This window comes from Protopterus annectens, chromosome 3.part1 (genome assembly GCF_019279795.1).
Source record: "Protopterus annectens isolate FY-2018-M chromosome 3.part1, PAN1.0, whole genome shotgun sequence".
Lineage (NCBI taxonomy): Eukaryota > Metazoa > Chordata > Ceratodontiformes > Protopteridae > Protopterus > Protopterus annectens.
The window spans coordinates 1,370,479,598-1,371,056,313 of NC_056732.1; positions in this window are offsets into that span (position 1 = coordinate 1,370,479,598).

Sequence of the window (576,716 nt, forward strand, 5' to 3'; positions counted from 1 at the left end):
TCTATGAGCGGACATATCTCTTCTTCGCTCATAGCTTGTGATGCTCTATTTAATTCATTTAATTCAGTTTCCCTCCTCAAGTTGTGTGTTCGAGACCTGGTCTCGATGGGATCCCTGACAAACGGGTGTGCTTTTGCAGGGACAGCTGGGTATAGCGGAGGTGGATCAGCTCGTCCACTCGCTTCATATTCTGGTAACAGAAGTGGAGGGGGCGAAGGAGGGGCCGTCGCTATTACTAAATTATTATCTTCTTTGTCTAAAAACATAGTTTTTGAATTTTTAATTCTTTGCTCCCTACGATTTGCTTTCTCAAGCCACCTGTGCGCCTGAGGGACTCCCAGTTGTCTCTGCTTTTTTAATTGACCTTTCCCGTCTATTTTTAACTGTTTTACAAGTTTCATAAGTGCAAGTTTATCTAAATTACCCTCGAATTTGTACTTGTCGACCCATTTGGTATAATATTTAATATTATCGGCACGCTGTAATTGCATATACTTCACGTCTTCAGTTAGGGGCGTGTCCCAGGAACTTTTTGTGCACTGATTTCCCATTGGTGTCTTAGCTAAGCTGTAAATTGTTATGTAACCCTTTCTATCACGTGGTACCACAAATCTACACCTTTTTCACAGTTTATCTAGAATAACTGTCTACCTATTCTGTTTCCCTGATCTATGACAAAAACAGTAACCCCTTCTTCTGTCTCTAATTTGCATAAGCAAATTTACCTGACAAAAAAAGAACAGTTCTGTAACTAGTCCCTGATCTTGAAACAGAAATAAGGTAATTCCTCCTTACCTGACCCTCCATGAGTTAATCCACCAGATCGTTGACTCGTCCTCCAATCCCAGATCAGAAACAGTGGCTGGCCTCTTTCAAACGACAATTCAGTCAGAGGTCTTTCAAAACAGAAGAGCCGATTTGGCCTCTTCTCCATACGGATGCATGCTACTGGGCCCAATTCTGACCTAGGTCCAGAGCGACAGATACGTATTCCGGTCCGAAGGACCAATCTGTCAAAGGAAAAATATACTTTAAAAATTATCAAAACACAGTAGGTTCAGATTAAGGCACTTTAATCTTGCGGCAAGGAGACAAAAACGTGCTAATACAGAGTTTGTCTAACCAGAAACAGGAAATGCATTCATTCTTATAGGTTATCAAATTAATCCTGTCCTACCATGCTGACGTAACAAATTACCACCTTTTGGTCATCATCTGCTGACCATCTTTCCCATGATTTTCTGCTGATTTAAACAATTTTTATGTGAAACATCCTGAGGAAAACAACATGGCCTTGGTTACTTTCAGTTAGATACTTGTTATGTTACATTCAAGATACTATAGCTAAATCGAACACAATGCTAGCAGTTCATTTCTCTAATAAGCCTTTGTCTACCTTATCTCTAAACACTGCAGCTGCAGAGGTTCCCATCCTCTGAACAAGGCTGTCTGTCTGGAATCATTACATTTATTAAATGGTATATTGTCTATTCATATGCTTCTGACCTAGCAGATTAACACCTGCTTCTCAAGTACATTTCCACAAGGCATAAACAAGAATATTGCTGTGCTAGCAGTTACTAGGTCAGAGGGCAACTTGCAAGTTTCAGTAAGCATGCTGCAGTTTCAATAAGGCATATTTTCAGTCTCATATGAAACTCAATTTATATAAATCACAGTGCATGAGAAATAGAATGAAAAGCGTATTAAAAACACTTGATTATTAATTTGGCATTAAGCATACACATATTAATACATATTTTTCTAACATCTCCCTCCTGTTAATACTTTTTATTCTATTTTGAAAAAAGGATAAACAGCTTGCTTCTTTCCTTAACCTCTTCCATTTAGGATTTGCAGTTAAGAAAGTCATCCAGTTTAAACTTTTATGAAAGCGTCTCGCATTCTAGCAGCTCTTCAAATTCAGTACTTTGATACATAGTTTCAGATATGGATATATCTATGAATTCCTTAATTCATTTCTTCACACAGGGGATTCTGCAACAAATACAAGCTCCTATTAGAAGTAAACCTACCCCAATAGCAATCAGTATGTTCATAAAGATGGAGCCCCACCCCCCCAAAGGCATTCTGAAAAAACTCTGTCAGAGGGTTTGGGCCTGGTTTGGTCATGGCCCACACTTGCTGAATCACCTCGAGATGGTCATTAATCTCATGCTGATGGTCAGGAATGAACGCATAGCACTCTTCTTTGATTAAAGCGCAAGTTCCTCCTCTCGCCGCTAGGGTGAAGTCAAGAGCCATTCGGTTTTGAAGCACTACAGTTCTCATGGCATTCAGTTCATCAGTTATCAGTTCAAGGGCAGAAAAGTTGTATTACTCATTATTTCGAGAAGTTTAGACAGTTTTCGCAGTTCCCATATTGATTTGACTCCGCCATACATGGGTGATATACCTGCCCAGGATATAACAGCATTGCTCAAGTCCATGTGCATAAGCTTGGTTCCCATGTTACCATGGTCTTTCCACCCCGCTTCGATTCGTCCCACTGGATTCTCCGGTTTCTTAACAGTCTTTTTGGTTACGTCTCGAGTATTTCGAATACTCCCCTGAGGCAAAGCTTCAGTGTGTCGGATGGCCGGAACCAGGTATCCCAAAAAACAACTGCCAGACCAATTCTCAGGTAACCATTTATATGCCTTTTTCCCACATACAAAATAACAGTCCTCTACCTTTGTCATTACTTTGTTACGAAATGACTGCCCTGCATGAAACATTTTCCTATCTATCACTGATAACTGTTTGAAAAGTACAGGATTGTGCTGTACCTGATCAAGAGTTTTATGCATAAATTTCAAAAATAAGTCATAATCTGTACTACAAGATCCACTCAAATCATTTGGTTTTCTATAACATTTGTACTATACAGTAACATTACATTTACTCCATCCAACTTGGATGGAATCATTTTTATAAAAACATACAATTCCTTTTTGTGTCACAGGCAAATACAGTGCTACTTTATCTTGTGCTTTAATAGCGACTGTGTCAAAAAACAGATTTTCCCAGGTCTCATTGACCCCTAGGGGGATAGCAGTCATTAACAAACCCCCGTATGCTGTTGGTATGGCCGTACAGACCCAGCAGTTCAAAACATTAAAAGTCTCTGAGTATACATGTGTAATTGCCTGATAAGTGTTAAAGTTCGGATGCCAGTCTATGTTTGGTTCATTACGTCTAATCAGTTCAACCTTTGTGGCAGGAAAAAAGTATGGCCACAGCAAAAAGAACAGTGTGATCAATATTGCAACAAAAATAATCATACAAGTTTTTTGAAATTGCTCAGTGTCTCCACTCACTCTGTATCTGGCCATTTTGTTCTTGTTGTGCAACAGTAACAAAGTTTTTGTCCAGTTCAAAGTTTTTAACCAGTTTACAGTGTGTCAAATGAATCCAGGAAGCTCGCTCCTCGATTTTGACTGCAGTGGGTGTTGACAGCAGTACCTGGTACGGACCATCCCACTTCGGAGAGCTCTAATTCTTCCGTTTCGTAATCTTCACCCACACCCAGGTGCCGGGGGCTGCTAGTGCTTCCGATCTCGGTTGCTCTTTATCTGAAACAGAATTTAACTGCAAAAGTTTGTTATTCAAAAATCTCCTCATATATCCTGCAAGTGAACTGTCAGCCTCCTGCTCTGTAGACATGAGAGGTTTCAACTGAGGTGTATAATGTGCCCTCCCAAACAAAGTTTCAAAAGGAGTTAATCCCTTTACATTTGGAACAGTTCTCATACTCAACAGTGCTAAAGGCAAACAGTGCACCCAATTTTTCTGTGTTTCTTCTATCAATTTCCTAAGTCTGTTCTTCAGTACCCCATTATGTCGTTCTACTAGCCCTGCAGATTGAGGGTGATACGCACAGTGGTTCTTTAATGATATTCCGAAGTAACGACTAAGTTGTTGGATTGTTTGGTTCACAAAATGTGTCCTGTTATCACTATAAATCTTTTCTGGTATCCCAAACCTGGGTATGATTTCTTTAACAAGGACCTTTGCAACCGTAACTGCATCTGGATTTTTAGTTGGAAATGCTTCTACCCATTTGGAAAATATGTCTATAATAACTAGGCAGTATTCCTTATTCTCACATTTATTCAGTTCTATGAAGTCCATACAGATAGTATGGAACGGATATGGTGGTGTAGGAAAATTCCCTCGCTTAGGCTTCAATGCCCCTTGTGCATGATGCTTGTTACAAACATGGCATGCTGCACAAAACTTTTTTGTATAGTTTGTAAACCCATAGGTTGTAAACACTCGATTCACTAACTGTACCATCCCCCCTGTTGAGACATGGCTCTGCCCATGGCTCAACAACGCTGCATATCTAAACAAATTAGATGGCAAAATTGGTTTCTTTTCCTTGGAGATGTACAGTCCCTTTTCGAGGATTGCTCCTCGTTTTATCCACTTTTGTTTCTCAAAATTTGTAGTAAGTGTCTGCATTGTTTTTAACATTTCTAAATCTAAAGTCTCTGAGGGTTGTAATTCCTCACTCAAAAGAAAAGTTTCTGTGGCTGAAGCTGCCTGCTTTGCAGCTGTATCAGCCCGTGCATTACCTTTTGAAATTCTATCCTGTTGTTTTGTATGAGCTACGCATTTGCAAATAGCTACTTTCTTAGATAACTGAATTGAATCTAACAAGTCTAAAATAAGCTGCGCATGATTAATCGGTTTACCAGTAGATGTTATCATTCCTCTATTTTTCCACTGTTGCACAAAAACATGTACAGTAGAAAAAGAATACTGACTGTCAGTATAAATGTTCACTTTCTTACCTTTTGCTAAGGTACATGCCCTCGTTAAGGCAATCAATTCTGCTGCTTGTGCAGATAAGTTGTGTGGTAAAGATTTTGCTTCTAAAGTTTCAGTATCAGAAAAGATTGCGTACCCCAGTAGGTTCTGTCCTGCAGGACCCCTCCTGCACGAGCCATCCACATAGCATGTCACCTCAGCATCACCCAAGGGAACATCCGTAAGGTCTTGTCTAGGTAATGTCTTTTGCTCAATCTCCTGCAGGCAGCAGTGCGGTTTGCCATCTACAGGGGTTGGAAGCAAAGTTGATTGATTCAAAGTTGTGCATCGTTCAATTGTCATATGAGATTGGCCCAACAGAATGGTCATACAGGAAAGATGCCTAGCTGGAGAAAGATATGCTACTTTTTCTTGCAGTAAAATAATTGCGACTGCAAGAGGCACTCTCAATGTGAGAGGGTGGAATAATACTACTGAGGCTGAAGCCTGCACTGCCATTGCAGCTGCAACTACTGCTTGTACACAGTGGGGTAAAGACTGTGCCACTGGATCTAATTGTGATGAATAATAAGCTATGGGGTGTTGTTTATCCCCATGTTGCTGTGTCAACACTGATGTCATATAACCTTGCTTACAATCTACAGTCTGAATAAACTGCTTGTTATAGTTTGGTAATCCTAAAACTAAGGATGATGCTATCAATTGTTTCAGCTTACAGAAAGCTGCTTCTGCTTCAGGTGACCATTGTAATAAATCCTGTGCAGCCATTGTTTTTTTAAATATTAAATGAGCCAGTGGAGCAGATTCCAAAGCATAGTTTGGTATCCAACTCCGACAAAAATTAGTAGTTCCCAGGAAGGACATCATTTCCTTCTTGGTAGTTGGTCTAGGTGCTTGTAAAATCTCTGTTTTTCTGTCTTCATCTAATATTCTACCTGCCTTGGATATTACATATCCTAAGTATTTAACTTGTTTTCCTCAAAGTTGTAACTTGTCTTTGTTTACTTTGTGACCTTGAGTAGCTAAAATTTGTAACAAAGTTATTGTGTCTTCTCTGCATTCTTGCTGGGTGGGGGCTGCCAGCAGAATGTCGTCTACATAAAGTAGAATCTGACTACCTTTCGGTGGGATAAATCCCGCCAGGTTGCTTGCCATTTCCTGTGCAAATATTGTTGGACTTTCACAATACCCCTGTGGTAATCTGGTATATGAATACCACTTTCCCTGAAATGTAAATGCAAACCAATATTGGCTGTCAGGGTGTATCAGTATCGAGAAAAATGCATTACTTATGTCTACCACTGAAAAATATTTTTGTTCTGGCTTTATATCATTCAGTAAGGTGTGTGGATCTGGCACCGTTGGTGCTCTGGGTACAACTGCATTGTTTACTGCTTGTAAGTCTTGGACCATACGCCATTCCCCGTTTGCTTTCTTGACAGGAAATAAAGGTGTGTTATATGGTGAATCAGGAGATTCTATTAAGACTCTTTCCTTAAGTAAGGCTGCTATGATAGGTTTGATTCCTACCTCTGCATCCTTTCTCAAGGGATACTGTATTTTCTGGGGTCTAAAAGCTGACTTTGGCGTTATGGTAACTGGTCCTGCTGTTCACATTAGTCCTACATCTGATTTCCCTGCTGACCAGAGAATATCTGGTATGTCTCGCAAGGCTTTTTCCTCTTCTTCCAATAAGAGTAATACTCAGCTATCCTCACTAGCCTGTGAGTGTACAGCTGGGTATGTCTGTGTGATCCAATTCAATTTCTGTTCCTGTACTCCCTGTTCTGAGAGTTCTAATTCTGTCTGTTTTTCCCACCTCGTGACTTTTTCACCTAAGTCTGCCCATTTTAAGGTTTTATTCTTAGTCAAACTAACATGGGGCAGTCGATTAGATTTGTAGAGTGCTAAAAATCCCTGGGGCAATGAACAGCTTACTACACTGTTCCCTTCTGCATCCCAGTACAAGTTTCGCAATACTAGCCTGTTTGCATGGTTTTGAAACAATTCTTGTTCATAATCTTTATCAGGACCTGGTCTATTACAGTAATATAGAGTACAATGCAACAAATGCTGTTTGTCAATATCGAGGGAGGGGAACTTGCTGATAGCTACGTTCATTAGTTCTTCGGTTACTGCCCCTTTACCTGTCGTAACCAAGTCCTGGCTGTACCAATAATGCATTTCACCCTCCGGTCGCACTACAAAAGTGTCCATTTGTCGCTGTGTTTCCATACCCTGCATGGTTGGAACTACTGCTATGCCAAATATCTGCATCAAATCTCTACCCAAAAGATTCACTGGGCATTTTGCAGAAACTACAATTTTACTTTTCTGAGTCATCCCTGAAACAGGGTCTATTATTGTAATATCATGGGAGAGTGGCTCCCAATATAGCTGTCCATTAGCTGCTTTCACTAGTATATAATCTGGTGATTCTGTATCTTCCGGTAGTTTGGAAGGGTGTATCAGGGTGCGTGAAGCCCCTGAGTCACACAAAAATTTGACTTCTCTCCCCTCCACCAGAAGCGCCACTTCCGGTTTCGTGTCTGCTAAGTAAAGGTCTAAGCACAAAAGAGCTAGGTCTAAAATTTCATTTTCTTCTACATCTGTGTATTCATATACATCCTCTACCCCTTGTGTCACATCCTCTTCTCCTGCTATCACATTTACACTTACCTTTTCCTGCTCACTTTCATCTAATGATTCCTGACTATCATATAGTCATTCCTCATCCTCCTTATTTTCCGTAGTCGCCTTCTTGTTTAGCCTGCAATCCCTTGCTAAATGTCCTTTTTTCCCGCACTTAAAACACTCACCCTTTTTCTTTCTTTCCTCGAAATCTTCTGATCGTTTGTCAGATTGTTTATTTCCCTGGGTATTTTTCTTACCCTTTTTCCCAGTTTGTACTACAAATACTTCTGACCCATCTTCTGCTGAAAATACTTGGGTTTTCTTTTTCTTTTTACTATTAAAATGTCTTTCTGCATGTCTAGCATATTCAAGTAAGGCTTGTAACCTACTTGTTCGATGATCTATCATATGCTTCGTAATGAAGCTACTAATATGTGCAATGCAACCTTTCAAAAATGCGTTTTTCAATTGTTGTTCATACGGGGAATCATTCGCTTGATTTTCAGGAACTGTCATGCCACTATGATTGTTAAAGCATTCTAATAATCTGGCATAGTACCCATCTACTGTTTCTTTTTCCTGCTGTATGTATTGATTAATACAAGTCCAATCAGCCCTAGGCTTCCACTTTTCAGAGATTCGGTCTGCTAGACCCTTTACTCTGCCATCTAGTTCTGCATCAGTATGTGGGAGTGGTCTAAGTTGTGCATCACGAGGATTCCAGCTGTCACAAATCATGTGCCAATCTGGACCTACAATTTGTCTAACTACATTTTCTACTTCCTCTCCATTCAAATGGTAACTTAATCTCATACCCTGTAAGTCTTCTAAAAATTTTCTAAAATTCACCTTTGGGTGGGGAATACCTTCTGTGGCTTTCCAGATATCCTCTGGTGTCCACAGTCTATAAACTAAAAGAGTCGGATCTTGTCCTGCCTGTCCTGCCTGAGGATTCGGTACTTCTATGAGCGGACATATCTCTTCTTCGCTCATAGCTTGTGATGCTCTATTTAATTCATTTAATTCAGTTTCCCTCCTCAAGTTGTGTGCTCGAGACCTGGTCTCGATGGGATCCCTGACAAACGGGTGTGCTTTTGCAGGGACAGCTGGGTATAGCGGAGGTGGATCAGCTCGTCCACTCGCTTCATATTCTGGTAACAGAAGTGGAGGGGGAGAAGGAGGGGCCGTCGCTATTACTAAATTATTATCTTCTTTGTCTAAAAACATAGTTTTTGAATTTTTAATTCTTTGCTCCCTACGATTTGCTTCCTCAAGCCACCTGTGCGCCTGAGGGACTCCCAGTTGTCTCTGCTTTTTTAATTGACCTTTCCCATCTATTTTTAACTGTTTTACAAGTTTCATAAGTGCAAGTTTATCTAAATTACCCTCGAATTTGTACTTGTCGACCCATTTGGTATAATATTTAATATTATCGGCACGCTGTAATTGCATATACTTCGCGTCTTCAGTTAGGGGCGTGTCCCAGGAACTTTTTGTGCACTGATTTCCCATTGGTGTCTTAGCTAAGCTGTAAATTATTATGTAACCCTTTCTATCATGTGGTACCACAAATCTACACCTTTTTCACAGTTTATCTAGAATAACTGTCTACCTATTCTGTTTCCCTGATCTATGACAAAAACAGTAACCCCTTCTTCTGTCTCTAATTTGCATAAGCAAATTTACCTGACAAAAAAGAACAGTTCTGTAACTAGTCCCTGATCTTGAAACAGAAATAAGGTAATTCCTCCTTACCTGACCCTCCATGAGTTAATCCACCAGATCGTTGACTCGTCCTCCAATCCCAGATCAGAAACAGTGGCTGGCCTCTTTCAAACGACAATTCAGTCGGAGGTCTTTCAAAACAGAAGAGCCGATTTGGCCTCTTCTCCATACGGATGCATGCTACTGGGCCCAATTCTGACCTAGGTCCAGAGCGAGAGATACGTATTCCGGTCCGAAGGACCAATCTGTCAAAGGAAAAATATACTTTAAAAATTATCAAAACACAGTAGGTTCAGGTTAAGGCACTTTAATCTTGCGGCAAGGAGACAAAAACGTGCTAATACAGAGTTTGTCTAACCAGAAACAGGAAATGCATTCATTCTTATAGGTTATCAAATTAATCCTGTCCTACCATGCTGACGTAACAAATTACCACCTTTTGGTCATCATCTGCTGACCATCTTTCCCATGATTTTCTGCTGATTTAAACAATTTTTATGTGAAACATCCTGAGGAAATCAACATGGCCTTGGTTACTTTCAGTTAGATACTTGTTATGTTACATTCACGATACTATAGCTAAATCGAACACAATGCTAGCAGTTCATTTCTCTAATAAGCCTTTGTCTACCTTATCTCTAAACACTGCAGCTGCAGAGGTTCCCATCCTCTGAACAAGGCTGACTGTCTGGAATCATTACATTTATTAAATGGTATATTGTCTATTCATATGCTTCTGACCTAGCAGATTAACACCTGCTTCTCAAGTACATTTCCACAAGGCATAAACAAGAATATTGCTGTGCTAGCAGTTACTAGGTCAGAGGGCAACTTGCAAGTTTCAGTAAGCATGCTGCAGTTTCAATAAGGCATATTTTCAGTCTCATATGAAACTCAATTTATATAAATCACAGTGCATGAGAAATAGAATGAAAAGCGTATTAAAAACACTTGATTATTAATTTGGCATTAAGCATACACATATTAATACATATTTTTCTAACAGATACCATTTTATAAACTATCAGATTGCCTGCAATACCCAAGGGATAACCTATAGTATCTGTGGCACACCTGTGAGATTTATACACAGTTTGCTAGGGGTGACTTTCCACAAGGGCATATTTTGGGGGATGCAGGTTATACACTGAAACCTTGGCTTATGACACTCATGATAAACCCACTCAACCCCACTGAGCAAACATATAATAATGCAGACGCTCAAGCTAGGAATATCATAGAATATGTAATTGGCTTGTACAAATCAAGGTTCCATTGTCTAGACTCATCAGGAGGTGCTCTGCAGTATGACCCAGCCACCACTGCCCAAATAGTCAACGTCTGTGACATGTTGCACAATATAATTCTCAGGAAACATATTTAACAAGGGCAGGACTACAGTTTCCAGGACCACAGGCAGGGCCAGCAGCTCCAGCAAATAGAGATAGATGAGGAGTCTGAGGGAGAATCACCACCTGCAGATTCTGCTGCCAGATGTAGACATGCACAATATGCCATAACTCTGGCTAAGCGGCAAACCATAGCACACACACACACACACACACACACACACACACACACACACACACACACACACACACACACTAAATGAAAACCTAAGATCTTAAGCATATACAGATATTAAAACTGATGCCTGCAAAAGTCCACAACCTTTACATTCCATGTAATGGTTATGTTCTGTTAGCATCAGACAGAGACAACCTCCAAGCATACATCTTGTAGTTGCAGTATTAACAAGGTAAGTGTGGAACCTGTATGAGAAAAAAAAAAATATATATATATATATATATATATATATATATATATATATATATATATATATATATATAAAACTGATCAATGTCATATAAAAATACATATATGTCCGTAATATACCGTTATGGATTTTGTCCAGTACTGTGCATCATACTTTTCAGATGACCCCTGTATATAAACCAGTGAGTAGGCAAACGGCAGAATCATTTGCACAAGTATACCAATAACCAATACTTAAATATCTACTTTGACTGCATTGCTAAAAATACTAACAGAAATATGAGTGTCAGCAATTATATAACCAATCATTCACAACTGAGTAGGAATGATAAATAAAAACATTTTTTATGCAATAGATTTAGATTAAAGTAAGCTTCTGAGCAAGCAAGCATTAGCAAACCACTCTGTGCATCAACCGAGTCCCTATTATTTTAGCGAATGCACTGAAGTTTAGTCAAATGTCATTATGCGAAATGGCAAAATACCAAAAGCATGGAACAGTGATCTTTTTCCTAGGGAAAAAAATCACTGAGCCATTTTCAGGACTTTGCCATTTCCTCCACTGTGGTGCAATCTTGAAGTTGGTATATTTAAGTAGAGGGTGGGGGTGGGGTGATTTTTTTTTTTTTTTTTTTTTGTAACGGATCAGCGATTTTCTTTTTCCCAGGGAAAAAAATCATTGATCTGTGTGTTTGACATTTTGGGTTTTCTGGGATTGTTGGTCGATTATGTAGCATTCACAATTCCGTGCATTTGCTTATTTAATATAGACCCCATCAACCATATATGCAACCCTAAGGCACAAAGAAATGTGCAAAGGACAGGGCACAGCCATCATCACTTGTACAGGGTGCGGGATGCAGAAGCACAAGCCTGACACCAAAGAAGTGTGCATGTGAGAGTAACAAAAAATTTATTCATTAAGTATCCAATTGTATATATATATCGTCAGCAGTAATGTTTCTGTAAGTGTGTGTGTGTGTGTGTGTGTGTGTGTGTGTGTGTGTGTGTGTGTGTGTGTGTGTGTGTGTGTGTGTGTGTGTGTGTGTGTGTGTGTGTGAGGTGGTATGGGCAAGTTTCTGTTCAATATGTGTGTGTCTGTATGAACATAATCAAGCACTGTTCTAGCACTGTGTCCTGGCATGTTGGGCAGGTGTGAGATGTGCATAGCAGCATAGCAGAGCAGTCAGTTCAGCATCCTCTCAACTGACCATATCTCTCCTGGGAATTGCACTGCCAGTTCCATGGTCCTGGCTAGAAGTTAGAGTGCTACCTGAGTGTGATTGATGTCTGCTGAACATGGTCTCATCACAACTACATCCAGGACCATGACCACATGGCCTACCATGTCTGGGTGTGGGCTAATCACTGATGGATCAGTGGAAGTAATGCCACTATGGGTGCAGGATCTTGTACAGCAGTACTGGCTAACAACAGATGATGTAGCAACTCTCTGGTCATGCAGATTCTGACCCTCTGCAGTAGACATTCCAATGCAGACACTGCCTGATAGAAAGTGTCATCCATCCTGTCCATCCTTTCCATCCTGTCCAAGAAGTCACCTACATGGTTCAGGCAGTCCCACACATCAGAATGTACAATGTTTAGTACTTGCATTATCTCTTCTGAGACTCCGGTGGAACACACCTGTGCCACTGTGACATCCCTACCCATATCTCATGTGGCAACTACTGATACACCAACTTCAGGAGGGGGTGAAAAACATACCTCATCCAAGCACTTCTAACAACCCTCCTGTTTAGCTGAGCTGTCTTGATCTCTGACAGTGGGCAGAAACTCCTCTGTTTTAATCAGTGTTGGTTCAGAAGCAGGACTACCCCAAAAACCCATACATTCCCAGATAATTACAGTTGCCCTATTTCTCTCTGGCATGATCATGTCACTGGCCATACATCTTATTTTTGGATAGGTACATTCAAGCCCTTCTACTGCATTGATGTCATTGACCACCTGCTCCCAGATACAGTCATGGGAGGAGTTGTAGTTGTCACCTCTGCATGTTGATGTAGTGCCTTGATGATCATGTTATTCTCTGTGTCACTGTATGGCAGTTTATGAAGTGCAGTTGTCTTGACTGCCATAACCCTGAATGAGAGGTGTGGTGATGTGAGGTATTATTAGCTATGCCAGGAGAAGTAGGACGATGGATGTATAACATATGCCAGCATAGCTAGCTGGAGCTTTGTAAAGAATTATATGTTATTTGTATATCAAACTGATTTGTACAGGTGCTTGTGTTGAAAATGTATTTGTAAAGCTGCTTGCATTAAAAATGTACCAACAGTGTGTCCTGCTGGACAGAAAAGAAATATACATGTATATCTGACAGTACTATTGTAACTGATTAAATGTATATATTGTAACAGAGGATACTGGAAGAAAAAAGGTTAATCTCAGTCCAGCTAACTTTGACAAATAGTCTGAAATTAAATGACCTGGTAGGCCATAAAGATTGTATCTTACAGTTCTGATTGCAGCCAGAGATAAAATGTCTGCAAAAAACAAGGACTAGGAATCCTACTGCATTGCCCTTAGCAGTGAACTAATTGCTACCCTGGAAGGGTGGAAGTATTGAAATGGTTTTATGGCTTCCAGATGCTATAATACATCCTAACAAAGCTCTATCTGTACATTATGGTAACACATATGTGCAAGATTCTGGTTCAGTTTCTAGTAAAGTGTGGTAGAATGGGAACTGAAAGTCAGATGACTATGTGTATGTGATGTCATTCTGTAATCCAGCACTGAAATTATGTTTTAATACTAGATGAAACTGAAGTCTCAGAGAATTCTGTTTTCAAAACCTAATATAGAAAGATCACTCACCTACTTCATCTTGCCTTGCTTTAGTAAGTAACCAGGGAATAGTAATTCTGTAGCTCAGTCAAGAAAATATAGTGAGATTAGTTAAGTACTGTTTTTTTTATTTGTGTGACTCTATTCATCTATGTTATTTTAATATTTCCTGTGATTGAAACTCTGGTGTTTATTGTAAATAGATATTCAGTATTTTCATGTTCTTTTAGTATTTATTATTAAAAATATTTAAACATTTTGTTGTGGCTGGTCTTTTAGAGAATATTTTAACCTTTGATAGTACGTATTTATTTGGTGATACTGTGACCAATCCTGAAAGCCTAACTGCACTGGTCAAACACTAGCATTTGTATTAGTATTAAATTTACTTAATATAATTGGGTACCCATACAAGAGCCTTATAGTACTGGCTTTGGAGTGTCTGGTGGCAATAACTACCTTATAATCTGGGTAAAGGGTAGCAGAGCAAGTAAATATGTGCCATCCTTTCCCAGGTGTGTGTGCGTACAAATCAAATCTCAAAGAGTGTGTGTGTCAGCTGCTTGGAGCAGGGACACAGAGCACTGGTTTCACAGAGAGGGTGGTGGAGGACTTGGCTTGGTCACTCAGCTGAAAACTCAACTCTACAACTGTGCCAGTGGGTAGTCTTATTGGGGGCCTGAAGAGAGAGAGAGAAACCCAGCCACCGGACTGAGTGTGTTCCCTGTGTGCTCTTAAGGGAAATTGTGTTTGATGCATAAAGCTGCATCTGGAAATACTGTGTGTAGCTATTTTTTTCCAAGTGAACATTCCTCACTGGTGTCAGTGAGGAGGAGTCTGGCTCCTTAATTACTTAAGGGGAAACAAAAAATGTAAAAAAGTAAGCCACAACTGATTGTTAAAACAAATATGTGTGAATGTATCTATACATCATGCATAAAATAATAGAAAAAGTAAGTCTCCATATGAGTACACACAAGTCACTACAGAATCTGCCCCCTCAATAAAATAAAGGAAACGAAAAGTAATGTTGAAAGTATGTCAGGAGGACAACAGTTGTGCAACTCTGTAGTTATTACATTGCAGCATTAACAAATATAATTTTCACTTTTCAAGTAAAAATGGAAAAAATGTTTGAGAGATATCCACTTGAGTGGAGGGTAGGCAGGTATATAGCACAGGCTTGACACATCTGTGAGCTAATAATGCAAAAAAACCCTGACTGTTCTAATAACTTATACAAACCTATTCTGCAATAACTGGTCAGCTTTCCAGATAAAAGTTTTTATAATGTCAGATAACATTCTTTGCAAATATTTTAATAGACAAGAAATAACTGATATACATGGCTATGCCAACAGGAAAGGAGAAAACTACAGACAGTAAACCAGTGGGTGTATTGTGAAATGCAATCCATCAGTAAGGTTAAAAAAAAGCAATTTGCAAAACAACTGCAATATACTTTTGCAACAAGTCAGTTGTTAAACTACAAATAAGCTTTGAAAGCAAATATCAATATCAAGCTCTCTGGATCAAAACAGTCTCCCCTATTATGATATAAGTTCCTCAACTACACAATTACTTTTATATAGTACAGGTTTAGGCAACTGAGCACTGTGGATATGCAAATGAGGTGTGGACTCATTAGCATTCATGGATTCCGTAATCTGCACTAACTGCAAGGCAGATAAACATGGTGCAAAGACCTACACAATTGTGTTCACCTGCCCTAGCACTACAAGGATGAGCATGAAGAAGTGTTATCTGCTGTAGGTTTGCAAGTGTAAATCATTAGTGTGACTGCAGGAACAAACAATGTTTCATAGTCAGTCCTCTTTAATGTACTGTTAATGAGAGTATGCCAGGGAGATGAGAATTACAAGAAAATCTGAGTGTGCATTGACTGACTTAGGACAGCAATATTCATAATAGTTCTATGAATTGTTTATGACCACAATTTGTGCCTCTAAGCAAAATGTGTCTGCAATTATAAGGAAGTACAATACTCATTGAAACAGATATCAATATCAGTGCAAATCACATTGCATTGTTGTTACAAAGGCATAGATAAGGGAATGATTCTCACAAAACAAAGAGAAGGAAAAACACTACAGTGTCACAAATACTTGTTTTATATTTTGTGAGGAAAGATTAGCTTAACTGTTGCCAATATCCCATTCATCCACACATCTAATGGCAAATTAAAAAGGACAACTTTCAGAACTTGATTCTGTTGCATCTGTAATTTGAATTGCTACAATGTCACATCTTGAGTATATCTTAGCTGCTTTTTGCTCTTTCTAGTGTATGCCTGTGGGGTCTATATTAGATAAACAAACGTTTATCTAACCAAATGCTCACATAAGTCAAAATCCAGAAACTCAAAACTGCAATTGTGGGGGGCACAGCCCCCCACACCCTCCACTAAATATATATTCCAACTTAGAGATCGCACTAGAGTGAGGAAAGGGCAAATATTCCCATCTTCACTGTACCGCGATCTCAGAATTACAATTTCGAGTTCCGCAATTTTCATTCATGTGAGCGTTCGATTAGATAAACTTTCATTTATCTAATATAAACCCTGCCTGTGTATGTGGCAAATAGTAATAATAATCTCAACTGTGTGTTGTTAATGCCCTGATATGATGGTTCATATCCACAGAAGGTGCTTTTTATGTGAACGTAGTGATGTTTAAGGCCACATAATGCAGGGTTTAAATCCAGTTTTCAGATATTTTTATGACTGTATTCAGAATAAATATTGATACCCAGTGTTGTATATAAAATAAACAGGCTAAAGTATGTGATACATGATAAAAATCTTACCTGTACTCAATGTGAATTGGTGTTACAAAGGTGGTGTTGTTCTAAAACCATCTCTTTTAGTTATTAATAATATGTACCATGGATGTTGACACATATGACATTTTGTAAGGTATGGTAACCCAAAAGCAGTAACATGAGTAATGTGAATATGTGTTTCATGTATGTTGGAGAACTTATCCATATCTCACAAGGATTCATCATGAGATTAATACATAATATTGTAAACATTCATGTCAAGAGTAATTTTATGCACTGTAGCAAGAATGACTTCCAGTCATTCTCTTTCAGTTCCCTTTCTGAACAACTGCCTTTACATGAAATCCCAATGATTTATAATGTAAATGCTACTTGTAATGTGGCAAGCAGATGTGAAAAGGATGAATGTGTCATGCTAATGCTACAACTACTGTGTTCCTTGCCACATATCTCCATTAAATGTATTACTCTGCAATACGAGGCAATTTTTCTTTTTTATAATGCCTTTTGCATTTGCACTCCACTCAGCAGTATATAAAGACAGTTCACTGATGAAGGAAAAAGTGACCATTTTAATTTGGGCTCTCTTCTGTAGCACAAATAAATCTGGCTGTCAGCACTCTGGACAGTACTCAGTGAAGAAAATGTACTTTTCAGGTAACTTTCCCTGTGTCAGAAGGTGTAAGTGCAGTGAGCTTGGAAACATAGGACATCCAATGCAGGGTTCAAATCCAGTTTACATGTGATTTTACATTGGAAAGTGTGAATAAATACTGATACACATTTTGTTATATCGTTGTTTGAAACTCACCTATTCTCAGTGTTGCTAACAACATGTAAGCTGTTAAATGTACTTTTTTCCATCACTTGGCATTCCTAAAGCCCTGATAATGCATACCATAAATTAAAGTTCAGATGTAGCAAGGAGATGTGAGAAGGATGAATGTGTCACTGTAATGCACTTCATGCTCTGGTCATTGCTATATATACCTTTTGATTGTTTTAATTTTCCTTTCATTTTTGTTCTATTTTGTTGCATTTTTATAATACCTTTTGCATTTGTGACCTGCTCCACAGCATGCAAACATGGTTCACAGCCAAATGAAAAAAGTTAATAAATTAATTTGGGCTGCCTTCTTTCGTGAAAACAAAAAGCACTCAAAAAAAGAACCAAACTATCACAAAAAATGCCACGAGCGATGTCTTCCAACTAACACTGTTTATTAACTTTAAACGCAAAAGTGCAACACGTTTTTCGTTCCGCTAAATTGCAAAACTTCTTCAGAAACAGTTCTCTACTCACACAGGTGCTTATATTTATAATTTCTTGAGTATTTCATCCGCTCGTTTAAATGCACTCAACCCTCAGAATGTTGCTCCTACGCATTTTGGGTAGATACTCAAGAAATTATAAATATAAGCACCTGTGTGAGTAGAGAACTGTTTCTTAAGAAGTTTTGCAATTTAGCAGAATGAAAAACGTGTTGTACTTTTGCGTTTAAAGTTAATAAATGGTGTAAGTTGGAAGGCATCGCTCGTGGCATTTTTCGTGAAAACAAGCCTAATGCTGGTGCATGGCCATCAACACTCTGGATATTACTCACTGAAGAAAATGAACATTTCAGACAACTGTCTTTGTGGCTCAAGGTGTTAGTGCAGTGATTTAAGCAAAAAAAAAAAACACAGAAAAGATGGACAGAAACTCAGAAAACAAAGGAGACTCACACTTGTGCCTATGTTAAGAACTAACGTTGAAGATATACTTGTTGATTTGAAACTATTTGTAAGAAAACTTAACCTTAATATTTTATGTGGATCATCCACTGATTTATGTACTGATTTTTGGTTTGCAAGTACATGTAACCCTACTTTACGTCCAACATTAATGTTGTTTGGAAGAATTTGTGTGTTGGACTTACAGCATATATCTAGTAAATATGAAAACAACTGTAAGGTTCTTAATCTTAATACTGAAGAAAGAGAGTTATTGAATTCTGTAAGGAAGAAGAATATTAGAATTATAAAGCCAGATAAGTGTGGAGGACTGGTGATGATGGATGTTCAAGATTATATGGATATAATGTATAACATTTTGTCCAGTGACATATACAATCAAGTCTCTAGAAATGAAGTGAACATTGCATATAAGAGAATTTGTACCCAGCTTGGTGATATGTTATTGGCACAATGTATTTCTTTGTCTGAATTCAAATTTTTTTAATTTTCTCATTCGACCATTCCTATGATATTTGGTTTGCCTAAACTGCACAAAGATACTGAAAATCCCCTAATGTGACCCATGGTGGATGCTTGTAATTCTATCACACCCACTTTCCGAAAAATTTGGATGTTAAATTGAAGGGTTTATTGAAGAATGAACCACATTTATTTGTAGACTCTTGGGATTTTCTTATTAAGTATAATCAACTGAAGTTTGATGAGACCTTTATTTTCCTGACCGTAGATGTGAAAAACCTGTTTTCTGTGATCCCACATGATGTAGGAACAACATAGTTTAATGACTTCCTTTTTAAAAATGGAATATCACAGGATAACATTAACCTGTATGTTGAAATGCTGGGATTAGTGTTCAAAAATAATTTTATTTTCTTTCATGAACAATTTTTTATACAAGAGAAAGGGGTTGCGATGGGAACTGCCTATGGGCCGTTGTATGCTAACATTGTTATGGTGGAGTGGAAACATAGATTTTTGTTTAAACATGAGATGTTTAAGGCTTGTGAACTATATGTTAGATATCTGGACAATATATTTATCATCTGGAGGGACAGCAAAAATAAGGTGAGTGCATTTTTGGAATATTTCAATAACACCACAGACTTTTTGGAATTCACTCATGTTATGAATGAAAGGAGCATTCGCTTTTTAAATGCCCTGCTTACAAAGGACTTTGATTATCAGAGGTATATATTGAAGATCTATAGGAAACCTATGTATTCCAATGGGTTCTTGCATTATTCTAGTTCCCACCCAAAGTCCCAAAAAAGAGCTATTGTGAAGGGACAATTTGTTAGGGCTACACAGACTGTCTCCTTACATTATGATTTTTTTGGTAGAATGTGCCTTGTTAGAGAATATGTTTTTATTTATTAATGACATTAAAATGGAAGTTATTAACAACAGAAATACATTTTTTACACCTATTCTTATATCAGGGAATTTTGATATGACTGTACCCCAAAGTGATTTGGTAGCTAGAACAATTTAGCGGGCCAGTAATTTTGGTCTATCTTTCATCACTATCTTTACTATTGATCATGATCAGGTCAGAGAAGTTATTTTTAAAAACTGGTCTATAGTCAAAGAAGATTGGTCTGTCTGGCATAAAATAAGTGAGAAGCCCCTTATTGCATTTAAGAAGGGTCATAACTTGAAAAATTTGGTGGAGCATTCTATCAGTATTACCAAAGATATCAAATCTTACTATATGGACTAATGTAGTATTTGTAGTTCATGTCAATATAGTCTTAGAAGGGAATTATTTTATATTAATATGTACCAACTGAAAATTAAAGGTAATTTTAACTGTAACACTGTGGGTGTTGTATATGGGACTTTATGTCAATGCTGTTTGGTTTTCTATATTGGTAAAGCCAAACATAAATTGAAGAATAGAATATATGAGCATACTTATGAAATTAACAAACAGTAATTGACTAATGGCTTATTTAAACACATACAAGAATATCCTGGTCACAATTTTAAGTTTGTGGTTATTGAGCAAATTAAGCAGAGTCCTAGGGATGGTACTTGGCAATTATTGTTGGAAAAAAGTGAATTATACTGGATTCTATTTCTAAAAGCAGTTGGTTGGCCAGGGCTTAATGAAGTGGCATTCATTGGATGCATTTTAAAATGACAAGCTCAGAGTAGATAGATAATTAGAACGTGTGGTTGTTTCTTTTTATACCATACCTCATAATTTTTTATTGTAAAAGCTATTTTTTGATACATATTTGTTTTTAGGTTTATATTTATTCATTCATAAATATTTTTGTATTGGATAGGAATTTTAAGATCAGTGCACTTTAAGGTAATGATGTAATATTGCTTGATTGGAATCCTGTGATTTTGAACTGATGTATTTAAGTTGAGTTTTTGAATTTTAATGATATCTGATGAAGTCTTGTTGATGTGTGAGATGAAAGTGCTTATTTTGAATAAACTTTTTTGTTACTAAGAGGGACTTTTTATTTTGTTTCCGGAGTTTCCATCCATCCTTTGTGCGTTTTTTGCTTAAAGTGTTGGTCTTTTAGTATTTTAATTGTTGTTAGTGCAGTGATCTTAGAGAAAGAAGGCGGTGATGCATGATTCCAATCTGGTTTACAGACACTGTTACACAGGGTGTCAGAGTACCATTTGTCAAAATATTTTGATTAGAAATGTAACAATAAATGCAAATGAATTGTCATAACTATATTTGTTGCAACAAATGCATCATTAATGCTTGATATACAAGCCCAATATTAAGTTGCGTAAATTGTATTAAACATGACAGTTATGATACTTAATTTAGAATGTACTTGCATATGTATGATTTGCATTATAGTTTTGTTATAATTATTATGAGTTATCATATAACATAAGTATGTGTTTAGGACAGTATGCCTTGTGAAGTATTTATGTAGCATAACCCACCATTTATTACTTGGGTCAAGCAACTGCATGCATCTGAAATATATTTACTAACACAAATATTGCATTTTACATAGAAATGCAGTCCCATGATTAATTAAAGTCACATACTTACAGCCTTATATCTTAAGTATATTTCCATTCATTCTTAAATTAACATGTCTAATTACCACATTAAAACATAAATTCTGCTGTGGCATTGACATTCACTAAGCAAAGTTTGACATTTTATCCTACTTTTTCTCATGGATTTGACTCCCAGATGATACCATTCAATCTTACTAGTGTGTAAGTCCCAACTGCCCAATATGTCACACGTCATCCAATTTTCCTCCAACCAACCATGGTTATAACAAACTCCATAAAGCATTTCAGTTTTTAACATTGGAACACGTGTCAATAAGTTGAGCATTACACGTGGCCAAGTCTCACTACCATATTGCACACCTTCTATGCTTTTTGATGTAATCACTGCCAAAGTATCTGCCAAGCCATTGGTGTGCTCTCAATTGCACAAATGCAACTGGCAAGGTTGTGTGTCTTTGTGCACAAGCTGTTACATACAAGATCTGAACTGAGTGTCAGTTCAGACATGTATTCCTAGCTTGAAGTTTGCGGACATGGCTGGCGAAGCTAGGGACAGTATTTCATTTAGAGCACAAAGGTGGGGTATTGAGGTGTTCAGAATTTCTGTGGCACATCTCATCAAGTGCTGCAGCTGGAGGCTGATGCAGGTGGATTATACTGTCACTCAGTATAAGGCTGAGGCTTGGAATAGCTTGGTCAAAGCTGTCTCTAATACAAATGGCATTCCACACACTGGGGAGCAGTGTCATCACCACTACCATGACATGAAAAGGAGCAAGCAAGGCATCCTGAGCCAAGATAGTCATTATGCTTTCATATTTTTCTTTTCTCTACTGTACAGCTGGAGAAGAGATAGCAGAAAATTGTGAGGCACATCAGAAGGGACTAATTCACCTCAGAGAGGCAAGGGCTAAGTAGATATCAAGTCTGGATGCAAGGCACAGAAGTATTTTCAGTTCAGCAGCGTACATCATTTTGAGCAGGCATATCTTAACTTTTATATCAAGCATATATGCCTGCTCCAATAGAGGTGGTAATTGCATTAGGCAATAACTACATCAGCTCTACTTTGTGTGAGTTTAGTACCCAGAAATAAACTTAGATTTTTTTACACGATAGTATTTCTAAGATATTAACTGCAATACTGCATGGCATTAACAATTCAAGTTTTGCAAATGCAATTATTAATTTTGAAAGTGTATATCTGATATGGCATAGTCAAATACATGTTTATATATATATTTTAATAAATTGTTGCTTTAAACAAAATGACCATCAGCACAGGGAGCTAGACTGACCACTGTGGTTCAGCCTGACATGCCTCCACAGCTGGCTGTGGCAGCACCATTACAGGCAACACAGACACTCACCACATCTGGGTCACAACCTGTCAGCATAGCATCCACAATTCCTGCCCTAGCTGCTCCATCTGCATCAGGTAGCTCTGCCCTGCTACTGGGCAGTGGTAACCTTTTGAAGTAGTACTCGGCCGGTGGCAAATTTGTCACTCATCAGGAACTGACAATGCTAGGGGAGGACATAATGGAGAGGGGCCTTTGAGTTTAAATTCCCTGGGTTGAAAAGGTCCTGTGTCATATAGCCAAATCCAGCACTAACCCAGGAAACTGACACAGGAAGACAGGGATGACAGTTCTGAGGGTGAAGACGAGATTCTTATTGTTTTCAGGCTCACCATGGATTCATTTCTGATGTTCCCTACCTCTCCCCAGTCATGGTGTCCCCCATTTTTATGTGTTCATCATCATCCTTGTCTGTCTTGTATATCCTGTATTTCTACTCCTACTACCTAACCTACCCTTCCAACTTGACCTTCTCATTCCTAAGCATATTATCCAACATTCCTCAATCTCTCAAAAAATAATAATAAAATAAAATGCACGCCTGTCTCTCAAAAAGAAAAAAATACACCTCATACTTTGCTCTCCACTTTGCCTATGTGTCATCATGGCACACTTAATTTGGTCCAATTCACTATGCAACATGTTCCTTTTCTTGTCACCCATCCCTTGTATGGTGACTCTCCAAAGCCATGATATTCTGTGTATAATTCTGCATTTACATTGTAAAGAAGTGGATAGCTGTGGTGCTCTCCCACCACCATCCTGCAAATTCCTAGTCTTTCCCCTGTGTCCTACCCTCTGTTTGCCCCCATTTTCATCATTGTCCTATCAACCCCTTGTTCACATGTTTAATCTGATAAAAAATAAAATCAGACACAACACATATGGTCAGAAATGATCCATCAAAATGTCTTCGCTTTTTGTCCTCAGCCCACATGCTGTGATGGTGATTGGTGTTTCATGTCTTATGGCAAAAGTTGAAGATTTTAATTTCATCTGCACTAGCACAGTTTACTTCATGCAAATTTACTCAGTCCCGCTGTGCTGTAGAAATATAGACTAATAGTACTATTGTGATACAGTTTGTGTAATGTATATGTTAAGATGATAGATGTTATATACACCTTATGGGATGTTACACCTGTCCTTGGAGTGATGAAATCTAATGTGGAGATTTTCTCCCCTGACAGATGTCAGCTGAAAATGGACTAATTGTCCAGTCAGACCTTCCTGGTAAACAAATCTAAAATAAATAAAATGAATGTGATGTGACATGATGAAGCATTTACCTTGCTTGAATCTGTTGCCAGTGTCCCTTCAAATGTGTCAGTTAAACTTAACAATTCTTAGGTTTCTGTGTGTTGAGCTCAGATAATCCTCCTGTCTATAAACTTATCTTATACAGTCAAGGGTTGGAATCCAGAAGTATATCATACATTTATTTAATGTTTTCACATATTAATATTATGTATGTGTGTGCTGCATATGTTATCAGTCAACAGTATCTTCATTGTGTCATCATCTTTCCACTCTCCTACACCACCTACATTCATATTGGAAACACTTTATTGTACACAGCAATACATCTGAAGTGTGCAGCGTTTCAAAGGGTATACGTATTTCTGCATGGTTTGTTTATTATTGTCATCCCTACCATATAAGAGAATATCTTGAGAATTATTGAAAATTAGAAGCAATAGGAAAAGGAAAGAAAAGTTAAACAAAGAATTTATGAACATTCATACAGCATTAGTAATTCAGTCGTCACTAATGCATTGGCAAAACACACTTTGGAATGTCCCACGCATAAGTTTTCCTTTGTAGTCTTAGAAAAAATAGAAAGAAATTTAAGAGGGAGTCCCTGGGAGCTGGCATTGGAAGAAGCCGAATTAGCATGGCAAATTCGGACAGGAGCTCACACTGTGCCAGGGGCTAAATGAAGCATTGTCTATAAAATGCTTATTAAAAAAGAAAGCCTTAGCTAAGTGAAAGTGGTTTATATGCTGTTTTAGATGAGCTTTAATGTGTGCATTGCCTGTCACTATACCGATAAAATTGTATAACTTTTTATTGTATATGTATAGAATAAGGTATAGTATATTTTAGTCTGTATAGTTTATTTCATACACTTACACACTCAAATGGCTTTCATTTATTATGTTCATTTTGGGTGCAAAATAGAAGTTCCAAATTATATGTGGCATTTTTTATTTTATGTTTATTGTTGTTGGCTAGGATGCCACATCTTCCAAACTACGAATATCAAGTTTAGTTTTGGTTCCATCATGGTTTTTAACAACAACTGTATGGATGGCAAAAATTAGTAGGTTTTTGGTGGTTGGTTTTGGTGCTATTAGATAAATATATAGATTTTTAAATAATGTGTACTTTTTAATCAAGTATAAATTGCACATTTTCATGTTAAAGTACATAATATTGCTGACAATTCTGATTGTTCTTATTTGTAGTCAATATGTTGTAAGGCTAGAACTTTGACCATTATGATCATTGTAATGGTCGAACGTTGTGTTGCTTTAATTTCTAAAGTGCTTGCATGACATCACGAGGCTCAATGTTTTTCATTGGTAGCCTGGTTTTTAAATGAACTTTTAAGAGTGTGTTTTATGGTAAAAATGTTTTTTGTCTGAAGAAGCTGGAGAATTTCTACCAGCTAAAGCGCTTACAATAAATTAATTTATAACCATTTGCAGTTGTTTGTTGGAGTGGACTGAAAGCCTTTAACCTGTAGTTTCCTGAGTTTGTTCAGTTTTTCATTGTTTTTAAGGTTTATAATGGTGTGCGTCTCAGGTTCTCCTTCACAACCTCTCTTTACACAGGAGAACGGAAGTAACAATGTTTCTAATGTTTCCCTGGAAGTGAACGCTGCAGGAAATCTGACTATTTTGGTGGAGCAAGTGCTAAAAAAAGATGATACATTGTCTCAACATCTGGATGCAAGCAATGGGCAGTCGGCCCAATTAGGTGCGGGTGCACCTAGTAGTCAGCGGATGGAGCAGCCCTTACAGCCCCACATTAATTCTATCGACGACAACAGAGGAACTGCAGTAGTGTTGAACCATTTGCAAGTGGGGAATGATGACAGCCGGCCAAGATCGACTACTGGGGGTCAAAAAAGTGCTTTTAACATCAACAGAATGGGCGATGCACAGAGAGTCGGTGAAATACCGACAACTGAGGTATTTTTGAGACAAATGTCCTTTTTTAATTGTCATATGCCGAGTTATAGGGCTACTAACAATAACAGTGCAATTACCTCATTAGTGGGGTTGCTAAATGAGTTTGACCAGAAGTTATATAAATGTAGGAAACTTCAACTTGAGGTTTCCTACTTGGAAGAATGTATTGACAAAAAATAATTCCAAAAGGATTATGTCAGTGACGATATCCAGCGGGCTTAGTAAACGGTTCTCCGTTTCATTTAGAGCGGAAAGCTCTTTTTGATAAACAGGGTTTGGAATTTCTTGGCTTCTTAGCTAAGAATTATTTGGAGCAAACTGCTTCATTAAAAAGAGATTTAATAACACCTGAACATAACATTATAAATGCAGAGGACTATGACAGGTACAGATATGAACATGCACGCATTTTCAGCAGTATTGAGGCCAGCTTGTTTAAAAACATTGAGAATAAAAAGAAGAAAATATTTAAGGACCTGAATGACTATTCAAAAGGTTCCGCTTATCCAGCGACCCCCCCCCCCCCCGTCTGTTGCTCCTATTAGCAATAGTGAGGTTGATTCTGGCCATATAAAGTTACAGGATAATAATCTGAATGAGTCCACAAATTGTATGATGGATAATTCTACTCCATGGGTCCATCGTAGTGAATGGATCAGGAATAATCAATGACAGGTGCCTCTATAACACAAACAAATATCTGGACAAAATCCAGCTGTTCATAATAATAACAATTATCAGCAGGATTTTCAGTTGAACAACGAAGTGCAACAACAATATTCTTCGAACCAGCACACCAACAACAGGAGGCAGGGCCAGAACAGGAGACGACAGAACCAGAAGAGGAGATAGTAAGAGACTTGCCACAAATTTTAGTAAGTATTGAAGGGGGTTTCAAGATTTTTAACTTCAGTTCCCTTCGGGTGGATATGGACATGGTTAACCTTTTTTCAAAAGGTCTGACTTTTGTGCCTGATAAGAGGGCCAGTTTTGTTAAAACCATCATAGACCTTAAACTATTTGTCCGCAAGCTGAACCTCTCTTACTTGATGGGGTCCAACTCCTCATTGACTAATAATTGGAAAGTATCTAGCTTGTCCAACCCACAGCTGCAAGATACTTTAGCTTTATTTGAAAAAGCCTGCAAAATTGATTTTAGAAGGCTTTTGTTTAACAACACATGGTTTGTAAACAAGTCCAAGAATATTACTAACAAAGAACTTGAATTTATTGAGCTATTGAACATATGTAAAGTACAGGTTATGAACCCTGACAAAGGGGGAGGGTTAATATTCATGGATCAGCATGATTATATTAGTAGAATGCAGACTGTTTTAGATAGTGTTGTATATGAACAGGTTAGCCTCAACCAGGTTAATGGGGCATATAGAACTATCAATAACATTAAATGACTTGTTTTTGGAAGGGAGTATTGACATTGATGTTCTACATTATTTAATCATGCCAGCACCCATCATTCCAAAGTTCTTTGGGACCCCTAAGACTCATAAGGACCTAAACAATCCACCTTTTAGACCAATAGCGGATGGTAGGGGGTTCATTACATATGCATGTGCTAAATTTGTAGATGCCAAATTAAAACCAATTGTTAGATCTGAGTATCAAATCTAACATGATTCTTGGCATTTTCTTGAGAACGTGAATAATATTAAGTATGATGACGGTTTAATTTTCATTACAGTGGACGTGAAAGATCTGTACACTGTCATCCCCCAGCAACTAGGTGTACAATGGGTTAGGGAGTTCCTTCACCTTAAGGGCTTGACAATAAAGATATCCATGTTATCGAAACATTGCTAAAGGTGGTCCTGAATAACAACTTTTTATTTTTTGAAAATCAGTTCTTCTTACAGAAAAGCGGGGTAGCCATGGGTGCCCCTTGTGGAAGTAGTTTTGCTAATAGTGTAATGGCTTATTGGGAATGAGAATTTTTTTTAAAAATTTGAAATTCAGGGAACGCGTTACCTGGTACACAAGATATCAGGATGACATGTTCCTAATATGGAAAGGTGAAGCTTCTGTAATTCAAACATTTATTGATAAAATTACATTCACCAATTTTTTTAGAATTCACCTATCAAATAGGGTATGAAGAAATTGATTATTTAGATATCCACCTTTCAAAAGACCATTTAAGCACTAGATTCAGGACAACCATTTTCCGTAAGCCTGCCTATTCAAATGCATTCTTGCATTTCTCTAGCTGCCATCTGCTGCATCAAAAGAAAGCAGTAGTCAAGGGGCAGGCAGTAAAGGCAGCAAGAATGGTGTCCAAATTTGCAGACTTCATTATGGAACGTGAATTCCTAAAATCTATGTTTAGTAAGAGGGGCTACACACAGACTGTTACAGAATGCATCTTTGATAAAGTAATTAATAAAAGACGTAAAGGACACTTCTCCCCCTTGGTGTCAAAAGGGTATAATATCAACCCCCTCTGGCTACACCTAGAAGTAGAGAATAATCACTCTCAGCTCCCCAACACTAGGCAGATCATTAGATTCTTGACAACTTTTTCTTTGGATTCCCAATATATTAAAGAAATCATCACTAAAAATTAGGGGTTCATTCAAGATGATCATGGCGTAAGAAGGGCCTTCAGTCAAGTTCCCCAGTTTACGTATAGAAGAGGCTCGAATTTGAAAAGCTTGGTGGAGAATCCTAAAAAAATAGTCAAGGCCCATATAGAGATGTATAAATGTGGCAGATGCCATCAATGTCATTTTATCAATGCTACTAAGGTAATAAAAATCAGAGATAGAGATTATGTACTAAATGCTAAATTTAATTGTGTTTCCCAGGGGTTGGTCTATGCAGCAGTTTGTGACCACTGTGAGGCTTTCTATATAGGGAAAAGCGAAAGAAAAATGAAACAAAGAATTTATGAACATTCATACAGCATTAGTAATTCAGTAGCCACTGATGCATTGGCAAAACACACTTTGGAATGTCCCACGCATAAGTTTTCCTTTGTAGTCTTAGAAAAAATAGAGATAAATTTAAGAGGGGGCCCCTGGGAGCTGGCATTGGAAGAAGCCGAATTAGCATGGCAAATTCGGACATTAGCTCACACTCTGCCAGGGCTAAATGAAGCATTGTCTATAAAATGCTTATTAAAAAAAAAAGCCTTAGCTAGGTGAAAGTGGTTTATATGCTGTTTTAGATGAGCTTTGATGTGTGCATTGCCTGTCACTATACCGATAAAATTGTATAACATTTTATTGTATGTGTATAGAATAAGGTATAGTATATTTTAGTCTGTATAGTTTATTTCATACACTTGTACGCTCAAATGGCTTTCATTTATTATGTTCATTTTGGGTGCAAAATAGAAGTTCCAAATTATATGTGGCATTTTTTATTTTATGTTTATTGTTGTTGGCTAGGATGCCACATCTTCCAAACTATGAATATCAAGTTTAGTTTTGGTTCCATTATGGTTTTTAATAACAACCGTATGGATGGCAAGAATTAGTAGGTTTTTGATGGTTGGTTTTGGTGCTATTAGATAAATATATAGATTTTTAATAATGTGTACTTTTTAATCAAGCATAAATTGCACATTTTCATGTTAAAGTACATAATATTACTGACAATTTTGATTGTTCTTATTTGTAGTCTGTATGTTGTAAGGCTAGAACTTTGACAATTATGGTCATTGCAATGGTCTAACACTGTGTTGCTTTAATTTCTAAAGGGCTTGCATGACATCACGAGGCTCAATGTTTTTCATTGGTAGCCTGGTTTTTAAATGAACTTTTAAGAGTGTGTTTTATGGTAAAAATGTTCTTTGTCTGAAGAAGCTGGAAAATTTCTACCAGCGAAAGCACTTACAATAAATTAATTTATAACCATTTGCAGTTGTTTGTTGGAGTGGACTGAGAGCCTTTAGCCTGTGGTTTCCTGAGTTTGTTCAGTTTTTCATTGTTTTTAAAGCAGAAATGAACCTCATACTAATTTCTTAGCATGTCTGTATGTGTTTCTCTGACTCCATATGTCCTCCTCTTCTCACCACTTCTTTGTCATCAAATAAACCTCCTTGAGTCAATACTGTTTCCATAAGCCATATTTCCACCAGCAATAATGTGCCTGGCCCCCATGTGTTTCATAAAACTCTTGTATCAAATACATATAAGGAGTGAAGGGCTTCAACTGTCATGACAAATGTGTAAATCATTACACATGAATCATGATAATAACAAATATTGATTATGCATTCCATTCGATTCAGACATGGATGTATGTGTATGCTGATTATTTGCATGAAGGTCAGCATGGAGCACCACAGACTACTGCTAATTCCCATTCTAAGTTTTGCACCACAAAATACGATTATACATGCGCTAATACCTTACCATAATCTGCACAGATGAGACTGGCAGCAGAGCACTTCAGGGAGAGAGTTAAAAATGATAGCATAGAATTATGTGAGTAGGTTGTACAACCTTTGTATGTGTTAATGGAATTTTCAAACCAAGGTATTTGCATTTCATAGTGATGTTGACTCAATTAATTCAATCTGTTAATGTATGTCTTTACGCCAATGGTTATACTTGCAACATAGATACAATGGTTTGTAACCTTTTCACACATAATCCATCACTGTTATTCAGAAATGCACAGTCATATTTAGGATGTGCCTGTATTTCAATGCTCATTGTGCAAGCATGAGCCAAGACAATTGACAGTGACACAGTGTACAGTTATGTTTTGCATGCAATCATCCTGGTATAAACTGTCATGAATGCTTACTTGCTTGACAATTCACTGTTTTACAGTTGTGACTGTCATTGACACCCCATACTGTGAAACAGATACATAGCGCTCACAGTAGCACAATGTACATGAAAGACAGTATATCCATCTATATAGATGTTATCAGAAATGTATGTAATTACATGGGACAAGCACAGTGCTTTTAAGTTGCCCTGTACAGACACACAAATTTGTCCCAAAACCTGTGATGCATAATAACTGATGTCCAGAACAATGAAGTTTTATATTTACAAATGTGCATTTTCACATCTTTAATGCCAGACTTCTTCTGTGGCACCTGCAATTCATATTGCTTTCTCTAGCTTGTGTAACTAATTAGGATGCTGGTTCAGATCTGTCAGTGGTGAACTTGTGTGTGTGTGGTAACATTGCCAGGTAAGTAAAGTTTCAACAACAGGTATGCTGCACCCATTTACACTCAGCAAGAAGCACAAACATATTCTCTATAACACACTGATGAGGTCATCCTGTCTAAAGTGTAATCTCCCCTCTTAAAAGTCAGACTCCTCCTGTGGCACTCCGAGCTAATAATAGGTTCTGTAACTAGGTAGGTGGTGGGGTCAAATCCAAAAATGCTGAATGTATGTGTGTGTGTGTGTGTGTGTGTGTGTGTGTGTGTGTGTGTGTGTGTGTGTGTGTGTGTGTGTGTGTGTGTGTGTATCAAGATTCAGGTACATATAACTTTGTCAACAGAAATGTTGTACCTACTTTAGTTCAGGAGGAACATAAACTGAGAGGACTCCCCTTGTCCCACTTCTACCACAGATACCTCTGCAACTCACTCTTCAGGTCATCCTTTCATAAGTGCACTTTCTCAGCATAAAAGTCAGACTTATCCTGTTGCACTTGCGATTGATATTGCGTTCTCTAGTTCATGTAACTAGATAGGCAGGAGGTTCAAATCTCACAGTGATGAACTTGTGTTTGTGATTTCACAGCCAGATATGTATAGCTGCCTGAAAAGGTATGTTGTATCTACTTCAACTCAGGAGAAGTATTTAAACTTGGAGAGGGCTCCACATCTGGTTTTACCAGAAACATCTTCTCTGCAGCTCACTGATGAGGTCATCCTTTCACGAGTGCACTCTTTCACTATTAAAATCAGACTTCTCCTTTGGTGCTTCTGGTTAATACTGTGTTCTCTAAATTGTGTATAAGTATGAGATTCAGATGTGAGGCTTAAATGTCAGGTATGTATAGCTTCCTCAACAAATGTGCTGCATCTATTTCCACTAAGCAGAAGCATTTAAACTAGGACACGACTCCCTTACCTCACTTTTACCAGAAACATTTTCACTGCAGCACACTGTTGAGGTCATCACTTCATATAGTTAATGCTGTGTTCTGTAAGTTCTGTCACCTAGGTAAGTAAGGGGTTAAAATCCAACATTGCTTAAATAGTGTCTTTCATGTACAATTTGGTCTGTGACAGCACCACTTTTGTAAACTTCCATACCGGAGATGTATTTTCACTACTAGAATCCTACCCTATAAATTTATAGTATCCTCAGGCAAAACCCAGTTTAGAAACACAATGATTACATCATGCTTTCAAAAATGAACCACCTCATAGCTGTAGTATGATTGATCCTGTGGTGCTGGTTGTTGACATTGTACTGTCTAAACTGTGTAAATAGATCAGTGATTTGAATCCAGCAATGACTGACTACTGTGAGTGGCTGTTGTGGTGTGTAGAGAAGGCTTCTAATGCATATAGGATGTGTAGCTGGGTAGTTTTCTTGTACTTTTGAACTCTTTCCTTTTTAACAGGAACATCACTCTATTAAACAGTGGAGATGTCATCCTTTCAACTAGGCACTGTCACAACTGCAAACCAACATCTCATGAGGTACATGTGATTCAGGCAATGTTCTATAACGTGTGATCATGGGTAGTTAGTTCAAATCCAGCCATTACTCCTTAGACTCAGTTGTGTCAGTATGACTAATGTGCATGTAGATAACGATGTTGTCACTCAAATATCTGTTTGTACTTGTATAGCTTGGGAATTTCTCTTACAAGAATTTTTGCTCATTTTTCACAGAGAAATGCTTTATTCGATACTGCTGAAGCCATTTGATGACATTTGCTTTCCTAAGTGAATTACTAAGGTTTCTCCTGTGGCATGAGGAAATGAGACACTGTTCTGTATGTTGCTGCCTTAGTAAGGCATGTGTTTCCATCTGCAATTATCTACACATTGTGCATGATTGCCATCCTACCATTACAATGAAGACTGTATTATGCATTATGTGTGTTTGGGTACACCTAGCTTCAGGCAATATTGTGTGACAAATTGACACATAGCAACAGTCTTTTAAACAAATTAGAGGCACACATACCCTTGCAGCAATAACATGATTTCATGCCTTCAAATACCCAACTACCTCACAATAAAAACAACCACCATTGTACTGTGACACATAAATTTTTTCGTAGTATCATATAGCATCTGTCATCACATAGTCAGATGTTCAGAACCACAATGACTGACTATAAGCATTGGGTTCCCTTATACTGTCATGCAAGAATTACATTCACCAAAGTTATAATGTGTAGAATTACAGTGGAAGAAGCCTCCCCCATCCCTTTTATCTCATACAAATTGTTTGCAACATGATCATATAATAGAATGACTTCACATGGATGGAGTCTCACAGCTGTGTTAAGACTTTCACAGTGGTATATGTGATTCATACACACATTGTTAGTCAGTGGACTTATATAACTTTCTGTTCAATTCCACCAAAGGGCAGCATTATATGAATCTACTGATGTGATACAAAAACACTGCATCAAGTTATTATTATCCATTTTATGTTGGACAAATAAATATAAATTAATTTTGTAATTTCATGACAGTGAAAAAGTTGTTCTGTGAACGTCGTGGTGTAAGTGCTGCTGTGGCACATGCATTGAGTACTGACTTGCTCAGAATATCTACACAGGTAGAGTGTGGTTCAGTTCTGGGACAGTTTGTATGTGCAAAATAATAGAAAAAGCTTCCTTGGCCAACAAACCTCAATACTGGACTGCTCACAATTGTGTAAACATTAGCATAGATACCCCCTTGTCATCATTGTAACAAATTAGTATTGTGCAAATTATCATCAAAAGTCCTTTCTTACTTCACACATTAATTTAAGTTATTTGTGACATGCTGTTTCCTGTGGCAAGCGCACTCAATAGACCACTTTATAGACATACCTCTCAACCTGAAAACATCAAAAATCTGGACAAGGCCCATGAAAAACAGGTACACATCTGTACGCTGAATAACATAACATTAGCATATATAATTATGTAACTCCGCCCACTCCCGTTGAATTATGGGATACCAACGTTCAAATGCAAACTGAAGAACAGACAACCAAAATATGGCACTAGAGTCCCCATGCAGCCATTCCAATGACCCATTACCTGGCTATTTTACCCCATTTATCATAAACACTAATGTGCACACTGCTTTACTTCTACCTTATTTGGATTTTATTTTTACATTTTATAGCACAATGCACAAACACTTATAGACATCTGCTAAACAAAGCAATACTATCTCACAATGAAAATAAACATAGCATTAAAACTTCTCTGCCCTTGAAACTCACATTCATTGATTCCTAACTGTCTGATGAAGCAATGTTGAACATTGCAAAAGCGTTCAGTAAATAAAACATTTTTATTTCTTGTGGATTATTTTCATTTCAACCAGTTACCTTCAGCCTTTGGGTAAATTTGTTGTTCATGGAAACAACATTGAAACCCATACCACATCCAAAGAAACTGCATCTGGCCAGTGGTGGATAAAGTTTACCTTTGAGCTGTTTTCAAATCATAGGCCCCTTGCACACAAAACAAGAAACATGCATGTGTTCTTTGATACACCTTCCTGACTTTATTAAATTATATTCCTTGTATAATACAGCACACTTGTTAGACTTAGAGCACATTTTAAATTTATTGTTTGAACATTTTTCCAGTAGGCAATAACAAAATGAATCAATGACAAAACTGCCCAGTTCAGAACATTTCCATCATAAGTCTACTTCCGCACACTCTTATAATGCAGCACAGGATATAATCATTCTGATTTTCTGTTCCTGAATTTGGGTGAATATTTTTTGCTCTTTCCACTGAAACACAAATGCCCTTGTGCATGACATTTTCTCACTTTTGTTCTATCTGTAGCTACACCCTTGACCTGTTACACCCACCCCCTTTAAAAATATAACACAGTACAGTATCAGCAATGCATCTACATACTGTGGGAGTAGAACCCACAGTCTTCTGCATCAAACACAAGTATTTAACCTGTTGTGCTATTAAAAATGCATGCAGACTCAGCATAAGCAACACTAAACTTCTCTTCCCCTGAAACTCTCAGCTCATTGTAAAATCCACTCAACACTCAACTGTACAAGAAATCTGGAAAAAGCCACATTTTATTGGGTGGGGGTGGGACAAAAGCCTGAAAACCAGGAACACATTTTAAACATTGCTTGTATAATTTTGGAAGGTTGCTAGAATAAAATGCGTTACCACCATGCATTTCACTGCTAAGTCTTGGCCCCAGGAACCTGTACATTACAGTCAGAGCAACATACCACTATCCCAAATCAGCAGTTTCCTGAAAGAAAGGAACTTTAGGAAGACTGAAACTTAAATGGCTATCATCCAGTGAATTCAGTTCTCACTTCTCACCATAGTTCTCAACCTCTTAGCACAAAAAACCTGGACAAAGCCAATAATGGGGGAATACAGAATTCAGTTCTTACTTCTCACCATAGCTACTCTCAACCTCTTAGCACAAAAAAACCTGGACAAAGCCAATAATGGGGGAATACAGTGACAAAAATAGGGACGAATTTCCAGTTCTGATGTTATAAACTTAGAAAATTACTAGAATAAAAGGTTTTGTATTACCATTGATTTTCTGAAGAATATAAAGTCTAAAATTCAAATGCCTGTCACTATTTAGTGAACTCAATCCTTCACTGAAAACCACAGATTTTATGAGGAACAGAACAAAAATATGAGGTATAAATCTGGGAAATTTTCACAAGTGGTGGTGGGTAGGGACTTTGGCTCTTGTCACCTGTACCTAAGGTACAGGGTTTGAGCCTGAGTGCCTCCTCTAGCCATCAGGTATATTCACCTGGGGCATTTTACACACACACACCACACACACCACACACACCACACACACACACACACACACACACACACACACACACACACACACACACACACACACACACACACACACACACACACACACACACACACCAAAATGGCAGCTTAAATCTCCATTCCACACACACACATATATATACACCAAAATGGCAGTTTAAATCTCCATTCCACACACACACACACACACACATATATATATATATACACTAAAATGGCAGCTTAAATCTCCATTCCATACACACCAAAATGTCACCTTAAATCTCCATTCCACACACACCAAAATGGCAGCTTAAATCTCCATTCCACTCACACACACACACACACACAGACACACACACCAAAATGGCAGCTTAAATCTCCATTCCACAAATACACACACACCAAAATGGCAGCTTAAATCTCCGTTCCACAGTCCATAAATACACACACCAAAACAGCAGCTTAAATCTCCGTTCCACAGTTCATAAATACACACACACACCAAAACTGCAGCTTAAATCTCCATTCCACAGTCCATGAATCTCTGTTCCAGGCAGCTCACCAATACCTCTACAAGTTAACTCTCCATTCCAGGCAGCTTACAAATCTCAGGGAAACAGCAACTCACCCATACCTTGTGTCGCGGCTTGTTCTGTTTCATGGAGCTGACATCATCGTCAGCTCAAAAACCCGGAAAAAAATTTTAAATAAAAAACACTGGAAAATTCAGAAATTAAGGGGTGCCACTCAGGAATCATGGCACCCAATTATTTGGACCCCAAAACTCAGTAAAAACCGAGTAATTTGGTATGGTTGAGAGGTATGTTTATAGAGTGTGTAGTATGATAGACAGGGGGTTGAATTTGGAAAGACCTGCCTATCACACAGGAGCACTAAGGCAAACAAAGTAGACTAGTCAGAATGAATATTTTTAAGGCCTCGTGTTAAATTGTTATATTACTATTTAGGATTTGCATGAATATACAATACATGATTGCCTACTACATGTTTAAAGGTAACATAACCCTTTGTTATGGTTGCAAGTGACAGCAAATGGCAAAAACATGTCCGTTTCTGATGTGCATGGCACAACAGCTGTAGGGTTCATTTCTTCTTATTTATATACAAAGAAGTGAGGAATGCAGTACTACTGTCAGTTAGCACAGATATATTCCTTATATATACATGTTATATTCTATAACTGCAGTCTATGTAAATAGCCCCTAATGTATTGACTGTTCTTGCTGACTGTTAATACTTATATATCACATTTACTCTACTTTATTACACCGTAACTTTGTGTCCTTCCAACATGCTTTATTAACATGTCCATTTTTATATGTTCATAGCTGAGTACTAGGCTAATGGGGCCTTTACAAGCGTAGCCATAGGATTACCTTTGCATCGTGCCACCGGATCTTAGTTCCCAGTGTCTCTGTCGAGTAGAGCCACTGGAGTTATCCCCGGGGTGAATTTTCTAGTTCCCATCCACTCATCAAGATTTCTCTTGAAGAGGCTCAGCGACGTGCTCTGCTTGACATGTATGGGAAGTCTATTCCATAGCATGGGCAGTATCTGGGTTATGAACCTGTCCCTCCAGTATGTTCTGCTGATTGTGATAATGAGGGTGAAGTCTCTGGAGGGTGTGGTGCACAGGGATTGGGATTTCTTTAGATGTAACATTTCTGACAGAACTGGGTCAGACATGGGTTTGTAAGTCAAGCAGATAATGAGTCTAAGTAGGTGATATGAGACAGAATAGTTGGCGTTTTTTGAGTCTGTTCATATAGGACAAGTGTTTAAAGCCCAGGATCCTCTTTGTGAGGTACTTTTGCAGCCTCTCCAGTTGTTGCAGGTGTCTAGTGAGGTACATGCCATATGGGGCATTGCACTCAATGATTGGTCTAATGAGGGAAGAGTAGAGGGAGACAATGACCTCTTTCATCCTGGATGCAAAACTCTTAGTAATGAGATGTGCCACATAGAAGGACATTCTGACCACAGTGGGCATTGTGGTGATCAAAAGAGAGGGTGCTGTCAACCTGTGTTCCCATATTTCTTATAACACCTCCTGTATTCAGTGGACTACTATCAATGTGGTAATTCATGGGAACTGGGTTTTTTCCAAAGGGGATGACACATTTTTTGGCATTGAGCTTAAAGCCATGGTTCTGAAACCAGTTGCTGGTGTCAGTGAGGCCATTCTGTAGGATGCCAACATCACTTGGGGTGTTAATAATAGCTCCCAACTTGCAATCATCTGCGAACTTTGTCAGCCAGAGTCCCTTCATGTTGGCCTGGACTTCAGAGAAATAGATACCAAACAGGAGAGGACCCAGGACCAAACCCTGTGGGACTCCACTTGTGACTAGTCGGAAGTCTGACTTGGAGTCAGCTACTTTTGCACTGTGGGTTCTATCTGTGAGCCAGTTTGCAACCCACCTAGTGATATAGGGTTTGACGCCTAGCTTAGTAAACTTTTCTATGATTCCTGAGTGGGGAATGGTATCAAAGGCCTTAGCCAGATCAAGATAGGCTGTATGAACAACCTTACTTTCATCCACAGCTCTGGTGACTGACTCAAAGAAGTCAACCAAGTTGTCCAGGCATGATCTACCCTTCACAAAACCAAACTGCGTGGGATCCAGAGTTTGGAGATTCCCTATATCCTTGTTTATTAGGTCCATGATGATGTGTTCCATGCCTTTGCATATTAGACTTGTCAGGCTAATAGGGTGATAGCTTCCAGGGTCTGTATTTGCAGAGTGGAGAGGGACAACTGTAGCAGTGTGCCATTCAGTAGGGATAAAGTCTGAGGTGAGCCTGTGATTGAACAGGACACACAGGTGAGGTGCCAGTTCACTCTGCAGTTCATGTATAACACAGCCATGGATATTGTCAGGTCCCATAGAAGCTATATTCTTGGCCTTGGACAGTGTTGTTTTAACCTTTGCAGCAGTAGTACTGGGTGCCTGGCACTCTACTGGTATTGTGATTGGTCCTTTGGGGGGGAGGGATAAAGTTGGCACTGAATCTGTCAGCCAGTATATTGTCAATATCTGTTGGCTCAGTATAGGATGTACCATTGTGCAGTAGCTCAGAGCAAATCTGGGTATTGCTGTGGAGATTCTTTACATAACTGTAGAAGGCCTTTTGGTTGTCTTTACTATCTGCTGCAATTCTATTTTCATAGCTAGCTTTAGAGGATTTTATGAGGGGTCTCAACTTTTTGATAAAGGAGTTTTTCCAGTCTTGGGACTTCACCTTAGTCCACGTCAATTTCCTACTTCTGTTGTAGAGTTTGTTTATGGCAAGGGACCACCAGATTGGCTTCCTTTTTTGGAGGAGAGCATCATAGTCTATTGAGTGTGACTAGGTCCATGCATTTGTGTACGTGTTCATACAGTGCATTTGTGTATGATTCGGCAGTCATGTAACTGTTCTCCATTTGCATGTGTGCCATGAAGTTAGCCATCTCTGTTTTTAGGAGCCAAAAGTTAGCTTTGGAGAAGTTTTTCATGATGGGTACCTTTGCGGGGGGGGGGGTGGATTTCCAAGGTGATTAGTTTGTGGTCGGATCTAACCAAGGAGGAGTTGACTACTGGTGTAGAGCAATGGTCACCCGTGTTAGTAACAACCAGGTCAAGGATGTTGCTACCTCTAGTGGGGGTAAGAATGAGTTGGTCCAGGACATTGGAATTCATGAATTCCTGGAAACATTGGGCAAGTGTATTGGTACATGAGTAGTTTTCCCTGTTAATGGAGGGGTAGTTGAAGTCACCCAGTATGAGAGTGTTAGGATGGACCCTAATATTCTCCAGGGTGCTTAGGCAAAATCCAATACCACTTCCTTGCAAGCTATAGGTCCCCCTCCATGACCCAGGAACTGCATGCCATGTATTTAAACTTATTAGAAACACTGACCATCCAACCCAATACCATATTCATGGGTGACTTTAATTACCCCTTTATTAACTGGAAATCCTATATGACACCAAACGTACATGCACAGAGATGCCTGGATTTTGTAAACACAAACTCCCTGGACAAGATAGTCAATGCACCAACCAGGGGTGCATCCATACTGGATCTGGTCCTCACTAATATGGGAGAATGCTCCACACCCCCTAGCCTAATGCCTTCCCTGGTAAGGTCAGACCACAAATTATCTCCTTTCAAATAAAAATAAAACCTGGATTCCCCAGCTAAACCTGGAATATTCAGGAATGATTCTAAGGCTAACCTTTTTCTATTAAGTGAGAACCTGGCAAAACTTCAAGCCGCATAAACCCTGAGAACACTGCTGCCTACATGGAACTGTTCACAGAAACCCTGTACAAGTATGTTAATAGCTGCATAGAGGCAGCTGCACCCACCAGGAAGAACTAACTTAAAAACAAGCCACTCTGGTGGAATCACAAAATCAATAGGCTGTATAACAGGAGGAAGAAAATAATTTCAAAAATTAGGAGGTGCAGCACCCAGCAGGATAAAAACACTCTCATCAAGCTAAACAAACAACTCAGAGGACAAATAAAGGCCACAAAAGCCAAGTCTGAGGTAAGTTGGCCTCCCAGGCCAAGGACAACCACAAAGCATTCTTTAGCTATGTCCACAACCTCAAAGACAATACACAATTGTGTGCAGAACGCATTGTAAATGGAGTCACATATACTGAGCCAGAAGAATTAACAAATCTCCTGGCTGACAAATTCAGCTCCAACTTTACCCCTCTATTCCCCTCAACCTTCGCTTGGGAAATATCATCAAATATAATTCCCCCTACTATCACTAGAGAACAGGTCCTTAATTCTCTCTCTAAGACCAAGAACACTGAATCAATGGGCCCAGACAATATCCCAGGATGCCTTCTAAATAACATAAAACATGACTTATCGGGGCCTCTGGAATTACTATTTAACTGTAGCCTCCAAACAGGCTTCATGCCTCATGAATGGACAAAGCCAACAGTCATCACTCTGCACAAAGGTGGGCCATCTATAGACCCTGGAAACTACAGACCCATATGTCTCACTAGTCTGAGATTGTGGAAACTCACTGGATTGCTGATTTGCAGGCTGATAAGCTACCTGGAATAAATGGACTATTGAAAGGGTGGAGACTGAGGAAGTGGACTTTAATTGGCTAAGCCTCTATTTAAATTTGATGAGCAAAGTTTAGGATCTGATGAATGCACTCCTGCCAAAAGCACTTATCCAGTTACTTTAAGCTGACTTCATGTTTCACTGTGTTTTTCTTTTTCTTATATTTGCTGATTTTTAGTATTAAATAGTTTTAAACCTCTCTGTGGTAGGCAAGTTTTGCTTTGTTTCTGCTGTATATTGAACCTAGTCAGCCACTGTAGTCAGAAAACATGTGTATATAAGTTGCTGAGCATGTGCAAGATCAGTGACATTTTGTATAGTCATTCAGTGTGAGTGCAAGCTTGAATGGAGATGCACATGAGTGTGTTTGAAGTAATGAGTCAGTCAGTAAGCATATGAAGCTTGAAGTATACTGTATGTTCCATTTACAGCACCTGATGTGTTTATGTATAATAAACGACTTAAATGCATACCCAGCCTCAGTGTCTCATTTGAATACAGGAGACATGCAACATGGTGTCAGAATGGGATCTGAGGTTGAAGCAGCTCACAAACCATGAAGTACATAGTTAAAATTGGAGCAATATACAGGTGCAAACTTGCAAATAGGTCAGCATTTATTCAAAGGTACTTAAACTTATTTCAAATGATTTTCAGTCACCAAACATGTGACATAGCATTCAAACTGTTCGAAATAATTACCAAGTTATTTGAAATGTCTGAAATAGTGACATAATGATTAAATTGTTTGAAATAATCTCCAACATGTTTACAATGTATGAAAAGGCTAAACTGTCTGAATTTTTCACAATATACAACTTTTTCCCAGTAACTTAGATTTTTCAAAGTGCCCAAAGAGTCTGTAGTGTTCGAGGTATTTGCAGTGTTAAAATAAATGGAAAAAATGGAGAATGGAGAGACCACAGCATGAAACCAACAATTTATTCAAATCCAAAAATTCAGCAGGTACCAACAGTAAGCGCTTTCACATCCAACTGATGTTTCTTCAGACTTCACTCAAACAAAACATTCACTCCATTTAAATACATCATCAATTAGATGAATTAAGTAGCCAATTAACCAATTTCTGATCTTAAAGGTAAAATCCTTTAAAACATAATAAATATGCAAGACATACATCTATATGAGCATAAATATAAAAATATATAAATCCTTTAAAAGTTACTTAAGCCTTCTAGCGGCAAGTAAAGGTTTTATAGAGGCCCGCTCATTAAGACCAGGGCACTTATCAGCCTGTAACTTAACTATCCAATACAGTTCTTTTTGTTCAGTAACATTTTTCTTGTCTCCTAACCTTGAGCCACATTCTACCCTACAAATGACTAAAAATTGAAAGGTATGTGTTCTGTTGACCCTTATATGTTTAGCTAATGCACTTCTTTCGATATCATCATTACGGATAGCCGAAAGATGTTCCCTAACTCTATCAAAAAGTGACTTATTCTTCATACCTACATAAAATGATGAGCAGTCATTACAAACTGCTAAATATATCAAATCATTAATGGTGCATGTGGCCTTAACTTTAAATTCATATCTAATGCCAGTAATGGGATGTATGAAAATGTTGTCCATGCTCAAAGCTTTACATATACTACACTTGCCACAAGATACTAAATATGGTTGAACTACTAGCTTATCCTGCAGATGTTGTTTATTCGTGCTGCACAACAATCTCTTTAGATTCTTTTTATTTTTATATTTAAAGTGTGGTTTATCTCCCACAAACTCTTTAATTTGTGCATCAGATTCCAGAATGGACCATTTCAATTCACAACATCCCTTACTACATTAATATTACTAGAATATAGTAAGTATACTAGAATTATAGTGGATTAATATTAAGCAAAGCCGTTTTGTTAAATACATGAGATCACAGAAAAGCTTACTAATATGCTTACAAATGAGAAAAGCATGTTTGCAGTATCTGCTGCACACTGTCAGCAGAAGAAAGTTAAGATAAAAAAGAAGTATAAACCAAAGGGTGCCCCTCCCAAGCTTATTGTTATCTGTTGCAATTGTGGAGGCAGTTATGAACCTAACTGGGAAAAGTGTTTAACTTTTGTCAGCAGTGTCACAGATGTAAAAAGTGGAATCATTTCAAAAGGCTTCACAAGTCTAATGTGTTGCAGACTTATGTTAAAAGAAAGTATCCAAAGAAGCAAGTAGCTCAGGTAGAGACTGTAGCAAACTCCAAGAGCTGTGAGCAACCTTTCTATGTTGGCAGTATCTCTGTAATCGATGAAACAGTTAATAGAGTAGACTGTCAGTTGTCAGCAAACAGTAAAATATTTTATACTGTACAAATTAATAGGAAATCTGTAAAGCTTGGAGCAGCCACTGAATCTAAGTGCAATGTTATATCTGTACAAATGTTTGCTTAAGTAAAAGCTGGTGAGAAATGTGATTGAGCAAAATGTGCAAAACTAGTTGCTTATGGTGGTGAGGAGATTTAAATTGATGGTGCAGTAGTTCTTCCATGCCATTCTGCTGAAAACAGCTATGATGTGCAGTTTTACATAGTCGAAAGACATGTGCAGTCACTGTTAGGCCACAAAGTTTGAGAATGGGACAAATTTCATTTAATAAAGAGGTTCATCATCATCTCATTACAGCTGAGTGCTCCTCCAGGTGTCTTCTACTGTTACCTCCTACTGCTCCTCTAGGCGTTAAATATTAATTGCTCATATTTGCATTAATAATTCCAAAACCATGTCACATACAAGGTACCAAGATATTTTGTCTTGAACTATATGTGAATGCAAACACAACTGTATTGATATTTGACCTCTCTCAATGAGTATTTTCTAGAACTGTAAGGTGATAACTTCATTTTTAAAAGGCTTAAGCCACACCCAGTGGGAGTTAAAGGCACACACTCAAAAGAGCTGTCCTGGAGGGATTGAGATAAGTATAAATAACAACAATAGTTTTACACAGAATATTTTTAGTGAATATGTTATTTTCAAAGACAAGCTTGGTAAACTTCCAGTCACATATTCCATGAAGTTAAACTATGAAGTAAGTTCAATTGTCAGACCAGCATGGAAAATTCCAGTAGCAATGCAGAGCAAAGTAAAGGCAGAACCAGACAACATTGTGAATTTAGGTGTCCTTAGTCCAGTAGAAGAAGTGACTGAATGGGTATCCTCCATGGTCACAGCTCATAAGAAAAGTTCTGATGGTATTCGAATATACATCAATTGAAGAGATTTAAACAAAACATAAGCATCCTCATCATCCAATATGTACAGTAGAAGAAGTAGCAACTCTCATGCTAAGTTCCACTGTTTTTTTTAGTTTTAGATGCCAAAAGCACTTTTTGGCAAATTTTGCTGGCTCGCAAATCTTCATTGTCAACTACATTCAGCACACCATTTGATAGCTACAGATTTTTGAGAATGCCACTTATAATCAATTCTGCCAGTGAAGTCATTCAACATGCCATGGAACAAATATTTTCTGGTTATCCATGTGTTGTTATAGTAGATGGTATTATTGTTGGAGGCAGTGGTGAAGGCACACTTGATACAAACCTCAGGAAAGTTCTAGACCATGCATATGAAGTAAATCTTAAACAGAATCCTCCGAAATGTAAATTCAAACTGAAAGAAGTTACTTATGTGGGACATTTGCTTAACAGTTCTGGCTTACAACCAGATCCATCTAAGCAAAGAGCAATTCTTGAAATGCCATTTCCAGAGAGTGTCACACCTTTACAACATTTTCTAGGTATGGTCAGCTATTTAGGAAAGTTCATCCCAGACTTGATTGCGTTTTCTGCACCATTACATGAGTTGACATGCAAAAATGTAAACTGGTCCTGGTTGGAACAAGATCAAAGACCATTTAATATTCTGAAGGCGAAAATTGCCAGTCCACCCACATTGAGATATTATGATGTTCACAAACCTGTAACTCTTTCTAGTGATGCTTCAAAGTATGGCCATGGTGCAGCATGTCTTCAAGAAGGCATACCAGTAGCTTATGCATCAAGAACTTTAACCCAAACAGTAATGCATTATGCGCAAACAGGGAAAGAACTTTTGGCAGTAATGTTCACATGTTTGAAATTCAGTGATTATATTTATGGCAGACCTATCCAAACAGAAACTGGTCAGCAACCGCTAGTGACAAGTTTGAAAAAAACAATGCATACCACCCCAGCACAATTGCAACGCATGATGTTAAAATTGCAAAAGTACAATTTCAATATTGTTTACAACAAGGGCAAACACTTGTACTTAGCTGATACTTTGTCACATGCAACCTGACAAATGACAGAGCAGCATGAAAAATGAAAAGCAGACTTTGAAGTCATGGAAGTCAGAATTTTTTGTCAACATGTTTTGATGAACTAAGAAATCACACAGCTTTAGACCCAACTCTCCAGAAGCTAAAAATGTTACCAGTCAAGGATGGCCAACACAAGTAACCAGTTTACCACTTGATATTCAGCAGTATTTTCCTTACCAAGATGAGTTCATGATGGAAGATGGAACCATCATGAAATGTCCAAAAGTAGTAACTCCTAAAGCATTAAAACAGGAATATATCACAATTTTGCATCGTGGTCACCCAGGTACTGATTCAACCAAAAGAAGAGCAAGAGGCATTGTATTTTGGCCTTCTATGTCTAAAGATAAAATTCTTGCCTCTTCAATTTGCTATATCAGCAAAACATATCAACAAAAAGAACCACTTCAGCTACTCCAGATTCCTGAATTATCATGGTTGACAGTTGATAAAGATATTTTCAAATGGAATGGTCAAAATGACTTAGTGTTAGTAGACTATTACTCAAATTAGTCTGCAATTGACTTATTTCTTAACTTGACATCCAACACAGTCATTACAAATTTGAAAAGATATTTTATTTTTCTGCCCATAGTAGTCCGCACAAAGTCATGTCTGACAATGGTGCACAGTTTACAAGTCAGCAGTTCAAGAAATGTGCTGAGTCTTGAAACTTTGTCCATATTACTAGTAGTCCTGAGTATACACAACTTAATGGGTTAACTGATCATGCAGTTAGTTCAGAGTGCAAAATGTTTGTTGGAGAAATCCTGGAGAGATGGTACTAATGTTTTTCTTAACTTACTTAATCTCAGAAACATTCCTCAAGATAACTTGCTTGGTTCACCTGCAAAGGGATTAATGTCCAGACAGACTAGAACAAATCTACCAATTAGTAAACAATTGTTAGTACCAAACATAAAGAACAACAGAGTGGTCAAGCCTCAACTTTCGAGAAAACATCAGTCACAAAAGTTGTACTATGATAAGACCAGTAAATCCCTTAGACCATCGCTACAAGGAATAGCTGTGAAAATGCAAACATCTAAAGGATATGACCAAGCGGGGATCTTACATCATACAGTCAAAAGGAATGGATTTCAGACAGAATCAAAGACGTGTTATCTGTCTCCAAACCAGTGACACAGCAGATTGCCTATGCCTATGACTCTAATTTCCAGAGTGATTCTACACCTGCTCGAATCCAAAAAGACACTGTGCTTCCGTCAACAATTTTGATGTCATCCCTGATGTTGCAGTTTTGAAAGAATTCCCAGAGACTGTCCCTGTTGCTAAACCCAGTCAGAATTTCTATGTTACCAGATTGGGTAGAATTTCAAGACCGAATCCAAAATACACATTGACTTGGACTTGAACTCAGTTTTGTTTGTTAAAATGTTGATATAATATCTAGCTCTTAAAATGTCTTTGTTGTTCTATTTGCAATGTCAAATAAAATTAAAGATGGAGGATGTAAAGCAGTGTGTATATTGAAACTAGTCTGCCACTGTATATAAGTTACTGAGCATGTGCAAGATCATTGCCATTTTGTACAGTCATTCAGTGTGAGTGCAGGCTTGAATGGAGGTGCACATGTGACTGTTTTTGAAGTAATGGGTCAGTCACTAAGCATATGAAGCTTGAAGTATAGTGTATGTTCCATTTACAACTCCTAATGTGTTTATGTATAATAAACAACTTAAATGCATTCCCAGCCTCAGTGTCTCATTTGAATACATGAGACAGGCAACATAAACCTCATCTCACAATTTAATTTCTATTTTATCCCACAATACAATTAACTAACAACTCCCTCTCTTTCTTTTCTGCTCTCTCTTCTTCCACACCTAATATTTTTTCCCTGTCTCATAACAATATGCTATCTCCCTCCCATTCTACTATTTTCACAATATCCCTAATTACCTCACTTAGCCAACTAATACAAGCCACCTCCCTCAATTGCACTCTAATACCTGCACCTGTAAAAACATCCACCCACACCTCACTTTTTGATATACACACAGACACCTTCTGTAATATATCTACCAGCCTAATTGAATATAACCACATTCACTTTACTAACCTCCAATTGCTTTCCTCCACTACTAAATCCAAATTAATACCCTACATAGTCTCTAAGCATACTACTAAATCTACCCTTTATCATTTCATAAACCACCTCCTCAAACTTTCCCAGTGTGGAGGTATTCATCTTAAACCCTGGACCTAAACAGTCACCTACCTCTCTTCAATCACCACTCTCTAAAACTTTGCCACTAATAACACTAAACATACTTAGTATATGCAAGAAAATTACTGAATTTCACTCATGATTTGCACATTATTCCCCAGATATTGTAGCAGTTACTGAGACCTGGTTGAAACCACACATTCTAGATACAGAAATAGTCCCTCCAGGATATAACATTCTAAGAAGTAACAGAGCCCATAAAAAAACAGGTAGTCTAGCATTAATCTATTGTAACACCTTTGCAATATCACTACTCTCCAAACCTGTTCCATCCTTCAGTAATGCAGAAATACTTATAGCAGTATTACAAGTAAATATTACTAAACACATATGCATTGCGGTAGTTTATATATCTCCTGGCCACAATATCTCTATATTAGAAGACTATCTCTCCTAGACTTCTGATAATATTACCACTGAGACTATAATTATGGGTGATAAAAATATCAGTTGACAGAACTAGATTACTGACTCATCAATAAATAGCATAAACCTTCACAGCTTTACAAGACTCATCACCACTCCTACCAGAATACAAAATAATAAGCACCCTGGTACACCCTTAGACTGGATCCTGGTATCAGATCCCCAAATAAATTCCATTTCCAGCACACTTCCAAATACCCTAAGTGACCACTTACCAGTATATACCTACAGGGCCTCTCCTCAAGTGCCTAAATCTCACATTTAATAACATCTTAAAAAACATAAACTTGTCTTTATTAAAAACATTACCACTAGATGAGGTCATCATCCATTTCAACAAAGTCTTCTTAGACACCCTTAGTAGCTTAGCTCCTCTCCAAACCAAAAGGACAAAAAACATGCACTAAAGCTACAAAACAAATATTACTAACTAGAGACCGAGCCTGGAAAGAATGGCATAAGAACAAAAATGACACCAATTTACTCATATCTAAGCAGCTACGAAATAAAGCAAAAAAAAAAATGTAGTCATTGCTGACAAAAAATAAAACTTCTCTCAACAAATATCCAGCCAAATCAATAACCCCCCAACATTTTGGAAAACTATTTCAGCACTCCTCACTCCTGGGTCCACACAAAACCCTTCACCAGCCCCAGATAAAGATCCATCTCTAATAGCTGACATGTTCAATTCCCATGTTATTGATAGTATACTTAAACTTATAAACAATTCTACACATAATACATGCTCCAGCCCTACAGAAAATCATATTATTCCATTACCCAATACCTACGCCACCACTTCTACCTTCCCTTTCCAGAGTAGTTCTACATCTAGCACTAAATTTCCAGTTTTCTCTCTGCAACCTGCTCCTACCTCACTAATACATAAGCTTCTTCTTAGATTTAAACTTTGTTCCCTTTCCACTGATAACCTTCCATCTCAATATCTAAAACTTGCTTCTAAATCTATAGCCTACCCAGTTAGCATCCTGACAAATCGATTCATCACAGAGTCTGAAGTTCCTAACCTTTGAAAAAAAATCTATCATAATCCCCTTACACAAGGGTGGAAATACCAATAAATTAACAAACCCATCTCTATCCTCTCCCCTTTATCTAAATTACTGAAAAAATGAATACACATACAACTACTGAAGCATCTTTCTGATAACCATCTCCTTGCACCCAGCCAACATGCTTTTCGACCAGCACATAGCACAACCACTGCATTGTTATCCTTCACAAACTCTGTGAGCAAAGCTATAGACTCCAGCCAATTAACTTAAGTAATCTTATTAGATCTAGCAAAGGCCTTTGATACTGTATCGCATGATAAATTATTACAACAACTATCCACACTAGGATGGTCTCACTTTTCCCAAAAATGGTTTGGTAATTATCTAATCAATAGACAACAGAGTGTTAGGTAGCAAACTAGTCTGTCACAATACCAGATTAATAAAACAGGAGTTCAACAAGGATCCATTTATTTTTAATATTTTCATTTATAACTCTCACACTGCCTCCGTCCAAAGTACACATTCAATATGCCAATGATTCCACCATCATCTCCTACTCCAAAAACTTTCAACATCTCCTAAAAATAAAACAAGATGCCTTCACCTCTATTGAAACTTGGCTAAATGATGCACAACTGCTACTTAATCCCAATAAAACCAAGCTTTTACTGTTCTCACCAAAACACTTTTACATGACTTCAAAATATACTCACAAAATAATACAGAAATTGAAATTGTAACTCAGGCAAAGTTACTGGGGGTCACCATAGATGATAGACTCACCTTTGAACAACATATTCTTAACGACATTAAAAAACACATTTCAAACTAGGAAATCATTATAGACACAAACATTTTTTGGACAATCCTACCAAAAAAAAAAAAAAACACTTGCTAATACCCTATTGCTCCCCTCCCTCCTGTATGGGGCTCCCATTTTCACCAACCTCCATATGTTCCTAAAGAATAAACTTCAGTCATGCTACTACAAAATATTTAAATTTGCAACTGGTACATCCTATTGCTCACACAACTGCTATGTTCTTAACAAATTAAACTGGTTAGAATTCCCCATTACCTTCATCTTGTTCAACTATCTCTTGCACACAAAATAATTTACAAACCAGACACCTGCCCTGCCTTAGCACCTATCTTACAGACCTATACTCCATCCAGAACTCGCTGTTCCACAAATAAACAGCTTTTAAATGTATACAAACCTAACAAATGAGCCGGTCACATACTCAACTCCTATAGCACTGCAAAACTTTGGAATGCCCTGCCTCCAAACATCAGTGCCTTAGATTCCATTAATACTTTCAAAATTATACTGAAAATTACTTTCCCAATACTCATATCTGCCCTTGCTTCTTAACTAAAGACCACTACACTTAACTCATGTCCCTTAACTATTCCCCATATCCACCTCTTTCTCTCTCCCTTCTTCTTCTCCTTTTACCCCTCATCATGTACTCTATTACCCTATCCTATTACCTAATATTTGTTCTTCTCCCTCCTCTCTACCTTCTTCCAGACCCTTTTCAGTACCTCTTACTATTAACTCTACCTGCTTCTCCTTAGTAAATCTCTCATTATACTATACTCATATACCTTATAAATTATCTGTCATGCCAACCATCTTAACCCATAGGTCATTTCCTTCTATAATTCTTCTATATACTACTATCCATAATTAATATACTCTTATTCTTTAAACTTATATACAACTCAGAAACAACTGTAACTTATATTTATGCATGATTTGATCTGTTCTTCTAATTATGTATAGTCCTAACCTAGAATTTAGACTGAACTTTTGAGGTAAAATGTCATGCATCCATATGATAAAAATGCATAATGTCTACAAACTGTACAAATTTATGTAAATTGCAACAATTATCTGTAAATTTATTAAATGTCTGCATTTGTCTGGAACTTTTTTCCCCCGGCCTCAACTGAAAATGGGTTCCTGACCCAGTCGGACTTTCCCGGTCACCAAATATCAATAAATAAATGAATTGTTTCATTTGGCAAATGGCTGTCAATGTTTTTACTGTAAAGTATGAATAAAAGTTTTAAATGAAATCCAAATCTTTGTGATCACTGCAAAAGTGAAGAAGAAAATAGTATGCTCACTGACAGGTCTGAACAGCATTTTATGGTAATTGGGGAGTTGCAGTCAAGTAATAGAATATTGGTATGTCAGGGGGCCCAGTCCCTTACCTTGCCTAGGGCCCCATTTGATCCTAATCCAGCTCTGTATGTAATTAATTAATCACCAAATTCCAAGTCAAGAAGATACTTCATTGCTAAATCACATTTTGCCTATCATTCTACTACACTTTTAAAAACAGACTGCTGACCATCAAAAGTGCAGTCCGCTCTACTGCACTGCAATCTCATCTATAATTTTTATGGGCAGCTTCACTTCTATCACATATCAGTTTTATTTTAGAACTCATATTTTCTATTTTTTAGTTTCCTTAACAGTCCCCTCTCACACTTTATTTAGCGACAGCAAAGCTTTATCTTCACATGGTGCCTAAATCAGGAAGCCCATCCCTTCCCTTCTGCAGTTAGAACACAGCCCACCTTTGTTATTTTCCAATCAGGCCTCTGGACCTGCCTAAAAGAAGAGGAACAAACTAGCTATCAGCTCAGGATTATTTAATACCAGACTTGATATCATTGCAGGATTATTTAATTCCTACAGACTTGGCACTGACTGAGATCATAGCCTTCTGGCCTCTTTGTGCCCTCTATTTGCTAATCCTATCATGTGCTTTTGCTGTAGTGAATAAATTAAAATACATTGTCTTTCTGTTATGCTGCCATTCTGTTTATACTTTTGTACTGAAGTTAACTACGTTTGTATATCATTTTTACTCTTATTTGGTGTCCTATTTTGTTAGGATTTAAACAGTGTTTGCTTTTTCCTTGTCATTTTCTATCATTGTAACCTTATGTTAACCTTATTTTTGTTCATATAGCCACATACTGTATCTGTCATGTGATTGCACACACACACACACACACACACACACACACACACACACACACACACACACACACATGCACACACACTATATTTATATATTTATATCTATAAATCTATATCTCTCTATTTATATATAAAAAAATATATATATATATATATATATATATATATATATATACATATATTATATATATATATATATATAATTAATATACACACACACACACACACATATATATATATATATATGTGTGTGTGTGTGTAATCCTGAAAAGAAAAATGATGAAAAACAATACAGTAAGACCAAAATGCTGAAGACCATATGGATTTAAAATCTGGCTGAAATGCTGACCAGTGCAGACTCATGAATGAATGAATGAGTGATAACATGGGTCATGCAAGGAAAAGTGAGGTCTTCGGCATTTTGGTCTTACAGTATTATGGTCTCAGGATTTTGATTTTCAACATTTTTCATTTTGTGATTATCCAACACAAATATAGCAAAACACAGGATCACCACTTCACCTGGATGTTAGCAAAGAAAGCCAGCTGCGTAGATCAATAAATCCAATAAAAGTTTATTAATATGACTGAACAGTTGGTCAAGCGCTTTCACTCGTCATGTACGAGCTTCATCAGAACAAATTGCACATTCAAGTGTATCTTTTTTAAATGTAAAATGGCGCCAAAATCTTCTTAACCTTAAAGTTGTATATACATAATATATAAAATATATACATAAAATTAATACATATTAAAATTCTTTGCTAATATAATATATAATCATATAAACTGTTAAAGCATTCAATTTTTCAACATTAGTACAGGTTTAACAGAAATATAATCATTAATGCCTGGTGGAAACATAGCATCTGAATACAATTGCCACCAATATTCTCTGTATGCTAGCAGATTCTTAATGTTACCACCTCTTGGATCTACCTTGATAGTATCCAAAATTGCAAACTTAAAGTAATGTTCATTACCATATTTGTTAATATGTCTATATAAAGCATTCTTGGTGTCATTAGTTCTAATACTGTACCCGTGGGCATATATTCTCTTCTTGAACTGTCTTTGAGTTCTCCCTATGTAATATGCTGGACAGCACATGCATTTAGCCATGTAAATTAACATGCTGGTGTTACAATTTCCTTTCTTAAATTTAACTATAGTTTTGTTAACATTGTTTAAAATAATGCATGTGTCTTCCAAGATGTCCTTACATTGTTTACATGCTCCACACTTCATGGTGTGTGCATCTTCCCTTTGATAGATCTTATTACCACATTCCAAAAGATTCTTTAAGTTTCTACCCATTTTGTATACAAATCTGGGTTTGTTCCCTAGGATACTTGTTAGTTCAGGTTCACTAAAAAATATATGCCAATTCCTCTCCATAATAGTCTTTACTGCCTGTGAATGTGGCCCATATTCAACAACACATGCTCTTTTGTAGTTCTGAGTGTTTTTGACTTCACTTGAAATCTGCTCATGTGAGTCTGTCTTCTTCATGATGTCATCAATCCTTGTGTGCTTACTGTTTAACCCAAAAATAGATGTATATTTGTTTCCCCATTCACCAATAACATATTCCTTGATGTTTGACATCATATTCTCATCATACCCTCTTTCTCGGAATAACGTGGTAATGTATTCCACCTCTTCAATCATATCCTCATATTCCGATGTCATTCTCAGTGCTCGGACTAATTGTCCTTTGTATATATTTTGTTTGAGCAATTTCGGATGGTTGCTACCATAGTCTAGATAGGAATTGGTATACGTGGCCTTTCTATGTATCCTTGATTTGAATTTTGTCCCATTCATTGATACTAATGTGTCTAAGTATGCCACACCATAATGGTTGTGTTCAGAAGTGAATTGTAAATATTTACTACTGCCATTAAGGTACTGAACAAAATCTTTAAATGAATCTTGGTCACCGTTCCATAAGATATAAATATCATCAAGGTAACGGGAATAATATATTATCCTGTCCTGGTACTTACTGTTGAAGACGTAGGTTTCCTCCCAATCGAGTAGCACTAAATTAGCATATATGGGGGCACAAGCTGCCCCATGGCTACTCCGTTGGTCTGCCTAAACATCTCCCCTTCAAAAAAGATGTAATTGTGGTCTAATACTATACTCATCATCTCTGCTAGTAATCTTATTTTGTCCCACGTCAGTTTGGTGTGTTTTGCCATACTATTAGTAAAAGCTGTGATTCCATCATCATGCGGAATACACGAGAACAGATCCACCACATCTATTGATGAAAACACTAAATTCTGACAGTCAATGTTAACAGGAAAGTTTTTTAGAAATTCCCAGGAATCTTTTACCAAATGTTTAATTCCAGAGTACACTGGTTTCAAGTATGTGTCAATCGCTACCCCTAAAGGATAGGTTTTGGACCTGCTGCCTGAAACGATAGGGCGAAACGGGGGGTTCAAAGGGTCTTTGTGTACCTTTGGAATACCTACAATGGTAGCCATATAAGGATAATCAATGGACAAATATTGATATAACTCATCAGTAATTCTTTGCTCCAAAAGGAAGTCTTCTAGATACATGTCAATTCTCCTATATGCTGTGTGCACTTCATTAATAGAGACTTCCTCATAATTCCCTGTATTGTGTAGGATATCGTGTATTGTTGAACTGTACACTGAGTTGTCAAATAGAACAACTCCCCCGCCCTTATCAGGTTTCATTATACGTACACTACTGTTGTTACGCAGCTCTTTTAATAGCAGTGTTTCATCTTTTGTAAGATTTTTTATTACATTTTTGCCTATAGCTTTGTTCTGGTATTTATATAATTCTCGGGAAACCTTCTTTTCGTACCCTTGAACCATCAGGTTGTTAGGCGGTATGAAACAACTTTTCTTCTTTAGTATGAAATGTTGATCTGTGTTGGTCTCACTATTGCCAAATAATATGGCTAAATTCAACTTCCTAGCGTATTGTTTTAACTCACTGACACTGTCCACAATGTTAAACCTAGTCGTTGGAATAAATTTCATACCTTTAGATAAAAGTCTAAAGTGTGTGGGGTTTAGTTGCACATTGCAGTAATTAAATATTTTAAAGTGGTCATATTCAAATGTATTTCCATCTTGTGTGATAACATCAGTATTGGACATGTTAGCTGTGTTGAAATCATGTGTACTAACTTCAAAACCTGCCACGTGGTTTATACCGATGTCTGCATTCACTGTTTCCTTTTCCACCCTCCTCCTTGTTTCCATCTGGGTGCATTTCCCCTTTTGGGTTTGGGAAAAAAATTATTATTGTCATAATCCCCATAGTGTGTGTTCTGCTGTTCATCACTGTATTCTGTGAACATATTATCAGACTTAAACCCATTGTTACCATTTCCCCATCTGTACATGTCCTGCCTAGAGTACTGATCAGTATCCCTGTTTAATTTCTTACTTTTTCTGTCTAATGCTTTGTTTGCTTTGTATTCTGCTGACTCAAACTGTTTATAGTATAAATTTTCCCACTGGGAAAATGTCAAATCCTGTGTAATTATACTATCCAACCTTTCGACCTCAGCAATAGTTTTACATAATTTAACATCATTGTATTTAATCAAGAGTTTCATAAAATCAAAACCAAACGAATCAAATAAATCATTGAATTCCTTTTTAGTTTATAAAATGATTTATTTGATTCGTTTGGTTTTGATTTTATGAAACTCTTGATTAAATACAATGATGTTAAATTATGTAAAACTATTGCTGAGGTCGAAAGGTTGAATAGTATAATTACACAGGATTTGACATTTTCCCAGTGGGAAAATTTATACTATAAACAGTTTGAGTCAGCAGAATACAAAGCAAACAAAGCATTAGACAGAAAAAGTAAGAAATTAAACAGGGATACTGATCAGTACTCTAGGCAGGACATGTACAGATGGGGAAATGGTAACAATGGGTTTAAGTCTGATAATATGTTCACAGAATACAGTGATGAACAGCAGAACACACACTATGGGATTATGACAATAATAATTTTTTCCCAAACCCAAAAGGGAAATGCACCCAGATGGAAACAAGGAGGAGGTGGAAAAAAACAGTGAATGCAGACATCGTATAAACCACGTGGCAGGTTTTGAAGTTAGTACACATGATTTCAACACAGCTAACATGTCCAATACTGATGTTATCACACAAGATGGAAATACATTTGAATATGACCACTTTAAAATATTTAATTACTGCAATGTGCAACTAAACCCACACACTTTAGACTTTTATCTAAAGGTATGAAATTTATTCCAACGACTAGGTTTAACATTGTGGACAGTGTCAGTGAGTTAAAACAATACGCTAGGAAGTTGAATTTAGCCATATTATTTGGCAATAGTGAGACCAACACAGATCAACATTTCATACTAAAGAAGAAAAGTTGTTTCATACCGCCTAACAACCTGATGGTTCAAGGGTACGAAAAGAAGGTTTCCCGAGAATTATATAAATACCAGAACAAAGCTATAGGCAAAAATGTAATAAAAAATCTTACAAAAGATGAAACACTGCTATTAAAAGAGCTGCGTAACAGTAGTGCATGATAATGAAACCTGATAAGGGGAGTTGTTCTATTTGACAACTCAGTGTACAGTTCAACAATACACGATATCCTACACAATACAGGGAATTATGAGGAAGTCTCTATTAATGAAGTGCACACAGCATATAGGAGAATTGACATGTATCTAGAAGACTTCCTTTTGGAGCAAAGAATTACTGATGAGTTATATCAATATTTGTCCATTGATTATCCTTATATGGCTACCATTGTAGGTATTCCAAAGGTACACAAAGACCTTTGAACCCCGCCCTATCGCTTCAGGCAGCAGGTCCAAAACCTATCCTTTAGGGTAGCGATTGACACATACTTGAAACCAGTGTACTCTGGAATTAAACATTTGGTAAAAGATTCCTGGAATTTCTAAAAACTTTCCTGTTAACATTGACTGTCAGAATTTAGTGTTTTCATCAATAGATGTGGTGGATCTGTTCTCGCGGTATTCGCATGATGATGGAATCACAGCTTTACTAATAGTATGGCAAACACACCAAACTGACGTGGGACAAAATAAGATTACTAGCAGAGATGATGAGTATAGTATTAGACCACAATTACATCTTTTTGAAGGAGATGTTTAGGCAGACCAACGGAGTAGCCATGGGGCAGCTTGTGCATATATGCTAATTTAGTGCTACTCGATTGGGAGGAAACCTGTCTTCAACAGTAAGTACCAGGACAGGATAATATATTATTCCGTTTTGATGATATTTATATCTTATGGAACGTGACCAAGATTCATTTAAAGATTTTGTTCAGTACTTTAATGGCAGTAGTAAATATTTACAATTCACTTCTGAACACAACCATTATGGTGTGGCATACTTAGACACATTAGTATCAATGAATGGGACAAAATTCAAATCAAGGATACATAGAAAGGCCACGTATACCAATTCTATCTAGACTATGGTAGCAACCATCCGAATTGCTCAAACAAAATATATACAAAGGACAATTAGTCCGAGCACTGAGAATGACATCGGAATATGAGGATATGATTGAAGAGGTGGAATACATTACCACGTTATTCCGAGAAAGAGGGTATGATGAGAATATGATGTCAAACATCAAGGAATATGTTATTGGTGAATGGGGAAACAAATATACATCTATTTTTGGGTAAACAGTAAGCACACAAGGATTGATGACATCATGAAGAAGACAGACTCACATGAGCAGATTTCAAGTGAAGTCAAAAACACTCAGAACTACAAAAGAGCATGTGTTGTTGAATATGGGCCACATTCACAGGCAGTAAAGACTATTATGGAGAGGAATTGGCATATATTTTTTAGTGAACCTGAACTAACAAGTATCCTAGGGAACAAACCCAGATTTGTATACAAAATGGGTAGAAACTTAAAGAATCTTTTGAATGTGGTAATAAGATCTATCAAAGGGAAGATGCACACACCATGAAGTGTGGAGCATGTAAACAATGTGGACATCTTGGAAGACACATGCATTATTTTAAACAATGTTAACAAAACTATAGTTAAATTTAAGAAAGGAAATTGTAACACCAGCATGTTAATTTACATGGCTAAATGCATGTGCTGTCCAGCATATTACATAGGGAGAACTCAAAGACAGTTCAAGAAGAGAATATATGCCCAGGTACAGTATTAGAACTAATGACACCAAGAATGCTTATATAGACATATTAACAAATATGGTAATGAACATTACTTTAAGTTTGCAATTTTGGATACTATCAAGTAGATCCAAGAGGTGGTAACATTAAGAATCTGCTAGCATACAGAGAATATTGGTGGCAATTGTATTCAGATGCTATGTTTCCACCAGGCATTAATGATTACATTTCTGTTAAACCTGTACTAATGTTGAAAAATTGAATGCTTTAACAGTTTATATGATTATATATTATATTAGTAAAGAATTTTAATATGTATTAATTTTATGTATATATTTTATATATTATGTATATACAACTTTAAGGTTAAGAAGATTTTGGCGCCATTTTACATTTAAAAAAGATACACTTGAATGTGCAATTTGTTCTGATGAAGCTTCAGACATGAGTGAAAGCGCTTGACCAATTGTTCAGTCATATTAATAAACTTTTATTGGATTTATTGATCTACGCAGCTGGCTTTCTTTGCTAACATCCAGGTGAAGTGGTAATCCTGTGTTTTGCTATATTTGTGTTGGACTATCGTATTTGTTTAGCAAAACGCTTTATTTTGTGATTATCATATAATAATAACAATACTATGCATTTAACCTAGAAAAGTGCGGCTTTCAATAAACCAACCAACTCAAAACAAAAAAAGCCGTAGAGCGATAAGCAGTGCAGTTTTTGTTCCTCACTTTTCCACACTACGAAAGTGACACCTTCAACGTCTTTAACTATGCATTTGTTACCATGGTAGACCCACTATACACAGAGTCCCTTTTTCAGGGATGATCTGGGAGCAATGTCTGGTTAAGCGACATGTTCAAGTCACACAGAATGTAAATGAGGTCTGATGAAATTAAATGCTGTATTAGAGGAACTACAGCTCATAGCCTTAACTCTCTCCACCAACTGCCAGACAAAGTATAATAGTTTCTTGGGCTGTTAGAGTCATGTTAGGTTTCTGTTTGCTTGCATATGGGTGCAGAGCTATACTGTTGCACTCTAATTTCCATTTTCCCACACTCATATGTGTTACACGATGACTTGCATTTCCTTTGCATCTTTCAACATAAGCAGAGCATGTAGAAAATAGTGCTAGCTGCCACAGGAGGCAGCAGAGTTATTGGTATCTGTTGTACTTTCCTGCTTTAAATATTACCTCTGGTCACTCGTCCCTAGTGTCATACTTCCTGATTTTGTGTCCTTTCTGTGGATCTCCATAAACTATTAAAGCTGAAGGCATGTCAGCTGTAGCATGCTGCTGCCATAGCCAAGGTTGTGGCTAAGGGTGGTGAGCAGGATGAGAAAGCCTCATCAGAGGAGGTTCACATCCATCAAAAGCACCCCAAACACTGGGCTTGGTTGGGCCAGAACTGAAGTGTGTAGTGAAGGCTGCAGTTGACAGAGGGATGACCCACTGGGCCACCATCTAATAGCCCCTCCTGCAGTATATAGTAGACTCACTAGACTGGATAGCTATTACTATCATGTCACTAGGGGACAACAGAGTCCACACAAACCAGGAGTGAGAGGGACACTGGTATGACCATTGTCAATGGCCATCCGGATGAACACCCCCAGCTGGGTCCAAGTAATATCCCCTGTCCTACTTGATAGCTGTCTGGTTGCCTGTACACCACTTTTGACCCTGACATTTTCTTTTTTCTTTTTTTTTTCAAATATAATTTTTAATGCATTTTCCTCTTTTTTTTAATACACAAAAAGTAATAAAGCAGAAATATATAAGGACAAGATATATGGAAATATCAATTTGCAATAAAACATAATAACATAGACAGGACATATATCATCATTGTTCATTTCACAATATGCAAAATTTGCTAACATTTTAACTGTTCACATTAAATTGTAAGACAAAAACATCTACTCAGAGATATTTTAACAGTGGCAACTCATGATATTGGACTGCAGGACTGCAGCTCCCCCCCCCAGCTGTGAACCACAATGGTACAGTCTTACAGTCCTCCAAATCCTCCATACAAAGTGAATCCAGACTGCTGCCTTACCAGTTCAGATTCAAGAAGAAGGAAGCAGACTGCTAATTCCCTAGAAGTCTATGCAGTGCTAACCGCATAGATTGGAAGGGGATTGGACTGCAGAGTCAGCAGTCTTGGACTGCTCCATGAAAGACTCATGAAACCAGAAGTATGCATTCCGGTGTGAATGTGAGCTTTTGAATCTTGCTGTGGATTACTTAACTAACTGTGTATTGTATTGAAAGTAAGCTTGTTTCAGGTTTGTCTTGCTGTGGATTACTTAGCTTTAGCTAACTGTTCGTTCGCAAACACAGGATGGGGAAGCTGCTGCAAGAGATTGGATTTGGCAGGTACAAGATAGAAAACTGCTGCAGGTGTGTGAATTACATTGCTTTTAACTAACTGTTCATTCAGGGCTGCTGCAGGAGGTGTGTGTGTGTGTGTGTGTGTGTGTGTGTGTGTGTGTGTGTGTGTGTGTGTGTGTGTGTGTGTGTGTGTGTGTAAAATGCCCCACTCAGTCAGTACTGGTGGCTAGTATTTGTGAAACTTTTGGAGATTTTTGCCTCATATTTTGTTCTGTTCTGTTCCTTGTAAAATCTGTGTTTTTTGATTATCTAATCCATCAAATAGTTGATGGGGCAGTGGTAGCATTGTTGTCTCACAGCTAGAGATTCTCTGGTTTGATTCTTGGCTGGGGTGCCTTATGTGTGGAGTCTGCATATCCTCCCTGTGTTTGTGTGGGTTTGCTCTGGTGTCCTCCCATGTTACAAAGACATGTGTCTGCAGTATTTCTCCCTGGGGCTCTGCTGAAAATTGGCTTTTGTTCCAAGTCAGACTTTTCTGGTTAACAAATGTTAAATAAATAAAATTGACAGGCATTTGCATTTTAGACTTCATATTCTTCAAAAAGTACATAGTAACACAATACCTTTTATTCTAGCAAATTCCTAAGTTTATAAGATGAATATTTGAAATTTGTCCCTATTTTTGGGACTGTATTCACCCATTATTGGCTTTGTCCAGGATTTTTGTGCTAAGATTGAGAGCTATGGTGAGAACTGAATTCACTGAATATGTTTGAGGGCTGTATTCCCCCTTTACTGGCTTTGTCCAGGTGTTTTGTGCTAAGAGGTTGACAGCTATGGTGAGAACTGAATTTACTAAATGGTAACCAGTTAAGTTTCAGTCTTCCTCTCTTTCTCAGAACAGCTGATTTGGCATAGTGGTATCTTGCTCTGACTGTTTTGCACAGGATCCTGGGTTCAAGACTTGGCAGTGAAATGGATGGTAGTAACACAGCATTTTAATCTAGCAACTTTCCAAGATTATACAAGCAATGTTTAAAATGTGTCCCTGTTTTTTGGGATTTTGTCCCTCCTCAATACATTTTGGCATTTTCCAGATTTCTTGTGCTGCAAAGTTGAGAGATACAGCCGAATGTCGAGTAGATTTTACAAGAAGCTGAGAGCTGCAGGGGAAGAGAAGTTTAGTGCTGCTTATGCTAAGATGGCCTGCATTGTTAATAGCACAACAGGTAGTGTACATGCTTTTGATGCAGAAGGTTGTGGGTTCTACTCCCACAGTATGTAGATGCATTGCAGATATTGTACTGTGTTTTAAACGGGGTGGATGCTGCCGTCTTGAGAATGCCCTCTTTATCAAAGATACCTAGTATTTATGAACCAGTCTGTTATTTGATATCCATTCCCTATTGCAATATTACTAGCTTATCATTTTTTAAATGTAATATAGGCAATTTATTCCTCAAGGGCAACAGGCGCGTTATTTGTAGATGAAACAATGAAATATAAAGCTGTTTGCTAACAGCAACCTCTTCATTACTTACAGATCTTTTTAATGTGAAATTATTTAGATGACTTTTACTTCTGTAGAGATTGTGCATATTTACTGATACTGGTGGATTGTAGAAGTTTGAGTAGACTTTTATGATGGAAATGTTCTCAATTGGGCAGTTTTGTCATTATTGGTGCATGCATTATGTTTCATTGTTTACTGGAAAAATGTTCAAAACAATAAATTTAAACCACCCTCTAACAACTGTACTGTATTATACAAGGAATATAATTTAATGCAATCAAGAAGGTGCATCACAGAACACATGTATGTTTTGTGTGCAAGGGGCCTATCATTTGAAAATAGCCCAGAGTTAATATTTATCTGCCAGTAGCCAAATGTATTTTCTTTGGATGTGAGTTTCAATGTTGTTTCAATGAATGTGAGTTTCAAGGGCAGAGAAGTTTTAATGCTAAGTCTGTTTTCATTGTGAGCCTGCATTGCTTTGTTTAGCATATGTCTTGGTGTTTGTGCTGTAAAATGCAAAATAAAACTTTCAAATGAAGTCCAAATCATCGTAGAAGTAAAGCAGTATGCACATTAGTGTTTATGTTAAATGGCATGAAAGAGCAAAGTAATGGTTCATTGGAATGGCTGCAGGAGGGAGGCTCCATTCAACCATGATTTTGTGAGGGGGAAGGACGGCAAACTCAAAGACAGCCCCAGCTGAACTATACCTCTCAACTGTCCAGATTTTCACAGAATGAATAGATTTTTGCTTCTTATTTTTGGCTTGTTTCTCATAAAATGTGTGGTTTTCTGGCAAATCATTTAGGAATTAAGTCACTAAATAATGACAGACACCGAGTTTCAGACTTCATAACCTTCAGAAAAATGCATGCTAAAGTAAGACCTGTTATTCTATCAACTGTCTCAGTTTGTACAAGAGCAATTTTTAGTACTGTTTATATATTCCCCCAATATATTTGTCCTTGTCCAGATTTCCTGCATTAACAGGTTGAGACGTACGTGCAAATAAATTGCTTTATAGAATTAGGCATATTTGAACCCCTCAACTGTCCCCGATTTTGGCTCAAAATGTTGCTCTTCCCCTAATAATCCCTCCGCAAAATGGCAATTATGGAAGAAAATATGGAGGGTTTACAATTAATAAATAACTGTAATAATAATATATTACTTTTATTTCAGGAAATGCATGTAGATTATTTTATTTTGTCAGCTGCTCAAGTTAGCAGTACTAATATTAAAACAGTGTCCCTTCTTTGACAGGTTCCCAGCTGTATTTTGTGGCTATTTTATATTTTTGCATCACATTTTTGGTCCATTTTTCATAAAATTATGTTTTTTTGGAAAATTAGTGGCAAATCATTAAAGACTGAAGTTAGAAAATAATGACAGACATTTGAGTTTCAGATTCCATACACTTCAGAAAAATTCATACTAATGCAAAACCTACAATTCTATTATCTTTTTAAGTTTATAGGAGCAATATTTAAAAATTATCCTTATTTTTGGGCCTTTGCCCCACTTCTATGTATGGCTTTGTCCAGATTTCTTGCTCTGATGTTGAGAGATATGACAAATGTGTCTGGGCCAAGCACCCCATTCCCCATGTAGTGACTCTGGATGTGTCCAAGCAAGGCAAGGAGCAGTTATGCAGTGTAAATGTGCAGAGTATCCCCCCATCCAAGATAGACACAAGTACTACAGTGGCTTTTCAAATGTTGTTGATGTTGCAGAATGTTCTGGTTTCTATCATATTTTTATACTGTTGATTTATGCTTATTATTATTCAGAAAGTGCCTGTTGCTCTGTGTTTAAGTAACAATGCTTTAATGACCATCAGGTAAGCTTGTCTGAGATTGTAAGATGCAAGTAAGCTTTAATAAGCATACTGTTAAAGAATTGTCAACATTGAAAGACTTGCCATGCAGAGAATACTTACATAACTAGATAACTGTTAAATAAAATAAAAAGATCAATACACAGGAGGTTCAGGTTCAAAAGTTTACTAGTGTACACCAGGAGGCAAAAAACATACAAGTACAGAATTTTGTCTGACATGAAACAGGAAGTACACAATTTTTATAGTTTCTTAAATTCAAGTTGTGCCCACCTTACTGACGTGGTCAGTCACAGGGCATCTACATCACTTTAGCTTACAGTATTCTATTCATTACATAATGCTGATGCTGTATATTTAAAAAAGTTTTCCTCTGATAACAATATGGCCTTGCTATCCACCTGGTCAGACATAATCTCTTTCTGTAAAGTTTCTTCTTCAAGGTTTCAGACTAGTTCGAATACAATAGCAGATTCAATCTTCTAATGCACTTCTTTGTTCCCCTGTAACACTTTCCCAACAGCTGCGTGTTATCTAGTAACACATACACAAGGCCAAATCATCCCAGCAGGAAAGAGCAGAAGATTTCATTATTTCACATATTTAATTTCCTGACCCAGCAGATAATCACTTGTGAAAAGCATAAACATTAAAACTTGCTGAGCTAGCAGCTGCCAGGGTCAGAGGCCAACTTGCAACAAGCCATACTGCAGTTTCAAAAACTTCTTGCAATTACATATGAATTCATTCTTTTTGTTATATCATTAATAGAATAAAATGCATTGCATACTACTTTGCTTTTAAAACTAGTACTTCACATATATTCAAATACATACTTCTCTAACAATAACGTATAAGCCTTGGGTATTGAAATGCATATGACTGTATTTGTAATAACGGACAGGATTACATTATTTTAAAAAGCTCGTTACAGTTGTTGGAGACTTTCAGTCATCTTTGCAGGCTTTACCTGTAAACTAAACAGAATGCCAATCAATCATGTGTGGCCCATAAACTGTGCAGTAATCCTTTAAGCAATGTATCTTGAGCTTGTTTCTTGTTTGCTTTTCATTTTTTACTTTGATCATGTTTTCCCCATGAAACAAGTAGATAGTTGTTGTCAGGCAGCAGATCTTTTTGGATAAGAAACATTTTTACAAGTGCGGGTATCACAGAGATTGCTACTTTCAGCATGTTACTTGGTACTTCAATAAAGGTGAATATAAATTATAATTAGAACTGCAGTGCAGGGAGAAGTGGTTTGAGTTGAGTGCTGCTTGTTTTTCTTATACTTGATTTTGACTGCCATTCCAGTAATGTATTTAAAAGGCAATTTATTTTTTCATGCCTCAGAACTTTTTTGTTTCCATTTAGGTATTAAGAAAGCTGTCATGCAGCCAATGCATTGAAATATTTTTTTTCTTCCACACTTCATTTTGTCTTGATTGGACTCTCATAATGACAGTTTGGCACCCAGGGCAGCATATTTAGTTAAAGTTACAGTTTTTGTGGTTTTGAGCATAGCTCCTCCCCTTTCTAGTTGGCCACACCCCATCCCATTGACCACACCCATTCAGCTGTCTCCTGCAGCCCCACTTGATTTGAAGTCACCAGGTGCCACTGTATCTTAATCTTAATAGAATATGTCATTTGAACATAGTTTCATCAAAATGTTATAGCCTACCTGACTTTAGGTGTATCTTGTAAAAACTAAGTACAATATATACAGTGATGTCACCTCTGATGTTCAGTATGTTTGCACTTCCTATACCTTTCCCAATTTAATATGAATAAAAGTTTTGCTAATATGTGTTTTATTTTATTTTTCCTTATTTGTTTAGAGTAGTAGTGATGTTGTAGTCCCTTGTCTATAGACCGGTTTTATCTTAAGATTTATATAAGTGTTTTCCAATATTTCTGGTAATAGGATATTTTTTTTTTTTTTGGCTTCTTGTGATTAGTTTGCTTGATAATACATATTTCATAGCCATTTCTTTAAATTCATTCCATGTAATTTTAGTTCTATCTAGCCAGTTTTGAGCTTTGTATGATTTCATCATTACACACAATGTTACTATGATGTGTTTGTTTTCATATGAAAAGTTGGTGAGAAATACGTGCAAAAATGCAATTTCCCACGACAGGGTAGATTTAGTATATTCCTTTTTTCTAACTTGGTTCTTAACGAGCACCATCATTTGTAATCATTCTTACAGCTCCAGAAAATATGAAGGGTATTAGGTGGGCTGTTTGGACATGTGGAGCAAAAAGGAGAGAGAGAAGGACTGATTTTACTTAGAAAGAGTGGTGTATGGTAGGCATTATTATTAATCAAAATTTGGTTATAAATTCATTTTTTGAGAGGGGTTAATTTCAAGGTGAGTTCAATTACAGCAGATTTTTGGTCTTCAGTAATCTTGTTATTTTTTTCCCAATATTTTGAGTATAGGAGTGAATACTGGTTTTTAATCCTTGTTATTAATCTATATGTGTTTGAAAGCATTTTAGATCTCGAAAGCAATACGTTAATAATTTGTTGGTATAGCTGCATATCCTGGTTGCCTATTTTGACATTTGTAGCAATTGTGTTTATCAGGTATAGTATTTGCTTAATAATAGTGTTATAACTTTTATTTATTTCTAGTCTTTGCCTTATATTTTCCATTGAAAGGTTTTTGCCTTGGTAGAAGTCCCATACAGTGGTATTTTTAATTAGTGGGTATTGATTCAGATTTAGCATAGTGTTATTTAGTTTAATATTAGGGTTTAAGTGTATTGATTGTCCCAGTACCAAAGTATTCTTAAGATTAAGGGAGGATAACAGCTTTTGAAATAGTAATGTATTTTGTATGATTATGGGGTAGATTTTAAAATACCTTAGTGTCCTGGAGTTTAGAAAGGGTATTGCTTTAGGGTTTATATTTGATGAAATTAGATGTTTATGATATATTTTAATCCAGATTGGATACCATGTTTTGTTAGATGATTCATAGTTTGCTATTTGTATAATTCGACTAGCATTTATAATGTCATAGTAAGTTTGAAAATCGGGTAATCCTAAGTCTCCTTTCTGTTTGGGTAATGTTACTCTAGAGTATTTTATTCTTGTATTTTTAGGATGCCAAATAAATTTCCCTAGTAATGTTTCAAGTTTGGAAAAGAAGTTATCTGGTATATTTTGATTAATAGCATTAAAGTGAAACAGTAATCTTGGAAGAATATTCATTTTGAATACAGCCACCTTAGATAGTGGAGATAGGTTAAGATTTAACCATCTTTTAGTGTCTCCTGTGATGTTAGCTCACATTCTAAACAGATTATTTTTAGTCAAGTCAGATTGAGGGTAAACATGATGCCCAGATATTTGAGATTGTAGTTGACTTTTATTTCCGTTTCAGGGAAATAGAATTCCTCGTGTCCTAAAGTATTTAAAGGAAATGACTGACTTGTTTGGGTTAATGGCATAGTTAGATATTTTTGAAAAATTTTCAATGGAGTTTAATATCTTGTTAAAATCAATATTAGGGAATTCGAAGTAGATATTAAGGTCATCAGCAAAAGCTGTATGCTTTACTTGGATTTTAGAAATATTCATAAAATGGTGGTAAGTTGTTTGTGATATTTTAAGGAGGTGAGTTTCAATGTATATATTGAACACGTATGCTGATAGTGGGCATCCTTGCCTTGTACCATTAATAATTTGAATAGGTTTTGATTGCTTTTATTTATACATAGTATTGTCTTAGCATTGTTGTATAAGGCCTCACCATGTTTATAAATTCATCAGGAATGCTACATTTTTTGAGTACCTTAAATAGAAAATCAAGGTTTACTCTGTCAAAAGCTTTAGATGCATCTACTGACAGTGCATAGCTGGGGCATTTATCATTTGCTTTTAAAATGATGATTGAATCAATGGTGAGTGTGTTATCCCATACCTGTCTATTATTCATAAAGCCTAGTTGTTCAGCAGATATAATGAAAGGTAGAATTTTTTTGATTCTGCTAGCTAAGACTTTTGATAGAATTTTGATATCAATATTTGTGAGTGCTATCAGTCTGTAGTTGTTTGGATTTAGTGCATCTGAGTTGGGTTTTGGTATGAATATAGTTTTGGAGTTGTTAATATACAGGTCCTTGATTCCAAACTTTAATACGTATTCATGTACTTTAAATAGTATTGGAGCCATTTGTTTCTTAAAAGTCTTATAGAACAATGCCACATACCCATCTGGCCCTGGTGATTTACCTGATTTCAGCTTATTTATGGCAGCAGTGATTTCCTCTACATTTATAGGGGCTTTAAGATTATTTATTTGCGTTTCATTTATTACTGGAAATTGCAATTCTTCAGTGAATTGATAGAATAGTATTTCATTGTACTGGTTGTGTGGGCCATATAGTTTTCGATAAATCTCTTCAAAAGCCATTATAATCTTTTTGTCATATTTAGAATTTTGTTGTTGTAATTTAGTTGCTTTATTTTGGTAGGGGAATTTTTTATGTTTATGATTCTTGCCAATGCTTTTGAAGGGGATTGAGCCCACTCTGTATAATTGTGGAGAAGTTTAATTTCAGTGAAAGAGTAATGCTGTGTTTAAATTTCATGTAGTTGTCCTAGTAAGGTAATCATTTGACTTTCAAGTTCTGGTGAGTGTTTAATTTGTAATTCTAAATATACTTTTTAATTTTGATTCAATTGTTGTAACTTTTTCCTTGATTAGTTTTTTATAGAGAGCGGCTTTTTGGATTAATATTCCCCTAATAATGGCTTTTGTTGCATCCCATTGAATATCATATGGTATATCTGTTATCTCTGAGTTATTTTTAGCTTGGGTAAGGATGTCAATGATTTCCTGTAAGACTTCTTTTTCCTTTAATAAGTTAGTATTTAAAGTCTAGTTCCCTGATGTTTGGAGTCTTTGTGTGGAGCTATCCAACTTTATTGTAATATTTATTTTTGCATGGTCTGATATTGTTTTGGGTTCACTATTGTAGGTAACTGTGTTATTTAGTAAAGCTTCAGAAATTAGAAATATGTCTATTCTGAACCAAGACTTGTGGTATGGTGAAAAATAAGTGAATTTATTGGTTGATGGATTATTTCTATAGTTTTCAAAAGGGTCACCTAGCTTAAAATCTTCTATTATTTCAGCTATTAATGTAGTAAGTTGTACAGATTGCTTGTTTTCTTTATTTGTTCTATCTAGTACTTGATTAATTATCATATTCTAGTTGCCTCCTATGATGTATAAATAGTTAGGAAAATTCTCTAGAATTTTGTATATCTCATATATGTAGGTTAATTGAGAGAAACTTGGGGCATATACATTTAATACTAAGAAAGTTTTTTTAAACTTAGGCAGTTCACAAGTAAAATAATACCATCTACAATTTGGGTCATAACTACTCTTCATTATAGTGCCATCAAATAATTTTTTATCTCTTGTAGCAACTCTCCTAGAAGCTGTACTGTCACCAGCAGCTACAATATGTTTCACCCATTTTATTTTGTATCTTTCTCCCATTGCCCTTTCAACATACGTGTTTCTTGAACGAAAATAATCTCTGCCTTGGATTTGAAAATTAAATGCATTACTAGATTCTTCTTTTTCTTATTTTCTAGGCCCTTCACATTCCATGAATGTACAGAAACCATCTAAGAGATTTATCAACAGAATGATGATTTTTTTTTTCAGCTTAATAGACAGATATAGGGACATATGTAACTTTAAATTCTTCTTAGAGCTTTTGGTGCAGGTCAATGATATGGCTATAAGTGTGACATCACTCCCTTTCAGATCCCCCGATGCTTACCCACGCTAACCCACTTACTGAAAGAGAGATAAATAGAGCATTTACAACTATATTACAAAACGTTCCTGTCATTCTAAGTCCCAGCAAAATTACAGCAACACACATAACAGCTTGTCCAAAACCAATACAAAGGTAACAGCAAAAAATATAGTTACTAACCTTTTCTTCTTTTGACAGTATGTATCCTGAGCATTTTGTAGAATGCCTTTAACTAAAATTCAGATATCTAACTTTGTAAGAAACCTTTAAGTAGTGCATTTCAATAAGTATACCATACCATTTCTTTTTGCTCACAAAACCAAAAAAAAATAAAATAATTACATGATCATATTGAAAATGACTTGTTATAATTTGTCGGTTTCTTTTTCATGCTCCGTGTTTTGATGATTTCAAACACAGTATAATATCTAGAGTCTTTTATAGTTTCTTCTGATCTAGATTGGTAAACATGCAGTTTGTAGAGGCATACTTATTTAAAAATATAATATTAAAAAGAACAAAACAGAACCAGCTTCATAATTTATAAGAACTAATAAGGACTAGTTTTTGTTACTACTACAGCATCTGCTACAGCATCTGACCTAGGAGTTTATTTATTTTTCCAATTTGTAATTATTCAGGAAAACATATTTTAAATATATGTTTAGACTACTGCACTTTAATTCTAAGCTGGATTTACCTTCTGATCACCATTTGAACAACATTCTTCATTTTTTTTGTTCTTTAGGATGCAGTTCTGAAGGTTTTAGATGTGTAGAAACTTTACTTTCATTTTCTTTGGCAAATGCAGTTTTTTGGAGATGTTTTGACCTTAGAGGGATGCCGTAGATGTTCCTTTGACCTCAATTGCTTGTTTTTCTTGGTGTGCAGTCACAAGGGATTATGAGAGTTTGTTGTTCTTTCGCAGCAGCATGGAGATGCTCCTAGACCTGGATTTAGAACATTTAAATTTGATGCAAAGGATTTAAGTACAATGAAGGTAATTTAAGTAATTTACCTTGCCGTTTGGTTCATTTTAGCAGATATAAATGGTTAGAATCTTTGTTTTATGTGTGATTTTAGAGAAAAGTTCAGTTCTTCATGTTAATTTGTTTGGTAATTCTTTAAAGGCTTTAAGAAAGTCATTTTTGCTTCTTCATTGTTTTTTGCTGCATAATTTAAGTTATTGTATTGAAATTGTAGAGTTGCTGGATATTTCATTTGAAATCTAATATTTTTGCTTGCTAGGTAAGTGCAGTAAGGTGATATGACTTGTCTAAGTTGTTTGATTTGTAGAGGCAGGTCCTGAACAAAGTTATTTTGCAGCCATTCCATATGATGTATTTTCTTTTTTTTTTTTTTTACAGCTTGAATTATTGCTTAAGCATGAGCAGCATTTAGAATCCTTACATATATTTTTCTGGGGCCATCCAGAGTTTGAGATTTTCTTAAAGCTCTGTGTATTCTTTCTTTAACAATTGTTTGAGCTAGTTCTTTGTTTTCAAGAAGGTCAAAGATTTATTTTGCCATAGTAGTTAGCTGTGATTGTTTATACTTTTCTGGGATGCCTCTAATCAATACATTATTTCTTCTTGCTCTAGCTTCTAGATCAGTTTTTGTTGCATTTCTTTAACTGAGCTTTCAGCAATGGTGGTAGCTTTCTGTATTTCTTCTATCGTTTGTCTCATTGCTCAGTATTCTAGCCTCATTTTTATCTAGTCTAGACAATATTTGATCTAAGTTGTTTCCAAATGCTGCGAGTTTTGAAGAAAAAGATTGTATTTCTGTTTGCAGAGGGATCAAGGCTACGTTTAAATCATCCGTGTCAAAGGATTGTTCATTTTTTGGTTTCAGATGACGCTTTGTAGCTTCAGCTTGTATTTTAGTAGTTTTCTGTCTCTTAGTGCTGATTTATTTCTCAGGAGATGCAATTCGTCTTTGATGTGTGTGTTTCCATTTGTTTCAATATTCCTTTGTTGTGTGAAAAACTTCCTTCTTTTCTTCTTTATAGCTACCACTTGTTAATTGCTGGCCCAAGCACATGTACAGGAGTCACTGCTTAGTCACCTCCCAGATCCAAGGTATGTATTTCTTGTTTTTTTTTTTTTAATTCAGAAGCTGAAAATAAGGATCTCTCTGTTTGGAAGATAGTTTGTTTTTCACAGATGCTTTTTTGTAGATTTTGTCAGCAACAGTAGCCTTAGATGGGGTTCGATTCGTAGCTAGTATTTGGAGCAAGCTGAGGTATGTGCTATCTAGCTGGTAGCTATCTTAGAATCCCAACCCTGACATTTTCTGACCCTTTCTTTGTCTATGTTTCCCATAACTCCCCCGCCTTGGGTCCACATCAGCCCTTGTTTGCCTTTGTACATTACATGTGTCTCTTTGTCCCTGCTGCTGACTCTCTCCCTCCATTCCTCTGCCATTGTTCCTTTTTATCACTGTAAATGGTCTTTTATATAAAAAAACTTTCTTTCCACTCCAACCTGCCTTACCTTACAATGTTCAGCAGTGCGTTCTTCTACTTGTCCTATCCTTGTCCTTGCTTTCTTGTACTCCCCTTCTCACCCCTTTTAATGAGCTGATTGAAGGCTTAGTGTCTATTATTCTAAATGTGTACTAGTTCTGGTTTAAGCACTTGGGCTTTGGGCCAGTTATTTTACATTAAGAAGGTGTGGTCTGCACTCTTGTGGAAGGAGGGGGTAGAGTCTGCCCTTCTGAGCTGGGAGTTTCTGGTTAAAGGCTTATTGTGCCTGCTTATTTGAACTGTTTCTTTCTGAAATTGGTACACCTTGTTTGCTGTAGCATAGATTAAATTCAAAATTGCTGAATCTAGCTTTGTTTGTATAATGTGAGCACTAATCCAGACCATCTTTTTTTGGAAAAGGTTCCCCTGCACCCTAGTGGCAGGAGTGTGCAGTTAGAGCTTGTCTGATCAAAGACTGCTGGAATGGGGCTCAATTTTTAGCTTTTTATTGGTTAACTGGTTAATTTGTTTAAATCGGTTTGCTCATTTGCTACTGTTATATTAAGAAAAAAAATAAGTTTTATATATATATATATAATATATATATATATATATATATATATATATATATATATATATATATATATATATATATATATATATATATATATATATATACACACTTTATGCATCGCTGCTTAGCTAGAGTTAAATTATTCCCAGCGCCATAAAGTCTGCTCTTCAATTTTTCCCTTAGAACTAGCCAGTTTTTTTGTTTTAGCACTAAAATCTGTTTATTTGAGCTCAGCACTTGTTCAGAACCCGTTGTAAGCACTAAATAAGCTATAAATTACTACAGCACTCAACTTTTCTCACCTGTCTAGAGGAAAACAGTTTTTAGTACTTAATAAATAAACACCTATCCAGGCATGTCTAAGGGTCAGCTCTCAGTGTTTTCTCCTGTCTACCTGATGAATCTGGGCATCTTGGGGCAATGCAGCAATTGCCTCATGTACACAGACAGCCCTCTCCTCCTACCACCCAACACCACAACCTGTGACAGATGCACTTATGTAGCCAAACTGGAAGCAAAGCTCTCTTCTCCCAAGACTGGACTAGACAGTCAAGAGGAGAAGGTAAACAGTTATATGACACCACAGTCATCAGATAGTCCCTCAAAACTTACACCACCAAAACACACACATAGAAACATGAAACATCTACATTCGCGGAGGGTCTCAATAAAAATCTGCTCAAGCAACAAAGACCTCCATAGCAGAAACACAAGCAACCTCCATCCCCCAACACAACCCAAATGACATATAGCCCACAAACTCAGTGTGCCACTCAACCACAGCCCATAAAGCATAACAATATACCCAACACTCTAGTTAAATAGGTAACTCTATAGTCAGGCACACTGATGTTCCACTCACCAGGCTAAACAAGGAGAAAGTTACTGTCAGATGCCTGTCAGGTGCCAGGATCCGCCACCTAATGCATGCACTCAGGTCACTCCACAACAAGTACAAATATGACTCTATATATAAAACTTATTTATTTTCTTAATATAACAGTAGCAAATGAGCAAACCGATTTAAACAAATTAACCAGTTAACCAATAAAAAGCTAAAAATTGAGCCCCATTCCAGCAGTCTTTGATCAGACAAGCTCTAACTGCACACTCCTGCCACTAGGGTGCAGGGGAACCTTTTCCAAAAAGAGGCACTCTGCTTGACATGTATGGGCAATCTATTCCAGAGTCTGGGGAGTCTCTGGGTCAGGAACCTATCCCTCCAGCATGTTTTGTTTATTGTGATGACAAGGTTTAGATCCCTGGAGCGTGTGGCTCTGAGGGATTGGGATTTCTTTAAGTGTTGCATGTCCAACAGCTCTGGGTTTGACATGGCCTTGTATGTTAAGCAAAGATCACCTCTGAGTAGATGATATGCGACAGAGTATAGCTGGAGTTTCTTAAGGTGGTCAGCGTAGGGCATCTGCTTTAGGCCTGTGATTCCTTTAGTGAGGTATTTCTGTGGCCTTTCCAGTTGTTGCAGATGTCTTGAGAGGTACATACCAAACGGGGCATTGTATTCTATAATGGGTCTAATGAGGGATGAGTACAGTGGGACAATGACCTCCTTTTTTCTGGATGAAAAGCCCTTAGTGATGAGGTGTGCCACATAGAAGGATTTCCTCACTGTTGTGGCGATGTGGTTATCGAAGGTGAGACCACTGTCCACCTGTGTCCCTAAGTCTCTTATCAAACTTTTGGTGTTTAGTGTACTGCCACCTATATGATAATTCAGGGATACATGTTTTTTCCCAAAGGGGATAACTATACATTTCTTGGCATTGAGCTTGAGCCCATGGCTCTGACACCAAGCATCTGTTTCTGTAAGGCCCTTTTGTAGAGTATCCACATCATTTGGGGATTCAATAATGGCTCCCAGTTTGCAGTCATCTGCAAACTTTGTTATCCAGAGTCCCTTAGTGTTGGCTTGTACTTCAGAGTAGTAGATGCCAAACAAGAGCGGTCCCAGGACTGAACCCTGAGGTACTCCACTTGTCACTTTTCTGGAGCTGGATTTGGAGTCGGCTACTTTTACAGTGTGGGTTCTATCAGTAAGCCAGTTAGCAACCCATTGGGTGATGCAGGGATTAATGCCCAGCTTAGTAAGTTTATCTATGATTCTAGAGTGGGGGGTGGTGTCAAAGGCCTTGGCAAGGTCTAAATAGGCTGTGTGGACCACCTTACCCTTGTCCATGGCTCTGGAGACAAGATCGGCCCTTCACGAACCCAAACTGGGTGGGGTCCAGTGTTTGAAGGTTGCCAATGTCTTTGTTTATAAGTTCCATGATAATACGCTCCATGGCCTTGCAGATAAGGCTTGTCAAACTGATGGGACGGTAGTTTCTGGGATCCAAGGTGGATCCCCCCTTGTGGAGTGGGATAACTGTAGCTGTGCGCCACTCAGTGGGCACGAAACCTGAGGTGAGGCTATGGTTAAACATGACACTTAGGTGAGGTTCCAGTTCATATTGTAGTTCATGTAGTACACAGCCCGGGATGTCATCTGGTCCCATGGATGCTGTATTCTTAGCTTTGGAGAGTGCGTTTTTTACCTGTGTGGCCGTTATTACCAGAATTTGGCAATCTTCCAGTATTGAGCTGGGCCATTTAGGGGGTGAGAGGGGGGTGAAGTTGGCACTGAATCAATCTGCCAGGATATTGGCAATATCCTTGGGATCAGTATATTTAATGTCATTCTGTTTTAGCTCAGAGCAGATCTGAGCATTGCCATTTAGATTCTTGACATAGCTATAGAATGCCTTGTTGTTGTCTTTGGCATCTTTGTCAATTTTATTTTCGTAACTAGCTTTGGAGGATTTTATGAGGGCTCTCAGTTTCTTACTGAGGCTGGTAAGGAAGTTTTTTGCATCCTGGGATTTTCCTCTTTTCTGCAACAGTTTCTTCCTTTTGTTGTAAAGTTTGTTTATGGCAGGGGACCACCAGATTGGCTTCTTTTTTTGGATGAGAGCATCTTGGTTCTATTTGGGATGGCACGATTTATGCATGAGTGGATGTGCTCTTACAGTGCCTTAGTGTAGGATTCAGCAGTTGAACTTTCAGCTCCCGCCTGCATGGGTGTCATGAAGTTTGTCACTTCTGACTTGAGTAGCATGAAGTTGGCTTTGGAGAAGTTTTTTATGGAGGTTTCCTTACTGGGGGGTGGGGGTGGGATGTGGATGTTAAGGGTGATTAGTTTATGGTCAGACGTGACTAACGAGGGGGGTGACCATAGGTATGGAGCATCGATTTCCCATGTTGGTAATGACCAGGTCTAGGATATTGGAGCCCCTGGTGGGACTAAGGATTAGTTTATCCAGGGTGTTGGAATTTATGAATTCCAAGAACCGTTGGGCAAAGGTGTTGGCAAATGAGTAGCTTTCCCAGTTAATGGCAGGGTAGTTAAAATCACCCAATATTAGGGTGTTTGGTTCTATCTTAATATTTTCCAGTATGTTTAGAAAGGTGTAGTGAGAATCTTGGGGTATGGTGGGGGATCTGTAGCAAGCTACAATTTGGATTGCAGTCTTACCTAGTGTTAGTTGCACCTGGAGAATTTCAGACGCATTGTGTTGGGCAACTGTACAGTTTTTAATCACCATTTCAGGGAAATTTTTACAAGCAGCTTTAGCACAATATGTCCCTGCAGTTGTAGATAAGAAGTTCTCCTTTAAAGATCATATTGAGGCAATTTTTTATTGACCAACATGACTGTATGATGAATATTTAGATTTTTTAAGAGTATGTTGGAATATTTGATGAGACCTACCTTAGAGATAAACTCTATTTTTATTAAAAACCTCACAAGAGCATTTTGTCACAATCATTATCTCAGCTGACACAAAACCAAAATAGTATTAGAGATATAATGACCCATGTTATGTCTATCTAGGAAATGCCATCTGTAAACTCTTTTCAAGACTAGTCAGTGTACAGCTTTCAAAGAAGTGGGAGTGCTGAGCTTGATAAGCTCTAAGCTAGAGAAGATAACACTTTCTGCTAATGGCATAACCACTTGCATGGGCTAGCAGGCACATGACAACACCATACAGAGCTGGGAAGCACTCAACCAACTCACAAGGCTGAGGTAGATGGTGCTACAATGTCAAAATGAGTAAATATTGATAGTCAAATGCCATTGCAGGTGATTACAATATATGTAAACTGCTGGAATACAGGTCTGTACAAAATTGGGAAGAGGATATGGAAAATGGCAAAATGTCCAGTTAAGTATAAACCGAATTGTGAAAATAGCAATATTAAATGGCAAATGTCAGGACTGGACTTCTGGAGTGGCATATCTGGGAGTGTGTCTTCCACAATTGAAATTCTTAGAGCTGAACCATAAAGACATTTTGAACCAGTGCTGCAGGATAGGGAGCTAAAAATTGTGTTGGGATGGGACTTTCCATAAAATCTGTGTCACTTCTATCAAACCTTGACATTGGCATACATAGCCATTCTCACTCTTCCTCAGAAACTTACTGTCTAGTTTAGCTAGCAATAATAAATAGGATAATAAATAAGACAGAGAGGTTGTAGATACACAATGTCTTTCCATTAAGCATAAATCACCATTTCACACTTTTGACACAGTATGAACACAAAGCCAGTCATAATAACACCAGAACTGTTATGCCTTCAAAATAGATCTTCTGAAAATAAACAATTAATAGAAACAGAACTAGAAGAAATTAACTGTAGTCCTATAACCAACAGCTTCAGCACTTCAACCAAATTAAGTTTTTTTCCAGACTGCATTAAATATTTGAAATGCAGAGTTTTCTCCGAACCAGGAAACATAAAACTGATATAAATCATGGATGACAAGACAGCTAAGACAGTTTCAAGGCTACACAACTAAGCCTGAGCTACAAAGAAACAACTATAAGTTTCAGACAGAGCTTCCAATAATCATCAGCGAAATAACTGCAAGAAAATGGCCACATGTCTTAAAGAGAAATCTCATTCAGAAACTGAAAAAAATATATAGGTTCATAGGGTAGTACTAGGCTAACTGCCCTTGCGAGCCATTTCAAGCCTAGCCAATTATCCCTTGTGAGACTCAAACCCTGCACCTTGTGTTTCTAAGGCAAACACCTTAATCATTAGGCCACCCTCCCAACCCGTAGAGACATATTTCCCCCTGGTTTTGTATTATAGAGGCACAAGGCCATGGTTACAATATTAAGATATTCCCCCGAATAGCAGCTTGGGTATTGGAAGAGCCAGGCCAAAGGAGTAGGAATGAGTGGCTAGTGATGGTACCCTATCCTCCACATGAAAGTGGAGGCTTGAAAGTGATGAAATTGCTGCTGTCAATCAAGGGCTTAGCTTACCAAACCACTGACGCTAGCCCTCATTAGTTTGTGGGTAGGAGCTCTCACAATGGTAGGGTATAATAAGCCTCCATGCTGATGCAAGTGCCCACTCCAGCCACCAAGGGTGGGGATGGGGCTAATTAGAAATGTCTTTATTGTTTATATTGTCATATGTGAGTGAGAACACAAAGACCTCAATTGCTGCCCTGATGGCAGCTCTCACTTCCACATTAGGGACTTAGTAAGTAAAGCAGAAGAAATTATATCAAAAAGCAGGTAACTCGGTACAGTTGGAAGTTGATGGTAGGCAGGCAAAGAGTGGAAAATCATTTAGAAAAATACATATTTTTAATCATATCTTAATATTCTGTTTTCTGCTAGTGCAACAGAATCATTCTACATGTTTCTTATACTTTATGAAAATGGACCAAATGGGATCAGCTACTTTAATGTCCTTTTTTTCAGTCTATGCATTTTGTCTCCATAATGCAGCTTGGACTTCTCAAATGTCCCTGATTTTGCAGAAAGTCCCTCATACTTTTGCCTTACCCCCAGTAACATTTTTGATGATCTTGTATAACATTAAGGATTACAGTCAGTCAGTAATCCTAGACATTAGAATTTCATATTTCTTATTATTCAGAAAATGCATATTGATGCAAATCCTGTTGTTCTATTAACTTTCTAAGTGAACTGAAATGATGATGATCTTCTTTTGGCTTTTCCCAGTTAGGGGTCGCCACAGCAGAACTCTGGTCCGCTAATGATTGGCAGTAGATTTTTATGGTGCTGAGGTGCCAACCCGACGCCCAACCTTCAACAAAGGCATGACCATTCACGCACGTCTTCCGAATGCCAATTGACCATGGGGATGACATGCAGACTGCACAAAGAAGGCGCTCTGGCCGAGAATTGAATGGGAGACCCTCTTGCTGTGAGGCAACAATGCTACCGCTGCACCACCGTGGCTTTCTTCTAAGTGAACTGAAATAATATTCAAAAATTCTACCTAATTTAGGGCCTTTGTCTTCCCATTATTTTTAGAATTGTTCAGAATGTCATAGCAAAGACATTGAGAGGAATCTCTGCCCCCATAATCGGACAAAAAAATAGATGTTTTAAATAAGCTGTTCTGTTTATGTTGTTAGTTACACTAACAGTGATGTGAGTTTTTGCTCATGGGTTATCTCTGAAAAGTGCCTGTGATTCTTTTCACTGCTGTATTCTGTCTTGTTCTCTATGTGTTGTTAAAAAGTATTTCATGGTACTTTTTAAACCTTCTCCAATGCAAAGTTGGTTGCAGGGTTTTAGGTATTTAAGTTTGCAGTGCATGCCATTTTCTTGAGTCCCCCCCACATCCACAAAAAACAATTTTTCTAAGATGTCGCAGTTGCCACAATTTGACAGCTCTGCTCATTCCTCTGTAACTGACAGTTTTCACATCACAGTGATAAGGCAGATGAAAGAATATGATGGCTGTATGTTGGCATAATCATTAACGTGTTTACCTAACACACGCAATGTACAGGGCTTGATTCTTTTCACCTTTCAAAATTGTGCCTAAACTGTCAAACTTTTGGTGTTTAGTGTACTGCCACCTATATGGTAATTCAGGGATACATGTTTTTTCCCAAAGGGGATAACTATACATTTCTTGGCATTGAGCTTGAGCCCATGGCTCTGACACCAAGCATCTGTTTCTGTAAGGCCCTTTTGTAGAGTATCCACATCATTTGGGGATTCAATAATGGCTCCCAGTTTACAGTCATCTGCAAACTTTGTTATCCAGAGTCCCTTAGTGTTGGCCTGTACTTCAGAGTAGTAGATCCCAAACAAGAGCGGTCCCAGGACTGAACCCTGAGGTACTCTACTTGTCACTTTTCTGGAACTGGATTTGGAGTCGGATACTTTTACAGTGTGGGTTCTATCAGTAAGCCAGTTAGCAACCCATTGGGTGATGCAGGGATTAATGCCCAGCTTAGTAAGTTTATCTATGATTCCAGAGTGGGGGATGGTGTCAAAGGCCTTGGCAAGGTCTAGATAGGCTGTGTGGACCACCTTACCCTTGTCCATGGCTCTGGAGACTGATTCGAAGAAGTCAATCAAGTTCAGGAGACAAGATCGGCCCTTCACGAACCCAAACTGGGTGGGGTTCAGTGTTTGAAGGTTGCCAATGTCTTTGTTTATAAGTTCCATGATAATACGCTCCATGGCCTTGCAGATAAGGCTTGTCAAACTGATGGGACGGTAGTTTCTGGGATCCAAGGTGGATCCCCCCTTGTGGAGTGGGATAACTGTAGCTGTGTGCCACTCAGTGGGCACGAAACCTGAGGTGAGGCTATGATTAAACATGACACTTAGGTGAGGTGCCAGTTCATATTGTAGTTCATGTAGTACACAGCCCGGGATGTCATCTGGTCCCATGGATGCTGTATTCATAGCTTTGGAGAGTGCGTTTTTTACCTGTGTGGCCGTTATTACCAGAATTTGGCAATCTTCCAGTATTGAGATGGGCCATTTAGGGGGTGAGAGGGGGGTGAAGTTGGCACTGAATCAATCTGCCAGGATATTGGCAATATCCTTGGGATCAGTATATTTAATGCCATTCTGTTTTAGCTCAGAGCAGATCTGAGCATTGCCATTTAGATTCTTGACATAGTTATAGAATGCCTTGTTGTTGTCTTTGGCATCTTTGGCAATTTTATTTTCGTAACTAGCTTTGGAGGATTTTATGAGGGCTCTCAGTTTCTTACTGAGGCTGGTAAGGAAGTTTTTTGCATCCTGGGATTTTCCTCTTTTCTGCAACAGTTTCTTCCTTTTGTTGTAAAGTTTGTTTATGGCAGGGGTCCACCAGATTGGCTTCTTTTTTTTGGATGAGAGCATCTTGGTTCTATTTGGGATGGCACGATTTATGCATGAGTGGATGTGCTCGTACAGTGCCTTAGTGTAGAATTCAGCAGTTGAACTTTCAGCTCCCATCTGCATGGGTGTCATGAAGTTTGTCACTTCTGACTTGAGTAGCATGAAGTTGGCTTTGGAGAAGTTTTTTATGGAGGTTTCCTTACTGGGGGGGTGGGGGTGGGATGTGGATGTGGATGTTAAGGGTGATTAGCTTATGGTCAGACGTGACTAACGAGGGGGTTGACCATAGGTGTGGAGCATCGATTTCCCATGTTGGTAATGACCAGGTCTAGGATATTGGAGCCCCTGGTGGGACTAAGGATTAGTTGATCCAGGGCGTTGGAATTTATGAATTCCAAGAACTGTTGGGCAAAGGTGTTGGGACATGAGTAGTTTTCCCAGTTAATGGCAGGGTAGTTAAAATCACCCAATATTTGGGTGTTTGGTTCTATCGTAATATTTTCCAGTATGTTTAGAAAGGTGTAGTGAGAATCTTGGGGTATGGTGGGGGATCTGTAGCAAGCTACAATTTGAATTGCAGTCTTACCTAGTGTTAGTTGCACCTGGAGAATTTCAGACGCATTGTGTTGGGCAACTGTACAGTTTCTAATCACCATTTCAGGGAAATTTTTACAGGCAGCTTTAGTACAATATGTACCTGCAGTTGTGGATAAGAAGTTCTCCTTTAAAGATCGTATTGAGGCAATTTGTTTATTGACCAACATGACTGTATGATGAATATTTAGATTTTTTAAGAGTATGTTGGAATATTTGATGACACCTACCTTAGAGATAAACTCTATTTTTAGTAAAACCCTCACAAGAGCATTTTGTCACAATCATTATCTCAGCTGACACAAAACCAAAATAGTATAAGAGATATAATGACCCATAGGTTCATAGGTTCATAGGTTCATACAAGGCTATCTGCCCGAGGGCATTTATAAGCCTAGCCCATAGTTTTGTGGCTTACGCCACCCCTTTAGTTTGGAGAAACTATGCCCTTTATTTTGCTGTGCCTCTGTCTAGCAGTGACACTGAGGTAACCCCTGGGGTGTATCTGCGATCCCCCATCCATTGGTCAAGATTCCTCTTGAACAAGGCCAGCGAGGTTCTCTGCCTCACATAGACCGGGATTTTGTTCCACAGCATAGGGAGTCTTTGGGTGATGAATCTATCCCTCCAGCACGTCCTATTAATAACCGTGTCGAGGTTTAAGTCTCCCGCCCTTGTGGCTCTGAGGGATCTAGATTTTTTGAGATGAAGCATGTTCATCAAATCTGGGTTTGACATGGCCTTGTATGTCAGGCATAGGTCACCTCTGAGCAAGTGGTAAGCAACTGAATATAACTGGAGTTCTTTCAGTCGGGCAGCATAAGACAGATTTTTGAGACCCTTTATCCTTTTGGTGAGGAACTTTTGTGTTCTCTCCAACTGCTGCAAGTGTCGGGTCAGATACATTCCGAATGGGGCATTGTACTCGATCATTGGTCTGATGAGTGATGAGTATAGGGAGACTATGACTTCCCTTGATCTAGATGTGAATCCCTTCCTGATAAGGTGGGCAATGTAGAAGGTCTTCCTAACTACTTTAGCAATATGGGTGTCGAATGACAGGCTACTGTCCACCTGGGTTCCCAGGTCCCTGATAACTTCTTCTGTGATCAGGGGGTTGCCTCCTATATGGTAGCTAGGGGTGACCTTATTTTTCCCGAAGGGTATGACTATGCATTTCTTGGCATTTAACTTTAGGCCATGGCTCTGGCACCAGTTGTCCGTTTCTGTGAGACCCTTCTGAAGGATATCTGTGTCGGATGTGTTTTCAACTACGGCGCCCAGTTTGCAGTCATCTGCAAACTTTGTCAGCCATAACCCTCCTATGTTTGCTTGTACTTCAGAAAAGTAGATGCCAAACAAGAGTGGGCCCAGGACTGAGCCCTGTGGTACACCACTTGTGACAGGCTTTGAATCTGACATGGCACCAGCAACTCTGACCCTGTGGGTTCTGTCACTCAGCCAGTTTGCAATCCATCTTGTAATGTATGGGTTTACATTTAAGTTGATGAGTTTATCAATGATGCCCGAGTGGGGTATTGTATCGAAAGCCTTCGCCAGGTCTAGGTAGGCTGTATGGACTGCCTTTCCTCATCAATGGCCTTGGTGACTGTTTCAAAAAAGTCAACCAAGTTTAAGAGGCATGATCTGCCTTTGACAAAGCCAAACTGGGTTGGATCCAAAGTCTGCAAATTCCCTATGTCTTTATTTATGAGATCCATTTTGATCCTTTCCATGGCTTTGCAGATAAGGCTTGTCAAGCTAATGGGACGGTAATTTCCAGGGTCGGTGGAGGCACCGCCTTTGTGGAGTGGGACCACAGTCGCTGTGCCACTCCTGGCATGCGATCCGGAGGTGAGACTAAGATTAAACAGCTGTCCTAACTGTGGGTTTAATTCCTCGTTGAGTTCATGGAGCACACAGCCGGGGACACCATCAGGTCCCATGGATGCTGTGTTCTTTGCCTTGGAGAGAGCAGTTCTCACCTGGGCGTTAGAGATGTTTGGGGGGCTACAATCATTTGGTATAGATATCTCTCCTTTAGGGGAGGGGAGTTTGCACTGAACCTGTCAGCCAGTATGTTGGCAATGTCTGTAGGATCAGTAATTTTTGAACTAATTCTGAGCATATCTGGGAGTTTTCTCCTAGGTTTTTGACATAGCTGAAGAATGCCTTATGGTTGTCTTTAGAGTCCTTAGCTATTTTTTTCTCAAAATTAGCTTTGGATGATTTTATGAGAGCTCTTAGCTTTTTACTTATAGTGATCAGCGGTGTCTTACCTTTTAAGGATTTTGCTCTATCTTGTAGTAGCTTTCTCCTTTTATTGTAGAGTTTGTTTATGGCTGGGGTCCACCAGACTGGACGCTTGCCTTTGGTACAAAGAGTCTTTGTTTTGCTTGGGAATGCCTGATCCATGCAGCCCTGCAGGTGCTGGTAGAAGGCATTTGTAAGTGATTCAGTGGTTTGAGTAATGTTTACCGCCAGTTCAGGGGCCTTAAAGGAGACCACACTAGTCTTTAGAAGTGTGAAGTCGGCTTTCGAGAAGTTCTTTACTGTGGTATTTTTTATTTCGGGTGGGGGCGGGATGAGGACCTCCAGCGAGATTAGTTTGTGATCTGATCTCACCAGTGAGGGGTATACTTCCGGTGTTGAACATTGTGCTCCCATGTTCGTGATGATGAGATCAAGTATGTTTTCTCCTCTTGTGGGGATGGTGACTAGTTGTTCCATGGCATTTGAGTTTATGAATTCCAGGAACTTTTGGGCTAGAGTGTTTGGGCTTGAGTAGTGTTCCCAGTCTATATTAGGGTAGTTGAAGTCACCTAGTATGATGGTGTTTGGAGATACATTTATCCCCTCCAGTGTTTTCAGGAAGGCCATATGAGGTTCCTGAGTTTGCGAGGGTGGCCTGTAACATGCTACAAATTGCAGAGCAGTCTTGCCTATGGTTAATTGCACCTGGATGGTTTCCGATGCATCGTGCGTTGCCACCAGTCTAGAGGTATGGGTGTCCTTGATGAATATGGATACCCCTCCTCCTTTCTTGGTATTGTCCGGGTTTTGGGGCCGGAACGCATGATATGAGGTATAACCTGATAGTGCTGGGGTGCTCTCAGGAGCCTTGAACCAGGTTTCTGTCACAGCACAGACATCAATGTTCTCCATACTGAGAAGGGCCTCGAAAAGTGCATCTTGAGGTTGAGACTTCTGGCATTGAGCAGCATTACCCTTAGTTTTTTTTCTTTGTTGTGTTCTAGGGTGGTAGGTTTAGAATTTGAGCCTTGCCTAAAAAAGGCACTATGGGGGTGGCAAGAGCCTTTGCCAAAATCCGGAATCCCAGGGGTGACAAGTGCATGTCTACCTAGGAAATGCCTAGGAAATGCCATCTGTAAACTCTTTTCAAGACTAGTCAGTGTACAGCTTTCAAAGAAGTGGGAGTGCTGAGCTTGATAAGCTCTAAGCTAGAGAAGATAACACTTTCTGCTAATGGCATAACCACTTGCATGGGCTAGCAGGCACATGACAACACCATACAGAGCTGGGAAGCACTCAACCAACTCACAAGGCTGAGGTAGATGGTGCTACAATGTCAAAATGAGTAAATATTGATAGTCAAATGCCATTGCAGGTGATTACAATATATGTAAACTGCTGGAATACAGGTCTGTACAAAATTGGGAAGAGGATATGGAAAATGGCAAAAAATGTCCAGTTAAGTATAAATCCGGAATTGTGAAAATAGCAATATTAAATGGCAAAATGTCAGGACTGGACTTCTGGAGTGGCATATCTGGGAGTGTGTCTTCCACACCAGAAATTCTTAGAGCTGAACCATAAAGACATTTTGAACCAGTGCTGCAGGATAGGGAGCTAAAAATTGTGTTGGGATGGGACTTTCCATAAAAATCTGTGTCACTTCTATCAAACCTTGACATTGGCATACATGTAGCCATTCTCACTCTTCCTCAGAAACTTACTGTCTAGTTTAGCTAGCAATAATAAATAGGATAATAAATAAGACAGAGAGGTTGTAGATACACAATGTCTTTCCATTAAGCATAAATCACCATTTCACACTTCTGACACAGTATGAACACAAAGCCAGTCATAATAACACCAGAACTGTTATGCCTTCAAAATAGATCTTCTGAAAATAAACAATTAATAGAAACAGAACTAGAAGAAATTAACTGTAGTCCTATAACCAACAGCTTCAGCACTTCAACCAAATGAAGTTTTTTTCCAGACTGCATTAAATATTTGAAATGCAGAGTTTTCTCTCCTGAACCAGGAAACATAAAAACTGATATAAAATCATGGATGACAAGACAGCTAAGACAGTTTCAAGGCTACACAACTAAGCCTGAGCTACAAAGAAACAACTATAAGTTTCAGACAGAGCTTCCAATAATCATCAGCGAAATAACTGCAAGAAAATGGCCACATGTCTTAAAGAGAAACCTCATTCAGAAACTGAAAAAAATATATAGAGACATATTTCCCCCTGTTTTTGTATTATAGAGGCACAAGGCCATGGTTACAATATTAAGATATTCCCCCGAATGGCAGCTTGGGTATTGGAAGAGCCAGGCCAAAGGAGTAGGAATGAGTGGCTAGTGATGGTACCCTATCCTCCACATGCAAGTGGAGGCTTGAAAGTGATGAAATTGCTGCTGTCAATCAAGGGCTTAGCTTACCAAACCACTGACGCTAGCCCTCATTAGTTTGTGGGTAGGAGCTCTCACAACGGTAGGGTATAATAAGCCTCCATGTTGATGCAAGTGCCCACTCCAGTCACCAAGGGTGGGGATGGGGCTAATTAGAAATGTCTTTATTGTTTATATTGTCATATGTGAGTGAGAACACAAAGACCTCAATTGCTGCCCTGATGGCAGCTCTCACTTCCACATTAGGGACTTAGTAAGTAAAGCAGAAGAAATTATATCAAAAAGCAGGTATCTCGGTACAGTTGGAAGTTGATGGTAGGCAGGCAAAGAGTGGAAAATCATTTAGAAAAATACATATTTTTAATCATACCTTAATATTCTGTTTTCTGCTAGTGCAACAGAATCATTCTACGTGTTTCTTATACTTTTTGAAAATGGACCAAATGGGATCAGCTACTTTAATGTCCTTTTTTTCAGTCTATGCATTTTGTCTCCATAATGCAGCTTGGACTTCTCAAATGTCCCTGATTTTGCAGAAAGTCCCTCATACTTTTGCCTTACCCCCGGTAACATTTTTGATGATCTTGTATAACATTAAGGATTACAGTCAGTCAGTAATCCTAGACATTAGAATTTCATATTTCTTATTATTCAGAAAATGTATATTGATGCAAATCCTGTTGTTCTATTAACTTTCTAAGTGAACTGAAATGATGATGATCTTCTTTTGGCTTTTCCCAGTTAGGGGTCGCCACAGCGGAACTCTGGTCCGCTAATGATTGGAAGTAGATTTTTATGGTGCTGAGGTGCCAACCCAACGCCCAACCTTCAACAAAGGCATGACCATTCACGCACGTCTTTCGAATGCCAATTGACCATGGGGAGGACATGCAGACTCCACAAAGAAGGCGCTCTAGCCGAGAATTGAATGGGAGACCCTCTTGCTGTGAGGCAACAACGCTACTGCTGCATCACCGTGGCTTTCTTCTAAGTGAACTGAAATAATATTCAAAAATTCTACCTAATTTAGGGCCTTTGTCTTCCCATTATTTTTAGAATTGTTCAGAATGTTATAGCAAAGACATTGAGAGGAATCTCTGCCCCAATAATCGGACAAAAAATAGATGTTTTAAATAAGCTGTTCTGTTTATGTTGTTAGTTACACTAACAGTGATGTGAGTTTTTTGCTTCGTGGGTTATCTCTGAAAAGTGCCTGTGATTCTTTTTCACTGCTGTATTCTGTCTTGTTCTCTCTATGTGTTGTTAAAAAGTATTTCATGGTACTTTTAAACCTTCTCCAATGCAAAGTTGGTTGCAGGGTTTTTAGGTATTTAAGTTTGCAGTGCATGCCATTTTCTTGAGTCCCCCCCCCCCCCACATCCACAAAAACAATTTTTCTAAGATGTCGCAGTTGCCAAGCAATTCTGACAGCTCTGCTCATTCCTCTGTAACTGACAGTTTTCACATCACAGTGATAAGGCAGATGAAAGAATATGATGGCTGTATGTTGGCATAATCATTAACGTGTTTACCTCACACATGCAATGTACAGGGCTTGATTCTTTTTCACCTTTCAAAAATTGGCTAGGCTTAAAATGGTCCATAATGGCAGCTAGCCTAGTACTTAACTATGTAGTATTCCATAAAGTATTTAATTTTCTGCTCATACAAGGATGAAATCAATAGTTCCCAAGCCAAAATAAGAGTACTTGTCAGTACAGCAAAGCACATCCCTGTTCTTCACATAAAATTTTTCTCAACAACTAACTCTCTTGAAAGGACTTTTACTTTTGTTGTTGTGTATGCTTTTTAGTACTTTTCTGATTTCAGTAAGACACAACCTCTGGAAGTGAAATTGTAGGCAGTGGCTAAGAGTGGAGATTGCAAAAAAACATGTGGTCTCACCTGTGTCAGGCATATGGAGACAAATTACTTGGTAAAAAAACAGAGATCTGAATCAGAAAAAAATATGGTAGGGCTTTTATAATTTGGGACAATGAAAAAGAGAAAATGACTATGTGGAAATGTACTAAAGGTATTATGGGCAGTAAAATATATTTGACTGACACTATAGGGAGAAAATAACTCTAGAATACATTGGATAATGGTCTTGTCCCTTCAGTCATTCTGTGTCTGAGAGTAGGAGCTAGACTCCTGGGAAACCCATATAGTTTTTGACATGAGGATAATAAGCTGGCAGGTAGGGGCAGGTAATGTTGTCATTAACATCAATCCATCACAGAGCCATGTCACTGACTGCACATTACTAGTAAATGAATTCACACATGAATTGAAATGAACCTGTCAAGCATAAACAATCCTTTCTTATTAGCTACTATAGTTAATGTAGCTTGTTAAAGCCAGCTGTTCAATTTCAAAACATTTCTGTCAAAGTACAGAAGTTATTACAAGTTGTTGTTATAAACAAGCTGTACACAGGAGCACAACTTACATTATATGAATATGAAATGAAAAACAACTCAGAATGTATGGATTGTTTCACTTTATTAAAATAAGCAAAAAAAAAACACCACAACCACCCAAAGGTCTTGTTGAAGAAGACAAATTGTAAATGAACAAAGACTTAACAAAACCGCCACGGTTTCCAGTGCAATAAAAATCCAATTTATTGCATAAGACAAGCACTTTCACGTAGACACTCTACGCTTCTTCAGATCCTTAAAACAATGCTCCAATACAAAACATTTTATAGCAGCAAAATCACAGTCCAAGTATCAATTAAATAATTAAACAATTAAATACTAGAACAACTGATATTAATTACCCTCCATATAAAAGGCTAAAACCATTTACTTAAAGCGCTGTGCATCCAACTCTGGTTTAATACAAATGCTACTGTTCAAACCAGGATAGATGTGTGCTTGTAGCTTAAAAATTCATTTCAGTTCCATGCATTCAATAAAATTATTATTATCACCACCTTTCTTATTCATTGCAATAGTTTGTAAACCCTAAAACTAAATGTATGAAGTGAAAATTCTACTATGTGCTTGGCTAGAACATTGCATAAATTCCTATGCTTAATATCATATAAATGGTGTTACACTCTATCCCTAAAACATTTTTTGGTTTTGCCAACATAAAAACAGCTGCACCCATCACATGTAGCCAGGTAAATGAGGTTAGTAGTATTCCAGGAGGCACAAAATCTTGGTTCAAATTCATAACATAGAGTTGGATGCTTAAACTTTTGAACTCGTGTCATATTACTACTCATCTTACACTTCTTACAGGGGAAAGTACCAAGTTCTCTCTCTTGAGTTAAAGTGCAAGTTCTATTACCACATAATATCTGTTTCATATTCTGATTGTTCTTATATATAAACTTAGGCTGTTCTCCAACCAATTTCATAGTATCCCTATCCGCCATAAGAAAATGCCAATTTCTATTAATAATTTCATGTACCCTCTTATTATCTGTAGTATATCTAGTTACTAGAGTTCCATATTTTCCTTCACATTGTGTGGTACCTCTATGTGGTAAGTTATCACTGTCATGGGAACTCACCCTCTCATTGATAATCTCATCCCTTAACCTAGAAAAATCAGACCCTCTGTAACCTCTATCTAAAAATAACTGTACCAAAGTATTTACTTCCTGTTGCAGAACAGACCTATCTCCACAAAGCCCCTTCACCCTATTCAATTGACCCTTCATAATGTTTGGGAAAATATGTTTAGGATGCATGCTGCTATGATCCAACAGGCTATTATGCCAACATTCCTTACAGAACAAGCCTGTAGCTATTTTCCCCAGATTATCCTTATACAATTTCATATCCAAAAAATCCAGGGTTTCAAATGAATACATAGCTACAAACTTCAAAAAGTCTGTTGTATTTCCCAAATATGTAATGAATTCATTAAGGAGGGGTATCCCCCCATCCCACAGCATAAAAATATCATCCACAAAATGTCTATAAAAATTTTCTATGGGTACAAAAAATCACTAGTAAACAAACATTGTGTCTCCCAAAAGTGTACCACCAAATTTGCATTGAAATTAGCGCAAGGGGTGCCCATAGCACACCCCATTGTTGCAAATAAATTTGCTCTTCATACGTCAATACATTGTTCAAAAGAATCAGTTCAAGCAAAGTACATATCAAAATAACCTCATTACCGTCAAACATACTATGTATACTTAAAAGTGCTCTTATGGCTTCCATGCCATACTCATTCGGTATGGAAGTAAATAAACTTTGTACATCCATGGTCACCATCAGTATATCCACTGTATCCACATTCTCTCCATATTTATTCAAATCATCAATAAACTGTGTAGTATCCTTTAGGATTGTGGAAATCTCTCTCACTAAGGGCCCCAGTTTACCTTCCACATAAATGGACAGATGTTCCATGCACCATCCCCCTCCATCCACTATGGGTCTCATTGGGGGGTTCTGCATCGACTTGTGAATCTTAGGCAACCCTTTGATGCAGGGAATTAATGGATATTCCACATGTAAAAAGTATCATCAATTTGTCTACACATAAGTAGATCATAAAGCGTATCATTTACATTACTCACAATTTTACAATAGTCAGTGTTATTTAACCTCGTATATGTGTTTAGATCACTCAATAAGCAATGCATAGCTGCATCATAATCCCCTCTGTTCATTAGGACTGTCACCCCTCCATTGTCAGCTGGTCTGATAGAAAATGCAGGATTATTCATCAGCGAATAAAGTGCTTGTCTCTGAGCTACATCTAAATTATAAAATTCACCCCTATGTTTATGATATAAGGTGTTATATATATATCCCTCTCACAGGCTCTAATAAAAGCTTCAACATGAGCCGGTGGAAAGGAGTGAAAGAGCTCTTCCTCCTATACGCTTTACCATTTACATTAGCTTGATAAGAACCATCTTTAAAAAACAATTTTAAAGCAATGTTACACCCAAAAAGTCTTAAATCAGTCAGTCATTCACTTATATTAGCAGTAGAAGAAGGAATAAATGTCAAACCTTTATTCAGAACAGAGAGCTCCACTTTGGTGAGCTCATGGTCTGACAAATTCACCACAATGTTATTTAATATTTCTTTCTTCTGTTTGAAACTTGATTTTCTCCGGAATTCTTCCTCTTCCGTCTTCCCCAACTCATTGATCTCGATTGCTGTTGATCCTCCCGTTGTTTTACTGGGAAGGGTAAAAAAACGATCCAGAGTACATGGAGTGAGCTGTTTCGGTCTCACTCCCATGGACACAACAGTGAGGGCCTGTTGGTTAAGTGGAGGGGTATAGTCAAGTTCAACTGGTGGTGAAGATGTAATGGATATTTCCCCTCTAGCCCTCTGTGTGCCCGTTACCAAAGCAGTGACTTCTGTATTATTCAAGAATGGGCCAGGTACTGGGTCAGAATTTAAGGTGGCTTGCCATGGCTCAGGTTGTGAAGTCATCTGTGTTGAGATGTTCTGCCATGCAAATACATTCCCTGAAGTAAAATCAATAAAATCCCTCTGCAATTTCCGTTGTTTCATTTGTTGCAACTTCTTCTCATACAGGGAAATATTCACATACATAGTGTTCAATGTGTTATCAAACTGTTCCCCCTTACATTTTTCGAGAATGTTATCATGTGAACGTTGTATTTCCTCTAACAATTTTTGTTCAATGGGACAAAAATAGTCAATGATAAGTCTCATATATTTGTAACTTAAATCAAGATTTAATTGCTGCCATTGTTTGAGTAGCAATGGATATGTGTCACCATACGAGGGCATGCATAGCACTCTCATGCCCCTCGGGATCACATGAAAATGTAGGCAGGCTTCCAGATGCTGTCTTTGCCAAACATAACGTTTGAGCTTATACAAGTCATTTTCCATGTCCCTTAACATAGTAGAAAACTGTTGAAAATTCTCAATTTTATCAGGTAATTTACATTCAGTATTTCCTTCAAAGTTCATAACCCACAGTGGGTTATCATGCTGTAATAAACTATTTTCCCAAGTCAACCGCTCCCTGTCAAAAGGCAGAACAGAATTCCTTTCAGACAAGGTAGTATCAGCAATGTGGAGGTGTGGATGTAAAACAACCAGAAGAGCAAAATATGACACCACAACCACCCAAAGGCCTTGTTAAAGAAGACAAATTGTAAATGAACAAAGACTTAACAAAACCACCACGGCTTCCAGTGTGATAAAAATCCAATTTATTGCATAAGACAAGCGGTTTCACGTAGACATTCTACGCTTCTTCAGATCCTTAAAACAATGCCCCAATACAGAACATTTTATAGCAGCAAAATCAGAGCCCAAGTATTAATTAAATAATTAAACAATTAAATACTAGAACAACTGATATTAATTACCCTCCATGTAAAAGGCTAAAACCATTTACTTAAAGCGCCGTGCATCCAACTCTGGTTTAATACAAATACTACTGTTCAAACCAGGATAGATGTGTGCTTGTAGCTTAAAAATCCATTTCAGTTCCACGCGTTCAATAAAATTATTATTATCACCATCTCTCTAATTCATTGCAATAGTTTGTAAAACCCTAAAACTAAATGTATGAAGTGAAAATTCTACTATGTGCTTGGCTAGAGCATTGCATAAATTCCTATGCTTAATATCATATAAATGGTGGTACACTCTATCCCTAAGACGTTTAATATAATAACTCTAGAATACATTGGATGGTGGGCCTGTCCCTTCAATTATTCTGTGTCTGAGAGTAGGAGCTGGACTCCTGGGAAACCCATATAGTTTTTGACATGAGGATAATAAACTGGCAGGTAGGGGCAGGTAATGTTGTCCTTAACATCAATCCATAACAGGGCCATGTCACTGACTACACATTACTAGTAAATGAATTCACACATGAATTTGAATGAACCTGTCAAGCATAAACAATCCTTTCTTATTAGCTACTATAGTTAATGTAGTTTTTTAAATCCAGCTGTTCAATTTCAAAACATTTTTGTCAAAGTACAGACGTTATTACAAGTTGTTGTTATAAAGAAGCTGTGCACAGAAAACATTATATGAATATGAAATGAAAAACAACTCAGAATGTATGGATTGTTTCACTTTATTAAAATAAAACTACAGGCTTCCTGTGAACATCTGCCCTTCAGATCACAGGGAAGTTTGTTTGGATAAAAGGAATGACACATTTTAAATTGCACAGTAAATCCTGTCAGCCAATCATAGTTGTAATAAAGTAAAGATTTTGGTTCATGATTACTGAAAAACATCAATTTAACTGGAAGACCTGGAGCAGATAATCTCTAGCCATGGTATATTAGCCTTTATGTCATGTTAATCTGTTCACCATTACTCATATAATCAACTTTTTTTCATTGAAGAAACAGTTCCTCATTACTAGAAAGTGGCTGTAGCTACTTGTATATCCCTAAGAGACAGAATGTATCTGTCACATGTCACAGTGCATGCCATTTTTCCTCCTCCATTTCTCTCTCTTCTTATTGCTTCCTAAATGTATGGACAGACTGGTTTAACATCATATACAACAGTATCTAAACAAATACAGTTTATATATACATGTCAGCATGGGTTTATAAAGGGAAAAAGTACCATAACTGATGTTTAGTTTTTGATGCAATCCTATGAAGCATGTTCTGACCTGACCATTTGATACAGCCACAAAGAACCTGTCAATGCATACTCTAACTTCTCTAGGCTTTGTGAAGGTCCTATAAAATCTTTCAAAACTTATCTTAGACTTCTCATGGCAAATATAGATAATTTGCAGTTTATATTTGGTGTATCACGGGTCTCTGTAGTAGATCCATTATATCTTTCTTCATTTTTGATATTCCTTTGAGGAACTATATTGCTTGAAACCTTCTTTCTGTTCAGATGATCTGGCAATATACTGTGGCACCTCAGCCTCCATAAACATTAAAGGTAATCTCTATAAGGACACCAAAACCTCAGATATCAGCATGATGGCAGATACTACAAGTAAATATGAACAAAATTAAGTCAATTATATCTGGCACTGAGGATACACTCAGCCATGCTTCATATGTCTGATACTCAAGGATAGCAACTGGGAGAGTGTGGAAAATGTTCACAATTTCAAGTACTTTAGTAAATGGCTTGACACTTTATTTACAATTGGGGTGCATGCAAATAAGGCCAGGATAAACAAACAGATTGCTTGGTACCTATATCCTGAAATTCATGCTGCAAAAGTTAATATGCTCCCTATGCTAAAAGGAGAGTACAGCCTACAGATTAGTTTCCAAGTCTAAGGCAAATATGCATGATCTTTAGATTCTAGCCAACAGAATCTTTGACATCATCTTGTTGACACCAAAAGGAAGCATCACTTTAACAACATCGGACAGTAACCTGAATCCCAGTAAGATAGATGCTGCCACTCTATTATGTACCTCCCTTTCCTGTCTCCATGTCATGGACTAATGCTTAATTCTGACCTGCAGAATAATTCCAAGCATGATTAATTAGAATGTAAAGGGAACCGATTGAATCACCAATACCATACATCTTTAGTAAAAGCTGTGTGCAGCTGATTATGCCTTTTCAGCATGGAGGCCACCTACCCAGATCTGCCTCCTAGTTGAGATAAGGGTACAACATGCCACAATGATTTCATATCTGAAAAATAGAACAACATTTATGTGCAGAGGACACCCATCTATTACATGCTTTTCTCTGTCAACTTTATATTATGTAACTATTTATACTATATCCTCTACACATAGACTTACTCAGATAGTAACTTATCATTAATTTCCTTATTATGTAAGTCAGGTTTTCATGCTAGACATTGGTTATTGCTATGTTTGTCTCTTTATAACAGTATTATTAAGAAAAATATAGCCATCTTTACCGGTTAAAATTGTTGCAAAGCACAATTTTAACATTAGCATTTATCAAAAACTGAGCTGTACTGAACAACATCACTGCCTTCTGCATGTGTCTCACTTGTTTAAATGAAAGCTCATTGCCTTTTTGTGTTTTTGATTATTATTTCTGCTTTGACCTGGAAGCCATAGCATAGTATGTCATTTTATATGCTATTCTGTTTTATCTGTATATTCATACTTACCTTTAGCCCCCAAAACATGATCAATTTTTGATCAATCCACTATCACACTTAAAACACAAACAGCAAAATCTATTCTGCAACTTGTCTCATCAGAGGTCAATTAAAATGGGATCTCTTAAGTTGGACACCCCAATCAGCTACCAATTAATTAACTAACTGAAAGTCAAACAAAGGGGATGGAGCTAGCTTTCAGCTTGGTGGAAGTGTGATTCCTTTGCTCCTCTCCTGACTGCTGTAAAAATCAGTAATTTGTCTGTCTATGACTATTGCTTTACTTATAAAGTATAAATATTACATGTTTGTACACTGTACTTTCCTTTTACTCTGTTTGGTGTTTAATTGTGGAGGGAATGGAGCTTGTAAGCTCAGCTGGTATTCTTACTCACTAGAAGGTAAGTTAGATGCTCTTTCTACACCGGTGAGCAAAGTCGTATATGATATAGTGGCACTGAAGCAGTTGACTTTACGAAATCAAGAGGAGATTTACCAACTTGCTTCAAAAGTATGATTGCTGGAGTTGGTTGTTTCAGCAAATTGACAGCAAATCCAATCAACTCAGATAATGGTTTGAAAACACAATTCCACCATAATATATCTTGCTGCCAGGTTAGAGGGTTTGGAGAATTGCTCCAGATGCAACAATTTAAGGCTGGAGAGGCTATGTGAATCAATAACAGGAGATTAATTGGTTACATTTCTGTAGGTAAATTTGCATAAAGCACTAAATATCCACCATACAATTGCTATAGAGAGTGCACATCACCCACTGCATCCTTCCCTAAGTCCAGCCAGTCACCATGGCAGATAATAATGAAATTTCTCAATTTTGCTGAGACGGAAGAGATTCTCAAAAACACAAAGGAAGAGAGGGAATTTATGCCTGAAGGGCAGCAAGTTCACCTTTTTTTCTCCAAGCATTATGGTTAGAAGGAGAGCTTTTGCTTCTTTAAGATCTTTATACTTTAGGAAAAACATACCTTTGCTACTTAAGTTTCCTGCGACTTTAATTCTCAAACAGAAGGGAGCCTGCCATTACTTTCACTATCTGAATAAACACTTGACTTTATTAAAACCCCACCTCTAGGAAATAACTGATAGGCACCTTGGAAATTTATAGCTAGTATTTAAGGTGGACTGTTCCACTCCCACTCAGCTATTTTTGAAGCATCAAGAAGAATGAACAAAATGCTCTATTGGTCCTGGGACATTTGCTGTAGTTCTTACAGTAATGGTTACAAACTTCATTACCTCTTTCTCATTCGTGTAGGGCTACTTCTCATACCATTGAAGAGAACAGTCTAGAGCAGCCACAAAGGAAGCAGCCAGGTTCGGCAAGGAAAAGTGACATCTTACAGATCCAACTATCTTTGGATGTGATTCCCAACCGAGAAGGATCAGTGGGGCCCAAACTGTAATTCTTTGCAAATGAAGGCAGATGCCAACAGAATGCACAAATTCCTTATAATTCCACCATTCTGACTGCAATTCTAAAAGGAGAAAAAAGGCAAGTTTCCAAACATGTATTTTGGAAAAATAAGTGTACTAAGACCTGATTATAAATATACTGTGCTTGCTTTTCAGACAATGCACCTGGGCATGAAGCCCCATAATCTCTGTTAAAGTGATTGTTAAGGAATAAGAGGGCTCTGAGTGGACATTACTTTTCTGCTTTGTGTCTCAGTTCCCAATTGCCTATTAAGTGTTTTTTTTTTTTTTAGTTTTTTTTATTTCTGATAGCTATAGGTGCGTATAGCATGCCACTATGAGCAGTTACAATAAATTCAAGGGGTTTAAATTCAGTTATTAAAAAGCATACATTTTATAAATTTGTGCATTTCTTAAATAATTAAATTTTATTTGTTCAAGAAGTTAAGATAACAAAACGGCACATTATATGCTTAAAGTTGTATAATTACTCAGTTTATTCCAGTCTGTCGAACACTTCCAAAAGAAGAATAATAGTATATTGAAATGACCATCTTTAATAATCAGATCCTGGATATTATTAAACTCAAGGAGGATTTATTTCCTCCTTTGTAATAAATGTGGACTGAACATGGACACACTTGTTTTTCCTATATTTTTTCCAAAACTGTCAGATTTCAAGCTTCACATTTTTTTGAACAACTTTTCATTTGATTTTACAACCAGCATTAACAATCATAACAAATGTACATGTGTGAAACAATAAGAGATTAACTACGTGCAACTATATACACTCATCCATGACTAAATTTAATGCAAAATGTATATACCATTAATATTTATCTAATAACACTAGTAGTTTCTGCCAGGCTAACCTTTTATGGGTTAGGTTAGATGTTCTGGAACAAATAGTGTGTAATTCACTCTTACAAACAACTTTAGCTAAATGTATAAAGTCAGTAAATAATATATTTTGTTTACTCTTCCAGTTCATTGAAATTACTTTTCTAGCAATGGCCAAAAGTGACCAAAGGAGTGGAATTTGAGGTTCTGGTATCAAACTTGATATAGGAACATTAAATAGCAGTGGAGAATCAGTAACATAACAATTATAAGACCACAGAGCCTTTTCAAAATATTTAAAGTCCTTCCCAAAATTGTAAGATAACTCTACATTCAATAAACATATAATCCCATTTAGCTTCTAATAATTCATCACATCTCTAGCATTTTAATTCTTTGCTCTTTGAAATTATAGCTATTTTATGAGGAGTGAAAAAACTTCTATTTAAAAATTTCCAGGTAAGTAACTTCCAATAAAGAGAGGCTGTGGTGTTATTCATTGATTTGAATAACAATCTCTTATTCTCAGCTGATAGAGATTCTTTGTTTGCTGCTGTAGAGTAGTCCCAAAAGGTTAGATCAAATGGTAAATATACATCTCGCAGGATTTTATATATGATGGAAATAAATGATTTATGGCCTCTAGTTGTTGAGTTATTATACATTAACAGTTGTATTATTTTTGGCAAAGCATTGTTTCTGAATTTATTGATAATTTTAATTTATTCTCAACAAACTGTTGCAAAGTTTGTAATATCAACCAGTTATCATGTATAACACTATATCTAGCTAAGCGTATATTTGCTGGATATACTTTGTTATTATCTAAAAATTGATACCAGAATTTTAAATTGGTATCTTTAAAATGTAACTTTATTATGTTAAAGGATTCTAAGCAATCTGGAATGTTTGCAATAGGAAAGATAAGAAAAAGTAATTGTTTAATATTATAGTCACTTTCTATTATAGATTTAAAGGAACTAAAAATTTGATTAATACCATATGTGAAATGATAGAGCTTCCTGTTATGTAGATAATCTCATAGTATCCAATATATTTTACTAATTCCTAACGAGGAGTCTATTTGAGTTTCATATTTACTGTTAAATATTATATGTTTCATGCAGCTGTTTCCAACTTGAGGTATAAGTGGCACTTAACCAATGTAAGACTATGTTAATAATAGTAGATTTTGAGTACATTTCAATGTTGGGGAAGCCAATTTCTCCATCATCCCAACCTCTTATATACCACTTATAAGCTATTCTTACTTTTTTGAGGAATCCAAAGGAACTTAATTAGTATGGTATTTATTTGCTTAAAGATTTTTTGGAGGGATTAGAGTTAAAGATCATGAATAAAATAAAATTTTTGGTAGAATAGTTACTTTTATTAAAGTGAGCCTGTCCTCTATAGTGAAAAACATTTTATTCCAATTACTTATTAGTTTTTTAATTACATTTATTAAGTTTGTATAGTTTAGGAGTATAGTTTCTTTTCACCTAGGCTTTATACTGATTCCTAAATATTGTATTGTTTTTATTTATTTTATTATTTTTATTTTTTATTTATATTTGTTGACCGGGAGTGTTCGACTGGACGTAGGTCCATTTTCAGTGGAGGCCTGGGGAGAAAAGCTCCACAGTTAAAATAAACAGACAGTAGTTACATTGGATTACATAGTGATTAACAATTTACATAGCAATTGCTTACAACATATTTACAGATGAAGAACATAGTACATCAGTTGACAACTAGAATCTTTATCTGTGAAGTACATAACAGACATTAACAAATGTTATAATAAGAAGTTCCTGCTGTATAATAAGTACTAGGCTTATGAGCATTTGAACTTGCTATAATCAAGGTAGTTAGTGGAGTGGAAAGAAAGGTAGTGGTTGGATGGGGTGGATGATATTAGAGTGGGAGTTGAAGGGGCATAGCCAGCATGTTTTTAGGAGCGCTTTTAGTAAAGTTTTGAATTGGGTGCATGATGGTATGGAGGTAATTGTGGATGGGAGGGAGTTCCCTAATTTGGCTATGGTGCAAGAGAATAGTGCTTGACCAGCAGAGTTATTGGCTTTAGTGAACTGCAAGTGATTTTTGTTGCTGGATCTTAGTGGTCTGGTGGTGCGATAGGGTTGAAGTAGATTCTGGAGGGATGAGACATTTAGTGGATGGTTTACTAGCTTGTGGCTGAGTGAGAGTTGACACCATTGAAGGAGTTGAGGAAGTTCAAGCCAGCCCAGTTCAGCAAGTGAGAGACAGTGGTGACTACAGTAGGATGCCCCTGTGGCAAATTTGGTGATTTTGTTGTAGCAGGTCTCTAGCTTGTTTGGATCACATTGCCTTAGGTTGGCATATATTAGAGAGGCATAAAGTAGGGTGGCGATAAGGTGGGAATTTGCTACTGAAATCTTTGCTGCTTTGGTGAGAAGTTGCTTATTTCTGTATAACGCTCCTAGTTTTTTGTGGACTTTTTTTATGGTCATGGATATGTGAATGTCAAATTTTAGTTTATTGTCTATTTCCACTCCTAGCAATTTGGTGTGTTCAGTTGGGTGTATAGTGGTGTTGTTTTTTGCTGTGATGTTAAAGTGAGAGTTGTTTTGAGCATGTTTGGTGGGTTGGAAGATGAGTAGTTTTGTTTGTGTTGAGTATTAATTGGGCATTGGATAACCAAGTTTCAACAGAGGAAAATGCTTTCTGTGTGACTTTTTGCAGTTTGGGTAGGGACTGGGCTGAGCAGATAATGGTTGAGTTATCTGCGTATTGTATGAGTGTGCCATTTTGTTTTCCCAGTTAAAGTCCTTTTGATTTTCTAGCATCTTATTCATTTTTTATTGATTAATAAAGTTTCAGTTTTGTTTTGATTAAATTTTAGACCTGAAACTTTTTCAAATAAATTAATTGATTTGATAATATAGTGCAAAGAAGAGTCAATATCTTCACTTGTTAAAAGGACATTGTCTGCAAACAACTGAATACTTATGGAAAATCATTTTATATTATTATTATTTCTTGTATAGGTAGCAAAAGGTTCTATTGACAGAGCAAACAATAAGGGTGATAATGGACTGCCTTGCTTTGTACCTTTAGTTATTTTAAATGGTGACGATAGACAACATCCTATTTTGACACATGCTTGAGAATCTTTATATAATTTTAGTATTAAATTAATGAAATCTACAAGGAAGTTATATTCTTTGAGAATTTTATGTAAATATGCCCAACTTATTGAACTAAAGGCTTTTTCAATATCTAAACTGATAATAGTTAGTTGTTTTTTTTTTGTTTGTTTTATTAGCAATATCGATGAGTGAAAATAGTTTATATTGTCCTGTACTCTTCTGTGCAATATAAACCCACAAACAACTCTTCTGTGCAATATAAATCCAGTTTAATCATAATGTATAACACTGGGCAATATATCATGTAACATCTTAGCCAGTATGGACATACAAATGTTGTAATCAATGTTTAACAAAGAAATAGGGTGATAGGAGGAGCATAATTATGGTTTCTTGCCTTGTTTTAAAATTGGGATGGTCAATGAATATCTTCAAGAAAAGGGGACTTGCAAATCATTTTTAATTATAGAGAAAGTGCTTAACAATATTTTTAATGTTGAGTCTGGGAAAATTTTATATAATGATGGAATTAAACCATCTAAGCCCAGAGCCATATTAGCTTTTAGACTTTTAACCTGATCTTTCATTTCTGGGAGTGATATTGGATTATGTAATAATTTATTTTGTTGTTTTGATAATTTATATTATTTTGGAGGAAATGTATCTATTATGTTGTTATTCTCCAAATCAAGGTTTACCTCGTTAATTGATTCATACTATTTTTTAAATGCTTCTAGTATATCTTTTAAATCTGTTGTTTTTTTAGTGGAACAATTAACTGTGTATTTGATTTCATTAATACAATTTAAGTTATTAATTTGTTTGGTTCTGGTGGCTATTTTATGTAAATGTCTAGGATTTACAGAATATGACTGTAATTTGAGTCTCTCCATACTGATTGAAATCTTATGATTTAAAATGTCAAGGTATTTTTGATTTAAGATTGATAATTCTGCACATGTGGTTTTATAAGCTTCACATTTTAATGGGGAAGAGTGTAATGTAGTTCTTCATTGTGTATTGGATTAGAACTTTCACATTCCGAGATATACAGAGTACAAAATATAATTTTACAGCTCTGTACCATAGATAGACTGTCAAAGGAACAGTATATAGACTTCTTATGTTAATCCAAATTGCTATAACTTTAACTTGATTTATTACTGGCTTGTTTCACAGAAACTTCTCTCTACTGTCACTTAGGTTTTTGCTGTCCACTCTGCATTGTTTGTTCACCAAACAGTCCTTTTGGAGTTATCTTCTTATCCCCATTCCTTAACCCAAATCATAGCAATGGAGACTGGACACTCGGATTTTGAAGATTCTATGTCACTGTCTTATATATTGGAAGAAGCAGACCACTATATAAGATTAAATACTTTAAGAAATATGCTTTTTTGTTTGGGGAGAATCTTTTAAAGGAGAATTATAGGCTATGTGTACATCTACAAAGGTCCATGTGCTCAGGAGGCTTGGTTCTGATCTTCAGGCTTTTCATGATAAAGTTGTGTTACTGTGGGCTACTTGTAAGAAGTATACATTCTGAGACAAATCTATGTTGAGGCACTATAAATTGTTGAAAGCTGAGTTAGGCCAGGTAATGAAAACCAAGGCTGCACTATATTTAAAAAATACTAGCAACCCAGTTGTGGGCGCATGGGTGTAAGACTAGCAGACTGCTGGCTTATAGGCTTAAACAAAAACAGCAGCAATTATTTTTTTTCTCTTCTAAATGTTAGATGTTCTCTTATTTCCTCCACTGAGTCCATTGTCAAAATTTTTAGAGGGTTTTATTCCCAGTTATATGTAGTACTGAGTCCAACTCATTCCTAATCTTACAATTACATTTTTGATAAATTTTAAGGAATTCAGCTATTCTAAGTGGATCTTAAGGTCAATAACAAGTGGTCTGTTCCTATAGCAACAGAGAAAATCACATCTGCTATTAAAACTACCTCTCAAGGGAAAGCTCCAGGTCCAGATGGAACACCATCCAGCTTGTATCATGGTGTTCAAGAACAACTATGTAAACCATTGCTTTCTCTGTTTATGATCTTTTTGCTACTGGAACAACACCTCCCTCTGTTTAAGAGTCCAGGATAGTAGTAATACCCACAACAGTAAATGACCCAATAAAAGTGGAAAACTCTCTGCCAATATCCCTTATCAAAGCAGAAGCTAAACTATATGCAAAGTTTTAGGCATAAAATTTTCACTCTCTAACCTTCTCTGATACATGAAGCCCAGGCTGGGTTTGTTAAAGGAAGATCAAGCACAGGACACATTACAGCTTTGATTTCACTGGTGCAGAATAAACACAATGATCCCCATCCTTCTGTGGTGATGTTTGTTGATTATAAAAAAGCTTTTGATAATATGATATAGAAATATCTCTGGGAAACATTAAGAGCATATGGGCTTCCACCACCTTTAATCACTGCCATTAAAGCCCTATGTTGCTATCCCACAGTTACAATATTAGTAGGAAGTGTAACCTCTGCCCCGTTTAACCTTGGAAGAGGACCAAGGCAAGGCTGGCCACATCCATTCCCCTCTTCTTTTGATGGCCCTTGATCCTTTGATGAGGAAATTAGCTAAGCATACCCAAATCAAGGGTTGGAAGCTTGGTAATGAGAACTTTAACTTCATGTTTGCTGATACATTTTTAGTCCTAACTAGAGACCCTAGAGCTGACATTAATGTTTCAGCATATCTGTTTCACAATTTTAAGTATTTGGCGGTCACAGAGTTACTGTATCTAAATTTTAAATCATGTTTATAAATGTTGCAGCTATTAAATTCAAAGGGGGTGTCAGCTGCACTATAAATGATGTGCATTCATTTCCCATATGTTTGGGTATTTAACTGCACCATATGGTGAAAGCTACAATTTCAGCTTACTTAAGTAAGCTATGATCAGAACTGCATGTAGCTGTTCATTTATGTAATAGACAGCACCTTTCCTTACTTGATAAGATCACTGCATTAAAACTGATATTTTATCCCAGGTTGTTTTATTTCTTAAAGCAAAGTTCTATTCCTTTGTTTAATGTGTGGAAACCTAAGATGCAAAAAACAATATATGGCTTTGTCTGGAACTCAAGCAGATATAAAGTTTCTTCTAAAGTTTTATTTTTTCCCAACAGCTAAGGAGGTTTAGGATTTCCAAATGTTAAGAAATATGCTGTTGTTTTTGTTCTAAAAACATTCTTTTGTAGGGCAATCAGCTCAGCAGTTATAGGCTCAGACAGAGTACCGTATTCTGTTAGCTGCCCCCCATTAGGCCTCTTATGTTATAGGAAGACATTGCTGTCCACACTGAAAAAATGACATTGTATTGACTCCACCTGTAACACTATTTTTCTCTTACACTGGGTGTATAAGAATTCAGTTTTGTGGATGGTAGATACTTCTATCTGAAACAATCCAATGTTTCACATAGGTGGTCAGGCTATAAACTGGATGGGATGGTAAGGGACAGGGATTGTTGTATTTGATCAACTATTACAAAAACTCAGTTTGTGTGTTAACTTGGTTACATTTGATTTTTATTACCTTTACAATCATTATATCTTCTGCATTTTGACCACTGCAAATATTTTCAACCTAGACATGTTTTTTTTTCTAAGATTGGGTCTGTTCAGGAATCATCACCCTCTTCCATATGAGATTTTCTTGGTATGTTGAGTCAAAGGTGCTCTAGCACAACTAAATTAATCAAAGCTTCCAGAATATATTTACAGCTATTTCAACCTGAAGAAAAAGCATCTGTAGTGATTATATTGTCCTGCATGGGTCAATATATTGAAACAGAGGCTGTGCTTGAACCTTAAAAGCTATTTTCCTCATTGGAGGTCCTTTGTCTTTTTTCACCTTTGCTGGAACACCAGATAAAATATTTGTAATATGTCTGTAATATGGGTACTGGCTACTTGTAAAACATATAGCACTGGGTTATACACCTAATGGTCATTGCAATACATGTCAATAACCTACGACAGATAATTTTCATAAAGTCTGGATGAGTTCAACTGTATCTTCTTTGTAGGCATACAAAGGTACTTTATTTGAACAGGTAGTAAGGTTGCATTATTCAACATCTGTGCAGAACTGGTTAGCATTGTAATCAAATGAATTTCATTTGTTAATCCCAACAGTAAAGAATTTTCTTATAACTTATTCAAATGTTGTTAAGTTTGTTTATAGCCTTGAGGTGAAACAGCTCAAAAATACTTTTGCAGAAGAGACTTGGTAAGCATATCAGTTACTATCCAAAGTTAATAAGACAACATTTAGATTCAGGTTTCTTCAGTAACAATCTAATCGCCAATAGTGCTTTAGGTAGTGGAGTTGTATCTCTACTAGAAACTATCATCTCTTGCATCTAGTAGTAGACAAATTGCAATAACCTGCTTGCAGTATTAACTGTGAATAGTATTAAAAAAATATATATATATATATATATATATATATATATATATATATATATATATATATGTGTGTGTGTGTGTGTGTGTGTGTGTGTGTGTATGTACATATATATATATATATATATATATATATATATATATATATATATATATATATATATATATATATATATATATATATATATATATGGATCTACGGTATAACTTCGAAAACACACATCTTCGAAATTAGACAGTAGACCTACACCTCCACGAAAGTGCACTTAAGCGAAAGTGCACTTTCACGAACATCGGTTCAATGAACAGATAAAACCCTATAAAACATTGTTTTTACAGGGGGGTAAGACCCCCTGCACCCCCCACACCCCCTCTACTTAAATATACCAACTCCGAGATTGCACTACAGTGGGGAAACATGTAAACTCCCTTTCCCCACTGTAGTGTGCTTTAGCACCCATGTTCTTTAACGGTTCGTTGAACCATTCTTCGTGGAAGTGCACTTTCGCTTAAGTGCACTTTTGAGAAACCGGAAATCCACTGTTCGTTTTCGAACAAGTGGATTTTCGGTGTTTTCCAGTAGACCTAGATATATATATATATATATATATATATATATATATATATATATATATATATATATATATATATATATATACATGTATGTATATTGCTCTTGCTCAGTTGGATGAATACTGTTTTCACTGTTGCAGGATTACAATGATACATACATAAATAAATAAATAAACAAATGGAGTTCAAATGCCAAGAAAGAGTTGAAAGAAAATGAAGCACTGGTATGTCTGAGAGTGACATACAGCTCAAGTACATTCTAGTGCATTTGTCTTTCACTTAAGTACATATAGTCATTTAAAAAAATAGCATTTGCAGGCAAACATACAACAATCTTAGTACTCACCAACTATTGCTCCATCCCAGGCCTACAGAATATGAACATGATGTCTGTGTTCTCAATAGCAGCCTCATTCCAAACAGCATGTCTGACTTATGAGTCAGAGGAAGAAGAAGAGGAGGATGAAGCACAGGGCACATGTTATAGTCAGAGTACCATTACAACTCCAAATGCATTTGCTAATAAATACCCATAAAACAATGCAAATAAATATTAGTCAGACATATTGCACCATCTGTTAATATGTGCGTTTTCCCAGTCTATGTAAATAGTGGAGAAACTCACTTATCAAATTATAGACTGTGATATTAGGCATCAGAGAAAAATACTGTCAGATGCAGCATTAAATAGGTCTCAGGCATGAATGAAACTGATATGGCTCTCTGCCTGGAAAATAGCACTCCTCAGAAATATTACTTTGCAGCATAGTCTGTATGGTATACACTGCCTTATGATTGTCTCACTCCCTTCATCCACCATAGTTCTGCAGTTCATCACCAGTGCAAGTGAAGCAGACAAATGATTGCTTAATCTGAGTGTCCAAGTTTTCTCTCTTTTGTTTTAATTTTACTGAAAAGGGGACCCACACAAGCATGAACTACACCGTGTTACATTTATTTTTATTTATTTTACATTTGTTAACCGGGCTAGTCCAACTGGATACATGTCCATTTTCAGTGGAGGCCCGAGGAGAAAAGCTCCGCTATCTACTACATGATAACAAAAGTAAATACAAAATACATAAGGCATTTACTGTACAAATACAGAAAAGCTCCGCTATCTACTACATGATAACAAAAGTAATTACAAAATATATAAGGCATTTACTGTACAAATACACAAGGCATTTGAACCACAATAAGAGGATGTAGAGAAAAAGGTGAGAGGGAGAATACAGATATTACTGGAGTACTGATCAGCATAGTGAGAGACAGAGAAGTAAAATAATTTAAGAGTTAGCTAAAGAGTTTAGAGACAAGTATAGTTCAAAGCAAAGAGAGTAATTTCTAAGTAGGAGTGAGTAGATAAAAAAGAAAATGGAGATGAGGAAGATGAAAGGATACTGGTGATGGGAGGGGGTTAAGATTAGCTGGGGTTATTGCAGGAGCATAGCCAGTGGTTGGTTAGAAAGTGTTTCAGTTTAGTTTTAAATAGTGTTAGGGAAGTTTGGGCTGTTAGATCTGGTGGAAGTTGATTCCAAATTTTGCCAAGTGAGTTTGAAAATAAAGAGTCACCTGCTGTGTTTTTTGATCGATGAGTTTGAATCAGTCGGGGCACTTTGTCCGGTGGGCTTTCCATTTAACAAGTCCTACATGGGTATACTGACTGTGAAGCTAAATGTTACAGTTTTAAGGCCGGATTTTTTTCTTGTAACTGTGATGCAATGACCATTCATGAAGGTATTCAAAACATAATGTGGACACACCTGGGATATATTTTAAATTTAAGTTGAAACAATTAATGTAGAAAGTACCACTGCATGCCAAAAATGTATATCTTTGACTTTGTCATTACTTTTAGCACTGTATATAAAACCAAAACAATTAATAAATATGCCTTGCACTAGTGGTATAGCAAAGAACTGTGGCATTTTATGTTTTTTGTCACATTCTTAAACACACCACTATTTTTTCTAAAATTTGGCCAGTTATAAAATATATTGCTTAAGAAGAAAGTTAATCAAATCTCAAATTAAAACATTAGCCATAAGTTATAATTTAGTTACTTGGTTGGTTAGTTAGTTGTCTTTGTTTACCAAGAAAGTCCTACTAGGTAGAAACCCCCTTTTCAGCAGAGGCCCAGGGAGAAAAGCTCCAATACAAACAGCACTAGTACAATGAAGTTATGAAGTTTACAATTGTTTAGGCAATAAGAGAAAAACTGTGCATTTCCATACTACATCTGTAAGTACAGCATTAACATAAAGATGCAAGATTTGGGAGTTAAGAAAAAGGATTAAGGCCATAAACGATTTACCGTAGTCAAGTGTGCAGAGTGTGGTTCTTTTCATTTAAGGCCTGAACTGTCTTTGAAAAGGGGCACTTTGTCCGGTGGGCTTTCCATTTAACAAATAGATAGATGGAGCATGGTATGCAACTGGCTCAAATATTGCAGATTATAACAGCAGACATAAAACTATAGGAAACATAAGGTAGAAACCTATGGTAATGTAGTAAGTGCAGGTCACATTCATCAAGATAATGTCTAAACCCACACTAGTTTACCAGTCTGTAAACCATACTGGCTGTATCTTTGAATAATCTTGCATTGTTCTATATTGCCACTCTTCACTCTCACCACACAAATGCAAGGTTTGTAAGGTATGATGTTAAGCTACATAACAACAGTAAACCAAACAAAAAATACACAGAAGTGGACAGCAAAACAGGGAACACAAGTAAATAAATATAGCAATAAGATGATTCTGAGAACTTGATTACAACAAAATAAAGATCTGATGAGATTCTTCACTGTAAATGTAACTGTTTTCTAATTACTGAACATATCTGTATAAGTATCCCCACCTGTAGTGTTTTTGTGCCTTGACGTCTTCTGTTTTATAATATCAGTTATGCACACTTGACTGAATTGAGATGCACTGTATTTGCATTCCCATGAAGCTATAGTACTGCGCCCCATTACACATAACCAGCGCATGCCATGAGATAAAAACATGCTGTTTGGTTAGTTTAACATAATGAGCTGCAAAGTGAATTGCAACAACGTGACATTAGTTTCCCAGCTCATGATTTGCCACAAGATCCTAATCAGAGCAAGTAAGAATTTGTGAAGCTTCTGCAAAAAATTGAAATAACCATATCGGTAATGTCAGTTATATACAAGAAATTACAAAATATACCACAATAATACCACCTTTCTGTCCACATTTATGACTGTACATAGACAAGTTGATTCTGATGTTAAAGAACTAAAGTTGAATTAAATTATCAGACATTTTCATAAAGTTTTAAAGCAATTATTTCAGCTCCCAACCAAACCCGCTCAACTGGATTTTCAGCATTCCATTTGTCATCTTTAAGATTTTCATTTAGAACCACAACAGTCTTAGAAAAAATAATATAATAATATGCTCCACTGAATTTGCTCTCTTAATAATACTTTGAGAATGCGCATGCATTAAGTTACTTTGCCTATGCTGAATGATAGCTGTAAATACTATCTTTGCAGTTCCTATACATAAAGACTGCAACATCCTCAGCTTTTTTTTAAAGTTGTGTATAGAAAATGTCTAATATGTGGTATTGATTTCACATATATAAGTCATTAAAGGGGAAACTACACCTTAAACTGACTAAAAAAATACTTTTCATCATATGTCAATACCAAGTGGACTATTAATTCATCAGAATCACTCTAAGCCTTTCTTGTATCTTAATTTCTAATACACCAAATGGTTGCCATGGGCATTGTCAAACTAAGCTGCTTTTTTCGGTTTATTTGTTCTTTTCCTAGAATAGTATTTGAGAACCTATAAAATAACACAGCCTAGACATCATAAATGACAGTTTTACTCAGTTTAGATAAATTAGTGTGAGTCACTGCCATTTTAGTCTATGAAATCAGAGACATTTTTAATTTTTAATTGAATTATTATGGGACTTCTGTTTGGTATTTAATTTGCAGACATCCAGACAAATATCTCAGAAGTGTGGTTGACCAAATTTGATGAGGAATGAAAGCTGGGTACTATTATTTGCTCATCCACTGATACTAAACAGCTCCAGCAAGGGCTTGAATATGCACATACCTGGTGTATTGAAAACAGTGTCAAGTTAAATGCAAAACAGTGCAATGCTGTACCATTCAGTAAAAATGCTGTTCCAACCTCACGTGTTTTAAATAGAACTCACCTTTAGATCAATATGGTCATAAGAAACTTTTGTAAATCTGTGAAGTATTCTGTCTTGTTAGATCATCATGTTTCTACCATAGTCATGAAATCCTTCTGCCTGGCCTAGTTCATCTCCAAGGGGATATCTTCAAGTTCCAAAGAGGTCATTGAGCCACTGTACTTTCCCTTATCATACCCATCATGAATGCTTGGCCTCTTTAGTATGAATAAATTGAAGCATACTGCTAAACTAGAAAGGGCCCATGGATACTTTACCAATAAAACCAAAGGTAAAATCCAAGGCCTTAAACATTTCAGTCACCTTTAGGGATTAGCACAACGCTTACCATAATCAATAGCCTACATACTACTCTGAGCTAAACTATGTCTTGCTTTTCAAGCCATGAAAGACCCAATGCTATTTGACCTTCTCTTTCTTTGCAGAATTAGTGATGCTTCAAACACCCACAATGGGGGTCTAAATCTACATCAGCAAACAGTGCTTGATGGATGGGTAGGCTCCTAACTCAAAGTGTTTATACGTGGATACTAGGCTAATTGCCCTGTAGGGCCATTTTAAGCTTAGCCAATAACCTTAGGTCAGAATCAAACCTTGTACCTTGTGTCTATCAGTGAAGACCTTAGCCATTATGTCAAACCTGCCCCCCAAGTGTTCCAAGCCTATGTAACACGTTACTACTACAGGTCAAACAAATTATTACTTTGACTATCTTTAAGGCTACTGTTGATGACTGGATGGGTAGACACACATTTATACCAGGATTGCCATGTACAGCCCTGTTAAATTTGTAAGGTAAGTACAACACAATTAAGGGATTGAAAAGAGAGGTTTGAAGTTTTAAGTGTCTGCTTAGAGGTTTATATGGGTAGGCATCTTATAGTAGTATTTATTGTTTGCCTGATATTGTTCCTTTGTTCTGATCTGCATTTACTGTATGTTTGTAAAGCCATATATAATTCATTTACATTTTTTCAATATGAAAGAGGTGAAAACAGTGTCATCCTGTAACAAACAAAATGAGTCTTCCTGTCCACAGTCTTGTTAGGTATGAATGTTGTCCACTCTGCTCATTCATGTGTATATGATAGCTGACATTTTCAAAACATAGTAAGGCAAATGGCAGCTACCAGAAGCTTTAATGTTGTGCTTAATTTTCTAACTACTGGATAAAAGCAACATGTTCCTGTTTAAAACTGAGAGCATTTACCAGTTTGTTTGCACATTGTTGCAATATAACTCATCCATACTATATATGTAAAGATTTCTCTAACAAGTTCGCTTATGGAAAGAGTCTCACTTTGGCTGTTTATAGCACTTTACTGACCTCAGCAAGACAACCCAAGGATATGACATTAGAGGTAGTGTCCAACAGTGTAAATTACAAAATCTGTGTAGTCTTGTTTATGCTATGCAAGCCATGATAAAGTCCTTTCTGCAACAACACAATGCAAGAAAAGAACAATGTTGGAATCATCATGATCTGAGGCAGGAAAATAAGTCAAAATTAAAAAAAGGACAGGTATAAAGATTTCCTTTGCCCTAAACAACATATTGGTGGGATTATAGGGAGAAAAATATAAAAAAATAAGTATGTGATAAGGCTAGCTACAGTGGAGTGTGATTCTATAGGCTCATATATTCATAGGTGTGTACTAGGCTAATATCCACAAGGATTGTTTAAGCCTAGCCATCCATCACAAATCTCTGACAAGTTCTAATACCCAAGATAAGTGTAAGTAGGGGCTTGAGAGATGAGCATTTAGAAGAAGGAGCCAGGGAGGTGAGCCATTTATAGACTACCTGAGTCCATTAGAGATATAGGTGCCAAACCAGGGATGAATTTCCTGTTCCCCATCCAATGTCCAAGTTACACTTAGGTTAGCGAGGAATTCTGCTTTACATGGATGGAAAGCCTATTCCAGGGAAGGGTTAGTCTGAGATACATTCTTGCCTCTCCAGTAGGCCCTATTTATCTCACAGACAAGGTTTAAGTCTTCATAATGGATAATTTTGATGCTGTTTGTTTTGTAGATATGCAGAACATCCATCAGGGTGGGGTATGACAATGCATTGTTTGTCAGGCATAGAGCTCCCCTCAACAACCTGTAGGAGACAGAATACAGGATTGGTCTTTAGAATGGGTAATTGTGATGCTATTTGTTTTGTAGATATGCAGGGTGTCCATCAGGGTGGGTCTGACAATTTCTTGTATGCCAGGCATAGATCTCCCCTCAACAGCCTGTGGGAGACAGAATACAAGGAGAGGGCTTTGAGGCAGTCTGCATAGAGCGTGTTGCTTATGCCTTGTATTATTTCACTGAAGAGCCTCTATAGACAATCCATTTGCTGAATGTGCCTGGTTAGGTACATACCAAAAGGGGCATTATACACAATGATAGGTCTGATGAATGATGAATACAGTGGAACAATGACCTCTTTGGACCTAGGTGCCATACTTTTGTTCATATGTTGCACAACACAGAATGATTTCCTTACTACTGTAGACACCTGATGGTCAAAAAGTTAGATTACTGTCTAAGTGTGTCCCCATCTCCCTAACTACTGGGTCAACTCTTAGGGGTGTGTTGTCAATATGTTAGTTACCAGGGGAGGATAGTTCCCCGAAGGATACTGTTATGCATTTCTTGACATTAGTTTCAGTCCATGGCTGTGTAGGGCAGCCACGGTGGTGCAGCGGTTAGCATTTTTGCCTCACAGCAAGAGGTTCCCTGGTTCGATCCTTGGCTGGGTGCCTTCTGTGCAGAGTCTGCATGTCCTCCCTGTGTTAGTGTGGGATTCCTCTGGGTGCTTCGGTTTCCTCCCACATCCCAAAGACATGCTGTAGGTGGATTGAACACTCTAAATTGGCCCTAGGTGTGAGTGCATGTATGTGTGTGCCTTCTGTGGAAGGTTGGGCACTGGGCTGGCAACTTGACACTGTAAAATTCCACTACCAATCATGAGCGGACAGGTGATCTGCTGTGGTGACCCCAAACCAGGAAAAGCCAAAAGAAGCAGAAAGACGTTTCAGTCCATTGCTGTGACGCAAGTTATTTGCTTGTGACATGCTGCACTTACTGGAAAACATTAATGTCAGTGGGGGATTCTATGACTGCTCCTAATTTACAATAATCTGCAAATTGGTCAGCCAGAGGTCCTTAACATTGGCCTTGATTTCAAAGAAATAAATACCAAAAAGGAGCAGTCTTGGGACCAATGCCTGAGGGACACTGCTTGTGACTGGCCTAACTTTCTGGGTCCTGTCTATGAACCAGCTGGCTATCCACTGGGTGGCATAAGGGTTTATCCCTAACCTCTTGAGTTTATCAACAATGCCTGAGTGGAGCATTGTGTAATACTCCTTGGCCAGGTTAAGGTAGGCAGCATGAAACATTTTGCCCTCATCCATTGCTTTGTTGGCCTTCTCAAAAAGAAGTCTACCAAGTTGATTAGACATGACCTGTCCTTGACAAAACCAAATTGGGTTGGGTCCAGTAATTGGAGGTTTCCTATGTCATTATTGATCATTTCCATGATAATTCTTTCCATGGCTTTGCATATGAGACTAGTGAAATATTTGAGTCTGTAGTTTCCATGGTCTGGCCTTTATCTCACCTTTATGCAAATATATGTTGCTATTGTCCATTTATGAGGCATGAAGCCTGTTTGGAGGCTGAAATTAAATAGTAATTCCAGAAGGCATGATAGGTTATGGTCCATGCTATTTTGAAGGCATCTTGAGATATTGTCTGGGCCCATGCATGCTGTATTCTTGGCCTTAGACAGCTCGCTGAGGACCAGTTCCCTAGTGATAGTAGGGTGTTATACTTGATGGTATTTCCTGAGGAGAGGTTGAGGGGAAGAGAGGGCCAAAGTTAAAGATGAATTTGTCTGTCATTATGTTTGCTATATCTTTTGGCTCAGTATAGGTGGCTGCATTAACAATGTGCTTTCCACACAATTGTGTATTGCCTTTAAGGTTGTGGGCATAACTAAAGAATGCCTTGTGGTTGTTCTTGGCCTGAAAAGACAAATTTATCTCAAATTTGGCTCTGGTAGATTTTATTTGTCCTTCTTCAGAAGGACTGTATACTGAAAGGCATAATAATGTGGCAAGATTGTTGCCACTGGGGACTGTGCAAACATTATGGCATTGAAGTGACTGAAAAACACTGGAAACATGAGCCACAAAGCATCATAGAAAATGATGAAGTTTACATCACATGGGATCATCCATTACCAACAGTTGAAAAGATAGATGCTAGAAAACTGGATACAGTGGTCCATGAAAAGAAGACAAAAGTAGCATTAATCATTGAAATCGCCACACCCAGTGACTTCAGTGTCTTGCGTACAAACAGACACTAAGTCATAAAATATCAGCATTTGCAGGCAGAAATTAGAGTAATGTGGAAGAAAGATACCCAGCAGTCCCAACAGTAGTAGGAGCAATGGATCTTATAAAAAAGAATCTACGATTGCATTTAGATATGTTACCAATACATGTAACTCTGTACGAATTGCAGGAGGAGTCATTACTGGGCACACTGTGGGTGCAGAGAAGAGCACTTCTGGCTGACATCAAAGACTGAAAATACTAATTTCATGAACTTTAATTGTACTTTGACTTAGGAATGGGGTCCACTCCTGTCATGGTATTAGAAACCCAAAAGATTTGGAGAAATTAAAAAAAATCGTCCTCTGAGTTGTTTGTTTAGTGTGATGAGAGTTGTTTTATCCTGCTGGTTGTTACTCCTCCTAATTTTTGCCATGATTTTCTTCCTTTTGTTATACACCCTATTGATGTTGTGTTTTTTGAGTAAGTTCTGTACTTCTTCCTGGTGGGTACTGCTGTCTCCATGCATAACATGCTTGTACAGGAATTCTGTGAACAGTTCTGCATAGGCATCAGTGTTTTCAGGGTTAGTGGAAGCTTGACATTTTTTCCAAGTTATCACTTAATAGAAGGAAGTTAGTCTTGGAATAGTTCCTGAACATTCCAGGGTTAGCAGGGGTTCAAGGTTTTATTTTTACTCAAAGGAGACCATTTTGTGGTCTGACCTTACCAGAGAAGACGTTACACTAGGGAGTGTGAAGTACTGTCCCACATTAGTGAGGACCAGATCTACTGTGTTTGTGTCTCTGGTCACTGAATTGACAATGTGGTCCAGGGCGTTTGTGTTTACTACATCCAGGAATCTCTTTACTTGCATGTTTTCTCTTGTATATGATTCCCAGTTAATAGTGAGGTAATTAGAGCCACCCATGAATATGGTATTGGTTTGGATGATTAAGTGTTTCCAATAAGCTTAAATACATGTTATGGGTTTTCTGGGTCATAGAGGGGGATCTATAACTTGCAAGTAAGTGGTATGGGATTTTTTCCAATGCTGATTTGAATGTGGAAAAGTTCAAGTGCATTGTCCTGTAGACCAGCCTTGAGATATATTCATTTTTGATGTAAGTCAAGACACCTCCACATTTAGTCCCTGTCTGCATAGTAGTTGGTCTAAATATGTGGAAGGTATTATAGCCTTGCATTGCTGGTATGCTCTCCATGACTTTAAACCATGTCTCAGTGACTGCACAGATATCAGCATTCTCTAGGACAGTGGTATTCAAACTGTGTTCCACAGAGCGCTGGGGTTCTGTGCAACCTCCCGAAGGGTTCCGTGAATCAAAGTCGAACATCTGTAGAATTTTTGAAAACAATAAGTAACACATGAAAATAATGAAAACATTGACATCACAAGCAAAAAAAATCACAGTGTCCTTAGGTACATAAATGTACATAGTTGTATTTGTATACATTACAATTCCACTAAATTAGATGTTAAAAATAAAATTTACTGCATAATTTATTGCTCACTGCATTTATATTATATGGCTATCCCAAATGTAAATTGTTCATGTGAAGTCAATATGTATGGGTGGTCTATCTATACGTGAACCTATGTGTTGCTTCTCGGTGACAGTGGTCATATGACTTCTAGTACGGGCAAATAGCACATAGGTTCATAGGTGTTTACTAGGCTAACGAACACAAGGGCCTTTTTAAACCTAGCCATGCATCCCAAATCTCTGACAAGTTCTGATACCCTTGATAAGTGTAAGCAATGGCCTGGGAGATGAACCATTTACAGGTTACCTGTGTCAATTAGAGACATAGGTGCCAAACCAGGGATGAATTTCTGCTTTCCCATCCAATTGTCCAAGTTGCACTTGAATTGAGTTAGGTAGGAACTCTGCTTCACATGGATGGGGAACCTTTTCCATAGACAAGGTAGTCTCTGGGATACATACCTATCTCACCATCAGGTTCTATTTCTACCTTTTAAGTATATTTATCCCTTATACTTGGGGCCTTTTCCAAGTCTTAGTCTGCAAGTTCAGAGCTGCAATTTGCTATCCATGCATTCATGCCATTACATTATCAGGTATGTGATCTCTAAGATATCTACTTAGCAGTCAGCAGTAATAGCAGATGGACCTTCATGATCATTAGTGGCATAAATTAAAGGCAATCAAATATAAAAAGTTAATGGACAGCAATATTTGAACACATGGTATTTTCTTCTCTGAATAAATGAATATTTATTTTAGTAATGCAGGATGCAGGGAACACTAAAGAAAGTGGGATATATATGTTTCCTTATCTTTTGTACAACAGTTAAGTGTCCAGTAGAAGATACACAAAAAGTAAGCAACAGAGAAGTCGCTCTTTCAAAAAAGTCTAACAGAACTTTCTGGTTGTCTTCCTGTTCGATATGGTTGGTCCATTTATCTGGTTTGAATATAAATAACTGCAGCAGATGACTAGCAAAATATTGTACTCTTTCATTTCTGAAAAACTTTCAAACTGCACCTCTCCTTCCTCCATCGTTCAATTTGTCCTTTATTCTATTCCTTTTTGGATGACTTCACATGCAAAACTTACGTTGTGAAGGGGACAATATGGCCAGCTTGATAAGGTGCAATTATCTTTGACATCAGGTGGATCTTGGACCTCTATAAAATAAAATACTAACTTGTCATTGAAAGATATAGTATCAAAGAAATTAAAACAGCCTATATCTCCAAATAAACAGAACTTGGCATTCTGAAGTATTAGCTGCAGTAACTAGGGGTACAAAATTACAGTCGCAGTTTGTATATAATGAAAATAATAAAAACTGCTAAAAAACTTTAAAACCATGTAAATTCTTTCAGACTATTACCAGTTACAAAACACATAGCATGCCGTTTCCCAGGGAGCAGCCCGAGTAACTGTTTCCTATATAAAATGCCCAGCCAGAAAGCGTCAATTCTTCCTGCAATCCATAATAAAAGAAGACAATTTCACTATCCATGGCTAGAATAAACCACTCCTTTGCCTTGGGATTAGCAATGGTTACCATGGAGTTTTCCCTCTGGCATTTGGTGGGTCAGTTTTGGCTGGAACAAAGGTAACACAAATCTCTTCAGAGAAGTTAAATAATAGCTAAGATGATAACATGTATATTGTTAAACTTCTGTAATAGTAACTATGCAGGTTTTCTGTAGTAATACACTTCTATATAGGTGCAAGACCTATAAGGTCTGTTAACTCTCACTTGTTAACATAACCTGACTAAATTTTCAGGTTTAATTGACACAGTCTTCTGAGCCTTACAGCAACAGGAAAACATGTGTTGTTCATTCATTGTTAACCTTTTCACGTAACATCAACACAAGCTCATGTTTTGGGCCCATCTCGTACCTCTTAACAGCTATGATTTTGTATCATCATACTTGTCCTACAAATGTACTGATGTTGCTGGTATTGATGAACACATGCACTATTAAATTAATAGTCTTGTATCAACTACTTGATAGTGTATAAAACAAGATAATTTGTCCCTTCTGGCTCTTATTAAGGACTGTTGATGGTCATTTGATGGTCACAGGTGGAGAGGAAAGTTCAATGTGGTTGATAATTATTTGATAAGGGCCCAAATAAGTAACTGAAGTCAAGAGTTCTTGCAGCAAACTGTAAGACATATTTTGCTAACCAACATCCCTGTCTCTGATGGCCTATTCTCTTGGATGGGTGTTAGTGTGACAGACATTCCAGAAAGCCATTTATTTGTTTATTATAGATCATAATTGCCTGAGATGATGTTAATGACTGCATTGTCTTACTAAACAAGGATATTTTCAACAAAGGCCCAAAGGGTAAAGATCTTCCAGCAGAAACAGTACTTAGTACAATGAAATTAAAAATTAAAAGGCTTAAATAGAATGTGTAATAGACAGCTATGTGTACACAAACTGTGATTAAGTAAGGGACCTCATTTTTTTCTTAATACTCGACCCACTAACAATGTAGTCAGATACATCTACACACAGACACAAACAACCTCCCCCCTTTATAGACTTGCTTCATTTTAATGTAATTCTGGCTTGGTTTTTAAATGTGGTATAAGGATTATTTGAAAGTACGTACTTTGGTCCTGCATCTGTGTATGCACAAAATGAGCCATGGTTCTAGTGGGACTCAGACTAACCTGAACAAGGAAAACTAAGTTAATGTATAAATAATGGCTTAAGTGCAGGAGATGAGTTCTAAGTAATAAAATGAACAGTCTTTGTCTTTGCTGAACTCTGATAAGAAAAATTCTTTGATTTTTTTTTTTAAATTGTTGACTGACATGTATAGGGCTACAAAAATCTCCATATGAGGAGTAAAAATGAAGCAAACAGACTAATGCTGTCATTATTATTGTTGTTGTGTTTGGACAGTGCACAGTAACATCCTGATCTTCTTGAACAAATATTCTACCACCTCAGTGGCTAAAAGGTAGCATTCATGGCAACAAATCATTAATTTTGTACTAAAAGCTAACTGGACAGTAGCATTCACTGATCTCTAATTGTATGCTGAACAGCAATGCATATATCCAACATACGAGTCAGTGTTAGCTTCAAATAAATGTGTACTTTGCATATGTCTGACAGGTATACTTACATTTTCTCCTTTACTGTCTATCAAGACATTAAATATAAAATTACACTGGCCTAATGAACTATTCATAACTTTTATATATCTGAAACAATCATCTAGACAATTTAAGTCAGTGGTGGTACTAAAGCATTTTTGAAGTTTACTGTCCAAAAATCTTCATCAGAGATGGAAGAGAGGTAGCATTTCTTAAGAGATAGTTTGGAATCTGCATTCACTACAGTCAATGATGATAATGGATCATTTCATTTCTCTTGTTGTCCAGATGAAGTTTCTAGAAATGTATATTTAGTTACTGCTGTACGTGTATTTCCACTTTTGGAAATGATGATCTGCTGTATATCATCTAAAAGGGAAAAAATGATCATTAGCAATTCTTCTTCTTCTTTTTCTTTTGGCTGCTCCATTAGGAGTTGCCACAGTGGATCATCTGTTTCCATTTCTTCCTGTTCTCTGCATCTTGCTCTGTCACATCAACTACCTGCATGTCCTCTCACCATATCCATAAACCTTATTTTAGGCCTTCATCTTTTCCTCTTACCTGGATGTTCCATCCTTAACATCCTTCTCCCAATATACCCAGCATCCCTCCTCAGCACATGTCCAAACCAACACAATCTCACCTGCCTGCCTTTGTCTTTAATCATCCAACCTGAGCTGACCCTCTAATATACTAATTTCTTATCCTGTTCATTCTCATCACACCCAGTGCAATTATGCTGAATAATTATAAGTAGGTGATTTTTAGTAGTAGTGATTAGGATATTTCCTGAATGTATATAAAGTATTTTAAGTAATACTAGTTTAGAACAATTTGCTTTTCTGCCAACTCAAAAAGTGGTGCTTCTATATCCAGGTGCATTATTTAATGGATGGTTATTTCCAGTGCTGACTCAGGAGGAGAACCCTATATGCAATCGGGACTGAGTGAAATATTATTAATATAATTTAGAAACTATTATACATGAGGTAAGTTCTTTTCAACTCTTGTTTATTAGTCCTAATAATAAACTTTCCAATATATTTTACAATGTAATTTCGGTTGCTTTTAAGACTGAAATAAGTTTTCTAACTTAACTCTAACCAATTCATTTTTCAGATGGATTTCTGGTTAAAATCTGGACAATTAAAGTGAAAAGAAGGTAACTTACCAGCCACTTTTACAAATGATGCAAATACTTCTGTTTTATCTTCTGAAGTTGATGCTAAGAAAAAACTTAAATTAAGTGAAAATAGTACCAAAAAGCAAAAATATGACAAAAACTATTTAGCCTTTACTTGGATGGGAAATAAAGAAGAACCAAATGGATTTAATATTTTTTCAACTTCTTTGCTAATCATAGGTGATAATACCACCCAGTCACTTTATTACATTTCATTGTACTTAACATTGTTATCTAACAATATTTGTTTTCCTGTCTGATATGCTTATTCTATGCTTTGAACTCAATGGAAATGTCATTTAAGAAAGGTCAATAAAGAAATATTAAAAAAAAGGCACAGTAAGTCAAATCATCCACATTTACGTAATAAAAATATCGAATACTTTCAACGTAAATGGACAAACTGAAAAAAAAAGAATGTATTTTCTAAGTACATGTATTCTGACAACAAAACATCTCTTGAGGCTTCTTTCTGAGTAAGTTATCAAATTGCTAAAGAAGGTGAGGCATATACAATTGCTGAAAATTTAATAAAATCCTGTACTAAAGTTTTAATATCTTGCAAACTTGGTGAGAAATATATTAAAGAAATTGACAGTATACCACTCCCTGATACCACAGTCACGAGATGTATTAAGAAAATGGCACTGTTTTGTAAAAATTAATTAATATGCTGTTTAAAGTCTTTTCCACATGGTTTTACCATGCAATTAGATGAATCCACAGATGTTGCTGGTTTATCTATTTTCATTGTATTGGTTCACTATGTCTTTAATTCCACAATCCAAGAGGACATCCTTTTTTGCAAACGTCTCATAGAGAGGAGTACCATAGAAAAAAATCTTCAACTCATTAATACTTACATGTAGGAACATGAAATAAGTTGGGATTTGTGTTCACACATCTGTACAGATAGGGCAAAATCCTTATTAGGTCCAGAGAAAATAGCAATAGCATGAATAATTACAATAGCTCCACACATTGAACATTCACATAGCTGTCTTCATTATCACGAACTTATGCTGAAAAATTTAAAGGAGGTTTTGGATGAAATAGTAAAAATTATAAATTTCATAAAAAAAGAATTAAATTGAAGATTATTCATTTTGTTATGGGAAGAATTATCTAGCAAGCATATAACCTTATTATTACATGCAGAAGTGCAATGGTTATCATGAGGTAAAATCTTGAATCAATTTTTTGAGTTAAAAGATGAAATAAGAATTTTTTGTAAAAAGAACAGAAACATGCATATGCTCCAAATTTAGATAATGAAATATGGTTGCAGTTTGTGGCCTACTTGGCAGATATGTTTTCAGTTTTACATGAACTTACTTCATCCTTTCAATGACTTAAGGTGCATATAATTAAAATCAATGAAAAAGTGAATGCACTACTCTTAAAATTAGATATGTAGGCATCATATGTAAAAAATAATAATGTGCAATGTTTTGAAAAACTTAATTATTTTCTAATGGAGAATGAATTGAATTTAAATGAAATGTGAAAGAGACTGTATTAGAACATATTTCCCAGATTAAAAAAAACTGCAAGAGAGTATTTTCCAGAACAAACTGAGTGGTGTGACTGGATTAAAAATCCATTTCACTATTACAATAAATCTGATCATTTGTTACTGAAGGAAAGGGAACAATTAATTGGCATATCGACAGACATGACATTAAAATCAAATTACAAACAAGAAGAAATTATTGATTTTGGTTACAAATTTACACAGACTATCCTGAAATATCTAAGAAAGCCATAAAAATCTTAATGCCTTTCATCACAACTTACTTGTGTGAAAAATAATTTTCTACTTATGTACGAATGAAAACAAAATACAGGAATAGATTGGATACTGAATATGAAATGTGTTTACAGACAACACCAATAGAACCAGATTTTAACATTTTGTGTAAAAAAATGCAAGCACATTCCAGTCATTAAAATTATATGTAATTATTCCTATCATATTCTAGATTACATTTTTATTCACATTCATTTGTAATTTGTAATTGTTCTTTAGTTGTTCATTAAAAGAATATTACAAGGTAACTATAATTTTCTATTTTTTAATTTTTACACAAAATTGATATGTTTTCAATCATTTCTTTATGTTTTTTTAATTCTGGGAGAGGATGGGGTTCCACAAAAAAATTTTAATAATCTGAAGGGTTCCATGAATTGATAAAGTTTGAAGCAATGAGGAGAGCTTGTAGGGAGTGGAGATTTTTGTTTAGACTCATAATATTGAGGCATAACACCTTTAGATTTTCTTGGTTTTGATTTATTATGTCAGACATACTTTCAGTTTGGCATTGCCTAAAAAGACATTATGGGGGAGGACAATGTTTAGCTAATATTCGAAAGCCTAGAGGGCAGAGTTGCAGACCATCCCTGACAAAGCAGTGTGCTGTGTTGACCATCTCCATCCAAATATTATGCCCCCTTAGAAAGACACCAGAAACTAAGCCAGTTATTAAAGTCCATCATCTTCTGTTCATAGTGTAGTATCATCCTTGGAGATGTTAAAATGCTGCTCAATGCTAGGCTCATACCATCCTGGTATTAAACTGAAAGAGCAAGACATACCATGCCAAGCAAGAAACAACCACTAAATAAACAAACTGAATAACAGGATTACCACTAAAACATGGTTTAATAAAAATAGATTAAGCACTTTCTTCTTACAAACTCGACATAATCAGAATCAAATAAATTAGTCACACTTCTGTTTTTAAAGGCCCCCATCAAGTCACATGACCATTCCTTAAAGAGAAAACAACCTTTTCACAAAACACCTTGTAAAACACTCTATGGAACTCTGTTAAAACCTAATACAAAAGCGCCAATACAAAATGTTATATATAGTACAAAATATGTCATTTAAAATAAACTCTATACTTATAATGATTTTAATTTAAGAATACTCTTATTAGAGGAATAATCATTAAGTCCCAACATTTTTTTTCAGCATCAGTGATCAGCTGCCATTTTACTTCACATTTTCCAAGACTTCTTTCCAGGGACCCCTTCTCAGATTTGGATCAACTTCAAGGACCTGAAAAACAAATCCATGATCTGAGTAATTGTTAATATATCGATAGAATGTATTAGATGTATTTTTGTTTCTAACATCATACTCATGTTCATAAATCCTGGTTGGGAGATAATGTTCTCTTTTCCAATGTAAAATGCTGTATGTTTCTTTCAGGTAGTAACAGAGACCACCCCTTTGGTTCCAAAATTAAAATGTCCATCCATTCCAGTAATCTACCTACCATTAATGTTAGTATTTTCTCCCTCTTTTATAAAATGACATCGCTTGCAATTCCCACACTTATAACTGCCTTTTTTTGTTTTAATACTAGTAGTACCCCTCTCCTTTTTTTCCATTAACTTTTTGAAATTGATACCATTCCTATATGTTCATAGGTAGGTACTAGGCTATCTGCCCAAAGACATTTATAAGCCTAGCCAAAATGTGTTGGCTTTTGCCACCCCCTTAGATTAGTTCCTTGTGCCTCTGTCCAGCAGAGCCACTGAAGTGATCCCCATGGTAAACTTTTTGTTTCCCATCCACTCATCAAGGTTTCTTTTGAAGAGTGTTAGCGAGGAGCTCTGCCTAATGTAGATTGGGATCTTGTTCCAAAGCACGAGAAGTATCTGGGACAGGACTCTATCCCTCCAACACTTCCCATTTATTGTTGTGGTGAGGTTTAGATCCCTAGATCGTGTGGCTCAAGGGGATAAGGTTTTCTTTAGGTGGGGCATGTCCATCAATTCTGGGTTGGACATGGCCTTGTATGTCAGGCAGAGATCACTTCTGAGTAGGCAGTATGCACCCGAGTACAGCTGGAGTTTCTTCAGTCGAGCTGCATACGGCATCTGTTTGAGGCCAGTGATCCTCTTGGTGAGGTACTTCTGTGGTCTTTCCAGCTGTTGCAGGTGTCTTGTAAGGTACATCCCAAATGGGGCATTGTACTCTATGATGGGTCTGATGAGTGATGAGTAGAGGGGCACAATGACCTCTTTTGATCTGGATGTGAACCTTTTTGTGATTAGGTGGGCCACGTAGAAGGATTTTCTAACCACTTTGGCAATGTGATTATCAGAGGAGAGATTACTATCTACTTGAGTCCCCAGATCCCTTATTACGTATTTCATATTTAGGGGACTACCACCTATGTGGTAGTTTGTGGGTACTTTGTTTTTTCCAAAGGGGATGACTATGCACTTTTTGGCATTTAGCTTGAGACCATGATTTTGACACCAGGTGTCCATCTCAGTGAGACTCTTTTGGAGGATGTCTGTGTCAGTCGGAGAGTCAATTATAGTCCCTAGTTTGCAGTCATCTGTGAGCTTGGTCAGCCATAGTCCTCCTGTGCTTGCCTGTACCTCTGAGAAGTATATGCTGAACAGTAGGGGTCCTAGGACTGAGCCCTGGGGAATGCCACTTGTAACCGGTTTAGAGTCGGAACTAGCTCCCACAACTCTCACTATGTGGGTTCTGTCCATGAGCCAGTTAGAAACCCATCTTGTGACATAGGGGTTTATGTTCAGGCTGGTGAGCTTGTCTATAATACCAGAATGGGAAATGGTGTCGAAGGCCTTAGTGAGATCTAGGTAGGCTGTGTGTACCACCTTTCCCTCATCTATAGCCTTGGTAACTGTCTCAAAGAAGTCCACCAGGTTTAGGAGGCATGATCTGCCCTTAACAAAGCCAAACTGGGTAGGGTCCAGTGTTTGGAGGTTCCCAATGTCTCTGTTAATGAGTTCCATGATGATGCGCTCCATAGCCTTGCAGACCAAGCTAGTCAAGCTTATAGGGCGATAGTTCCTGGGGTCTGTTGTGGTTCCACCTTTGTGGAGTGGAATAACCATTGCTGTGCACCACTCTATGGTTACGTAGCCTGTGGAGAGGCTGAGTTTGAACATTGTGTTTAGGTGAGTGGTTAGTTCATCTTTGAGCTCATGTAGGACGCAGCCTGGGACACTGTCCGGTCCCATTGATGCTGTGTTTTTGGCTTTGGAGAAAGCTGTTTTAACCTGAGTGTCTGTGATTTCAGGGACCCTGCATTCTTCTGGTATGGTTATGGGCCCTTTTGGGGGTGAGGGGGGGGTGAAGTTTGCTCTGAACCTGTCTGCCAGGATGTTGGCGATATCGGTTGGTTCAGTGTATTTTGTGCCATTCTGCACTAACTCTGAGTAGATCTGAGCATTGCCACTTAGATTCTTAACACAGCTAAAGAATGCCTTGTGATTATCTTTGGAGTCCTTGGCAATTTTTCTTTCAAAGCTCGCCTTGGATGATTTTATGAGGGATTGTAGTTTCTTGCTGATACTGATCAGGGATGTCTTCCCTTCTTGGGATTTTACTCTTTTCTGTACTAGTTTCCTCCTTCTATTGTATAGCTTGTTTATGGCAGGAGTCCACCAGACTGGTTTCCTTTTCTTGGAGGAGTGAGTCTTGGCTTTGCTTGGGATGGCACAATCCATGCATTCGTGTATGTGCCCATAGAATGCATTAGTAGAGGATTTCACAGCTTGGACAGTGGTATCCTTCAGCATAGGGGCTTTGAAACTTCCCACTTCGGTCTTAAGTAACGTGAAGTATGCTTTTGAAAATTTTTTCATGGCGGTTTCCTTGTCTAGGGATGGGAGCGGAATGTGGATATCCAAAGTGATTTGTTTATGGTCAGATCTAACCAGCGAGGGGTTGACCTCTGGTGTGGAACATCGGTCACCCATGTTGGTGATGACCAGGTCCAATATGTTGTCACCTCTGGTGGGAGTGTTGACCAGTTGAAACAGGGCGTTTGAGTTTATAAATTCTAAGAAATGTTGGGCAAGGGAGTTAGTACTTGAGTAGTTCTCCCAGTTAATGTTTGGGTAATTGAAATCACCCAATATTAGGGTGTTTTGTAGGACCTTTATGTTTCCCAGTGTTTCCAGAAATGCGGAATGGGGGTCCTGGGACATGGTGGGTGATCTGTAGCAAGCTACAACTTGAATTGCAGTTTTTCCCATTGTTAGTTGCACGTGGATGATCTCTGAAGCATCGTGCTGTACCACTAACCTGGAGGTGTGGGTATCCTTGATGAATATAGATACGCCCCCACCTTTTGTATTTTGGTTTGGGTTCTGTGGCTGAAATATATGGTATAAGTTGTAGCCTGGTAGTGCTGGGGTGCTCTCTGGAGCCTTAAACCAGGTTTCTGTTACTGCACATATATCGATTTTCTCCATACTGAGGAGTGTCTCGAGTGGGTGCATTTTGAGGTTTAGACTTCTGGTATTGAGTAGCATTACCCTCAGTTTTTTGTTACTTGTGCTATTTACAGCGGTGGGTTTGTCTTTTGAGCCTTGCCTAAAAAGGCACTACAGGGGTGGCAAGAACCTTGGTCAGTATTCAAAAGCCTAAGGGTGACAGGTGCAAGCCGCTTCTAGCAAAGCAGCGTGGCTTGTCGAGCATGTCATCCCAGGCAGACAGACACTGGATCCCCTTTGAATGACACCAGAAACTTAGCCAATTGTTGAAATCGAGAATTGTTTCTTTATACCATGGTATCATTCTTGGTGAGGGCAGGATGCTGCTCAGGGTCAGGGTCATACCGGCCTGGGCTAAGTGATCAGAGAGCTCTTCCATGTCTCTTTTCATGTAGTCCAGGGAGGTATGGCTCAGGTCATTCACACCAACATGGACAATGACAAAGTCAAATTTGTACTTGTTCTGAAGTGACCTGAGTGCTTGTGTTATGTGGCGGATCCTGGCACTCGACAGGCAGCTAACAGTAACCTTCTCCTTATTCAGCCTAATGAGTGGGACGTCATTGTGCCTGACTATAGAATCACCTATTGCTAGTATGTTGGGTATGTTATTTTGCCTTAAGGGCTGTGATTGCATGGCACACTGGTTTTGTGAAGTATGTGTTTCATGGTTTGTGTTGGGGGGTGCAGGTTGCTTGGATGTCTGCTTTGGAGGTATCTGTTGCTTTTGCAGATTTTTATTTAGAGCCTCTTGAGTATGTTTTTGTATATTTACGTGTGTTTTTTACCGGTGCTGGTTTAATGGGTCTATGTGAGACTGGTGGTGTGATGCAAGTATTTCCCTTCTCCTCTTGACTGTCTGAGCCAGTCTTGGGTTGAGAGAGCTTAGCCTCCAGTTTGGCTGTCTAATTGCATCTCTCACATGTATTAGTGTTTGATGGTAGGAGGAGAGGGTTGTCTGTGTACATGAGGCAGTTTTAACATTGCCTCAAAATGCCCAGATTCACCAGTTGGACTGGAGAGTACACATGAGACTGCCCTTTGGACATGCCTGTATAGGTGAACTGTTTTACTGGATGGCTGGTAAGGTCGAATAGAGAGCCTTGTCCTTCTGTACAGTACAGGAGGGTCTAGTGCTAGGGTTTATAGGTGCTTGCTATAAGTTTTGAGCAAGTGCCAGGCTGAGAAATGAATGGCTTGAGTGCTTAAGTTGAAAGTTTTTCTAGTTCCAAGGGAAAAATTGAAGAGGAGAATTTGTGGAGCTGGGAATAGTTTTACCCTAGCTAACCGGCGCTGCCCAGCTCGCAAAACTGGGCAAATGTGGTATTTATAGCAGGGAAATGAAAGAGATAGAAATTAGCCCAAAATGGCCAATAAACTACTAATTTCTGGGCTAAACCACTCCTCCAGGGACAGATAGGCTGCTCAAAGCTCAGCTCTCTCACAGGTGAACAGAGAAACTTCCTTCTATCCAAGTAAGGTACGGGCAACACAGGGATTTGTAACACAGCCCTAAATTCAGCACTAATCTGAAAACTGGACTATACTAGCTTAGAAAGGTGGGAAACAAGTATATATATATATATATATGTATATATATATATATATATATATATATATATATATATATATATATATATATTTTTTTTTTTTTTCAGAAAATAAAGCAGATACAATCAAAAAAATACTTTAAATGCACAGAAAAGGATACTTATTGTTATATATATCGCAGATCAGAGTTCTAGTCAATGCCCTTAGTAATAAAGTAGGAAGAAACACAAATACAGTAAAATAAAGTAAAACTGGGATCACTACTCAAGCCCAAACACTCTAGCCCAAAGATTCCTGGAGTTCATAAACTCAAATGCCATGGAACTACTAGTCACCATCCCCACAAGAGGTGAAAACATACTTGACCTCATCATCACGAACATGGGATCACAATGTTCAACACCGGAAGTATACCCCTCACTGATGAGATCAGATCATAAACTAATCTCACTGGAGGTCCTCATCCCGCCCCCACCTGAGATAAAAAAGACCACAGTGAAGAACTTCTCAAAAGCCGACTTTACACTTCTGAAGTCTAGTGTGGTCTCCTTTAAGGCCCCCGAGCTGGCGGTAAACATTACCCAAGCCACTGAATCACTTACAAATGCCTTCTAGCAGCACCTACAGGACTGCATGGATCAGGCAATCCCAAACAAAACAAAGACTCTTTGAACCAAAGGCAAGCGTCCAGTCTGGTGGACCCCAGCGATAAACAAGCTCTACAACAAAAGGAGGAAGCTACTACAAGATAGAGCAAAATCCTTAAAAGGTAAGACACCTTTGATCACTATAAGTAAAAAACTAAGAGCTCTCATAAAATCATCCAAGGCAAATTTTGAGAGAAAAATCGCTAAGGACTCAAAGACAATCATAAGGCCTTTTTTAGCTATGTTAGAAACCTGGGAGGAAACTCCCAGATATGCTCAGAATTAGTTCAAAATGATGTGAAAATTACTGAACCTACAGACATTGCAAATATACTGGCTGACAGGTTCAGTGCAAACTTCTCCCCCCCATCCCCCCCAAAAGGAGGGATATCTATACCAGAGGATTGTAGCCCCCCAAACATCTCTAACGCCCAGGTGAGAACTGCTCTCTCTAAGGCGAAAAACACAGCATCCATGGGACCGGATGGTGTCCCCGGCTGTGTGCTCCACGAACTCAATGAGGAATTAAACCCGCAGTTAGGACAGTTGTTTAATCTTAGCCTCACCTCAGGATACATACCCAAGGAGTGGCGCACGGCAACTGTGGTCCCACTTCACAAAGGCGGTGCCTCCACCGACCCTGGAAATTACTGTCCCATCAGCTTGACAAGCCTGATCTGCAAAGCCATGGAGAGGATCATAATGGAACTCATAAATAAAGACATAGGGAACTTGCAGACTTTGGATCCAACCCAGTTTGGCTTTGTCAAAGGCAGACCATGCCTTTTAAACTTGGTCGACTTTTTCGAAACAGTCACCAAGGCCATTGATGAGGGAAAGGCAGTCCATACAGCCTACCTCGACCTGGCAAAGGCTTTCGACACAATACCCCACTCAGGTATCGTCGAAAAACTCATCAGCTTAAATGTAAACCCATACATCACAAGATGGGTTGCAAACTGGCTAAGTGACAGAACCCACAGGGTCAGAGTTGCTGGCGCCATGTCAGACTCAAAGCCTGTCACAAGTGGAGTCCCACAGGGCTCAGTCCTGGGCCCACTCTTGTTTGGCATCTACTTTTCTGAAGTACAAGCAAACACAGGAGGGTTATGGCTGACAAAGTTTGCAGATGACTGCAAACTGGGCGCCATAGTCGAAAACACATCTGATACAGATATCCTTCAGAAGGGTCTCACAGAAACGGATAACTGGTGCCAGAGCCATGGCCTAAAGTTAAACGCCAAGAAATGCATAGTCATATCCTTCGGGAAAAACAAGGTTACCCCTAGCTACCATATAGGTGGCAATCCACTGAGCACAGAAGAAGTTATCAGAGATCTGGGGACTCAGGTTGACAGTAACCTATCGTTTGACACTCACGTTGCTAAAGTAGTTAGGAAGACCTTCTACATTGCCCACCTGATCATGAAGGGATTCACATCTAGGTCAAGGGAGGTCATCGTCCCCCTGTACTCATCACTCATCAGACCAATGATTGAGTACAATGCTCCATTCGGAATGTATCTGACCCGACACCTGCAGCAGCTGGAAACGCCCCAAAAGTTCCTCACCAAAAGGATAAAGGGTCTCAAAAATATGTCTTATGCTGCCCAACTGAAAGAACTTCAGCTCTATTCAGTCGCCACGCCTGCTCAGAGGTGACCTGTGCCTGACATACAAGGCCATATCAAACCCAGATTTGATGAACATGCTTCACCTCAAAAAATCTAGATCCCTCAGAACTACAAGGGCGGGAGACTTAAACCTTGACACGGTCATTAATAGGACATGCTGGAGGGACAGATTCATCACCCAAAGACTCCCTATGCTGTGGAACAAAATCCTGGTACATGTGAGGCAGAGCACCTCGCTGGCCATGTTCAAGAGAAATCTTGACCAATGGATGGGAGATCGCGGATATACCCCAGGGATTACCTCAGTGTCTCTGCTTGAAAGAGGCACAGCAAAACAATGGGCATAGTTTTCTTCAAACTAAAGGGGTGGCGAAAGCCACAAAAACTCTGGGCTAGGCTTATAAATGCCCTTGGGCAGATAGCCTAATACGAACCTATGAACCTATGAACCTATAAATAAGTATTGTTTTTTTCTCCTAAGACCATGAGTATATCGTGCTCTTTAAAAAATTTTCAGTTATGGAAAATCATGTGATTTGAACTATGTTCCTTCTGCTGTTATAGTGTGATACTTCTTTCCTTTATATAACATTAAATCATTAAACTTTGTTTTAGTATAGCATTACAATCTGAAACTTTTCTTCCAGGACTTTAACTGTAAACTAAAGCTCCCCATTTGGACTTGCCCAGTCATACAGCTTTTAAATAAATAATTGTATCCATTCTGCCATACCTGTGTGTGTGTGTGTAACCATAGATCATAAAAAATATTTTTTCTAATACCTACACATAGACACCATGCAGCAGAAATGGAAGCTACTCAGCCAAAGTGGTCAGCTCCCAGCAAAGCGTTGGCCATGACACTTCCACTGCCACTGTGGACTACTTCTATGATGAGAAAGGGAGTGTGACTGATTTCCCAAACCTAGTGATGTATTTTAAGCATTGTAACTGACAATATTAAAAACCATTGTGCATGACCCAAAAGCTGACCATGTTTTATTATGTTAACATTCCTCCTTGGAATAAGGCAGGTGTTTTAACAGTGCAGTACAGAATAATTTTGCATTCTATTCTGCTTGGAGTCCCTCATTTTAAGCAGCAAAAAAGCCTGTTAGAGATAATTTCTATCTTCTAATCTGTTGTTGAGGCTAAATTATCAAGGTGATATTATTGCATAGGTTGTATTAAATTCAAGACAGAAGCAGGCAATGTTGTTTTGAAATTTGCTATGATGCTATGCAGAACCACACGTTTGCAGAAGTATAAACATACAAGTAAAGGATAGTTTGTAGGAACTTGGAGATAGGGGCACATGAAGTGCTCACTGCTCAATTCATGATCATGTGACGTCTATTGCAGTTTTGCACTCTTCAAAAGCTCTTGGAGTCTTCATTAAGTGTATGTTAAACCAAACAGTGTGTCCCTTTATTATTACCCTATTCAGTCATATTGAATCACTTTACCATTTAATTCAAAATACTTTCATCCAGAAATATGTATCAGGCTCTTCTTTTAATCTTGATGAAAAATAATGCTTTGTATTTCATTTGTGAGTCTGTGTTCATCAGAATTAAGACTATATCTCATTGTACTCCTGCCTTTCTTCAAATCAAGCATTCCTGTCTAGTCAACCTTATGCATATTGTATTAAGTGGTCAGGTCAAGCATGGCATCAATTTGCTCTCTTTCTTCCAAGGAGTATGAGATCACGAATACTCATTTTCTACCGCAATACAGATGTCTCATCTCTAGGAAATCTATTCACCATTTTAAAGCTTTCTTCATTAAAATAATTAAATGGTTAATGGCATAGAGAAAAAACAAAAACAATAAAAAGCTGACAAAGAAAATAGCAAAATGTAGTTTGTTAATAGAGTATGAATTCACTGCGGGAAAAATTAGCCACTCAAATCGAAAATGTGCTGCTAAATTAATAGTAAATATTCTTGCTCAAAGGCTGCTGCCTGACCCTTTGTAAGTGCACTGACTTGTTTTCCTAGCTTGAAAGCATTTTGACATGCAGGATTATATAAAGGATTAACTGAAGTTAGGGTGTGGTATTTTACATTTTTACCTGTATGCTGTGTTTTTAGGCTTGTAAAGTGCCAAAGCAATCATGAAAGGTTGTCAGCAAAATCAAACAGGTTTTGTTTAATTAAGTAGTTGCTTTTTATTGCTTCATGTTTCTACCCTTTTGCACTAATTAGTTTAGGGCACCAGTGTTGTATGCATGCTTACTATACAGACCCACAGCCATTCTATATATTAGCAGAATCTCACTTTTCTAAAAGTGATCCTCTAGGCAGTAAATCTCACCCCTTTCTTTTTTACAGTGAATTAAATATGCAATGTACCCATGCCCCATGCCAAAAAAACAAAACAAAAAAAAAACACACACACTTCTGTTTGTTTCCTACCTTGACCTCTCTAACTTCAGCATTAGTATGTGGGAACAAAGGTGATTACATTATATTTCCAGGCTAACACCAGCTAAATGGCACATATGACATTTAATCTAACAGCTGAGTGCAAGAGATTAAGGCAATGAGCTCTTAATGTACTTCATGGTGTAATGCTAGGTTTGAATTCCTTAGTCTTTATTTGGGTATTGCATGAGTTAAAACATCATTTAACTAGACAATGCTCTTCAGTTTCTCTTAGGTTTACATAGTTGACAAATTAATAAAATAAAGATGTATACATTTCTGCCAAGGAATTCCATCTATGCAGGTGTCTTAGGGTAGATCCAACTTTCCTGACAAATTACCTTACCACCCAATGTAGTTTTACCATTAAATAGATTCATTTATACTTTCTATCCCCATAAAGTTACTCTAAAAAAATGCTCAAACTCAAGTCACTCACAGCTTTTCCTTGCAGAACAGATTCACATCTCTTTGGCTGTAAAAGCTCTCAGAATGTACTTTTCTTGGCTGTAATGCAGTAGCTTTTCTAGCCAGCTGACCATATTATATTCCCCATTCAGCAGTTTACCATTCACATTAGATGATTACCATTTGAAATTGAGTAAATATTTTGAGGAAATCCAAAGAGCAAACACATATTTGACTGTCATTCAGTAGCATTATTAAGCATTTTAGAATTCAGTCCAGCCTGCTTTATAGAATTCCCTTCAGGCAAATCCAGGTCAATGAATGTCTTTGAAGCTGGTCATCACAGGTTGTAGAGAACTGTCCCTGAACACAACCATTGTCATTATCCTGTCCACCTATAAAGTTTAATGTCATGGTGTTGGCTGATGCATGCAGAACTACTCATAAAAATACACGTGAAACAAACATTTTCCTGACAGACAGACATAAAAAAGGGAAAAAAAGATAACCCATTTGCATGCCAGTAAACTCCATCTGAAATGAAGTTCAGGCACCAGAGGTATGTCCATAGTGAAGATGGCTGAGTTCAGGCACCAGAGGTATGTCCATAGTGAAGATGGATGACTTCAAGCACCAGAGGTCTGTCCATAGTGAATGTGGCTGAGTTCAGGTACCAGAGGTATGTCCATAGTGAAGATGGCTGAGTTCAGGCACCAGAGGTATGTCCATAGTGAAGATGGATGACTTCAGGCACCACAGGTACAGTATGTCCATAGTGAAGATGTCTGCACTCAGGCACCAGAGGTATGTCCATAGAGAAGATGGATGACTTCAGGCACCAGAGGTACAGTATGTCCATATTGAAGAAGTCTGAGTTCAAGCACCAGAGGTCTGTCCATAGTGAAGATGGCTGACTTCAAGCACCAGAGGTCTGTCCATAGTGAATGTGGCTGAGTTCAGGTACCAGAGGTATGTCCATAGTGAAGATGGCTGAGTTCAGGCACCAGAGGTCTGTTCATAGTGAAGATGGCTGTGTTCAGGCAGCAGAGGTATGTCCGTAGTGAAGATGGATGAGTTCAGGCACCAGAGGTATGTCCATAGTGAAGATAGCTGAGTTCAAGCACCAGAGGTTTGTCCATAGTGAAGATGGCTGAGTTCAGGCAGCAGAGGTCTGTCCATAGTGAAGATGGATAACTTCAGGCACCAGCGGTACAGTACGTCCATAGTGAAGATGTCTGAGTTCAGCCACCAGAAGTCTGTCCATAGTGAAGATGGCTCAGTTCAGGCACCAGAGGTCTGTCCATAGTGAAGATGGTGGAGTTCAAGCACCAGAGGTCTGTCCATAGTGAGGATGGCTGAGTTCAGGCACCAGAGATATGTCCATAGTGAAGATGGATGACTTCAGGCACCAGAGGTCTGTCCATAGTGAAGATGGCTGAGTGCAGGCACCAGAGGTGTGTCCATATTGAAAATAGCTGAGTTCAGGAACCAGAGGTCTGTCCATAGTGAAGATGGCTTAGTTCAAGCACCAGAGGTATGTCCATAGTGAAGATGGCTGAGTTCAGGCACCAGAAATATGTCCATAGTGAAGATGGATGACTTCAGACACCACAGGTACAGTATGTCCATAGTGAAGATGGATGGCTTCAGGCACCACAGGTACAGTATGTCCATAGTGAAGATGGATGGCTTCAGGCACCACAGGTACAGTATGTCCATAGTGAAGATGTCTGCATTCAGGCACCAGAGGTATGTCCATATTCACTATGAACTGGGGAGTCAATGACTTCAGACACGAGAGGTACAGTATGTCCATAGTGAAGATGTTTGAGTTCAGCCACCAGAAGTCTGTCCATAGTGAAGATGTCTGAGTTCAGGCACCACAGGTCTGTCCATAGTGAAGATGGCTGAGTTCAGGCACCAGAGGTATGTCCATAGTGAAGATGGCTAAGTTCAGGCACCAGAGGTCTGTCCATAGTGAAGATGGCTGAGATCAGGCACCAGAGGTATGTCCGTAGTGAAGATGGCTGAGTTCAGGCACCAGAGGTATGTCCATAGTGAAGATGTCTGAGTTCAGCCACCAGATGTCTGTCCATAGTGAAGATGGCTGAGTTCAGGCACCAGAGGTCTGCCTATAGTGAAGATGGCTGAGTTCAAGCACCAGAGGTCTGTCCCTATTGAAGATGGCTGAGTTCAGACACCAGAGGTCTGTCCATAGTTAAGATGGCTGAGTTCAAGCACCAGAGGTCTGTCCATAGTGAAGATGGCTGAGTTCAAGCACCAGAGGTATGTCCATAGTGAAAATAGATGAGTGTTTATTTAGCAGCGCTGACTCTTGGGAACGGGATAGTTGAAGGATGCACCACTGCTTCAGTGACCATAAGAAAGGTCAGGGGAAATGACAAACAGCCAAATAAGAGGTAGGCATTCCTTGAAGCTTTAAAGGAGATGCATGCGAGTGTGTGCATCTCCGTGACATCAATGTACATTAGGCTGTAGGATAGGGAAGACATGCATTGCATACATGAGGGCTGCAGTTAGTTGCAGCAATGACTTCACCAGACCTTAACTGGATCTGAAGTCCATATCTGACCCAAGACCAGTTTATAACATGAGGTTTTTAATCGCTTCATGGTGAGAGGACCACATCATAATGAACAGATAAAGTGGAAACTAAAGAAATGTGATGGTGTCACACATGAGGCACTGAGTCTAGAATGGTCACTGGCTGAAAATGCCACTAACCATAAAATCACTAGGAGTGAGATACTACTGACTGTCCTAATTCCTGTGCTTAACATTTAAATAAAAAGCATGAGATACATATATATCTGTCAAAACTGCTACATGAAGGCTGACTACTTAGTTGAGGAATGTTATATCATGTAACATGATCCATTCTCAGAGACAAAACAACATTTTCATACCAGCCTTCTAAAGAGTTTTCCATCAGTCTTAACATATGCTGTACCAGTGAGTCACTATAATTTTTTTTCAAAAAAAAAAAGCAGAAGTATTCATTCCATATTCCATCTTCCAGTATATATCTCTTCAGCCACTGTTGCTTTAATCTTTTTCATTCAGGGGCTACACCACTGCAGATTTGCAGATATACACTGTACCCAAAATATGTATTTTTTTAAACACTTTTATTAACTGTACACATTAGACAGCTGTATGGATAGACATAAAGTTACAAGATAAACAAACTATTACAAAGACTTTTCTTTTTCATGCATTAAGCTTACATGGTTTCTTTTGTAATAATTATTATTCAGTTTAACTTTACATAGATTGCTCAAGTTCTGCTTTCCCTGAAATTTCACTCCTCCTCCAGAAAATTATTCGATACATATTGTTCAACAGATTCCATTTCTTTTTATATAGGAACATAGGATAATAGGAGGTTACTATGCTAATGGCCCTGGGGGCCCTTACAAGTCTAGCCAAGAGTTTATCCCCAAAAAGAAACCTCAGTTAGCACTTGTCGTCCCTGTCAATGATGGACACAGGTGGAACTCCTGCAACAAAAATGTGGTTTCCCATCCACTTATCAAGGTTGTGCTTGAAGAGGGTCAGCGAGTTACTCTGTTTGACGTGTATGGGAAGTCTATTCCAGACCAAAAAACAGATGCCCGGGAGACCCTCGCACGGCCAAACAGTCAATATGGACAATCAAAGAAAGCCAGCGAGCATCAGCAGGATTCAAATCAGAAAAGATTTTATTGTATATACATGTAGGAATAAAAAATCACCCTACACACATCACAAACCGGTTTCGGCTCCCAGGAGCCTTCTTCAGTGACATACAAAAAATACAAATGAAAATCAAAGTATCAAAATGCAGCCATATAAATACAGATGGGCTATCCATTTTAACCAATCACAGCACCACATAAATAATCATTGTTACAATTGATCATTGAGGCCAGGTGGAAACAAAGCTCCAAGTTTTATAATCCATTTCCTTTCCTTGGAGCTTAGTAATTCAAGCCAGTGCTGTTTATTCAAACATCTACCCTTGATACAATCAATAGTGGCAAATTTGAAAGAAGCTGAGGCATGTTTTAGGCAATGTTTATATAATGCATTGTTAATACGTTTATTTTTAATGTCACTCAAATGCTCACAAATTCTAAGCCGGAAAGGCCTGGAGGTCTTCCCGACATAGAAAGCAGAGCAATTACAGGTCACCAAATAGATGACCCACTCAGTATTACAATTGCCCCAAAAGTTAATATCAAAACAACAGACATGTTTTTGCTACTGAATTCATTGGTGCGTAAAACACGAACACAAAAAGAACAATGTCCACAAGGCATGCATCCAACAATAGGTTTACCCATGAGCGACAACTGGGTAGAAGTAGAGAAATCAGGACCAACTCTTTTATAATGACTAAATTTGGAACCCATAGTCTGTCCCCTTCTGAATGAAAAGGAACATGTATCAGGAAGTAAAAGATTAAGTTTGTGATCAGCTTTGAGAACATTCCAATGTCTGTGTATGATATTTTTAAAACCCTGTGTGTTGCGTCCATATGTGGTCACCAAACGCAAGGGTTGTGGCCTTTTGTTGTTTTCCTTATCTCTATATAATAATAGATCATCCCTGTTGATATTAAACACAGATCTTTTGGCTAAATAAACTGTACCTGGGCGATACCCCCTCCTAATAAATCTCTGTGTCAAATCCTCCTGGGCATCAGAAAAGGATTGCTGGCTAGAACAGATTCTCCTGGCTCTAAGAAATTGTGATTTGGGTATATTCTGGATGACATGTTGTGGGTGGAAGCTGGTAGCATGTAACAATGAATTAAATTCTGGGAATTTCCTGAACATCCTAGTTGATAAGGTATTATCCTCATTTCTATTGATTTCTACATCAAGAAATACCATCCTGTTCCTATGATAAGTCAACTTAAATTCTATCCCCCATATATTGTCATTGAGATATCCAAGGAACTCCATTAGATAGCCTTCATCAGCCTTCCACACCAACCAACAGTCATCCAGATAACGACGCCAAATGTCCATCTCACACATGTAAATATTATGGCTGTGGTCATAGATGACAATTTCTTCAACATATGCCATAAAAAGATCTGCATATATGGGTGCAAAAGATGCACCCATAGCAGTGCCTTTAATTTGCCAATAACAATGATTCTGAAAATAGAAAACGTTACTGGATAAAACATATTCTGTAAGGCATATAAGAAATGTGTTAAATCCAGGTTGATATAAACCTGACCTAGCCAGCCAATAATCCAACGCTTGTAAGCCTGCCCAGTGTGGAATATTCGTATAGAGGGAAGTAATATCCAAGGTGCATAAAAGCCAATGTGGTTCAAGTTGAGAGTTGTTAATAATGTCCAGGAATTGGGTGGTATCTTGAATTCTGGCTCTAATGAAACCCAATAAAGGTTTTAAATATTGGGTTAAATATTCAGACAGTGGTTCAGTAAGTGACCCATGTCCTGAGACAATGGGTCGACCTGGTGGATTTGTGGGATGTTTGTGGATCTTCGGTAACATATATATGTATTGTTTACTGGGTGAGTCAACTATTAGTTGCTCTTTGGTATATTGGGTAATAATACCCTCCTCAACTGCCTCAGTTAGAAATTCACAAATTTTATGTTGAAAATGTGGTGAAGGATCCAAGGGCATCTCCCTATAATACTGCATATCACCCAATTGTCTCATAACTTCACTATCATAGGTAACCTTATCTAATACAACCACCGCTCCACCTTTATCAGCCTGAATGATAACAAGGTCTTTATTATTAATAAGCTCATTTAAACTTGACATTTCATCAACAGACAAATTATTATGAAAAATTGGAAAATCTTTGAGATGACAATGTATGTCCTGCAGAACATTTTTTTGGAATACCCCCACTAGATGTGACATAGGTGGATTAAATGTTGACTTTTTAAACCTGAAATCATGACATGTATCACCAAAAACATCACAATTACTGTTATCAAAAAACAAATTCAAGTTCAATATTCGACAAAAGTTAATCACATCCTGAGCCAAGGATTGTTCAGAAACAAAAAACCCTGGGACAAAATTGAGCCCTTTATTCAATATATTGAGTTGTGCATCGGTCAATTCAACCGATGAAATATTGTGAACATTGGAATGAGAACTTAATGTTGTGTCATGATCTTCAAAAGTGTCTCCAGACTTGGTTTGGATATATCGTTTCTTATGTTTCCGCCCCCCTCGTCTGTATTTGAATTGGGAGGGTGTGAAAAGTTGTCCCTTTGTGCTTTAGGTGACCCTTCTCTGGAATGTATATCAGATTCACCTTCAGTATTAGAGGAAGTATCCTCACCTGAGGTACTTATTGAAAAACCAGTATTTTTCTTAAGAATAGATTTCTGCCCTTTTCTTTTGGGTGTGGATGACCTGTTGTCATACTTATTCCCCTCTCTAGGTAATTTGAAGGTGACATTCTTTGATGTATCAAAGGGTTTACCCCTCTCATAGTCCCCCACATCCCTAAGAAATTTCTTAATTTTCCTGTCTTTCAATGTACTTTCCAATTTAGACAAGTCTGTGGTGAGTTTTTTAATCTATTCCAGAGACAGGGCAGCCTCTGGGAGACAAACCTGACTCTCCAGCAGGTTTTGTTAATGTCGCATATTAGATTCAGGCCTTTTGAGTGGGTAATGCTCAAGGAGTTAGACTTATGGATATGGTGATCTCTAGTAGGGCAGGGTCAGAGTTTGTCTTGTAGGCTTGACACAGATCATCTCTGAGCAATCTGTACAATACCGAGTAGAGTGATAGTGATTTGAGCCTGTCCACATAGGACAGGTGTTAGAGGCCATGGATTCTCTTTGTGAGGTATTTCTGTGGCCTTTCCAGGTGGTGCAGATGTTTGGAGAGGTATATACCAAACGGGGAATTATAATCAATTACTGGTCTAATGAGGGAGGAGTCCAGATGGGTAATAACCTCCTTTTTTCTGGATGCAATCCCTTTACTTATGAAATGAACCAAGTGAAAGGCTTTTCTAACCACTGCTGCTGCACGATGGTTGAATGTGAGATTGTTATCAACCTGAGTACCCAGGTCTCTCACCACAGCTTGTGTGTTTAGGGGGTTGCCATTGATGTGGTAATCAGTAGGGGCTGTGTTTCTGCCAAATGGTATGATGATACATTTTTTTTTTGCATTTAGCCTGAGGTCATGACTTTGGCACCGGTCATTAGTTGCTGTGAGACCCTATTGCATATGTTAACATAGTCTGGGGGAGTCAATGACAGTACCCAACTTACAGTCATCTGCAAACTTGATCAGCCACAGGCCTGTGAGCCTTTGCATGGACCTTTGAGAAGTAGATGCCAAACAGCAGGAGTCCCAGGACAGATCCCTGGGGAATTCCAGTAGTGACAGGTCTGATAGGTGCCTATTTTGACCTTGAGGGTCCTGTCGGTGAGCCATTTGACCACCCACCTGAAGCAATAGGGATTTACGTCAAGTCATCTTAGCTTTTTGATGATGCCAGAGTGGAGATCGTGTCAAAGGCCTTGTTCAAGTTAAGGTAAGCTGTATGTACTGACTTTCCCTCATCCAGGGCCTTGGTGGCAGTCTCAAAGAAGTCAATCAGGTTCAATAGGCAAGATCTGCCCTTGATGAATCTGAACTGGGTAGGGTCAAGTGGTTGGAGATTGCCTATGTCCTCATTTTTGAGATCCATAATAGTCTGCTCCATTGCTTTACAGATCAGACTTGACAAGCTAATGGAGTGATAGTTTCCAGGGTCAGTAGTGGCACCACCTTTGTGCAAGGGGATGACAATGGCAGTTTTCCACTCTGTTGGAATGAAGCCTGTACTTAGGCTTTGGTTGAATAGGGTGCTCAATGGTGAAGCCAGTTCTTGCTGGAGATGGTGCAGAATATAGCCTGGGATACTACCAGGTCCCATGGAAGCTGTGTTATTTGCCTTAGATAGGGCCTTTAACACTTGATCTATGGAGATGTGAGGTGCAGGACAAGTATCAGGAATGTGGAAAGGGCCTTTGGGGGGGACAGGGGGTGAAGTTTGCCCTCAACCTAACTGGTAGCAGGTTGGCTACGTCAGCAGGATCAGTGTAAGTGATACTGTTAAGTACTAATTTGGAACAAACCTGGACTTTGCCATGAAGGTTCCTGAAGTAACTGAAGAACACTTTGAGGTTTCCCTTTGTTTTGGAGGCTAGTTTTGATTCATAATTGGCTTTGGAGGTTTTTACTAGTGATCTAATTTGCGTGTTGAGGCTAAGGAGGGAGTTTCTTCCATTTGGAATTTGTTCCATTTTACCCTTGGACAACAGTCTCTTCCTTTTATTGTAAAGCCTGTTGATAGAGGATGTCCACCAAACAAGTTTGTGTTTCCTTGAGGAGCAGGTTTTAGTTCTGTTGGGTATGGCTGAGTCATTGCAGTTGTACAAATGCTTGTGTACTGCATTGGCATACTGTTCAGCATAGTTGTTTGCATTCTCTGAGGGTGGTGGTGGTGTGAAGCTACAGATACCCTCCCTTAGGAGGTTTTAGTCAGCTTTTGATACATTTTTAGCTTGATTATGGCTGGGGGAGGGGGTGGGATAGAAACTTTGAATGAGACTGTCTGATGATCTGATCTCACCAGGGAAGAACATGCTATGGGAGTGGTACAGCGGTTGCCCATGTTGGTGAGAACCAAGTCCAGAATGTTATCTCTCCTTGTGGGAGATGAGACAAGCTGGTCGAGTGCATTAGAACTGATGAAGTCAAGAAATTGTTGAGTGAGTGCATTAGTGCAGGGATAGTTCACCCAATCTATGGTGGGGTAGTTGAAGTCACCAAGGATTAGGGTGTTAGGAGGCACCTTGATGGAGTCGAGTAGATCCAGGTAAGAGAAGTGGGGGTCCTGAGTCATGGTGGGTGGTCTATAGCTGGCTATAACTTGGATGAGTGTCTTGCCAACTGCCAGTTGCACCTGGAGTAGTTCTAGTGCATCATGCTGGCAGACCAGTCTGGAGGTGTGCCTGTCCTTAATGAAGACAGAGCCTCCACCACCCTTTGTCTTCCTGACCTCATTTTGGGGTCTGAATGTGTGGAATGAGTTATAGCCTGGTAAGGCAGGGGTGTTCTCTGCAGCCCTGAACCAGGTTTCCGTGACTGCACAGACATTGGTGTCTTTCAGTGCAAGGAGAGCCTCCAGTGAGTGCATTTTCAGGTTAAGACTCCTAGCATTTAGCAGCATAACCTTCAACTTGCTTTCTGACAGATCTCTTATGTTGGAAGATTTGTCTTTGGGACCTTGCCTAAAAAAGGCACAATATAGTTTGCTCCTTCCTTTTTTAAAGATCCCACCTTCAATTCTTTTAGTTCCTTTACACCATTCAATAAGATCTATTATGATGGTTTAGTTTTTGATTTCCATTTTCTATTATTTTTTGGCAACCAATAGTATTAAACTTAACATGGCCTTACAAGGTCTATGCATTTCAGTTTCTATAGTCCAGCTCAAAATAATAATTTCCTTAGTTACAATAATTTGCTCCCCCAACATTTCTGACAAAGTACTATGTAGAGGATTTTTAAAATCTACCAACTGATTGCATCACCCCCTCCAAAAAAAAAAAAATGTCAGCAACTGCCCTTTTCTTTCTCATCACATCAACTGCTATCTTCCTGTGGAAAAAATCTCTGTTGTCTATTTTGGGTATAAACATACCTGGGCAAACACTTCCATGCAAAAATCTAAATCTTCTACATTTTCTTGCATATTTCGGAGCCATACAAATTATCTTCCCATTGCTTATTTGTATATTGCCTTTCTAGTCTTTTCGAGTTTCTTCTGATTGCTTCTTATAGTTATCATGCATTGTATGCCCTACTAATTATGCCTTTTTTTAACTGCAGCTTCTGTTCTAGAATAAACTATAAACTCAACCAGAGCTGGTCTTTCATTTAAAACTCCCCATCATGTCAGCTTTGTTTATACTCTGCTATCAGTCCTTGGTATAGAAGGCAATCTCCATCCCACAGTCCAAATTTAGTTTTTTCTTCCCTATTTATTTGCTCCCAATACCTTGGTTCCTTTGCTGATTTTCTCCAGTAACTTCTAGCTCCCTCTTGCCTATTTCCTATGTCCCTTGTTGCAGTCATCCCTATTTTTAAAATCTCCTTTCTCTATTCCCTCATTGGCTTAGTTCTCCAAATAATTTCTGCTGCATTTTAAATATAATATTCTGTATGGTTGTTATTGTTAAGCTTCAGGGTATGCACATAAATCATACAATCTCCTTATTTTGTAACCCCCTCCCCTTCAGCATCATTTCTTTCCATTTTGATTTGTAGTCCTCTATCTGTGTTATGTACATAAGCTTAACTGTTAAGTATACCTTCAAATGTGGTAATCCTAAATCACATTAGTCTGTGGGGAGAAACAACTTATCCACCTTAATTCTTGTCCTCTTTCCCTCCCAAATAAATGTCTTCAGCACTTTATTAATTAAGGTGAACGGCTTCTCTGATAAAAGCATGTCTGACCTGTGTATAATATGAAAGGGACTAGAAATGTTTTCACTATTTGTATAATAAAATCCATATTCATAATCAAGAGCTTCCAACTTCTCAGTGTTTGTATTATCTGTTTACTTTTTTTCCCACATATACTTAGCTGCCATAATAGAATCCTTTTTAATCCAATCATCTAAATACTTCATCTTATCATGTCTCCATAAATATGGGTATTGCTGAACCAATTAAAATGTGAGAATTGACATCTGGATTCAGCAAACATCCGTGGAGGAGTAACTTATTCCTGCATGGAAGGGACCATTCCTGTGGAGCATGGTAGCGTGCCATGTATATATGTGTGTATATATATATATATATATATATATATATATATATATATATATAGAAGCACACTGCCGTGCTGTAATACGTACATGGGGATGTGTATGAGTGCAGGGGGTATGTTTGAGAGCAGTGGTCTCACAATACATATACCCCGCCTGCACACCAGAATTGCCGTACAGCAATTTAAAAAGAGTGAGATTGCTCGTTACACCTCTCAGCCCATTAGAGTATGAAATCTGGACAAAGCCATAAGGGAAAACTGCTAAACATCGCTATTACAAACTTACAAAGTGGACAGAATATCAGGTTTTGCATTAGCATGAAATTTGTGAAAGGTTTGAAGTTTAAAATGCACACCTTACAACCAGTTAGAGTAAGAAATCTGGACAAAGCCATAAGGGACAACTCTGAAATATTGCCATTACAAACTTAGAAAGTTGATAGAATAACAGGTTTTGCATTAGCATGAATTTTATGAAGGGTATGAAGTCTAAAATGCAAATGTCTGTCATTACTGTCAAACTCCAGTCTTTAATGATGTGCCAGATAGCCACAAGTGTATGAAAAGTGGACCAAGAATATAATGCAAATATCCGGACATACTGTGAAAAGTTATATGTCATCAACGTTTGCAAAACACAGCCCCCAACAAATAAATAATAATTTTTTTTACATCTGCAATAAAGTTTAAGCGTAGCTGCGCAGGTGTGCCTGTTGCTTAGCTATGCTTAGCCCAGCTTAAACAGCATGAGAAGTTAAATAGCAATAGACATCCAACACACACAGTAGTGCAATAGTGTAGCAGTTAGAGTGCATGCCTTGCATGTAGTCATTTATGATTCGAGCCTCACAGAAGCCATTTCCATTTTGCATGTGAAATCATTACAATTTTAATTTATTTCTATATTTATGTAGGAAGATAATTATATTTCTGAACCAGAGTAGTGTATTAGGCCCAGATGTGAGGTGTCAGTGTAATAAAGTTGCGAAACCCCCATATAAACACAAGTGCCCCATACAGTGTACTCACACAAGAATAAATGCAATGAAAGCACACTGGGGAATGTCAGGGAGGGTAAACAAACTTATATGATGTCAGGAATGATGACTCAATCCCATACAGGTGGTAGTCCATAAAATAAAACATAAGCAATACTAAGCATTGCACAGCTATGCTGACTGGGTGTAAGCATTGTGTAAATATGAATGCTAAGCAATGAGTAGCCCAGCTCAGTGGATTTTACCATTGGTAAGCAGTGCTGAACCTGCCCCTTTAAGCATGCCAGCCTTAGCTAAGCAGGTTTGCCCATAGTTTAGCTTCGCTCAGCATATAGAACACCGTCCAATCACAGCAAAGGGTGGGAAATCGGCCGTATTTAAACATAACAGGTGGGAATACAGCTCACAACTGGTTGTAGCTCCCCACTGTAGGCAGTATGGAAGGTGTTGGAGAGGGAATGTGCTTTGGGTGCAGCGCTGGGACATACAGGAGTCCAAGGTCATGGTAGGACTCCTTGTAAAAAAACATGACATGAGACTGCTGCAGGACCAGTACTAGGGTTCCCAATACAAAGCGGCAGACTGGGAAAGTCTCTCCCATGATCTCACCAGTGCCACTGCTATCCCTCAGACTGATGAGCAGGTCCAGCTCCACTATGCCGACTTGAAGCAGAGGAAGAGGGAGTTCTTGGAACAGTGGGTCCAAGAAGCATGACAGAGGGGTGATGTCCCAGCAGTGTGTAAGTATTCATAGCAATAACTGTTTACCAAAGTACAGCCTGTGCATATGATGGATAGGTATGCATAAATGTTTCTCTATCTTCATTACAGCTCCAGCTGAGCGGGTTGCAAACCAGGAAGCCCATGCCAGCAGGTTGCAAAGGCTGCGTCATGTCGCAAGGCTGGTGAGTAACAATCTAGCTTGTACAATTCATACCAAATAAATATAAAGTAGTAGAATGTCACCTGGCATTATTAAAATGGGTATTGTTTCTACTGAATAAAGCAGACAATATTACAGTAATAGTCTCATATAGGTCATATATTAATAAAACTGTAATTGCCTGTGAATAAAATTCAAAACCCTGGACTGGTTGTATTTACTCTGGTATGGTATGATTTGAAATGTGTACAGGCTATGCATAGCAACTATAGCTCTGAAAGCATTAAACAATCAAGTCTCATCTGACAAAATTAGTGCCTCTATAACAGACAAGATTAACTGATATTACAAATGTCACGCACCAAGATCTGATATCTGAATATTAATGTTGTGTTAACCACTGTTTTACACACTGTGCTATGTGAAATGGTATGTATAGGAATGTATGTATAAGAATGTTGTAATTACAAGATCAGATTGTACAACAAAGAGAGAATGAGAAAGAAATCATTCAAAGAAGAAACAGCAGTTTTTCAATAGCTCCCTCTGATGAAACACACAATTGTTATATTTTTAGTAGAAACAGCCACAGTTTGAATCCCGGGAGTGGTAGTAAGCTGTATGCATAATTTCAACTAGGATTTTGTGAAAATGTGTAAAAACAGTCAGGTAATATTAACAAACAATCCCTCCACAGGTCTTCCAGGTAAAAGAAGGTATAAAGTAGCTATAAGAAGGCTGTAGTTATACTGTGTCCAACCCCAAGGCTGCAAATGACAGCAAAATAAGTACATGCACCAAGTGGTCTCCCCAAGAAATATTCAAAAGTGTCATGCTGTCACAGCTACTGGTCTCTGCTAACAACAACCAGGGTAACTGATAGAAATCAAGGCAAAGTGTGTCAGTAGCACACACAGACACACACAGACACACATACACACACACACACACACACACAGTATGAGTGCACATATGTGATCCTGACTATATGAATATGGGTAGAAACAGTAATGTAGTATTAACAAACATTCCCTCCACAGGTCTTCCAGGTAAGAGAAAGTATAAAGTAGCTATAAGAAGGCTGTAATTATACTTTGTGCAAATATACCACTGCCCAACCCAAGGCCATAGTTGTTGTAATAATACCTGTAGAGTAATGAATAGAGCAATGATCATTAAAGCTGTGACCACTGCAAGAACCTACATTTGTTAACTGACATCTCTCTCTCTTCCCCCACCTTATCTTCATCAATAATCTAAACACATAAATGAATGGGTATGTTTTCCACCAAACCTACTGTTGGGACATGTGTCCTGTTGTTCTAAAAATATTAACATGTATTCCAATTAATGTTCCCTGTTCAAATACTATCATTGGTGGCCTGTTGCTATTAATGTAACCTGCATGCTGGTGTAATGCCCACTGTGATTCCATATATGCATGTGTTCTGTTTGCTATGCAAATGTTCCAAATCTGTTATATTGGGTTAATGGCAATACTCATGCATGCTGTTATAATCCTGGATTGTGTTTACCATTACTAACCGACACATGTTCTAAAACTGCAACACCATAGCACATCAGGGAAGGTCGATCCCTGTGGATCCACTTCTCCCACCTCATCTGGCCATGGCACTGGGCCCTAGCATGTCTGCGACCCACCCCGAGACCTCCTCGTCCACTTGCCCTGCACCACCTTTGGGTGGAACTGCCTCAGAGGAATGGGACTCGACCCCCTGGGTGTGGGCATGGACAAGATCCTGTCACCTGAATCCTGGTCTAGGGTCTGGTGCGTAGCGAGCTCCACAAGGAATTTTGAGATCTGCTACACCAGCTTGAGGGCTGAGTGGCACATTTAGAGGGTCAGCCTGCCGCTCCTGCTCAGCCCCTAGCACAGCCACCTTTGGGGCCGTGAAGGTGCAGTGGTGACTGCCCATGGGTGGAAACCTCAATCCCACTGTATCCATTTGGGGGCGCATGGGCTTCTGATTACCAAATACCCCTCCCTGTCCAAGGTGCTTTCCCCCATATGTGTCATATACTGCCCCTGTATGCTGTCTTGTCTGTCTTCCTACCCAACTTACCTCTCCAAATATACCTACTATCCTTCCCCAACATCCCACTCTCACCTTAGAAAAATAAAAAAGGGCAATCTGTTCCCAGAAAAAAAATTTGCCCCATACATAGCTGTCCATTTCGCACACGTGTCCACCGGACACATGTGATGTTCTCTAACTGGCTTCACAACACATTATTGTTGTCCTCACCCCTCTCTCTCAGGGGTGTTTGAGTGTCCAAATTTACCTTCAAATTCAGTATATATGCACAGCTGTTGCTGTAGAAGAAATGGACAGCTATGGACCTTCCCTACACCCATCCTGCATATCCCTAACTATTTGTCATATTGTTTTACCCTCTTTATGCCCCCTTTTTCACCCCTTTTTTCTTTTCTTTTAAAGAAATTAGTACTGGGGTAAGTGGGAGTAAGCAGTCATATGTGGGACTAAGCCTGTTTGCATGGTGCTAAGGGATGCCTGCACAGATTAAGCACTTTTAAGGCTAACTGTCTGTAAACATATTTAACCAGAAGTTTGCATTGCTTACCACCGTGAAAATCTGCACAAACCTGCTTACAACTGCATTAAAGTGCCTTAATCACTCTGTATCCAGAAGCCCTTATTCTACCCAGCAACAAAATAATCTGCCCTTGCCAGGCTTGAACCCAGGACCCTGCACACCAAGTTACCACTACGCCATCTGAGCTGTAGATATGTCTGATGTTTATTCAAAGATATGCAGCACAGTATTCAACAGTAGGGAAAATGTGTGTGTGTGTGTGTGTGTGTGTGTGTGTGTGTGTGTGTGTGTGTGTGTGTATATATATATATATATATATATGTGTGTTTATATATATATATATATATATATATATATATATATATATATATATATACACACACACACACACACACACACACACACACACACACACACACACACACATATATATATATATATATATATATATATATATATATATATATATATATACACACACACACACACACACACACACACACACAGATATAGATATATATATACACATATATATATATATATATATATATATATATATATATATATATATATATTAAACTGATGTGGAATAAGGTGAAGTCCCAAGACTGGAAAACCTCCCTCATCAGCCCAGACAAAAGGTCGAGATCCCTCATCAATTAGGTGTTTGAAATACAAAATAACTGATTTATGCAACTATCAAAGAAAACATATGATACATTCTTGGTCCTACCATCTCAGGACATTTGCCATTTGTCAGTTGTCATCAGCAGGACACAATGGCGCAAAGAGGTATGTCCCACGCAAAGAGTGACAGGTGGTAACCCAAAGTAATCTGCAAAAAATAAGATACTCTGCTGTCTTGGTCAAAGCCTTCAAGTAGTACAACAGTAAAAAAACACACTTGCCTTGAAGACAAGAAGCAATCAGCACTTAATTACAGATTTAGTTCAACAGTTTCTAATTGCACTCTGTAGTTAACCCCATAGGGGGGAAAGTATCACATGTTACAATGTAAATGGATCCTTTACATGACAATGCTTCACTTCAAAATATACTATCACACTGACCAACAGAACTGTGTGCAAAACAGTAAGCTCTAACCCACCACTGTCCCCATGTTGAAATGTATGAAAATGTACAGCCATATACCTTTATGTTTCCTATTAGTAATATCCCTCACATGTTCTAACAGCCTAGGTTAAAAACATTTAATATCCCTCCCCCATAAAATGTCTTGCAAGGGCATATAATAGTGTTCTCTATACACTGACCTCTTGACTGTACAGTGTCATACATGTTGTCCAGCCATAGCCCTCATATTTATGGCCCCTACCCCACAACATGTGTGGGAGTCCACAACATCACTGGAATGATAGCAGGAATGTCATTACTAAATAATGATAAACCATACCTATCAACCTCTTACTGCATGACATCTGGACAAAGCCTGGTATTTAAGTGGAGGATAGAGGCCGAAACATGGGGCCATATTTGAAATATTGCTGTTGTACACTGTGGAAGTTGCTGGTGTTACAGGATTGGTTGCAACATACCCTTTTTGAGGAATATGACAGAAACACAAATGGATGTTGTCATGTACTGATAGCAATCAACAGACACTGCCACTGATTTGTCAAGGACAGCATCTGTCTGGGGAACAGATAAAACATAGCAGCCAAACCTCTGGACATTATGTGGGTAGCCCCACAGTCGACAGCTATGCATACAGACTGCATACCATGCAAAACTAGTATGTACACACAAACCCTGTAAAACTAGCAGTATTCAAAGCATATAACATCAATTCTCACACTCTGTCCCTAGGTCTGGAACCTTATACAAACATGTAGCTGGCCTGTGTCCACAAGTCTTGTTGTAAGAGGTATTCCTAATTGCTGTCTGTAACACTGCTGCCCCCACATATGAAAGATGTCTTCCATGCAGGCAAAGTAAAGGGACAACAGCCACATGAAGTAGTCATCTATAGTAGTGGGTTGCTATGACATAGGCTATTGGAAGAACTACACAGCTGCTTGCATGCAATTAGCAAGTGGGGAACACAAATTGGTGCAGAGGCCATCACCTGCTCATGAGCATCACCTGCAAAAGCCATGCTGCAACCTATTCAAACCAGCTCAATCCCTGTAGTGGAGAGAGAGAGAGAGAGAGAGAGGGAGAGAAAACAACAAAAAAGCATAAAAACAAATACAAAAAAACATCGAACCAAACAAACCAAAATGGAACACAGAAGACAGCATAAAAATAAAACAAATATGTGAAAATGTAAGCATGTAATTGAATGTAGTACTTGGTCTGTAATAATAGGATAGATGATTTTGAAAGAATTATATATGCCAACAAGACTTGCTGTAATGATGCCCTGCTGAACAACTGCTATGTAAATAGCATCTGGCTCTGTCTGCATTGGGTCATACCTGTCAACTGTACAGATCTTCACAGAATGTCAAGATTTACACATTATAGTGTTTGGTCTGTTCCTCCTAACATCTATATTATTCTGGCAAATACCTGGGGATGGAAGTCATTATGTGATGACAAACACTTGAGTTTTAGACCCCATCACCTTCAGAACAGTCATGGTATTGCAAAATGTATTATGCTACAAACTTTATCGGTTTGTAACAGGCATATTTAAGATCTGTGCCTATTTACCCCCCCCCCCCCAATTTTAGGCTTTGTCCAGATGTGATGCTCTAAGAGGTGGAGAGGTAGGGTCACAGCTGAGGAACCTTACACCCTGGGAAAGGACAGCTCACATATGGCAACCATTAGAGTGTCTGTAAAACAGTTGTGACTGTGCCACTGCTAGGCCAGTTAATGGGATGTTGTCCATATCCATATGTTACCTGTGAATATGAGTGTTATACATGTTTGTAATGTAAATCTAAGATACCTATATAGCGCATGTGCATAGTAAAGTACTGTTACAGATGTGTGTGTTAAACTGCATGTGATATATTGAATTAATAACATTCAACTGTACAGTGTTCTGCCAGACAATAGTCACAGCTGTGACTGATATCTGTAGTCACATACACATATACATGTGTTATGATGGCTATAGTAATACGTTATCAATATTGATTTCCCTTGTCACCCATTGATATGGACCATTGTCCAGAAGTCTTGGTATAACAGGTTGAGAAGTATGATTGAGCTGCAATATTGTAAATACAGTGTGCCATAGTGACATAGAACACAAATGTATACCAGGTATCCCCTGAGCACATGTATGTATATGTATGTTCAGCTGAAAGGCACAAAAGTAATAACATGGGTTAGAAGCAGTCTGGAAAATAGGTTGTGCATGTTGCACATGTGTGTAATATCAGTATCACTGCATACAACAAAATAAAATGTACACAGCTACTGATTGTTGCATTGCCATGACACTGATATGGGTACTAACGTAGTCATGATTATCAGGTAGTAATTAGAGAAGTGTACAACTGTGTTATGAGCCACTGTCCATGCCTACCACTAAAAGCTATATCAATATCCATATACAGTGGATATCCAAAGTGTACACACCCCTGTTGGAATGCTCCGTTTGTGTGCTATATGCCAATGAGACCACAGAAAATCTTTTCAAAATGTTTCTCACATCAAATGTGACCCATAACCTGTACAATTTTATTGAAAAAGAAACAATTTTGTTTCAAGGAAGGTGAGCAACAATTGCCAAGTGAAGATGTGTCATGATGTTAGATAACAAACCAAGACAAATGGATGCTGTAATCATCTCAGCAGGTGTTTATACAACATATCAGTTTAAGGGTGTGCATACACATTCATCCAGCTTATTGTACTGAGTATTATTTCCCATATGTTTTCACAGAGCAGATTATGTTTTCAATTGAATTGAGCAAGCTATAGGACACATTACAGGTGGGATTGTGTTGAAATTAGTTTTTGTGGGGTCATGTTTCAACTGCACAAATACCAGGCATTGTAACAGGGGTGTGTACACTTTATATTCACTGTAGCTCTATGGAGTCAGTAGTACCCAACCTGTACAACCAGCCTCCACTAACAATAGAGTAATCCCCTTGGTGAACAGCAGCAATACACAAAGCACATAATAGGCTGCTATAATGGTTGTACAGGGACACATAGGTGCAGACCACAACTTGGAAGCAAGTCCATCACTATCTGAGCAAGCATGTAGGTTCACAGGTGACTTCCTGTAAGGCTGGCTATGACTATAAATCAGACATATCCACACAACCAAGGCCAATTGCAACAATGTCTCCACATATGTAGTCAATCTCAGAGGCAGTAACACAATTCAGTCTGTACTGGGGGTAAAGCACACCTCATACACACATGTCATGGATACAGGCAACCTGCATCAGACAGGTTAGGTGGGAACAGTGGCACCCTGCCCACAACATTTGTACAGAGGGATATGCACATCAACCACACTCCTGCCCTCATCAATGGTGAGCATGTACATAATGCCTACTGATGGCAACAACAGCAAGTCTCCATGGGGCATGGGAACATCACAGTCTGCCTCCTACATGAGCTCAAAGTAAAGTATCTACATGCATATGTCAAATAATATAGTCTGTTGCTTAAGTGTAGTAATGCACAGATGTGCATAATCCTTAGTATTGGGGGTTGTACTTCTGATGTGCTGAAATGCTACTTCTACCCTGTACCAATGCCACAGGTGTGGCTACTGTTATTACTTCTCTCCCACAACTATTTAGGTCTCTCTGGTATACAACTGGGACAGCAGCCTGTAGCTGGTGAGTATGGAGTTATTTTGTTCAGGTTTGCCAATACACTGACCGTGTTAAAGCCATGCTATTTGCCATGCACACATTTAACACACCTACACATAATGCATGCTGTACATGTTAATTTTTGTTGGTGCTAACTGCACTGCATCACAGTGGTCACCATGGTGGTATATCTGAAGGGTATGTAAGATTCCTGCAGTATACCTCACAACCTGTCAGTGCAAGATGTGTGGACAGAGATAAACAAAATGGTGGGACAAATGGCCTACACTAGGGATATGTATGAAACATTACCCTTATACAGTGGATACAACAGTGTATACACCACTATTATAATGGCAACTGTTCCTGGTATATAAAATGGCAGACAACAATAACACATTCCACACCTTTTACAACCTGTAATGTGATCCTAACATGAGCAATTAATGTATAATATAGAATCTTATGTCAGGACAACAAATATGGGGTATACAAACCTTACAAAACACTGGAAGCATATGTGTGCACACACTCCAAATAATATATTGTGGAGGCAGCTTGTGATGTATTGACAGCATTCACTCTTCTTGAGTACACACCTGCCTTCAAGTATAGGGCCTCAATGTCACACCAAGTAATGGTCTGCTGTCCAAGAAGTATGTCCATGACATTTGCCCAGTCACTTACAGTAGAGGCAGCCATGGCTTGCACACATCTTACAAAGCATGAAATGGATCCCATACCTGAAAGGTAGCAGTTAGGAGTGGGAAAAGTAACCTTACCTCACCATTGCATATACCATGGCAAACAATGCAGACAGTGATCTAGAGGTGTATTAAATATTGGACAACAGTGATGTAGAAAATAAACAAATGCCCATCTAAAATAGATGACAAAACATGTTGCAAACAGGTCATGGAGGCTGCCCAGAAACATGCAGCAACACCAAAGAAGTTGCAGGAATGTCTAGCAAGTACTGTCTGTGTAGTACCTGGGTCAGCAATCACCTGGATTCTGCATAATTGTGGCCTATGAGTTAGGGTAATCAGATGGAAGATTTGTCCCACATGAAACATCATCCAGGGATCTGTACAGGTAGCATAAGCATAACATCAAGTCTCCCAAAGGCATGTGTTATAATGTTGTCATGAGGCCAAGGCTCAAACCAACAGACAGTATTCATAAAGATACGAGTGGTGCACAAGCAACACCTCATTCCAGCTCAGGGCCACCATCCCCAAATGTTAGCTTGCTGGTGTCACTGTACATCTTTAGGGTTGCTGTTCATAAGCTGGAACTAGGCCGGTAGACATGGTTGGTTGAATTTGGAACACAGCAAAACAACAGTCATGTGTGGCCCATAGTTGTCAGGCATCTGCAATAAAGCTGAGGATGGGGAGGGGTGACATCTTCAAATACTGAGGCATACACCCAAAGCTAGCTAAGAATGACTGTATCTGAACACAGTTAAGGTTATGAATTGTGCCAGACATAACCCAGACTCTACAGCAATAGTGAAGCCACTGTGTGACATCCAAGGGCTGTGCACATGAGCTGACCTTGCAATCTGGCAGAGTTAGGGGACCTTTGTAGGGCAGACAGACCAAATAATGCCAAGTAAAGATGGGCCATGTTAGTATACCCCTTCTAGGAATAGTGACTGCTGTTATTCACTTAACAGGTGCTTCAACAAACAATTGTTTTAAGGGTGTGCACACTTATGCAACACACATATTGTATGCATCTCATTCAGCATCTTCATGATTAACACATATTTTGATACTGTATTGGATTTCACAGGTCATATGTCACATATCAGGTGTGTGTAATGTTATAAAATGCAGTATTGTTGCCTCATTGCATATCATAGAAGGGACTCGCATGTCAACAGGGGTGTGTACACTCCTCATATCCACATGAAGCTTAGAAGGTTGTTGGTGTAATCTAATTTTATTGCAAATACATGCACTGCTGATGAGGAGATCTGCAAATAAAAGTTTAGGCATTAATTATTGACATCAGACCTCATATCATCCCAGTTATGTGTCAAATAAACACATAAGGGCTGTGAGCAACAGAGCAAACATAATTGCCAGACATCTCCACATTCAGCAATGATCTGTATACTTGTGAGGTATGGTGCACAGCACATGCCAGTGTGCTGTACAGGTGCACAGCAATAATGTGTACATGGGTGCAGTGTGTTCCTGGAGAAGGTGCATCACCTACTAACACAACTCATGCATCACAGAGATGTATATCATTGGTAACAAGGATTATGAATGGCTGCAGTGCATGCTGTGTGCCATATGTCATGCATGTCAACTGTTGGGTAATGAGAGGTTTGTGTAATATCTTTGTGCCACCTCATCTGTAAGTGTGTGTGTGTGTGTGTGTGTGTGTGTGTGTGTGTGTGTGTGTGTGTGGGTGTGTGCGTGTGTGTGTGCGTGTGTGTGCGTGTGTGTGTGTGTAGAAGTAACCCATAATGCACAGGTCTTAATTTAAATCTCTTGTCTGCCCCTCACTGGTGGCGAGGTGGGTCAGGGTCCCTCCTGCAGGCAAACTTATGTTAGTGTCCATACAGAATCTGACAAGCAGGGTTGTCAGGGGCTGAATCTGTGCCATTGGTTGGCATCCCACTTTTATCCACCCCATCCCTGCACATAGTCACAATGCTCACACATACCCTATCACCAGTGGCCGTAAATAAGGGACAGTTGGTGGGTGGTGGCATGGGACAGGAAGGTGTGGTGACTATGGCAAGTGTGTCTGTACATAGCAGCCATAGCTGGATGACTGGTGAGGTCCTACACAGGCAGATGGACAGGGATGCTCATAGGAGGGCTGCTGGCCATCATCCCCCTGGAAGAAGTGCCACAGCAGGTGTCACCAGACGCATATTTCAGGCCATCATGGAGGCACAGGCATGTATGGAACATTACACCAGAGATGGTCTGAGGCTCCAATAGTTACTCTTCCTGCTGTACGTGACTACATCAGTGATCATGCAGATGTCCACCGTTATTTTGCAGGGGTCATGGATAGACAGTTGGGTGAGATGGTGGGAGTCCTCAACTGTGTGGTGTATATGGTAGAGCATGTGGTGGAAGTAGGGCATCAGCCATGTGGACATAGGTCAGAAACACCAACAGGTGGAGGTCTACATGGACGTGCAACATTTCACTCCTGCTCCCATAGTGGCAGTACCAGCAGCAGCACTGCAGGTAGGGTGCTGCCCACAACACAGTGTAGCAGGCCACATGCACATGGTCCTGGCCAGTCCCAACATGGACACAGATCCAGCAGACAATTGCCATCATCAGGGGAGAGTACCATATCTTTGCTTCTGCCTGATAGTGCCCATGCAACCCCTGGCAGGTGCAGTTCCCATGTCCGTGGCCAGACACAGTGAACTGTACACCCTACCATGTATGGTCTGCTGTATAGGGCAGCCACATGGCAGAGCTGTGTGAATCCATACACACACACACACATCACCATCACAGCTAGGGCACCTCCATACCTACACACACAATGTCTGGACAGGCCACTTAATAAAAAAACCCTAACCCACACACATGATGTCAACCAAATGGCTCAGCCTAGGCCTCTGGAAAACCCACACCACACCCTGTGCATATGATGATACCTGTGCCACATCCTTGTCATCCATACCATTGATGCATGGACATGCTAATATGCTTCTGATGCACAGGGTGAATGTACTGAAGTTTAGCAATGTAATGCTGTTTAAAGTGTTGTCAGCTGGAATGTTTCATGCTTACATGCTAGGGTGTGTAGCTGTCGAGCCATGACGCATTATAGCTGTTATTAACACTGACTGATTGCGGTCTCCATAATGTATTCTGTTTGTGTTCTAGGTGTCTGTGTGTCAGGAGGATGTTGGTCTGCTGTCCTTTCCTACAAGAGCTGTGGCACTGTGGTAACATATTGACTGTGTCATATTCTGGGTACAGCTAAACACATGTAACAGGTCTGTATAACAGTTACTGCATGTGCCACATGGCTGATAGGTCTAAGGGATGCATACAGATGAGTGCATAGTGGCTGATGTAAGTAGCTCTTCTACAGTGGACAATGGTAAGTGTACCGGGTGGCACACACCAAATGTTTGTGAATAACATACACACAGGCTTTTGTGTTGATACAATACACAAAAAAATACTGTTCACATGGATGTACTTCATTTTCCTGAGAATTCATTTTGGCCTATGTAATTCCACCAAGACCAAATTGCCAAAACATCACATCAGTAAATAGTCAGCCAAATTTAATTTCATTGGAAATGGTACTGCCAGGGCATATGTCCTTTTCCCCAATGTAGTGCAATCCTGGAGTTGGTATGCATAGTTGTGCTGGTATGGGGGGCACAGCCCCCCACTTTGAAGGGTGTGGGGTGGTGTAGAACCACACATAGTGTGATTAACAACTACTTAACCTCTTAACATAAACTGGAGAGTATAACAGCACACTAAGCGGGGAGATATGTACAACAATACCCCAATGTGGGTGGCTGTGCCCACAGCAACCACACCCAACTATGTATACCAACTTTAGTATCACTGTACAGTGGGGAAAAGGGCATTTCCGCAAGATGATTAGTTTGCAATGTTACCTTTTGCCAGTTAGTCCTCGGACAAATGATCTCCTGGTAAATATATTGCCTGCAAAATGAAGTAGATCCCTTCACATACACCCACACTTACTTGGCAACACTGAGATTAGAACCCCATACCTAGGTACTTATTGCTACTAATGTGTTTGGCCATAATTGCTCACACCACAGAGCTTGAAGGGTGAGGTGTGTCCCAAGCTTCCTGTAAATTGAACATCACCAAGCCTTGTATAGTATGGTAATGGGGGATGTACTGGGTGTTAATGGACAGCACATAATATAACATACTGTCATATACACATTGACAAACACATACAGTCATAGACACATTTGACAAACCTGGGTTTAGCAGTGCTGACTACCTTGTCAGTGAGCTCATACTGTTACAGAGTTTTTGCACACAGCACATGCATCATTGGGCTGAAGAGTGTCATCAGTTACCTGTTCGGTTGATGGTGACAGCAGTCCTCATATAGTGGACCTTGGGACATATACTGGGGGTATCATGGTGTAAAGACAATATACCCAGCATCCACACCCCACATTGGATATTGTATTCACTGAAACATATGATAATGCTCTGACATACCCACAATCACTCATTTACCAAGACTGCAATACAAACCCATGTCTATCTAATTATTGCTACTACAGGGATATGCATTTATTGCCCATGCCACAGGGATAGTATGGTGAAGGTTTTGTCATGGCTCTCCTAATGTCAGCAACATCACCATCCCTTATAATGTATAGCAAGGTTTAGTGTATTTGGAGAATGCGGCCTCAGAATACTGTCTCCTACAAATATGCACACTCACACACAATTGCACACACATACTCACACATGCCAGGATTCAGAGGGTAACCCACACCTATCTACCGATTTGTAGGACAGTGTTATGTTGGTACTGCAAGCTCCAGGTAGCCCATAGGGTGAAGAGTGTCACAAGGTACATTTAATGTGAATTACAGCAGCAGCCCTTTCTAAGTATAGCAATGGGGGATGTAGTGGATGAAAAGGCCCTCAGAGTATTTTCAACTACAAGTTTGCAAACCCATAAACACTGTTATACTCAGTAATGCACACAGACACATTTGTCAATACTGAGGTCCATAGGTGCAGGCATTCCTAGGTGTGTACCAGGTTAATGTCCATGGAGAGATGAGAAGAGTAGGGCATGTGAGTACGCTGGTATCATACCACCTGACATTTGTCAGCAGGCCATCTATCAACTGATGCCACTTGAGTGATCCCCTGGGTGACAGTTAAATTCAACATCCACTCATCTGGTTTTCTCTGGAAGAGGACCAGTGAGGTGCTCCAACTGACATGTATACAACATATATTGCATAACATGGCCAGTTTCTGGGTTAGGGACCTGTACCCAAACATGTTCTGTTGACTGGGGTAGTCTGGTTAACATCAATGGCATGTGGTGCATACAGAGTGGAGTTTCCTAGCTATGGCATTCATAACACAGCTGGGTAGACATGTCAGTGTCAGTCAATCAGAGATTGCCTGTAAGCAGTCAGGATGAATACCTGCCATCTGTACATCTGTACAGAGGACAGACAGAAAGTAGATAGCCAACAGGTTATGCAGTAGGATGAATGTTTTGACAGCTAGACAGCTGAAATTGATAGGTATGCCATTACTACATGACAGCAGTCCTCAATGACATGTCCTAAAAACATAGTAGTCTACAGTTAATATCAACATATCAGATCAATATCCAATAGGAGATACATAATAACATACAGCTCAAACACCAAGAACATGATAGTCAGTACTCAGAGTCCAGCTTTGCATGCAGGGATGTATGGTTCCAGTACTACAATCTGCAATCTACTCTTACTTGGGGAAAGCACTGTTAACAGTAGTAATGTAATGATACAATACATGCAAGTGTGACTGCATATAACCTGGGATACTACCCAAGTATGAAACACATACAAAGAGAAAAGATTGTGTTACTACCCAGGTATACTCAGGTGTCCCATATGGTATACTCACACCCCTTGCTACTGTAATGACAGCACATAGAAGCATGTTATGTACATGGAATTAAATACACTTATTAAAGATGTCATTAACCTGCTATTTGATCAGACAGGAATGTGATCACTGGTTACCAGGACTGGGCTACGCTTAGCAGGTTTAAGCATTGCTTAAATTTAAATGCTAAGCAGATTAGCTAAGCCTACACAGTGTAAGTGAGTATTCAGTTAACCGTACATTAGCAGTGCTTACCATTGAGCAAACCCATGCAAACATGCTTAAAGCCACTTTAAAGCTTCTTAATCACCCTGTCTCCATCAGCCCTTGTTCTGCCCAGCAACAAAATAAATAACCCATGCAGGTCTTGAACCCAGGACCCTGTACACTATAGTCACAGCCCTTAATCACTTAGCCACCTGAGCTGCAAGAATGTCTTGCGTTTTCATATTTACCATTCAGTATACATACTGAATAGTAGTGACCAACTGCTTTGACTACTACAATTGTTTACTACTTGTAAGTGAAAATAGTGTGGGATCAGTCGTGTTTTTGTATCTAAATATATATATATATATATATATATATATATATATATATATATATATATATATAACATATGACCATAACATGTAGTGGAGTCATACCTCAGCAGCATAACTCTCAACCTCTTTGTTCAAGGGAATGTAATGTAAGCATTGCTGTTATAAATGTAGAATGTTGCTACAGTAACAGGGGTTGTGTCAACATACATGTTCTGAAGGAAGGCTCTTCTGAAACTGACATTTATGCCATCAGTTACTGACAGACATCATAAAATCATCATAGTAAAGTACCACACAAATCACAGTAATGATCCTGCAGAATACAGCAGAAATATGAGCAATAAATGTGGACAGTCTGAAACAATCTGGTCAGTTGAGAGGTATACACTGAACTCCTTAGTGTAAGACATGTGGACCAACCCTGACAAAGGGGATGTTTAAAGCCATGAAAATGGAGATATATCACAAATACTGGAGTAGATAAGGTGACACATTTGATGCATTCACACCCTCCTGTCTGTCCTAATATATATTAACTGGATGAGCAGAAGTCCCAAGCCCACATACTTCCCACTAGTTAGTGACATACATCTTCACAGCAGTCCACTGCTTTGTCAGAAATACACAACACGTATGGTGGCCAGGCAACAGTACATCTGACAAATATCTGGACATAACGTCACACTAGGGTAAATACACTGAGCTGCTAGGCATGTCACCAAGCACTGTCTAAACTACAGGCAACCTGCCACAATACTAACCCAATTTTCCTATGGGGAATACACATGTAATTGCAAATATAGCAGGCACTACATGCATGTAACAGCATGGAGTAACAGACACCAGTGTAAAAGTCCATACATAACGACAACCAATCTCAACACAGTCGCAGTCACATAATGGTAAGCCTAATTAATAGTACAGTATATGGACTGTGGGAACAAAACCTATCATCATATTTGCCACTCGAACACTAACCCTACATATACTGGCCCAATTCACAGTATAGTCTGATGCCTGACTGTGGTATGGGACATGTCTCAGTCTGGCCCTACAAACATATAAGCTGATAGGGTACCAGAAACTGGAGCACCATGCAATGCCAGATAGATCAGGACCAAGAGCATTGACATCTACCCCAGTCTGTACACAGGCCAAATAACATATTCACAATACACATGCTACACAATACTGACACTCTGTCAACAATCATCATAAGTACACAGACCTCACTACTGTACAGACTACAACAGAATGTCCAGGTTTTGTCTTCAAATATAAGGCTTCCTATACATAACATGTCTGGCAGTCTGATATATCATTGGCTTGATATCAGGAATGATGTCAGTATATAATGATGTACTGTACATATCCACCTCTTACTGTGTGACATATGGACAAAGGGTGACAGACTTGGGGGACAGAGGCACAAACACAGGGCCAATATTGACATATTGCTGTTAAAAACTGAGAAAATTGATGGTGTAACAGGGTTTGCTGTAACATATCTCTTCTGAGGGATATGAAGTCAGTAACATACATGGATGTTACCATTTACTGACTGCAATCATCAGAGTATGCTACTGCATTTATAAAGGCAGAAAATGTATGAGTAACACACCAAATCTAAGACTTCAAACTCTGGCCAGTCTGCAGATAGGCTTACAGGTGAGAGTTTTCTCATCCACATAACACTGTCATGCCAGACTTTAAATCATACAGAATAGTCATATCCACACAAACCCTGTTAAACCAGCATTACTTCAAATGTAGAACAGCAATACTTACATTCTGTCCCCATGTCTGGAACATCCCCCTCCAGTTTGTTGGCCTGTCTCCACAGTGTTTGTTGCAAGAGGTATTTCCAGCTACCCTCTGTGATGCTGTTTGTCAGACACCCACATGAAGTCCTGCTCACAGTGAAGGAAAAGGGCCAACATCCACATGAAGTGCTTAGTTAAAGGAGTGTGCTTCCATGCAATTTGCTATAGGAATGATACCAAATTTGTTCCATATGCAATTAGCAAGTGGGGCTCTCCAATTCATGCACAGGCCATCAGCTGATCATGAGAATTACCTACAAAAGTCAAGCTACTGCCTATGCAAAACAGATGTATTTTTCTACATCTACCAGAGAGGGGGAGAGACAGAGACAGAGAGAAAGAAAGAAAGGAAGAAAGAAAGAATGAGAGAAAGAGCCAATCATGTTTGTGTATGATCCATGGGTGGAGAGTGGTCTCTCAGTATTATAAGGGTTGCCTATATTGTTCACTAATCCATACTGTCACATAGTCATTGCACATGGCAATAGACATTTATGGCTGTGGATTGTCTACACCAACCTCTACAGTTTTTGACAACTGTTGGCCTTGTAATGTGGACATTGGGACATATAGGTCCTCAATATAATCATGTAGCAAAATCCACCCCGCAATAGATCCTATTACACAATCACACCAACACCCACACAGGATACTGAAGACAGACACACACACTTGCCAGTACTGAGTTTCAAACCCCTACCTAGCTATGTATTTCTACTATAGTGTTACACATTTATTGCATGCACCACAGAGCTTATATGTTGGAGAGCTGTCCAAAGGTATGTTTGAAGGTGAGTGACATCAGCAGCAGTGCTAAAGGAGGGGTAAGAGAAGTGTAGTAAGTGTGAATGTCCACAAAATCAGGTGTCACCAAAGACGCAAACACACTCTCTCACACAAACACACACATTTTCACAGTTGCCAGAACCAGCATTAGAACTCCTACCTAACTAGTTTGCTACACTATAGTATTACACAGTTATCACAAGTGCCATGGAGCTTATATGTAGAAGACCAGTCCAAAGGTATCTTTGAAGGTGAGTGACATCAGCAGCAGTGCTAAAGGAGGGATAAGAGAAGTGTAGTAAGTGTGACTGTCCACAAAATCAGGTGTCAACAAAGACACACACAGACTCTCACACAAACATGCACATTTTCACATTTGCTAGGACCAGGATTAGAATTGCTACCTAACTAGTTTGCTACACTATGGTATTACGCAGTTATCGCGAGTGCCACAGAGCTTACAGGACTGAGATTTGGCCAAAGGGTTATTTTAATGTGACTGACATCAGCAGGAGTGCTAACATAGGGCAATGGGAGGTGTAGTGAGTGTGAATGGCCTCAAAATCATTCATCTCCAAACACACACACACACAGTTTAACAGTTGCCATGTCTGGGATTAAAACTCCTACCTATTTTGTTACACTACAGTATTATGCAGTTATCACAACTGCCACAGAGCTTATAGGCTGAGACTTGCCCAAAGGGTTATTTTAAGGTGACTGACATCAGCAGGAGTACTAACATGGGCAACGGGACATGCAGTGTGTGTGAATGGGCCATAAATCATTCCTCTGGAAACACACACACATTCAGTCACACACTTTACATTTGATAGGACTGACTTTATAAATGCTACATGAATACTTATTTGTACTATCATGTTACACAGTTATCACAAGCACCACAGACACTATAGGGCTGAGGGTTACCAAAAGGAATGTCTACAGTGATTGGCATCAGCACATCATGTGATTTAGGCCAAATGGATATGTAGTGGGTGAGACAGGCCTCATATGGAATTTTCTCTATCACTGTCTGTCTCTCTCTTACCCACATCTCTGTCTGTGTATGTTTGACATATTATAGTCTGTTGGCCTTAGATATGTGTGAGTATTCATATCCAATATGTGTGTGAAGCATAAATGGTGTACAATTTGGTGTGTGTGCACAGACATCTGCAAATGACAGATATGTATAGTCCACTGTGTTGCCACACATGGGCTTCATTTCTCTAAGTGTAGGAGCATGCCCAGTATGACCTTCTCCATTGCATGTGCAAATCCATTCCAGGCAGGGTTGTACTCCAGTCCAGGGTTTGGTGTTCTAAACCTACAGCTAGCAAACTGTCTCTGCAGGATATCTGTAGATAGGTTGACAATATGGAGTCACAGTGGGTGAAAGACAGGGGGATACTGTAACTATTGCTATCTGTGCTGCTTGTGTTACATGGTTGGTGTTAGCAGAGATATTCAGACATATGTACTGTTTTATACTGTGATGTATTATGTCATCAACTACTGACATATATAATTATTTGCTCACAGTTATTTACCAGGAAATGCAAGATGAATGAAGCTGAGTCCAGTATTGTGGGCCACAGCCTACACATTCTTGCACACTCCTGCCATTCTGGAGGGGTAGCTACAGACACTTGCTGATGGGTCTGTGTAAATGGTCCAGCACCTTGAAAGTATGATGGCTGAGGATCCCTTTCTTCTACATAAATCAACTTAACAGAATGGCCATATCCTGCTGTGGCCATACCTCTCAGCTGTACAGATTCACCCAGGTTACCTAGAGGCAGGGCTCATATACCTGGTCAGTTCCCCTTCACATTGTGGTTTATGAGCAGGTTTGTAGCCACCCATTAATGGCTTTGCAGGTAGGGGTAGTATGGGCACACATCAGAGTTTCAGACTTCACACACTCCATGATGCCCATGCTTCTACACCCCACCTCTGTTATTCTGTCCTCTTCCTAACATGCAAGCAATATCTGAAAAGTATCCCTATAGTTGGCCCTTCATTCTAGCGGTATTTATGGATTGGTCCACAGTTCTTGCAGTAGGACATGGGGGGCATGCTACTGGAATTTGTCAACATGGCCTTGCATTTGTGTACTGTTGACTGTGTTAGGTTGTTAGTTAGGTCACCATGAGATACCATACATTGGCACTACGGGTGAGGGACTGGCCTTTGACAGAGGACTATAGGCCATTTGGATGTGATGCAGGCCATCTATAGCAGGCCAGTGCATTCTGTCACTCCTACATTCCCAGGCTGTGAGTCAGTGGATTCCCCTGGGGTGACATGGTAGGTGTGTGAGGTGTTACTGGCAATACTTCCTGTCCATATTGATCCATTGGTCTGGAAGCAGGCAGGGTGATGCTTACAGCTAGGGACACACCTACATAGGACACCTCTTCAGCATGCTGCATTCTGTGGGTATTCCCATACAGAAGTGGGGTCATACTGTACTCATTCCCAGCAGCAAGGATATGACCTGTGATAAACCAGTGGCTGATAGTGGGGTGAGGTGAGTGCATGAGTGATATAGAAGCTACTTGTAGCTGACTCACAGACATAGCTGGCCTTAGGCATAGGCCAACTAGGGTGTCCGCTTAGCACCCGCCTGTAGCAGGGCACTTTTCCAGTATTTATTTGGTGGTAGGTAGACCAGGATGGGGGGGGCTGGTGGTGTGGGGTGGGCTGCGCCTATTTTTGGCACAGGGCACCAAGGCCGCCGCTGCTGCTCACAGATATATTTGGGACATTCCTCTTGTGCTGCCTTGTGCGTAGGCATAGGCAGTCTCTCATTACTTCATAACTGTGCCTTTTGTGGTCTTCCAGTGATTGGCCAGACTACACCAGTATTCCATACTACATGGACAACTAATGTGCTGCTAACCTGTATGTACAATGCCAAAGTTGTGTGCAGTTGACAGTTACATTATATGCACTCTGTCTAGGGTACTTCCACCTGTGTGCTGTGTGTATCTATGGGCCCACATTCATGGTATGTCCATCTTTCAGATGGTGACATATATTAACATCTAGACAGTGAGTATGGATGACTGCTGACATGGGTATTGCTTGGAAGCATTGTGGTTGGCACTAAAGTTGTCAGAACATGGCCCCATCAACCACAGTACTGCCCATAGGCCACCGAGACACAACCCTCCATGCCTACATGCTGACCACTTCCAGACAATATTGAACACACAGCAACCTAACACACAGACCCCTACATATTGTACACATGCAACAATCTATCCTGTAGATTTGGCCAGCTTGGGCAATCTGTGCTCCACTGATATAACTCCTCACACTTACATGTTACTGCATTTCTACATAGGATTGTGGGGGGGGGCACAACTGATGACTTTAAACATTTTCTATGACTGTACTGGTATTTCAGGTACTCTGTTGGCTTCCATTTCATATTGTATTCTGACCTATCATTCAGACTGGAGGCATATCAGTAGAGTACATATCTTAGGTTTTATTGACCTACATTTCAGTTTCAGACTTCTTACCCTTCAGAACTAATATACATCTGCCAGACCTGTTGTATTCTGTCCATGTAGGTCTGGAGGGGGGCTGTTCACCACTGCCATCATTTGGAGGCCTTAGCCCAGACTTTCTTTATGGTCATCTACACCTGCCCTGATGACTGAGGCTGGTGGTGGGTATGTGAGCCTCACTGATATGCATGTGTGTGTCCTGTGGATACCCACAGTCATTTGGGCCACCACATGCACTGCGGTGAGATTTGTCACCTTGTCTAGTACTGCCTAGCATGTTGACACCAGTATTTGTTATGGATTTCACGCTGCCCATATAGGTGTACACTATCTGCTGCCATCCCATTCAGCTACCCGATTCCCTTGCATGCTTGCGTCCATACCATAGATACAACTATCAGAACATACTACTCCATTCAGTAATTGATAGAAAGAGTGACTTACCTTGTGGCTGGGCCAGTATTGAGGACGGTGCTGGAGGGCTGACTATGTCAGATGCACAAGGTACACTCCCTATGCATGGTAAAGCACAGGTGGTACCATGTTTGGCATCCCTTTTACTGTATTCCACCGAATATGTCCAGGCTGCGGAACCATGACTTGAGCATCCCAAACACACACTCTGTAATGATTCTGGTTTGTGCGTGTGCCTCATTATGGAGTTCTTGTTCAGGTGTGTGTGCAGTTCTGAGGGGTGTCATCAACCATGGCTCCTGTGCGTAGCCAGCATCCCCAACTAGGTGGCCATATGGATGTCCCCACTGGCAAGTGACTGGTACAGCTGTGTCATATGCCAGATGTGGGAGTTGTGATAGCTTCCAGGGTTGCCAGCACACACATTCAAGATAATGCCCTGGGCATTGCAGATGACCTGGCAGTTGATAGAGGGGAATGCCTTGCAGTTTATGTAGACCCTACCCCGCTCACTGGGTAGTGCTTTGATATGTATGTGCATGCAGTCTATAGCACTCACTACCTCAGGGTAGTCTGCTATTTGGTGAAGCGATGCATATTGCTGGACAATGCCTCATGGGTGTTGAGGAAATATATGTGCTCACTGGCATGTGCTGACATGGCATCTAGGAACTGGTGGAGTACCCTGGATGCTGATGCCTGTGAGATCCCTATGATATCCCCAGTTGCCCTTTGGAAGATACCTGTGGCTAGTATTCTTAAGCCTACACATACCTTGGTATCCACTGGGATGGGTTCCCCTCTGTTGGTTCTGTGTGTGAGGTGGGGCCGGCACAGCTCAACAATTTGCTGTAGAATGTCCCTGTCCACCCTATAGCCATCCACTATCTCCACCTCATGTACCCCCGGTAGGTTACCCTGGGTCTGTACACTCTTCTCCTTCTCCTTACTGTGGGTTGGTCATCAGCATTCACATCCTCACCACCCTCAGTCTCTTGCACATACTGATGAATGAGAGCGATGGCAGCCCCTAACATTTTGTTAGTTTTGTCAGGTAAAATTTCCCCATCTGTGTTCACCAGTGGTGTAGAGTTTGTGGGAAAAAACAGACTGAAAGGTGTTTGCATAGTTTATATTAGTGTGCTGGGCTGCTGCCTGTGTAATAGGCTGATTCTGATACATTTCATCTGCCAGCTATGCTAGTTCTCCTTGATTGCCTTCCTACTGCTGTTTTCCCTTCCCATTGCCTTCCCGTTTACACCCGAGGCACGCCATTCTGCGCATACCCACAGCTCAGATGTGAACAGTGCTGCTATTTCCTGGGGTTTTTTTTGTTTTGTTTAAAACCCAGTACGCAGCGCGCACACCTATTTAAGCAGGGAAAACAGTGCTCAACAATGTGATACACACCCCCTTCCTTAGCTTTGCTTAGCTAAGGGCAAACATAGGCCACAGAGCTCCGATAAGCTTACTTTGTTTTATCTTCATTTAATCTATATCCTGAAAAAAAAACTGAAACTGTCTCAAAATGTTCCACAACCCTGAAATATCCTATTCTAGATCCACCAAGTATAAAATATTATCATCTACAAATAAATATATAATTCTTCCACCATACCAGTTATATTTTTTTGATTTATGAACTACTATTTTATATTGTATTTTTTTGCCAGGGGTTCTATGTATAAGGTAAATGGATGGAGTGGAGCTGGTACAAGCACAACTGATACACACAACCTCAGAGGATGAAGCTGACGTATGCGCTGTACGTAAAGGTCACCTCACGAGCCTTGAAAATCGGGCAGAGACAGGTACACCAGATTGTGGCTTCCGATGGTGTCTTCGACAGCCCCACCAGAGAGATGCATTGGGAGACATAGGGCAGCGAGCTGAGCGACCCTTATTTTGACTTTAGCATTTTGCGAGGATGAAGGGATGATTTTCTTTTAGCATGCAATTTGAGCGCTTGGACAACTAGTATGGTGGGGCCCGCCGAAAAAATCATAAGGACATTAACCGCCGAGCAGGCCGACAATACACAATACAGGTACTGTGAATTTGGGATTGGGATGTTGTGTTCCCCGCAAGCATAATAGATTATTTACCTGAACAAATAGACTCTGTCCAATATGACGGCAGTAAAAATTCCAAGGGCAATGAATACTAAGATTGATCGTAAGTTACCTAACTAAATGTATTGCACTTAATATTGTGCCTAAAGGCATGAGATTTTTAAATTACCGCTGGGGATAAAGTACACATCTGAAGTTGAGAATGATTTTAACAAGTTATTTGAGGGTTTGATGCCAAATTGAGTAACACAGCATTATGATTTTGACAGTATGAAGGAATTGTATATAGGAAGGATAAGAAAATACAACGTGATGTGGAGGCCTATAAGAGAGATAGGGCATATGTTTGGCCAAGACACAAGGATACAGATGTACACAATAGATATTCATCCAGGAGAAATGAACCGAATAAATCCCATAGGGAAGAAAATTTTCAGGGGGAAGGTTTTATCCAGCGTGGAGGGGCACAAAACCATGGCACTGAGCTTGAATGGGTTGAATAATATCACACATGTTGAGGACCCTTCGATGACAGTTAATAGTTTAATGACTAAACAGAATGTGAACCCGGCACCTAGCATTATTATACATGATGGGTTTAAGGTGTTCAACTACACAGTATGGAGATTAACAATACTTGTGCTGGATTATTATAAGAGGTAATGAATTCATACCACCGGGATGGAATCTATTGGATTGTATAAAGAAAAAGAAATATTGTAGGAAGCTGAATTTGGCTTCAAGACCAAGGTAACACTGAGCAGGAACTGCACTTATTCACCTTCATGCCTATTTCCAACCCTCATGTACACAACTATGAACAACTGGTATGTAATGACATCTATTGGACTTACAACAACATGGCACACAAGAGACATACTGAACCTGATAATCTCACCAGTTTGGAGAGAAAAAGTTTACTTGACCTCATCACCAACAAGGAGATCAGGGTTCTGAAACCTGACAAGGGTGGGGGGGCTGTGGTGTTCTCCACTGATGAATACAATCTTGAGATACACAACATCCTTCACAATTCAGGGAACTATGAACACATCTCATTGAATCAGGTCAACATTGGACACAAGCGTATTGACCTTATCATTGAGGAATATCTCATAGATAACAGGATCTCCAATGAGACTTATTCCTTCATGAAAGTAGATCATCCAGTGTTGGCCAAAATGGTGGGTATCCCTAAGATACACAAATCTCTAACAACCCCCTTTCGTCCCCCATCAGGTTCAAGGTCTAAAACCTTTAAATTAGGACAACTTATAGATGGATGGCTCAAGAAGACCTATGACCACATCCCACACATTATTAAAGATTCTTGGAGATTCTTGGGAGCCATTACCAATGATGTGTGGGATACCAACTTGATCTATTTGACAGTGGATGTGGTTGACCTTTTTTCAAGTATCCCCAGGACTGAAGGTTTGGAATATTTTGAAAGAAGTCTCAAGAAATTTACGGACTTCTCATGGGATAAAATCAGTCTCATATGTGACATGATGTCACTTGTGTTGGACCATAACTACATTTTATTCCAAGGGAATATTTTAGGCAGACCAGGGTGGGAGCAGCTTGTGCCCCATCTTCAACCTGGTCATGAATGAATCGGAATGTGTTTTCAAGAGCTCCTTTTATGACATTGCCATATATGTCAGATACCTTTGACATATTCATCTTGTGGAAAGCATTTGAAGAGAGACTAAAGGAATTTATGATATACCTCAACCACACAGTGGAGTTCATGAGTACAGTCATAAAGAAATTTCATATTTAGACGTACTACTCAGTAACAATGATAGTGGATTTACTTCTAGAATTTACAGAAAACCTACATTTTCGAACGACTATGTTCATTTCAGCAGCAATCACCCACCTTATGTATTCCAAAATGTGTTAAAGGACAGTGTATCCGTGTGGCTAGGATGTCGTCTAACATACATATTTTGGAATCTGAACTCGGAACTATTAAAGACATGTTTATTAAAAGATCTTATCCTGATAAAATGGTCACTGAAGTCATCAATTATGTATACAATCAATGGGGTAAAAAATATCCACCACTATTAGGTACCTACCAACCATCTATTAAGGAGGATATACATGATGTATCCCAGGGTAGGGTATGTGTCCTTATGTATTCCCCTAGTATATATATTATCAAAGATATTTTGGAAAGGTATTGGAACACTTTGATGATTATTGACAAGGACCAGGTTTTGGGTAATAAACCGAGATGTGTATACAAAACAGCTCCTAACTTGAAAGCACTATTGGAAAAGGGTGGTCACATTAATCCACATTTAGCCACCTTTACAGGCACTGTCAAATGTGGAAATTGCAAGCAATGCAAATATATTAATAAGAATAAGATTATAAGACTTGATGACATCTGTCACACTACTATCAGATGTATAAGGGGAAACAAAACCAAACAGGTTGTTTATTTGGCTGTCTGTATCAAATGTAATGCACATTTTATAGGTAAAACAGAGAGGCAGCTAAATAGACGTATTTATGAACACCTGTATAGAATAATAATAAAAATGCATTATACAGGCACATATTGGAAAAGGGAGATGATCACAGTTTTTTATTTTCCATCATAGAACAGGTGGATATCACTCCGGTGATTGAAAATGAAATTGGCATCGTCTGTAAAGCAAATGGCAAATTTTAACAGATTCCACGAGACCACCCGGTCTCAATGATTTCATAAGCATAAAACCTTTTTTAGCCTTGGAATAATTTCTTAATAGAAATATTTGGTGTCATGGTTATGATTTTTATTTATTATATTTAAGATATTTTGCATGTACCTTGTATTTTTTCCATATATATATATATATTTTTATGGTAGTCTATATTTATTGGAAGGACTAGCTGTGTTTCACACATTGGTACAGAGTTTACATCTACATATAATTTTAAAATAATTTTAAATTATGATTTTTAAATCATGATTTTGTTCTTAAACAACACTGTTTTTACATATTAGTTCAACGTACTTAGAAATCTTGTTATTAAGTCAATGGATGTTTTCCATTGTTTAATGTAGGTTCCTTTATTATAGAGTCTAGGCTAGTGTTTATATGCTATTTGGTACTATGTATCTTTAAACCAATTGGCGCCTTTTTTCTCTTGATGATTTAATTGTTTGATTAATATGAGGTGTTTGTGTGTATGTGTATTTATACCACGTTGCTTAGATGTGTTATTTGTTCTGATGAAGGCTGGGGGCCAACTGGTCACAATAAACTATTGCTTTGGATTCATCCACTTCAGTATTGGAATTATCTATCATTTGTTGGTGACTTGTGTCCTGTAGTACGAGCGGAGTTCATTCCTCTACCACCGAACAGTTATTGCTTAGCTAAGGGCAAACATAGGCCACAGAGCTCCGATAAGCTTACTTTGTTTTATCTTCATTTAATCTATATCCTGAAAAAAAAAACTGAAACTGTCTCAAAATGTTCCACAACCCTGAAATATCCTTTTCTGGATCCACCAAGTATAAAATATTATCATCTACAAATAAATATAATTCTTCTGAAGTACCATACCAGTTATACTTTTGAATTTATGAATCCCCCTTATTTTATATTGTATTTTTTTGCCAGGGGTTCTATGTATAAGGTAAATAGCAAAGGGAAAAGAGCACACCACTACCTGGTTCATCTGTTAAAATACAGTTTGTTATTAAAGAGGTACCCTTACACCTTGATTTTTGCCTCTAACCCTTTATATATCTTCCTAATTAACCCCATTATTTAATCAAAAGAAACAAATACTTCCCTGCCCTACTCATAAAAACCCAGCTAACTCTGTCAAATGCCTTCTCTGCATCAAGACCTACCAGCAATACCAGGGCCTTCTTGCACTCTGCTTCCTTTTAGATTATTATCCCATTAATGTTGTTGAATACCTGCCTCCCCTACACATAAACACTCTTCTTCTTCTTTCGGCTGTTCCCTGTTTCCATTTATTCCTGTCCTCTGCATCTTGCTCTGTCACACCAACCACCTGCATGTCCTCTCTCACCACATCAATAAACCTTATCTTAGGCCTTCTTCTTTTCCTCTTACATGGCAGCTCCATCCTTAGCATCCTTTTCCCAATATACCCAGCATCCCTCCTCAGCACATCTCCAAACCAATGCAATCATGCCTCTCTAGCTTTGTGTCCAAACTGTGCAACCTGAGCTAATCCTGTCTATCCTCATCACGCCCAATGCAAATCTTAACATCTTTAACTCTGCCACCTCCAGTCTGACTCCTGCCTTTTTGTCAGTGCCACCATCTCCAACCCATATAGCATAGCTGGTTTCACTACCCTCTTGTAGACCTTCCCTTTTATTCTTACTGGTACTAGTCTGTCACAAATCACTCCTGACACTCTTTTCCACCCACTCATCCCTGCCTGTACTCTCTTCTTCACTTCTCTTCCATACTCACCATTACTCTGAACTGTTGATCCCAAGTATTCAAACGCATCCACCTTCACCAACTCTACTCCCTGTATCCACACCATCCCTCTAGTCTCCCTCTTATTCACATACATATATTTTGTCTTAGTCCTGCTGACCTTAATTCCTCTCCTCTCTACAGCATATCTCCACCTCTCCAGGGTCTCCTCAACTTGTTCCCTACTCTCACTATAGATCACAATGTCATCCGCAAATATCATAGTCCATGGGACTCCTGTCTGACCTCATCTGTCAACCTGTCCATCACCATTGCAAATAAGAAAGGGCTAAGAGCTGATCCTTGATGTAATCTGACCTCCACCTTAAGTGCATCCAGCACTCCCACTGCAGACCTCACCACTGTCACACTACCCTTGTGCATATCCTGTACCACTCTTACATACTTTTCTGCCACTACTGAATTCCTCATACAATACCAGAACTCCTCTCTAGGCACCCTATCATATGCTTTCTCTAAGTCCACAAAAACACAATGCAGCTCCTTCTGACCTTCTCTATAATTCTCCATCAATAGTCTCAGAGCAAACATCACATCTGTAGTGCTCTTTCCCAGTATGAAATCATACTACTGCTCACTAATCATCACCTCCCTTCTTAACCTAGCTTCCACTTCTCTTTCCCATAACTTCATGCTGTGATTGATCAGTTTTATCTCCCTGTAGTTATTACAGATCTGCACATCACCCTTATTCTTAAAAATTTGGTACCAAAACACTTCTCTACTTCTCAGGCATCCTCTCACTTTCCAAAATTTCATTAAACAATCTGGTTAAAAACTCCACTGCAAACTCTCCTAAACACCTCCATGCTACCACTGGTATGTCATCTGGACCAACAGCCTTTCCATTCTTCATCCTCTTCATAGCTGTCCTTACTTCCTCCTTGCTAATCCATCGCACTTCCTGATTCACTATGCCCACATCATCCAACCTTCGCTCTCATTCTCTACATTCATCAGCCCCTCAAAGTACTCTTTCCATCTGCTCAACACACTCTCCTGGCTTGTGAGTACTTTTCCCTCATTATCCTTTATCACCCTTACCTGTTGCACATCTTTCCTAGCTCGGTCCCTCTGTCTAGCCAATACGTACATGTCTTTTTCTTCCTCCTCAGTGTCCAACCTTTCATACAACTCTTCATATGCCTTATCCTTAGCCTTCGCCACCTCTCTCTTTGCCATGCACCTCATCTCCTTATACTCTTGTCTACTTTCTTCATCTCTCTGACAGTCCCATTTCTTCTTCGCCAACCTCTTTCTCTGTATATTCTCCTGTACTTCCTCATTCCACCACCAAGTCTCCTTCTTCTTCATCTGTCCAGATGTCACACCAAGCACCATTCTAGCTGTCTCCCTTACCAGCTCTGCTGTAGTTACCCAGCTATTTGGTAACTCTTCAGTGCCACCCAGTGCCTGTCTTAACTCATCCCTGAACTCCACCTCACAATTACCCATTTTCAATTTCCACCATTTGCTCCTTGGTGCTGCTCTCACACTCCTCCTCCTCTTCTTGATCACCAACATCATCCTACAAACCCCCATCCTATACTGCCTAACTACACTTTCCCCAGTTACCACTTTACAGTCTCCAATCTCCTTCAAACTGGCTCTCCTTCATAGGATATAATCCACCTGTGTGCATCTTCCTCCACTCTTGTATGTCACCCTATACTCCTCCATCTTCTTAAAATACACAATGCCCCTCCATGAAAGCACATTGATCCAAATATGTCATTTGTGGCGACACCTTAGCCATTCTCATAGCTAGTATAGATATAAACATTTTATAATCATGGTTCAAAATCAAACATGGTCTATATGAAGTTAGGTTTAAAAAGTCTGTACCCTCTTTGAGTAGTACAGCCACCACAGCTTTCTTCCAAGATGCTGGTACTGTCAATCCTTTGAAAATATTGTTAAACAAAACCCTCCAGATCTTTACAAGTTTCTTCCCTCCTAACTTGCAGACTTCCACAGGAATACCATTTGTTCCTGGAGAATTCCCTGTTGATTGATTTTACATCACTATTTTTATCTTATCCCTTCCCATCTCAGTTATTAATTATTGAGCCTCATCTTCCTTTAACCTTGGTATGGTTGAGTTTTCCATAAATATTTCCACGTATGTCTTTTCTTGGTTTCCCTATTCCTCTGCTCTATAGACATTTTCACAAAATATCTGAATATCTCTAATACTTCTATAGGGTCTCATGTTATGGACTCCCTATTTTGGGCAAGAGCCTTTTCTATTTTATGTGCCTAAGTCATTGTGCTAATAGTTTTTGTGTTCTGTGGTTGTTATCAAAAATACTTTAACAGTAACCTTTCTATACTCATGCAAAATTATTCAGATACTCCCTTATTTTCTCTTTGGTTCTTAGCAATCACTCCTCATCCTGTTCTGTAAGCTCCCCCTTCATTTGCAATACTTCAACCTTTCATAATCCCTCCAAATAATTCATAGTATCTCCTTCCCATATCTCTTTCTCTGTCATTTCTACCATATTTTTAAATATCATTATCATTTTATCCCACTCCTCTACTATGTGTTCTGAAGAAATTTGTTTCTTCCCTAACAAGTTTTGAATAGTTTTCACTACTTGTGCTTAAATTCCTCTTGTTTTAATAGGTAAAAGGGAAAGTGCCAGCTTCTCATTTTTATTTGATAGCCCAGCATCTTTATCATAGTCTTTACTGGCACGTGGTTTGAAGTACTTATCAGATATGTTTTGAAGCTTTCAATTAGATACCCATTTTCCTGGGAACTATAGTTTCTGTCCAGCCTAACCATAGCAGACTGAAATGCAAAGCTAAAGACACATGGGCGAAACTGAGCAGAGACAAGACAGTGGTCTTAGCATCAAATGGGAAACTCAGAAGTTTAAAATTCAGACAGGCAAAAACAGTGCAACAAGTTGACATCTTCAAGTATGTAGGAGGTGTGGCTGAGAAAAAGGAAAGTCTGAGGTCAAAGCTATAATCAGAGGTACTGCTGCCATGTAGCAAAAAGAGTCAGGGGTAGCATCTGACAGAAGAATAACAAAAAAGCTAAAAATGCAAGGTGTAAAACAGCAGTAGTGTGACCACTGCTGCTTTGTGGTACAGAAACCCTGGCAATGAAAGCAGAACAGCTGAGAAGGCTTAAAGGAGATGAAGATTAAGTGACAGAGACAGACAATCGATGCACATTGTGAGACAGATGAAGAAATGAAGACAGCAGAGCAGACACCAAAGTATTCCAACTTACAGAGAAAATGAACACGATAAGCAGATGATATGGTAAAGTAGATTTGGGAGAGACACAGGAGGAAGAAAACAGGAGATGAGGGTATCCAGCCAAGAGCTAAATGGACTGTGTGAAAGAGGATCTGGGTCAAGGAGGCATGACTGTTGTAGAAGGTAGGAGAGTAGCTCTGAATTGAAAGAAGTGATGACAGTTGATGCAGTACCCCAATCCATGTAGAAATGGGAACAAGATAGTTAATGACCATGAAGATGACGTACTATCCCAGCAAGATGTAGACATATCTCAATTATGCTCTCTACACAAAAAAAAAGGTTTAAGGTCATAAATAGCCTGTTGTAAAATGTATTCCTTACCATTATAGACAAAATACAAGAAAGATTTGTTAAGGCATAATTTGGGCTTGAATATTCTGGAGCTCTTTTGCTTAATGACAATGCAGTAGTGCAGCGGTTGCGCTGTTGCCTTACAGCAAGAGGTTCTCTGGTTTGATGCTCTGCCAGGTGCCTTCTGTGCACAGTCTGCATGTTCTCCCTATGTTCATGTGGGTTTCCTCTGGGTTCTCTGCTTTCCTCCTGCATTCCAACAACACGCATCTAGAGTGTTTCTCCCCAGGCCTCCGCTGAAAATTGGCTTCGCTCCAAAGTGGACTTTCCTGGCAAATAAATGTTAAATAAATAAATGAATGCAGTTTAGCAGGCAAGAACTTCCTCTGCACCTTAACCATCTGACTGCCTAATTTTGAAAATCTATGTATCTCTATGAAATAATATTAAAGATATCATTCCTGTCAGTATGATTTCTGATTTTATATCACTTCACTATTTATTTTTTTACTCTGGCAGACCCGCCCAGTAGTATTACTGCCTTTACTCAGTAGGTTCAGACAGCCAGGGCTAGGTGATAGTCCTATGAAATATTTATTCCTGACCAAGATGCTTAATCAACTCATTAATTTCAGCTATAGTAAGAGTCTGGTGGGTAAGCTTCCTTTATTTATTTTTTATTTATTTTCCATTTGATAACTGGGTAGATGGACTGGTCTATAGACCTTGTTTATCTACAACTTGGGCTCAGATGCAACAAACAGTGTAAGTAAACTTAAGTTACATACTTCAAATATGATAAGATAAGACTGTTAAGTTTACATAGCTGCAAAACTTAAAAGTGCATGTATAGTTATATAGTTTTATAGAGTAGAATGTTAGACAGGTATTATCCATTTCTAATAAAGTAGCAGGTGTATATGCTTTATCAGGTTTCCGTGGGAAGCAATACAGTTTGGCTATATGAAATTGCTTCTTAAAGGTTTAAAATTGAATATCAAAGAAAATAACTTAAATGGAACTGAGCAAGAAATAGAGATTACAGAGACAAGGCCAGAGACTAAGACAAGAACACAGGAGTAAGAAGAGATAAATGGCAAAGGAATTGAGAGAGACTATAAACATTTTTAGAATTGTAAGCCTTTTAAAGAGTCTGTTATCCCTTAAGCATTTAAAAGCAACTTCCTTAAAGCAGTGCTCAGAAAGAGACATCTTAAACTTAGTAAGAGTATCTTGACACCTTGTTTCTTTTGGTAGTTGATTCCAGTGAGTTGGGCCTCTTCGTGAGAAGGCTTTTTCACCAGTGACTGTTTTAAATGGGCATCAGCAAAGTCTGGCAACTTTATTCTCAGTGACTTGTAGTTTTTGAGTCTTACAAGTAGAGAATGCAGAGAGTACAGGAAGACAGCATTCTAATTTAGGAAGAAGGACATTCTTGGCCAGCTCTTTGTGGGTAGTAGGAGATAGTATAAGCAATATCCTATAGAATAGTTTAGTTGTGAGAGCACTTTATTAATGATATTATCAGCGTGGGTTGTAAAGCTTAATGTACAATCAAGGGCTTGACCTAAGTATTTCTACTAAGTTGCAACAGAAATAATATGGTTATTATCTGAGGACAGAAAGTTAAGAGGTTCTGTGTGGGGAGAAAAAAAAACATAACTTTTGGTGGTTAATTGGGAGTTTATTTTGTTCAGACAATTGACAGGGATCAGAGAATGACTGCTGCAGCTGAGACAGCAGGACTGTGGAACATCAGTTTCTCTGGAGTAATAAAATATCTTCTGCCTAGAGGGTAAGGGTAAGTATACGCAAGTCATCAGTAATATCATTAGTAAATAAAGAAAACAGTAATGAGCCTAAAACAAAGCCTTGGGGACACCTGTTTTTAGTGTTCCATTAGTGGCCTACTGGTTGTTACAGTAAACTTGAAAGGACCTGTTGTCAAGGTAAGCTATGCAATCAGGCAATGACATTTTCTTTCAAGGTGAAATTTTGTAGTTTAGCAAACAGAATTGTGTGGTCAACACAAGCTTTCAGGTCTGACAGAACAACCTACCCTCCCTATGACAGCTCTCTAGAGCTCCACTAAGTGCTATGTTCTGTGGGATGTAAGCTTCCACAAGCTGACTTCAACTAGTGTTCTTGCACATGGGCAGTGTGGGTCTTCAGCAGCTCCAAGCTCCATGAGTTTTACAACTCCCTCCAGGTGACATCCAAGTGGCAAGCCCTGCCAAGCTCTTCCAGTGCTCAAACTGCTAACTGAACTTGGGTCATCTAGGTCATAGACAGGGCTTCATTCTTCTGTGCCACAGAGTCACCATCTTTAGCATTATTAACATTCATACCATATCACACACTTTTTTAATCCAAGAACAAGCTCAGATACACTGCTCATTATCAATCTTCTCATTATTTTGTGAGTGTGCTTCTATGTCAGAGTCATTTTCCACTTCAGTTTTATATATATATATATATATATATATATATATATATATATATATATATATATATCACCTTTGTTTTCCATGGATATATTATTGGCATCAACAGAATAGTTCAACAAATATTTACCAAGGGTAAATTATTTAGTTTTTCATCATTTTACCTTATTGTTGAACAAAATGATATCCACACAATTCCCTCTCTTCCCCTCTGTCTTGATCTCTCCCCACTCAAGCTTTCAGGTGTAAGAGATTCCAATGAAAAAGATAAATATAATTAATATGTATGCTAATAACCAGAGGGATGTTGGCATAATGGTTAAGATATTTGCCTTACAGACACAAGACAGGGTTTGATTATCATATAGGTGAATTGGCTAGGTTTAAAACGTCCCACAAGAGCAGTTAAATACTAATCTATGAACCATATATCCTCCTAATCATATCCCTTATTAACAAGTACCACTTACATGTTTTAATGAATATTGCTGCTGGGCATCCCTGGAAATCAAACATTTTCTTCATCTTAACCATGGAACCAAATCCACATACCAAATACCAAATTCTCATTTCTTCCTTCTTCCAGCCAGAAAAATAAGAAAATTATTAAACAGCCTTTGCCACCACAGCACACTGCTTAACTGTCTCAGCCATAGATGGCTGACTATGCTGTGGACATTATTGGTTCCTAAAACCATTCATATTTCTCTTGAGCTCTCTCCTGTGTAGTCCCCTACAGCCACCATGGACCAGAGGTTAGAAACATTCTCGTAGCTGTTGAATTGTCCTTGGTTGAAGTGTCCTTGGTGAGTAAGGGAAAGATGCTCTTGTCAGTCATGTGAGAAGGGGCTGTGAATACCCCTCTGCCTAGGCAGAATGCTATGCCTATCGCTAAGCTGTTTTCTCCTGGCAAATGTGTGTATGATTCTTCAGAAATTCATGTCAGAAAGAAGCAAAAACTAATATTTCTTCTCCTGCCCCAGCTACTTTGGACAAGAGTAATTTATTGGGTTTAGTTTGGGGTCTTGACCCCCTTCTGTTTAGCTGCTTCTGATAAAGGAATAAGAGATTTTACATTGAAGTTCAAGTTTTTGAACCACTAAATGATTATGAAGGGACAAATTCGATTTTGTTTCCTAAGATTTCTGATTCAGTTTCTGAGTAGAGTGTGATTTTTTCCAGTCCCTTTGAAAGAGTGTCTTTCTCTGCAACTATTTCTTTAAAAAAATCAGTTGTTTCAGTGGGAGCATAATGATATTCCACTATCATGGAAGAAGTATTATGAGTTACTACAACTGAATTTTCCAGTACCTATTCCTATTCCTCCTTTTCTTTCTGCATTGGAGGATGCGGTCTGTAACTTGCCTGACAGCCAGCCTGCTGCTCCCAGGAAAGCAGATTGATATATATAAAGATCTTCAAGCTTATAAGTTTTTATATAACCATCTCAGATCAGACTCACCAGCTATTGCTTTAGTGATCCCATCTGCTGCAAAACATCTGGTTAAACAAATCCCTCTCCTGATAAGGACAGGAAAGCTTTTGATAGATTTGTGGAGAAACATGCATTCTCCTGTAACACTTGTTTTTAGAATTCTCATCTGTCAAGCTCACCATATTTTAAAGTTTATGCTTGCCTCTTTTGAGAACATGGGAAATATTATGGCATCAGTTTCATCTTCTGAGGAAAAAATACTGAGTTGCGTAAATTGATTGTTTTGGTGTTTCAAATGGCCACTCACTGTTTGAAATGTGCTTTTGATTTGGTTGGTGCTACTCCCTGGGCTGCTGCCACTGGAACTGTTATGAGAAGGTTTGCTAGGTTGTATTCTCAAAACCTTCTAGAAGATGTAAAAGCAGACATTTTGCTTTCTTCCTTTGGGTAGAGAGTTAAGTTTTTGGATCATCTGCTATACAAATCCTTAAACATGCGTGATTAGTGAGGTAAACTAATTCAAGGAATTTCTCAGATTTTTCAGCCTTCGTTCTCCAAGTTTGCTAAGGGATATAATACTACTTCTATAACCTTCTTAAAAAAATAAACAAACTCAGCAAGCTGCTGGTAAGCAAAAAAAAGCAATGGCAGAAGGTTGCGGAACCCCCCCCCCCCCGAACAAGGGTCAGTCTAATAAGTTTGAATGACTATCTACAAATCTCCTTTCACCCTTCCCATCCTAACAGTCCCTTAGTCCTTCCAGAAAGTTTTATCCTCAATCCCTTCCTTTGGCAACAGACAGTTTCAGACAAATTTATTCTTAAAGTAATACATCATGGTTATAGATGGCAATGGGAGTCTTTTCCCCCTTTTTGAGGGGAAATTCAACCAGACCAAACTCTTCTTTCCCTTCCTGACATTCAACATATGCTGTCTCAGAGGGGGGATAGAAGAGGTCCAACCTCCTCAGTTAGGAGTAGGGCTTTATTCCAGATTGTTTCTAGGACTAAAGAAAGAAGATTCTTGGAGACCAGTTCTGTACCTTTCATTTCTAAACCTGTTGGTGATAGTACCCAATTTCAAAATGCTATCCCTTCATAACTTGTTAGTCGTTATTCCTCATTGAGTTTTGTAATTACTTTAGACTTAAAAGATGTACATCATCACATTTATATAGATCCATATTTCAAATGTTCGTAAGGTTTTCTTTCTCTGGATCACATTATTAGTTCTCTGCATTACCCTTTGGTGTATCTATTGCTCCAAGGGGACTGATGAGGTGTCTGACACCTCTGATAGCCTACAGACTGCAAAGTATTCATGTTTCCTTATATTGATGACTTGCCTATCTTTGCAGTGTCTTTTTCAAAGTGTTATGAATCTCTCACCTGAGTAAGAGGTCTCCTACAGAGACTGGGGTTCCAGGAGAATGTACAAAGGTTTTGCTTAACTCCTTTTCACAGGATTATTTTCCTGGGATGTCTCCTAGATTCCTAAGTTCAAAGAGTTTTTCTTCCACCCCTGGTCTAGATACATGAAAAAAAATAGATCTGTATCTAGATCTATTCCTGAGTTTTTCCACTCACACTACTGTCCCAGACAGGGAATTTCTAAGAATTCCAGGTCTCATGGCTTCTGTGATTCTCATGATCTGTCTTGCAAGACTCCACAAGAGATAAACTCTTTGGTACACAAATATCTGTATGGTCCCAGCAGCAACATTTCATGACATTCTAGATTTCAGTTTTGGGGTTTGTGAAAAAGGAGACTTTTTTGCGGAGACACTAAATTTATTACAATCCAGGTCTCTTATTCTCCATCCCAGATTCAGCAGAGTCTGTAACAACAGACTCCTTAGACTTTACTTTTGGAGCAATGTCTATAGGGATAAAAGTGCAGGTTTTTTTAAATATAAAGGACAGACCAAAACACATAAACATAAAATATATCTTGGCACTTATAAATGCTTACAATTCTCTCAGCCATCTAAGATCCCTAGGACCTCTACAAGTGTTTAAAGACAACACCATAGTGATGTGGTGCATAAACAAACAGGGGGGACCAGATCTTACTCTCTGCACAGACTAGTCATGGTAGCCTGGCTATAGATTTTCAGTACAGTCTCACTCTGTAGGCATCTTAACATACCTTCAGAATAAAATTGTGTGGCAGACAATCTGAGCAGGACCAGGACAGACCTTCATGAATGAAAACTTAATTAGGGAGTCTTCTGGGAATTGATCCAGCTGTGGAGAATACCTCAGATGGATCTTTTTACCTCCTGTCAAAACAATCATTTGGCAAAAGTCTGCTCCAAAGCTCCATGCAAGAAGCCTGGAAGATGGTTGCTTTTTTTCTTTTCCCTGGACAAGAATGTCTCTGTATACTTTACCACCCATTCCACTAATATCCAGGGTCCTTCTGAAGATTCAGGAGGAGTCTTCAAAGATCATTGCGGTGACTCCCTTTGGGTCCAGGCAACAGTGGATTTCTCCTATTTTGGAAATAGCCAGGGGCAATTACCACAAGGTTCCTCACAGTCTGGGTTATTCACACACAGCAAGGGGCATTTGATACACCCTGACCCAAACAACTGCAGTGGAGTGCCTGGATTATAGAATCTAAATACATTTTAGGCACCTTTTTCTGAGGAAGTGCAGCAAGTATTAAAGGAGGCAAGAAAACCTGCTACTAGAAAATAATTTACTAGTAAGTGGAAAAGGTCTTCTAGTTATGCCAAGAAAGGAACCAGCATCCAATCAGGGCTAGTGTTTCTCTGGTTCTACATTATTTGTTTCAGCTTCTATCCTCTAGCCCATCTTATTCCTCCATCTAGGTTCATTCTTCAGTCATCTCAGCATTCTACTCATGAATCCCCTCTTTCAATGCAATCCCACATGAAAATGTTTTTGAAAGGGGTGTTGCATACCAAGCCTCTTAGAAAGCAGATCGTGCCTCCTTTGGATCTTGATTTTGTGTTAGAAAAATATGACTATTGCTCCATTTGAACCAACTCATAAGGCTGACGTGAGGTACTTAATATGGAAAACAGTGTTACTCATTCTTCTGTTCTCTGCAAGAAGAGTAACTTTGTTACAGTCTCTTATGGTGGGTCAACCCTATCGCATTTCCCATGAAGATAGGGCTTCCTTAAGAATTAATCCTTCATTTATGCCTAAAGTGGTATATGAGTTTACTTTGAGCCAAGCAATCCATCTCTCTGTCATGTTCATCATTCCCACTGCTGCAGTAGCCATAGGCTATATGGGTTGTTTCCTGCCTAGGAAACAGCAACCAGTGAGCTTCAAAAGCTCTGGCTTCCATCATTCCTTCACTCTGATTGCAGATGGGCTAATTCCAAGGAGGGAAATCAGCAGTCAGAGTGAAGCTTTCTTCAGGATTTTCTTGCCCATACAATGAGAAAAGATCCTAACAATCCTGAAATAACCAATTATTAATCATAACAATAAAACATATGATGTAGAAACCAAACACAACCTCACTTTGTATCCCAACCACAATTATACACAAAGGCAGGGGGATGGAGGGTGGGTGCGGCTACTGCAGCAGTGAGGAATTCAAACATTTGTTATGGGTAAGTGCAACTTACACAACTCTACTATCTGCATCATTCTCATTGCTGCAGTAGCCCTTAGGCTATATAGGTTGAATACCAAGGCCTATCCAACCTGGAAGGAGGAAGGATATGGATCCAGGAGGCATTGGAGGATGGTCCTAGCAAACCTCACTCTGGACCCAGAAAAGGAATCCAGTTTAAAATGCTTTGTAAAAGTATGCACAGATGATCATGTAGCTGCCTCTAAAATGCTTCTAGAGCCCACCCTTTTCCTTTATGCCATTAGTGAAGACAAAGACTCTAGTAGAATGTGTCTTGATACTGCCTTGAATTAATTTGCCATGCTGAGAATATAAAAAGAAAATAGCTGATGACAACCACTCATAAATTGTCTGTTTAGACACAGGGTGCCCCTTTATTGCCCCTTGATAAGAAATAAATAGCTAATTAGCTTTTCTAAAGGGCTTAATTCTGCCAAGGTAGTACCTGTGCTGCCTGTGCATGTCCAGAATCCTTTCTCCATGATTTTTAGGTTCTGAGTAGAAAACTGGGAGAGTGATGGCTTGATTCAAAGTAAACTCTGAAACCACTTTGATCATGAATGATGGGTTTGTTATTAAAGAGACACTATCCCTTCAGAAAAATCAGACAGAGTTCACAAAAGAAGATAGGGTTCACCCAGCGTCAGAGCTTGCAACTCAGATGCGCTTCTTATAGATGTCAGACCAATGATGACTACAGTTTTCAAAGTCAAGAACTTTAAATCACATTGATACACATGGGCAAAGGGAGAAATAATCAATTTCTCCAGCACATATTTGAGATCCCAAGGAGGAGTGACCTGTCTATGAGGAAGTCTCAGGTATAAAACTCCTTTCAGAAACCATTTTACCACAAACAGAGAAGAAATAGGATGATCCATGGGCAGATATACTAAAATGGCTGCAAGATTAATCTTTATAGATGAATAAGCAAGGCTAGAGAAATGTAATATACACAAACTTAAGGAAATGCAAACATGGTATAAGGAGCTACACTATTTCATGCACACTCCCTAGCAATATAAGGGCATGCAAGCATTGAGAAGTGTTACTTGCTCATGGCTTACTGATGTCTATGATTAGTCTGAGTGCAGGAACAATTAGAGTTTTACAGTCTCCCCTGTTGTGATGTACACTTTCCGTGGGTGTGTCAGGGACAAGAGGCTTACCAAAGCATCTGAAAGCACATTGACTGAGTTAGGAGAGCAACATTAGTAACATTAAGTGCTGTTTTAATAATCAAAGTTACTGCTTTTTAGTAAGAAATGTTGTGCATATTCAAGGGAGTACATTAAGCAGTGATACAGATAACATATGCAATAAAAATGAGATAGCATTGCTGTTAGGAAAGCATTTAAAAGTGAATGAGGCACCATAAATAAGGAAAGGAATACACCTGCAATGTTTACACTCTTTGCTTAAGATTGTGTGAGTACATGGATCTCCTAAGTGTTGGTAATATTCTAATCATACAGACATTTACTGGTAAATAGGAAAAGACAAATTCATAACTTGGTTCTGTTACACTTTCAATGTGACATGATACAATGTTGCATTTTGATTACATCTAAATATTTTTTTTCTTGCTAATATATGTCTTTGTCTGGGGCAAATATGGCAAATAATCGTTAATGATTGCTATTAAAACACTGGTTTTGCAGATTAAATCCATACAGGTTTCTGCTGCAAGATAACAAAGTTGATTAAACATCAGAAATGTACAATTCCTGCACTTGTTTCAATTTTCTTCCTTGGCATTGTGCTTCTTTGACTAGCAGGGATCAGTAGCACTCACTGGCAGTTCACTGCCTAAGGAAAAAACTGACAAATTTAATTTGGAATGCCTTTAACAGCGCAATTGAGAATGGCACCGGTGTGTTTTCCTCAGTGCTCGAGACAGTACAGATTAAAGAAATTCAGGCTCTCATGCACCTATTTATGTGCATAATGTGTGAATGTATTCAGCTTAGAGCAAAAGTACTGGTAACACAGGGTTTGAAGCCTGTTCACAGAGCATTTTACTGAGGAAGCTCATAATAAATTTTGACATACGTTTTGGTGTATGAATGTCTTGAGGTGGGAAACCCAGGTAAGGTTGCTATTCACAAGAAACAGACAGATATGTCATTTTAAATGACGTCAATATTAATTCTGTGAGCTATGTGAACAATTAAATAATTTCTGCTGTTACCTGTCCCCTTTTCCATTCCCACGGCATTTCCTAAAGTCCTAATATTGTGTGACATACATTATAGCAGTGATGTGAACAGGAGATGTGAGAAGGCTGACTGTGTCAATGTAAGGCAGCAGTAGGTCTGCTCATTCATATATATATATATATATATATATATATATATATATATATATATATATATATATAGTGAAGTAAAAAATTGTAGATCAACACCACGAAAAATAAAACGAACTTTATTCACAGAATGAGCGCTTTCGCGTGCTTCCAACTGCACGCCGATGAGTATAAAACTTTGTGAATCCATTTACTATATATACACAAGGCAGTTAGCAATCATTTAGGACACTAACTGATGGAATAATTCAATCAGAATTAAATGGTTAAAAGCTACCAAAAAATCTGCTTAAAGCAACAAACAAAATACAATATACATGGCTGGTCATATTGTGAAACATTAACTTTGATTATAGCTATTATATAAATAACTTTTCAAAACTTTAAATAAACTTTAAGCTTTGAGTAAAACAACAACTCATATTAAAAACTGCCTATCTAGTGAAATGTCTCATGTTTAGTGACTTGTATACTATAATCGGAAGCAAATATATAACATTTCTAAAATCAGTATATGCAACATTAATAAAAATGAATTGTTATGTTATTGTTTTGCTAATTACTATGTTAAACTAATATATTTGATATTTAAAACCATTTTTACATGTGAAGAAGTATATATATTATATATATATATATATATATATATATATATATTTATATATATATATATATATATATATTTTTTTTTTTATTTATTTATTTATTTATACTCAATTATAATATATATACTTATTCACATTTAAAAATGGTTTTAAATATTAAATATATTATTTTAACATAGTAATTAGCAAAACAATAACATAACAATTCGTTTTTATTAATGTTGCATATACTCGTGAATTTTTAGAAATGTTATATATGGTTGCTTTCCCGATTATAGTATACAAGTCACTAAACATGAGACATTTCACTAGATAGGCAGTTTTTAATATGAGTTGTTGTTTTACTCAAAGCTTAAAGTTTATTTAAAGTTTTGAATAGTTATTTATATAATAGCTATAATCAAGTTAATGTTTCACAATATGACAAGTCATGTATATTGTATTTTGTTTGTTGCTTTAAGCAGATTTTTTGGTAGCTTCTAACCATTTAACTCTGATTGAATTATTGCATCAATTAGTGTGCTAAATGATTGCTAACCTTGTGTGTATATAGTAAATGGATTCACAAAAGTTTTATACTCATCTGAAGAAGCAGTTGGAAGTCCAAAGCGCCATTCTGTGAATAAAGTTCGTTTTATTTTTCGTGGTGTTGATCTACAATTTTTTACTTCACTATTATCTGATTTTTGGTCGTTGGTCAACTTCAAGAGAGAGGTTTGCTCTTTATTCTTGTATATATATGGTATTTCATTTTATGTTCTTTCAAATTGTTATGATTTTGATAAATATTGCCTTATTTATTTATTTACTGCTTAGCAGTGTGAAATGAACTTTCACAGCTTAAGGAAAAAAAGTAAAATATTTAGTTTAGACTACTTGGCAGCACTGTGTGACTGGATAGCACAAACTGAAGAAAAAAGTGTCAGGTAACTTTGTTGCACAAGGTGTAAGTGCAGTAAGGTTAGAAAAAAGGACAGCTGATGCTTGGTTCAATTCCACTTAACTGATGATTTTACACAGTGGGGTCTGAATGCATATTTAATCACATTTTGTGATACCATTGTGTTGTTTAAAAATCAAATATTGCCATTATTACTAATAATATGTGAGCTGCTGTCTGTCCGCTTTCACATTATTTGTCATTAAGTACAAATTTTGTTCCACAAAGTACATTTCTGATGTTGCAATGAAATGTGAGAGGGATGAATGTGTCATTTGAACACACTTCTTGCTCTGATCATTGCTACATATACCTATTGATTGCATTTGATTTACAGTCAGCTTTTTTCTCTATCATATATATTTTTCCTAATGCCTTTTTCATTTGTTCTCTACTCAGTAGCACACAAACATGGTTCACTGCCGAAGAAAAAAAGTGAAAAAATTAATTTAGGTCACCTTATAGGTTCATAGGTTCATAGGTTCATACTAGGCTATCTGCCCTGGGGCAATTATAAGCCTAGCCTGATTCTGTATGGCTTACGCCACCCCTTGATTTGAGTATACTGTGCCCTTTTTAAGGTTTGGTTTACTGTGCCTCTGTCTAATAGTGACACGGGAGTAATCCCTGGGACAAACCTACGATCCCCCATCCACTTATCGAGATTCTTCTTGAAGAGATTCAGTGAGGTGCTCTGCCTCACATGAACTGGAATTCTATTCCAGAGCGAAGGGAGCCTCTGGGTTATGAACCTGTCCCTCCAGCAAGTTCTATTTATTTCTGTGCTGAGGTTCAAGTCCCTCGAGCGGTGGCTCTAAGGGATTTAGATTTACTGAGGTGGAGCATGTCCATTAATTCTGGATTTGACATAGCTTTGTATGTCAGGCATAGATCGCCTCAAGTAGGCGGTATGCAACTGAGTAGAGCTGGAGTTTTTTTAACCGAGCAGCATATGGCATCTGTTTGAGACCCTTGATCCTCTTGGTGAGATACTTTGGGGTCTTTCTAATTGCTGCAGGTGTCGGGTAAGGTACATCCCAAAAGGGGCATTGTATTCTATGATGGGCCTGATGAGGGATGAATAAAGGGGCACGATTACCTCTCTTGATCTAGATGTGAAACCCTTCGTGATGAGGTGGGCTATGTAGAAGGTCTTTCTAACCACTTTGGCAATGTGGTTTTCAAAGGAGAGATTGTTATCAACTTGGGTCCCCAGGTCCCTAATAACTTTCTCTGTACTTAATGGGTTTCCGCCTATGTGGTAATTTGTGGGCACATTGTTTTGCCAAAGGGTATGACTATACATTTTTGGCATTTAGCTTTAAACCATGGTGCTGGCACCAGTTATCTGTCTCTGTGAGACCTTTTGAAGGATGTTTGTGTCAGCTGGAGAGTTGATTATGGCCCAGTTTGCAGTCGCTGCGAACTTGGTGAGCCATAGTCCTCCCACATTTGCCTGTACCTCAGAAAAGTATATTCCTAACAAGAGTGGTCCCAGGACAGAACCCTGTGGGATGCCACTTGTGACCGGTTTCGAGTCTGACATGGCTCCAGCAACTCTCACTCTGTGGGTTCTGTCTTTGAGCCAGTTTGCAACCCATCTTGTGACATAGGGGTTTATATTTAAGCTGGATAGCTTATCTATGATGCCCGAGTGGGGTATTGTGTCAAATGCCTTTGCAAGGTCCAGATAGGCTGTGTGGACTACCTTCCCTTCATCTATGGCTTTGGTGACTGTTTCAAAGAAGTCAACCAGGTTCAAAAGGCAGGATCTGCCCTTGACAAAGCCGAACTGGGTAGGATCTAGTGTCTGTAGGTCCCCAATGTCTTTGTTTATGAGCTCCATGATGATCCTCTCCATAGCCTTGCAGACTAAGCTAGTCAGGCTTATGGGGCTTATAGTTTCCAGGGTCCAGAGGCTCCACCTTTGTGGAGTGGGACCACTGTTGCTGTACGCCATTCTGTGGGCACATATCCTGTAGTGAGGCTGAGATTGTATAGCTGTTTTATTTGAGGGATTAGTTCCTCTTGTAGTTCATGTAGGACGAAACCTGGGACGCCATCTGGTCCCATGGAAGCAGTGTTTTTGCTTTGGAGAGGGCAGCCTTCACCTAAGCATCTGGGATGTTTGGGAGGCTGCCCTCTGCCGGGATAGATACTTGCTCTTTTTGGGGTGGAGAAGTTTGCACTGAACCTGTCTGCCAGGATATTGGCGATGTCTGTGGGTTCAGTGTATTTTTTGTCATTTAGAATCAACTCAGAACAAGTCTGGGAGTTGCATCCCAGGTTTCTAACATAACTGAAAAAAGCCTTATGATTGTCTTTGGTGTCCTGTGCAATTTTTCTCTCAAGCTGGCCTTGGAGGATTTTATGAGGGATCGTAATTTTTGCTAGTACTGATCAGAGATGCCTTCCCTATTAGGGATTTTGCTCTATCATGTAGTAGCTTCCTCCTTCTGTTGTACAGTTTATTTATGGCAGGGGTCCACCAGACTGGATGCCTGCCTTTGGATGATTGGGTCTTGGTTTTGTTTGGGATAGCATGATCCATGCATTCCTGGAGATGTCCGAAGAATGCATTTATATAGGATTCTGCAGTTTGGGCTGTAGTTTCCACTGGCCCTGGGGCCTTGAAGGATTCCACTTCAGTTTTGAGAAGTGAGAAGTTCGCTTTGAGAAGTTTTTCACTGTGGTTTTCTGGGCTGGGTGGGGTCGGATGTGGACATCCAGTGAAATTAATTTATGGTCTGATCTTACCAATGAGGGATATACTTCTGGTGTGGAGCATAGAGTCCCCATGTTGGTAATGATCAGGTCTAGTATGTTGTCCCCTTGTGGGAGTGGTGACTAGTTGTTCCATAGCATTTGAGTTTATAATTTCCAGGAATCTTTGGGCTAAGGTGCTGGGGCTTGAGTAGTGCTTCCAGTCAATGTTTGGGTAGTTGAAGTCACCCAATATAATGGTGTTCGGAGAGATCTTCATGTTCTCCAATGTTTTCAGGAAAGCCGAATGGGATTCCTGACTTTGAGAGGGTGGTCTGTAGGATGCTATAAACTGAAAAGCAGTCTTGCCCACTGTTAGTTGCACATGGATGGTCTCCGATACTGCGGCAATGCCACTAACCTGGAGGTGTGGATATCCTTGATAAATATGGAAACTCCCTCCTTTGTGGTTCGGTCCGGTTTTGGGGCCAAAAGCATGATATGAGGTATAGCCTGGTAGTGCTGGGTGCTCTCTGGAGCCTTGAACCAGGTTTCTGTCACTGCACAGATATCGATGTTCTCCATACTGAGGAGAGCTTCGAAAGGTGCATCTTGAGGTTAAGACTTCTGGCTTAGCAGCATTACCCTTAGTTTCTTGTTCCTTGTGCTGTCTATGGGGTGGGTTTGACTTTTGAGCCTTGCCTAAAAAGGCACTATGGGGTGGCAAGAGCCTTTGCCAATATCCAAAAGCCCAGTGGTGACAGGTGCAAGCCGCCCCTAGTGAAGCAACGTGGCTTGTCGAAAGCATGTCATCCCAGGCTGACAGACACTGGATCCCTTTGAATGACACCAAAATTTTAGCCAATTGTTAAAATCGATCATTTTGTCTTTGTACTGTGGCATCATTCTAGGTGAGGGTAAGATGCTGCTCAAGGTCAGGGTCATACCAGCCTGGGCTACATGATCAGAGAGCTCCTCTATGTCTCTTTCATGTAGTCCAGGGAGGTACGCCTCAGGTCATTCACACCAGCATGTACAATGACTGAGTCATATTTGTATTTGCTTTGGAGTGACCTGAGTGCTTGCTATGTGTCGGATCCTAGCACCCGACAGGCAGCTCACTGTGACCTTCTTTATTCAGCCTGGTGAGCTGGACGCCAGTGTGTCTGATAATAGAGTCACCTATAACAAGAGTATCAGGTGTGTTATTCAGCCTTAAGGGCTGTGGCTGCTTGGCACCCTGACTTTGTGGGTTATGTGTTGTGTGTGTTTTGTTTTGAGGTAGCGCTTGCTTGGACGTCTGCTTTGGAGGTCTCTGTTGCGTAGGTAGATTTTTATTTAGAGCCTCAGTATGTTTTTGTGTATTTATGTGTTTGGTTCGCTGATGTGGTGGGACTATGTGATACTGGAATTGTGTTGTGTGAGGTTACCTTCTCCTCCTGACTGGTTACACCAGTTTTGAGATGAGAGAGCTCAGCCTCCAGTTTGGCTAAATAGTTGCATCTCTCACATATATTTGAACCTGTTTGGAGGAGGAGAGGGTTGTCCGTGTACATGAGACAGTTGTAACATTGCCTCAAAATTCCCAGATTCACCAGCTGGACTGGAGAGGAAACCATTGACTGACCTTTGGACATGCTAGAGTAATAGGGAAACTGAATGTAAGATGGACCAATAGAGGACAGGGTAATCGTAGAGAGAGTATAAGAGTAAGTAGTGCTTATGGTTTAATAGTGCTAACTTGTAGGATTACTTAATTGGACCAGTGAAGGGCCTTAGAATGAGAATATGGTGTTTAAATTGAGAGATAGAGCAGTTCTAAGGGAAAAAGTGAAGAGCAGACTTTGTGGAGCCAGGAATAGTTTAAACCCAATTAGGCGGCGCTGCCCGCTGTTGCGCTTATGCTCAAAAATGCAAAACCACGCAAAAGAGGGTTTTAAGAGAGGAAGATGAAGGAGTTTTGAATTGACCCAGAATGGCCAATAAAACTACAGTTTCAAGTCAGTAACCACTCCCACAGGGCAGGCAGGCTGCTCAATGTTTTTCACTGCCACTGATCAACAGAGAGACTTTCCTTTAGCCCAAGCAAAAAATGGCCTCACAGAAACTTACAAACAGTTCAAGAACAGCAAGCCTGTAACTGAACCTTTTTTTAAATCTCAGAAAAGTGGGAAAAAGCAAGATTATTTTTGTTTTTTTGTTTTTTCAGAGATAGCAGAGGTTAACAAGTATCAACAAGTTATAACAGTGCAGTAAATGACCCCACACAAGAGTGCTAGGCCAAAGACAGATAAAATGCAAGTTTTGAGAAAAAATCGATTTTAAAAATAAGTGCAAACAGGAAATTCAGTAAACAGCTCTAGGTTGTGCTCTAAATACAGTTACTAATGCAGAAATCAAATTTAACAAGCCAGAAAATGCTCAAAATAGGCGGCTATGCAGAAAAACTTAGCAAATAAACAGAGGAAAAATACTTAAAGTCTCAAAAGTGGCTCCTTTCTTCTCTCAGCTTTTTCTCCTCTTGGTGGGTGCTTCACCAACAGCCAACAAGCCTGAAAAGATGCCAAAACCACGAGGCAACCAGGTTTTAAGAGAGGAAGATGAAGGAGTTTTGGAATTGACCCAGAATGGCCAATAAAACTACAGTTTCAAGTCAGTAACCACTCCCACAGGGGCAGGCAGGCTGCTCAATGTTTTTCACTGCCACTGATCAACAGAGAGACTTTCCTTTAGCCCAAGCAAAAAATGGCCTCACAGAAACTTACAAACAGTTCAAGAACAGCAAGCCTGTAACTGAACTTTTTTAAATCTCAGAAAAGTGGGAAAAATCAAGATTTTTTTTTTGTTTTTTCAGAGATAGCAGAGGTTAACAAGTATCAACAAGTTATAACAGTGCAGTAAATGACCCCACACAAGAGTGCTAGGCCAAAGACAGATAAAATGCAAGTTTTGAGAAAAAACGATTTTAAAAATAAGTGCAAACAGGAAATTCAGTAAACAGCTCTAGGTTGTGCTCTAAATACAGTTACTAATGCAGAAATCAAATTTAACAAGCCAGAAAATGCTCAAAATAGGCGGCTATGCAGAAAAACTTAGCAAATAAACAGAGGAAAAATACTTAAAGTCTCAAAAGTGGCTCCTTTCTTCTCTCAGCTTTCTCCTCTTGGTGGGTGCTTCACCAACAGCCAACAAGCCTGAAAAGATGCCAAAACCATGAGGCAACCAGGTTTTAAGAGAGGAAGATGAAGGAGTTTTGGAATTGACCCAGAATGGCCAATAAAACTACAGTTTCAAGTCAGTAACCACTCCCACAGGGCAGGCAGGCGGCTCAATGTTTTACACTGCCACTGATCAACAGAGAGACTTTCCTTTAGCCCAAGCAAAAATGGCCTCACAGAAACTTACAAACAGTTCAAGAACAGCAAGCCTGTAACTGAACTTTTTAAATCTCAGAAAAGTGGGAAAAAAGCAAGATTTTTTTGTTTTTTCGTTTTTTTCACAGATAGCAGAGGTTAACAAGTATCAACAAGTTATAACAGTGCAGTAAATGACCCCACACAAGAGTGCTAGGCCAAAGACAGATAAAATGCAAGTTTTGAGAAAAAAACGATTTTAAAAATAAGTGCAAACAGGAAATTCAGTAAACAGCTCTAGGTTGTGCTCTAAATACAGTTACTAATGCAGAAATCAAATTTCTGAAGCCAGAAAATGCTCAAAATAGGCGGCTATGCAGAAAAACTTAGCAAATAAACTGGTGTCATTTTTCAGCCCTCAGCATCATAGAACTTGCTGTGTGGCAGAAGGTGTAAAAGAAGTGAATTGAGTGAAATAAGACACATGATGATGCATTGTTCATATCCTGTTTATAGATCACATTTTAATGATTCACAATATGTAATTTTTTAATCTGCATTTCCTCTCCATTTGCAACATGCAAACATGGATCACTACCTAAGGGAAAAAGTGATACATTTAGTTTAGGATAACTTTTTTATCACAAACATGCCTGGCAATGGTATGCTTTCCTCAACACTCTAGACAGTACTGAGAGAAGACATTTCACGTCAGATACCTCTCTCTGTGGCACAAGGTGTAAGTGCAGTGAATTTAGATAACACAGACAGGTCATAATCCACCTAAAACACACTTTTTAAGGGTGTCAGAATCCCATTTCTCACAACATTTTTAGGACTGTAAAAATAAAGACAAATGGTAATATTAAACATGTTTATTGCCAGCATTATGGCTTCGTATATAACATCAAGCTAATGTATGTACGTCTTAAGCATGACAATGATATTTCATATAAAATTCACTTGCATATGTATGATGAGCAGAATACTTTTGTTATAGTTATCATGACTCATTAGATATGTGTTTAGAACAGTTAAGTTTTGCGAAGTATGTATGTAACATACTCCAACCTGTGTTACTCAGCTCATTCAACTGCATCCATCTGAAATATATTTACAAGCAGAAATATTAAATTTTACATAAGAGTGCATTCCTTGGACAAATTAAAATCACACACACAGGCCTTTCTGAAGTGTGTCTGCATTAATTTTGAAATTAATATATCTCTAAATTCCATATTTAAAATGTAGTTGTCTTGTGGCAGTGACATTTAATAAGTTAAGCTTCATTTTTTGCATGTTTTACCCCATGGGTTTGATTCCCAGCTGGTACAATAATATTAAACATTGTGTAAGTCTCAAAATCACAATATGTGACAATTCATCCTCTTTCTGCTATCAAACTGCAAGCATTAAAAGCTATACCATTAAGCATGGCATTGTTGAACATTAGAACCTGTGTCAGTAATTTGAGAATCACACATGACAAAGTCCAATGCCATGTTTAACACCTTTATTGTGATTTGACCTTGCACACAACCAATACATGTGAAATCTGAAGTGAATGCCAGTTCAGACATATCTTGTTAGTGTGGCCTTTGCAGACATTGCTGGCAATAGGGAAAATGGTGTTAAATTTAGACCATAAAGGTGGGATATTGAGGAGTCCATGATATTGTGTCACTTCTTGAGAAGGACTACAGCCATAGGGTGATTATCCAGACTCTCAGTATAATGCTGAGGCTTGTAATAGCAAGACTGTCTCCAGTGCAACTGGCATTCCACACACTGAAAAGCAATGCCTTCACCACTATAGTGACTTAAAAAGTGCAAGCAGGACCTCTTAAGCCAATGGAAGGTTGAATTTAGGACTGAAAACTCCATCACTCAGTTGTGTAAGTATACTGATTCATTACCTATATATGATATGGCATTACTAATTATCTAGCCAGCCAAAGCAGTTACTCATTATGCTTATATATATATTTCTTTTCATTTTGTACAGCTGCAGAGGAAATACCTACAAACCACGAGGCACACCAGGAGAGATATATTTTTCTCAAAGAGGTATGGGGTATATATGACTCAGGCCTATATTCATGTTAGAAATTTATTTTCAGTCCCTCAGTCACTAGCATCTTCAGCAGGCATACCTCAACCTTTATATCAAGCATGCATGTCTTCCCCAATAGCCTTTTCTGCTTGCATTAGGCAATAACACCACCAATTTAACTGTGTGTGGGGTCAATGCTCAGAAGTGGCAATTAGTTTTTGGTACTGGCTACTATTTCTAAAATATTAACAGCAATAATATGTCATGAACAATTCAGATATGGTAATTGCCAATATTGCATTTGAAAGCATATATCCCATCTGTCATAGTGAAACAAGGGCTGCTCTTACTTATATCCTAACAGTGAGACATCTATTATTTTATGACACATTCGTACCTTACCATCATATATGGACATGTTAAAGGTGTACAATACTAAATTATCATACTTGTTTATGTACTGCCCCCAAAACTGTACTGAATAAATAAATTAATATGACGTGCCATGGATCTAATTTTTTTTTTTGCCCCCAACTATATCTCTACTTTTTTAATATTTTTGGGGGGATTATAATTTATCAATCTTCTTTTGTCTGCATACCTTACTGCTGAAAACAAAATGAACAACAGCACAAAGAGGTAAACCGAGCACTGCAGCTCAGCCCAGCCACAGATGGCAGCACAGACACCCAGCACTTTTCAGGTTCTCAAACTGTCACCATTGCCTCCACATCCTCTGCCATTCATGCTCCAACTGCATTAAGTAACTCTGCCCCAGCTGCTGGTGCAGTGGTACCCTCTGAGAGCAGTACCAGTGGAGGGGGTGATTTAGTCAGCAGGAGCTGACAGAGCTGGTGGAGGATATCATGAAGAGGGGACTCAGTGCATGTATTAGCAGTGTTTTAAAGGTCCTGCATCGGATTGCTAAAATGATACCATGTCCAGCACTGACCCAGGCAGCTGATACAGGAGACATTGATGACTGTTCTGAGGGTGAGGACTATATTCTCACTGTTCTGAAGCTGGGTGTGGCTGCTCCTCCAATGTCCCCAACCTATCCACAATCATGGTGTCCCCAACCTTTTGTCTCCATCACCATCCCTGTCTGCCTTGTATGTTCTGTGTGTCTGCACATGCTTCCTAACCTACCCTACCTACATGACACTCTCAATCCTTAGCACCTACTACAACACAGGATCATAGGAGGTTACTAGGCTATTGGCCTTGAGGCCCTTATAAGCCTAGCCAAGAGTTTAGCCCATGTTTAGACAAATCAGCACCCAATGCCCCTGTCCAGCAGGGACATTGGTGGAATACCAGGAATATATTTTCTGTTTTCCATCCAGTTATCCAGGTTGTGCTTAAAAAGGGGTAAAGAGGTACTGTGCTTGATGTGGAGAGGGAGTCTATTCCATAGATGGGGGAGTATCTGGGACACAAATCTGTCCTGCCAACAAGTCTTGTTGATGTCACAGACAAGGTTGAGGCCGCGCATGCAGGTTACTCGAGTGGAGCTTGACTTGTGGATATACAGCAGTCCCATCAAGGAGGGGTCTGTGATCACCCTGTATGCCAGACAGAGGTCACCTCTGAGGAGTCTGTATGAAACTGAGCAGAGGGATAGGGTTTTCAGCCTATCTGTGTATGGTAGATGTTTGAGGCCCTGGATTCTCCTGGTGAGGAACCTCTGTGGTCTCTCCAACTGCTGCATGTTCTTTGTGAGGTACATGCTGAAAGGGGCATTGTACTCAATAATGGGCCTTATAAGGGAAGAATACAGGGATGTTATGACCTCCGTGTCCCTGGATGAGATAACCTTACTTATGAGGTGAGTCATGTAGAAGGCTTACCATATAATGGAAGCAACATGGCCGTCAAAAGTCAGGTTGCTATCAATCTGGGTGCCCAAATCCCTCACGATTTATTGTGTGCTTAGGACGTTGCTGAAAAAATTACATTGAGCTTATTGCTTGCTGCTGCTTGCTGGAGCTTCTTACTCTGCTTACTGCTACTTACTTGCTGTGGGATGAATTTGAAGTGTTCTTAAGACACTCAGTCTTGCTGGCTGGATTCTGCTAAAATTCAAAGTCTGGTTATATTTGCATTCACAGTCTGTTGCATACAGAAACTTGCAGAATATACACTGATGAGAGAATATACTTTGCAGCACTTGTCTTTAAGAGCAGTAACCAATAACTTTTATAATAAATCAAACCGGACAAACATTGCAGCTTAAAAGTACTGTTCCAACTTTACTTCTCATATAGTACAGATGATGTGAGAGATATAACATTTACCTTAGGACACATGAGTCCCTACCATACCTCTAACATAACTGGATTTATACAGCTCTTTATATACAGTTTTAGTCCTGTAGAAACAATACTAAGCTTCCTTGTTTAACAATGTCTTGTAAGAGACCATCTTTTCTGACAGTGTGAATATCCTGTAACAGTGTCCTGATGTCCATGTAGAAAAACATATTTTTGAGGAAACACATTGTTCTGTATTCTATTTGGATCTGTGTTTAAGAACATCTGTTCTTGTGCCAATGCTGATAAGCATATCCTGTTTTTATGCAAAAAAACATATTTTTTGAGAAAACACATTGTCAGAGATCAGCTTTTCTGACATTGTGAACATCCTGTATTTTATTTGGATCTTTTATAAAAAACATCTGTTCTTGTGCCATATCCTGTTTTCCATGCAGAAAAACATATTTTTGAGAAAACACATTGTCACAGTGTCATAAACATATCCTGTTGTTTTAGGAAATATATTGTGTCCATCCTGTTATTTTAGGAAACATATTGTGTCCATTTTTTATATGCAGAAAAGCATGTCAGTGTTCTTTAAAAGCAGATTTTGCATCTTGCATACATCCTGTTTCTGAGTCTGTAAGGGAAAAATGTCCATTCTTTAAAAGCAGATTTTGTATTTTTGCTCTTGCATACATCCTGTTTTTAAGTCTGTAAGGGAAAAATGTCCATTCAGCAGATTCCTTTTCCAAGCCATGGTCATTTAGTATGACTGCTGATCACATATTACTAAACTCTGTTTCTGCATTTAAGCAAGCCTTTTCTTTCAGCATATTTACAACATAATTAATTTCAGACTAATATTAATAAAATCTAACAATTCCCTCTGTTTTTAAACATACTCAAAACATTTTATATAGAAAACACATTAAGAAACAAACCTTTAGTTTGATACAACAAATCAAAATGCAATTTTACATAGTTAATACAATGATATTAAAGTATTACTACCAAAACTGAATGTATTTAACAACTTTTTCTTTTGCAGACCATTCTGTGAAAATATTTTATTAATTATGAGCTGTGTTTCCTTTAATGTTATTTTTTTTTTAACATGATCAATTTATTCTTTTGCAATCACAGAATTTAATTTATGACGTAGAACTGTTCCATTAACTCTTTGCAACTGTTGAATTAACTATAAGAGACAGTAACCATGTGCTACCGCAAGCATTTATGCACTGCTGAAAATATACAGTTATAATGTCATTTTAACCATCACATTGTGTTCATGTCTTCGAACTGCTCATTAACATCTTGGTTGAATACTGAACTGGGCTTAGATAATAAATATTTGAATGCAATTATTTTACTGGGTTAAAACCAGTGATATTACAACTTGACAAATTACTTTTGAACTTATTACGATGTATCCTGTACAGTATGTATTTACACAGACTGTTTATGCATTTCAGTTTAGTAGGTACCCTGGACCCATTGTTTTCTTTAAATATGGTTTTTCACACATATTCATTACTAGGCATTAATTTCATTTGTACTGAATTTTTCTGCATTTGTACATACAAAGACTATCATTTGTACTAAAATTTTCTACATTTGTACATACAAAGACTATAAAGTACATTTACTCTAATCTTACAAATTTAATAACATTAATATTAAGCAAAATTTTGGAAAATGTTTGTCTCTTTAGAAATAGCTGGTGGAATTGATACCATATCCATATGTCCTGTTATTTTAAACTACATACTCAGCAATTAGAAACATTGATGTTTTTTTATACCAACATTGTTTTGCCAAAAAACATATTAAAAATAGTGACCATTCTTGCTATTAGAAACATTTATGCATTTTGCATATCTTTATTCTCTCTTGTATAGCTTTAATAAAGCAATTTTAAATCATCTCTTGTTTTTTAAACCATCTCTTGTATAGCTTTACAGTTTAACAGGCTGTAAATACAATTTAATTCAAAACAATACAATAATAACCATTATGATAGCTATTAACAACTTGTAAAATATCTTATCTGGCAGGTTTAATCCAGTTTTCCAGTATTTCTAATACACTAATACCTGTTTTTCCCCCATAAAAGAGTATTGTCAAGAAGGAATTAGATATTTTTTCCTCTAGCTTTATTTTAGACCCTTGTTGTTTATTTTTTCTGTAGCTTTATTTCAGACCCGTGTTGTTTATTTTTTCTGTAGCTTTATTTCAGACCCTTGTTGTTTATTTTTTCTGTAGCTTTATTTCAGACCCTTGTTGTTTATTTTTTCTGTAGCTTTATTTCAGACCCTTGTTGTTTATTTTTTCTGTAGTTTTATTTCAGACCCTTGTTGTTTATTTTTTCTGTAGCTTTATTTCAAACCCTTGTGCAGTGCTGCTTATACAGTCAGTGTAAAACTGAGAAAGTGCCTTCGACTCCTGGCTGGCTCGCCATTGAAAAAATTACATTGAGCTTATTGCTTGCTGCTGCTTGCTGGAGCTTCTTACTCTGCTTACTGCTGCTTACTTGCTGTGGGATGGATTTGAAGTGTTCTTAAGACACTCAGTCTTGCTGGCTGGATTCTGCTAAAATTCAAAGTCTGGTTATATTTGCATTCACAGTCTGTTGCATACAAAAACTTGTAGAATATACACTGATGAGAGAATATACTTTGCAGCACTTGTCTTTAAGAGCAGTAACCAATAACTTTTATAATAAATCAAACCGGACAAACGTTGCAGCTTAAAAGTACTGTTCCAACTTTACTTCTCATATAGTACAGATGATGTGAGAGATATAACATTTACCTTAGGACACATGAGTCCCTACCATACCTCTAACATAACTGGATTTATACAGCTCTTTATATACAGTTTTTAGTCCTGTAGAAACAATACTAAGCTTCCTTGTTTAACAATGTCTTGTAAGAGACCATCTTTTCTGACAGTGTGAATATCCTGTAACAGTGTCCTGATGTCCATGTAGAAAAACATATTTTTGAGGAAACACATTGTTCTGTATTCTATTTGGATCTGTGTTTAAGAACATCTGTTCTTGTGCCAATGCTGATAAGCATATCCTGTTTTTTATGCAGAAAAACATATTTTTTGAGAAAACACATTGTCAGAGATCAGCTTTTCTGACAGTGTGAACATCCTGTATTTTATTTGGATCTTTTATAAAAAACATCTGTTCTTATGCCATATCCTGTTTTCCATGCAGAAAAACATATTTTTGAGAAAACACATTGTCACAGTGTCATAAACATATCCTGTTGTTTTAGGAAACATATTGTGTCCATCCTGTTATTTTAGGAAACATATTGTGTCCATTTTTTATATGCAGAAAAGCATGTCAGTGTTCTTTAAAAGCAGATTTTGCATTTTTGTTCTTGCATACATCCTGTTTCTGAGTCTGTAAGGGAAAAATGTCCATTCTTTAAAAGCAGATTTTGTATTTTTGCTCTTGCATACATCCTGTTTTTAAGTCTGTAAGGGAAAAATGTCCATTCAGCAGATTCCTTTTCCAAGCCATGGTCATTTAGTATGACTGCTGATCACATATTACTAAACTCTGTTTCTGCATTTAAGCAAGCCTTTTCTTTCAGCATATTTACAACATAATTAATTTCAGACTAATATTAATAAAATCTAACAGTTGTTATTAATTTGATAATGTGTGGGGATGTCACTCTCCCCAAAGGGAGATGTATTTTTTAGTATTCAACTTGAGGCCATGTTTCTGGCACCACTCATTTGTCTGAGTGAGACCTTCTTGGAGGATGTCCACATCACTAGGGGAATTGATGACAGCACCCAGCTTGCATCTGCAAACTGGGTGCCTACCTCTGCACAAATAAATAAATAGGCAGCTGTCCCACAAAAAATACAATGTATATATAGCTCTCCACTTCTTGACATACTTGATTTGGTCTAATTGGTCATACAACATTATTCTGTTGTTGACACCCATCACTGGTGTGGTAACACTCCAAAGTAATGAGATTGTGTGTATAATTCTACATTTATGTTGTGAAGAATTGGATAGCTATTGTACTCCCCAACACCATCCTGCAAATTTGTGTGTTCTTTCCTTTATATCCTACTCTTTGCTTGCAATCCCATTTTCACCACTATCCTATCCATCCCTTTTTCACATATTTAATCTGATCAAAAATAGATTCACACACAACACACATGGCCAGAAATGGCCCACGGAAAAGCCTTCAGTTTATGTCCTTGGCATTTGCACAGAGGTTAGTATAATACAGCAATGCTGAGTGGTGGTGAAAGTTGTTTAACTTCCTCTGGCCAAACCAGAAGATTTTAATTTTGTTCATAGTAGTCTGGTTAAATCTCCTGCACTATGGGAATACAGAGTAAAGGCAGTACTGTGAAGCAGTTAATTTAATAGTTCTTAGACTGCTGGATGTAACAAACTTGAAGTTCCTCTGTGGCATATTGACATAATTACCCTGTTTGTAGATTGATGTTTATGTATTGTGTCATGGGTTCAATTACAGTTGTAGGACAATTTATTAAATCATGACATTTCATATTACTATCATACATTTAAATGCCAATATATGTATTTCTCTCCATATGCAACATTTCATTAACATACCATTTGAATAGTGCAGCAAGACACCATTTGCAAAAATACTGCAGTGTGAACAGGGACAGTTGTTAAGCCATCATTATCCTGCTTATGTATTCATGTTTTTTGCACTATTCTACCTTTATTTGTCCATATAGCTAGCAATTTATTGTACTGAGCATGGCAAGTTAATGATGATTTAGTAACACATCATACAGCTGTTCCTACATGTCCCACAAACGTATTGCTGCTATTCCTGTTGGCATCTGTCTGTCTGTCTGTCTCTCTGTTAACCCCTTGTGCTTCAGTAAGTTGTCATTGTGCTTCAGTGAAAGTACAAACCTTATGGTGATATCTTGTGAATTTATTGCCTTCAGCCATGTTGACCTGGGGTGCTTCACGCCACTGTGCTTAGCAATGTTTATTCAGTTTAATGTACTTTTCAGAAGGCTGAATTACTGGAGAGACAAATTACAGTAGTCATTGGAATAATGAGGATGAATACATACATTCACATTTGCTGAAATCTGCTGTCAAATGTTAACTATCAGAAGTATGACTTCTTAAATGGTGTGTTTACACAGTACTCAGATATAAATGTTTTTCTTGGAATGCTCTAAAGATTCAACTCAAGATGGATGAAAAAATGTTTCAATATATTTTGCCTGACCCTATGGTTGTACATTTTGATTACACCTTTCCTTAAGACATCTGAATGATGTGAGGTATTGCCAGCTATGCCATTAGAAGTAGGGCAGTGGATGTGTAACATATGCTAGCATAGCTAGCTGGAATAAGAATTATATGTCATTTGTGTATCAAACTGATTTGTACAGATGCTTGTGTTGAAATGTATTTGTAAAGCTGCTTGTGTTAAAGATGTGCCAACAGTGGGTCCTGATTGTATTATAACTGATTAAATGTATATTTTTTAACAAAGGATACTGAGGAGAAGAGGTTAATCTCAGTCCAGCTAACTTTGAAAAATAGTAAGAAATTAGATTACATGGTTTAGGCTATACAATTGTATCTTGCAATTCTGATTGCAGCCAGAGACTAAATGTCTGTGCCAGAGAATGGTTTATTAGCTCCTGTAGGAAGAGTGGAAGTGTTTTATGGTTTTATAGCTTCCAGATGCTATAACACATCTCAGCAAAGTCCTATCTGTGTGTATGGTAACACATATGTGATACAGTCTGTTTCAGTTTCTAGCAATGGGGGTAGCATGGGAAACAGAAGTCAGATGACCAGATGTGTGTGATATAATTCTGTAATCTAGGACAAAAGTGATGTTTTAATACCAGATGAGAGAGAAGTCGCAGAACACTCTCTTTTTGGAATCTGACAAAGAAGGAAGACTACTCACCTACTTCATCTTGCCTTGCTCTAGTAAATGACCAGGGAATAGTAATCCTTTAGATCAGTCAGGAAAATATAGTGAGATTAGTTAAGTACTGTTTTTCTGTATATGTGTGAATCTTTTTGTCTGTGCTATTTTAATATTTCCTGTGAGTGAAAATCTGGTGTTTATTGTAAAGGTATTCTGTATTTTCATGTTCTTTTATTATCTATTATTAAATATAAAATATATTTAAATGTTTCATTGTGGCTGATCCTTTACAGAATATTTTAACCTTTGAGAGCATTCATATCTATTTGGTAACTCTGTGGCCACTCCTAAAAGCCTTATTGCCATTTGTACTAGTATTAATTTCACTCAGTATAACTGAGTACGCTTATAAGCCCCTTAGAGTAGCTGGCTTTGAAGTTTCTGCTGGCAGTAACTACCCTATAGTCTGGGCAGAAGGGGAATAACTAATAAATCTGTGCCAGCCTTTCTCAGGTGTGTGTGTGTGTGTGTACGCATGCATGTGCATGTGTGTGTGTGTACGCATGCATGTGCATGTGTGTGTGCGCATGTGTGTGTGTGTGCGCATGTGTGTGTGTGTGTGCGCGTGTGTGTGTGTGTGTGTGTGTGCGCGCGTGCGTGTGTGTGTATGTATGTATGTGTGTGTGTGTGTGTGTGTGTGTGTGTGTGTGTGTGTGTGTGTGTGTGTGTGTGTGTGTGTGTGTGTGTGTGTGTGTGAAAAAATCTCAGAGTGTTTGTGTCAGCTGTTTGGTGCAGGGACACGAAGCATTGGTTTCCTACAGAAGGTGCTGGAGGACTTGGCTTGGACACTCAGCTGAGGATTCAACATTATAGCTGTGCCAGTGTGGAGTCTTACTGGGAACTTGGAGGGAGACAGAGAGAGAAAAATAGACCCCGGACTGGATGTGTTCTCTGTGTGCTGTTAAGGGATGTTGTGCTTGATGCAGAATGCTGCATCTGGAAATACTGTGTGTATCTATTTTTGTTCTAAGTGAATGTCCCTCTCCAGTGTCAGTGGTGAGGATTCAGGCTCCTTGATTACTGGTCCAGTGAGGGGAACATCACAGCATCATTATCCTTCTGCTATATTAATGTGCCTGCTCTCTATTGTGAAGCTTGTCTTTTACAGATATTTGCATATAAGTTGGCACAGAGCAACATACAATACTGCCAATTCTGATTCTAAGTTCAACACTTCAACATATGACTTCTGAGATGGCTGCACACTAAGTAACAGCTTAATTTCAGCTCCCCCAGTGTGAAAACAGAAAATCATAAGAGAGCCAGTGTATTTGTCTTTTGGGGTAAATTTTTGCTACTGGTTAGTAATTGTTCTGCCTGGATGACAGTAAAAAAGAAATTCAGAGAAAATGAAAGAAAGTCACACATAAAAGATGAGGAGAAAACACTGGCTGGGAAGGATCCTGCAGCTGTTCAGCAATAAGCAGTTCAAGCTCCAGCTTTAGTACAAGACATGACTTCCAGTAATATAGAAGAAAAATAAGTCAAATGCACTCACAGCTGATTACAACAAATGAAACACTGAAGGAGTATATCAGCCCAAATAACAAAAGGCTGGAAAAATGGAAGACACTTTAAATAGACATTTAGATGAACTGATAAGACTGCAAAAATCAGAGGTCAGCATGAAGAAAAGGCTGGCTGAGTATAAGACAAGATATGTTTCAAAATTAGTAGAATTAGAAGACAGAATATGTAGGGAAAATCTGAAATTTTCTACTGTACTAGAGAAACTAGAAGCAACAGACTGCATTAATTTTATGAAAGCACAAATAAGCAACTGGACTAGTATTCCACACCAGAAGTTGTTAATTGAAAGGGCACATCATGTGTAGGCTCCAAACATAGCCATGAGAAAACAACCCAAATGTTTAATAGTAAAGATGCAATCCTACCAGCAAAAAGAGTTGATTCTGACAGAGCTGTGGGAAAAGGACAAAGTACTAAAAGTTGGAGACAATAGAGTATTTGTGAAAAATGGGTCTATATTAGAACACCGAACATTCAAAATGTCGAGTATTCTAATATCGAACCCTAGCAATCAAAAAAAAAACATTGAACATTCGGAACTGCAAATTTTTTCCCTAGGAAAACACATACGCACAACACAAGCACAACAAACAAACAGCAATCTGCACACATACACCTAACCTCTTATACCAAACCCTACACTAAACTATACATACACCACTAACTATCCACTTACCTTAACCCAAACCCTAACCCTAAGGTCCGTCACTATCACACAGTCACCTCACCCACGCCCTAACCTTAACTCACCTAACCCCCCCTAAGCCACATGTCCACACAATCGCACACTTAGCTGACCCACGCCCTAACCCTAACTCACCTAACCCACCCTAACCCACACATCCACACAATCGACACTTACCTGAACCCGACCCGTAACTTTCCACCAGAGCGCTGAAAATACCGAAGCAACAGAAACGGACAACCAAATTCTTTCCCTAAGAAAGAATTCAGTTTCCTGTTACTTCTATATTTTCAGGTAGATATTAGAACATTTCAAATGTTCAGTGTTCTAATATAGACCCGTGTAAAATGATTACTCACTCTACACCAGGCAGAAGAGGAGTAAATGTATTCCAGCAGTCAGGGAATGTCAAGAGGCAAGTGTGAGTTTCAAGCTACTGTATCCAGCTATTTTCAGAATATCTTTTGCCTGGAGGGTCAAAACAATTCTTTGACACAGAGCTTGCTAAGGGGGAAATACAAAGGTTTGTCCAAAAAAAAGTGAATTTTCAAACAGAATGGCCTTCCGCTTCTTACTCTTCTGATAATAAAGCCCACAGGGAGTCTATGCCAGTGAAACCTTTTCCAATGTTCCAAAGGGAAATGCTTTATAGACAGAAAAAAAGCACAAGACTTGACTAGATGAACCACGAGTACACTGAAAATGAACCAGCGACTGGATTTGGGAGTTGGAGATCAACAAGAAGAAAAACAGCAGCTCAGAAATTGATGATTAAATGTGAGATTATAAAGCATTAGTTATGTTTGTGAAGTATGGTGGAATGAGAAAACCTGTAAATGCTGGACTTTTTTGACTTTGTTAAACCTGTAAGGGACTCCAAAGCATACGCCCTATTTCATGCCATTAATGTTTGGAAGAAGATATAGGAGAGGGAAAGAGGAAGGAAAGAGTTAACAGTAAGTAAAACAAAATTTTGTTCTTAACAGTATGTTTATGATACATGGCATTAATTGCGTGCTATAAATTAAAGTGCTTTCAGTTGATTTTGTGTGTAACAGGGATACAAAAGTAAACAGGTGTACCTATTTTTCCCTTCATCTTTCCTTCTTCTCTTTCTGTTTTAAGGAATATCAGTACTGCAGTGTAAAAATAAAAGAACATCTGCACAAAACAGCATGATATAAATAAAACTGATCTACATGCTCTTATTTTTGCATAGGCAAATCATTGGATTAAGACCTTTGTCTTGATTTAATGACACATTTTAAGGGGAAGGAAATTAATAAAAGAACTCTGAATATAATGACTACTGAAAATTGTTTCCTTCTTGCACTTAAATGTTTATATTGCAATATGTGTCGTGAAACACAACTGTCTATTTGGTTCTCATGTTTCTATGGAGGCAGTCTGATAAGGGGCAATAAAAACAGAATGCTTCTTTCTTTAAATGGATAAGAGATATTGTTTTCAGAAATCATTCAAGTTGTTTTCTTCATTTGGGAAAAGGAAAAGATAACCCAAAAACAGACAGCACTTGGAAGTAGAAGCATAGGTTGTATCATACATACTAGCATGCATACCTTCATTATAGCTTAGCTAATTCAAGCCTGCGAGTGTGTCTGTCAGTCTGGAACAATTGTTCCTGTTAGGAGGGTTAATGTTCATTATTTGAAGAAGTATGTAGTTTTGTGTGTTAGTATTAACTTAATAGGTTTTGGGGGTGTTCTGGATTTGCATTTTATTTTTTTTTTGAGGGTATTCATTAAAACAAGAAGCTTTGCAAGATGTGACATAGGTTCAAATGGATATAGCAAGAACTAACTTTATAAACAACCATCCTGCCAAACATTAAGTGTATGAATGTAACACAAAAGCTGAAACTATACATATAAAAAATATTACACATAACAGCTGGGAATAATAACTTCTTATCATAATGACACTTTCCATACTATCTTTACATGTGAATGGTCTCACAGACATATACAAAAATGAAAGAGTAGTGAATTATATTAAAAATGCAGAATACAAATATCTATGCTACAGGGCACACATTTGGACAGAACTAAGCATGTGAGTTTGATAAAAAAGGATTTCAGGAAAGTTATTCAGCAGAATATCTGGGACAAAGAAAAAAGGAAGTACTTGTATTAATTGCAAGAGGAGCTCCAATAGTGATAGAAGAGGGGAAAAGATAATGATAGTAGATTTGTAGTAATGAGGCTACTGGCAAGGGAGGAGGTTTATGCTGGCATGTGTTTATGTTTCACCTAAAACTGCTACAATGGAGCTTTAGAAAATTCTGAGAGAAATATTCAACTTTCAGCAGTGAATATTACTTATAGGTGGGGACTGGAATTTGATTTGCAACACTAAGGATTTATCTGGGGTCCTAGAAGGGAAAATATAACAAAAGAGGGTACATTTCTGAAAAAAGCAATATGAAAATATTTGGTATGTGAATTCAGTAGTAGCAGTTCAGACAGACTTTACAATTTTTTCCCCAAAGTACAAAAAGTGAGCTAGGCTATGCAGAAATTATATTTCCAATGAACATGTGGATTTAATTGAAAGTTTCCATATGCATCTAATAACTATTTCAGATAACACACCAATAATAACTAAAATAAAAATGCAGGGTAATGAAATAAAAATGAGAGACTGTTGCTTCCACTCCTATCTGTTAAAAAGAGAGGACTTTAAGAAATGGATAGTGGACATTTTTCAGGAATTATTAGAGAAGATAGAATTTTCTTAAGAAAATATAGCTAGGAAGAGAGATAAAATTAAAGTGGAGTTAAAAATACGGTGGAAATAAAAGGTATAGAGATATGGTTAAGATGTAACAAGAATTATTCAGAGGAACTGACAAAGATTAAACTATTGCAGAATATGGGGAATCTTACAGAAAAAGGAGATGCACAATTGCAGAGTGCTAAAGAGAAAATAAGGGACTACGTCAGTAATATGCATGAGTTTAGAAAGACTGATGTTATGCAACTGTTTTTTGATAATAACTCCATAGCACAAAAAGTTTTAGCGCAATGCCTCAGTAAACAGAAAGTGGAAAGGGTTGTTGCCAAGCTTTGGGGGTCTATAACAAGAAAAATAACCAGAGATCCTGAAGAGGCATTAGAAATATTTTAGAAATTTTATTAAAATCTGTATAAATCAAGAAAAAGTACAGATGAAAATGTTTATGGAAGAATTAAATATGCCAAGGTTAGAGGTAGAGGAGGCTCAATTACTAACAGGAGAGAAGGAGATAAGGTAAAATGGTGATGTATAACCAATCTACATGAAAGTACCCAGGAACAGATGGTATTTCAGTGGAAGTTTGGAAGCCTGTAGGGAAGAAAGTGATAAAGATCTTCAAGGTTTTGTTTAACAATATTTTAAAAGTAGGAGAAGCCCCAGAATCCTGGAAGAAAGAGATGGTGACTGTAATACCTAAAGATGGTAAAGACCCATAAGCTCCACCTTCATAGAGGTCGATTTTGATTCAGTTGATAATGGATAAAAAAATGTCAAAGGTGTTGCCAAAATTAATAGATATGGACCAATGTGGTTTTGTGGAGGAGATGCAAACATTTGACAACATTAAAAGAACAATGATGATCCAGAGGGAAGCAGAATGTAAGAAAATATCACTGTTGTTGGTGGGGCTTGATGCAGAGAAAGCATTTGACAGAGTAAGCTGGGATTTTATGAGTAGGGCAATGGAAGCATATGAATTCCCTGATAAAATTATAAGGTTGATTAGGAAGAGATATGCAGGCTTGGAGGCAAAAATTAAAGTGTGGGGGATCCTCTCTGATAAGTTCTGTTCAAGCAGAGAAACCAGGCAGGGGTGTCCTCTTTCCCCTTTGTTATTTGTATTATATTTAGAACCATTCACAAAGAAAATAAGGTACTCAGAAATTCAAGTATATAATTGGTATAGTAGTTAAGACAAATTGGTTTTATTTGCAGATGATACTATTTTACACCTTACAAAATCAGAAGAGGACATTTCACTGTCATGGAACATTCTGAGACAGTTTCAAGTCCTACTGGCTAGAGTTGCATTTACTTTTGTTTCCTGGCTTACAGTTTCAAGTATTTTCAGGATACAAAATAATGAAGCTAAAACAAAAGCAATAACTGCATGTTATGTACCCACATACAAATTGGTTCAGCAATATCCATATTTATGAGGACATTATAAAATGAAGCACTTGGAGTATGGATTAAAAAGGATTCTGTTTTCACAGCTAAGAATATGTGTGAAGAGCCTAAACAAAACATAAAACAAAAACTGAGAAACTGGAAGCATTATTTTATGGATATGGATAGCAAGATACAAACATTGAAAACATTTTTAGTTCCCTTAGTTTTATACACAGGTCGGGTATACTTTTATCAACCAGAGGAGAAGTTGTGGATAGCAATTAATAAACAGCTGAGGAATTTTATCTGGGAGGGGAAGCGGGCAAGAGTCAAGTGGTATAAGTTGATCCTTCCAGTAGAACAAGGTGGATTGGAATTACCCGATTTGAAGGGGTATTTCAGAGTAACTCAGTTAAAGCTCTTATACAAAAGCAAGCAGAAAGCTATAACAAAAATTGGAAAGGGATAAAGATGAAATAGAATGGAAGCTCAAGAAATAAGGAGTGACTGGAATTTTGGATGCAGATCCTTAAAGAGAATAACAATAACCATACAGTATATTATATTCATAAAGTAGCAGAAAGTATTCCATGAACTAATCCAACTGTCAGGATTGCTAAAGGAGATTTTGCCAGTAGAGATGACTGCAGTTAGGGGTACAAAGAATAGGTAAGATGGGATTAGAATTTACTGGAGAAAACTGTCAAAGGAACCAAGGTATTGGGAGCAAATAATTAGAAAGAAAAAGGTAACAGAATGGAAAGTTGCCAAGAATTATCTTGGAGTGCAATCTCAGTATTGCCTTCCCTATCAAGGATTGATATCAGATTATCAGGTAAAGAGAAAGAAATAGGGGGATCCTAAGTGAAAGACCAGCAGTGGTAGAGTGTTTAGTAGAACCTAGAACAGAAGCTGTTGTTAAAAAGGGGATAAATAGCAAGGCATATAAAATATTGCATGATAATTATAGTAATCAATTAGAGGAGGTTAGACAGGATTGGGAAGAGAGACTGGATAAGCAATTCACAAAGAAACAATGGAGGGATATATGTGTGGCTCCCAAGTATCTCACAAAGTCTAGAAGATTTGGAATATTTGCTTGGAAGTGTTTATATAGGTATTTTTCTCCCCAAGTAAACCCCAATGAATTTTCCTCAGGTAAAATGCAAATGGTGGTATGATGGGGAAGAAAGAGGCAAATGGGAAAATAGTTTTGGGAGTGTAATGAGTTGGTAGACTTTAAAAATTCCCTGCAGACAACTCTAACAGAATACTGGGTGAGAAAATTGGTCCACAACCTGTGATGGACATTACCATCTATTCCAAGCAGTGGGTTTTCATTAAGTTCAAATGAGCTTTTTCACATCATTAAAATCAGACTTTTCCTGTGGCACTTGTGAATAATATTGTGCTCTCTGGATTATGTAAATAGTTAGAGAAGAAATTGGATGTATGACATGGGAAATTTGTGTGCATAACACTTGGTGATATATCCACTTACTGTGAGGAAATACATTTAACTTTGCACACAGCTTTCTTATGCCACTTTTTACAGAAACTTATTCATTGCAACACACTGATGAGGTCATCCTATCAGAATTGCATTCTCTCCTGTTAAGAATCAGATTTTTCTTGTGGTGCTTGCAAGTAATATGCTGCTCTCTAGATTGTCTAAATAGAAAGTAAGATGTTCGATACTCAACATGGGAAATTTGTGTGCTTGTGACCAACACTTGGTGCTATATCTACTTCCTTTGAGGAGAATGCATTTAATATCCCACTTTTTACAGAAGAGTCTTCTCTGCAACACACTGATGAGGTCATCTGATCAAAAGTGCACTCTCTCCCCTTAAGACCAAGACTTCAGCTGTGGCACTTAAAGCTAATGATGTGCTCCCCAGATTGAGTGTGTAGATTAACAGACGGTTTGATGTTCAACATGGAAAGTGTGTGTGTGTGTGTGTGTGTGTGTGTGTGTGTGTGTGTGTGTGTGTGTGTGTGTGTGTGTGTGTGTGTGTGTGTGTGTAATGCTTGTTGCTGTATCCACTTCCTTGAGGAGACTACATGTATCTTTTCACACAGCTCCCTTGTTCCTACATTTTACAGAAACATCCTCTCTGCAATAAATTAATGAGGTTATCCTGCCAAAAGTGCACTCGCTTCCCTCACAAGTCAGATTTATCTTATGGCACCTGCAGCTAATACTGTGCTCTGTAGACTATGCAGTTAGATAGGTGGGTGGTACAATACTCATGCTGGGTAACTTGAGTGTTATGTGTGGGTATGTATGAAGAGGTGGGAGTTTACAGTCAGGTAAACATGTCATCCAACACAGTTGTGGTCAGTCAACTTCTACTCTGGTGAAACATTTTAAACTGTTAGATAACTCCACTATCCCCTTATCCCACCTTTCACAATTACATCTTCTTTGCACCACAAGGGTACAGATAGGCATACTCTTCGTACTTTACTTAGTACAATTTGCTAGACTACTTAAAGAAACCATGGCTTTTTAGGCCATACTATGGCCAGCAATTAGAGTTAATACAAATTGATAAAATATATATTTAATGGTTTTACAGGGAAAGTGATGCAAACATTTAAGTACTGGGGGTTAACATGTCAAATTTTCATTTGTCAAGTGGGCTGGGGAAGCAATAACACTACAGGACTATAAAATTAAATTATCCGGCTACAACTCTGGTGCAATACTATGATGATGTCATTCTTTCTAAAGTGCACTTTTACACTTTAAATATCTGACTTTTACTGTGGTGCTTGCATTTCTTATACCATTCTCTAGAACGTGTAAATAGATAGGTAGGTGGGAGGTTCAAATGCAGCAGTAATTAACCTCTACAACTGAGTGGGTGACTTAAATGAATTCAGGATTGGTTTATATACATTTCCAGTGGCAACATTTACAACCACATATGGCTGCACAAGTCATTTTACCACACACATCTCCTTGGCAATACACTGCTGTCATCCCTTCATAGATGCTGTATGCCTCAGTTGTACTCAGTGTTCTCCTGTCATGATGGCTGCTGATAATGTGCTGTATAGATTATATATCTGGATATGTATGTGGTTCACGTCCATTCCTGCTTAAATATTGTGACTGGTATTACTGTCATAAAACATTGGCCACCTCCTAATCACCTTTTGTACCTCTCTACTTATAAGATAAATTTACAGTGGCACAGTAGCAAATCCGAGCATCCCCATGGAAAATAACCTTTTGGCCACACACTGATGACATAATACTACCATAACTGCAGTATCTACCAGTTGTAGTGTGAATTTTCCTTTGGTGTGTGACTTTGATATTGTGCTTTGTACATTGTGTAAGCACATATCTAGAATGTTTGAAGCCAGGTGTGTGTGTGTGTGTGTGTGTGTGTGTGTGTGAGTGTGTGTGTGTGTGTGTGTGTGTGTGTGTGTGTGTGTGTGTGTGTGTGTGTGTGTGTGTGTGTGTGTGTGTGTGTGTCTTTCACCTGCATACCCTTCAAATATATATATATATATATATATATATATATGATGTGTAGCTGTAAAGTGCTATTGTGCCCTTCAACCACTTTGTAACATAAGCATCCCGTAAAAACAGTGATGATGTTGTCCATTTAACTGTGCACAATCCCAGTTATACTACAACATATCATGTGGTGCTTGTGATTCAGGCACTAATTTGTAGCTTGTGATCTTAGGTAGTTAGTTTAAATCCAGCCATTACTGCTCAGGCTACATTGTGCTAGTCTTATTGTGGCTGTATATGTCACTAACACTGTTGTCAAACACATCTGCTGTGTACATGTGTAGCTGTTGATTACTCATAAAAAGCTATGATAATTTCTCACAAAGCAATGCAAAGTTATAATAAGTTAAACTTATTCAGAGTTATGATGAGATGTAATTACATACAGTTTATATATAAAAGTTTACACACACCTGTTAAACTGCTAGGTGTTTGTGATATAAAAAAATGAGACCACAGTAAATCATTTTAAAACTTTTCCCACCTTTAATGTGACCTATAACCTGTACAATTCAATTGAAAAGCAAACAAATCTGTTAGGGGAAAAAATATAAAAAATAAAAAGCGTACAATAAGCTGGTTGCATAAGTTTGCACACCCTTAAACTAATAATTTGTTGAAGCATCTTTTGATTTAATTACAGCTTGTTGTCCCATATTTTCTCCACTTTTTGATGACTGTCTTCACTGTTTTCCATGGTATAGCCAATGCTGTGGAAATTTGCTTGTACCCTTCTCCTGTCTGATACCTTTCAACAATGAGATCCCTTTGATGCTTTATAAGCTCTCTGTGAACCATGACATTTGCTGTAGCAGGCAACTGAGTAAATGTCAGGAAAATCCTACTAGGCAGCTGAACTTTATTTGAGGTTAATCAGAGTCTCTTTAATTGATGGCAGGTATGTACCCAAGAAGACTGAATGCTGTAATTAAATCAAAAGCTGCTTCAACAAAGTATTAGTTTAAGGATGTGCACACTTATACAACCAGTTTATTGTACATTTTTTATTTTTTATATTTTTTCCTCTAACAGATTTGTTTGTTTTTCAATTGAACTGTACAGGTTATAGGTCACATTAAAGGTGGGAAATGTTTGAAATGATTTATTGTGGTCTCATTTTTTATATCACAAAAACCTGGCATTTTAACAGGGATGTCTACACTTTTTATATCCACCGTGCGTAGTAAGCATTATCCTCTGGCATGAGAGAATGAGATGACATTCTGTATTTTGTTGCCTTAATCTAGCAATTACAGGCACACATATCGCTTGCAACAATAACATGATGTAATGCCTTCACTACCTGACATGTCTCACAATTGTGGTGACACTTCTACTGTGGGGCAGTCATTCGGTTACATTTGAAAATATCGAACGGCTGAAATATCAAAGACAATGTGGTCGAGACCATATGATTAATATTTCTGATCAATCTTTTCAAATTGTAAAAAATAAATAAATAAAATAAATACAAGAAGATGTTACTGCAGGGGGCAAGTCCCCCTGCACCCCCCATAGCCCCTACTTAAATATACCAACTCCAAGATCACGCTACAGCAGGGAATAGGAAAACTTCACATTCCACTCTGTATTGTCAGAGTAGTGCGATTTCAGAGTTGGTATATTTAAGTAGGAGGGTATGGGGGTATTTCTTTTTTTGTTTTTTTTTTTTTTACAGTTTGAAAAGATTGATCTGAAATATCGATCATATGGTCTCGTCCATATGGTCTTCAATATTTCAGCCGTTTGATCTTTTCATATGTAACCAGTCATTCCCTACAATATCACTATTTTCTGTTGTCAAATGCTCAGGCATTCAACATCCACATTCAGTAACCATTAGCATTGTGTGTCCTTATACTGTAATGCATGAATGGTGTCCACCATAGTTATAATGTGTACATTTATAGTGGGAGAGGCCTCCCCACCCCTTTTATCTCAAAGCAATTGTTTACGTCACATACACCTGTGTTAAGACTTCCACTGTGGCACTTGTGGTTCTTCCACATGTCATTAGTCAGTAGAGTCACATAGATTGCTGATCAAGGCCTGAAAGGGCAACATTATATGAATGTAACTACGTTACACAAACACCATTATATCTAGTTATTCTTATCCATTTTTATGCTGGACAATGATATATCATTACAGGTTGTGATTGTACAGCAGTGAAATAGTTATTTGGGGCATGCTGTGCTGTGACTGCTGTTATGCCATATGTGTTGAGTACTGGCTTGTATAGCACACCTACACAGATAGACTGTGGTTCAATTCTGGGACAGTCTGTGTACTACATGATGGAAACAGCTTCTTTGTCAAAGAAGCATTGATATTGTACTGCTCACTCTTGTGTGGACAGTAACATGTCTAGCTCCTTTTCAGCATTCAGACTAAATCTGATTCTTCATATTATATTCATAACGCCTTTCTTATTGCACATATTGATTTCAGTTTTTTGTGACAGTCTCCTTTGCTGTCTGCTGTGGCACATGCAATCAATGTAAAGGTCTGTAGGGAACCTAGTATCACAGACAGGGCTTTGAATCTGGTAACATCTGTCAGACAACTGTGTCAGACTACAGTGGCTCAAACAAAGACAATAGTTATGGCACAGTCAGAGGGCATCTTTTTCAGGCTAATGTCCTAGAAGGTAGGTTCCATACCCATTATGGAAAGAAGGTGCTGTAAGCCCTTCAAGGGTGTTTTTCATGACATAAACAATATGCGTACTTCTGTGGTATCCATGATTGATATGCATCTATCTAATATTGGTCCTGGCAGGTGTTTGAAAATGACATAATACAAATGTTTATTATGTTATTCATTGCTCACAGGCATTACTTATTTCCAAAATAATTATGTTCTGTATTGCATGTCTTCATCTGGATATTTCTTTATTACTGCAATTGTTTTTATTACACTTTACTGATTAATAGCAAATGAGTGCTTCCAGAAATGTGTTTTCCTGTATATCATGCTGCCAGACCTTCAGAAAATGTGATAGGGCCTCTGTTAGTGCGTTGGTGCTGTTGAATTGCTTTCACGTTACTGTTCCCTTTAATTCCATGTGAGAATGCCCAGTATAAAGATGTCTGGGATATTTGCAAATTACTAATGGAAGACTTGAAATCATAACATCTCATCCAGCCTGTTTTGTCATTTCTCACTTAATATATGTTGAGTGCTATTAGATTACCATTTAGCATTTACATGACTAGACAACACGTGCTTGTCTGTTGCATGTTTATAGGTGATAAACCCCTTTCCTATGGGTGCCAATAACAGTTATTTGCAAAAACATGTCTCTTTCTTTTTTTCAAAAACATTTGTATTTTGTTTTCATTATAAACATATGCAAATGTACATATAACAAATACAATGAAACAATAACAAACTATTTACAATATTTACATTCATCCATGATAAACAGACTGCCATGGTGGTGCAGTGGTAGCGTTGTTGCCTCACAGCAAGAGGTTGTCCCATTCGATTCTTGGCTAGAGTGCGGGGAGTACCTTCTGTGTGGAGTCTGCATGTCCTCCCCGTGGTTAGGTGCCATTCAAAAGGCATGCGTAAGGGTGTGCCTTCATTGAAGGTTGGACGTTGAGCTGGCACCTCAGCGTTCGTGAAAATCTACTGCCAATCATTAGCGGACCGGAGTTCCACTGTGGCAACCCCTAACTGGGAAAAGCCGAAAGACAAACAACAACATTCATCCATGATAAACAATCATTTTATCCATAAGAAGTTACCAGTATTTGTTCAAAAGGTTTCCCAATTTTTGCCATGCTATTTTTTGTGACTAATGTTACGAGAGCTATAACAAATGGTTTGCAGTTCTTTTTTACAAACAACTTTTGCTAAATTAATAAAATCTTTAAACATCAAATCTTGTTTACTTTTCCAATTCAAAGTAATAACTTTTCTGGCAATTGCAAGAATTGACCAGAGTAACTGAATCTGAGATTTAGGTATTACATTAGGTATAGGAACATTGAATAGGATTAGTGAGTTAGAAATATGACAGTTATCAGACCATAAAGCATTTACAAAATATCTGAAGTCTTTCCAGTATTGAACAACATTTCTACATTCAATGAACATGTGAACCCAGTGGGCCTCTAGTAATTCATCACATTTCCAACATTTACTTTCACTGTTTTTGAGTATAAGATTTCTTTTATTGGGAGTATAGAAACTCCTATTCATAAATTTCCATGTATACAATATCCAATATAATGAAGAAGAGGTACTATACATAGAATTCAATAACATTTTTTGGATTCATCAGATATTTGTTCTCCATTAATTTTTACATAGTAATTCCAGAAATCTGAGTCAAACTGCAAAGTGTCTTCCCTTAGTATCTTATAGATAGGTGATATACTTAATTTTTGATTATCTGTCTTTTCAAGACACCTAAAAAAAGCTGAATCAAACTAGGTATAGATTCAGTCTCTAGGCTGACTGATACTCTCATTTTGTTTTCTATAAACTGCCATAATGAGTGTATAAACAACCGTCTTTACTATTATCAAAACTAAATAAAAGAGAGTTTAGTGGTTTAGTACTCTTATTTTCAATAAATTGATGCCAGAATATCAAGTTATTTTCCTTTCATTTTTGCATCACATTGATGTTGAAAGAATCTAGGCAATCAGGGGAGTATGCTATAGGGAATATAAGAAATAAAAATTGTTTAATGTTGTAATTACAATCAATTATATTTTTAAAGTTATTAAATATTTGATTAATGCCATAAGAAAAATGATCAAACTTCTTATCAAATAAACAAAATTCACATAAAAGCCAATGAACTCTATTTATTCCATATTGTTCCTTAAATTGATTTTCTATAGTTCTGACATCAGTTATATGAATCTTACGTATTGTTTTCCAGCCAGATATATAGGTAGGTGTGATCCAATGTAATATTACATTAACTACAACTGATCTGGAATAAAGATCTATAGGGAATGTTATCCCATTACTGTTCCAAGCTCTAATGTGCCATTTATATGCAAGCCTAGGTTTTAAGGGGAACCATAAAAATTTAAGTAGCATAGAATCTAATTTTTTAAATATGTTTTTGGGAGGGAGTCGTATCAATGACTGTATATAAAACAAACTTTTAGGTAAAATTATCATTTTAATTAAATAGAGCCTATCCTCCATTGTGAAGAACAGTTTATTCCATCTTCTGATTAGTTCACTAATGATGGTTATTAAATTATTGTAGCTTAGTTTAACATGCTCTTTCCATGTACACTTTATACTGACACCCAAATATTGTAAATACATCATTCTCCCAATTAAACAGGCTATTCTCTCTTAGGTTTTTGTTGATCTTTTTGTTAATTAGCAATGTTTTGGATTTATTATTATTAAATGTAAGTCCTGAAATGCTTTCAAACTTGATTAAGGTATTTATAACATCATGCAAATAACCATCAATATCACCCAACGTTAACAGCATATCATCAGCAAATAATTGTATCTTAGGACAATAGTCCTTATTAATTTGAAAGCCTTTTATATTTCCCTTGTTTCTGAAATATGTAGCAAAAGGTTCTATTGAAAGAGCAAACAATAATGGTGACAAAGGACAACCTTGTCTAGTTCACTTGAGGATTTCTAGTGGTGAGGATAGACATGATCCGATTTTCACATAAGTTTGTGCCCCACTATAAATTTTCATTAATAAGTTGACAAAATCTGAGGAGAATTCAAAACCAGTCAGAATTTTGTGTATATAAGACTAGCTAATAGAATCAAATGCCTTTTCTATGTCTAGGCTGATAATAGTTAGTTGCTCTTTGTATTTGCATGCTATGTCTATTAATGATAGCAATTTAATAATATTATCTTGCATTTTTCTATGAAGAATGAAAACTGTCTGATCATTATGTATTAAATTAGGTAATATTTTCTTTATCCTATTAGCTAATATTGTCATGAAAATTTTGTAATCAGTGTTTAGTAATGAAATTGGCCTATATGAATCACAAGATTTGGGGTTCTTACCTTGTTTTAGGGAGATCATATGGGGGAGATAATTGAGCATTTCCACAATGGGGTTGTTATACATTTTTGCTTAACCATAGTAAAGGCATTCATCATTTTCATTATTATATATTCAGGAAAAATCTAATATAGTTCAGGAATTATTCCATCCAGTCCTGGAGCTTTATTATTTTTTATTTTTTTTTATTTGCTCTTTCAATTCTGTTAGTGTTATTTGTCTATTTAATATGCTATTTTGTTGCAGTGACACCTTGGTAGTTATATTTTCTTTAATAAAAGTATTTATTACATGATCTGTCTCCAAAAGTGGTGTGTCATTATTTATATCTTTATAGTAGTTGTTGAACACGTCCAATATACCCATTAAGTTAGATGTACTCTTAACTGAACCATCACTTTTATATTTAATCTCATTAATAAGATTTTGATTGTTTATTTATTTATTGGGGGGGTCTTACCGCTATTTTATGTAGATATTTGGGATTTATAGCATAAGATTATAATTTCAATTTTTACAGGTTTATGGCTACCTTATGATTCAGAACTTCTAAGTATTTTTGATTTTAACTTAGTAATTTCATTGTGTGCTACTCTTGTTATTTGGTTTTGCACCCATTTTTATCTTGCCTATTTTTTTGTAAGTCTAAAAGTTCTTTGTCCCACTCTCTCCTTTTTTAAGGTACCAAGATTTTATTCTACCATATATATACATATACATATATATATATATATATATATATATATATATATATATATATATACACTTTAAATGTGTCCCATAGTATAGTATCAGTCACTTCACCATTATCATTTGTTTCCATAAACATGTCTATTTCTTTCATTATCCATTCCCTAAAGTCTTTTAACTTAGCTATGTAAGCAGGAATTCTCTGTAGAAATCTTAAATCATCTGTATGCATAGTTAATGTAAAGTCTATAGCATTATGGTCCGAAAGTGGACAAGTCATTATAGAGACGTCACTTATTTTAGAGTATATATTATTTGATACAAAGACTTTATCAATGTTTGTTTGTGTACCAAACCAATATGAATAGTGAGTATAGAATAAGGAATAATGTTGTCTTAGACCATGTATATCTTTAAGGTTCATCTGGTTTGTAAAGTCATTTAACTTCTTGGCTTGAGATGTTAGTTTTATTTTACCATTTTTAGAAGTATCATTGCCTGATAATAGGCAGTTAAAATCACTTGTTGCTATAATTTCCACTTTTGCATTTAAAGAAATCAGGTCCAGATATTTGTCAACATATTTAGTACTCAGTCCTGGTATCCAGTATTTATTAATCAAAGTACAATACTTCCTACTGATTTCCAAAATAACCATTCTTAGCATCCCATCTTTATCTAAAATTGTATCTATAATTCTTGGCATAGTATACGTTGTTTCCATAGAATAAGAGTGCCCCTTCTCTTAGTCTTAAAACATGAATCAGCCAGAATGGTATAGCCATTGAATGAGTATTTTTGTAGATCTTTTTTAATAGATGGGTTTCCTGTAAAAAGATGATCTGGGCTTTATGCATTTTGATATATTTAAGCAAATCAGCTCTTTTGACATTATTGTTCAAACCATTAATATTTAATGATACACATTTATAAGCCATTGACTATAATGTGTATATTGTTATTTCCTGAAAGACCTTTCTTCCATGGTGACTTGAAATCTACTGAAAACTTACTTATCATGGATGCATAACATGTATTAAGCACTAATTTCAAAAACCCAAAACTATTTACAAACACATGCATGAAACATAAACTTCTGGTTTAGTTAAAAACTTAACTAAACCATCTATCCACCACCTCTCCGATACCAAAAGACACAAATTATTCATCTCTGCTTAAAATATAGTATAAAAACAAAAAAGAAAAGCATTATGAAAGCAACTAAAGAAATCTGAGTCCATGAAATATACACTAGAATGAGAGTGTTCAATATATCTGAAGCTATATGAATATGTCACATATGATATTAGCACGTCTAATACGTAAATATGCCAGAAATACGCATCAGATCAAAGTATGTATAACATTAGAAGCTAAAGGTTAAGAAGATTGCCAATATTTCCAAGACTTTTCAAGAAACATCAGTTGATTTAACCATTTTATCAGTCATCTAACATTTTTCATATATATATATATATATATATATATATATATATATATATATATATATATATATATATATATATATATATATATATGGAGCATTTCTCCCCGAGCCTCCGCTGAAAACAGGCTCTGTGGAACCTAGTCGGACTTTCCCGGTCAACAAATGATAAATAAATAAATAAAACAAATAAATAAATAAAATAAAATATATATAAAACACTTATTACAACAATTGTACACATATTACTCGTATGTATTATCAATATCTATGATGACATCTTTCATCAGGAAGGGGGGAGAGAGGGGGGGAAAGGGTCCTCACAACCCTCTGTTTAGTTACTAAAGGTTTAGTTATATAACATAAGTCTGATGTTAATATGCATAATGAGTTTTCTAATGCAGCTCGTAGTTCAGTTGATGTCATTTAGTTACTAATAGTGTCATTTAATCTGCAGAATGTATGCATCTATAAGAGAACATAGGCATTTTCAAAGGAGTTAAACACTTTTATCAGAACTAATTATTTACTATTTAAAGTATCTAGTGAAGGATAACTGAATTTCAAGAGAAAAGAATTATAAGTACAACCATGTAGCAAGTTCAAAAGGTCAAATGATGTCATCACTGTTGTTTCGTCAAGCTGCAGCTTCATAAACTTGTTAAAAAGCATCTAAATAGGCTCATGCACAACAGAATTTGTCTCTATAGTGAAGAAAAAAGCTTTTTCGTTGAGAAATTCAGATCTTGAAGCTTTTAGAGTTGACAGAATGCAAAAAAAAAAAAAAACGCTCAAGCTGCCCTATCAGTGCATGTCATGAATCTTCACAATGAGAACAGTGACACAGACCACCAGTTTCCTCACAAAACTTCAACATCATGAAAAACATTAACCCTTTTATATAAAAACAGGTATTTAGAAGTAACAACAGCTGCCTCAAATCAGAAATCATATTATAACATTTCAATCATTTACCCACCAGTTAAAAAAGGGAACTTAGTATATATATATATATATGTATATATATATGTATGTATATATATATATATATATATATATATATATATATATATATATATATATTACTTTTATTTAGCTCTCTATAAAACACCATTAATGTATTGTATTAATGTTTAAATGTATCTAAACAAAGAGTCAAAAACATCTAGTTAGAAACACTAATCAGAAACACCTTGTTACTCCACCATTGACCCACCAGAAAAAATGCACTTTTGTATTAAGTCAAATTATACTATTACTAAAGAATTAGAAGACATAAATCATTTGTAGTTATTTAAAAGGGAAAAGTATGTAAAGTACTTTTAATGGGGAAAAGAGAGAAAAGGAACATTAGTAACAAAAAAAGAACATGAAAAAGAGAGAAAGAGAAAGAGAGAGAATGTTATTTAAATAGTTAGTACTATATGTAATTAGAAGTAGATATAGAAAGGAAAAGAGAAAGTTAATAATAAAAATGATTCACATTACTTCACAGCATAGAGACTTTCCAGAATCAAATATATTATGCTTCATAAAACAAAGTATTTAAAATTAGAAGGAATTTATTCATTTGTCCTTTAGTTTCTTAGTTTTGTTTGCTCCTTCTTTCACAGACCATCCATTTTTTGTTGCTTGTCTCTTCAAACTCTGGGATGACCATTCCATTTCTTCTATGTCCGAAAGTATTTTCTTCTTTGGATAAATTCTACCACTTCTTGTAGGGAATCAAAGATCTTCACTCCTTCTGGCAAGATGATTTTTATTCTTGCAGGAAAAAGAATCTGAGTTTTAATATTGACTTTTTTCAAGGGCTTAATCAGAGGAACACTCCCCTTTCTTCTGGATATGACTGCAGAGGTGTAGTCATTTTGTCAAAACTAATAACTTCTTCACCCATCTTGATAAGGGAATTAGTCCAAGCTAATTTCAGCACTAAGTCCTTGTCTTGCAAGGAAAGAAATCTATTATAGACCTGAGGTTAGATGAACTCAGAGATGAAGCTGGATTTGCCAGGGACCAATGACCCCTCTCAATTCCAAAAGAGAGAGATTCAAGCATGTTTAGTGCTGATGGAAACCACTTATTGAGGAACTGAATCATGCTAGCACCCTCTTCTTTCTCAGGAATTCCATGTATTCTTATGTTATTCCTCCTTGGTCTACTTTCAAGGTCTTCCAGTTTCTCAATCAGCCTGGTGTTTTGTTTCAGAAGAAATTCATTGTGATGTTCATTTTCTGTCACTCTAGTATCTAGGTCAGTTACTGTTTCCTCTAAGGCAAGAATCTGTTCAGATTGTTTTTTTACTATTCTATTTATAAGTTCCAGTTGTTTACTGCATTCTTGTTTGATAATATCTATTTTGCTTTCGATTTTGTCCATTTTTAGTGACAGTTCTTGGATGTTTGTTATTATAAGATGTAGTTCTTTCATCACTGCACTCTCCTGGTGTGGGTTCTTCACGTTGCTCATGTTTTTAGTGACAGTTCTTGGATGTTTGTTATTATAAGATGTAGCTCTTTCTTCACTGCACTCTCCTGGTGTGGGTTCTTCACGTTGCTCATGTTTTCAGTGACAGTTCTTGGATGTTTGTTATTATAAGTTGTAGTTCTTTCTTCACTGCACTCTCCTGGTGTGGGTTCTTCACATTGCTCATGTTTTTAGTGCCAGTTCTTGGATGTTTGTTATTATAAGATGTAGTTCTTTCTTCACTGCACTCTCCTGGTGTGGGTTCTTCACGTTGCTCATGTTTTTAGTGCCAGTTCTTGGATGTTTGTTATAAGATGTAGTTCTTTCTTCACTGCACTCTCCTGGTGTGGGTTCTTCACGTTGCTCATGTTTTTAGTGACAGTTCTTGGATGTTTGTTATTATAAGATGTAGTTCTTTCTTCACTGCACTCTCCTGGTGTGGGTTCTTCACATTGCTCATGTTTTTAGTGACAGTTCTTGGATGTTTGTTACTATAAGATGTAGTTCTTTCTTCACTGCACTCTCCTGGTGTGGGTTCTTCACGTTGCTCATGTTTTTAGTGACTGTTCTTGGATGTTTGTTATTATAAGATGTAGTTCTTTCTTCACTGCACTCTCCTGGTGTGGGTTCTTCACGTTGCTCATGCTTTAGTGACAGTTCTTGGATGTTTGTTATTATAAGATGTAGTTCTTTCTTCACTGCACTCTCCTGGTGTGGGTTCTTCACGTTGCTCATGTTTTTAGTGACAGTTCTTGGATGTTTGTTATAAGATGTAGTTCTTTCTTCACTGCACTCTCCTGGTGTGGGTTCTTCACGTTGCTCATGTTTTCAGTGACAGTGCTTGGATGTTTGTTATTATAAGATGTAGTTCTTTCTTCACTGCACTCTCCTGGTGTGGGTTCTTCACGTTGCTCATGTTTTTAGTGACAGTTCTTGGATGTTTGTTATTATAAGATGTAGTTCTTTCTTCACTGCACTCTCCTGGTGTGGGTTCTTTGAGGTGCTCATGTTTTCAGTGACAGTTCTTGGATGTTTGTTATTATAAGATGTAGTTCTTTGTTCACTGCACTCTCCTGGTGTGGGTTCTTCACGTTGCTCATGTTTTTAGTGACAGTGCTTGGATGTTTGTTATTATAAGATGTAGTTCTTTCTTCAATGCACTCTCCTGGTGTGGGTTCTTCACGTTGCTCATGTTTTTAGTGACAGTTCTTGGATGTTTGTTATTATAAGATGTAGTTCTTTCTTCACTGCACTCTCCTGGTGTGGGTTCTTCACGTTGCTCATGTTTTTAGTGACAGTTCTTGTATGTTTGTTATTATAAGATGTAGTTCTTTCTTCACTGCACTCTCCTGGTGTGGGTTCTTCACGTTGCTCATGTTTTTACTGACAGTTCTTGGATGTTTGTTGTTATAAGTTGTAGTTCTTTCTTCACTGCACTCTCCTGGTGTGGGTTCTTCACGTTGCTCATGTTTTTAGTGACAGTTCTTGGATGTTTGTTATTATAAGATGTAATTCTTTCTTCACTGCACTCTCCTGATGTGGGTTCTTCACGTTGCTCATGTTTTTAGTGACAGTTCTTGGATGTTTGTTATTATAAGATGCAGTTCTTTCTTCACTGCACTCTCCTGGTGGGGGTTCTTCACGTTGCTCATGTTTTTAGTGACAGTTCTTGGATGTTTGTTATTATAAGATGTAGTTCTTTCTTCACTGCACTCTCCTGGTGTGGGTTCTTCACGTTGCTCATGTTTTCAGTGACAGTTCTTGGATGTTTGTTATTATAAGATGTAGTTCTTTCATCACTGCACTCTCCTGGTGTGGGTTCTTCACGTTGCTCATGTTTTTAGTGACAGTTCTTGGATGTTTGTTATTATAAGATGTAGTTCTTTCTTCACTGCACTCTCCTGGTGTGGGTTCTTCACGTTGCTCATGTTTTTAGTGACAGTTCTTGGATGTTTGTTATTATAAGATGTAGTTCTTTCTTCACTGCACTCTCCTGGTGTGGGTTCTTCACGTTGCTCATGTTTTTAGTGACAGTTCTTGGATGTTTGTTATTATAAGATGTAGTTCTTTCATCACTGCACTCTCCTGGTGTGGGTTCTTCACGTTGCTCATGTTTTTAGTGACAGTTCTTGGATGTTTGTTATTATAAGATGTAGTTCTTTCTTCACTGCACTCTCCTGGTGTGGGTTCTTTGAGGTGCTCATGTTTTTAGTGACAGTTCTTGGATGTTTGTTTTTATAAGATGTAGTTCTTTCTTCACTGCACTCTCCTGGTGTGGGTTCTTCACGTTGCTCATGTTTTTAGTGACAGTTCTTGGATGTTTGTTATTATAAGATGTAGTTCTTTCTTCACTGCACTCTCCTGGTGTGGGTTCTTCACGTTGCTCATGTTTTTAGTGACAGTTCTTGGATGTTTGTTATTATAAGATGTAGTTCTTTCTTCACTGCACTCTCCTGGTGTAGGTTCTTCACGTTGCTCATGTTTTTAGTGACAGTTCTTGGATGTTTGTTATTATAAGATGTAGTTCTTTCTTCACTGCACTCTCCTGGTGTGGGTTCTTCACGTTGCTCATGTTTTTAGTGACAGTTCTTGGATGTTTGTTATAAGATGTAGTTCTTTCTTCACTGCACTCTCCTGGTGTGGGTTCTTCACGTTGCTCATGTTTTTAGTGACAGTTCTTGGATGTTTGTTATTATAAGATGTAGTTCTTTCTTCACTGCACTCTCCTGGTGTGGGTTCTTTGAGTTGCTCATCTTGAGAGCTCCAGTAGAAAACTCCTTGACAGAAATAATTTAAAAAAAATTCTTGACTATGTATTAATTTTTAGAAAATAATAGAGTCTATGTTAATCTAACTTTTAGTAAACTTTTAGTTAGCTTTTTTCTAAAAATTAAAGTATATTTCCTGTCAGAATATTAAAATCTAAGCAAAGCTATGGATTTCTGCTGCTATCAGACTGGCATCTTGGCCGTACTCCACATGTCCCTTTCTGATGTGTATGATATGACAGCTGTAAGGTTCATTCTTGTGTATACATGCTGAGGTGAAGAATACAGCAGTGGTGTTGGTTTGCATATATAACACGCCTTATATGCAATAACTACAGTCTATGCATTCATCTCGTAATGTATCTTCTGTCCTTGATAACTGTTATCTCAACTCAGCATTTTATTAACAGGTATACCATGTTTTAACTCCCTTTGTAACACTGCAGCTTTATAGCCCTATCTAATTGTTTGTTAGCATGTCCATTTTTATTTATGTGCATAATCATTGGCATTGATTATCATTATATCAGTATCACAGGATTTATGTTAGAAATGTTTATTTGACATTTCAGCACATTTGCCTGCAGTATATAAGTGTACTTTATTCATTTCCCCTTTCCTATTAACTAATTATGCAGTACAAACCATTATTTGTGTACATTTTCCGAATTTCACTTCCTCTCCTTCAGAATTCTTTCACTGAATGTGCTACAGCAAGGCTACAGCACATGCTCATATCTTAGGTTTATCTATAGGTAAGCTGTTTTGTTACATTTTATGTTCATGCTTGCAGGCACCTTTCCATGGCCATGAACACTATTACTGGCCATGAAAAGGTGCCTGCAAATGTGTAGACATGATGAGCAGCATGCATATTCAACACTTTTAAATTGTGTCGACTTAGCATGAAGCCTACACAATTATTAATGAATCCCAGAGATTGTTTGCTTGTTTCTTTCTGATTATTTGTTTATTTATTTCCATTTGTTTGCCAGGAAAGTATGAGTACATCATAAATAACCTCTTTTTGAATGAGTGCTCAGAGAGAAAAGCTCCATCAGATGTTCTTCGTGTTTCACTGTTGCAGTCATCACACTTGGGTTATCCTGCCAGGGGTAGCCCTCAGTCGGCCAGAATACCAGAGGCTTAGTATTTCTGTGTCAGTTGCTGTCACTTCAGGACTGATGTCAGATCATCAGTGGTATAAAAACATGCAGCCGATGCCATTACATCAGTCTTTTTTGCTGAGGGGCCCAAAGCAGAAGCAGTGATGGTCAGCTGCTACCTGAGTTTTGTTTCCGAAATTTAAGTTGAAGTCTTCTAACGCTAAGTACCCCATCGGGGATCCTTTTTTCTTGCTCTAACCAATGTCAGAAAAAGTTAATAATTGTCTCACCTGTGGAAAGCAAATACCACACCGAGATTTCTATTCTTACTGCGTCACCTGTTTAGGCCCGGACCACGACGTCCCTAGCTAGATGTTGCAGTTAAATACTTTCACTTTCGATCTCCATATTCTGAAATGGTTTCAGTAAGCCATCAGACTACCAATCTTCCAAAAATTGTAAGGATAAAGACAGAGACAGACCTCACAAGTCCAAAACTGCCAATGATGCTTCCGTTAAACTAGCCGCCAGTTCGCCGGTACACAGTGAGGCACTTTTGCAGCCTCTGATGCCCACTTCGATGGATTTGCAGGCCACTACTGAGACCCATTTGGAGTCCAGTATGTCTCAGGACTCTTCTTTGACTATGGACCCTGCGGATGTCTCTACCAGGATGGGTCCGGAGCCGCTGTGCAGGCACCGGCTTCTGAGGAAGTTCTTCACACTACCGATATTCAACACAAACCGATGACTTCTTTCATGTCTGGAATACAAGCTACACCTAAAAAAATGTTGACCCAAACTCAAGCGCCTGCTTCCTTGCCACAATCACAGATGCTTAAAATGGAGCAATACCTTATCAAGCTGATTAGGGGAAGCCAGCCTTCCCCTGCTAAAAAGAAAAAAGACTTGTCCCCAGCAGCTTTATCTGACCAAGAGTCCGATGACTCCGAGGTTTCTGATTATGAAGACATGCCCTTATCTGTTTATGAGGATTCAAATGCAGAGGAATCCATTCCTTCTGCCTCTCCTCCAGAGGATTTTTCTTTTGGTGAAACCCTACATACTTTGAGAGAGCATTTCCATTGGGAATGCCAGGATTATCTTCAGTCCAAAAAGAGACTCAGGGAATTTTTAGATTTACCACAGCACAGACCCTTAGCTATCCCTCCTGTTCTGGATGATGTGGATGATGTCTTTATGGAATCCAGCCTAACTCCTGATACTTTACTTCCTGCTGCCAAGAAACCTGACAGGTACTACAGAGTCCCTGACTCACACAAATTTATTTTCAAGAATCCTACTGCTGACCCAGAGGTCATCTCCCAAGGACCTAAAGGAATAAAAGCAACTAAAGCTAAGAATCCCACCCCCTCGGACAGGGGATTCCCGAGTGTTAGACAGATGGGGTAAAAAAGTATAGACCTCTGCAACTCTTGCCATTAGAGCATTAAATTGTCAGTTCCACATGCTAAAATACCAGCGACATACTATGGAAGTTATTAAGCAAAAAATTATCTACCTTCCCTGACTGTGCAGAAAATAAAGAATTACAGGTACTTATGCATTCTGCAAGCCAAGTTAGTAAGCATACCCTGCAATGTGGGTTTGACACCCTAGAAGCATCTTGCAGGGCAGCAGTCACAGGTTCTGTACTTAGAAGGTATGCCTGGCTTAAGGAACAGACCTTGCCAGACCATGTCAAATCAAAATTATTGGACGCACCTCTGAACAAAGACAATCTGTTTGGCACCAAACAGAAGAGGTTTTAAAAAAGATGGAAGAAAAAGCTAAGTCTATGCAGACAGTCAAAGATTTTTTGCAAGTACAGCCTCCAAGATTCAGTAGGCATCGCCCCTCAAAACATTGGTCCATTCCAGCCCCCTCAAGGCCACCTCAGACTAGACCTAAAGGAAGCAGACCCCCCCCCAGACAACAGTCTCAGGGTATGCAGAGAGCTAAGCAATGGAGTACCTCCACTTTTAAAACAGGGAGTGCTAACCCACCCCCTTATGGAAAGAATTCACAATGACTTCTTAACTCTTCCCCTCACCTCTGCCCAATTGCTCGTGCCCCTAGGAGGAAAACTTGCCTACCATTCAAACAACGGCACCTCCATCACCACCAACTGCTGTGTCTCAACACCATATCCAGGTCTATATTATAAGTATGAACATTTACTTACCCGAATACCTAAACGCCGACACATATTCCGCAAACTGCAAATACAACGAATGTCCTAAACTGCGAAATTCAAAAAATCGAACCGTCATAGTTGTCCCACCCCACCGCCCACTACATATTACCTACACAATCAAACAAAATAAACCACATGTAAAGCAACTGGCAGAGAAACCAAAAAAATAATAAAATAAGCAAGGCTTCAAAAATAGCGTAACCACTGAATTTTAATATCCGCTTTCGTCCTGGGACTTCATCAGAATAAGAAAAATGCTTAAAAAAACACATTTAAATACATGTTAACAAGTTAAACACAGTACCTGATTGGTTAAACAATTAAACAATTAAGAAACCTTGTTAATGAAAAGTGTTGAACAACTATTTTGAAGAGTTAAAAACACTAATAAAGATTTTATATAAAAAAAGCAGAAATGGATAATTTATCTTTGTCAATGTTAAACAATTCATTTTTTAAAAAGCATTTAATGTTCACTACATCATTCAACCCAGGATTTTTGTCAGCATGAAGTTTAATCTGCCAGATGGCTTCTCTCTGTTCAACTAACTTTTTAAAATCACCCCCTCTCAAGTCAGAATGAACTACCTCTAAAACTGTAAACAAGAATTTTTTAAAATTCAGACATTGAATAGAATGTCTGAAGAGAGCACTATTATCATTTTTAGTTTTAATATTGTAAACATGTTCTATGATGCGTGTGTGTAAGCTCCTAGTAGTCATCCCTACATAAAATGCAGGACATGAACTACATAGACTTAAATAAACAACACCTTGTGTCTTACATGTTACGTATTCAGGAACAGGAAAAGAAAGGTCCATGCTTTCTAACATAATCATAGGTCCTTTAGCTATAAATCTACATGTACTGCAATTATTGCAGGGAAACATACCCTTAACTATAGAAGAACAGGGTCCTGCTATAGAGGAGGGTTGTTCAAGTGCCTTTTTGATGTTAAAAGAATTTCTATATACAAAAAAAGGTTTGTTACCAACCACCTCATGTAAATCATGGTTACCATGAATAATTCTCCAGTTTCTATTCATAATATCACAAATCTGTTTGTTATTGATGTTCATATCCAGAGAACACACCAAATTGTAATTGTTTCTAATCCCCGAGTGCACAATATTTGGACAAACGTTGTTGTCTTCCGTTAAGATAGCTTTATAGTGGGATAGTCTCTTCTCCATAACTTCACTAATAGTGGAATTTAATAAATCAGGATCATAGCCCCTAGAAAGAAACAAACCTTTTATAAAGAAAATTCTATGACTAGATCTTGAGCTCTCGTAGTCATCCTACAAGCTCGAATAAACTGCCCTTTTGGGATGTTACGTTTGACGTATGTAGGATGGGCACTGGAAAAATGAACATAGCTGTTAGTGAAGGTTTCTTTCCTGTGTATCTTACTCTGGAACTTCCTCAAATGAACATCCCACCATAAATTTACATCCAAGAAGTTAATAGATGTACCAAAACTGTTAAGGGTAAATTGTAAGAACCCTCCAGTGTTGTTTAACTTCTGTAAAAATTGATGCATTTTGTTGACGTCTCCCTCAATAATAAAAAGGAGATCGTCGACAAAGCGACAATAGAACAAAACACCAAAATCCTTGGTGACTGTACTTAAAACACTATCCTCCCACCATGACATCACCAAATTAGCATAAGTAGGGGCCGCAGATGACCCCATAGCCACACCCCTTTTCTGTCTATAAAATGTGTTTCCAAATAGAAAAAAGTTATTCTCTAATAATATTTCAATAAATCTACAAATAGTAGAGATCTGACTATTCTTTATGTACTCATTCTTTCCAAGAATGTGGCGAATAGCTTCTACTCCTTCGTCATGAGGAATACATGTGAAAAGTGAAATTACATCAAGTGTAAAAATGATGTGTTGATTTTGATCAAAATTCTCAAACAAAGGACTCATCTTGATTTTCCGTAGAAAATGCCAAGAATCTTTTAAAAATGAGTCAGTAACAGCTACCAGGGGAGATAAAATAGCATCAATAACCTTCGCTATCCCTTCAGTCACTGAATTAGGAGCAGAAACAATGGGTCGAAAGGGTGGGTCTACTGGATTTTTATGAGTTTTAGGTATTCCAAATAGAACACCTATTCTAGGTTTATCAATCAAACAATAATCATAAACTTCTAAGGAAATTTCACCTGACATTAATGCATCATATAGGAAGGAATGAATGAACCTTTCCCTTTTCTTAATTTCAAATAATTTAATGATTTCATACTCATCTTCATTTTCTAGCAATTTCAGCATCTTAACATTGTATACCTCCTGAGACATAATCACAATATTCCCACCTTTATCACTTCGCATAAAGCGGGTATTATGACTCATCTGTTTTAAATTATTAAAAGCCCTTCTTTCTTCTTTACTCAAATTGTGTTTCTGTCTCATGTTGCTACTGAAAAGAGAATGTATTTCTTGTAAACAGGTATCTTCAAAAACTTTTAAAGTGTGTACCAATGGGGGGTTAAAGTTGGAAGATTTAGTTAACTTTTTTTCTTTACATGGGACACCCTGTAAAATATAAGCTAGATTTAATCTTCGTATGTACTTTTTAATATCAATTGTAGTTTTACAAAAATCAGCTTTCTTAGTAGGTATGAAATTAAGCCCCAATTTCAGAATTTTCAGCTCATTAGGTTCCAATACATAGTCAGTCAAATTAATGATATCAAAATTACTTAGTTCAGCACTATTGTAATTCATATCTCTTCCCCCGAAGAGTTTGAATTCAAAAATGTCCTGCTTCTTGTAAACACAGTTTTCTTGATGGCTGCTGGTTTTTTGGCTAAAAAAACTTTGTTACCTAAATTAGTTGCATTTACATCATTTACTACATTATCAACAGCACCATCATTGTCAGTCTCAGAGTCAAGGTCCACATTGTCAGTTAACACACTTGGAACTTTTTCCAGTAATTGCTTGTTGCCACCAAAAGAGGTCACATTGTCAGATGGAATAGTCGCCCTTAGTTGATTAACTGTAGCCTCACTTGTCAAAAGCATAGTACCAGTCCGTTTTCCTACTGGAGCCTGTTTAGAAAAAACAGGTCTTCCAGACACATGAAAAGAGCCAACATTTTTTTCTTTGTTATGATTTATGTTATTACCCGTTGGTTCTCTAATATTGGGCATAAACATAGAATAAGCTAAGTTGTTTTTGTAAGCTAAAATGTCTCGCTCAAGTTTAACTATTTTCCTGTTAGTTACTTCACTTGAATGCCTCTCAACCGAATCAAAGAGAGGTATAAAAAAATCCACATTCTCAACGGCCGATAACTCGTGCTCTAAGCGTGCTATTTCAGCTCTAAGTTCAGTTATTTTTGAAATGTTGTTTTTCATCAACAACTTTAAGAAAGACATGCCACATTCATTAAAAAAAGAAACCAAAGATTCGAAGAAAGCGTCTCCGATAAACACCCCATTAGGGCATTTGAAGAACCGGAGACCTTTAGGCATTATTTTTAATTCTAGACATCTTTCAAAATACTGATTTTCAATAATCAGTGAACGGTATCTTTTAACCAACCTTGTCAAGCTGTCCCGTTTTTTCAAAGTATCCCCTTCACAATTGAAGTCATGGTAAACGTACTTCGCGAATGGGTTACCAGATACATCCAAAAGGTTTTTCACGTCTCGGCGATTCTGTTTGGAACCAAGTTGCTGCTTGAAGCAAAAGTCAGATTGCACGTTGCCGTCACCGGCTGGATACCGTCTTGCTGTTTCCTTTAAAGGCTCCACCTCCACAACTGTATCTAGTTCCTTAAAGGAGCCTACCGGACTGGAAGTTGCATTAGCCTCCCCTTTCGTATCTTCTGCTTTTGACAACAGAACCTTAAGCGATTTCTGAATGTCCACCAAGGTGGAAAGAAACAGTGAATTAATGTCTTTTTTAGTGTCCCCTTCAGGGAAAGAGTAAGTGCTGAGATTAAGCAAAGCATCATCGGTTTCAGCCGCCATGGTCGAACAAAGTAACTAAATAAAAAACCAAAAACACACGTAGCCACAAGTAAAGCAACTGGCAGAGAAACCAAAAAATAATAAAATAAGCAAGGCTTCAAAAATAGCGTAACCACATACATACACTAACCAAAACCCTACTTCTAACCCTAAACTAAATCCTACTTTTAACCCTACACTAAATCTTGCATATACCACCATGTATGCACTTAACTTAATCCGCACCCTAACCCTAAGGTCCATAACTATCACACACTTACCTTAAAAAGCTATACCCAAACAAACTAAATAATCCACACACATACACTTAACAAAACCCTACTTCTAACCCTACACTAAATCTAACATACATTACCATCTATGCACTTACCTTAACCCGCACCCTAACCCCAAGGTCCATAACTATCACACACTTATCTTATGGAGCTATACCGCAGAAGGGCCAACCATGATGATTCAACGTTTCCGATTTCGTGCTTCTAGACGATCGATGTTTTCGAGGTTCAATGAAGACGTGTCAGCATTTAGGTATTCAGGCAAGTAAACATTTGTTCTTTTAATATAGACCCCAGTATCCCAGGGGTACAGATTTTATTTCCACATGCTGACAACCCCAAAAGGGTTCCCAGGTCTTCCTCCAAACCAGTGGGCAGAGGCATAAAACCAAGTTCAGTCCCTGCTCTCCATAAGAGCAATTCAGCCTGTTCCTGCAGAACAGATAGGTCAAGATTTTTATTCCAGACTTTTCCTGGTACCCAGAAAAGAGGGCACCTGGCACCCAATCTTAGATCTATCAATTCTAAATACCTTCCTGGTCTTACCAACATTCAAAATGCTCACCCTACAGCAGCTTCTCCCTATGCTGTCCAAAGATGCCTGGTTAGCCACCCTAGACCTAAAGGAGGCCTATCTGCATATCCCAATCAGGGAGTCCTGCAGGAAATATCTACGTTTCAGGGCAGGATCTATGTACTATCAGTTCTCTGCACTTCCCTTTGGCTTATCCACTGCTCCCAGAGTTTTCACAAAATTCCTGGCTCCAGCCATTGCTTTTTGCAGGCAAAGAAATATTCAAATGTACCCCTACTTGGATGACTGTCTGATTCAAGCAGATAGTCAGGAAATGTTGTTGCAGCAACTGACATTTGTAAAGGACCTTCTAACCTCACTGGGGTACACTGTCAACAAAAATAAATCCAAACTAGTCCTCAGTCAAAAAATTGTATTCCTGGGAGTAAGCCTGGACACAGCATCCCAGATGGCATTTCTTACTCCAGAAAAACAAGCCTATCTGACAGGCCACATTTCCTCAAATGGCCATCAGAACCCAGTTATCCGCAAGGAAAATCCTGCAAGCTCTAGGGTTCATGGCCTCCTGCATTATACTCATTCCGTATGCCAGACTACATATGAGGAAACTTCAGTGGTACTTAAAAAGTCTTTAGTGCCAACATTCTCAGGACATGGAAACTATCATACCTATGATACCTTGTCTAAGGAAAGAGTTCCTTTGGTGGGCAGAAGCATGCAACCACAACAAGGGACTTCCCTTTACACAAGCCCACGCTGCCCAAACCCTAACCACGGATGCGTCAGACTATGCCTGGGGTGCACATCTGGATGACAGGTGTATTCAGAGCCACTGGAGCGCAAATCAAATTCATCTGCACATCAGGCAGAAAGAGATGCTAGCTGTTCAGCATGCTCTAACAGCTTTCAGATCCCTACTCTCTCCGGGGCCTTTTCTAATCAAAACTGACAAACCACAGTGATATGGTACATCAACAAGCAGGGGGAACCACTCTTACCCACTCTGCAGGCTAGCCATGACCCCTTGGAACATGGCCTCAGCCACGCATATTCACCTTCAAGCCCAATTCCTGCCAGGCAACCAAAACTCTCTGGCAGACAACTTAAGCAAAAATCTCTTAGACCCACATGAGTGGCAATTAAACCACAACACCTTCAGCCTTGTGACCCAGGAATGGGGTACCCCGAGGGTGGACCTATTTGTCTCCCCCTACAACCACCAGCTCAGCAAATTCTGCACCAGGGAACCTCACAGCAAAGCCTGGAAAGTGGATGCCCTGTCTTTCCACTGGGAAAACCTCTCAATCTATGCATTTCTCCCCTTCTTTGTCTTACCAGAGTACTACTTATAATAAGGGAGGAGAGACCAAGAGCAATCCTGATTGCCCCAGACTGGCCATGCCAGCACTGGTACCCACTACTTTGCAGTCTGTCTCCGTTGCCTCCATGGCACCTCCCTCAGATTCCAACTCTCCTGACTCAGCAGGAGGGAGAGTTCTTGCATCCACAATTGCACACCCTGAACCTGGCAGCCTGACTTATTCCTTGACTTCTCCTCCAGTGGCCAGCCTAAGCAAGCAGGTCCTGGATATTATACGTGAAGCCAGATGACCCAGTACTAGAAAATCCTATGCTGACAAGTGGAAAAGGCATTGTTCCTGGATCCAGACTAAAGCAGCTGAACCAGCACAGCCCTCCTTACCTCTCATCCTGGATTACCTAGCAGGCCTACTCCCAAGGGGCCTTTCCTTCTCTTCCATTAAAATCCATGTCTCTGCCATCTTTGCACATTACAACACTGAGCCACCTCTCTTTTCACACTCTCTCATCAAGCAGTTCCTGAGAAGGGCTAACAACTTAAGGCCACCAAGAAGAGCCCCTACCCCTGCTTGGGACCTTAACTTTGTGTTGGAAAAGCTCACCCCCCCCCTCTTTGAGTCTGCAGCTTCAGCAGAGTTAAAATTCCTCTCTTGGAAAACAGTCTTGCTTTTGGCCATCACTTCAGCTAGAAGAGTGTTTGAGCTACAAGCACTTATGGCTGTGGAACCCTTCATTATTTTCCATTCTGACAAGGTCTCCCTCAGGACTGACCCAACTTTCATGCCTAAAGTGGTGTCCAGTGTGGCTCTCCCACAATCTATTCATTTTCCCACCTTTTTCCCTAAACTTCAAAATAAGGGGGAAAGGATCCTGCACTCTTTAGATGTGCACAGACAGCTCAGATTCTACCTAGATAGGACTAAGCCCTTTAGGAAACTGGAGCAGTTACTAGTCCAGCTTTGCACCAGGGGCATAGGGCAAGGCCATATCAAAACAAACCATCTCCAAATGGATAGCACACTGTATCCATTTCCATTACAAACACCAAGGAAAACCACCCCCACATGGGGTCAGAACACATTCCACTAGGACAAGTTCAACCTCTACAGCCTTTCTCAAAGGAGTCCCTACCAAGGACATTCTGGAAGCTGCAACATGGAGTTCTGTTCATACCTTCACCAAGCATTACCACCTGCCTATCTTTTCCAAATCCAGGGCAGACTTTGCAACCACAGTCCTGCAGGGCATACTAGCCAGCCCCAACTCTTCTTGACTGCCTCCACCCATTCGTCAGCTTTGGGAATCAACCCAAGTGTGATGACTGCAACAGTGAAACACAAAGAACATAGTACAGTTGTGTACACTTACCATAAATGTATATGTTCAAGTGTATTCACTGTTGCAGTCCTAGTTTCCACCCTTCAGCCCCCTTGTCTCTCTCTCTCTCTCTCCCTCTCTCTCTCTATCTTCCTCACTCCTTACAGGGCTATTGGTATTTACTTTTTACTGGTGATGTTATTCCACCATAACCTAGCTCCCTATTTGGGGGCTCCTGACATTTGGGGCAAGAAAACCTGATTGGCTGCCTGTTTTTAAGCCACTAACAACCTGATGTCAGTCCTGAAGTGACAGCAACCAATGCAGAAATACTAAGCCTCTGGTATTTGGGCCAAATGAGGGCTACCCCTGGCAGGATAACCCAAGTGTGATGACTGCAACAGTGAATACACTCGAACATCTACATTTATGGTAAGTGTACACAACTGTACTTTTTACATATAGTAAATAATATGACTGCTTATCATATATTTGCTTATTATGTATTTAACAAAGACAGTTAAAGAATAGCAAGTGTTTAATGATTACATTGCAATAAAATATAGAAAAAGACACACAAATATGTTATGAAAACAGATATATTGGGTGCTGACTTGTCTAAATATGGGCTAAACTCTTGGCTAGGCTTATAAGGCCTCAGGGCCAATAGCCTAGTAATCTCCTATGATCCTATGTACAGATTAGATAAAAATTTACAGTATCTAAGATCTCATGTTGAATAAGTATGGGGTGACAGAAGGAAAAAAATCAAGTGAAGATTAGTAAAAGAAATAGCTGAAAAATAAATATGTTTTGTGCTTATGAAGATAAGATCTTGAGAGTGTTAATATTATAATAGTGTTTCTGGATAGCACAGGTTCAAGAGTAAACTGGGTAGGTGATCAACCTGGACCCTCGGGTAAACAGTTATCTACATAGGTGGAAGTTAGACAAGAGGGGTTAGAATATGTAGTGAAAGGTGGCTTGGCCAACTTCATGCTTCTTAAGACAGAAGTGGTGAACTTCATGACACCCATACAGATGGACAATACAGTTACAACTGCTGAATCCTACACAAATGCACTCTATAAGCACTTACACGAGTGCATGGATCGTGCTATCCCAAACAGAACCAAGATGCAATCCTCCAAAAAAAAGAAGCCAATCTGGTGGTCCCCTGCCATAAACAAACTGTACAACAGAAGGAAGAAACTGTTGCAAAAGAGAGTAAAATCCCATGAGTGGAGGAGCTCCCTGGTCAGCCTCAGTAAGAAGTTGAGATCCATTATAAGATCCTTCAAAGCTAGCTATGAAAACAAAATCACCACTAATTCTAATGACAACCACAAAGCATTCTATAGCTATGTAAAGGATCTCAATGGCAACACCCAGATCTGCTCTGAGTTACAGCACAATGGCACGAAAATTACAGAGCCAACTGACATTGCCAACATCTTGGCAGATGCTAACTTTACCCCCTCCACCCCCTAAAGGGTCCATATCTATATGGGAAGAATGCAGAGTCCCTGTAATCACAACTACGCGGGTAAAAGCTGCACTCTCTAAAGCTAAAAACACAGCATCCATGGGACCAGACAACATCCCAGGATGCATTTTACATGAACTTCAGAATGAACTGGCTCCCCAATTAAGCACCATGTTCAATAATAGCTTCACATCAGACTTTGTGCCCACTGAATGGTGTACAGCAACAGTTATCCCACTCCACAAAGGGGGAGCCACCACTGATCCCGGGAACTATCAACCTATTAGTCTGATGAGCCTGGTCTGCAAGGCCATGGAATGTATCATCATGGAACTCATAAACAAAGACATTGGTAACCTCCAAACTCTGGATCCCACCCAGTTCAGGTATGTGAAAGGCAGATCATGCCTCCTGAACCTGATCGACTTCTTTGAGGCAGTCACCAAAGCCGTAGATGAGGATAAGGTGGTTCACACAGCCTATCTTGACCTCCAAGCCAAGGCTTTCAACAACATCCCCAATTCTGGAATTATAGCTCAACTCACTAAACTAGGTATAAATCCCTACATCACAAGATGGGTTGCCAACTGGCTCACTGAGAGAACCCACACTGTAAAAGTTGCAGACTCCAAATCTCACCTCAAAGCAGGACCTCTCCTGTTTAGTATCTACTTCTCTGAAGTACAGGCTAACATAGAAGTCCTCTGGCTAACAAAGTTCGCAGATGACTGCAAACTAGGTGCCATAGTCAAGCACCCAAATGATGCGGACATCCTACAGAAGGGCCTCGCTGAGACAGATGCCTGGTGTCAGGGCCATGGCCTCAAGCTCAATGCCAAAAAGTGCAGTGTCATCCCCTATGGTAAAAACTCTGTACCCATGAACTACCACATAGGCAGCAATCTACTTAATACCGAATGTGTGATAAGAGACCTTGGAAACCAGGTGGACAGTAGTCTCTCCTTTGATAGTCACATCGCCACAGTAGTCAGGAAGTCCTTCTACGAGGCACACCTCATCATAAATGGGTTCTCATCCAGGAAAAAAGAGGTCATTGTTCCCCTCTACTCGACACTCATTCGACCCATTGTAGAGTACAATGCCCCTTTTGGACTGTACCTCACAAGACATCTGCAGCAGCTGGAAAGGCCACAGAAGTACCTCACAAAGAGGATTATTGGCCTCAAACAAATGCTCTACACTGACCGCCTCAAAAAACTCCAGCTTTACTCCGTAGCATATCGCCTACTCTGAGGTGATCTCTGCCTAAGATATAAAGCTATGTCAAACCCTGAGCTGTTGGACATGATACACCTAAAGAAATCCCAATCCCTCCAATCTACATGCTCTTGGGACCTAAACCTTGCCACCACAATAAACAGGACATGCTGGAGGGATAGATTCCTGTCCCTGAGACTTCCCATACTCTGGAACAGGCTACCCATCTATGTCAAGCAAAGTTCTTCATTAGCACTTTTCAAGAAAAATCTTGATGAATGGATGGGAAATAGGAAATACACCCCGGGGATCACTTCTGTGTCTCTGCTAGACAGTGGCACAGAAAAATAACTTTCTTGGGTGGCGTAAGCCAGGGAACCTTGTTGGCTAGGCTTATGTAGGACCTTGGGCCGATAGCCTAGTACCTACCTATGAACCTATGGAGCTGAAGGAGCATAAAGTAGACTGTGATGAACAGTCATAGGTCCACTTGAAACAGATAAGTGATTTTAATTGAGCTTTGAGTTGTAAGGGGTTACTTGATTTATGAATTGTTAATGGGAGAGAATTCCAGAGTCTAGCCATGATACAATACTGAAGAGCTTTGTTGAGAGAACTGATGGCTGAGGATTTAGTGACTGGATTTTTCTGAGGATTTAAGGGGCCTAGCTGGAGAATACCAGGTTATGAGAGACATGAGTGCTAGGCACACAATAGAGTAGTGAAGAATTTTGTGAGCCTGTTTCTTGTGGTTAGTTTCAGAAAATTTGAGAGCTCAAGCCAATGATGCTATTTAATTGAGTCAGCTGCGCGTTCTGGCAAAAGTGATGGTAGTAAAGTTGGCAATTTTCTTGTAAGTTTGTTCTAGTTTGGAGAGTTGTGTTGAGTATAGGATGGCAAGAACAGATGCAGTATAAGAGTAGGAAGGATGAGGCTATGCATTTTTGAGTGTTGGCATTAAAGTAGTTTCTAGCTCTATATAGCATGTCTAGTTTTCAATATCTTTTTTAACTACTTACTGAGTGTGGACTGTTAAAGTACCAAGTAACTTTCACAAGAGGCAGTTCAACAGAGAACAACAATCTCCTTAATTGCACAGAAAACACATACATGGGGAGATTAGGCAATCATAATCCTGTCTTCTCAAACCACAGGAAACTTTATTTTTTATATCTTTTTCATTGAAAGCAACATTATTGTAAAAATTATAAAATTGCCATGACTAATTAGAAATGAATACTACAGCATTGATTTTGCTAACTAAGATCTCATGACTGCTTGTTTATGACATTCCATATTAGGTACAAATTCCAAGATAGAACTTTCTACTCAGAACAAATCTTACACTTTTCCAACCCTGTCACACTTTAGCAATAATCCACAACTGGGTATGGTATTACAGGATTTTTTGGCGTGGTTTGCCCTCATGATTAAATAAAGACAACCAGGGGTTAATCCATTGATATACACACTCGGTTATGGGTTATTGCTATTACACAATGACATTATTTAAGAAAGAAATTGCTTACCTTTCTTGAATAATGTATTTGTATAATGGCACTGTAGTGTTCCTCCATGTTTTTCTGCATTTTCTGATGTACTACACATGGGACTTATATTCCCACGTTAGCACAATCATCAGTGCTGTTCAGGAGAAGCACTGGGAAAATCTTTGTCGCTGCTTTTGTTTCCTGCCAATCTTAATGCAAAAAACATGGACAAAGCCTAACATAATGGGGGGAACAAAGGTCCTAAAATAGGGACAGAGTTTATTGCTCTTATAAACTTAGAAATTTACTGGAATGAGAAGCTTTATATTAGCGTGCATTTTCTGAAGGACATGAAGTCTAAACCTCAAATGTCTACCATCATTTAATGACATGAACATCCAGTGGCTTGCCAGAAAACTACTTATTTTTTTTATAAGGAAAAGAGAAAAAGTATGAGGCAAAAATCTAGACATTCTGTGAAAATCTGAACAGTTGAGTGGTATGAGAGTCTGCCAAGATTTTAGGAAGGATAGGCGATCATAGGACAGAAATACAAGGAAAACTCAGGTATTTTTCTGTTTCTTTAGTTTTGCAGAATGTTACTAATTTTTCTTGTATTTTGCTATGCCCTCCAAAGACTGAAGCGCTAGAGAATATTAAAGTCTGGTTTGGATCTGTAGCTTGTGGTTTGTTTCATTTTATTTTATTTTGTTTTACTGCGTCTTTTTTTTTTTTTAATGCCAGTATAAAAGTCTGTCTACTCAATGGTACTTCAGTAGCCAGACTTTTTTCTGTTCATATATGTTCAATTTACAATGGGCATGCTGGCTGGGCTGTTCAGTCAGCATGTACATTTCTGAATGGCAATGAGCCATTATTGTATAATTGCTTATATTAGACAGGAAGTAAGCTATCAGATACACAGAGAAAAACATCAGATTCTAAGAAAACATATTAGAAATTAATTGCACACACTAAAAGTTTTCCCTTCACCATATCCATCACTTTTCACATTCCTCCATCTGATGCTGTAAGCATCACCCAAATCATTTTTTACTTATGATTGGACAAGGACTACAATTTTCAGATGAATGGATACTTTTTTTACCTGCTATCAGACACTTTTCATGCAATGTTTCTTTCTGTCCCTGACATGGGCACAATCTTTTAACAGTCATTTCAAAAATATGCCAGTGCCTTGACTGAACAAAAATGCAATTTGTATACCATAAATAATAATCTGTAATACATTCAATACCATAAATGTTGCTATGTGCTTTTTCACATCCCCCTTATATAGATTATTGTATATTTTACAAAAATCTGGTAACATTTTATTTTCATCTTCAGCTGTACTATGATTTTTATTAATATTGGTCTATGGCAACAATTCAGTTTTATATATCTGCAAATCAACATTTTTTTTTTCCAAATTTTAATGAAAATCATTTTATTAGCAACAAATACAGCCTGTCTACCTGCAATGTAAAACTTATTTGGTTTATTATCATAAATCCTTCTAAAACTTTTCAGTCAAGCTGTTTGTACATTTTGCTTTTTTACTTTGATACCAAAGCTTTGCATAAAACTAGAAATGATGCAAGAATAATTGTAACAGACATGATTTCAGTTCTGCAGCACAAAAACCCTGATTCCCAAATAGCCTTTAGTGCCCTATAAGCTTTACCTGCCCCAGACATGACATCATCCAAATCAATATGGGGACAGTCCTTTGAGTGTAGCCCATTCTAGATTCTAAATTGTGACAGTAAAGCTATGATGCCTCAGTTTTGTTGACCAGATTTTTAAGGGTTACAGTCTTTATATACTGAGTTGTTCTTTCACTGAACATTCCTAAAGGTAGTGTGTCTATATGATGAATAGGTGGTCCTATGTATCCAAGGTGCCAACACACACACACACACACACACACACACACACACACACACACACACACACACCATTTTTTAATCCACCAGTAAGTTTGTTGCCACAAATAAAGTGCATTTTGTTACACAGTTCAATAGATGAGATAGCCAGCAAAAAGTCACAGTTCATTAGGGCCATTTCTAAATTAGGGAAGAGTAGGACCGATAAACGTCAAGCAACAATACCATTAGTGCAGATTATTTAGTTGAGATGATGTTGAGTATAGTCTGAGATATTGATCAATATCTTATGTGAGGAATGCCTGTTTCCCTTACTGATAAAAATTGCTGTCAGGTTGACAGTAAGGGTTTACAGGCAGTATAGTTCATTTTGCTGCAGGTTTTGGTAGGAATAATCTCACACCGGCTTTTTATTAAAAGGTAAGTTTCCTGTTGTTAGGTGCAGGAGACTGATGAAAGGAATTGTCTGTACTTGTTGTCCTTCTGGTGGTTGACATCTACAGTTCACACAACTTTGGATATTTTGATGCATGGTATAGGATGGCTGTCATGGGTAGACCTGCCTCATGAGCAGAAGTAATGACAAAACACCTAGCAGTTTCACATTTTTAAAGTTTTGGTAGTCGAGATGCCAGTGTGTTGCAATTCTCTTGGTGGAAGAAAAACAGTACTTGTGATGTTCAGGAAGTAAGAAGTGCAACAGCAGGGCAAAAGTGATTTAACATTAATTCTAAAGCTGCTGTACTGTTGAAATGGAAATAACTGCAGTAGCTGTTCAAGAAATTGTAGGCAGGGGTGAGTTGTTTTGGCTCAATGATTATTTTGATGGCACCAAATACATTTTAACCTTTTCTATATGGCACATTTATGGGGCACTTAGTTGCTTGATTCACATGATGCGTCTAAAGTCAGGTAATCTGGATCACTGGGTGATAATGCCACAGGTGGCATCAGGTCCCATAATCCTCTCATCCAGTGGCAGCAGGTTGAGTCTTGGCTCTAGTCTTACTGAAAAGCCAGGGTCAGGGTCTATGGTAGGCATAGCTGCTCCTGGTCCTAATGGTCCTTGGTGATGTCTGTCATCTCCAGGTGGCTCCATATCATCAGTGTGGATTGGATTTTTCTGATGTGGGAAATAGGGATTCATTTTGCTGAACCAACACATTGAATGGTTGTGGTAGCTGCCATTGTGAGGATGACCAGGAAAGGACTCTTTCATATAGGTTAAGGCAAATGCTGTCAGATAAATGCTGTAACATAGATCCAGTCACAAAGCTTGATGCCATGTCTGGACTGGAGGAGGGGTTAGGCTGCTGTTGAGCTGATGCTATTTAAAAGTGGATCTTTGATGAACAGAAACCAAAACAAGGCTTTACAATGCAGAAAAAATGTTTTATTTTATTTTATTTATTTATTTTACATTTGTTGACCGAGATAGTCCGACTGGATGCATGTCCATTTTCAGCGGAGGCCCGGGGAGAAAAGCTCCAAGGGTAAGCAGATACAGCATTACATTTTACAAACAGACTATTTACAGAGATTACATAAGTAAGCAAGTTAAACAAGTTCCACAGGTTACAGCTAATCCTGAGCACAAATCAGGATTAAATTAAATTACACAGTAAACTGGTTAACAGATTTTTACACATTCTAGAGAGAGTTAGCCAGGCTTGATACATTGACATAGCCAGTTAAGTGACAAATGTTGTTTGAGTCTAGTTTTAAATTGACCTAAGGTGGAAAGTAAGGTAATATCAGCTGGAAGAGAGTTCCAGGATCTACTTACAGAGTTTGCAAAGAGAGAATCACCGGCTGTGTTATTAATTTTGCTAGTCTGAATTAGTAGTTTGTTAGAGGATCAAGCGGTCTAGGATTGTTATAGGGGTGATAATATTTTTAAGTGCAGGAGTATTGTCCGGATTATAGAGGATTTTATAGGCCATAATCAGTTGGTTATACTGGATTAGGCTAGGTAGTTCAAGCCAACCAAGCTGATTTAGATTGATGCAATGATGTGTCCTAAAAGGCAGCCCAGTGGCAAACCTGGCAATGTGGTTGTAGCAAATTGAGAGTTTGTTAAGGACAGTCTTGTTTAAATTCGAGAGTAGAGGGGATGCATACAGAAGGATTGAAAGAAGGTGAGAGCGAGCTATGGCAATTTTAGCTGGAGGGGTTAGGAAGGCTTTTATTCTGTAAAGTGACCCTAGTTTTTTATTGATGGTTTTAATAGTTTGGTTAACATGTAGGTCAAATTTTAGATTATTGTCTATGATGACACCTAATAGTTTTGTAGATGGGTCAGGGGAGATTATTGTGCCATCATTTGATTTTATGGTAAAGGTGAAAGCGGTAGACCTACGTGTTGGTGAAAATACCAGCATTTTAGTTTTTTTGGGATTTAGGATCAGACGATGTTCAGAAAGCCAGTTTTCTATTGTATTAAAGGTGGTCTGGGTAGCTGACCATAACTCTACTGGAGATGTGGCTGAGCAAATCAGAGTAGAGTCATCAGCATATTGGATACAGCTGACTTTTGGGATGACAGTATAAAGGTTGTTAATGAAGATGGAGAACAGCAAGGGCCCTAGTTTGTGGTACTCCAAGGGTGTTAGGTAGAAGGTTAGAGAGTTTGCTCTGCCAGAAGGACAGCCTGCTGTCGACCATTCAGGTAGGATTGAAACCATTGGAGGGCTCCAGTATCTAGACAGAATGTTTGCAGGGTGTGGATTAAAAGTTGGTGGTCAACCATATCGAATGCCTTGGAAAGATCCAAAAAGAGGGCTGAGGATATATAATTATTGTTGCAATTATGGTTTATGGTGTTGGTAAAGGCTAGGAGGGCTGATCTTGAGGGTCTTTAGAAGAACGCCATAAAGCCCATGCTTTGTTTCTAAGGGTAATTTTGAGTTTAGACTCTATAGAAAGCCATGGCACAGTTTTATCAATATTTCATTATCCCAGATAATTGTAGGAAATAAGAACAGTGATATTAAACAGTCATATTCATTTTTTGCACAACTGTTATACTATTTGGCTAGTGCAATTGGTGCTTGTATCCAACTATATGTAACATGGAACACCAAACTTTACAATGAATAACTTTTTGACTGCAATAACAGCATTTGCTTGCTTGGATAGACTTTAACCTTCTCATAACTTATATCAATGATTATCAATGAGTAACAAAAGGTTTGACATTAGGCAGCTCATAGAAAACAAAATGATTTCCATTATTTATGCAATGTTTGTCTGTGAAACTTTATATTAAATGCACACCTGTAATGTATTAATCATATGCTGGATAACTCAGAAAATGCAAGCGGCATATCAGTTAATGTGACAGCTTGGCACATGAAAACATTTTTTTTCTTTTTTTCCTTCTGAGGGAGAGAAAATTATACATTTAAATTAACTGTAATAAAAATGAAGGTGATGTGACTAGCCCTTCACCTGGATGGCAGCATAAAAAGTCTTGTGAATGTCAATAGAATGTGACGTGCTTTTGAAGAAATCAGATGTCCTAGGTATTGAACCCAAGGCTTTCACAACTACAATTTGTTTTTATCATTTTATAAGTAAAAGCAGACAGATACTGACTGTTAGAATGAATTGGAATAGAGAAAGGCAAAAAAAGAAATGTCACTAATAGAAAAAGGAATAGCTACTGATTTTATAGCTCTAAGGTCTTATATAAACATACTTTTTTGGGTTTCTTAACAGGAAGTATGTGTGCGTTACACAGACTTGTAATTTGCAGTACGATTCCTTGATGAAATGGTGCTAAGATTACATGTTTATTTTTCTTCTCTGCTTCTGCTGAGAGGAGATATGAATAATCTATCTATGGCAGTTATTTGAGGTTTTAAAATTACTTTTACAGATTCTGCATATTTAATATATCTTACCTCATTGTCATGGCAAGTCTGTAGCTGTTGTGTGGTTTAGTGAAGGAATGAGTTGCTGTTGAAGTTGTCAGGTGGCTGTTCGATTCTTAGCATAGCAAACAGTGTCTTTATCTATATTGTGACTAGGAAGGTACAAATCAGAAGATAGTGGCTTGTTTGAAATGTACATTTTAATCTATATATTAAATCTCTGCCCAGCAGGGTGAGGGCTGCAAATGTTTCTATAATGAAAGCATGTTTACTTTCCAGAGGTTTCACCTGGATAAGTGCAGGTAAGTTTTATTTATTGATTGATTGATTTATTTATTGACTGATTGACTATTATTATTATTATTTTTTTTTGCTAATTTAGCGGAATTCCTCTCTGTACAGAATATCTAGAAAGTGGGAGGGTTATTGTATTAGATGATGCTACCATGTAGCTTTAGTAACCAAGAGGAAAGGAATGCTTACATAGGTTCATAGGTTCATAGGTAGGTACTAGGCTATTGGCCCAAGGACCTATGCAAGCCTAGCCAACAAGGTTCCCTGGCTTACGCCACCCAAGAAAGTTATTTTCCTGTGCCACTGACGAGCAAAGACACAGAAGTGATCCCCGGGGTGTATTTCCTATTTCCCATCCACTCATCAAGATTTTTCTTGAAGAGTGCTAATGAAGAACTTTGCTTGACATAGATGGGTAGCCTGTTCCAGAGTATGGGAAGTCTCTGGGACAGGAATCTATTCCTCCAGCATGTCCTGTTTATTGTGGTGACAAGGTTTAGGCCCCTAGATCATGTAGCTCGTAGGGATTGGGATTTCTTTAGGTGTAGCATGTCCAACAGCTCTAGGTTTGACATAGCTTTATATGTTAGGCAGAGATCACCTCTGAGTAGGCAATATGCTATGGAGTAAAGCTGGAGTTTTTTGAGGCGGTCAGTGTAGGGCATTTGTTTGAGTCCAGTAATCCTCTTTGTGAGGTACTTCTGTGGTCTTTCCAGCTGCTGCAGATGTCTTGTGAGGTACATTCCAAAAGGGGTGTTGTACTCTATAATGGGTCTAATGAGTGTTGAGTAGAAGGGACCAATGACCTCATTTTTCCTGGATGAGAACCCTTTTATGATGAGGTGTGCCACGTAGAAGGACTTCCTGACTACTGTAGTGATGTGACTATCAAAGGAGAGACTACTGTCCACCTGGGTCCCAAGGTCTCTTATCACACATTCGGTGTTAAGTAGATTGCTGCCTATGTGGTAGTTCATGGGTACAGAGTTTTTACCAAAGGGGATGACACTGCACTTTTTGGCATTGAGCTTGAGGCCATGGCTCTGACACCAGGCATCTGTCTCAGAGAGGCCCTTCTGTAGGATGTTCACATCATTTGGGGACTTGACTATGGCTCCTAGTTTGCAGTCATCTGCGAACTTCGTTAGCCAGAGGCCTTCTGTGTTAGCCTGTACTTCAGAGAAGTAGATACCAAACAGGAGCGGTCCCAGGATGGAACCCTGTGGTACTCCACTTGTCACTGGTTTGAGGTCAGATTTGGAGTCTGCAACTTTTACAGTGTGGGTTCTGTCAGTGAGCCAGTTGGCAACCCATCTTGTGACGTAGGGGTTTATGCCTAGTTTATTGAGTTTAGCTATAATTCCAGAATGGGGGATGGTGTCGAAAGCCTTGGCGAGGTCAAGATAGGCTGTGTGAACCACTTTACCCTCATCTACAGCTTTGGTGACTGCCTCAAAGAAGTCGATCAGGTTCAGGAGGCATGATCTGCCTTTCACAAACCCGAACTGGGTGGGATCCAGAGTTTGGAGCTTACCAATGTTTTTGTTTATGAGTTCCATGATGATACGTTCCATGGCTTTGCAGATCAGGCTCGTCAGGCTAATAGGTCTATAGTTCCCGGGATCAGTGGTGGCTCCCCCTTTGTGGAGTGGGATAACTGTTGCTGTGCACCATTCAGTGGGCACAAAGCCTGATGCGAGGCTATTTTTGAACATGGTGCTTAAGTGGGGAGCCAGTTCATTCTGAAGTTAGTGTAAAACGCAGCCTGGGATGTTGTTCGGTCCCATGGATGCTGTGTTTTTGGCTTTAGAGAGTGCAGCTTTCACCTGCGTAGTTGTGATTACAGGGACTCTGCATTCTTCCTGTATAGATATGGGCCCTTTAGGGGGTGAGGGGGTAAAGTTAGCACTGAACCTATCTGCCAGGATGTTGGCAATATCAGTTGGTTCTGTAATTTTCATGCCTTTGTGCTGTAACTCAGAGCAGATCTGGGTGTTGCCATTGAGATTCTTGACATAGCTACAGAATGCTTTGTGGTTGTCCTTGGAATTAGTTGCAATTTTATTTTTGTAGCTAGCTTTGGAGGATCTTATAAGGGATCTCAGCTTCTTACTGAGGCTGACCAGGGAGCTCCTCCACTCATGGGATTTTACTCTCTTTTGCAACAGTTTCTTCCTTCTGTTGTACAGTTTGTTTATGGCAGGGGACCACTAGATTGGCTTCCTTTTTTTTGGAAGATAGCGTCTTGCACATTTTGCACTTTGACTTAAAAGAATCTTATTGCTCTCCAGGCAGCAATGGAAATAACTGATTTCTGTTCATAACTGTCCTAGCTGCCTTGTTGCCCAACAGTGTTTAAGGAAAGTGGTTGTAGAATTTCAGAAGGAAATGGCTGCTGAATTTGCATGGGCATATCTTACTGAAAGGCTGCATTATGCTGTCTTGTGTTCGCAGTAAAAGGTTAGTGTTTTGCATAGCTGAGTTTTTATCATGCAGGAAGGGATAACTGTATCTCAAACATACCTCTCAACCTCTGAGAGCAAGAAATCTGGACCAAGCAATAAATAAAAGTAGGACAAAGGCCTAAAAGTAGGGACAATTTTTAAATTTTGCGCTTACAAACTTAGAAAGTTGATAGAATAACAGATTTTGCATTAGCATGAATTTTCTGAAGGGTTTGAAGTCTGAAACCCAAATGTTTGCCATTATTTTCTAACTTCAGTCTTTAATTCTGTGCCACTAATTTGCCAGACGACCACAATTTTATGAAAAATGGACTAAAAATATGAGGTAAAAATCTACACATTCTGCAAAAATCTGTTCGGTTGAGAGGTATGATCTCAAATGATTTTCCCGCCCTCATTTAAAACACAAGTTACTGGTTGAATTAGTTTGCACAAATATTTGTACATTATTAATGCTGTTTTGGTTTTACTAAAATTTTTTCTGGGTTTGTATAATTTGATTTTTATGTATAAGTCATATGACTGTTTCTTTAAGCTTTTTATCTTGTCTGCTACTTCTCAGCTGCTTGTGAGATTATTATGAAATGCAGTATGTATAAAGTTCCTGATCTGTTTACATTTTGCAGCTGAAGTGTGCTAGGAGAATCTGAAATTAATATGATGTGTGCTGTGGCACTTGTGTAAAGTACTGTGTTCTGTAGATATCTAGGTACTGTGTCTTTCGGCTTTTTCCCAGTTAGGAGTCGCCACAGTGGAACTCCGGTCCGTTAATGATTGGCAGTAGATTTTTACGTGCCGAGTTGCCGGCCCTGACGCACAACCTTCAACGAAGGTACGCCCATTCATGCATGTCTCCACACAGAAGTTAGTTATACAGTCCTTTATAAAACAGGTGGTAGACAGATGACAAAGGGTACTTTTTAGATGAAAAAATATGACATCTGAAATTCTTTTTTTTTCATAGTTCTTTCAAGGAATACAATACCTGTAGTCATCCTCATGTTAAATTAAGACCATTTGACCTGATGTTCTGTCTTGTTAGCATTATACTTCACATGTCTTAGTGTTCCCAGTTTGCACTTTCTTCCAGCCAGTCATTAAGAACTGCTCAGCAGGAGACAGTTACTTTAATTCATTTTATTTTTCATATTTTCTAAACTGGGTAAAGTTGCCACCTTTCATTGTGGAGAAAACCAGACCAAAGCCAAACTTCCTGCACCCTCCCATAACCCCACCCACCACTACCACTGTCCACCCACTTCCTCACCAATATTATGATATAAATATATACATCATTATGATGGAATGTTTCCTTTCATTTATTTTTCTTCTATCTTGTCACCCATTCAAAAGTCACAAAAGGCAGGAGACACCATGAATATTTATTAAAACAATAAAATAAAAAGTGCACTGCTAAGCGCTTTCAAGCTAACAAACCCTTCATCAGATAGTGCTTACCTAACAAAGCTAGACATTTAAAATACTCATTAACCAATCAAAAATCAGTATTTTACCCTCCTTTTTTCTAAGGATGGGTTTTAAATGAATAACAGTATTTAAGCCTGGGGGCCTATCTGCCCCAAGTCTAATTATCCACCTAGTCTCTGCACATTCCGTATCATTACTAATATCCCCTCCCCTTACATTATTGCTAAGTATTTGTAGTGCCATAAACAAAAACTTATGTCCTATATTCTCCTTGACATGAGAAAATAAGGCATTATATTCTTTCTGAAGTTTGATGTCTGAAGACTTGGGGCAGATAGGTAATAAGGAAGATAGGAAATTTTTCCCTCAAAAATACTGAAAAATATATCTAACAGTTCTTTCTCCATCTTAGTTGAAAAAAAACATATACTCTCCAAAGTGTTCTAAATTTCCCAATATGTAAGTATTGAACATATATACCTTTTTCTTAAGTCATCATCATCATCTTTCGGCTTTTCCCATTAGGGGTCGCCACAGCGGATCATCTCTTTCCATTTCTTCCTATCCTCTGCATCTTGTTCTGTCACACCAACCACCTGCATGTCCTCTCTCACCACGTCCATAAACCTTATCTTAGCCCTTCCTCTTTTCCTCTTACCTGGCAGCTCCAATACCTTCTTCTTAAGTGCTAAATAAAAACATTTCCATCAAAATAATGGCTTTTTTAATTTCTTCCACAATTTCTTTCCATTGTCTTACTATGCTTTCATATTCTCCAAACTTCACTCCCAACCCCCTTGTTTCTTTTCGGGTATGATATATGCCATTCATTTTCTTAATTTTGTCAAACCCCTTAGTCTTCAGTTTAACTCTAATCCAGCTTTTTAACAATGTTTTCCATCCTTACCTCAATCTCAGTCATCCAAACTTTTTTTTAGCAGAATAACCAAATCAGCTGCATATGTCAAGTACACATGTATTCTAGTTCATGTCTCCATCTCCCACATTGCTTCTGTCATACCACCAGAGTACCTTTGTAATACTCAATTCATCACCAATACAAAAAGACACATGGTCAAAGGACATCCCAGTTTAACTCCTCCATCAATTCTTATTTTTCTTCCCATCCAATTACCATAACTTTTACCCATGATTTTTTAACACATTCTTTTTACATTCACTACTTTTCACCAATCCCATATGCCTCTTGTATATTTTATATTTCTTCATGGACCATGCTGTCAAATGCTTTTACTATATCACATATTACAAATCTTACCTTCTTGTTTTTTTTTAAAATCCCATCTATCACCTCTTCTACCATTATTAACATTTCTTTACATTTATGCTTCTTACACCAAAAACTTTAGCTCTTATAACTTTGTCCGATTCTTTCTACATCTTTTTTGTATTATTATCATAAATATTTTATAATCTGTATTTCCTAGTGATATTCACCTCTACTTTTCTGTATAAATGTAATCACCTCCACAACATCTCTCTTCTTCTTTATACATTTTGCCAACCAGTCATTCAATATTTTAACAAACACTATTTTCTTACTTTCATCCAGTCATTTTAATAATCCATAACTTAGTCCACTCATTCCTGGTGCTGATCCCCCCTTCCATCCCTTAGAGTTTCCTCCAGTATTTCCATTTTATTTTTAACTACTAAATGTTTCTTAACATTTCCATATATCTTTTTTGCCTTTCATTTTTCTCCTTCTTCCTCTTTAGCATACATTCTACTTACAATTTGCACTCAAATACTTCCATAATTTATTCCTGTTCATGTTTCATATTATATTATTTGTCTAATATTGCAGCCACCTTCCCTTCTCTTGCTTTAACTTAATTCACTAAAAAAATAAAAAACTTCCTTTTTTCCTTTTAAAATAATTTTGTCTATGCATCATCTTTACTTTCTATATTTCATGCAGTTCTTTATCTACTTCTCTCATTCTGTCACTCCCTTGTCCTCTCTTTTTATAGCTTCTTATAATTCTTCATATTCCAAGTTATATCTTTTTTATTCTGTTTTCAACTTCTAAAAAAGATTTTTTATATTTTTCGTTGTATATCACCAACCAATATGTCCAATTTTCATAATGCCTTCTCACCATCATATGTTCTTTCCATTATTTCCAATATTCTTCCTTCATTTCATCCTTTTTTGCTTACCTCACTGGTTAAACTTTTAACCATTTTTCTTTATTATCTGTCATCTTTTATTATAGTTCATACTGTCGTGTGATCTGAAAATTCAACACTTTCCACCCCATCACTTCCTTCATATCTTTTGAATACATCATATAATCTAGTTCAGTTTTACAAATTCCTCTTCTGTATGTGCAATCACTATTTTTCCTGTTTTCATCCTTCACCATTATATTAACTCTTTCATCAGCTTAATATCTTATGTTATGTTTTCCATTATTGACATGTTTACCATTGCATACGTCTATATTTCTTCAAACATCTTTTTTTTTCCTTTCTGACATATTTGCATATGCATGTATCCCTATTAATCTAACACATCTTTTCCTTCTTATATCACATATTACCACCCTCCCCGCTAGTACTATAGTCAATTCTAATATTTTTATTAACTCACTTTTTATTAGAATGCTATCCCTGAACATTTCATTTCCCACTAATCATACAATCTTCCTTCCCCAAACTGCCTCAACCATTTCTTCTGTTCCCTTCTTTACACACCTTGTGTCCAACAAACATATCACATCCATATTTCATTTTTACACTATTCAATAAACTACCAATAAACTACTGATACAATTTCTTTAGCTATTTACATTTAATGCCAATCTTCTTCTATTATTCTTTTCCTTTCTTTGAATCTTTATTTCTTCCACTTTTTATTTTTATTTTTTTCATCTCTTAATCCATACCCCATTGATTTTTCATCATTCTGTTCTTGTTCTTCCCCTGCCTCTACCTATCCCCTCCTCTCCTTCATCGTGTTTTAATACCGCATACTTATTTCAACTTATATCTCGGAATTCTCTGTCTGTAGACCAGCCATCCTTCTCTTCATTTACTCCATCCTTTTCAGTATTTTCTACATTCTCATCTTCATTTATTTTCCTCATAATGCTTTCTTCTCCACAAATATCTTCAGTAACATTTTCAACTAATTGCCTCTCATATACTATTTTCTTTGTTCATTTTTCCTTTCTTGTTCTAACAAAGGGTAGTTAAGCTTACTAGTTCACAGTTCCAAGTAATATGCCCCCTGTATCCATGTTGCCTACACTTCACCTTGTTACAGTCTTGCACTACATGTGTTGTTTTCACACATAAAAAGGGTTTAGGTTGTCCCCAATATATAACATTGCCCTTTTCCACTTAAAATATTACATTTGGTACATGCTGTATTTTCCTTCACTCACATTCATTATTATTCATACTTTCCACCATCCTTCATTATACACTTTCTTAACGTCATGGAATTTAGTACAAGCAAGTAGGAAAAAAGTTCTTAGCTCGGGTTGTTCTACATGTGATGTTCTGAAATGGACATTTAATTTTCTTTTAACCTCATGCTTAAATTCTGAAACAGAAAGCCTTTCCATAGCGACAGTATGTTTTCTTTCTCTGTTTTATTCATAAAGAGCTCACCTAAAATATGTTTCAAATGTCACTTCATAAAAGTCTTCATTACCTAAGTGAATTAATGTAAACCCATTGTAAAATAATATTATCCATAATGCAAAGCCTGTTAATGGCTTCATTGTTTTTTGTTCTGATTCTTACCACTGGTCACTTTCTCTGTACATTCAGTCATTCAGTGTTATTATGTGGGTGTATACCTCTCTGTTCCTTCATGCTTCCTAATCTGCCTGCCTAACTCACAATTTCAACACAAGTCTTTCTAGTTCTCCTTTAAGTGTTTTCATCAGTTCTTTTCAATTCACCCTGTTGCTGGTGTATTTCCTTAAAAATGGCTACTCCACCAGGTGAACATGTACCCAGATTTATGTCAACATTTGTTTTTTTGTTTTTTGTTTTTTTTATTTCTCTCCCAGCTTCTTACAAGCATTTTCAGAAATGTCCTATTCTTGTAGCAGTCATTCTTCCATTGCACTTATCTCAGCATTATCTCCATCCTCAGGCTGCTCCTCCTGGATTAAATCCATAAAAATTTGTGTTTCAAGTATTTTTCTATTAAAATTGGTCATAATTACCTCTGCCCTCCTGCAGCATTCTCAGCTCTGTGGCTGCTATACTCTGCTACATTGGAAGTGTCAGACCACCAAGCAAAGAACACTGGCCCTTCACAGGACTTCTCAAATAAAATTCATGCACCGAACAGTATATAGGTAGTAAAGTATATATTCAGTAATATCCTTACTCCCATAACTGCACTTATTTGAAGAATACATGTGTGACAAGCAGGCCTCATGAAAATCACTCTCACATCCCAATTTCACTAATCAGTGCTCTAGTGTGCCAGTGCACAACAGTTTTATGTGCTTCATTTCTGCTTATTCAGGAATGCTGCTTGTCAATGACCTTGCAGCTAACTATTGCATTTTGAAAAGGGGAATCCACAAGACTAGAATTTCTTTCACAATATATCTTTTCACATGATTGACATATACCCTTTCCTCCTATGTCTATAATTACTCTTTATTTGCTTCTAAAATCCTTTATAACACTTTTAAAATGCAATTCCCAGGCTCCAGAAGAGATGTTACAGTTCTCTTACAATGTCTTCTCTGCAAATGTATGTCTCTACTGTTATCATCTCTTGCACTTGTTCATTTTACTCCCTTTGCTGCTTTCCTTTGTCATTATTAATAAAAAAAAAATCTCTCCATTTCCCTACAGTGTTCCCTTTCCATCTAAATTCGTAATCATGGCCTTCTCCTCCATTTCCATTTATATCTGACTTAATTTAATTTTGTAATTTTATACTTTATATTTTAAAAGTAGCTGCAGTTTTCTTAACAACTTTCTTTCTCTTGACTACCTTCATAGTGTCAAAAAAGAAAGCTTGGATCAGTCCAACATTTTCTCCGATTTGCCCCCAGTACTGGTTCAAGAACGTAACTTATTACTATCTCCAGCCTCAAGTGATAAAACACAAACTCTGATATGTTCACCCTCATTTTGATCTCTGTTTTCTAATGTTTCTTCTAAAGCTATTATATATCAACCCTTGCAGCATGGTCCTCACTGTAACTTCTCTCCATGTGATAGCTTAGCTACATTTGAAGTATTGCAGTTTTGATAACTTCACCAAGGATTTAATTTTACAGAGACATTGCAGAAGACCATTTCCCACCTTTGGCCTAAATTGTGAGACACACGCACAACTTAAATCCATAGCATCTCAAATTAGAACAATTTTAGAGTGAAGTTATGAAATTACTTATGAAAAAAAACTTTTGCTCCTGTTTTGCATCCCCATAATGATCTAAATTTAACTAACCACAGCACTTATTCTATCAGTACATATTACTGTAGTGGTTATTCTGTTAACATGTATATGTGATCTTTCATCCCCTTCCAGCTGAAACAATGAACCATAACGTACATAGTTTATAAGAAATCCTAAAGTCTGGATTTGTAAATATGAATTGTGTGCATATATTGCAGTTTTGAACCTTTCTGATACTTTGTACTTAAAACAGTCTTGATATGTTTGTAATGTTTGCTAATCAGCTTCCATCTGATTTGCTGAATCATATATTGTATAGTATCTTCAGTCTTTACATAGTCTATAAGCAGTTCCAGCGACAGACTGCAAATATGTGCATACAGTACATATTCTAATGTTTTAACATTTTCATACTTTGTACTTATATACTAGATACTCTTGTAATGTTTGCTGTTTGACATTCCTGTGTTTACTTCTCCATGTATAAACCTCTCTCCTCAGTTATTTCTAACTCCCATGCTATGGACAGAATGGGTCCATCTGGGATTGGTTCATTTCCTTTATTAACAAACACTAATAAATAAGTAAATAAATATTGTAAGAACCACAAATTCAGTGCTAGTAACCTCTGATTTGGCTTTTTGATAATAAAATCTTTGTCAGTTATCACATTGGTATGTATAATGTATCTGCTGCCACTCATTATTTGAGAGCATTCTGTTTCCACGGTGTTGGATTTGTAGGTAACATTTCTTTTAAAGGTATACTAAGCTTTAATATATTTTTCACTTTGAATATTATATTGTCACCTTCATATTTCTAAAATTTAACGTGTAATTCAGTGTAGAGTATTACCTGTGTTACTGTAAGCATACTACTATACTGACAGCATACAGTGTTCTGAATATAACCTACTAAACTATAGCATGGTTGCATATACAGCTATTTCCCCAAAATCAGAATTAGCTGTGTCTGCTACCTTAACAGAAATGTAAATATTTGACTCATTTATGCTAACCCACCCAAAAGTATCTGACAGTACACCTGTAAAACCAAAATATAAACACAAAGTTAACTATGCCTGTTATGCTATTAAACGTTATGGCCCATCACTCACAGACTGCACCAGACAGGAAAACATGTAGACATACTCTGTATACATAAAATGAAGTATCTCTGGAGTATACTAATAAAGAGGTTCAAAGTGAAGTATTATTTGTGCTTATTGCATTCACTAGACTGCAGCGGTTAGCATTGCTGCCTCACAGCAAGAAGTTTTCTGGTTCGATCCTCGGCTGGGGTGCCTTCTGTGTGGAGTCTGCATGTCCTCCCTGTGGTCGCGTGGGTTTCCTCCAGGTGCTCCTGTTTCCTCCCACATACCAAAGACATGCTGTAGGTGGATTGGACACACTAAATTGGCCCTAGGCATGAGTGCATGCATGTGTGTGCCTTCTGTGGAAGGTTGGGCGCCGAGCTGGCAACTCGACACTGTAAAACTCTACTGCCAATCATGAGCAGACAGGTGATCCCCTGTGGCGACCTCTAACTGGGAAAAGCCAAAATAAGAAGAAGCATTCACTAGACAAGGTAAGCATTTCAAAGTTTTTTAAATTTTTAGTTGTTTGCAAGGGTCTTTTGTGTTGGCTGGTGCTCTGGCAAGGTAAATTTCCATCTTTATTTTCCGTGAATCATAGATCATCAAAGATCTGAGCAGTAGTTCATTATTTGTAAAATAGCTAGTGTAGGAGAGGAAATGCGTGTGGTCATAATGGATAAAGCTAAAACATCTACAGGGAATGGATGAAGCACTTAATGATGTTTTAGCGTATGACTGTGATCATATCAAACATGAAACAAGTGTCTTGCATTTTTAAATGGATGTGTATTACAAGGTCCATTTGTCAATACTTAACAGTATCAGATTATACATATGCTCATGTATGGTCTTCACAAACCTCTCAAGCATTACAGGAAGTTTACGTTTTGATCCCCTTTACTGAATAAGGGATATTTAATGGCATTTATGCTCTTATATATTTATACTGGTGTTAATAAATATGCTGGTCGAGCAACAGCATTCTGAATCAATTCAAGATGTTTAAAGAAAACAGTGAAATTGCTCACACAATGGATGATGATCACATTAATATTGTATTTTATTACTTTTTACATTTGGTATACAATGTTTTTATTTAGTCAGTCCATACAATATTGGCCTCAGGACAGTGGGATGATTATTTTTGTCTGATTTATCTAATAAATAAATCTTAATTAATATAATATGACATTTAATTCTGGAACATGCTTCATTCTTGTTCACTGAAGAATGTTTACATCAATTTAAAGGGAGTACAATAATGGGGCAGCTAGGGGATTCCTCTCTCTCTCTCTCTATATATATATGTGTGTGTGTGTGTGTGTGTGTGTGTGTGTGTGTGTGTGTGTGTGTGTGTGTGTGTGTGCGTGTGCGTGTGCGTGTGTGTGTGTGTGTGTGTGCGTGCGTGTGTGTGTGTGTGTGTGTGTGTGTGTGTGTGTGTGTGTGTGTGTGTGTGTGTGTGTGTGTGTGTGTTAAGATCTATACTTGGCATAGTGAAATTACATATAATCAAGTCATAACACAATAATACAACAAAATCATAATTAGTGTTAGTGAAACTTGGAAATTCTCTGTGTGGAAGATTTTCAATCCATATATATATCTAGTTAATCGCTGTATATTAATCAGATCAGATAATGGTAGTAGAAGTAGTGAACTTAAACTCATCCCAAGTAAAAAAAAAAATAATAAAAAATATATAATTTGAAATGTTGTACAGAATTATTAAGGATTCAAAAGTAATCCAAGCAGGGTAGGCAGTCTGTTTTCAGTCGAAAATCCTTTATTAAGTACACAGACAAGCGATCCAAGTAAAACAAAAATAACAGAGTAATAGTTTCCTCAAGTTTTCTAACTCTCGCTCTCTTTCTCTCTCTCTCTCTCTCTCTCTATATATATATATATAGATAGATAGATATAGATAGATATAGATATATATATAGATATAGATAGATATAGATATAGATATACTTTTTATCAGGCAAGGGAGTGGTTTATTGGGCTGTAAAATAAAGTGTTATTGGTATACATGTTAAACTCAAATCCCTTCCCCCATCAGTGTGGTATTTGAGTTGGTCCTGCCCTACTTAGTAGCTGTCATAATAATATAAACCTTATGTACTTTAAGTGTATATGTATATATTTATATATATTTTTTAATTGCCAAATGGTCTAAGGTTTATAAATTTCCAGCCAAGTAGTACATTGTCTTGGATAAAATCACAGATTTAATCTGTTTAATAATCTGTTTAAATTAGAGGTACCACATCATTATTAATTTTATTTAAAGTACATAAGGATTATATTATTATGACAGCTACTAAGTAGAGCAGGACCAGCTTGAATGTCACAGTGATTATGACTTCCCATACTCTGGAACAAACTACCTATCTATATCAAACAAAGCTCCTCATTAGCGCTCTTCAAGAAAAATCTTGATGATTGGATGGGAGATAGGAAATTCACCCCGGGGATCACTTCTGTGGCTCTGCTCGACAGTGGCACAGGAAAATAATTTTCTTGGGTGGCGAAAGCCAGGGTACCTTTGGCTAGGCTTATATAGGCCCTTGGGCCAATAGCCTAGTACCTACCTATGAACTTATGAACCTATGATGAGGGAAGGGATGTGAATTTAACATGTATACCAGTAACACTTTGTTTTACAGCACAATAAACCACTACCTTGCCTTATATATATATAGTTAGAAAGCTTGTGAGGAAACTATTACTCTGTTATTTTTATTTTTGTTTTACTTGGATCACTTGCCTGTGTGCTTAATAAAGGATTTTTGACTGGAAACAGACTGCCTATCCTGCTTGGATTAGTTTTGAATACTTAATAATTCTGTACAATATTTTAAATGATATATTTATTCATTTTTTTTTTACTTAGGGTGACTTTAATTTTGTTACTTCTACTACCATTATCTGATTTGATTAATATACAGTGATTAGCTAGATATATATGGATTGAAAATGTTCCACACAGAGAAGTTTCTTACACTGTTTTGTTTTTGGACCCGCTATACTTGTTTAGAGGGTTGTTTGAGACTTCGGGGATACCACGGTGATTATTTGGTTTTTTGAAACTTGGAAATTAATTCTAGCCTGGGCCTTTTGGGAGAAGGAGTTCTACTCTCTCCATTGGAATTTTTTCGCTAGCTTGGGATTTGTTGAAAAAGACGACCATACTTGGCAGGAAATTGGTGTCAGTTTGCAGAGCGTATGAACATTCTTATCATAAGAGGAGAGTTACCTATACTTCTGTGATGAGTATGCTTGTCAGTTTGATGATATAAAAACAGGACCAGATGCACACCTCATACTAAGACATATCTGGGCCTTAGTATGTGGCATGTGTTTATACCATTTCAAAAGTAATACTTGAAGATTTATATAGATATAAATTTGCTATTATTTTTTGAATCAGAATGTAACAGATTTGTGAGCTGCACTTAAGCCTGGTAAAACCTGTAACAGGTAAATTATAAACATGTAATTTAATATGCAATATGTGTGTTTTTGTGTAATAGGAATCTATATATGAAAATCTAACCTTTTAGATAAATTCTAAAGAAAGAAACCATTAAGAATTTGTAACTGAAGATGTAAAGTTATAACTTCCTCTGCTGGGAATTATTGTGGTTATATATAGGTTATGAAAATTTAATTACAAAAGCTATTGCTGTTCCCCGGAAAAAAAAAACAATGCAGGGCCATAAAAAGGCAATTAGAAGATTCTTCAAAAGATTGCTGAACAAGAGTATGTAAATATACTCATTAATGTGTAAAAATAAGTCTCTGTTCTATATGTCTGAGAGAGAAGATAAGAGAAGAGAAGAGAAGAGAAGAGAAGAGAATAGAAGAGAAGAGAAGAGAAGAGGAGAGGAGAGGAGAGGAGAGAAGAAGATGAGAGAAGAGAAGAGAAGAGAAGAGAAGAGAAGAGAAGAGAAGAGAAGATAAGAGAAGAGAAGAGGAGAGGAGAGAAGAGAAGAGAAGAGAAGAGAAGAGGAGAGGAGAGGAGAGGAGAGGAGAGGAGAGGAGAGGAGAGGAGAGGAGAGGAGAGGAGAGGAGAGGAGAGAAGAGGAGAGGAGAGGAGAGAAGAGAAGAGAAGAGAAGAGAAGAGAAGAGAAGAGAAGAGAAGAGAGGAGAAGAGGAGAGGAGTGCTACATGCTGCCCGTGATTTAGGAGCTCTCTGCAATGTTGTCTCTGTCTAGAAATTCAGATACTGGCGACAGTATTCTGCAACTTTTTTTTAAGGAGAACAGACAGTAAAAAGAGTACTTTGAAATGTAAGTTTTTCTTTCTTACAATCTATTCTTTTAAAGGAATGTTTTCTGCTTCTGTGTAAAATTCAATATCTGTCCAAGTATTTGACTGCTAATTGTTCCCTTATAGAGAATTCTGCAATACTTTTTCAAGCGCTTGAACTGCATTCAGAGATCCAAGCTAAGAGAAGCATATTTTCTTGAATTATTGCACTTGTATTTGTACTTGCTTTGTAGGTTCATAGGTGTTTACTAGGTTAGCGACCATAATGACCTTTTTAAGCCTAGCCATGCATCCCATATCTGACAAGTTCTGATACTCTTGATAAGTGTAAGCAGGGGCTTGGGAGATGAAACATTTACAAGCAGGGGCCTGGGAGAGGAACCATTTACAGGCTGCCTGTGTCCATTAGAGACGTAGATGCCAAACCAAGAATGAATTTCCTGTTCCTCATCCAATTGTCCAAGTTACACTTGGGTTAGGGAGGAACTCTGCTTCACGTGGATGGGAAGCTTGTTTCAGATATGGAGATGGTCTCTGGGATAGATACCTGTCTCTCCAGCAGTTCCTAGTTATATCACAGCCAAGGTTTAAGTCTTTAGAACAGGTCATTCTGGTTCTATTTATTTTGCGAATATGCAGAAGGTCCATCAGAGTGGGATCTGACAATGTTTTGTATGCCAGGCATAGATCTCCCCTCAAAAGCCTGTAGGACACAGAATACAGGTATAGGGCCTTGAGGTGGTCTGCATAGGACATGTTCCATAGGCTCTGTATTATTTTAGTAAAGAACCTCTGTAGACTTTCCAGTTGTTGATAGGTCCGATTAGGTACATACCAAAGGGGACATTGTACTCAATGTCAGGTCTAATGAATACCAAATACAGTGGAATAATGACTTTCTTGAACCTAGATGCTATACCTTTGTTCATAAGTTGCGCAACATAGAATGATTTCCTCACTACTGTAGAGACATGATGGTTAAAGACTAGATTACTGTCTATATGTCTTCCCCAGTCCCTGACTACTGGGTCAACTCTAAGGGGTGTGCTGTCAATATGATAGTTACCAGGAGTGTATGACTTCCTGAAAGATACTATTATGTACTTCTTGGCATTTAATTTTAGTCCATGGCACCAGTTGTTTGTCTGTTTCAGTTTCTGTTTCTATTCATTTTGACTTTTGCCTGAGTCCAGTTTTGTTTTTGAGTCATTGGCTGTTTCAGTCCTTCCTGGTGAACATTTGTGTTAGTGCGGGATTCAATGACACCTCCTAATTTGCAACCAACTTCAAATTTAGTCAGCCAGAGGCCATTGGCATTGGCCTTGACTTCAGAGAAGTAAATGCCAAAAAGGAGTGGTCCCAGGACCAATCCCAGAGGCACTCAGCCTGTGACTAGCTTTTTTGTAGAGGTGGCCTCCCCAATTCTAACTTGCTGGGTCCTGTCTGTGAGCCAGTTTGCTATCCGCCAGGTGACATAAGGGATTGTACCTAACCTTGAGTTTGTCAATAATGTCCAAGTTGGGTATTTTGTCAAATGCCTTGCCCAGGTCAAGGTAGGTAGTGTGAATCACTTTGCACTTATCCATTGCTTTGGTGACCTTCTCAAAGAAATCAACTAGGGTAAGTAGGCATGACCTGCCCTTGACAAAAGCAAACTGGGTTGGATCCATTGTCTGAAGGTTTACATGTCATTATTAATAATTTCCATGATAATTATTTCCATGGCTTTACATATGAGACTACTGAGACTTAGATAGTTAGGTCTGAAAATGTGCACAGATGCTAAGGTAGTAGATAGCCCACCTTTGTGCAGAGGTATGACTGTTGTTGTTTTCCATTCATGAGGCACAAAGCTTGTTTGGAGGCTACAGTTAAGTAGTGATTCCAGAGGTCCTAATAGGTCATGTTTCAGGCTATTTAGAAGGCATCCTGGGATATTGTCTGGGCTCATTGATGCAGTGTTCTTGGCCTTAGAGAGAGCACTGAGGACCTGTTCATAGTGATAGCAGGGGGAGTTATATTTGGTGGTATTTCTTGAGGAAAGGTTGAGAGAAAGAGAGGGGTAAAGTTGAAGCTGAATATGTCAGCCAGTAGGTTTGCTATATCTTCTGGCTCAATATAGATGGCTCTATTTACCATGAGTTCTGGACACAATTTTGTATTGTCTTTGACATTGCGGACATAGCTAAAAAATGCCTTGTGGTTGTCCTTGGCCAGGGAGGCCAAATGTACCTCAAATTTGGCTTTGGTAGACTTTATTTGTCTTCCGAGTTGTTTGTTTAGTTTGATGGGAGTGCTTTCATACTGCTGGGTGCTGTATCTCCTAAGTTTTGCCATGGTTTTCATTCTTCTGTTATACAGCCTATTGATTTTGTGATTCCACCAGGGTGGCTTATTTTTGAGCTAGTTCTGTACTTTTTCCTGGTGGGTGCAGTTGAATATATGCAGCTATTAACATGCTTGTATAGGGTTTCTGTGAACAGTTCTGCATAGGCAGCAGTGTTCTCATAGTTTATGGGGCTTGAAGGTTTGCTAGATCATCACATAATAGCAGGAAGTTAGGCTTAGAGTAGTTCATGAATATTTAGGGTAAGCAGGACTTGATGATTTTATTCTTTCTTCAAAGGAGACCATTTTGTGGTCTGACCTTACCAAAGAAGGCATTACACTAGGGGGTGTGCAGCGCCCTCCTGTAATAGTGAGGACCAGATTCAGTATGTTTGCACCCCCTTGTTGGTGTATTAACAATCTGGTCCAGGGAGTTTGTGTTTACAAAATCCAGGAATCTCTGTGTCTGTATGTTTGGTGTCATATAGGATTCCCAGTTCAAAGTGGGGTAATTAAAGTCAGCCATGAATATAGTATTGGGTTGGATGATGAGTGTTTCCAATAAATTTAAATACATGATATGGGTTTCCTGGGCCATAGATGGGGACCTATAGCTTATAAGGAAGTGATATTAGATTTTGCTTATGGTGATTTGAACATGGAGAAGATCATGTGCATTGTCATGTTTGACCAGCCTTGAGGTATATTTATTTTTGATGTAAATCGAGACACCTCCACCTTTGGTCCCTATCTGTGTAGTAACTAGACTAAATGTGTGGAAGGCATTATAACCTTGCACTGTTGGTGTGCACTCCACAGCTTTAAACTATGTCTAAGTGACTATGCAAATGTCAGCATTCTCTAGGGTGAATAGGGTGAACAGAGCTTCAAGGGAGTGGAGTCTTTTGCTTAGACTCCTAGCAATGAGCAGTAATACCTTTAGATTTTCTTGGTTTTGATTCACAATGTTGGAAGTACTTTCAGTTTGGCACTGCCTAAAAAAAGCACTATGGGGGAAGACAATGTTTTAGCTAATATTCAAAAACCTAGAGGGGAGAGGTGCAGACCATCCTTGGCAAAGCAGCATAGTCTGTTGACCATCTCCTTCCATGCATGCTGACAAACATTGCACACTCTCTTAGAATGACACCAGAAATTCAGCCAATTATTAAAGTCAGTAATCTTTTGTTCATTTCGTGGCATCATCCTTGGAGAAGGTAGAATGCTGCGCGATGCTAGGCTCACACCAGCCTGGGACACATATTCCAAGAGCTCCATCATGTGCCTGTTCATATAGTCTAGGGAGGTATGTCTCAGGTCATTTACAACAACATGGACTATGAAGTAGTCATACTGGTACTTATGGTCAAATGACCTGAGTATGTGCATAATGTGGCAGATCCTATCCCCTGATAGGAAACTGACCGTGACGTTCTCCTTACTCAGCCTGGTGAAGGGGACATCAGTGTGTCTCACAATGGAGTCTCCAATGACCAAAATTTTGGATTGTGTGGTGGTTTGCCTTATGGGCTTAGAAGTAGAAACTCCATGACATGTGGCTGTATGTGTTAATGTGGGTGTTGTTTTGAAAGAGCACATCTGGGGTTTAGAAACTGCGGTGGTGGTGCTGCTTTAGCGTTGTCGCCTCACAGTAAGACGCTGTCCAGTTCGATTCTCAGTAAGAGCGTCTTCTGCATGGAGACATGCGTGAATGGGCGTACCTTCGTTGAAGGTTGTGCGTCAGAGCTGGCAACTCGGTACGTAAAAATCAACTGCCAATCATTAGCGGACCAGAGTTTTGCTGTGGCAACCCCTAACCGGGAAAAGCCGAAAGACACAACAACAACATTTAAGTGCTCAGCATATGTGAGTCTGTGGGTCTACTTGAACTGTGCTTGATGGGTGCAGTGTGTGTACTACTGACAACCTTATTTCATTAGGAGTGCTTTTATGTGAGAGTGTTGCATCCAGTGACATTGTCTAAAAAAAATCTGTCACATGCCATATCAGTTTGTTGGAGAATTAACTGGTTATCAGTAAGCATCAGGCAATTTATGCAATGCCTCATGATGCCCATATCCACCAAGCTGGTAACAGAGATAGTGGGAAAGTTCATACCCATGGCAACAGACCCTTTTTTATTGATTAGACACTTAGACTGAAAATATAAAGCAATGTCAGGAGTATCCAGTTTGCAACTCTGGGGCAGTGCTTGTCACTACAAACCAGTTCTGTGTGCATCTAGGTATTGGTGAAATTTCAATAGTGCTTTTACAGGAAAAATATTACTAAAGGTGTCTGTATCTATACAGGGCACTGCCAAACACTTGAGGGGAAACTAATAAGTAGACCCTGATGACTTATGGACAACTGAAGCAGTACTTACTGAAAAGCTTTAGCTTGTCAAGAATGATGAAAAGAGATAAGTCACATGAATGGCTCCTGTCTGGCTACTACAAGTGCTGGTTTCACCGCAGCTTCACTCTGCTGGGATACAATGCTCTTTTGCTTCTTCTCTCACCAAACACAAAACATTAGCATCAATCCCAAGATGATTGACAGCCTGTTTGGTGATCCACAGTCTTGTCACAGAGGATGCAAGGGTCTGTAAGTTTGTTGCAGCTTTTTCCTGGTAGGTGCCTTGAATAGCAACCAGATCAATCAGGAATGTCATGCACAGACACTCACTGCCCAACCAGAAATAGTCAGGAATCAATGCACTCTGCTTCTTCTCTCACCAGGAGCAAAATATGAACACAAATTCAAAGTTGGCACCTATGAAGCAGTTATTAGGCTTTCTGGTGATCAGTAGGCTCCAGGAAATAATGTCCATGTGCTCCTTCTCTCAACAGAAACAAAATGGAAGCACTAGTCCCAAGATGACTACTGAGAGGCAGAATGTGGGATCTCCAATAATTAGTGGTCTTGGAGTAGATGCTGCAGATTTTAAAAGTAAGATGGAAAATTGGTGAATATCCTAACAGTTGCAATGTGCTCTAAGAAGTTAGCTATGGGGGGAGGGGGGTAACTAAGCTTTAGCTGTCCAAGTGGACAGCCACTAATTTTAAAAGAGCAAGAGACTTACTTCATAGGTTCATAGGTTGGTACTAGGCTATTGGCCCTAAGGCCTATACAAGCCTAGCCATAACAATTCCCTGGATATTTCTTCCCACAATATTTACTTCCCTGAACCCCTGTCTAGCAGGGCTACTGACGTGATCACCAGGGTGAATTTCCTATCTCCCATCCAATCATCAAGGTTCCCTTTGAGGAGCACCAAGGAGGCGCTCTGCTTGACATGTATGGGCAGTCTATTCCAGAGTATGGGGAGTCTCTGGGTCAGGAACCTATCTCTCCAGCATGTTTTGTTCATTGTGATGACAAGATTTATATCCCTGGAGTGTGTGGCTCTGAGGGACTGGGATTTCTTTAAGTGGAGCATGTCCAACAGCTCAGGGTTTGACATGGCCTTGTATGTTAAACAGAGATCACCTCTGAGTAGATGATATGTGACAGAGTATAGGTGGAGTTTTTTTAGATGGTCAGTATAGGGCATATGCGTTAGGCCTGTGATTCTTTTAGTGAGGTATTTCTGCTGTCTTTCCAGCTGTTGCAGACGTCTTGTGAGGTACATACCAAACAGGGCATTGTACTCTATAATGGGTCTAATGAGGGATGAGTACAGTGGGACAATGACTTCCTTTTTTCTGGATGAAAAGCCCTTAGTGATGAGGTGTGCACATAGAAGGATTTACTGACTGTTGTGGCAATGTGGTTATCGAAGGTGAGACCACTGTCCACCTGTGTCCCTAAGTCTCTCATCACACTTTCGGTGTTTAGTGTACTGCCACCTATGTGGTAATTCATGGGTACATGTTTTTTCCCAAAGGGATAACTATACATTTGTTGGCATTAAGCTTGTGCCCATGGCTCTGGCACCAAGCATCTGTTTCTGTAAGGCCCTTTTGTAGAATATCCACATCATTTGGGGATTCAATAATGGCTCCCAGTTTGCAGTCATCTGTGAACTTTGCTAGCCAGAGTCCCTTAGTGTTGGCCTGTACTTCAGAGAAGTAGATGCCAAACAAGAGAAGTCCCAGGACTGAACCCTGAGGTACTCCACTTGTCACTTATCTGGAGCTGGATTTGGAGTTGGCTACTTTTACAGTCTGGGTTCTGACAGTAAGCCAGTTGGCAACCCATCGAGTGATGTAGGGATTTATGCCCAGCTTAGTAAGTTTATCTATGATTCCAGAGTGGGGGATGGTGTCAAAGGCCTTGGCAAGGTCCATATAGGCTGTGTGGACCACCTTACCCTCATCCACAGCTCTGGAGACTGATTCGAAGAAGTCAATCAGGTTCAGGAGACAAGATCGGCCCTTCACAAACCCAAACTGGGTGGGGTCTAGTGTTTGAAGGTTGCCAATGTCTTTGTTTATAAATTCCATGATAATGCATTCCATGCCCTTGCAGATCAGGCTTGTCAGACTGATGGGACGGTAGTTCCTAGGATCCAAGGTGGATCCCCCCTTGTGGAGTGGGATAACTGTAGCTGTGCTCCACTCAGTGGGCATGAATCCTGAGGTGAGGCTATGATTAAACATGACACTTAGGTTAGGTGCCAGTTCATTTTGTAGTTCATGTAGTTAGAGAGCCCGGGATGTCATCTGGTTCCATGGATGCTGTATTCTTAGCTTTGGAGAGTGCGTTTTTTACCTGTGTGGCTGTGATTACCGGAATTTGGCAATCTTTTGATATTGAGATGTGCCCTTTAGGGGGTGAGAGGGGGGTGAAGTTTGCACTAAATCGATCTGCCAGGATATTGTCAATATCCTTGGGATCAGTATATTTAATGTCATTCTGTTGTAGCTCAGAGCATATCCGAGCATTGCAATTTAGATTTTTTACATAACTATAGAATGCCTTGTGGTTGTCTTTGGAATTTTTGGCAATTTTATTTTCGTGACTAGCTTTGGAGGATTTTATGAGGGAATTGTTGAAGTTGATCATTTTGTTCTTATATTGTGGTATCATTCTGGGTGAAGGCAGGATGCTACTCAGGGCTAGAGTCATAACTGCCTAGGCCACATGATCCGAGAGCTCTTCCATGTCTCTTTTCATGTAGTCCAGGGAGGTACGTCTCAAATCATTCACTCCAACATTGACAATGACATGGTCATATTTGTACTTGTTGTGGAGTGACTTGAGTTTGTGCATTATGTGGCAGATCCTGGCACCGGACAGACAGCTAACTGTAATTTTCTCCTTGTATAGCCTGGTGAGTGGGACATCAGTGTGCCTGACTATAGAGTCACCTCTGACTAAAGTATTGGGTATATTGTCTTGCCTTAGGGGCTGTTGTTGGGTGGCACACTGGTGTTGTGAGCTATGTGTCACTTTGGTTGTGAGTGGTGTTTGTGTTTCAGCTACGGAGGTCTTTGTTGCTTGGGCAGGTTAATGTTAAGGGCCTCCGCATATGTGGGTTTAGTGTTGCTATGTGTGGGTGTTGATGGTGTGGGTTTTGAAGGGCTATGTTTTGCTTGAGGTGTAGTGCAGGTGTTAACCTTCTCTAGACTGTCTAGCACAATCTTGGCTAGAGAGAGCTTTGCTTCCAATTTGGCTATGTTAATGCATCTCTCGCAGGTTGTAGTGTTGGGTGGAAGGAGGAGAGGGTTGTCTGTGTACATGAGGCAGTTGCTGCATTGCCCCAGTATGCCCAGATTCACCAGGTGGACAGGAGAAATCACCGGCAGCTGACCTTTGGACATGCCTGTTTATGTGCTTTTTTTGTAAAGTACAAGAGCTGTTTTCCCTTACCTTTACAAGGTACTTTGCAATTATAGGCTGTTTAGTGCCTACAATTAATTTCTCCTTATTAACAAGGAGAGTTGAGTGTTTGTATCAGTTTAAGGCTTCCTAATGCTTTCCAGCAGGTTCTAGAGCAAGTGCTAGTCACAGGGGTTCAGATTTTAGTGCTACTACTGAGAAACCAGCTAGTTCTAGGGGAGAATTTGAAAAGCAGACTTTCTAGCACCTGGAATAGTTTAACTGTAGCCTGGCGGCACTGCACGATGTGAAAAATGTGCAAACACACAAGTTTTTAAACCAGAAAGTTGAAAGGGATAGAAATCAGCCCAAAATGGCTAAAATTACAATTTCAGAGCTGGAAACCACTCCTCTAGTGTCAGACAGACAGTACAATGCTCACCACTCCCACTGGTAAGCAGTAGAACTTCCCTCTAACACAGCAAGGTCTGGATAGCTCTGAACACAGAAAATAAAGTCCTGAAACCAGCAAAGCCTGGGATCTGGAGTATACTAGCTAGGAGAGGCGGGAAATGAGCAAACAAGATAGTATTTTTTTTGTTTGGTTAAACAGGCTAAACAATGCAATAATACACTAAATAAACAGAAAAGGCTAACACACTTGAATGTGTAGCCCTAAACAGTAAATACAATTAAAACTCTACAAAATTAGCAATTTAAAACTTTTTAAATGAAGCAAGGCAAGTGCACAACCGAAAAATGACTTAAGAGGCAGTAATACAGTAGAATAAGTAGCTAGTCTACATATACAGAAAAATCTATATTTACAGAAAGGCAGCTAAAACACACTAAAAGAATTCAGATGCAGTGCAGCCTAGAGCATTTGAGTTGTAGCATTATTAAGGCAAATACAGTTTTAATAAATGTACTAAAATATACTCTATATTTCCAAAATGTTTGAGAAGCATAGTCAGAACACAAGGATATATATATATATATATATATATTTTTTTTTTTTTTTTTTTTTTTTTATTTTAAGAAAGGGAGAAAGGAGAAACAGAAGGAAATTCTCTCTGTATTAGGTAGAATGAGCTAATGACACTAGACTGGGAGGAGTGTCCAAGATCAAATTTAGAGTGGGGGGGGGGGCAACTGCAAGGCCAGCAGGTATAAAGACAAGATGCCAATAGGGACGGTGGGTGGGAGAAACACTACAAAAATGTTTATCACTAGTGAGCCAATAGCTATGAAATACAGTACAAATATGCAGTATACAATAAAATTGCTACAAATATCTAAAATAAGCAATAATTACTACAATTAAGCAAACAAAAAACCTATTTATTGCTATATATCACAGATCAGCTGCTCTTCCTCAGATAGCTTTGTGTGTAATGGAAAATGTTTGTTGCTTAATCTGCTTTTGAGAGATGCTTTTGCTGTACTTTTACATTAAGAAATTCCATGATTATCCATCTTGTGGCAGAACATGCTCCCCTGTCCACTCTGAGTTAGGAAGTACTCCAGGGAGATCAAAGTATAGTAATTTATTAACTAGAGGATAGGAGTCCATATTCAAACTTTTTTCTCTGCTATAAATCAGGCAGGTTTGCAAGGTTTAGCATGCACTTATAGAAACTCTGCAGTGCTTTTCAAGTGCTTCAGCTGCATCCAGAGACATCCAAGCTAAGATAAGAATATTTTCTTGATTTACTACACTTGTACTTTCTTTATATAGTGATCACTGCTGTTTTTTGAGCATTTTTAAAGCATTTATTTTTATGGCAAATATAGTCATTTCTCTGTTGGCTCTTCTAGCTCTTTTTGCCTCCAAATCAACTTGAAGAAGGGTGAATTATAGTTTCATAGGTGGTTACTGAGCTATTGACCTGAATTTCTTTATAAACCTAGCCATGTATACCCAATATAATACTAGAACTCAATGTGAAATAAATGTTCTATAAACTGCAAAACCAACAACCTGAGAAGAACGCTTATTGCCTCCATGTCTTGAGATGCTGAACCCCGTTGAAATAGTAACAACAAAATAAATGAAAAATCACTGCAACGGTCAACAGTGAATGAAACTGATTTATTAAACAAAACCAACAGTTAAAACCAATGGTTAAGCTCTTTCACTTGCACCATGCAAGCTTCATCAGCCTTCTGATGAAGTGTACCGTGGTGCAAGTGAAAGCGCTTAACCATTGGTTTTAACTGTTGGTTTTATTTAATAAATCAGTTTCATTCACTGTTGACTGTTGCAATGATTTTTCATTTATTTTGTAGTTACTATTTCAATGGGATTCAGCGTCTCAAGACACAGAGGTAATAAGTGTTCTTCTCAGGTTGTTGGTTTTGCAATATATACTAGAGAAACCCAATATAAAGGATCTTGCCTAAACTTGAGATCTTAATTAACAACGACTGCCCATATCTAGGAGGGTCATAAGTGAAATCCCAGGCAAGAATTTATGGTTTCCCATCCAGTCATTCAGGCTACATTTAAACAGGGCAATAGAGGGGCTTTGCTTGATGTGAACTGGTAACCTTTTCCAGAGGAGTGGCAACCTCTGAGAGGCATACCTGTCTCACCAGCAAGTCCTATCTATGTTGCAGGCCAGGTTAAGGTCCCTGGAACAGGTGACCCTTGTCCCATTTGACTCACATGTGCAGCATTTCCATTAGGTTTGGATCCGAGATTGCTGTGTAGGCCAGGCAGAAGTCTCCTGTAAGTAGTTTGTATGCTACTGAGTACACTGACAGTGGCTTCAGTCTTTCAATGTATGACGTGCTGGAGACCCCGAATTTTCTTGGTTAGAAATTTCTGAGGTCTCTCAAGTTGCTGCGGGTGCCTGGTAAGGTACATATCAAAGGGAGTATTTTACTCAATTATTGGCCTGATGAGGGTGAACACGCGTCTATATCATGTTATCGAAATCTTACTAAATTGAATCACTAGAGGTTTACCTCTAGTGATCGATGCAGTAAAACATCCAATAACGCTTAAAAAACAAAAAAACAAACACACACCCCCACTTAAATATTCCAACTCCGAGACCGCACTACATTGAGGTAAACGGAAATCTCCCCCTACGGAGATTTCCTTTTACCTGCAAGATGTTCTGCGCTTTCAATCTTGTGGTGCCGACAATATCAACTTTGATATTGTCGGCTTTCAATATCATGAAGTAAACCCTCAAACACAGGGGTATTATGACCTCTTTCACTCTTGAGTAATGCCTTTGCTAATGAGGTGTGCAATGTAGAATGCCTTCCTTACCAAGGTAGACACATTGTAGTCGAAGTTTAGGCTACCATCAACTTGCGTTCCCAAGTCTCTCCCTACTGAGTTGTTACTTAGAGTATTATTATTTACATAACAGTCTGCAGGTATATCATTTTTACTGAAGGGGAAGATAATGCATTTTTTTTTTTTGCATTGAGTTTGAGTCCATGGCTTTGGCAACAATCATTGGTTTGTGTAAGTCCTTCTTGAAGTATATTGACATTGTTTGGGGATTCGATGATTGCACCTAATTTGCAGTTATCAGGAAACTTAGTCAACCACAGCCCCTCTGTTTTGGCTTGAACATCTGAGAAGTATATTCCTAACAATAGGGGGCCCAGCACTGACCCCTGTGGAATCCCACTGGTGACAGGTCTGCTGGATGTGGTAAAGTCCCCAACTTTGACTGAGTGTGATCTGTTGGTGAGCCAGTTAGCAACCCGTCTGACAACATAAGGGTTGATATTAAACTGGGACAGTTCAATAATGATGCCTGAAAGTGGGATTGTGTCAAAGAAGACCTTGGTTAAGTCAAGGTAGGCTGCATGCACAGATTTGCTTTCAGCTATGGTTCTGGTGATATTATAAAAGAAGTCCACAGGTTTAATACACATGACCTGCCTTTGACAAAACCAAACTATGTTGGAAAAAGGGTTTTGAGATCACCTACATCTTTATTTATAAGATTTGTGATGATTTGGTCCATGGCATTACAGATTAGGCTGGTTAGTCTGTAGTTCCCAGTGTCTGTTGCTTTACCCCCTTTATGAAGGGGGGGGTGACAGTTGCCATTTTCCATTCAGCAGGGACAAAATCAGTGGTCAGGCTGTGGTTGAACAGAGTAATTATGGAGTTGATAACTCATGTTTTAGACCATTTAAAACACAACTTGGGAAGCCATCCGGTCCCATAGAGCTGTGTTTTTAGCCTTGGAGACAGCATTAATGACTTGCTCTTTGGAGAAACAAGGTAGGAGAGATGTAGAGGGAAAGCTTTGTGAAATGTTTGGAGGGGACATGGGTGAAATTTTTGCCAAACCTGTCAGCTAATAGGTTAGCTATTTTCACAGGATCAGTGTGTGTGTGATGCCATCCACAGCTAGTTCAGCACACATCTGGGTCCTACCTTTTAGGTTTTGAATATGGATGAAGAATGCCTTATGGTTATCCTTAGCTAGGGTTGCTCTTTTTTTTTCAAAGTTGCCCTTAGAGGATTCTACAAGTTGTCTTATCGGTTTGCTCAAGCAGAGGAGGGTGTTCTTTCAGTACTGAGCCCTCTCTTTTTTTATTGTTAGACAGCAACTTCTCCCTTTTATTGTATCACTTATTAATGCTAGATGTCCACCAGGGAGGCTTGTTTTTTCTTGAGGATCATGTTTTAATTCTATCAGGTACATCTTTGTCAATACTTTTGCATAAGTGTTTATAAAGGGCATTTGTATATAGCTTAGTATACTTGTCAGTGTCACCTGTGGGAACAGGAGCTTGAAAATTATTTACGCCATCCCTTAGGAGGGTACAATTAGCTTTGGTGAAATTTATTGGCCTAATATCACCTAAGATGGGTTCAGGTGTTATAGATACTTCAAATGTGACTGATTTTTGATCAGATTTAACCAGTGAGGGTCCTATACTTGTGGTGATTCAACGATCACTCATGTTGGTGAAGACCAGGTCGAGAATATTTAAGCACCTTGTGGGGTTGCATACTATTTGTTCCAGGGCATTAGTGTTAACAAGATCTAGGAACCTTTGTGTGAGCATGTTGGTGCTCCTATAAGTTTCCCAATCAATTGCCAATGACTAGTGTCTGGTTGCAGTTTGATTGACTCAGGTAGGTCCAAATAAACAGCGTGGGTCTCTTGGTTCATTGAAGGGGGTCTATGGCTAACAATGACTTGAAGAGAGGTCTTACCCACAGTTAGTTGAACTTGGAGTAACTCCATAGAGTTTTCCTGTCTAACCTGTCTAGAGGTGTATTTATCTTTGATGACGATAGATACTCCTCCTCCTTTGGTTCTCACATGTTCATTTTGCTGTCTGAAAGTGTGGAAGGCATTGTAGCCTTGCAAAGCCAGAGTACTCTCTGTGACCTTGAACCATGTTTCTTTGACTGCACAGAAGTCAACATCCTCCAGGGAGAGGAGTGCTTCCAGATAGTGCAGTTTCTGATTTAAACCCCTAGCATTTAGAAGCATAACCTTTAATTTATTTGTTAGTGATATTTTCTTGTCGGAAATTTTGTTCTTGAGGCCTTGCCTAAAAAGACACTATGGGGGAGGCAACCACCTTAGCCAGTAACCAAAAGCTTAGAAGTGACACATGAAGACCATCTCTGGCAAAGCAGTGTGGTCTATCAACCATGTCATCCCAGGCTGACAGGAGCTGGATCCCCTTAGAATGACACCAGAAACTAAGCCAATTCTTGAAGTTAATATTTTTTTGTTAATATTGTGGTATCATCCTAGGTGAGGGTAGAATGCTGCTCTAGGCTAGGGGCATACCTGCCCAGGACACATATTCATAGAGCTCAATCATGTCTCTTCTCATATAGTCCAATGAGGTACATCCCAAGTCATTCACACCACCATCATGAACTATGATGAAGTCATAACCATACTTGTTCAGAGACATGAGTGCATATGTTAACTGACAGATCCTGGCACCAGATAGATAGCTGACTGTAACCTTCTTTTTGTCCAGTCTAGTGAGTGGGACATCTGTATGTCTTACAATGGAGTCACCTATGACTAAAAAAATTGGTTTAGATGTGCTTTGCCTTAGGGTCTTATTTGGTGAGACACCAGTGTTTGTGTTTTTGTGTGTATTGAGTGTTGTATGTGTGAAGATTAGGTGAAGATAGGTGAAGGCTGCCAGCCTGGCCAGATAGAATTTTGTAGATAATTCTGTCATTTGTACATATTAATATAAGCCACAAGTTTGTCTTTTAAAAGTGAAAAGACTGCTGTTAGATGTGGAACTGCAAAAAAATGTAACAGTGCACTCTGCTGGCAGAAAGCTGACCAAGTAAAGCATGGTGTGACCCTTTGATCTAAACACGGTGCCGAAATGTCTAAATGAAGACATTATTTCTATTATTTTAACCAAGAGTTAAATTGCTAGATTTAAACATGCAAATGTATTTTTTATTGCTCTGCTTCCTGACTACCTGCAAGATAACAAAAGAGATGTGAAGAATGTAAATGTAGTTTCTGTTAGTGTGAAGAATGATGTAATGTGAACCAAAAATGTGATTTTAAAAACAGAGAGAATCAGAGAGTATTAAGCATTTTTGTCTTGATCATCCAACTCATCAGCACTGTCTTGCTCTATACACAAGTTTATCTTAGACTTGTGTTTTCTCTTAGAAATAGCTAGAAACTTGAAGTGTTCTTCTGTGATGAAAGAACTGTACTACATAATTATTTTAAGTATTTCTCTGTGATTTCTGAACTCTTGACTAGCACTGTGTAGTAAAAAGTATTGCCTTGTGTTTTTATTATTTACTATTAAATATTATAAAACCTTTCAACTGTGGCTGTTTTGTGTAGAGATAAGTTAAGCTCTAAGAGTACATTGCATGTGTAGAGATAAGTTAAACTCTAAGAGTACATTGCATGTCACTCTAATAAGCCTTGACTGTTTAGTTATACTACCAATTGGATAATAATATTGCACAGTAATAATTGGACACCCTTTTAAGGACATTTGAGTAGCTGATAAATATTAGTGGGTGATGGCAGGGTACTACCGTATAGTCTGGGAAAAGGGGGCACAGCTGGAGAACCTGTGCCAACCTTCCCCAGGAGTGTCTGTGTGGTTATATAAACTCTTCTCAAAGTGTGTGTGTGTGTGTGTGTGTGTGTGTGTGTGTGTGTGTGTGTGTGTGTGTGTGTGTGTGTGTGTGTGTGTGTGTGTGTGCATGTGTGTGTGTGTGTGTGTGTGTGTGTGTGTGTGTCAGCTACTTGGGCAGGGACATGAAGCACTGGTTGGACAGAGAGGGTGCTGGAGGTTTTAGCTTGCCCACTAGGCTGAGATCTGGACCCTATAGCTGTGCTAGTGGGGAGTCTTACTGGGGACCTGGAGAGCAAGGGAGTGACCAGCCCTGGACTGACTGTGATCTCTGTGTGCTCTTAAGGGAAATTGCACTTTACTGTGTGTATTTGTTATCCTTTCCTCCTATATGAGACACCCCTAACTGGTGTTAGTGGTGAGGATTGAGGCTCCTTGATTGCTGGACCAGGGCACGGGCATCACATATTAATTGTTTGGCAGTGGTGGGATATCCACATCACATATTAATTGGTTGGCAAATACTAATTGGCTTGTAGTGGTGTGGGTAGAGTGAACTCCTGTAGCTTGTGTACAGTGAGCTCCGAAGGTGTTTTATACTCTAAAACAGCCACACAGTGAAAACTCAGAGTTGAGATCACAATTGTTTTATTTCTTTTGCTAGCTTAGTCAGGGTGAGCAGATAGCATGTCAGCAGAGGAGTATGGAAAGTTGACAAGTAGCCAGCTGGCGGAGATGTGCCAGGCTAGGGGACTGGTGCATGGAAACCTGACTAAGGCAGACCTGATTGCAGCCTTGATTTAGTTGCATCAGAAAACAGCAACCAGGAGGAAAATCAGACTGGCAGTGGAGATATAATACCTTCAGAGAATGGACAGTTCAACCTTTCTGCAGAGGACTTAAAAATCCATCTGGAGCTAAAGCGACTTGAGTTGGAGGCCAGACGTATGGAAATAGAAGCAATTGAGAGACTGAAGCGTCTAGAGAGTAAGGACAATGGAAAACTGGGATGTTTGCAGGCTGAGGAGAATGAGAAACTGCTATGCCTGGAAGTTGAAGAAAAGGAGAGACAAAGGCAGCATGAGAAGGAGATGCCAACTCTTCGCCAGAGTCATGGAGGTAATGGGGAAGGGAGTAACTGGACCCCAGAAGCACAACAGGTCAGTACATTTCATCCACAGTTTAAAGAGTGGGATAATTTTGATAATTTCATTCATATGTTTGAGGGGGAATGCAAACAGTATGGTGTTGATCAAAGGCTCTGGGTACAGTTTCTGACCCCCTTACTCCATGGTAAAGCTGTAACTGTTTTGTCAAAAATGTCTGATGTTGCATGTTTTGATTACACTGCTGTTAAAAATCACTTGCTAGAATTGTTTAAGCTAACACCTGAAATGTATAGGAAAAAGTTTCGTGAGCACAGTCGCAAGGCAGTTGAAAGTGTGTGTGAATATGTTGCTGAACTGGACACTTTTTCAATAGGTGGGTGAGTGGATGCCAGGTCACCACTTTTGAAGGGCTAGCAGACCCTTTTGGTGAGGGAACAAGCCCTTACCACTTTGCCTGAGGAAATGAGGATCTGGTTAGCTAATAGACAATTTGCTACTTCAGAGGAGTTGGGGAAGAAGGGAGACCTATACCTAGCAAGCAGGGCAGCCCTGCACAGGAAAGGGACCCCCCAGTACTGCTCACTGGTCTAAAGGAACCCATGGTGGGCAGCACAGACTGCCCCAACAGAATCTGCCAGTAGCAGGGGAAGCCACTAGTCCGGGTACATGTCCAGGACCTAGGGTTAAATGTTTTGAATGCAACCAGTAGGGCCATGTGGCATATAGATGTCCACAGAGTCAAGGTGGAGAACAAAAAGTGAAGGAGCCAGTAAGTGGGAAAGACAAAATGCCAATAGTAGGTTGTCTTGAGACACAGGGGTACCAAACTACCATCCTGCAGATGTCTTGATAGGGAAGGATTTGGATGAGGCAGTACCATGTGCTTATGCAGTTACACACAGTCAGGCTAGAAGACAAGCATGTGGGTCTGGTAGCCTGGGGGAGACCCAGACAGACTGCACACTTGTAGTCAGGACTGGTGAGGTGGTTACTTCAGGGAGGAAGCTACTCTATAGCATTGAGACTGAATGCGAGCCACAGCTGTTTGGGGGTACTCAGGGTCCCTTGGACAGAGTGACTGCAAAGGTAGATGTGAGTAGTAGTACCCAGGCTGACAGTGAGGCACCACTGTCAGAGGACGCCAGACTTCCTGAGGAAGAGAGCTTTGAAGGGTTACAAGGAGAGAGTTGAGACAGGCTCAGCTCTCAGACCCTACATTGCAAGGCCTGAGGCAGGTAGCTAGGGAGGCACCTGATTCTTAAGGAAAGGAGGAATCTGTATACTGGGACAAAGGGTTACTGTGCAGAGAGTGGACCCCCGAGGGAGCGCCAGAAGGTGAGAGAGTACAGCAGTTGTTAGTGCCTAGAGCCTACCGTCTGGCACTTCTACCCACAGCCCATGACATTCCCTTTGCAGTTCTTATGGGCATAAAACATACAAAGAGGCATATTATGTAGAACTTCTATTGGCCTGGAATTTCCAGAGATGTAACAGGGTACTGCAGGACCTGTGAGCAGTGCCAAAAGGTAGGCAAGACAGGAGACAATGTGAGAGCTCCTTTGATGCCTTTGCTTGTGATTGAGGAGCCATTTCAGAGGGTAGCTATGGATATTGTGGGTCTTCTGAGTACCCCAAGTTCCACAGGGTAAAAGTATATTCTAGTGGTAGTGGATTATGCTACACGATACCCTGAAGTGGTGGCTTTGTTCTCCATTGAGGCAGAAAAGGTAGCAAATGCTTTGTTAGAGATTTTCAGCAGGGTAGGTTTCCCAAAAGAAATACTGACTGACAGAGGTGCCAATTTTATGTCAGACCTATTATCTTGTCTGTGGGAGTCCTGTGGGGTGAAGCACATGAAGACCACCCCCTACCATCCCCAGACTAATGGTCTTGTTGAGATGTTAAACTCTACAATCAAGTCCATGCTATGGGCATTTGCAGATCAGTTTAAGAAGGAGTGTGACAAATATTTGCCCCATCTGTTTGCTTACAGAGAAGTTCCCCAGGAATCCACAGGTTTTTCACCCTTTAAGTTGGTGTATGGGCATAGGGTGAGGGGACCTCTAGATTTAATTCGAGATGAGTGGGAAGGTGAGTGCGAATCTCACAAGGGGTCTGTTGTGGCATATGTCCTAAACCTCAGGACAAGGCTCAGGAACTCATGGGCTTGGCCCAGGAGAATCTGGCAGAAGCCCAACAACAGAAAAATGTGTGGTATGACAGGAATGCTCGAGGCAGAGAGTATGCTGTGGGGCAGCAGGTAATGGTTCTCATTCCGGTCAGACACAACCAACTGCAAGCAGCTTGGGAGGGACCCTACAAGGTGGTAAGAAAGGTAAGTTATGTTAACTACATGCTGGAACTGCTAGGCAGATAGCAGGGGCACAAATTGTACCATGTTAACATGATGAAACCTTATCCTGATAGGGAGGCCATTCTGCTGAGCATTTGCAGTGGATTGCAGGAGGAGTCTGATGGACATCTGTAGACTGATCTCCTCAGTGAGGCTTGGGCTGACACCTCGGTGGAAGGGGTAGCAATGTCCCAGCACCTATCTCCTATCCAGGTTTGAGAAATCCGAGCAGTGTTGCAGGAATTTGGGGACATGTTCACTCGGAAACCAGGGTGCACCCACCTGGGGCAGGACTAGGTGGACACAGGACCCCAAAGGCCTATTAGGCAGGCCCCTTATAGAGTGCCTGAGAGAGTCAAACAGACTCTGAGGGAGAAGGTACAGAAGATCTTGGAACTAGGGGTGATTCAAGAGTCCAACAGTCCCTGGGCCTCCCCAGTGGTGCTGGTGCCAAAGAAGGATGGCAGTACCAGGTTCTGTGTGGACTACAGGAAATTAAATAGTCACACAGATTCAGATGCTTACCCCATGCCTAGGACATATGAGACCCTAGAGTAGCTGGGTGGGGCTAAGTATCTTACAGCCATTGATCTTACCAAGGGTTACTGGCAGGTGCCCTTGATTCCCCGTGCTAGAGTGAAGTCAGCCTTTGTGACTCCTTTTGGCTTGTATGAGTTCACAAATATGCCCTTTGGAATGAAGAATGCCCCAGAAACTTTCCAGAGGCTGGTAGATCATATCCTAGTAGGAGCAGGATGGTTTGCCCTTGCTTACCTAGATGATATTGCCATCTACAGCCATTCCTGGCCAGAACATCTTCAGCATATCAGGGAGGTGCTGGCAGACTACAGAAGGCAGGGTTGACCATTAAGCTGAGCAAATGTCAGGTGGGTATGGCAGAGGTCTCCTACCTAGGACATAGAGTGGGGAGTGGTAAGATAAGGCCAGAACCTGCCACAGTGGAAGCCATTCAGGCATGGCCTGCACCTGTTACTAAAAAGAAGGTGAAGGCATTTTTAAGGACAGCAGAGTACTACAGAAAGTTCATCCCCAGTTATAGTACCATAGCTGCTCCCCTCACAGACCTGACAAGTAAAAACAGGCCAGATAAGGTAGTGTGGACCCCAGCATGTGAGCAGGCATTCCAGAAGCTTAAAGAAGCTTTGGGAGGACCCCCTGTGTTAGCCAGTCCAGATTACAGCAAATAATTTGTTGTGCAGGTGGATCTTCAAACCATGAAGTGGGGGCTGTACTTAGATTTCTTCAGAGGGGGAAGAGTGCCCAATGGTTTATCTCAGTCATAGACTCCAACCCAGGGAGGAATGCTAAGCAGCTGTAGAAAAGGAATGTCTAGCCATAGTGTTGGCACTGCAGAAACTTCAGCCTTATTTGTATGAAAGGAAATTCACTGTTATGACAGATCACAACCCTATAACATAGTTAAACAGAGCCAGCCAGCAAAATGCCAAGTTGCTAAGATGGAGCCTGGGGTTGCAAGCATATGATATGTCAGTGCAGCACCGCAGTGGGATTATCAATGCCAATGCAGATGGGCTCTCAAGACAGGGAATGGGGTAGGGTATACTCAGATAGACCTAACCCTGGCAAGCAGCATTTCTCAAGGGTCACTTGAAAAATTAGCTTGAGTTCTCCGGGGGGGGGGGTATGTGAAGATTGGTTGAAGATAGGTGAAGGCTGCCAGCCTGGCCATATAGAATTTTGTAGATAATTCTGTCATTTGTACATATTAATATAAGCCATAGGTTTGTCTCTTAAATGTGAAAAGACTGCTGTTAGATGTGGAACTGCAAAAAAATATAACAACAGTGCACTCTGCTGACAGAAAGCTGACCAAGTAAAGCATGTTGTGACCCTCTGATCTAAACACGGTGCTGAAATGTCTAAATGAAGACATTCTGTTTATTGTTTTAACCAAGAGTTAGCTTTCTAGATTTAAACATGCAAATGTATTTTTTATTGCTCTGCTTCCTGACCAACTGCAAAATAACAAAAGGAAATGTTAAAAATGTAAATTTAGTTTCTGTTAGCCTGGGAACCCAGGGAAGTGTGAAGAATGATGTAATGCGAACCAGGAATGTGATTTTAAAAACAGAGAGAATCAGAGAGCATTAAGCATTTTTGTCTTGATCATCCAACTCATCAGCACTGTCTTGCTCTATACATATGTTTATCTTAGATTTGTGTCTTCTCTTAGATATAGCTAGAATCTAGAATGATTAGACTAAGTGTTTTTCTGTGATATCAAAACTGTACTACGGAATTATTTTAAGTATTTCTCTGTGATCTCTGAACTCTTAACCAGCACTGTGTAGTAAAAAGTATTGTCTTGTGTTTTTATTATTTATTATTAAATATTTTTAAAACCTTTCAACTGTGGCTGTTTTATGTAGAGATAAGTTAAGCTCTACGAGTACATTGCATGTATATAGTGATCCTGTACCAAGTCACTCTAATAAGCCTTGACTGCTTAGTTATACTACCAATTAGATAATAATATTGCTCAGTAATACCTGGACACCCTTTTAAGGGCCTTTGAGTAGCTGATAAATATTAGTGGGCAGTGGCAGGGTACTACTGTATAGTCTGGGAAAAGGGTGCACAGCTGGAGAACCTGTGCCAGCCTTCCCCCAGGAGTGTCTGTGTGGTTATATAAACTCTTCCCAAAGTGTGTGTGTGTGTGTGTGTGTGTGTGTGTGTGTGTGTGTGTGTGTGTGTGTGTGTGTGTGTGTGTGTGTGTGTGTCAGCTACTTGGGCAGGGACACAAAGCACTGGTTGGACAGAGAGGGTGCTGGAAGTTTTAGCTTGCCCACTAGGCTGAGATCTGGACCCTATAGCTGTGCCAGTGGGGAGTCTCATTGGGGACCTGGAGAGCAAGGGAGCGACCAGCCCCAGACTGACTGTAATCTCTGTGTGCTCTTAAGGGAAATTGCACGTTACTGTGTGTATTTGTTATCCTTTACCCTTTCCCCCTATATGAGATGACTCTCACTGGTGTTAGTGGTGAGGATTGAAGCTCCTTGATTGCTTGGCCAGGGTAAGGACATCACAGAAGGTACTGCATTAGATATAGCATGTTTGTGTTTGGAAGCTCTTTGGTGTTTAGGTAGGTTTCTGGTGAGTACCTCCTCATATGATTATTTATGTGTTGAGTGCATGGTTTGCATAGGAGGTGTAGTATTTGCGCTGACAACCTGTTCAGTGCTACTGTTCTGTGTGTGAGACAGCAAGGTTTCCAGATTCTTTGTGTAGATGCATCTCTCACAAACTGCACTTTGGTGATTTAGGAATAGAGGGTTGTCAGTGTAAATAAGGCAGTTGTTAGACTGCCTCAGGATACCCATGTCAATCAGGCTGGTAGGAGAAATGTAGGGAAACTGACCATCTATAATGCTAGGTTAAATCCTGTTTTCACAGTGGGGAGAGCAAATAGAGGGGTGTGGTATAACTGAGTGCTCTTAATAGGGTCTATACTAATGGGATTTATTTATTAATTTATTTATTTAACATTTATTTACCGGGAAAGTCCAACTTGGAACAAGCCAATTTTCAGTGGAGGCCTGGGCAGAAATGCTCCAGATGCATGTCTTTGTAACATGGGGTAAAAATGGAGTACCCAGAGACAACCCACACGCACACAGCGAGGACATGCAGACTCAGCACAGAAGGCACTCCAGCCAGGAAATGAACCAAAGAACCTCTTGCTGTGAGGCAACAGTACTACTGCTGCACCACTGCTCTGTAAGGTTCTATACTAGCAGGGGTTCTCTAAATGGTATGAGACTATTGTAGATTTGGTGGTTTTGGAACTGTTTAATGGGCAAAAGCATAAGCTGAGGTGCTCTCTGAGCAGCTAAGTATAATTGAAGGACTTCTCAGCTGGATCATGGGCAGCTAATAACGGAAAATTTATCTACTGAAGTTTATGCATCTTTAACCACCAGTGGTTACCCCCACTGTGAGGTAGAGCACGATGGTACACAGAGGTGCACTACTCATAAACAGATGAATACAGCAAAGCAGTGGCTGGTTGCCTAACTCTCTGGAGCTTTGCTAAAACAAGTGCAAACCTGTGCAAACGTGGGGCTTATGTAGCAACAGTCAGCAACCTGATTTAAACAATTAAACCAATAAAAGAGCTCTAAACTGAGCCCTGTGCCAGTAACCTTCAATCAGATGAGTCCTAACTGCACTCTCCTGCCACAAGGGTGCAGCTGGGCCCACTCCAATAAAATATAGCCTGGTTTAGTGCTCAATGTAACAAAACAAAACCAGATTCAGCAGGTCTGAATCTAGTCTATGCTACAGCAGCAGACAAAAAGTGCAACAAATCAGCAAGAACAGTTAAAAAAATCAGAAATACAGCAGAAATACAGTTTAGAAGTGCAGAATACAGTATAGAATTGTACTTATGGTTAGCAGAAAGCAACAGATTACTTGGATTGCATAGATGAACACAGAAGAGCAGTAGTTGGTTACCTAACTCTGTGGAGCTGTGTTAAAACAGTGAGCAAACTGAATTAAACAATTTAACCAATAAAAACTCAAAACTGAGCACTTTGCCAGACACCTTCAATCAGATGAGTCCTAACTGCAGTCTCCTGCTGCAGGGTGCAGGGTTGCCGTCTCCAACAAAAGAGTCCACCTCTACAAATGGGAGTCCACCTCTACAAAGAGGCCAGTCACAAGTGGAATCCCTCAGAGATTGGTCCTTGAAACACTCCTTTTTGGCATTTACTTCTCAGAAATCAAGGCCAATATGAGTGGTCTCTGGCTGTCTAAATTTGCAGGTGATTGCAAATTAGGAGCTGTCATTGAATCACACATTGACACAAATGTTCAACAGGAGGGGTTGACACAGACAAACAACTGGTGTCAGAGTCCTGGACTAAAACTAAATGCCAAGAAATGCATAATAGTATCCTTTGGGTAGTCATCCATTCCTAGTAACTGTCATACTGACAACACACTCCTTATAGTTGATCCAGTAGTCAGGGACTTAGGGACACACATAGATAGTAATCTAACCTTTGATCATCACATGCAGTGGTGAGGAAATCATTTTATGTTGCGCAACTTATAAACAAAGGTATGGCATCTAGGTCCAAGGAAGTCATTGTTCCACTGTATTCAGCATTCATCAGACCTGTCATTGAGTACAATGCTCCCTTTGGTATGTACCTAACCAGGCATATCCAACAAATGGAACGTTTACAGAAGTTTCTCACTAAAAGAATATAGGGCATAAGTAATATGTCATATGCAGACCACCTCAAGGCCCTACCCCTGTATTCTGTCTTCTACAGGCTTTTGAGGGAAGATCTATGCCTGGCATACAGGGCATTGTCAGACCCCATTCTGATGGACTGCCTGCATATCACCAAAACAAACAGTACCAGAATTGCCCATTCTAAAGACTTAAACCATTCATCCCTGGTTTGGCATCTGTGCCTCTGATGCAAACAGGTAAATTGTAATTGATTCATCTCCCAGGCCCATGCTTGCACTTATCAAGGGTATCAGAACTTGTCAGAGATTTGGGAAGCATGGCTAGGCTTAAAAAGGTTAAAGTGCAACTGTGCATATAAATACATAAATTTCTAACATTTTAAAAACACACTTATTCACTTTGTACAAAATTGTTCTTAATATAAATACAAATATAAATAACAATAAAAGCCCATGTTAGAAAATGAACATAATTAAATTTCATTAAGGTCAACCACCAGTTTAAACCTATTTCAGTTTTTTTGTGTTTTTTTTATAATTTTTTTTTTTTTATTATAAAAAAAAAAACACAAAAAAACTGAAATAGGTTTAAACTGGTGGTTGACCTTAATGAAATTTAATTATGTTCATTTTCTAACATGGGCTTTTATTGTTATTTATATTTGTATTTATATTAAGAACAATTTTGTACAAAGTGAATAAGTGTGTTTTTAAAATGTTTAGAAATTTATGTATTTATATGCACAGTTGCACTTTAACATTTGAACATCTAAATCTTAAAGAAGTGTAGGAATTCATTGAAGGGTTAAAAGTTTTAGTTTTTTAAGTGATTAATTGCATAAATTTAATTTAATTGAATAATTATGTACTTTAAGAAAAGTATAAAAACGAGTGGCACTGATTATGAAGTTATTCTGAAGAAATCTGCTTAGGGCAGATGAAAGCGCTCAATCCGGTGGATGTTGATGTAATAAAGCCTTTAAAAACGTGTTGGGACGAAGTTTTTATTGGTATTTGTTTGCTGGTTCGAATTCTACTTTTTTAGGCTTAAAAAGGCCCTTGTGGCCATTAACCTAGTAAACACCTATGAACCTATGAACCTAAAATAGTCTGGTTTACTGCTCAGTTTAACAAACAAAACCAGATTCAGCAGGTCTGAATCTAGTCTATGCTACAGCAGACAAAAAGTGCAACAATTCAGCAAGAACAGTTTAAAGAAATCAGCAACATAGCAAAAATACAGTTTAGAAGTGCAAAATAGAGTATTTTATTTAACATTTGTTAACTGGGAAAGTCAGACTTGGAACAAAGCCAATTTTCAACAGGGGCCCAGGGAGAAACACTCCAGACACATGTCTTTGTAACATGAGAGGAAACCGGAGCGCCTAGAGGAAACCCACATGAATGCAGGGAGGACATGCAGACTGCACAAAAGCCACTCGAACCGAGAATTGAACCGGAGAACCTCTTGCTGTGAGGCGACAACTCTACTGCTGCACCACTGGACTGAGCTAAAATTGTACTTACGGTTAGCAGAATGCAACAGATTCCTTGGATTGAACAAATGGATACAGCAGAGCATTGGCTGGTCTTCTAATGCTGTAGAACTGTGTTAAAATAGAGCAAAGGGACTTAGTTGTTTGGCAGTTGTTTGTTGTTTAATCTGCACTTGAGCTGCCTTTGTTGTGCTTTTACATTAAGAAATTCCAGGATCTTCCATCTAGTGGCAGTAGGTGTTTACCTGGTCTCTCTTAGTTGGGAAGCACTCCAGGAGGCTCGAAGTGTGGTTGTTTATTGACTGGAGGACATAGTCATCAGTTATCAAGCTATTTTCTCTACCATAAATCAGGCAAGTTTGTGCAGAACTGCCCACTGCGTGGTGGTTAGCAGTGCTCTGTACAGTAGCAAATGCCTAGATAGTAACATTTCCTATAAAGTTAGGATTAGGTCTGAAACCTGTTAAATATTGTGTAGAATTAAGATTAGAGCAGCTAGCGTGCACATGGAAAAACATTACCTTATGCTAGCACTATATGCTATTTTGCCCTTAAGTCTAGAAACTTCCTCAGGAGACCCCTGTTAAACCCAATCTTTAATTCTAAACAGCCCACCCTATTACAGGACCAAACAAACAAGCATATGAAATTTCCAAATGTCTCTCTGGCCAGTTTGATAATCTTGGGCATCCTAAGTGAATGTAGCAATTGCCTCATGTTCTCAGACAACCAATTAATCATTAAAGAAAATAACACGGTATGCGACAGATGTAAACATGGAACTTCCTTGGATGCAAAAATATACTGATGACGTCATCAGGAATAAGCACACTAAATCCCTCACACACACAGTGCTCAGCACACACAGTCTTATGCTGAGATGCTTAAAAGAAAACTTCCCAAATCTCAAAGACCTCCAAAGCCACAGAGTGGCAACACTGCTCCTCAGTGATCACTAAAACAAACACCAAAAGCAACACCAAATATCTCACAGAAGCCTGCACTCAATGGTTCCCGAAGAGGAAATCCCATAAAGCAAAGATATACTTTGCCTAATACTCTTGTCATCGGGGAGTCCATTGTATGACATACAGATGTTCTACTCACCAGGTTAGACAAGGAGAAGATAACGGTCAGTTGTCTATCTGGAGTTAGGATCCGCAATATCACTCACGGACTCAAGTCACTGCATCACAGGTACCAATATGATTCTATCATAGTCCATGTAGGTGTAAATGACCCGAGACATACTTCAATGGACTATATGAAAAGAAACATAATGGATCTCCTGGGATATGTGTCACAAATAGGTACACACCTTGTCTTCAGCAGCATACTACCTCAGAAAGGATGATTCTCCAGTATGAACATAAAATGATTGATTTTAATAATTGACTTAGTTTCTGGTGTCACTCCAGGAGGATCCAATATCTGTCAGCCTAAGAAGACATGGTCAACAGAGCACATTGCTTTGCCAATGATGGGCTGTATCTGTCCCCTCAAGGCTTTTGGATATTGACTAAAACTTTATCCACCCCTTAGAGTCTTTTTAGGAAATGTCAAAAAGACAAATCTACCAATATAGCGAACAAATCTCCAAGCAACCTTGAGGTGTTACTACTCAATGCTAGGAGCTTAAACAAAAAACTCTACATCCATCAAGTCCTCCTCAGTCTGGATAATGTAGATATCTGTACCATGACTGAGGTTTGGTTTAAAGCCATAAAAAGTATACCAGCAGTGCAAAGCTACATAACATTCCACACATTTAGACCAACAACACCACAGACTGGGACCAAAGCTGGAGGTGTACCAATCTCCTTTAGCATCAAACATGCCTTCAGGGTAGTGAAACAAAATGATACCATGGAGCTCATCCACATGCAAGTCACCAAAAAAGGTCCCTCACCATATCATGGATAGCTAGTACACGTCACAACCTATGACCCTAGAGTCTCACAACTTTTACCGAAACCTACTAGAGGTGCTCACCATCCAACCAAACACCCTATTCATGTTTAACGTTAACTACCCTTCTATTGGAAAACTTACACTGCCTCAAACTCACAGACACAATGGATCCAGGAGTTTATCAACACAAACACCCTGAAATAGATAGAGCACACTAAAACCAGAGGATCAAACATACTGGATCTGGTACTCACCAACATGAGAGAGCATTGCACCGACCCCCATGTCATGTCATCAATAGTGAGGTCAGATCACAAAGCTGTTTTATTTCAAGTAAAATCAACCCAAAAAATCCAGCTAAACCAGTAACAGTTATGAAATATTCTAAGGTAAACTATATCCTATTAAGTGACAATTTGTCACGCTCTCCTTAAACCCGAGATCACAGCTACCTAAATAGAATTATTCATAGGGTCTCTCTAAAAACATGAGAATGTTTGCATGGATACTGCCATACATGCCAGAAGTAAACCCAAAACGAACACTAAAAACAAACACCATTGGTGGAATCCTTGCCTAAAATGGTATATAATAAAAGAAGAAAGCTCATAGTCAGAAATCAGAAAGAACAATTCCAATAAAGACAAGTGTTCTGTTATGCAACTAAACAAGAAACTAAGAGGTCTAATATGTCCAGCAAGGCCAGCTACAATGTCATGATGGCCTTGCAGGCTAAGGACAGTCACAAGGCCTTTTTCACCTATATCCCAAACCTTAGAGGTAACACACAACAGTGTGCTGAATTGGTGGTGAATGGTACTATCTACACCAATCAGTGACAGAAAATCTACAAGTTGATAAATTCAGCTCAGATTTTACCCCCCCCCCACTCCCCCCATATCCATTAGGTGAAATTCCCTCCAACAAACTAACCCCAACTATTTTTTTTTAACTACCACCAACTATTAGCAGGGATCAAATGCTGGCAGCACCACCTCTATGGATCCTGGCAACATCCATAGTTGCCTCCTAAACAGTCTAATACAGGACCACTAGAGGCGCTCTTCACTATAGCCTTGAGACAGGCTACATTCCAAGTGAATGAAGGACTGCAACAGTCATTCCCCTTCACAAGGGCAGACCATCAACCAAGCCAGGAAACTACAGACCCATCAGTCTAACAAGCTTAATATACAAAGCCATGGAAAGAATTATCATGGAAATGATAAACAAGGACATTAGCAAGCTACAGACACTAGACCCATCCTGATATGGCTTTGTTAAGGTAAGAACATGCTTACATATCCTGGCAGACTTCTTTGAGAGGATCACCAAGGCAATGGATGACGGTATAACAGTTTATACTGTGTATCTCGACCTAACCAAGACATTCAGTACAACACACCACTCAGACACTGTTGTCAAGCTCTCTGAGCTAAACATAAATCTTTACATAACTCACTGGATTGCTGGCTGGTTCTCAGACAGGACCCAAGAAGTCAGAATTGGTGAGACCACCTCCACCAGGAGAACAGTCTCCAGTGGAGTACCCTAGAGCTCTTTTCTGGACCTGTTCCTGTTTGGCATCTACTTCTCAAAAGTCAAGAATAACGTTTAAGTTCTCTGGCTCACCAAGTTTGCAAATGACTATAAATTGGGATCTATTCCAGATTCCCCCAAGACACCAACATCTTGCAAGAGGTTTTAAAACAGACAAATGACTGGTGCCAAAGCCATGGCCTGAGACTCAATGCAAAAAATGCATTATAATGCCCTTTAGGAAACTGTCAACTGAGGTTAATTACTCCATTAATAAAATATTCCTAAGAGTTAACCCAGTAGTAAGGGATCTATGAATATATGTAGACAACAATCTGGCCTTTAACCAACATGTAGCTAAGATAGTAAGAAAATCGTTCTATGTTGCCTAACTTATAGGTAAGGGTATGGCATCCAGGTTCAAGGAAGTTCTAATACCACTGTACTGCGCCCCTGTCAGACTTATCATTTAATACAATGTCCTCTTGTCCTCTCTGGCATGTATTTGACCAGACACTTGCAACTGTTGAAACACCCACAAAGGTTTGTTATAAGGAGAATTCAGGACATGAATACCCTGTCCTACACTAACTGCCTAAAGGCTCTGCCTCTATATTCAGTATCCTACAGGATACTGAGAGGGGATCTTTGCCTGGCTTACAAGGCTTCCTCAGACCCAAACCTGTTGGATCTGTTGCACATGTGCAGAACAAACAGCACCAGAAACACTAGATCCAGGGATCTGAACTTCACTTATGACATAAACAGAACATGCCAGAGAGAAAGCTATGTATCCCAAAGGATCCCTGCACTATGAAATAGGCTCCCCATCCACATAAAACAGAGTTTATCCCTGACCCTATTCAAAAGAAACCTTGATAACTGAATGGAACATCATAAATTTACTCCCCAGTCTGGCCCCATGTCCGTTATAAACTGAGGCTGATAATAAGAAAAGAATTATCCTAACAAACGCCTTACCTACAAATCTTTAATTATTTCCCTACTAACATTAGATGCCCATGATATTTGGGACCCAAATGGGTTGGGGTGAACAGGTAGACTTAAAAGGGCCCTCATGATCATTAGCCTAGTAGCAATCTATGAATTATCTCATTATCTTCTGCCACTTCACTTTCTACTAAAAAAAAAAAAAAACACTGTTTCCTACCTTTCCTTCAACTAGTGTAGCCCAGATATGGATTTGCTGTATCCAGGATTTTTTGTAAGCTTCTGAGTGGTGCTCTTTAATTTTTTCCCCTTAGATCTGCTAGTTCTCTGCTCTCCTGCACTTTTATTAGCTTATTAGTCTAGCACTTTAAACTATTCCCGGTACCAGAAAGTCTGTTCTTCAAATTTTCCATTAGAACTAGCTGGTTTCTCAGTAGTAGCACTAAAATCTGAATCCCTGTGACTAGCACTTGCTCTAAAACCTGCTGGAAAGCACTAGGAAGCCTTAAACTGATACAAGCACTCAATTATCCTTGTTAATAAGGAGAAATTAATCGTAGGCACTAAACAGCCTATAACTGCAAAGTACCTTGCCAAGGTAAGGGAAAACAGCTCTTGTACTTTACAAAAGAAACACTGAACCAGGCATGTCCAAGCATCAGCTTCCAGTGATTTCTCTTGTCCACCTGGTGAATCTGGGCATACTGGGGCAATGCAGCAATTGCCTCATGTACACAGACAACCCTCTCCTCCTACCACCTAACACTACAACCTGCGAGAGGTGCACTTACATAGCCAAACTGGAAGCAAAGCTCTCTCCAGCCAAGATTGTGCTAGACAGTCAAGAGGAGAAGTTTAACACCTGCACTACACCTCAAGCAACACATAGCTCTTCAAAACTCACACCACCAACATCCACACATAGTAACACTAAACCCACTTATGCAGAGGCCCTTAACATTAACCTGCCCAAGCAACAAAGACCTCCAAAGCTGAAACGCAAACAAACACCAATCACAACCAAAGTGACACATAGCTCAAAACACCAGTGTGCCACCAAACAACAGCCCCTAAGGCAAGACAACGTACCCAACACTTTAGTCATAGGTGACTATAGTCAGGCACACTGATGTCCCACTCACCATGCTGAACAAGGAGAAAATTACAGTCAGCTGCCTGTCGGGTGCCAGGATCCACCACATAATCTATGCACTCAAGTCACTCTACAACAAGTACAAATACGACTCTGTCATTGTCCATGTTGGAGTGAATGACTTGAGATGTACCTCCCTGGATTACGTGAAAAGAGACATGGAAGAGCTCTCGGATCATGTGGCCTAGGCAGGTATGACCCTAGCCCTGAGCAGCATCCTGCCGTCATCCAGAATGATACCACAGTATAAGGACAAAATGATTGACTTCAACAATTGGCTAAGTTTCTAGTTTCATTCAAAGGGGATCCAGTATCTGTCTGCCTGGGATGACATGACTGACAAACCACAATGCTTTGCCACAGATGGTCTGCACCTGTCACCCCTAGGATTCAGGTTACTAGCTAAGACTCTTGCCACCCCTATAGTGCCTTTTTAGGCAAGGCTCAAACAAAGGACAAAACCACCACCGTAACAGATATAAGCATGCAAAATCTGAAGGTAATGCTACTCAATGCTCGAAGTCTAAACCTCAAAATTCACTCTCTCGAGGCACTCCAAAAAATGGAGAACATTGATATCTGTGCAGAAACTGAGACCTGGTTCAAGGCTCCAGAGGGCACCCCTGCAATACCAGACTACAACTCTTACCACACTTTTCAGCCATCAAACCAGGACCAAAGCACTAAAGGCGGAGGAGTGTCCATATTCACCAAGGATATTCACACCTCCAGGCTAGTTGCCTGACACAATACATCTGAAATTCTACAGCTGCAACTAACACTAGTTAAGACTACAATCCAAACTGTAGCTTGCTACAAATCCCCCACCATTACCCAAGATTCTCACTACACCTTTCTAAACATACTAGAAAATATAAGTACAACCAAACACCCTAATACTGGGTGATTTCAACTACCCTGCCATTAATTAGGAAAACTACTCGGGTACCAACACCTTTGCCCAACATTTCTTGGAATTCATAAATTCCAACTCCCTGGACAAACTAATCCATAGTCCCACCAGGGGCTCAAATATCCTAGACCTGGTCATTACCAACATGGGAGATTGATGCTCCACACCAGTGGTCACTCCCTCATTGGTTAGGTCTGACCATAAGCTAATCACACTTGACATCCACATTCCACACACCCCCCACCCCCAGTAAAGAAACCTCCATAAAAACTTCTCCAAAGTCAACTTCATGCTACTCAAGTCATAAGTGACAAACTTCATGACACCCATGCAGACAGGAACTGAATGTTTGACTTCTGAATCCTATACTAAGGCATTGTATGAGCACATCCACTCCTGCATGAATCATGCCATTCCAAACAGAACCAAGACGGTCTCGTCCCAAAAAAACGAACCCAATCTGGTGGTCACTTGCCATAAACTAACTATACAACAGAAAGAAGAAACTGTATCAGAAAAGAGGAAAATCCCCGGATGCAAAAAACTCCCTTACCAGCCTCAGTAAGAAGCTAAGATCCCTCATAAAATCCTCCAAAGCTAGTTACGAAAATAAAATTGCCAAAGATTCCAAGGACAACCACAAGGCATTCTATAGTTATGTCAAGAATCTAAATGGCAATGCTCAGATCTGCTCTGACCTACAACAAAATTGCATTAAATATACTGATCCCAAGAATATTGCCAATATCCTGGTAAATCGATTCAGTGCCAACTTCACCCCTTCTCACCCCCTAAAGAGCTGATCTCAATGCCAAAAAGATTGCCAAATTCTGGTAATCACGACCACACAAGTAAAAAACACGCTCTCCAAAGCTAAGAATACAGCATCCATGGGACCAGACAACATCCCAGGCTGTGTACTACATGAACTATAAAATGAACTGGCACCTCACCTAAGTGTCATGTTTAATCATAGCCTCACCTCAGGCTTCATGCCCAATGAGTGGTGCACAGCTGCAGTTATTCCACTCCACAAGGGGGAATCCACCTTGGATCCTGGGAACTATTGTCCCATCAGTCTGACAAGCCTGATCTGCAAAGTCATGGAATGTATTATCCTGGAACTTATAAACAAAGACATTGGCAACCTTCAAACACTGGACCCCACCCAGTTTGGTTTCATAAAGGGCTGATCTTGTCTCCTGAACCTGATTGACTTCTTTGAATCAGTCTCCAGAGCCGAGGATGAAGGTAAGGTGGTCCACACAGCCTATCTGGACCTCGCCAAGGTCTTTGACCACCATTCCCCATTCTGGAATCATAGATAAACTTACTAACCTGGGCGTTAATCCCTACATCACTCAATGGGTTGCCAACTGGCTTACTGACAAAACCCACACTGTAAAAGTAGCTGACTCAAAATCCAGCTCCAGACAAGTGACACGCGGAGTACCTCAGGGTTCAGTCCTTGGACCGCTCTTGTTTGATATCTACTTCTCTGAAGTACAGGCTATCACTAAGAGACTCTGGCTAACAAAGTTTACAAATGACTGCAAACTGGGAGCTATTATTGAATCCCCAAATGATGTGGATATTCTACAAAAGGGCCTTACAGAAACAGATGCTTGGACATAGGCTCAAGCTCAATGCCAAGAAATGTATAGTTATCCCCTTTGGGAAAAACCATGTACCCATGAATTACCACATAAGTGGCAGTATACTAAACACCAAAAGTGTGATAAGGGACTTAGGGACACAGGTGGACAGTGGTCTCACCTTCGATAACCACAAAGCCACAGCAGTCAGGAAATCCTTCTATGTGGCACACCTCATCACTAAGAGCTTTTCATCCAGAAAAAAGGAGGTCATTGTCCCACTGTACTCATCCCTCATTAGACCCATTATAGAGTACAACGCCCCATTTGGTATGTACCTCACCAGACATCTGCAACAACTGGAAAGGCCACAGAAATACCTCATTAAAAGAATCACAGACCTAAAGCAGATGCCATATGCTGACTGTCTAAAAAAAACTCCAGCTATACTCTGTCGCATATCGCATACTCAGAGATGATCTCTGCTTAACTTACAAGGCCATGTCAAACCCAGTGCTGTTGGACATGCTATAGTTAAAGAAATCCCAATCCCCCAGAGCTACATGCTCCAGGGATCAAAACCTGGTCATCACAATGAACAAAAAATGCTAGAGGCATAGGTTCCTGACCCAGAGACTCTCCATACTCTAGAATAGACTGCACATACATGTCAAGCTGAGCACCTCTTTGGCCCTTTTCAAAAGGAACATTGACAACTGGATGGGAGATAGGAAATCCATCCCGGGGATCATGTCAGTTGCCCTGCTAGACAGAGGACCAGCGAAGTAAATATTCTGGGAAGAAATAGCCAGGGAATTGCTATGGCTAGGCTTGTATAAGCCCTAGGGCCAACGGCCTAGTACCAACCTATGAAACTATGAATTGTTTATGTGCACCTCATTCTATTCTAATTATTTTTTATTTATTCACTTTTAAAATTTTATGGCTGGTCATCTATTTATGTATTTCTTGTTTGATTATAGGGTATTTAAGGTTAACTGGTGACAAAACTGGTGGGATTCACCTCCACTGCCTAGAGTGATCTGCACACTGTCATTTTGGTTTATAATTAATTAATTAATTAATTAATTAATTAATTAATTAATTAATTAATTGGCTCATTAACAAGAGTAAAGCAGTAACTGGGAGGTCTGTAACCTGGTAAGTCATGTCTATGATGGTATGCTACCATGAGTCAGGACAGAAGGCTGGAGTGATGTATGTGTGGGTGAGTTAACACTTGCATAAAATAAAACAAAAAGTTACTATATATGAAAAATTAAAGGACCTTTTAGAGACAAAATTAACATACTGAACTCTGCCTGAGGACATAAGACCCTGGTTGGTAAGCCACAAGTGTAAAACTGCTAAAGAGATGAGACGGAAAAATGGGCATCTAGATAGCTAGCAGGTCACAAGTGAAGAAGAAGGGGGCACCCAACACTATGCATGGGTATAAAGGAACCCAAAGATGACAGACAAAGCCATCACTGCAGGGTCTACAAACAAAGGAAGAAGCAACCAGTTCTAGTATATGCCCGGGTCTTCGGATTAAATGTTTGCAGGGCCACAAAAGGGTACATAAACAGCACTGATGTCCACTGAGACAAGGAGGGAACAAAAGTCATGGGAGGCAGCAGCCTGAAGTATCTATAAAATGATGACCATTTGTTTGTAGACAATGCTGCATTGTACTATCACAAGAGTTTATACCCTATCTTGATGTAAGCATAAGAGACTATTACCAAGAGGGAAACAGCATTATAATGCAGTACCTTGTATCATGGAATTACATGCAGCTAGGAGGGGAGACAAGCATGCAGGAGGAAGCAACAAAATGGAGACCCAGCCAGGGATCACACCTCCAGCTAAGGCTGGTGATGTAGATATTTTAAAAAGGGAACTGGTTAGCAGAAGTGATCCTAAATCTGTGCCACAGCTGTTGACAGACACTGGCCTTCACTTGGAAGATGTTACTTCATGAAGAGAGTTAGGCAAAGTAGGAAGACAAAGTTTGAGGTATGTCTGCCAGTAGATTCCAGACTTCCTTTAGACAGGAAGATGGGGGGATCACAAATAAAGAGCCTGTATAGGCTCAGCTCTCACACCCTTCTTTACAGAACTTGAGGGAAGCAGCCAAGGAAAAACCTGATCATCAAGGGCAGAAAAGTCTGTATCCTGGGAAAAAGGGTTATTGTGAATAGAATAGATTCCTGAGGGAGGGCTAGCAGGAGAAATGATACAACAGCTGGTTGTATCAAGAGCCTACTAAGGGGTACTTCTAGCCATAGCCCATGAGATTCCTTACAAACGCCATACGACCATCAAGTACAAAAAGAACATTTATGCAGATTTTTATCTAGCCAGCTATTGCAAAAGATGTGGAGGGCTGCTGCAAGACATGCAAGCATTGCTAGGTAGCCAACAAAGCAAGAGATAGACCTAAAACTGCTTTGATGCCTTTGCCTGTCACTGAGAAACTGTTTTGGATAGGAGCTATGGAAAATGTGTAGCCTTTTAGTACCTCAAGCTCCATAAATAAGAAATAAGTACTCTAGTGGTGGTGGGCCATGCTGGTAGATACCTGCAGTTATTATTAAGGCTGAGAAGGTAGCAGATGTTCTGTTAGAAATATTCAGCAAGGTAAGCTTCACAGGAGAACTATCAATTGGCAGAGGTGCCAATTTCATCTCAGACTTGCAGGCCTGTTTGTGGAAGCTGCTGGATAAAGCATTTAAAGACTACCCTCTATAATCCATGGACTAATGATCTGGTGGAGAGACTGAACTCTACAATAAAGGCATTATTGACAGAATTCACAGAACAGTTAAAGTGAGAGGGTGACAGGTACTTGCCCCACTTCTTTGAATAAAGAGAGTTGCCTCAAGAATCCATATGATTGGGGGCGTGGCCAAGGATGAACACAGGATAGCAGCAGATTTCCTCAGCTCCACCAATTTCATTACATTGACAGGAATTAATTACTTAAAAAATTAATTTTTGAAGTAATTTTCTTTCTAAATATGTTTGTTTTATATAGTTCTTGAACTATATCTAAAAAAGAAAGGAAATCTTAATAATATTCCTGTCAGAAATTACTTTGGAAATTTTCCTGTCAGTCTATCAGTCTGAAATGAGTTCCAGTAAGACAAATTCTCAAGATTCCAGCATCAAGAAAGAACTTCAGTCTCTGATAATTATAGTCCAGCAACTTACTGCTAAGATGGATAAAATGGATACTAAAATAGACACTTTCATAGAAAAACTACAAAACAAATAGACTTGTTACATATGGACCTGCAACAACAGAAGATCCAGATGACAGGCATAGAAGAAGCTGTGAATGACATGGAAAATAGAATACAAGAAGAGGAAATCAACATTGAGTTTCTGCTGAAACAAAATACACATTTACAAACAAAGCTGGATGACCTGGAAAATAGATCTAGGCAATAACATTAGGATTTTTGGACTGCCAGAAAATATTGAAGGTAACAATATTACTTCTTTTTAACAACATGGCTCCCTAAAACTTTAGATTTACCAGAAGCATTCTCTTTGGTATTGAAAGAGCACATAGATCTATAGCTAATACTAACTCTAACAAAAACTATCCTAGATCAGTTATAGTTAGATTTCTATCATCTTTTGATAAAGAGATGGTTCTTAAATCTGCTTGGGCTAAAGCTCCTGTTAAGATTAATGAAACAACTGTGCGTTTTGACAATGACTATCCTTCCATGGTATTAGCTAAAAGAAAAGTTTTTCTGCCACTAATAAGGGAGCTTAAAAAAGCACAGTTTAAAACATACCTTCTGTTTCCTGCCAAGCTTAAAATCTTCCTTCCTGATGGTCCTAATATTTTCGATGACTTAGACTCTGCTTTACTGTTTATCAAAAAAAATAAGATTTTGAAAAAATAGAAGAAATGGAATGGGCTAGTCCTTCGTTAAAGAGACTGGCAACTGAAACTTCGTGGAAGACTTCAGAGAAGAAGAAGAGACTAAAAAACAAATGATTTGTACTATGTTTTTTTTTTTTTTCTCTCTCATCATTTTATTTTATTATTAATCTTTTTAAATATAGTTCCTGCATTTCCAAGAAGCAACAAATATTTTGAAAAAGATTTAATCAAAGTTATTCTCTGTGTGCAAAGAAATGTTTTGTTTCATAACTAGTCAAAATATTTGGAGATTTAATGGCAAGCTGTGATTTAACTTGTTTCTCTTTCTGAAGAGGAAAAATAAGGTCAGTAATTTGATACATTTTTTTTTCCTTTAAAAGTTTATATGTTCTTCAAATGCTATTCCTAATTATACTTTCTTGATTACACTGCTTATGCTTGTTTGTAAATAATCTGTCATGCTTTAACTAATAATAATTAGAACTAAATAATAGTAAATAATATGTTTTATTTTTAACTCTATTAATATAAACAGTAAGTAACATTATATGGTATATACTTCTTATAGCTTTCTCTTACATTTTTTATTTCTGCCTTACACCCTTTTACTTTTTACTCTCTTTTCTTTTCTTTATTAATATATAGAAATGCTTTTGATCATATAGACACAGTAAATAATAAGATTTGCATAGGAGTTGAGTTGGGACAAAAATGTTGAGTTTTGTTACTTATTAATAATTTTGGGCTTGATTTCACTTACATAGAGTCTGTAATAACCTGTAGAATGCATTGTGAAGGTTTTGTCATGTTTAGATGCATTTACACTGCTAAATGAATGTTTGTCACTAGTTTTAATAAGTTTCCTGCCAAAATGTTAAGAGAGACAATCTGGGATGTGGGCTGTCTCATGCACAGTGTCTATGAGCTACTTCAAAAGCTTCAACTCTCAGAATTCTCACAGAGAAGCTGAAAGCAGCTAGTCTCACCTTTGACCTAGATATCACACTGACACATCACAGATACAGGAATGACACTACCTAATTATACTTTCTTGATTACACTGCTTATGCTTGTTTGTAAATAATCTGTCATGCTTTAACTAATAATAATTAGAACTAAATAATAGTAAATAATATGTTTTATTTTTAACTCTATTAATATAAACAGTAAGTAATATTCTATTGTATATACTTCTTATAGCTTTCTCTTACATTTTTTTTATTTCTGCCTTACACCCTTTTACTTTCTACTCTCTTTTCTTTTCTTTATTAATATATAGAAATACTTTTGATCATATAGACACAGTAAATAATAAGATTCGCATAGGAGTTGAGTTGGGACAAAAATGTTGAGTTTTGTTACTTATTAATAATTTTGGGCTTGATTTCACTTACATAGAGTCTGTAATAACCTGTAGAATGCATTGTGAATGTTTTGTCATGTTTAAATGCATTTACACTGCTAAATGAATGTTTGTCACTAGTTTTTAATACGTTTCCCGCCAAAATGTTAAGAGAGACAATCTGGGATGTGGGCTGTCTCATGCACAGTGTCCATGAGCTACTTCAAAAGCTTCAATTCTCAGAATTCTCACAGAGAAACTGAAAGCAGCTGGTCTTACCTTTGACCTAGATATCACACTGACACATCACAGATACAGGAATAGCAGATTAATAATATGTGTTAAAAACCTATGTCCCAAACATATACATTACTATAACTCATTTAATTCATCTGATTGACAAGCATAAATAATTTTATAACTCTATACTGGAAGAAATTGTCATGTGATATATTTTAAAGCAGTAGTATAGCATGTTTGTAAAATCTGGTTACTAAAATGTGTTTGCTGTGCATTATTTTGTATAAAGCAGACAGATTTATTGAAGGTACAGCAATGTAAGATGGTGCTCAGTAAAGATACAACTCAGTGAGATCAGATATATATATATATGTATGTGTGTGTGTGTGTGTGTGTGTGTGTGTGTGTGTGTGTGTGTGTGTATGCGTGTGTATGTGTGTGTGTGTGTGTGTGTGTGTGTGTGTGTGTGTGTGTGTGTGTGTGTGTGTGTGTGTGTGTTTGTGTGTGTGTATGTGTGTGTATGTGTGTGTGTGTGTGTGTATGTGTGTGTGTGTATACATGTGTATATATATCTATATATATATATATATATATATATATATATATATATATATATATATATATATGTGTATATGTGTGTGTATGTGTGTATGCATGTATATATATATATATGTGTGTGTGTGTGTGTGTGTGTGTGTGTGTGTGTGTGTGTGTGTGTGTGTGTGTGTGTGTATGTAGATATATATATAAATGTTTCTGAGAATCTGCTTAACTATGAAGTATGATTTATAACAATTTCTATGAATACAATATTTTATTCTATTGGCAATAATGAGTTTCAGTAAAAGCTCATATACAAGCAATTCAAGTTTTTTTTTGGAAGCTGTTAACTGTATTTACATGACAGAAAATAGATGCATCCTAATATATGTAATGTCTGAATCATATTAGCCAAAGTTTTTGATTTAAATGAATGTTAGAACTTATTTTTCTCTCCTCTTGATTTCTAACATCAAGATTATTTGAATGCTATTTGAATACAAGTGTTTTATATTACATGGATGTATACAGTAGTATGAACAGTTTAAAAAAAAAAAAAAAAAAAAAAAGGTTTATTTTAGTTTATATGATGCTGTTTTACCAAATGTGTAGTTTTGTCTTGCTAGATAATTGAATTGAAAACTGTTAACTTCAGTTAAATATAACTAGTATTAAATTGATAAGGTGGTAGCTGAAGTACTGCTGCTTAGGGTAGGGGGTTAACTTGAGTGGTAAATACTACTCTAAGTTGGAGTTTACAACTCCAGGCTGGATGCAAGGTTTAATCCTTACATTATTTTTCACTTGTTCATTGTTATTTGTATATAGTTTTGACATCCACAATATATTTTGTACATTCATTGTCACTACAAACAAAATTGAATCCTATATGAAATCCCATAAGAGATTCAATAAATACAGCTATATTTAAAGGTACACCTAAAGGAGGAGATGTAACATTACTTATCTTGTTATTTGTTATTTTGATCATAAGATTCTTAAGTTTTAAAATGCCAAATGACATCTTTAAAAGGAATTTCTTTAAACATTAATGGATTGAATAATCCATGTAAAAGGGCAAGCCTAATAAGATACATTAATTTACATAAGGCCAACTTAGTTTTCCTACAAGAAACCCATCTCTTGAAAAAGATATTGATAAACTAGCCACAAACAAATATACAATATTGGTTAGTTCAGAGCACACTCAGAAAAAAGAGGAGTGGCTATTTTATGGAATAAAAGTATGCCCATTCCTAAAACCATTAAGTCTTATCAGGATGACAAAGGAATGTTTTGTATGGTTACAATACAAATTAATGGGAAGACTTACACTTTAATTAATGTATATTGGATACCTGGAATTGGTATTAATACAGTGAAACATCATCTTGATAAGATCATATCATTCTCTATAGGAGATATTATTTTAGCTGGTGACTTTAATTGTATACTACATGAAAGTGATACTACCACTATAGGAAAGAGAAGAATTACATCTAATGCAAAACATTTAAAGGATTTTGCTAATTCTTATCATTTGAATGATATTAATAATCAGATAGATTCAAAATCATTACCATACACCTTTTTTCTAACAGATACAAAACTTATTCAAAAATAGATAGGGTCTTTATTTCTAACCAGATGGTAACAGATTTAATTAATTCCAAAATCATTTCATGTCCTATATCTGATCATAATTCAATTGTTTTTGAATTCATGATAAAAATACTCATAATGTTCAGATCAAAAGGATACCAGCATACTTAACTCAACTAAAAGACTATAAAGAATATATACTTTCAGAAGTAAAACATTTTTAGACATAAATAACACTCCTGAAGTCTCCATTGTTTATGTTTGGGATGCCTTAAAATCATATCTATATGGACAAAGTATCAGATGGTATAATAATAAAAGGAAATCTTGGGATAAGGAATTGTTAGATATTCAAAGTAAATTAGACTCTTATAAACATAATAATAAAGAAAATATTATGGACAAGAAAGTTATTGAAGAAATAAACAAACTAAATGAGAAATACAAAGAAATTTTAACTCATAAAGTTAAAATAACTTTAGAGAATACAAGTTTTGTCTTATTCAATAAGCCCCAAATACTTATATAGACTTAAAAATAAAACAAAAGGTTGAATAAACAAAACCATATCAAAGAAATATTTTCTCTAAGGAAAAGAAGAATGTTTCTAGTATACCAGAAATACTAGATGAATTTAGAAATCACTTTCACAAAATTAACCATAATAATATTAACATGGAACCTAAAGATAAAATAAAGGAGTTTATAACCACAAATATGAATAAAAGCTTAATAAACAACAGATTAAACTATTGGACAAGGGTATTTCATATACAGAAGTTATTACACAAATAAATAAGCTTAAATCAAACAAAGCACCGGGTAATGATGGTATTATACCAGAGATATATAAAATCCTTTCTAAAATACATATTCATTAATACATAAGGTTTTTATTTTGGCCCAAACTGAGTTAATAACCCCCCCCATCTTGGCAATATACATTTATTTCACCAATTTTAAAACGTAATAAAGATCCAACTAGATGTTCTTCATATCGCCCATCTCATTACTTAATGTTGATTATAAAATGTTTATGAATATCTTTGCTGATAGATTGAAGACAATCATTCCCGGCATTATAGATATAGATCAGACAGGCTTCATTGTAAATAGAAATACTTTTGATAATATAAGAAGAACTTTAACATTAATAGATTTTGCAAATAGGGAAAAGAAAGATTTAACACTTATTAGTCTTGATATAAGTTCAGCATTTGATTCAGTAAGTTGGGACTATCTGTTTACCTTAATGAAGTGCACAAACTTCTCGGATGCATTTGTAAATCTAATTGAACATTTATACAAAGGAACGTTGGCTTATATTAAGGTAGGAACATATGTTTCACAAAAAATACCCATTCTTAAAGGTACAAAACAAGGATGTCCACTTTCTCCACTGTTATTCACTTTAGTAATGGAGCCTTGGGCTAATTTGATCAGAAACAGTACTGACATAGAGGGTTTTGAAATAGATGAAAATACAACATCCAAAATTTAACTTTTTGCAGATGATGTTCTAATTACATCAGCAGGATCTAATTCTTCTATACAGTCTCTATTTGATAACATGATGAATTTTAAAAGTATTTCTGGTTTAATATTCAATGAAGAAAAACTAAAATACTACCTATATATACACGAAAAAATATTCTCATTAGTGATTTTACTAAATATGTACCCAATTCAGGTCAGATAACTTATTTAGGTATAATACTATCTAAAGATATTAAATCTATTATATATAATAATTATAATACCTGTTTTCTTAATATACAAAATCTTTTAATACCTGGAATAATATAGCAATAACCCGCGCTGGGTAATGTTAATTTACCCACGGTTGGCGTGGTTTGGTCCTGAGGGCTAAGCCCGAGGGACCAAACAAAGCCAACCGTGGTAATTTAGCATTACCCACACCCAGAAGTGGTTATTGCTATTATATGACATTATTTAAGAAAAGAAACTTTTACTTTTCTTAAATAATGGCATAGTATAATGCCTGTTTGCTGCCCTTCCACAGATGTCTGGCATCCGGCAGTTCTGATGTACTGCGCACCTGTGCAGTACATCAGAGCTGTGAAAAGCAACGGAGAAAGCAAGATCTCCGTTGCTTTTATGTTTCGCTATGTTAAATGAGTTTAACATAGCGAGACAGTTTTAAAATAAGCAACGGAGATGTCCGTTGCTTATTTTAAAACTGTCTCGCTATGTTAAACTCATTTAACATAGCTTAAAAAAAAAAAGCGGAGATCTTGCTTTCTCCTTTGTTTTAAAACACTGTCTCGCTATGTTAAATGGGTTTAACATAGCGAGACAGCTTTAAAATAAGCAACGGAGATCTCCGTTGCTTATTTTAAAGCTGTCTCGCATGTTAAACCCATTTAACATAGCGAGACAGTGTTTTAACGAAGTTATACTAATGGAAAAAGTCCGGCGACCGGACCTTTTTCCATTAGTATAACTCGATTTACAACGGGCACGCTGGCCAATCAGCGTGCACGTTTTGGGGGGGTCATGGTATAATATGTTTTTTACTATGGAAGAGAGACTTACAATTATTAAAATGATAATATTCCCCAAGATTTTATACTTAATACAATCAATAATACTTCCACCTACAAAAATAATTATCAAGAAACTGAACACACTAATGTTAAATTTCTTATGGGCACCTAATAGACCTAGGATTGCATTAAAGAAACATACTAATAGCTGGTCTCAAGGGGGTATTTCTTTTCCAGACTTTAATTTATATACTATCTCTTCTATTGTAAAAGTTATTACTTTATTAATAGATCAGTCATATGTCACAAAATGGAAAGATTATTGGGAGCTAATTAGTATACACTTCATGAAAATCTCCTTAACACATAAAAATATGATTGTAAATAACTCCATGTTATGGTTACTAAAGGAATTTTGTACTTTATCTATTACACCTAAACATATAGTTTGTTACCCATTAAATATTATTATTATTTATCGTAACTTTATATTCATGCACCCTAAGTATAGGGAATGGAATTTTATTGTATTTCCTATAATGTATACTCAGGGTATGCTTTTGTCATCTACATCTGAAGGAACTCATTTAGCTATAGATAATGATCTAAAGTACTGGTATCAGTTGATATCTGATAATAAAGTTAAAAATCTAGATTTCTTAAAACAAGAATTTGATCTAAGAGAAACTTGCTGGTTAGAGGTTCAGACCTTTAGACAACATCTCATTAATAAAATAGATTTAATGTCTATAACTGTTAAAGAATCTATTCCAACACTGATTGATTACTTGATATTAAATTTACAACATAAAGTTTCTGATAAAGGTAAACTTTCATACATACATAAAGTTATCAGACAAGAAACTTTTTACAGTGTAGATTTATACTGGAATTATTTCACTTCTATTAATGGGGACCCACCAAATCAACAAGATAAACAATATATATTGGAATCTGCTTATAGAACTATGTCTTCCATTGTCTGGAGACTTTATACATGGAAATTTTTACATAGATCTTTTTATACACCTTTGATGATGAATAAAATAAATAATAAAGATAATCTATGTAAGAGATGTAATGTAGAAATTAATGCTGACTGGGCTCATATGTTTTATGACTGTATAAAATTGAAAGAATACTGGAAGTCAATTAATGAATTTTTGCAGGCTCTTTTTACAGATAATTTCATTATTTCTAAATCTCTTATATTATTCAACACACCTGTATCTCAAAGTGTTAAAAAGGTTAAGCTTCCCTTGTTATGGTCTATTCTAGCAGTGGCTAGGAAAATAATAACTAGAAATTGGATTTCAGATACACCTCCTTCGTTCAATGAATTTAAAAATGTTATGAATATAGTGTGCCATATGGAAATAAACACAATTAGGACTAGAACAAATAGAAAAACATCTTATTTTATTGTATGGGATAATTTACAAAATTTGTTAAAAAAATTTTAATTTCAATAGCATGGTATTTTAGTTTAATTAATTGATCTGATTGTAGTGGATGTCTTTGTAAATACTTTAGTTGTTTTGTTGAATATTATAATAATACCTATTTTTAATTACTTGTATAAAATTGTTATGATATTTCTCTTATATGTTAAAACAATAAACCTGTTTTGAAAAAAAAAAAGAATCCATATGATTCCCACTCTTTGAGTTGCTGTATAGTCACAGGGTATGGAGGCCCTAGATTTAATTTGTGAAGAGTGGAAATGCAACTGTCATTCTCACAAGAAATATGCTGTAGAGTACGTCTTAAACTTCAGCACAAGGTTTTCGGAAACTCGCGGGATGACAGATGATACAAGACACCTAACATAAGCACAGCAACAGCAAACGGTCTGGTATGACCAGACATCCAGGGCCAGGGAGCATTGTGGTGGGCAGAAAGTGATGGTGCTTGTTCCTGTTAGGCACAATAAACTGCAGGCAGCATGGGATGGTCCTTTCATTATGGTAAGAGATGTAAGTGACGCTGACCACATGCAGAGTTGACAGACAGGAGGCAGAAGCACAAATTCTACCATGTTAACATGACAAAGCCCTGATATGATAGACAATGGTACTAATTTTCCGTACTGAGTTGCAATAATAATGAGAGCGAGATCTTGTACACCTTGGAAAAAAAACTCCAACTTTGAATACCAGGTAGTTTATTAAAAAACAAAACCAAGAAAAGCTTTCAGGACAACCCCTTCTTCAGTGCTAATACCAATGCTCCCATCCGCTCTAAAAAAACAAAGCCAAAAACTGCACCTTGGCTCTCAAATGAGACCAGGCTCAAAATTAAACTCAGAGACAAAGCTTGGGCTCTATGGCGAACCACTAAACTCCCTCAGGATCAAATATTATACAGGCAACTTAGGAATGAAACTAAAAAACTTGTACTACTTGACAAAAAAAAATACTTCAGTAATCTACAGTCCTTTCACCAAAAAAACCCTCAAAAATTCTGGGCTGGACTAAATAATCTAATACACCCTGGTAAAAAGACTACCCCTGTACCTCAGGCCTTCACTGACAAACCATCAGAATTAGTTGCAAATAGCTTTAATCGCTTTTTCACTGAAACCATCCAAACCCTAGCAAGTAACTTGCCACCTAGCCCATACAGCCCAAACTGCTCCACCTCTACTAATCTTCCGCATTTTAGCTTCCAACCTATTGCTACCTCATTTATATACACCCTACTCAAAAAGCTAAAACCTACCACTCTTGCAGCTGACCAACTTCCAGCTGAATATCTACAAATATCTGCTGACGCCATTGCCTATCCTATCTCAGTACTTATAAATCGCACATTAACTGAAGCTAAAATTCCTAATATCTGGAAAATCTCTTATGTCATCCCTCTCCATAAAGGGGGAGGCTCTACCGAAATATCCAACTATAGGCCAATTGCCATACTCTCTCCCCTAGCCAAAATAATGGAAAAATGTATCCAAAAGCAGTTTATGAACCATTTAATAAACAACCATCTCCTGGCAGATACCCAACATGGCTTTAGACCTCACCATAGCACCACTACAGCCCTATTAGCCTTCTCTAACACCATTAATTCTTATCGTAATAACAACCATATCTCTTCCGCTCTATTCCTGGATCTGTCCAAAGCTTTTGATATGGTGGATCACCAACTATTAATCCACTCCCTAAGACCACTCTGCCCAGAACCCAAATCTCTTCAATGGTTTGAGTCCTACCTAAGTGGTAGACAACAAGCTGTACTCTGACACTCAAAACTGTCCACCTTACTACCAACTAGCCTGGGTGTTCCACAAGGGTCTATTCTAGGCCCTCTGTTATTCTCCATCTTCATAAATGATCTTCACACTGCCATTCCTAAAGTCAACTGCATTCAATATGCAGATGACTCAACTTTGATATGTTCAGCCACATCCCCGGCAGAGTTACAGCTAAGGACCCAAACTACCTTTAACATGATAGAAAACTGGCTATCCAACCACCGCCTACTACTAAACCCCAAAAAGACCAAAATGCTTCTATTCTTACCTACACAAAAGTCCACCCCCATCAACTTCATAATTAAATCCAAAGATGGCACAATTATCTCTCCTGACCCTTCTACTAAACTTCTAGGTGTCACCATTGACAACCACTTAAAATATGACCTACACGTCAACCACCTAATCAAAACCATTAATAAAAAACTAGGTCCACTGTATAGATTAAAGAACTTTTTAACTCCCCTAGCCAAGGTAGCCATTGCCCGTTCCCATCTTCTCTCTTCTCTTCTGTATGCGGCACCTCTCCTTCTAAATAACAACAAGTCCAATCTAAATAAACTTACCACCTGTTATAATCACATTGCCAGATTTGCCACCGGCCTCCCTTTTAGGACACATCACTGCATTAACCTAACTCAGCTTGGATTAATGCCCCTGATAACACTCCCTCACTCAAACACCTAATTACCCTGTATAACAATCCACGACCACTTCGCTCCTCCAAAAAGGTGCTTATCCACACTTGCAAAACCAACAACCAAGCCGGAGACTCTCTCCTCTCTAACTCCCTAGGTAAAACCTGGAACCTATTACCCCCTGAGATAACCACAATCTCTTCCCTGGATCACTTCAAAACCAAGCTCAAACTATACCTGGGCTCCAAATGGTCTTGCTACTGTACCAAGCCTGGCTAATCCTCACACTACGAGATAAATTAGTTATTTATGTCCTCCATCTAACTACTAATCTATTAGGATAGTAACATATAGTTCCTATAACTACATAATTAATGTCTTCTTCTGACTTCTTGTTGTAAATGATATACTGTTGCAAAATGTATTTCTTACTTTTTCAGGCAACCAAACTTTTGTACATTTTTGCCTTTCTGTATGTTTTTTGCCTTTCTTTATGTTTTGTATGTACTACTCTTGGAGCTTTTCTCCCCGGGCCTCCGCTGAAAATGGACATATATCCAGTCGGACTATCCCGGTTAACAAATGTAAAATAAATAAATAAATAAATAAATAATACATCACATAACAACAAAAGTTCTTTATATGCAAGAAAACTATATGTCATATGACCACAGCCAACCAATAAAATCAATTACAACACTAATTACACACAGTTAAAATACTTAATCAATATAACATTTAACATTATTAATTAATAGTTTGGATTTTCAGATAAACAGGTTTTAATGTAATAGCATTATTCAGACCTTGGTTACAGTCAGCATTCAATCTAAGAATCTGTAATATCCAAAACATTGTCTATATCTCCACCCTGATTTGATTTACTAATAACAGATATTACCCTGAATGTAAAGTCATGCCTACTATCTGTTTCTCAAAGATGTTTCCTTAAAGCATTTGTTGTTATATCGCTGCATATTTCAGATTTATGTTCAATAATTTGTTCCCTAAATCCTACCATAGAATGTACATTTCGATCAGCCATACCACCTAAATTAAAATCCTTATAACATAATCTCTTAACACTCTTAATTTCTATATCCGAATCTTGGTTGGTCACCCAATATTTATTTATTTTATTTATTTTACATTTGTTTACCGGGATAGTCCGACTGGATACATGTCCATTTTCAGCGGAGGCCCAGGGAGAAAAGCTCCACATAGACAAACTTACATAGATTACACAGAAGTTAGCAAATAATTATAAAAACAAAGTGATTATATACAATGGGTTAGTAGTGTTCCCTAATAGAGACTCACAGTTCTCATGGACAGACAATTAAAAGTAAGAGACATCAGATTGGAAGCAGAGCTTGGTGATGTAGTTACAAGTTATGATAATTGCAGAATATGCTTTTAGTTTATAATTTAATCAGGGTTGGTATATGGGCATAGCCAATTCACTTTGAGATACTGTTTGAGTTTTTTTTTTTGAAGAGACTTTTAAAGGATTATAGGGTTATATAGTTTGGCAATGAATTCCAGGTTTTGCCAATGAAGTTGGCAAACAGGGATTCACCAGCAGAGTTATTAGCTTTATGGGTTTGGATCAGTAGTTTATCAGCTGACAGTAGGGATCTTAGTTTACTATAAGGCTTAATATTATTTTTAAGTGAGGGGGTATCCTCAGGGTGGTACAAAATTTTGTGCGCTATTAAGAGTATTGAATTGTTGAATATATGTTGTAAATCAGGCAAGTGTCTCAAGATTTGCCAGTTCTTACTTATAATGCACTTCACCTGAGGGGGGTTCTTCTATTATAAGTAGTTATATATCTAATTACACTTGTGTGCATATTAATATTTCTATTTTGATTATTAAACCCCCTCAAGTATGGTGCAGCTTTACCATCCCTACTACCAATTGCATCATTCATTATGGCATCTATTGTTGTTGTTTTATATCACCATTTCCCAAAATTCATTAGCCATTTTCTGCATCTCTTCAAGATATCTCCTATCATCAGTATTCAGCCTGCTGACCCTAAGGAGTTGACTCCAAATGATTCCTTTAAAAATATGGGGGACATGCATGCTCATTCGTTGAACATATCTATTTACATGTACCTCCTTCCTATGAACACTTGCATTCAAAAAGTGTCTTTCTTACTAATGCCAACATCTAGATAAACATTATGAGTACTTTACTGTTATATCTAATGAATATGGCATTAATGCCATACAGAATTTCCTTGTGATTAATTTGAACATACGCGCAAGGGAGATTGAGACTATTTGTCAATTGTTAGAGGTAGTCTAACATCTGCATCATTAGCTGCATATGCTTAATAGAGTTAGATATATTTCTATAATTTTTCTTCTACATACATTTCTTATGTATTTATATATTTCATTTAGATTGATTTAAAGTTTTAATTCACTATTTTAAATGATTTATATATTCACTTTTATGTACTTGGTATTGCAAATGTATGCAGTCACAGTATACAAGTACCTACATGTTTTTAGAATTTTGACATTTCCCTTTGAATTTTATAGTTCTATATAATATGTTATTTTCCTTTAAATGTTAAATATATAATTGATTTAGCATCATGTGATGAATATATAAGGAAATGTTCTTGCTGGTACAAGATTTTTATGGTCTGATGAAGCGATCCATGAAAGCACTTACCTTTGTGCACTAAATTAAAAGACTATTTATTTTACACGCTAGACTGGATTATCGTGTGTTTCATGGTTGCCTTTTCTACTATCTTACTTTTGGATTTATTATACTTATTGCTTTAGACTGTGGAGAGGCATTTATTCCTTTGGGTGTGTTCAGTTTTATTCTGTTAGAGGTAGTACTTGCTAACGATATTTTCTTATTTGATAATAAACCATATTTATAGGTTGCTGGTGTGGCCATAGGTACGCCCATGGCTAGCACCTATGCCAACCCAGTGTTAAATGAATGGGAAAATCAGTTTATTTATGATACCAATGCTATTTACAATGGTAATGTGCTTTGATTTAAATGTTTTGTGGATGACTGTTTTTTAATTTGGAAAGGGACCAAGGATATGTTAAATGAATCTGTTAACTATATAGATAGTACTACATCTTTTCTGAAATTTAAGATGTCTTGTTCAAGTGCTCATAATGTCTATCTAGATGTTGGCATTAGTAAGAAAGACGCTTTTTGAATACAAGTGTTCACAGGAAGAAGGTACATGTAAATAGATATGTCCATCGAATGAACATGTATGTCCCCCATATTTTTAAAGGAATCATTGGGAGTCAACTCCTTAGGGTCAGCAGGTTTAATACTGATGATAGAAGATGTCTTGAAGTGATGCAGGAAATGTCTAATGAATTTTGGGAAAGGGGGGATATAAAACAACAATAGACGCCATAATGAATGATGCAATTGGTAGTAGGGATGGTATTGCTGCACCATACTTGAGGGGGTTTAATAATCAAAACAGAAATATTAATATGTACACAAGTGTAATTAGATATATAACTACTTATAATAGAAGAATCCCCCAGGTGAAGTGCATTATAAGTAAGAACTGGCATATCTTGAGAAGCTTGCCTGATTTACAACATATATTGGATGACCAACCAAGATTCGCATATAGAAATTGTAAGAGTATTAAGAGAAGATTAGGTTATAAGGATTTTAATTTAGGTAGTATGGCCGACAGAAATTTATAGTCTAACGTGGGAACCTTTCCATCTTATAACTGCAGTTGCTGCAAGGATATCCTGGCCAGTAATATATTTATACACCACATTACGAAAAATAAACATTTTTCTTTCAATGTCATGCTTCATGTACTAGTACACATTGGGCATATCTTGCTATGTTAAACGTTATATTGATTAAGTATTTTAACTGTGTGTAATTAATGTTTTAATTGATTTTATTGGTTGGCTGTGGTCATATGACATGCATTTTTCTTGCACATAAAGAACTTCTGTTGTTATGTGCTATATTAGCACTGAAGAAGGGGTTGTCCCAACAGCTTTGCTTGTTTTTGTTTTTTAATAAACAACCTGGCATTCGAAGTTGGAGTTTTCTTTTCCTTTGTACCTAATTCTCTGACGGCTGTTCACTGCTGCTAGTCCTTATTTTAACTTAAATTTTTAATCTTGTACACCTTCTCAGTGAGACCCTGTCTGATATCTAAGTAGAAGAGGTAGCCTTTTCACAACAGCTATCTCCTACCCAGGTTAAGGAGATGCAACACTACAGGGTTTTGTGATTATGTATACTATCAAGCCAGGGTATGCCCATCTGGTGCAGCACAATGCAGACACCAGGCCCTAGTAGCCCATTAAACAGCCTTATAGAGTGCCTGAGATGATTAAGCAAACTTGAAAGAGGTTCTGCAAGAGATTTTGCATGGGGGGGGGGGGTAATCCAGGAGTCCAACAGTCCATTGGAGTCGTACCAGTGGTCCTGCAAGTAAAGAAAGATTGCATCTCAAATTTCTGTGTGTACTGTAGAAAACTGAAGAGTCACACTGAGTCGGATACTTACCCCATGCCAGGACAGATAAAATTATTAGAGCAGTTGGATGGGGCTAAGTATCTAGCTACATATGTCCTGACCAAGGCTTACTGGTGGGCACCCTTGACACCTGTAGTGAGGGAAAGGTCAGCTTTTGTGTCTCGTGTTGAGTTTTATGAGTTCACAAGATGCCCTTTGTGATGAAGAATGTCCAAGAAACCTTCCAAAAGTTGGTAGATCATATGCTAGGAGGAGCTGGGGACTTTGCTCTTCATTACCTGGATGATATAACTATCTACAGGCAATCTTGGCCAGAACATGTTCAGCATGTTAGGAAGGTGCTGGGCAGACTAAAGGAGTTTTGATTGCCAATTAAAACAAAATAATTATGAAGTAGGAATGGCAGAAAGTTCTTATCTGGGTCATAGAGTGGATAATGGTAAGATTCATCCAGAACCTACAAAGGTGTACATCATTTGGACATGGCCTACCCTTACTGCTGTGAAGAAGGTGACAGCATTCCTAAGGACAGCAGAGTACTATAAAAAGTCTGACCCCAACTAAATTATGGTAGTCACTCCACTTACAAACTTTAACAGAAAGAATAGGCCTGCTAAGGTTGCTTGGACTGCAGCCTGTGAGCTGGTATTCTAAATGCCTAAAGAGGTCTTGAGTGGATCAATGTGCTAGCCAGTCATGACTGCAGTGAATAATTTATTTTACAAGTAGTTGCTTCAGACCATGGCATTGGGCTGTACTTAGCCAGTATTCCTTAAATAGAGAACACTACCCCATAATATACCATAGCCACAGAATTCAGCTTAGAGAGGAATACTATGCAATGTACAAAAGGAGTGTTTGGGCACACTTTGGGCACTATAACAGCTTCAGTCCTACCTGAATGGCAGAATGTTCACAGTGGTTACAGACCAGAACTTTTTGAAGTAGTTACACAGGCTGAGTGGAAATACAAAGATTTTACATGGAGTTTAGCACTACAGTCATATAACATGATTAGCCAGCATAGGAATGGCACTACTAATGCCAGTGCAGATGCTCATAGGTTCATAGGTAGGTACTAGGCTATTGGCCCTAGGGCCTATATAAGCCTAGCCAAAAAGGTACCCTGGCTTTCGCCACTCAAGAAAATTATTTACTTGTGCCCCTGTCGAGCAGAGCCACAGAAGTGATCCCCGGAGTGAATTTCTTATTTTCCATCCAATCATCAAGATTTTTTTCTTGAAGAGTGCTAATGAAGAGCTTTGTTTGGTATAGATAGGTAGTTTGTTCCAGTGTATGGGAAGTCTCTAGGACAGGAATCTATCCCTCCAGCATGTACTGTTTATTGTGGTGACAAGGTTTAGGTCCCTAGAGCATGCATTGTACTCTATAATGGGTCTAATGAGTGATGAATAGAGAGGAACAATGACCTCTTTTTTCCTGGATGAGAAACCTTTTGTGATGAGGTGTGCCATGTAGAAGGATTTCCTGACTACTGTGGTGATGTGATTATCAAAGGAGAGACTAATGTCCACCTGTGTCCCAAGGTCTCTTATCACACTTTCAGTGTTAAGTAGACTACCTCCTATGTGGTAGTTCATGGGTACAGAGTTTTTGCCAAAAGGGAGGACAATGCACTTTTTGGTATTGAGCTTGAGGCCATGGCTTTGATACCAGGCATCTATCTCAGTGAGGCCCTTTTGTAGGATGTCCACATTGTTAGGAGTGTCATCTGCGAACTTTGTTAGCCAAAGATCTTCTGTGTTAGCCTGTACTTCAGAGAAGTAGATACCAAACAGGAGAGGACCCAGGACTGAACCTTGTGGTACTCCACTTGTCACTGGTCTGAAGTCGGATTTGGAGTCTGCTACTTTCACAGTGTGGGTTCTGTCAGTGAGCCAGTTGGCAACCCATCTTGTGATATAAGGATTCATGCCTAGTTTAGTGACTTTATAATTCCAGAGTGGGGGATAGTGTTGAAAGCCTTGGCGAGATCTAGACAGGCTGTGTGAACCACCTTACCCTCATCTACAGCTTTGGTGACTGCTTCAAAGAAGTCTGTCAGGTTTAGGAGACATGATATGCCTTTTAAAAACCCAAACTGGGTGGGGTCCAGAGTTTGGAGATTGCCAATGTCTTTGTTTATAATTTCCATGATGGTATGTTCCATGGCTTTACAGACCAGGCTCGTCAGGCTAATGGGGTAGTAGTTCCTGGGGTCTATTTTGGATCCCCCCTTGTGAAGTGGAATAACCATCACTGTGCACCATTCAGTGGGTACAAAGCCTGAGGTGAGGCTATGATTGAACACGGTACTTAAATGGGGTGCCAGTTCATTCTGTAGTTCATGTAGAATGCAGCCTGGAATGTTGTCAGGTCCCATGGATGCTGTGTTCTTGGCTTAGGGGAGTGTGCTTTTTACCTGTACAGCCATGATTACAGGAACTTTGCATTCTTCCATTATAGAGACAGGCCCTTTAGGGAGTGGTGGGGGGGTAAAGTTAGAACTGAACCTATCTGCCAGGATGTTGGCAATATCAGTTTGTTCTGTATATTTAGTGCCACTGTACTGTAACTCAGAGCAGATCTGTGTGCTGTCGTTGAGATTATTGACATAGCCATAGAATGCTTTGTGGTTGTCTTTAGAAACAATGGCGATTTTGTTTTCATAACTAGCTTTGGAGGATTTTATGAGTGATCTCAGCTTCTTATTCAGGCTGACCAGGGAGTTCCTCCAATCATGGGATTTTACTCTTTTTTGCAGCAGTTTCTTTCTTCTGTTGGGACCACCAGATTGGCTTCCTTTTTTTGGAGGATAGCATCTCGGTTCTGTTAAGGATAGCATGATCCATGCACTCATGTAAGTGCCTATAAAGTGCATTTTTGCAGGATTCAGCAGCCGTACCTCTACTGTCTGTCTGCATGGGTGTCGTGAAGTTTGCCCCTTCTGTCTTAAGAAGTGTGAAGTTGGCTTTGGAGAAATTTTTTACGGTGGTTTCCCTAATGGTGGGTGGGGGTAGGATGTGGATGTCTAGGGTGATTAGCTTGTGGTTGGATCTGACCAACGAGAAATTGACCTCTGGTGTGGAATTTGGATAATCTCAGATGCATTATGCTGAGCAACTAGCCTGGAGGTATGGATATCCTTAATGAATATGGACACACCTCTGAAAGTCATCACTACCAAGTCTTGAACCCAGGACCATGTGCACTACAATCACAGCAGTGTAACACTACACCATCTGAGCTGTTCTGTCAAGAAAGGAAATAGGGTAATGTATCCTAAAGAGTACATCCTCAGATGAAGCTTCATTTTTGAGGGCACCTCACAAAGTTTTGCTTGAGGTCTAGAAGGGCAGACGTATGAGGTTTAAATATACAAATGACACTGTTTCCTTACTCAGACTGTAGCAGATCTGTATTGAATTTGTAAATGAAATGTGGTGAGAATTGCAGCAATTATACATAGAATGAGAAAATTCAGTTATATCTGTGGCTGCTCCCATTCTCAGGAAATCATGGGCCATAAAAGAGCAATTCAGAGATTATTCAAAGAGACGGCTGTCCAACAGTACATAAGCTGACTCACTAATCTGTATGGTAAAAAGTTATAAAACAGGTAGCTGATGAGAAAAGAGAAAAGGGAAGGAAAAAGATAGATGAGAAGTGCAACCTGAAACCAACCATTTGTCATTTTCTCTCTGGAAATTCATCTGGTGGAGTTAGGGTTCAGTGATTCTTTAAGATAAAAATAACCAACTACTTAATGCCAAGTTAACTATAGGCAAAATACCCTACCACATCATTGCTATCGATAGGTCACCCATCCATGAACCAAGAGAAGCACAATGCCTACCTGGACTTACTGGAGTCCCTCACCATACAGCCCAACACCTTAGTCATGAGAGATTTAAATTATCCCTTCAACAACTGGGTAACATATGAAAGCTCAAACATGCTCATCCAGAGGTTCCTGGACTTTGTCGATGCAAATGCTCTGGAACAGATAGTTTGCACCCCCACAAGGGGCTCTAATGTCCTTGACATAGTACTCACCAATATGGGTGGTGTCTGCACTGCCCCTTGTGTGATGCCCTCCCTGGTAAGGTTGGACCATAAATCAGTCTCATTTGAAATAAATACTGAATCCCACAACCCCAAAGGGTCAAAAAAACTAAGGAACTTCTCCAAAGCAAACTGTAGCCCACTAACTGATGGTATAAAAAGTTGTATACCCCCCTGCAATCACAGGCAATAATAACTCCTATGCAGAGATGTACACACATGCCCTGTATAATCATCTTAGCAACTGTTTAGATTCAGCTGTACCTGACCAGACTAAAACCAGGCCCTCTCAAAAATGCATGCCACCCTGGTGGACATCTAGTATAGACAGATTGTATAACAAAAGGAAGAAACTGATATCCAAGAACAAGAGGCAACTGCCTCTGCAGATGAAGAATTCCCTCCACTGATTGAACAAGCAAATCAGAAGTCCTGTAAAGTCCTATAAAGCTAATTATGAAGCTAAAATAGCATCTCTAGTCAAGGACAATCATAAGGCATTCTTTACATATGTCCAAAATCTGAAAGGGAGTGCCCATCTATGTGCAGAATTAGTAGCAGATGGTACCACTAACACTGTACTGGAGGAAATTGCCAGCCTGCTAGCTGACAGACTTGGTGCAAATGTCACCTCCCCATCCCCACCAGTCACACCCCAAAGCATACCTGACACCAGTTTCCTACCTAGAATCTCTAGAGATCATGTCATATCTCTACTCTCCAAGGCCAAAAATACGGCCTCAATGGGAGCAGATAACATCCCAGGTTTCTTACTAAGTAATCTAAAACAGGAACTAGCTGACCACTTGCCGTTCTCTTTAACCATAGCCTGAGAACTTGCTTTGTGCCAGCAGAATGGAGAACAGCAACAGTAATCCCTTTGTATAAAGGGGGGCCATCAACCAATCCTGGAAACTATAAACCCATAAGTCTAATGAGCCTCATCTGCCAGGCCATGGAAAGGATCGTCATGGACCTTACCAACAAGAACTTAGGTGACCTTCAAATGCTAGACCCAACCCAATTTGGCTTTGTTAAGGGTAGATAATACTTACTGAACCTGGAAGACATCTTCAAGAAAGTCACCAAAGGCCTGGATGAAGGTAGGACAGTACATTCTGCCTATCTGGATCTAGCCAAAACCTTTGGCACAAACCTCCACTCAGGTATCATTGAAAAACTCTCCAAGCTAAGTGTTAACCCTTACATCACTAGATGGGTAGCTAATTGGCTCACCAACAGAACACATACTGTCAAAGTTGGTGACTCCACCTCTAACAGTAGACCTGTCACCAGTGGCATACCACAAGGATCTGTACTGGGCCCTTTACCATTTGGAATCGATTTCTCAAAAGTCCAGGCTAAAATAGATAAAGAAAAAACCTCTGGTATTCCACCACATCAAAAATCCACCACAATAGAGTCATGTATCAAACAGCAAGCAAATTTAATGGAAAAAGTAAAACAGCATTAAAATAGTGATAAAACAATAAGCGCTTTCAACTAGTTAGCCTTCTTCAGATCGTTATCTTTTGGTAGCAATGCCTAATATTTATACTAAAAGCTAACCAATAAAGTTTAAAATCAGTTAACTTCTAAACCAATCATGTCAATTCATTCTTAGTTTTTATTAGAATATCCAGTAATCTTTCTTTACACTACTAAGTAGCCAATAGCTATGATTTAAAATTGGTGCCAAAAATATGCTAATTTACTATGTTGGCCCATCCTACTTCAGCTATATGCTAATATGCACTTCTCTGCCTAGTTTTTTACTGGCTATAAATGCCGAATGTATCATTCCAGTGAATTTAGTTTTACATAGCTTCCCTGTTTCCATTTTGCTGCCATCCAGTGGCCAAAGTGTGACACTAACTTTTTAAAGATTTTTCAGAAGCACTTATTTCCATTATTTTTATTCCTGCATGGCTTTCCTGTTTCCTAGCTTTTTTAAAAAAAAAATTTCAAGAGCATTTGTTTTATTTTTCTTTATTTGTCTTATATAAACTTACTATAATTAACTTTAACTAGCAGGTCACCTTTCTGGAATTTTTATATATGATCTTTAACAGTTATCTACTTTTCCAGATATACGAAACAATTCTTATCTATAACAAACTATTAAAATATTAAAATATTACTGACACAGCCAAAAGCATGGTCACTATGTCAACTCTGCTTCCATCAGCAAAGAAATGCATAGCTGCACATTATAATTTTGTATCCTTTTACTATATAGAGAGTCCATTATTCACGAAATAATCTCTAGATATATAAATATAAATATAAATGTATGAAATGATGTCCCTATTCACTGCCTTGATAGAAAACAATGTCCAAATATACCTGTTGCAAGACTATCACTATTATGACTCAAGAACATGCACACATCCTTAGTGAAAAGCAATATTCAAATCTAAAGTACTTTCCATATCAAAATAAATAAATACTTAATAGCTGAATATTATTATACTTATTAAACTTATTTTGTATTTGATGAACCTAACAAAACTAAAATATATACATAGTTATTATATCATAATTTCAGCTAAAAGGAAAAAAATGAATAAAATTGAATTATAAGTGTAGTGGTTCCGAGTTGTAATGGTATTCCTTCTAGTTTTTAATATGGGTTTCAATGGAACTATAGTGTTTAGTCCAGGGTGACAAATTGCTCTCATGTTAATTATCCAAGATATTTCATGTAGTTCAGTTCGATTATGGACATCTCCTCCTCTATTTGTCTGAATAACAGTTTCATTTGCTTTAAAAAGGAAGGAATGAGTCGGATATTGTGTTATATGCACTGCTAGTGCATTGTTTGGTTCCTTTTGTCGGATATCTCTTAAGTGTCATAGTATACAATCTTTAAGCTTCTGATCTGTCTTGCCTATGTAAAAAGCATTGCATTGACGGCAAGTGGCCAAATACATTAGATGTGCTGTGGTGCAATCAGCATATACATTTAAGTGATATTGTTTATTTCCATAAGTGGAGACAAAGACATTTGAACTGTCAATGTAAGGACAGGCTTTGCATCTACTACATTTAAAAGTGTCCCTTCTGTCTGAATGTATATTTTGTGTGGTGGTACCATCTCTATTACATAGGAGTCTTTTCAAATTTTTCTTGTTTTTATACTGAAATCTCGGTTGCTCTCCTACTATATGTTTAATTTTCTCATCCATTGTTAATATTGACCAATGTTTTCTTATTATATCACATATCTGTTTATTGTCTAAACTATAAGTTAACAAACAATTTAACTGTAGAATATGATTATCAGAAACAATAGTTTGCTGTGAAGAAGTGTTCCTTTTGGAGAAATAAGGTTGGCCTTTGCCTTTCCTTATTTCCTGAAAATTTTATTTGAGTCTTAATTTTTTATCTGAGTAGGACCTTTCCTTAAGGTATCTCCGTATTTTACATTGTTCTTCAATGAATTCCTCATTTTTAGTGCATAATCTAGATGCCTGTAGGACTTGATTTTCATAGATGTTTTGAAAAATATGTCCAGGGTGCATACTTTGTTTATGTAAATAATGATTTCTCCAGGTGTCTTTCCTATGGATGGTTGTATTTATGCCTTCCTTAAGATCTAGGTGGACTTTAACATCCAAAAAATCTATTTCTTGATATGATAAACTTGCTTTAAATATAAGAAAATTAGTACTTCCATTGATGCAATCGACGTAGCTATTCAGCTCTTCCATCTTTCCTTGCCATAAGATAAAGACGTCATCAACAAAATGACCATAGTATAGTTGATGTGGGAGCCATATGTTATTTTCCAAGAAGATGGTTTCTTGCTCCCATTCTTCTAATACCAAGTTTGAATAACTATTAGCACATGGCGTACCCATGGCTACTCCCCATGTTTGTAAATAGAAGTCTTCTCCATAGATAAAAATGTTGTTTTCTAGAACAAGTTCTAGCAGAGCACATATTGGATCTGCTGATATATTGTGTCTTCGTAGGAAAGTATTAATAGCATGCAAACCATAGTCATTAGGAATAACTGTGAACAAACTGGTAATGTCCATAGTTACCAATATAAGATTTTCAAACACTGTCAAGTGTTCAGTTTGTTTGAAAAAATCACTCAAAAATTGGCCAGTGTCTTTCAGAACTGTCTTTGCAAATGGTAATGCCTTTTTCAACTCATTTTCTATAAACATAGATAGCGGTTCCGTTATCCATTCTCTACCAGAGAAAATGGGTCATAAAGGAGGATCATGTAAGTCTTTATGAATTTTAGGTATTCCACTTATACTAGGGTATAAAGGATGTGTATTATCCAAGAATTCATATTGTTCTTGAGTAATACGTCTTTCCATTAAAAGTTCATATAAGATGCTATGAAAGAGTGTAATTCTTGTTGTAACATCCTTCTTATTCAGTTTTTTTATATGTGTGTTGGTCTTCCAACATTGTTGTCATTTTGTTCTTGTACCACTCAGCTTCCATTATGACTATACATCCTCCTTTATCCGCTGGTTTTATAACTAAATTATCTGAATGTCTAAGTTGTTTTAAAGCTGCATTTTCTTTGGCTGTCATGTTATAAAATGCACATTTCTTTTTGTTAGTAAAGTTCCTAGTTTCAAAGATCTCTTCTTCACATAATCTTGAAAATAGCTCAACCAATGGAGGATTTACTGGAGTAAAAGTGCTTCACTTTCTAAGAGAGGGTTCATAGGTGCTGTTTTGACCAAAAAAGCATTTCAACAAGATATTTCTACAAGAAAGTCTAATGTCTGTTATAAATTCATTCAAATCAGATGATGGTATGAAGGTCAGACCCTTGTTTAGTAAGGTCATAGCTTCATGGCTTAGTTCTGTCTGTGAAATATTTACTACTAAATTAGATGGATTCTCATTCATTTCATAAATTTCTTGCGCTTCCACTCTTGGCTCTGAGTTCTTTGAGTTTTGTAGTTGTTCTGTTTCATACAAACCGGTAAAGGCCAATTTACTGGTGTATGTACTACTCCATCCCTGGGCCTAGTTGCTGGTGTAGGGTCATTATGACCTGTCAATAATGTATTCTCAGATGATGTTTCATGAGATGCTGAAATATTAGCATTGACTTCCAATAAGTCATTAGAAGAGATATCTTTTCGTTCATGTGAGCTAGTAGTTGGCATTTTCTGTGTGGTCGAATGCATGCCTTCTAGCTGTATATTTGGTCTTTCTATATGTTCTCCATTTTTTCTCATTGATGTTGTGTTTCTTCCTCCATTGGTAATTTATTCTTTAGGCCATTCAAAAATGTTACCATTCGCAAAATTTCGATGGTCACTTGTCAGTTTTTTGATCTTTTGTTGTTTTAATTTAGTATCGTAAATATTGAGATTATGTTGTAATCGTTCTAGTTCATGTACTTGTTCTTCCTTCAAATCCAATTTCTCTAGTTCTTCTTGTTTAGTTACAATAATGGATGAGTTTTTATCATCTTCTGGTTTAAAAAATCTCTATAATTAATTCCATATATCTTTGGCTGGTCTCAAGATTAATTGCTTGCCATTGGGTATGCATTGCTATATGAAGGCAAACATTTGATCCGCATCCTTCGAGGAACTATTTTATGGTGTACACAGGCTTTCAGATGGAACCATTGCCGTTGTAGTCTTTTTAGGTGAAAGGCAGCATTTTCTACATCACACAAGATATTTCTAAAACTAGAGTCATCAGAAAGCACTGCTGTCAAAGATGTAGTTTCTTGATTCAAGTTTATCTCTAGCAGGGGATTCTGTGATTCTCCTGTTAGCTGAGACATCATATAAATCATGTTTTTTTCTTTTATATTTGAATGAATATCAGCCATGGACAGTGTAAGATTAGAACTGCAAAAATTCAAGGAAAAAACTATCTTACACTTGATGAAGCAAACAAAGATAAAACCTCTGGTATTCCACCACAGCAAAAAATCCACCACGATAGAGTCCTGTGTCAAACAGCAAATAAATTTAATGGAAAAAGTAAAAACAGCATTAAAATAGTGATAAAACGATAAGCGCTTTCAGCTAGTTAGCCTTCTTCAGATCGTTATCTTTTGGTAGCAATGCCTAATATTTATACTAAAAGCTAACCAATTAAGTTTAAAATCAGTTAACTTCTAAACCAATCATGTCAATTCATTCTTAGTCTTTATTAGAATATCCAGTAATCTTTCTTTACACTACTAAGTAGCCAAGAGCTATGATTTAAAATTGGCGCCAAAAATATGCTAATATACTATGTTGGCCCATCAAATGACTGGTGCCAAAATCACGGTCTAAAATTAAACATAAAAAAGTGCACTATTATCCCACTTGACAAAGCAGAATTCCCCACTAATTTCAATATTGACAGCACCCCTCTAAGTTCAAACCCAGTGCTGCAAGATCTGGGAATACAAGTAGATAGCAATCTATGCTCTAGGGCCACTAGCCTAGTAAACTCATATAATCCTATGAACCTATATGGAAAAAAAGAATAACTGTAGATAGATATTTTTTTCTTGCAATCTAGCTGTTAAAAATAAATATTCTGCACTTCTGTGTGAAATCCATTATCTGCTTGACAGTTAACTATGTTGACCACCAGGTTTCCACAGTGGTAAGAAAAGCCTTCTACATTGTGTATCTCATAACTACAGGCATCACATCCAGGTCTAAGGATGTTATAACCCCATTTTACTCGACCCTAATAAGACCATTAATAGAATACGATGCTCCCTTCTGCATGTATCTCACCAGAAACCTGCAGCAACTGGAGAGATTGGAGGTTTCTCGCTAAGAAAATAAAGGGCCTCCAAACCATGACCTATGTGGATAGACTGAAAGCCCTATCACTACACTCTGTATCATACAGACTACTGAGATGCAACTTGTGCCTGGCCTACAGGGCAGTCTCTGATCCTGACCTGATGAAAATGCTGCACATCCACAAATCAAATGGCACTAGAGTCACTCACTCTAGGGATCTCAGCCTTGCAGTGACATTAGCAGAGCATGCTGGAGAAGCAGGTGTGTCTACCAGAGATTACTACTGCTCTGGAATAAACTTCCAATTCATGTGAAGCAGGGCTCTTCAATGACACTATTCAAACACAACCTGGTAAAATGGATGGGTGACTGCAGATTCACCCCAGGGGTTGCACCCATGTGCCTCATGGACAGGGGTTGGTGGTGCTGATCTGTAAAGTACATCCATCTAACCAAGAACAATTGGCAACCCGGGATTAACATCACTAGGCTTATAAAGGCTCTAGGGCCACTAGCCTTGTAACCTCCTATGAACCTATAAGGAAAAAAAAAGAATAATTGGAGAAAGATATTCTAATTTCTTGCAATCTAGCTGTTAAAAATAATTATTCCACATTTCATCCAGTATCTGCTTGAGAGTTAAATATGTTACTTAACTCATTCTATTCTGTATAAGTATTTTTATTTATTTACTTTAAAGAAGATAGTGTCTGGTCATATATTTATGTATTCATTACTTGGTAAGAGAATATTTATTGCTAAATGCTGACAAAGCTTCTAGCATTCACCTCCACTAGCAAGACTGCTCTGCACTCTTATCATTTGTGTTTATAATTAATTATTTTATTAATATGAGTGAAAAAAGTAATTGATGTCCTCAGCTTGGTAATCAGAGATGGTGGCACTTTACTACAGTGAGTCAGGACAGAAGGCTGTAGTGCTGAAGAATATTACCAGCCTTCCCTGTGCATTTCCATCTGGACAGTAGAGCACTAGAAGGCAATGACCCTCAGAAAAAGTAGTAAGAAAGGGATCTAGGATGTTAGGACAAAGCCTTTGCTTATTGGGGTGTTCAAGGTAGAGCCTATTTGTGAGATGGATAGTGTAGGCCCACACCCAGGGCAAAAGTACTTATTTCCTACACGCTGCTTTGGCTAAGCTCTTCTCAATATGTCATTCCGTCATTCATAGTTGTGTACCCTTATTTAAATATTCTATAATCTGTTTAGCATCAGTGATGTGACTCAAAAGATTATACCCTGGTATTCATCAGACTACATAATTTACATTATATATATATATATATATATATATATTTTTTTTTTTTTTTTTTTTTTTTGTAGATTTAAGAGATTTAAGAATTGTGGCAGGCAGTAGGGAGAATCATGGCACCATTGGCCCTGTCCACCATCCTTCACCCTTTATATTGGTGGCTGCAGTGGTATTCAAATCCCCATCTGGCCATCATTTTCCCCTTTACAGTTGCAATTTTAAATTTTAATGAAAAATAGGTTGTATTATAGCTATTACAACCACTTCCCATTTTAGATTTGCTTTTAATCATGTTTTATTTAGGCTCCAATTCTTGCTTTGCCCCCACAATATCTTAATTTTTGTAACATTTAAAATAAGGATTTCTGTTTTTTGTCCAAATATATCATCTCACTGATATGGCACCAGCTGCCATGTTCTTACTTACCCACTTCTTTGTAACAACAGAAGTCAGTGGGATCTCCATCATCTAATCACATCTCTGCATTCCAATCCCATACATAAATATGGCCAATCAAGAGCTGCAAAGATGTGTATCTGTGGTTCCCTCAGTCAGGTCCAACTTGTACTGCTGTAACGAGACTTTTGGCATGTTCTGACTTCACCTTCCAATTTTTGAACGAGAAAGCAAACACCAGGAGACTTTTTATATCATAAAAGATCTTGAGTTCTGACCAGCACCAGTGCTAAATCTCTGACTATAGCCAGGTGACCTGAATTCGACTAGCAGCTTGTGTGATTGACAGTGTAGGTAGAGAGAATAGGCATGCCCATCTTATGAGAGCAATGATGGTGGTCCTGGCTAGCTTGTACCAATGCTTTGCTGACACAGCAACTTCTGCAGGGTGGAGCCATATCAGGATGTAAGTAGTCGGTGTGGGGACCATTGAAGCCAATGATGATATCCCTTTCTGGTGTATATGGAGGTTCATGCATGCACAAAAGGACATAGACAGTCCTCACAGTGACAAACGTGCTCATATCACCATCATTTGAAGGTTAGGCCATTCATAATAAAAAGGCCATCATAGCTAGGATACCTGTGAAGGCACTAGTAACACTGACATCTGCTTGTATGACCACCGTCAACAGCTGTCACCACTGCATAACAAATTGGCATCAAATAGGTAGAGGCAAGACAGCTGGCAAGCACAGGGAGAAAGTAGAAAAAAAATATATTGAGGTCTATCCAGAGCCAGTCAGAGACATCCTATGTTTCATAGGTGAAGTTATGGCATAGTATTCTGAGAAACTTGTAATATTTCATATGGTTATTGGGATATGGTCCTTTATTGCATATTTAAATTACAAATGCACAGAGTGTGCTACTGTCATGTTTGGAGGGCCTCTGTGAGCACTGGGTGTTATGAAAACATGATTGTGAACACACTTAGGACAAATGCATCAAGAAATAAAATTCTATATTGGATATACACAGTATTAATAGTAACATTATTCTAATACTGAGACTAATCTCTCATGAAAAGTACATTATAGGAAGAAAAATTTCATATGCAAGCAGATAGGATATGGTAGGTATTCACAGCAAAAATATCATTGTAAGATTCAAAGAGCTTGAATTACTGGAGTGTTTGCAAATGATTATGAAAATATACACTATTCACAAGAAGTGTAGAAGGATAAAGCCCTGACTGTGACCTGACCTAAGTTCATTTAGTAATTTGGATGTTTGACTGCACAGACTGAGAGGATGGGTTGCCCATCTTGGAGAAGGGAGTGGATTCCTACTAGTCTTGCTACCATTTCCCAGCATGAGCTCTGCTGGAGGGCAGGGACAATGTTGATAAGCAGGAGCTAGTGCAGGGAATATGAAGGGGCAGCCACTCCGGCCAGTAATGGTAGTCCTTAATGGCCATACATAGGAAGCAGAAGTGGCTCTTAAAGTGATGCAAGCACCTACATCACCACCCAAGAGGAGGGGTTAGAGCCATTCATACAAAATGCTCTCATAGCTTGGATGGAAGTGAGAGCAACAAAATTGCCTGAATGATGACCTGTTACAGGTAGCTTTCATCCCAGCGGCTCTGAGAGAAGATTTTTCACCTCTCTAGGGAGTAAATGGGCTTGAGTCTAATGATGGGGAGTCTGATCATCAATGAGACAGGGAAATCTCATATAAAAAATAAAATGACTTTTATATTTGTATCAATACATCAAAAACTAAGTGCCATACTGTGTTGTCAAGGGACATATGCAAGCAGTGAGTGTCAGGAAAAAAAATGCTAATAAACACCTGGGTTAGAGGAACACAGCAAGAAATAGAACTATGAATTGAAAGAGTATTGTGTTAATATTAACATTATTATACTATTGAGATTAATATGTATCCATTTATTTATTTATTTTTTTTATATTTGTTTACCAAGTTAGTGCTCTCTATCAATATTGACGATTTCATGCTCAGCCTGGGTGGAATAGAAAACATTTCACAAACAAAAGCTACAGAAATATAAGCAATAACAGAATAGTTCAGACTAATTATATAGAAAAAAACTGTGTATGTACCCTCCAGTGAACAAGTATAGTGCGGTGTGAAATCACACAGAGTGTAATATACAATATATATATACATTAGTTTTTGAAGTGGGTCAACCTTCAGTGAATCTTAAGAGAGGAGAAGAGACTCAAAAAGGAGATAGGTTAGGTGATATGTTTGAATTTGGAATAAGTGTTGATTTCCTTAATTTTGATGAGGAGAGCTTGCCAAAGAGTAAATGTCTGAGAGGAGAAAGCATGTGCATTGCTGTGGAGTTTGGTTCTAGTAAAACAGTATGCTGTGCATTAGCAAATAAGGTGGCATCCACATACTGACAGGATATATGGTGAACAGGTTAAACTGTGAGTGATATCTGTGAATTTCTGGGCCCTGTCTTTTTATGAAAAGATGTCATGCCTGCATAAACTAACATACTCCTGGTGATTCCCTGCTAGTTTTTCCCAGCCAATCCCCCTCCCTTAATTGATGTGCATTTTAAACCTGGTGATTTTACGCTGCCCACCTCTACTGTAAATTGAGCTTAATAAGCTCCTCCCTTTCTACACTGATATTGGTATCTTGAATTATTTATTTGCCTTTACTTGTGCTTATATTGAAAAGTGCATTTTGCCTCCTATTGTCTGTTCTACTGATTTACTTGCTCAGAATTTATTATTGAGCTACTGTAACTGTTGGATAGATAAAGTAGTGTATTTTTACACTGTAGCAAGCATTTGTTTTTACTTCAAGAGGTTAGTGGATGTTCTGTCTAGTGCACTGGGAGGTAGCCTGGTCTCTTTAGGTTAGGGAAACACCTGAGATTTCTGCATGTAGTTGTACTGGCTGGAGGGCTTATTAATCAGCTTATCTTGCTTTTAGTGCCTTTATAAATTCTGTACAATTGCATGGCTCTTGACTCATTTATACAAAGCAAAGACTTTTATTGAAAAATCACACTTTTATAAGCTGTTTAAAGTACACTGTTGTATCCATATCTTTAAGTTTGTCTGTGGCAGCATTTTGAATCTTTTAAGCTTGTTTGTGGTAGCATTTTACTCCTGACACTCCTTTACTATGTTTATACATTAGGAGGACTGGGATTATTTATTAGGTGGCAGTAGGTGTTTACCTGGTATATCTGAGCTGGGAAGCACACAAAAGAATTCTAAGTATCATTTTGCACTTTTCTTATATAATATGTACTTTAGCAGTTTCAAAAAAAAAGTATTATTTGCTGCTGCTTTAATTAGTTATTTGCACTGTATTACATTGTATCTGTTAGTTGTGGGCTGTTGTAGGTAGTTTGTCTTGTTACACTTGGGCTCCAAACCAGCTGTTCTATATTAAAAAGGTGTTTTTCTGCACCCTTGTGGCAGAAGTGTGCTGTTCTAGTGTGTCTGAGTTGGGAATTTCTGGCAGAAGGCTTATTGTGTGCTTTCCTGATTAGTGGTTAGCTTAAAACATGTTTCTCTTTGCTTGTATTTAAGCCTCACTTTTGTGTGGTGCTGCTCTTCACACAGTGGTGGTTAGCAGTGCTCTGTATAAATACAAAAGCCTAGAAGCTCAGTTTTCCCTCAGTGAAACCCTTCCAAGCTTTTCTGCTGCTCTAGGAGCAACTCAGTTGCACACTGAGCAGCAATGTCTTATTGATCAACCTTTACCTACACAAGGTGTAGGTCCCTCTTGTAGTCTTGGCCCTATCGGCACAGTCCAGTCAAATTAACCCATTCCCTTGCCTAATAAAACATACAGTAAGAGGCTACTATCATGGATGGACAGTTTCCGATCATCTCTCTGGCCAATCTGATAGACATGGGCATCCTGAGGCAATGTAGCAACTGTTTCATGTATACTGATAGCCACTTACTCCTGAAATAAATATTTTATGTGAGAGATGTAGCTACACTACGAAATTGGAGGCAAGACTCTCACATAAGGACAGATTGAATGCAACACAGGTAGTCAACACATATATACTTCCCACACTAAATAAGGACATGACACATAAACCCACATATGCAGAGGTACACAGTAATAACTTACCAAAAAAATCAGAGGTCTCCAAAATGGAAGCCACTTACACACACATAATGCAAAAAACAACCATAACACATAATAACACACACACTAGTGTCTCAACAAATAAGCCCATAAGCCATAACACCACAAAACCTAATGTATTGGTCATAGGTGACTCCATTGTGAGACACACGGATATTCCCCTTACCAGACTGGATAACAAGCGGGTTTCAGTTAGTTGCCAGGAGCTGTCAAGTCACTCAACCACAACTATCCGTATGACTCCATCATAGTCCATGAGGAAGTGAATTATTTGATACGTACCTCACTGGACTATATGAAGAGAGACATGACTGACCTCTCAGCTTATGTGTCACAGGTAGGTATAAGTCTAGCCTTAAGTAGCATTCTACCTTCCCCTGGGATGATGCCACCATACAAACAAAAAATTATTGACTTTAACAATTGACTTTGCTTCTGGTGTCAGTCCTAGGGAATCCAATATCTGTCAGCCTGGGAAGACATGGTCTACAGGTCAAGCTGTTTTGCCAGAGATAGTCTGCACCTATCTCCTCTAGGCTTTTGGATACTGGTAAAGGCATTAGCCACCCCTGTTGTGCCTTTTTTAGACAGTGTCAAAATGAGCAACCTCCCAAAATAACAAAATTCTCTCTAGATAAACTGAAGGTACTGCTGCTTAAAGCTAGGAATCTAAACAAAAAAACTGCACTCCCTGGAAGCATACCTCACTTTGGAAGATACTGACATCTGTGCAGTCACTGAGACATAGTTCAAAGGCACGGAAAGCACATCAGCTGTGCAGGGCTACAATGCTTTCCATACATTCAGATCACAAGCTGAGAGATACAGAACCAAAGGAGGATGTGTATCTACCTTCACTAAGAATAAGTACACCTTAAAACTGGTCAGACAATATGACTCTCTTGAGCTACTCCATGTAAAATTAACTATAGGCAAAGCCTCCTACCATATTATAGCTAGTTGTTGGTTCCCCACCATGAAATGGGAAAGCATACAGCATATCTGGACTTACTGGAGTCACTTGTCATACAGCCCAACACCTTACTCATAGGTGATTTTAATTATCCTACCATCGGCCGAAAAAAATACACAACTACAAACATGCTGGCTCAGAGGTTCTTGGACTTTGTCATCACAAGTGCTCTGGAACAGCTAATCAGCATGCTTACAAGAGGTTCAAATATCCTGGACATAGTACTCACTAACATTGAAGAGTGTTTGATGTCCTTCCTAGTAAGACTGGACCATAAATCAGTCTCATTCAATGTAATTATAAGACCAGATACCCCATCAAGCTCAAACATGCATAAGAATGTTTCTAAGACAAATTACCTCCTACTAAATTATGGTATAAGAACTTTCAAAGCCCCCTTGAACGCAGATAACACAGACTCCTATGCAGAGGTGTACACCAATGCCCTGTATATATGTTGTATAGAATCGGCTGTACCTGACTGGATTAAAACCAGGTCTTGCCAAAAAAACAAGCCACCCCGGTGGACCCCTAGTATAAACAGGCTATACAATAACAAAAAAATTATGTCTAAGAACAAGAGGGAAATGGCTCAGCAGAAGAAGAAATCCTCTCTTGTCAAGTCCTCCATAGCTAATTATGAAACAAAAATAGCCTCCCGAGCTAAGGATAATCACAAGGCATTCTTTACCTATGTCCAAATCTAAAATGGAATACCCAGTTATACACTGAACTGGTTGTAGATGGCAGCACCTATACTCAACTGGAGGTAATAGCCAACCTACTAGCTGAAAGACTTGCAAAAAGCTTCAACCCCCCCCCCCCGTCCCCTCCATCCATTCCCCCAAAGTATACCTGCCACCATTCCTTAGCCAGTTATCTCAAGAGAACAGATCATCTCTGCACTCTCCAAGGCCAAAAACATGGCATCAATGGGACCAGAGGTTTACTATCATTATTTCAGACTGGACTCGGTCGAATGCTGCTTACTTCAACCCACACCCATGAAACTTGACAATGCCAAATCCCAACATTGCCGAAGTACATCTCAAATGTGATAATGGAACAGGTTTTAACATGGGTCAAGATAGGGGTGAGATTTGTACTTCGACAATGTCGGATTCGACATTGTCACCAGTCGACTCCCTGCCTTTCGTTGAAGTGGATTCGTCCGAATCCACTTCAACATAATGATAGTAAACTGGACCAGACAACATCACAGGTTGCCTTTTAAACAAAGCAGACTCACTTGGATCCCTGTTTAACCACAGCTTGAGAACTGGTTATGTTCCTATGGAATGGAAGACAGCAATAGTAATCCCTCTGCACAAAGGGGGACCATCAGCTGATCCTGGGAATTATAAGCCCATAAGCCTGACTAGCCTCATCTGCAAGGCCATGGAAAGTTGACACCCCTGATAATTACATTATAGACAGCACTCCCCCTAAGTGTAGACCCAGTGGTATGTGATCTGGGCACTCAGGTTGATAACAATCTGAACTTTGACTATCACATATCCACAGTAGTAAGGAACTCCTTCTAAGTGGCACAGCTTATAAGTAAAGGCATTACATCTAGATCTAAGGATGTTATAATTCCATTATACTCAGCCCTCGTCAGACCAATAATCGAGTACAATGCTCCCTTTTGCAAGTACCTCACCAGACACCTGCAACAATTGCAGAGACAGCAGAGGTTTCTCACCAAGAAATTACAGGGTACACAAAACAAGTCTTACACAGAAAGACTGAAAGCCCTGTCACTGTGTTCTGTCTCCTATAGGTTGCTAAGGGCCAGTGCCTGGCTTATAGAATAGTCTCTGACCCAGCCTTAATGGAAATGCTACACATTCGTAAATCAAACTTCAGGAGTGTCACTAGCTCCAGGGATCTTAATCTAGCCTCTGAAATGAACAGGTCATGCTGGAGCCCCTCCCTGAACCTCTTCAAACTCAACCTAGATCAGTGGATGGGTGACTGCAATTTCACTCCTGAGGTGGTGCCCATGTCCCTCCTGGACAGAGGAAGTCAGTATTAACTACCATAGACTCTTTCCTCAGCAAACTTCACTCACCTAACCACCATCAATTGGGGCAGGCCAGGATAAATATGGCTAGGCTTGTAAGGGCACTAGAGCCATTAGTCTAGTAACCCATATGAACCTATGAATATTACTGCGGGGTATACAAGACTTCAATTAATGAAGAGTCCGTGCAAAATATTATAAAAATTATAAAATACTTCCCATGTCTAAATTTCTGTGTGTTCATGGACAGACCCAGAGTGGGGTATTATAATATTAGCACACAAGACTATTTCATGTTCAGCTGTTGTTATGAACGGGAATGTGAAATGCTAGTGGTTGACATTTACACACTCACTACCATGTCCCATCTTCAGGCATATAAGGTAATATCATCACCCAGGTATGAACACTAAATTTATGCTAACTGGTTAAAAAACTGACAGAATTTTTAGATAATAGACCAATAATACTCCTTGGGGGTTTAACTATTCATGTATTAAGTGGAGCACTGTGTCCTACAGTACTATTTTGAAGATGAATTCCTAGAACATAGTTAACACCATTAATTGTTTTTCATTAATTATCTTTCCTGACAGGGGTGGGACTGTATTGGACTTAGTATTAACTAATATTCCTAGTCTAGCTAATAAAATGCAATCACTGTAATCTCTTGTAAACACTGAGCATATAGACGTATAATTTGCAATGTCAGGCATTCTTGTATTGCATTCTTAAGAATATATATGTGATTATAAAAAAAAATGAATACGACAGAGTTTTGACACATGACAAAGAAAACAAACTGGCTAGCTAATTCAAGATTCCAAAAGATAGATACAGTTAATGAACTGGCTAAAATTTTGGTGTCATTCAAAGGGGATCCAGTGTCTATCAGCCTGGGATGACATGCTCGACAAGCCACGTTGCTTTGCTAGGGACGGCTTGCACCTGTCACCACTGGGCTTTTGGATATTGGCAAAGGCTCTTGCCACCCCCATAGTGCCTTTTTTAGGCAAGGCTCGAAAGTCAAACCCACCCCCATAGACAGCACAAGGAACAAGAAACTAAGGGTAATGCTGCTTAACGCCAAAAGTCTTAACCTCAGGATGCACGCACTCGAAGCTCTCCTCAGTATGGAGAACATCAATATCTGTGCAGTGACAGAAACCTGGTTCAAGGCTCCAGGCTATACCTCATATCATGCTTTTCAGCCCCAAAACCCGGACCGAACCACAAAAGGAGGGGAAGTTTCCATATTTATCAAGGATATCCACACCTCCAGGTTAGTGGCATTGCACGAAGTATCGGAGACCATCCATGTGCAACTAACAGTAGGCAAGACTGCTTTTCAGTTTATAGCATCCTACAGACCACCCTCTCAAAGCCAGGAATCCCACTCGGCTTTCCTGAAAACACTGGAGAACATGAAGATCTCTCCGAACACCATTATATTGGGCGACTTCAACTACCCAAACATTGAATGGGAGCACTACTCAAGATCCAGCACCTTAGCCCAAAGGTTCCTGGAAATTATAAACTCAAATGCTATGGAACAACTAGTCACCACTCCCAAAGAGGGGACAACATACTAGACCTGATCATTACCAACATGGGGACTCTATGCTCCACACCAGAAGTATATCCCTCATTGGTAAGATCAGACCATAAATTAATTTCACTGGATGTCCACATCCCGACCCCACCCCCAGCCCAGAAAACCACAGTGAAAAACTTCTCAAAAGCGAACTTCTCACTTCTCAAAACTGAAGTGGAATCCTTCAAGGCCCCAGGGCCAGTGGAAACTACGGCCCAAACTGCAGAATCCTATATAAATGCATTCTACGGACATCTCCAGGAATGCATGGATCATGCTATCCCAAACAAAACGAAGATCCAATCATCCAAAGGCAGGCATCCAGTCTGGTGGACCCCTGCCTTAAATAAACTGTACAACAGAAGGAGGAAGCTACTACATGACAGAGCAAAATCCCTAATAGGGAAGGCATCTCTGATCAGTACTAGCAAAAAATTACGATCCCTCATAAAATCCTCCAAGGCCAGCTTCGAGAGAAAAATTGCACAGGACACCAAAGACAATCATAAGGCTTTTTTCAGTTATGTTAGGAACCTGGGATGCAACTCCCAGACTTGTTCTGAGTTGATTCTAAATGACAGAAAATACACTGAACCCACAGACATCGCCAATATCCTGGCAGACAGGTTAAGTGCAAACTTCTCAACCCCCTCCCCCCCAAAAGAGCAAGCATCTATTCTGGCAGAGGGCTGCCTCCCAAACATCTCTGATGCTCAGGTGAAGGCTGCCCTCGCCAAAGCAAAAAACACTGCTTCCATGGAACCAGATGGCGTCCCATGTTGCGTCCTACATGAACTCCAAGAGGAACTAATCCCTCAAATAAAACAGCTATACAATCTCAGCCTCACTACAGGATATGTGCCCACAGAATGGCGTACAGCAACAGTGGTCCCACTCCACAAAGGTGGAGCCTCTACGGACCCTGGAAACTATCGCCCCATAAGCCTGACTAGCTTAATCTGGAAGGCTATGGAGAGGATCATCATGGAGCTCATAAACAAAGACATTGGGGACCTACAGACACTAGATCCTACCCAGTTCGGCTTTGTCAAGGGCAGATCCTGCCTTTTGAACCTGGTTGACTTCTTCAAAGCAGTCACCAAAGTCATAGATGAAGGGAAGGTAGTCCACACAGCCTATCTGGACCTTGCAAAGGCATTTGACACAATACCCCACTCGGACATCATAGATAAGCTATCCAGCTTAAATATAAACCCCTATGTCACAAGATGGGTTGCAAACTGGCTCAAAGACAGAACTCACAGACTGAGAGTTGCTGGAGCCATGTCAGACTCAAAACCGGTCACAAGTGGCATCCCACAGGGTTCTGTCCTGGGACCACTCTTAATCGGTATATACTTTTCCGAGGTACAGGCAAACGTGGGAGGACTATGGCTCACCAAGTTCGCAGACGACTGCAAACTGGGCACCATAATCGACTCTCCAGCTGACACAAACATCCTTCAAAAAGGTCACACAGAGACAGATAACTGGTGCCAGCACCATGGTTTAAAGCTAAATGACAAAAAATGTATAGTCATACCTTTGGCAAAAAAAAATGTGCCCACAAATTACCACATAGGCGGAAACCCATTAAGCACAGAGAAAGTTATTAGGGACCTGGGGACCCAAGTTGATAGCAATCTCTCCTTTGAAAACCACATTGCCAAAGTGGTTAGAAAGACCTTCTACATAGCCCACCTCATCACGAAGGGTTTCACATGTAGATCAAGAGAGGTAATCATGCCCCTTTATTCATCCCTCATTAGGCCCATCATAGAATACAATGCCCCTTTTGGGATGTACCTTACCCGACACCTGCAGCAATTAGAAAGACCGCAAAAGTATCTCACCAAGAGGATCAAGGGTCTCAAACAGATGCCATATGCTGCTCGGTTAAAAAAACTCCAGCTCTACTCAGTTGCATACCGCCTACTTCGAGGCGATCTGTGTCGGACATACAAAGCTATGTCAAATCCAGAATTAATGGACATGCTCCACCTCAGTAAATCTAAATCCTTTAGAGCCACATGCTCAAGGGACTTGAACCTCAGCACAGAAATAAATAGAACTTGCTGGAGGGACAGGTTCATAACCCAGAGGCTCCCTTCGCTCTGGAATAGAATTCCAGTTCATGTGAGGCAGAGCACCTCACTGAATCTCTTCAAGAAGAATCTCGATAGGTGGATGGGGGAATTGTAGGTTTGTCCCAGGGATTACTCCCGTGTCACTATTAGACAGAGGCACAGTAAACTAAACCTTAAAAAGGGCACAGTATACTCAAATCAAGGGGTGGCATAAGCCATACAGAATTGGGCTAGGCTTATAATTGCCCCAGGGCAGATAGCCTAGTATGAACCTATGAACCTATGAACATACTTGTAACTTCATTGGAAGAAAAGTGTGTTACAAAGTATATGGTTTAAAATGGTGTTAACAAACAACCCTCATGGAATAAAATCTTGACACGCTGACACAAACGACTTTCTATACTGCCATCAATAACCTAAAAAGGCAATTGTTGCTGCAAACTCAAACTTTAAAGAACATCTAGCCAAACAAAATGACAAGAGAATCTTCTATAAATATGTCACCCTTACTTTGAAAAGTCTGTACTATAATCAGACTCTTTTTATTGGTAGTGGAATCATTAAAAATATGTACTATTTCCAACAAATATTTCGCAAAATTAGCAATGAACCGGGTTTATACACCACATTGTGTGCTCTGTAATTCCATGGATACTGATTTTCTAGCCAAAGATAATGAGAGTAACTGTGCAGCATTACAAAAGGTAATTGAAAATTACAGCGTGGGTCCAGATGATACGCCATTTATTTGATTCATGTAGTGAAAAACATCTTGACTGAACCCTGGGGCAAATGTTTAATTCATTATTATCACAAGGAATATTGTCAAAGAACTAAACATTTTCTACTATAGTGCTGAGTCATAACATGGATATACAGACCTCTTTGCAAGTGCTTGAAGGATCTTTTCTAAGCATGATGATGACATCTAAAAGTTATTATTCAACAAAAGACACTGCACTGCATGGCTTTGTCTATGGTAGAGCCACTCTAACATGCTTAATGGATTTTTATGAAGCAGTATCTGCTGTTCTTGATATGGGTTACTAATCATAGTCAAATACTGAGACCTAAGGAAGGCCTTTGACTTATTGCCATGTGATGCCATCACTAACTGCCTAATAACACTGAATGTCAACACATTTATAGTGCAGTGGACTAGATAATGGTTATCTAACAGGCTTAATGTAGTAACACTGTTGAGTAATAATTCAGATTCGGTCAGAATGGACCAGGGAGTTCCTCAGTGATCAGTCAGGAGATCCATACCGCTCAAGCTCATTTTTTTTATTTCTTCCTGCATGTTGAAATATCTGACTCAACAAATATGATGATTACATTAGGCTTGTCTGTGATCTTTTCAAAGTATAATGTCACTACAATGAATAGTTACTGTTATCTTACAAACTCGGCTAATAAGCAAGACCCTAGAATCAGTACACTGGAATGTAAGTTCATTCGTAATGGGCAATTGTACTAATAAAGCTCAACAGTTCTTCTCTAAGCAAATAAAGGACCACGGGGCTTGGATTGTTAGCAGCTTGATCTTAAAAGAAAATGCAACATTAGCATTCAGTAAAGCAATACAGATGTCTGGTTTGATGTTTGAAATGTTCTCTTTCAGTGACCCTCGTATGCTTATCAGTCCTTATGAGACCAAGACCTATATTACAGCACAACTCAGGATTTTGTTGCTATAGAAACATGGACTCACCGCTACTTGAATTATATAAAGAAAATCTACAAACTGCATTCCCCCTTGTAGAGGAATTGATTGTACATCTAGACTTCAATATTTAATTTTTTGCAGTATATGTTACCATTATATAAGAAGAACGTTATGTATCGTCGACAGTGCCTTTAGGTGCAAGATATTGAAAGCAACCCAGGACTTAAATTAAAAATGCTGGAAATAATGTGCACATGTCTGACATTCTGCTACATAGAACACATTTATGCAAAAGCTTTAGATCATAATTTATTCCATTTCTTTGGAATAATTATTACTTTACCTTAGGACATCATTTAAATTAACAGTCTTTTAAAAGGAATTAGATTCCCGGGTTGGTGTAGAAAAATATGATTCAAAGGCATTGGAGCCCATGTTCCAGTTATTTATTTATTTATTACTTATTTTTATTTTTATTTATTTATTTGACATTTGTTAACCAGGTTAGTCTGACTGGGCTAGAAACCCTTTTTCAGCAGAGGCCCAAGGAGAAAAGCTCCAAGACAAAAAGAAAACATAAAACCAAGAAGTACTTACAAAGAAAAATATATAACCATGACAACTCCAACAGTAGGGTGCCTACTATTGGTTACAATAAAGAACTTCTACAGTAAAATAATACATAATCTCATTTGTACAGTAAAACAATACATAATCTCATTTGGTTCCAGATGTACAAAGGGTATAGATGTAATTTACAGGTAGTGAATCAATCATTTACAATTACATTGGCATGTAAGCGAAATTAAAAAGATAAAAGTTACACTACGTGTTTAATATTTCGGTAGAAAATGTCCACAGGAAGATAGTTATATGATATAGGGGTAGAGGAGATCACTGACATAGTACTAGCAGAGATGGAGGGGGAGGAGAAGAACGGGAAGAGGTAGGTCAGGTCAGAGTGAGACAAGACCATGTTTTAACTGTGTAATTTTTAACATTTTTTTAAACAGAAGATACTAGTGGTTGCTCTTAGATCTAAGGGAAGTTTATTCCAGATATTAGCAACAGAACGTCTATAAAGAAGTTTCCCAGTTTGTTTATTGGACTTATAGACTTCCAGAAGATGTAGGTCTGCACTGTGGAGACAAGGTTTGGGACTGTAGGGAGAAATTAGAGTAGAGAAAGCAGGGCAATGAGAGGGATTTATAAGAATAGAGTGAGTGAGTTGGAGTTGTGGGAGTAGGAGTTGGTTATGTGCTTCTGGCCAGTGAAGATATTGTAGGGCACTGCAGTGGTGGAAGTGGTAGGAGAGATTTGCAGCAAATTTAGCTATTTTATTGTAGGTAGATTCAAGTTTAGCCATGAGGATGGTTTGTAAGCCGGTGAGAATAGGTGCAGCATAGAAGAGAGTTGGTAGTAGAAAAGCTTGTGCCAGAGTTTGTTTTGAGTTACTTGCGAGGTATTTTTTATTCCTATATTGTAAGCCTAGTTTTTGATGCCATAATGGCTTATGAGACAGAACACAGGGCTCTATACAGCTATGAACATATGACATATATAGCATTAATAAATTAAAACTGACGAGTGATACTGTCATGTTAGTGGTTTATGCAACTTGTGGGTGTTAAAAAAACAAATAATGCAAAACACATTCAGATAAGCAAGTCACAGCAAGAAATCTAAGTGTGTACTTGATGTATACTGTATTAACAGTAACAGTATTATAATAATAAAACTAATATCTTATGAAAAGTAGGTTGCGCATTGCAAAGCAAGGTAACATCTGTACATTAACAGGATATGTTAGGTACCCCCAGTAAAAGCATCACTGTAGAATAGGACTTGAGTTAATAAAGAGCGATTGCAAAAGGTTAAGAAAATGTGAAATAGTCTATCCCCGGGATTCATAAACCTTGCGCCATGCGCACGCATAGCGTAGGCGTTACAATGCCAAATATGGCCGCCGAGCGATTCAGGTACGATCCAATCCCACGTGCACTACCGGCGTGCGCTGGATCTGCGCCGCCCCTGGCGTAGGTATGCTAAACACCCCATGTGCGGTGTTGCACCATGCAAATGAAGGCATATAGCGATCCACGAAGTGGCGCAGGCGTAGCATAACGCCACGGCAATGTAAACCAAAAAAAACAGTTTACATTTTCCCAAACATAACATAGGAGTAACGGAAGTCTGTCAGCGTCAGGTATCACACTGTTGCCATATGCCAATGGCGAAATACACAGAGAATGTCAAAAGAAAACATGCACAACATGTAAATAATAACATAAATGGTATGTCCACAGAAACTCACAGCAGAACCCCAGGACATGTTTGCGGAAGGTGCAAAACAATGAAATAATATGACAATGTTATAAAACAGCAGCGTAATACACATCAGCTTCACAGCCACAACACACCATGGTATGCATGTAAAGCCACAACCACGGTGCAAGGGTTGCCAAGGACTCGCGGCAGTGTTCGGCGTGGTAACTATGAATTAGTAGTCAATGCTATGCAAATGAGGCAGATAATACTGAATCGCAAAACCACCGCCGGCGTAAGGCTGTACCAAACGGCGCAGCGGTAATACACCGAGGAGTGGTCCAGAGGGAATACATGTCACCTGCAGAGGGGTGTGCCACTGTAGGAGGAAGCACATTGGAGCGCAGCAAACCTGGGCTGTACATTGCACATCACAGCTGCAGGACCGGCGTGTGGGGAAATAGTTGAGCTGAGAGCACACAATGCGCACAGAGGTGCATGTGCACGAGGATGACTACGTTCCCTTAACCCAGTCATGTGACGCTCGCCCCTCAAATAACATCGGAAACAGGAAGATGATGTTGAGAATATGAGGAAATGCGGAAGCAGTGTAATTGGAGTAGTAATGGGCAATCAACACTAATCAAACCACGAAGGCCAATCGGAGGCAGATGACAACTCTGCATGCAGAAACCTGCAAAACGGGATAGGGGAGGCATATAAATGCAAAGAAAGTAGGGGAGGTAGCAGATTGCAAAGAGTGAAGACCTGACACAGCAGAGCCAAGCAGACAGGCAGCACAACGGCTGCGGCACACAAAACGCACGATATGCCATGTCCCAGAAACTACACATGACAGGGCTCTGCAGGATGCATGCCAGGAAATAGTAGGTGCAATGTGCAGAAATAGTAAGGGAAGGTCGAAAGGTAATCCATTGCAGGCAAGAGCAATGCAACACCAAAGGCAACAGCGTTGCAGTGCCAACGGTAAAACACGGAAGATAATCCCCAGATACGGCCGCACAGACACACCCTATGACATCACCGGGTGTACAGCACAACAGTATAAAGTGTGACTGCACACAACACACAGCCGTGTATTCCCAAACGCTGCACCATAGGTGTAAACACACGGGGAACTTTTAAAATGTACATGTTGGGTGCTGCCGTGGCCGTGATCCATCAGCATGTGTCAGAGACAGACGGTGTTGTGGAGGAGGGTGCCAACAACTACCGTAGGCCTCAGAGGAGAAGGACCAAGGGTAACCTACCAGGGGCTACAAGACCTGGAGATAGTAGAGCATTACAGGGTGGATAGGAACACGTTACAGCAAATAGTGGAGCTGTGCCGGCCACGCCTGAGAACAAGAAACAACAGAGGGGAGCCCATCCCAGTGGACACAAAGGTATGTGTAAGCTTGCGAATACTGGCCACAGGTACCTTTCAAAGGCCAACTGGGGATATAATGGGCATCTCACAGGCATCAGCATCCAGGGTACTACACCAGTTTCTGGATGCCATGTTACCACATGCCAATGAGCATATATACTTCCCCAGATCTCAGGAGGAGTTGGCTAGCAATATGCACCGCTTCCACCATGTGACACAATACCCGGAGGTACTGGGTGCGATAGACTGTACGCACATACAAATCAAGTCACCACCTGGGGAGCAGGGTAGACGCTACATAAACTGCAAGGGATTCCCCTCCATCAATTGCCAGGTCGTGTGCAATGCTCAGGGCATTATCATGGATGTGTGTGCTGGCAGCCCTGGAAGCTTCCAAGACTCCCATATCTGGCATGCCTCACAGCTGTACCACGTATTCGCCAGGGGGGACATCCCACAAGGCCACCTTGTGGGGGATGCTGGCTATGCACTGGAGCCATGGATGATGACTCCCATCAGAAATGCACACACACACATGCAAGAACGCCATAATGAGGCACACGCACAAACCAGAATAATCATAGAGGTGTGTTTGGGATGCTGAAATCATGGTTCCGGTGCTTGGATACATCCAGTGGAGCCCTGCAGTACTCTCCAGGCACATGTGCCCACATATTCATAGTATGTGCCATGCTACATAATATGATCCTGTGGAAGCAGCTGCTGCAGGGACATAATGGTGAAGGGCCACAAAGCCCAACACAACTGCCAAGGCCAGTCCAGGCACAGAGGGTTCAGGACCATGAACACACTGTGCCAGCCCCAGTAGGCAGACGGAGGTGTACCCAATATGCCTATGCCCTGGCAAAGAGGGAACGTATAGCACATACTCTGACAGCGTAGGACCCATGGACTGACACCTCCCTACCTGCACATACAGTGAAATGGACGGCACACAAACATGACCACCCATAAAGTGTACCGTATGGGTGGCCCCATGTGTGACTCCAACATAGGCAGCCCTCAAACACTGTACACCCAACAGCCAGTGGAGCATGGAACGCCAACACCTGAACGTGCGGGTCCTACAGCAGACGGCATTGCTGTATGCTGCCACGTTCGCCGCAAGGTGTATACATATAAACATGTATATATATGCATATACATATATGTAGATAGATATAAGTACATATATAGAAATATATGTACACATATACATATAAGTACTACAGGTAAGACAGGGAATCAGAGGGATGTAAGGTGACAGAGATGTAACACTTGATATCTGTACAAAGTATACAAAGTGAAACAACAACCTGAGCATCCAGGAGGTTTAACAGATGTGGATACCGCCAACCATGGAAAGGGCAACATACCGAAATGCATAACCGCGAGTCAGAATGATCGCCAGGCCACAGTACAGTAACAGTACATGCGCGGGTAATACTATGATGATATGAGGGGGGAGGTAGACACCGCCACCGGTGATGCGGCCCACGCAGGTACTGTATGCAACCGTCCCCGTGAGTGCCGTAGTATGTGTATGTGTGCGGTGAGGGTGCCGTGTGTGTCGCTGTGCGAGTGTAATGTGTGTGTCTCCGTAATATGCGTATGTTGGTGCCATGTTAGAGGCAGAGTGGAATAATATGTGTAGGCATACGGTACATTAGCCACAGGCATATGTACACCAGTAGTCCCAAAGTAGTAGTGAGAGCCCCACCCTGGCTAGGCGTGTGGCGACGTATAACGATACAAAGTGACAATGTCCCAGATTGTAGCACAGGAATATACCCCACAGGAAATGGAAAGGACATATGTACTAATCATGACCGCATTTATGACACCGATATGCTAATCGCAAAACGATACATCAGCAAAGTCACACAGCAATAGGTATGTACCACGGAAATACGTATGTGCAACCTCAGTACTGACCGCGGCCACTTATCGGCCCGTAAACACCGCTGTGTGTTCTACAAGTGTCAAACAAGCAATCCCCACCTGAATAGGTGGCAACCACTGGCAAACAGGCCATCCCAAGAACAGGACCACAATGACTGTAAATATCTGGGACAGAATGACAAGGGATAGTCATCACGTACAAACAACCGCTGATATACCACAGATGTGACGGAGGAATACATGCATGAAGCACACACGCAGGTGAGACCAACACCACATGACAACAACACAACCTACACTCCCAGACCAACAGACAAGTAACTGTCAACTCCCCAGGCAGGGATGGAGCACACAGACAACCATACCGTGTATGATGTAGAGATGCAAGGCCCACAACCCGTATCCATCACCTACAATCTCCGATATCCCCCATCGTACATATTAAAGGGATACAAGCCGTAATAGCAGCACAAACATACAGGCAGTCCATGACATCTGCATAACCGCAACATCTCGCGTGGGAAACACAATCAGAAGCGGATGCATACTTGCATGCATTGTTTAAAGGAATACAACAGCCATGTTACACATCCGAATGCAAAACGCCATTAACAGACGTCGTCAGGACAGGGACACCCACATGTCGAATTAAATACTATACCCAACACACACAATCCACGGCTAACACCACTGCGAAATGTACCTGTCACCACACATAGCGGCTGCAGTTACACATAACATAACGCAATACATACCATCTCCACGAAGGTAGGGCTAATAGCCAACGCCCAGGTGAGGAAACCAACCATACCACAGTTACGACACGTAATGTCAGAATGGAGTAGATGTACAGGTGATATGCGCACAATTACACACTGAGGAACAGCAATTGGTGGGATGAACCCACATGTTGCAGCTATCGACGGATATAAGGATGACTCCCAGGATATTCAAACCATATGCTCATACCGAACCAGCAGTGTACAACCGGAAGAGTAATAAATAGGAATACCGATACACGGAACGAAAAACGGAATGAAACACCAACAAGGTATGTAGAACACACGATATGTACGGGTGTGTAATGCATGATGTGTATGACGAAGCTGTAATGTATGGGAATGGTGTTTGTAAGTAATGACACTTGTCCATAATGCAGAGAGTGGTGAAAGGTGGTTATGTAGTGCTATCCTGCTGAGCATACCAACGACTGTGGACACCATGTGCACAGCAGTGGGACATCATGTACACAGCCGAGACACCACAAGGGCTGCCACAGGGGGGGCATTAGTTAACAATGCCAGACCACACGCCGATGCTGGCAGTGGATATCCAACAAGGAAGTGCCACAGCAGGGGATAGGACATGTATGTATACTGTCACAGCACACATGTGTATGGGCATATACCGCCGATGTCATACGTAATGTGCGCCTGACGTGCATGTATGCCTTGCAGTAGGGGATACTATGTCAACTATGTGTAATGTAAAGCTGTCATGGTGGATATGACAGACATTATACACAGTATCACAGGCATAGCATGCATAATGGAGGTATTGCCTATTGGTATGTACAATAACAGGATACATATGGCCTGTAGGTATGGGACAGAGTAGTAGCATCATAGCCATCCAAAATGGAAGGAACACCATGTAACCATGCCCAAACGATCTGTAGCAGGTGCATCATGGGCAACAATGAAGTCTGGCAGGTCCATGTGTAAACACATGTGCAGTGTACACAGTAGTGTTACCTCCCCATGGTAGTGTCCTGTGAACAGCAGAGGCGGGTGTCAACTGCATGTCTACACAGTACTGCTGCTGTGGTGGTACCATGACTATGTGACACTCAAACAGCAAGGGAGCTATCACAGGAACAGTGCCGCTGTGTGTCCCTGTGGGATGTGCACAGGACCTATGTTCCACAGCATGGTGTGTGTTGTGTCTGCGGAAGTAACACAGAAGCCCAGCCCATGCAGTGTGGCATGTGTGCACATATCCATGAGCAGTCCATTCACACTGCCCACCACAATTGTCATGTATGAGGAGTATATGCATCAGTAATGTGGAGGACATGGTCCGTGTCAGAGCAGAAGACACCCCTGTGTATGTGGTATGCAGATGTGTACAGATGTGTTTTCCATCTGCCATCCTCATATGTAAACCGTCCGAGCCTGGTACACATCGTGGCATGACAATGCTGTGCCATGTAAAGTCACAGCCGTTTTGGAAGGTACATCATAAATGTGGTATTGTACCCATGACCGTGTGTAGATGTGTGTATGCCACAGGTACAATGGCTACCTATGTACCAGCATCACACACAGTACAGATAGGTGTGGCCCTGCAGAAGTGTACCCATGCCACAGTGGAATACGGTAACCACAGGACCGTGTGGGGCATATGTGTGGACAGCAACCATGTACAATGTGATATGTATGTATGGGGCCAGTATCCATGTGATAGTCAGTGGGTGAATGTTGCTATGCAAAGGTGATGTGCATGCACCATGTGTCATGCATCCCGATGCCATTACACCCACATGATGTATCTGCCACACTGACACCCATATGGTTGTAATCTGTATAAGCTGGTGGAGCTATAATGGTGCCAGGTATGTAGGTGTGGGATATCTAGGCATGGACAGTACTCTGTGACAGCATGTTGTGTATGTAAGCAAATAGTGAACATGAGGGGCCCCATGACTGAGTACTGTGTAATGCCATATGTACCTGACATGTAGTAGGTACTATGATATGCTTGCACCACTGTGTGTCCTGTCCAGGAGTCATATAGCCTAACATCCTGAGACACAGGGTATGATGTGCAGGTGGATGTGTATGTCGCCAATACCAGAATGTGGAATGGTGCTGAAGGGCAATGTGAGGACAACGTCTGATGTGTTGGCCTCTGTACCACCCCAACCACCCATGCAATGGTACGACAGGTGGCCAGCATGTGTATGTGGTGTGCTGTGGCACACACAAGCCCAACAAGGGTGCCAGGAAAGGCATGGAGGCCATCAATGTGTGCGTGAAGCACGTTCGTGAGGATGTGCCCCAGTGCCATTCAGAACGGTCCAGTCATGGGTGTATGAATGCAGTCCCACACGTGCAAAGCAGTGCCACCCATGGGTAGTGCGAGAGATGCGGCTGTGCGGTGGTCAAGGTACACAATGTCTGACAACAGGCTAGCAGTGAATATAGTGGGCTGGTGCAGAGACACATACCAAACAGGTTGGTGGGACACAACAGCTAGGGACATCGGAAGGTGACATCGGGCCAGTGTCCCAGGACATAACGTGTGCATGTCAGTACCATGTATGTGTCCACAGGGACACTACAATGTCCATGTATGTATTGCGACCCTGTAGTGAGTGAGAGTGTGTATTGTTGGTAAGTACACCATCGCCTGGCACGTTGCCAACATTATCTCGGTCTGCAATGCCTGGGTGACTATTGTATGTGACATTGAATGTGGATGTAGCCAAACAACACAGACATACCACCACACTGCCTGAGGCCCCACACTGCAATGTGCGGCAGTCATGTGTAGGTAGCCAGCCTTGGAGCATGTGATGGACCTCGAGGACCCACCATGGCTGACAAGTGATGCACCCCACACATGTGAATATACACCACCGTGTAACAGCCTGCACATGTGCCCATACATCAGATGTGCATGGAACATGACCACCACTGTGGCGTCTGTGAAAATGTCAGTACCGCCATGTCTCTGTGTGGAATAGCATGGTCCCTACCAATGTGTACATGCTACGGAAGTGCACTGTGGTATGTGTCAGCATATGTATGTACACTGTCCATCTGCCGGGGTGTCATGCCATCAACAACTGCTGTTAGCAGACGTCAGTAGTACTGGCTGTAGTACACATGTTCCATGTATGCTGCTATGGGTGTGTGTCCAGGGTGTGGCTGGCAGGGCCGTGAAGCATATGTGTTCATCCACAAAAGGGGGGATAACCCCAGGTGCAACACACCAGACACATGGAGGTATTGTGCATGCTGAGGGTAGTGTAGGTATGGTATGTGGTGTGTAATGTGTCAGCCAGCTAGGTGGAGTGCATGCCTCAAGCATGTGTAGGTACATGGGTGTCCATTCTAGGGAAGTGTGGGTTGCTGTCAGCACATGGCAGTATCAGCTGTCTGAGGCCCAATGTACAGTATAAGAACACAGCCAGCATGTAACCTGTGGTGTACAATGTCAACTCTGTTGCGTGTTACAATGTGTCTAGCGGTCACAAACATGGATATCTGCACATTGAGCACCTATGATGCATTGTGTTCGGCAACTATCCAGGATGTGTGCAAAACACTGTGTGATGTGGGATCCCCTCACCTGTGTGTGTTGCAGTCCAGGTATGTGCCTGGGAGGTACGATCCGTGTACAATCTGTACTCACAGGTGTGCTGCGCAGAGCATGGAGGCAGGTCCCAGTCACTGCAGATAAATGTGAGTGGTGCACTAGTGTGTGTGCCTTGCTTGTGTGCAGCACAGTGGAAGATGCAAGCATTGTCCCACATGACCCCATGCCGTGCCTGCCTGTTACAGCCCTGCTGGAGACAGTTATGTGACACCGCCACAGAGGCAGTATAGCATGTGAAGATGTACATGTGTGCTCCACACCCCAGGCAGACGGCCGCAGGTCATGTGTGCCACAGCAGTGTGGTCGACCAGGACTGTCATAGCGGTCAGATACCACATGCCTGTATAAGTACAGTATGAGCATAGGCAACAGTTGCAGTGACACAGTAGGTCAATGTACAGTGTCCCTGTGTCCAGACCACTGCCTACTGTACACTTGGCTAGACACACACCCAGAGGGTGAATATACCGGTGAACCATCACATGTCCCAGTACACGTAGCCTGTGTAATGCCATCACAGGGCGGTCACAATAACACGTTGTATGAGAGATATGTTGCACCAGGTGATGTGTCATGTGTGCATATGTTGAGTTGCACAGCTGTTCACGTCCGCAACATATCAGTGCATGATGCCTAGTGTAACATGATGTGTGGAACTGCACTGTGATCCACAACAGGGTCATCTGAGACAGGTGTGTTGTGAATGGTGTAACCCATGGTTCGGCGGGATATACACCGGTGCTGTTGGCTGCCATGCTGGGGGCCACCAGTGGTGCCTACAGTGGTCATACAGACATACTGCACACATTGTTCTGGCAGGAATGTCCATTGTTGTAGATGATGTGTTACTACGTGAAGGTAGGTGTGTGTTGTGAATGTTACCCATCCAGATGTGACCATCAGGCGCAGTCATGGTTGTTGACAGCATCGCACCCATCCACAGTTGTCAGCACCCTGTCCCCAGAATGGTTGTCAGCCGCCCTCGTACTGTGTGACATATGTGCAGATGGCGGAACACCCACTCCTGGCTGGCTAACAGTGTCATCTAGAAAGGCTATGTGATGGCTGGAATACACTGTTATAATGTATAATGATGGTATCCCAATGAAGTACATGGAATCACAGATAGTAAGCCATGGCTGGCATGTAAACCATGTACAACAATGACTGTGTGACAGACACAAACAATGCGGAGCCATGTTGAACATGCACCCATGAGAACACCAAATGAGGTATGTTGCACGTATTGATGTACAACTGTCAGCTATGGGCACAGCATGGATGCAGACGCACATCCCCCACAGGCAGTACCACTCCATGTAGGTAGGGGGGCATTGCATGAGTACATGTGACAGTTGCTCTACCGCCACATGTACTGCATATCCGTCATACAGGGGTAGCAGTGGTACATGACTGTTGTACATGCCTGTACATATGACCATGTCCCACAGGATATGTGTTACGTGTGTACAACACCTGTCGTACCGTCATCAAGCTGTGAAGTGTATAGCTGCCAGTGTACCTGTGTGACATGTTGTGCAATGGGTGCAAAGGTACGCAGTAGTGCATTGCATGCCCACATGTCCCACACAGGTGCATAGCCTGAACATACAATACAAAGAGGGTGTTGGATCATAGCAACCCACAAGAGGAGATGGGTATGGGTGGCAACCCACTACCACCTGTCCGGGTAAGGTGTGCATGTCCATGACACATTGGCACCTGAGATCTTAGCTGTACAGCCGTACAGGGCGGCATGCATATTCGATCACTAATACCCCTGCGTGTTCCACCACTGGCCTGTTGACAGACAGACACCAACACAATGTGCAGCATTGACATGTGCACAGCACATCACCGCTGGCTACAGTAGAACAGGTTTACTGTGTAGACACGTGCACAGAACATCTGCGCCAGCCACAGTCAAACACGGTATGTGTTGAACCCCACCATCATTGTAGCCCATGCCACAGACAGATGTATATGCATCTGTGTATGTACAGCTGGGAATGTCCCTGGGCTAGCAGTATAGCTGTGTCAGTGTTGCGAACAACATACTGAATGGGCTGGGTGTGTGAGGTGTGCGTCATACGTGTATGGTCCGATGGATGATACCATCAGTGCCCCCGCTATGTGAACATCCCTGTCCCCATAAATGGATACCTATGCTGTGCCCAACACCACGGTCCCTGTGGGAGGGATGGTGCTGTGTGGTGCACCTGCTGACATGACAGTGGCAGCAGGCACTGGATGTAGACATATGTGGTACCCATGTCAGGCCAGGGTACCATCCATGTGCATGGGATATCATTGTGTGGGCACATACAGCACTGTGTTGAACAATATCACAGCACATAGCACCTGTCAGGCGTAATGTGTATGCATGGATGTGCAATACCAGCATGCACCATACACACCCCCACCAAGCAGCATGCTGCCTACCTTGCGGAAGGCCATTGTCCACACCCTGATGATAGACATGTGTAATGTCCATATACACATAGCAATGACATATGGAATGGACAGCCACCCTCCCAATACCAGTACCCCCCAGGTGGGACACATCCCTGTGCCATGTATGTGACATACCCTGCCATACCATGCAGCCCTGTCCAGCAAGGCTGCACGTGCCATCACAGTCATACACGGTGCGATGGCCAAATGGCACTTGCACTATCAACTGTCCAGAGCAGTAATGTGGCACTGATGCACCTTGTGGTGTCACAGGTGCTGTGTGTTGGTGTGTACAATGTGCATGCGCACATGCTATGTATGACCATCCCTGCTAATGTCATATGATTACACAATTTCCCATGTGTATCACATGTGCAATACAGGTGAGCTGTGGCAGGTTGTCCAACAGCTGTACAGTGCTGTGTAGATGTACATGGCACAACACATGCATGTACAGGTGTCCACGTGTATGTGTGCAGTGCCACTGCTGACGTCCATAATGGCTGCGTCTGTGATGCCTAGCGACATATACACAGCATCCAGGTGAACAGTAGAACTGTGTGCACATTGGGACATGTGCCAACTGGTATGAACACAGGTGCAGGCAGGTACACATGTCCACAGCAGGTTACCATCAACATGGTGTGTGTACAGTGTGATGAGTTGACACACAGATATGATATGATACCCGCTGCTTAACAGTGTGACAGCAACACGTCAGCTGTGTCAGTGCCATGATGCATCGCAGAGATTACTGTGCAGATGTTGTACATGTCATAGCAATGTATGTCCAGTGGTATGCCAGTACATCAGTGTAAATGTGACCTGTCAACATCATTATGTCTTACAGATAATGCCTCATTCACGGCTGCCAGCCTTCAGCCGCCAGGAGGATGATGTAATCATACCGTTGCTCCATGACAACTATGACCTGCTATTCAGCCATGTTCCACAGCAAGCACAGCAGCGGGATGACCTGTAGCAGGATATGTGCAGGAGGGTGAACGACGTGGGTGGCAACAACCGCACCTACCAGCAGATACGCCAACACCGCACGGACCTAATACGGCACGCAAAACAGCGTGCCGCCGCAATCGCCAGAGAACAAGGTGGAACAGGTGGTGGGCCACCAACTCAGCCCCCACTCACACACATGGAGGAGCTCCTGGCCAGTCTGGGGACACCCAGGGAACGTCATGCAGAAACACTCGCTGCCATCGTGGAGGTGGGTGTCTCCCAACCAACGAGCCTGGAGCCGCCTGGTAAGTCAGTCTTGCATATGTGTATGATAACTGCCGTAGGTGTGGGTGTCACAGTACACCATGTAATGTGCCAACACATGCCAGGTATATGGCCACACAAGCCGCATACTACAGTATACTACATTGTGTTTGCAGATGTGTGCATAACACATGCTACCACACAGGTACATGATGTGACATGCACAGTGCTTACTGTGGCTACAGTCATGGATAATGATTATACTGTTGTGTCGCCCCCATACAGGTACCTCTGGCGTGTCGCACAGCCATGGGTCCGTCGCAGGTGAGACTGTTGTTAGTAACAGACATGTTACAGTGTATAGATATTCGCCATGTGGCCAGGTATGACATGCACACCTGGGTTCTACTCCAGCCACAGTATACAGGTTGCGCCACCAGACACACACAACACCCATGTACAGTAGATACAACCATTAGTAAACACCGGCATGAAACCACAGTACCTGTCAGTGAGATATGTGCAGTCAGCTATGCATACAATGGTGGAGGTGTTCTACAATGGATGCAAATGTAGTATGCATTGGAATGCCATTTGTGGTACGCACACAGTACCACATAGTGAGCTGTGATCTGGCCAGCACACAGGTGTTACCAATGTGACATATGCCCCTGCATTGTGTGCACACGTTGTGACAGGGCACATGACCTGTCCCATGCACGTGGTGTTCTGTCTACAATATTGTCACACCATGACATGACCTACGCCTGACATAGCAAACATCCACACTGTTGTCTGCATAGCCCTCTGGATTGTGACACCTCCGACTTGTATGGGTGTATGTCACATGAGCCACCACAGGGATGGGTACACGATGCCCATCACACACAATTGTCCATGACCCAGTCAAACATGGCCATGGGTGATAGCTACAGGCATGATGCCACACAGTACGTCTGGTGTGGATAGACACCGTTGCACATTGTCCACACATAGTGCGATCATAGCTGTAGTGGACCACCTGTACATTTGATGTGGTACACCAGACAACCAGAATGCCTGTCTGCAGCCACTGGAGGTGCCACCAATGTCTACCATATACGTGCTGTGGAACAGCATGACTGTGTTGCAGACATGGCAATGCAATGCGTCCATGTTATGCATCGCACAGAAACATACCTGTGTCCTGCTGCCACGCAGTGGCACAGTGCCTGTACTCCCCACTGTATAGCTATGTACACGGCTCACACCAACCCCTCCTGCACAGACATCTTCGTTACACATGCATTCTATCTGTAGCCTGTACACATAACACTGCACTGTGATGTCCAGTATGATGCGGTGCATGTGGTGGGACACCATTGTCACATGTACACATGTTATCACACATGTTGGCGGAGTACATGTCAAAGTGACACCAGCCATGTGTACTGTTAACCTGCCTGTGGCCACACGGTGTATCACGGTGATGCATGCAAACTACCATGAATGTGTGTACTGCATGCCTACTGAAATGACACCTACTTGATGTAGTGTGCACCCCAGGGCAGTATGCATACTACCACTATTAATGTCCGGCCTGCATTCACTGAGCTGTGGTGTGGGAATGCTGCATGCCATCTGCAATATCACATGCATGATGTGTCTGCGTGTGTGTGTGTCAGCATGTGTGTGTCAGCATGTTTGTGTGTCTGCGTGTGTGTGTCTGCATGCATGTGTGTGTCTGTGTGTGTGTGTGTGTGTGTCTGTGTGTGTGTCTGCGTGTGTGTGTGTGTGTGTGTGTGTGTGTGTCTGTGTGTGTGTCTGTGTGTGTGTGTGTCTGCGTGTGTGTCTGCATGTGTGTAATGTATCTCACAGTATGTCTTTGTATTCACAGGTGTTGTAGGTGCGTTCCCCTCCTGCGGTCCATCTGATGCTAGTGTCCCCACAGATACTAGCGGTGATGACCATATGCATGAGGCACAGGCAGGGTTGTCAGGGGCAGAAGCTGTGCCATTGGTTACCATCCCACCTATGTCCCCTTCATCTCTGCACACGGTTCTGATGCCGACACATACCACATCACCGTTGCCCATAGAGGAAGGACAGTCAGCGTCTGTTGGCATTGAGCAGGAATGTGTGGTGGCTACAGAAGGTGTGCATGCACACCATGTTGCAAGTGTAATGACTGGTGATGTGCCACACAGGCATGTGGCTGGTGCTGCTCGTAGGAGGACCTCTGGCAGACATGCACCTGCTGTACAGGGTGCAGCAGCTGGTATCACCAGACGCATGTTCCAGACTGTAATGGCGGCACAGGCATGTGCTGAATGGCAGAACCAAGAAGGGCAGAGGCTGCAGAGGGCCGCAATCCGTTCCCTAAATGAGAACATCCAGTCACTGGCGAATGCTCAACAGCAGATTGCTAATGTATTGGATAGGCGATTAGGTGAGATGGTTGGAATCCTCGACTGAGGCATGTCAATCCGCGAGCGTGAGCTGTCTGTGCTGGAACACCTGGTAGGGGTGAGGCGTAGGACACGTGGCCATAGGCCAGCAACACCACCTAGTGTAGGTCAATGTGTGCGTGCCACCTCTCATGCCCACTCACACAGTGCCGGTAGCAGCAGCAGTGCAGCTGGTGCTACACCAACCACACCAGGACACAGCAGGCCACGTGGACGTGGCCCTGGCCGGTCCCAGCGTGGACACGGTTCCAGCGGACATGTGTCATCGGAGAGTGGCCACTCCATACCTCCACCCAGTAGTGCCCGTGCGACCCCAGGCAGGCACGGGTCACGTGGCCGCAGACGGACACAATGAGCCGTACAACCTGCACTGTACAGTCTGGGGCTGCCAAGTATACCCCGTGTAGGCATCACAGATGGCTGAACTGTGTACATACATACCCACACATGGCAGACACAACTGTAGGGCTCCAGCACATCCACATGCATTCTGCACAGTCATGCCCAGTAAATGCACCGGCCCTTACACACACACATGATGTAATCCATTGGTACAGCCTATGCCCCTGGCACACATATCACCCTGTGCATATGATGAAGCCTCTGCCACATCACTGTCATCCACACCATCGGTGCACAGTTATGCAAATATATTCTGATGCACAGGGTGGACAAGATAGTGAGAGGTGTATGTGATACCTGTGTACGCATAGTGTGTGATGTGTATGTTGCAGTGGTTGTGTATGACAAGTGACAGGTGCATATGTGACGTGGGTTGTGTACATTTAACATGCAGCAGACATACCATGTAGTGCAGGTGCAGCATGCATTGAGCTGTGTACATGGTATGTGTGACGGTTACATGTGTAGCAACATGTTGGTTCTGTTAACCTGTATGCCTTATATGGTGTATTCACGTGCCTACTGGGAGCACTGTTATCAGTCCCCCACGTGTAGCTGTGGGTTACCCACAGGCACATCTGGCAATATCAGCATACCACAGGTACCCGCAACCTGCCTGGACACATACATAGGTACATAGGTGCATAGGTACATACCAGGCTATGTGCCCTACAGCATGTGTAAGCCTAGCCAGAGTGTGTGTGGCTTTCACCACCCTTTAGGATGAGGATACTATATCCATTGGTCTGCTGTCCCTCTGTCCAGCAGTGACACAGAGATGATGCCTGGGGCATACCTACGATCTCCCATCCACACGTCAGGATTACTCATGGACAGACTCAGTGAGGGGCTCTGCTTCACAAGGGCTGGGAATCTGTTCCATGGTGTAGGGAGTCTCTGGGCGATGAACCTGTCCCTCCAGCACGTCCTATCTATGTCCGTGTTGAGGTTTCTGTCTGTTGCTCTCGTGCCCGTGGTTGATTGGATCCTTGGAGGTGGAACATGTCCATGACACCCAGGTCGGACATGGCCGTGTATGTCAGGCACAGATCACCTCGGAGCAGACGGTATGAGAAGGTATACAGCTGGAGTCCCTCAGTTGGGCAGCGTGTGACATATGTTTCAGCACCTTTATCCCTGTGTTGTGGAATGTTTGGGGTCCTTCTGAGTGCTGTAGGTGTGGGGTTAGGTACATTCCGAATGTGGCGTTGTACCCAATCATTGGTCTGATGCGTGAAGAGTACAGGGGTACAATGACCTCCCCTGATGTGGATGTGAATCCCTTCATGACCAGGTGGGCACAGTGGAATGTCTTCCCAACCACATTGGCAATGTGAGTGTCAAGAGAGGTTACCAACAGGTGTGGTACCCAGGTCCCTGACCATGTCCACCATGTTTAATGGATTACCACCTATGTGGTAATTCGGGGTGAACATGTCTTTCCCAAAGGGTAGGTCCATACCTTCCCTGGCATGTAGCTTCAGGCCATGGCTCTGGCACCAGTTATCCATTGCTATGAGACCTCAGGTGGATGTCCATGTCTGATGGGGTGTTGAGTATGGTGGCCGGTTTGCAGTCATCTGCATACCTTGTCTGCCACAATCCCCCTATGTTTGCATGCACATCGGAAAGTTGAATGCCGAACTGGAGGGGGCCCAGGACTGAGCCCTGTGGGCCACCACTCGGGACTGGCTTGGAGTCTGACATGGCACCAGGAACACTAACCCTGTGGGTTCTGACCTTCATCCGGTTGGCAACCCATCGTGTGACATATGGCTCTACAGCTACGCTGGTGAGCCTTTCTATGAAGATGCATGGAGTGTGGTTCGGACACTGTCGCCAGGTCACGGTAGACTGTGCAAACCGACGTACCCCCATCAATGACCTTAGTGACTCCTCCAAACAGGTCAACCAGGTTCAGGAGGCAGGATCTGCCCTTGACTAAGCCAATGTGGGTATGTTCTAGTATTTGTCGTTCCCCAATGTCTTAATTTATGGGCTCCATTATGGACCCCTCCATAGCTTTGCAGACAAGGCTTGTCAAGCTTATAGGGCAGGGATGTACAGAGTCTGTAGGAGCACCGCCTTGGTGGAGTGGGATCACAATTGCTGTATGCCATCCATCGGGTACGTAGCCTGTAGTAAGGCTAAGATTAAACAGCAGCCTTATGTGCGGGTTGAGGCCCTCATTGAGGCTGTGTAGCACACAGCCGGGGACACCATCTGGTCCCATTGATGCTGTGTTCACTGCTTTACAGATATCAGCTCTCACCTGGGCATTCGAGATGTTTGGGAGGCTAGACTCTGGTGGGATAGATACGTCCCCTCTTGGGGGGGGGAGGGTAGATGTATGCACAGAACCTGTCTGCCATTTTGTTGGCAATGTCTGTGGGTTCAGTGATCATTGTACCAGTCTGGACTAATTCTGAGCATAACTGTGGGCTTCCACCCATGTTCCTACCATAGCTAAGGAAGGCCTTATGGTTGTCTTATGTGTCTTTTGCAAGTCCAGTCCCACAGGCGGCCTTGGATGATTGTATGAGTGATCGTATGTTACCACCAGTATTAATCAGTGATGCCTTCCCTGGTAGTGATATTGCTCTGTCATGTAGTAGCTTTCACCTCTTGTTGTACGGTTTGTTAATGGCTGGGATCCACCAGACCATGTGCCTGCCTTTGGTGGACAAGGTCCTGATGTTATCAGGGATCGCTTGATCCAGACATTCCTGGGGGTGCTCATAGAAGGCATTTGTAAGGGTTTCAGCAGCGTGGCCTGTGTTTACCACTGGCATGAAGGCCTTGTAGGGTACCACACCAGTCGTATGACATGTGGGGTTCGCTGTGGAGAGGTCTTCACTGTGGTATCCCTTGCCGGTGTTAGGTGCAGGATGCGGATCTCCAATGAGATCACTATATGGTCTGACCTCACCATTGAGGGATGTACATCCTGTGTGGAGCATGTCATCCCCATGTGTGATGATCAGGACTAGTGTAGTTCCTCCCCTTGTGGGTATGATGCATGGTTGTTCCACAGCATTTGGGTGTATGAATACCTGGAACCTTTGATGTAGGGTGTTGTGTCCTGGGTAATGTTCCTGGTCTATGTATGGGTGGCTGATGTCACCCAATATGATGGTGGTTGTGAGAGCATTCATACTCCCCAGTGTCTTCAGGAAGGCTGTGTGGGTATCCTGGGTTTGGGAGGGTGGTCTGTAGCATGCAACAAACTGTAGGGCAGTCCTACCCATGGTTAATTGCACCTTGGATGGTCCCCGCTGCTACGTGCATTTCTGCCAACCTGGAGGTGTGGGTATCCGTCATGGGAATGGAGACTCCCCCTCCTTCTGTGTTCGGTCCGGGTTATGGCCCTGAACGCGTGATATGAGGTATGACCTGATAGTGCTGGGGTGCTCTCAGGAGCCCTGAACAATGTTTCAGTCACTGCACTGACATCGATGTCCTCCATACTGTGGAGGGCATTTGAGGGCATGCAGCTTGGGCGTACAGTACTGGCACTGAGCAGTATTCCCCTTTCTTTTTTCCAGGTTTGTAGTCTAGGGTGGTAGGTTTATCATTTTAGCCTTGCCTGCAATGGGCACTGTGGGGGTGGCAGGAGCCTTTGCCAAACTCTTGAAGACCAGGGGCGACAGGTGCGAGCCACCCTTGTGAAGGGGCATGGCGTGTCAAGCATGTCATCCCAGGCAAGAGGAAATTGGATCCCCTCAGACTGACACTGGTAACCAGGCAAATTATCAAGGGTGATCATTCGTAGCCAGTATTGTGGCATCATACTTGATGAGGGTGGGATACTGCCCAGGGTCAGGGACATGCTGGCCAGGGCTACACAATCTGAGAGCCCCTCTATGTCTCCTTACATGTATCCCAGGGTGGTATGTCTCCGGTCGTTGACACCAGCATGGACAATGACCGCGTCATACATGTACATGCTGCAGAGTGACCTGAGTGCGTGTGTTATGTGACGGATTCCAGCGCCTGACAGGCAGCCTACTGTGATCATTCCCTTGTTCAGTCTGGTGGGTGGGACGTCGGTGTGTCTAAGTGTGTCTGGCACTGTGTGTGGCCTTTAGGGCTGTGACTGTTTAGCACACTGACGTTGACAACTATGTGTTGCATGTCCTATGTCTTGTGGAGGCAGTTGCTTGGGTGTCTGCTTTGGAGGCCTCGTTAGGTTCATTACATGTTTTAACAGTGCCTCCGGGTATGTCTTAGTGTGTTCATGTGTTCGTTTAGCATTTGTGATAGTTCCATGTGACACTGGGTTTGTGGTGTGCATGGTGTTCTTCCCCTCCCGTTTGGTCTTGCCAGTCATGGTTTGAGAGAGCTCAGCCCCCTGTCTGGCTATATAGTTGCATCTCTCACATGTATTATGTTTAGTGGGGGAGGTGCAGCTTGTCCGTGTCCATGAGGCACCTGTAACATTGCCTCAGGACACCCACATTCACCATCTGAACAGGAGAGGTCGCTAGCAATTGACCCTTCGACATGCCAGAGAACGTGAATGCATTTGCTGTGTAACTGGGTCAGAAGGCACCTATAGGGAAGTGGGTACTCAAAGGGATTCTAGGCTAGTGTAGTACTCCATCTAGTATACATGTACCTTACCTATGTAGGAATACTATGGGAGCAGGTGCTGAGCTTTTGTGATAGAGAACAGACACTTGAGATTGCAAGTAGAGAAGTTCGACATGTAAACCTGCGGAGCACGGAGCCAGATATAGTGTAACGTTGTTTACACGGTACATGACACATGTCCACACATATACTGCACCTGACGCCTGTGGTCGGTGCCACAGGCTACGGTGGACAGAGACATCACATACATGGCATGGCACAGTACAGGTATGGTGACATTCTGCAGGTGTCGTACACAGCGTGCTGGCAACTGACCGCAGGTGTCACCTGTCAGCTGTGGTGCACGCTGTGCAGCAGTTGGATGCTGTACCGGTACAGGAATATGTCCGCAATCGCGGGGTGTACACCACTGTGGCACACACCTCATTGTGTGCAGATGGGGACACCTGCCTGTGTGGTCAGCACCCTCACAATACAATGCACCCACACACCATGTCACAGGGGGCGGTCTTGCACAGGTGGCCAGTATGGCTCACAAGTATGGCATTGACAGGGTTGTACAATGCAGCACCAGCATGGGATGGTCACCCTGTGTGGTTATTGTCCAGTCACAACACTATATCTGCATACACCCTCACAACAGGCAGCAGACATACACACATGTTGACACACTGACATGGTGGTGACCACACATGTCTACACGGAGGGACGACGTGGTGCATGTACTGCACCATCCACATCCATGCACCCCACATTGAGGTATGTACAGATCTCTACCACGGTGTACAGTGATGTGTGGCACGTGGCACATAGTCCCCCTGATCTGTGGCATACATGGGCACACATTCCTGCACACATGTCGGTGCTGGGAATGCCACATCCACTATATGGGATATGTGCAGGCATGCAGCGGTATGTAGTGCATCATGCGTACCACCACTGTATCTGGCAGCTGTGCTGATATATGCACTTGGGAGGTGGTAGGGGTTACAGTGGCCATGTGACATATGGTCGATGACACCTGACCGATGGGTATGCATTATGGCAGCGCTGTCATGTAATGGCGACATAGCAGACTGTATGCACATGGCAGGGTAGGATGGTGTGTGACACACCTGTGACCACCACCTGCACACATGCATGTGGACAGGTGTTTAAACACATGGTGTACACACATACCGCCATGCGTGCTGTTACTATGCCACCATATGGCGGCCCCCATGATGGGTATGCATGTGGTAGGGGGTTGCAACTGTGTTATGGACATCGAACACCGCTCATGCATGGCTGCACTGTGCACAGTACACGTGTCACATGTATCCCCTGTTGCCATGTGTGTATGCATTGCTACGTTGTGACATGTGTGTCGACATACATGGACCATGGACTGTGGTATGGTATCACAGCTGTCACAGGCAAACTGTACAAGGGTATGTGTCCCAGTCAACACTGCTACACCCTGTAGGGGGTGCATACCACAGACATGTGTCCACCTTCCATTTGTGTGTGTATTACTGCGTACGCCAGTGTTATGCATGTGGTACATCACAGGCTTCGTATGTGTCCTGTGTGCAATCCATGCACACAGCCAGGCGATCACATATATGACATATCCGGACTTTGTTTCACTGTGGTACAGCTGCAGTCATATGTCATATCTGTGTCAGGCCGTGGTATGTGTGGAGCATGCCTGTCCATGTATACCGATATGGGTGTACTACATCACACATGTGGGATCATTGATAGTACATGTGTACTCTGCATGACGGGCGTACACCACCATATAGACCTGTGGACATATGTCACATGCTGCTGCTGGACCGTGAGGCATACTGCTGCACCGATGACATGGTGCTGGCATGGCAGCTACAGTGTTCACTTCAGTGTGTACATGTTCAGCCTGCACCCGTGATGCCTGTGATGTCATCTGTGTGTGTACATGTAACTGCATGTGTGTCCACCCTGTGCATGTGTACGGGTTTACCTGTCCGTGACTTGCGGTGTGTGCACTCCGTCTGCATGCCGGACGGTGCGTAGCACATACTACGTGTGTGAGCATGCCCGGGTTGCTGTTGTGTGGGTGGACACACACGACGGTCCACGATCTGCCCTTCCATGATTCCACCCCATGTGTATGCATGTCTGCACTCTGCAGATTCTAAGTGTGTGAGCATGCCCAGTAAGCAGCTGAGTAGATGGACACACAGTACAGTGCACACCACGCCCGTCTGTGTTGATACCCCATGTGCATGTATGTTTCCCCTTCGCAACCGCCATGTCTGTGAGCATGCCCGGGTTGCTGTTGTGTGGGTGGACACACACGACGGTCCACGATCTGCCCTTCCATGATTCCACCCCATGTGTATGCATGTCTGCACTCTGCAGATTCTAAGTGTGTGAGCATGCCCAGTAAGCAGCTGTGTAGATGGACACACAGTACAGTGCACACCGCGCCCGTCTGCGTTGATACCCCGTGTGCATGTATGTTTCCCCTTCACAACCGCCACGTCTGTGAGCATGCCTGGGTTGCTGTTGTGTGGGTGGACACACACGACGGTCCACGATCTGCCCTTCCATGATTCCACCCCATGTGTATGCATGTCTGCACTCTGCAGATTCTAAGTGTGTGAGCATGCCCAGTAAGCAGCTGTGTAGATGGACACACAGTACAGTGCACACCGCCCATCTGTTGATACCCCGTGTGCATGTATGTTTCCCCTTCGCGACCACTAGGTGTGAGAGCATGCCCAGTACGCCATTCGGGGGTACACAGTACAGTCGGCACCGATGTCTGCTACTAGGCATGTAGCCATGGCCAATGACATCCTGCATAGCCATGGTGACCGTCCAGGTGAGCCATATGTGGTTGGTATGCCACAATGGCTGCCTACATCATGCCGGTTGCCCTCTCATAGGGTATACTGTCTGTGGTGCATCCCGTATCCATGTCGTGATGTTGTGCTCCGTAGTTAGTTGGTATTCCCGAGTGCAGCACTACCGAGTTACTGTTACTGTCGCCCACCTTGGGATGGTAACATGCTGTGTGACTGTGCACTCTGTCATCATTCCCTATCGGCTGCCTTGCCTGTGCAGATGATATCACCCACCTAGGGTATGCCTCCTGATAGTGCTGTGCTCAGTAGTCTCGGCAGCATGTTCTGTAAATGCATCATGCTGTAGTGTGTTCATGTAGGTAAGGCGTAGGTTCAACTCCGGCCCTTCCCCGTGTGTGTGAGGTGTGTGTGTGTGTGTTTCCAGCTGCCCTTGGTGAGTAGTTCCTTTAGTCACCGCAACACATACCTTGGCTATTGGCATCTATTCCTTTACGGATGATGTCACCCACTAAGTATGCCTCTGACAGTGCTGTGCTCAGTATCTCGGTAGCGCATTCTGTAAATGCATCATGCTGTAGTGTGTTCATGTAAGTAGGCATAGGTTCAACTCCCGGCCCTTCCCCGTGTGTGTGTGAGGTGTGTGTTTCCAGCTGCCCTTGGTGAGAGTAGTTCCTTTAGTCGCCTAACACATACCGTGGCTATTGGCATCTATTCCTTTTAACGGATGATGTCACCCACTAGAAGTATGCCTCTGACAGCTGTGCTCAGTAATCTCGATAGCGCATTCTGTAAATGCATCATGCTGTAGTGTGTTCATGTAGGTAGGCGTGAGGTTGAACTCCGGCCCTTCCCTCACAGGAGAGGTGTGTGTGTGTGTGTGTGTGTGTGTGAGGTGTGTGTGTGTGTGTGTGTGTGTGTGTGTGTGTGTTTCCAGCTGCCCTTGTAGTGTGTAGTTCCTTTAGTCGCCTCAACACATACCTTGGCTATCGGCATCTATTCCTTTATGGATGATGTCACCCGCTAGAAGTATGCCTCTGACAACGCTGTGCTCAGTAATCTCGTAGCTGCGTTCTGTAAATGCATCATGCTGTAGTGTGTTCATGTAGGTAGGCGTAGGTTCAACTCCCAGCCCTTCCCCGTGTGTGTGTGGGGTGTGTGTGTGTGTGTGTGTTTACAGCTGCCCCTATAGAGAGTAGTTATTTTAGATGCTTCGCAACACATACCTTGGCTATTGGCGCCTATTCCTTTATGGATGTTGTCACCCACCTAGACGTGTGCCTCTGACGGTGCTGTGTTCAGTGGTCCACGTAGTGCATTCCATGCCTGTGTCATACTGTTGTGCGGTTGGCTAGGTGGGGTAAGGTCAATCCCATGCCTGCCAGCTGTGTATGTGTGTCTATGCTCCCAGCCGCATGGGTTCATAGGTTATAGCTTTAGAGTTTCCGCAGAACACTTATACCCTGCTGACATCTCTGTGTTTGTGGATGGTGAGACGCAGCTCGTGGACTGCCTGTGTGCGAGGGTGGGGGTATGGTCAATCCCCATGCCTGCCAGCTGTGTGTGTGTGTCTATGCTCCCAGCCGCATGGGTTCATAGGTTATGGCTTTAGAGTTTCCACAGAACACTTATATCCTGCCGCCATCGCTGTGTTTGTGGATGGTGACGCGCTCGTGGACTGCCTGTGTGCCTGCTGTGGTTGGCGACCTCCGTAGCATGTTCTCCATGTGCCCTGCTGTGGTGTGGTGGGGTGGGCGGTACGCTACACTCCCGCCTTGACACATGTGTCCGTCTGTATCTCTCTCAATGTATATATACATACTTATGTTATGCCCATAGCTGCTCGTGCATGGACAGCTGTCTGTTCCATGTATCGCATATTGCACGGCTGACACATAGAACTGTGGTACGATGCATATCCACTCATTGTCCATGCAACGTCCGTATTCGGCACGCCCTAGAGACATCTGTTGGATATCGTGGCAGACAGCTATCCTTGCTGTACTGACACTGTACCCATACACGCCATACACCTTGTGTATAATTGCCTGTTTATGGTGTGTGTATGTCTATCTGAGCTGTGTGAATGGTCGTGTGTATGTCCCGCTATAGCCGTCTGTGCAGGTGTCGCCACTATGGGTAATCCTTGTAGACCGCTGTGTCATGTGCACTTCAGCACATACCTGCAGACCGTACTACCCTCTCACGGCAGCGCCTTAGATTAACTGCTGCCCTAGGCGATGGGCTCCATGGCTGCCACCACCACAACACATGGTGCCCCCATTCTGGTGTATCTACATGACATAACTACTAGAAGGTGGCCCTGCTAGTGCGCCCCAGGCAGCCGCCCGGTTGGCGATGCCTACAGCCGGCTATGAGCACATCACAAGGCATACTTTTTACATTCAGTGTTTTACTTAAGGCTAGATTTTAATCCCAGAGGGGACCTTATCAACTATACTTTAGAATGCGGATTGAGATGGATTATTAGGTGGAGAGTTGACCACATTCAGGGCTGAATGATGATGCACAGATTAAGCCTCCTTTGGGACGCAGGTGGCTTAAACCCAAATGACAGGAATGTAGTTTACGTAGAGCCATACATTTTACACCTATTAGTCCACTCTTTCAGTTGTTTACCACTGTTTTACATTGATATACTATACATATTTTCTATATATATTGTTAGATTTATAATTGATGAGAATTAGGCATAGTACAATATCATATAATACATGTTTTAATAGGATGTTTTAAAGATGTTAATATATGTGTGTGTATTTAACATTGCGTCTGCGCTTTATATGCTGTGGTTACTTGTTCATTGTTTGATGAGAAATTGACCAATGAAAGTGTAAGGAGGGATATTTAAAGCCTGGATGCTTTTATGTTATGTGTAAGTCTGACGGAGCCTACGGGTGAAAGCGCTTACTTGTATATAAAGGAACCTTTTTATACCATTTGGGCACTGTCCTGGACAATTTCTACGTTGACTGTTTCATCTACCTATGTGTTTTTTGGATTGTGTGCCATATGGTGCCAGTGGTTATTTTGTGTTGATTAGGTGTATTCCATGGTCAATTGACATTAATCATGTTGATTCATTAAAGGATCTTCTTTATAAGTGGGAACGCCATAGTTTAACCATCCTATGACCTTCCTAGTTGAAGTTGCTAGTGAGCCATTAGTATGTGTTCCACAGGTCGCACATTTGTTCCGCATTATGGAAGCGAGTGATCCCCATTTTGGTGATGGCAGATTGAGAGCTGTGTACGCTGGTATTCGCACGACGGTCTGACTTTGTATGGGAAATGTCTAATGTAGTCCCTATCTGTATTTCCTGTGCTATGCCTTACTGCAGCTGTGTAATTCCACCAGGTTTCCAGTTATGGGTGCCATCTTGGTCGCACGCTTGTCCATCCATGGGACATGCCTACTGGACACTGCTATAGGGCTGTACACATTTCACCTGCTTTCAGCATTATCCGTGGATGCTTTGCATCATTAGTGGGGAGTAAGGCATGTGCTATACCCACATCCCTCCGGGCGGGCCAACAGATTATCTGCCAAACAACACCCAGCCCCATTCCTGCATACCCAGGATCCCATGGCTGCAACCCTCGACGGTACACATTACACATCCTTCATGTGTGCAGGACTGGGATGTGGACGCACTTCTATGAACTCGACAATCTGGGGATTTCTGTTCATATCTCCTGCATTTCATGGACACTTGTCATCAACCGTAAACACGCTGGTGGTGCATATGTCTAGCTGTGCCGTAGTCACGGCTGTCATTTCTTCTGGGTCGATCGCAGCTGGTTGATATTGCAAAAGGATAAATTTTTGGAGTCCTACAATGGACACCAGTGTGCATATGTAAAGTGTAGAACTTGTTGGACTGTCACCATCTGGCCAGTGGTTTTGACTGATGCTGTATGTTCCCCAATCGTGGATGTCTGTTTGACTACCCATATTATGTGTTACTTGGCCTATCTATATCCATGTGCCAGTAAGCGGAAATACAGCAAACCTTGAGTCCTGGTCTTCTTCAGAAAAGACATTATTGAACATAAACCAGACCAAAACAGATGATGACAAAAACGATACACTCCACAGTCAAAGATACTGAGCACTTTCACCCACTAACATGGGGCATCGTCAGAGTACGAATTACATTAGATAGTCATCCCTTATATACTTCCTTCAGAGTCAGTTTAAAGACAATGAATCAATAAACTTGCTCATAGTTAAGTGGACAGTGCTCCAAGTCATACTGATAAAGTGACATATACAAACAGTGTTGCATACATTACTTAATGGAAACATTAATACAACAACAATGTGTTAATATAAATAAAATATTGGTGAATACAATCGGTATATTGAAACATAGTTGATAATTGTTGTGAGTAAACCTTAGAATGTAGTGTGTTGATACTGATATTGTATATTAATGTGCATAATTGTTTGCTTTAAGTTTCCAAATCATGGAATAAATAAGTACAATTAAATGCATATTTTGTATAAATATGAATGTAAATAAGAGTCACAATGTTAAACATAAATATGACTGTATTATAACTATATCAATATGATATGGAATAAACTGTACTTGTTTACATCTTGTTTTCAAGTGACAAATCTATGTCCATGCATCATATATACGGCCCGTCGGACTGCTGTGTGTAGATATATACATGTGACCCCTTCGTTTCATACCTTGCTTTGTTACTGTCTGTGGATTACCTGTGTACACACTTCTATTACCATGCCATACCTTTCCACTGTACAGGTTCTGGCATGGTGTACGGCTGGTTGGCCCTTAATCTTGCTGTGTGTTACATTGACCTGTGTCTATCTGGCAATTCGCTGGTGTGTCATGTGAGACCTTCTTGCTTCTATAGGGACCTGTGGATGCATGGTTGTTCCACAGCATTTGGGTGTATGAATACCTGGAACCTTTGATGTAGGGTGTTGTGTCCTGGGTAATGTTCCTGGTCTATGTATGGGTGGCTGATGTCACCCAATATGATGGTGGTTGTGAGAGCATTCATACTCCCCAGTGTCTTCAGGAAGGCTGTGTGGGTATCCTGGGTTTGGGAGGGTGGTCTGTAGCATGCAACAAACTGTAGGGCAGTCCTACCCATGGTTAATTGCACCTTGGATGGTCCCCGCTGCTACGTGCATTTCTGCCAACCTGGAGGTGTGGGTATCCGTCATGGGAATGGAGACTCCCCCTCCTTCTGTGTTCGGTCCGGGTTATGGCCCTGAACGCGTGATATGAGGTATGACCTGATAGTGCTGGGGTGCTCTCAGGAGCCCTGAACAATGTTTCAGTCACTGCACTGACATCGATGTCCTCCATACTGTGGAGGGCATTTGAGGGCATGCAGCTTGGGCGTACAGTACTGGCACTGAGCAGTATTCCCCTTTCTTTTTTCCAGGTTTGTAGTCTAGGGTGGTAGGTTTATCATTTTAGCCTTGCCTGCAATGGGCACTGTGGGGGTGGCAGGAGCCTTTGCCAAACTCTTGAAGACCAGGGGCGACAGGTGCGAGCCACCCTTGTGAAGGGGCATGGCGTGTCAAGCATGTCATCCCAGGCAAGAGGAAATTGGATCCCCTCAGACTGACACTGGTAACCAGGCAAATTATCAAGGGTGATCATTCGTAGCCAGTATTGTGGCATCATACTTGATGAGGGTGGGATACTGCCCAGGGTCAGGGACATGCTGGCCAGGGCTACACAATCTGAGAGCCCCTCTATGTCTCCTTACATGTATCCCAGGGTGGTATGTCTCCGGTCGTTGACACCAGCATGGACAATGACCGCGTCATACATGTACATGCTGCAGAGTGACCTGAGTGCGTGTGTTATGTGACGGATTCCAGCGCCTGACAGGCAGCCTACTGTGATCATTCCCTTGTTCAGTCTGGTGGGTGGGACGTCGGTGTGTCTAAGTGTGTCTGGCACTGTGTGTGGCCTTTAGGGCTGTGACTGTTTAGCACACTGACGTTGACAACTATGTGTTGCATGTCCTATGTCTTGTGGAGGCAGTTGCTTGGGTGTCTGCTTTGGAGGCCTCGTTAGGTTCGTTACATGTTTTAACAGTGCCTCCGGGTATGTCTTAGTGTGTTCATGTGTTCGTTTAGCATTTGTGATAGTTCCATGTGACACTGGGTTTGTGGTGTGCATGGTGTTCTTCCCCTCCCGTTTGGTCTTGCCAGTCATGGTTTGAGAGAGCTCAGCCCCCTGTCTGGCTATATAGTTGCATCTCTCACATGTATTATGTTTAGTGGGGGAGGTGCAGCTTGTCCGTGTCCATGAGGCACCTGTAACATTGCCTCAGGACACCCACATTCACCATCTGAACAGGAGAGGTCGCTAGCAATTGACCCTTCGACATGCCAGAGAGCGTGAATGCATTTGCTGTGTAACTGGGTCAGAAGGCCCCTATAGGGAAGTGGGTACTCAAGGGGATTCTAGGCTAGTGTAGTACTCCATCTAGTATACATGTACCTTACCTATGTAGGAATACTATGGGAGCAGGTGCTGAGCTTTTGTGATAGAGAACAGACACTTGAGATTGCAAGTAGAGAAGTTCGACATGTAAACCTGCGGAGCACGGAGCCAGATATAGTGTAACGTTGTTTACACGGTACATGACGCACATGTCCACACATATACTGCACCTGACGCCTGTGGTCGGTGCCACAGGCTACGGTGGACAGAGACATCACATACATGGCATGGCACAGTACAGGTATGGTGACATTCTGCAGGTGTCGACACAGCGTGCTGGCAACTGACCGCAGGTGTCACCTGTCAGCTGTGGTGCACGCTGTGCAGCAGTTGGATGCTGTACCGGTACAGGAATATGTCCGCAATCGCGGGGTGTACACCACTGTGGCACACACCTCATTGTGTGCAGATGGGGACACCTGCCTGTGTGGTCAGCACCCTCACAATACAATGCACCCACACACCATGTCACAGGGGGCGGTCTTGCACAGGTGGCCAGTATGGCTCACAAGTATGGCATTGACAGGGTTGTACAATGCAGCACCAGCATGGGATGGTCACCCTGTGTGGTTATTGTCCAGTCACAACACTATATCTGCATACACCCTCACAACAGGCAGCAGACATACACACATGTTGACACACTGACATGGTGGTGACCACACATGTCTACACGGAGGGACGACGTGGTGCATGTACTGCACCATCCACATCCATGCACCCCACATTGAGGTATGTACAGATCTCTACCACGGTGTACAGTGATGTGTGGCACGTGGCACATAGTCCCCCTGATCTGTGGCATACATGGGCACACATTCCTGCACACATGTCGGTGCTGGGAATGCCACATCCACTATATGGGATATGTGCAGGCATGCAGCGGTATGTAGTGCATCATGCGTACCACCACTGTATCTGGCAGCTGTGCTGATATATGCACTTGGGAGGTGGTAGGGGTTACAGTGGCCATGTGACATATGGTCGATGACACCTGACCGATGGGTATGCATTATGGCAGCGCTGTCATGTAATGGCGACATAGCAGACTGTATGCACATGGCAGGGTAGGATGGTGTGTGACACACCAGACCACCACCTGCACACATGCATGTGGACAGGTGTTTAAACACATGGTGTACACACATACCGCCATGCGTGCTGTTACTATGCCACCATATGGCGGCCCCCATGATGGGTATGCATGTGGTAGGGGGTTGCAACTGTGTTATGGACATCGAACACCGCTCATGCATGGCTGCACTGTGCACAGTACACGTGTCACATGTATCCCCTGTTGCCATGTGTGTATGCATTGCTACGTTGTGACATGTGTGTCGACATACATGGACCATGGACTGTGGTATGGTATCACAGCTGTCACAGGCAAACTGTACAAGGGTATGTGTCCCAGTCAACACTGCTACACCCTGTAGGGGGTGCATACCACAGACATGTGTCCACCTTCCATTTGTGTGTGTATTACTACGCCCAGTGTTATGCATGTGGTACATCACAGGCTTCGTATGTGTCCTGTGTGCAATCCATGCACACAGCCAGGCGATCACATATATGACATATCCGGACTTTGTTTCACTGTGGTACAGCTGCAGTCATGTGTCATATCTGTGTCAGGCCCGTGGTATGTGTGGAGCATGCCTGTCCATGTATACCGATATGGGTGTACTACATCACACATGTGGGATCATTGATAGTACATGTGTACTCTGCATGACGGGCGTACACCACCATATAGACCTGTGGACATATGTCACATGCTGCTGCTGGACCGTGAGGCATACTGCTGCACCGATGACATGGTGCTGGCATGGCAGCTACAGTGTTCACTTCAGTGTGTACATGTTCAGCCTGCACCCGTGATGCCTGTGATGTCATCTGTGTGTGTACATGTAACTGCATGTGTGTCCACCCTGTGCATGTGTACGGGTTTACCTGTCCGTGACTTGCGGTGTGTGCACTCCGTCTGCATGCCGGACGGTGCGTAGCACATACTACGATGTGAGCATGCCCGGGTTGCTGTTGTGTGGGTGGACACACACGACGGTCCACGATCTGCCCTTCCATGATTCCACCCCATGTGTATGCATGTCTGCACTCTGCAGATTCTAAGTGTGTGAGCATGCCCAGTAAGCAGCTGAGTAGATGGACACACAGTACAGTGCACACCACGCCCGTCTGTGTTGATACCCCATGTGCATGTATGTTTCCCCTTCGCAACCGCCATGTCTGTGAGCATGCCCGGGTTGCTGTTGTGTGGGTGGACACACACGACGGTCCACGATCTGCCCTTCCATGATTCCACCCCATGTGTATGCATGTCTGCACTCTGCAGATTCTAAGTGTGTGAGCATGCCCAGTAAGCAGCTGTGTAGATGGACACACAGTACAGTGCACACCGCGCCCGTCTGCGTTGATACCCCGTGTGCATGTATGTTTCCCCTTCACAACCGCCACGTCTGTGAGCATGCCTGGGTTGCTGTTGTGTGGGTGGACACACACGACGGTCCACGATCTGCCCTTCCATGATTCCACCCCATGTGTATGCATGTCTGCACTCTGCAGATTCTAAGTGTGTGAGCATGCCCAGTAAGCAGCTGTGTAGATGGACACACAGTACAGTGCACACCGCGCCCATCTGCGTTGATACCCCGTGTGCATGTATGTTTCCCCTTCGCGACCACTAGGTGTGAGAGCATGCCCAGTACGCCATTCGGGGGTACACAGTACAGTCGGCACCGATGTCTGCTACTAGGCATGTAGCCATGGCCAATGACATCCTGCATAGCCATGGTGACCGTCCAGGTGAGCCATATGTGGTTGGTATGCCACAATGGCTGCCTACATCATGCACGCCGGTTGCCCTCTCATAGGGTATACTGTCTGTGGTGCATCCCGTATCCATGTCGTGATGTTGTGCTCCGTAGTTAGTTGGTATTCCCGAGTGCAGCACTACCGAGTTACTGTACGCCCACCTTGGGATGGTAACATGCTGTGTGACTGCGCACTCTGTCATCATTCCCTATCGGCTGCCTTGCCTGTGCAGATGATATCACCCACCTAGGGGTATGCCTCCTGATAGTGCTGTGCTCAGTAGTCTCGGCAGCATGTTCTGTAAATGCATCATGCTGTAGTGTGTTCATGTAGGTAGGCGTAGGTTCAACTCCCGGCCCTTCCCCGTGTGTGTGTGAGGTGTGTGTGTGTGTGTTTCCAGCTGCCCTTGGTGAGAGTAGTTCCTTTAGTCACTTCGCAACACATACCTTGGCTATTGGCATCTATTCCTTTACGGATGATGTCACCCACTAGAAGTATGCCTCTGACAGTGCTGTGCTCAGTAATCTCGGTAGCGCATTCTGTAAATGCATCATGCTGTAGTGTGTTCATGTAAGTAGGCATAGGTTCAACTCCCGGCCCTTCCCCGTGTGTGTGTGAGGTGTGTGTTTCCAGCTGCCCTTGGTGAGAGTAGTTCCTTTAGTCGCTTCGCAACACATACCGTGGCTATTGGCATCTATTCCTTTTACGGATGATGTCACCCACTAGAAGTATGCCTCTGACAGCGCTGTGCTCAGTAATCTCGATAGCGCATTCTGTAAATGCATCATGCTGTAGTGTGTTCATGTAGGTAGGCGTAGGTTGAACTCCCGGCCCTTCCCCGCGTGTGAGGTGTGTGTGTGTGTGTGTGTGTGTGTGTGTGTGTGTGTGTGTGTGTGTGTGTGTGTGTTTCCAGCTGCCCTTGGTGTGAGTAGTTCCTTTAGTCGCTTCGCAACACATACCTTGGCTATTGGCATCTATTCCTTTATGGATGATGTCACCCGCTAGAAGTATGCCTCTGACAGCGCTGTGCTCAGTAATCTCGGTAGCGCGTTCTGTAAATGCATCATGCTGTAGTGTGTTCATGTAGGTAGGCATAGGTTCAACTCCCAGCCCTTCCCCGTGTGTGTGTGGGGTGTGTGTGTGTGTGTGTGTGTTTACAGCTGCCCCTATAGAGAGTAGTTATTTTAGATGCTTCGCAACACATACCTTGGCTATCGGCGTCTATTCCTTTATGGATGTTGTCACCCACCTAGACGTGTGCCTCTGACGGTGCTGTGTTCAGTGGTCCACGTAGCGTTCCATACCTGTGTCATACTGTTGTGTGGTTGGGTAGGTGGGGGTAAGGTCAATCCCCATGCCTGCCAGCTGTGTATGTGTGTCTATGCTCCCAGCCGCATGGGTTCATAGGTTATAGCTTTAGAGTTTCCGCAGAACACTTATACCCTGCTGACATCTCTGTGTTTGTGGATGGTGAGACGCAGCTCGTGGACTGCCTGTGTGCGTAGGTGGGGGTAAGGTCAATCCCCATGCCTGCCAGCTGTGTATGTGTGTCTATGCTCCCAGCCGCATGGGTTCATAGGTTATGGCTTTAGAGTTTCCGCAGAACACTTATACCCTGCCGACATCTCTGTGTTTGTGGATGGTGAGACGCAGCTCGTGGACTGCCTGTGTGCCTGCTGTGGTTGGCGACCTCCGTAGCATGTTCTCCATGTGCGCCCTGCTGTGGTGTGGTGGGGTGGAGCGGTGTACGTTACACTCCCGGCCTTGACACATGTGTCCGTCTGTATCTCTCTCAATGTATATATACATACTTATGTTATGCCCATAGCGCTGCTCGTGCATGGACAGCTGTCTGTTCCATGTATCGCATATTGCACGGCTGACACATAGAACTGTGGTACGATGCATATCCACTCATTGTCCATGCAACGTCCGTATTCCGGCACGCCCTAGAGACATCTGTTGGATATCGTGGCAGACAGCTATCCTTGCTGTACTGACACTGTACCCATACACGCCATACACCTTGTGTATAATTGCCTGTTTATGGTGTGTGTATGTCTATCTGAGCTGTGTGAATGGTCGTGTGTATGTCCCGCTATAGCCGTCTGTGCAGGTGTCGCCACTATGGGTAATCCTTGTAGACCGCTGTGTCATGTGCACTTCAGCACATACCTGCAGACCGTACTACCCCTCCTACGGCAGCGGCCTTAGATTAACTGCTGCCCTAGGCGATGGGCTCCATGGCGCCCACCACCACAACACATGGTGCCCCCATTCTGGTGTATCTACATGACATAACTACTAGAAAGGTGGCCCTGCTAGTGCGGCGCCCTAGGCAGCCGCCGGGTTGGCGTATGCCTACAGCCGGCTATGAGCACATCACAAGGCATACTTTTACATTCAGTGTTTTACGAAGGCTAGATTTTAATCCCAGAGGGGGGGACCTTATCAACTATACTTTAGAATGCGGATTGAGATGGATTATTAGGTGGAGAGTTGACCACGCACCAGGGCTGAATGATGATGCACAGATTAAGCCTCCTTTGGGAAGCAGGTGGCTTAAACCCAAATAACAGGAATGTAGTTTAGGTACAGCTATACATTTTACACCTATTAGTCCACTCTTTCAGTTGTTTACCACTGTTTTACATTGATATACTATACATATTTTCTATATATATTGTTAGATTTATAATTGATGAGAATTAGGCATAGTACAATATCATATAATACATGTTTTAATAGGATGTTTTTAAAGATGTTAATATATGTGTGTGTATTTAACATTGCGTCTGCGCTTTATATGCTGTGGTTACTTGTTCATTGTTTGATGAGAAATTGACCAATGAAAGTGTAAGGAGGGATATTTAAAGCCTGGATGCTTTTATGTTATGTGTAAGTCTGAGCCTACGGTGAAAGCGCTTACTTGTATATAAAGGAACCTTTTTATACCATTTGGGCACTGTCCTGGACAATTTCTACGTTGACTGTTTCATCTACCTATGTGTTTTTTGGATTGTGTGCCATATGGTGCCAGTGGTTATTTTGTGTTGATTAGGTGTATTCCATGGTCAATTGACATTAATCATGTTGATTCATTAAAGGATCTTCTTTATAAGTGGGAACGCCATAGTTTAACCATCCTATGACCTTCCTAGTTGAAGTTGCTAGTGAGCCATTAGTATGTGTTCCACAGGTCGCACATTTGTTCCGCATTATGGAAGCGAGTGATCCCCATTTTGGTGATGGCAGATTGAGAGCTGTGTACGCTGGTATTCGCACGACGGTCTGACTTTGTATGGGAAATGTCTAATGTAGTCCCTATCTGTATTTCCTGTGCTATGCCTTACTGCAGCTGTGTAATTCCACCAGGTTTCCAGTTATGGGTGCCATCTTGGTCGTACGCTTGTCCATCCATGGGAATTGCCTACTGGACACTGATATAGGGCTGTACACATTTCACACCTGCTTTCAGCATTATCCGGTGGATGCTTTGCATCATTAGTGGGGAGTAAGGCATGTGCTATACCCACATCCCTCCCACGGGGCGGGCCAACAGATTATCTGCCAAACAACACCGAGCCCCATTTCTGCATACCCAGGATCCCATGGCTGCAACCCTCGACGGTACACATTACACATCCTTCATGTGTGCAGGACTGGGATGTGGACGCACTTCTATGAACTCGACAATCTGGGGATTTCTGTTCATATCTCCTGCATTTCATGGACACTTGTCATCAACCGTAAACACGCTGGTGGTGCATATGTCTAGCTGTGCCGTAGTCACGGCTGTCATTTCTTCTGGGTCGATCGCAGCTGGTTGATATTGCAAAGGATAAATTTTGGAGTCCTACAATGGACACCAGTGTGCATATGTAAAGTGTAGAACTTGTTGGACTGTCACCATCTGGCCAGTGGTTTTGACTGATGCTGTATGTTCCCCAATCGTGGATGTCTGTTTGACTACCCATATTATGTGTTACTTGGCCTATCTATATCCATGTGCCAGTAAGCGGAAATACAGCAAACCTTGAGTCCTGGTCTTCTTCGTAAAAGACATTATTGAACATAAACCAGACCAAAACAGATGATGACAAAAACGATACACTCCACAGTCAAAAGATACTGAGCACTTTCACCCACTAACATGGGGCATCGTCAGAGTACGAATTACATTAGATAGTCATCCCTTATATACTTCCTTCAGAGTCAGTTTAAAGACAATGAATCAATAAACTTGCTCATAGTTAAGTGGACAGTGCTCCAAGTCATACTGATAAAGTGACATATACAAACAGTGTTGCATACATTACTTAATGGAAACATTAATACAACAACAATGTGTTAATATAAATAAAATATTGGTGAATACAATCGGTATATTGAAACATAGTTGATAATTGTTGTGAGTAAACCTTAGAATGTAGTGTGTTGATACTGATATTGTATATTAATGTGTATAATTGTTGCATTAAGTTTCCAAATCATGGAATAAATAAGTACAATTAAATGCATATTTTGTATAAATATGAATGTAAATAAGAGTCACAATGTTAAACATAAATATGACTGTATTATAACTATATCAATATGATATGGAATAAACTGTACTTGTTTACATCTTGTTTTCAAGTGACAAATCTATGTCCATGCATCATATATACGGCCCGTCGGACTGCTGTGTGTAGATATATACATGTGAACCCCTCGTTTCATACCTTGCTTTGTTACTGTCTGTGGATTACCTGTGTACACACCATCTATTACCATGCCATACCTTTCCACTGTACAGGTTCTGGCATGGTGTACGGCTGGTTGGCCCTCAATCTTGCTGTGTGTTACATTGACCTGTGTCTATCTGGCAATTCGCTGGCATGTCATGTGAGACCTTCTTGCTTCTATAGGGACCTGATCCCGTAATTGTGACATGCTTCCACTGGCCATATATTTCTCTGTCGTCTGGGATCTGTGTGTAACCAGTCCTTTCAGGACACTTTCTATTGTTGTTCTTTTTTGGTTACATATATGAGTACTTTGGTATGTTGTGCTATTATTGTGTGTGGAGCATTTCTCCACGGGCCTCTGCTGACACTGGACATATATCCAGCTAGCCTAGCCCGGTCAACATGTGTGAGCCAACTGAACACAATTCGTATGGGGGCACCTTCTGACAAGTGGGTCGGGTTACAGATGCATAACCGTCGTCAATCCATACTACTAACACACACGGTATTCTATCCACATTCTATGTTTGTCTTATCACATAGCATGTGTTTCTCACTATTTCTAACGGTACTTTACATGGCATTGCCCGATTCCATACTTTCAAAGGCTGACAGGTTTGCGACATGTATAATTGACGTGGGGGACACAGCCTTAACTTTCCCTGCTGTGAGCGGATCACACACGCACACGCGCACTTGCATTTCCTAATTGTGGGTTACGCGCAGGCGCACATGCATATCCGTATTCTGTTTACATATGTTTACTGGGTCTGTGTGGTTACGTGGTCTGTGTTAGTTGTGACTGTCCCGGTAACATATCTCTGATCCGGTTGACGGACGTGTGCGGAACGCACTTTCACCTTTACACATGTGACAGTCTTTGCGGCATGGACGCATTACGTACATGTTCACATTTATATGTTCTATAGTCGTAATTCAAATGGGACTGCATTCACGTTTGCCGGTTACTGTGACCACTACACGTTAGCTGTTCTGTCTCATTTATATGCATACCCATGGTACTTAGCTAAATTTACATATCCCCCACCCCACCCCCCCGCACTCACGTACATCACAGGCATCCATTCTCCTGCTGGGAAAGGTGCGGTACTACATGTTAAACATTCCTTATTCCCTCCCGCTCATGGCCCAGGATGCATATGTCGTGACCGCAGGGATATTCAGATCACAGGGGCTTATATCCCCTACACATACAGGCCTTCGATTGTCAGGGTGTTCCTGTGGTGCTTTGGGTTTGGACTTGTCCGCCTAGTGTACGGAACTGCCCTGACCGTGTATGAATGTCAGACGAGTTACATGGGCATGGTTTGTCCATGTCTATGATACCATATCCCCCCCCATTATTCCTAACCGTGTGCGCTGTTTAACATTGCATGACGGCTTTCACTGAGCCACGGACATGTCCGTTGCTTAGTTTGGGGCTGTCCCGCTCTGCTACACACATTTAACATGGCAGAACAGGTTGAACAGCTCAGCAACGGTGACATCGGGCTCTCCGTCACTGTTTAGCATTGCATCGCTATGTTGACTTTGTTTCACATAGCGTGACAGTGTCAACATTGGTAACGGACATCTCACGCAGTACGTCCGCACCACCGCGGGTGCCGTATGTCTGCGTTTGGGCGGCGGACAGGCATTATGCTGTGCCATTATGTCTGGGAATATATGGTTTCTTTCCATAGATGATATGGCATGCTAGCAATGACCCTCGTCTGGGTGTGGGTACTGCAGTATTTACCCACGGCAAGAGCGGCCGTAGGTCAAGTGGTGCCCTAGGCAAAAGGACTCCATGGTGCCCCCACCACATCACCCGCTACCCCATCCTGGTCTACCTACACCAAATAAATACTGGGAAAGTGACCCTAGTAGAGCGGCGCCCTAGGCGGCTGCCTAGTTGGCCTATGCCTACGGCCGTTATGTGTGGTCCCTCGGGCATCGGCCTCGGGAACGCACCACGTCTGCCGTGGGTATATCTAGCATTACACACATCTGGGCGTGGTTTATTGCTATAATGTTCCATGTGTACAGACACGTGTGTTTGGACAGCCTACGATAGCTTCTGCTATTGGCATACAATGCTGTGGGTGGTGCCGGTTACCATACATATGCCTTTCTCAGAAGCCGACTTCACACTTCTAAACACTAGTGTGGTCTCCTTTAAGGCCCCTGAGCCAGTGGTAAACATTACTCACACCGCTGAATCACTTACATATGCCTTCTACCAGCACCTACAGGACTGCATGGATCAGGCAATCCCATACAAAACTGAGACTCTTTGTACCAGAGCCAAGCGTCCGGTCTGGTGGACCCCAGCCATACACAAGCTGTACAATGAAAGGAGGAAGCTACTACAGGATAGAGCAGAATCCTTGTAAAGTAAGACACCCTTGCTCATTATATGTGAAGAACTACAAGCTCTCATGAAATCATCCAGGGCAACTTCGACAGCTAAATCACCAAGGACTCAAAAGACAATCATAAGGCCTTCTTTAGCTATGTTAGATACCTGGGAGGACACTCCCAGATTTGCTCAGACTGGGTTCAGAATGATGTGAAGATTACTGAACCTACACACATTGCCAACATACTGGCTGACAGGTTCGGTGCAAACTCCCCCCCCCCTCACACCCACATGGAGAGATATCTATACCAGAGGATTGTAGCCCCCAGAACATCTGTAACGCACAGGTGGGAAATGCTCTCTCCAAGGCAGTGAACACAGCATCCATGGGACCAGATGGTGTCCCAGCTGTGTACTCTACGAACTCAATGAGGAATTAAACCCACAGTTGGGACAGCTGTTTAATCTTAGCCTCACCTCGGGATACGTACCCATGTAGTGGCGCAAGGCGACTGTAGTCCCACTTCACAGGAGCGGTGCCTCCACTGACCCTGGTAATTACCATCCCATTAGCTTGACAAGCCTTATCTGCAAAGCCATGGAGAAGGATCATAATGGAACTCATAGATAAAGACATAGGGGACTTGCATACTTTGGATCCAACCCAGTTTGGCTTGGTCAAAGGCAGATCATGCCTTTTAAACTTGGTTGACTTTTTAGGGACAGTCACCAAGGCCATTGATGAGGGTAGAGCAGTCCATACAGCCTACCTCGACCTGGCAAAGGCCTTCAACACAATACCCCCCTCAGGTATCATTGATAACATAATCAGCTTGTATGTAAACCCATACATCGCAGGTTGGGTTGCAAACTGGCTGAGTGACGGGACCCACACAGTCAGAGTTGCTGGCGCCATGTTGGACTCACAGCCGGTCACAGGTGGGGTCCCACAGGGCTCAGTCCTGGGTCCACTCTTTTTCGGCATCTACATTTCCAATGTACAAGCAAACACAGGGGGGTTATGGCTGACAATGTTTGCAGTTGACTGCGGACTGGGTGCCATAGTCGGAAACACATCTGACACAGATATCCTTCAGAAGGGCCTCACAGATATAGATAACTGGTGCCACAGACATGGCCTACAGCTAAATTTATTTATTTTATTTTATTTTACATTTGTTGACCGGGCTAGTCTGGCTGGATACATGTCCATTTTCAGCAGAGGCCCGAGGAGAAAAGCTCCACTAAATACTAAGTACATTATATAAAAAAATCATTACTTTAAGAAATAGCAAAAATTTGAAGTCATAACAACACAATGAATGAAAGGTAATTTCAAAGAGAAACAAATGCCAGGAAATGCATGGTCATACCCTTCAGGAAGAACAGGGTTACCCCTAGCTACCATATAGGTGGCAATCCACTGAGCACAGAGGAAGTTAACAGGGATCTGGGGACCCCAGTTGTCAGTAACCGTAAGTTCGACACACACATTGCTAAAGTAGTTAGGTAGACCTTCTACATTGCCCACCTGATCATGTAGGGATTCACATCTAGATCAGGGGAGGTCATCGTCCACCTGTACTCATCACTCATTAGACCTATGATTTATTACAATGCCCCATTCGGAATGTATCTGACACGACACCTGCAGCAGCTGGTAAGGCCCCAACAGTTCATTGCCAAACAGATGCAGGGTCTCAGGGATATGTGTTATGCTGCCCGACTGAAAGGACTCCCGCTCTATTCGGTCGCATACCACTTGCTCAGAGGTGACCTGTGCCTGACATACAAGGCCATGTCGAACCCAGATTTGATGACTATGCTTCACCTAAAGAATCTAGATCCCTCAGAACCACAAGAGCAGGTGACTTAAACCTTTACATGGTCATTAATAGAAGGTGCTGGAAGGACAGATTCATCACCCAGACACTCACTATGCTGTGGAACTACATCCCAGTACATGTGAGGCAGAGCACCTCGATGGCCTTGTTCAAGAGGAGTCTTGACCAATGGATGGGAGATTGCAGATATACCCCAGGGATTACTTCAGTGTCACTGCTTGACAGAGGTACAGCAATATAATAGGCATAGTTTTCTTCAAACTGAAGGGGTGGCGAGGGCAACATAACTATGGGCTAGGCTTATAGATGCCCTTGGGTGGATAGCCTACTATGAACCTATGGACCTATGAACCTATGTTCATAGTTTGTCCCATTCACACTTGTCTATCCCCTGTCCTCATTCATACGTGGATATGTCTGTGGCACATGATTGAACTATGTATTACCTGCAGGTATGATGTGTACAGTGCACATATGTCACGGTTGATTACAGTGTATCTGTGTACCTACCTCTGTGATACTGAGGACTACCACACATGCTTCACAGCATTACATGCATATGTCCATACTATTATTCGTTGGCCTGTGGGGGGTTGTCAGGGCAACGGTTACACGTGTCCCTGTTTGTGCACGCATCATGGTGGTCTCTGACCAGCCTACGTTGCTATCGTGGGATGGACAGTGGTGTTGGTGTGTGTTTGGGTTGTGTTTCCACTGCCGATACGTCAGTGGGGGGTGGGGTTGGCACATGTTCCTCTTTGCAGGGGGCCCCATTCTGGACATTTGTGTCATGCGTCGACACTTGGCACATGCCATATGTCCTGTGATATTCCCACAGTCGTGTATGCCTTCCTGCATTACTACTGCGTGTTACTGACAGTTTGTATCTGGTACACATGGCTATTATGTTGGATAGCTTAGCCTATTCCCATTATATGACATACCCATTCATCCAGGCATATACCTGTTATTCAATCCTTTGCATTGGCCGTGGGTGTTTGGCCATCCGGCACCACTTTTATCTACATGTGATGTCCCACCTTCACCTTCTGTGCATGTGGCACCCTGTTTGGGTGTCCTGCTTAGTGGGTGGATGTTCCGCCCTATGTGTTGTGTTTGACATGTCTGCATAGCTAATCATCGGTACGGTGGCTGCACATACTGCTTTGTCCAGATGTGTACAGTTATGGACACCATGGCATGTGAACGCCTATGGGGTTTCGACAGGTCCATACCACATGCGGGATGTACGCATTCTGCTGACACATTCACATGCAGCCATTTGGATATCAGTACCTGAGGTGGGATGTTGACATGTGGGGTACATATTTGCACGCGTGGCACTGCCTAGGACAATACTTCATACTACATTTGAGGTATACCCACTGTGTGTAGGTGTGCAGCTGCGCAAGACTGCTAGCTGGGTTTGGGTGGACAGTCGTACATGGGTGCGGGTTACGTGCTATGACGGGGCTGTTGTGTATTACATTTGCATGCATGGGTTCTGCTTCTGGATATTACACTTTGGCATACGCCGTCCTATGTGTATGCGATGGGCACATTGCTGGGTGTAGTGCATGTTGCTATGCACATGTTTGTCTATGTTTAGGGTATCTGGTTTCCTTCTGGTTGTTATATAGACACGGTTGCCCGACTGTGTACTCTCACTACTGCTGGTGACCATGCCCATGGGGCTACTTGTATGTAGGTGCAGCGCGCTGACATGCTGCGGTACACCTTCACTGGGTATGCCCACTGACAGTGCAGTGCGTGACGGACACGGTATTACGCGTATCCTTTGTTCCTTAGACGGGTACAGTTTGGACTTCATGGGTTACTGTTTGGTTCTCCATTTTGTGTAAACGGGTACTATGTTGCATACTCTGCGTACATTTCATTATCCACGGACACTGGCTGGTGCGGTTACTATTGCAGGCGGCCTGTGACAGTCAGCACTTTAGGTTGCTCCTCGCCTGCCGGCTTGGCCACGCCTATGGGCGCATCCTACTTGAGCTCGCGCACGTGCCCTCTACAGGTGGTTGTGGTTGCGGTGCGCACTCATTACTATGCATGTGGCGCTGCTACACCGATTATACACTGCACTGCCGGCGCATGCCTTACACCGGCCTTGCGCCGTGCTTCATGAATCCGGGGGTATATATTTACATTACAGAAATAAAAATTGAATGTAAAATTGTCATGTTAGGGGCCTGTTCTAGCAATGGGTATTAAAAGGCAATTAATGTATACATAATTGGGCAAAACAACCACAGACACAGATATAAGTATTTGCTTGAGGGACACTGTGCTAATTTTAACAATATACTAATATTAGGCATAATATATCATGAATGTTAGGCTGAATATGAAGAACTAAGGTGCCATCTAAAAACCGATGTGATTTGCTAGGCATGCACAGTAAAAAGCATGTGATATACAAGGCTGGATTTATTAAAGAGTGTTTTAAAAAAGCTAAGAAAATATTACATATTTTCAATATTTACATTAATTGTGTAAGAATAGGAACACTGGAACAATACTATAACAATAACCCACAGCTGGGTGTGGCTAAATCCAGCATTACCCACAACCAGCCATTAGTTATTGCTATCATGCAATGGCATTATTTAAGAAAAAAATTACTCACTTTTCTTAAATAATGCCTTTGTATAACAGTGCCATGGTATTCTTCTGCAATTTTTTGGTATCCTGGAGCTTCCTTGATGTACTGTGCTTACATACAGGACTTAATGTTCCCACACTTACACAGTACATCAGTGCTTTCAAAAGCAAGCAACGGAGATGGAAAGAAAGAAAAAAACTGTAACCTTTGAACAGTTTCGCTATATGAGAGCAAGACAGAGGAAAATACAATGAAAATCAGACATGTTGCTTTAGTTTTGCAGAACATACCTGATTTTCCTTGTATTTTCTCTGCCGTCATATGTAACCTCTCGACCTCTTAGTCTGAAGAAATGTGGGGAAAGACAAATACATGTAGAAAACTGTGAGAATATTTGTGCATTGTCTGAAGGAAAGAAAGTCTGACACCGAAGTTCATGTGATTATTTAGTGACTTCATTCCTCAGTGATTTGTCAAAAAAAGCACATTTTATGAGGAACAAAATCACTCTATAATGACACTTATTTCTGTTTCTGACTTTCTTTCCTTCAGACTAATGCCCCTACCATATACCAATAAAAAAAAGTCTGGCTGCTCAATGGTACTTCAGCAACTGGACTTTTTTTCTGTTGGTATATGCTTGATTTACAACAGCACACTGGCTGGGCTGACCAATCCACATACTCGTTTTTGAATGTTAATGGCCAGTCATTGTATAATAGAGAAGTGATCACATGGACAATAACAGTTCTAACTATATACACCTTTACGTAGATGAACTTATAAGTTCCTGCCATCCTTAATGATTACTTAACAGTGCTCCTGCCCAAATCAAACAGGGCTGTACATGATAACCCTGGTGCAAATTTGTGTTTACCTAGCCAATCACCAAGACTAGCCTTAAAGGCAGATGAAGTATTATTTAACTATAACTTATTCCTTAGGCCCGGGAATACTTTGAGTTTCAGTCAGTCTTGCTTATTTCCTTATGTAAATTTAGATCCTTAGTCAAGATATCTGCAGAGCCACTGGTTTTGTGAAAAAACAGGAGGTCAAATAGGACTGGGTCTTTCATGACTCAAAAAGTGAGACAAACTTCACCTCAGAGCAGCTGGTAGGCTACCGAGTATGTGATAATATATAAGGATAGTCAAAAGATTTAAGGCTTTTAATTTTTTGGTTAAAATAAATGGGACGTTTCCAACTGAGAGATATGCTTGGATTTGGACATATCAAAAAGGGCATTCATTATATTCAATGATGGGTCTGATAAGGGAAAAGCACAGTAGTAAGATGACTTTAGTCCTGCAGAGCCACATCACTGAGTACTTAAAATGAGCAAACAACAAGAAAGTCAGCTACTTTCATCCATGGATAGACTCACCTCAGTGGTTGCAACCATTTCTGTGTACACATCACACATTTTATTGTAATAAAATATGATGGTGATGTAATGCATTTCAACTATGTTCCACCCAAGCAATAGCCATACATTAAAGGATTCAATATTGTTTCACACAAATCACATTATTCCTACAAAGCTAGAATAATAAAAAAACAACAGCAGTTAGTTATCTTCCTACAAAGATATCCAGAGCAATTGCAGTTTCTTTTTTCTGTGTACATCTCCAACATCCAACTCTATAAATGAAATGCTACACATTAATGCATTCAATAACCGCCAAGCAATTAATATAAGAATCAGGTGCAAAGGCCCATAATCAGGGAAACGTTTTCAATATTACTCTAATACTCCTTGGAAGTTAAATTAGTATGCATTTTTGAGGATACCAAATCTGAAAATCAAAAGTAACCCTCAATGATTTACCAGAAAACCACAGATTTTACTATAAGCCTTGTAAAACTGAAGCAAAATTACAGACACTTTTTTTCAAAATATAAGACAGTTAACAGATACTTCTTTACCCAAGCGGTATGACAAAGCCAACAATAAAGGGGCAAACCCTCAAATTAGTGAAAACATTTAAATATCATTCTAATTCCCTTAAAGAGTTAATAGAACAATATGTTTTGCATTGCATGAACATACATTTTCTAAACAATAAGAAGTGTGAAGCTCTAATGTCTGGCATTGCTGACTGGTTGCAAACCTCAGTAGTTTAGAAGAAAAGTCAAAAATGTTAATACAGACAGAGCAAAAATATGAGGCAAAATCAAGAATAGTTGTGAGGTATGACGCAGAGTATAGAATAAGTTGAGATGCAGGCCCTAGTTACCTTTCTTGAGACACATTCTGCCACAGCCAGTAGGTTGTCAATTCTGTAGGTATTTGCCCTTCTCAAGAGTTGTGCAACATGCAATAAGTTTAACCTTTTATTATATTCAATAGCTTTCTGCAACTACAAGCCATTACCTGCTTGCCATGTGACTAACATTTGATAATGGCTGTACTGGGGATGGAGAAATACTAGTCATGCCAAAGGTATATTCTGAGATTCTTCAACAGATCCTCTTCTTGGCAGTAGACTGGATTGTTCTCTCCTGCTTTTGACTTTGATGCTCTGTCTCCCCATTCTGTCTGCAAATCTTTTCTATGTCCATGTGAGATTTTGCTGCAACTTACAGTTTTCTCCCAAGCAAAACATATACAAGTAGTTGAATGCAATGTTCTGACCTCTAGGTATGTGTGTGTGTGTGTGTGTGTGTGTGTGTGTGTGTGTGTGTGTGTGTGTGTGTGTGTGTGTGTGTGTGTGTGTGTGTGTGTGTAGCACATATGCAAATGTGTGCATGCCCTGTGATGGACTACCATTCTGTTTAGGCCTTCTTTATTCTGTTCCTTCTCATAGCAGGATTCATCTTCCAGCAACCCTGACTTGGATGGAGTAGGTGCTGAAAACAGTAGATGGATTAAAAACTATTACTGTTATCCATATTAGATCACAGAAAAATGTAGAAGAAAAACATAGAAAAATTTGGTTGTTGTTGTTGTTTTATGTTACAGAGTAAATCAGACCTCCACAAATACAAGTTTGAATTCCTTGATAAAATATCTGAATTCACATCTGCTGTTACTCAGGTCGAACCTCAGTCAATCAGCTGGTTTCTGGTGACTCATCTAGTTGGGTGAATTCATGTAAGAGTAGGTGTAATACAGTAATGAAGATAATTACAGCCATTATCTCATTTGACATAAAACACCAGTGTCAGAATAAAATGTGACTATTGTGCTGTTAAGATTTTTGTTTTTGTTGCCTATCCTTGGTGAATAGTCAGCACTCTTTTACTATAATAAAATATAATTACGGTATAGCTAAATATATATATATATATAGAGAGAGAGAGAGAGTAATTATGTTGTTTCATTCACTAAAACTTTTTACAAATGATCCTTCTGACATTTCAATAATAGCTACAGATCCAAAACACTCTATAAGATAAAAGTTATGGCATTCAAACTGACTGCAATTGAGATTTATTTTATTTATCACTGACTTCACTGGTTTCTAGGATGTCCTTTATGACCAGATTCAGCTCACTGGGTGACATAACATTTATACTAAAAATAAATGTAACACATTAACACTACCCAAAGGCATTCGGAGATCAAATTATATTGCACCTGGCACACACATACACACAAAGGGAGCGGTGATAATCAGCAGATATGATTAAAATGCTGATCATGTGGAACACATGAGTAAAATATGATATAATATGATATGTTTGGAGAATTAAATTAATGTAAAGCGGCCTCCCCACATAACGTAAGGCAACAGTTCAATGGTCTGAGATTTGATTCCTCCAGAACATTTGGTTAGACCCAAGTGACTAAATCTAACTGCTGATATTTTTCTATGGGGATTTACTCACCACACACAAACACACACACACACACACACACACACTATGCAGGGGGACCTCCCTATAGCCCTTAAATTATAACTAACTGCAAAGTCACCAAACCTCGGGATAGGTTATAATACAAAATTGCTGCAAGTTCCCCTCATTTAACTGACCTCAACCAAAAAGTCATTGAAGAGCTGGTGTGCTCAAACAAGTTAATATACACCTCAGTATTTAGTTTTATGAAAATCCCTCAGAAAGAAGAAGAAACTCTGGCAGAGACACATTAAGCAGGAATTATAAATGTATGCATGTAATCAGTAAAATTCATGTTAGCTCATTTTCAGTGTTGCTTCTGACTTCTCAATAATTTATGCACTTCAGTGCTCTGATGTATATCGTCTTTCAATGTTCATCTCAATGGTACCATCCTTTCATTTATTCTGCATCTAAACCTTTCTGCTTCCAATATTCATACTACTGCTACTAACTTTCATTTGGTAAATCTTACAAGGATTACATTAAACAGCATCTCACAGAAACTGGTAATCTCCTGCAAGAGAAATCCTTTTTCACAGCAATACATTGAAAATTCTTCACTTTTATACATGGATCACTTAAAGAAAGGCAGAATTCTACATAAAATGAATATTATTCAGTACTTGTCATAAGTGTCTTATTCTGGATCCACTGTGTGCCTATGAACCATAATTCTCCTCCCCTATAGCAAACTGGATGTGTCAAACTCATCAAAACCCATACACACCAAAACATTAGGTGACTGCTCTATGAAAGCATTTTTGTGGGGGGATGTCCCCATCTCCCCCCCTTTATATATATATATATATATATATATATATATTCACACAATAGCAGGAAAAACAGGAACTCCCAGTACAGGCAACAAATGGCTTGCATAACTCTGATGTTGCAGTAGAACCAACAAATGAAAAATCATCCCGGGAGTTGTGATTTCAGGGAGATGGAATCATGGCGATAGCAAGCAAAGAGCTACTATTCACAAAAATGGCAGATTCTCCAATTCTTAGTAGCTCTTACCGTGCTTCCATTGCTCTTTCTTAGACTGCTTTCTTAAGACTATGTCTCTGTATTTTTAGAAATGATAAAAAATATTCATGTAAACTACCTAGCATCATTTTGTTATGGCCAATGACCAGTGGTCTTGCCAAGCCTTGTATATCAGAACACCAGAGATACAGAAGATTTGCACCAAAATACAGCATGGAGTGTATGGAGTCTGGGGATAGTAAGCATATCTGTTGAACAAAGAAAAATCTAGAAGTCTGACAGATCTTCAGTGTAGTAGCACCATTATTCCAATATGTTGTATGTGCACTTGTGTATGTGTCTGTGCAGATCTCTTGCTAAGAATCAAAGTGCATATTCTGATGTTTAAAAATAATAGAGAAATTTGAAGTACACAGTAAGTATTATCTAGGTGAACACACCACTGACAGATAAGGAATCCTGTTAGAACACAGAGTTCTTGCATCACAACGTTGCTTTCTTGCACATGATTTTTTTCTGCCAACTCACAGTCCCCAGTCAGACTAAAAGCATGCAATGAAAAAGGTGTTAGATCAGCTATTACACCACATAGATGGATTGCTGAAACTCTAGTGCAGCATTAGGGGGTTGTTGTACTCCTAAGTGTCTCATTCTTCAGATGAGATGTTAAGCCAATGTCCCATCTGCTTGAGTTGCTGGTAGCTTGGGTGGATGTAAAAGATCTCACAACACCTATGAAAAACAGTAGGGTGAAGTTCCCCAATACCCTGTCCAAATTGCCCCTAGTTTTGTAAATACCACCTCAGATATCTCCTGAAAAGAGACCAATACCCAAGTGGTACCAACCCGATCAACTAAAAGATAAATTAATAAATAATCTTAGCCACTTAATACAGAATCCCATATTTTAGCAGCAGATAAAGAGTATTTGGCCCATGAACTCTGCCAAAAGACAGTCACTGACAGTGAAAATAACCAACATACTGGAACTAAATATTGGTGGGAATTATGTCTTCATAAGTTCCTTGATGCTGAGAAACAGACTCACTGAACCTTAACTGATGATGCCATAGGTTATGTTAGGCTATGTTGTAATAAGCCACACTGTTGATTTTGAACAGTAGTTTGTAATACTTTAAAAGACAAAAATGCTTAGTGAAAAAGAGTAGTGAGGAGGCACTAAAGTCGCCCAGTGATACAGCAGTTGGCATTGCTGACTCACAGCACTCGGTTCTCCAATTCAATTTACATATGGAGTCTACAAGTCCTTCATCCACTCATGAGTCTTCACTGGGGGGTCCAGTTTCCTCCCTCCTCCCAAAGACATAACATAGCAGAGGTGGTCATACTCTAAACTGCTCAAACTTTGGTCTGTACTGTAAGAATGAGTGGATGCATGCTTCCTATAATGGGCTGGCACCTTTCCAGGATAAGTTTCTCTGCCTTACACACACTGCCTAATAGAATAAGATCTGGCTCCCCCACAACTATGCATTAACATTAAGTGTGTAACTGGAGGATGAAATGAATGGATGCATAAATGGGCATTAGGTATTTCCAAATATAATGGACAATGTCACTATAATAACATTAAAAATGAGTTTTCAGGAGGTTAAGTTATTCCCCGAGATTCATGAACCTTGCGCCAGGCGCACGCATAACGTACGCGTTACAACGCCAAATATGGCCGCCGAGCGATTCATGTATGATCCAATCCCACATGCACTACTGGCGTGCGCCGGATTTGCGCGGCCCCCGGCGTAGGTATGCTAAACACCCCATGTGCGGTGTTGCACCATGCAAACGAAGGCATATAGTGATTCACGAAGTGGCACAGGCATAGCATAAGCCCAGGGCAATGTAAACCAAAAAAAACGGTTTACATTTTCCCAAACATAACATAGGAGTAACGGAAGAGTGTCAGACCCAGGTATCACACTGGTACCATATGCCAATGGCGAAATACACTGACAATGTCAAAAGAAAACATGCACAACATGTAAATAACAACTTAAATGGCATGTCCACAGCAACTCACATCAGAACCCTAGGACATGTTTGCGGAAGGTGCAATACAATGAAATAATATAACAATGTTATAAAACAGCAGCGTAATACACATCAGGTTCACAGGATAATACACCATGGTATGTATGGAACACCACAAACATGGTGCAAGGGTTGCCAAGGACCCGCGGCAGTGTTCGGCATGGTAACTATGAATTAGTAGTCAATGCCATGCAAATGAGGCAGATAATACTGAATCGCAAATCCCCCGCCGGCGTAAGGCTGTACCAAACGGCGTAGCGGTAATACACCGAGGAGTGGCTCAGAGGGAATACATGTCATCTGCAGAGGGGTGTGCCACCGTAGCAAAAAGCATATTGGAGCACAACAAACCTGGGCTGTACATCGCAAATCACAGCTGCAGGACCGGGGTGTGGGGTAATAGTTCAGCTGAGAGCACACAATGCATGCAGAAGTGCATGTGTACGAGGATGTCTACATTCCCTTAACCTAGTCATGTGACACTCACCCTGCAAACAACATCGGAAACAGGAAGGTGATGTTAAGAATATGAGGAAATACGGAAGAAGTGTAATTGGAGTACTAATGAGCAATCAACACTAATCAACCCACGAAGGCCAATCGGCGGCAGCTGACAACACTGCATGCAGAAACCTGCAAAACAGGATAGGGGAGGCATATGAATGCAAAGAAAGTAGGGGAGGTAGCAGATTCCAAAGATAGAAGACCTGACACAGCAGAGCAAAGCAGACAGGCAGCACAACGGCGGCAGCACACAAAACGCATGATATGCCATGTCCCAGAAAGTACACATGACAGTGCTCTGCAGGATGCATGCCAGAAAATAGTAGGTGCAACGTGCAGAAATAGTAAGGGAAGGTCGAAAGGTAATCCATGGCAGGCAAGAGTAATGCAACACCAAAGGCAACAGCGTTGTAGTTCCATCAGTAAAACACGTAAGATAACCCCCAGATACGGCCGTACAAACACACCCTATGACATCATCGGTGTGCACAGCACAATAGTATAAAGTGTGAATGCACACAACACACAGCCGTGTATTCCCAAACGCCGCACCATAGGTGTAAACACACAGGGAACTTTTAAAATGTACATTTTGGGTGCTGCCGTGGCTGTGATCCATCAGCATGTGTTAGAGACAGACGGTGTTGTTGAGGAGGGTGCCGACAACCACCGTAGGCCTCGGAGGAGAAGGAGAGTGTTCAGACCAAGGGTAACCTACCAGGGGCTACAAGACCTGGAGATAGTAGAGCGTTACAGGGTGGACAGGGATACATTACAGCAAATAGTGGAGCTGTGCCGGCCATGCCTGAGAACAAGAAACAACAGAGGGGAACCCATCCCAGTGGACACAAAGGTATGTGTAAGCTTGCGAATACTGGCCACAGGTACCTTCCAAAGGCCAACTGGAGATATAATGGGCATCTCACAGGCATCAGCATCCAGGGTACTACACCAGTTCCTGGATGCCATGTTACCACATGCCAATGAGCATATATACTTCCCCAGATCTCAGGAGGATTTGGCTAGCAATATGCGCCACTTCCACCGTGTGGCACAATACCCGGAGGTACTGGGTGCGATAGACTGTACGCACATACAAATCAAGTCACCACCTGGTGAGCAAGGTAGACGCTACATAAACCGCAAGGGATTCCCCTCCATCAATTGCCAGGTCGTGTGCAATGCTCAGGGCATTATCATGGATGTGTGTGCTGGCAGCCCTGGAAGCTACCACAGCTGTATCAGGTATTTGCCAGGGGGGACATCCCACAAGGCCATCTCGTGGGGGATGCTGGCTATGCACTGGAGCCATGGATGATGACTCCCATCAGAAAATCACACACACACATGCAAGAACGCCATAATGAGGCACACGCACAAACCAGAATAATCATAGAGTGTGTGTTCGGGATGCTGAAATCACGGTTCCAGTGCTTGGATACTCACCAGGCACATGTGCCCACATACTCATAGTATGTGCCATGCTACATAATATGATCCTGCGGAAGCAGCTGCTGCAGGGACATAATGGGGAAGGGCCACAAAGCCCACCACAACTGCCAAGGCCAGTCCAGGCACAGAGGGTTCCAGACCAGGAACACACTATGCCAGCCCCAGTAGGCAGATGGAGGCATACCCAATATGCCTATGCCTTGGCAAAGAGGGAACGTATAGCACATACTCTGACAGCATAGGCCCCATTGACTGACACCTCCCTACCTGCACACACAGTGAAATGGACAGCACACAAACATGACCACCTGTAAAGTGTACTGTATGGGTGGCCTCATGTGTGACTCCAACATAGGCAGCCCCCAAACACTGTACACCCAACAGCCAGTGGAGCATGTAACGCCAACACCTGAACAGTGCAGCTGGTCCTACAGCATGCGTAGCTGCTGTATGCCTGCACGTTCGCGCAAGATGTATACATATAAATATATATATATATATATATATATATATATATATATATATGTATATATATATATATATATATATATATATATATATATATATGTAGATAGATATAATTACATCGATATAGAAATATATGTACACATATACATATATATACTACAGTTAAGACAGGGAATTAGAGGGATATAAGGTGACTGAGATGTAACCCGCGATATCTGTACATAGTATACATAGTGAAACGACAACCTGAACATCCAGGAGGTTCAACATAAGAGGATACCGCCAACCATGGAACGGGTAACATAGCGATATGCACAACCGCGAGGCGGAAAGATCGCCAGACCACAGTACTGTAACAGTACATGCGCGTGTAATAGTATGATGATATGAAGGGAGAGGTAGACACCGCCGCCGGTGTTGTGGTCCATGTAGGTACTGTGTGCAACCATCCCCGTGAGTGCCGTAGGATGTGTACGTGTGCGGTGAGGGTGCCGTGTGTGACGCTGTGTGAGTGTAATGTGTGTGTGTCTGCAACATGTGTATGTTGGCGCCACGTTAGAGGCAGAGCGGAATATTAGGTGTAGGCATACGGTAAACTAGCCTCAGGCATATGTACACTACTAGTCCCAAAGTAGTAGTGACAGCCCCACCCTGGCTAGGTGTGTCGCGACATAGAACGATACAAAGTGAATATGTCCCAGATGGTAGCACAGGAATATACCCCATATGAAATGGAAAGGACGTATGTAATAGTCATGCCTGTATGTACGACACCGATATGTTAATTGCAATAAGATACGTTGGCAAAGTCACACAGCAATAGGTATGTACCACGGAAATACATATGTGCTACCCCAGTACTGACCGTGGCCACGTGTCAGCCCGTAAACACCGCTGTGTGTTCTACACGTGTCAAACAATCAATTCCCAGATGAATATGTGGCAACCACTGGCAAACAGGCTATCCCAACAACAGCACCACAATGACTGCAAATATCTGCGACAGAATGACAAGGGATAGTTGTCACGTACACACAACCGCTGATATACCACAGATGTTACTGAGGTATACATGCATCAAGTTCACCCGCAGGCGATCCCGACACCACATGACAACAGCCCAACCTACAATCCCATAACAAAAGACAATTAACTGTCAACTCTCCAAGTAGGGACAGAGCACACAGACAACTATACTGGTTATGTAGAGATGCAAGGCCCACAAACCGTATCTGTGACGTACAACCACCGACATCCCCCACTGTACATAATAAAGGAATACAAACCGTAACAGCAGCACAAACATATAGTCGGTCAATGACATCTGCATAACCACAACATATCGCGTGGGGGACACAATTAAAGGCGGCTGCATAATTGCATGCGTTGTAGACATGCAAACAATAGCCTAGTTACAGTTTTGAATGCAATACTCCGTTATTATACGTCGGCAGGACAGGTACACCCACTTGTTGAAACAAATACTACACCTGTCACACACAATCCATGGGTGACATGAATGCAGACCATACTAGTTCCCATGCATAGCAGATGCAGTCACACATAACATAAGACAATACAGACCATCCCCACGAAGGTAGGGCGACTATCCAACGGCCAGGCGGATAATCCAATTATACCCCAGTATCGACGTGTAATTACTGAATGGAGTACATGCACAGGTGATATGCACATAATTACGCACGTAGACATTGCCGCTGATATACCACAGACATTACGGGGGTATACATGCAGCAAGGCCACCTGCAGACAATATTGGAACCAATTAACAACAGCCCAAGCTACACTCCCATAACAAAAGACTATTAACTGTTAACTCACCAGGTAGGGATGGAGCACACAGACAACTATACTGTCTATGTAGAGATGCAGGGCCCACAACCCGTATCCATCACATACAACCACCAATATCCCCCACCGTAGATATTAAAGGAATACAAACTGTAATAGCAGCACAAACATACAGTCAGTCAATGACATCTGCATAACCACAACATCTCGCGTGGGAGACACAATTAAAGGCGGATGCATACTTGCATGCGTTGTATAAAGGAATACAACAGCCATGTTACAGTTTGGAATGCAATACTCCATTATCATTCATCGTCAGGACAGGGACACCCACATGTCGAACCAAAGACTACACCCTACACACACAATTCACGGGTAACATTACTTCAAAATATACCTGTCACCACGCATAGCGGTTGCACTTACACATAACATAACACAATACAGACCATCTCCACGAAGGTAGGGCAAATAGCCAACGCCCAGGTGAGGAATCCAATTATACCCCAGTATCAATGCGCAATTTCCGAATGGAGTAGATGCACAGGTGATATGCACGTAATTACTCACCGAGGAGCAGCAATTGGTGGGATGAATTCACATGTTGCAGGTATCAACGGATATAAGGATGACTCTCAGGATATTCAAACCGTATGCTCATACCGAACCAGCAGTGTACAACCGAAAGTGAAAGATAACGGAAAAACGATACACGGAATAAACATGGAATGAAACACCGACAAGGTATGTAGAACACACGATATGTACGGTTATGTAACGCATGATGTGTATGACGAAGCTGTACTGTATGTGAATGGAGGTTGTAATTAATTACACTTGTCCGTAATGCAGAAAGTGGTGAAAGGTAGTTATGTAGTGATATCCTGCTGAGCATACCAACACTTGCGGACACCGTGTGTACAGCAGTGGGACATCATGTACACAGCAAAGACACCACAAGGGATGCCACAGGGGGGCATTAGAGAGAACAATGCCATACCACACGCCGTTGCTGGCAGTGGATGTCCAACAAGGAAGTGCCATAGCAGGGGATAGGACATGTATGTATACTGTCACAGCACGCATGTGTATGGGCAGATACCGTTGATGTCATACGTAAGGTGCGGCCGACGTGCAAGTATGCCCTGCATTAGGGGATACTATGTGAAATATGTGTAATGTAAAGCTGTCTAGGTAGATATGACAGATATCATACACTGTATCACAGGTATATCATGCATAACACAGGTATAGCCTATTGGTATGTACAATAACAGGATACATATGGCCTGTAGGTATGGGACAGAGTAGTAGAATGATAGCTAGCCAAAATGGAAGGGACACCAAGTAACCATGCCCAAAGGACCTGTAGCAGCTGCACAGGTGCACAGTGGGCAACAATGCAGTCTGGCAGGTCCATGTGTAAACACATGTGCAGTGTACACAGTAGTGTCACCTCCCCATGGCAGTGTCCTGGGAACAGCAGAGGTGGGTGTCAACTGCACGTCTACACAGTACCGCTGCTGTGGTGGTACCAGGACTATGTGTCACTCAAACAGCAAGGGTGGTATCACATGAACAGTGCTACTGTGTGTCCCTGCAGGATGTGCACAGGACCTATGTTCCACAGCATGGTGTGTGTTGTGTTTGTGGAAGTAACACAGAAGCCCAGCCCATGCAGTGTGGCATGTGTGCACATATCCAGGAGCAGTCCGTTCACACCGCCCACCGCAGATGTCATGTATGAGGAGTATATGCATCAGTAATGTGGAGGACATGGGCCGTGTCAGAGCAGAAGACACCCCTGAGTATGTGGTATGCAGATGTGTACAGATGTGTCGTCCGTATGTCAGCCGCATATGTAAACCGTCTGAGCCTGGTAAACATCGTGGCATGACAATGTTGTGCCATGTAAAGCTGTAGCTGTTGTTGAAGGTACACCATAAATGTGGTAGTGTACACTTGACTGTGTGTAGATGTGTGTATGTCAGAGGTACAATGGCTGCCTATGTACCAGCATCACACACAGTACAGATAGGTGTGGCCTTGCAGAAGGGTATCCATGCCACAGTGGAATGCAGTAACCCCAGGACTGTGTGTGGCATATGTGTGTACAGCAACCATGTACAATGTGATATGTATGTACGGGACCAGTACCCATGTGATAGTCAGTGGGTGAATGTTGTTATGCAAAGTTGATGTGCATGCACCATGTGTCATGCATCCTGATGCCATGATACTCATATGATGTATCCGCTACACTGACACTCATATGGTTGGTATCGGTATGAGCTGGTGGAGCAATAATGGCGCTTGGTATGTAGGCGTGGGATATCTAGGCACGGACAGTACTCTGTGACAGCATGTTCTGTATGTAAGCATATAGTGAACATGAGGGGCCCCATGACTGAGGACTGTGTAATGCCATATGTACCTGACATGTAGTAGGTACTATGGTATGCTCACACCACTGTGTGTCCTGTCCATGAGCCACATAGCATAACATCCTGAGACACAGGGTATGATGTGCAGGTGGATGTGTAAGTTGCCATTACCAGAACATGGAATGCTGCTGAAGGGCAATGTGAGGACAACGTCTGACGTGTCGGCCTCCATACCACCCCAACCGCCCATGCAACCGTATGACAGGTGGCCAGCATGTGTATGTGCCATGCTGTGGCATACACAAGCCCAACACGGGTGCTAGGAAAGGCCTGGAGGCCATCAATGTGTGTGGGAATCACGTTCATGAGGATGTGCCCCATTGCCATGCAGAATGGTCCAGTCATGGGTGTATGACTACAGTCCCACACGTGCAATGCAGTGCCACCCGTGGGTTGTGCGAGAAATGCCGCTGTGCGGCGGTCAGGGTACACAATGTCCGACAACAGGCTAGCAGTGAATATAGTGGCCTGGTGCGGAGACATATACCGAACAGGTTGGTGGGACATTACAGCCAGGGACATCGGAAGGTGACATCGGGCCAGCTTCCCAGGACATATCGTGTGCATGTCAGTACCGTGTACATGTCCACAGGGACACTACAATGTCCATGTACGGATTGCGACCCTGTAGTGAGTGAGAGGGTGTATTATCAGTAAGTACGCCATCGCCTGGCACGTTGCCAACATTAGCTTGGTCTGCAGTGCCTGGGTGACTATTGTATGTGACATCAGATGTGGATGTAGCCAAACAATACAGACATACCACCACAATGCCTGAGGCCCCACACCGCAATGTGCGGCAGTCATGTTTAGGTAGCTAGCCTTGGAGTATGTGATGATGGACCTCGAGGACCCACCATGGCTGATAAGTGATGCAGCCCACACATGTGAATGTACACCACTGTGCAACAGTCTGCACATGTGGTTGTACATCATATGTGCATGGATCATGACCACCACAGTGGCGTCTGTGAACAGGTCAGTACCGCCATGTCTCTGTGTGGAATAGCATGTGTTCTGCAATTGTGTACATGCTACGGAAGCGCACTGTGGTATGTCAGCATATGCATGTGCACTGTCCATCTGCTGGGGTGTCATGCCGTTAACAACTGCTGTCAGCAGACGTCAGTAGTACTGGTTGTAGTACACATGTTCGGTGTACGCTGCGATGGGTGTGTTTCCAGGGTGTGGCTAGCAGGGCCATGTAGCATATGTGTTTAATCCACCAAAGAGGGGATAACCCCAGGTGTGTCACACCAGTCACATGGAGGTATTATGCATGCTAAGGGTAGTGTAGGTATGGTATGTGTTGTGTAATGTGTGATCCAGCTGAGCGGAGTGCATGACTCAAGCATGTGTAGGTACATGGGTGTCTATTCCAGGGAAGTGTGGGTTGCTGTCAGCACTTGGCAGTATTAGCTGTCTGAGGCCCAATGTACAGTATAACAACACAGACGGTATGTAACCTGTGGTGTACAATGTCGACTCTGTCGCATGTTACAATGTGTATAGCGGTCACAAACACGGGTCTCTGCACATGGAGCAGCTATGATGCATTGTGTTAGGCAACTATCCAGGATGTGTGCAAAACACTGTGTGATGTGTGAACCCCTCACCTGTGGGTGTTCCAGTCCAGGTATGTGCCCGGGAGGTACGATCCGTGTACAATCCGTACTCACAGGCGTGCTGCGCAGAGCATGGAGGCAGGTCCCAGTCACCACAGAGATATGTGAGTGGTGCAATAGTGTGTGTGCCTCGCTTGTGTGCAGCACAGTGGAAGATGCAAGCATTGTCCCACATGACCCCATGCCGTGCCTGCCTGTTACAGCCCTGCCGGAGACGGTTATGTAAAACTGCCACAGAGGCAGTATAGCATGTGAAGATGTACATGTGTGCTTCACACCCCAGGCCGATGGCTGCAGGTCATGAGTGCCCCAGCATTGTGGTCGACCAGGACTGTCATAGCGGTCAGATACCACATGCCTGTACAATAACAGTAGGAGCATAGGCAACAGTTGCAGTGACACAGTAGGTCAATGTACAGTGTCCCTGTGTCCAGACCACTGCCTACTGTACACTTGGCTAGACATACACCCAGAGGGCTATAACACCGGTGAGCCATTGCATGTCCCAGTACACGTAGTTTGTGTATTGCCATCACAGGGCAGTCGCAATAACATGTTGTATGAGAGATATATTGTACCAGGTGATGTGTCATGTGTGCGTATGTTGAGTTGCAGAGCTGTTCACCCGTCCGCAACATCTCAGTGCATGATGCCTTGTGTAACATGATGTGTGGAACTGCAATGTGATCCACAACAGGGTCATCCGTGACTGGTGCGTTGTGAATGGTGTAACCCATGGGTCTGCGGGATATACACTGGTGCTGTCGGTTGCCATGCTAGGGGCCACCAGTGGTGCCTACAGTGGTCATACAGACATACTGCATACATTGTTCTGGCAGGAATGTCCATTGTCGTAGATGATGTGGTACTACGTGAAGGTAGGTGTGTGTTGTGAATGTTACCCATCCAGACGTGACCGTCAGGTGCAGTCATGTTTTGTCGACAGCATCACACCCATCCACAGCTGTCAGCACCCTGTCCTCAGAATGAATGGGTAACAGTAGCCCTCATACTGTGTGACTAATGTGCAGATGGCGGAACACCTACTACTGGCTGGCTAACAGTGTCATCTGGGAAGGCTATATGATGGCTGGAATACGCTGCTCTAATGTATAATTATGGTATCACGATGAAGTACATTGATTCACATATAGTAAGCCATGGCTGCTGGCATGTAAACCGTGTACAACAATGACTGTGTGACAGACCCAACCAATGTGGAGCCGTGATGAACATGCATCCGTTAGAACACCAAATGAGGTACATTGCACGTAATGATGTACAACTGACAGCTATGGGCACAGCATGGATGCAGAAGCACATCCCCCACAGGCAGTACCGCTCCATGTTTGTAGGGGGCATTGCACGAGTACATGTGACAGTTGCTGTATTGCCACATGTACGGCATATCCATCATATAGGGGTAGCACTGGTACGTGACTGTTGGACATGCCTGTACATATGACCATGTCCCACAGGATATGTGTTACGTGTGTACAACACCTGTCGTACCTTCATCAAGCTGTGACGTGTATGGCTGCCAGTGTACCTGTGTGACATGTTGTGCAATGGGTGCAAAGGTACGCAGTAGTGCATTACATGCCCACATGTCCTGCACAGGTGCATAGCCTGAACATACACTACAAATAGGGTGTTGGATAATAGCAACCCACAAGAGGTGATGGGTACGGGTGGCAATCCACTATCACCTTTCCGGGTAAGGTGTGCATGTCCATGACACATTAGCACCTGAGATGTTAGCAGTACAGCTGTACAGGGCGGCATGCATATGTGATTACAAATACCCTTGCGTGTTCCACCACTGGCCTGTTGACAGACAGACACCAACACAATGTGCAGCATTGACATGTGCACAGCACATCACTGCTGGCTACAGTAGAACAGGGTTACTGTGTTGACATGTGCACAGAACATCAGCGCCAGCCACAGTCGAACACGGTATGTGTTGAACCCCACCGTCATTGTAGCCCATGCCACAGACAGACGTGTTATGCATCTGTGTATGTACAGCTGGGAATGGCCCTGGCCTAGCAGTATAGCTGTGTTAGTGTTGCGAACAACATACTGAATGGGCTGGGTGTGTGAGGTGTGTGTCATACGTGTATGGTCTGATGGATGATACCAGCAGTGCCCCCACTATGTGAACATCCCCGTCCCCATAAATGAATACCTAGGCTGTGCTCAACACCATGGTCACTGTGGGAGGGATGGTGCTGTGCGGTGCACCCAGCGACATGGTGGTGACAGCAGGCACTGGATGTAGACATATGTGGTACCCATGTCAGGCCGGGGTACCATCCATGTGCACAGGATATCACCGTGTGGGCACATACAGCACTGTGTTGAACAATATCACAGCACATAGCACCTGTCAGGGGTAATGTGTATGCATGGATGTGCACTGCCAGCATGCACCATACACACCCCCACCAGGCAGCATGCTGCCTAGGCCATCGTCCACACCATGGTGATGGACATGCGACATGTCCATATACCCATAGAAATGACATATGGAATGGACAGCCACCCTCCCAATACTGGTATCCCACAGGCAGGACACATCCCTCTGCCATGTATGTGATATACCCTGCCATACCATGCAGCCCTGTCCAGCAAGGCCGCACGTGCCATCACAGTCATACATGGTGCGGTGGCCACATGGCACTTGCACTATCAACTGACCAGATCAGTAATGTGGCACTGATGCACCTTGTGGTGTCACAAGTGCTGTGTGTCCGTGTGTACAACGTGCGCGTGCACATGCTATGTATGACCATCCCTGCTAATGTCATATGATTAGACAGTGTCCCATGTGTATCACATGTGCAATACAGGCGAGCCGTGGCAGGTTGTCCAACACCCGTACAGTGCTGAGTAGATGTATATGGCACAACACATGCATGTACAGGTGTCCATGTGTATGTGTGCATTGCCACCGCTGACGTTCATAACGGCTGCATCTGTGATGCTACGTGACATATACACAGCATCCAGGTGAACAGTAGAACTGTGCACACAGCGGGCCATGTGCTGATTGGTATGAACACAGGTGCAGGCAGGTACACATGTCCACAGCAGGTTACCATCTACATGGGGTGTGTACAGTGTGATGAGTTGACACAGAGATATGATATGATACCCACTGCATAATGGTGTGACAGGTGTGACAGCAATATGTCAGCTGTGTCAGTGCCATGAAGCATCTCAGAGATTACTGTGCAGATGTCGTACATGTCATAGCAATGTATGTTCAGTGGTATGCCAGTACGTCAGTGTGAATGTGACCTGTCACCATCATTATGTCTTACAGATAATGCCTCGTTCACGACTGCCAGCCTTCAGCCGCCAGGAGGATGAAGTAATCATACCGTTGCTCCATGACAACTATGACTTGCTATTCAGCCATGTTCCACTGCAAGCACAGCAGCAGGATGACCTGTGGCAGGATATGCGCAGGAGGGTGAATGATGTGGGTGGCAACAGCCGCACCTACCAGCAGGTACGCCGACACTGCACAGACCTCATATGGCACGCAAAACAGCACGCCGCCACAATCACCAGAGAACAAGCTGGAACAGGTGGTGGGCCACCAACCCAGCCCCCACTCACACACACGGAAGAGCTCCTGGCCAGTCTGGGGACACCCAGGGAACAGCATGCAGAAACACTAGCCGCCATCGTGGAGGTGGGTGTCTCCCAACCAATGAGCCTGGAGCTGCCTGGTAAGTCAGTCGTGCCTATGAGTATGATATCCACTGTAGGTGTAGGTGTCACTGTACATCATGTAAAGTAACAACACATGCCAGGTATATGGGCACACAAGCCGCATACTACAGTATGCTACGTTGTGTTTGCAGACGTGTGCATACCACATGCTATCACACAGGTACATGATGTGACATGCACAGTGCAAACTGTGGCTGTCATACAGTCATGGATAATGTTTATACTGTTGTGTTGCCCCTATACAGGTACCTCTGGCGTGTCGCACAGACATGGGTCCATTGCAGGTGAGACTGTTGTTAGTAACAGGCATGTTACAGTGTAGAGTTATTCACCATGTGGCCAGGTATAACATGCACATCTGGGTTTTGTTCCAGTCACGGTATACAGGTTGTACCACCAGACACACACACATGCCACCCGTGCGCAGTAGATACAACCGTTATTATACACCGGCATGAAACCACAGTACCTGTCAGTGTGATATGTGTGGTCAGCTATGCATACAATGGTGGAGGTGTTCTACAATGGATGCATATGTAGTATGCATTGGAACACCATCCGTGGTACGCACACAGTACCACACAGTGAGCAGTGATCTGGGCAGCACACAGGTGTCACCAATGTGACATATGCCCCTGCATTGTGTGCACACGTTGTGACATGCCACCCGACATGTCTCACACCCGTGGTGTTCTGTCTGCAATATTGTCACACCATCACATGACCCACACCCGACATAGCAAACATCCACACTGTTGTCTGCATAGCCCTCTGGATTGTGACACCTCCGACATGTATGGGTGTATGCCACATGGGACACCACAGGAATGTGTACACGATGCCCATCACACATAATTGTCCAAGACCCAGTCACACATGGCCATGGGTGATAGCCACAGGCATGTTGCCACACAGTACATCTGATGTGGATAGACACCGTTGCACATTGTCCACACATAGTGCGATCATAGCCGTAGTGGACCACCTGTACATTTGATGTGGTACACCATACAACCGGAATGCCTGTCTGCAGCCACCGGAGGTGCCACCGATATCTACCATATACGTGCTGTGGAACAGCATGACTGTGTTGCAGTCATGGCAATGCAATGCATCCATGTTATGCATCACACAGCAACATACATGCGTCCTGTTGCCATGCAGTGGCACAGTGCCTGTACTCCCCACTGTATAGCTATGTACACGGCTCACACTAACCACACCTGCACATACATATTTGCTAAACATGCATTCTATCTGTAGGCTGTACACACAACACTGCACTGTGAAGCCCATTATGATGCGGTGCATGTGGCGGGACACCATTGTCACACATGTCCACATCTGACAGCACATGTCGGCAGATTACATGTCAAGGTAACGTCAGCCATGTGTATTGTTAACCTGTCTGTGGCCACATGGTGTATCACGGTGATGCATGCAAACTACCATGATTGTGTGTACTGCATGCCTACTGATATGACACCTGCTTGATGTAGTGTGCACCCCAGGGCGGTATGCATACTAACACTATTAATGTCTGGGCTGCATTCCCTGTGCTGTAGTGTGGGAATGCTGCATGCCATCTGCAATATCACATGCATGGTGTGTCTGCGTGTGTGTGTGTCTGCGTGTGTGTGTGTGTGTGTGTCTGCGTGTCTGCGTGTGTGTGTGTCTGCGTGTCTGTGTGTGTCTGTGTGTGTCTGCGTGTGTCTGCGCGTGTGTGTGTGTGTGTGTCTGCGTGTGTGTAATGTACCTTACAATATGTCTTTGTATTCACAGGTGGTGTAGGTGCGTTCCCCTCCTGCGGTCCATCTGATGTTAGTGTCCCCACAGATACTAGCGGTGATGACCATATGCATGAGGTACAGGCAGGATTGTCAGGGGCAGAAGCTGTGCCATTGGGTACCATCCCACCTATGTCCCCCTCATTCCCGCACACGGTTCTGATGCTGACACATACCACATAACCGTTGCCCATAGAGGAAGGCCAGTCAGCGTCTGTTGGCATGGAGCAGGAATGTGTGGTGGCTACAGAAGGTGCGCCTACACACCATGTTGCCAGTGTAATGACTGGTGATGTGCCACACAGGCATGTGGCTGGTGCTGCTCATAGGAGGACCTCTGGCAGACATGCACCTGCTGTACAGGGCACAGCAGCTGGTATCACCAGACGCATGTTCCAGACTGTAATGGTGGCACAGGCACGTGCAGAACGGCAGAACCAAGAAGGGCAGAGGCTGCAGAGGGCTGCAATCCGTTCCCTAAATGACAACATCCAGTCACTGGCGAATGCTCAACAGCAGATTGCTAATGTACTGGATAGGCGATTAGGTGAAATGGTTGGAATCCTCAACCGAGGCATGGCATTCCGCGAGCGTGAGCTGTCTGTGCTGGAACATCTGGTAGGGGTGAGGCGTAGGACATGTGGGCATAGGCCAGCAACACCAGCTAGTGTAGGTCGACGTGTGCGTGCCACCTCTCATGCCCACTCACACAGTGCCGGTAGCAGCAGCAGTGCAGCTGGTGCTACACCGTCCACACCAGGACACAGCAGGCCACGTGGACGTGGCCCTGGCCGGTCCCAGCATGGACTCGGTTCCAGCGGACATGTGTCATCAGACAGTAGCCACTCTATAGCTCCACCCGGTAGTGCCCATGTGACCCCAGGCAGGCACGGGTCACGTGGCCGCAGACGGACACAGTGAGCCGTACAACCTGCACTGTACAGTCTGGGGCTGCCAATTATACCCCGTGTAGGCATCACATATGGCTGAACCGTGTACACACATACCCACACACGGCAGACACAACTGTTGGGCTCCACCACATCCACATGCATTCTGCACAGTCATGCCCAGTAAACTCACCGGCCCTTACACACACACATGATGTCATCCATTGGTGCAGCCCATGCCCCTGGCAGACATATCACCCTGTGCATATGATGAAGCCTCTGCCACATCCCTGTCATCCACACCATTGGTGCAGGGTTATGCAAATATATTCTGATGCACAGGGTGGACAAGATAGTGAGAGGTGTATGTGATACCTGTGTATGCATAGCGTGTGATGTGTATGTTGCAGTGGTTGTGTATGAAAACCGACTGTTGCGTATGTGACGTGGGTTGTGTACTGTCAACATGCAGCAGACATACCATGTAGTGCAGGTGCAGCATGCATGGAGCTGTGTTCACTGTATGTGTGAAGGTGACATGTGTAGCACCATGTTGGTTCTGATAACCTGTATCCCTCCTATGGTGTACTGACATGTGCCTACAGGGAGCACTGTTATCAGTCCCCCATGTGTAGCTGTGGATTACCCACAGGCACATCTGGCAATATCAGCATACCACATGTACCCGCATCCTGCCTGGACACCTACATAGGTTCATAGGTGCATAGGTACATACTAGGCTATCTGCCCTAGGGCATGTATAAGCCTAGCCAGAGTGTGTGTGGCTTTCACCACCCCTTAGGATGAGGATACTATACCCATTAGTTTGTTGTGACTCTGTCCAGCAGTGACACAGAGCTGATTCCCGGGGTATACCTACGATCTCCCATCCACTCGTCCAGCTTCCTCCTGAACAGAGTCAGTGAGGGGCTCTGCCTCACAAGGACTGGGATGCTGTTCCATAGTGTAGGGAGTCTCTGGGTGATGAACCTGTCCCTCCAGCACGTCCTATTTATATCCGTGTTGAGGTTTGTGTCTCTTGCTCTCGTGGCTGTGGTTGATTTGGATCTTATGAGGTGGAGCATGTCCATTAATTCCGGGTTGGACATGGCCTTGTATGTCAGGCACAGATCACCTCGGAGCAGACGGTATGCGACTGTATATCGCCGGAGTTTCTTCAGTCGGGCAGCGTGTGACATATGTTTGAGCCCCTTTATCCTATTGGTGGGGAATGTTTGGGGTCAGTCCAACTGCTGCAAGTGTCAGGCTAGGTACATTCCGAATGGGGCATTGTACTCAATCATTGGTCTGATAAGTGAAGAGTACAGGGGTACACTGACCTCCCCTGATCTGGATGTGAATCCCTTCATGATCAGGTGGGCAATGTAGACAGTCTTCCCAACCACATTGGCAATGTGGGTGTCAAAAGAGAGGTTACTGACAAGTTGGGTCCCCAGGTCACTGATAACGTCTTCCGTGTTTAATGGATTACCACCTATGTGGTAACTAGGGGTTACCTTGTTTTTCCCAAAGGGTATGACGATACCTTTCTTGGCATGTAGCTTAAGGCCATGGCTCTGGCACCAGTTATCCATTTCTATGAGACCTCTGGTGGATGTCTGTGTCTGATGGGGTGTCGATTATGGTGCCCAGTTTGCAGACATCTGCATACTTTGTCAGCCACAATCCCCCTATGTTTGCCTGCACGTCAGACAAATAAATGCCGAACAAGAGGGGGCCCAGGACTGAGCCCTGTGGGACACCGCTCGTGACAGGCTTAGAGTCTGACATGGCACCAGGAACTCTAACCCTGTGGGTTCTGTCCTTGAGCCGGTTTGCAACCCATCTTGTGACATATGGGTCTACATCTATGCTGGTGAGCTTTTCTATGATGCCCGCTTGGGGTATTGTGTCGAACGCTTTTGCTAATTCAAGGTAGGCTGTGTGAACTGCCTTACCCTCATCAATGGCCTTAGTGACTCTTCCGAAAAGGTCGACCAGGTTCAAGAGGTAGGATCTGCCCTTGACAAAGCCGACTTGGGTATGATCCAGTGTATGTAGGTCCCCAATGTCTTCATTTATGAGCTCCATTATGATCCCCTCCATAGCTTTGCAGACAAGACTCATCAAGCTTATAGGGCGGTAATGTCCAGGGTCCGTAGAAGCACCGCCTTTGTGGAGTGGGACCACAGTTGCCGTACACCATTCTTTGGGTACGTATCCTGTATTAAGGCTGAGATTAAACAGCAGCCTTATGTGCGGGTTTAGGTCCTCATTGAGGTCGTGTAGCACACAGCCGGGGACACTGTCCGGTCCCATTGATGCTGTGATTTCCACTTTAGAGAGAGCAGCTCTCACCTGGGCATCTGAGATGTTTGGGAGGCTAGACTCTGGTGGGATAGATATCTCCCCTCTTGGGGGGGAGGGAGGGGAGAAATATGCACGGAACCTGTCTGCCAGTATGTTGGCAATGTCTCTGGGTTCAGTGATCATTGTACCATTCTGGACTCATTCTGAGCATAACTGTGAGCTTCTACCCATGTTTCTACCAAAGCTACAGAAGGCCTTATGGTTGTCATTTGTGTCTTTCACGAGTCCTCTCCCACAGCTGGCCTTGGATGATTGTATGAGTTATCGTATTTTACTGCTAGTATTGATCAGAGATGCCTTCCCTGTTAGGGATTTCGCTCTGTCATGTAGTAGCTTTCCCCCTTGTTGTACAGTTTGTTTGTGGCTGGGGTCCACCAGACCGTGCGCCTGCCTTTGGTGGAAAGGGTCCTGATGTTATTAGGGATTGCTTGATCCATACATTCCTGGAGGTGCTCGTAGAGGGCATTTGTAAGGGTTTCAGCAGCGTGGGTTGTGTTTTCCACTGGCTCGGAGGCCTTGAAGGGTACCACTCCAGTCTTAAGAAGTATGACATTTGCTTTTGAGAAGTTCTTCACCGTGGTCTCCTTTGCTGGGGTTGGGGGTGGGATGTGGATCTCCAGTGAGATTACTTTATGGTCTGATCTCACCGATGAGGGATATACATCCGGTGTGGAGCATGTCGTCCCCATGTGTGATGATCAGATCTAGTATAGTTACTCCTCTTGTGGGTATGGTGACTAGTTGTTCCATAGCATTTGGGTGTATGAACTCCAGGAACAATTTGGGCTAGGGTGTTGGGTCTTGGGTAATGTTCCTGGTCTATGTTTGGGTAGTTGATGTCACCCAATATGATGGTGTTTGGAGAGGCATTCATACTCTCCAGTGTCTTCAGGAAGGCTGTGTGGGTATCCTGAGTTTGATAGGGTGGTCTGTAGCATGCATGTTCTACCTATGGTTAATTGCACCCGGATGGTCTCCGCTACTACGTGCATTGCCACTAACCTGGAGGTGTGGGTATCCTTTATGCATATGGAGACTCCCCCTCCTTTTGTGGTTCGGTCCGGATTTGGGGCCGGAACGCGTGATATGAGGTATAACCTGATAGTGCTGGGGTGCTCTCAGGAGCCTTGAAGCAGGTTTCAGTCACAGCACAGACATCGATGTTCTCCATACTGTGGAGGGCTTTGAGGGCATGCAACTTGAGGTTTAGGCTTCTGGCATTGAGCAGTATTACCCTTAGTTCTTTCCAGGTTTGTTTTCTAGGGCAGTAGGTTTATCATTTGAGCCTTGCTGGAGAAAGGCACTATGGGGGTGGCAGGAGCCTTTGCCAATATCTGGAAGCACAGGGGTGACAGGTGCAAGCCGTCCCCTGCGAAGCAGCGTGGCTTGTCAAAGCATGTCATCCCAGGCAAACAGACATTGGACCCCCTTAGACTGACACCAGTAATTAAGCCAATTATTAAAGCTGATCATTCCGACTCTGTATTGTGGCATCATTCTCAGTGAGGGTAGGATACTGCTCAGGGTCAGGGTCATACCGGCCTGGGCTACATAATCTGAGAGCCCCTCTATGTCTCTTTTCATGTAGTCCAGGGAGGTATGTCTCAGGTCGTTCACACCGGCATGGACAATGACTGTGTCATACTTGTACATGCTGCGTAGTGACTTGAGTGCTTGTGTTATGTGGCGGATTCTACGCCCGACAGGCAGCCTACTGTGATCATTTCCTTGTTCAAGTCTGGTGGGTGGGACGTCAGTGTGTCCGACTATGGCGTCACCTATAACAAGTGTGTCTGGCATTGTGTGTGGCCTTAAGGGCTGTGACTGTTTAGCACACTGACTTTGAGAACTATGTGTTGCATGTCCTAAGTCTTGAGGAGGCAGTTGCTTGGGTGTCTGCTTTGGAGGCCTCTGTAGGTTTGGTATATGTTTGAACAGTGCCTCCGAGTATGACTTTGTGTGTTTATGTGTTTGTTTTGCAGTCGTGATAGTTCTATGTGACACTGGGTTTGTGGTGTGCGTGGTGTCCTTCTCCTCCTGTCTGGTCTTGCCGGTCCTGAGTTGAGAGAGCCCAGCCTCCAGTCTGGCTATATAGTTGCATCTCTCACATGTATTTGTGTTTTGTGGGGGAAGGTGTGGGTTGTCTGTGTACATGAGGCAATTGTAACATTGCCTCAGGATGCCCAGATTCACCAGCTGAACAGGAGAGGACGCTAGCAATTGACCCTTCGACATGCTAGAAAACGTGAAAGCGTTTGCTGTGTAACTGAGTCAGAAGGGACCTATAGGGGAATGGGTACTCAAGGGGATTCTAGGCTAATGTAGTACTTTGTTTAGTATATATGTACTTTACCTATGTAAGAATGCTTTAGGAGCAAGTGCTGAGCTTTTGTGATAGAGAATAGACAGTTTAGATTGCAAGTAGAGAAGTTCTAAGGGAAAACATGAAGAGCAGAATGTACGGAGCCAGACATAGTTTAACGTTGTTTACACAGTACATGACACACATGTCCACACATATACTGCACCTGACGCCTGTGGTCGGTGCCACAGGCTACAGTGGACAGAGACATCACATACATGGCAGGACTCAGTACAGGTATGGTGACATTGTGCAGGTGTCGTACACAGCGTGCTGCCCACTGACCTCAGGTGTCACCTGTCAGCTGTGGTGCACGCTGTGCAGCAGTAGGATGCTGTACCAGTACAGGAATACGGCCGCAATCGCGGGGTGTACACCACTATGGCGCACACCTCATAGTGTGCAGATGGGGACACCTGCCTGTGTGGTCAGCACCCTCACAATACAATGCACCCACACGCCATGTCACAGGGGGCGAACTTGCACAGGTGGCCAGTATGGCTCACACCTATGGCATCGACAGGGTTGTGCAATGCAGCACCAGTACGGGATGGTCACCCTGTGTGGTTAGTGTCCGTTCACAACAGTATATCTGCATACACCCTCACACCAGGCAGCAGACATACCAACATGTTGACACACACATGGTGGTGACCACACATGTATACACGGAGAGATGACGTGTTGCATGTACTGCACCATCCACATCCATGCACCCCACACTGAGGTATGTACAGATCTCTACTATGGTGTACAGGGATGTGTGGCACGTGGGACATAGTCCCCCCGATATGTGGCATACATGGGCACACATTCCTGCACACATGTCGGTGCTGGGAATGCCACACCCGCCATATGAGACATGTGCAGGTGTGCAGCAGTATGTAGTGCATTATGCGTACCAACACTGTATCCGGCAGATGTGCCGATATATGCACTTGGGAGCCATGTGACATACAGTCGATGACACCTGACCGATGGGTATGCATTATGGCAGCACTGTCATGTAACAGCGACATAGCATACTGTATGCACATGGCAGGGTAGGATGGTGTGTGACACACCTGTGAGCCACCACCTGCACACATGCATGTGGACAGGTGTTTAAACACATGATGTACACACATACCACCATACGTGCTGTTACTATGCCACCATATAATGGCCCCCATGATGGGTAAGCATGTGGTGGGGAGTTGCAACTATGTTATGGACATTGGCCACTGCTCATGCATGGCTGTGCCATGCACAGTACATGTGTCACATGTGTCCCCTGTTGCCATGTGTGTATGCACTGCTACGTTTTAACATGTGTGTTGACATTCATAGAACATGGACTGTGGTATGGTATCACAGCTGTCACAGGCGAACAATACAAGGGTATGTGTCCCAGTCAACACCGCTACACCCTGTAGTGGGAGCATACCACAGACATGTGTCCACCTTCCATTTGTGTGTGTAGTACTGCGTACGCCAGTGTTATGCATGTGGTACATTACAGGCTTCGTATGTGTCCTGTGTGCAGTCCATGCACATAGCCAGACAATCGCATGTATGACATATCCAGACGTTGGTTCACTCTGGTACAGCAGCAGTCATGTGTCATAGCTGTGTCAGGGCCGTGGTATGTGTGGAGCCAACCTGTCTATGTATACTGATATGGGCGGACTACATCACACATGTGGGATCATTGTTAGTACATGTGTACTCTGCACGACTGGTGTGCACTGCTATACAGACCTGTGGACATATGTCACATGTTGTTGTTGGACCATGAGGCATACTGCTGCACCAATGACATGGTGCTGGCATGGCAGCTACAGTGTTCACTGCAGTGTGTACATGTTTGTCCTGCACCTGTGATGCCTGTGATGCCATCTGTGTGTGTACGAGTAACTGCATGTGTGACCACCCTGTGCGTGTGGACGGGTTTACCTGACCATGACCCGCGGTGTGCACACTCCGTCTGCATGCCGGACGGCGCATAGCACATGCTAAGTGTGTGAGCATGCCCGGTTTGCTGTTGTGTAGGTGGACACACACGACGTTCCACACTCTGCCCTTTCATGAGTCAACCACATGTGTATGCGTGTCTGCACTCTGCAAATGCTAAGTGTGTGAGCATGCCCAGTAAGCAGTTGTGTAGATGGACACACAGTACAGTGCACACCGCGCCCGTCTGTGGTTATACCCCATGTGCATGTATGTTCCCCCTTTGCAACCGCCAGGTGTGTCAGCATGCCCAGTTTGCTGTTGTGTAGGTGGACACACGACGTTCCACACTCTGCCCTTTCATGATTCAACCACATGTGTATGCATGTCTGCACTCTGCAAATGCTAAGTGTGTGAGCATGCCCAGTAAGCAGTTGTGTAGATGGACACACAGTACAGTGCACACCGCGCCCGTCTGTGATTATACCCCGTGTGCATGTATGTTCCCCCTTTGCAACCGCCAGGTGTGTCAGCATGCCCGGTTTGCTGTTGTGTAGGTGGACACACACGACGTTCCACACTCTGCCCTTTCATGAGTCAACCACATGTGTATGCATGTCTGCACTCTGCAAATGCTAAGTGTGTGAGCCTGCCCAGTAAGCAGTTGTGTAGGTGGACACACAGTACAGTGCACACTGCGCCCATCTGTGGTTATACCCCGTGTGCATGTATGCTCCCCCTTTGCAACCGCCAGGTGTGTCAGCATGCCCGGTTTGCTGTTGTGTAGGTGGACACACACGACGTTCCACACTCTGCCCTTTCATGATTCAACCACATGTGTATGCATGTCTGCACTCTGCAAATGCTAAGTGTGTGAGCATGCCCAGTAAGCAGTTGTGTAGATGGACACACAGTACAGTGCACACCGTGCCCGTCTGTGATTATACCCCGTGTGCATGTATGTTCCCCCTTTGCAACCGCCTGGTGTGTCAGCATGCCCGGTTTGCTGTTGTGCAGGTGGACACACACGATGTTCCACACTCTGCCCTTTCATGATTCAACCACACGTGTATGCATGTCTGCACTCTGCAAATGCTAAGTGTGTGAGCATGCCCAGTAAGCAGTTGTGTAGATGGACACACAGTACAGTGCACACTGCGCCCTTCTGTGAGTATACCCCGTGTGCATGTATGTTTCCCCTTTCCGACCGCTAGGTGTGTGGGCATGCCCAGTACGCCATGCATGGGGACACAGTGCAGTCGGCACCATCTGATACTAGGCGTGTAGCCTTGGCCAATGACATCCTGCATAGCCATGGTGGCCATCCAGGCGAGTTATATGTAATTGCTATGCCACAATGGCTGCCTACATCATGCACGCTGGTTGCTCTCTCATAGGGTGTACTGTCTGTGGTGCATCCCGTATCCATGTCATGATGTTGTGCTCCGTAGTTAGTTAGTATTCCTGAGGGCAGCACTGCTGTGTTACTGTACGCCCACCTTGGGATAGTAACATGCTGTGTGACTGCGCACTCTGTCTTCATTCCCTATCGGCTGCCTTGCCTCTGAAGATGATAACACCCACCTAGGAGTATGCCTCTTGACAGTGCTGTGCTCAGTAATCTTGGTAGCCTGTTCTGTAAATGCATCATGCTGTAGTGTGTTCATGTAGGTAGGCGTAGGTTCAACTCCCGGCCCTTCCCCGTGTGTGTGTGTGTGTGTGTGTGTGTGTGTGTGTGTGTGTGTGTGTGTGTGTGTTTCCAGCTGCCTCTGGAGATACTAATGCTTTTAGACGCTTCACAACACATACCTTGGCTATCAGCGTCTATTCCTGTACGGATGATGTCACCCGCCTAGAAGTATACCTCTGACAGTGCTGTGCTCAGTAATCTCGGTAGCACGTTCTGTAAATGCATCATGCTGTAGTGTGTTCATGTAGGTAGGCATAGGTTCAACTCCCGGCCCTTCCCCGTGTGTGTGTGTGTGTTTCCAGCTGCCTCTGGAGATAGTAATGCTTTTAGACGCTTCACAACACATACCTTGGCTATCAGTGTCTATTCCTTTACGGATGATGTCACCCACCTAGAAGTATGCCTCTGACAGTGCTGTGCTCAGTAATCTCGGTAGCGCGTTCTGTAAATGCATCATGCTGTAGTGTGTTCATGTAGGTAGGCGTGGGTTCAACTCCCGGCCTTTCCCCATGTGTGTGGTGTGTGTGTGTGTTTCCAGCTGCCTCTGGAGATAGTAATGTTTTTAGATGCTTCACAACACATACCTTGGCTATCAGTGTCTATTCCTTTACGGATGATGACACCCGCCTAGAAGTATGCCTCTGACAGTGCTGTGCTCAGTAATCTCAGTAGCGCATTCTGTAAATGCATCATGCTGTAGTGTGTTCATGAAAGTAGGCATAGGTTCAACTCCCGGCCCTTCCCCGTGTGTGTGTGTGGTGTGTGTGTGTGTTTCCAGCTGCCTCTGGAGATAGTAATGTTTTTAGACGCTTCACAACACATACCTTGGCTATCAGCGTCTATTCCTTTACAGATGATGACACCCGCCTAGAAGTATGCCTCTGACAGTGCTGTGTAATCTCGGTAGTGCATTCTGTAAATGCATCATGCTGTAGTGTGTTCATGTAGGTAGGTGTAGGTTCAACTCCTGGCCCTTCCCCGTGTGTGTGTGTGTGTGTGTTTCCAGCTGCCTCTGGAGATAGTAATGCTTTTAGACGCTTCACAACACATACATTTGCTATCGGCGTCGATTCCTTTGCGGATGATGTCACCCACCTAGACGTATGCCTCTGACAGTGCTGTGTTCAGTGCTCCGAGTAGCGCATTCCGTACCTGTGTCATACTGTCATGCGGTTGGGTAGGTAGGGGTAAGGTCAATTCCCATGCCTGCCAGCTGTGTGTGTGTGTGTGTGTGTGTGTGTGTGTGTGTGTGTGTGTGTCTATGCTCCCAGCCGCATGGGTTCGTAGGTTATGGTTTTAGACGCTCCGCAGCACACATATACCCTGCTGACATCTCTGTGTTTGCGGATGTTGAGACACAGCTAGTGGACTGCCTGTGTGCCTGCTGTGGTTAGCGACCTCCGTAGCGTGTTCTCCACGTGCGTCCTGCTGTGGTGTGATAGGGTAGTGATGTGTAGGTTCCACTACCGGCCTTGCCACATGTGTCTGTCTGTATCTCTCTCGATGTATAGCTACATACATATGTTATGCCCATAGCACTGCTCTTGCATGGACAGCTGTCTGTCCCATGTATCGCATATTTGCACGGCTGACACATAGAAATGTGGTACGATGCATATCCAAACATTGTCCATGCAACGTCCGTGTTCCGGGAGGTGTTGCACGCCCTAGAGACATCTGCTGTATATCTTGGCAGACAGCTATCCTTGCTGTACTGTCACTGTACTCGTACACGCCATAGACCTTGTGTATCATTGCCTGTTTATGGTATGTGTATGTCTATCTGAGCTGTGTGCATGGTTGTGTGTATGTCCCACTATAATCGTCTGTGCAGGTGTCGCCACTATGGGTGATCCATGTAGACAGCTGTTTCATGTGCATTTCAGCACATACCTGCAGACAGTACTACCCCTCCTACAGCAGCACATTCCATCGTCTTGCAGTGGATACTAGTGTTTCCACACACATGTATCTGTGTCTGTTCATAACACTCCACCTCAGGGAGCGTATATCTGGACACGGCCTTATGTGATAGTGGGACACTCGGGGCCAGTCATGTCATGTTGCTCTTAGAAACATTGATAGTGGGCACAGTGATGTGTTATGCATGCGTATGGCATTTCTGTCTGATTTGGTGTCTTCCTCGCATGTTTGTCTTTGTTTCCTGTCGTCGGTTATCATGAGGGCGCCGGACTGTTACTGTTACGTGGAACACAGCGAACATATGAGGCAGACTTCTACACAGTCTGCATACATCTGTGCAGTTGCAGGGTATGTGTCTAATACAACATACCTACTGTCTGACTATAATACACACACAGTGTGTGGCGGCATGACAGACCACATGACATTACTTTGTATTTGCACGGCACACCCACGCAGACAGTTGTATTCCTCACACAGGTCTACATCTGCTTATCCACACTACTTGTTCTTTCCTGTACCATATGTGTGCGTCGTATTTGCGCTTCCCGTCAGTGGTGGGGCTCATGTATGACTATGGGGGCCTGGTAATTGTTATGTTGACACATCATGGCACCCTGGGGGACACTTCACCTTTGTGTCTGATTACCTTCCACATTGACCTTCGCGGGGCATACGTTGTCATTCACAATTACCGGGGTAGGACATATACATGTTTGCACATTTGTCCTGTTGTCTTTCTTCCCACCTGTCCGCCTAGTATCACCAGTTCAGTACATGTATTCTGGACAGGTAGCTCCTTCATACCCTGACCTGTTGTCATTATGTGTACACGCCCTGATGTTCGGCCATTGCCCTTGTTACATTTTGCATAGTGCTGTGCCTTCCTAGCTGATTGCTGCCTAGGCATTCCGGACTGTGCAGTGGGTGATAGGGGGCGCTATTTCCATTGCATGATTAGTGACACTCATAACATCCGTATTCATGGCTACGCCAGCATACCTCTCAAGTGTACCTCGTTATGAGGGACGTACCTCATTTGGGGTCTTAAAAGGGTCATGCTCCTCGAAATTCCTCAAAGTTCCACATTGAATGGGTCTGTTACACATTCAGTGTTAGGAATGCTTTAGGTGAAATCCATGGTAAATTGACATTAATCCTATTACTTCATTAAAGAATCTTCTTTATAAGTGACAACAGCATATTTTAACCATCCTATGACCTTCCTAGTTGACGTTGTTAGTAAGCCATTAGTATGTGTTCCACATCTTGCCCATTTGTTCCACATTATGAAGGCGAGTGTTCCTCATTTTGGTGATGGAAGGTTGGGAGCTATGTACGCCAGAATTCGCACAATGGTCTGACTTTGTATGGGGTATTTGTAATGTAGTCCCTATCTGTATTTCCTGTGCTATGCCTTACTGCAGCTGTGTTGTTCCGACAGATTTCCAGTTATGGGTGCCATCTTGGTCGTACGCATGTCCATCCATGGGAATCGCCTACAGGACACTGATATAGGGCTGTACATATTTCACACCTGCTTTCCGCATTATCCGGTGGGTGCTTTGCACCATTACTGGGGATTAAGGCATGTGCTATACCCACATCCCTCCCACGGGGCGGGCCTACGGATTCTCTGCCAAACAACACCTAGGCCCATTTCTGCATACCTAGGTTCCCATGCCTGCAACCCTCGACGGTACACATTACACATGGTTAATGTGTGCGGTACTGGGATGTGGACGCACTTCTATGGACTCGCCACTCTGGGGATATCTGTCCATATGTCCTGCATTTCATGGACACATGTGTCATCAACCTTGAACAAGCTTTTACTGCATGTATAGCTGTTCCGTAGTTGCGGCTGTCACTTCTTTTGCATCAATCGCAGCAGGGGTTGCGAATGGAGCAATTTTTGGAGTCCTACAATGGACACCAGTGTGCATGTGTATAGTGTAGAACTTGCTGGACTGTCACCTTCTGGCCAGTGGTTTTGACTGCTGCTGTATGTTCCCCATTCGCGGACATCTGTTTGACTACCTATATTATCTATTACTTGGCATATTTATATCCATATGTCGTATGTACGGGACGTAGGTCTGTTGTGTGTACATATATACATGTGACCCCTCGTTTCATACCTTGCTTTGTTACTGTCTGTGGATTACCTGTGTACACACATCTATAACCATACCATACCTTTCCACTGTACAGGTTCTAGCAGAGTGTATGGATGGTTGGCCCTTTATCTTCGGTGTGTGTTACATTGACCTGTGTCTATCTGGCAATTTGCTGGCATTTCATGTGAGACTTACTTGATTCTATAGAGACTTGATTCTATATTTATGACGTGCTTCCACCGACTATATTTTTCTTTGTTTTCTGGAATCTTTATGTAACCAGTCTTTTTTGGACACTTTCTATTGTTGTTCATTTTTGTTTACATATATGACTACTTTGGTATGTTGTGCTATTATTGTGTGTGGAGCATTTCTCCCTGGGCCTCTACTGACACTGGACATATATCCAGCTAGCCTAGCCCGGTCAACAAATGTAAACCAACATAAAACTTACATAAACATACGGTGGCACCTTCTGACATGTAGGTCGGGTTACAGATGCATACCCTTCGTCAATCCCTGCTACTAACACACCCGCTATTCTATCCACATTCTATGTTTGTCTTATCACATACATGTGTTTCTCACTATTTGTACCAGTACTTTGCATGGCATTGTCCAGTTCCATACTTTTAGAGGCTGACAGTTTTGAGACATGTATAGCTAACGTGGGGGACACAGCATTAACTTACCCTGCTGTGAGCGGATCACACATGCACAGGCGCACTTGCATTTCCTAATTGTGGGTTACGCGCAGGCGCACATGCATATCCGTATTCTGGGTTACATATGTTTACTGAGTCTGTGTGATTACGTGGCCTGTATTAGTTGTGACTGTTCCAGTAAAGTATCTCTGATCCGGTTAACAGACGTGTGCGGAACACACTTTCACCTTTACACATGTAACTGTCTTTGCGGCACAGACGCATTACTTACACGTTCACATTTATATGTTCTATAGTCATAATTCTAATGGGACTGCATTCACGTTCGCCGGTTGCTGTGACCACTACACGTTTGCTGTTCTGTCTCATTTATATGCATACCCATGGTACATAGCTACATTTACATATTCCCCCCCCCCCCGCACTCACTTACATCACAGGCATCCATTCTCCTGCTGGGAAAAGTGCGGTACTACATGTTCCACATTCCCTATTCACTACTGCTCTTGACCCAGGATGCATATGGCGTGACTGCAGGGATATTCAGATCACAGGGGCTTATAGCCCCAATGCATACAGGTCTTTGATTGTCAGGGTGTTCCTGTGATGCTCTGGGTTTGGTCTTGTCCGCCTAGTGTACGGGACTGCCCTGACCATGTACGAATATCAGACGAGGCACATGGGCATGGTTTGTCCATGTCTATTATACCATAACCCCCCCCCCCATTATTCCTAACCGTGCACGCTGATTGGCCAGCGTGCCCATTGTAGATCGGGTTATAGTAATGGCACACGGTCCGGTCGCCCGGACCTATTTACATTAGTATACCTCGGTATTCATATCCTGTCTCACTATGTTACATGGGTTTAACATAGCGTGACAGCTTTCACCGAGCCACGGAGATGTCCGTTGCTTACTTTGGGGAAGTCTCGCTCTGCTACACACATTTAACATAGCGGGTCAGGTTGTACAACACAGCAACGGGGACATCGAGCTCTCCGTTGCTGTTTTGTATTGATTAGCTATGTTGACTGTGTTTTACATAGTGAGACAGTTTCGACATTGGCAACGGACATCTCGCGCAGTACGTCAGCACCGCCGCGGATGCCAGACATCTGCGGATGGGCAGCAGACAGGCATTATGCTGTGCCATTATGTCTAGGGGTTAATAGTTTATTTTCCTAGATGATATGGCATAATAGCAGTAACCCACGTCTGGGTGTGGATACTGCTGTATTTACCCACGGTTGCCTTTGTTTGGTCCCTCGGGCATCACCCTCGGGACCGCACCACGTCTACCGTGGGTATATCCAGCATTACCCACACCCAGGCGTGGGTTATTGCTATGATATTTATTCCGTGTGTACAGACACGAGTGTTTGGACAACCAACAATAGCTTCTGCTATTGACATACAATGCTGTGGGTGGTGCCGGTTATCATACATATGCCATGTCCTGTGTTTTTACCATTCACACTTGTCTATCCCCTGTCCTCATTCATACGTGGATATTTATGTGGCACATGACTGAACTATGTATTACCTGCAGGTATGCTGTGTACAGTGCACATATGTGACGGTTGGTTACAGTGCATCTGTGTACCTACCTCTGATACTGGGGACTACCACACATCCTTCGCAGCATTACATGCGTATGTACATACTATTATTCGGTGGCCTGTGGAAGGTTGTCGGAGCACCGGTTACATGTGTCCCTATTTGTGCACGCATCGTGTTGGTCTTTGTCCGGCCTTCGTTGCTATCATGGGTTGGACGGTGGTGTTGGTGTGTGTTTGGGTTGTAGTTGTACTGCCAATACGTCAGTGGGGGGTGGGGTTGGCACGTGTTCCTCTTTGCAGGGGGCCCCATTATGGGCATTTGTGTCCTGCGTCGACACTTGACACATGCCATATGTCCTGTGATATTGACACAGTCGTGTATGTCTTCCTGCATTACTACGTGCGTGTTACAGGCATTTTGTATCTGGTACGCATGACTATTATGTTGGATAGCTTAAGCTATTCCCATGCTATGACATAACCATTCATCCGGGCATATACGTGTTATTCTATCCTTTGCATTGGCCATGGGTGTTTTGCCATATGGAACCACACATATCTATGACTGATGTCCCACCTTGACATTCTGTGCATGTGGCAACCCTGCTAGGGTGACCTGCTTGGTGGACGGCTGTTCCGCCCTGTGTATTGTGTTTGACATGTCTGCATAGCTAATCATCGGTACAGTGGCTGCACATACTGCTTGGTCCAGATGTGTACAGTTATGGACACCGTGGCGTGTGAACACCTATGGGGTTTCGACAGGTCCGTAACCACATGCGGGATGTACACATTCTGCCGACACATTCACATGCACCATTTGGATATCGGTACCTGGGGTGGGATGTTGACATGTGGGGTACATATGTGCATGCGTGTCACTGCCTAGGACAATACTTCCTACTACATATGGGGTATACCCGCTGTGTGTAGGTGTGCAGCTGCGCAAGGCTGCTAGCTGGATTGGGTGGACAGTCGGACATGGGTGCGGGTTACGTGCTATGACGGGGTTGTGTATTACATTTGCATGCATGGGTTCTGCTTCTGGATATTCCAATTCGGCATTCGCCATCCTATGTGTATGTGACGGTTACGTTGCTGTGTCTAGCACATTTTACTATACACATGTTTGTCTGTGTTTGGGATATCTGGTTTCTTTCTGGTTGTTATATGGCCACGACTGCCCAGCTGTGTACTCTCACTACCACTGTGGGACTGCTGGTGACCATGCCCATGGGGCTAGTCATGTGTAGTTGTGGCGCGCTGACATGATGCAGTACACCTCCACTGGGTATGCCTGCTGACAGTGCATTGCGTGACGGACACGGTATTCTGAGTATCCTTTGTTCCGTGGACGGGAACATTTTGTACTTCGTGGATTTATGGTTGGTTCTCCATTTTGTGTGGACGGGTACTATGTTGCATACTCTGCGTACGTTTCATTATCCACGGACACTGGTTGGTGCGGTTACTATTGCAGGCGGCATGTGACAGTCAGCACTTTAGGTTGCTCATCGCCTACCGGCTTGGCCACGCCTACGGGCGCATCCTACATGGGCTCCCTGGACTCGCGCACGTGCCCTATGCACATGGTTGTGGTTGCGGCGCACACTCATTACTATGCATGTGGCGCTGCTACGCCAGTTATACGCTGCACGGCTGGCGCAAGCCTTACGCCGGCCTTGTGCCAAGCTTCATGAATCTGGGGGATTAAGTTTTAATTTAGTTTAATAATTAAAATAATCTGCATGTTGGAATGACAAAATAAAGGATGCAAACTTTTTCAGTAAATCTAGAAGAGATCGGCTGAATAAAGGTAAGTTAGTGCAGGTCAAGACATTACGTTTTCATAATAGTGACTACAATTCTAGAAATAGAAGTGTTCTGGCAAGAAGTCAAAACTAGAAATGTGTTTTATAGCAGAAACAATTAGATATACCTGAAGGCAGTATATCACTAAGAGTTAGATGCCAGTCTATACAGGGAGTGACAGGAGAACCAAGTTTTGTTGACATTTAGTTATATCCAGATATACAGTTCTAAGCCAGCAGCAAACAATGGACATCTTCTAGGGACAATGTATTTTGTATGAAAGAAATAATGCAGGGCATAGTGGATGTTATTGGGGAAACAAGAGACCACCCTTGGATGGTCTGTTATTTCCAGTATAACACTCATTCTGGAAGGTATTATTATGCTTAGAAAATTGGCTATTTGTTAAATTGGTATTAATTATTATTTTATTATTAATATATGCATTTGTTATGTTTTTGATGTAAAATAGTTCTACCTCCTAATGTTTCATAGCAGGATATGTAATTATTGTTCGGAGGATGTATTTTACATCGAAAATATTCATAAATACATTGTGTAAATATTTAATGTTTATACACAAGCATGCACACACACACACACACACACACACACACACACACACATACTACATGCACAGTGATTTTCATGCATACATCCACTGACAAATGCAGAGGCAGAGAGATAGTCTCACACGTATGCAGAAACTCAGATGCACCCCCTACCTCCATGCACATAGAGGCAAAGAGAGATAGACATGCTCTCACACACACACACACACACACACACACACACACACACACACACACACACACACACACACACACATGCACACAGAGAGAGAGCGAGAGAGAGAAAGGACTGTGTCATTTGTGTTTTATTCTCCATGTTTTTTAAGCTGTGAATGAAGGGAAAGTAGAACAGCAAATCTTTGTAACTGCACTGCACTTACTTTTGTTAACAGAATCATCTGCTTTGGTTTGCTTCTCATTTACTTGTTTATTACACTCAGAAAACTGCCTTGTTTAACGAAGATGGCAGAGTCCTTGCTTCGTGGTGGCTTAATATGCTGCAGTGAAGATGCAGACTTGCTACTAGGCTCTTCTTGTCGATCAGTATCCTGTTTGAGAACATCTGTTCTCCAGTAGGGTAATGTCTGTGAGATCCTCTCATTTCATAAGGAAACTTAGAACACTTTGCCAGCACTGACACAAATTACCTGAATTCAACTAGCCACTCAAGAGCTTGATACCTCTGCCAAGAAGGATGGGAGGGCAATTCCTGGAAGAGGCAGTGTCAGAGCTGGCTGCATCTCTTGGAGGAGTGGTAGCAATGCAAATTCTAGCCTCAGAGATGGGTATTATACTTACCAACCCATCAATGTGTGATAGCCTTCATAGAGAGTGTGCAAGAGAGCACACTCATAATGGGGGTGCTGTCGGCCCCTGCGATGACACAGTCCTCTTATTCTCTTGTACAAGGTGTGGGATTAAGCTTTTCAAACTATGGTTCACTGAGATGTTGGTGAAAGCACAGAGTACCCTCATGACTGCCTAATCAGTAGTCCCACTTGGACAGCTCTTTCCTTATCTCCAGATTAAATCCCAAAAACAAAGGACTGAATATAAATTAAACTTGAGACAGAAGAAGTTGACAGGAAACATGGAAAAACTTTGAGGCTTGCAAGGTAACCATTCAAAATCTTAGGACAATCTACAGTGAGTCCCAAAACACTGAGACTGAATGGCCGAAAAAAACAAAACTTACATATACCTAGTCCAAGATGGCCATTTACCAGAATATTCCCCTTTCTCAGAGGTATGGTGATCTCTGAGTTGATATATATAAGTTCAGGCAGTATGGGCAGCTTGTCCCCTACATCATGGGGTGCAGGGGAGCTTGCCCCCTGCAAAAAAGAAGTTTAAAAAAGAGAAGTGTAATGGCATGCAAAACCATATGGTGAAAGTGCTCAGATGAAATAAATTCAGAAATTAATCACAAATCTGATTTTGTTAAGATGGTGTTCTGAGAGCAAAAAAGAAGCATTTCAGCTTACAAGTGCATCAAGAAAAAACTCTTTATGTTCATAGTGCTGAAGCAAACAAAGTTCATAATGAAATTCATAGGTTCATACTAGGCTAACTGCCCTTGTGAGCCCAGCCAATTATCCCATGTAAGAATTAAAGTTTGCACATTGTGTCTGTAAGGTAAACACCTTAACCAGTACGCTACCCTCCCATGAGTTGACTTGCTTGCTAACATACTGATATTATATTCCTGTATATTTGTATGCACTGTATTTGTCAATAACTTAGGTATTTGTTCCTTTTTTCCAGACAGTATCAAGTGAATAAAGAAATAAAGTATAGTGGCTTATCTAACTATATCTATGGAGGCACAGTTAGCTCTCAGAAGATTAAAGACAGAACACAGTAGTCTAGGTAGACTGCCAAGGTCATTACCAGATAGGAAAATTCATTTTTACATCATCATCATCATCATAAAAGGACAAGGCAGATAAATAAACAGGAGGGGAGAGCTGCACAAAGGCAAGCAGCTAAAGACAAATGTACTAAAATAGTTTTCATTCTTGTGTTCACTTATGACTGCCATAGCAAGCAAAGAACAATTTAAATCGTCTGTTATATCAGCTATGGTTCATGAAGTCCACATGGCCTGTTTTGAGAATATAAAGCTGCAAAGAAGGAATGGTGTGTATTTGCATGATGCTCATATCTCTCAACTGTCCAGATTTTTATAGAGTGTCCAGACTTTTGTCCATTATTTTTTGTGTATTCCTCATAAAATTTGTAGTTTTCTGGCAAATCACTGGGATAATCTGAGGACTGAAGTCACTAAATAATGACATACACTTGAGTTTCAGACTTCAAATCCTTCAGAAAATGTATGTTAACACATCCCCTGTTCCTCTAGCCAGTTTCTAAATTTACAAGAGCAATATTTAAAGTCTGTCTCTGTTTTTGGGTCTTTGCCCCCCCCCCATTTTGTCAGGCTCTGTCCAGATTTCTTGCACTAAGAGGTTGAGAGGGATGATGATATTAGATGACACACACTCATCAATCCAAATATCCCCCTATCTATATCCTACCAACCACTATCTACTTTCTCCCTACAAATGTATTTCTTCCTTCAAGCACTCTATTCCCATTCTAATTAATCCTACCACCACAAAACTTATGACACTCAAATCTGATGCTAAGCAGTCCAAATACCTCTTCATCCATATTCAATAACTTATAACCATCCTCCTCTCTGGTGACATACACCCTAACCCTAGCCTCTCTACGCCCCAACAGCAAAATCCTTTCTATTCACTTCACTAAATGCTCAAAGTATAGCTAACAAAATCCCCAATCTCCATGCATCACTTCTCCATAATCAGCCAGATATCCTGTCGATCTCTGAAACTTGGTTAAAACCCCATACAAAGGACTCTGAAATAACACCCCCCACTACTCTATCATAAGAAAAGACAGAACCCATAAAAAAGGTGGAGGAGTAGCTCTCGTCTACTCATCCTCCCTCTCATTTACTCCTTACACTAAACCTATTCCTCAGTTCACTAACACCAAATTAATTCTAGCTCTACTTCAAATAGACACCAGCATATATGTAGAGCCTCACTCTCCACCCCTCCTGGAGACAATATTCAAGTACTTGAAGATATTCTCCCCTGGTTGTCCACCAACATTTGCAATGAAACAATAATCCTGGGTGACGTGAGCATTAACTGGTCCTCCATACAATCCTCAACAAAATCCCTAAATATAAACCTCTATAATTTCTCCCAGCTAATCAGTTCTATAAATAGACCCTCCAAAGACTACTCTTCAGGTAGCACCCTAGACTGGATCTTAGTCTCCCACCCTCATTATATCTTTGATAATGGCACCCTTCCCAACTCTCTTAGTGATCACTTTGCTACTTTCGATCACTGCCTTCCCTCCCCCTTATAACTATTGCATAACTATATCTCCACACACTCCCTTAAAAACTTCAATCCCAACACCTTTTCTAACTCATTAAAATCCACAAACTGGAGCCGTCTAAAACCCCTCCCCCTGGAGAATGCCATTACCTACTTTAATACAACATTCTTAAACCTCTTAGATACCTTTGCCCCATTAAAAATGAAAAGAATAAAAAGTAAAACTGCCCCTTGGCTAACCACAGAAACACTAGCTGCCATGCGTCTTAGAGACAAAGCTTGGAAACGTCACCAGAAAAATAAAACTCCCATCACCCTCAACGAATACAAAACAATTCGCAACAAAATCAAAATGCTTATTATACCAGACCAAAAAGCTTACTTCTCCTTACTCCAAACCAGCCACAAGACAAATCCTAAAAAAATTCTGGAATGGTATCACCATCGTCCTCAACCTCGGCAAAAAAGAAAAACTCTTGCCTCAATCCAAATGCCTCAGACATGGATTTGGCCACCCAATTTAACTCTTATTTTCATCGACTCCATAACCAAACTAACATCATCCTTCACTAATAACTCTATAACCTCTCCTCTACCTCCCCATACATCCTCATCTGCTAATACTTCCACCTCCCAATCCCCTCCTTTCTCTATAAGACCCATTCCCATATCCACAATAAAAAAATTTCTCAAAAAATATAAACCATGCTCCAACGTCCCTGATAACATTCCCTCCTACTTTTTAAAGATAGAGGCTGAAGTCATTGCCTTCCCCATCTGCATCCTTATAAATCATTCAATCCAAGAAGGCTACATACCCCAAATTTGAAAAAAGTCCTTTATTATCCCCTACATAAAGGGGGCAACAATAACAATATTCCAAACTTCCGACCTATCGCCATCCTATCCCCATCTCTAAACTTCTTGAAAAATGCATTCACCTACAACTTCTCCCCATCTTATAGACAATCATCTACTCACTCCCACACAACATGGATTCAGGCCTGGCAACAGCACTACCACTGCTCTCCTCTCCTTTCTCAAAACTGTTAACATAGCCTGCAAATCTGGCTATATCATATCTACCCTCCTCCTAGACCTCTCAAAAGCCTTCAACACCATCTCTCACAACCTTCTCCTAACTAAGCTCGCCAATCTGAATCTATCCCCCTTCTCTCTCAACTGCTTCACCAGTTACCTCTCTAATAGGCAACAAGCAGTAAAATGGAAAAAAGCCACCTCCTCATTCCTCAAGACCACCACAGGCATACCATAGGGTTCCATACTAGGTTCCCTTCTTTTCAATATTTTCATCAATGATTTCCACCATTCAATCCTCAATGCAAAACTCATCCAATACGCAGACTATTCTACTATCATCTGTTCTGCCACCTCCACCCCTACCCTCATAAAGCTAACCCAAGATGCTTTCTCTACCACTGAACAGTGGATGTTAGATAACCACCTAGCACTCAATGCCTCAAAAACTAAACTTATGATATTTACCCCTTCTAAAACAACCACCATAGATAAAAAACTCAATCTTCATCACTAGCCAGAACAATACATCTCTTGAATTAGTATCTGAGGCTAAACTATTAGGTGTCCTCATTGATGCCAGCTTAAGTTCGACACCCATCTACAAATAAATATAAAAAAAACCCCACCAGAAACTTGGTATGCTATCTCACTCCCTCTACCAAGTTCATTCTTTCCACCACATACCTCATCCCCTCTATCCTATATGGTGCCCTTCTCCTCACTAACCTACAATCCTCACTTAAAACTCTCTTCCTGTTATAATAAAATTGCCAAACTTGCCTCAAGCCTTAAATCTTCTACTCATCACTGTATTGCCCTCCACAAACTAAACTGGTTAGCGCTGCCCAGTTATCTCACCTACATTCAACTGATTTAAACTCACAAACTCATCCTCAGTCCCTCCCTCTGTCCCTCCCTTTCCTCTACCTTTAAAATGCACCTTGCTGATAGACTCTTAAGATCCAACAACCAGAATCTCATTGAACTGCACAAACGTACCCCTCCTCCAGGTAAAAATCTCCTGTCATTTGCCTTAGCACACCAATGGATCTCCCTACCGCCATTCATCCCTACCACTGCTAGCCACTCTACCATCAAAACCTCATTTCACTCACACCTAATATCTCTTGGGGAATGCTCCTGCTCCCACTCTGCATAACATTTTCTCCCAACCTTTTCCCTCTCTGCTCTTCTTTTCTTCCCTCCGTCTTCTCTTCCACCTCATACTCAGCCATCCACCTCCCCCTCTTTCTTCTCTCTTCTTCTCCTAACTCTTCTCCCTCTATTCATTTCTCCCCAATCTCTCATCCCTACTAACACCCTCAGGCATCCCAGGTACTTTGTGCCCTGCTATTATATTTCTACAGTAGGAACAAATATATTTGTAAATATTTACTTATGTTTTATAACTTTTATTTGTTGATTTTTATAAACTGTATCTTTAAATGCTATGTTCTTATCTGTACTTTTGTTTTACTATGTAAACTACAACTCTGATCATGAGTATTGTCTTTATGGAGCTTTTCTCCCCAGGACTCCATTGAAAATGGGTTCTTCTTGGCCCAGTGGACCATTCTGGTAAACCAACTGCAAATAAATAAATAAATAATGATGCCAGAAAAGCCAAGTACTGTCTGTGGTCTATCACTGGATAACTGATACAGGAAGGTAGGTATATATTTTCTTATAGGTTCATAGGTTGGTACTGGGCTATCTGCCCGAAGGCATATATTAGCCCTGCCACGTTGTGCAGTATTCACCACCCCTTTAGTAGTTCCCTAGACCCTTGTACTAGAAGCTAGTACCCTTGACCCCTATTTGGTAGTGCTGTTGGTATGATCCCCGGTGTGAACTTTCTGCTACCCATCCACTCATCAAGGTTCCTCTTGAAGAGTGATAGTGACGGGCTCTGTCTTATGTAGATCGGGACCCTGTTCCATAGTAAGGGAAGTCTCTGCAAAGGGAATATATTCCTCCAGCATGTTCTATTCATTGTTGTGTTGAGGTTTATATCCCTAGAGTGTGTAGCTCGAGTAGATTTGGTTTTGCTAAGATGGAGCATGTTCAACAATTCTGGGTTGGACATGGCTCTGTACGTTAGAATCGCCTCTGAGAAAGCAGTATGCAACAGAGAACAGTCTTAGCTTTTTCAATCGTGCTGCATAGGACAACTGTTTGAGGCCAGTAATCCTCTTGGTTAGGTACCTTTGTGGTCTCTCCAGCTGCTGGAGATGTCTAGCCAAGTACATTCCAATTGGTGCATTGTACTCAATAATGGGTCTGATGAGGGAAGAGTAGAGGGGCACCATTACATCCTTAGATCTTCATGCGAACCCTTTTGTGATCAGATGGGTCACATAGAAGGATTTTCTAACCACTTTGGCAACATGGTTATCAAAGGAAAGCTGACTATCTACTTGGGTCCCTAGATCCCTTATTTCTTCTTCAGATTTCAGGGGATTACCTCCTATGTTGTAGTTTGCGGTTACTCTTTTTTTTCCAAAGGGGATTACTACGCATTATTTTGTATTTAGCTTGAGACCATGGCTTTGACACCATGCATCAGTCTCATTTAGGCCCTTCTGGAGGATCTCCATGTTGGCCAGAGACTCTATTATAGCACCCAGTTTGCAGTTGTCCACAAACTTCGTCAGCCACAGCCCTTCCGTGCTTGCCTGTACTTCTGAGAAGTATATGCCAAACAGGAGGGACCCCAGGACAGAGCCCTGAGGCACACCACTCGATACTGGTCTGGATTCGGACATAGATCCCGTTACTCTTACTTTATGGGATCTGTCTGAGATCTTCATTCAGTACTACATGGAAGGCAGCACTGGCAGCATCCTTTGGGATTAGCAGGCAATCCTCCACCCTGACTTATGTGCTGCTGCTTAACCTGTGTTTTTACAGTTGAACTACATATGGACTGTCATTTAATACTTGTGCTTTTTATTTATTTTATTTTATTTATTTTGTATTTGTTTACTGGGTCGGTCCAACTGGGTTATAACCCATTTTCAGCAGATGCCCAGGGAGACAAGCAACACATGCAAACAATTAATATATCACATATCTATTTTTTTCTTAGAACAGATGACATGACATGGCTTGAACAATATTGGTAGTACATAACATTGTAACATTTTAATACACAAGATTGAGACAAATTACTACAAGACATGCCTAATTTTTCTTAATATCTGAGAGAACATGATGAAGATTTAACATTTGCAGTAGTAAAACATAATATAATAATATACAGTACACCCGTTTAATGAGACAGTTGCCGTTAGATAATTAATAATACAGGTAAATGCTCATATTTCAGGTTTCCCATTGGCAACAGAGTTAGGGGTAGAAGAGAGTGGATTAGGTGGATTAGAGACAAAGGTTAGTAATGAAGTTGTAATTTAAGGTTATTGTTTATATAGTAGTTACAGAGAATGGAGTGAATGAAGAATATGGGGAGAGAGGAATTAGAAGTGACGAAGTCAGAGAGAGAGAATTTGGTTCAGTGGTGTCAATTATCATTTATAAGGAATAGTGTTGGATGTCTTAACAAGTTTGTGACAGTATGCACTGTCACTTCCTGGCCTATGGATATCAATGATTTCAGATAACTGTAAACTGGACGTTGCTATTCGATGTTCCACTGACTCACAGTTGCTCCAACATGGGTTGGACCATATTAACAATTTATGCAAGGACAATGGTGTCAACAACTTCACATTTATTGCATCAGGGAGTCCTGGGTAAAGCCTAGGAAGAATGACTTATTTATGAATGGTTCTGCTGAAGATAACGGGCTGAGGAACTGTTTTATCAGCAGACAGCATAGTATTGGCTACAGGCAGAAATGTCCGAGGATTAGCAGTATGTCTTAGATATTGCCACCCCCTAGATGAATTCTATACAATTTTTCCAAAATGTTTTATCATAGCTGATTAATATTTGGGCATATTTATTTGATGTTGATTAGATTACTCAGTAGACTGTGCCTGGATAGCTTAAATACTCATAAATATTGTTTTTCTTTTCTTTTTGTATCCCCCACTGTACCTGCCTAGTAGCTCCATTACCTTTACTCAGTTGGTCGATTCCTTCTGCCTGGGGCAAGAGCCAGGCATCTCAGACCTAAGTGAGAGTCCTGTGTTCCATTTATTCCTGCCTGCAGAGCCTCTTCAGCCTAGTTATTACTCCTATTGTCAGAATCTGGTGGTGGGGAGTTCACCAACTTCTGGAGGGAAAGTCTACCCTCCCTAAGGACTCCCCCCCCACACACACACACACACATATGGCAGGTCAATGAGCTCCACAGCTGCTGTCAACGTTAGTGAGTTTGCCTCCTCATGCTCTCTGGGCTACATGCAAGTGCACATAGGCAGAGCATGCCCACAGGATTGTGCTTCATGGGTGCAGTATTTAGTGTTCCTGCTAGCCATCAGCCAAGTGGCAGGCCATGGACACTACCTTCCCTGCACCCAGGATTGGAAAACTGACAGTAGCAGCTCAGTGCCATCTTCCTCTACCAGCTATTACAGGTGCCCAAGCTACTAGTCAGACTCAAGTCACTGATGTCATTGTCAGAGCTGCATCCTTCTACAACATGGACCTGGCATAATTATTGTATTTTCATCAGTGTTTACATCCTGGAGTTAGTTCTGGAAAGTTTGTTGTGAATCGAGAAGGTGTATGGTACATTCCAATAATATCATAATTCAGTGCCACTGATATTGTGTGAGCAGTTTCTACTCCCAATATTTTTTTTCTTGGCTTCTGAATTTTACATATTTGTTTACATATATTAATGCATTGCTACCTATCCCATTGTATCTGCAATAGTGAAGACAACTATATCTTGGAATTTCTGATATGCAAACTGGATCATTCAGCAAGATTTTGGTAATACTACAAATATAACAATTCTCCAAACTGAGATGAGCTGCCTTCTTTTGTTGAGCCTTCTGGAATTTAGCAAAGCCCAACAACTCTGTATTTTCCCCTTTACATATTGAGTACTTCTGAAGATTTCTTTTTGAATTTGAAGAGACATTATAGGGATGGAAAATTCCCTTTTGCTAGTTCATAGTGCCTGCCTTACATGCTTTTGAGTCTGGTGTGGTTCACTTTTAATTCTAAGTATTCATTTTTTTATGGAATCTCCCTTCTACCATGTTATGATTACTATGCATGTTTCATTTATTGTGGCAAGTGAAGGTCTGTGTAATATCTTACTGGTTTTATATTCTGGGCTTATTAAGTATATGGATTCTTGAAATACAGGAGAGCTTTTATGGATGCATTCTTCAGAACCCCTGTATCAGTAGAGGAAAGTGTGTGTGTGTGTGTGTGTGTGTGTGTGTGTGTGTGTGTGTGTGTGTGTGTGTGTGTGTGTGTGTGTGTGTGTGTGTACTCAAAGGGTCGGGTTGCTGATTCGTATTCTTAATGTACTCGACACTTGTCAGATATTTAAGGTTAACCATCATCTATTGTGACTTCAGGAGATAGACCATATATAATAGCACCATACCAAATATAAGATAAGATCCAACCTATTTAAAAAAAAAATAGAAAATGTGTATTGCTGGTCAAAACATACTTTTACCATTGTCAAATAGCCATTAATTGGTAAGTATTGTCATGGATTTTCTTTTTAGACTTTTAATTACATGTCTTGTATTTCAGCTCCTTAAAGCTACTCTGTAGGGCAATGGGGTACTGTTACTAAATCAGGATCATAAAAGTAAACCAAGAAAAAACATAAAACTGTGAATATGCTCACCTAGAAAGTATGACGATATGAATGAGAGGGTAACTGTAGTTTAGTTATTTTAATGGCAGGCATTCACTATAAAATCTTGTAATAATTATTAATAGGACTGAATGAGATAAGAGTGTACAGTTAAAATTAAGTTAATGTAAATGATGGACAAGTCAAGAACCACTGGGCTTAAGAACACAAAGGGGTTCTACTACAAAATGCCAATTCCACAGTCATTGGACTGGAAATGGCAGAAAAATAACGCCTAAAACATTGAAGGATAAAACATTTAACTTTGATCTTTTTTTGTGGGGCAAGTGATCCTGCACTCCCACACCCCTAAACTTACATACCAATTCCACGGATGCACAAATTTGAATAAGGGATAAATCTCCCAAAAGCAGTGAATCACTGCTGGCACACACATAGAAACTGCACCAGCAATGCTTTACTGTAGAAAATATACATCAATGTTATGTTCCTTGGCATTTTTTCTTCGGACTACTGATGTTTGAGAAATTTCACCTCAGTCATCAGTACAGGAGCCCAGAAAAAGGAACGGGGTGAATGAGGTATCTAAAATCAAATTTCCTCAGACAGCAGTCCAATCTAGTAGCTGTTTCAAGAAACCATTGAATCATTTGTTCATGTTACATTAAACAAGAGCACCAGTATCTAGATCCTCCAACAAATAACAAGTATTTAATCTCTCATAAACCCAACAAACAGATGCACAAAGTTTTTTTTCCTGCTTTCACATAGAATATTTAAGACTCAAAAATGTTTAAATATAATAACTTAAAAAAGAAAAAAAAAAGAAAATAGTGCAAGTATAGATCCTATGCTCCCCCCCAAAAAAAATTATTTTCAAAACTCATAGCTTACTCAAGACAACCTTAAACTGCTGTTCCTTGTAACCATAAACAAAAGACCAGTTTCTTGTTCCTTACAAAATTCACTAACAATTATCCTGCTGTACACCTCACAAAAAGAGACACCACATATCGTGTTTGATTTGGACATCACAGTGGTGTAGTGGTAGCGTTGTTACTTCACAGCAAGAGGTTCTCCGGTTCGATTTTCAGCTGGGGTGCTTTCTATGTGGAGTCTACATGTCCTCCCTGTGTTGTGTGGGTTTCCTCCCATGTTACAAAGACATGCACCTGGAGCATTTTTCCCTGGGCCTCTGCTGAAAATTGGCTTTGTTTCCCAGTAAGCAAGTAATAAATAAATTTGTACGCTAAAACTTTAAAAACTAAAATAACAAGCAAGAGAAAGTATACAAAAAACACCATTGCTCCCCCACAATTAATTATCTTATGTTTAAGAAGTAGAAACACAGTTTTATTTCTACCATAACATACAGCTTTCAAAAAGATTCCTGGACTGCCATAGCATAGTTGAAATGTGACTGTGAGTAGAGTGCAAATCATGAAGGCAGAACTACCAATAGGTGTTCTGTTTAAAGTAAGGAAGAAATCTATGTTAAAATGCGAAACACATTCTGACTGGTACACTAACACCAAAAAAAAAAAAAAAAAAATCAGGAGTTTTTCAAGGAGGTGTTGGACACTGATACAACCACAGGAAAAAATAGAACATCTTTTTATAGAGGAAAATCACTTGGAAAGCGTTATTCCAAAAGCCTGGTTGTGCTAAACTCTTTTGTTTGCCTTGTGTATCTGGCAAAGTGTGGTCCTTCATCATGCTGTACAGTCTAATAGCCTGTGTTGCTTAGGCTGAATCATTCAGTTGTTCAATGTTTATTCAAATGATTCAAGAATTCAGCTACTTATGGAGCTCAGTTAAATACTGACATGTTTGCATTGGAGTACTGCTCAGAGTAACTGCTAAATATGCTTGTGCAATACTAGTGACACTGGTGACATATTGTTGTGGACATGATTGGGTGGGTGACTTGCAGCTGCACTAAATTACTACTCAAAGTAACTGCTATGTATGCTCGTGCAGCACTGGTGACTCTGATGACATAGTGCTATAGATAGGACTGGGTGGTAACTGGCAGCTGCACTGGATCAATACTAAGAGTAACTGCTATACATGTTCATGCAACACTGGTGACACTGGTTGCATAGTGTTGTGGACAGGACTAGATGGGTGCCTGGCAGCTGCATTGGATCATTACTCAGAGTAACTGCTATGTATGCTTGTGCAACACTGGTAACAATGGTGACATAGTGTTCTGGACCGGACTGGGTGAGTGACTGGCAACTGCACTGGATCACTACTCAGAGTAACTTCTGCATATGCTCATGCAACACTGGTGACACTGGCATCAAGATGTTGTGGACATGATTAGGTGGGTGACTGGCAGCTGCAATAAATCACTATTCAGACTAACTGCTATGTATGGTTGTGCAACACTGGTGACATGGTGCTATAGATAGGACTGGGTGGTGGCTGGCAGCTGCACTGGATCATTACTCAGAGTAAATGCTATGTATGCTTGTACGACACTAGTGACATAGTGCTGTGGACAGGACTGGGTGGCTGTCTGGCAGCTGCACTGGATCAATACTAAGAGGAACTGCTACATGTGCTCATGCAACACTGGTGACACTAGTTGCATAGTTTTGTGGAGGGTGCCTGGCAGCTGCAATGAATCACTACTCAGAGTAAGTGTTATGTATGCTTGTGCAGCACTGGTAACACCTGTGACATAGTGTTGTGGACAGGACTGGGTGGGTGACTGCCAGCTGCACTGGATCACTATTCAGAGTAATTGCTACATATGCACATGCTACACTGGTGACACTGATGACATAGTGTTGTGAACAGGACTGAGAGGGTGACTAGCAGCTGCATTGAATCACTGCTCAGAGTAACTGATACATATGCAACACTGGTAACACAGTGTTGTGGACTGGAATGGGCAAGTAACTCACAGCTGCAAAACTACAATGCTTATACTATGCTCAAACATCCCATCTAGTGTACCTTGTCTGTCCTTAGCCCTTGACTTGCTTGGATTCTCTTGCAATGGCCAGCTCTAAGGACTGTACTGCATTATAGTTTGTAGTGTGACTCTCCCCTGTATTGTACCTCCTGACTTTAGCAATTAGGTTGGGTATTTATCAATTTTGATTGCAGAGGTTATTTGCATGACACCTTCAATGATGTGGTCCGCAAAATAGACTGCAGCAGAATGTTCAGATTGCATTGTAAATAATGGGGAGATGGTCTCTCCTGACAGCAATCAGCTAAGCTATACTTATGTCAGTGCAATCCCCCTTATACCTGGTGAAAGATGCTACAAAACCTCCTTATACCTGGTGTTAGATGCTGCAAATCCCCCTTATACCTGGTGTAAGATGTTGCAAAACCCCCTTATACCTGGTGTTAGATGCTGCAAACCCCCTTATACCTAGTGTAAGATGCTGCAAAACCGCCTTATACCTGGTGTTAGATGCTGCAAAACCCCCTTATACCTGGTGTTAGATGCTGCAAAACCCCCTTATACCTGGTGTTAGATGCTGCAAAACCCCCTTATACCTGGTGTTAGATGCTGCAAACCCCCTTATACCTAGTGTAAGATGCTGCAAAACCGCCTTATACCTGGTGTAAGATGCTGAAAAAAAAACTTATACCTGGTGTAAGATGCTGAAAAAAACCCTAATAATTCTATAATATACTTTTTGATACTTACTTACCCTCAACACTAATGTAGGCAAATGTAAGGGAATGAGAGATGATACTGAGAATTGCAGATAAACAGGGGATAAATTGATGCAACTGATATAAGTAAGTAGAGCAGGAGAAGGGGTTTGATGAGAGAGGAGGCATTAAATGATATTATCTTCACATACAAGTGTATTTTCTTAGAGCAAATAAGAATTCAGTCAGTTCTTGAATGAGATGAGGTTATCTGCCAACTCAGGTTAAATAATATAAAACCATCCCATTTTAATCTGCTCACAAATACTGACCATAAAAGTCTGAAAATATGGCTGGCACAAATGAAATATTAATTCTGTTGTTTAATTATATAAAAGCATTAAGACTGTTTATGTGTTTTCCAGGGGACTTCAACACCTGCACCCCTAGCCACAGGAGAGTGGTACCCCCTCACCTACAACAGGAACATGCTAACTCTGAGGCTGCATTGACTTGGAGATAGATGGAGTAATTATTTTTAGTAAAATTAACAATTTCCTTTAGTCAGAAGTAATGTGACATCAGAGTTGAGATATCTAGTTTACAGGATTTGAGAGGGTAGCTGCCATGTCATGGAGTATAACCTTCTGCAAAAAATGGTCTTTATTAATTTGTTTTTAGTTTATGAAAGTATCTCCCTACAAATCAAAGTAATACTTTTGTACGTAACTAGCAACACGTTTCATGTATTCCCAAGCATCGATAGCTGCAGCAATTGGTGAGTGGTCTAAAATTTGTTTTTCCTAGGTAATTTTCTCTAATTTTTCTGAAACAACAAGGAGGTTATTTATAAACATCATGTTAAAATGCCATATTTATTAATTCAAAGATGTAATTGAAAGAAGCACTATTTTGACATAATTCATGTTGTAAAGTCTGGTAGTAAATGTTGCTCGAAAATATTAAAAGAGTGATGAACATAGTGTACTTACCCAAGGATTCAGAAATATGCTTAGATTAATTTTGGTGTGCCTCCAGTGGGAAACGCTTGTCACATCATGTAGACTGAGATTAACTATAAATTAATTAGGTGGAAATCCGCAGTATATTCTGTTGCTAATTAAAAAAACTGCCTACAAAAATCACAGTACCACGGTGAAAAAGGAAATTCCATAACTGCAGCTAGGACTTAGACAAGGAAAATATATAAGTACAGAAAATGTATGTGCTTCACATCATGGAGATGCGCTACATGGCAACAACATGGGAAAATTAGCAAGCCACGTTAAAGGGCCTATTGCAGTTTTTAAATCTGTTATTTAACTATAAAAAGGTGGAAAATGGAGTATAGGAGCATACGAAAAAGGGGTCAGCAAGCACAGGAACATGCACCATGGCAATGGAAACACAGAAGGTAAGAATGAGTATAGGGAGAAGTAGGAAGGTTTTTATATATATATATATATATATATATATATATATATATATATTTTTTTTTTTTTTTTTTTTTTTTTTTAATTATTATTTATTTATTTATTTATTTATTTTGAAGAAGGGATGATGAGGAAGGATGCAAGGGAAAGAATAGGTAGGGTAAGATGGAGAGGTTTCTAAGCAGGAGTACATGCACCAACATAAAACAGAGACAAAGGCCAAATGGGGAGGTGTTAACATACTGCAGGGTGGAGGGGATGGTGGAACTATAAACAGACAAATGAAAGACATTTGTGATGCAGGATGCAGAAGATTGGACAACATACAGGGGAGTGCAGTGACACACAAGGAATGGGAACACCAAGATACATGGGGGATAGGGTGGGCATGGCCTTCTGTATCAAACTGTCTGTGCAATACCTGGGGAGGGGTCAGAAAGCACTCTGACTACCCTCCCCCCTGGGTTCCAATTGAGGTGTTGACAGCAGGGGAAAGCAGTGATGCCTCAAGAGGATCTCTGCCACATAACTGATGCAGGCTTCCAGCCACTGGTCTATCAGATCCCCCGGCACCTCATCCAACTCCTTGTGGGTGACATATTGCTCACCTCTGGCAGTGCCACCAATGTGGGAAGAATGGCACTCCTATTCAATGAAACACCTCCAGAAGCAGCAGGAAGGTCAGCTGTTTACTGCCCACCATACCAAACAGGGAGGCAGGCCTGGATCCAGTTGGAGTGACCACAAGGGATAACTAGGAATGCTGGGGAGCTTGACACCAGGGCACACCACTGGCATATTTGTGGCAGACACTGTATAAAATGCAAATATAAATGAAGGGAAATAAAGCAAAAAAAGGATAGTGACAAGGTAAAGAAGGGGAGAGAGACATACCTCTCAACTGTACAGATTTTCGCAGACTGTCCAGATTTTTGCCTCATATTTTTGATCTGTTTTGCATAAAATTGTGGTTTTCTGGCAAATTAGTGGCAGATCATTAAATATTGAAGTTAAAAAATAATGAAAGACAATTGAGTTTCAGACTTCATACCCTTCACAAAATTCATTCTAATGCAAAAGTTGTCATTCTATGGACTTTCTAAGTTTGTAAGAGCAATATTTAAAAATTGACCCTATTTTTTAGGCCCTTGTCCCACTTTTATTTATGGCTTTCTCCAGGTTTCTTGCTCTGAGAGGCTGAGAGGTATGGAGAGAGATAGACTAAAATAATATGCACATTAGGTGTACATACAGCGTATATTACCCATACAATCAAATGGCTACAGATTATTCATGCATTCAAGTGTGTACATTGGGCTGTTACCAGCTACTGCCTAGAGGTATTATTTTACTGGTCGTATGCTACGATGTGCTTGCAGAATAGAAATGAAATAAGTAGCAGTCCCTGTACTGTGTGTGTGTGTGTGTGTGTGTGTGCGTGTGTGTGTGTGTGTGTGTGTGTGTGTGTGTGTGTGTGTGTGTGTGTGTGTGTGTGTGTCCAGATGTGCTGTGGGACATGTAAGCAAGAGTAGTGCTCTGCCTACAACGTCCATTGGATACCAGAGTGATGTTTTTTCATCCTCATTAATACATTATAAATTTTGTGTAGCAAAATTAGCTCTGCAAACAGCTCAAACCTTAAAGTTAGGAAAAAAAAACACCTATAAAGGGACACACTCTGGTACTGTGCAGAATCTAGCACCTACATAATGAGTGCACCTCAAATTATTTAATTAAAAGCAACAATGCATATCTCTTCACCTAGAAAGCCTCTCCAGTAATCTCCAGCACAGAAGGCTGTTCTCCATAATGGTCTCCTGAACTAGGAAAAAAGAAATGGAAAGAAAGCATGAAGTTACATGCACAATATCATCATATTTATAAAGTATGAAAACTAGTAAATGAGAATTCAAGTAATAATCATAGCCTCAAAACAGGCTTTGTACCATGAGACAGGAGGACTGCAATGGTTATTTCACTTCACAAGTGTGGACCATCAACCAACCCCAGAAACTACAGACCTATTAGTCTGACTAGTCTAATATGTAAAGCCAAAGAATGAATTATCATGGAAATGTTCAACAATGACATAGGCAATCTTCAAGCAGTGGGCCTAACCCAGTTTGGCTTTGTCAAGGGAAGGTCATGCCTACTAAATCAGGTGGACTTCTTTCAGGAGGTCACTAAGACAATGGACAAGGGGAAAATGATGCATTACCTATCATTGAGTATAATGCCTCCTTTTGCATGTACCTGACTAGACATATGCAACAGTTGGAATGCCAAAAACGTTCCTTACCAGGAGAATCCAGGGTATAAACACATTGTCCTATACAAACTGTCTTAAAGCCCCATCTCTATTGTCTACTACAGGTTACTGAGAGGTGATCTATGCATGGAATACAATGCAACTCTTGATCCAGCTTTGATGATTTGATTGAACATCTGCAAAATGAACCGCATCATAACTACTAGATCCAAGGATTTAAATTTTGCTTGTGACATAAATAAAACATGTTGGTGAGACAGATATGTGTCTCAGAACATCCCATGCTGTGGAACAGGCTCCTCATCCATGTAAGTCAGAGTCCATCCTTAACCTTATTTAAGTGTAATCTTCATTAATGGATGGTAAATCGGAAATTCACCCCAGGTCTGACCCTCATGTCTCTCATAGACAGAGACAGACAGTAATGCCCAAATTAACATACTCCTCCCACATAACCTCTAGAAACTTCCTAACTAACATAACCTCTCATAACAAACATCCATGGTACTTAGGGATGCAATTGGGTTGGATTGCACAGCTAGGCTTATAAAGGTCTGGTGGTCCTTAGTCTTGTATGTAACTAGGAACCTATGAACCTATGAACACACTACTTACAAAACATCTTAGGTGTCATTTCTTTGACCTCTTCTTCCCACCAACTAAGAATATCAGAATGGTGTCTCCTCAGATCACTTTAGTGGAGCCTAGCAAGACTGTGCCAGACATCCACTTTATATTGGAGACCTTCATAACAGTCCACTATCAAGCACTCGCGGTGGTAACTATACAGCAAATACAAAAAGGGTTTGCTCTCTTGTTGCATCACCAGGGAATCCTGCCAAATTCAGTGCCTCTGAAAGTCAAGACCATTAGCCCACTCGTCACAGCTTCTTATTATGACCTGTCACAGTCTTATCATTATGTAATGCACAGGTTGCTGATGTGGCATTATAATGTTAGGGTGAGAACACTGGAGTGGATAGAATGTACCCACTCATGCATGTTCAGTGAACCTCACTGGTGCTCATGTGAGTGCATGACACTGAGACATCCTGCTAGTGCGGTTTGACCCATAGCCCTAATGAATAAGAAATACTGTACAGGAACATTCATTAGAATTACCTTATTAACATAACTACCATGCTAGAAGCTTTGAATTTATGAGCTATAAATTCCTGTGACTGCCATGGACCTTGTCATGATAATGGAAGACCACACTTACTACCCTTCCAAAAATGTCTGCCTCAAAATTGCAATTCTGTTGTAGTAATCTGAAATGTTTGTTAATGTTGTAGTTTATAGGCAGCAGTCATGTACAGTATTGTGTGGGATTTGACTTATCAGGGATCTACCTTGCCATTCATGTATATTACTCAATGCCCTTGTAAAATTTAGCTATTGTTGTGCGACAATTATAGAGGTCTGAGATTGCAAGTCATTAACCCTCTTACCAGGAAGGCCATGTAGAGGCTACTGCCACTCCTGCACTTGATATCCCAGTTATACTGTCTATGTAGTCTATGTAGCATTATGGTGGTGAGGAGAGGGTTTGGAGAAAAGGACGATTATACGATTATATGTATATAATACTGCGATATATATATATATATATATATATATATATATATATATATATAATACTGCTATATATACCTGCATGAGTGAGTATAGCAGGTCAATAGTGTGGCAGTGAGATATTATTGTTTATCACTAGGCACTTTTCATGTTTGAATCTTGACTGAGTACAGATCACTTACATACTCCCGCTATACTAACTTTAATCAATGTGCACGCTGCAGCAGCACACATATAGTTCTTACATATAAATCTCTGTATAGCTACATAACACACTCTGCAGTAGGCATGCATCTTTCCCTCTCACTTAGGAAGGTACACACTGTGCCACTGATATATTTGTGACCTCAACAAGGTCCTGTTGGTATGTAATTGTGTTGCAACTGTCTGTAGGTATGCTCGGAATATCTGCCCATAGATAAACCTGTATGCTGTCAAAGCCACAGTCTAGGGGAGGTCAGCCAGTGGCAGTTTTAACATTGATGGTAATCAACAGTAGACTATTGTAGCAGGCCAGTGTCTCAGGACACCAATTAAAGGCTTCCAATCATATCTCTTCACTGTCCGCTGTTTGGAGGGAAGGGTGGGACACAAAACAGAGATGACACAAAACCTGTAAATGGGTATGCCGTGTGTGTGTGTGTATGTGTGAGTGTGTGTGTGTGTGTGTGTGTGTGTGTGTGTGTGTGTGTGTGTGTATGTGTGTGTGTGTGTGTGTGTGTGTGTGTGTGTGTGTGTGTGTGTGTGTGTGTGTGTGTGTGTGTGTGTGTGTGTGTGTGTTATTGCCACAGAGATACATCAAGGCCACCTACCTCTACCACGTAGGTATCTCACATATATTTTCTTTTTCCTTCCACAACAGGATGCCCAACTGTGACAAACAAAGGAAATACAAGTTCTCCCATGCACAGAGTAAGATCTTGCTCTAAGCTATCCACCTTCATGGTTGAGCATGATCGGCCATGATGACTCTGGCTGGTCCTTTCACAGCCATGCCTGGTGGTATATTGTGAATGACATCAATGCTGCCAGTGACTGGAGCAGGAGTTATGAGCAGTGAGAAACAAGGCCACTGACATGATCATTGCTGGTAAAGCTTGTGCCACCCGCTTGGCGCAGGCACTGAGGGCATTGGGAGGCAGCCCATTGACCAAACCACCTTTATCAGAGATGGAGGCATTCCTCATATGGGAATTCTGATACGTCCCTATAGTGAAGGAGAGTCCTGGATATAGGAGCTGAGCTAGACCAGCCACCAAGAATATCCACTACAAATGTCTCAGGTGGGTATGTCTTTACTGGATCAAGTATCAAATATCTACATGATGAGTAAATGTGTGGTGCGGGACGGATTAAAAGTATTATCACATCTTTCTCCAAAGATAATACCACAATATAAACAGAAGGTGACAGACATTAACAATTTGCTTAGTTACTGCTGTCATTTTGAGAGGGTCCAATATTTGTCAGCTTGGGGGGATATGATTAACAGACCACACTGCTTTGCAAGGGATGGTCTACACCTGCCCCTACTAGGATTTTGAATTTTTGCTAAAACATTATCCACCCCTATAGTGCCTTTTTTAGGCAATGCCAATCTGATACACCTTCCACAGTAAATTTTACACAAGATAAACTAAAGGTTTTACTGCCCAATGCTAGGAGTCTCAACAAGAAGCTCCATTCCCTGGAAACACTACTCACCCTGAACAGTGATGACATCTATGCAGTTACGGCAACATGGTTTAAATGTGTGGAAGCACCCCGGCAGTACAAGGCTATAATACCTTCCACACATTTAGACCAGCTACTGCACAAGAAGGGACTAGAGGTGGAGTTGTATCAATCTACATAAAAAGCAAGCAGGTCACAAGACTGATCAAACAATATGACATGCTTGAGCCACTCCACATCCAACTAACCTTAGGTAAAGTCCAATACCATATCCTTGCTAGCTATATGTCCCCATTAATGACCCAGGCTAACCATACCACATACTTGAATAGACTGGAGTCACTCACAGTTTAGCCCAACACCATATTCGTGGGTGATTTCAACTATCCCACTATAAACTGGGATACATACACAATCGCTAACATGCAGGCTCAAAGATTCCTGAATTTTATCAGTGCAAATATTCTCCAACAGCTAGTCTGCACACCTACTAGGAGTACAAATATCCTAGATCTGATACAAATATAAGAGAACGTTGCACCCCCCCCTTGTGTAATGTTCTCACAGGTCAGACCAGATCACAAAGTGGTAACCCTTAAAATAAAAATAAAGGCTGAATTCCCAGCAAACCCTAGAACCTTTGAGAACTTTTCACAGGCTATATATCTCCTATTAAGTAAAGGTATAGCTAAATTCCAAGTCCCCCAAACTCACTGCATATGATGGCATATGCAGAACTATTTACAGAAACCCTGTATAACCTAACTGCATAAAAACAGCAGTACCAAATAAATTGGGGGCAAACTCCAAAACCAGGCCCCCTTGGTGGACCAATAGTATAAATAGGTTGTACAACAAAAGAAAGAAAATCCTGTCCAAAAATAGGAAAGGTTATGCCTGACAGACATAACAAGCAACTCAGGGGACTAATCAAGTCCACCATAAGAGAACACCCAACAGTGTGCTGAACTAATAGTAAATGGCACTTCCTATACTGAACTGGGGGAATATAGCAAATTTGCTGGCCGATAAATTTAACTCCAGTTTTACCCCCTGTCACCCCAGTTCCCCCCAGGAAATACTCTGTACCATTTCTCCCCCAAGTTATCACTAAAAAAACAAATCCTCACTACACCCTACACAGCTAAAAATATTGCAGTGGTGGATCCTGATAATATCCCAGGATACCTCCTAAATAGCTCGAAACATGACTGATGGTGTCAGAGCTGGGATTTCAGAGGCTGCTTTTCAGAGATATGAGGTGCAGAGTCCGCTATGAAGGTAAAATAAAAGAAATGAGAGCAAAAAATGGCCATCACAAGCTAAAAGTAATGAAAACTTGCACAATTATTTTATCAAAAATGATAAAACGGAGCATTACAAGGGCACAGAACACATCACTAAGCAAACGAATAACACAGAAATGTTTAAGTGAACGAAAAGCAGGAAAAGTTTATCAATTAAGCAAAATGTTTGAAATTAAGATATTTGATAAAACGATTATCAGAAAAGTACATAAGAGGTTTAGAGTTGCCTTAGAATTGCAAAACTAGCATGTTTAGAGTAAAACGAGCACAAGAAAAGAGATTAAATGTGAAAAACGAATATAATAAATGGCAAAAACGGCATATTAATCAAAAATAAAGCAAGGCGACTGCATGTTTTGCGCAAATTACTGTGTTTTGGCACAAACCGTTATTTCACATTGAGTAAAGTTCTGAATAGCATAACTAGAGTTATTCGAAGTATCGCAAAGTGTGTAAAAGTGCTTACAGTGTGTGTTTATTACTGTGCATTTATTCTGCAGAGTTTATTGTGTACAAAGTACAACTATTTCTTGAAGTGCAGTCAAAATATAGCCATTTCGAAATCTTTCTTGTGCTGGGTGTGTCTACTCGCAAAGGACCGCCATTACAGAGTGTACCTTGCACTGTAAGGAGTTATTTAGCAAAATACAGCCATTTTGGAAGTGTTTCAGTGTGCTTTGTACAGTTTGTTCACATAGTGCAGTTACTTTGAAATGTTTCTTATAATGATGATAAATGACTTTACAGTACAATAATTTCAAGAGTGTTTCTGTGCCACGGATACTTATTTTACAAAGTCCTTCACAAAGTATTTCACAGAGTTCAATTACTCAAAGGCTTATTGTGCTATTGGGCATAGTTACAAGTGCTGGCATAAATGTCTGGCATATACATGTATGTGTGTATTTCCGTGCAGTTACAAATGAACTTGGATTGTATTGTGTTTTACTGTAGTTTGTTGACATGGCAGATGAATTTTGAAAACTATCTTCACTTGTATTTGATCAGAATATTGCAGAGAACTGGGTAATATTTGAGCAAGAGTATGATATTTTCATACAAGCAGCTTACTCAGATGAAGAATCATGCACCAGGGCATTTATTTTGCTAAACCTAACTGGGTCAGAGGCCATTGATAGAGAGCATTCATTTGTGTATGCATCAGCAGTGTATTTAGATGAAAACTGTTGCATAGGTTCATAGGTGTGTACTAGGCCAAAGGCCCTGGAGCCTTTACAAGCTTAGCCTATAGAAGTGCTCTAGCATCATGCCAGCATTAGTTCCCAGTGCCTCTATCAAGTAGAGCCACTGGAGTGATCCCTGGGGTGAACTTTCTATTTCCCATCCCATCATCAAGATTTCTCTTGAAAAGGGCCAGTGAGGTGCTCTGCTTGACATGTATTTGAAGTCTACTCCAGAGGATGGGCAGTCTCTGGGTTATGAACCTGTCCTTCCAGCATGTTCTGTTGATTGTGGTAATGAGGTTGAGGTCCCTGAAACGTGTGGTGCAGAGAGATTGGGATTTCTTTAGGTGTAACCTTTCTAAAAGGGCTGGGTGAGACATGGCTTTGTAAGTCAAGCAGAGATTGCTTCTTAATAGACGATATGAGACAAAGAAAAGCTGGAGTTTTTTTGAGTCTATCCATGTAGGGCATGTGTTTAAGGCCTAGGATCCTCTTTGTGAGGTACCTTTGTGGCCTGTCCAGCTGTTGCAAGTGTTTAGTGAGGTACATGCCAAATGGGGCATTATACACGATGATTGGTCTAATGAGGAAAGAGTAGAGAGAGATGATGACCTCTTTCTTCCTGGATGAAAAACCTTTGGTAATGAGATTTGCCACATAGAAGGACTTTCTGACCACAGTGGCAATGTGGTGGTCAAAGGAGAGGTTGCTGTCAACCTGTGTCCCCAGATCTCTTATGATGTCTTCAGTGTTCAGTGGGCTACCATCAATGTGGTAATTAGTGGGAACTGAGTTTTTCCCAACGGGAATGATGATGCATTTTTTTGGCATTAAGCTTAAGGCCATGGTTTCGACATCAGTCGTTGGTCTCAGTGTGGCCTTTCTGTAGGATGTCTGTCTGCATCACTTGTGGAGTTAATTAATAATGGCTCCCAGCTTGCAATCATCGGCGAACTTGGTCAGTCAGAGTCTCTCCGTGTTGCCCTGGACTTCTGAGAAGTAGATGCCAAACAGGAGAGGACCCAGAACCGATCCCTGTGGGACTGCACTAGTGACTGGTCAGCAGTCTGACTTAGGTCTGCTACTTTCACACTGTGGGTTCTATCTGTGAGCCAATTTGCAACTCACCTAGTGATATAGGGGCTGATGCCTCGTTTGATGAGTCTATCAATAATTCATGAGTGGGGAATGGTATGAAAGGCCTTGGCCAGATCAAGATAGGCTGTATGAACTGCCTTGCCCTCATCCACAGCTCTGGTGACTGACTCAAAGAAGTCAACCAGGTTGAGCAGGCATGAGCTACCCTTCACAAAACCAAATTGCGTAGGATCCAGAGTTTGGAGATTCCCTATATCCTTGTTAATTAGGTCCATGATGATGCGCTCCATAGCCTTACATATCAGACTCATCAGGCTAATGGGGCGATAATTCCCAGGGTCTGTAGTCACTCCCCCTTTATGGAGAGGGCTGACTGTAGCAGTGCACCATTCTGTAAGGACAAAGCCTGAGGTGAGGCTGTGATCGAACAGGGCACACAGGTGTGGTGCCAGTTCACTTTATAGTTCATGTGGAACACAGCCAGGTATATTGTCGGGTCCCATGGAAGCTGTATGCTTGGCCTTGGACAATGCAGCTTTAACCGCTGCTACAGTAAAGCTGGGTGCCTGGCATTATTCCAGTATTGTGATTGGTCCTTGGGGGGGAGGGTTAAAGTTGGCATTGAATCTGTCGGCCAGTATGTTGGCAATATCTGTTGGTTCAGTATAGGAGGTACCATTGTGCAGTAACTCAGAGCAAATCTGGGTATTGCCTTGGAGATTCTTGATATAACTTTAGAATGCTTTGTGGTTGTTTTTAGTGTCTGCTGCAATTCTGCCTTCATAGCTAGCTTTAGAGGTTTTGATGAGGGTTCTCATCTTTTTGTTGAGGCTAATAAGGGAGTTTTTCCAGTCTTGGGACTTCACCTTTTTCTGCAACAGTTTCTTCCTGCTGTTGTAGAGTTTGTTAATGGCAGAGGCCCACCAGATTGGCTTCCTTTTTTTGAAGGAGAGCATCTTGGTTCTGTTGGGTATGGCTAGTTCCATGCATTTATGTATGTGTTCGTACAGTGCATTGGTGTATGATTTGACGGTCATGCACCTATTTTCCATTTGCATGGGTGCTGTGAAGTTAGCCACCTCTGTTTTTAGGAGCCCAAAGTCAGCTTTGGAGAAGTTTTTCATGGTGGTTACCTTTGTTGGTGGTGTGGGAGAGATGTGGATTTCCATGGTAATTAGTTTGTGGTTGGATCTAACCAGGGAGGAGCTGACTACTGGTGTTGAGCAACAGTTGCCCATGTTAGTAATAACCAGGTCAAGGATGTTGCTTCCTCTAGTGGGGGTAAGAATGAGCTGGTCCAGCACATTGGAATTAATGAATTCCAGGAAGCGTTGGAACCCCTGCATGTAAAGCCGGGACTCTAACCACTACACTATCTCGGTATTGTTGAATCAAGGGAAGATCCTGAGTGGTTGAAGCATAAGTTCAGAGAAATATGCAACCCCAGACCAAAGGCCAGGAGCAACATTTGCAGCTTATATTACTGACTTGAGAAACAAAGTTAAAACTTGCATGTTTAGTGATTTAAAAGATGAGCTCATAAAGGGCAGGCTTGTGTGGTATTAATGGTGCTGCTGTGAGAAAGATTTTGCTTCATGACAGATACTTAAGGTTGAGCAAAGCTATTGAGGTTTGTCAGATCCATGAAGTTACAGAAAGGCAGACAAGTATGGTTGCAAGTGACAATCTATTGTGACAATCCTATTTCCTACGTAGATGATGTAGCAGTAATTGGTGAAATGGTTAATGCAGTAGATTTATCAGCAAAGGGCAAAGTGCTTTGGACTGTCCTGATCCATGGTAAACTCATCGAGCTCAAAGCTGACACTGGTTCAAAGTGTATTGTTATATCAGCAGAAACATTTCCTAAAGTAAGAGCTGGTGAACAACTTAATGTGGCTAGTTGTGCGAGACTTGTTGCATAAGGAAGTAAAGAAATTCAAAATGAAGGTTCAGTAGTGCTTTCATGTTATTTGGCTGGGAATAGTTACAAGTTCTTGTCTTATGTAGTCCGAAGACCTGTGCAGTCATTATTGGGTCTCAGAGACAGTTTGAGAATGGACTTGCTTTTCACTAAAGTGGTTTGTCACATAAGCACATGTCCCAATCCAGCTTCAGTGATACTATTTTCTCAGAATATGCTGATGTTTTTGATGACAAGCTAGGCAAGCTTCCAGGTGTATTATATTCCATGACGTTAGACCCAGAGGTCAGTCCAGTGGTCAGACCAACAAGAAGAGTTCCAACAGCTATGCAGAGCAGAGTTAAAGCTCAGCTGGATAAAATGGTGCAGCAAAGTGTGATTTCTCCAGATACAGAACCATGGGTGTCATCTATGGTAGCAAATCATAAAAAAGGCTCAGATGAAATTAGAATATCCATCGATCCAAGAGACTTGAATAAGGCATTAAAAAGACCTCATGATACCATGCGAACAGTTGAGGAAGTCGCAGCCCTAATACAGAATGCCACTGTGTTTTCCGTCTTGGATGCAAAGAGTTCAGTTTGGCAAGTGATGCTTGATCGCAAATCTTCACTGCTGACTGCATTCAGTACCCCAAGATGTCATTTAGAATAAATTCTGCAAGTGAAGTCTTCCAGCGTGCAATGGAACAGAGCTTTTCAGGTTATCCCTGTGCCATAATAGTAGATGATTTATTAGTTGGAGGCAATGGTGAAGCAGAGCATGACAGAAACCTCAAGAAAGTTCTAGATGAAGCACGTGAAGTGAGCTTAAAGCTCAATCCTCTGAAGTGTAAATACAGACTACCAGAAGTCACATATGTAGGGCATTTGTTTACTAGTACTAGATTACGACCAGACCCGTCCAAACAAGCAGCTATTCTTGAGATGCTAGCACCTGATAATGTTCAAGCTCTACAGTATTTTCTTGGTATGGTTAACTATTTGGGCAAGTTTATACCAGATTTCAAGTGAACTGACAGCACCTTTAAGAGAGCTGATGCACAAAAATGTTGCATGGTCATGGCTAGAACAGCACCAGAGAACATTTGATGATCTTAAGCAAAAAATTGCCAGTCCGCCTACACTAAGGTACTATGATGTCAATAACCTAGTCACTTTTAACTGTGATGCATCAAAGTTTGGTCTTGGCACAGTTCTTCAAGAGGGCAGACCAGTAGCCTAGTATCTAGAACTCTTACCCATACTGAAATGCAATATGCTCAGATTGAGAAGGAACTTCTGGCAATTGTGTTTGCATGTTCATAGTTTCATAATTATCTTTATGGTCGAGATATCCAGATTGAAACTGATCATCAACCTCTAATTACTATTTTAAAGAAGCCTATGCATTCCGCTCCAGCAAGATTGCAAAGAATGATGCTCAAATTACAAAAGTACAACTTCAAAATGGTCTATACAAAAGGCAAACTTCTTTATCTGGCTGATACCTTACTCAGATTGCCCAGAAATACAACAGAACAGCTTGATGAGTAGAATTTTGACTTCAATGTCATGGAAGTGTGTAATTTTTCAACCACAAGACTTCATGAGCTGAGAGATCATACAAAGACTGATCCGGTTTCACAAAAGCTCAACCACTACATCCAGGTAGGATGGCTGTCAAAGCAATCCAGTATACTGCCTGAAGTACAACCTTATTTTCCTTACAGAGATAAGATGTTGATGGAAGATGACATTATTTTCAAAGGGCCTAAAGTTACTGTTCCTGCTTCCTTTCAATGTGAATATATCCAGATGTTGCATCGTGGTCACCCAGGGTCTGAATCTACCAAAAGAAGGGTGAAAGGACTGGTATTTTGGCCTTCTCTAGCAAAAGACATTGACAAAGTGCTTTTATCTTGTTCAGTATGCAATAGCACTAGACTGCATCTGCAAAAAGAGCCACTTCAGCTAAGTCAAGTTCCTGAACTACCTTCAACAGTAGCCACTGACATATCCGAGTGGAACAATCAGCATTATTTAGTCTTGGTCAACTCTTATTTGAACTGGTTTGAGATTTATTTGTTGCCTAACTTAACGTCTACTGCTGTTATTACTACGTTGAAATGTCATTTCTCAGTCCATGACAGTCCACATAAGCTTATCTCTGATAATGGTACTCAATTTACCAGTCAATTATTTCTGAAATTTGCAAGAGAATGGGACTTAGTACATGTTACTAGTAGTCCTGAATACCGACACTCAAATGGGCTAGCTGAACATGCAGTGCAGAATGCAAAGCAATTACTAGAGAAGTCAAAGTGTGATAATACCATTGTCTTTTTGAATTTACTTAATCTCAGAAACATACCCCGTGATGATATACTTGGCTTCTCTGCTCAAAGACCTCTATCTAGACAAACCAGAACAACCTTGCCTATCAGTTCCAGTTTGTTGAGGCTAAAGCTAAGAACAACAGAGCGATCAAAGCACAACTATTCAGAAAGTGTTCTTTCCAGAAGTCCAGTTATGATAAAATGAGCAGATTTCTTCATCCATTGAAAGAAGGAGCGATAGGGAGGATACAAACAGTGAAAGGCTTCGACCGGATTGGTCAAGTAACAGGTATATGTGCTGAACTGAAATCCTATTTTATGGAATCAGAGGGTGTGGAGTACAGGAAGAATTGCAGACATCTTCTTCCTATATCGAACCAATATCGCAGCATTGTTCCTGTGATACAGACTCTAGATCTCAGAGCAATCCAGACAGTGTTCTTATTGCAGAACGTGTCTTAACTTCTACTTCCATTTCTGATGATGTTCCTGATGTGCCCAAGGTTGAACATTCAGCAGAGACAGTCCCAGTTGCTAAACCCAATTCTAGATTCTATGTCACATGATTTGGTAGCATCTCTAGACCTAGTGTGAAATACACAGCAACATGGACATAATTGTCTATATGTATTTAGTTCTGTATAATTGCATGTCAAATAAGTATCTTGTATTTATTGCATGTCAATCAATGTCATTAACAAAGTACAATTCATTTCTCAAAGAGGGAGGATGTAGAATATGCATGTGTGTGTTCTACCTTTAAGAAGCATTTCCAAGGTCAGCACATGCATATAAATAGCATGTGCTAGCTATAGTACCATTTTGAGAATCCAGCCATAGAGTGAGCATGTATGAGAGAAATAGTCAGTCTGTTTATAGGTTTATCTAAGTTAAACTTATTTGCCTCAGTCCTGATGTGTTTGTACATAAAGCTGCTTGAAAAAAACCCATGCATGTTCATCTACTTCATCCTGACCGGATGAACAACAGACCATAAACAGACCCAGAGAATGACAGGCCCATAAGTTTGAATGGTCTTATATGCAATATCATGAAAATAATTATTGTGGACCTAATATACAAAGACACAGAAAATCTTCAAATAGTGGACCCATCCCAGTTCCGGTTTGTCAAGGGCAAGGTCATGCCTATGAAACTTCGTGGACTTCCTTGAAAAGGTCACTAGAGCCATGGAAGAGGGGAAAAATAGTACATACTGCCTACCTTGACCTGGCAAAGACATTTGACACAATACCTCACTCAGGTATTATAGACAAACTCACAAATTTAGGTATGAATCCCTATGTCACCCAATGGAGAGCCAGATAGCTCAGAGATAGAACACATGAAGTCATGGTGGGGGAATCTACCTCCACCAAGAGGCCTGTTACTGGTGGTGTCCCACAGGGCTTGATACCGAGACCTCTGCTGTTTGGAATATACTTCTCTAAAGTCAAGAGAAATATAGAGGGCCTACAGCTGATGACTGCAAGCTGGGTGCAATCACTGAATCCCCAAAGATGTAGATATCCTCCAGAAATGTCTGACGCAGACAAACAACTAGTGCCAGAACAATGGCTTAAAACTCAGTGCAAAAAAAAGGCATAATTATACCCTTTGTGAAGATGACCACGTCTGAAAATGACAACATTGATAACATTCCCCTAAGAGTAGACCTTGTAATAAGGAACTTTGGAACTGAGGTTGACAGTAACCTGTACTTTGATCACCATGTGTCCATGGTAGTCAGAAAATCTTTCTACATGGTGCAATTTATAAGTAAGGCCATGACATTCAGATCTAAGGAGATCATAGTCCCACTACATTCCACCCTCATTAGACCAATAATCAAGCACAATGCACCCTTCAGCATGTAATTGATTAGGCATTTACAAAAAATGGAGCAGCCACGGAGGTTCTTCTGTAAAAGAATACAGGGTGCAAATATTATGTCCTGTGCAGACCGTCTCAAATCCCCGTCCCTTTACTCAGCATCCTACAGACTACTGGGAAGCAATCTATACTTAACATACAAGGCATTTTCTGATCCAGCCCTGATGGATCTGCTACACATTTGCAAAACAAACAGCACTAGAATTACCCACTCTAAGGATCTAAACCTTGTCTGTGACACAAACAAAACACGTTAGAGGGGCAGGTACATGTCTCAGAGATTACTCCTTCTCTAAAACAGGCTCATCATTCATGTAAAACAGACTTCTTCCCTAAGCCTATTCAAATGCAGTTTGAACCAATGGATGGGAAATCGCAAATTTACCCCTGGCTTGTCGCCCGTGGCCCTTAAGGATAGGGACAGTTTGTAGATGTTCTGAGGCACAGGAATATGCTAAAGCTATTCTAGCTCATTGGCATTAATAATCTGAAAAACTGGGGCATTAATGGCTAGGTTTAAAAAGGCTCTAGGACCATAGCCTAGTAACCTCCTATGATCCTTGGATCCTATGAACATCAAGACTTCAAACACAGAGGCTACCAGCATGAGTTATGTTATGTAGTGTTCTAACTTGCAGTATATAAAATAGCATTTATTCACTGAGATTTGGGTAATAGTAGCGCTGAACTGGCAGTGACTGATCACTCCCATACTCCTCCATCAGCTCCTACAGGTAGCAGTTCTTATTTATAATGCGTATTTTTTCTTGGATATATTCTTGGGTGATGTTTTATCAGGCTCCTTCATCACGGATATACTACTGACTGATGTCAGGCAAAAATAAGGCCCTGACGATGATGGCAGCCAAAATGTGGCCAGTGTGTCCAGGGGCCATAGTGTTAGTGTTGGACATGGGCAGTGTGGTGTCCAGATCTCACTCCAATCAGCAGACATAACCTCCATGCCTGTGAAACCTACCCCAGATACAGAAGGAGACACAAAGACAGGAAATCACAGACAGATCTACCTGTGAAAGGATGTCTCCTCCTGCAATGTAGTCCTCTACTGAGGATATGGTAAACAGCACTTGATGGCGTATCAGTGACTGTGCTTGCTATGGGTACCACCATCCACCCAAGTTATCTGTCTTGGTATCTGCATCCTAGCATATGTGCAGGGTCATCATACAGGAAGAGTCTAACAACATCATAGTCCTTGCTTAGATTGTATATGTTTTCCAAGGTGTGCATGATTACTTCCTGCAGTGCTTGTCCCTTTTGTATGACATCATGGACATGTGGTGCAGGGAGTTTGTATGAAGCAGCAGATGCACTTCCCATGGCCAGTGTATATCCATCCCTAGTGGTGAGGGCTTCTATGGAAGTACGGGTCGATGGTGAGGCACATGTAGTGCCACCACTTCCACTCCACCATTCATTGTCAAGGGAATACCATATAAAGAGGGCAGGTTTTACATGCTAAATTGCTTCATGGCAGAGTCCATTGCTCATGCTCCTGAGCACTTCTTCCTCTCTGCATGGCCTGAATAGCACTTGTGGCCCTCAAAGGAGGGGGTCACTTTCACAGATGGATGGAGTTTTGCTTGTTTTGCACATACATCTCCTTTAGATGCCTGGACCTGCCATAACACTACAATATCCTGTGAGGCTGTATCCTAGTATATACACATTGCACACACACATACACACACACACACACACACACACACACACACACACACACACACACACACACACACACACACAGGGCACCCAAGTATCTCCTCCACACCCCAGGTTTGACACCTACAGCACCAAGTTATATTCATACATACCTACACACACACACACACACACACACACACACACACACACACACACACACACACACACACACACACACACACACACACACACACACAAAACTGCCCTTTAATGACACTTGATACTGTGGCCCTCCCCACCTGCACATAGAATGATAACTGTGGCATGCCCTCAGTACTCTGCTACTTGTGCAGCATATGTCTGATGCACAGTGTGGCTAGTCTATGCATAGATTAGCGCAGTCTGGGGGAAGGTTTGTATACATTGTTGTTTTTCTTTCTATTTAGTCCTTTATTCTGGCCCATAGTTATTAACTCGATGCTGCCTCTTAAGCCATGCTCACCTTCACCTGTCATAGTCCTTCCCTGCAGCTGGCCTCTACAGGTTCCTCATCAGACTCTTTCTCCACTCTCAGGTCTGGGACGTCTTCCTCCTGAATGTGTCTGACATGCTGCAACTGTTAATGTACAATGATATTATATAACACAGCAGATACTGAGAATATCTTACTGCTTGTGACAGGGTCATACTGCAGGGTACCCACAGCTACATCCAGACGGTGGAAGTAGAGCTTCACCTGAATAAACACACATTTGATGAAGACTTGGGTTTCTGACAGGCATAAGTATAGTCATTCTCAAACATAGTCTGGGAATATCTGATAGGTGTCATTAACCATTGTTCCAGGGCATAGCTGACACCAGACATAAGATGAGTTTGGATAAAATCACCCTGCACAAACTGCTGATATAAGTCACTTATGGTTTGCAGACAAATTGTGTATTATACTTTGTACATTACAGAATACTTAGCAGTTGTGGAGTGGAAAGCTTTACAGTTAATATACCATCTTCCCTATTTCTCATGTAGGGGTCTTTATTGCATTATTGGCACAGTCTATGCCCCCAGTACCTGAAATAAATGGATTATGTTATAAAAAGCTATAATGGAATTGCCTGTGTCCTTTGTGGTATGTGGAAACCACATTTGCTCCCCAAAAAGCTGAAGCATAACATCATGAAACCTGTGGAATATTCTTGGTTTTGAAAGATCCCGGCAGCTACTATTTGGAAGCCACACATCTTTTGGTATCCACAGGGAAAGGTACTCCATGCATCCCCTGGGTCTGCATGTGATGGTAATACATCTTGACCCCGATGCTGTATGATGAGTCTGTCCAAATGGTAGCCATCTGCAATGTCAGTGTCATGACGGGCATGAAACATCAGGTATGGATGGTTGACACAATGCTTCTGAGGGTGACAATGCACAACACCGTGACTACTAGTGGCAAGCACATCCTGTTGTATATACAGGTGTATTAGTGCTGTGGTTACCCCATACATGTTTTCACAATTCACCTTTCGTAACTCTAGGATTTTATTTTGGTTATTAATTCTAGCACTAGCAGCTCTATTTGTGGTATATATACATCTCTGAATTGGTCTTCTGTGTAGTTTATGCTCATTTGCATCTGAGGAGACCTCATTTTAATAATGTTGCTCATTTCCATCTCATTATACCACCATTAGCATACTATGTGAGCTGCAAAATTTTGCGGGCTTCCATGTGCCTGTGAGGAGTTCACATCCTACACATGACCACTTATCTCATAAAATTACTTAATGTGACTCAGAAAATGTTCCTGAATCCTAGGGTTAATATTTGCAGTTTCAAAGTCAGGTAGCTTCAAAGTTTGCAGTCATCCGTATTTACTGTCTAGACTCTGAAGTTTTAATAATGGTATGATTTAATGTTATGTGAGTTGTTTGCATGTCATGTAGTCATACAATTCTACAATGACTCAAGCTACTAAAATAGAAAGAGTTTTATTCTAATAGATCTAGAGGAAGTAATGTTTGACATAAAGGGAGGTGGTGTAGCAATTCTCTTTAAGAACATGCTCAACTTACAACCTGTAAACATATAACCAGATTACAACTAAACCAGAGCAAATATATATATATATATATATATATATATATATATATATATATATATATATATATATAATAGCCATCTACATCCCTCCGGGAAACAATTCCAGTACAGTCGAAATCATTCTCCAAAATGTCACAAAAGCCATATCACAGGAAACCATTATTGCTGGAGACCTTAACACAGACTGAATGACATGTAACTCTGACAATCCTCATAACTACTTAAACCTCCATGGTTTCACTCAAATGATTTCTCACCCAACTAGAACTGACAAGAAAACAGATAAATAATCTATTTTGGACTGGTTCTTAACTAATAAACCCCAGTAAATAGCAGGGTGTCTCCCAGATCACTTAAGTGACCACTTTGGAACCTACTTACTGAGAAATCACAGTAACTCTACTTAAACTACAACTTGCACCAAGTTTGTAATAAGAAAAATTCTAACTTACAGATTCTACCTAATAGTCTTGAAAAAATAGACTGGATTCCTCTTAAGTAACTGCCCTTAGATGCTGCCGTGCAACACTTCAATGACACCTTCCTTGCTATTCTAAACAGACTTGCATCTCCAAGAACAGTTCGCGTCAAAGCCAACTACACGCCATGGTTAACCCATGAGACCCATACCATCCTAAAACAAGGGGACAAAGCATGGCATACTTGGGCTTAAAATAAATCCTTCCAAAACCATTTAATTTACCAGCAACTTAGAAACAGTGCCAAAAACCAAATTAAACTAGACAAACAACACTACTATTCTAATCTACAATGGAGATACAGAATGAATCCAAAAAAATTCTGGAACACAATCAATAACATACTTCAATTTAACATATTTTTCACAGAAAGTGTTTTAGCAAGTCTCCCACAATGTCAACACCCAACAATCTAAGCAATTTTGTAGATGCATTCTCCTTTCAGACAGTCCCAAAACAAACCATTGCAAAAACTATTAAAGAAGTTGAAACCCACTTCACTAGCAGCAGATAACTTGCCAGCAGAATATCAAAAATTAACAGCAGCTGTTATTGTCTTCCCTGTGTCAGTACTTATAAACTGCTCTATAACAGAACAGTATGTCCCAGCTATTTGGAAAATTGCACATATTACACCATTACACAAAGGATACAATTCAACAGAACTAACAAACTACCGGCCCATTGCTACACTCTCATCACTTTCTAAAATTCTGGAAAGATGTGTCCACATTCAACTTCTTAAACACCTTCTAAACAATAATCTCCTCTCATCATAGTGCCTGCATATTTGAACTGTATCTTACTGAAATTGGTACACCTTGTTTGCTGTAGCATAGACTAGATCCAGGCCTGCTGAATCTAGCTTTGTTTGTATAACTTGAGCACTAATCCAGGCATTCTTTAAAGTATTCAGTTGTATTTATTACTGCTTGGTAGTAACTTGATTAAAGTGTAGCTGTCATTCTAAGTCTTTTGGATTAAGCACTTGGGCTTCAGACCAGTTGTTTTACATTGGGAAGGTTTGCGGCCTGCACTGTCGTGGCAGGACAGGTAGCTTACTTCCTTCTAAGTTGGGAACTGCTGACTGAGGGCTCAGTGTCTGTTATTCTAAAAGTGTATTAGTTCTGGTTTAAGCACTTGGGCTTCAGGTCAGTTATTTTACATTAAGAAGGTTCGTGGTCTGCACTCTTGTGGGAGGAGAGGCCGGACTCTGCCCTTCTGAGCTGGGAATTTCTGGTTAAAGGCTTATAGTGCCTGCATATTTGAACTGTTTTGTACTGAAATTGGTACACCTGGTTTGCTGTAGCATAGACTAGATCCAGGCCTGCTGAATCCAGCTTTGTTTGTATGCTTGTTGTTTGTTTGCTTGTTATTTCCCTGAAATGCTAATTCCACCTAAAACACGGCTTTTCAGCGCTTCTGTGGCTCCCTAGTGATATCTGCATTGCTTACTGTACTTATTTCCTTGTTTCACTTGAAAGAAAGTTACTGTTTGTCATTTTTGCATTTAAGTTACCTGTAACACATTGCATTTAAGTTACCTGGCACTTGCTCACTAAGTCAGCACTAAAAAATGAAAAGCACTACATCCTCACAAACTCCCCTTGAGTATCTTGTTCCCCATTGGCCCTTTTTTTCACTTATAAAGGAATTCCCAATACTATTCTAGCATGTCCAAAGGTCAGTTGTCAATCTCCTCTCCGGTCCAGCTGGTGAATCTGGGAATCATGAGGCAATGTTACAGCTGCCTCATGTACACAGACAACCCTCTCCTCCTCCCAAAAAATTCCAACACATGTGAGAGATGCAACCATATAGCCAAACTGGAGGCTAAGCTCTCTCAACTCAGTACTGGCGTAACCAGTCAGGAGGAGAAGGAAACCACACTCACTAATCCAGTCTCACATAGACCTACCACAACAGCAAACCAAACACATAAACACACAAAAACATACTCGGAGGCTCTAAATAAAAATCTGCCTAAGCAGCGGAGACCTCCAAAGCAGACACCCAAGCAACCGCTACCCCAAAACAAAACACGTGCAACACATAGCTCACAAAGCCAGTGTGCCGAACAGTCACAGCCCTTAAGGCTAAACAACACACCTGATACACTTGTAATAGGTGACTCTATCGTCACGCACACTGACGTCCCGCTCACCAGGCTGAACAAGGAGAAGGTCACAGTGAGCTGCCTGTCGGGCGCTAGGATCTGCCACATAACACACGCACTCAGGTCACTCCAAGGCAAGTACAAATATGACTCAGTCATTGTCCATGCTGGTGTGAATGACCTGAGACATACCTCCCTGGACTACATGAAAAGAGACATAGAGGAGCTCTCTGAGCATGTAGCCCAGGCCGGTATGACCCTGACCTTGAGTAGCATCTTACCCTCACCCAGAATGATGCCACAATATGAAGACAAGATGATCAATTTCAACAATTGGCTTAAGTATTGGTGTCATTCAAAGGGGATCCAATGCCTGTCAGCCTGGGATGACATGCTCGACAAGCCACGATGCTTCGCTAGGGACGGATTGCACCTGTCACCCTTGGGCTTTCGGATATTGGCAAAGGCTCTTGCTACCCCCATAGTGCCTTTTTTAGGCAAGGCCCAGAAGACAAACCCACCTCCATAGGTATCACAAGGGATAAGAAACTAAGAGTAATGCTACTCAATGCCAGAAGTCTAAACCTCAAGATGCACGCACTCAAAACTCTCCTTAGCATGGAGAACATCCATATCTGTGCAGTAACAGAAACCTGGTTCAAGGCTCCCGAGAGCACCCCAGCACTAACAGGTTATACCTCGTACCATGCTTTTCGGCCCCAAAACTTGGACCGAACCACAAAAGGAGGGGGAGTATCAATATTCATCAAAGATACCCACACCTCCAGGTTGGTGGTACAGCATGAAGCATCAGAGACTATCCATGTGCAACTAACAGTGGGTAAAACTGCCTTCCAGTTTATAGCCTGCTACAGACCACCCTCCCAAACCCAGGAACCCCACTCGGCCTTCCTGAGAACACTGGAAAATATGAAAGTCTCTCCAAACACCATTATATTGGGTGACTTTAACTACCCAAACATAGACTGGGAGCATTACTCTAGCTCCAACACCCTAGCCCAAAGGTTCCTAGAATTTATAAACTCAAATGCTATGGAACAACTTGTTACCACTCCCACAAGAGGGGAAAACATACTGGACCTGATCATCACCAACATGGGGACTCTATGCTCCAGACCAGAAGTGTATCCCTCACTGGTAAGATCAGACCATAAACTAATCTCACTGGATATTCACATCCCGACCCCACCCCCTGCCCAGAAAACCACAATGAAAAACTTCTCTAAAGCAAATTTCACACTCCTCAAAACCGAGGTGGAATCCTTCAAAGCCTCCGGGCCTGTGGAAAATACGGCCCAGACCACAGAATCCTTTATAAACGCATTCTATGAACACCTTCAGGAATGCATGGATCATGCAATCCCAAATAAAACCAAGACCCAATCCTCCAAAGGCAGACGTCCTGTCTGGTGGACCCCAGCCATAAACAAACTATACAATAGAAGGAGGAAGCTACTACATGATAGAGCAAAATCCCAAAAAGGGAAGGCATCTCTGATCAGTATTAGCAAAAAACTATGGGCACTCATAAAATCGTCTAAGGCCAGCTTCGAGAGAAAAATTGCACAGGACACTAAAGATAATCACAAGGCTTTCTTTAGTTATGTTAGGAACCTGAGTGGGAATTCCCAGATATGCTCAGAATTAGTCCAAAATGACAAAAAATACACTGAACCCACAGACATTGCCAACATCCTAGCTGACAGGTTCAGTGCAAACTTCCCCCCCCCCCACCTCCCCACCAAAAGGGTGAATATCTATCCCAGCAGAGTGCTGCCCCCCTGACATCTCAGATGCTCAGGTAAGAGCCGCCCTCTCCAAAGCAAAACACAGCATCAATGGGACCAGATGGTGTCCCGGGCTGCATCCTACATGAACTCCAAGAAGAGCTAAACCCAAACATAAAACTACTGTTCAATCTCAGCCTTACTACAGGGTATGTACCCAAAGAGTGGCGTACAGCAACAGTGGTCCCTCTCCACAAAGGTGGTGCCTCAACGGATCCTGGAAACTATCGCCACATAAGCCTGACTAGCTTGGTCTGCAAAGCTATGGAAAGGATCATCATGGACCTCATAAATAAAGATATTGGGGACCTACAGACACTGGATCCTACCCAGTTCGGCTTTGTTAAGGGCAGATCCTGCCTCTTAAACCTGGTCGATTTCTTTGAAACAGTCACCAAGGCCATTGACGAGAGGAAGGTGGTCCACACAGCCTACATGGACCTCGCAAAAGCCTTCGATACAATACCCCACTCGGGCATTATAGATAAGCTCACCAGCATAAATATAAACCCCTATGTCACTAGATTGGTTGCAAACTGGCTCAAGGACAGAACCCACATGGTTAGAATTGCTGGAGCCATGTCAGACTCCAAACCAGTTACAAATGGCATCCCACAAGGCTCAGTCCTGGGACCTCTCTTGTTTGGTATATATTTCTTGGAGGTACAGGCAAACACAGAAGGACTGTGGCTGACCAAGTTCACAGATGACTGCAAACTGGGCGCCATAATCGACTCTCCAGCCAACACAAGCATCTTCCAAAAGGGCCTCATAGAAACAGACAACTGGTGCCAGAGCCATGGCCTCAAGCTAAATGCCAAAAAGTGTATAGTCATCCCCTTTGGCAAAAACAAAGTGCCCACAAATTACCACATAGGTGGTAATCCATTAAGTACAGAAGAAGTAATTAGGGACCTGGGGACCCAAGTTGATAGCAATCTCTCATTTGACAACCACGTGGCCAAAGTGGTTATAAAAACATTTTATATAGCCCACCTAATCATGAAGGGATTCACATCTAGATCAGGGGAGGTCATCGTGCCTCTTTACTCATCCCTCATCAGGCCCATAATTGAGTACAATGCCCCTTTTGGGATGTACCTTACCAGACACCTGCAGCAACTGGAAAGACCCCAAAAGTTCCTCACCAAGAGGATCAAAGGGCTCAGACAGATGCCATATGCTGCCCGGTTAAAGAAACTCCAGCTCTACTCAGTGGCATACCGCCTGCTCAGAGGTGATCTGTGCCTGACGTATAAAGCCATTTCCAACCCGGAATTAATGGACATGCTGCACCTCAGAAAATCCAAATCCCATCGAGCTACGCGCTCGAGAGACTTGAACCTCAGCACTGAAATAAATAGGACATGCTGGAGGGACAGATTCATAACCCAGAGGCTCCCTTCACTCTGGAATAAAATCCCAGTCCAGGTTAGGCAGAGTCCCTCATTGACTCTCTTCAAGAGGAATCTTGATGAGTGGATGGGAGATCGTAGGTTTACCCTGGGTATCACTTCTGTGTCACTGTTAAACAGAGGCACAGTATACTAACCTTGAAAAAGGGCATAGCAAAATTAATTTAAAATGGGTGGCGAAAGCCAAACACACTCTGGCTAGGCTTATAAATGCCCTAGGGCAGATAGCCTAGTATGAACCTATGAACCTATCATCACATCATGGATTCTGACCATATCATAGCACTACTACAGCTCTTCTAAGTTTCACTAATAGTATAAATAAATTTAGAGATGATGGCAAAATAGTGTCTTCAGTCTTTTTGGACATGTCTAAAGCATTCAGTACAGTTTCCCATCCTAAGTTATTGTCTACTCTAAATAATCTTAATATCAACCCTGATGATGTTAACTGGTTTCAAAGTTATCTATCTAGCCGCCACCAAGCTGTGAAATGGAAGCAAGATCTATACCCACTCCTTCCTGTTACACTTGGAATCCCTCAGGGTTCAATCCTGGGGCCCCTCCTCTTCAGGATATTCATAAATAATCTTAATACTGCCTCCTGTCAAGCATCTATGATACAATATGCAGATGATTCAATCCTCATATGTGCAGCATCCACAATAACTCAACTTCTTACAGTCAGACAAAAAGCCTTCTCTGATATTGAAACGTAGCTAGCAAGCTCACAACTCATTCTCAACCCTAATAAAACTAAACTTATGATATTTCATCCATCTGAACATACCAACATAGTAACATCCCAGCTAACTTTCTTATAACTGCCAGTAATAATACTAGGATTTTCCCAGATTCAAAAAACAAAACTATTAGGTGTCTTAATTGACAACAGACTAAAATCTGACATACACATTTCTAACACAATCAAAAAGGTTCACAAGAAAATGGGAACAATGTATAGAAACAAAAAATTCTTAACAGACGCTGCAAAAATAGCCATAGCTGGAACCCACCTTCTCTCCTCACTCAACGGATTCCACACATTCAGCCCATCACTGTCAATGCCTCAAAAATATTTCTTGATTGGAACTACATTGTGTTATGAACTATAACCAATTAATAATGGCTCACAAAATAATGCATAATCCTGACAATGCACCTTCCCTAAAAATCTTCTACAACCCTACTCTAACATTCTTACTCTTTGATCATCTAACAAAGACTTACTCCAAGTAACCAAGGTATCCAAAACAACAGGCAGCTCTTTGTTGCTAAACATTGGAATAGCCTTCCACATAGTATTAGATCTTAATCATTTCAAAATAAATCAAAAGACACTTATTTGAATTATTTGAATCTTGGCTTTGCACATGTAACACTCCAGGTTAATTATTAACTTAGCACTACTTACATAATTTGGCTGTACATACTAACTCTGTTAACATATCCCTTCTAACAACACTACTTCTCTATAAGTAGTTATAGTCCTAGCTGGAAATTTCACCACAGAAGTATTACAACTTTGCCTAAGTGACTCTCCCTATTTAATTTCCTAACTAATGTTATGTTCCTCCACATATATAAGTTCAACCATATATTTGTCTATATTCAAGTGTTTAAAGTCTTGTTCTATTTGATACTATGTATATATTTTTGTTTTTAACACTCATTTTTGATACTTGATGTGATGACTTTGTATGTAAGCTTAAGCTGGAACTTTTCTCCCCGGGCCTCCACTTGAAAATGGGCACTGTCCCAGTCAGACCATCCGGTAAACAAATGTAAAATAAAATTAATAAATAATCAGTGCAATACATTATGATAATAATAGCTGTCCTCATATATTAGGATAGCGCTACACATAGTATGCTAATGAGACTCAAGCTCCAAGACATTTTTAATTATAAGAGACTGAAAAGAAGCCATCTTTGACATAATTAATGTTATGGTAGTAGCTGTGGTCCTGCAATGTTAAAAGAGTGTTGAACATAAAATTTCATCACATACTTAATTTTTGTTTTAGTGAGGAGAATTCAAGGTTTGTAGTTATCACTATATCCTGCCTCAAAATTAAAATTTTGAAATGTCGCTTAATGTAAAATCTATCATTTCTAGCTCATGTACCCAAAAATATAGTAATGTATTTATACAAAGGTGCCGAAACCATAGGACAAGGGTGGGGTGAGCTCCTCTTCATTTTCAACAGACTTATGGAGTATGGGCTTTGCTGATAGCTCAATTGAAAAATAAAAACACTTATTAAAGTACTATAGAGAAAAATAAACAAGCTTGATTTCAATGAAACAAGCTTGTTAATTTATTTTCTGCTACGTTAGTTGAATTTGTCTTTTGCAATCAAAGTAAAAAAAGGAAACGTACACTGTTAGTCTCGCCTGTATATACATCTTATTGGCTGGTATTTGTTGCCAAATAGAGATGTAGATGCAGTGCAGGCACCATGATTGGTTGCAAAGCAAATAAATAAATAAATAAATAAAAACTATGTTGCCTTGCTTTCCCATACAGCAAAAAGTTCTAGCTTCAAGGTGAAGAAAGCATACCTTTCAAATGCCCAATTTCTGTAATTTTGACTCATATTTGCCTGCTGCATCTTGTAAAATTTTTCATTTTATGGTAAGTCACGGAGAATTACAATCAGCAACAGATGCCAGAGTTTCATCCTTGTTTTTGCTCACAAAATCTGATGTTGAACTCAGTGCGGCTGGGACATATGAAGATTGTGTTTGTGTGTGTGTGTGTGTGTGTGTGTGTGTGTGTGTGTGTGTGTGTGCCCTCTGCTTGCAGAACATATACCTCTCAAGTTCCCTGACGTTGCAAAAGGTTCTTGGCATTTTTTAAACTATAAAATGTTACTTCATCAACAAGACTGTACAAAACAACTGTGCAATTCAAATGTTTGTTGCACTTTCAATACATTGGTGCTGAATTTTTAATGTAAATTTTCGTATAAAAAGAATTTCAGACACATCAATAAGGCTAGACAGAGTTTTATTCCTCTTTTTGCTCAGAAACTGCATGTTGATGTAAAACCTGTTGTTCTGTTATCTTATAAAGTGAATAAGAGTAATATTTAAAGTTTGTCCCTGATTGCGTCCCCCTTCCCCACTTATTTTTACTTTGTCCATAAATCTTAAGCAAAGACATTGAGAAGTATACAGTGAGCAATACCTCTCAGCTGTACCTGATTTTGTTAAACTTTTTTTTATTTTGCCTCAGATTTATTGCTCTGTTTCTGATTTTCGCAATACCAGACATATTTCTTATTGTTCATAAAATGCATACAATGCCTGTGGTTCAACAGGTGGCACATGAACCTGTGGTGCAGAAGGCTGTGGATTTCCACGCCAGGTAGATGAATTGCTGACACAGCTGTGCAGCATAATGCCATCCTTCAGAAGAGATCTTAAACTGAGGCTTCAGCTGCTTGAGTCCGTGGCAGCTCAGGTCAGTGTAAAAGATCCCACATCACCTATAGAAAAGAAAAGGGAAGTTCCCTGATGCTCTAGCCAAACTGCCTTTAGTAATCCCACAGCACCTATAGAAAAGAAAAGGGAAGTTCCCTGATGCTCTAGCCAAACTGCCTTTAGTAATCCCACAGCACCTATAGAAAAGAAAAGGGACGTTCCCTGATGCTCTAGCCAAACTGCCTTTAGTAGTATAAATACCACACTGGGACTCCCTACCAGCCAAGTGGGACTAACCTGCTCAACAAGGGATAAATAAAAGCTGTTGCTCTATTACCTTTAAGTGAATTTGAGTAATAGGTATAAATTGTCCCCAATTTTACCCCTCTGTTACATTTTGCTATGTTTAGAATTGTTGAAAAAAGAAGTTGAGAGGTATGCACTGACTATCCTATGTGTGGTAAAAGTAAATAAAAGGGGGGGGGCAAAATCTATATTCTGCTATGGGCAGTGTCTACTATTCTCACTGCCCATAGTTTTATCTGGCTTCCTGCCAAAATTTGAAAACAAAACAAAAAAATGTATCTACAAAGGGAAAAACATCCACAACTTTACAGTTCCTGTCAGTCTGTAGTGAAATCGCTATTAGGCTAGAGACTGGCAGGAAAACAATGCCATCAGTTGATAATGATAACTGATCGCAGGCACATAGATTGCATTTATATGATTTTATGGTTGGCTACTTGTGTCCTGTTTCTGTGATCAGAAAAAAATGAAATTGCTGACCAGTGCAGGCATGAGTAGAGTCACTGCTTCATAGTGTATACAAGGCAAAGTAAGTCCTTTTCAACACTCACTCTCACATGGCACCTCCTGCTTTCAGGAGAGATGAACAAGTCAGGATGGGGATGATTTTTTGGACACCCATATAATCGTCAAAGTTTGCCTAAAAGCAATCAAGGGTCTCATTCTGTTCTTTTTTATCTAACATGTGCCAGACATAATATATTTGTCCTTATATAATGCTTTATTTTTTTGTAGATGGAAATTTAAGTCTTTACTTTGAGTGTTTTTGAACCATTTGATTTGTAGAGGTGCAGAAGATTAAGAAGAGTTAGGTCATCAATAAAAAAGAATAGTAGACATAAATCCACATACACGAGTCTATATGTGACAGAGTATAGGAACAGAGTTTCAAGCCTGTGTTGGTATATAAGGGTCTTTAATCTGGTGATCTTTTTAGTTTGGAATCTCTGGGGTCTTTGTAGCTGTGTGACATGTTTGGATAGACAAATACAAAAAAAGGAGTTATATAATTGGTCTAATCAGGGTAGAATGTAGAGAACAGATATCTACTTTTGACTTGGATGATATATCTTTAGTTCTTAACTGGGCTAGGCAGAAGGATTTCCTGACTAGTGTTGCTGCATGTTGGTCAAAAGGTAAGGAGTTGTCTACAAGGGTGTCAAGATCTCTGATGATTATATCATTTTGGAGTGGGATGATGTCTATAATGTAAGCTGTTTTGTTTACCAAAGGTGACAATGCTATACTTCATTGCATTTATACTATGCCTATGTCTGAATACACCATTGACTTGTGTGCTTAGCCTCTGCTGGTATCAGCTGCTAAGTGAATGACAACATCATCTTGCAGTTATTGGCTAATTTGTCTAGCAATTGGTTTGGAAATCCAACAAGTAGATACTGAGCAGAAGGCATCTCACTACAGAGCCCTGATGAATGCCTACCTTTATACTTTCTGAGGTGGCACATACTATTTCAGCTATGTGGGATCTATCTATTAGCCTGTTTTGATCTGTCTTACAACATAAAGTCTGTGTTTGGCACTTAAGTTTATTTAAAATACCAACATAGGGAACATAGATCCAGGTACACTGCATGAACTGCACGACTACTGTCTACAGCATCAGTGACTTTCTTGAAGTTTGCTAAGTTAAATAGACATAATCTCCCTTTGACAAAGCCATATTGTTGCGGGTCTAGAGCATTAGCATGTTTTATATTGGAGTTTCTGAAATGAGATATAAATTAATACATTATATGGCTTTGCAAATTGCAGTTATTAGGCTGATGGTCTGTAATTCTTAGGATTTGAGTTGGTGTCCCTTTATGAAGCGGCATAACGATAGACATTTTCAGTGACTCAGGAACATACCCTGTGGCTATGCGTAAACTGAACAGTTTTAGGTTTAAAGAAGGATTTATGATGATCTTTGACTGTGTAGATGTGAATTTTAATTTTGGTTCCACTATCATCTTCCTTATGGTAACTTTCAGAATTTGGATGAACATTTTGACAGAGGATTTGATTCTGGTTATATAGCTTACTAATGCTGCATTAAACCATGATGGTTTATTTTTATGTTTATGTTTATGTGTAATAACTTGGTTTTCCTCTTACCTAACTGATAGACAGCAATCAGTTAGATGGCAAATACAACAATCAGATTACCTAGCAAACAACACAGGTGTCCCACAAGAATCCATTTTAGGCCACTTCTCTTCAATATATTAATTAATTATTTAAATAAAGCCTCCCAACATAGCATATTAATTCAATATGCAGATGATTCAACTGTCTCATCCTCCAATAATCTCTCCAACCTCCAAAATTTAACCCAGGATGCCTTCTCCTCCATAGAAACCTGACTAAATAACGCCCAACCCATGCTCAATCCCCAAAAAACTAAACTGTTATTATTCTCATCAAAACCCCAGCTAACAATTTTAAGAATTTCTCCCTCAACAGAACAGAAATTGAACAGGTACAATATGCAAAACTTCTAGAAATTACCATAGACAACAAACTCTCCTTTGAACAACATATACTCAATACAGTAAAGAAAACCCATTTCAAATTGGGCAAATGATACCGTCACAAATTATACCTCGATAGACAAACTAAGATAAAGCTATCAAACACTTTTCTTATTCCATCCCTTATGTATCGGATCCCCATTTTCACCAACCTCCATGCATCCTTCAGTAATAAGCTACAACAATGCTACTATAAAACAGCAACATTCACCTCTAACCTGTCTAACTGCTCACACCACTGCAGTGCTATCTCAAACCTGTCCTGGTTAGAATTTCACCATTATCTCCAATTTACTCAACTTACAACTGCCCATAAACTAATTTTCCAACCCACTAGCTGCCTTGCTCTCTCATCCATCTTAAGCACACATACCCCTACTGGAACCCTCCGCTCCTCAGAGAGAACCCTTCCAAATAAGAGAGTAGGACAAACCCTGTACTCCTATAATATAGCCAAACTTTGGAACAGCCTTCTCTCAACTATCCCACAACTGGACTCCCTAAATTCCTTTAAAACTGCACTAAAACCCTACTTTTTACAAAATCCAAGATGTACATGTGAAATACAATCTAAACCCCCATAACCCCAAATCTCATTGCACCAACAAGCTACACAAGCAACTATTTCAACTATGCACCTGCCTTTTCTATATTTTGACTTGTTATAATTATTTGCTATAACTGTGAGACCTTTAACAAAGGCTTGTATATTAACTGTATAAAAATTTGTTGTGCCATATTTTTGTTTTGCTGTATTTGTATGTTATATCTGCTTGCTTGTTTTTATCCGTGGGCCTCCACTGAAAATGGGCTTTTAAACCCAGTTTTCTTTCCCGGTCAACAAATGTCAATAAATAAATAATAAATAAATGTTCCCCATTGTATTTGGTGCTGATTTTAATGGCTTGGGTTACACTACTGGAATAAAACTCATTGGTATAAGTTACAGCTGAGGCTGCACTGGGGGCTGGTAAGTTTGCATCTGAATTCTGATAGCTCATCATATAGCTTTAATAGATTTGTTTTTTTAAAGTCCATGAATTTAGAGATGGTCATTGTGTTGTGGTTTAAATGCATTAATGTTACTTTGAGCATGGTTTGAGTGTTAGGGTACATTGTATGTGTTGGCCTAGCGTGTCTGAGTGCAGAGGATGAATGTTACTTTATGGGCCAGCTTCCATGTTGTGGTACAGAGGCTTGTTTGTGCTACATATTATTTGTGTGAATGGACCTGTGACACTAGCTGCCATGATATTGCACATGGGCATAGTGATGAATTCTGGTACTAATATGGATGGACTTCTGGGACTGACTGCTATGATGTGGCACAGATGCTGAATGTCAACACTGTTGTAAATAGGCACTTGTGGGACTGGCTACCATGATATGGCATAGAGGCTTGTTGTAGTGCTGCTTTGCAAGTAAAGTCTTCTGGCTGTTCTACAGAAACTTGTTATAGTGCAGCCAGTAACAAAAACCCAGTCTATATGATGTGGCCAAAGAGATAAAAGTCCTGTAGTGCCAGCTCATAGCCTATACATTTTATGGGGGTGCAGTATGGTTGTGACAGTGGCATTCAGTGCTCTGGTATAACCTATACCTTTTGTAGAGGTGCAATATGGTTCCTGTGTGCAACTTGTAAATTCCTGGCTCCAACCTTGGTTGATATCTCATTTTTTTCCCTTGTCTTCATCATTTTTGTTTGTTTGTTTTTCAAGGTAGGCCACTAAGGATTACAATCAGTCAGTAATACCATTCATTACTTTGACAACTTAACTCAATACCAAGGAAATACTTTTTTCAGCCATAAGGGCAGTGCACACTTTCCTTAAGGAAGAACAAAACAAGGGAAAACTAGTTGTACAGGAATGATTATGCTTGATATTGGCATACAAATTATTAAAACAGACCATTGTCAAAACTTATTATGTACGATCCATGTCAAAAGTCACTTTGCATTCTTATTAAAAATAATAAAGCAGGATTCGAGCTGATATTTCTTATTTAAACCACGGTTTATTAAGGTAAAACATGAGATGAGTATTTTCCCTTTTTTGATTCATTGAGTTTCATACTTCTTATTAATCAAAAAATGCATGTTAATGCAGTCCTGCTCTTTGATTAACTTTTACGTGAATTAGAATAATATTAAAATATTTCCCTGACTTTTTGGCCTTTGTTCCCCTATTATCTTCACTTTGTCCAAAATTTCTGAACAGAAACATTGAGAGGTATAGGAGGAGGGACTTTGCTGAGACATTTAATCCAACCGCCTTGGTCTTGGAAAGACCATGATCCTGCAGCTTGGCTTATTACTTTTGTCTTACATTTAAACTAGATTAAATAATACTTTTTTCTTAGCTGTTTTATTGTGCAATACTGCTGCATGAGCTGTGGCAGGTTTCATAAATAGATATAGCGAGGCAGGGGCTGGCTATAACTCGTGCCTTTCGTCTCTGATAAACTGATGAGGATAGCTGACACTAATAACGACAACTTGAGTTACTGTCTTAATATTCTTCAGATAAATGGGTGTTAACTTAATACCTGTTGCTGTAGCCAGTCTGTAAGTACAAAGAGAAGAGGAATATTTCATATGTATCAGTAATTATGGGCCTTTTTTCTTTTTCTTTTTGGTGAGCTGTGGATTAAGGGGAAAGCAAAGTGAGTAATTCTGCAACAACAACTTGATCAACATTGCTGTGGATACTTTTTTTACCAGGTTGATGATTATGGGGAGGGGAAGAGTTAGTCCATGAAAACAAAGGACAGTTAGGATGATCACAATCAAGTGGTTATTGCTGTGGTTCAGTTGGGGTTGGGAGGAACAAAGCAAAATACCTGAAAGATCCACATTGAAATACATTTGTGATGATTATTATTTTTTCTTTGTTTGTCTGGAATCCAAACAGATGTGTGGGCAGTGGCAATAGTATACAATGTTCACAGCATCATACACTTGTATCATTTTTTGTTTAATTTTTATCTAAATCAGTGTAGGGGGTTGAAGTGCTATATACCTGAAGTAAAGTAGATTACGGCTACTATTTCTGCCCTATAGTTGCAAGTGAATTAGTTTACTGTGACTCATATTTCACCACTTTGGCAGTCACACATGAAATATGATTGTTAGCTGTGTTTATGCTTATGATGGGGACTGGAGGCAGGCTATGACTGAAAGCAAAGGACATTTACATTAGTTATGGAAAACAGTCATTGATATGGCTAATGGGCTAGCTGTGTGCATGTGGGGCAGGGAGTGGAAGCCTATCCATGAAAGCCAAGGACATGTAACATAAGTTATGCAAAACAGATATTCATAGGGCTAGTTTGGGGGAGAGGGAGTATAACCATTGGTTATAGTAAGTAGGGTGGTGATCTGTGAGCTTATCTAACTTGCTCCAGAGAATGATAATATTAGTTAGGGGATGTAGGGGGTATAGCCTCTAGGTCTACTTCACCCTGTCAAAGGCTGACAATATCGAAGCTGATATTGTCGGCACCAAAATGTCAAAAGCGAAAGTCATTGCGCGTGTAAATGGAAATCTCCGTAAGGGGAGATTTCCATTTACTGCAATGTAGTGCGATCTCAGAGTTGGTATATTTAAGTAGCGGGGGTGTGGGAGTGCAGGGGGGCTTGCCCCCCTGCATAGAGCAATTTGTGTTGTGTTTGGGTGTTTTTTTTTTTTGTGTGTGTTCGATGTTCGGGGGATTCGACATTTTCATGTCAATTATTACGCTGTTGACAGTTTGAGTTTTCAACAGCGTAATATAAATGCTAGCCTCTCATAACACTAGGACAGACTTGACAGAATCCTATGAGAGATAGGAAGCCATTTAGAAAGACAAAGTATTTAAAATGAGTTATACCAGATCACTACAAGTAACCAATGCCTGGAGCATGTACACATGTTCAACAGCAAGAGGTTGAAATAAATTATTGTCTTCATTTTTTTTTACTTTCCTCACAATCACACATCAGAGGTATAAATAGAAGGAAAATGCATGAGGAAGTGAGTGACAAGGCATGCTTCATGTGAAAACAAATGGTTAATTACATATAAACTGACTGATAAATATAAGGCTTATTGGGGTCAGTGAAAGAGACTAACAGCAGCAAGTTGAAATATGGTACTGTGGCTGTTATGTTTGCTGTTTTCTCAGTGAGACATGAGAAGTATACAAAATATGTGTGCCATTTTTAGAGAGCATATGATGTATAAAAGCAAACAGTGGTTACTTACGAGTGATTATTGATACATTTTTTGGGTGAGCAGTACCTTTTGAAAAGCAATATGGTCATTACATTTCTGTGATTCCTTCAAAGTCAGAGGTACTGTATCTTCTCTGCAGGAGCACATTCCAATGGGACAGTATGCATGTGTTTTATACAAAAGTACCTTATTAGAAGTCTATGCTTTTTTATTGTGAATTGTCTTTAGGGAACTAAAACAGGACTTCCTTAACACAGCTAATACATTTGACATTTCAAAGGGCTTTTGTTGTCACAGTCTGGCAATATGAATGGTTTCGACCTGAGTGCTCTGCACAAAGCTTTGCACAAAAAACTGGCGGCAAATGATTTATGAAGGTAAATGGCAGTTAGAGGATCATTAAAACTGATTACTGATATAGTTTGTTGGGGGAAGAGGCTCTTTCAAAGTGCCATATGAACATTATATTCATGTGATTCCTTCACAGTCAAAGGAAGTGTACCCTCTGAGAAATATGACATTCCATTTGGACAGCATGTGTTTTGTACCAAATAACTTATCAGAAGTCTTTGATTGTTTTATTGTGAACTCTTTGTTGAACTGATATATGTCCTTTTAATATACAGCTGGTAAATCCAAGTTTTCAGAGGGCTTTTGTTGTCAGACTGCTACTATACTTTTTTGTTCTTCTGGGTGCTATTTGATTTCTGGACAAATGGTCTGGGATCAGCTGATGTATGAAATCAACCAGCTGTTATAGGATCACGTGTGATTGCTTATTGATAAAATCTGTTGAGGAGATGACGGCATCTATCAAATACTAATATGACCATTGTACTTGTGTGATTCCTTCTCAAAGATAATAGACACAATCCTTTGGCAAAAATGTTGTGTTTTATATCAGACTATATTAGTACAAGTCTGTGATTTTTTTAATGTGAACTTTGCTTGGGAACTGACATATGACCTTTTATATATAGCCAGCAAAGCCAGCATTTCAGGCAGTTTGTGCTGTGACAGTAAAACACTGTGCTTGATTTCTAATCTAGGGAATATTTAACCTCTGCACAAAAAGATGGAGGCAGGAGAATTATGAAAGCAAATAGTTTCAGGATCACCTCAGACTGATTATTGATATGTTCTTTTGGGGTGACAGGATCTGTCAAGCAGCTATATAGCCATTATATTCATCTGATCTATTCACAGTCAGAGGTAGTGTGCCATCTCAAAAGTGTCAAAATTCACTGGGACAGCATGTGTAAGTTTTGTGCCAAATTACTTTATTATAAGTCCTTTTTTCATTGTGAGATGTCTTCAGGGATCTGATATATGACTTCTTATATACAGTTAGTGCAATCAGAGTTTCAAAACTTCTTTTGCTATCATCGTCTGGTAGTATGTTTTGTTTCCACCCAAGAGCTATTTCATCTCTTCTGAAAAAGCTGATTAAAATTAATGTCCAAAATGTATATGTACTAAGTTCACAGTATCTCAGAAGTGAAATTATAACACATTTTCCAGGAAAAAAAGTATCTGTTTTAGTTGTACATGCTGTGGTTACAATGCCATGCTTTCAAGCAGTTAAACCTCTGGAGTTAAATTCAGAAGTATGTTGCACTGGAACCTCTGTGATTAGAATTGCACTCCTAAGTGTGTTCTGTAGTCAAATATCATGTTATTACCTGAACGTTTTGTAATAATCTCCAAATCGGACAAGATATAGCACTGGGATGAGTTCATGCTCCTGACATTTTGATTTATACTTAGTTTTCATTGTGGGTACTGTGATGTACCTTTGCTCAATACACTAAGTAAAATAATGGCCTAAGAGACGTCTTTATAGAGCTGTCAACACATTTGAACTCAAACTCTATATTTCATCTGTACACACACACACATATATATATATATATATGTGTGTGTGTGTGTGTGTGTGTGTGTGTGTGTGTGTGTGTGTGTGTGTGTGTGGGTATGTGTATATATATATATATATATATATATATATATATATATATATATATATATATATATATATATATATATGAAAATAAAAACTTCCAAACTGATAAAAATAAAAACTGAACTAAAGAAAATAAAACACAGAAACCAAACTGTTGAGTAAGCTTTTGCTCTTATTAGATAAAAGAGCTTCTTCAGAATGAACAAGGAACAACAGTTACAAATTCAAATAAGAAAAGAATAATCATGTGCTCATGCTAGAGCCAATCAGAGGAAATGCATGTATAAATTAATAAAACTGATAAGCATAAATTAACATAATATTAAACAGAAGCCAATGAATAACAAGAGAATAATATGAAAATGAAAATCAAGAAAGGGCACAATAAAATAATTATCTGTACCATTTAAGTGCACACTTAATATTAACATTTCATTTAAACCTGGAAAAACTTCAGCATTAAGCAATAACTGCCATCTCAATTCTCTGAGTTCTAAAAATAATTCTCAGTCCCCAAAAAAACAATCAATTTGTTCAAGAACCATAAAATGAAATTTTGAGAAATTGGTACAATAAGTACTATGTTTGGCAAGAGCATTATTCAAGTTGCAGGATCTAATAGCTGCTAAATGTTCTTTAACGCTATCTGACAGTTTTCTGGTCGTTTTACCAATATAAAAACAGTTACATGACGCACAAATTCCAGCATAGACAACCACAGACGAGTGACAATTAAAGTTCTTGTTGAAATTAATTTTGTAATTGCAATGAGGAAAAGTATAATAAGAGCCAATAAGGATATAAGGACATACTACACATTTTTTACAATTGAACATACCAGTAGTAGAAGAGGACAAAAGTGTATTAAAAGTATAAAAAGGGGAATCCCTGTTTTCAAGACACATACGAATAGTCCTAGTCTGTTTATATGAAAATAAGGGAGAAGAGCCAATAGCAGATAACATGTGGTGAGAGTCCTTTAATATGTCCCAGTTATTGGAGATAATTTCTCTGATGGAGGATATATCTCGAGAAATAGGTAATGGAAAACTAAGAGACATGTCAGAGTTCATAGAACTGTCAGGTTTGGGTTTAGGTTTAGGTTGAAAACCATACAGCAAAATAGGTAGGTGGCAAATGTATCTGTTAGAAGCAACATCATCAAAAATAGAGTTAACTAAAGACAGGGGATAGTTTCTTAAGCATCTACACAATTTCCATCTGGTACATATCTATAAGAGATTTATTGACTATATTTTTTTTTGCTTGGCATGGTAATCAGTCTTCTTTAGATATTTTTATTTCTGATATGAAAGATAGCATTGGTATTTATATTATTGTTTATTTGTTGTCCTAGATTACTTCTTCTTGTTATCGTTGTTTTTATATGTTGCAGGAGGACTTGCAAAATAAGAATTTCATTGTACTTTTTCATGTCGTCTCTAGTACATATGACAATAAAGTTGAATTGAATTTACTTAAATGTACTATGTTCATCATATTGATCACAGCTACTTTCTCTGCCTTAGCTATATGGGCAGATAACCATAGCATAGACTGACTGGGTGGAGAAAGGATGAGGGCCCAAGAGCCCTAGAGAATGGTCCTAGCAAAGCCTGTCCTAGACTTGGAGAAAGAATCTAGTTTGTAAAGTATGTACAGAGGGCCAAGTTGCTGCTAATACAATATTTCTAGAATCCAACCCTTTCAAAATTGTCACAGATGAAGCCAAGGTCCTGACTAATCTTGCATGTTCACAAAACTTAAAAAGCTATGAACCATGTCTAGGAACCCCTTCCTCATTCACTTTGTAGCATATCCCTAGGCAGAGGCTACCTCCAAGGGGTCTATCGGTGACAGTCAATTTGTTATTTTGGGTAGAATTTAAAGAATATCAGTGTGTTCTAATATGGAATTATCCCTGCAGACTGCAGACGATTGCTTGTGGATGTGCCTAACTCTTCACCCCTTCCCCAAGATAACAAGCCAACACTGGCTGTTTGCTGCTACATCTCCACTGGCCATTTCTTCCAGTACCCAGACCTGGTTTCAAAACTAGGACAGTCAGACTACATTCAGAGCTTTCACCATTTATGCCACAGAGCTGCTTTTATCCTTAACAGTTCAGTAAATACTATACAAAAGATACCTTTTAGAAACCAATATTTTCATCAATAATATTCTCACGTAGATTGTTCATCTGAATAATTTGTATTTAATTTAAAATTTAAATTAATTGAATAATGGCACAGTAGTGAAATGGACACACAAACTAATGCACAAGCATACACAAACTCACACACACACGGAAACATACATAGCTGCATCTGTGATGAGCTAGTGTTAGGTAAAATAATGACATGATCACATAACTACAAACACGCTTACATGAAAAATTAGGCAGAGTTTGCTGAAGTGCATTTCAAAATCAAAGCCACAAAGATAGATTCTGCCAGTTTCTACTGACAAACTATGTAACAAAGAAATTCAGTTAAAAAGACAATATCCCAGGGTCAGCTGTGCAAAAGGGCACTTGTATCAAATGTGTTTAACTTGTTAAAAATGGATAAAATATAAAAATAGGGGTGGAAATTACAAATGCCTAAATTTTATTTACAACACATTTCGGAGTTATAAAACCAATGAAAATTCAGCATAAACAATGAGATCAAGGGCTTCTTTTACGATTTCTGAAGACTAAACTGCTTGGGTATAAAATACATGGCAGTATTAACATAAGAATGTTGTTGTTGTGTCTTTCGGCTTTTCCCGGTTAGGGGTCACCACAGCGGAACTCCGGTCCGCTAATGATTGGCAGTAGATTTTTACATGCCGAGTTGCCAGCTGTGATGCACAACCTTCAACGAAGGTACGCCCATTCACGCATGTCTCCACACAGAAGACGCTTTAGCTGAGAATCGAACAGGACAACATCTTACTGTGAGGCGACAATGCAACCACAGCACCACCACCGCAGTATCTATTCAAAACAAGCAAACTATAAACCACTTAAAAAGCATCCTGGATCTACAACATGGGGGGGGGGCTACACCTCTATACCACTCCTAATATCATATACTAACTCTGGGATACAAATGACTTTTGCCAAGATACTGTCCATAAACTAAAATTACATGTGATTAGAGTAAACAATACACAAGCATAAGATGCCTGAGCAAATGCAACCAAAGCAAAGGGTGCATTATTAACTGATCTTAAGGGCTTAGGGTGAAACAGCTAGGCATGGACTTAGTATACTTAACAGTGGAATAATCAGCACATTGATATGCATCTTGTATTTGACAACAGTTCTGTGGCTGATGTTTGATGACGTGGAATAAGCAGAAAACTGAGTGCATGTTAAGCTGGAGGAGAGAATACAAATGTGTTCTCAACATACAGTAACCTTGAAAATTCACTGTATTACCCCTTTTGCACATTTTAAGTAGCCTCTGTACTTTATTTGACTTGGAGACTTGGAGAAAGCAAATGACAAGTTCTCAAGGAAGCTAATTTGGGCAACCCTGTGATGGTTCAAAGTTCTGGAAACAACATTTCTAGAATTAGCATAGGCTATGTACAAGGACCGAGTGACAGAAGTACTGAGTTTGGACTCACAGAGAGGTTGCTATTGGGTGTGGACATGCATGAGGGCTCACCTCATTAATAAACAGGTTGGAGGGGAGAGGTCAACAAATCTGCTATATGCAAACAATGTGGCATTGCAAGCAGAGTCTGATCAGAACAAGCTTCAGCAAATGAGACAGAAATAGAATACAAAACCAAAGGCTCATGGGATGAAACTGAGTACAAACACAAGACAGTTGTCATGGCAGCAAATGGGGGAAATCAGAAGAAGCTGAAAATTTTGGTAGAAGGGAAAACAGTGCAACAGGTTAACAGCTTCAGGTATCCAGAAAGGGTGAGTGAAGAGAAGGGATGTCTGAATGAGGATGTCAAAGCCAAAATGGGAGTTGCTGCAAATGTCACAGTGTCGGGTGCAATGTGTGACAGAAGAATGCCAACGAAGCTGAAAAGTAAGGTGTACAAAACAATGGTACAGCCAGTACTACTGTATGGTACAGAAACCTGGGCAGTGAAAGTAGAGCAATTGAGGAGGTTAGAGATGATGTGCCTGAGATGAGTGGTAGGGTGTTCACTGTGAAACAGACAAAGAAATAATGACATCAAAACAGAAGCCAAAGTATATCCAATTGCAGAGAAAGTCAAAGAGAACAGATTACAGTGGTGCTGGCACATGTGCAGGAAAGCAAATGATTTGGTGCAGTAGATTTGGGAAGACATAAAGATGGCAAGGGAAATAAGGATGTCTAACAAAGAGATGGATAAACTGCATGGGAGAAGGCCTGTGACAGTCAGGCATGACCATCAAAGAAGGTAGGAGAGTGGCACTAAATCAAGAGAGATGGTGACACCTGACGCAGTATCCCAACCCCATGCAGAAAATGGGAAAAAGGTGGTTGATGATGAGGATGATGGTGGGGATGATGACCTGTACCTTATTTAAACATTTATGTCATCATTTATGGTGGGTTCAACAAGGCAGAATCTAAATAAAGCTGTAGAATAACTTGAAATGGCTTTTCAAAAAAAACTGTCTTTTGTCGTCTTTGCATGGGTAGACCTCTTAAATATTCTTTTACAATATTTCAAACAGTACAGACTGTTGCAACATCAATGTGGTTCACTAAAAGTTATATCAACAGTTAGATCCTTTCCTTTTATCAAGATTTGGACCATATAACTCCTTTACTGTACTGAGCAACAATGTGTTTGCATTCAAGGGGTGCCTATACCTACAAAGGTCAGGAGTGGCTATGGGCACCCCTTGTGCAAACACATATGCAAACCTAGTGATGTATCACTGGGAAAAAGAATATGTTTTTCCACATCACCTATTTAGCAAGATTTTAGTCTACAAACGTTTTGTAGACGATATTCTAATAGTGTGGAAAGGTTCGGTAGAAGAATTCTTCTCATTCAAAGAATATCTTGAGACTACAACTAATTTTCTTAAATTCACAGCAGAAGTGTCTTTTGACTCTGTGAACTTTTTGGATGTTAGCTTAGATATAAGAGAAGGCAAATTAACATCCACATTGCACAGGAAAACGTGTTGGAAAAATACAATTTTAAGATATGATAGTATGCACCCGCGTCATGTATTTAGAGGCATCATAAAAAGTCAGTTTGTTAGGTTGAGCAAAATTTGTATGGATACTTTGGATTTATTAAAGGAGGTGGACAATATGGAAAAGATATTTCTTGACAGAGGATATGAGTATAATCTAATAAAATATGTCAGAAAACAAGTTATAGGTGAAGAAATAAATCTTAATGCAGAGGTCAAGCATAAAAGCTCTCTCTTTTCTCATAATAAAAAGAAAGTCAGCAACATGAAAGAAAAAGTTACCTTCATAACAACATATACAAATGACAGTTCCAATATCAGAAAAATTGTGACTAATAATTGGAAAGTACTATTAACGGATGATCACACATTAAGGTTGGTAGGTAAAATCCCACAGTTTGTATATAGAAACAATAAAAACTTGAAAAGACTACTTTGTGACATAACAGGAAATAATAAGGTAGAGCTATCAAGACAGGAGAATTCTGTTGGTACATACCCATGTAACCACTGCAACTATTGTAAATATATTACTAAGGAACAAGACTTTGCACATCCAGAAATGCCATATTTATTTAAACCAAGGTTTAGAGCCACTTGTGATTCCTCAGGTTTAATATACTTAGCCACTTGTGAACAGTGTTCAGCATTCTATATAGGACTGACCAAGAGGAAATTAAAGAATAGAATATATAATCACCAGTATGATATTAAGAACAAAAATGAATTGAATGCCCTAGCAAAACACGTTCAACTTTTCCCTAAACACTCTTTTGTGTTTAGAGTTCTACAGTTAGTACAACCTAATGCTAGAGGAGGTGATTATATGAACCTCTTGGAATTAAAGGAGTTGAAATGGATTTTTAGGTTAAAAGGACATTACTCTCCTGGTCTGAATATGTATGTCTCGCTAAGGTCCTTCTTGAACACACGCAGATAAGTAGTTTAGATAAAATGCATATTTTAAATTTATAATTATCATTACATAACTTTATCTATTTGATTTTGTATTAAATTATATTAAATTAAATAAATACAGGCATGCTTTTATGATAATAAATATTTTTAGGCAATTTTGATATTGTACATATAATATAAAACACCTTAAATTTTATATGTCAGACTGTTTCATGTTTAGCAGATTGTAACTATATTAGTTTATATTAATTTATTTATATATAAGTTTTAAGTTTCTTTGTACAAGTGTAATAGATATCTGTTTTGGCTTAGATTTTTAATGCGACTACAAGTATCCACAAACACCATTGAATGTTATCTATTATTAATTAAGCTTGGGCTTTTAACTTTTAAGTTTTATATTCATATACATATTATAAAAGTAACAGTATTAGTTTTATTCAGGTTTTTAAGGTACTCATGGAAAAGTATTCCCTTAAGTCACATCAAATGTCTTGAAAGTTACATATGCAGTAGGTTTATATCATTTGACAGTCTGTTTGTTTTGTTTTGTTCTGTTTTGAATTTGAAGATTTTAAATATTATAAAGCAAACATTTCAGCAATGAATTCTTCCTTCTTAATTAGAGCTCTGTTGTATATTTTAAATAAGAAAGCAAAATTGAGCTTTTTTAGTGTTTTGTTTTGTACTAAGAATTTTTTTAAAAAAGCAGGTTTTAAACCATCTTTTTGCCTCTCAAATATGCTCTTAGTTAATTATATAATTGCATGATTGAATTGTAAATTGATTAATATATTGAATAATGAGAACCTCTTTACTATATAAAGCTCAAGTTTTATCATGATGTATATGGTCTGAGGAAGCGTATCAGGAGATACGAGAAAGCGCTTACCACAGTTATAAATAAAACATTTTTCATAGTTTATTTTTGGTCGTGGAGAGTCTAAAGTTTGTTCTTCTAATCTCACCATTAATAATTTAACTGAAGACTCTTTAGCTGCAGTGGTTCGTTTTTCCTGTTGTTCCTTTACAATAAACAGTGCAAGCATTTTATAAATCTGCTGGAGCAACCTTCACAAGTTTAACAACCCTACAATAAAATTAACATAATACAAGTTGCTGACTTCCTTTACAAAGTGCATGTGTATTGTTTACCCTCATATGCTTCTGCTAATGTGACCTGTGCACCTTTGGAATAGCTTACTGGTTAATGAAGGTCAAAGGTACCTATTTGGTTTGTTTCCATTTCCTTCCATGTGTTTCACAATATATGTTCAATAACATGCTGAATTGTCTTTTTTCCTAATCAGCTAAATAATTCACATGTCCTGTTTGGTAAACAACATTGAAAGTCCTTTCCAACCAGCAGTCATTTTCTTATGTGAGGTAAATAACCGCCGTAATATCACCTAACTGGCAAATCATGGACAGATTCATCATCTACGTTATTAATCAGTGGGAGCAATTTCAGCTGGTGGGGCTACTGATAGGAGATGTACACCTTCCTCTTTCACCATAATTCTAACAAGTTATATCTCACTTCTGACACCAGTGTGGAGCAATATGCAAGTATCTTCAGTTACTAAAGTACTGGTAGGCATGAAATAAGCTTTTAATTCTTTAAGTTACTATCTATCTATCTATCTATCTATCTATCTATCTATCTATCTATCTATCTATCTCTCTCTCTCTCTCTCCCTCTTTTAGGCTTACCAAAACTAGATTCATCTGATTATGCAAGCCAGATCAGACAATGCCTTGGAAAGCATCTTATTTTCAAGTATAATTATTTTGTACGGTCTCCCTTGAGTCAATAAAAGTATTTATACTTTTTTTTTTTGTTTTATCTCCTCAAGATACCATAATTTTGACATACAAGCAGGGCATGTGCATATACCAAGATAAGTACTTGTTTTAATTAGTTGATGCTTTCTATAAAGAATTATATAATCCTTGTCAGGGTAAGCACTACCTCATGTCCATGATTTCCTTTATAAGTACTTCAAGGATTTATCTTTGTGAAACATTTCAGTTTTAGTTTAGTCCACGCATTAGTTATTGCAATAATATTCACAATCATATTAGAATAAATGTCATGCACAGGACTGCATTTGCCATTAACACGCCATGCATTTGATCATACCTATAGGTGTTTAAAGACCTTTGAAAATATCCAGTGTTATATTGTTTTTTGTTGCTTTAGGTCATTTATTCCATTTTAATTATTTACACTAAGAACCATGTTATAGTTATATATCAATTAATAAAACACATCAGTACTTTAGCATTTCTGAACTTAATATATCTTAGGATACGTCCTACTGTTCTGTCTGTGTTTGGAAAGGTACTTTCTACATGACCTGTGGATATTACTCTATTGTCTAGAAGAAGTCTACAAATATAGCAGAATGTCTATATGATATTGCTTTTTCACTATTTCCATTGTCTACTTAATATGTTGCTTTTAATTTAGTTAGTTTCATTTTCTGACTTTTTATTTATTGACAAATGAGTATCTTAGGCCACTAGTGTAATGAATTCAAAGTACCTTGTATTTTTAAGACACCTTCAAAATAATAATGCTGACAGATGATTTGGTGACACATCTATGTATCTGGTTTGAATGACAGTATTGTTGCTTTCTTGCCAGTTGTAGAGATTGCAATTGTCCACTACAGGAGGTCAAACACAAGATAGTCATAGTAACTATATGGTGGATTTAAGTGCGCAAAGACACATTTTCCTGTAGAAACAGCCACGTCTCAGTATGTCAGTCTGAGACTGCTCCATGCAGTGAACGCATGCCCTCTGTGATCTGTGTCCTACCAGTAAGTCAAATGGACTACATGGCCTCTTCTTTAGTCCTACAAAAAGGAGAGGTGTTGTAGGAAGACAGAACATCACAATGACATCATATGAGGAACAATGAAGTATTAGGACTGCAGAAGTTCAGCTGAGAATAGCAGGAACTGTATGCCATACTATGCAAAGCCAAAAAGGAAATCTCATGTTGATGGTGGATGGTTATCACTTCCACAAGGAGAGACAGAGTAAAGGATGCTCCTATAGGGGCAGTACAGAGAAGAACACCTCCCATTGCAGGGACTGTGCTATCACACTGAAGATGGCAGAGTTGCAAGTGTTGCTTTCCTTCTCATGTCACCACAATCCACCATGACTAGAGGATGTAATAGATGTGAAATTAGCAAATGCCATTAGAGATGAGATCATGATGTCCAAGGATAGCCCAGCTTAAATTATAAAACAATATGCATAGCAATATTTCTACTCTACTCTATGCCTCACCCATCTATACAAACCTTTCTAAAACCAACATACACAAGCTGACTGTATCCTATAATAATATTGCCAGATTTGCTGCTGCCTCTCCTTTCCGAACTCACCACTGTCTAAATCTTATGCAACTCGATTGGTTAGAATTTCTGCAGCATCTTCATTTTTCACAGCTTACTATTGCCCATAAAAGAATGTATCAACCCTCTAATACTCCTATACTCTCAAGCCTACTTACCCTCTACCATAGTCCTAAAAACTTACGCTCTGCTAATAAACTACTGTTTAACACCAGCAGAGCTAACAATGTAGCAGGCGACTCCCTCTTCTGTAACACCGTTGGTAAGCTATGGGATCTTCTACCCATTGAACTTACTACTCTCTGCTCTCACAAACTTTTCAAAAGGAAGCTCAAGCTTCACCTCAAGAAACACTCGTTATGTTCCTGTGTTATCCCTGACTAACTGCTGCTTCTTCTCACTACAACCACCTGCATCATCTACCCTTCCCTTCTAAAGCTGCTTACTATGAATCCTGTGACTGAATTCTTCATAATTACTTCTTTATTATCATCTTTGTTTAACTGCTTTACCGTCGTATACATTGCATATATTCTTCTGTAGACTTTTTCATGACCATATTTTAAATGTGTTTTTTTTTCTATTATTCTGTAGACTTTTTCGTGACCATACTTAAAATGTTTTTTATTATATCTTGTTCTCTTCTATTTTTGGTCTATCATATATTGTTTATTGTTTTATTCATATTGTTTTGCACATGGAGCTTTTCTCCCCGGGCCTCTACTGAAAATCGACATATATCCAGATAGACTAGCCCGGTCAACAAATGTAAAATAAAATAAATAAATAAAGTTGATGAGGAGGTAGTCCTGCATATGCCACATAAGAGGGGTCATACCTCTCAACCCTTTAGAGCAATAAATCTAGACACAATCATTAATAAAAGTGGGACAAAGGCCCAAAAATAGGAACTATCTTTAAATATTGCTCTTACAAACTCAGAAAAAAACACAATTTTATGAAAAACAGACCAAATATATGAGGCAAAAATCTGGACAGTCCGGGAAAATCTGTACAGATGTGAAGGTATGAGAGGGGTCTACAATTACTGATATGGCAGATGATGAGAAGGAATAACCAAGCAACAGAGACATCAACAGCATTGTAGACACTACAGAAGAAGATATGTGGATGAGGCATGCAGACGTCCTAGTAAGGCAAACTGAGATGGGGGTACAGCAATCGAGATTGTCTGTTAATGACAAAGGGTACTAGAAATTAGTCTAGCATGCAGTTCTGTATAGGTTATGAATAGGATATTCCCTACACATACAGCTGTGTGCCAGCAGTTATACAGTATGAATAACCACATTGATAACATGGGTGACAGTTGTAGGCATGGCTCATTGGTGTACTGCCTTACATCTACCAAATACCAGCCAGCATATGATTTCCTCTTTAATGAGTTTATAGGCATGGCTGATGGGTTGAGGGTTACCCTAGCACTACAGTGCATGTTAATGGACTTTGAGAGGGAAGCTCATAATGCTATTATCTGCCTTCCCCAGTCCCCACCCACACAGGTGCATGAGCAAATGTTGTGGTGCTGCATACAGAAGCTGGTCCTCTGGCTGTGGTGTGCTGGAGTCCCACCTTTACAGATGATTTTAAAGCAGGTGTTGGCACTGAGTTTTCTGCCATTGGAGGCCATGCCTGAGGCTTATGAACTGCTGAGAGAGCAGTGCTCATGGGAGGCCATAACCCTGATGGAGTAGTTTAATGACAATTATATCAGGGGTAAACCACAATATTATGATGCCTGTGTACTGTGTGCCCAGTATATACTCCTGCCATTCCCACTAAGTACTGGTCAGTGATAGAGCATACTGTTGCCTCCCTTGTTTGCACCCAGTATAGTGAAGCAGGGTGACACAGGCAGCTTTATGGCATGTGTTACTCCTGCACTGTCAGTATTCAGGCACTATTATAGGTGATAACGTTGAAATACACACATGTGGATAGGCTGACTGGTTCTGTCCTACATGGTTTGTCACCATCCCCCAAGAAAAGCAACTTTGCCCAAAGGCATGAAGCACTCTTTCACCTGCTTTCCTAGAAGGCATCTTACGGCAGTATTGATTTCCTCAGGGCCATAATCCCACTAAACTGCATCTGTGATGCTTGTTTCCCTGGATAGTTGTAGGTTCACATTGCTATAGCATTAAAGTACACAATACACATTCTCATCTAACACTACTATGACCATAGCAGTCATACATAAAGTTACCTACACATATTTCTGCCCACCATATGTGCAAGTTTATTTTATGTATGTGGCACTGCACACTGCCATGTTGCCCCTCCTACTCTGCACTTTTGCCATAATATCTGTAACATGTCTTCTTTGCAAAGATATATGCCTACTTGCTTAAAAGTGTTGTACGGGGTATATACTGTATTGCCTGTGGTGTGGACATTGTGTTCTGTGAGACATATGTGTGCCTGGCTTACAAGTCTTGGACATTGATAGGACTCTTATCTGTCATATCACCGTGCAACCAAAGTTTCCTTATCAGACTACTTTTCTTCCCTTTCTGTGTTTGCTATGGATAATTACTTTTCCATAAACTGCCTGTGTCCATTACTAGACCTCCATCTTAAGACCTATGTGTTAGCATGGCCCTTAACACGTTCACTTCTGTGGATCTCTTTATGTGCCTGTGTCCTTGCTAATGGAAGATTTCCTTGGACTGCCTGTGCTGGATGTGTACCTGACATTACAGCTGAATTTTGGCTCTGTGCATTTTGCCTGCTTGGGGTTTTCTGTTGCAGTTTCTGCCTCTCATTTACTTTTGCTTCACTGCATTTAATTCCTTTATTTGAACCTATCCTACATTTTTTATGATGGATGTGGAATAATTCTGCACTTGTGCTTGTGTGGATGTCTTATAGCCATGTGGTTTAATTTTCTTTTCATTTATTTTCACATAGTAAATGCTTAAATAAAAAAACAAGTTTTCTTTTCATTTTTTTTTTTGGGGGGGGGGGCATTCAATGCCTTCCAGATGTGCTGCTTATGTGTTAAGGTAATTGTTTTTCTATCACCAAGCGATAATTTTTATTTCTCATTTTGTGATTTACTACTTATGCATCAACCTTTTTTATCACCTAGATGGGTGATAAATTATGCCTGCTCTTTTTGGGATTTGTGGAAATATTTTTTCTATTGTTATGCTGTGTTGATTATCTATGATCTTTTTCTTTGGTCACTGATAATCAGCAAAGTACAACAATGGACAAAACTTTAACACAAATCCTGAAAAGAACAAATTAAAGGTATCATCTATATGGGGTGATAGTGTTTCATTTCTTTATCATTCTGTGGTTTGCAGATGTGTTAATCACCCTTTTCATACTTTCATACACTTCTGCTTTCATTCTCCTTACTGTCACTATTTTTAATTATGACAGTAAGAGTCTCACTCAGTGTTTACAGCTCAGAGAACTAAATCAGTTTCTAGCAGTTCTCTTAGTTGTAGAACAGCCAGATTCCATGTGGTGGGCCCTATAACATAGTCCTACTGTATCCCTGGATCACATTGTCCTTGTTTCCTAATATTCTATCTGCCTTAAGATTGCATTCTTCTTTGTAATTAGTTGTCCTTTGCGTAGTATATTTAGGAATTCTGATCCGTATCAGTGATCCTGTTCAGTGTTTATGACTAAAAGTGCCAAAGGTACTGAAGCAGGAAAATCATTATGTACTAGCTTTTCTCTTAACTGCTTTTGGTCAACAGTGTTAACATCATTGGAGAAGTCCGGAAAATGAAGTGAACCCATATATCACCATCCAGTGCAAGAGTAACATCATCTAAAATAGATCCACAAGTCTGTGGATCTAGATTTTTTCACCACGATGGTATAAATTCTAATGATTTTGGTAGTGATTTATGCTATATTCCACAGTTTTATGTGCATTTGACATTTGTCTTTACTTAAAAGCATCTGTCTTTTTCTCCTTTGTTTTATATATTAGGTTAATAGTTACTGTTTTCCATCTTATAATGCTTGCCCATTTCCCATGTCATGTCTGAACAGGTCTACAGGAAGTTGTAATATTACTGCTGAGAGCTCATATGGTTCTGTTTGACTGACACCAAAACCTGACACTTTTGTTAATTTTAAACACACTAAATGATTTTAAATCGTTCTTCAGTGGTAACAGTTTTTAAATGATGTGCTAATGCCACCTGTTGGTCTACAAAATGTTTGCTTATGAATGTGTTTCACTTGGATTGTTTTGTTGGTCGTGTGTACTTTTATTCTTGCGACATATATTACTAAATGTTTCACACATAATTCAAATACATCAGGATTTGATATATCAGTGTGCTGTTTTTTAACATTGTAGATTAGTAATATTGTCCCTTTGTTCTATTAATAGAATTAAAACAAAAGCTAATTGCTGCCTTTGGCTTGTGTGACCAATCCTTTTCTTTACTCTTTCTGTCTTTCTCTATTCTAACCAGTTAAGTTTGCCAACCATTTTTAGAAATCTTATATTTATCAGATTATCAGGTTTTTGAATTTAGCCCTAAAATCACTTTATTTCTTTCTGATCTTTACTCGTTCAGTATTTTGCTTAAACAAAGCTTGGTTTTCATTGATTTCATATTATATTTGGACTGATTTATTTATAAACGTCTTCATCCATTTTCAGGTTTCTTAGGCTTTATCTAGCATCACATGTTTAATAATGTCTCTGTTGTGTGTCCTCAGTAATGTTTCACCTTGAGTTGCTTAATGTCTCAGTGTTATGTGCAATATCATACTTAAATTATCACTAACCAATGCTGAATACATCAAATTGCTTGCTCAAATTTTAGAGCATTTGTACAAGCAATGCATTGTTGGGTGAGTCTGAAATTTCCTGTAGTTGGAAATGTGGAGGTTGTGCTTTTCTGTGTGACAGTAATAATTGATACACCTTAGTCACTATGCTATTTATTTAGTTAGTTATTGATTGATTGACATTTGATTACTGGGACACTCCAACTAGGTATTTTCTGTGGATGCCTGAGGAGAAAAGCTCCAAATTATTACAAAATATTTTAAGAACAATAAGTGTACAGTCTTCAAAAGTGAAACAAAAACATCTGCAGTTTAAATAATTATAATAAATTAGACATAATATAAAATATTGGTTAGGAATTTATACAAGTTATATGACAATCATTTAATATTTAGAGAAATTTTAGACAGTTTGTAGAGAAATTAAAGGTATGATATTCTAATGCAAACATGAATTGCAATATGAAGTGAGGGAAAAACAGGCTTATGGTACATTTAGAGAGAAAGTCAGAGAAGAAAATGTCATAGAAGTGAGAAAGTAAGTGAAGAAGGGAGAATAAAGAGGTATAAGGAAAGAAACGGTACTTTTTCACATTTAGGAATATAGTTCATCCTGATTTTGAGCAAGAACAGAGACAGATTTTAGCTAGGAAGTCTTTCAGTGTGGTTCTGAAAGATGGGAGGGAGGGTATTGACCTGATGGATACAGGTAAGGAGTTCCAGGCCTTAGCAATCTTGTACAAGTACAGACAATGCCCAGCAGATTTGATACGTTTTTAGACAGGATTATTTGGTCACTGGATCGCAATAACCAACTGAGAACATAGTTGTGGAAATGTTTTTTAGTGCTGGACAGGCACATGAATGCGGAAAAATTTTATAGGTGGTAGGAAGCTGTGTATATATTAGTTGATGAGGCAGTTCTAACCAATTTAGGCTTTTTAGTGCAATACACTGGTGGGTTCTAAAAGGGATATTTCCTACAAATTTAACAACTTTGTCATAGAATTGTTCTAGTTTTAATTTTTTTGAAGCCTGGAGGTTAGTAAGGATAGGAGCACCATAAAGAAGTGTGGGAGGAGATAAGTAGTGGCAAGTGTAGTTTTAGTTGCATCAATGAGAAAATATTTGGCTCTGTAAAGCAGCCCTAGTTTTTGATGAGTTTTTCTTATGCAAATTTGCATATGCAGGTCAAATGTAAGATTATCATCCACTATCACCCCTAATAATTTGCTAAGAGAAGTGACTTCAATGGTTGTATTATCAAGTGAGAGGACTTTAAATTTTGTCTTTTTATGAGAAAGAGATGTGGTGAAAAAAGTAGTAGTTTGGTCTTTTTTAGGTTGAGCATGAGTTGTGAGTTATGAAGCCATGTTTCAGTGGTTATTAAAGCTTCCTGAGTAATTTTATGGAGATGCACCATGTTGTCAGATGTGCAAATGAGAGTAGAATCATCTGTGTTTTGTATTAGGGTGGCCTGTTGTGTAGATGTATAAAGGCTGTTGGTGAAAATGTTAATGAGGAGAGGCAAAGGATAGAGCCTTATGGTACACTGGTGGGTCTATATCATATGAGCGAATCGCACAAATTGCAAATGCTCATAACATCGAACGTACCAGACCTCGAACTTCCTACAGCCCCCCACAACCCCACTAAATATATATTCCAACTCCAAGATCACACTACAGTGAGGAAGGGGCAAATATCCCATTCTTCACTGCACCGCGATCTCAGAAAAAGCAGTTCGAGGTCCAGTACATTCGATATTATGAGTGTTCGCAATTTGTGTGATTCACTCATATGATATAGACCCACGCTGGTAGTGACTGGGAGGTAAGGAGAGAGCATGGAGTGCTATTTTACTAACTGATACCTACTGGATAGATAGCTTTTGAACCACAGAGGGCTTGGCTGAGAGAGACCTTGTGAGGACATTTGATATAAAAATTTGCTGTGACAAACTGTGTGAAAAGGTTTTAGGCAAGTCTAGAAATAAGGAAGAGACTAGTTTGCCATTATCTCTAGCTTTATTGACAGTATCTATATAGGTTAGAAGGGCAGTGCTAGTACTATGGGAAGGATGAAAGCCATGTTGTGTAGGGGATAGGAGTTCTTCCTGTAGGAAATAGTCAATTGCAATAGCAATTGCTTTTGAATACATTTTTCAAGTATTTTGGCAAGGGGAGATAAGATTGCTATAGGCTTAAAGTTTTTAATGTATGTTGAATTTCTTCCTTTGTGCAGTGACTTGTTCCAGAGAGAGGGAACATGGGATTCCTGGACTGACCTATTTATAAGGATTAAGACATGATATAAATGCTATTGGCTGCTATTTTTAAGTACTCACATGAAAGGTTATCAGCTGAAGAAGAGCACAGTTTAAGATTGAGAGTAGTATTATATAGGATATTGGCACAGGTTTGAAGGTGACAGTGGGTATGGTGATATGTGGCTGTTGGGCAGGGATGGGATTAGATGCTGAAGAATCCTTGGTTAGAGATGTTATTCGAGTGGTGAATTATTGGGAGAGGGATTTGGGTTGAATTCTTGGCTGGGATGTAAGATTTCTTTAATGGATGTCCAAAATTGTTTAGGGTTATGTTTAGTATTACTCTGAAAGTTATTATAATATTGTTTTTTGTCACTCTCAGGTCAAATTATAACTGAGAGCAATCAGTTTATAGACAGTACAAAACAATTAACAAAGAGATACAAAGTAAAACAGGTTTTCTGTCATTTCCTGAGTCTAAATAATTGGCATATGCAGTATAGTCTACTAGTCAAGAAAAACAGGACAGTGACCAACTTAGTAAGAGGTCCTTAGAATGCATGGACAATGACAAAATTCTCAGTGAACTTGCAGGAGTAGGGGTTTGTGGCAGAGCTGCTGCAGTACCAAGGTCAGATGTAGTGACCACAGGCTATTATATAATGACAAAATTCTCAATAAACTTGTAGGAATGGGGCCTTGTGACAGAACTCCTGCAGTATCGAGGTCAGATGCAATGACTGCAGGCTATTACACAATGACAAAATTCTCAGTAAACTTGTGGCGGAGCTCCTGCAGTATTGAGGTCAGACAAAATTGTCAGTAAACTTGTAAGCGTAGGGCCCTGTGCCAGAGCTCCTGCAGTATCAAGGTCAAATGTAGTGATCACAGGCTACTATGCAATGGCAAAATTTTCAGTAAACGTGTAGGAGTAGAGCCTTGTGGCAGAGCTCCTGTAGTATCAAGGTCAGATGTAGTGACCACAGAATCTGCTCTATATAGGAAGGCAGTGACTATCTTTCCTTCATTTAGTGACATGTTGCTTTTTACATATTTAAATCCCACAGCATTCCTTCATTAACATCAGCCAAATGAGTATTAGGAAAGCAAAATAAGTGTTCCATAGCATAGGTTTTGGCTTCTCGGAATTTGTAGACTGAAACCAAATGCAATTTAATGAGAGTGCCCATCAATGCTGCATATATTGCCTACTGCCTGTAATAAGTGCTTTTTTACAATGCAACTTGCTTCTAATAAATATAGCTATTCTTGCAACAAACATACTTCATCTGATGACTGTGAAGGTTGTATAATTGTGTTATATCTCATGAATCTCCCTTTAGTGTCTGTGACACCATCAAAATTGTCCACTTTTCTTTTTTTTTTAATGTCTACTTTTTGAAAGTAGATTTTATTCCTTGCAAATCTGATGTTTCTTTGTTTAATTACTTAATTTGCCATCCAAGTAAAGGAAAGAATTAGTCCATCTCTCACTCTTTCTGGCCACGACCTGAGTCACAAGGACAAGGATAAATGTAATATATATATATATATATATATATATATATATATATATATATATATATATATATGAGAGAGAGGGAGAGAGATTTACTTTAGAGTAACAAGCATGTTTTTGGAAGACAAGATAAAACCAGAGGACTCAGTGAAAACCCACAGAGATTTGAGAAGAACATGTAGACTCTAAACAGTCAGTAGCCAGAAGGCAGGCAGGACTAAACCCTGAAGCTGTAAAGCAAAATCTTGACTTACGAGTGACCATGCTGTCTAACTCCCTTCTAATACTCTAACACTAGATATGAGAATTTTCCCAATTACTATTGGCAGAGTAATTTCCCTCATGAACATGGATCTTCTCTTTTCTAAATCACTAATTCTGCTTTTCAGCCTGTCATCTCCATTCTTTCCTGCATCTGTCTTATGGCTTGTAGAGTTTTTTTTTTTCCTTTTTTCATCTTCGTCTTCTCAGTGTGAAAATGTTGCACACTTTTTTGCTGCTATAGTTGTCAAGATCAGGCAGTTCTTTCTATAGGGTGCATATATGGTTCATTCTGATGAGCCATGTGCTGATATCCATGCCTGCTGGTGGGCTGAGACCTGTCATATGAACTATAATTTGTCATAAATGCTGTTTCATCTTTTTTTGTGTGTTCTACTGTCTAGGGGCTGGATACTGGTACAAACAGCCTTATTAAATCTTGTCTGAATTCACTGGAAGCAGTCTTTCTTAAGATCCACAAGGTTGCTTTGTCCTCCTTGAGAGATTCATTGGTTACCTCCATCCTCAAGAGCTTTGGCCCCTTCTTCCCTAAAGCATTACTGCCATGTCTTTAACCTTCCTTTTATAGGTAAGGCTAATGAAAGGTGTCTGTGTGCAGATGTATTACTACTTAAGATCTCAGGACTTCAGTCTGTGTCAGTCTGGCTTCAGATGTAACAGTAAGAGAGCATTGAGCTAACATTTATTTGGGTTGCTAGTGACTTCTTTATGACACAGGATCAAAGGTTATATTTAAATAAAATAAAAAAGGACAACTAATATCATTTGCTAACTAAATAACCCTGTTGGACACAAGTGTTTTCCTAAACGTCGCACAGTAAGCTATTGGAGGTGGCGGGAATCAAATCCTGGATTACGGGAATTAGCTCATTAAGGCATCTTGATCAAACATTTAAGATCAGATCATGGTTTTACTGGCACTGTACTCTATTGATTTTCTTTGTACACTTCAAGCTATGCACACTTGTGGTGTCAGGGGATAGTTCCTCTAGTACTTACACCCTGGAGCGGGAGTTCCTAAAAGTGTGATGTTGGTGCCATTACTGTTCACAGTGTACAAGTGGGGGAAGGTCATCATGGGAAGGTGAATCTATTACCAAACATTATATTTAGTTTTCTCTCTCCTTCACTCAAGAGTCAGTGCCATACTTTATCACTGTTGCTGTTAGGACATCTTATTATCATTTAAGGAATATTGCCCACATATACAACTTTATTCTATCGTCAGACTCAGCAGCAGTGATGACTGGAATCTTCTCACTTGACAATTGCAATGCCCTGTACTTTAGTCTCTCAGATAGAGACCCAGTATGACTGAAGATAGTACAGAATTCCACACCAATGTCACAGTCCTGAAACGTTTGGACATGGCACATCATACCTTTGCTGTGAAGCTTGCACTGGCTGATAGTTAGTGCCAGGACTGTATTTAAAATCCCTCTTATCTTCTGAGCCTGACATAGCCTGATGATCTGTCTCCCTCTTATCTGAAAGAACTTATTTCCTATGTTCCAGGTTCATCAGGTTGTCAGGAAAGGGGCTATTAGCTGTTTCAAGGATGCACTTGAAATATTTTAACAAGCTGCCATTTGCCTGCTTGGACCTCATCCTCTGAAATTATTCATTTTCCCTGATTCTATGTGACCCAGAGACCTTCTTCTTGAAGTCCCAGAAACATTAACTTTTTAGGAAAGTCTTTTTAAATTGCACACAAGAAGCTATTTCTAGTTTTAGTAATTGCTTGAAGTTCTAATATTATGTTTTACCTTATTTTAGTTTTACCATAGTCATATTTTAAAGGGAATTAAGATTACAGTTCTACCTATTGTTGCACAATGCTTATGTTTAATCATTTTAATATTACAGATAAATAAGTAATTCTGCTGGTCTGTATATTGTAGCAACCTAACAATGGTATCCTGCTCCACCTTCAGTCTCAAAGCCAACTTGTTAGCCTTCCCTACCAGAATTTTCATATTCATCAGTTTTTTCTATAGTTCAGTTTTACCCCATCCTAAATACAAATTGCTATGCCATAACCTTCTCTCTTTAATAATAATTCAGTATCTGCACCTCAGCATATCCCATGCTGGATCCCCTATGACTCGTAAAAAATGTCTAAGATTGCGTTGAAATTTCTTGATGACTATTACTAGCAACTGTCAAATACACAAGTGCTAGTAATATATGATGTACATCATATTGATCACTGTTGCTGTTGCCCTAACTATATGGGTAATATCCTGCCCAACGATATAACAGCCAGTCAGCCAGCTTCCAGAGCTCCTTATGTTCAAACCATTAGGCAACATGACCTGAGCTGCCTAAAAACACATGTTTGAGTGCCAAGCCATTCAGGGTTTTCCTGCTGACAAAAAGAGTACTCATTTGCAAGCTTTCAAGGTACAATGGTCAGCTTGTGTTGTTCTGTTGCTGAGTATATAGGTTCCTTTCAAGGAAAAAAACGTCCACATAAAAACGTTGTTACAGTATTTAAATGTACTGCCCGGTTTAGAAAAGTTGTTTTTACTCTAGCAGTTTGTGTTTTAACAGACTGTCATGAGACTTAACTGCACTTTTAAATGGGAGCACACTTTTTTCCTGTTAGTTTAAAAGTTATTTTAAGTAGTTGAAAATCATTTTTCTGTGGAAAAATTGTGTTTATTTTACTTTTAGGACTGTCAAAGTGTATTAAAGTACTTTTACTGTGCTTGTATGTGAAAAAAAGTAACTTTTAAGAACTTTAACTTTTAACCAGCATATGTTACTTGTTTTGCCCAGGAAAGAGGCACCATTTTTGGCTTGACTGTGGAACAAACTACCAGTCCCATGGTCAGTCCTTCTTTCAGCCACAAAAAGAAAAAGTTTAGCAAACAGCCTTTTCTACTGCAGCAAGCTAGCAATTTCCCTTAACTGCAGATGGGTTACTATGCTATGGCCAAAGTTGGTTCCTCAGACCAATCACCTTTTACTCCAGATACCTCTAGTGTAGCAACTACAGCCTCTGTAGATTGGGGGTCAGCCACATTTTCTGTTGGTTGTTGGGATCTCCTCAGTGAGCAAAGGAAAGTCACTTTTGCTGAATCAGGAAGAGGGATCTGGGAAGGTTTCCCTGTTTAGTCAGAATTTTGGGCCCATCCCCAGGGAAGCTGCTGCTGCCATTAATAACACTGATGACGCCAGTTCTCCTGTCAAAAAGAAATAGAAAACTAAAAATCTATCTGCTCCTCCTCAAATTTCCTTAGATAAGAGTAGTTTACTGGGTCTGGTTCAGAGTTTAATTCAGGCTATTTATCCTTCTTGTAAAGTAGTTTCTGGTAAAAGAAAGAGGGATGCCTATTTTCCTGAAGAGATCTAATATTCTGAATCTGAACAGGAAGATGAAGGGATGGATGAAAGTTTTTTTCTGTTCTCTGATTCAGACTCAGAGAAAAGCACAGTATCTGATTCTCCCTGTGAAGATTTCTCTTTCTCTGAGACTATTTCCAGAATGTGCCAGTGTTTTTAGTGTGAGAACATTTCGGTTTTTCAGTCACTCAGAAAAATATTATGAGGTATTACAGATGGAATTTCCAAAACCTTCACCTAGCCCTCCAGTGCTGTCTGCTATGGAGGATGTTTGCGTCACTGCCTGCAAATTTCCTGAGAGTCAACCTGCCACCTCTGAAAAGGCAGGTAGATTGTATAAAGTTCCACATTTTTATATACTCATCCCAAACTTGACCCAGCAGATATAGCTTCAGTTAATCCTAATGCTGCTAAACAGTTAATTCCAATCCTATACTTTCTGACAACGATGGGAAAATAACTTGCAAGTATGGCTCATATGTTAAAGCTTTTCTGTTATGAAGATTTTTTTATCTCCATATATCATTAGCATAAACCACTAACACATTGAAAGCAATGTTATTTTCCAAATAGAAAGCAGCACATCTAAACTACACTAATTGCAAGCTTAGACTATCCCTAACACACAGCAGAATTACAGACCTTTATTTACATGAAACATAGAAAAGACAGGTTCTGGAATATTTCTTCCTTAATTTACAATCTTGATTGGTAGTAGAAATATGCAATTATTATTTAGAGATTGTGAGCATATTTCCCATAGAGTGCATCTTTTCATGACTTTATTTGCATAGTTACACAAACAAAGCTGTATTCAGTGTATGACATGTAACAAAACAAGAACAAGCTACAGAGACATATTTATGTTTGTAACTGTTTCACTCAATGTTCCTTTGTTTCATAATAAAGCATCGCTATATGGCTTATCTAGATTTGGAATAAACATGTTTCTGGTCTGGAATACAGAAATCCATTTTGTCAGTTGTAATGTCGGAAATAATTCTATTAGAGAAAATCCATCCTGACACTTATTGTTTTTTGATATTTCAATATAAGTCCAACAGTTCCCCTTTGATTTATTCTTTATCAAAAAAAAAATCAAATGTTATCTGCTTAAGAAAGTGGATATAAGAGATATGAGTCTATGCTACTTCAGATAACCATTTGATTATTTTAGCTTCAGATTTACACTGAGAAATAACTCAATAGGATAGACATGAGGTGTAGAAAAAAATGAGCACTAAGAAACACACCTACAGGCTAGCAATAGTACGCACTTTATGCAAGTACATGCATAATTGTTATCAATTTTCTAGCACCTATTTTGTACTACTTTATTAATGTCCTACACACAAAGCATAGCAAGATTACACTTCTAAACATACAACTAAGAGCCATTTAAAAATATTATTTCCCAGCCTGGGAATAAATTGGTTATCCATGCCATGCTGAGCTGTTAACTCATTTGGCACAAAAAATATTTACAACTCTAAGATGTACCCAAATGATTTTTAAATCTCATTACACTACCTGAAATTATTGTGCAGTAGTTTACTCATGCATTCTCCCCTTTTCCATTGAGAATTAATACATTTTATTTATCTGTGTTAACTCTAGAAATGCCTGTCAATTTGACTTTATGTCATAAAGGTCAGAATTTGACCTCCTTGAATCCTGCTGCATGTAACAGCCATTTTGCATTTACCTCACATTTTTTTATGTCTACAGGCCAATTTGCAATGTACATTTTCTCCTTTTGTCTTAACATGCATTACAATCATGTCTTATTGCATCATGTTGCCTTTTAAACAGAATCTGCAACATCCTGTTAGTATTTTTGATTTACCATATTTCATGATATCTTGCCCATTAAAGTCTTGTCTACAATATTTTGAATTTTACTAAACAATCTTTACTGTTTCAGTTGTTCAGGTAGTGATAACACATTTTAACCAATGGCCAACACCAATAGGGCACTAGGAGGGGTCTATATCAGAATCTCAAAGAGGCGTTCCAGTGAACGCCTCTTCATTGACACATACTGAATGAACTCAGTAAACCGCAATCGTTCACAACAGAGATTTCTTTCCCTGGGAAAGAAATCGCTTGGCCATCCATTTTACTTTGCCATTTTACCCACAGTAGTGTGATCTCGGAGTTGGTGTATTTAGTTAGGGGGCTGTGGGGGGGTGAAGCCACCCACTTTGTTTTGTTTGAAATGGTGTGTTTGTGGTTTGATGCAAGTGATTTCTTTCCCAGGGAAAGAAATCGCTGTTATGAACAATCGTGGTTTAGTGCGTTCATTCAGTATGTGTTGATGAATAGGCATTCACTGAAACGCCTCTTTGAGATTTTAATACAGACCCCTCTATAAGTTACTGGAGCAGCACCAAGTATAACACCAATTTTAATCACGAACTTCACACGATATTTATAAACAAATATGAACTTTATTAACGCTTAACTAAAATCACCACGTTTTCATCCAAAACATAGGACTGCAACAGATAACAACTCACACTGCATACCCTCCTTTAAATAGTTTTCTCATCATCTCTAATTAAACTAATTAGCACATACTGTAATTACAAAACATTTTTTAATGGATGCAAATGCTACCCAAAGAAACTGTTTCATAATAGTAGAACAAGAAAATAGGAAATAAATACAATTCTGTGTTTAAAACTTTATATTAAAATATATAACCCCAAACTGAGGTGAATCCTTAACAGTCTATCAAACTTAAAAAATATATTAACTTCGACACATAAATTACTATAAAAAAATCTGTTAAAGTTTCAAATATCCTTAAGACAAAAAATGGTGTAACTATGCTATCCAGTGGTCCCACCAAAGATAACTCCTTTCAACCTAGTAGAAAATATATTCAGTGCTTTGCCTCCCTAAGTTTTAAAACAGAAGCTAGGAAGACATATACAGTACATTCAAGCCTGGAGTTCTACTTGCTTCAAGTATCGATTGCCAATATAATTCACAATATTCTATTTTTGTCTCCCATGGTCTACCCTTAGAGTCCTCTTTATCTTCTTCTATTACAAAAAATACAAACGTAGCCTGTTGACAATTTTGAGTATGATTATATAATGCATTTTCCCATCTCTACTTTTAATATCATTCAAGTGTTCATATAGCCTTCTTTTTAGTTTACATGTGGTTTTCCCTACTCAAAATACATCACATTTTTTGCACAAAGCTACATAAATCATTCCACTACTATTACAATTATAATAAGTTTCTGCTTGAATAATTCTATCCCTTCCCTCAAGGTAAACTGAATCTTTATTAACTATATAGAGCCATTGGGGGCATGCTCCACATTTAAAAGTACCTTTCTTCCTATTCCCTTTTCTCCCACCTCTATTGTTCTCCAATAATTCCTTAATATTACTACTTTTTTTATAAACAAATTTCAATGGTTTCTTGAATAACTTATCTAGGCCCGACTAACAGGTGAACCTTTCCCCGTTTTTCTTAGCTACTTCTACATCAATGGGAATAAGTGGGGGATCCAGTTTACTGTCAGTCATAATGTTAATCAAATCACCTTCTTGGATGTTCTAATTACTAGAAATCTGGACCACACTTTGGATACACAGATTTTTCATCAGTATCCACAATATAACTCATTATTACATGCCTCCAGCTTTCATCCACCCCATATCACATGCAACATCCCCAAATCACAGTTTTTTCCCATAAGACAGATTTGTTCCCACATTGATAAATACTATCATTACAAACAGGACCTCATCAACAAGTTTAAATCCCGGGGGTACAAAACTGGCACGATACTGACAGCCATATGGCATTGTCAATGAATAGGAATGACCTTTTGGTATACAAGGATAAACAACAACTTGGGCAACCTGAATTTAGATTAACTACCACCTTTGGATGCAATACCAATGTTTTGTTAGATATTGTCAACAAACATTAGAACATACTATTAGCGGATGACAGGTTATCCAGTTTTTTAAATAACAGATGCCTCTTTTCTTACCGTAGAGGGAAAACCATGGGTTCTTATTTCAATCACTATAAACATGGTCTGATTTTGGGGGAACCCTCCCAAACCACCTTAATGGGGGATTTGTTACAGGGGTGCTATCCATGTGGTTATTGTGTTCACTGTGTTAGGGTGGCTAAGTCCAAACAGTTTACAAGTAAGAATACTGGGTTGGTTTTTGATATCAGATTTTTGACCAATTGAGGAACGGACTGGGTTATATACCTGGCCACCTGCACATGTTCCGCCTTCTATATAGGCCAGACCCCACGTCCAGTGAGGTTACGGATATCCGAACATCTCAGTGATATCAGGTTAAAAAAAACTAATAATGCATTATTCAAATACTCTTTAACTCATACTACAGCCTCTTTTAGGTTTACCATTATTGACAGGATAGTTGGTGATCGGGCTAATAAGTTAGGTTGGCATGATATATTGAATAAGAAAGGAAAAAAGTGGATAATTAAGCTGGGGGGATTATTTCCACTGGGTCTAAATGAGCATCTTTAGCCAACCAATCAGAGGAACACTTGTTGTGTGAACCCTTTAATGTATACTAGGCTTGGCTTTTTAGTTTGATTTTTAACACTGAGGAAGGCCTAGTAACTTTTGGGCTGAAACCGGTCTTTTCTGCCTAATTTATGTTTAAATAAACATACATATTTTTCAGGCACCTATGCTTTTGTGTGCTGGCCTGTGGTTTTTTTGATTGCTTTTGTGAATTCTGGGGCCATGCTCTTGCCGTACTTGCAGGAGTCTTTTATCATGGATGTAAATTCTACCCAAAGATAATCTGTTTCATAATAGTAGAACATGAAAATAGGAAATAAATACAATTCTGTGTTTAAAACTTTATATTAAAATACATAACCCCAAACCGAGGTGAATCCTTAACAGTCTATCAAACTTAAAAAATATATTAACTTAAACACTTAAATTATTATAAAAAAACATCTGTTATTAAAGTTTCAAATATCCCTAAGACAAAAAATGGTATAACTATGCCATCCAGTGGTCCCACCAAAGATAACTCCTTTCAACCTAGTAGAAAATGCATTCAGAGCCTTGCCTCCCTAAGTTTTAAAACAGAAGCTAGGGAGACATATACAGTACATTCAGGCCTGGAGTTCTATTTGCTTCAAGTATCGATTGCCAATATAATTCACAATATTCTATTTTTGTCTCCCATGGTCCACCTTTAGGGTCCTCTTTATCTTCTTCTATTACAAACAGTACAAAAGTAGCCTGATGACAATTTTGAGTATGATTATATAATGCATTTCCCATCTCTACTTTTAATATCATTCAAGTGTTCATATAGCCTTCTTTTTAGTTTACATGTGGTTTTCCCTACTCACAATACATCACATTTTTTGCACAAAGCTACATAAATCATTCCACTACTTTTACAATTAGAATATGTTTCTGCTTGAATCACTCTATCCCTTCCCTCAAGGTAAACTGAATCTTTATTAACTATATAGAGCCACTGGGGGGTAGAGCCATTGGGGGCATGCTCCACATTTAAAAGTACCTTTCTTCCTATTCCCTTTTCTCCCACCTCTATTGTTCTCCAATAATTTCTTAATATTACTACTTTTTTATAAACAAAATTCAATGGTTCCTTGAATAACTTATCTATGTCCGAATAACAGGTGAGCTTTTCCCAGTTTATCTTAACTACCTCTCTAATAATTTGTATATCACTATTAAAATTCATAATATATGATCCTTTGTAATTATTATTCCTTTCTTCAATCATTCCACTTTCCACAATATCATTACCACCTACACTTGTATTATCCTGTACCTTACCTAAAATAGGTTGATATTTTCCTTGCCTACCCTCCTGCACTTCTTTCATGATATCTTCCACTAATTTCAATGGATATTTCCTCTCACAAAACATAACTTGAAGTTTATTGCATTCTTCCTCAAAGTCCATATCCTTAGAGGTCACTCTTGATCCCATAATAAATTGCCCTTTCACTATACTCTTTTTATAACTATATGGATGGGCACTTGTAAAAAATAAATAGAAACTGGAAAAAGTTTATTTTCTATAGATAGTAGATTTAAACTCTTCTGTTGCTTCTGTTTTGTGTACCATACCATCTAGATATCTCATTTTATCTTTAGTTATATTATAGGTAAACTTAAAAAAGTCTGTGGTGGTATTAATATAATCCAAAAATCCCATATATCCACCTCAGACAGAGTCAAAAAACTACATATGTCATCCAAGGAACCTCCTATAAAAATTCCATTTCTTAGCATATGTAGAACCAAATATAAATTTTTGTTCCCGGATTGATAGAACTATATTGGCATATGTAGGCACACAGCAAGCGTCAATTGCCACTCCTTTTTCTTGTTTAAAAAACTCACCTTCAAAAAAATATAAAATTATTACTGTTTCCATTAACTCCACATACAATTTAAAATCAATGTTCATAAACGGTTTCTTATCTAATAATGCTTCCTCAAACCATTCCAGTCCTGTTCTTAAAGGTATTACTGAGAACAAGCCCTGTATATCTATAGTCACAAATATCAATTCCTTTTTATATAGGCTACACTCCTTAAAAATTCCTAGGAGTCTTTTAAAATTCCTGTATGTTCCATCCAAATTTTCTTCAATTTTAAATCAAGAAATTTGGCTATTGGATAAGTTTTTGAACCATTAGCCGCAACAATTGGCCTAAAGAGGGGGGTAGTCATTCATATTTCTATAAACTTTGGGGATACCAAAAATTGATGGTATCACCAGTCTGTCCATCCATAAAATATTGAATATTTTTTGATCAATCTTCCCAACCTTTAATAACGCCTTTAAAGTAAACTCTACTTTGTAGTATGCTAAAATTTATTTCATTTCTGGAAACTCTAGAATACTTATTTTCCTTAAGAAGTTCCATCATTTTGCTTGTATATACTATAGAGTCCATTGATACAATCCCTTCCCCTTTGTCTGGCTTCCTTATCCTCACATATTTATTATGTCGTAACTCCTCAAGTAACCTTCTGCTTTCAATAGGTTATTTAGACTTGTTGTTATACTTGGTGTTGCTCCAGTAACTACTAGTGCCCTATCGGTGTTAGATTCTGTGGTATTGTTCTCGGGCATTATTCCTTTATTTGTGGTATTTTAACCAACATGTTACAATGGACATGTCACCTTACCGTTCAAACTAATGTCTGAATACTGTCAGCTATGAAGCAGGTTGATCACATGCCCATGCTGTGCATATCATAAAAATCATACACACATTCTCTGCATATTGCAAAGACACATACTGTGCAAATCACAGAAATCATATGCACCTGCTCTGCATATCATGTAAATCATGTACACTGCAGTACATATTGTGAAAACTGTGTCTGGTAAATGTAAACATAAAATAACTATTTCCTAGCAATAGAATTTTAACAAAATCTTGTTGTGCTCTCATAACACCGATTTGTTGAGTAAGTGGGTTTACTAGACATACAGTTTCTTTTAAGAAACAATCTGAAAGCAGTGCTTGGAAAAATGACATGCTCAAGGTTACACAGTAGGCAAATGAGAATTGAGGAAATCATACCCTGTACCAAATGAACTGCAATTCACAGCCTTAACCCTCTGTGCCAAATTCCAGACCTAATACTGGCACCTTTTTTCCAGAGGAGAAAGCAATTAAATCTATTTAAAAAACTAATTAATTCTTTCATTAGTGTCACTATATCATAAAACTACTAAAAGTGTTTCATGCTTTCTAACTATCCCCCGATGCACAGCCAGGAAATTATCCTTTATGCTGTCTGATGCATCACATTTAACTCTCTAAGTAGTACTTCGGGTCTATATTATATCATCGAATGCTTAAAAAAGTGAATGATGAATAATCGAAACCATGTAAGCGAAAGCTTACAATCTTGAAAGCTCAGAACAGCAATTTTTTTTTCCAAGGGAAAAAAAATTGCTGTTCCAAAAAAAAAAAAAAAAAAAAAAACTTCAAATAATACATAAAGTGGGGGGCTTTGCCCCCATACCCTCCTACTTAAATATACCAACTCCAAGATCGCACTACAGTGCCGAAACCGGCAAAGTAATGGAAGTGGCCAAGCAAATTATTTCCCTGGGAAAGAATTTGCTTAAAAGCCGCTTCACTATTTTGCCTTTTCATTGTTTTAAGTTTGACCAAGACACATTCGATATAATGCGTCTTCGGTCATCTAATAGGAACCCGTTTTGTCTCATGATTTTAATGTATTTTTTATTGTTTTTCTAACCTTCTGCATTTAGGTTACCATTTTTCTTTGTTTTTAATTACTCAATTAATTAATCAGTTAATTAATTAGTCAGTACTATTTTACTTACATCTTTTGCAAAAGGATTTGAGAAGTTCTAATAACACATTACTAGACTCATGCTGGAAAAAAAAAAATGAACTTGAAAACTCCTTTTAGAACGTTATTATATTTAGGGTAGTATTCTTAGTTATGCAAATGCATCAAGGCTTTTAGGGGGCTGTGCGTGAATGAGTGCAGCCAAGCTGCAACTGATAGAGGCCACTTATGCCAATGCGCAACAACCTTGAATGTACTTATACAAATGGGCAAATAATGAGATGGAAATGAGGAGTGATACAAATCTGCATATACTAATGAAATATGTTTTATACCATTTGTGATTCATAGTCAGTTTCTCCCACTTTTCCACTCTGGTCACAGATGAGCTGAAAGAGAAGCATTGTTAAATCTATCAGGGTTGCAATCAGCGAAAATGCTATAACTTGTGGTGAGCTTTGCTACTTCTGGGTCTGAGTTACTTAGATTGCCAGCCCCAAACTGCTTACATCCAGCCATGCTCATCTGCCTAAAGGTGAAAAATATAAGCAAAGAATTACTCATAACTTTGATAATCAGGAAATCCTTGACTGGTTCAGAGTGGACAGGGCCATTAGAAGGGTCTTAGTGGGCATGTTTGATCCCCCCCCCCCCAGGGGCAGTGGAGGAATGTGTGATCTTCCTATTTCTGTGAAGCCCAACTATAGATATACCCTCACTATACTTGCTATGGGGAACTTCCAGAGACAGACTGGAGACAAGCTGGGGATCCCACAGAGTACATCCCAAGGATACTGAAGAAGTTCCTGGATGTACTCTTGGCACATGTGGATCAGTATGTCAATTTCCCAGTGTCACCTTAGGACCAAGCCAGAACAATGCATGGCTGTTATGAGCTAGCACATTTTCCTGAGGTACTCAGTGTGATAAATTGCAGCCATGTTGCAATTAGGCCCCCTTCTGGTCCATGGGGGAGCAGTACCACAATAGGAAGGGCTACCATTCCCTCAATTGTCAGGTAGTATGTGATGCATGGGGGTGCATCACCAACATCTTTACCCAGCATCCTGACAGTGCCTATTCCCACTTCTGGTCCACTAGCTCACTCTACCACCTCTTCCTGTATGACAGGATGTCCAGTGGTCAACTTGTTGGCAAGTGAATTTTTTATATTAAATAATTATTCATATTAAACTGTATTGCTGTATAGTAATGTTTATTTTCCTGTTTTGTCTCTCCACACCCACCTCCATTTGTTTCTCTCCTTCTCTCTCTCTCTCTGCTATTTTTTTTTTCTTTTTTAGGTGATGTTGGATATCAGCTGGAGCCATGGTTCATGGCTCTAGTGAGAAATCCTTCTAGAGCTGCAGAGGAGACATACAACACATCTTTGTCCCAGACCTGTCATTGTGAAGGTCTTTGGCCTCCTGAAGAGCCATTTCAGTTGTCTGGATAAGTCTGGGGTTGCCCTTCAGTGAAATCCAGCTACTGCATGTAGGATGCTTACTGCCTGTTGCATTCTGCATAATATGATCATTTACCAGTCTGGTGGTGAAGTGACCCATGCTGTCACTGCAGCAGGTTCTAGTCCCACTATGACTAATGATGACCATTCAGCAGCAGTGGCAAGGACAGACAAAGAGGCAGCATATGATCCAGAAATATAGACCAGGCCATTCAGGTCTGTATTTTCCTTTACTGTAAAAAACACAGAGTATAATTGGGCTATGCTGTGTGGTACATGAACTGCATCACTGTTTATCTGACATTCTCTTTCATCTTATTTTTTTATTATTACCTGTTTGAATAGTACTCATTTTGCTGACATGTTTGAGTGCTCAATGATTCCTGTTCAGTTATTATGAAAACCAACAAATCTAGCAATAATTCACAGTTTTACCTGCTGTAATAAATAACTTCTGGTTTAATGATTTCTTCACTATGCAATACAAAGCAATACTGACAACACTGAAATATTCAGTTATACATGCTATTTCTTATTACTGTATTCTGTTGTACTACACATCAGACTGTTTATATAGTGTCATACAAAATACAATTCTGACTTCATAAACTATCATTTCCACAGTGAGGAGGGCATAGTGGCTGCAGTAAGTTTACATGGCAGGATGGTTATTTTAATGTGTCATTTCCTTATGATGTAAATTTGCCTGAAAATATTTAAGTACATTATCGATGTTTAAGTTGACTGCCACCAGAAGAAATGTTATCCATGTAGCATTGTTTTTGTCCAGTGTTTATTCATGTACCTAATGGCTTTACAGGGATGATGTGTATATATACACAAACTTCCCCCAACCCCATTCCAACTAAACAGAAAGGTCTGTCAATAAATGTAATTCACAGTAGTTCCAGATCAAATGAGTCATACGCACCTCCTATTGATAGGCCTAGTGATGGTGCAACTGTTTTGGAGAACTGTAAGGTGCATTAGTCCAGTGTTGGGACTTACTTGATAAAGGTGATCCTGCTGCCTCTAACCTGATACTGCTGCTTGACCATGATTGTGACCTGGAACGTGGGGTTCTGCTAGGTGCAGATGACCATTGATATGGCCCCTACCCCTCATACAACCAAGTCAAGCTTAACTCTGGTATGTCCTAACTAGTGTACTAATGGAAGTGGCCACTTATGCTTGGTGTGCCACCATACTATGCAACAATGTGACCATGGCACTATCCCTGCTCTCTGCCATTTCAAAGTAGTGCCAGAAATCATCATACCCTGAGGACTCTGACCATTTCAGCTGACTCTCTGTGGCAGTGCTCTGAGCCCTAACAATGTCACGGCACATTACTTGTTGGGCAGTCAATGCTTTACATGTTTCCTGGGGTAGCTGTAAATAATTCCTGGGATTGGCTCCCCTTTTCATTGCTGTCACTCTGGACACTGTGGCCTCAGAATGTCTTCCATCATCCTCAAAGTGTTCTACTGGTTGTATGAGGAGGTGCATGGGTGTTCCTCTGGTACAGCCATGAATGCTATGTCTGCTTGAGCTTAACTTTGACTTGCACTGTCACTTTCTGCTGAGTTACTAATATGTTGTGAGGTGAGAGAACCTGACATTAAATTTGGGGACTGCTTGCCATTTCCCTCAGGCTGCCTTATAACTATGATATCAGCAGCAGCAACACACATCCTGCTGTTGACATCATCCATATTTAATGGTATAGTTGAATTGTTTGTTTCTAATGCTATGTCAAAAGAAACTGTCACAAAGCATTAGTAACAATGCAACTGCATATGGTACAGTATACTTACACGGATGTGAGCAGGAAACTTACCATGCACACTGCCTTCATTGTCATTATTTGCTGATGTACAAGGCTCACTTAATAATAATAAATTGTGAAGTGTTTAATGACGTAATTATTTGTCACCATTCAAGTCTGTCCATAAAACTTACACATTTTAGACCAACCTTCATGAGCTGATGAATGTAACTGCTGATGCATCCATTAGTTAGAAGGAACAGTGTCCACACCATCTCTGATTATTCTATTGCACTATTTTCTGTATCACAGTCATCTCCATAAATGGACAGGAGGTATTCATCATCTGGTGTTAATAAGATTCAGAGGCCACCCTGTAGTGATATGGGAAATAGCATTCTGCCTGGCCTTGCTTCTAGTATTTGCCCTTTCCTTGGACTGTGCCAGTTTTCAGTTTCTGCCTCCAGCTGCATTGATTTCAACAGCTACTTAACTCCAGGCTTTGTTCCTCTTGTCTTGTCTGAGCCCCCTTTACCAAAAAGAAGCTTCTCATATGTCTTAAGTGCTGCCATGAGGACACGCTGTTTCTTGTGGGTGAAGTTATCCTTTCAGTGCTTTGATACCTTATTCTCTATCAGTACTACATGAAAAAACAGGGCTACAGTCGGCCATTTGTAACATTTATGTTTGGGTGACATCAGCTGTTAAAGTACAATCCACTGTCTAGGTAAGACAAACAAATATGAATATATATGTGTATATATATATATATATATATATATATATATATATACATATATATAAGCACTTTACTATCTCAAAATAATGAAATCTCGAATTTCAGTATCTTGAGACAAAAATGCCGAAAGTGCAGTTGAGCGAAACTGCACTTGATCGAATTCGAAGTGACAAATTCAGGGTTTTGGTGGTGCGGTACGTGGGATTTGCTGTGGTTGTAAGATGTGGTGTGCTGTAGAATATGGTTTGCCTGCTGTTGTATGGATATATGTGAAGATTTAGGTAAGTGCTGTTTTTTAATGGTTTTGGGTAGGGATTTGAATGTATGTGTGAGTGTGTTGGGAAGTTTTAGATGTAGGTTAGGATAGGTTGGAAAGAGTGTGAGTGTGTAAGCTTTGAGAGTGGTGGTGTTTGTACATATGTGGGGTGTGTTTGTGCAAAGGGAATATAAAGTATGTAGTGGTGGGTTTACTGTCTTTGTCTTTTTAGTGCGACCTCAGAGTTAGTATATATAAGTAGCGGGGGTGTGGGGGGCGCAGGGGGGCTCACCCCCCTGCTTATGTGTAGGGTGGGTGTGTGTATATGTATTGATGTGTTTGTGTGTTTTGTTGGTTTGTTGTAGTGAGGGGAGGAAGGTCTATCTATGTTTGTTTGTGTGGTGGCGGTTGTATTTAAGTCACAATTTTGAATTTCATGCTTTTGGGATTTTGATATTGTGAATGTTCAGCTTTATAGTCTCCAGATACTGAAAATATTTATTTATTACATTTGTTAACCTGGAAATAGTCTGACTGGGCCAGGAGCCCATTTTCAGCGGAGGCCTAGGGAGAAAAGCTCCAGAAAACAATATTTACACATGATATTAAAAAACAAACATAAATTCAGGTACTGATTTAAATATAGATTAGAAAAATAATGGTACAAAACAATAACTACTAGACAATAAATTGTAGGTTGTACAGGTTCGAATTACAGTGTCCATCAGTGTACACTTATGAATACAGGGTATTCCCAGAGGTGCCAAACACCATTTAGAGAAGTGGTTAATAAGAACCAAGATTTTGATAGTGAGATCAGGGAGAAGTTGTGGTAAGAGGATGTAGTGCATTAGTAGAGCTGAAGAGAGGTGGGATGAGGATCAGAGGAGTTAGCCTGGGGTATGACAGGAGCAAAGCCAATGGGCCAAATTCAGGAAGCCTCCGTGTAAGAGCTATAACTCTTACACGGAGGCTGCAGTTAAATGGTGTGATGTCAGCATGTCATGCATATGCATGAGGTGCATGAGGCATGCTGAATCACACTGTAACTCTTACACGGTCCATGTAAGACAGTAGGGGGCGTGTCCGTAGGCTAAGCCCTGCAAGTGGACACGCCCCTGGAAGTCTAGAATGGCAGAAAGTAAACAGCCACGAGAGAGGCCATGGAAATGTGAATAAACACACTACACAACACATGCCCCCACAGACCAGCAATGTAAAAAGTGAACAGATGTTAGAAAATGAAAATGAAAACTGTTTTATTTTTTTTAAAACCCCGTAAATGTTTGCTACTGCGTGCGCAGGTGTGCTACGAGCGCAACTGCAGTTAGCAATCAGTGGAAAAGGATATAAGAACTAAATATGCAAAGCAAGCCAAGAAGTAATAGCATAGCGGTAGAGTTGTCAGCTTAAGAGCAGGCAGGCAAGGTTCGAGCCCACACAACAACCTTTTTTTTTTGTAAATTAGCACTAAAAAGGCCCCTGACAGTATTGTACAAATGTAAAAGTATTTCCTTTTGTAAAATGGAATGAAATGGAGCATATATTTTCAAGTAATACAATAATAAAAATATTTAGAAATGTACTGATAGCTAAGCTGCTGTGAGACAGAGTGCCCGTAGCTGAGTAGTGTTTCAAAGGCTGCAAATTGCTTGCCCGCAGCTAAGCACTGGTTTAACAGGCTCAAACTGTGTGCAACTAGCTCTGCTTAGCTTAACATGCGTGTTACTAGCCAATTAAGGTTTAACCCAGCACACACCGTTTGCGCGGAGATGCGTGCCGCGCCCACAAGCTAACCGCCAGTGCGCATGCGTGAGCTCCGCGCAAACGAGCGCAGACCTGGTTTTAAGTGCTTAAAAGTGCCTTTGGCATGTTTGATTGACAGGTCCTGTACTCATTTCTAGACAGTCATAAAAATTAAAAATCAGTGGTCAGATTCGAACCCAGGATACCATGCACTAGAGTCAAGGTACTAAACCACTAAGCCATGACAGCAGTACTTAGAAATGCAGAAATAGCATATATATAGGATGTAATCCAAAATGGAGCATGATAAAGCAGTTTCTGTGAAGTAGATACAATTCCAAAATGGCCAATCATAGAAATGTGTGGGAAAATCGGCATATATAAGCCCCATAGGCGGGAATACACAGCATAAACGATTGTAGAATAGACCTGCAGGCAGAATGAGTGGAGTAGGGGAGGGACGTTGCTTTCGAGCACAGCGGTGGGGCGTTGAGGAGTCCAGATACATGGTCTGGCTCCTAGTTCACCATCATGAGGCCCAACTCATGCAGGGCCAGGTCTCATGGGGAGCATACAGGGCGGAGGCATGGGACCAGTTGGCTCATGATCTCACTAGTGCTACTGGGATTCCACGTACTGGTGAGCAGGTCCGTCACCACCATGCGGACCTGAAGCGACGTAAACAAGACCAGTTGACCCAATGGATCCAGGAGGCCCGGGATATGCCCAACGCCCCACTACTGAGTAAGTTACATTTTACTTATGTATGTAAGGAATTCAACTAGCTGATACCATGGAGATGTGTATTCCAATATTACTTGTTTTGTATTACAGCTGCAGGTGTCCGCTCTGTGAATCGCAGGGCACATGACCGCAGGCTGGTGTGGCTGCGCCTCCATGCAGGTTAGTAACCCCACCTAGTACTTGTAAATAAATATTATAGTGTAGCACGTAGCAGAACACTGCAGTGTATTGATTAAAAGAAATAGAATGTGCAAGCAACAAGCGAAAGTCTGCAGGTATGGCTGCAGCAAGTTCATCGGTATGCAAGTGAAACTGGAAATATAATTGATAGAAATAAATAGTTCTGTAATACAGATGTCCCACCATTAATTAAATGTAGTATAACATGCAGTAGTCTCAAGAGTACAGCTTCAGAAGCTGAGTTAATCACATGTGAGATATATCCCCTGTTGAAATGCTGAATCATGACAGAAGTGAGGCTGCTGGAAAGTGTTTGAATCACCACAGGTCTAATATGTGAACAAAGCCTAGAAGTACCAACCTGAACTGTGAAATAGCAAGATGTGTGAGAGTGACAGAAAGGGTCATGTATCAATAAATAAAGTAGTAATAACTCCTGAATATATAAGCCTCAGTGTGGTTCTACAGAACTAAATGCATGTGGGAATTAAAAATTAACATCCCAAACTGATTTCAGTGTGTCTGAATCTTGAATGTTTAAGCCAAAATCTGTGTATGGTGATGACAGTCAACAATTTTCAGATAGAATGAACGATTGTCTGGCATACTAAACATCCATAGTTGTCCCCTGCCCTGTCATCAAAGTGTAGCAGGATGATGTATCTGATCAAATTCAAAATAACTAGGATAGTGATGTATCTGTAACAGGTCTAGCATGACAGTCAATTAAAAATCATTTGGAAACTATCACCCACAAGTTAATTGTGTTTCTATTACAAATGTATATCAATGTATAATTTATGAATGTGTCATCATTTTCTTTCTCCACCCCATCCTATAATTGCAAATTAAAAACTCACTAAATATTGGTATGTGAACATTTCATTAACCATGGACATTTGTCCTGTTGTTTCAAAAATATATGCATGTCCGTTGTTGCATGTGCCCTGTTCATACCTGCAAACCTGATGGCCTGTTGCCATTAATCAACCCTGCATGTTGTTTGATTGTGTATTTCTGTTCAAATAATGCATGTGATATTGATATGCCTGTTGTTCAATGGTGTTAATATCTGGGTGTTTGTTTAATGGGAATACCAATGCATGCTGTTACAACTAATTTGAATGGAATAATATGCTACTAACCCAAACTAACATTACATACTCACAAACCTAGAAAGCTTGGGAAGGCAGGTCCCAGCGGACCCACCTCTTCCACCTCATCTGGCGATTGCACCTGGCACTAGTGCCCAGGCTGGACCCTCCTCCGGTGGCCTTGTGCCACCTTCGGGTGGAAGCGCTGCAGGGGATGGGGCCTGTCCCCCCTCTGCAAGCATGGCCGGAGGAGCCCGTCCACTCACCCTCCAAGGTGTCCGGTCTGTGGTGCGAAGGGAGATTCAAGACTCTGTTCTTGGGCCCCTACGCCAGCTTGAGGCCTGGGTGGCACAGCTTACTGGCATGCCCGTTGTCCCGCCTGCACAGCCCCCAGCACAGCCCCGTCCTGGGCTGTGAAGGAACAGTGGCAACTGCCTATGGGTGGGGATATCAGTTCCACTGTTGCCATCTGTGGGCTCATGTGCCCTGGATATCCCAACCTCCGTCCCTGTCAATTGTGTAACCCCCCCACATGTGTCATACACCGCCCCTGTATGCGTCTTGTCTGTCTTGTCTGTTAACCTACCCAACCTACCTCCCCAGCTATACCGACTACCTTCACCTGACATACCACTCTCACCTGATAAAAAAAAAAGGGCACTCTGTACCCACAAAAAAATTATGCCCCATACATAGCTGTCCATGTTGCACACATGTCCGCTGGACATTGAAACTGTTAATTACAATTGGCTGTACAACAGGTATTAATGTTGTCCTGACACCTCTCTCAGGGGTGGAAGGTTTCAAATGTCACACCAAATTACATACAAATGCACAGCTGTTGCTGAGAAAGACATGGGCAGCTATGGGCCTCACCTGCATCCTTCCTGCAAATCCCAAGCTTGTTTCCCTACTGTCTTACCCTCTTTGTGACCCCTTTTCACCACTTTCCTGTCAACCCTTTTTCTTTTCTTTCAAAGAAAATAGCGCGGGTGTGCGCGTGTGTTAGCAGAGCTCACTGCCAGTGCGCATGCGTGAGCTCCGCGCAAACAAGCGCAGACCTGGTTTTAAGTGCTTAAAAGTGCCTTTGGCACTTTTGATTGACAGGTCCTGTACTCATTTCGAAAGAAAAATAAATTCCCACTGCCAGTCTCGAACCCAGGACCTTGGTAACACTAGTCTGTATGACCTACCACCTAGCCATGACTCTCATACAAGAACATAGTGCTAAAATAAATATAACATGTAATAGTAGGAATCAATATAAAGGCAATATAGGATGTGTACTACCCAAAGCATGTCAGGTAGATTTTTAATGCCCAAATTACTGGATTCCCATACTAGTTTAGTGTTAACAGAAATAGCCCTGCTAATTGTTAGCTTGTACATAATAATGTAAGGTAATGTACATATATGAAAGTATTATATGTACACATATATATATATATATATATATATATATATATATATTAATACATATGAAATATAGTGGTAGGTGTCAGTATTCATACACACTCACTACAGGAAACAGTGAAGATAAATGCAGCAACCAGAATCTACAACACAGCCTGACTCCTGTGAGACTTACTAACCCTTTTAACTGCATAAAGGTGCCTTCATCACTTTGATTGACAGGTCCTGTACTCATTTCGAAAGAAAAATAAATTCCCACTGTCAGTTTCGAACACAGGACCTTGGTAACACTAGTCTGTATGACCTACCACTAAGCCATGACTCTCATACAAGAACATAGTGCTAAAATAAATACAACACAGCCTGACTCCTGTGAGACTTACTAACCCTTTTAACTGCTTAAAGGTGCCTTCAGCACTTTGATTGACAGGCCCTGTACTCAATTTGAAAGCAAAATAAAAGCATACTATTAGGCCCTACCACAAGACCATTGTAACACTAGTCTGTATGACCTACCACTAAGCCATGACTCTCATACAGGAATATAGTGCTAAAATAAGTAGAACATGTAATAGTAGGAATGAAGATAAAGACAATATAGGATATGTACTACCCAAAGCATGTCAGGTAGACTTTTACTGTCCTAATTACTGGATTCCCATACTAGTTTAGTGTTAACAGAAACAGCCCTGCTAATTGTTAGCTTGTACTTAATAATGTAAGCTAATGTACATATATGAAAGTATGTATATGTACACATATATATATATATATATATATATATATATATATATATATATATATATATATTAATACATATGGAAATATAGTTGTAGGTGTCAGTATGCATACACACTCACTACAGGGAACAGGTGAGAGAAATGCAGCAACCTGAATTTAGAACACAGCATGAATCATGAGAGACTTACTAACCTTCACACTCACAGAACACTGTCGACAGCATACCAGCATGGTCCACGCAATCAGTACACAACTGGCTGCATGCAATTAGCAAATGCTGCCTTACAATTGGTGCAGAGGCCATCACATGGACCTATGCAGATACCTACAAAAGCATCCAGTACTAACACTCCACACATGCAATACATTCATTGCACCAAACTGACGGAGAAAGAGAGAGAGAGAGAGAGAAAAAGAAAGAAAGAAAGAAAGAAAGCAATAAAGGCAGTGATAAAGAAAAAAAAACTGCATCATCACATCAACAAAACCAGCAGCAGCAGCAGCAAACAGCAATTAGCACCAGTGACACAGTAACAGCTGACACAAACACAGGTAATGCAAAGTAGCAGGTTAATACTGTGTTTACTGTGAAACCTCCAAATGTATCATAGTTCACTATCTATAGGTATGTCCATGAGATAGGTTGTGTGTACATAGTCCTGATATATATACATATGTAATACTGCTGTACATGTCTTCCATACTTAAAACTTCCATAGCTTAGAACACAAGGCCGGTTATGCATATGATGCAGTAGTTCCCAGGGTCAGTAGAGGTTCCTCCTCATTGGTGTGGGACCACTGTGTATGTATGGCACTGTTCAGGTACATATCCTGTAGTATGGCCAGGGTTTAATATCAGTCTGTAATGTGCTGCTATGTCTTCTAGGGGTGAACGTATCACACATCCAGGGATACCATTTTGTAACAGTGATGCTGTGTGTTCTGCAATGTTGAGGGTGGCCCTCACCTGGACATGTGAGATGATAGGGAGGTTACATTCATCTGTGATAACTAATTCTACTTGTGTAGGAGAATGGGGGGGGGATACCTGCACCTAAACTGTCTGCAACAATGTTGCCAATATCTGTGCATTTGGTGAATGTGAAGCATCTTACCACTGCTGACCACAGATGCCTTGCCTTCATGTGAATCTGCTCTGTGCTGCAGTAGCCTCCTGCTATTGATATACAATGTGCCTGTATCTGTAGTCCACTGGACAGGATAAATAAGTGGTGTGCATATGGTCTGGATTAGATATGTGTGTGCACATTACATGCACTATGTGGGATGTCTGTGGTAAGCTTTTGCAAAGGGGCCAGCAGTGTGTGTTGTGGCTTCCACTGGCCCAGTGGGCTGCATAGATAGCATCACAGTCCTAACTAGTGAATAACTGTGTAATTACATACATACATAGCAAGGTAGTGTACTGTGCTTGTGGTGTTGTTGGGATATGTATATCCAGGCTGAGTAATGTGTGTCCACATCACAGTGTTGGATGGCAACACACATACAGTATGTTGGGATGAACACCCAGAGTGTTTCAGAAGTGTTGCCTGTGCAGAAATATCTGGCCATTACCTGCGCATCCCCACAACACACACACATGCAACATATGGCAGAAGTAGTATAGCAGTACACATAGGTTCATAGGTTCATACTAGGCTATTTGCCCTAGGGCATTGATGAGCCTAGCCAGAATGTGTTTGTCTTTTGCCACCCAATTAAAATTTATTTTGCTATGCCCTTTTCCGAGGTTAGTATACTGTGCCTCTGTCTAACAGTGACATAGAAGTGATACCCGGGGTACAACTATGATCTCCCATCCACTCATCCAGATTCCTATGGAAGAGAGTCAATGAGGGACTCTGCCTAACCTGTACTGTGAGTTCATTACAGAGTGAAGGGAGCCTCTGAGTTATGAATCTGTCCCTCCAGCATGTCCTATTTATTTCAGTGCTAAGGTTCAGGTCTCTTGAGCATGTGGCCGTATGGGATTTTGATTTCCTGAGGTGCAGCATGTCCATTACTTCTGGGTTGGACATGGCTGTATACGTCAGGCACAGATTGCCTCTGAACAGGCAGTATGCCACTGAGTCCAGCTGGATTTTCTTTAACCGGGCAGCATATGGCATCTGTTTGAGCCCTTTGATCCTCTTGATGAGGTACTGTTGGGGTTTTTCCAGTTGCTGTAGGTGTCTGGTTACGCAGACAGTCGCCCATGGGTTCTCGTGGGGGCATCCATGGCAGTACTGCCTCTGGCCGACGTGCCCAAGGAGGTATGTCAACCTCCACTATGTTTCGGACTGTTATGCAGGCACAGGTGCGTATGGAAAGGTACACCAGACAGGGTCTGAGGAAACTGACAGCATATTGCACAGCCATGACAGATGGCATGCGTGACATTGCGAATGCTATTCATAATTTCACAGATGTCGGTGACAGATGTTGTGGGGACATACAACAGCTGCTCCACAACCAGATGTCCATGGGCCAGGGTGATAGTGTGCGTTTGCAGCGTCGACGTGGCCGTATGCCGGCAACAGCACCAGCTGACAGTCGCCGATGATGACAACAGGCCCACTCACGCACCTCAAGTGCCAGCAGCAGCCCCAGCAATGCTGGGTTAGTGCTGTCATCAGGACGCCCCAGGAGACCATGTGCACGTGGCTCTGGACAGTCCCAACAGGGAACTGTGTCCAGTCAACACACACCCGCTTCTGATGACAGTACCCAGTCTGGGTTAGTACCGGATATGGTCCATAGCACCCCTGCCAGGCACAGGTACCGTGTCCGTGCCCACAGACACTGATCTGGATGACCTGACAGGTGCAGTCTGTGGCTGTCCACAAAACCCTGTACATGGCAGCCATTATGTGGGACTGTGAGCGTGCTTACACACATGCAGAAATTTAACACCTAGGGCAAACACATACACACACACACTGCACCAACACTGGTCCACCCTGTACTGCTGCCCCTCACAAACACACATACACACACATGTCAATTGGTGGTACCAGTGGCTGGCTTGGGCATACCTAATCCACACCCTGTGCATATGATGACACTGTGCCACCTCCTGCATACTACAACATCAGTGCAGGAAAAGGTAAATATGTTGCTGATGCACAGGGTGACTACATAGATGTGTATAAGTAGTAACATGTTGGTAACTGTTCACTGTTCCACTATGATTGTGTGTATATCCCAGCATTCCTGCTGCAGTAACTGTATGAATGTCCTGAATTGTTATCTGCACCCATACTACTTACCAAAGTGTACCAGCTGCACACCATCACATGCTACCATTGACTATGGGAATGTGCATCATGTGCTGTATTGTAGATTCAGCTATATGTATCTGTTCTGTCACACATGCATTTACACACACACATGCACACGCTCACCTGCCATTTCCATTATTTATTACCCTACATGAGTAGCTGTCGACACATGACAGGTACACATTTGAAAAGTGCACTATTTGGATTACTACCGATTTCCTCCTCTCTACCTGTACTCACAGGGTGCAGGCAACCTCATTAGTTTAAAAGTGTAATGTGCATCAGGTACTGTGATTCCCTGATTGCCACATCCAACATGTTTTCCATACGGAAATGCACACACAGAAACATCCCACATCCACACACTTGCCACATTCAGGTTTCAAAACACTATCTAGGTATGTTCTGGTACATGTGCGTGTTACAGTAGCATGTAGCACTATACTGAGTACTGGCAGTTGTCTGTTGTCATGTTGTTTGTATAGGGTGCTGTCAACATCACTGTTTGTTAAAGGAAATGTGCACCCTGCAGTGCGTAGCCCCATTTGGCAAAAGCCACATCCCACCCCCAACATTGTGCACACACTAACCCCACTCACACTAAAACACATACTTTCCATTTGCAAGATTCAAACCCCTACCTAACTGTGTTATAACAATAGGGACAGACACATTAGCAGAGTGCGCTATTTGCATTAGTGGGAGAAATCCTTTCTAATGCTCTACTTAGAGGGTGCTGACATCATCTGTGTTTAGGAAGAGGGATGTGCACCCTGTAGTGTGTTCTCCCAGTTGGCAAAAGGCACTTTTCCCTCACAGCATTATGCACACACACAAATCCCACTTACACTAACTCACATACATTCCCTTTGCAGGATTCAAACCCCTACCTAACTATGTTATGACACTAGAGACAGACGCATTAGCGGAGTGCACTATACAAATTACTGGGGAGTTTTAATTCAGGCAATATAGTTATAGAGTGCTGACATCATCAGTGTTTCAAAAGGGGAATCTGCATCCTGTAGTGTACTGTCACAGTTGCTAATAGGGCATTTCCCACACACACATAGATGTGTTTGAGGTTTGCATATGTGGGGGATCCAGTACTCCAGTGTGATTAGTATATGGTTTGATTGCAACAATGAGGGATATACTTCAAGTGGTGAGCATTTTGTACTCATGTTTGTGATGATCAGGTCTAGTATATTTTCCCCTCTTGTGGGAATGTTGACTACTTGTTCCATAGCTAAAGAGTTTCTGAACTATGGGAACCCTAGAGCTTGGGTATTGTGGCTTGAGTAATGTTCACAGTCTATGTTTGGGTAGTTGAAGTCACCCAGTATGATGGTGTTTGCAGAGAAATCTATACTCTCCTGTGTCGTCATGCAGGCTGTGTGGGATTCCTGAGTTTGAGAGGGTGATGTAAGAGCTCCTCTGTGTCTCTTTCCATGTGGTCCAGGGAGGTACGTCTCAGGTTGTTCACACCAGCATGGACAATGACTGCCTCATACTTGTACTTGCTGTGGAGTGACCTGAGTGCTTGTGTTATGTGGCACATTCTATCACCCGACAGGTAGCTAAATGTGACCCTCACCTTGCTCAGTCTGGAGAGCGGGACGTCAGTGTGTCTGACTATGGCATCACCTATTATAGGTGTGTCACACATTGTGTTTGGCCTTATGGGCTGTGCCTGTTAAGAACACTGACTTTGTGAGGTCTGTGTTGCTTGAGATATGTGTTCATGTGGGATGCAGCGTGTCTGGCCATGTCATTTCTGTCCGTGGTCTGGTAAGTATCACCTTTGGTGACATAGGTATTCATATGTCAGCTGGTGAGCATTTGCAGTGTTACCTACTGAAAGTGGTACAGCTTGTTTGTTGTACAATGGACTACATGCAGCCCTGCTTACAGTAGCTATGTTTGCATGCATGTTTCCTTGCAGTTACCCTGGAATACTGATCCGACCTGCCATGCAGAGTTACACAGCTTCTGTGGACTCCTAGTGACATCTGCATAGCTTACTATATGTATGTTCATGTCTCACTTGACAGAATGTCACTGTTTCTCCTGTGCACATGTACATTGCCTGTGACACTTTGCATATGACTTACCTGGCATCTGTCCACGTGAGCAGTCATATATGCCACTGCAGGACTCTAAACCTGATGATGCACACACTCAAACCATTCCTCAGCATGGAGAACATCGCTATCTGTGCAGTAACAGATACCGGATTCAGGGCTACCAACAGCACCCCAGCACTACCAAGTTATACCTCATACCATGCTTTTCAGGCCCAAAACTTGCACAAAACCACAACAGGAGGGGTTTATTGATATTCATCCAAGATACCCACACCTCCAGGTTGGTGGCAAAGCACCAAACATCAGAGACTATCCATATGCAAGTAACAATGGGTAAAACTGCCTTCCAGGTTATAGCCTGCTACAGACCACCCTCACAAACACAAGAACCACACTTGGCCTTCCTGAAAACAGTTGGAAATATGTAGGTCTGTCCATACACCATTATATTGGGTGGGTTAAACTACCCAAACATAGACTGGGAGCATGACTGTAGCTCCAACACCCTAGCCCACAGATTACTAGAATTTATATACCAATATGCTATGGAACAACTTGTTACCACTCACACAAGAGGGGAAAACATACTGAACCTGATCATCACCAACATGGGGACTCTATGCTCCAGACCAGAAGTGTATCCCTCACTGGTAAGATCAGACCATAAACTAATCTCACTGGATATTCACATCCCAAGGCCACCCCCCTGCACAGAAGAATACAGTCAACAACTCATGTAAAGCATGTTCACACTCCTCATAAATGATGTGGAAACCTTCAAAGCCCCCAGGCCTGTTGAAAATATGGACCAGACTGCAGATACCTGTATAAAGGCATTCTATGGACACCTTCAGGAATGCATGGATCATGCAATCCCAAATAAAAGCAAGACCCAATCCTCCAAAGGCAGATGTCCTGTGTGGTGGACACCAGCCATAAACAAACTATACAATAGAAGGATGAAGCTACTAAATGATACAACAAACTCCCAAAATGTGAAGGCATCACTGATGAGTATTAGAAGAAAACTACAGGCACTCATAAGATTGTCTAAGGCCATCTTTGAGAGAAGATTCCACAAGACACTGAGGATAATCACAAGGCTTTCTGTAGTTATGTTAGGAACCTGGGTGGTAATTCCCAGATATGCTCAGAGGTAGTCCAAGATGTCAAAAGAAATACCAAACACACAGACATTGCCAACATCCTAGTGGACAGGTTCACTGCTACCTTCTCCCCCCCTCCACACCAAAGGGCAAATATTTCTCCCAGCAGAGTGCTGCCCCCTGACATCTCAGATGCTCAGGTAAGAGCTGCCCTCTCCAAAGCAATAAACACTGCATCAATGGGACCAGACAGTGTCCCAGGCTGTGTCCTACATGAACTCCAAGAAGAGCTACACCCAGACATAACACTACTGTTCAATCCCAGCCTTACTACACGATATGTGGCCAAAGAGTGGCGTACAGCAACAGTGGTCCCTCTACATTTAGGTGGTGCCTTAACGGATCCTGGACACTATCGCCCCATAAGTCTGAATAGCTTGGTCTGCAAAGCTATGGCAAGGATCATCATGAACCTCATAAATATAGATATTGGGGACCTACAGACACTTCATCATACACAGTTTGGCTTTGTTAATGGCAGATCCTGCCTCTCAAACCTGTTTGATTTCTTTGAAACAGTCACCAAGGCCACTGTCAAGGGAAGGTCGTCTACACAGCCTACCTGGACCTTGCATAAGCCTTTGATACAATACCCCACTTGTGCATTCTAGGAAGCTCACCAGTGTACATATTAACCCCTATGTCACTACAGATATTGCACAGTGGCTCAAGGGCAGAACACACATGGTTAGAATTGCTGGAGCCATGTCAGCCTCAAAACCAGTTACAAGTGGTGTCCCACAAGGCTCAGCCCTGGGATCTGTCTTGTTCAGTATATATTTATCAGAGGTACAGGCCAACATGGAAGGACTGTGGCTGAGCAAGTCGCAGATGACTGCAAACTGGACACCATAATCAACTCTCCAGCCAACACACGCATCCTCCAAAAGGGCCTCTTAGAAACAGATGACTTGTGCCACAGCCATGGCCTCAAGCTGAATGCCAAAAGTGTATAGTCATCCCCTTTGGCAAAAACAAAGTGACCACAAAGTACCACATATGTGTTAATCCATTAAGTACAGATGAAGGAATTATGGACCTTGGGGTACACAAGTTGATAGCATTCTCTCATTTGACAACCACATGGCCAAAGTGGTTAGAAAAACATTTTATATAGGCCACCTCATCATGAAGGGATTCACATGTAGATCAGGGAGGACATTGTGCCTCTTTACTCATCCCTCATCATGCCCATAATTGACTACAATGCCCCTGTCGGCATGCACCTTACCAGACACCTGCAGCAACTGGAAAGACCACAAAAGTACCTCAACAAGAGGATCAAAGGGCTCAAACAGATGCCACATACTGACTGGTTAAAGAAACAGCAGCTCTACTCAGTGGCATACTGCCTCTTCATAGGCAATCTGTGCCTGACATATAAAGCCATGTCAAACCCTGACTTAATGGTCATGCTGCACCTCAGAATATCCAGATCCCATCAAGCTACACGCTGGAAAGACTTGAACCTCAGGAGTGATATACATAGGACATGCTGGAGGGACACATTCATAACTCAGAGGCTCCCTTCACTCTGGAATATTATCCCAATACAGGTTAGGCAGAGTCACTCAGTGACTGTCTTCAAGAGGAATATTAATGACTGGATGGGACATTGTAGGTTTACCCTGGGTATCACTTATGTGTCACTGTTAGACAGAGGCACAGTATACTAACCTTGGAAAAGGGCATAGCAAGATAGATTTACAATGCATGGTGAAAGCCACACACATTCTGGCTAGGTTTATAAATGCCCTAGGGCAGATAGCCTAGTATGAACCTATGAACCTATGTATCTTGTTCACCATTGGCCCTATGTGCTGTTAATCACCAATGCAATCTCAATACTATGGTAGCATGTGCAAAGGTCAGTTGTCAGTCACCTCTATGGTACAGTTGTGGAATATGTGAGTCATGTAGTAATGTCACAGCTGCCACATGTACACAGTCAACCCTATCCCCTACCCATGGATGTACAACACATGTATGAGATGGAAACACATAGCCAAACTGTGGACTAAGCACTCTGAACCCAGTACTGGCATAACCTGTCAGGTGGCATGAAATACTACAGTGACTGCAATACCAGTCTGATGTAGACCTACACTGACAGCAATACAAGCACGGGAACACACCAGGCCATTCGTGGAGCCTAAGAATGGCATCCTGCCTGAGTGGCAGACACCTCTGCAGCTGGCACACAGGCATATGTTAGGCCTGAACACAGCACGCATAACACATAGCACACAAATCCTGTGTGCCAAACAAGCACAGTCTGTACAGCTATACAACACTCCTGCTGCAGTTGTGTTAGGTACTTTTATTGTCCGGTACAGTGAGGTCATGCTCACCAGGCTGGACAAGGTGAAGGTCACAGTGATATGCTCATGGGGCACTATGGTCCACCACATAACACAAGCATACAGGTCAGTCAGATGCATGGACACATATGACTCAGTCATTGTCCATGCCACTACAGCTGATGTGTGATGTCCCTCACTGGAATACATGATAGGGAACATGGAAGGGCTCACTGAGCAAGTGGCACAGGCTGGTAGAACCCTGACCTTGGTTGGCATCATACCCTCACCAGGAATGCTGACATATTACTGAATGCTAATGAATTACTGTAGCTACAACACCCTAGCTGAAAGGTTCTTAGCATGCGGTCACTGCATTGCTATGGAACAACTTCTTACCACTCCCACAACAGGTGAAAACATGCAGCACCTCTTCATCAACAACATGTAGACTATATGCCCCAGACCAGGTGTGTATCCCTCACTACTAGGTTGATAGCATCTACATCTCACACTGTATATACACATCCCACATGCAGCACCTGCACAGAAGACCACAGTCATAATGTTACCCAGTGCAAATACCATGTATTCACATGTGGCAGGCATCACACATGGTAACTATTGAAGGTCACAGGTACATATGTGTATTTGGCACACACATACATCATGTGTGCATTGCCATAACTGGTTTAATCGATGTCATGCATTATTGTGAGAAACAACCCGCACACATGGGCATTCTGTGTGAGCAAAACACACGTGACATGTCTGGAATCAAAAGCCATAAATAATTGTGATATTGTTTAGAAAGGGGTATGTGCATCCTGTAGTGTGTTTTCCCAGTTGCCAAAAGGGATGTTCTTTTTATACACACACACTAACTACCCTTCACACACACTTGCTGGATTCAAACCCCTACCTAACTATGTTATGACACTAGAGACAGACGCATTAGCAGAGCACGCTATTCGGATTACTGGGAGATTTTTTTTCTCCTGATATACTTATAGGGTGCTGACATCATCAGTGTTTAGAAAGGGGAATTGGCATCCTGTGGTGTGTTTTCACAGTTGCCAAAAGGGATGTTCCTTTCATACACACTTACACACACACTAACCCCCCTTCACACACACTTGCTGGATTCAAACCCCTACCTAACTATGTTATGACACTAGAAACAGACACATTAGCAGAGCGCGCTATTCACATTACTGGGAGATTTCTTTTCTCCTGATATACTTATAGGGTGCTGACATCATCAGTGTTTAGAAAGGGGAATGGGCATCCTGTGGTGTGTTTTCACAGTTGCCAAAAGGGATGTTCCTTTCATACACACTTACACACACTAACCCCCCTTCACACACACTTGCTGGATTCAAACCCCTACCTAACTATGTTATGACACTAGAGATGGATACATTAGCAGAGCACACTATTCGCATTACTGGGAGATTTCTTTTCTCCTGATATACTTATAGGGTGCTGACATCATCGGTGTTTAGAAAGGGGAATGGGCATCCTGTGGTGTGTTTTCACAGTTGCCAAAAGGGATGTTCTTTTCATACACACACACTAACCCCCTTCACACACACTTGCCGGATTCAAACACCTACCTATGTTATGACACTAGAGACGGGCACATTAGCGGAGCGCACTATTCAGATTACTGGGATAATTTTTTTACCCTGATATACTTATAGGGTGCTGACATCATCAGTGTTTAGAAAGGGGAATGGGCATCCTGTGGTGTGTTTTCACAGTTGCCAAAAGGGATGTTCCTTTCATACACACTAATCCCCCTTCACACACACTTGCCACTAGCTGGATTCAAACCCCTACCTAACTATGTTATAACACTAGAGAGAGACGCATTAGCAGAGCACGCTATTCAGATTACTGGGAGATTTCTTTTCTCCTGATATACTTATAGGGTGCTGACATCATCAGTGTTTAGAAAGGGGAATGAGCATCCTGTGGTGTGTTTTCCCAGTTGCTAAAAGGAACATTTCCCTCACACAGACTTGCACACAGACCAACCACAATCACCCACACACACACACTCTGGATAAGCTGTCATTCCCTAGGGCAAACAGCCTAGTGTTGACCTCTACACCCATATGTTTAACTGTCAGATGCACATTATTTGGTGCTGATAGCAGTGTTTGCAGGTCTTTATTGCCATAACATTTCCTGTTTGTATGAACAACTTGTGTATCTGTGGAAGATGTTTGCATATGGGGAAATCCACTATATCATGTATGTCTCTGTAGTCATTTAAGTGTGAGCACTGGTCAGATTGCTATAATGTTGTTGGTTACTGGAATAACACGTACATATACCAGATATATGTGGCAAAATGCTAAACTGATATTTGGACTAAGTGTGTGAGCATGCCCAGTTCAGCCTTCCCATGGCATGTTGTGTGAAAGATGTCTCATTTATCAAAGTGTGTGAGCATGCCCAGTGTGAGCTTTCCATATGTTGAACTCTGCAGCCCATCACATTTGTGGATGAGTGTGAACTTCAACAAATATCTCCTGTTTATGGTTGTGTGTTCTGTGTCATGTTGTGTAGTTACTGTCCAAATGCTTTTGTGTGAACACAACAGGGATTATACTGTGCCTGCAGGTTTTGCATGGGATACTTTGCATACAATTGTCAACATCTGTTCATACTGACCTAACACTGTAGTACTGTATAGTGTAGTGGTTCAGTACTTTCACTGTGGTGGACAGTATCCTGGGCTTTAGTCCTATCACTGCTTTACATTTCCATAGTGAGCACAACAGCCTGGTTAGGGTCCAGTTGTGCACATCTGCACAAAGGTGGTGCCTCTACGGACCCTGGTAATTACCGCCCCATAAGCTTAACAAGTCTAGTCTGCAAAGCTATGGAGAGGATCATAATGGAGCTCATAAACAAAGATATAGGGGACATGCAGACATTGGACCCGTCCCAGTTTGGCTTTGTCAAGGGCAGATCATGCCTTTTGAACTTGGTCAACTTCTTCAAAACAGTCACCAAGGCCATTGATGAGGGAAAGGCAGTCCATACAGCCTACCTTGACCTTGCAAAGGCTTTCGACACAATACCCCACTCGGGTATTGTAGAAAACTTACCAACTTAAATGTAAACCCATATGTCACAAGATGGGTTGCAAACTGGCTTAAGGACAGGACCCACAGGGTTAGAGTTGCTGGCGCTATGTCAGACTCCAAGCCGGTCACAAGTGGTGTCCCACAGGGCTCGGTCCTTGGCCCCTATTGTTCGGCATCTACTTCTCAGAAGTACAGGCCAACATGGGAGGACTTTGGCTGACAAAGTTTGCAGATGACTGCAAACTGGGCGCCATAGTGGAAAGTGCATCAGACACGGATATCCTTCAGAAGGGACTCACGGAAACTGATAGCTGGTGCCAGAGCCATGGCCTGAAGTTAAATGCCAAAAAATGTATAGTCATACCCTTCGGGAAAAGCAAGGTAACCCCAAGCTACCATATAGGTGGCAATCCTCTAAGCACAGAAGAGGTTATCAGGGACCTGGGGACCCAGGTTGACAGTGGCCTTTCTTTTGACACTCACGTTGCTAAAGTGGTTAGAAAGACCTTCTACATTGCCCACCTGATCATGAAGGGATTCACATCCAGATCTAGTGAGGTCATTGTTCCCCTGTACTCTTCACTTATCAGACCAATGATCGAGTACAATGCCCCATTCGGGATGTATCTCACCCGACATCTGCAGCAATTGGAGAGACCCAAAAGTCCCTCACCAAAAGGATAAAGGGACTCCAACATCTGTCATATGCTGCCAGATTGAAGAAACTCCAGCTCTATTCAGTCGCATACCATCTGCTCAGAGGTGACATGTGCCTGACATACAAGGCCATGTCCAACCAGGAATTAATGGACATGCTCCACCTCAAAAAATCCAAATCCACCAGAACCACTAGAGCAAGTGACTTAAACCTTAGCATGGATATAAATAGGACATGCTGGAGGGATAGATTTATCACTCAGAGACTCCCTATGCTGTGGAATAGAATCCCGGTCCATGTGAGGCAGAGCACCTCGCTGGCTCTGTTCAAGAGGAATCTTGACCTGTGGATGGGAGATCGTAGGTTTACCCCGGGAATCGTCTCTGTGTCACTGCTGGACAGAGGCACAACAAACTAATGGGCACAGTATTGTTTCCATATAAGGGGTGGCGTAAGCCACAAAACTCTGGGCTAGGCTTATAAATGCCTTAGGGCAGATAGCCTAGTATAAACCTATGAACCTATGAACCTATCTGACCATGTTGCATTATGTTCAGATATTAACTACTTACAACAGCCTCGTCCAACATCAGTAGTGTATTCCACAACATAGGCGTACATTGGCAAACACTACCGATGTGCCCTAGGCCATTTCTAATGCTAGTCAGAGAGTGTGTTTGTCCGACACATTGTAAGTGTAGTTTGCCATGACATATGTCATGTTTAGTATACTGTGCCTCTGTCTACCAGTGACATAACAGTGATACCCAGGGTAAACCTACCATCTCCCATCCACTCATTAAGATTCCTGTTGAGGAGAATCAACGAGTGACTCTATGGATAACCTGTACTGGTAGTTTACTCATGCATGGGGTGGCTTCTGTGTTATGGATAATGCAGTACAGCTTGTCCTATGTATGTCAGTGCTGGGGTTCAGGTCCCTCATGTGCATAGCTCACTGCCATTCAGATTGTACAAGGTGCAGCATGTTCATTGATTCCAGCTTGGACATGGCTTTCTACATCAGGCACAGCTTGCGTCTGGGTGGCCAGCATGGCAGTGTGTGGAGTTGCACTCTGTTTAATCAGGCAACACATTACATCTGTTCAAGCTCTTTGATACTCCTGGTGAGGTACTGTTGTGGACTTTACAGTTGATGGAGGTGTCTGCTGAGGTACACCCCACAGGGGCTGTTGTAGTCAATTGTAACGCTGATGAAGGATAACTGCAGAACCACAATGACCTCCCCTTATCTAGATGTCATAACCTTCATGATTAGGTTGGTATATGGATTGTTTCTGTTAACACTACAGCCACATGTTTGTCCAATGCAGGATATCTATCACCTTGTGTACCCAGGTCTGTCATTACATGTTAAGTATGTAATGGGTTAACACCTATGTGGTAATTGGTGGTCACTTACTGTATATCCACAGAGGTTGACTATACAGTTTTCTCCATTTAACATGCTGACATGGCTATGGCACCAGTTGTCTGTTTCTATATGGCCTGTGGGATGCTTGTGTCAGCTGGAGTGTCAGATATGTTGGGCGGTTTGTAGTCCTCTGCAAACATGTTCAGGCACAGTCCTTACATGTTGGCCTGTACCTATGGGGCATATATACCAGACGGCGCAGGTCCCAGGACCAAGCTTTGTGGGATACCTGTTATATGTGGTTTGTAGTCTGACATGGCTGCAGCATGTCTGACCATGTCAGTTCTGTCGTTGGTCTGGTTTGCAACCCCCTAGTGACATAGGGGTGTATATATAAGCTGGTGAGCATATCTATATTGAACACGTAGGGTATTGTATGGAAGGCTTTGCAAGGTCCAGCTACACTGTGTGGACCACATTGCCCTCATCAGTGACCTCAATTACTGTTTCAACTGAGTCACACATGTTTAGGGGCAGGGTCTGCACTTAATAAACCCACACTGGGTAGGGTCGGGTGTCAATAGATCCCCAATATCTTTATGTCTGCGGTACATGCTGATCCTTTCCATAGCTGTGCAGACCAAGCTTCTCAGGATTCTGTGGTGGTTGTTTTAGTATCCATTCAGGCGACACCTTTCTTGAGAACGACCACTGTTGTTGTACACTGCTCTTTGGGTACATATCCTGTGGTAAGGCTGACATAATGTCAGGGAGGCAGCAGTCTGCTGGGAAAGATATTTTGCATTATGGGGGTTTGCACTGCACCTGTCAGGATGTATGTTGGCAATACGTGTGTGTGTTTGGTATGTTGTTTGTAATATTTGTGTGATCCAGAGCATATCTGGGAATTCACAACACGCTTCCTACCATCAGTTGCAGCAGCCTTGGGGTTATCCTTAGTGTCCTGTACAATTTGTATCATAATAGGTTCATAGGTTCATACTAGGCTATCCACCCTAGGGCATTTGTAAGCCTAGCCACAGTGTGTGTGGCTTTTGCCACCCTTGCTATGTGAATATTATGGCCATTTATGATTTACTTAGCTGTGCCTCTGTCTGGGCATGACACAGTAAAGACCCCCAGTGTACATCTACAATTATCCATCCATTTTGCAAACTTCCTGTTGAAGAGTGTCAGTGAAGGGCTCTGCCTAACATGTAGTGGTATTCTGTTCCAGGGTGTGGAGAGACTCAGGGTTAGGTATCTGTCCCTCCAGCACATCCTATTTGATTATGTGTTGAGGTTGACATCTCTGACTCACACAGCTCCGATGGCTTTGAGTTTTCTGGGGTGGAGCATGTCCATTACTTCTGTGTTGGACATGGACTTGTACAACAGACATACAATGCCTCTGTGTAGGCAGTATGTGACTGCATTCAGCTGTGGTGTCTACAGCCAGGCAGCATATGACATATATTTGAGACCCTTTCTGACTCTTGGTGAGGTACCTTTGAGGTCTTTCTAACTGCTGCAGGTGCCAGGTAATGTACATCCCAAATGAGGCATTGTACTACATTATGGTCTGATAAGGGAACAGTATAGGGGCACAATGACCTTTGTTGACGTAGATGTGAATCCTTTCATGATACAGTGTCCAATATAGACAGTCTTCCTAGCCAAATTGGTGATGTGACTGTCACATAACAGGTTACTGTCCACTTGTGTCACTAGGTCCCTGATTACTCCTTCCATACATAATGGTTTACCACCTATGTGGTAATTTGTGTGTACCTTGTTTTGTATTTGGTGGTACATTCATACTGTCCACTGTCTTCAGGACAGTGGGGTGGGGTTCCTGTGTGTGAGAGTGTGGTCTGTAGCATGCTACAGACTGTACAGCAGTCTTGCCTATGGTTAGTTGCACATGGGTGGACTGCAATGACGTAAGCATTGTCAGTTAACTGGACGTATAGGTGTCTGTGCTGAATATGGATACTCACCCTCCTTTTATGTTTTGTTCCAGGTTTTGTGGCCATAACACATGATATGTGGTATTACCTGGTAGTGCTGGTGTGCTGTCATGAGGCTTGCAGCAGGTTTCTATCACTGGACAGACATCAATGTTCTCCATACTGGGGAGGGCCTCAGGAGCATGCATATTGAGGTTTACACATCTGGCATTGATCAGCATTACCCTTCTGTTTCTTTCCAGTTTTGTTTTCTATGGTGGTGGGTTAGTCTTTTCGGCCTTGCCTACGAAAGGATCTCTGTAGGTTGCAAAAGCCTTAGGCAATATCCAGATGCCCATGGGTAACAGGTGCAAGCCATCCCTGGAACAGCAGCATGTCTCACTATGGAGTCACCTATTACAACTGTATCAGGCATGTTGTTTCTCCTTCTGTCCTGTGACTGTTTGGCACACCAGCTTTGTGTACTATGTGTTACATGTGCTATGTCTGGAGGTTGTTTTATTGGGTGTCTGCTTTGGAGGCTTGTGTTGGTGTTGTGTGTTTGTAATTAGGGCCTCTGGGAATGTTTTTGTGTTTATGTGTTTGGTTTACAGTCGTTGTAGGTCTATGTGGGACTGGGTTTGTGGTGTATGTGGTTACCTTGTCCTCCTGACTAGTTTTGACAGTACTGATTTGTGGGTGCTCAGGCTCGCCTTTGGCTACCTGGTTGCGTCTATCACATATATTTGTATTTATTGGGGTGAGTTGTTGTTGTGTGTGTACTTGGGACAGGTGTCACATTGCCTCTGGATTCACAGATTCTACTTGTTTTGCCTGGCCTTAGTGGATTGTATGTGTGGACACATTTTATTGCCATACTAGTGATCACTGATTACTTCACTTTTATGTTTGATCTATCATGTGGTAGCTTCCTCATTCTCTTCAATGGTTTAGTAATTGCTGGAGTCCAGCATGCCAGATGCCTGGGTGTATGGCATTGTGTCTTGTTGTTATTTGTGATTGCAGACTCCAAGCACTCTTGGCTGTGTTCATGGTATGCCTGTATAACATGTTCTGCAGTGTGTCCCATATTCTGGACTTGCACAGGGCCTTTCATGGATTCCACATTGGTTTGTAGGGGTGCAAGCTATGCTTTATACATGTGTTTCACTGTGGTATTCTGGCCAGGGACTGGGGTTGGGATGTGTAACTACAGTGTGATTACTCTATGGTCTGGTCTTACCAGTGAGGGATACACTTCTCATCTTGACATCCAGTACACATATTTCTGATTATCACATCCAGTATGCTTACCCTCTTGTGGAAGTGTTACATTTTGCATGTCCATTTTGTTTGATGGATTCTGGGAAATTGTCTACAAATGTGTCGGTGCTAGTATAATACAAAGAGTATAGTGACAAATGTCTCAAAAGCTGACTTCACACTTCTTCAGACTGAGATGGTATCCTTTAAGCCCACTGGGCCAGTGGAAACCACAACACACAATGGTGACTCCTTCACAGACGCTTTCTACGGACATCTCCAAGAAAGCATGGACCATGCAATCACAAATAAAACCAAGACCCTCTCCACCAAGGGAAAGTGGCCTGTCTGGTGGACCCCAGCCATAAACAAACTGTATAACAAATGAAGGATACTAATGCAAGACAGAGCTAAATCTCCTAAAGGGAAGGCAGCTGTGATCAGCACTAGTAAAAACTACATTCTCTCATAAAGACATCCAAGGTCAACTTTGAGACAAAAATCACCAAAGACAATAAAGATAACCACAATGCCTTCTTCAGTTATGTCAGAAACCTGGGTGGGAACCCTCAGATATGCTCAGAGTTGGTACACAACAACATAAATTTCAGTGACCTGACAGATATTGGCAACATTCTGGCAGACAGGTTCAGTGCAATTTTCCCCTCCCTCACCCCAAAAGAAGATAGTTATCACAGCTGAATGTAACCTCACTGTCATCTCAGATGTCCATGTGAGAGCCGCACTCAGCAAAGACAAAAACACAGCATCAATGGGACCTGATGGTATCCCCAGTTGCGTGCTACGTGAACTCCAGAAGGAGCTAAACCCGTATATACAAATGCTATTTAACCTTAGCCTTGCTACAGGATATGTACCTGAACACTGGCGTACAGCAACAGTGGTCCCACTCCACAAAGGAGATGCCTCCACAGACCCTGGGAACTACCACCACACAAGCTTAACCAGCCTTGTCTGCAAAGCTATGGAAAGAGTCATTATGGAGCTCTTAAACAGAGACATTGGTGACCTACAGACCCTTGATCCCACCCAGTTCAGCTTTGTACAGGGCAGATCCTGCCTTTTGCACCTAGTTGACTATTTTGAAACTGTCAGTAGGGCCATTGATGAGGGCTAAGCGGTCCACACAGCCTACCTGCACTTGGCTAAGGCCTTTGACACAATACCCCACTCAGGCATCATAGACAAGCTCAACAGCTGAAATATAAAACCATATGTCACAGGATAGGTTGCAAAATGGCTAAGAAACAGAACCCATAAAGTCGACATTGCAGGTGCCTTGTCAGATTCAAAGCCAGTCACAAGTGGTGTCCCACAAGGATCTGTCCTGGGACCCCTCTTATTTGGCATTTACTTTTCAGATGTGAAAGCAAACATAGGAGGGTTGTGGCTGACAAAGTTTGCAGATGACTGCAACCTAGGCACCATAGTGAATACATCAGCCGGCACACACATCCTACAGAATGCCCTCACAAAACAGATAGCTGGTGCCGGAATCATGGCCTGAAACTGAATGCAACTAATGTGTAGTCATTTGGGAGGAACAAAGTACCCACAAATTAACACATAGACAGCAACCCACTGAGCACAGAAAACAAATCAGACACCTGGGGACCCATGTAGATAGTGACCTCTCGTTTGACACCCATGTTGCCAAAGTGGTTAGAAAGACTTTCTATCTTGCCCACCTTATCATGAAGGGTTTTCCATCCAGATCAAAGGAGGTCATTGTACCCCATACTTCTCCCTTATCAGGCCCATGATTGAATACAAAGCCCCATTTGGTATGTACCTCACCCAGCACTTGCAACAGCTGGAGAGACCCCAAAAGTACCTTACCAAGAGGATCAAGGGTCTACAACACATGTCATATGCTTCCAGACTAAAGAAAATCCAGCTTTATTCAGTAGCATACCGCCTACTTACAGGTGACCTATGCCTGACATACAAGACCATGTCCAATCAGGATTTGGTGGACATGCTCCACTGCAAGCAATCCAAATCCACCAGAACCATGAGAGCTAAAGATTTGAACCTCAGCACATACATGTATAGGACATGCTGGAGGGACAGAGTCATAACTCAGAGGCTTCTCACACTCTAGCACAGAATCCCAGTTCATGTTAGACAGAGTCCCTCACTGACTCTCTTCAAGAGAAATCTGGACAAGTGGATGTGAGATCGTAGGTTTACCCCAGGGTCCTCCTGTGTCACTACTAGACAGAGGCACAGTCAAGTTATTCGATTAAGTAAGGGGTCATAATGTGTCACTACTAAGTCAGAGGCACAATATTCGAATCTATTCTGTACACTTATTACCACTATAAGGGGTGGCAATAGCCACATCACTATGGCTAGGCTTATAAATGCACTAGGGCAGATAGCCTAGTAGTAAACTATGAAACTATGAAACTATGGTGTATGTGTAGGTATTTTCAGTCAAGCAATATAATGTGGTTTGGGGGCTTGATATCTTCATGTATTCCAACATAGGCCTGGTGCAGTTCCTGCTATTAGGACAGTGGTCTGCAGCAAGCTATATAGTAGTAGGCAGTTTTAGCCATTGGTATTTGACCATGGCTAATCCATGCTGCTTCTTGTTGTGGTACCAACATGGGGTGTGGTTATCCATGACATTTATTGCTAGTCACCCTCGTTTTGTAGCTTGTTCCATGTTTTGCAGCTGTACATCACTGTATGAGGTGTGACCTGGTAGTGTTAGGGTGCTGATGTGGGCTTTGACCCAGTTTTCTATTACAGCACTGATATCTACATTCTCTATACTGTGTGCGTTTACACTGCACGCATCTTGCTGTTTATACTTCTGGCATTGGGTAGCATTACATCTAGGTTCCTATCCCTTGTGGTACCTATGAAGGTGGGTTTGTGTTTTTGTGGTTCATGATTGGTGAGGGTGGATGTTAGTCAGGGTCCTCAGGTGTGCATATGGTACATGGTGTTACATTACTTAACACATGGCATTCATGCCTCAGGTGGTGCTGCAGGGCTGCCTCTGTCGGATGCACATACTACACTCCCTGTACATGTTTGGAAGCAGGTTGTGTCATGTTAGGCATCCCTGTTACTATATGAGTGAGTCAGAGTGGGTATCAGTCCCAGTGTTCCTACTGAGCCAGTGTATGTGCTATGCGTTGCCTCTTTGCCAAGGCCAGGGCATACTGGGCACGCCTCCTTCTGCCTACTGGGGCAAGGTCAGGTTGTTCCTCCTCCGAGTCACCCTCTGCCTGTGGTGGCCTTGGCAATGGTGGGGTATGTTTGGCCCAGCCCTATGCTGGTCCTGCTGCAGCTGTTTCCGCAGGATCATATTATGTAGCATAGCACATATCATGATCATTTGGGTACATGTAGTTGGTGTGTACTGCAAGGCTCCACCAGATGTGTCCAGACACCAGAACCATGACTTGAGCAGCCCAAACACACGCTCTATGACATTACGTGTTTGTGCGTGTGCCTCATTATGGCGTTCCTGTTCAGGTGTGTGTGCATTTCTGATGGGTGTCATCAGCCACGGCTCAAGTGCATAACCTGCATCCCCCACTAGGTGTCCGTGTGGGAAGTCCCCACTGGCAAATGATTGGTACAGCTGCGTCAGATGCCAGATGTGGGAATCATGGTAGCTCCCAGGGCAGCCAGCACACACATTCATTATTATGCCCTGGGCATCACACACAACCTGGCAGTTGATGGAAGGGAATCCCTTGCGGTTAATATAGGCTCTACCCCGCTCACCGGCTGGTGCTTTGATGCGTATGTGCGTGCAGTCTATTGCACCCAGTACCTCAGGGTATCCCGCTATTTGCTGGAAGAGACGCATATTGCTGGCCAATACCTCACGGGCATTGGGGAAATATACATGATCACCGACATGTGCTGACATGGCATCCAGGAACTGGTGCAGTACCCTGGAGGCTGATGCCTGTGATATCCCCATCATATCACCAGTTGGTCTCTGGAAGGTACCTGTTGCTAGTATTCTTAGGCCAACACATACCTTGGTTTCCACTGGGATGGGTTCCCCTCTGTTGGTTCTGTGTGTGAGACGTGGCCTGCACAGCTCAACAATTTGCTGCAGAAGGTCTCTGTCCACTCTGTAGCTCTACTATCTCCAGCTCATGTAACCCATGGTAGGTGACCCTGGGCCTGTATACTCTTCTCCTTCTCCTCACTCTGGGTTGTCTGTCAGCATCTGCATTGTCACCACCCTCAGCAATTCGCCTATGCCTGATTATAACAGCTATGGCAGCCCCTAGCATTTCTGCTCTGAGTTCAGCTTTTTCAGTTTTCAATTCTGATAGCTTACTCCTTTCTTGCAGTATCTCTTGAGAGAAACACCCTGCACTGCTGTTTGCAGTGTTTTAAGTGCTGGGTTGGGCTTCTAGTCTGCCTGTGTAATTGCCTGCTTCTAATTGTTATCACCAATTAACTCCAGCAGTATCCTCTGGCAGCTTCCTTGTAATCTGGTTGTTTCCTTTTTCCTCTCTGTTTCCTCAGGGGGAGCAATGTGCACACCAGCATAAGCACGCTCACAGTGACTTAAACGCGTGCACACATCCTTACACGGTTTGGACTTGGCTGATTCATGGTAAAACGCACGCACATTACCTTACACACGTGCACACCCACGCAAACCGTTGTAAACGGTTTGCAACATGCTCCCACATGTTGAACCTGCCTTACACGCGCGCATCACGTATATCAAGAAAGTTTGAGTGTAGGGATAGTGTGCACCCTCTATTTCTTGACTTTCCTAGTGTTCTGTTGGGACACACCTCTCTCCCTGATGTCTGTCTGTCATCTGTCATGTTACACTGCCCTCCAATGTGATACATTTATTTCTATCATTCCCCCCCGTGATGTCACCTACCTCTTACTCTATTCCTCCCCCTTCTGTAACTCTTACACTACTCGGAAAGTGCTCATTACCTATGTGGCAGTGTGATTCAGTATTGTAACCCTCATTTACATAGGATTGCCTAGTAATGTTTAGTTACATCTCTTACACTGAGCTTCCCCCCCTTGGCAACCACTACACGGTGGCCATATTGTTTTGGTCTGCTAGTCCCTGTATTGTCATTCCATGTAATACATAAAACCCACAATTGTGAGCTTATAAGCTTCGGTTTTTACTTTTGAGCAGCGCGGGTGTGCGCTGCAGTTAAACATCAAAATCCCCCCAAAAAAAAAAGTTATTTTAAATAATTTTGCATCACTTTTTAATGCCAGTGGCCACATATTTGGCCATTGGCATGCTAGATGACACATATGCACCCTTTATTTGGAGCTGACATAGCTCCGTTGTCAATTTTGCAGAAATGTACTCAGTTGTCAGCTGAGTACATTTCTGCAGCTAAAACGTCTGTTACACGGACTGGTTTGGGCTTCCTGGATCGCTCAAATACCTCATTTGCATATCTTTGAGCTGCAAATGAGGTATTGAGCAGTTCCATGCCCAGTCCGTGTAAGAGACGTTTTAGCTGTCTCTTACACGGAGGTTTGGGCTGTTCCTGGATCGGGAGGCTTAAACGGAGGCTTACACTACTCTTAAACTCTGTGTAAGCCTTCGTGAATCCTTCTCAATGACTATCTAGGTAGTTATGTAGTAGTTGTTTGAACTCATGATAGTGTGGATTTTTAGTGATGGTTTGAAGAAGGTTATTCCAAAGTTTGGTAATTTTATTAGAATAAAGGCAGTCACCATGATAGTTGTGAGAATGGGTGACCTTTAGCATTAGTTTGAGGATCTTAAGGTCCTGAGATTGTGACTAGGTTGGACAAATCTGGAGAGAGCAGGACAGTTGTTGGTTTAGTGAATTAGCTTGTGGACCATCGTAAGCTGCATGAGAGCTAAAAGACTGCGGAGTTCTAGCCAGTTTAGCTGAGAAAGCACAGTACAGTGGGAATCCTGTGTGGGACATTAGTGGCAAACTTGGCAATTTTGTTATTACAAGATTCTAGATTATTTAGGTCAGTCTTTCAAATGTTAGTGAGAATATGTGATCCATACAGGAGGGTAGAAATCAGGTGAGACCAAACAATGGCTAGCCTGGCATTGTGAGTAAGATATGGCCTGGCCCTATATAGGGTGCCAAGCTTGATGTGAACTTTTTTAATTGTCAAAGCAACATGTTTGTCAAAAGTTAGATTCTCATCAATAGTGACTCCTAGAAGTTTAGTATGAGTTGTGGGTTCTATTTTAGTGCCGTTTGAAGAGAGGATTGGCAGAGAGGGCTGATATTGTTTGGATTTTTTATTTTTAAAGATTATTAATTTAGTTTTATTAGGGTTTGGGATTAGTTGATGTTCAGACAGGTACTTTTCTATATTTTGGAATGATGATTGCATTTTTAATTGAAGTTCTAGGGGTGAGGGGGCAGAGCATATAAGAGTAGCATTGTCCGCGTATTGGACAATGGTGGCTAAATCAGTTGCAGAGTTGAGGTTATTTCTGAATAAGATAAAGAGAAGAGGGCCACAAGTATAGAACCTCGGGGCACTCCAACAGAGATGGGCAGTGGGGGGGGTGGAGTGTTTTCCCATTTGGTTGCGTGCTGTCGATTGGAAAGATAGCTGTGGAATCAGGATAGTGAAGATGAGCTGAGGCCATAGGTTGAGAGTTTGTTAAGTAGAAGTTGATGGGAAACAGTGTCAAAGGCTATGGACATGTCAAGAAAGATGGGGGAGACTACCTGGCCTTCATTTAGGAGATGATAAATGGATTTAATAAAAGTGATTAGAACAGTACTAGTACTATGTTTTGGTCTGAAGCCGTGTTGCAAATTGGATAATACATTGTTACGAAAGAAGTGGTTAAGGAGTTGTTTGTGGATGCATTTTTCTAAAATTTTAGCTAGTCTCGGAAGTCTACCGAGAGTAGATGAAAGTGCTAAACCTGATGTTTTATTAAATAAAAGTTTTTGCATCCAGTTCGTCTCATCTTTTGGAAGCGGACACCGTTGAATTACCAGTTAATGCATTTTATTTTGGTTGGTAATTGTTGGCATTGAATGGTTAATAGACTTTTGGTGTAGTCGAGGTGTCATGGATTCATTAGATGAGTTGTCGTCCATGTTTTCCCCAGTTAGAAGGGACAAGGTGCACAAATTACATTCGGAGATTGCAATCATCAAGGGAGAATTAACGCGACTCATAGAGGTCATGAGTCAGACAGAAAGGCGGAACGAAGGTTCAAGTAATCTCATGACGTCATTACGGACCATAGGAAGTGCCGGAGGCATTCCCAACGGCCAAGGTACAGGTGGTGCAGCTACCATCGATGTAAGCGGACCCTCTCATAGGATTTTTGCCGAGTTCGTAAAGAGTCGGATGGTCGAGTGGAGACTCAGCCAACAAAGGGCAATAATTCGGTGGACAGCTACATACTTTCAGGAGTGAAACCCAAATGAACTGTACCAAAAAAGACATACTCAGTGATAGCAGGTCAGTCAAGCCTAGGTACTGTAACTTATTTGGTTTTACTCAATTCTGAGTCTGCTCATATGGGTATAGTGCATAGAGGCTTGGATGAATTTTTAAAGGTGAAATATGACTTTTCGTCCCTTCATGATGCACGGCAGGAAGGTGAAAATGAGGGGAACAGTTTTAATAACAAGACTTTGAGAGACCTTATACATGATTTTGGCAAAACGTTTGGGATTATAAAAGCTTTGCAACTTGATAACATGTACCTACGGAAATGTGTAGAGTCCAAAGTAGCACCCATGGGTTTGCGGTTTTTCAAGCAACCCATAGGTGTAGAAATGACTGAAAATAATATAAATGAATGCAACAAAATGTTTGATCGTTTTGGGATGCAATTTATGGAGTTCATTATTACATGTAATTAAAGCAAACTATGTAAAATAGTGAAGGTGGTTGAATTGAATGAGAATATTTTAAAAGACCTATTATTTTCACAATGGGAAACTTTATATACTAAACAATTTGAAGACGTGGAGAAAAGTAGTAAAAATATTTTTGACAGGAAATGTAAGAAATTGAAAAGGGATATGGAACAATATAGATTGTGTGTAGCTTACAGATGGAATAAGGGGATAGACAGAGGTGAAGGGCGTCTTGGAAAGGAACAAGGTTCTGTAGTTAAGGGAGAGAATTACACTCGGCAGTATAATGGTGGTTACATTAACAACCAACATTTTTAGGGAAACAACAGGAATGGAGGAAGGACTACAAGGGGGATTATTGGAAACAGGACAATCAGAGATGGGGAGAAGCCTCATACCAAGGAGGGTGGATGAGAAACAAACAGAAAAGATTACCATGGAACAAGAGATAGTGCAGTTCAACAGGGTTAAATATACCCCGGGGGATTTTAGTATATTTAACTATACACAACATAAACTTGAGAAGGAACATTTTTTATTATTTGCTAAGGGTATGAAGTATGTTCCCAATCAGAGATTTGATATAGTAGACAATATTGTCGAATTCAAAAAATTCTTGAGAAAATTAAATCTTTAATTATTTTTTTCAAAATGACAAGGAGTATAAAAGAAATAATGACTTAAGAAAGAAAATTCAGTTCACACCACCTATGCACAATACCCTTGTAGCATATGAAAAGGTAGTTACGGACGAATTGTATAGATATTTTGAAATAACTAAACAGAAAAGACAAAAGTTTAATCTGAGCAAGAAAGAACAATTTATTCTTAATGAAATATGTAGAAATTATAATATATGTATTATGACCCCAGATAAAGGTGGGGGAATTGTATTATATGACTCAAGCGAGTATACACAGAAAATGTATGAGATTTTAAATAATTCGGGGAATTATGAAGTTTCATCCATTAATCAAATAAATATTGTAAACCGGAGAATAGATCTATATCTCGAAGAATATCTTATAGGCAATAGAATAGACAAAGACATGTATCAATTTTTGAAAGAAGAACATCCTGTGTTAGCCACAATAGTGGGGATCCCCAAGGTACACAAGAACTTGGAGGATCCCCCATTTTGCCGTATTATATCTGGAAGCAAAAGTAAAACCTTCCCCTTTGGAAAAGTTATTGATAAATGGTTAAAAACCATTTACAATGAGGTCCCTCATATAGTAAAAGACTCGTGGGATTTTCTTAGTAGGATTAAACCCCATCTATGGAAAGATAGTCTAATATTTTTAACAATTGATGTAGTCGACCTATTTTCTTGTATACCTAAAGAAGAAGGTATGATTAGATTTATAAACAGTATACAGAGGTATACAACATTTGACTGGGATAAAGTTAGTCTCTTGGAAGAATTTATGGGTATTGTGCTAGATAACAATTATATATACTATGACGGAGAACATTACAGACAGATACGAGGGGTAACCATGGGGGCAGCGTGTGCCCCTATGTTCGCGAACCTTGTACTATTAGATTGGGAAGATGAATATATTTTCAAAAAACAATGGTACCAGTTCATTAGCTGTTGCATTAGATTTTTGGATGACATTTTTATTTTGTGGACTGGTACCTTGGATGAAATTGTAATGTTTTTAGAACATCTCAATAACTCTAGTACATACTTAAATGTACTTATAATTATAATAGAACGGGTATTCCATACCTTGATACTTATATCTATTCTACCAACGGGGGTTTTAGATCCAAAATACACAGAAAAGAGACTTTCAGTAATACATACCTAGAATTTTCCAGTAATCACCCATGGAACCAGAAGAAAAATATAATTAAGGGACAATGTATCAGAGCTGCCCAGATGACTTCAGACTATTTGGAGATGGTAAAAGAGATTGAATACATAGGAAATATGTTCAGAGAAAGGGGGTACCCTAATGAACTTATTAGTGTTGTCACTGGGTATGTTAAAGGAGAGTGGGAGAAAAAGTATAAACCCCTGTTGGGTGTAGATATGGAGACAAGTAAAGGGTCCACCCACACAAAACATACAAAAGATATGGATACCAATATGAATTTTAATAGAGCTTGTGTTCTACAGTTTAATCCTTATGTTAAGGAAGTTAAAAATATTATACAGAAGAACTGGAATATATTGTGGTGTGATGAAGGGGTGCACAATAAATTAGGAGAAGAACCCCATTTTCTTTACAAAACTGGATTGAATTTGAAAACAAAAATCAAAAACAGTGATAAATATATGGAAATAATGAATCACAGGACTGAAGGCACAAGTAAATGTGGACACTGTAAACAGTGTTATGTAATAAGTGAAGAGCATACCCATACTTTAGATAGTATTAATAAAACAGTTATCAGGTTTAAAAAGGGCAATTGTCAGATGCAATATGTGGCCTATTTAGCTATCTGTACTAACTGTCCAAGTTTTTACGTAGGGAAAACAGAGAGGAGGTTAAGAAATCGTATATATGACCACCTCTATTGTATAAGAAAACAGGATACAAATAATGCCCTATATAGACATTTAAAAGATAGTGAGACTTATAATACTTTCAAATTTGGCATATTAGAGTGTGTGAAGACCAACCTTAGAGGAGGAGACATGAAAGCTAAACTGTGGGAAAGAGAAGTGAAATGGCAAATATTATTAAACGCAGCTAATCCCCCAGGATTAAATGACTGTATTTCCACCAAACCCCTTATAAGGGCATGAAATGGGTATGTACAGATGTAATTTTACAGCACCTGTATAGGTGTTTGTTATTAGCCTTTTACTATTTATTATGTTACAGTTTCCCATTGTAACGGTGTATATAATTACTATATTTTTAAAATGTTTTTAATATTTTAACTTTTTAATTTTTAACATATCAACATCATATATAACGAGTGTATTAATTTATTATGTTTTATCATAGAAATTTTGATTGTGATTACATTATTTATATGTATTTGTTCTGCAATATATTAGCAGCTAGGATCAAGTAATGAATATTAATGAGATCAATTAATGTACTTACATGATTGGATGACTGGTATTATTTAAAGCTTGTTGGTTTTTAATATGGTGTTCTGAGGAAGTCTACAGAGAGTAGATGAAAGCTCTAAACCTGATGTCTTATTAAATAAAAGTTTTTGCATCCAGTTCGTCTCATCTTTTGGAACTGGACACCGTTGAATTACCAGTTAATACATTTTATTTTGGTTGGTAAAATTTTAGCTAGGATGGAAAGAATGACTATAGAATGGAAGTTGGTTAGGTCTTTGAAAGGGCCACCTTTGTGGAGTGGGATGATGTGGGATATCTTCCAGAGAAGTGGGACAGAGTGTTCAGCAATAGAACAATTAATCAAAATAGATATGGCGTAAGCAATAGATGGGGCTGCAATTTTTAAAAATTCATTAGGGATCTGATCAGCAGCAATACAGTAGGGTTTAAGCTCTGTTAGGAGAAATTTTATGTAACTTATTTGAATGGAAGTAAAGGAGAAGGGGTTTGGATTATCTAGAGTAGAAGTGGGAAGAGTAAAAGGTGTATTAGGCTGGTTGCCTAGTAGGGAGGTTATAGAATTTATGAAGTGGGAGTTGATTTGAGTAGCAATGGGATCAGAGTTGTTTGTGGTAACTGGGGTTCGGGTATAGGTGCAACCTGGGCTGATGAGATAGTTGATGTTTTGCCAGAATTATGGGGGGTTGTTTAGGTGTTTTTGCTGGCTGGTTTGGAAGTACAACTGCTTGTCTACTTTGATTTTTTTTTTTTTTTTTTTTGCTTGATTCCATAACTGTTTATAAGTATTGAGGTTTCATATGTGTTTGATGGTATAGCAAGATGACCAGGTTCTATCCCTTTGTTTACGTAAATGTTTAGTTTCCTTGGTTAACCAGGTCAGAGGCTTGGATTTTGAGTGTACTTTCCTAGTTGAAGCTAGATTGAGTATGTTAAGGAAAGTATTGTTGAAGATCTTTACAGCTAGGTCTAGCTGAAGGTTTTTAAGCAGGGTCCAATCACATTGTTGGAGAATGAGGTTCAGTTCGATTCTTGGCTGGGGTGCCTTCCATATGGAATTTGCATGTCCTCCCTGCATTTGCATGGGTTTCCTCTGGGTACTCCAGTTTCCGCCTACATTCCAAAAACATGCATCTGGAGTGTTTCTTCCGGAGTCTCCACTAAAAATAGGCTGTGTCCTGGTCAGACTTTCTCAGTCAACAGATGTTAAATAAATAATAAATAAATACACATTTGTAATGCTCTTTCAGTAATCACTACTAAATTACACAGCTCATAAATGCAACTTCAAAACTGTAAAATTACGACTTAGGTAATGGCTCAACACATGCACTGTATATATCAAAAATCATTGCAAAGTGACCTTTAAAGCAATATTAAAATAATTCTTAAAGGGTCTCTTACAAAATAATACTTATTTTTAAAAGTTTTACTTACATTGCTATGTCTGCAGTATCCTAATATATTTTCCACCTATCTCAGCTATTGGCTAATTACTATGGCGATCCTCAACCTATTGGTGAAAATTCAGGGCCACTTACATGTATTTCACACAAATCAGGCTAATTTATGTGCATGTCTGTTAATCACAGCAGTACACAGACATGTCCTGAGGTATACTGGCAAAATTCGACATTTTGACAATTGTGAACGTGTGTACCATATAACATACATTTATTTCAAAGAATCATGGATGCTCTGTGGATTTTTCCAAACTCTGCAGCACTCCGCAACTATCCCAAGCTGTTTACAGAAACATGTGGATGTCTCTAGACTAGCCAAAACAAGAATATAGTTTATAAATTCAAAATGGGGTCATCTGAATGTCAGGTTTACATCATTCTGAATATTAATCCCTGTCAATCCAACACTGTCTGCCATAACGTAGCAACTTAAAATATCATAAAGTTATAAAAGTAAAAAAATCACATTCATATTGATGTTTATTTCCCACATCCCCCCCCGAAAAAAAGAAAACAACATTTCCACTGCACTACATGACACACATTGATGTTAAGAGTATAAAACAAATATGTTTTGCTGATAAGCATTAATAGTGCTAGCCATTACTCATATATATTTAAAAAAATTATGTCACATGGAAGGTACAAGTTATTGTTTTCCTTTAAGAAAAATCAGCATGTGACAAAGCAGTTTTGGTTACGCCAAACTTACCAATGGGATCTATACCCGCTATGTTGAGCATGCTAGCAAAAAAGGATTTGGTCAAGGTGATGTCACATTCAGCAGGGAGTGTTTCTAACCCCGCTTAATACATCCCTAACCATACCTTCTTCATTCTTGTTGTGGCTCTTTGAGCAATGGCAACACCTGTGAAGGCACAAGACCACATTCCTAGCTGGTCCGATAAACAGACCTTAATCATTCTTTACCTTTTGTATGATTCATTCTTGGAGATGATTGAGGCATGCATTAGAAACAGCACTTTGGAAAAAAATTATATCTGGCAGGAGCTGTGTGACCATCTGACAACCCTGACAGAGTATAACCCATTGTAGTCAGCAGTCCCTTCACAGGTATGAAGATTTGCAGAAGCATAGGGCCTACGAGCTGGTTGAGTTATTACAATATTTTTCTTAACTGAGTCTTATGCATGTATGTATACACACACACACATATATATATATATATATATATATATATATATATATATATAAACTTTACCCTTTTCCTCATTGTAGTGTGATATGTCAGAGTTGGGATATTTACTTGGGGGGTGTGGGGGGTGAAGCCACCCCCCCACTCCGGTGGGTTTAATTTCTATCCGTTGATGTATTTTCCCTGGTGGCCCAAGTGGTTTGTTTCCCAGGGAAAGCTGTTCTGTAGTTTGTAGTTCAGTTTAATGGAGTTTTGTTGAAGTGGAGTCATTGATTTCTGATTTGGTGAAGTGGCAATTCGGCAAGTAAAAGTAGACCTATATATATATATATATATATGTGTGTGTGTGTGTGTGTATATACACACATATATATATATATATATATATATATATATATATATATATAAAGAGAGAGAGGGAGGGAGAGAGACAAAAAAGAAGGTCAGATTTGCAGGGAAGAAATTGCAATTATAACTCTTACCCTCAGCACAAGAAATCTGAACAAACCCTACAATAATGGGAAATGGCCAAAAATAGGAACAGGTTTTAAAAATTGCTCTTAGAAAGTTGCTAGAATACCAGGATTTGTGTTAACATGCATTTTCTGAAGGATATGAAGTTTGAAACTTAAGTATGTATCATTGTTTAGTGACTTCAGTCCTCAGTAATTTTCTAGGAAATCACAAATTTTATGAGGAATACACCAAACATACGAGGCATAAATCTGGATAGTTGAGAGGTATGGTTGCAATACACAGCATTACATGAAGCCAGTTCTGTGCAGACCAGACAAATATAAGTAATACAATTGCTTAACTCAGATGTTCAAAAGTATTTCTAGCTGCACTTACAACATGGTTGAAATCTCACACACCACACCATTCTTAGACTTCAGGTTGGAGGAATGGGATTTGAGGTTACTGTCGTAAGTGAATGAGCATCACAAAAGCTTCCTGAGAACATGCACTTTTACTTCAGTATTACTTACTAAATCAAAAACAGTACTGCAGAAAAGGAAATGCACACATTCTGGTACTGACACATTTGCATCTGCATTTCATCTATACCAAAACAAAAGTGTTACATGCATTTTGAAAACAACATTCAAGACACCTTTCATATTTAATCATATTGTCTTGAATGAAGGTGATAATAGTACAATTCTGTACTAGTTCATACAGGTATGCATATGCAAACAAAAAAAATAAAGGAATTTCACTGCGGTGGTGGTGCTGCGGTAGCGTTGTCGCCTCACAGTAAGACGTTGTCTTGTTCGATTCTCAGCTAAAGCGCCTTCTGTGTGGAGACATGCATTAATGGGCGTACCTTCATTGAAGGTTGTGTGTCAGGGCTGGCAACTCGGTATGTAAAAATCTACTACCAATCATTAGCGGACCAGAGTTCTGCTGTGGCGACCCCTAACCGGGAAAAGCCGAAAGATACAACAACAACATGTTTAGACAGGATTACATGCATATTTATATTTTTGTATAGAAGAAATTCAAGTACAGGTAAAATACAACAGCAAGCAGCAAAAGAGAAGATTACAGTGCCTGGTTGAATCTTCTAGTAAGAATAACAAGTGTCCCAAGAGAATTTTCTTTCTTACTAGTCCGTACTTTATATAAGAAATCATAATACTACTTTAATGGTAACAGGAGAAGTGATAAATGTTTTTAGACTTCATTTCTGCATTACTCCTAAAGAAAATATTGTTATAAATTTGCAGATGAAAGAAATGCAACTGAAGACTTAACAGTTCAAGAGAAAACTATTTTAACCTGATTTTTAACCTGATTAACTGCAATACAGATTGTTTTTGTCTATGTATTGCAAGCACATAATTTGAGCAAAAATACTCTATCCCTGTTATATGCATAAGCACGTCCCATACACAAGTTTTACTTCAATAAATATTTTACTGCAATATTTCAATACTGTATTAAATTGCATGTAAACAGTGCTGGGTGGATTTATTCTGCTTTTATATTGCCTCTCCCCTCATTTTTTGTCTTTTTCCCCCTCATTTTTTATGCATTCCTTTCTCCTTTTTGTTTTGCTTCTGTCCCATTTCTTTTCTCTTTTTTTTTTTCTTTTTTTTACAAGTTCAAATCTCTCGGGCATAGATCAGACACGTATCTCCCAGGCTAGTGAATGTTCACCCTCTGCACATCTGGAGACATCCTTAGAGGGCCGGAGTGGTGGCACAAGTCCTGCAGGCATTCTGGCAGGTGGCAACTGGGAAAGCCACACAGAAAGGGTGCTTCAGATTTTGGTTCAGGATTACTAGTAGAGGTGGTGGATAGATGGAAATTAGCCAGTTGAAGCCTCTCTTCAGTGTGTAGCAGACATGCTCTCCTAGTTGGTAAAACCCACTGCACCAATACAGGCCTCTACTCCCTCAACATTGGAGTCCTCCACTGCAACACCGTCTGGCAGTTGATGTGCTTGAGGCACTGTGGACTGGGATTCCAGCTGGTATTTCCTAAGCTCTTCTTTCCTTACCCTTTCTCCTTCACCCTCTTATCTATTTCCTACCATAGTATCCTCTTATAACAAATTGAAAAAATGGGAGGGTCTAGTCCTGACAAAAAAAAAATGTCTATCCTCTCCCCATTCCTCCAGCACAAATCCTCTTGATGTTTTCCGTTTTGTGTTCCAGTTTGTTTTGTCTTCCCTATCGCCTCCTTTCTATTCTTTAATGAAAGCATCAGGGTGTCCACAAAAAGGATACCCCTATATAAAAAATTAGAAATCCCTTTTCTTTAAAAAAAATCAATATTAGCTTGCCCATGATATTCAAAAAAAAAAAAACTACAATTGTGAGAAGTAATTTACAAGTTCATAATTCCAAATGTCATACAATTTACTCTTTTGTGAAAAGTGAGAATAATTTTAAAATATGCCTTTTTGTAAAATTTTATAAATGTGCCTATGTGTAAGATGATTTGGACACTGTTACAATACAATAGCTGCCATTGGTTTGAAGCAATTACCAATTTTTGTAGGTTACCACTCTCTACTTGAAGGAAGATTTTCATGTCTTCCCACAATTTTATCAAAGTTGAAATTCTTTTGCAAAACGTGTGTCAAATTTTCTTTACAAACTATGGAGTATGCATGAAAACAGTTTGTGATTTCCTGCCACAAAACAAATAACTTTTATTGGAACTTACTACACACTACCAGACGTCTGTCAGATTAGTAGTCAGTGGTTAGCCAGTAATCTAAATTAATTTTCTGATATACGTATCTTGAATGTTTTACTTAGTTTTTACTGTAAATACAAAAACACTTTGCATCATTAAACATTTTAGCCATATAACAGCTTATCTTTTCTTACCTGTCTAATTTTTAACGCTTGCTAATAAATAACAGAAACAACTGATTTTTTTATTACATTTTTTCAGTTATTACTGATTTGTTTAAACTGTGGCTAGAATTTAGAACAGTGATGACTTTTCTAGCCAAGAACTTATTTGCATTATGTGTTAAATCATGATTTCTTTTTACCCTTCCCAGAAGTCAGTGTTATTTTCTATAGTCAGCACATAATTATTTTTAGGAGACATGCCTACTGTCTTTACTTTTCCACTCTGTGAAACATATCAGAAAATTACTGTTTTTGATACCATACGTTTGTATGAATAAACCTGTCCCATGTGATAATAAGGAAGAATGTGAATTCAGTCAAAACAACTTTGTCAAGGAGCTTACATCTGCTCATTTTCTTTCCCTTTGGCAGTAATGTTATTTTAAAGCATTTGGTCTGTAAATTAAGTGATATAATTTCACATTTTGATGTTTTAAAACGTGCATATTCTTCTTTCTGTAACTAGAGTGTTGTACTAGAATGTCAGTGTAAACATATAATCCACTTGTTGATTATTTTTCTATTAACAAATGTAGTTTGTAAAAATCAAATGTTATCAAGAAATGTTATTACTCTCCATTTTGTTGTCTTTGGAAATGCAGTAAACAAAGACCAGGTACGTTTTCTACATCTAGGGGTCCATTTACATAGAGAATACTTCCCTCATTTTACTGCATCTTTCAGCACATACAAAGCATTTTGATTTATTATTTAATTTTTATAAACTTTACATTTTTACACACTGCACATGTTTATTAGCAGAAAATATTTGAAATATGCCTGAATTTGGATCCTTAGCAGATGACAGAAATTTAATTTGACTGAAACCCATTTGACTGAGACCATAAAAGTCCCCATTGTGGTGCAATCCTGGAGTTAATATATATATATATAGTTGGGGGGGGGGTGTAGGCCCTCACCTATTCTGGTTTTATATAGTCCACTTTACAATTCAGTATGTTGAAATTTAGCATTGTACGATTTCAGTATTATGGGTTTCAGTCAAGTGATTTTTCAGTATTGTGAAATTTCAGTCTTATGGTCTCCATCAAATGAGTTTCAGTCATATGAAATTTCTATCATCTGATAGGGATCCCTGAATTTATATTATTATCCACTTGAAAATCTTGTATGCATGTGTTTTGGAATTAAATTCTGTGCGTCATTAAAAAAATTAACTCATAGAAGTAATTCACATTTTCTTCATGAAATCTACAGCATTAAAATGCTAAATAAAGAAAAAACCTCAAGCATACCTGCATAAACCTTAGATTGTCTTCTCCAATATATGTGGGTAGGGGTAACAATCTGGGAATGTCCATGCGTGTGTGTGCATGTGTATATGACTTCCACTATGAGTGGACAAAAGCGAAAGCACTGAGGATCAGAATTCCCAAACTGCATTCACAAAACAAAACTGCTGAAAAACACTTTTTTTTTTCAGTGGGCAAGCCACCATGCACCCTCTTATGTGGGAGTCCAGCCCCTCACACCCCCAAACTCTATACCAAATTTACAGTCACACTAACTCAAAAGAGGGAAAATTCCCCAAAAGGGCAACACTGCCAGGACAAGTTGCCACATAAATTTCCTATGGAGGAACTCCCATCATCATCAAGGTGAACTTCTGGCAACTGATGCTCAAGCATTCAATCTTCATCCACTAATAGAGTAACAGTGTATATATGGGGTCTATATTAAATCACCGAAAACCCACTTCAACGAACTGTATTTCATCGGAAATGGCACTCATCGAATTCCGCATTTTTGAGGGCTGTGCCGTCCACCCCACCTCACCCCCACTAATTATATATAGCAACTCCAAGATTGCACTACAGTGAGGAAAGGGCAAATTTTCCTATCTTCACTGCACCATGATCTCAGTGTGAACAGTAACGAATGGCATGTTCGATGCAAGTGCACCGAAAATGCCATTCGCTGAACTGAATTTGTGATGGTCTAATATGGACCCTATATATGCCTAAGTGTATTTATAATTAGTGCTGCAGAATCCTGCACATGCCTTTTACAGCAAACACCTGCAAAAGAATTACCATGAAAAATATTGATTTAGAACACATTAGTTTCCATGCAATATGCCTTTTCTCAGTCTAACTGAAGTTTTGTCATTAAAACAACAGTATAACATCAGCACTAAATAAAGATCCACACTGCAACTCTACAGAAGTATGAGGAATTAAACTTAACACCTACTAATGTCACATTTAATCACCCATCAGATTATTTTCTTAAATGCATGAAAAGTTACTGATAATTTGTAACTGCAACAACATTTGACACCTTGCCTAAGTCTGGAAATTATTACATACTGGGGAAACCTAAAAAGATAAACTTGAGTTAGCTTACTTTGCAGAATTAAGACCTGTCTGACTGTTTTAAAATGTCACTGCCAAATTTCCATCACAAACTTCATGGGACAACTTCAAGATTCTAGCGATAAAACACATACTAGCCCACACGTTTCAAATTACTGATCATACCAAATGTATTAATAATCGGAAAATCTGGGAACAAATTTTTAACATTATATTAGCTTAATGTGTGGAACCCAGGATAACCCTTGGTTACTAGTACTATAAAGTAAACTTTAAGAGTGATCAAATTATTATAAGATATAATACTTATTGTCTAGACTCTTCAGATGTCTTTTCTTGTGTTAAAATGAAAGCATTCATGTATATATGTTCTAGGATTGTTTTTTTTTTGTAATATTGTTTCGAAACTACCTGTGTATATTAAGCACAAATGTGTGTATGAACAATTATAAAAATAATAAAGAATTATTATTGAAAAAAAATGTCATTGCAACTACAACATGTGAATAAAAAAGAACAGGTTATTAAAATCAAAGCAATTTTTTGTGTAAGACTGTCTTTTCTCATTTGCTTCAAAATGCAGCCTGTCTCTGGGTAGCACAAATATCTCTGTGCCTGCATTTTTCAGCAGACCTTTTCTGTCTGAAGCTTTATGATTTATGGCTGGAAATCACTGGAAAGTAGTTTCTGCCTTTGCTTGGAGCTTCAGGATTCATAGCATGCAGTCTATTTCTAGCAAAAATAAATGTAGAATGTATTCTTTTTTTTTTTTTTTTTTTTTTTTTTTTTTATAAACTATACAGAAACAGTTTTGCCTTCATTTGTCTGAAAGTAGAAGCACTGAAGAATATTTCCAGGCAAAACACTTTTTTAAATTATGACATATTTTCATCCATTTTCTTTGGGCAACTAAAAACAACAAGGATCATGTGGCAAACATACATCTGCTCTACTGCTTAGAGACTTTTAACCAGATCAGACTAAACACTGTACTGCAGAAAAGTAACATGGCAATTTTTTTTCTCTGCCATAATAGCTACTATGGCAAAGAGTCCTGTCTTGAAAAAAACAGCTTCTGAGTATCCTAAGAATTTATACTCATCAACTTGTCTGTACTGCCTATTTGCATGATAGTCAAATATTACTTTCTGCATCTGTTTTTCATTGTTCCTGCTGCTTGTCAGAAATGTATTGTACCTTACTTTGAAAGCTTATGCTCACACTTCATGCATCTATTAATGAAATACTGAAGTCAGTACCTTCACTGCATGACTCTCTTGATACGTCTTCCACAGCTATGACCATTTGTAATGTTTTGAGGAGTTTTGCCTGGCCGCATTCTCATAACCTCCCAGATGATGTGATAAAATGAGATTTTAAATTCTCCTCCAGACAGAGGTTTAGTTTTTGATCCTTCTGCTGCAGACATTATCAAAAACTGTGATGACAGGGGTAAGCTGATAAATGAATCTCTAAGATATGTCAACACTGCTTTTCCAAAATTTCTAAGGGGATATCTAACCACTCATCTAATTTTGTCAAAAAACAAAATAAACAGTCTCAACAAAATGCTGGTAAACAGACATTTAAGAAGAAATGGTAAGGGGGTTCCAAAAAGAATATTAGTACCTCCCCCCAGACCAAGGACAGTTCAAGTCAGAATGGCTATTTAAGGGGTCTTGTCCCTGACCACCACCATGGCACCCCCTTTTTCCTTCCAGATTTTCCACTTCTGTCTTTGGCAACTGATTATTCCTCAAGTTACAGATGGTAGTGGGAGGAAATTTATATCTTCCAGAGGGAAATTCCTCATCCACCAGATCTGATTCCTCTATTTCCCCTTGTCCTTCAGCATGTCATGTCTCAGGGAGTGATATAACCAGTTCCTCCTTCCAAAACTGGAAAAGGTTTTCATTCAAGGATGTTTCTGATGCTTAAGAAAGAAAATGCTTGGAGACCACTTCCAGATGTTTCTTTCCTAAACCTTTTTGTGATAGTGTCTAACTTCAAAATGCTGTCACTACACACCCTGTTACTCCTTATTTATTTAAGTTTCCCAGTAACACTAGATTTAAAAGATGTTTATTATCACATCCCTATTTATCCAGGCTTTAGATGTTTTTAATGTTTTGTGTGTCTGGATCACATTATCATTTTTTTTTGCCTTATCCTCTGGACTATCCACTGCACCAAGAGTGTTCACAAAGTATCTAACTCCAGTTATAGTTCATTGCAGGCTACAGGGTAGCCACATTTTTCTGTACTTAGATGACTTGCTTTTCTTTGCAGAGGCTTTATCAAAGTCCAGGATTCCTTTACTTGAGTGAGAGATCTACTACATAAATTGGGATTCCAAGAGAATATTTACATATATATATATATATATATATATATATATATATATATATATATATATATATATATGTGTGTGTGTGTGTGTGTGTGTGTGTGTGTGTGTGCCACTTTTTATTGCCTGCTGCATACTTTTTACTGTATTTTATTGCTATTAACTAATCTGCACGGGTAACTGATTTGTTTGCAGTTAAAAGCATTCTGTAGAGTCTCTTTGCTCCTTTATCTGTCTAAAAACTTTAATTTTGTGGCTCACTGCTGTCAAAGATTTCTGTAGTGTTTACTGTCTAAAGAGTGTAGGCTAATAGCTTTAGTACTTGTCCCCACCTTCCCTTCCTGTTAGTGTCTTGTTGTTATACTTAGTGGCTTTGCAGCTGCCCGCCCCTACTGTAAATTTGATCTGGGACACTCCTCCCAGTCTAGTGTCATTAGCTCATTCTACCAAATACAGAGAGAGCATCCGAAAAGGCCTTCTGTTCTTCCTTTCTCCCTTTCTTAAAAAAAATAAATAAATTTTTGATGAATCTCCTTGTCTTCTGGCTGTGCTTATCAAACATTTTGGAAATATAAAGTATATTTTAGTGTATTTATTACAACTGTATTTGCCTTAATATTGCTACAACTCAAGTGCTCTAGGTTGCACTGCATCTGAATTAAGTGTGTTTTAGCTGCTTTTCTGTATATATAAACTTATCTGTATATAGGTTCATAGGTTGGTACTGGGCTATCTGCCCGAAGGCATATATTAGCCCAGCCATGTTGTGTGGTATTCACTGCCCCTTTAGTAGTTCCCTAGACCCTTGTACTAGCAGCTAGTACCCCTGGCCCCTATCTAGTAGTGCTATTGGTGTGAACCCCAGTGTGAACTTTCTGTTACCCATCCACTCATCAAGGTTCCTCTTGAAGAGTGATAGTGAGGGGGGTCTGTCTTATGTAAATTGGGACCCTGTTCCATAGTAAGGGAAGTCTCTGCGAAGGGAATCTATCCCTCCAGCATGTTCTATTCATTGTTGTGTTGAGGTTTATATCCCTAGAACGTGTAGCTCGAGTAGATTTGGTTTTGCTAAGATGGAGCATGTTCAACAATTCTGGGTTGGACATGGCTCTGTACGTTAGACAGAGATCGCCTCTGAGAAAGCGATATGCAACAGAGAACAGTCTTAGCTTTTTCAATCGTGCTGCATAGGGCAACTGTTTGAGGCCAGTAATCCTCTTGGTTAGGTACCTTTGTGGTCTGTCCAGCTGCTGGAGATGTCTAGCCAGTTACATTCCAATTGGTACATTGTACTCAATAATGGGTCTGATGAGGGAAGAGTAGAGGGGCACCATTACATCCTTTGATCTTGATGCAAACTCTTTCGTGATCAGATGGGTCACATAGAAGGATTTTCAAATCACTTTGGCAACATGGTTATCAAAGGAAAGCTGACTATCTACTTGGGTCCCTAGATCCCTTATTTCTTCTTCAGATTTCAGGGGATTACCTCCTATGTTGTAGTTTGCGGTTACTCTTTTTTTTCCAAAGGGGATTACTACGCATTATTTTGCATTTAGCTTGAGACCATGGCTTTGACACCATGCATAAGTCTCATTTAGGCCCTTCTGGAGGATCTCCATGTTGGCCGGAGACTCTATTATAGCACCCAGTTTGCAGTTGTCCACAAACTTAGTCAGCCACAGCCCTTCCGTACTTGCCTGTACTTCTGAGAAGTATATGCCAAACAGGAGGGACCCCAGGACTGAGCCCTGAGGCACACCACTCGATACTGGTCTGGATTCAGACATAGATCCCGCTACTCTTACTTTATGGGATCTGTCTGAGATCTTCATTCAGTACTACATGGAAGGCAGCACTGGCAGCATCCTTTGGGATTAGCAGGCAATCCTCCACCCTGACTTATGTGCTGCTGCTTAACCTGTGTTTTTACAGTTGAACTACATATGGACTGTCATTTAATACCTGTGCTTTTTATTTATTTTATTTTATTTATTTTGTATTTGTTTACTGGGACGGTCCAACTGGGTTATAACCCATTTTCAGCAGATGCCCAGGGAGACAAACTCCATATCCCTTATTTCTTCTTCAGATTTCAGGGGATTGCCTCCTATGTTGTAGTTTGCGGTTACTCTGTTTTTTTTCCAAAGGGGATTACTACGCATTTTTTGCATTTAGCTTGAAACCATGAGATATATAGACTAGCTACTTATTCTACTGTATTACTGCCTCTTAAATCGTTTTTCAGTTGTGCACTTGCCTTGCTTCATTTAAAAAGTTTTAAATTGCGGTGGTGGTGCTGCAGAAGCGCTGTCGCCTGACAGTAAGACGTTGTCCCGTTCAATTCTCAGCTAGAGCATCTTCTTTCTGGAGACATGCATGAATGGGCGTACCTTCGTTGAAGGTTGTGCATCAGGGCTGGCAACTCGGCACATAAAAAAATCTGCCAATCATTAGTGGACCGGAGTTCCGCTGTGGCGACCCCTAACCAGGAAAAGCCGAAAGACACAACAAATTGCTAATTTTGAAGAGTTTTAATTGCTTTACTGTTTAGGACTACACACTCAAAAGTGTGTTAGCCTTTTCAGTGTTTATTTACTGTATTATTGCATTGGTTAGCCTGTTTAACCAAAAAAAAAAAATACTATCTTGTTTGCTCATTTCCCACCTTTCCTAGCCAGTCCATATCCCAGGCTTTGCTTGTCTCAGGACTTTATTTTCTGTGTTCAGAGCTATCCAGTCCTTGCTGTGGTAGAGGGAAGTCCTACTGCTTACCAGTGGGAGTGGTGAGCATTGTACTGCCTATCTAACACTAGAGGAGTGGTTTCCAGCTCTGAAATTGTAATTTTATTAGCCTTTTTGGGCTGATTTCTATCCCTTTCAACTTTCTGGCTTAAAAACGCTTGTGTTTGCGCATTGTTTACATCGTGCAGCACCGCGGGGCTACAGTTAAACTATTTCAGGTGCCAGAAAGTCTGCTATTCAAATTTTCCCTTATAACTAGCTGGTTTCTCAGTGGTAGAACTAAAATCTAAACCCCTGTGACTAGCACTTGCTCTAGATCCTGCTGGAAAGCACTAGGAAGCCTGAAACTGATACAAGCACTCAACTCTCCTTGTCAATAAAGAGAAATTAATTGTAGGCACTAAACAGCCTATAATTGCAAAGTACTTTGCAAAGGTAAGGGAAAACAGCTCTTGTACCTTACAAAAAAAAAACACCTAAACAGGCATGTCCAAGGGTCAGCTTCCGGTGATCTCTCCTGTCCACCTTGTGAATCTGGGCATACTGGGGAAATGTGGCAACTGCCTCATGTACACAGACAACCCTCTCCTCCTACCACCCAACACTACAACCTGCGAGAGACGCACTTACATAGCCAAACTGGAAGCAAAGCTCTCACCGGCCAAGATTGTGCTAGACAGTCAAGAGGAGAAGGTTAACACCTGCACTACACCTTAAGCAACTCATACCCCTTCAAAACCCATGCCATCAACACCCACACATAGCAACACTAAACCCACATATGGGGGAGGCCCTTAACATTAACCTGCCCAAGCAACAAGGACCTCCGAAGATGAAATGCAAACAAACTCCAGTCACAACCAAAGTGACACATAGCTCACAACACCAGTGTGCCATCCAACAACAGCCCCTAAGGCAAGACAATGTACCCATCACTTTAGTTATAGGTGACTCTATAGTCAGGCACAATGATGTCCCACTCACCATGCTGAACAAGGAGAAAATTACAGTCAGCTGCTGTCGGGTGCCAGGATCCGCCACATAATGCATGCACTCAAGTCACTCCTTAACAAGTACAAATACAACTCTGTCATTGTCCATGTTGGAGTGAATGACTTAGGTTCATAGGTTCATACTAGGCTATCTGCCCGAGGGCATTTATAAGCCTAGCCCATAGTTTTGTGGCTTACGCCACCCCTTTAGTTTGGAGAAACTATGCCCATTATTTTGCTGTGCCTCTGTCGAGCAGTGACACTGAGGTAACCCCTGGGGTGTATCTGCGATCTCCCATCCATTGGTCAAGATTCCTCTTGAACAAGGCCAGTGAGGTGCTCTGCCTCACATAAACCGGGATTTTGTTCCACAGCATAGGGAGTCTTTGGGTGATGAATCTATCCCTCCAGCACGTCCTATTAATAACCGTGTCGAGGTTTAAGTCTCCGCCCTTGTGGCTCTGAGGGATCTAGATTTTTGAGATGAAGCATGTTCATCAAATCTGGGTTTGACATGGCCTTGTATGTCAGGCATAGGTCACCTCTGAGCAAGCGGTAAGCAACTGAATATAACTGGAGTTCTTTCAGTCGGGCAGCATAAGACAGATTTTTGAGACCCTTTATCCTTTTGGTGAGGAACTTTTGTGGCCTCTCCAGCTGCTGCAAGTGTCGGGTCAGATACATTCCAAATGGGGCATTGTACTCGATCATTGGTCTGATGAGTGATGAGTATAGGGAGACTATGACTTCCCTTGATCTAGATGTGAATCCCTTCATGATAAGGTGGGCAATGTAGAAGGTCTTCCTAACTACTTTAGCAATATGAGTGTCGAATGAAAGGCTACTGTCAACCTGGGTTCCCAGGTCCCTAATAACTTCTTCTGTGTTCAGGGGATTGCCACCTATATGGTAGCAAGGGGTAACCTTATTTTTCCCGAAGGGTATGACTATGCATTTCTTGGCATTTAACTTTAGGCCATGGCTGTGGCACCAGTTATCCGTTTCTGTGAGACCCTTCTGAAGGATATCTGTGTTGGATGTGTTTTCAACTACGGCCCAGTTTGCAGTCATCTGCAAACTTTGTCAGCCATAACCCTCCTGTGTTTGCTTGTACTTCAGAAAAGTAGATGCCAAACAAGAGTGGGCCCAGGACTGAACCCTGTGGGACACCACTTGTGACAGGCTTTGAGTCTGACATGGCGCCAGCAACTCTGACCCTGTGGGTTCTGTCACTCAGCCAGTTTGCAACCCATCTTGTAATGTATGGGTTTACATTTAAGTTGATGAGTTTTTCAATGATACCCGAGTGAGGTATTGTATCAAAAGCCTTCGCCAGGTCTAGGTAGGCTGTATGGACTGCCTTTCCCTCGTCAATGGCCTTGGTGACTGTTTCGAAAAAGTCAACCAAGTTTAAAAGGCATGATCTGCCTTTGACAAAGCCAAACTGGGTTGAATCCAAAGTCTGCAAGTTCCCTATGTCTTTATTTATGAGATCCATTATGATCCTCTCCATGGCTTTGCAGATAAGGCTTGTCAAGCTAATGGGACGGTAATTTCCAGGGTCGGTGGAGGCACCGCCTTTGTGGAGTGGGACCACAGTCGCTGTGCGCCACTCCTGGGTACATATCCGGAGGTGAGACTAAGATTAAACAGCTGTCCTAACTGTGGGTTTAATTCCTCGTTGAGTTCATGGAGCACACAGCCGGGGACACCATCAGGTCCCATGGATGCTGTGTTCTTTGCCTTGGAGAGAGCAGTTCTCACCTGGGCGTTAGAGATGTTTGGGGGCTACAATCATTTGGTATAGATATCTCTCCTTTGGGAGAAGTTTGCACTGAACCTGTCAGCCAGTATGTTGGCAATGTCTGTAGGATCAGTAATCTTCACATCATTTTGAACTAATTCTGAGCATATCTGGGAGTTTCCTCCTAGGTTTCTGACATAGCTAAAGAATGCCTTATGGTTGTCTTTAGAGTCCTTAGCTATTTTTCTCAAAATTAGCTTTGGATGATTTTATGAGAGCTCTTAGCTTTTTACTTATAGTGATCAGCGGTGTCTTACCTTTTAAGGATTTTGCTCTATCTTGTAGTAGCTTTCTCCTTTTGTTGTAGAGTTTGTTTATGGCTGGGGTCCACCAGACTGGATGCTTGCCTTTGGTACAAAGAGTCTTTGTTTTGCTTGGGATTGCCTGATCCATGCAGCCCTGCAGGTGCTGGTAGAAGGCATTTGTAAGTGATTCAGCAGTTTGAGTAATGTTAACCGCCGGCTCATGGGCCTTAAAGGAGACCACACTAGTCTTTAGAAGTGTGAAGTCGGCTTTCGAGAAGTTCTTTACTGTGGTCTTTTTCATTTCGGGTGGGGGCGGGATGAGGACCTCCAGCGAGATTAGTTTGTGATCAGATCTCACCAGTGAGGGGTATACTTCCGGCGTTGAACATTGTGCTCCCATGTTCGTGATGGAATGTACCTCCCTGGACTACATGAAAAGAGACATGGAAGAGCTCTCGGATCATGTGGCCCAGGCAGGTATGACCCTAGCCCTGGGTAGCATCCTGCCTTCACCCAGAATGACACCACAGTATAAGGACAAAATGATTAACTTCAGCAATTGGCTAAGCTTCTGGTGTCATTCAAAGGGGATCCAGTATCTGTCTGCCTAGGAAGACATGATCGAAAAACCACGATGCTTTGCCAGAGATGGTCTGTACCTGTCACCCCTGGGATTCAGGTTACTAGCTAAAGCTCTTGCCACCCCTGTAATGCCTTTTTTAGACAAGGTTCAAAGGACAAAACCACCACTGTAACAGATACAAGCATGCAAAATCTGAAGGTAATGCTACTCAATGCTAGAAGTCTAAACCTCAAAATGCACTCTCTCGAGGCACTCCTAAAAATGGAGAACATTGATATCTGTGCAGTAACTGAGACCTGGTTCAAGGCTCCAGAGAGCACCCCTGCAATACCAGGCTACAACTCTTACCACACTTTTCAACCACAAAACCAAGACCGAAACACTAAAGGTGGAGGAGTGTCCATATTCACCAAGGATATTCACACCTCCAGGCTAGTTGCCCAAATGCATCTGAAATTCTCCAGGTGCAACTAACACTAGGTAAGACTGCAATCCAAATTGTAGCTTGCTATAGGTCCCCCACCATGCCCCAAGATTCTCATTACACCTTTCTAAACATACTGGAAAATATTAAGATACAACCAAACACCCTAATACTGGGTGATTTCAACTACCCTGCCATTAAATGGGAAAACTACTCAGGCACCAACACCTTTTTCCAATGGTTCTTGGAATTCATAAATTCCAACGCACTGGATCAACAAATCCATTGTCCTACCAGGGGCTCCAATATCCTAGACCTGGTCATTACCAACATGGAAAATAGATGCTCCACACCAGTGGTCACCCCCTCATTGGTCAAGTCTGACCATAAGCAAATCACCCTTGACATCCACATCCTACCCCCACCCACCCAGTAAGGAAACCTCCGGAAAAAACTTCTCCAAAGCCAACTTCATGCTACTAAAGTCAGAAGTGACAAACTTCATGACACCCATGCAGACGGGATCTTGAAAGTTTGACTGCTGAATCCTACACTAAGGCAATGTACGAGCACATCTACTCGTGCATGAATCGTGCCATCCCAAATAGAACCAAGATGCTCTCCTCCAAAAAAAGGAAGCCAATCTGGTGGTCCCCTGCTATAAACAAACTATACAACAGGAGGAAGAAACTGTTGTAGAAAAGAGGAAAATCCCAAGATGCACAAAACTCCCTCATCAGCCTCAGTAAGAAGCTGAGATCCCTCATAAAATCCTTAAAAGCTAGTTACGAAAATAAAATTGCAAAAGATTCCAAAGACAACCACAAGGCACTCTATAGTTATGTCAAGAATCTAAATGGCAATGCTCACATCTGCTCTGAGCTACAACAGAATGGCATTAAATATATTGATCCAAGGATATTGCCAATGTCCTGGCAGATCGATTCAGTGCCAACTTCACTCCCCTCTCACTCCCTAAATGGCCCATCTCAATACCAAACTCTGGTAATAATGGCCACACAGGTAAAAAACACACTCTCCAAAGCTAAGAATACAGCATCCATGGGACCAGATGACATCCCAGGCTGTGTACTACATGAACTACAAAATGAACTAGCACCTCACCTAAGTGTCATGTTTAATCACAGCCTCACCTCAGGCTTTGTGCCCACTGAGTGGTGCACAGCTACAGTTATCCCACTCCACAAGGGTGGATCCACCTTGGATCCTAGGAACTACCATCCCATCAGTCTGATGAGCTTGATCTGCAAGGGCATGGAACGTATTATCATAGAACTTATAAACAAAGACATTGTCAACCTTCAAACACTGGACCCCACCCATTTTGGGTTCGTGAAGGTCCGATCTTGTCTCCTGAACATGACTGACTTCTTTGAATCAGTCTCCAGAGCTGTGGACGAGAGTAAGTCAGTCCACACAGCCTATCTGGACCTTACCGAGGCCTTCGACACCAGCCCCCACTCTGGAATCATAGATAAACTTACTAAGCTGGGCATAAATCCCTACATCACTCAATGGGTTGCCAACTGGCTTACTGACAGAACCCGGACTGTAAAAGTAGCCAACTCCAAATCCAGCTCCAGACAAGTGACAAGTGGAGTACCTCAGGGTTCAGTCCTGGGACCACTCTTATTTAGCATCTACTTCTCTGAAGTACAGGCCAACAACTAAGGGACTCTGGCTAACAAAGTTCGCAGATGACTGCAAACTGGGAGCCATTATTGAATCCCCAAATGATGTGGATATTCTACAAAAGGGCCTTACAGAAACAGATGCCTGATGCCAGAGCCATGGGCTCAAGCTTAATGCCAAGAAATGTACAGTTATCCCCTTTGGAAAAAAAAACATGTACCTATGAATTACCAGATAGGTAGCAGTACACTAAACATCGAAAGTGTGATGAGAGACTTAGGGACACAGGTGGACAGTGGTCTCATCTTCGATAACCACATCACCACAACAGTCAGGAAATCCTTCTATGTGGCACACCTCATCACTAAGGGATTTTCATCCAGAAAAAAAGGAGGTCATTGTCCCACTGTACTCATCCCTCATTAGACCCATTATAGAGTATAATGCCCCATTTGGTATGTACCTCACAAGACATCTGCAACAGATGGAAAGGCCGCAGAAATACCCCACTAAAAGAATCACAGGCCTAAAGCAGATGCCATATGCTGACCATCTAAAAAAACTCCAGCTATACTCTGTGGCATATCATCTACTCAGAGGCAATCTCTGCTTAACATAGAAGGCCATGTCAAACCCTGAGCTGTTGGGCATGCTCCACTTAAAGGAATTCCAATCCCTCAGAGCCACATGCTCCAGGGATCTACATCCTGTCATCACAATGAACAAAACATGCTGGTGGGATAGGTTCCTGACCCAGAGACTCCATACTCTGAAATAGACTGCCCATACATGTCAAGCAGAGCACCTCCTTGGCCCTCTTCAAAAGGAACCTTGATGATTGGATGGGAGATAGGAAATTCACTCCAAGGATCATGTCAGTTGCCCTGCTAGACAGGGGTCCAGGGAAGGAAATATTGTGGGAAGAAATATCCAAGGAATTGTTATGGCTAGGCTTGTATAGGCCCTAGGGCCGATAGCCTAGTACCAACGTATGAACCTATAAGTCTAATTTGACTCCATCAGACAGCTTTTTTTTTCTCCTGGGGTGATTGCTAGATACTTCAGTTCAAACAGCTTTTTTCCACAGGAGAAAAAAAAAAATATATATATATATATATATATATATATATATATATATATATATATATATATATATATATATATATATACACACACACACATATATATGTCTATATATTTATATATATCTATATATATTAATGCACATTATATATATGGTTTACATTTGAAACTCTGAAAATCAACTTTTCGAACAGCCAGCTAGGCAAATCAAAAAGACGATTCCAGAATGTCATCCGTCTCTGAAGTTCGAAACTCAGCAAATCAAATAGCAGATTCGCTGAGTTTCGAACCCAGATGTCGAACAGAAAAGCCCCCCTGCACCCCCACACACCCCCTACTTTAATATTCTAACCCCGAGGTCGCAGTACAGTGGGGAAGGGATTCATTTCCCGATCCCCACTATAGTGCACTCCACACCCAAAATGCTGAATCTGCAATGAGTGAATGTCAGTGTGCATTTGCTCATTGCATATTCGATGCATTTTCATTCAGCTATCCAAAAACTTGAAATCGTACTTCCGCACAACTGTCTTTTGACAATGCGTGTTTCAACGTTTCAAAGGTAAACCATATATATATATATATATATATATATATATATATATATATATATATAGTTTTGTTTTTAATCCTAGTTATGTCCTCTCAGGGCTCAGCATCCTACTTATAATCATCATGAAAGCTCTGAAGGGTTTGGCACTCAAGGCTGTATTTTTAGGCAGCTCAACTCAAGCTGCTTAAAAGTTTGATCAAGTGGAAGATGCCCTGAATCTTTAGAAGCTGGCTGGACGTTATATCCTTGACAAGATATAACCCGTGTAGCTAAGGCTACTGCAGCAGTGATCATTTGAAATCTACTGTTATGGCAAGTTTACTTAAAAAACTTTATTTACCTCAGCTTGTCAAGTTATAAGCAAATGGAACAAACCTGAAAATATTAAAAAAACACTCCTCCATGCAGGGGCCTTCAATCCCAACACCCCCTTAGTTTACTATTTTAACTGCAAGATTGTTTCACTTTGGAGAAAACATGATCATTGGCAGGCAATGAAAAAGTCTATCTCATGCTTTCTGCAGAAGGCTGTGAGACCAGAGCACCCAAAATGCACTACAGTTCAGGCATTAAAATAGCACTCCATAGTGAAACAAGAAACAACACATGAGCAACTGTCACAATGGGCTATGATGGTCCAGTAATTGGGATATGAGCAACTACCTGCCAGTCTTCCATTCTCTTTTTAGTGCTGTCTATTTTTCTGTTAGGCCCACAATCCCAAGGGCTACTAACTCCTTTTATTTGTTAGGCTTTTGACTTTGCAGATCACCCTTTCTCCCTTGATCTTTTCATCATGTCATTCACTCTTAGATGCTCCTCCTACCAGATGTGCTCCCTCTGGGTTGCTAATGATACTTTTATCTTCCTCCTAAAATTTGAGTTTAAGGAGACACTTATTTTACTATATTTCTGAAAGCCAGTTTTGGGAATGTCCCTCCCAACAATATTTACATTCAAGTAGTTGACTGTGTATAGTTTGTGAAGTCCCCATGATTCCCCCAGTAACATAACCCTCTATATACCCACTCATAGCACCATTCCTTTGGCCACTGACTGATTTCAGTAGTTATCTCTTTTCTATGCCTACTTGCATGAAGCACTACCAAGATCCGACAGAACAGACAGAATGTAGCTATGCTGTGTATCTCATTGCAAAGTTCTGTGATCCCTCTTTGCTCTGCTTTGTCATTGACTGTCAGTAATAACATTATTTATACCTACATGTTCAATCACACGTGATATATTTCATTATTTTATGGTGACTTTCAAAAGTTTAATTTGCTGTGTTCATTGTGAGTCCTGGCACAGTCAATTCCCAAACTAATAATCAGTTCCTCTCCTTTCTCTTTGTCCTCCTTCTGTCTCCATGTATAATGGAATCTCCTATTATTAATTTACCAGATGCTACTTCAACATATTCTTCCTTCACGACTTCCCTGAGAACCTCAGGAAAATGGGTATGTCATAGGAACTCTACAAGGTGCTTGCTCTCTCCCTGATATTACATGGAAACCATATATATCCCCACATGCTACTACATAGCATTGAGGGACTGAAGGAGTACTGTCCAGACAGATGCCTGGAAAACCTCAAGCAAGTCCCCAGTTTGCCATTCAAAGATCATTCTAGTTAATATATGTAAGGCCATAGACAAGCCACAAATCCCACTGAGCTGAAGATAAGGCCAACACATGTCCAGCAGGTCCTGCATGGTGTCTCTATTCATGATATCAGTTTGCAATGTTGGTTTCATGGAGTCCATGAAATGTTAAGTGAGGTCAGATGATTCAGAGCCTCCAGGGGCAGCAGTGATTATCTCCATGGCTCATAATGACGATAACAGCTTCTTGCATACAGAACTTTAGTGTCATGCTCTAATCTGGCACTCCTTTACTAAAAGCTCTTCTTTTGTACTTGAACAGAAAAAAGGTCTTCTTTTAAAATGTAACATACATTAACTAATGCTGCACCAACTCCTAACCTACTTTTGGAGTTCTGTACTATCTAGGTGTTGATTTAGCTAAGGTTAGTACCACTAGTGTCAGAGCACCATGTCATGTTTCTGAATTGCTCCACCATCTTGATTTACCTCATTTGCATACACTGTAAGACTCATTTTAATAGTGATGCTCCTTACTATCAGATTCTACAAGCATCAGCTTATATTATGGCTAGCTCTGCTACTCTGTGTGTCTCTGAACTGCACACACCCCATGTGTGATGGGTCATCATACAAAATTGCTTGCCACAATGTGGCTAAGGTTTCTGGATCCCAAAGTTAATCTAACCCATGGTGACAAGTGCTTAAAAGTTAACCATAATTAAAATAGTGTACAAATATTAGACTGATTGTAGCTTTTTATCATGTCATATTATTTAGAACATTTTGCAAATATATAAAGAATTACATGTTAAAGTTTGCTTGCTGTGTGTATATCCAATACTGCTTTAAATGATGTTGCATACTGCTACCTGTTTGCATAACACTGTCAAGAGACTCAGCCATTTGAATACAAGTACAAAAATGTAATGCAAATTAATAATATCAAAAAGCTGTAATAGTCTATGCCTTAAGTAGTGAGGAGACTAGAATGTATTTTTCAGACTGAGCTCAATGTACATTTATGCCTGCTCTTCTGAACAGTATCAACTCTTACATTTTGAACTATGACAAGTATAGCAAAGTTACAAGCAGACGAGATGAAGACAAACTATCTAATTTCCAAAGGAAAAATACATGGCAGGAAAACTGTTTAATTCAGTAAAGCAGCCCTAAGCCCATATTTCACTTGGAACCTTAAGCAAAACTGACCTCTCCTGTGGGAAACTTGTAAAATCAGGTGGTACTACCCAAAGACAAAACTCCATATATGAGTATATGGCATATTCATCTGGACTTTCCTTGACAAGACTGTTCTTGTGATTTTCCTCAGGATATACCATATGTAACTTTCATTACTGTTACTCACCTGAAGTCCAAGACCAAAAAAAAAGATCATCTTTAACTTGATGAGTAAAACTAAACCTTCTCCTTTGCTACACATGTAACAAGCTGCTTGCTACACTAAATCTCACTCACAAAAGGGCTAATGTGCTTCAGTCATAACCACAAATGTAATACTGATATTCATATCTGAATGCCAGTACTGTATATCATAACACTTTGCCACCCTCCCAACATCTTGCAGGGCTGCCCACTACTCCCCACCCTAGCTACACTACTGAAATGTAGGACTTTCCATGGGGCAGTAACAAAGCAGCACATTTTGGGCAATCAGAGTACTAAACCCTTTTATGGGACTAAGAACTAGCACTCCTAGTTATAGTTTTTACTGTCATGTTTCTATTATATTGTATTCTCAGTCGAACTGTTTACAGTTCATTTAAATTATACACTGTTCTTGACTGTTTAATAAACTTCTGTTTTGTTGACATGTTGCTGTGTCATTTAAATTTCTACATGCATCCGTTTAATAATTAAATGGACATTCTAGAGATATTTGTTAAAACTGTTCAGCTCAGTTTGACTAATGGTCATTTTCTTACTCACAGCCAGGTCCCTTTATATTCAGTCAGGCTTTTATCAGCCTGACTGATATCTTGTCAGACATTCCTGTACTTAATTACATTTCTGCCAGTAAATTAATTGACAATGCACAATCAGTTAAAGTACTGTTGTATCAAATATTAATGGTATGAGCCTATCAAATAGTTGCTTAGTATGTTCTAAGCCAATAGTTGTAGGTATTAAATTATAAAAAAGTCATGGTGTTGCCTATTTTACTTGGTCACAGGGCCCTAGGGTTAGATTTCTATAAGAAGGTGGTAAACCAATTTGTTCTTTCCACAATACTTGTGACCTGCAATGGCGGTTGATTATTTCAAGCCAAAGAGGTGCTGTAGGAAGCATGTGACTGGGTGTGGCTAACCAGAATGGGATAGGGCTATATTATGGCACATCAGTGATCATTTACCTGCGATCAAACAGGAGCTGGTTTCAGTCACTTTAATGTATGTCATCATAGTTCTCAATAAGCAAAGACAAAATAAGTGCTACATGCATAAAACCTGTTTGGGAATACTGCCTGCCTCCCTACTCCTCTAAAATAAGATGGTATGAGTTCTGCACCATTTCCCCTCATCCATTGACTTGGAGACCTTCTCAAAGAAGTCTACCAGGTCTAGTTGGCATGATCTTCCCTTGGCAAAGCGAAATTGGGTTGGGTCCAGTGTCTGAAGCTTGCCTATGTCTTTGTTGATCATTTCCATGATTATTTGTTCCATTGCTTTGCACATTAGACTAGTCATACTAATAGGTCTGTAGTTTCTGGGGTTGTTTGATGGTCCATCCCTGTGAAGTGGGATAGCCATTATAGTCTTCCATTCTCATGGTATAAAGCCTGTTCTGAGGCTATAGTTGAAAAGTGATTCAAGTGGTCCCGATAGGTCATGTTTCCAGCTATTTTGGAGGTGTCCCGGGATATTCTCAGGACCCACTGAGGCGGTGTTTGCAGCTGTGTTCTTGGCCTTAGTGATCACCATCAGGACCTCCTCTCTGTTAATAGTTGGAGCATATGCTAGTAGGTTTTCTGATGAAGTTCTACAAAACTAGTAAATAATGAAAGCACTAAATATTGCATTTCTACCCTTTCTTTGGTGGCCATTCAAAAGCTTTTGGAGTTTTTGAGTTCTTTTGTTTAAGCTGTTTGGATTTTATATGTATGTAAGTAGGTATTTCATGGAGGGAGCCAAGAGGGAGTGGAGGGTGAAGTCTGAATTGAATTTGTCGGCCAGTAAATCCTCTGTCGCTCAGTGAAAGTGGCACCATTGACCACCAGGTTAGCACACTGATGGGGCATACCTTTGAGGTTTTGGACATAGCTATAGAAGGCCTTGTAATTGTCTTTAGCCTGTGAGACTATATTGACCATGTAATTGGCCGTGCTGGACTTACTAGTCCCCTTAGTTTCCTGTTTAGTTTAATTAGAGACCTTCTATCATTATGGGAGTTGCTCTTCCTGATTTTAGCCATGATTTTTTTTTCTTTTTGTTAAGTATCCTATTAATGTTAGGATTCCACCAGTGTGTTTTTTTTAGGATTGTTTGGGGTTATTTATAGTAGGTACAGCAGCCTCCATACAGCCATTTACATGGTTTTACAGGGTCTCTGTCTCTCTTCATATAGTCCAGTGAGGTATGTCTCAGGTCATTCACACCCACATGAACTATGACAGAGTCATAACAGTACTTGTTGCTCAGATACCTGAGTACAAGTGATTTGAAGAATGCTGGAACCAGACAGGCAGCTGACCGTGACTTTCTCTTTGTCCAACCTGGTGAGTGGGACATCCATGTGTCTCACTATTGATTCTCCAATGAAAAGAAAACGTGGTTTTTGAGTGTTCCACCTTACGGGCTTGGGGGGGGGGGTGAGACACTGGTATTACTAAGTGTCATGGGTGCTGTGGAGACTGTTAGCTGTAGCTGACTTGGGGTTTGGAGTTGCTTTTTTGTATTGATTAATTCGGCTTTCTCCTTTGCATAAATATTGCACCATATCAAATCTCCCTTTCTTTCACAAGTCCATTTTTTTTTTGCATGCCTTTCAAAAATTTCTGGATTTTGTTCTTTATATTTTTGCACTTCTTCATTTGCTTCTTTTTCCAAGCGGCTCAAGGTTTCTTGATCTGTATAATGTTTTTCATGGCTCTGTTGTATTAATGAACACAAATATGCATTTGAAGCATTGGACAGTTTTTCTTGAGAAATTATTTTTCTTTCCTCTAATTTCTCTCTTAATCTTTTTAAATATCTTCTGTCTGGAAATTCTGGGCTTCTTGAATAATAGTAGCATTACATAATTTCGTCTTTATCTTCAAAATTCTACTCTATCATCTTTTCTGGCCTGTGATATATCTTACTGATGACTTTTGTGATAAATATACGCCTGTCTAACTATCTAACCCGCCTTGAAAATATCAAAAAAAGAATGCTTTGCCATGAACTAACTCTGAAGAGGAAGCATTATCTCTTTTTACCACCAGATGTCAGTGTAGGATTAGCAATGCAGTATAATTGCTTCCTGAAATCTGTTGTTACTGATTCCATTTTATAACTCAAAAGCTCTTTGACCAGTGTTAACTACAAACTTATAAATGTATGTACCAAGAACCCTCTCAATTTACTAAAATTATTCTCCAAATCCACCCTCTACACATACACACACACAAATACACAATTTCATGTCCAATATTCCAGGTTCTTTAAAGCCCTCTCAAAAGCTGAGAACACATCATCCATGGCCTTGATAATATACCAGGTTGCCTGATTATTAGTGACAAATATTGCATAACTGAACCTTACTTATACTCTTGAATCTAAACACACCTCTCAACTGCTATAATTTAAACACAAGCTAAGATTATGGCTCTCAGACTTAACTTTTGTCTTTTGTGTATGAATGCATGCTAAATAAATGCATAAACTAAGCCTATACAAGGACTCCTTACCATTAACTAAATAAGAGTCTAGTTATAAGATCAACTATTGTAAAAAATAAGAAATTTCTCATTTTTTTTTACTCTCTCCTATGATTTTTAAAGGTTAGTGCTATGATTTTAATGCTCAGGGATTGAGAGGTATGATTCTAAACCTCTCCACTGGTTCCATTCCTGAGGGCTGGAAAACAGCCATTTTAATGACATTACAACAATGTGGCCCAAACACAGACACTGGTAACCTCAGACCCATTAGTCATACAAACCTCATATGTAAAGCTATGGAACATACTATCTTAGACCTCATTAATCTGGACATTGAAAATCTCTTAACCGTGGACCCGCATCAATTCAGCTTTGTCAAAGGAAGCTCCTCCTTCTTTAACCACATTAATTTGTTTGAAGAAGTTTCCAAAGCTATGGACAGCCAACATGCAGTACATTTAGCACAGGTGGACCTGGTCAAGGCCTTTGATGCTATTTCCCATGCAGACATTATTGACAAACTTATACATATGCTGACAAATGCCATGCTATTAGAGTTGCAGGAGCTACTTCTGAAAATAAAAAAAGTTATGCTACAGAGCTCAGTGTTGGGCTCTCTTTTTAGCATCTATTTCTCAAACATTCAGGCCAACACTCCTGGGCTGGTTTATGATTACCTACGTTTACAGACAACTATATATTGGGTGTGGTTATTCAGTCTTCTACTGGCTCACAATTGCTCCAGCATGGGAAGCCCTATGTTAACAATTGGTGCAAGGAAAATATTTTCAAATTAAATGTAAAAAATGTAGTGCAGTTTGTTTTAGTAAACAAAACTTTTTCACATACCATATAAATGACTCACTCTTCCTATTAGACACTGCTGTAAAGAATATATGTCAGTGGCACAACAGGTAGCACACTTGCCTTTGGTGCTGGAAGATGAGAAAATTCTGGGTTCTATTTCATCTCAAGGTGATTGGATTGCTGACACTGCAGTGCAGAATTTGGTGTTGCTACACTCCTCACTGTGTCATCCTTTGGATGAGATGTTAAACTGTCTGCTTGAATTGGTGGTAGCGCAAAGATTTTATAGTACCCATTGAAAAGAGAAGGTGACTTATCCAGATGCCCTGGGTAAATTTCCCCCTAGTAGTAGAAATAGCACTTCAGGGCTCCCCTGAAAAGAGGTTAATAGCTTAGTGGGACTAACCTAGCCAACAAAGGATGACTACATAAATCTAGTAAACTTGATAATACCTTACTCCTTCACCATCATATTTCCGCAGCAGTTTAGACAGCCTTGTATCTGGTTAATATAATTTTCAAAGGTATCTCCACTAGATCCAGGGAGGTCTTACTTCCCTTTTACTCATATCTCATTAAAACCATTACTGAATATGATACACCTTTTGGCATGTATTTGCTTAAACATACCCCTCAACTTGAAAGACCTCAGAGATTCATAACTGAAAAGATCTGTGGCCTTAAAAATATTAGTTATCAGGACAAACTGGCATCTCTCTCTCTCTCTCTCGCTCGCTCTCTCTCTCTTTCTGTTGCAGACTCCTCCGTGGACATCTGTGTTTAACCTTCAAGCCATAAAAGATGTAGCCTTCTTTGACCTCCTATTCCTTCACAAAACAAATGATACCTCAATTATCTGGTGAAAGGGCCTAAACCTTCATCAGCAGATAAATAAAAAACATTGACATAATCGATTCATATCCCAATATATCCCTCACCTCTGGAACAAACGTCTACTGCATATCAAGCAGAACAACACCCTTGCCACCTTCATGATAAACCTTGATAACTGGTTGGGCAGCCTCAAATATTCCCCAATCTATCTTGCCTTGCCCTCTTGCTACTAGAGGAAACATTTGAATAGAGTTTTGTGCCAAGGTTTGTTTTGGCCTGCAGACTGATTGTAGTACTTATCCATGAAACTATGAATCTAATGTAAGCTTACATCAAGGTCATTGCATCGGTTTACTATTGTTTAACCGAACTACATAACATTTCCGAACTATAATTCCGATTCAGAATATCGAAAATTACATGTGTGCATGCTCAAAACGCCGTTCTGAATTGCCGATTTTCAAATTCGATGTTAATGTCGAACACTCCTACGCGGCCATTGCAATAGCATCATCCAAACACCTTGCATATACTAAGTGAAGCACCGTCCCATACATAAATACCTTTAGTGTATATAAACCATGTTCGACATCTGTTAAAGTGGATTCCTGCAATCTTGTAAATGTAAAAAGTGAGGAAACACTGCACACTATAGTTGCACCCAATACCGCTTTAAATACAATAATAATGACTCCTGCTTAAAACTAACAGTGCTGTGCAATTAATTGCACAAACCCTCGTGATGTGAAATCATTCCTCTTAGTTAGTAACTTCATGAAAAATGACTCCTTTTGTACAAGTCGCCTCCATTTTGGAGAAGGGGGAGGGCAAGTCAAAGCCCTGTGCTTTAGATTTTCTAAATGGTTCTTCTCTAACTCTATTGCATGCAGAACATCATGTAGATACAATTTCTTCCTCCCTAACAGACTGCGCAGGTGTCTGTGCCAACCCTCCACAGTGTTCTGCTTCCTTGGATACCCCAACAGGCAAGTGTCATACTGATTCCAGAAGTCAATATTATACAATGGAGGAATGCATTCAGCTGTGGCATTTCTAATGCCATAACGACGAGGTCTCCCTATAATGTAATTCTCCTTAAAGAACTCACACAAAGGTCTAGCCTGCTGTGGCATATCAGCTACAATTAACTGGAAGGTAGGCAAGACGTCCTCAGGTTTCACAAAGGCTAGGGTGGGTATTTGCTTACAGAGTAAGGAAAACTGCATATCTAATCCAAAAAGTGTAGTAAGCTGTGTCTTTTGAATGTGCCGCCACACAATTTGGCACAGGTGAAACCAACAGCCCTTCACCTTATGCTTGACAATACTGTTAATTACCCCCCTTTCGAAATCAAGCAACACCATTTCTGGTTTGAAAATCAGATCATGCTGGGTACACAATTCAATCACAGTGGTCCAAAAACAGCCGTAATTACTGTCAGTCTTTGAGTTCAGGATGCCATACACCACGGGGACTACCTTGCCTTCTATCCCACCCTGCAAACAGTAGTGAATGGTATAAACCTGTTTGCATTCCTTAACAGTTAGTGGTAATGTTCTGTCCACGAACACATATTCTGAACTACACATAACCTGCAGATTACTCATAGTGGTTAATGCCACTGCATTAGTTGCAACACCATCCTTTTTAATGTGCTGGGCAATTATAGAACCACATTTAATACCGAACAGCAAAGCATTTATATCACTTAATGCAACTGGTGAACACATAGTGGAGGACCTTTCTTTATGCCTAACCCTCCTCACTGTCTGCTTTAAGACATCAGAGTTGGGTAATGTGTTAACCACATCTGCAGAGGTTTTTGCTAATGCCTCAGACACAGTTTTGCAGGGATCTTCTAATGTTCTTGCAGCTCTTCTTTTAATGGCTGCACGAACCCTTAAACCTTCACAACTGATAGGATTGGGAGCATGGAAATGCGGGGCTGTCTTTAACAGTTTCTAACCATTTGTGACAGGTTCCGTGACACACCTCCCTTTGCATTTATCTTTCTGTTTTAAACAACAACACCAACAGTTACGGGTATCAGTATGTTTTTTTAAGATAGTACTGATAACCCATAACTACAACATTTTCTTTCCTTTCTGACTTAGCTTGGTCAGATTTATATATCACCTACTGTACCAGGCGAATGCATACTACTACTGGAGGAGCTCATTTATCCTTATCTCTCTTACACCTAGGAAAGGGAGACAAAGTCACTATTAATGCTTGGTCTGAGTTTATACTGTCATACGAGAAGACTGCCAACAGTGTAGATATAGTACACTTACCAACACGCTCTGTTTGTACAGGCTGTGGTAACCTTTCCTTACACTCCACAGCAGCAAGAGTTTAATTACGAATGTTATGATTTCCCAGAAGTCAATTGCCGAATTTAAATATGTGATGTGATGACATCACCACACGGGATATATCGAAGGCTTAAGGATGAATGTAACTAGATATTTGGGTGTGTGGAGTCACTATTTCAGTGCTGTGTGCATTGTCAATTCAATTACATGATTTTCGGATATCTCTAGTCGGCAAACACACGTTCGGTTAAACAATAGTAAACCCATTGTATCTATACATGTAATACAAATCATGAAACCTGCATTTTCTGAACTAAGATTGTTCAAAGATTTGTGTGCTTAACTTTTTTCACTATATCATCAGCTCATAAAATAATGCCAATACTCTTCCCCAAAATGAAATAGTGTCTTCCTTTAACTGCACTTCTCTCTATACTTATTAATGCACTTATCCAATCAGCCAGACATAAAACACAATTTCTACATCTGGTTAACAAGCATGTACATCAGTGCTGTACTCTCAAATCAAACAATTAGCTACCTGCTACAGCTGGAACTACTTTAGTGCTAAATACACTCTTCTACAAGACATGTAATGATGGCTACTGTCTACCACTCCTCAGCAGGCTACTGTTTACAAACCAGTCCTATACTCTTCAGAAATAATGACAGTATTCACTTATACAACACCTCATTCAAAATTTGTATGTGTGTGAAATAACTTTCTTGAAAATAGTTCCAGCAGTTACAATCTCCCAGAGAGTAGGAGGAATATAGACCAACTACTGACTTTCAAGAAAACACTCAGAAAGACAATTTGTGCAGAGGAAGAAAATGCAAGTGTTGTAGAGCATCGACAACCCAACGGTACACA